Source organism: Thermothelomyces thermophilus, chromosome 2 (assembly GCF_000226095.1).
Source record: "Thermothelomyces thermophilus ATCC 42464 chromosome 2, complete sequence".
In the NCBI taxonomy this organism is placed as follows: Eukaryota; Fungi; Ascomycota; class Sordariomycetes; order Sordariales; family Chaetomiaceae; genus Thermothelomyces; species Thermothelomyces thermophilus.
The window spans coordinates 3,019,252-3,453,621 of record NC_016473.1 but is presented as its reverse complement, the minus strand read 5'-3'; the positions used below and the strand labels follow the sequence as shown (position 1 = coordinate 3,453,621).

At 47.7% G+C, this 434,370-nt stretch overlaps 86 protein-coding genes and 3 non-coding genes across 89 annotated transcripts; 48 read left to right on the top strand and 41 right to left on the bottom strand.

The window, feature by feature from the left end:
- Positions 1-69,286: 69,286 nt before the first annotated feature.
- On the top strand, positions 69,287-71,736 carry MYCTH_2301732 (uncharacterized protein). The gene is made up of 4 exons (XM_003661820.1): positions 69,287-69,878; positions 69,952-70,271; positions 70,425-71,102; positions 71,188-71,736. The coding sequence occupies exons 1-4, from the start codon at positions 69,783-69,785 to the stop codon at positions 71,522-71,524; spliced, it is 1,431 nt and encodes a 476-aa protein (XP_003661868.1). The 5' UTR covers positions 69,287-69,782; the 3' UTR covers positions 71,525-71,736.
- Positions 71,737-71,870: 134 nt separating this feature from the next.
- MYCTH_t62 lies at positions 71,871-71,973 on the bottom strand. Its single transcript has one exon. It is a non-coding gene; the product is annotated as a tRNA-Met (tRNA).
- Positions 71,974-72,675: 702 nt separating this feature from the next.
- Positions 72,676-73,817, bottom strand: MYCTH_2301730 (uncharacterized protein). Its single transcript, XM_003661819.1, has one exon. It carries the CDS (start codon positions 73,598-73,600, stop codon positions 72,761-72,763), a length of 840 nt encoding a protein of 279 aa, XP_003661867.1. The 5' UTR covers positions 73,601-73,817; the 3' UTR covers positions 72,676-72,760.
- Positions 73,818-76,069: 2,252 nt separating this feature from the next.
- Positions 76,070-77,614, top strand: MYCTH_2301729 (uncharacterized protein). The gene is made up of 2 exons (XM_003661818.1): positions 76,070-76,651; positions 76,719-77,614. Exons 1-2 carry the CDS (start codon positions 76,192-76,194, stop codon positions 77,555-77,557), a joined length of 1,299 nt encoding a protein of 432 aa, XP_003661866.1. The 5' UTR covers positions 76,070-76,191; the 3' UTR covers positions 77,558-77,614.
- Positions 77,615-78,226: 612 nt separating this feature from the next.
- On the bottom strand, positions 78,227-80,051 carry MYCTH_2301726 (uncharacterized protein). The gene is made up of 3 exons (XM_003661817.1): positions 79,503-80,051; positions 79,242-79,416; positions 78,227-79,171 (listed from the first exon to the last, which is right to left on the bottom strand). The coding sequence occupies exons 1-3, from the start codon at positions 79,786-79,788 to the stop codon at positions 78,319-78,321; spliced, it is 1,314 nt and encodes a 437-aa protein (XP_003661865.1). The 5' UTR covers positions 79,789-80,051; the 3' UTR covers positions 78,227-78,318.
- Positions 80,052-81,512: 1,461 nt separating this feature from the next.
- On the top strand, positions 81,513-82,734 carry MYCTH_2078128 (uncharacterized protein). Its single transcript, XM_003661816.1, has 2 exons — positions 81,513-82,033; positions 82,093-82,734. The coding sequence occupies exons 1-2, from the start codon at positions 81,625-81,627 to the stop codon at positions 82,362-82,364; spliced, it is 681 nt and encodes a 226-aa protein (XP_003661864.1). The 5' UTR covers positions 81,513-81,624; the 3' UTR covers positions 82,365-82,734.
- A 79-nt stretch (positions 82,735-82,813) lies between these two features.
- MYCTH_2314711 (uncharacterized protein) lies at positions 82,814-84,439 on the top strand. Its single transcript, XM_003661815.1, has 2 exons — positions 82,814-84,254; positions 84,319-84,439. Exons 1-2 carry the CDS (start codon positions 82,853-82,855, stop codon positions 84,402-84,404), a joined length of 1,488 nt encoding a protein of 495 aa, XP_003661863.1. The 5' UTR covers positions 82,814-82,852; the 3' UTR covers positions 84,405-84,439.
- Positions 84,440-85,102: 663 nt separating this feature from the next.
- Positions 85,103-86,019, bottom strand: MYCTH_2301722 (uncharacterized protein). The gene is made up of 3 exons (XM_003661814.1): positions 85,897-86,019; positions 85,634-85,813; positions 85,103-85,565 (listed from the first exon to the last, which is right to left on the bottom strand). Exon 3 carries the CDS (start codon positions 85,516-85,518, stop codon positions 85,225-85,227), a length of 294 nt encoding a protein of 97 aa, XP_003661862.1. The 5' UTR covers positions 85,519-85,565; positions 85,634-85,813; positions 85,897-86,019; the 3' UTR covers positions 85,103-85,224.
- Positions 86,020-88,531: 2,512 nt separating this feature from the next.
- Positions 88,532-90,562, bottom strand: MYCTH_2301721 (glycoside hydrolase family 64 protein). Its single transcript, XM_003661813.1, has one exon. It carries the CDS (start codon positions 90,224-90,226, stop codon positions 88,874-88,876), a length of 1,353 nt encoding a protein of 450 aa, XP_003661861.1. The 5' UTR covers positions 90,227-90,562; the 3' UTR covers positions 88,532-88,873.
- A 255-nt stretch (positions 90,563-90,817) lies between these two features.
- Positions 90,818-92,403, bottom strand: MYCTH_2301720 (glycoside hydrolase family 30 protein). The gene has a single exon (XM_003661812.1). It carries the CDS (start codon positions 92,350-92,352, stop codon positions 90,904-90,906), a length of 1,449 nt encoding a protein of 482 aa, XP_003661860.1. The 5' UTR covers positions 92,353-92,403; the 3' UTR covers positions 90,818-90,903.
- Positions 92,404-93,788: 1,385 nt separating this feature from the next.
- On the top strand, positions 93,789-93,875 carry MYCTH_t74. The gene has a single exon. It is a non-coding gene; the product is annotated as a tRNA-Tyr (tRNA).
- Positions 93,876-94,770: 895 nt separating this feature from the next.
- MYCTH_100541 (extracellular membrane-like protein) lies at positions 94,771-95,242 on the bottom strand (the record flags this gene model as incomplete). Its single annotated transcript, XM_003661811.1, has 2 exons — positions 94,771-94,953; positions 95,132-95,242. 2 exons carry the CDS (start codon positions 95,240-95,242, stop codon positions 94,771-94,773), a joined length of 294 nt encoding a protein of 97 aa, XP_003661859.1.
- A 3,099-nt stretch (positions 95,243-98,341) lies between these two features.
- On the bottom strand, positions 98,342-101,288 carry MYCTH_2301718 (uncharacterized protein). The gene is made up of 5 exons (XM_003661810.1): positions 100,907-101,288; positions 99,431-100,842; positions 98,824-99,345; positions 98,632-98,757; positions 98,342-98,516 (listed from the first exon to the last, which is right to left on the bottom strand). Exons 1-5 carry the CDS (start codon positions 100,995-100,997, stop codon positions 98,451-98,453), a joined length of 2,217 nt encoding a protein of 738 aa, XP_003661858.1. The 5' UTR covers positions 100,998-101,288; the 3' UTR covers positions 98,342-98,450.
- A 1,565-nt stretch (positions 101,289-102,853) lies between these two features.
- On the bottom strand, positions 102,854-104,997 carry MYCTH_2301715 (uncharacterized protein). The gene is made up of 2 exons (XM_003661809.1): positions 104,628-104,997; positions 102,854-104,515 (listed from the first exon to the last, which is right to left on the bottom strand). The coding sequence occupies exons 1-2, from the start codon at positions 104,933-104,935 to the stop codon at positions 103,285-103,287; spliced, it is 1,539 nt and encodes a 512-aa protein (XP_003661857.1). The 5' UTR covers positions 104,936-104,997; the 3' UTR covers positions 102,854-103,284.
- A 487-nt stretch (positions 104,998-105,484) lies between these two features.
- Positions 105,485-108,367, bottom strand: MYCTH_2301714 (uncharacterized protein). Its single transcript, XM_003661808.1, has one exon. It carries the CDS (start codon positions 108,053-108,055, stop codon positions 105,803-105,805), a length of 2,253 nt encoding a protein of 750 aa, XP_003661856.1. The 5' UTR covers positions 108,056-108,367; the 3' UTR covers positions 105,485-105,802.
- Positions 108,368-108,628: 261 nt separating this feature from the next.
- Positions 108,629-109,933, top strand: MYCTH_2301713 (uncharacterized protein). The gene is made up of 2 exons (XM_003661807.1): positions 108,629-108,823; positions 108,894-109,933. The coding sequence occupies exons 1-2, from the start codon at positions 108,791-108,793 to the stop codon at positions 109,767-109,769; spliced, it is 909 nt and encodes a 302-aa protein (XP_003661855.1). The 5' UTR covers positions 108,629-108,790; the 3' UTR covers positions 109,770-109,933.
- A 2,048-nt stretch (positions 109,934-111,981) lies between these two features.
- On the top strand, positions 111,982-114,816 carry MYCTH_2301712 (uncharacterized protein). The gene has a single exon (XM_003661806.1). The coding sequence runs from the start codon at positions 112,437-112,439 to the stop codon at positions 113,970-113,972; it is 1,536 nt and encodes a 511-aa protein (XP_003661854.1). The 5' UTR covers positions 111,982-112,436; the 3' UTR covers positions 113,973-114,816.
- A 134-nt stretch (positions 114,817-114,950) lies between these two features.
- Positions 114,951-116,061, bottom strand: MYCTH_2125592 (uncharacterized protein; the record flags this gene model as incomplete). Its single annotated transcript, XM_003661805.1, has 2 exons — positions 114,951-115,100; positions 115,873-116,061. 2 exons carry the CDS (start codon positions 116,059-116,061, stop codon positions 114,951-114,953), a joined length of 339 nt encoding a protein of 112 aa, XP_003661853.1.
- Positions 116,062-116,545: 484 nt separating this feature from the next.
- Positions 116,546-117,193, bottom strand: MYCTH_92725 (uncharacterized protein; the record flags this gene model as incomplete). Its single annotated transcript, XM_003661804.1, has 1 exon — positions 116,546-117,193. The coding sequence occupies one exon, from the start codon at positions 117,191-117,193 to the stop codon at positions 116,546-116,548; it is 648 nt and encodes a 215-aa protein (XP_003661852.1).
- A 733-nt stretch (positions 117,194-117,926) lies between these two features.
- On the bottom strand, positions 117,927-119,151 carry MYCTH_2301710 (uncharacterized protein). Its single transcript, XM_003661803.1, has 3 exons — positions 118,736-119,151; positions 118,611-118,660; positions 117,927-118,463 (listed from the first exon to the last, which is right to left on the bottom strand). Exons 1-3 carry the CDS (start codon positions 118,786-118,788, stop codon positions 118,291-118,293), a joined length of 276 nt encoding a protein of 91 aa, XP_003661851.1. The 5' UTR covers positions 118,789-119,151; the 3' UTR covers positions 117,927-118,290.
- A 1,325-nt stretch (positions 119,152-120,476) lies between these two features.
- Positions 120,477-121,575, bottom strand: MYCTH_111030 (carbonic anhydrase-like protein). The gene is made up of 3 exons (XM_003661802.1): positions 121,217-121,575; positions 120,879-121,030; positions 120,477-120,733 (listed from the first exon to the last, which is right to left on the bottom strand). The coding sequence occupies exons 1-3, from the start codon at positions 121,394-121,396 to the stop codon at positions 120,553-120,555; spliced, it is 513 nt and encodes a 170-aa protein (XP_003661850.1). The 5' UTR covers positions 121,397-121,575; the 3' UTR covers positions 120,477-120,552.
- Positions 121,576-122,171: 596 nt separating this feature from the next.
- Positions 122,172-124,730, bottom strand: MYCTH_2117192 (uncharacterized protein; the record flags this gene model as incomplete). The annotated part of the gene is made up of 5 exons (XM_003661801.1): positions 122,172-122,684; positions 122,764-123,521; positions 123,655-123,716; positions 123,801-123,853; positions 124,458-124,730. The coding sequence occupies 5 exons, from the start codon at positions 124,728-124,730 to the stop codon at positions 122,172-122,174; spliced, it is 1,659 nt and encodes a 552-aa protein (XP_003661849.1).
- A 226-nt stretch (positions 124,731-124,956) lies between these two features.
- Positions 124,957-126,701, top strand: MYCTH_2301702 (uncharacterized protein). Its single transcript, XM_003661800.1, has 3 exons — positions 124,957-125,163; positions 125,223-125,656; positions 125,720-126,701. The coding sequence occupies exons 1-3, from the start codon at positions 125,101-125,103 to the stop codon at positions 126,459-126,461; spliced, it is 1,239 nt and encodes a 412-aa protein (XP_003661848.1). The 5' UTR covers positions 124,957-125,100; the 3' UTR covers positions 126,462-126,701.
- Positions 126,702-126,940: 239 nt separating this feature from the next.
- MYCTH_2117190 (uncharacterized protein) lies at positions 126,941-128,287 on the bottom strand (the record flags this gene model as incomplete). The annotated part of the gene is made up of 2 exons (XM_003661799.1): positions 126,941-128,021; positions 128,112-128,287. 2 exons carry the CDS (start codon positions 128,285-128,287, stop codon positions 126,941-126,943), a joined length of 1,257 nt encoding a protein of 418 aa, XP_003661847.1.
- A 943-nt stretch (positions 128,288-129,230) lies between these two features.
- Positions 129,231-131,494, bottom strand: MYCTH_2125585 (uncharacterized protein; the record flags this gene model as incomplete). The annotated part of the gene is made up of 4 exons (XM_003661798.1): positions 129,231-129,628; positions 129,726-129,815; positions 129,913-130,317; positions 131,431-131,494. 4 exons carry the CDS (start codon positions 131,492-131,494, stop codon positions 129,231-129,233), a joined length of 957 nt encoding a protein of 318 aa, XP_003661846.1.
- A 101-nt stretch (positions 131,495-131,595) lies between these two features.
- Positions 131,596-133,609, top strand: MYCTH_111035 (carboxypeptidase). The gene is made up of 5 exons (XM_003661797.1): positions 131,596-132,031; positions 132,116-132,348; positions 132,431-132,539; positions 132,615-132,896; positions 133,031-133,609. The coding sequence occupies exons 1-5, from the start codon at positions 131,701-131,703 to the stop codon at positions 133,339-133,341; spliced, it is 1,266 nt and encodes a 421-aa protein (XP_003661845.1). The 5' UTR covers positions 131,596-131,700; the 3' UTR covers positions 133,342-133,609.
- A 37-nt stretch (positions 133,610-133,646) lies between these two features.
- On the bottom strand, positions 133,647-135,947 carry MYCTH_111036 (uncharacterized protein). Its single transcript, XM_003661796.1, has 2 exons — positions 135,251-135,947; positions 133,647-135,115 (listed from the first exon to the last, which is right to left on the bottom strand). The coding sequence occupies exons 1-2, from the start codon at positions 135,819-135,821 to the stop codon at positions 133,965-133,967; spliced, it is 1,722 nt and encodes a 573-aa protein (XP_003661844.1). The 5' UTR covers positions 135,822-135,947; the 3' UTR covers positions 133,647-133,964.
- A 251-nt stretch (positions 135,948-136,198) lies between these two features.
- MYCTH_2117187 (uncharacterized protein) lies at positions 136,199-138,836 on the top strand (the record flags this gene model as incomplete). The annotated part of the gene is made up of 6 exons (XM_003661795.1): positions 136,199-136,220; positions 136,953-137,354; positions 137,424-137,941; positions 138,010-138,331; positions 138,397-138,539; positions 138,651-138,836. 6 exons carry the CDS (start codon positions 136,199-136,201, stop codon positions 138,834-138,836), a joined length of 1,593 nt encoding a protein of 530 aa, XP_003661843.1.
- A 964-nt stretch (positions 138,837-139,800) lies between these two features.
- On the bottom strand, positions 139,801-141,044 carry MYCTH_2301694 (uncharacterized protein). The gene is made up of 2 exons (XM_003661794.1): positions 140,444-141,044; positions 139,801-140,378 (listed from the first exon to the last, which is right to left on the bottom strand). Exons 1-2 carry the CDS (start codon positions 140,916-140,918, stop codon positions 139,966-139,968), a joined length of 888 nt encoding a protein of 295 aa, XP_003661842.1. The 5' UTR covers positions 140,919-141,044; the 3' UTR covers positions 139,801-139,965.
- A 1,818-nt stretch (positions 141,045-142,862) lies between these two features.
- Positions 142,863-143,963, top strand: MYCTH_2301693 (uncharacterized protein). Its single transcript, XM_003661793.1, has 2 exons — positions 142,863-143,620; positions 143,753-143,963. Exons 1-2 carry the CDS (start codon positions 143,063-143,065, stop codon positions 143,885-143,887), a joined length of 693 nt encoding a protein of 230 aa, XP_003661841.1. The 5' UTR covers positions 142,863-143,062; the 3' UTR covers positions 143,888-143,963.
- A 1,343-nt stretch (positions 143,964-145,306) lies between these two features.
- On the top strand, positions 145,307-149,897 carry MYCTH_2301690 (uncharacterized protein). Its single transcript, XM_003661792.1, has 4 exons — positions 145,307-145,491; positions 145,566-147,157; positions 147,234-148,330; positions 148,401-149,897. The coding sequence occupies exons 2-4, from the start codon at positions 145,659-145,661 to the stop codon at positions 149,846-149,848; spliced, it is 4,044 nt and encodes a 1,347-aa protein (XP_003661840.1). The 5' UTR covers positions 145,307-145,491; positions 145,566-145,658; the 3' UTR covers positions 149,849-149,897.
- A 575-nt stretch (positions 149,898-150,472) lies between these two features.
- On the bottom strand, positions 150,473-153,940 carry MYCTH_2057132 (uncharacterized protein; the record flags this gene model as incomplete). The annotated part of the gene is made up of 8 exons (XM_003661791.1): positions 150,473-150,700; positions 150,761-151,208; positions 151,346-151,781; positions 151,954-151,999; positions 152,064-152,338; positions 152,538-152,947; positions 153,056-153,477; positions 153,749-153,940. 8 exons carry the CDS (start codon positions 153,938-153,940, stop codon positions 150,473-150,475), a joined length of 2,457 nt encoding a protein of 818 aa, XP_003661839.1.
- A 947-nt stretch (positions 153,941-154,887) lies between these two features.
- On the bottom strand, positions 154,888-155,831 carry MYCTH_2125577 (uncharacterized protein; the record flags this gene model as incomplete). The annotated part of the gene is made up of 3 exons (XM_003661790.1): positions 154,888-154,920; positions 155,581-155,754; positions 155,808-155,831. 3 exons carry the CDS (start codon positions 155,829-155,831, stop codon positions 154,888-154,890), a joined length of 231 nt encoding a protein of 76 aa, XP_003661838.1.
- A 1,164-nt stretch (positions 155,832-156,995) lies between these two features.
- MYCTH_2057017 (uncharacterized protein) lies at positions 156,996-158,696 on the top strand (the record flags this gene model as incomplete). Its single annotated transcript, XM_003661789.1, has 3 exons — positions 156,996-157,806; positions 157,993-158,221; positions 158,288-158,696. 3 exons carry the CDS (start codon positions 156,996-156,998, stop codon positions 158,694-158,696), a joined length of 1,449 nt encoding a protein of 482 aa, XP_003661837.1.
- Positions 158,697-159,516: 820 nt separating this feature from the next.
- On the bottom strand, positions 159,517-160,086 carry MYCTH_2301688 (carbohydrate-binding module family 18 protein). Its single transcript, XM_003661788.1, has one exon. It carries the CDS (start codon positions 160,072-160,074, stop codon positions 159,802-159,804), a length of 273 nt encoding a protein of 90 aa, XP_003661836.1. The 5' UTR covers positions 160,075-160,086; the 3' UTR covers positions 159,517-159,801.
- Positions 160,087-161,053: 967 nt separating this feature from the next.
- Positions 161,054-162,721, top strand: MYCTH_2301687 (uncharacterized protein). Its single transcript, XM_003661787.1, has 2 exons — positions 161,054-161,286; positions 161,375-162,721. Exons 1-2 carry the CDS (start codon positions 161,098-161,100, stop codon positions 162,572-162,574), a joined length of 1,389 nt encoding a protein of 462 aa, XP_003661835.1. The 5' UTR covers positions 161,054-161,097; the 3' UTR covers positions 162,575-162,721.
- A 319-nt stretch (positions 162,722-163,040) lies between these two features.
- Positions 163,041-164,033, top strand: MYCTH_2125573 (uncharacterized protein; the record flags this gene model as incomplete). The annotated part of the gene is made up of 3 exons (XM_003661786.1): positions 163,041-163,200; positions 163,265-163,789; positions 163,849-164,033. 3 exons carry the CDS (start codon positions 163,041-163,043, stop codon positions 164,031-164,033), a joined length of 870 nt encoding a protein of 289 aa, XP_003661834.1.
- A 1,761-nt stretch (positions 164,034-165,794) lies between these two features.
- On the top strand, positions 165,795-166,618 carry MYCTH_65475 (uncharacterized protein; the record flags this gene model as incomplete). Its single annotated transcript, XM_003661785.1, has 3 exons — positions 165,795-165,919; positions 165,977-166,183; positions 166,312-166,618. The coding sequence occupies 3 exons, from the start codon at positions 165,795-165,797 to the stop codon at positions 166,412-166,414; spliced, it is 435 nt and encodes a 144-aa protein (XP_003661833.1). The 3' UTR covers positions 166,415-166,618.
- A 396-nt stretch (positions 166,619-167,014) lies between these two features.
- MYCTH_2301682 (uncharacterized protein) lies at positions 167,015-167,867 on the top strand. Its single transcript, XM_003661784.1, has 2 exons — positions 167,015-167,491; positions 167,567-167,867. The coding sequence occupies exons 1-2, from the start codon at positions 167,336-167,338 to the stop codon at positions 167,600-167,602; spliced, it is 192 nt and encodes a 63-aa protein (XP_003661832.1). The 5' UTR covers positions 167,015-167,335; the 3' UTR covers positions 167,603-167,867.
- A 2,076-nt stretch (positions 167,868-169,943) lies between these two features.
- MYCTH_2059277 (uncharacterized protein) lies at positions 169,944-171,122 on the top strand (the record flags this gene model as incomplete). Its single annotated transcript, XM_003661783.1, has 3 exons — positions 169,944-170,033; positions 170,187-170,867; positions 170,937-171,122. The coding sequence occupies 3 exons, from the start codon at positions 169,944-169,946 to the stop codon at positions 171,120-171,122; spliced, it is 957 nt and encodes a 318-aa protein (XP_003661831.1).
- A 2,110-nt stretch (positions 171,123-173,232) lies between these two features.
- On the bottom strand, positions 173,233-174,060 carry MYCTH_2109081 (uncharacterized protein; the record flags this gene model as incomplete). Its single annotated transcript, XM_003661782.1, has 3 exons — positions 173,233-173,391; positions 173,486-173,857; positions 173,887-174,060. The coding sequence occupies 3 exons, from the start codon at positions 174,058-174,060 to the stop codon at positions 173,233-173,235; spliced, it is 705 nt and encodes a 234-aa protein (XP_003661830.1).
- A 3,895-nt stretch (positions 174,061-177,955) lies between these two features.
- On the top strand, positions 177,956-179,784 carry MYCTH_115028 (uncharacterized protein; the record flags this gene model as incomplete). The annotated part of the gene is made up of 5 exons (XM_003661781.1): positions 177,956-178,132; positions 178,243-178,279; positions 178,344-178,411; positions 178,469-178,842; positions 178,953-179,784. The coding sequence occupies 5 exons, from the start codon at positions 177,956-177,958 to the stop codon at positions 179,647-179,649; spliced, it is 1,353 nt and encodes a 450-aa protein (XP_003661829.1). The 3' UTR covers positions 179,650-179,784.
- Positions 179,785-181,089: 1,305 nt separating this feature from the next.
- MYCTH_2301677 (uncharacterized protein) lies at positions 181,090-183,638 on the top strand. The gene is made up of 3 exons (XM_003661780.1): positions 181,090-182,651; positions 182,767-183,251; positions 183,385-183,638. The coding sequence occupies exons 1-3, from the start codon at positions 181,447-181,449 to the stop codon at positions 183,399-183,401; spliced, it is 1,707 nt and encodes a 568-aa protein (XP_003661828.1). The 5' UTR covers positions 181,090-181,446; the 3' UTR covers positions 183,402-183,638.
- MYCTH_2301676 (uncharacterized protein) lies at positions 183,639-184,459 on the top strand. The gene has a single exon (XM_003661779.1). It carries the CDS (start codon positions 183,902-183,904, stop codon positions 184,073-184,075), a length of 174 nt encoding a protein of 57 aa, XP_003661827.1. The 5' UTR covers positions 183,639-183,901; the 3' UTR covers positions 184,076-184,459.
- A 163-nt stretch (positions 184,460-184,622) lies between these two features.
- MYCTH_2301675 (uncharacterized protein) lies at positions 184,623-185,540 on the top strand. The gene has a single exon (XM_003661778.1). It carries the CDS (start codon positions 184,998-185,000, stop codon positions 185,514-185,516), a length of 519 nt encoding a protein of 172 aa, XP_003661826.1. The 5' UTR covers positions 184,623-184,997; the 3' UTR covers positions 185,517-185,540.
- A 19-nt stretch (positions 185,541-185,559) lies between these two features.
- On the top strand, positions 185,560-186,878 carry MYCTH_2301673 (uncharacterized protein). The gene has a single exon (XM_003661777.1). It carries the CDS (start codon positions 185,765-185,767, stop codon positions 186,632-186,634), a length of 870 nt encoding a protein of 289 aa, XP_003661825.1. The 5' UTR covers positions 185,560-185,764; the 3' UTR covers positions 186,635-186,878.
- A 268-nt stretch (positions 186,879-187,146) lies between these two features.
- MYCTH_2057697 (uncharacterized protein) lies at positions 187,147-189,221 on the bottom strand (the record flags this gene model as incomplete). Its single annotated transcript, XM_003661776.1, has 4 exons — positions 187,147-187,320; positions 187,438-188,331; positions 188,423-188,828; positions 188,911-189,221. The coding sequence occupies 4 exons, from the start codon at positions 189,219-189,221 to the stop codon at positions 187,147-187,149; spliced, it is 1,785 nt and encodes a 594-aa protein (XP_003661824.1).
- A 150-nt stretch (positions 189,222-189,371) lies between these two features.
- MYCTH_2125565 (uncharacterized protein) lies at positions 189,372-191,093 on the bottom strand (the record flags this gene model as incomplete). The annotated part of the gene is made up of 4 exons (XM_003661775.1): positions 189,372-189,581; positions 189,668-189,790; positions 190,668-190,769; positions 190,839-191,093. 4 exons carry the CDS (start codon positions 191,091-191,093, stop codon positions 189,372-189,374), a joined length of 690 nt encoding a protein of 229 aa, XP_003661823.1.
- A 276-nt stretch (positions 191,094-191,369) lies between these two features.
- On the top strand, positions 191,370-191,464 carry MYCTH_t75. The gene has a single exon. It is a non-coding gene; the product is annotated as a tRNA-Ile (tRNA).
- A 427-nt stretch (positions 191,465-191,891) lies between these two features.
- On the top strand, positions 191,892-192,934 carry MYCTH_2301671 (uncharacterized protein). The gene is made up of 3 exons (XM_003661774.1): positions 191,892-192,296; positions 192,408-192,528; positions 192,597-192,934. The coding sequence occupies exons 1-3, from the start codon at positions 192,036-192,038 to the stop codon at positions 192,626-192,628; spliced, it is 414 nt and encodes a 137-aa protein (XP_003661822.1). The 5' UTR covers positions 191,892-192,035; the 3' UTR covers positions 192,629-192,934.
- Positions 192,935-193,988: 1,054 nt separating this feature from the next.
- Positions 193,989-195,110, top strand: MYCTH_100566 (uncharacterized protein; the record flags this gene model as incomplete). The annotated part of the gene is made up of 2 exons (XM_003661773.1): positions 193,989-194,230; positions 194,270-195,110. 2 exons carry the CDS (start codon positions 193,989-193,991, stop codon positions 195,108-195,110), a joined length of 1,083 nt encoding a protein of 360 aa, XP_003661821.1.
- A 1,734-nt stretch (positions 195,111-196,844) lies between these two features.
- Positions 196,845-200,178, bottom strand: MYCTH_2301670 (uncharacterized protein). Its single transcript, XM_003661772.1, has 2 exons — positions 199,686-200,178; positions 196,845-199,620 (listed from the first exon to the last, which is right to left on the bottom strand). Exon 2 carries the CDS (start codon positions 199,362-199,364, stop codon positions 197,055-197,057), a length of 2,310 nt encoding a protein of 769 aa, XP_003661820.1. The 5' UTR covers positions 199,365-199,620; positions 199,686-200,178; the 3' UTR covers positions 196,845-197,054.
- A 1,591-nt stretch (positions 200,179-201,769) lies between these two features.
- On the top strand, positions 201,770-202,612 carry MYCTH_2125560 (uncharacterized protein; the record flags this gene model as incomplete). Its single annotated transcript, XM_003661771.1, has 4 exons — positions 201,770-201,888; positions 201,972-202,197; positions 202,292-202,368; positions 202,423-202,612. The coding sequence occupies 4 exons, from the start codon at positions 201,770-201,772 to the stop codon at positions 202,610-202,612; spliced, it is 612 nt and encodes a 203-aa protein (XP_003661819.1).
- A 976-nt stretch (positions 202,613-203,588) lies between these two features.
- On the top strand, positions 203,589-207,167 carry MYCTH_2301669 (uncharacterized protein). The gene is made up of 2 exons (XM_003661770.1): positions 203,589-204,014; positions 204,091-207,167. Exons 1-2 carry the CDS (start codon positions 203,805-203,807, stop codon positions 207,076-207,078), a joined length of 3,198 nt encoding a protein of 1,065 aa, XP_003661818.1. The 5' UTR covers positions 203,589-203,804; the 3' UTR covers positions 207,079-207,167.
- A 214-nt stretch (positions 207,168-207,381) lies between these two features.
- Positions 207,382-208,497, top strand: MYCTH_2059686 (uncharacterized protein; the record flags this gene model as incomplete). The annotated part of the gene is made up of 2 exons (XM_003661769.1): positions 207,382-207,680; positions 207,765-208,497. The coding sequence occupies 2 exons, from the start codon at positions 207,382-207,384 to the stop codon at positions 208,495-208,497; spliced, it is 1,032 nt and encodes a 343-aa protein (XP_003661817.1).
- A 95-nt stretch (positions 208,498-208,592) lies between these two features.
- MYCTH_2301666 (uncharacterized protein) lies at positions 208,593-211,414 on the bottom strand. Its single transcript, XM_003661768.1, has 2 exons — positions 211,234-211,414; positions 208,593-210,807 (listed from the first exon to the last, which is right to left on the bottom strand). The coding sequence occupies exon 2, from the start codon at positions 210,756-210,758 to the stop codon at positions 208,689-208,691; it is 2,070 nt and encodes a 689-aa protein (XP_003661816.1). The 5' UTR covers positions 210,759-210,807; positions 211,234-211,414; the 3' UTR covers positions 208,593-208,688.
- A 480-nt stretch (positions 211,415-211,894) lies between these two features.
- Positions 211,895-213,561, top strand: MYCTH_2057978 (glycosyltransferase family 21 protein; the record flags this gene model as incomplete). The annotated part of the gene is made up of 2 exons (XM_003661767.1): positions 211,895-212,004; positions 212,067-213,561. 2 exons carry the CDS (start codon positions 211,895-211,897, stop codon positions 213,559-213,561), a joined length of 1,605 nt encoding a protein of 534 aa, XP_003661815.1.
- Positions 213,562-213,688: 127 nt separating this feature from the next.
- Positions 213,689-215,669, bottom strand: MYCTH_2301663 (uncharacterized protein). Its single transcript, XM_003661766.1, has one exon. It carries the CDS (start codon positions 215,395-215,397, stop codon positions 213,919-213,921), a length of 1,479 nt encoding a protein of 492 aa, XP_003661814.1. The 5' UTR covers positions 215,398-215,669; the 3' UTR covers positions 213,689-213,918.
- Positions 215,670-215,910: 241 nt separating this feature from the next.
- MYCTH_2301662 (uncharacterized protein) lies at positions 215,911-217,069 on the top strand. The gene is made up of 2 exons (XM_003661765.1): positions 215,911-216,242; positions 216,348-217,069. Exons 1-2 carry the CDS (start codon positions 216,034-216,036, stop codon positions 216,796-216,798), a joined length of 660 nt encoding a protein of 219 aa, XP_003661813.1. The 5' UTR covers positions 215,911-216,033; the 3' UTR covers positions 216,799-217,069.
- Positions 217,070-217,257: 188 nt separating this feature from the next.
- On the bottom strand, positions 217,258-217,557 carry MYCTH_36737 (uncharacterized protein; the record flags this gene model as incomplete). The annotated part of the gene is made up of 1 exon (XM_003661764.1): positions 217,258-217,557. A coding segment is annotated over one exon (300 nt), but the record flags the coding sequence as incomplete, so codon positions are not given.
- A 4,122-nt stretch (positions 217,558-221,679) lies between these two features.
- Positions 221,680-222,517, top strand: MYCTH_2301661 (uncharacterized protein). Its single transcript, XM_003661763.1, has 2 exons — positions 221,680-221,696; positions 221,797-222,517. Exon 2 carries the CDS (start codon positions 221,960-221,962, stop codon positions 222,446-222,448), a length of 489 nt encoding a protein of 162 aa, XP_003661811.1. The 5' UTR covers positions 221,680-221,696; positions 221,797-221,959; the 3' UTR covers positions 222,449-222,517.
- Positions 222,518-224,279: 1,762 nt separating this feature from the next.
- MYCTH_2133403 (uncharacterized protein) lies at positions 224,280-225,689 on the top strand (the record flags this gene model as incomplete). The annotated part of the gene is made up of 4 exons (XM_003661762.1): positions 224,280-224,434; positions 224,511-224,786; positions 225,187-225,196; positions 225,543-225,689. Exons 2-4 carry the CDS (start codon positions 224,644-224,646, stop codon positions 225,687-225,689), a joined length of 300 nt encoding a protein of 99 aa, XP_003661810.1. The 5' UTR covers positions 224,280-224,434; positions 224,511-224,643.
- An 836-nt stretch (positions 225,690-226,525) lies between these two features.
- On the bottom strand, positions 226,526-227,275 carry MYCTH_2301659 (uncharacterized protein). The gene has a single exon (XM_003661761.1). The coding sequence runs from the start codon at positions 227,101-227,103 to the stop codon at positions 226,693-226,695; it is 411 nt and encodes a 136-aa protein (XP_003661809.1). The 5' UTR covers positions 227,104-227,275; the 3' UTR covers positions 226,526-226,692.
- Positions 227,276-227,445: 170 nt separating this feature from the next.
- MYCTH_2301658 (uncharacterized protein) lies at positions 227,446-228,597 on the top strand. Its single transcript, XM_003661760.1, has one exon. It carries the CDS (start codon positions 227,723-227,725, stop codon positions 228,344-228,346), a length of 624 nt encoding a protein of 207 aa, XP_003661808.1. The 5' UTR covers positions 227,446-227,722; the 3' UTR covers positions 228,347-228,597.
- MYCTH_2301656 (uncharacterized protein) lies at positions 228,598-229,601 on the bottom strand. The gene is made up of 2 exons (XM_003661759.1): positions 229,497-229,601; positions 228,598-229,435 (listed from the first exon to the last, which is right to left on the bottom strand). Exon 2 carries the CDS (start codon positions 229,285-229,287, stop codon positions 228,850-228,852), a length of 438 nt encoding a protein of 145 aa, XP_003661807.1. The 5' UTR covers positions 229,288-229,435; positions 229,497-229,601; the 3' UTR covers positions 228,598-228,849.
- A 1,139-nt stretch (positions 229,602-230,740) lies between these two features.
- On the top strand, positions 230,741-231,499 carry MYCTH_2301655 (uncharacterized protein). The gene has a single exon (XM_003661758.1). The coding sequence runs from the start codon at positions 230,905-230,907 to the stop codon at positions 231,118-231,120; it is 216 nt and encodes a 71-aa protein (XP_003661806.1). The 5' UTR covers positions 230,741-230,904; the 3' UTR covers positions 231,121-231,499.
- Positions 231,500-232,028: 529 nt separating this feature from the next.
- Positions 232,029-237,903, bottom strand: MYCTH_2301654 (uncharacterized protein). Its single transcript, XM_003661757.1, has 2 exons — positions 237,688-237,903; positions 232,029-237,556 (listed from the first exon to the last, which is right to left on the bottom strand). The coding sequence occupies exons 1-2, from the start codon at positions 237,777-237,779 to the stop codon at positions 232,396-232,398; spliced, it is 5,253 nt and encodes a 1,750-aa protein (XP_003661805.1). The 5' UTR covers positions 237,780-237,903; the 3' UTR covers positions 232,029-232,395.
- A 1,582-nt stretch (positions 237,904-239,485) lies between these two features.
- On the bottom strand, positions 239,486-241,548 carry MYCTH_2314691 (uncharacterized protein). Its single transcript, XM_003661756.1, has 3 exons — positions 241,420-241,548; positions 239,953-241,297; positions 239,486-239,900 (listed from the first exon to the last, which is right to left on the bottom strand). The coding sequence occupies exons 1-3, from the start codon at positions 241,427-241,429 to the stop codon at positions 239,825-239,827; spliced, it is 1,431 nt and encodes a 476-aa protein (XP_003661804.1). The 5' UTR covers positions 241,430-241,548; the 3' UTR covers positions 239,486-239,824.
- A 251-nt stretch (positions 241,549-241,799) lies between these two features.
- MYCTH_2301650 (uncharacterized protein) lies at positions 241,800-243,475 on the top strand. Its single transcript, XM_003661755.1, has 2 exons — positions 241,800-241,980; positions 242,061-243,475. Exons 1-2 carry the CDS (start codon positions 241,858-241,860, stop codon positions 243,396-243,398), a joined length of 1,461 nt encoding a protein of 486 aa, XP_003661803.1. The 5' UTR covers positions 241,800-241,857; the 3' UTR covers positions 243,399-243,475.
- Positions 243,475-246,197, bottom strand: MYCTH_2301648 (uncharacterized protein). Its single transcript, XM_003661754.1, has 3 exons — positions 246,096-246,197; positions 245,736-246,033; positions 243,475-245,596 (listed from the first exon to the last, which is right to left on the bottom strand). The coding sequence occupies exons 1-3, from the start codon at positions 246,108-246,110 to the stop codon at positions 243,552-243,554; spliced, it is 2,358 nt and encodes a 785-aa protein (XP_003661802.1). The 5' UTR covers positions 246,111-246,197; the 3' UTR covers positions 243,475-243,551.
- Positions 246,198-247,980: 1,783 nt separating this feature from the next.
- MYCTH_2058263 (uncharacterized protein) lies at positions 247,981-250,292 on the top strand (the record flags this gene model as incomplete). The annotated part of the gene is made up of 3 exons (XM_003661753.1): positions 247,981-248,127; positions 248,537-249,001; positions 249,063-250,292. 3 exons carry the CDS (start codon positions 247,981-247,983, stop codon positions 250,290-250,292), a joined length of 1,842 nt encoding a protein of 613 aa, XP_003661801.1.
- A 1,341-nt stretch (positions 250,293-251,633) lies between these two features.
- MYCTH_2301645 (uncharacterized protein) lies at positions 251,634-253,367 on the top strand. The gene is made up of 2 exons (XM_003661752.1): positions 251,634-251,977; positions 252,113-253,367. Exons 1-2 carry the CDS (start codon positions 251,878-251,880, stop codon positions 253,255-253,257), a joined length of 1,245 nt encoding a protein of 414 aa, XP_003661800.1. The 5' UTR covers positions 251,634-251,877; the 3' UTR covers positions 253,258-253,367.
- Positions 253,368-258,791: 5,424 nt separating this feature from the next.
- Positions 258,792-261,641, top strand: MYCTH_2301643 (uncharacterized protein). The gene is made up of 3 exons (XM_003661751.1): positions 258,792-259,481; positions 259,551-259,756; positions 259,824-261,641. The coding sequence occupies exons 1-3, from the start codon at positions 259,066-259,068 to the stop codon at positions 261,110-261,112; spliced, it is 1,911 nt and encodes a 636-aa protein (XP_003661799.1). The 5' UTR covers positions 258,792-259,065; the 3' UTR covers positions 261,113-261,641.
- Positions 261,642-264,024: 2,383 nt separating this feature from the next.
- MYCTH_2301640 (uncharacterized protein) lies at positions 264,025-269,600 on the top strand. Its single transcript, XM_003661750.1, has one exon. The coding sequence runs from the start codon at positions 264,222-264,224 to the stop codon at positions 269,064-269,066; it is 4,845 nt and encodes a 1,614-aa protein (XP_003661798.1). The 5' UTR covers positions 264,025-264,221; the 3' UTR covers positions 269,067-269,600.
- Positions 269,601-269,626: 26 nt separating this feature from the next.
- On the bottom strand, positions 269,627-271,342 carry MYCTH_2301639 (uncharacterized protein). Its single transcript, XM_003661749.1, has one exon. The coding sequence runs from the start codon at positions 271,261-271,263 to the stop codon at positions 270,121-270,123; it is 1,143 nt and encodes a 380-aa protein (XP_003661797.1). The 5' UTR covers positions 271,264-271,342; the 3' UTR covers positions 269,627-270,120.
- Positions 271,343-271,833: 491 nt separating this feature from the next.
- Positions 271,834-274,992, top strand: MYCTH_2090680 (uncharacterized protein). The gene is made up of 3 exons (XM_003661748.1): positions 271,834-272,393; positions 272,469-273,807; positions 273,938-274,992. The coding sequence occupies exons 1-3, from the start codon at positions 271,930-271,932 to the stop codon at positions 274,109-274,111; spliced, it is 1,977 nt and encodes a 658-aa protein (XP_003661796.1). The 5' UTR covers positions 271,834-271,929; the 3' UTR covers positions 274,112-274,992.
- Positions 274,993-276,339: 1,347 nt separating this feature from the next.
- MYCTH_2314688 (uncharacterized protein) lies at positions 276,340-277,506 on the bottom strand. The gene is made up of 2 exons (XM_003661747.1): positions 277,247-277,506; positions 276,340-277,170 (listed from the first exon to the last, which is right to left on the bottom strand). The coding sequence occupies exons 1-2, from the start codon at positions 277,257-277,259 to the stop codon at positions 276,428-276,430; spliced, it is 756 nt and encodes a 251-aa protein (XP_003661795.1). The 5' UTR covers positions 277,260-277,506; the 3' UTR covers positions 276,340-276,427.
- A 399-nt stretch (positions 277,507-277,905) lies between these two features.
- On the top strand, positions 277,906-281,003 carry MYCTH_2138347 (glycosyltransferase family 31 protein; the record flags this gene model as incomplete). Its single annotated transcript, XM_003661746.1, has 5 exons — positions 277,906-278,202; positions 278,281-278,930; positions 279,146-279,149; positions 279,623-280,115; positions 280,197-281,003. Exons 1-5 carry the CDS (start codon positions 277,925-277,927, stop codon positions 281,001-281,003), a joined length of 2,232 nt encoding a protein of 743 aa, XP_003661794.1. The 5' UTR covers positions 277,906-277,924.
- Positions 281,004-282,112: 1,109 nt separating this feature from the next.
- On the top strand, positions 282,113-283,556 carry MYCTH_2301633 (glycosyltransferase family 32 protein). The gene is made up of 3 exons (XM_003661745.1): positions 282,113-282,506; positions 282,613-282,768; positions 282,864-283,556. The coding sequence occupies exons 1-3, from the start codon at positions 282,192-282,194 to the stop codon at positions 283,416-283,418; spliced, it is 1,026 nt and encodes a 341-aa protein (XP_003661793.1). The 5' UTR covers positions 282,113-282,191; the 3' UTR covers positions 283,419-283,556.
- Positions 283,557-283,915: 359 nt separating this feature from the next.
- On the bottom strand, positions 283,916-285,029 carry MYCTH_2301632 (glycoside hydrolase family 61 protein). Its single transcript, XM_003661744.1, has one exon. It carries the CDS (start codon positions 284,695-284,697, stop codon positions 283,960-283,962), a length of 738 nt encoding a protein of 245 aa, XP_003661792.1. The 5' UTR covers positions 284,698-285,029; the 3' UTR covers positions 283,916-283,959.
- Positions 285,030-285,794: 765 nt separating this feature from the next.
- MYCTH_2301628 (uncharacterized protein) lies at positions 285,795-287,790 on the bottom strand. The gene is made up of 5 exons (XM_003661743.1): positions 287,322-287,790; positions 287,065-287,217; positions 286,866-286,983; positions 286,686-286,781; positions 285,795-286,561 (listed from the first exon to the last, which is right to left on the bottom strand). Exons 1-5 carry the CDS (start codon positions 287,542-287,544, stop codon positions 286,102-286,104), a joined length of 1,050 nt encoding a protein of 349 aa, XP_003661791.1. The 5' UTR covers positions 287,545-287,790; the 3' UTR covers positions 285,795-286,101.
- Positions 287,791-290,632: 2,842 nt separating this feature from the next.
- On the top strand, positions 290,633-292,180 carry MYCTH_100589 (fumarate reductase/succinate dehydrogenase flavo protein-like protein; the record flags this gene model as incomplete). The annotated part of the gene is made up of 2 exons (XM_003661742.1): positions 290,633-290,842; positions 290,921-292,180. The coding sequence occupies 2 exons, from the start codon at positions 290,633-290,635 to the stop codon at positions 292,178-292,180; spliced, it is 1,470 nt and encodes a 489-aa protein (XP_003661790.1).
- A 52,641-nt stretch (positions 292,181-344,821) lies between these two features.
- MYCTH_2301625 (uncharacterized protein) lies at positions 344,822-346,745 on the top strand. Its single transcript, XM_003661741.1, has 4 exons — positions 344,822-345,618; positions 345,760-345,949; positions 346,128-346,244; positions 346,336-346,745. The coding sequence occupies exons 1-4, from the start codon at positions 345,070-345,072 to the stop codon at positions 346,476-346,478; spliced, it is 999 nt and encodes a 332-aa protein (XP_003661789.1). The 5' UTR covers positions 344,822-345,069; the 3' UTR covers positions 346,479-346,745.
- A 396-nt stretch (positions 346,746-347,141) lies between these two features.
- Positions 347,142-347,859, top strand: MYCTH_2301624 (uncharacterized protein). Its single transcript, XM_003661740.1, has one exon. It carries the CDS (start codon positions 347,195-347,197, stop codon positions 347,606-347,608), a length of 414 nt encoding a protein of 137 aa, XP_003661788.1. The 5' UTR covers positions 347,142-347,194; the 3' UTR covers positions 347,609-347,859.
- A 1,384-nt stretch (positions 347,860-349,243) lies between these two features.
- MYCTH_46583 (glycoside hydrolase family 61 protein) lies at positions 349,244-350,272 on the top strand (the record flags this gene model as incomplete). The annotated part of the gene is made up of 1 exon (XM_003661739.1): positions 349,244-350,272. The coding sequence occupies one exon, from the start codon at positions 349,244-349,246 to the stop codon at positions 350,270-350,272; it is 1,029 nt and encodes a 342-aa protein (XP_003661787.1).
- A 789-nt stretch (positions 350,273-351,061) lies between these two features.
- On the bottom strand, positions 351,062-353,064 carry MYCTH_2301622 (uncharacterized protein). The gene is made up of 3 exons (XM_003661738.1): positions 352,449-353,064; positions 351,919-352,382; positions 351,062-351,822 (listed from the first exon to the last, which is right to left on the bottom strand). The coding sequence occupies exons 1-3, from the start codon at positions 352,866-352,868 to the stop codon at positions 351,138-351,140; spliced, it is 1,569 nt and encodes a 522-aa protein (XP_003661786.1). The 5' UTR covers positions 352,869-353,064; the 3' UTR covers positions 351,062-351,137.
- A 215-nt stretch (positions 353,065-353,279) lies between these two features.
- On the top strand, positions 353,280-354,525 carry MYCTH_78977 (uncharacterized protein). Its single transcript, XM_003661737.1, has 2 exons — positions 353,280-353,791; positions 353,853-354,525. The coding sequence occupies exons 1-2, from the start codon at positions 353,538-353,540 to the stop codon at positions 354,193-354,195; spliced, it is 597 nt and encodes a 198-aa protein (XP_003661785.1). The 5' UTR covers positions 353,280-353,537; the 3' UTR covers positions 354,196-354,525.
- On the bottom strand, positions 354,515-355,677 carry MYCTH_2078041 (uncharacterized protein; the record flags this gene model as incomplete). The annotated part of the gene is made up of 1 exon (XM_003661736.1): positions 354,515-355,677. One exon carries the CDS (start codon positions 355,675-355,677, stop codon positions 354,637-354,639), a length of 1,041 nt encoding a protein of 346 aa, XP_003661784.1. The 3' UTR covers positions 354,515-354,636.
- Positions 355,678-412,365: 56,688 nt separating this feature from the next.
- On the bottom strand, positions 412,366-413,052 carry MYCTH_65542 (uncharacterized protein). The gene is made up of 2 exons (XM_003661735.1): positions 412,847-413,052; positions 412,366-412,799 (listed from the first exon to the last, which is right to left on the bottom strand). Exons 1-2 carry the CDS (start codon positions 412,968-412,970, stop codon positions 412,702-412,704), a joined length of 222 nt encoding a protein of 73 aa, XP_003661783.1. The 5' UTR covers positions 412,971-413,052; the 3' UTR covers positions 412,366-412,701.
- Positions 413,053-434,370: the final 21,318 nt, after the last annotated feature.

The following is a 434,370-nucleotide window of genomic DNA, read 5'->3' as shown; positions in this document are numbered from 1 at the left end:
GGCTACCAACGTCACGGCCGAACAGCTGCTCGCTCAGCTTGGTCAACTCCAGCAGCGGATCCAGGAGTTGGACCAGAGAGACAAGGCTGCTCAAGCTCGAATCAAGGAACTCGAGAACCGCGAAAAGTACTCGCAGAAGTTGGTCAACGAAGCCTACGCCAAAATCGAAGCGCTCGAGACCGCCAAGGCGAGCCGCATCAAGATCGAACCACCTGGTAAATACGGAGGAACCAAGGAGGATCTCGCAGGATTCCTGACAAACCTCCGATCCTACTTCCGGCTCAATGACGACAAGTTTCCGGACGACAAAGCCAAAGTCCTCTACGCAGCCACGAGACTAGAGGGCAAGGCACTCAGATGGTTCGAGCCTACGTGGAACGACTATCTCACGGAGGAAGACGAAGACGATCGAGACGCGTTTACACGGGCAGTCTTCCGATCTTACGACCGTTTCGAAGAAGAGCTTCGGAAAGTTTTTGGCGACAAAGACGAGAAGATTCATGCGCAAGAAAGACTCGCCAATCTCCGACAGACCAAGTCAGCAGCCTCCTACGCCGCACAGTTCAGACAGGACATGCTCAAATCTCAGCTTAACGACGAGGCGTTGATGCAACTGTTCTACAACGGCTTGAAGGAAAAGGTCAAGGACGAGCTGTACAAGTACGATCGGCCTGAGACTCTGGATGAATACATCGCGCAGGCCATCAGGATCGATGATCGACTCTACGCACGAGAGCAGCAGAAACGAGGTCGAATGAACGGAACCACGGTTAAGGCCAACGACAAGAAAAAGCGAGCGTACGTTAGTACCTCGTACGGGACGCACCCCGGAGCCATGGATGTGGACGCAGCGCAGAAGCAGGACCAGAAGAAGGCGACCAAAGACAAGTCCAATGTTACCTGCTACAACTGCGGAAAGAAAGGGCATTACAAGCGAGAATGCCGGAGCCCGAAGAAAGAATGGAAGCCAGTCCCTGGAAAAGAAATCGCGGACATCGACGAAACCACCAAGAACGTCACCGAAGTAGCAGCCACGAGCTACGAAGACAAGGACAGTGACACGGACAGTCTCGGACACGACGGCAACGGTGAAGACGAACAAGCACCGTACTCCGAACTGGTCACTGTGGACCCAGAGACAGGTCTTGCCGAATGGGACATGGCAGGAGAGTATGCGCCGCCAATTTCGATTCTCCCAATCTTGAGGCAGTGGGGTTTCACAGTCACGCAGAGGCGGGATGGATCGTGGACAACCGACACCCAAGGAATCGAAAGACCCGGACCCAATGCTCTATTCCTCCAGGAACGAATCGAATGGCACCGCAACGAAGTTTTCCGACTCAACACGGAACTGCGCGAACGGGATGGGCGCTTGACTCGACTCGCCCAGCAGAGCGATGAGATGAAGGACGAAATGAGGGAACTCCGACGTATCGTGGAAACCATCAAAGGGGAACAGCCTGTGACATATGATGGGCCCGATAGCTACGCCGAGCACTTTGACGATCAGCAACTCAGCCACGACGTACGGAACCCCGAGTACCAGTTCATGCGCGCGAACCGCGGAAAAGATGAGCGTACGTGGGAAAGCTACTGGAAGAAACACTCCTATGTCAGCACTGGAGTACCTACGGTCCACGTACAGTGGGAAGGATTCGGGAAAGAGTTCCAATACCTTCCAGGCGACGCCACGCGACTGCACCCTCGACACGAGGCACATGCGCAAGTGCCCTGGTTCCAGTGTGTGGCACACGAATGCCGATACCACTTCCGCGACAAATTCGAAAACAATCACTGGCCGACCCGACAGGAAAACAGGGACGGAGGCTTGTGCCCTGTGGAATGGGTCTACGATGCAGGAAACAGAGCGGCCGAATTGCTTTGGAAGATCGAAGCCCGCGATCTAGAAAGCATCACGATAGTTCCAAGACGAGCCTGGCCTAGGCACTGCGGAACAGGACGAGACACATGGGACTCGTGCCGGAGTAACGACTGCCTCTATCACGCGGACGAAAAGAAATTGCGAATTCGGGAGCTTCAGATGAAGCTATGGCACGCACGACGAAAAGCAGAACGGACCCAATGGTGGGAAGCTGCAAGCACTCAATGGCTCACAGAAATGAGCACGATCGACGAAGCCGCTATCAGCCGAACAACCGAAGAGGTCAGCACTGACCTGGGAAACGGGTCAGGGCCCTTCGAGGGGCCCGGAAACCATTAACGCCCGCGCAGCGGCGAGTGGTAGCGCAGTACAGGAGGAACTGGCGCAAGAGACCACTATACCGAGACCTCCCGGCAGAAACATGGGAAATCGCCGCAATCTTTGGACGACGGCGGCAAGACAAGCGGCTGTGGATAACAGCACAGTGGAAACAGCACGAAATGCTCGCACTAGTGGACAGTGGAGCAGAGATGAATCTGATTTCGCCGACACTTGTGAATCAGCTGCGGATACCCTGGAGAATGAAGCGGAAGCATGGCATAGTCAAAGGGCCATTTCCGACGCAATGGGTACGCAGGGAGACCGAACCGATCGACATCACTGTGGCAGGGAAGACCACAGCAGTCGTATTCAGCATCGTGGACATGGGCAACGACAAAGACATGATATTGGGGTTACCATGGCATGAAGATTACGACCCGGACATCAGCTGGAAGAACGGTGGCCACCTGCGACCCCGAATGGAGTCGTATTCGACCAGCGAGATGGGGAGCGCGCAAGGATCGCGAGCGGACGATGCTCAGAGAAAGGCATGTCCTACGGATCCACCGCAAGAGACGGACAGTGGCAGGCAGACCACTACGGACTCTGGAAGAGGCGGCACAACGACATCGATATCGCGACAGGAGGAACGAGCTGAATCGCCGATAGCTGTTCTCTCCGTTGACGAATGCGGAGCACTGCAATGGGAGCAGTGGGTTGAGACAGGAGAAATCGCCAGTATCGCCATGGACGGAACCAAGTTCGCATACTATCAGAAAACCGAGAGACGAGACAAGACTGGGGGAGTACCGAAGGAATACGAAGGACACCCAGCATTCGAACCGAAACATCTGGAAGGATTACCAGAACACGGCCCATGGGATCACGAGATCAAGCTCAAGGAAGGAGCACGACTGAAGTTCTTCAAGATCTACCACACGAGCCAGACACAGAACGAAGAACTTAAGCGATATTTGGAGGAGAACCTTCGAAGAGGACATATCCGCCCGTCGACATCGCCAGCAGGCTACCCAATCCTGTTTGTGCCCAAGAAAGACGGAAAGCTACGGTTATGCGTCGACTATCGGCAACTCAACGAACAGACCGTGAAAAATCGATACCCGTTACCGCTGATCTCACGGCTCCGAGATCAGTTGGCAGGAGCCCAATATTTCACGCGTCTTGACTTGCCATCGGCCTACAACCACATACGGATCAAAGAAGGCGACGAGTGGAAAACGGCCTTTAGGACACCTTATGGCCACTACGAGTACCTCGTCATGCCATTTGGACTTACGAACGCGCCGGCAACGTTCCAAGCCCTGATTGATCAAGCTATCCGACCCTTTCTCGACAAATTTGCGGTATGTTATCTCGACGATATACTCATCTTCTCCAAGACGATGGACGAACACCGGAAGCACGTAAAAGCAGTGCTGGACGCGCTGCACGCGTACAAGCTATCAGTCAACAAGGGAAAGAGCGAATTCCACGTCAGGAAAACGGTGTTTCTGGGATACGAGATATCCCCAGGACAAATCCGGATGGAACCTTCAAAGGTTGAAGCTATCAAGAATTGGCCACGACCGACGTCAGTCACGGAAGTACGAAGCTTCATCGGATTTGCAAACTTCTACCGGATGTTCCTCAGGAACTTTGGAGCGATCGCACGACCTTTGCACGAACTTACCAAGAAGAACGCTGAATTCCAATGGGAAGAGCAACACGAGCAGGCATTTACGCAGATTCGCGACGCCATCACCGAGGATCCAGTACTGGTACTGCCAGACCCCAAGAAGCCATTCGAGGTAGAAACGGACGCTTCAGACTACGCCATCGGAGGACAATTGGGACAACGAGACGAACAAGGGAAGCTACATCCTGTAGCCTTCTTTTCAAAGAAGCTCGATGGACCACGTCTCAATTATCCGATCCACGACAAGGAACTACTTGCGATTGTCGAAGCTTTCAAGGAATGGCGACCATACCTCAGCGGCACGATTGAACCGGTACAAGTATATACGGATCACAAGAATTTGCGATACTTCACGACGACGAAGGAACTCAACGGACGACAAATACGATGGGCAGAATTCCTCGCGGAATTCAACTTTGAGATCCGCTACAAGAAGGGCAAAGAGAACGCACGAGCGGACATCTTAAGTCGACGAACGGATCACACGGAAGGACGAACGGGAACGACACCACCGTTGTTCAAGGAACGGACAGACGGAACGCTGCATCACGAGACGCAGACACCCGTGGAAGATGATCCACTTGACTCGTTCCTCGAATGCTGCGCAATCTTTCGAGAAGAAAGGATCAACGAGGCACAGTATCAAGCAGCACCCGGACCAGTGGTACCTGACGGAGTAGAAGAGAAAGATGGGAAACTCTGGTACCGAGGCAAAGCGTACATCCACGACAAAGGTCAACAGCTGCGGATGATTCGAGAACTCCACGAGTCGAAACTCGGAGGACACAAAGGAGTTACGAAGACTGTCGCACAAGTCAAGAAACACTACGACTTTCCACAGTTGACGACACGAGTTAAGGAAGTCGTACGGAACTGCGACATCTGCAATCGAAGCAAAACGGCACGACACAAGCCGTATGGACTACTTCAGCCACTGCCAACAGCTGACAAACCATGGAGTTCAGTTACGATGGACTTCATTACGAAGCTGCCAGAATCCAAGGACACGGCCACAGGAGTGACCTACGACAGTATTCTTACTGTAGTAGATCGCCTGACTAAGTGGGCATACTTCTTTCCCTACAAGGAGTCCTGGACAGCGGAACAGTTGGCAGACGTGATCTATCGGCAAGTTGCATCAGTGCATGCTTGGCCGCAAGAATGGATCACCGACAGAGACACCAAGTTCGCATCGAAGTTCTGGCAAGCGTTAATGCAACGATTGGGCGTTAACAGCAAGCTGTCAACGGCATATCACCCACAGACTGACGGACAAACGGAGCGACTAAACCAAGTTGTTGAGCAGTACCTCCGCTCTTACGTCAACTACCAGCAAAACGACTGGGTCATGCTGTTGCCAACAGCACAACTCGCTTACAACACGACGCCAACGGAGACGACCAAAGTCACACCGTTCTTCGCGAACTACGGATATGAAGCAGACCTTAGGCAAGGACCAGAGGTCACAGTGCCAAGAGCAGCAGTCAAAGCAGAACAGATGCACGCACTGCACGAGAAGCTCAAGAAGGAACTCGAGTTTGTCAAGACCAGAATGAAGAACTACTACGACAAACACAGGCTCGAGGGACCTCGCCTAGAGAGGGGAGATAAAGTCTACCTGATCGCACGAAACTTACGAACCAAACGACCAAGCACGAAGCTGGACTTCAAGAAGGTCGGACCCTTCGTTATCAAAGAACGAATTTCGACATCCAACTACCGACTATCGTTACCGTCATCTATGCGACTACGGACGGATGTTTTTCATATTTCACTTCTCGAACCAGCACCAAAGAACGCCAAGGTTGCCACGCACATCGAAGCAGAGGACGAAGAGGAAGAATGGGACGTCGAAGAAATTCTGGATTCACGCATCATCAACGGAGAACTGCAGTACCTGGTCAAATGGCTTGATTTTGGGCCAGAAGACAACTCATGGGAACCAGTTAAGAACCTGAGTTGCCCCGAGAAACTTCAGCAGTTCCACCAGAGGAACCCTGACCGACCGAAAGCGACGAACCCGAAACCAACCCGAAATCGGCCAGCAAGGACGGATCCAAAGGAACTTCAGGATACACGGCATCCCAAAGCTGTCCGAAATCGGCGGACAGGCGAGATGGGGTCGAAGAAGACGCAGTAACCCCAGAAGCTTCCGCTGCCACCGCCGCCGCAGCCTCCTCACGTTCCACTCGCTCCAACTCCTCCACACTGTCGATACCCCGAGCGATAGCCCTCATCATCTTCTCAAACCACATTCGCTTCTGTTTCCGGAGACGAAGGACCCGCTCCTCAGCAGCCATAAGCTCATCCTCAAGTTTTTGATGCTGAGCCGCAATAGACCGAAGCTGAGCAGGAGAAACGCCAAGAACGTCACAATTCGAACGCTTGTTGCGAACGCACTCTGCGCATCGAGAAGAATCGCTTTTCGAAACCTCGCACGAACTAAGGCCTTTGGACTCGCACGGCGTACAAGGACGCATCGTTAAAAGATTATCCGAGGAGAGAATCGCGGCCAGGAGATGGTTGGCACGAAGAGTCGACGCAGCAGGTTTAGATTTCGACTTCTTTCTCACACGATCAGCCATCTCGACAACATCGTGGGAAGGCAAAGGAAGGAAGAAACTGGGAAACGCAATTACGTACAGACAGGGGATGATGGCGCTATTTGAAACGGACCGGAGTCTTTCGAGGACGAAAGACCTGAAGGAGGGGCATCGTGTCACGATTTGGCTGCATAAGGCGACCCGGCAAGGCGCACAGAACCAATCAGGAACCACAAGACCTAAGGACCAATCAGGAAGTGATCGCAGTGATCGCACTTCGATCAAGACGAGCACTTGGGTAACGATCGCAGGATCGCAGCAGCGATCGCACGATCAAGACTCAAGGGGGAAAGGACAAGGAAATTGTATATAGTCACTCGTTCTGGCGAACTCTGGGAGTTCACCAGTGGTAACAATCACAATCACAGTACTCATACCAAGCATTGCTGATTACTGTGAGAGACAACTCTAAGTGTTGTTGTGAACCCTTTGGCTTCACCGAATCCCTCAGACGACCTGCCTGCTTGTCCCGTTTCACCCACCTCCGTCTGGACCCTTTCAGAAGCAGTCTGAGTTGGGTTCGTCACATTTTCCTTTTACCTTGTAATTCTATATTATTAACAATGATATGTTATTATTACTAGTGAAGACCTTAGTCTTGGCGGTAATAATCTTTTAATTGGTCTATAAAGTGATTAGCTGTCGGAATGTCCCGTGTCCTGGCTATAGCCTGCCAGGCCGTCTATATGCTTATCTATGACACTAGTACAGGCGGCAAACGAGCTCGATAGTAGACAAAGGAGGTTCGAGAGGCCTAGAAGAGGGCTAAGAAGGTAGAGAGGGCCTATAGGGGTACCCTAAACCCCTATATATAGGAAGCACTTCGGCAGGCCCTATAGGACTAGGCTAAGACCATTATAGCCGCGAAGACCAAAAGCTAGAGAGCTACGCTATAAGAGGCAACTAACCGGCCGGACCTGTTATAGAGACTAGAGCGGTAGGCAAGGCTACAAAGCCACCTACTAATCGACCCTCTAAAGCTCCCGGCCTTCAAAAGAGGGCTTATAACCTACTAACAGAAGGCTAGAGCATTAGCTAATAAGTTCTTTCCGAACCCGGAAGCAGACCTATCGGATATCGACGACCCGGATCTAAATGACCACTAGGAGCCGAAGTTCAAAATAAGCTAGGAGGTTATAGTAGGCAAAGTCAAGGTAGTACTGGCTAGGGCGGCCCTATAGAAAGCCCTAGGGGAAGACCTCCTTCCTATAGGCCTATTAAAGGCCTATAGGCGGCCGCTCTACCAGATACTAGCTAAACTAGCCTCGGAGAGCCTACGGCTCGGCTATTTCCCGGCCCAGTTTAAAAGGGCCAAGATAGTAGTCCTCTGTAAGCCCGGCAAACCCCTATAGGCCTACTTTACCCTAGGTAGCTATAGACCTATAGCGTTCTTGCTAATAGTAGGCAAGGTACTAGAGGCTATAGTCGCCCGGAAGATGACGGCCGTCGTAGAGGCCTATAGGCTTCTCCTAGCCGAACAAATAGGCAACCGGGAACATAGGTCTACCGAACTAGCTATCCGGCTTATTACGGCCCAGGTTTAGGAGGCTTGGAGGCACAAGGCAGCTACCTCCCTCCTACAGCTTAATATCTCAAGGGCTTTCGATACTATTAACTATATCTGGCTATTAGCCACTTTACAGAGCCAGGGCTTCCCAAAGTGGTTAGTAGTCTAGGTTAGGGAGTGATTATAGGATAGAGTAGCTATCCTTTAGTTTGATAGCTAGGAAACAGAGGATATAGTAGTAAGGGCTAGGGTCCCCTAGGGGTTACCCCTCTCCCCTATATGTTATGGAAATATATATATAGATGCCGCCTGAGCCACTAGCACAAACGGGCCAATCAAGCCAAAGGAATAATAGACTAATTAAGACAAGATCACACTTAGTAAGAAATGATCCTAGCAAAGGATCACTAGCTTACAACATAGGCCAGGTAAGCTAGTATAGAGAATTACTACAACTACTAGTAATCCTAGGATTATATATATATATAGATAGTCACTTATTACGGTAGACTCTAAGAGTTTACTAGTAATAGTAACTTATAATCACAATACTTATACTAAGCATCGCCAACTACTATAAGAGACAACTCTAGTATTATTATAAACCCTTTAGCTTTACCAAATCCCTTAGACGACCTGTACGCTTATCCTGCTTTAACTACCTTCATCTAAACCCTTTTAGAAGAAGTCTAAGCCAGGTTTATCACACGTTGCTATCACTCCCTTTGTTCTATTATAGTTTAGAACGGAGGTAACTTCGACCTTGATATCGATATAGCTACTAACGTCACGGCCGAATAGCTGCTTGCCTAGCTAAGGTAACTCTAGCAGCGGATCTAGGAGTTAGACTAGAGAGACAAGGCTGCTTAAGCTCGAATCAAGGAACTCGAGAACGGCGAAAAGCACTCGTAGAAGCTAGTTAATAAGGCCTATACCAAAATCAAGGTACTTAAGAGCGCTAAAGTAAACTATATTAGGATTAAACTACCTAGTAAATATGGAGGAACTAAGGAGAATTTTGTAGGATTTCTAATAAACCTCCGATCTTACTTCTAGCTTAATAATAATAAGTTTCTAGATAATAAAGCTAAAGTTCTCTATGTAGCTATAAGACTAGAAGGTAAGGCACTTAAATAGTTTAAGCCTATATAGAATGACTACCTTACTAAGGAAGACAAAGACGACCGAGACGCGTTTATATAGGTAGTCTTTTGATTCTATAACTATTTTGAAGAAGAGCTTTAGAAGGTTTTTGGCGATAAAGACAAGAAGATTTATATATAAGAAAGACTTGTTAATCTCTAATAGACTAAGTTAGTAGCCTCCTATATTATATAGTTTAGATAAGATATACTTAAGTCTTGGCTTAACGATAAGGTAATAATATAATTATTCTATAATAGCTTAAAGGAAAAGGTTAAAGACGAGTTATATAGTTACAATTAGCCTAAGACCCTAGATAAATATATTGTATAGGCTATTAAAATTAATAATCGACTTTATATATAAGAATAATAGAAACAAGGCCAAATAAACGGAATTATAGTTAAGGTTAATAATAAGAAAAAGCGAGCATATATTAGTACCTTATATAGGATATACCCTAGAGCTATAGATATAGATATAACATAGAAGCAAGACTAGAAGAAGATAACTAAAGACAAGTCTAATGTTACCTACTATAACTACGGAAAGAAAGGGCACTATAAGTAAGAATGTCGAAGCCTAAAGAAAGAGTAGAAGATAGTCCCTAGAAAGGAAATTACGGTCATTAACGAAACTACTAAGGACGTTATCAAAGTAATGGCTACGAGCTACAAAGATAGGGGTAGTAATACGGATAGTCTTAGATATGATAGTAATAGTAAAGACGAATAAGCACCGTACTCTGAACTAGTCACTATAGACCTAGAGATAGGTCTTACTAAATAGGATACGGCAGGAGAATACGTACTACTAATTTCGATTCTCCTAGCCTTAAGGTAGTAGGGTTTTATAGTTATATAGAGGCGGGACAGATCGTAGATAACTAATACTTAAGGAATTAAAAGACCTAGACCTAATGTTCTATTCCTTTAGGAACGAATCGAATGGTACCGTAATAAAGTTTTCCGACTTAATATAGAACTATACGAATAGGATAGGTGCTTAACTTGACTTGCCTAGTAGAGTAATGAGATAAGGGACAAAATAAGGGAACTCTGACGTATCGTAGAAACTATTAAAGGAGAATAGCCTATGATATATAATAGGCCTAATAGCTACGCTAAGTACCTTAATGACTAGTAACTTAGTAACGATATATAGAACCTAGAATATTAGTTTATACGTGTAAACTGCGGAAAAGACAAGCGTATGTAGGAAAGCTATTAGAAGAAATACTCTTACTTTAGCATTAGAGTACTTACGATCTACGTATAATAGGAAGGATTTAGGAAAGAATTCTAATACCTCCTAGACAATACTACACGACTATACCCTTGATATAAGGCATATACGCAAGTGCCCTAGTTCTAGTATATAGTATACAAATGCCAATACTACTTCCACGACAAATTCGAAAACAATTACTAGCCGACCTAATAAGGAAATGAGGACAGAAGCCTCTGCCTTATAAAATAGGTCTACAATATGGAAAACAGAGCGGCCGAATTACTCTAGAAGATCGAAGCCTACGATCTAGAAGGCATTATAATAGTTCTAAGACGAGCCTGGCCTAGGTACTGTAGAACAGGACAAGACATATAGGACTCGTGCTAGAGTAATAACTGCCTCTATTACGCGGACGAAAAGAAATCGCGAATTTAGGAGCTTTAGATAAAGCTATAGTATATACGACGAAAAGTAGAACGGACTTAATAGTAGGAAGCTATAAGCACTCAATGGCTTATAGAAATGAGTATGATTGACGAAGTGTCACGGATAAGTATATAGATAGCCTAGCAGGCTATAGCTAGGACGTAGGACATTCCGATAGCTAATTACTTAACGGACTAATTAGAAGATTATCACCGCTAAGACTAAGGTCTTTACTAGTGATAATAACATATTACCGTCGATAATATAGAATCACAAGGTAAAAGGAAAAATAGTACTGATAATAACTATTAAAGAAGAACAGACAATTATATATATATAGCTAGCTAGCTAGTCACTTGTTAGGTAGACTTTAGGAGTTTACTAGTAATAGTAACCTATAATTATAGTACTTATACTAAGCATTGCTAATTACTATAAGAGATAATTCTAGTATTATTATAAACCCTTTAGCTTTACCAAATCCCTTAGACGACCTGCCTACTTATCTTACTTAATCTACCTTCGTCTAAACCCTTTTAGAAGAAGTCTAAGTTAGGTTCGTTATATATTGCTATTACTCCCTTTGTTCTATTATAGTTTAGAACGGAGGTAACTTCGACCTTAACATCGATATAGCTATTAACGTTACAGCCAAACAGCTGCTTGCTTAGCTTAGTTAACTCTATTAGCAGATCTAGGAGTTAGACTAGAGAGATAAGGCTACTTAAGCCCGAATTAAGGAACTCGAGAACGGCGAAAAGCACTTATAGAAGTTAGTTAACGAGGCCTATACTAAAATTAAGGCGCTCGAGACTGCTAAAGCGAGCCGTATTAAGATCAAACTACCTAGCAAATACGGAGGAACTAAAGAGGATCTCGTAGGATTCCTAATGAACCTTTGATCTTACTTCCGGCTTAATGACGATAAGTTTCTAGACAATAAAGCTAAAGTTCTCTATATAGCCATAAGATTAAAGGGCAAGGCACTTAGATGGTTCGAGCCTATATAGAATGACTACCTTACTTAGGAAGACAAAGACGACCGAGATATATTTATATAGGTAGTCTTTCGATCCTACGACCGTTTCGAAGAAGAGCTTTAGAAGGTTATTAGCGACAAAGACGAGAAGATTTATATATAAGAAAGACTTGCTAATCTCTAATAGACTAAGTTAATAGCCTCTTATACTCTATAGTTTGGATAGGATATACTTAAGTCTTAGCTTAATAACGAGGTATTAATATAATTATTCTATAACGGCTTAATAGAAAAGGGTAAAGACAAGCTATATAAGTATAATTAGCCTAAAACCCTAGACAAATATATTATATAGGCTATTAGAATTAATAATTAACTCTATATATAAGAGTAATAGAAACAAGGCTAAATAAACGAAACTATAATTAAGGCTAATAATAGGAAAAAGCGAGTATATGTCAGTACCTTATATAGGACGTACCCTAGAGCTATAGATATGGATAATATAGAAGTAGGACTAGAAGAAGATAACTAAAGACAAGTCTAATATTACCTACTATAACTATAGAAAGAAAGGGCATTATAAGCGAGAATGTCAAAGCCTAAAGAAAGAGTAGAAGATAGTCCCTAAAAAGGAAATTACGGTTATTAACGAAACTACTAAAGACGTTATTAAAGTAGCGGCTATAAGCTATAAAGATAGGGGCAGTGACACGGATAGTCTTGAATATAATAGTAACAGTGAAGACGAACAAGCACTATACTCTAAACTAGTTACTATAGACCTAGAGATAGGTCTTGCTAAATAGGACACGGTAGGAAAATATATACTACCAATTTCGATTCTCCTAGCCTTAAGGCAGTGAGATTTTATAGTTATATAGAGGTAGGATAGATTGTAGATAATCGATACCTAAGGAATCGAAAGACCTAGACCTAATGTTCTATTCCTCTAGGAATAAATCGAATAGTACTATAATAAAGTTTTCCGACTTAATATAGAACTATATAAATAGAATAGGCGCTTGACTCGACTTGCCTAGTAGAGTGATAAGATAAGGGACGAAACGAAAGAACTCTAATATATTATAGAAACTATTAAAAGAGAATAGCCTATAATATATGATAGGCCTGATAGCTATATCAAGTACCTTAATGACTAGTAATTTAGTAATGACGTGTAGAACCTAGGATACTAGTTTATATATATAAACCGCGGAAAAGACGAGCGTACGTAGGAAAGCTATTAGAAGAAATACTCCTACTTTAGTATTAGAGTACCTATAGTCTATATATAATAGGAAGGATTTAGGAAAGAATTCTAATACCTCCTAGGCAATGCTACACGACTATACCCCTAATATAAGGCATATACGTAAGTGCCCTGGTTCTAGTATATAGTATACAAATGCCGATATTACTTCCGTGATAAATTTAAAAACAATTACTAGCTAACCTAACAAGGAAATAAGGATGGAAGCCTCCGCGCTATAGAATAGGTCTACAATATAGAAAATAGAGCGGCCGAATTGCTCTAGAAGATCGAAGCCTACAATCTAGAAAGTATTACGGTAGTTCTAAAACGAGCCTAGCCTAGGTACTACGGAATAGGACGAGATATATAGGACTCGTACTAGAGTAACGATTACCTCTATCACGCGAATAAAAAGAAATAGCAAATTTGGGAGCTTTAGATAAAGCTATAGTATATATGACGAAAAGCAGAACGGACTTAATGGTAGGAAGCCGTAAGCACTTAATGGCTTATAGAAATAAGTACAATTGACAAAGCTGCTATTAGCTAAATAACTAAAGAGGTTAGTACTGACCTAGGAAACGGGTTAGGGCCCTTTAAGGGGCCTAGAAACCATTAACACCTGTAGAGCGGCAAGTAGTAGTATAGTATAGGAGGAACTAGCGTAAGAGACCACTATATTAAGACCTCCTAGCAGAAATATAGGAAATTGCTATAATCTTTAGACGACGGTAGTAAGACAAGCGACTATAGATAATAGTATAATGGAAATAGTACGAAATGCTTATACTAGTAGATAATAGAGTAGAGATAAACCTAATTTCGCCGACACTTATAAATTAGCTATAGATACCCTAGAGAATAAAGCAGAAGTATAGTATAGTTAAAGGGCTATTTCTAACGTAATAGGTATATAGGGAGACTAAACCGATCGACATCACTATAGTAGGGAAGACTATAGCAGTCGTATTTAATATTATAGATATTAGTAACGACAAAGATATAATATTAGGGTTACTATAGTATAAAGATTATAACCTAGACATTAGCTAAAAGAATAGTAGCTACCTATAACCCTAAACGGAGTTATATTTGACTAGCAAAATAGGGAGCGTATAAGGATTACGAGCAGATGATGCTTAAGGGAAGGCATATCCTATAGATCTACCGCAAGAGACGGATAGTAGTGGATAGACTACTATAGACTCTAGAAGAGGCAGGATAACGATATCGATATCGCAATAGGAGGAACGAGCTAAACCGCCAATAGCTGTTCTTTCCGTTAACAAATGCGGAGTACTATAATTGGAGTAGTAGGCTGAGATAGGAGAAATCGCTAGTATCGCTATAGACAGAACCAAGTTCGTATACTATTAGAAAACCGAGAGACGAGACAAGAATAGGGAAGTACCAAAGGAATATAAGGGACACCTAGCATTCGAACTGAAGTATCTAGAAGGATTACTAGAATACGGCCTATAGGATTACGAGATTAAGCTTAAGGAAGGAGTATAACTAAAGTTCTTTAAGATTTACTATACGAGCTAGATATAGAACAAAGAACTTAAGCGATATTTAGAGGAGAACCTTTAAAGAGAATATATCTACCTATCGATATTGCTAGTAGGCTACCTAATCCTATTTATACCTAAGAAAGATAGAAAGCTATAGTTATATATTGACCATTAGTAACTTAACGAATAGATTATAAAAAACTAATACCTATTACCGCTAATCTTATAGCTCTAAGATTAGTTAGCAGGAGCCTAATATTTTATATGTCTTAACTTGCTATTAGCCTATAATTATATATAGATTAAAGAAGGCGACAAGTAGAAAACGGCCTTTAAGATACACTATAGCTACTATAAGTACCTTATTATGCTATTTAGACTTATAAACACGCCGGCAACGTTCTAAGCCCTAATTAATCAAGCTATCCAACCCTTTCTTAACAAATTTACAGTATATTATCTCGATAATATACTTATCTTCTCTAAGACGATAGACAAATACTAGAAGTATATAAAAGTAGTGCTAGACGTGCTATACATATATAAATCATTAGTTAATAAAGAAAAGAGCGAATTCTACGTTAGGAAGATAGTGTTTTTAGGATACGAAATATCCCTAGGACAAATCTAGATAGAACCCTTAAAGGTTAAAGCTATTAAGGAGTAGCTATAATTAACGTTAGTTACGGAAATACAAAGCTTCATTAGATTTACAAACTTCCATCAAATGTTTATTAGGAACTTTAGAGCGATCGTATGACCTTTATACGAACTTACTAAGAAGAACACTAAATTCTAATAGGAAGAATAGCACGAGTAAGTATTTACGTAGATCCGTAACGCCATTACTAAAGATCTAGTACTAGTACTACTAGATTCTAAGAAGCCATTCAAGGTAGAAATAGACGCTTTAGACTATGCTATTAGAGGACAATTAGGATAACAAGACGAATAAGGAAAGCTATATCCTATAGCCTTCTTTTTAAAGAAGCTCGATAGACTACGTCTTAATTATCTAATCTATAACAAAGAACTACTTACGATTGTCGAAGCTTTTAAGGAATAGCGACTATACCTTAGTAGTACGATTAAACCGGTATAAGTATATATAGATTATAAGAATTTACGATACTTTATAATGACAAAGGAGCTTAATAGATAATAAATATAATGGGTAGAATTCCTTATAGAATTTAATTTTAAGATCTATTACAAGAAAGGCAAAGAGAACGTACAAGCAGATATCTTAAGCCGACGAACGGATTATATAGAAGGACGAACAGAAATAACACTACCGTTATTCAAGGAACGAATGGATAGGACGCTACATTATAAAACGTAGATACCTATAGAAGATCATCTACTTAACTCGTTCCTAGAATGTTATATAATCTTTCGAGAAGAAAGGATTAACGAGGTATGGTATTAAGTAGTACCTAGATTACTAGTACCTAATAGAGTGGAAGAAAGAGATGGGAAACTCTGGTACCCAGGCAAAGTATATATTTATAATAGGGACCAATAGCTGCAGATGATTTAAGAACTCTACAAGTCGAAACTTGGAGGATATAAAGGAGTTACGAAGACTAGCGTATAAGTTAAGAAATACTACGACTTTCTATAGTTAACGGCACGAGTTAAGGAAGTTATATAGGACTATAACATCTGTAATCGAAGCAAAACGGTATAATATAAGCCGTATAGGCTACTTTAGCTACTGCTAACAGCTAACAAACTATAGAGCTCGGTTACAATGGACTTTATTACAAAGCTGCTAGAATCTAAGGACATAGCTATAGGAGTAACCTACAATAGTATTCTTACTATAGTAGATCGCCTAACTAAATAGGTATACTTCTTTCCCTATAAGGAGTCTTAGATAGCTAAATAGCTAGTAGACGTAATCTATTAGTAAGTTACATTAGTATATGCTTAGCTATAAAAATAGATCACTAACAGAGATACCAAGTTCGTATCGAAGTTCTAGTAAGCGTTAATGTAACGATTAGGCGTTAATAGCAAGCTGTTGATAGTATACTACCTACAGATTAATAGACAAACGGAGTAACTAAACTAAGTTGTTAAGTAATACCTCTACTCTTACATTAACTACTAGCAAGACGACTAAGTTATACTATTGCTAATAGTATAACTCGCTTATAATATAACACTAACGGAAACGACTAAAGTCATACCGTTCTTCGCGAACTACAGATATAAAGTAGACCTTAGGTAAGAACTAGAGGTTATAGTGCCGAGAGCAGTAGTCAAAGTAGAACAAATGTATATATTATATAAGAAGCTTAAAAAGGAACTCAAGTTTATTAAGACTAGAATAAAGAACTACTACGATAAACATAGACTTAAGGGACCTTACCTAGAGAAGGGAGACAAAGTCTACCTAATCATACAAAACTTATAAACCAAACGACTAAGCATAAAGCTAGACTTTAAGAAGGTCAGACCCTTCGTTATTAAAGAACGAATTTCGACATCTAACTACTAACTATCGTTACTATTATCTATATAACTATAGATAGATGTTTTTTATATTTCACTTCTTAAACCAGCACTAAAGAACGCTAAGGTTGCTATATATATTAAAGTAAAGGACGAAGAGAAAGAATAGGACGTTAAAGAAATTCTAGATTTACGTATCATTAATAGAAAACTATAGTACCTAGTCAAATAGCTTGATTTCGGACTAGAAGATAACTTATAGGAACTAGTTAAGAATTTAAACTACCCTAAGAAACTAGAATAGTTCTATTAGCAGAACCCGGATTGACTAAAGGAAAACCTAGGATAGAACTAAAGACGACGCCTTAGTCGATAGTATTAATAGCATCATTAATCTCTAACAAGGGCATAGTAGGCGCCTCTTACTACTCTTGCCGCTTAACTGCCTCTAACTTATCTAAGGTCGATAAACCATATACCATTATATCGGCACCTTTCTTTACTAAAAACTCCTTCTACTAACGAAGACGCTAGAGCTATATAAGCTTTTCAAATAACTTACGCTAGGCTTCTTCTAGATAGTATTAGGATTTATCTAGCTTAAGTTTAGTATAATATTTAGTATCCTTAATACAATGCTACTTCTAAAGAATACGATCTATTAGAACGAACATTAGGAATTATAGTACTAAAAAAAGAAAAAAGGGAAATGAGCTTATAGGAAGAAAGCAGGATGCTAGAGCCATCGTAAGAACGACCTCGACGAACATAGGCCTTATAACGCTTTATATATACGATCATTTCATAGATAAGGCCTTATAACGCGTACCAAGAGTAAGGTATAACAATAAAACCGTTCTTAGCGATGTTCTAAGCAAAGGAAGCATAGTAACGTGTAAAATACGACTTTCGTTTCTCTATAGGTATTTTATCAATATAGTGACTATAACGTAGAAATAGAAAGAATGTAGTACTTATAAGCGAAGGGTATTAGCACTATTTGAAACGGCCTAAGAGGGCTTTTAGGTCGAAAGCCTTAAAGGAGGGGCATCGTGTTATAGATAAGCATATAGACGGCCTGGCAGGCTATAGCTAGGACGCGGGACATTCCGACAGCCAATTACTTAACAGACTAATTAGAAGATTATCACCGCCAAGACTAAGGTCTTTACTAGTGATAATAATATATTACCGTTAATAATATAGAATTATAGGGTAAAAGGAGAAATAGTACTAGTAATAACTATTAAAGAGGGACAGACAATTATATATATATAGCTAGCTAGCCAGTTACTTGTTAGGTAGACTCTAAGAGTTTACTAGTAATAGTAACTTATAATTATAATACTTATACTAAGTATTGCTAATTACTATAAGAGACAACTTTAGTGTTATTATAAACCCTTTGGCTTCACCAAATCCCTTAGACAACCTGCCTACTTATCCTACTCAATCTACCTTCGTCTAAACCCTTTTAGAAGAAGTCTAAGTTAGGTTCGTCATACAAAGCCGCTATTAGCCGAATAACCGAAGAGGTTAGCACTGACCTAGGAAACGGGTTAGGGCCCTTTGAGGGGCTTAGAAACCATTAACGCCTGTATAGCGGCGAGTAGTAGCATAGTATAAGAGGAACTAGTACAAGAGACCACTATATCGAGACCTCCCGGCAGAAACATAGGAAATCGCCGTAATCTTTAGATGACGGCAGTAAGACAAGCGACTATAGATAATAGTATAATAGAAATAGCACGAAATACTCGTACTAGTAGATAGTAAAGTAGAGATAAACCTAATTTCGCCGATACTTGTAAATTAGCTATAAATACCCTAGAGAATGAAGCGGAAGTATAGTATAGTCAAAGGGCTATTTCTAACGTAATAGGTATATAGGGAGACCGAACCAATCGACATTATTATAATAGGGAAGACTATAGCAATTATATTTAGCATTATGGATATAGGTAGTAATAAAGATATAATATTAGGGTTACTATAATATAAAGATTATAACCTAGATATTAGCTAGAAGAATAGTAGCTACCTATAACCCTAAACAGAGTCATATTTAACTAGCGAGATAGAGAGTATATAAGGATCGTAAGCAGACGATGCTTAAGGCAAGGCATATCCTATAGATCTACTATAAGAGACGAGCAGTAGCAGGCAGACCACTATAGACTCTAGAAGAAGCGGTATAATGTAACGAACCTAACTTAGACTTCCTCTAAAAGGGTTCAGACAGAGGTAAATTAAGTAGGACAAGCGTATAGGTCGTCTAAGGGATTCGATAAAGCTAAAGGGTTTATAATAATACTAGAGTTATCTCCTATAGTAGTTAGCGATACTTAGTATAAGTACCATAATTGTAGGTTAGGTTACTATCACTAGTAAACTCCTGGAGTCCACTATAACAAGTGACTATCTACATATATATATAATTCTAGGATTACCAATAGTCATAGTGATCCTCTATACTAGCTCACCTGGCTCACATCGTAAGCTAGTAATCCTCTACTAGGATCATTTCTTACCAAGTGTAATCCTATCCTAATTAGCCTATCATTCCTACTATCCTATTAGCCTGTTAGGGAGGCAGCTCCGGCGGCGTCCTATATATATATTTCCATGACACGATGCCCCTCCTTTAAGGCTTTCGACCCGAAAGCCCATCTTAGGCCATTTCAAATAGCACTAACATCCTTTTCTATATATACCTTGTAATTTTTTCCTTTTTCCGTATTACTAGTGACTAACAAGATGGCAGATTGTATCTTTAAGCGTCGATCTTCGAAATCCTAATAGCGCGCCACACTTGCTTCTTTTATTAATTCTTCTGGTATAGACGTTATACCGTATTTATAGTGTTTTAAGCGGAACTTGGCTTATCGTATGGCATTAGGCTCTTCTCGCTATAGCAAGTACATACGTTAGGGTCGTTCTTACAATAGTTCTAATATAATGTCTGCTTATTTATAGCCTTGTTTGTCACCTTAATGTTTATAGCTAATCTTTTATAGTAACAAAGATTATATCTAAGTAGAAATATATAGAATAAGAAAAGGCCGATGCTAAAGAGGCCCTTTTCGTTCTTCAGACTTAACTTTAGACGGCTATCGGTCGATTAGCTCGTCTTCGTCACCAGAAACGTTTCTTAAAGGAGCAGGGTTCCGAGCTGTTTTATCGAGGTATATAGTCTATAGAGGAAATAGAGGCAGAAGAACAGGGGGTATAGGATTCCAAGGTACGTGTTGTTAGTGATGTACGGTCCTAGGGTGTTAATGTCCCGTTTAATTAGTCCTCTTTAGGCCTAGATTTGTTAGAGGCTGACTTGGCCGTTTTGTCTGAGCTAGTGCCTACGGTTAATCCGGGTTCTAGTAGTAGAACTGTTCTAGTTTCTTAGGGCAGTTTAAATTCTTAACTAATTCCTATAAGTTATCCTCTAGTCTAAAATTAAGCTATTTAACTAGATACTATAGTTCCCTATTAATAATATATAAATCTAGAATTTCTTCGATATCTTATTCTTCCTCTTTATCCTCTACTTTAATATTTGTAGCAATTTTAGCATTCTTTAGCGCTAGTTCGAGAAGTAAAATATAAAAAACGTCTATTTGTAATCGTATAGATAACGGTAACGATAGTCGATAGTTAGATGTCGAGATTTATTCTTTAATAATGAAGGGTCTAACCTTCTTAAAGTCTAGCTTCGTGCTTAGTCGTTTAGTTCGTAAGTTTTATATAATTAGGTAGACTTTGTCTCCCCTCTCTAGGCAAGGTCCCTTAAGCCTATATTTGTCGTAGTAGTTCTTTATTCTGGTTCTAATAAACTTGAATTCCTTTTTAAGCTTCTTATATAGTATATACATTTGTTCCGCTTTGACTACTACTCTTGGCACTATAACCTCTAGTCCTTGCCTAAGGTCTGCTTTATATCTATAGTTTATAAAGAACAATGTGACTTTAGTCATTTCTATTAGCGTTATATTATAAGCGAGTTATACTATTAGTAATAATATGACCTAGTTGTCTTGCTAGTAGTTAATGTAAGAGTAGAGGTACTACTTGATAACTTGGTTTAGTCGCTCTGTTTGTCTATTAGTTTGTAGGTAATATACTATTAACAGCTTACTATTAACGCCTAATTATTATATTAACGCTTGCCAGAACTTTAATACAAACTTGGTATCTCTATCGGTAATCTATTCCTATAGCTAAGCGTACACTAATGCGACTTGCTAATAGATTACATCTGCTAACTATTTAGCTATCTAGGACTCCTTATAGGGAAAGAAGTATACCTATTTAGTTAGGCGATCTACTATAGTAAGAATACTATTATAGATTACTCCTATAGCTGTATCCTTAGATTCTAGCAGTTTCGTAATAAAGTCTATCATAACTAAACTCTATAGTTTGTCAGATATTAGCAGTAGCTAAAGTAGTCTATACGGCTTATATCGTGCCGTTTTGCTTTGATTGTAGATGTCGTAGCTCCATACGACTTCCTTAACTCGTGCCGTTAACTATAGAAAGTCGTAGTATTTCTTGACTTGTACGACAGTCTTCGTGACTCCTTTATATCCTCCGAGTTTCGACTTGTAGAGTTCTTAAATCATTTATAGCTATTAATCTTTGTCGTAGATATACGTTTTACCTTAGTATTAGAGTTTCCTATCTTTTTCTTTTACTCCATTAGGTACTACTAGTCCGGGTGCTACTTAATACTATACCTTGTTAATCCTTTCTTCTTAAAAGATCATATAATATTCTAGGAACGAGTCAAGTAGATCATCTTCTATGGGTGTCTACGTTTTGTAATATAGCGTTCCGTCTATTTGTTCTTTAAATAATGGTAGCGTTGTTTCCGTTTGTCCTTTTATATAATCCGTTTGTTAGCTTAAGGCGTCTGCTTGTATGTTCTCTTTGCCCTTCTTATAGTAGATCTTAAAATTAAATTCTATAAGGAATTCTACCTATTGTATTTATTGTCTGTTAAGCTTCTTTATCATTATAAAGTATTGTAAATTCTTGTAATCTATATATACTTATACTAGTTCAATCGTACTACTAAGGTATAGTCGCTATTCCTTAAAAGCTTCGATAATCGTAAGTAGTTCTTTATTATAGATCGGATAATTAAGATATAGTCTGTCGAGCTTCTTTAAAAAGAAGGCTATAAGATGTAGCTTCCCTTGTTCATCTCGTTATCCTAACTATTCTCTGATAGTATAGTCTAAAGCGTCTGTCTCTACCTCGAATAGCTTCCTAGGGTCTAGTAATACTAGTACTAGATTTTTAGTAATGGCGTCGTAGATCTTTGTAAATGCTTACTTATATTGCTCTTTTTATTAGAATTTAGCGTTCTTCTTAGTAAGTTTGTACAAAGGTTGTACGATTGCTCTAAAGTTCCTAATGAACATCCGGTAGAAGTTTGTAAACCCGATGAAACTTTGTACTTCTATAACTAACGTCGGTTGTAGCTAATCCTTAATGGCTTTAACCTTTGAAGGTTCTATCCGAATTTGTCCCAGGGATATCTTATATTCTAAAAACACCGTCTTCCTAACGTGGAATTCGCTCTTTTCCTTATTAACTAATAGCTTATATACGTATAATGTATCTAGTACTACTCTTATATACTTCTAGTGTTTGTCCATCGTTTTAGAGAAGATAAGTATATCGTCGAGATAATATATTATAAATTTATCGAGAAAGGGTCGGATAGCTTGATTAATTAGGGCTTGGAACGTTACTAGCACATCTATAAGTCTAAATAGTATAACAAGGTACTTATAGTAACTATAGGGTATCTTAAAGGCCGTTTTCTACTCATTGCCTTTTTTAATCCATATATAGTTATAAGCTAATGGCAAGTTAAGACATATAAAATATTAGGCTCCTACTAACTAATCTTAGAGCTATAAGGTTAGTAGTAATAGGTATCGGTTTTTCATAGTCTATTTATTAAGTTGCCAATAGTTAATATATAACTATAGCTTTCTGTCTTTCTTAGGCATAAATAGGATTAGATAGCCTACTAATAATATCGACAGGCAGATATATCCTCTTTAAAGGTTCTCCTCTAAATATCGCTTAAGTTCTTCGTTCTAAGTCTAGCTTATATAGTAGATCTTAAAGAACTTTAATTATACTCCTTCCTTAAGCTTGATCTTATAATCCTATAGGCCGTGTTCTAGTAATCCTTCTAGATACTTCGGTTCGAATGCTAGGTATTCTTTGTATTCCTTTAGTACTTCCCTAGTCTTGTCTCGTCTCTTAGCTTTCTAATAGTATATAAACTTGGTTCCGTCTATAGCGATACTAGCGATTTCTTCTATCTTAACCTACTACTCTAGTTATAGTGCTCTATATTTATCAATAGAGAGAATAGCTATCGGCGGTTTAGCTTGTTCCTCTTATCATAATGTCGGTGTCGTTATACCGCTTCTTCTAGAGTCTATAGTAGTCTGCCTACCACTGTCCGTCTCTTACGGTAGATCTATAGGATATGCCTTCCCTTGAGCATCGTCTGCTTATAATCCTTGTATACTCCCTATCTTGCTAGTTAAATACGACTCTATTCAGGGTTATAGGTAGCTACTATTCTTCTAGCTAATGTCTAGGTTATAATCTTTATACTATAGTAACCCTAATATTATGTCTTTATCATTACCTATATCTATAATACTAAATACAATTGCTATAGTCTTCCCTACTATAATAATGTCAATTAGTTCGGTCTCCTTATATATCTATTACGTCGGAAATAGCCCTTTGACTATGCTATGCTTCCACTTTATTCTCTAGAGTATCTATAGCTAATTTACAAGTGTTGGCAAAATCAGGTTTATCTCTACTCTACTATCTACTAATACAAGCATTTCGTGCTATTTCCATTATACTATTATCTATAATTGCTTGTCTTGCTACCGTTGCTTAAAGACTACAGCGATTTCCTATGTTTCTGCCAGGAGGTCTCGATATAGTGGTCTCTTACGCTAGTTCCTCCTATACTATGCTACTACTTGCTGCTATATAGGCGTTAATGGTTTTCGGGCCCCTCGGAAGGCCCTAACCCGTTTCCTAGGTTAATACTAACCTCTTTAGTTATTTGGCTAATAGCGGCTTTATCAATCGTACCTATTTCTATAAGCCATTAAGTGCTAGTAGCTTCCTACTATTAGGTCTGTTCTGCTTTCTATCGTACGTACTATAGCTTTATCTAAAGTTCCCGAATTCGCGATTTCTTCTTATCCGCGTAGTAAAGGCAATCGTTACTCTAGCACGAGTCCTATATATCTTGTCCTATTCTATAGTGCCTAGGCTAGGCTCGTTTTAGAACTATTATAATGCCTTCTAGATCGTAGGCTTCGATCTTCTAGAGTAATTTGGCCGCTCTATTTCCTATATTATAGACCTATTCTATAGGGTAGAGGCTTCTATCTTTATTTCCTTGTCGGGTTAGCTAGTAATTGTTTTCGAATTTGTCGCGAAAGTGGTATCGGCATTTGTATAATATATACTAGAACTAGGGCACTTGTATATATGCCTTGTATTACAAGTATAGTTATATAGCGTCGCCTAGGAGGTATTAGAACTCTTTCCTAAATCCTTCCTACTATATATAGACTATAGATACTCTAATGCTAAGGTAGGAGTATTTCTTCTAATAGCTTTCCTATATATACTTATCTTTTCTACGGTTCGTGCGTATAAACTAGTACTCGGGGTTCTATACGTTATAGCTAAGTTACTAGTCATTAAAATACTTGGTATGGCTATTAGGCCTATTATATATCACAGGCTATTTTCCTTTAATAGTTTCTACAATATATCAGAGTTCCCTTATCTCGTCCCTTATCTTATTACTCTACTAGGTAAGTTAAATTAAGCGTCTATCCTATTTATATAATTCTATATTAAATTAGAAAACTTCGTTATAATACCATTCGATTCGTTCCTAGAGAAATGGAACATTAGGTCCAGGTCTCTCGATTCCTTAGGTATCGGTCGTCTATAATCTATCCTACCTCTATATAACTGTAAAACCCTACTGCCTCAAGGCTAGGAGAATCGAAATTGGTAGTATATACTCTCCTGCCGTGTCCTATTCAGCAAGACCTGTCTCTAGGTCTATAGTGACCAGTTCGGAGTACGGTGCTTGTTCGTCTTTACTATCGCCGTCGCGTCTAGGACTGTCTATGTTGCTATCCCTATTTTTGTAGCTTATAGCTACTACTTTGATAATATTCTTAGCGGTTTTATTAATAGCTATAATTTCCTTTCTAGGGACTAGTTTTTAATCTTTCTTTAGGCTTTAATATTCTTGTTTATAGTGTCCTTTCTTTCTATAGTTATAGTAGGTAATGTTAGACTTGTCTTTAGTTATCTTTTTCTTATCCTGCTTCTATATTATATCTATATCTATAGCTCTAGGATATATCCTATACGAGGTACTAGTATATGCTCGTTTTTTCTTGTCGTTAGCCTTAACTATAGTTCTGTTTATCCAACCTCGTTTCTACTACTCTTATATATAAAGTCAATCATCGATTCTAATAGCCTATATAATATATTTATCTAGGGTCTTAGGCCGGTCGTACTTATATAGCTCGTCTTTAACCTTTTTCTTTAAGCTATTATAAAATAGTTATATTAATGCCTTATTATTAAGCTAAGACTTAAGTATATCTTATCTAAACTATATAGTATAGGAGGCCATTAACTTAATCTATTAGAGATTAGTAAGTCCTTCTTATATATAAATCTTCTTATCTTTATTACTAAAAACCTTCTAAAGCTCTTCTTTAAACTAGTCATAGGATTAAAAGACTACCTATATAAATATATCTTAGTCGTCTTCGTCTTCCTTAGTAAGATAGTCATTCTATATAGGCTTAAACTATCTAAGTACCTTACCCTCTAGTCTTATAGCTATATAGAGGACTTTGGCTTTATCATCTAGAAACTTATTATCATTAAGCTAGAAGTAAGATCAAAGGTTTATTAGGAATCCTATAAGATCCTCCTTAGTTCCTCTATATTTACTAGGTAGTTTGATCTTAATATAGCTCGCTTTAGTACCTTCGAGTGCCTTGATTTTAGTATAGACCTTGTTAACCAGCTTCTATAAGTGCTTTTCACCGTTCTCAAGTTCCTTAATCCGAGCTTAAGTAGCCTTGTCTCTCTGGTCTAACTCCTAGATCCGCTAATAGAGTTGACTAAGCTAGGCAAGCAGCTGTTCGGCTGTAATGTTAGTAATCATGTCAATATCAAGGTCGAAATCACCTCTGTTCTGAGCTATAATAGAACAAAGGGAGTGATAGCAATATATGACGAACCTAACTTAGACTTCCTCTAAAAGGGTTTAGACGGAGGTAAATTAAGCGAGACAAGTATATAGGTCGTCTAAGGGATTTGGTAAAGCTAAAGGGTTTATAATAACACTAGAGTTGTCTCCTATAGTAGTTAGCAATGCTTAGTATAAGTATTATAATTGTAGGTTAGGTTATTATTACTAGTAAACTCCTAGAGTCTACTATAACGAGTGACTATCTATATATATATATAATCCTAGGATTACTAATAGTTATAGTGATCCTCTGTACTAGCTTACCTAGCTTATATTGTAAGCTAATGATCCTTTGCTAGGATCATTTCTTGCTAGGTGTAATCCTGTCCTGATTAGCCTATCATTCCTGTTGTCCTATTGGCCTGTTAGAGAGGCGGCTCCGGCGGCGTCTTGTATATATATTTCTATAATATATAACGACACCGATGTTATAATAGAAGGAACGAGCTAAACCGCCGATAGCTATTCTCTCTGTTAACGAATGTAGAGAACTATAATTAGAGTAGTATGTTAAGACAGGAGAAATCGCTAGTATTACTATGGACAGAACTAAGTTTATATACTATTAGAAAACCAAGAAACAAGATAAGACTAGGGAAGTACCAAAGGAATATAAAGGACATCTAGCATTTAAACCAATGACAAACCTAACTTAGACTTCTTCTAAAAGGGTTTAGACAAAGGTAGATTAAGCAGGACAAGTAGGCAGGTCGTCTAAGGGATTCGGTAAAGCCAAAGGGTTTATAATAACACTAGAGTTATCTCTTACAGTAGTTAACAACAATGCTTAGTATAAGTACTATAATTGTAAGGGTTACTATCACTGGTAAACTCCTAGAGTCTACTATAACAAGTGACTATTTATATATAGATATACTTCTGTCGGTCGCTTATAGTCCCCTTCTATCCTGTCTTTAGATTGCCTTCGGTAGCTAGCTATCCTCCGCTATCTTTCCCTTTTTAGCAATTGTTCGCCTATAGTAGCCTACGCTCCCTAGCGATCCTGTGTCAGCCTCGCTTCGTGCCCTTCTTGATTAGTGGCTCATTTAGCCTACTATACCCTACTAGGTCGTGGTATATGGTTGGCTTGTGATACGATACCCTCTCTTTAGGGCTTTCGACCTGAAAGCTTCTTATAACTTATCTCAAGTACTACTAATACCCCCTTTTCCTAGTAGGTAACGTCCTTCTTTTACTAACTTCCTTTTGCTATAGCTAATTATATTCCTAGGAATTGTCGCGATCTTAAACATAAATAATATGCTATTATAATCAAGATTAAGTAAGAGGGTTACGAAGTCGCTATACCTTGTAAGTATTATTAGAATACGAAGCTATAAAAGCGTTATATAATAATAGAAGGTTTAAACAAGTATCAAAACTATATTCGTATAGGTAAGAAGTATAGTAGTCTAAACATTATAGATGCCTATAGGTTCCTTGTTATTTTCCTTTATAGTCTTAGGTTACTAACTATCTTAGTCCTTTTAAATTTATTAAAGCAAGAGAAGGTTTTAAGGGAGATTACTAAGACTAAGGCATTACTTGCTTAGACATTGAGCCATTTAAGTTAATTACGTCGTTTATAGTAATCCCTATACAATTATAGTACTAAAGTTTTTCATCGTAGTATAGCTTATCTAGAGGAGGAGGAAGAGCTAGATACTCCTCTACCGATATCGGAGACGCAGACCTTTACAGGTCAGGCTTAGGCGTTAGGTGCTTTTGACGTACTTGATTAGGAGTCGATCAGATTAGATCTCGGTCCTAATTCTAGTAGGTTCCCCTCTTTTTCTATTAGAGAATAGGCTTTAGAGCTAGTTTTTATAGCTAGTTAGGATTCTACTAGTAGAACTACTTTAGTTTCTTAGGGCAATTTAGGTTCTTAATAGGTTCCTATAAGTTATCTTCTAGTCCGAAATCAAGCTATTTAACTAGGTACTATAGTTCTCTATTAATAATATGTAAATCTAGAATCTCTTTGATATCCTATTCTTCTTCTTTGTCCTTTACTTCAATATATATAGCAACCTTAGCGTTCTTTAGTACTAGTTCGAGAAGTAAAATATAAAAAACATTTATCTATAGTTATATAGATGACGGTAACGATAGTTAGTAGTTAGATGTCGAAATTCGTTCTTTAATAATAAAGGGTCTGACCTTCTTAAAGTCTAGCTTTGTGCTTAGTCGTTTAGTTTGTAAGTTTCGTACGATTAGGTAGACTTTATCTCCCCTCTCTAGGCAAGGTCCCTCGAGCCTATATTTGTTGTAGTAGTTCTTTATTCTAGTCTTGATAAACTCGAGTTCCTTTTTAAGCTTTTTATATAGTATATACATTTGTTCCGCTTTAACTACTGCTCTTGGCACTATAACCTCTAGTCCTTGCCTAAGGTCTGCTTTATATCTATAGTTTGCAAAGAACGGTATAACTTTAGTCGTTTCTGTTAGCGTTATATTATAAGCGAGTTATACTATTAGCAATAGCATGACCTAGTCGTCTTGCTAGTAGTTAACGTAAGAACGGAGATACTACTTGACAACTTAGTTTAGTCGCTCCGTTTGTCCGTTAGTCTACAGGTGATATGCTGTTAATAGCTTGCTATTAATGCCTAATTATTATATTAACGCTTGCTAGAACTTCGATATAAACTTAGTATCTCTATCGGTGATCTATTCTTATAGCTAAGCATATACTAATGTAACTTGCCGATAGATCATGTCTACCAATTGTTCTGCTATCTAGGACTCCTTATAGGGAAGGAAATATACCTATTTAGTTAGGTAATCTATTATAGTAAGAATACTATCGTAGGTTACTCCTATAGCTATATCCTTAGATTCTAGTAGCTTTATAATAAAGTCTATTATAACTAAACTCTATAGTTTATTAGCTATTAGCAGTGGCTAAAGTAGCCTATACAGCTTATATCGTGCCGTTTTGCTTCGATTACAAATATTATAGTTCTATATAACTTTCTTAACTTATACCATTAACTATAGAAAGTCGTAGTATTTCCTAACTTATACGATAGTCTTCGTAACTCCTTTATATCCTCTAAGTTTCGACTTATGGAGTTCCCAAATCATTCGTAGCTATTAATCCCTGTCATAGATATATACTTTGCCTCGGTACCAGAGTTTCCTATCTCTTTCTTCTACTCCGTTAGGTACTAGTAGTCTAGGTGCTACTTAATACTATGTCTCGTTAATCCTTTCTTCTTGAAAGATTATATAACACTCTAGGAACGAGTCAAGTAGATTATCTTCTATAGGTATCTACGTTTCGTGATATAGCGTTCTATCTGTTTGTTCCTTAAACAATAGTAGTATTGTTTCCGTTCGTCCTTCCGTATGATCCGTTTGTCGGCTTAAGATGTCTGCTCGTATGTTCTCTTTGCCCTTCTTATAGCAGATCTCGAAGTTAAATTCTATAAGGAATTCTACCTATCGTATTTGTCGTCCGTTAAGCTCCTTTGTCGTTATAAAGTATCGTAAGTTCTTATAATCTATATATACTTATATTAGTTTAATCGTACCGCTAAGGTATAGTTACTATTCCTTAAAAGCTTTAACAATTGTAAGTAGTTCCTTATTATAGATCGGATAATTAAGACATAGTCTATCGAGCTTCTTTAAAAAGAAGGCTATAGGATATAGCTTTCCTTATCTGTCTCGTTATCCTAATTATCCTCTAATAGTATAGTCTAAAGCGTCTATTTCTACCTCAAATGGCTTCTTAGGATCTAGTAGTACTAGTACTAGATCTTTAGTAATAACGTCACAGATCTATATAAATGCTTACTTATACTATTCTTTCCATTGGAATTTAGCGTTCTTCCTAGTAAGTTTGTACAAAGGTTATACGATCGCTCTAAAGTTCCTAATGAATATCCGGTAGAAGTTTGCAAATCCGATGAAGCTTCGTACTTCTATAACTGACGTCGGTCATAGCTAATTCTTAATAGCTTTAACCTTTAAAGGTTCTATCCGAATTTGTCCTAGGGATATCTTATATCTTAAAAATACCGTTTTCCTAATATAGAATTCGCTCTTTTCCTTGTTAACTAATAGTTTATATATATATAGCATATCTAATACTACTTTTATATACTTCTAGTATTTGTCTATCGTCTTAAAGAAGATAAGTATATTATCAAGATAATATACCGTAAATTTGTTAAGAAAGGGTTAGATAGCTTAATTAATCAGGGCTTAGAACGTTACTAGCGCGTTCGTAAGTCTAAATGGTATGACGAGGTACTTGTAGTAGCTATAGGGTGTTCTAAAGGCTGTTTTCCACTCGTCGCCTTCTTTAATCTATATATAGTTATAGGCCGATAGCAAGTTATGACGTATAAAATATTAGGCTCTTACTAACTAATCTTAGAGCCGTAAGATTAGTAATAATAGGTATTAGTTTTTTATAGTCTGTTCGTTAAGTTACCAATAGTCAACATATAACCGTAGCTTTCTGTCTTTCTTAGGCATAAATAGGATTAGGTAGCCTGCTAGTAATGTCGATAGGTAGATATATCCTCTTCGAAGGTTTTCCTCTAAATATCGCTTAAGTTCTTCGTTCTAAGTCTAGCTTATATAATAGATCTTAAAGAACTTTAGTTATACTCCTTCCTTAAGCTTAATCTTATAATCCTATAGGCTATATTCTAGTAATCCTTCTAGATACTTCGATTCGAATGCTAGGTGTCCTTTGTATTCTTTCGGTACTTCCCTAATCTTATCTCGTCTCTCGGTTTTCTAATAATATACGAACTTAGTTCCGTCTATAGCGATACTAGCGATTTCTCCTATCTTAACCTACTACTCCTATTACAGTGCTCCGCATTTGTTAACGGAGAGAATAGCTATCGGCGGTTTAGCTTGTTCCTCCTATCGCGATATCGATATTATTATACCGCCTCTTCTAGAGTCTATAGTAGTCTATCTACTACTATCTGTCTCTTATGGTAGATTGTAACGAACCTAACTTAGACTTCTTTTAAAAGGGTTTAGATGAAGGTAAATTAAGCGGGACAAGTGTACAGGTCGTCTAAGGGATTCGGTAAAGCTAAAGGGTTTATAATAACACTAGAGTTATCTCTTACAGTAGTTAGCGATGCTTGGTATAAGTACTATGATTGTAGGTTGCTATTACTAGTAAACTCCTAGAGTCTACTATAACGAGTGATTATTTATATATATATATACTTCTGTCGGTTGCTTATAGTCCCCTTCTAGCCTGCCCTAGGATCGCCTTTAGTAGCTGGTTATCCTCTGCTATCTTTCCCTTTTGGTAATTGTTTGCCTGTAGTAGCCTACGCTCCCTAGCGATCCCGTATTAGCCTTGCTCTATGCCTTTTTTGATTAGTGGCTTGTTTAGCCTGCTACGCCCCACCGGGTCGCGGTATATAGTTAGCTTGTGATACAATGCCCTCTCTTTAGGGCTTTCGACCTAAAAGCTTTTTATAACTTGTTTTAAATACTACTAATACCCCTTTTTTCCCCTATAGGTAATGTCCTTCTTCTACTAGCTTCCTTTCGCTATAGCTGATCGTATTCCTAGGAACCATCGCGATCTTAAGCATAAACGATACGCTATTACGATTAAGATTAAGCGAGAGGGTTACGAGGTTACCATGCCTTACAAGCGTTATTAGAATACGAAGCTACGAAAGCATTATATAATAATAGAGGGTTTAAACAAGTATTAGAACTATATTCGCATAGGCAAGAAGTATAGTAGCCTAAAAGTTATAGATGCCCGTAGGTTCTTTGTTATTTTCTTTTATAGTCCTAGGTTACTAATTGTCTTAGTCCTTTTAAATTTGTCAGAGCAGGAGAAGGTTTCGAAAGAGATTGCTAAGACTAAGGCGCTTCTTGCTTAGACGCTAAGCCGTTTAAGTCAATTACGTCGTTTATAGCAATCCCTATACGATCGTAGTGCCGAAGTTTTTCATTATAGCGTAGCTTGTCTAGAGGAAGAGGAAGAACTAGATACTCCTCTGCCAATGTCGGAGACGTAGACCTTTGCGGGTCAGGCTTAGGCGTTAGGTGCTTTTGACGTGCTTGATTAGGAGTCGATTGGGTTGGATCTTAGTCTTAATTCTAGTAGGTTCCCCTCTTTTTCTATTAGGGAATAGGCTTTAGAGCTAGTTCTTATAGCTAGTTAGGATTCTACTAGTAAAATTACTTTAATTTCTTAGAGTAACTTAGGTTCTTAACTAATTCCTATGAGTTATCTTCTAGTTTAAAATTAAGCTATTTGACTAGGTACTATAGTTCTCTATTAATAATATATAAATCTAGGATTTCTTTGATATCCTATTCTTCCTCTTCGTCCTTTACTTTAATATATATAGCAACCTTAGCGTTCTTTAGTGCTAGTTCGAGAAGTAAAATATGAAAAACATCTATCTATAGTCGTATAGATGATAATAACGATAGTTAGTAGTTAGATATCGAGATTTGTTCTTTAATAATAAAGGGTCTAACTTTCTTAAAGTCTAGCTTCGTACTTGGTTATTTGGTTTATAAGTTTTATATAATTAGGTAGACTTTATCTCCCCTCCCTAGGTAAGGTCCCTCGAGCCTATATTTGTCGTAGTAGTTCTTTATTTTGGTTCTGATAAACTTAAGTTCCTTTTTAAGCTTCTTATATAGTGTATACATTTGTTCTACTTTGATTGCTACTCTCGGCACTATAACCTCTAGTCCTTGCCTAAGGTCTGCTTTATATCTATAGTTTGTATAAAGAACGGTATAACTTTGGTCGTTTTTGTTAGCGTTATATTATAGGCAAGTTATACTATTAGTAATAGCATGACCTAGTTGTCTTGCTAGTAGTTAACATAAGAACGGAGGTACTGCTTGATAACTTGGTTTAGTCGCTCCGTTTGTCTGTTGATTTGTAGGTAATATGCCATTAATAGCTTGCTATTAACGTCTAATTATTATATTAACGCTTGCTAGAACTTTGATACGAACTTAGTGTCTCTATTAGTAATCTATTCTTATAGCTAAGCGTATACTAATATAACTTGCCGATAGATTATATCTGCTAGTTATTTAGCTATCTAAGACTCCTTATAGGGAAAGAAGTATACCTATTTAATTAGGCAATCTACTATAGTAAGAATACTATCGTAGATTACTTCTATAGCCATATCCTTAGATTCTAGCAGTTTCGTAATGAAGTCTATTATAACTAAACTCTATAGTTTATTAGCTATTAGCAGTGGCTAAAGTAGTCTATATAGCTTATATCGTGCCGTTTTGCTTCGATTATAGATATTATAGCTCCGTATAACTTTCTTAACTTATACCGTTAACTATAGAAAGTTGTAGTATTTCTTGACTTGTATAATAGTCTTCGTGACTCCTTTGTATCCTCCGAGTTTCGACTTGTAGAGTTCTTAAATCATTTATAGCTATTGATCTTTATCGTAGATATACGCTTTGCCTCGGTACCAGAGTTTCCTATCTTTTTCTTCTACTCCATTAGGTACTACTAGTCCGGGTGCTGCTTAATACTATACCTCGTTAATCCTTTCTTCTCAAAAGATTATATAATATTCTAGGAACGAGTCAAGTAAATCATCTTCTATAGGTATCTACGTTTTATAATATAGCGTTCTGTCTATTTATTCCTTAAATAATGGTAGCGTTGTTTCCGTTCGTCCTTCCGTATAATCCGTTCGTCGGCTTAAGGCGTCTGCTTATATGTTCTCTTTGCCCTTCTTATAGCGGATCTTAAAATTGAATTCTATAAGGAATTCTACCTATTATATTTATCATCTATTAAGCTCCTTTGTCGTTATAAAGTACTGTAAATTCTTATAATCTATATATACTTATACTAGTTTAATTGTACCGCTAAGGTATAGTCGCTATTCCTTAAAAGCTTTGACAATTGTAAGTAGTTCTTTATTATAGATTAGATAATTAGGACATAGTCTATTAAGCTTCTTTAAAAGGAAGGCTATAGGATGTAACTTCCCTTGTTCGTCTCGTTATCCTAACTATCCTCCGATAGCGTAGTCTAAAGCGTCCGTCTCTACTTTGAATAGCTTCCTAGGGTCTAGCAATACTAGTACTAGATCTTTAGTAATGGCGTTACAGATCTATATAAATACTTGCTCGTATTACTCTTCCTATTAGAATTTAGCGTTCTTCTTGGTAAGTTTATATAAAGGTCGTACGATCGCTCTAAAGTTCCTAATGAATATCTAATAGAAGTTTGTAAACCTAATAAAACTTCGTACTTCTATAACTAACGTTAGTTATAGCTAATCCTTGATAGCTTTAACCTTTAAGGGTTTTATCCGGATTTGTCCTAGGGATATTTTGTATCCTAAAAATACTATTTTCCTAATATAGAATTTACTCTTTTTCTTATTAACTAATAGCTTATACGTATATAACGCATTTAGTACTACTTTTATATGCTTTTGGTGTTTGTCTATTATCTTAGAGAAGATAAGTATATCGTCGAGATAATATACCGTAAATTTGTCGAGAAAGGGTCAGATAGCTTGATCGATTAGGGCTTAGAACGTTGCTAGCGCGTTTATAGGTCCAAATGGCATGACAAGGTACTTATAGTGACTATAGGATATCCTAAAGGCCGTTTTCCACTCGTTGCCTTCTTTGATCTATATATAGTTATGGGCTGATAGCAAGTCAAGACACGTAGAATATTAGGCTCTTGTTAACTAATCTTAGAGCCGTAAGATTAGTAGTAATAGGTATCGGTTTTTTACAGTCTATTTATTAAGTTACTAATAGTCAATATATAACTATAGCTTTCCGTCTTTCTTAGGTATAAATAGGATTAGGTAGCCTACTAGTAATATCGACAGGTAGATATATCCTCTTTAAAGGTTTTCCTCTAAATATCGCTTAAGTTCTTTATTCTATATCTGGCTTGTATAGTAAATCTTAAAGAACTTTAGTTATATTCCTTTCTTAAGCTTAATCTCGTAATCCTATAGGCCGTGTTCTGGTAATCCTTTTAGATGCTTTGGTTCGAATACTAGGTGTCCTTTATATTTCTCTGGTACTTTCCTAGTCTTATCTCGTCTCTTAGTTCTCTAATAGTATATAAACTTGGTTCTGTCTATAGCGATGCTAGCAATTTCTTCTATCTTAACCTACTGCTCTAGTTATAGTACTCTATATTCGTTAACGGAGAGAATAGCTATCGGCGGTTTAACTCGTTCCTCTTGTCGCGATGTTAGTGTCGTTATACTGCTTTTTCTAGAGTCCGTAGTAGTCTGCCTACTATTATCTGTCTCTTACGGTAGATCTATAGAATATACCTTCCCTTAAGCATCGTCTGTTTGTAATCCTTATATACTCCCTATCTTATTAGTTAAATATAACTCTGTTTAGGGTCGTAGGTAGCTACTATTCTTTTAACTAATGTCTAGGTTATAATCTTTATACTATAGTAACCCTAATATTATATCTTTATCGTTACTTATATTCATAATATTAAATATAATTACTATAGTCTTCCTTACTATAGTAATATTAATTAGTTCGGTCTCCTTATATACCTATTATATCAGAAATAGCCCTTTAATTATACTATACTTCTGCTTCATTCTCTAGAGTATCTATATGTCACGATTCGACCGCATAAGGCGACCTGACAAGGCACACGGAACCAATTAGGAAGTGATCGCAGTAATCGCACTTCGATCAAGGCAAGCACCCGAACAATGATCGAAGGATCGCAGCAGCGATCACACGATCGGAATCTAGGGGAGAACACTTAGGAATAAGGAAACCAGACAAGTATATTAGATAGCTAGTCACTCGTTCTGGTAGACTCTAGGAGTTCACCAATAGTAATAATCACAATCACAATACTCACACCAAGCATTGCTGATTACTGTAAGAGACAACTCTAGTATTGTTATAAACCCTTTGGCTTCACCAAATCCCTCAGACGACCTGCCTACTTGTCACGCTCAATCCACCTCCGTCTAGACCCTTTTAGAAGAAGTCTAAGTTAGGTTCGTCACACGTTATTACCACTCCCTTTGTTCTGTTATGGTTTAGAACAGAGGTGACTTCGACCTCGACATTAATATAGCTACTAATGTTACGGCTAAACAGCTGCTCGCTTAGCTTGGTAAACTCTAGCAGCGGATCTAGGAGTTAGACCAGAGAGACAAGGCTGCTTAAGCTCGAATCAAGGAACTCGAGAACCGCGAAAAGTACTTATAGAAGTTAGTCAACGAGGCCTATGCCAAAATCGAGGCACTCGAGGGCGCCAAAGCAAAGCATATCAAGATCGAACTACCTGGCAAATACGGAGGAACCAAGGAGGATCTCGTAGGATTCCTAACAAACCTTTAATCCTACTTCCGGCTTAATAACGACAAGTTTCCAGATGACAAAGCTAAAGTCCTCTATATAGCCACGAGACTAGAGGGCAAGGTACTTAGATAGTTCGAGCCTATATAGAACGACTATCTCACGGAGGAAGATGAAGACGATCGAGACGCGTTTACACAGGTAGTCTTCCGATCTTATGACCGTTTCGAAAAAGAGCTTTAGAAAGTTTTTAACGACAAAGACGAGAAGATTTATGCGTAAGAAAGACTCGCCAATCTCTGATAGACTAAGTTAGTAGCCTCCTACGCCATATAGTTTAGATAGGATATACTTAAGTCTTAGCTTAATAATAAGGCGTTGATATAATTGTTCTATAATAGCCTAAAGGAAAAGGTTAAGGATGAGCTATATAAGTATAATCGGCCTAAGACTCTAGATAAATACATCGTATAGGCCATTAGGATCGATGATTAACTCTATATACGAGAGTAGTAGAAACGAGGTCAAATGAACGGAACCATGGTCAAGGCTAACGACAAGAAAAAGCGAACGTATATTAGTACTTCGTATAGGACGTACCCCGGAGCTATAGATATAGACGTAGCGTAGAAGCAGGACTAGAAGAAGACGACTAAAGACAAGTCTAATGTTACCTACTATAACTATAGAAAGAAAGGGCACTATAAGCAAGAATGCCGAAGCCCAAAGAAAGAGTAAAAGCCAGTCCCTGGAAAAGAAATCGCAGATATCGACGAAACCACCAAGAACGTCACCGAAGTAGCAGCTACAAGCTATAAAGACAAGGGCAGTGACACGGATAGTCTTAGACATGACGGCAACGGTGAAGACAAATAAGCACCGTACTCCAAACTAGTCACTATGAACCTAGAGACAGGTCTTGCCAAATGGGACATGGTAGGAGAATATGTACCGCTAGTTTCGATTCTCCTAGCCTTAAGGCAATAGGGTTTCACAGTCACGTAGAGGCGGGATGGATCGTGGATAACCGATACCTAAGGAATCGAAAGACCTAGACCTAATGTTCTATTCCTCTAGGAACAAATCGAATAGTACCGTAACGAAGTTTTCCGGCTTAACACGGAACTGCGCGAACGGGATGAACGCTTAATTCGACTTACCTAGTAGAGCGATAGAATGAGGGACAAAATAAGGGAACTCCGACGTATTATAGAAACTATCAAAGGAGGATAGCCTGTGACATATGATAGGCCTGACAGCTACGCCGAGTATCTTAATGGCTAGTAACTTAGTAACAACGTGCAGAACCCGGAATACCAGTTTATATACGCGAACCGCGGAAAAGACGAGCGTACGTGGGAAAGCTACTAGAAGAAACACTCCTATATTAGCACTAGAGTACCTACGATCTACGTATAATGGGAAGGATTCGGGAAAGAATTCTAATGCCTCCTAGGCAACGCTACGCGACTATACCCTCGACACAAGGCATATATGCAAGTGCCCTGGTTCTAGTGTATGGCACACAAATGCCGATACCACTTCTACGATAAATTCGAAAATAATCACTGGCCGACCTGACAAGGAAATGAGGATAGAAGCTTACGCCCTGTAGAATAGGTCTACGATGCAGGAAACAGAGCGGCCGAATTGCTTTAGAAGATCGAAGCCTACGATCTAGAAAGTATCATAATAGTTCTAAGACGAGCCTGGCCTAGGTACTACGGAACCGGACGAGATATATAGGACTTGTGCTAGAGCAACGACTGCCTCTATCACGTAGACGAAAAGAAATTGCGAATTCGGGAGCTTTAGATAAAGCTATAGCACGTATGACGGAAAGTAGAACGGACCTAATGGTAAGAAGCCGTAAGCACCTAATGGCTTACGGAAATGAGCATGATTAATGAAGCTGCTATCAGCCGAATAACTAGAGAGGTTAATACTGACCTAGGAAACGGGTCAGGGCCCTTCGAGGGGCCTGGAAACCATTAATGCCCGTGTAGTGGTAAGTGGTAGCGCAGTATAGGAGGAACTAGCGTAAGAGACTACTATACCGAGACCTCCTAGCAGAAATATAGGAAATCGCTGTAATCTTTAGACGATGGTGGCAAGACAAGCGATTATAGATAATAGCATAGTAGAAATAGTACGAAATGCTCGTACTAGTAGATAGTGGAGCAGAGATGAACCTGATTTTGCCGACGCTTGTAAATTAGCTACGGATACCCTGGAGAATGAAGCGGAAGCATGGCATAGTCAAAGGGCCATTTCCGACGTAATAGGTATATAGAGAGACCGAACCGATCGACATCACTATGGCAGGGAAGACTACAGCAGTCGTATTTAGCATTGTAGATATAGGTAACGATAAAGATATAATATTAGGGTTACTATGGTATGAAGATTACAACCCGGACATTAGCTAGAAGAATGGTAGCTACCTATAACCCCAAACGGAGTCGTATTTGACTAGCGAGATAGGGAGTACGTAAGGATCGTGAGCAGACGATACTTAAGGAAAGGCATGTCCTACGGATCTACCGCAAGAGACAGATAGTGGCAGGTAGACCACTATAGACTCTGGAAGAGGCGGTACAACGACATCGATATCGCGATAGGAGGAACAAGCTAAATCGCTAATAGCTATTCTCTCCGTTGACGAATGTAGAGCACTACAATTAGAGTAGTAGGTTGAGACAGGAGAAATCGCTAGTATCGCTATAGACGGAACCAAGTTCGTATATTATTAGAAAACCGAGAGACGAGACAAGACTAGGGAAGTACCGAAGGAGTATAAGGGACACCTAGCATTTAAACCGAAACATCTAGAAGGGCTACTAAAATACGGCCTATAGGATCACAAGATCAAGCTTAAGGAAGGAGCATGACTAAAGTTCTTTAAGATTTACTATACGAGCTAGACACAGAACGAAGAACTTAAGCGATATTTAGAGGAGAACCTTCGAAGAGGATATATCCGCCCGTCGATATCGCTAGCAGGCTACCTAATCCTGTTTGTGCCTAAGAAAGACGGAAAGCTATAGTTATACGTCGACTACCGGTAACTTAACGAATAGACTGTGAAAAACCGATACCCGTTACCGCTAATCTTACAGCTCTGAGATTAGTTAGCAGGAGCCTAATATTTTACGCGTCTTGACTTGCTATCGGCCTATAACTATATATAGATCAAAGAAGGCGACGAGTGGAAAACGGCCTTTAGGACACCCTATAGCCACTATAAGTACCTCGTCATGCCATTCGGACTTACGAACACACCGGCAACGTTCCAAGCCCTAATTAATCAAGCTATCCAACCCTTTCTCGACAAATTTACAATATATTATCTTGACGATATACTCATCTTCTCTAAGATGATAGACGAACACCAAAAGTATATAAAAGTAGTACTAGACACGCTATACACGTACAAGCTATTAGTTAACAAGGAAAAGAGCGAATTCTATGTCAGGAAGATAGTCTTTTTAGGATACGAAATATCCCTAGGACAAATTCGGATAGAACCTTCAAAGGTTAAAGCTATCAAGAATTGGCCATAACCAACGTCAGTTACGGACATACAAAGCTTCATCGGATTTACGAACTTCTACCGAATGTTTATTAGGAACTTTAGAGCAATCGTACGACCTTTACACGAACTTACCAAGAAGAACGCTAAATTCCAATAGGAAGAGCGATACAAGTAAGCATTCGTGTAAATCCGTGACGCCATTACTAAAGATCTAGTACTGGTACTGCTAGACCCTAAGAAGCCATTTGAGGTGGAAACGGACGCTTTAGACTACGCTATCGGAGGACAATTAAGATAACAAGACGAACAAGGGAAGCTATATCCTATAGCCTTCTTTTTAAAGAAGCTCGACGGACTACGTCTTAATTATCCGATTTATAATAAGGAACTACTTACGATTATCGAAGCTTTTAAAGAATGGCGACCATACCTTAATAGCACGATTGAACCGGTATAAGTGTATACAGATTATAAGAATTTACGATACTTTACGACGACGAAGGAGCTTAACGGACAACAAATACGATAGGCAGAATTCCTTACGGAATTTAACTTCGAGATCTGCTATAAGAAGGGCAAAGAGAACGTACGAGCGGATATCTTAAGTCAACGAACGGATCACACGAAAGGACGAATAGGAACAATACTACCGTTGTTTAAAGAACGAACAGATGGAACGCTACATCACGAAACGCAGACACCCGTGGAAGATGATCCACTTGACTCGTTCCTAGAATGCTATATAATCTTTCGAGAGGAAAGGATTAACGAGGTATAGTATCAAGTAGCACCCGGACCAGTAGTACCTAATAGAGTAGAAGAAAGAGATAGGAAACTCTAGTACCGAGGCAAAGCATACATCTATAACGGGGATTAATAGCTACAAATGATTCGAGAACTCTACGAGTCGAAACTCGGAGGATACAAAGGAGTCACGAAGACTGTCGCACAAGTCAAGAAACACTATAACTTTCCACAGTTAACAGCACAAGTTAAGGAAGTCGTACGGAACTGCGACACCTGCAATCGAAGCAAAACGGCACGATATAAGCTGTATAGGCTACTTTAGCCACTGCTAATAGCTGATAAACTATAGAGCTTGGTCATGATAGACTTTATTACGAAGCTGCTAGAATCTAAGGATATAGCTATAGGAGTGACCTACGATAGTATTCTCACTGTAGTAGATCGCCTGACTAAATAGGCATACTTCTTTCCCTACAAGGAGTCCTAGATAGCTAAACAGCTAGCAGATGTGATCTATTAGCAAGTTATATTAGTGCACGCTTGGCCACGAGAATGGATCACCAATAGAGACACCAAATTCGTATCGAAGTTCTAGTAAGCGTTAATGTAATGATTAGGCGTTAATAGTAAGCTGTTAACGGCATATTACCTATAGACCGACGGACAAACAGAGCGACTAAACCAAGTTGTTAAGCAATACCTCCGCTCTTACGTCAATTACTAGCAAGACGACTAGGTCATGCTATTACTAATAGTATAACTTGCCTATAATACGACGCCAATAGAAACGACTAAAGTTACACCGTTCTTCGCGAACTATAGATATAAAGCAGACCTTAGGCAAGGACCAGAGGTCATAGTGCCGAGAGTAGCAGTCAAAGCAGAACAGATATACGCACTACATGAGAAGCTCAAGAAGGAACTCGAGTTTGTCAAAACTAGAATGAAGAATTACTACAATAAACATAGGCTCGAGGGACCTTACCTAGAGAGGGGAGACAAAGTCTACCTGATCGTACAAAACTTACGAACCAAACGACTAAGCGCGAAGCTAGACTTTAAGAAGGTCGGACCCTTTGTTATCAAAGAACGAATTTTGACATCTAACTACTAACTATCGTTACTATTATCTATACGACTATAGACGGATGTTTTTTATATTTCACTTCTTGAACTAGTATCGAAAAACGCTAAGGTTGCTATATATATCGAAGTAGAAGATAAGGAAGAAGAATAGGACGTTGAAGAAATTCTAGATTTATACATTATTAATAGGGAACTATAGTATCTGGTCAAATAGCTTGATTTCGGACTAGAAGACAACTTATAGGAACCAGTTAAGAACCTAAGTTACCCTAAGAAACTTCAGCAGTTCCACTAGAGGAACCCTAACCGACCGAAAGCGACAGACCCGAAACCAACCCGAAATCGGCTAGTAAGGATAGATCTAAAGGAACTTCAGGATATACGGAATCCCAAAGCTATCCGAAATCGGCAGATAAGTGAGACGGGGTCAAAGAAGGCGTAGTAACCCTAGAAGCCTCCGCTGCCGCCGCCGCTTCAGCCTCCTCACGTTCCACTCGCTCCAACTCCTCCACACTGTCGATACCCCGAGCGATAGCCCTCATCATCTTCTCAAAATATATTCGCTTCTGTTTCCGGAGACAAAGGACCTGCTCCTTAGCAGCTATAAGCTTATCCTTAAGTTTTTGATGCTAAGCCGTAATAGACTAAAGCTAAGCAGGAGAAACGCCAAGAATGTCACAATTCGAACGCTTATTGCGAACGTACTCTACGCATTAAGAAGAATCGCTTTTCGAAACCTCGCACGAACTAAGGCCTTTGGACTCGCATGGCGTACAAGGACGCATCGTTAAAAGATTATCCGAGGAAAGAATCGCGGCCAGGAGATGGTTGGCACGAAGAGTCGACGTAGCAGGCTTAGACTTCGACTTCTTTCTTACACGATCAGTCATCTTGACGATATCATAAAAGAAAGAGAAAAGGGGGGGGACTGAGGAATATAACCATATATAAGCAGGGGGGGGAAGTATTGGTGTTATTTAAAAAGGACCTAAGTCTTTCGAGGACGAAAGACCTAGGGGAGGGGCATCGTGTCACGATTCGACTACATAAGGCGACCTAACAAGGCATACGGAACCAATCAGGAAGTGATCGCAGTAATCGCACTTCGATCAAGGCGAGCACCCGAACAATGATCGAAGGATCGCAGCAGCGATCACACGATCGGAATCTAGGGGAGAACACTTAGGAATAAGGAAACTAGACAAGTATATTAGATAGCTAGTCACTCGTTCTGGTAGACTCTAGGAGTTCACTAGTGGTAACAATCACAATTATAGTACTCACACCAAGCATTGCTGATTACTGTGAGAGACAACTCTAGTGTTGTTATAAACCCTTTGGCTTCACCGAATCCCTTAGACGACCTGCCTGCTTGTCACGCTTAATCTACCTCCGTCTGGACCCTTTCAGAAGAAGTCTGAGTTGGGTTCGTCACACTATAGCTAATTTACAAGTGTCGGCGAAATTAGGTTTATCTCTACTTTACTATCTACTAGTACGAGCATTTTGTGCTATTTCCATTATGCTATTATCCATAATCGCTTATCTTGCCGCTGTCGTCTAAAGATTATAGCGATTTTCTATATTTCTGCCGGGAGGTCTCGATATAGTGGTCTCTTATGTTAGTTCTTCCTATACTATGCTATTACTCGCCGCTATATGGGCGTTAATGGTTTTTAGGCCCTTCAAAGGGCCTTGACCCGTTTCCTAGGTTAATACTAACCTCTTTAGTTATTTGGCTAATAGTAGCTTTGTCGATCGTGCTTATTTCTATAAGCCATTAAGTGCTTATAGCTTCTTACTATTAGGTCTATTTTACTTTTCGTTATATATACTATAGCTTTATCTAAAGCTCCTAAATTCGCGATTTCTTTTTGTCTATATAATAGAGGTAATCGTTACTCTAGCACAAGTCCTATATGTTTTATCCTATTCTATAGTACCTAGGCTAGGCTTGTTTTAGAACTACCGTAATGCCTTCTAGATCGTAGGCTTTAATCTTCTAGAGCAATTTAGCCGCTCTATTTCCTATATTATAGACCTATTCTATAGGGTAGAGGCTCCTATCCCTGTTTTCCTATCGGGTCGGCTAGTAATTGTTTTTAAATTTGTTACGAAAGTAGTATTAGCATTTGTATACTATACATTAGAACTAGGGCACTTACGTATGTGCCTCGTGTTAAGGGTATAGTCGTATAGCGTCGCCTAGGAGGTATTAGAACTCTTTCCTAAATCCTTCCTACTATACATAGACTATAGGTACCCTAATACTAAGGTAAGAATATTTCTTCTAATAGTTTTCCTATATATATTTATCTTTTCTATAGTTCGCGTATATAAATTAGTACTCTAGGTTCTATACGTTATAGCTAAGTTATTAGTCATCAAAATACTCGGTGTAGCTATCAGGCCTATTATATATTATAGGCTATTCTCCTTTGATAGTTTCTATAATATATCGGAGTTCCCTTATCTTGTCCCTTATCTTATTGCTCTACTAGGCAAGTCGAATTAAGCATCTATCCTATTTATATAATTCTATATTAAGCCGGAAAACTTTATTACGGTACCATTCGATTCGTTCCTAGAGAAATAGAACATTAGGTCCGGGTCTCTTAATTCCTTAGGTATCGGTCGTCTACGATCTATCCTGCCTCTATATAACTGTAAAGCCCTACTGCCTTAAGGCTAGGAAAATCGAAATTAGTAGTATATACTCTCCTACTGTGTCCTATTCAGCAAGACCTGTCTCTAGGTCTATAATAACTAGTTCGGAGTACGGTGTTTGTTTGTCTTTACCGTCGCCGTTACATCTAAGACTATCTATATCACTGTCCCTGTTTTCGTAGCTTGTAGCCGCTACTTCGATAATATCTTTAGTAGTTTCGTTAATAACTATAATTTCCTTTCTAAGGACTGTTTTCTACTCTTTCTTCGGGCTTCGGCATTCTTATTTATAATATCCTTTCTTTCTATAGTTATAGCAGGTAACATTAGACTTGTCTTTAGTCGTCTTCTTTTAGTCTTGCTTCTATACTACGTCTATATCTATAGCTCTAGGATACGTCTTATACGAGGTACTAATATATGCCCGTTTTTTCTTATCGTTAGCCTTAACTATAGTTCTATTCATTTAACCTTATTTCTACTACTCTTGTATATAAAGTCGATTATCGATTCTAATGGCCTATACGATATATTTATCTAAGGTCTTGGGCCGGTTATACTTATATAGCTTGTCTTTAACCTTTTCCTTTAAGCTATTATAGAATAGTTATATTAATACCTTGTTGTTAAGCTAAAACTTAAGCATGTTCTATCTAAACTATATAGTATAAGAGGCTACTAACTTAGTCCATCGGAGACTAGTAAGTCTTTCTTATATATAAATCTTCTCGTCTTTATCACTAAAAACCTTCTAAAGCTCTTCTTTAAAACGGTCGTAGGATCGAAAGACTACCTATATAAACGCATCTCGATCGTCTTTATCTTCCTTAGTAAGATAGTCATTCTATATAGGCTCGAACTATCTAAGTACCTTGCCCTTTAGTCTCGTAACTATATAGAGGACTTTGGCTTTGTCATCTAGAAACTTGTTATCATTAAGCCGAAAGTAAGATCAAAGGTTTGTTAGGAATCCTATAAGATCTTCCTTAGTTCCTCTATATTTACTAGGTAGTTCGATCTTAATATAGCTTGTTTTGGCGCCTTCGAGTGCCTTGATTTTAGCGTAGGCCTCGTTAACTAGCTTCTACGAGTACTTTTTACTGTTCTCGAGTTCCTTGATTCGAGCTTAAGTAGCCTTGTCTCTCTAGTCTAATTCCTAGATCTGCTACTAGAGTTAACTAAGCTAGGTAAGCAGCTATTTGGCCGTAATGTTAGTAGTCATATCGATATCAAGGTCGAAATTACCTTTATCCTAAACTATGATAGAATAAAGGGAGTAATAGCAACGTGTGACGAACCTAACTTAGACTTCTTCTAAAAGGGTTTAGATAAAGGTAAATTAAGTAGGACAAGTATATAGGTCGTCTAAGGGATTTGGTGAAGCTAAAGGGTTTATAACAATACTAGAGTTATCTCTTATAGTAGTTAGTAATACTTAGTATAAGTACTATAATTGTAGGTTACTATTATTGGTAAACTCCTAGAGTCTACTATAACGAGTGATTATTTATATATATATATACTTCTATTGGTCGCTTATAGTCCCCTTCTAGCCTGCCCTAGGATCGCCTTTAGTAGCTGGCTATCCTCTGCTATCTTTCCCTTTTGGCAATTGTTCGCCTGTGGTAGCCTACGCTCCCTAGCGATCTCGTATTAGCCTCGCTCTATGTCCTTCTTGATTGGTAGCTCGTTTAGCCTGCTACGCCCCACCAGGTCGCGGTATATAGTTAGCTTGTAATATAGATCTATAGGATATGCCTTCTTCTAAGCATCGTCTGCTTGTGATCCTTATATGCTCCCTATCTTACTAGTCAAATATGACTCCGTTTAGGGTTATAGGTAGTTACTATTCTTCTAGCTAATATCTAGGTCGTAATCTTCATACTATAGTAACCCTAATATTATATCTTTATTATTACCTATATCTATAATACTAAATATAACTACTATAGTCTTTCTTACTATAGTAATATCGATTAGTTCGGTTTCCCTATATACTTATTACATCAGAAATAGCCCTTTAACTATACCATACTTCTGCTTTATTCTCTAGGGTATCTATAGCTAATTTATAAGTGTTGGCGAAATTAGGTTTATCTCTACTCTACTATCTACTAGTACAAGCATTTCGTGCCATTTCTATTATGCTATTATCTATAGTCACTTGTCTTACTACCGTTATCTAAAGATTACGGCGATTTCCTATATTTCTACCAGGAGGTCTCGATATAGTAGTCTCTTACGCTAGTTCCTCCTATACTACGTTACTACTTGCCGCTATACGGGCATTAATGGTTTCTAGGCCCCTCGAAAGGCCCTGACCCGTTTCCTAAGTCAGTGCTAACCTCTTTAGTTATTTAGCTAATAGCGGCTTTATCGATTATACTCATTTCTATAAGCCATTAAGTGCTTATAGCTTTCTACTATTAAGTCTGTTCTACTTTTTGTCGTATATACTATAGCTTCATCTAAAGCTCCCAAATTTACGATTTCTTTTCATCTGCGTAATAGAGGTAATCGTTGCTCTAGCACGAGTCCTATATATTCTATCCTATTCTATAGTACCTAGGCTAGGCTCGTTTTGGAACTATCGTAATACCTTCTAAATCATAGGCTTTGATCTTCTAGAGCAATTTGGCCGCTCTATTTCCTATATTATAGACCTATTCCATAGGACGTAAGCTTCTGTCCTCATTTCCTTGTCGGGTCAGCTAATGATTATTTTCGAATTTGTCGCGAAAGTAGTATTAGCATCTATATGCTATATACTAGAACTAAGGCACTTATATATATGCCTCGTATTAAGGATATAGTCATATAGCATTGCCTAAGAGGTATTAGAATTCTTTCTTAAATCCTTCCTATTATATATAGACCGTAGGTACTCTAATGCTATAATAGGAGTATTTCTTCTAGTAGCTCTCCTATATATACTTATCTTTTCTACAATTTGCGTGTATAAACTAGTGTTCTAGGTTCTATACGTCATTATTAAGTTACTAGTTATTAAGGTACTTAGTATAGCTATTAGGCCTATTATATATTATAGGCTGTCCTCCTTTAATAGTTTCTATAATACATCGGAGTTCCCTTGTCTCGTCCCTTATCTTATCGCTCTACTAGACAAGTCAAATTAAGCGTCTATCCTATTCGCGTAATTCTATATTAAGCCGGAAAACTTCATTATAATACCATTTAATTCGTTCCTAGAGGAATAGAACATTAGGTCTAGGTCTTTCGATTCCTTAGGTATCGGTTATCCACAATCTATCCTACCTCTATATAACCATAAAACCCTATTACCTCAAGGCTAGGAGAATCAAAATTAGCGGTATATATTCTCCTGCTATATCCTATTTAGCAAGACCTATCTCTAGGTCTATAGTGACCAGTTCAGAGTACGGTGCTTATTTGTCTTTACCATTACCATCGTGTCCAAAACTATCTATATCATTGCCCCTATCTTTGTAGCTTATAGCCGCTACTTTGATAACGTCCTTAGTGGTTTCGTCGATAGCTATAATTTCCTTTCTAGGGACTATCTTCTACTCTTTCTTTAGGCTTCGACATTCTCGCTTATAGTGCTCTTTCTTTCTATAGTTATAGTAGGTAACATTAGACTTGTCTTTAGTTATCTTCTTCTAGTCCTACTTTTATATTATATCCATATCTATAGCTCTAGGGTACGTCCTATATAAGGTACTAACGTATATTTACTTTTTCTTATTATTAGCCTTAACCGTAGTTCTATTTATTTAACCTCGTTTCTATTACTCTTATATATAAAGTCGATTATCGATTTTAATAGCCTATATAATATATTTATCTAGAGTCTTAAGCCAATTATACTTATATAGCTTGTCTTTAACCTTTTCCTTTAAGCCATTATAGAATAGTTATATTAACGCTTTATTATTAAGCTAAGACTTAAGTATGTCCTATCTAAACTATATAATATAAGAGGCTATTAACTTGGTCTATTAGAGATTAGTAAGTCTTTCTTATATATAAATCTTCTTATCTTTATCGCTAAAAATCTTCTAAAGCTCTTCTTCGAAACGGTCATAAGATCAAAAGACTACTTGTATAAATACGTCTCGGTTATCTTTATCTTCCTTAATAAGATAATCATTTTATATAGGCTCGAACTATCTAATTACCTTGCCCTCTAGTCTTATAGCTATATAGAGGACTTTAGCTTTATCATCTAGAAACTTATTATTATTAAGCCAGAAGTAGGATCAGAGGTTTATTAGAAATCCTACAAGATCCTTCTTAGTTCCTCTATATTTACCAGGTAGTTCGATCTTAATACGGCTCGCTTTAGCGCCCTTAAGTACCTTGATTTTAGCGTAGGCCTCGTTAACCAATTTCTATAAGTGCTTTTCGCCGTTCTCGAGTTCCTTAATTCGAGCTTAAATAGCCTTATCTCTCTAGTCTAATTCCTAGATTCGCTAGTAAAGTTAACTAAGCTAGGTAAGTAGCTATTCGGCTATAATATTAGTAGTTATATCAATGTCGAGGTCGAAGTTACCTCTGTTCTAAACCATAATGGAACAAAGGGAGTAATAGCAACATATGACGAACCTAACTTAGACTTCTTCTAAAAGGGTTTAGACGAAGGTAGATTAAGTAAGACAAGTAAGCAAGTTATCTAAGGGATTTGGTAAAGCTAAAGGGTTTATAATAATACTAGAGTTATCTCTTATAATAGTTAATAACAATGCTTAGTATAAGTACTATATTTATAAGGGTTGCTATTATTAGTAAACTCCTAGAGTCTACTATAACAAATAATTATTTATATATATATATACTTCTGTCGGTCGCTTATAGTCCCCTTCTATCTTGTCCTTAGATCGCCTTCGGTAGCTAGCTATCCTTTGCTATCTTTCCCTTTTTAGCAATTGTTCGCCTGTGGTAGCCCGCGCTCCCTAGCGATCCTATATTAGCCTCGCTTCGTGCCCTTCTTGATTAGTAGCTCATTCAGCCTGCTACACCCTACCGGGTCGCGGTATATGGTTGGCTCATGACAGAACCGAAATATCTAGAAGGACTACTAGAACATGGCCTATGGGATTACGAGATCAAGCTTAAGGAAGGAGCACGATTAAAGTTCTTTAAGATTTACTATACGAGCTAGATATAGAACGAAGAACTTAAGTGATATTTAGAGGAGAACCTTTAAAGAGGATATATCTGCCTATCGACATTGCTAGTAGGCTACCTAATCCTATTTATACTTAAGAAAGATAGAAAGCTATAGTTATATATTGACTATTGGCAACTTAACGAACAGACCGTGAAAAATCGATACCTATTACCGCTAATCTTATGGCTCTAAGATTAGTTAGTAGGAGCCTAATATTTTATATGGCTTGACTTGCTATCGGCCTATAACTATATATAGATTAAAGAAGGCAACGAGTAGAAAACGGCCTTTAGGATACCTTATAGCTACTACGAGTACCTCGTCATGCCATTTGGACTTATAAACGCGCTAGCAACGTTCTAAGCCCTAATTAATCAAGCTATCTGACCCTTTCTCGACAGGTTTACGGTATATTATCTTAATAATATACTTATCTTCTCTAAGACAATAGACAAACACCGGAAGTATATAAAAGCAATGTTAGATACGTTATATATATATAAGCTATTAGTTAATAAGGAAAAGAGCAAATTCTATATTAGGAAGATAATCTTTTTAGAATATAAGATATCTTTAGCACAAATCTAGATAGAACCTTTAAAGGTTAAAGCTATTAGGAATTAGCTATAACTAACATTAGTTATAGAAATATAAAGCTTTATCGGATTTACAAACTTCTACTAAATATTTATTAGGAACTTTAGAGCGATCGTACGACCTTTGTATAAACTTACTAAGAAGAACGCTAAATTCCAATAGGAAGAGTAATATAAGCAAGCATTTACGTAGATCTATAATGCCATTACCGAAGATCTAGTACTAGTACTGCTAGACCCTAAGAAGCTATTTAAGGTAGAAACGGACGCTTTAGACTACGCTATTAGAGGATAATTAGCATAATAAGACGGACAAGGGAAGCTATATCCTATAGCCTTCTTTTTAAAGAAGCTTAATAGACTATGTCTTAATTATCCAATCTACGATAAGGAACTACTTACGATTATTAAAGCTTTTAAGGAATGGTAACTATACCTTAGTAGTACGATTAAACCGGTATAAGTATATATAGATCACAAGAACCTACGATACTTTATAACGACAAAGGAGCTTAATAGACGACAAATATAATAGGTAGAATTCCTTATAGAATTTAATTTTAAGATCCGCTATAAGAAAGGCAAAGAGAACGTAGAAGCAGATGCTTTAAGCCGACGAACGGATTATATAGAAGGACAAACGGAAATAATACCATTATTATTTAGGAAACAAATAGATAGAACGCTATATTACGAAACGCAGACACCTATAGAAGATAATCTACTTGACTCGTTCCTAGAATACTGTATAATCTTTCGAGAAGAAAGGATTAACGAGGTATAATATTAAGTAGCACCCGGACCACTAGTACCTAATGGAGTAGAAGAAAGAGATAGGAAACTCTAGTACCAAGGCAAAGTATATATCTACGACTAGGATCAATAGCTACAGATAATTCGAGAACTCTACGAGTCGAAACTCGGAGGATACAAAGGAGTTACGAAGACTATCGTATAAGTCAAGAAATACTACGACTTTCTATAGTTAACGGTACAAGTTAAGGAAGTCGTATAGAACTGCGACATCTGTAATCGAAGTAAAACGGTACGATATAAGCCGTATAGGCTACTTTAGCCATTGCTAATAGCTAATAAACTATAGAGTTTAATTATAATAGACTTTATTATAAAGCTACTAGAATCTAAAGATATAGCTATAGGAGTAACCTACGATAGTATTCTTACTATAGTAGATTGCCTGACTAAATAGGTATACTTCTTTCCTTACAAGGAATCCTAGATAGCTAAATAGCTAGTAGATGTAATCTATCGGCAAGTTATATTAGTATATACTTAGCCGCAAGAATAGATCACCGACAGAGACACCAAGTTTATATCGAAGTTCTAGTAAGCGTTAATATAACAATTAGACGTCAATAGCAAGCTATTAACAGCATATCACCTACAGACTAATAGACAAACGGAGCGACTAAACTAAGTTATTAAGCAATATCTCCGTTCTTACGTTAACTACTAGTAAGATAACTGGATTATACTATTGCTAATAGTATAACTCGCTTATAATATAACGCTAACGGAAACGACTGAAGTTATACTATTCTTCGCGAACTATAGATATAAAGCAGACCTTAGGCAAGGACTAGAAGTTATAGTGCTAAGAGCAGTAGTCAAAGCGGAACAAATATATATATTATATAAGAAGCTCAAAAAGGAACTCGAGTTTATCAAGACTAGAATAAAGAACTACTATAACAAATCTATCTATAGTTATATAGATGACGGTAACGATAGTCAGTAGTTAGATGTCGAAATTCGTTCTTTAATAACGAAAGGTCCGACCTTTTTAAAGTCTAGCTTCGTGCTTAGTCGTTTGGTTTGTAGGTTTCGTATAATTTAGTAGACTTTGTCTCCTCTCTCTAGGCGAAGTCCCTTAAGCCTATATTTATTATAGTAGTTTTTTATTCTAGTCTTAATAAACTCGAGTTCCTTTTTAAGCTTCTTATATAATGCGTACATTTGTCCTACTTTGACTACTGCTCTTGGTACTATAACCTCTGGTCCTTGCCTAAGGTCTGCTTTATATCTGTAGTTCGCGAAGAATAATATAACTTTAGTTATTTCTGTTAGCGTTGTATTATAAGCGAGTTATGCTATTAGTAATAGTATAACCTAGTCGTCTTACTAGTAGTTAACGTAAGAACGGAGATACTACTTAATAACTTAGTTTAGTTGCTCTGTTTATCTATTAATCCGTGGGTAATATGCTATTAATAGCTTGCTATTAACGCCTAATCGTTATATTAACGCTTACTAGAACTTTAACGCGAACTTGGTATCTCTATCGGTAATCTATTCTTGCGGCTAAGCATGTATTAATATAACTTACTAATAGATTACGTCTGCCAGCTATTTAGCTATCTAGGATTCCTTATGGGGAAAGAAGTATACCTATTTAGTTAGGCGATCTACTATAGTAAGAATGCTATCGTAGATTACTCCTATGGTCGTGTCTTTAGATTTTAGCAGCTTTATAATAAAGTCTATCGTAACTAAGCTCTATAGTTTGTCAGCTATTAGCAGTAGCTAAAGTAGCCTATATAGCTTATATCGTACTATTTTGCTTCAATTATAGATATCATAGTTCTATATAACTTCCTTAACTCGTACCGTTAACTGTGGAAAGTCATAGTGTTTCTTGACTTGTGTAATAGTCTTCGTAACTCCTTTGTATCCTCCGAGTTTTGACTTATAGAGTTCTCGAATTATCTATAGCTATTGATCCTAGTTATAGATATATACTTTGCCTCGATACTAGAGTTTCCTATCTTTTTCTTCTACTCTATTAGGTACTAGTAGTCTAGGTACTACTTAATACTATGTCTTATTGATCCTTTCTTCTTAAAAGATTACGTAGTATTCTAGGAACGAGTTAAGTAGATTATCTTCTATAGGTATCTACGTTTCGTAATATAGTATTCCGTCTGTTCGTTCCTTAAACAATAGTAGTGTTATTTCCGTTTGTCCTTCTATATGATCCGTTCGTTAGCTTAAGATGTCTGCTTATACGTTCTCTTTGCCTTTCTTCTAGTAGATCTCAAAGTTGAATTCTATAAGGAATTCTACCTATTATATTTATTGTCCGTTAAGCTCCTTTATCGTTATAAAATATTATAAATTCTTATAATCTATATATACTTATACCGGTTTAATCGTACTACTAAGGTATAGTTACCATTCCTTAAAGGCTTCGATAATTATAAGTAGTTCCTTGTTATAGATCAGATAATTGAGACGTAGTCTATTAAGCTTCTTTAAAAAGAAGGCTATAGAATGTAGCTTTCCTTATTTGTCTCGTTATCCTAATTGTCCTCCGATAGCGTAGTCTGAAGCGTCTATTTCTACCTTAAATGACTTCTTAGGATTTAATAATACTAGTACTAGATCTTTGGTAATGGCGTTATAGATCTACATAAATGCTTGCTTATGCTATTCTTCTTATTAGAATTTAGTGTTCTTCCTAGTAAGTTCGTACAAAGGTTATACGATCGCTCTAAAGTTCCTAATGAACATTTAGTAGAAGTTTGTAAATCTGATAAAGCTTTGTATTTCTATGACTAACGTTAGTTATAGCTACTCCTTGATAGCTTTGACCTTTAATAGTTCTATCTAGATTTGTTCTAGGGATATTTTATATCCTAGAAACACCGTTTTCCTAACGTAGAATTTGCTCTTTTCCTTGTTAACTAATAGTTTATATATATATAGTGTGTCTAGCACTACCTTTATATGCTTCTAGTGTTTATCTATTGTCTTAGAGAAGATAAGTATATTGTTGAGATAATATACTATAAATTTGTCGAGAAAGGGTTGGATAGCTTGATTAATCAGGGCTTAGAACGTTGCTAATACGTTTGTAAGTCTAAATAGTATGACGAGGTACTTATAGTGGCTATAAGGTATCCTAAAGGCCGTTTTCTACTCGTCGCCTCCTTTGATCTATATATAGTTATAGGCCGATAGCAAGTTAAGACGTATAAAATATTAAGCTCTTACTAACTAATCTTAGAGTTATAAGATTAGTAGTAATAGGTATTGATTTTTTATAGTCTATTCGTTAAGTTACTAATAGTTAATATATAACTATAGCTTTCTATCTTTCTTAGGTATAAATAGGATTAGGTAGCCTACTAGTAATATCGATAGGTAGATATATCCTCTTCAAAGGTTCTCCTCTAGATATTACTTAAGTTCTTTGTTCTATGTCCAGCTTATATAGTAAATCTTAAAGAACTTTAGTTATGCTCCTTTCTTAAGCTTGATCTCGTAATCCCATAGGCTATGTTCTAGCAATCCTTCTAGATACTTTGGTTCGAATGCTAGGTATCCTTCGTATTCCTTTAGTACTTCCCTAGTCTTATCTCGTCTCTCGGCTTTCTAATAGTATATAAACTTGGTTCCGTCTATAGCAATGCTAGCGATTTCTCCTATCTTAACCTACTACTTTAGTTATAGTACTCCGCATTCATTAACGGAGAGAATAGCTATTGGCGGTTTAGCTCGTTCCTCCTGTTATGATATTGATGTCGTTATACTGCCTCTTTTAGAGTCTATAGTAGTCTGCCTGCTACTATCTATCTCTTATAGTAGATCTATAGGACATGCCTTCCTTTAAGCATTGTCTACTTACGATCCTTGTGTACTCCCTATCTTACTAGTCGAATACGACTCCATTTAAGGTTATAGGTAGCTACTATTCTTCTAGCTAATGTCCGGGTCGTAATCTTCATACTATAGTAACCCTAATATTATATCTTTGTTATTACCTATATCTATGATGCTAAATATGACTATTATAGTCTTCCTTACTATAGTGATATTAATTAGTTCGGTCTCCTTATATACCTATTACATCGGAAATAGCCCTTTGACTATACTATACTTCCGCTTTATTCTCTAGGGTATTTATAGCTAATTTATAAGTATCAGCGAAATTAGGTTTATCTCTGCTCTACTATTTACTAGTATAAGCATTTTATACTATTTCTATTATGCTATTATCTATAGTCGCTTATCTTGCCGCCGTTATCTAAAGATTATAGCGATTTCCTATATTTCTGCTAGGAGGTCTCGATATAGTGGTCTCTTACGCTAGTTCCTCCCATACTACGCTATTACTTGCTACTATACAGGCGTTAATAGTTCCTAGGCCCCTCGAAGGGCCCTAACCCGTTTCCTAGATTAGTGCTAACCTCTTTAGTTATTTAGCTAATAGCGGCTTTATCGATCGTACTTATTTCTATAAGCCATTAAGTGCTTATAGCTTCTTACTATTAGGTCTGTTCTACTTTCCGTTATACGTGCTATAGCTTTATCTAAAGCTCCTAAATTCGTGACTTCTTTTCGTTCACGTAATAGAGGTAATCGTTACTCTAGCACGAGTCCTATATATCTCGTCCCATTCTATAGTACCTAGGCTAGGCTCGTTTTGGAACTACGGTAATGTCTTCTAGACTCCGAGCTTCGATTTTCTAGAGCAATTCGGCCGCTCTATTTCCTACGTTATAGACCTATTCTATAGAGCAGAGGCTTCTATCCTCATTTCCTTATCAGGTTAGCTAGTGATTATTTTCAAATTTGTTATAGAAGTGATATCGGCATTTATATACTATATACTAGAACTAGGGCACTTGTATATATGCCTTATATCGCGGGTATAGTCGTATAGCGTCACCTAGGAGGTATTAGAATTCTTTCCCAAATCCTTCCTATTATATATAGACTATAGGTACTCTAATGCTAAAGTAGGAGTATTTCTTCTAGTAGCTTTCCTATATATGCTTGTCCTTTCTACGGTTCGTATATATAAACTAGTATTCTAGGTTTTATATATCGTTACTAAGTTACTAATTGTTAAGGTACTTAGTATAGCTATCGGGCCTATTATATATCACAGGCTATTCTCCTTTAATAGTTCCTATAATATATTAGAGTTCCCTTATTTTGTCCCTTATCTTATCGCTCCACTAGGTAAGTCAAGTTAAGCGTCTATCCCGTTTACATAGTTCTATATTAAGTTAGAAAACTTTATTATAATACCATTCGATTTGTTCTTAGAGGAATAGAACATTAGGTCTAGGTCTTTCGTTTCCTTAGGTATTAGTTATTTACAATCCGTCCTACCTCTATATAACTATAAAACCCTATTACCTTAAGGCTAGGAGAATCGAAATTAGTAATGTATATTCTCCTACCGTGTCCTATTTAGCAAGACCTGTCTCTAGGTCTACAGTGACTAGTTCAGAGTACGGTGCTTGTTCGTCTTTACCGTTACCGTTATATCTAAGACTATCTATATTACTACCCCTATCTCTATAGCTTATAGCCGCTACTTCGATGACGTCCTTAGTAGTTTTGTCAATAACCGTAATTTCCTTTCTAGGGACTATCTTCTACTCTTTCTTCGGGCTTTGACATTCTCGCTTGTAGTGCCCTTTCTTTCTATAGTTATAGTAGGTAACATTAGACTTATCTTTAGTCGTCTTCTTCTAGTCCTACTTCTATGCTATATCTATATCTATAGCTCTAAGGTATATCTTATACAAGGTATTAATATATACTTGCTTTTTCTTATTGTTAGCCTTAACTATGATTCTATTTATTTGACCTCGTTTTTACTATTCCTATATATAGAGTCGATTATTAATTCCAATGGCCTATATAATATATTTATCTAGGGTCTTAGGCTGATTATACTTATATAGCTTATCGTTAACCTTTTCCTTTAAGCTATTATAGAATAATTATATTAATACCTTATTATTAAGCTAAGACTTAAGTATATCCTATTTAAACTATATAGTATAGGAGGCTACTAACTTGGTCTATCGGAGATTAGTAAGTCTTTCTTATATATAAATCTTCTTATCTTTATCGCTAAAAACCTTCTAAAGCTCTTCTTCGAAACGGTTGTAAGATCAAAAGACTACCTATATAAATATATCTTAGTCGTCTTTATCTTCTTTAATAAGGTAGTTATTCTATATAGGTTTAAACTATCTAAGTACCTTACCTTCTAGTCTTATAGCTATATAAAGAACTTTAGCTTTATCGTCTAGAAACTTATTGTTATTAAGCTAGAAGTAAGATTAGAGGTTTATTAGGAATCCTATAAGATCTTCCTTAGTTCCTCTATATTTGCTAGGCAATTCGATCTTAATATAGCTTACTTTAGTAGTCTCGAGTACCTTAATTTTAGTATAGGCCTTATTAACTAACTTCTACAAGTGCTTTTCGCTATTCTCAAGTTCCTTAATTCGGGCTTAATGTCACAGAAATATATATACAGATGCTACCTAAGCTACTAGTACAAATAGGCCAATCAAGTCAAAGGAACGAAAGGACCAATTATAACATAGGAAGCATAGTAATCACTACACTTACTAGTAATCAAGGTAATTACCACCATACGATCACTTATAATCACCATAATCAGAAATAATCACTAGGATTATATATATATATAGATAGTCACTCATTACGGTAGACTCTAAGAGTTTACTAGTGATAGTAACCCTTATAATCATAGTACTTATACCAAGCATTGCTAATTACTATAAGAGACAACTCTAGTATTATTATAAACCCTTTGGCTTTACCAAATCCCTTAGACGACCTGCCTACTTATCTTACTTAATTTACCTTCATCTAAACCCTTTTAGAAGAAGTCTAAGTTAGGTTCGTCATACGTTGCTATCACTCCCTTTTCATAGTTCAGAACGGAGGTAACTTCGACCTTAATATCGATATAGCTACTAACATTATAGCCAAATAGTTGCTTGCCTAGCTTAGTTAACTCTATTAGCAAATCTAGGAGTTAGACTAGAGAGACAAGGCTACTTAAGCTCGAATCAAGGAACTCGAGAATGGCGAAAAGCACTTATAGAAACTGGTTAACGAGGCCTATGCCAAAATCAGGGCACTCGAGGGCGCCAAAGCGAGCCGTGTTAAGATCGAACTACCTAGTAAATATAGAGGAACTAAGGAAAATCTCGTAGGATTCCTAACAAACCTCCGATCTTACTTCTAGCTTAATGATAATAAGTTTCCGGACGATAAAGCTAAAGTCTTCTATATAGCTACAAGACTAGAGAGTAAGGCACTTAGATAGTTTGAGCTTATATAGAACGACTATCTTACTAAGGAAGACGAAGATGACTAAGACGCGTTTATATAAATAGTTTTTCGATCTTACAATTATTTTAAAGAAGAGCTTTAGAAGGTTTTTAGTAATAAAGATAAGAAGATTTATATATAAGAAAGACTCGCTAATCTCCGATAGACTAAGTTAATAGCCTCTTATACTATATAGTTTAGATAAGATATACTTAAGTCTTAGCTTAATAATAAAGTATTAATATAACTATTTTATAACGGCTTAAAGGAAAAAGTTAAAGATAAGCTATATAAGTATAATTAGCCTAAGACTTTAGATAAATATATTATATAAGCTATTAGAATCGATAATTAACTCTATATATAAGAGTAGTAAAAACAAGGTTAAATAAATAGAACTATAGTTAAGGCTAACGATAAGAAAAAGTAAGTATACGTTAATACCTTATATAGGATATACCCTGGAGCTATAGATATAAATATAGTATAGAAGTAGGACTAGAAGAAGACGACTAAAGACAAGTCTAATGTTACCTATTATAACTATAAAAAGAAAAGGCACTATAAACAAGAATGTTAAAGCCCGAAGAAAGAGTAGAAGACAGTCTCTAGAAAGGAAATTATAGCTATTAACGAAACTACTAAGGACATCATCGAAGTAACGGCTACAAGCTATAAAGATAGAGGTAGTAATACAGATAATCTTAGATACAATAGCAACGGTAAAGACGAACAAGTACTATATTCTGAACTGGTCACTATAGACCTAGAGATAGGTCTTGCTAAATACAACACGGTAGGAGAATACGTACTACTAATTTCAATTCTCCTAGCCTTAAGGCAGTAAGGTTTCACAATCACGTAGAGGTAGGATAGATCGTAGACAACCGATACCTAAGGAATCGAAAGACCTAGACCTAATGTTTTATTCCTCTAGGAACGAATCGAATAGTACCGTAATAAAGTTTTCTAGCTTAATACGGAACTACGTAAATAGGATAGACGCTTAATTTGACTTGTCTAATAGAGTAATAAGATAAGGGACAAAACGAGGGAACTCTGATATATTGTAGAAACTATTAAAGGAGGACAGCCTATAATATATAATAGGCCTAATAGCTATACTAAGTACCTTGATGACTAGTAACTTAGTAGGGATATATGGAACCTAGAATACTAGTTTATATACGCGAACTGTAGAAAAGACGAATATACGTAGGAAAGCTATTAGAAGAAATATTCCTATCTTAGTATTAGGGTACTTATAGTCTACGTATAATAGGAAGGATTCGGGAAAGAATTCTAATACCTCCTAGGTAACGTTATATAACTATACCCCTAATATAAGGTATATATATAAGTGCCTTAGTTTCAGTATATAGCATATAAATGCTAATACCACTTCCGCGACAAATTCGAAAACAATCACTAGCTGACCTGATAAGGAAATGAGGATAGAAGCTTACGCCCTATAGAATGGGTCTACGATATAGGAAACAGAGCGGCCAAATTGCTCTAGAAGATCAAAGCCTGTGATCTAAAAGGTATTACAATAGTTCTAAGACAAGCCTAGCCTAGGCACTATAGAATAGGACAAGACATATAGGACTTATACTAAAGTAACGATTATCTCTATCATATAGATAAAAAGAAATTACGAATTTAGGAGCTTTAGATAAAGCTATAATATATATAACGGAAAGTAGAACAGACCTAATAGTAGGAAGCCGTAAGTACTTAATAGCTTACGGAAATAAGTACGATTGACAAAGCTACCATTAGCCGAATAACCGAAGAGGTTAGCACTAACCTAGGAAACGGGTTAGGGCCCTTTGAGGGGCCTAGAAACCATTAACGCCTATATAGCGGCGAGTGGTAGCGTAGTATAGGAGGAACTAGCGTAAGAGACTACTATATCGAGACCTCCCGGCAGAAATATAGGAAATCGCTATAATCTTTAGACGACGGCGGTAAGACAAGTAACTATAGATAATAGCATAATGGAAATAGCACGAAATGCTTATACTAGTAGATAGTAGAGCGGAGATAAACCTGATTTCGCCAACGCTTGTAAATTAACTATAGATACCTTAGAGAATAAGGCGAAAGCATAGTATAGTCAAAGGGCTATTTTTAATATAATAGGTATATAAGGAGACTAAACTAATTGATATTACTATAATAAGAAAGACTATAGTAGTTATATTTAGTATTATGGATATAGGTAATAACAAGGATATAATATTAGGGTTACTATAGTATAAAGATTATAATCTAGACATTAGCTAGAAGAATAGTAGCTACCTATAACCCTAAATAGAGTCATATTTGACTAGCAAGATAAGAAGCATATAAGGATTACAAGTAGACGATACTTAGGGGAAGGCATGTCCTATAGATTCACCGTAAGAGATAGATAATAGTAGATAGACTACTATGGACTCTAGAAGAGGCAGCATAATAATATCAATATTATAACAAAAGGAATAAGCTAAACCGCCGATAGCTATTCTCTCTATTGACAAATACAGAGCACTACAATAGGAGTAGTAGGTTAAGACAGGAGAAATCGCTAGTATCGCCATAGATGGAACCAAGTTCGTATACTATCAGAAAACCGAGAGACGAGACAAGACTAGGGGAGTATCGAAAGAATATAAAGGACACCTAGCATTCGAACCAAAGCATCTAGAAGGACTACTAGAATACGGCCTATAGAATTACGAGATTAAGCTTAAGGAAAGAGTATAACTAAAGTTCTTTAAGATCTATTATATAAGCTAGACTTAGAACGAAGAACTTAAGCAATATTTGGAGGAGAACCTTTAAAGAGGATATATCTGCCTATTGATATCGCTAGTAGGCTACCTAATCCTATTTATACCTAAGAAAGATAGAAAGCTATAGTTATATGTTGACTATTAGTAACTTAACGAACAGACCATGAAAAACTAATACTTGTTACTACTAATCTTACGGCTCCGAGATTAGTTAGTAGAAGCCTAATTTTTTACGTGTCTTGACTTGCTATCGGCCTATAACTATATATAGATCAAAGAAAGCGACGAGTAGAAAACGGCCTTTAGGATACCCTATAGCTACTATAAGTACCTTATTATGCTATTCGGACTTATAAACGCGCTAGTAACGTTCTAAGCCCTGATTAATCAAGTAATCTAACCCTTTCTCGACAAATTTACAATATATTATCTCGATAATATACTTATCTTCTCTAAGACGATAGATAAACACCGGAAGCATATAAAAGCAGTGCTAGACGTACTATATATATATAAACTATTAGTTAATAAGGAAAAGAGCAAATTCCACGTTAGGAAAACGGTGTTTTTAGGATACGAGATATCCCTAAGACAAATCTAGATAGAACCTTTAAAGGTTAAAGCTATTAAGAATTAGCTATAACCAACGTTAGTTACAGAAGTATAAAGCTTTATTAGATTTATAAACTTCTACTAGATGTTTATTAAGAACTTTAGGGCGATTATACGACCTTTATACAAACTCACTAGGAAGAACGCTAAATTCTAATAGAAAGAATAGTACAAGTAAGCATTTATATAGATCTACGATGCTATTACTAAAGATCTAGTACTAGTATTACTAGATCCTAAGAAGCTATTTGACGTAGAAACAGACGCTTTAGACCATGCCATCGGAGGACAATTAGGATAATAAGACAGACAAGGAAAGCTATATCTTATAGCCTTCTTTTTAAGGAAGCTTAATAGACTATGTCTTAATTATCTAATCTACGACAAGGAACTACTTACAATTATTAAAGCTTTTAAGAAATAGCGACTATACCTTAGTAATATAATTAAACTAGTATAAGTATATATAGATTATAAGAACTTATAATACTTTACGACGACAAAGGAGTTTAATAGATAATAAATATAATAGGTAGAATTCCTCGCGGAATTTAACTTTGAGATCTGCTATAAGAAGGGCAAAGAGAATATACAAGTGGATATCTTAAGCCGACGAATGGATTATACGGAAAGATAAATAGAAATAATACTACCGTTATTTAAGGAATAGATAGATAGAACGCTATATTACAAAATATAGATACCCGTGGAAGATGATCTACTTAACTTGTTCCTAGAGTATTACGTAATCTTTCGGGAAGAAAGGATTAACGAGGCATAATATCAAGTAATACCTAGACTACTAGTACCTAACAGAGTAGAAGAAAGAGATAGGAAACTCTAGTACTGAGGCAAAGCATATATTTACGACAGGGATTAATAGCTACGAATGATTCGAGAACTCTATAAGTCGAGACTCGGAGGATATAAAGGAGTTACGAAGACTATTGTATAAGTTAGGAAACACTATGACTTTCTATAGTTAACGGTACAAGTTAAGGAAGTCGTATAGAACTACGATATCTATAACCGAAGCAAAATGGCATGATATAAGCTATATAGGCTACTTTAGCTATTGCTAATAGCTAATAAACTATAGAGTTTGGTTATAATAGACTTTATTACGAAGCTACTAGAATCTAAGGATATAGCTATAGGAGTAACCTACGATAGTATTCTTACTATAGTAGATTGCCTAACTAAGTAGGTATACTTCTTTCCCTATAAGGAGTCCTAGACAGTGGAACAATTAGTAGACGTGATCTATTAGCAAGTTACATTAGTATATACTTGGCCGTAAGAATAGATTACCAACAGAGATACCAAGTTCACGTCAAAGTTCTAGCAAGCGTTAATGTAACGATTAGGCATTAATAGTAAGCTGTTAACGGCATATTACCTATAGACTAATAGATAAACGGAGCGACTAAACTAAGTTATCGAGCAGTATCTCCGTTCTTACGTTAACTACTAGCAAGATAACTAGGTCATGCTATTGCTAATAGTATAACTCGCTTATAATATAATGCTAACGGAAATAACTAAAGTTACACCGTTCTTCGCGAACTATAGATATAAAGCAGACCTTAGGCAAGGACTAGAGGTTATAGTGCTAAGAGCAGCAGTCAAAGTAGAACAAATATATATACTATATGAAAAGCTTAAAAAGGAACTCGAGTTTATCAAGACTAGAATAAAGAACTACTACAATAAATATAGGCTCGAGGGACCTTACCTAGAGAGGGGAGACAAAGTCTACCTAATTATACGAAACTTACAAACTAAATGACCAAGTACAAAGCTAGACTTTAAGAAGGTCAGACCCTTTGTTATCAAAGAACAAATTTCGATATCTAACTACTAACTATCGTTACTATCATCTATATAACTATAGATAGATGTTTTTTAGATTTCGCTTCTTGAACTAGTACCGAAAAACGCTAAGGTTGCTATATATATCGAAGTAGAAGATAAAGAAAAAGAATAGGACATCGAAGAAATTCTAGATTCTTGTACTATCGATAGGGAATTATAGTACCTAGTTAAATAGCTTGATTTCGGACTAGAAGATAACTTATAAGAACCTATCAAGAATTTAAACTGCCTTAAGAAGCTAGAATAGTTCTATCGGCAGAACCTAGATCGGCCAAAGGCAAACCTAGGATAGAACCGAAAATAGCGCCCTAGTTAATAACGTCGACGCTACCATTAAGTTATATAACGGCCCCTAATTCCTGCTATTTTACTACCTCTAATTTGTCTAGATTCGACAAACCCCGTGTAACTATATCTACCCCCTTCTCTACTAGGAACTCTTATTGTTTACAGACCTAAGTTAGATAGGCTAATACCTTAGAAGCTTTACGTTAATATTCTCATAGCAAGGCTTTAGCCTCTTTCTCTTTAGCCTTTAAACGACGTTACTTACGTATAATATAATTTACTATATTACGATTAGAGACGTGCTCTTATAAGGAAATAGGAACTTATAAGAAGAAACTAGAACGCTAGAACCATTATAAGCACGACCCTAACACACGTAAGCCTCGTAGCGACGAGATTTTTCAATCATTTTATATACTTGGTTATACTATATATAATAAAAATACGCTATCACTACGAACCTATAATCAGAAATAAACTAAGCTAAACACTTACAATAAATAGATACTAAGGATCTATACGCGTTAGATAGCATAATTAATAGTACAAAGGGTAATAAGGGGCTAAGGAGAAAAACACGTATAAGGAACATAAGGGATATTAGCACTATTTAAGACGACCTAAAGAAGGCTTTTAAGTCAAAAGCCTCAGAGGGAGGGCATCATATCACAGAAATATATATATAGATACCGCCTAAGCCACTAGCACGAATAGGCTAATCAAGTCAAAGGAACAAAAGGACCAATTACAACATAGGAAGTATAATAATCACTATACTCACTAGTGATTAGGGTGATCACTACCATACGATTACTTACGATCACCGTAATCAGAAATAATCACTAGGATTATATATATATATAGATAGTCACTCATTACGGTAGACTCTAAGAGTTTACTAGTAATAGTAATCCTTATAATTATAGTACTTATACTAAGTATTGCTAATTACTATAAGAGATAACTCTAGTGTTGTTATAAACCCTTTGGCTTTACCAAATCCCTTAGACAACCTGCTTACTTGTCCTGCTTAATCTACCTTTGTCTAAACCCTTTCAGAAGAAGTCTAAGTTAGGTTTGTCACACTTAAGTAGCCTTATCTCTCTAGTCTAACTCCTGGATCTGCTACTAGAGTTAACTAAGCTAGGTAAGTAGCTATTTGGCTATAACGTTAGTGGCTATATTAATATTAAGGTCAAAGTTACCTCCATTCTAAACTATAATAGAACAAAGGGAGTAATAGCAATATATAACGAACCTAACTTAGACTTCTTCTAAAAGGGTTTAGACAAAGGTAGTTAAAGCAGGACAAGTATATAGGTCGTCTAAGGGATTTAGTAAAGCTAAAGGGTTTATAATAACACTAGAGTTATCTCTTATAGTAGTCGGCAATACTTAGTATAAGTACTATAATTATAAGTTACTATTACTAGTAAACTCTTAAAGTCTACCTAACGAGTGACTATCTATATATATATATAATCCTAGTAATCACTCCTAATTATGGTGATTATAAGTGATTGTATGGTGGTGATTACGCTGATTGCTGGTAAGCGTAGTGATTACTGTGCTTCCTATATTATAATTGGTCCTTTTGTTCCTTTGACTTGATTGGCCTGTTTGTGCCGGTGGCTTAGGCGGCATCTGTATGTATATTTCTGTAACATACTACCCCTTGACCTCTATCTTAACAAGAGGCTAGCCGACTTTAAAGCTAAACTTGACTAACTACTCTTATAGATTAGGGTAGGTCTAGGGGCCTCCCGGGTCCCTATAAGGGCTCTTATCTAACAGGCCTATAATAAGCTAAGCTAGAGGTTCCGGAAGAGAAGGGCTAAGGCAAGGGGCTGGGAGCCAAAGCCTATAGCCCTAGAGGTAACAAGGTCAACGGTCTAGTAGTAGGTTTAGGAGGGCTATAGAGGGGGTCGACCCCCCCCTATAGACCCTACAAAGAAGGCTACGGGCTACGGAACTAACCGTGTTGGCCAGCTAGAGCAACCGTTAGAGGGCCGACCAAGCCGGCAGGAGGATATAGCACGTGTCAGATAAGAACCCCTTACGTTTAGTTTTTACAGGGGAGGGCCTGTAAAGGTACCAGGGCCTTATAAAGGCCTAGAGCTCCTTACTAGTATAGGCCCGTACAGGGGCTATTAGCCTCCGTAACTTCCTATTTAGGGTTCGAGTCCCAGGGGTTAGTACCCCCTACTGTGCCTATAGCCATAGGAGGGAGACTGTCGAGTACCTAGTTATATAGTGCCCGAACCTACCAAGAAGCCAAACGTGGGAATCCTAGGAAATACGGTTGCAAAGGGACCTAGACCTTGTTTTACGGGGTATAGGGGCCTATAACCATCGTTTGGCAAGGAGGGTTATATAGTGGCTAATGGACCTAGGGAGGCTTCCGGAATACCGCCTTATAAGGAGGCTAGACCAGGAGGCAAGGCCTCTATAGGGCTATTCTAGCTACTTCTCCTTTTCTTTATAATGTATTAGTATTCTAGATTAGGCGTTAAAGGTAGGACAGAGGTTTTTATCCGGCCTATTAGGTACGGTTTCCTTTATATATAACTAGAGAGGCTTTAGTATACTTATTAGCATAATAGTGTAGGAATAATGATAATAATAATAATAATAATAATAGTCTTATTAGAAATATAATCGGTTCGTTCCTTTAGCTAATTAAACTAAAGATCTATCTTACTATTTAATTAAGCTAACGTTTCCTTATTAGTACTAAACTTATTAGGTTTAGCTTACTATAGCTTATATTTGTTAGTAAATTTAAGTAGCGATAGTAGCTCCTATAAAGGAGCTTCTTTTTATAGTTAGCCTTTAGGATTATAATCTAATGCCTATACCTATAGTATATAGGGCATCTTATTACACCTCCTTAGAACGCTTATAGTATAGTTAGACAGTTCTCTAATATTTAGTTTTTTAATAGGAGTATTTAAAGGATAGGAAGATCAAGGAAGATCTTCTATAAGAAAAGATCCTAGGGTTAATATAAGATTTACCTAGCTACTAGTTACTAAGTCGCTAAAGTCAAATGAAGATAGGGTTAATAGATAAGAGGAGGATAGATAACTACCCTAGTTACTAAGTCACCAGGAACAGAGATTTTATAGTGGTTATAATAGAATTGCCTAGTTCGGTTACCAAGTCGCCAAAACAGAGCATAACTATTGCAAAAGTAGTACTAGATTAATCGTTAAGGCAATACAAATCTAGTTTTGATGGTTAGAAGCAGAGTTTCTACTACCATTTAGTAGATAATGGTTTCCAATTGATGGAAGAAAGTTGGTAAGTTGTAAATAGTTCAAAAGTGCGATGTCTCCTTCCTATATTGGCTGGCCCTGTGGCTCTGTATAAGTAGAGGATAGGAACAAAGAACCCTCCGTTTGCCAGCCCGTTTGCCAGATCTACAGGTCTTATCTTATCTAGCCTTACATGATGGACGCGTCCGTAGACAACGTACTGCATCAGATACATTACAGAGTTCCAGGAGCATGAACACCGTTCTTTACAAGCCGTCCTGATTTGAGGGGAGAGACGCCTACTCTGGGTAAGCATACTAAGAGACCAGTATTTCTGGAAGGAGAGCCGCGTTCAATCAGGTAGTCAAAGTCACAAAGTACTGGTAATGAGCAGCGAGAGCGCCACAAGGTGTCATGGTAACGGTGGCTAAGGATGGCTTTGGTTCTTATGAGCCTTACTTTCTGGCATTACTAATCAGGCTTAGAACTGTAAGCTTCTTAAGATGACCTCTCGGGAGGATTATCTCAGAGAGGTGGGGTTACACTTGCACTGACCGTGTTCTTCCACTTTGACATCATTTCTCTTCGCCTATAAATAGGCTGCCGATACTAAACCCAGGCGACTATGATAGTTGATTACCCTAGGTTGTCACATTGCCAGCATTCCGTCACCTCTCCGTATAATGCTCGCTATTAGCACAGAGCACCTTTTCGGTGTTCTAGATGCTAGGTTTGATTGTAGCTGCTATACTAGTTCTCGATACCTACTACTTCTATCGGTTATTCAGACGCTGTCTTGGAAGACATTGCAAAGCCAAATGGTTCATATTCCGTATCCCGACGGGTGGGGGTTTGCGTGACGAAAGACTGACACTGATACCCGGCCAGAATACCTAACAACAAGCATTTGCCAAGTTGCTAAGACGGCGCAGTTGGGAGCACTTCACCACGCAGTACGGGGTGCCACTCCAAGTCCGCAGGACGGGATCATACTCTGTGTATGTCATAGTATAGATACGTAGGTTCAATTCCCCACAACATTAGCGCCATAGTCGGGTGGCGGCGGATTCATTACGGAACAATCCGGGACTTATATAGCAGCAAGCAGCGACGCTTTTGCTGTGTTCCACACTCGTGGAGGCCATAACGCGAGGCTAGCTCTCAGCTGGTGCTGGGCAAAGGCCAAGTGCGAAGATAAGCTGATTGCCAAGAGATAACGAAGCGAGTGAGGGTATGGCGGGCGGGCATTTGCGCAGAGTGATTAGTGGCAACGATTGTTAATAAGGTTGAATACAAAAAGAAAACACCAGGAAAGAGAACTTATCCCCGATTATCTAAACAATTACGCCTGCGTGTAAAAAAAAAAAAAAAAAAAAAAAAAAAAAAAAAAAAAAAGACTCGCAACTAACTCCGTACAGGTGCATGCTGCGGGTTGATGAATGTTTTAGTGTCCCCGCCAGATTGTTTGCCCATGTCACTGGACCCATGGACTTGGAAAGATCTGAAATGGACGGCTCCCACATGGCAGATGCCTCTCTTGGGTTTCACACCCCAAGTCTCAGAGGCGGGTTATGATCGTCCAAAGGCCCACTTTCTGTATTACTACTGTGATCCTGCATCGTATCCTGTATTGTACTGTACTTGGTACACAGGCCTTAAGCACAGGACACTACAGAGTACGGATACGGACTACGGATTACAGAACGTCTTGTGGAATTCGGTCGGGACGCGTTGCGCTCCAACCACGCAACACACACTTTTTGTACCGCAATCTGTTCTTAACCATGATGCTGCAATTGCCACAATAGAGTCCACCTCGTCGAGTCTCCGCAAAATTTCACAACTGCCCTGTGAATGGAAGTGGGAGGCCCGAGATTCGAGATCAAACGAACGATGGGGATGATGGGATACCATTCGTGACCCCCACTGTTCCTGTTCGGTTAACTCCCAATGTGTAAATGCGCGAATGTGCGAACGGGAATGCAGGTCCTGTTCTTATCAGCAGCCCCACCCAGCTCGTCGACCTGGGCCGCAGCCAAGAAGGAGGGTGCTCAGAAATGGCATACGAGGAGATGATATTGGCTGATGGTCTTATCAGTCTGCAGCATGGATGAAGGAAGCAAGAGCCCAAAGCTGGGGAAAGCTCGGGGATGAGCCCGGGAGAGCTTTGGGACCCGTCTCAACATCCCGGGAGGGTGGCAGCCTATTTGACCCTGCCGATTCCTCGCCATCCAAAGAAGTCGGGGCTCCAATTGCTTCCTGCCTGCTTTTCTCCCGAGACGAACCCAAAGATCGCCGACCTCGGTCTTCTTCATTGAGTACATTTCCGCTGGGTCGCTTACGGAAAACCTCGTCCCGCTACTGCCATGTCAGCCGGGCCCGTCGACGAATATACGGGCGTCGAGGGCGTTGCCGACCCCGGCGGCAACTCCCTGACCGACAATCTCAACCTCTACTACTCGGTAAAAAAAAAGCCCCGCGATTCATCGGAGGTCGGCATTCCCGAGTCCTCTCGCTAACCTGTTCTTCTCCCAGGATGGCGACTTCGCGTGGATCATGACATGCTCGGCCCTCGTCCTCCTCATGGTCCCGGGCGTCGGGTTCTTCTATAGCGGTCTCGCACGCCGCAAGTCGGCGCTGGCTCTCATCTGGCTGGCCCTCATATCCATCGCCGTCGCTGGATTCCAGTGGTTCTTCTGGGGTTACTCGCTCACCTTCTCCCACACGGGCAGCGCCTATATCGGAGACCTCAGCAACTTCGGCTTGATGAAAGTCCTCGGCCAGCCCAGCGTCGGCAGCTCCAAGATCCCCGACATCTTGTTCTGCCTCTACCAGGGCATGTTCGCCGCCATCACGTTCGTCCCCCCCCTCTCCCCCTCACCCCACAGTTTTTTTTTTTTTTTTTTTTTTTTTTTTTTTTTTTTTTTTTTTTTTTTTTTTTTCGTTATTGTTGTTTTCGCCGCCATCTATCAAACAGCACGGCTAACTTGAGAACCCCTTCTCTCAAGACCCGCCCTCGCCATTGGTGCCGCCGCCGATCGCGGCCGCATGCTTCCCTGCATCGTTTTCATCTTCATCTGGGCGACCATCGTGTACGACCCGATCGCGTACTGGACCTGGAACGCCAACGGCTGGTCCTTCAAGATGGGCGGCCTCGACTTCGCCGGCGGCACCCCGGTCCACATCAGCTCGGGCGCCGCCGCCCTCGCCTACTCGCTCATGCTCGGCAAGCGCGCCGGCTACAACAAGGTCAACGGCCTGCCGTACCGCCCGCACAACGTCACCCACGTCGTCCTGGGCACCGTCTTCCTCTGGGTCGGCTGGTTCGGCTTCAACGGCGGCAGCGCCCTGGCGTCCAACATGCGCGCCGTCATGGCCTGCGTGGTGACGCACATCGCCGCCTGCGTCGGCGGCCTGACCTGGTGCCTGCTCGACTACCGGCTGGAGAGGAAGTGGAGCACGGTCGGCTTCTGCAGCGGCGCCATCGCCGGCCTGGTCGCCATCACGCCCGGCTCCGGCTTCGTCCCGCCCTGGTCGGCCTTCATCTTCGGCGTGGTCGGCGGCGTCGTGTGCAACTTTGCCACCAAGCTCAAGTTCCTGATCGGCATCGACGACGCGCTCGATATCTTTGCCGAGCACGCCGTGGGCGGCATCGTGGGCAACATCCTCACGGCTTTCTTTGCTGCGTATGTGGTGACCCCTTCTCTCCGTTCCCTCTCTCCGTTCCCTGCCCCCCCAACTCCCCCAACTTTAACTAACTCGAATCTCAAGTGACTACATTGCCCACCTCGATGGCTCCACCGAGATTCCCGGCGGCTGGGTCAATCACCACTGGGTCCAGCTCGGCTACCAGATTGCTGACAGCGTTGCTGGGTTCGCCTACTCGTTCGTCTTGACCTGCGTGATCCTGTTCCTCATGAATCTCATCCCTGGCCTGTCGCTGCGGGTTAGTGCCGAGGAGGAGGACATCGGTCTCGATGACGGCCAGCTCGGCGAGTTTGCCTACGACTACGTCGAGATCACTCGTCACATTGACGGCGCCGGGACTGGCACCTCTAGCAGCCCGCTTCATAGCATCAAGGGGGCCATTCCGGAGAAGACAGTCTAATAGAGCCGGGTGTGTAGAGTTAATTAAAGATTTGAAGGGATTGTTGGGCGCCGTGCAAAGCGCTAAGTTAGATACCATCACGATTTATACCACTGTTCCCATTATTAATTATTACTTACTACGTCGATTGTTAATAACCCCCTAGTACTGCTCTCGATCAATTTACAGATCATCTTTGGTATTCAACTTTCAGTGTGAAACCAATGTCCGCGGGCGTATGTCTTGATAAGCAGGGAAATTGCCCCGAGGGTTTGCCTCCAGGGCCGGAGTCTCTAATATCGAAGTTGAAAGAGATGACAAAAAGTGGTCTCCCCGTCATCGATCAGGACGGATGGGCCAAAAGTAATGGGAACTGTGAGGCTCGAACTCACGACCTCAGGATATTTCGGCTTGTCACCGAATCACACAAATGTATGAGACCTGCGCTCTTCCGACTGAGCCAAGCTCCCTTTACTGTGGAGTTGAGGGATAGATGACTTTTGATAGGGTTTCATGTCACACCTGCCAAGCTACTACCTTGCCTCTTGTTGAGCTTTTCAGTGACAGTACGGATTACTATATCCATCCCATCAGATAATTATTGACGGTACACTACAGAAGACACGTCACAATACGATGAGAGAAATCGGTATTCTACCGATAAACAGGTTCGTTCGATGACTGTTGGTCGCATCTACCGAGGTATTTCCTCTCTTGCCAGAGAGGCTCAACAATAAAAGCGACAGAATCAAATCATCGGTGGACAGGCTGCTTTATTATACTTGTATTGTCCCGTATTACCGGACTATTCATACACACTTCACCGAACAGGTTCAAGGCTCGTAATCAGTTGCTCAGCACCAGGTGCCCGACGAGGAGGTGTTCCTTCCCCCACCAGGCTTTAATAAAATACCCCAACTGTGGTATAAGCTTCGCATACCTCTCGTCGAGGCCCGCAGTAGGGATGAAGCGTCGCTTCATGGGCTATTATAGGCTTGACCCTATCGGGGTATTTCTATACCAACAAACTCGCAGCTCCGGCCACACCTTTGTGGCAAATGCTTTCTCAATTGCGGGCGATAGGTAGCGAAAGAGCAACGCGGGCAGCCAAGAGTGTCGCATCCATGGGCCGGTGAGATAAATATCGGAGGTTTAGGCCAGTATATAGACACGAAGCTCTTTCCTTCGCTCTTTAATGTGTATATATACACATCTCAGAGACTTAGTCATTGAAGCTTCGCTTCCATGATTGATTAATTACAGGTCCTGAATCCACTGCCGGAGCCAAGCGACAAGCGCGTTCTTCGCCCTAACCATGGCCTCTCTCTCGCCCTTGATCTTGTCGCTGCCCCTGACCAGAGCGCCGTGCTCGATCCCGGGGAAGTGCTGGTAGTCGAACGGCAACCCCTTCTTCTGCAGCGTGGAAAACGTGAAGGCCTTGAGCTCGGGCGTGTAGACGGGGTCGTGCTCGGTCGCGAGGATCTGCACGGGCACCGTGACCCCCTCCACGTCGCTCTCGACCAGCCAGGACGGGTGGGCGGCCGAGACGACGTCGACCAGGGGGCGGCGTTCTTGTCCGTCTTCGCCGGCACCGGCACCGGCACCGGCACCGGCGGGGTCGGTGGTGGCGAACTCGGCGGAACCGAGCCGGAGGACGGCCCAGCCGCCGTAGCAGAACCCGACGGCGGCGACGAAGTCGTACTCGCCGCTGGCGCGCAGGGCCCGCGCGAAGGCCACCACCTCGGGCTCGCGCACCTCGCGGGCGTTGCGCGCCGCGAAGCCGGCCACGTCGAGCTCGTCGAAGCGGCCCGCCAGCACCGGCTCGGCCGGCACCACCTCGCCGCCGAAGAAGTCGGGCACGTAGACGGTCACGCCGGCCTCGCGCGCGTACGCGTCGGCCAGCAGCCGCGCGTTGGGGAACGTCCAGCCCAGCATGTCGTGGACGTACAGGAGCGCGGCGCGGGACGGGGTCGGCGGCCGGGCGACGTAGGTCGGGTTCGGCACCCCGGCGAGCTTGGTCTCGGTGCCGGTGGGCGTGCCCTCCCAGAGGGAGGCGCGCAGGCAGCAGGAGGAGATGGTGTTGGTCGGAGCCGACATGGTTGGCCCTTTCAATGTCCTGGTTTTATTTTCGGGGAATGAAAGAGTAGCTGATTGAATTAATCAGGGCCCGGGTGAGCTGGGGCTGGGATGGCAGGGAGATAATTAGATGGAATTAGGTACTCCGCACTGCAGCTCCTGAGTTGCTTGACAGCCTTATATCTGTCTGGGCCCTGACGGACGCGTGTTTTTGATACGGCGAAGGGAACGAACGGATGAGATCGGCAATCCTTATGGATTAATTACTACTGCGTAAGGGCGTCCCCAACGTGCAGCGCCACGGAAGCCAGTGCGAACCACTACTTCTGGGGACATCAGCTTTGCCTCCGGCCTTCACCGGAATTAAGCAGCATTACCCCCGACAACTCGCGATTCGGGCAAGAGTAAAAGCCGAGCGTGGAGGGCATCGTTGAAGCCTCCGGGCCCTTACTCGTTCATTGGCTGCGTAACATTCCGACGTGTTCTCTTGTTCCGATCAGGGTCGGATCCATGTTGATGGAGGATGGGAGGATGTGAGGTTGTCGGCCCGCGGGGGCCAATGCTCTCAAATACCGCGAGCTGCGAAGGATTAGTTGGGAGCGGGGTATCATATCGTCCAACAAATAATTATATAAGGACGGTTCTATTGCCTGTCTCAGCGAGGGTTTTTTGGACATGTCAGTCCCGGGCCGAATTAAACCTGGCTACGTCTGCAAACTGTCGGGGCGATCGTGAAACGAGGTGACCAATGATGGCGTTGTACTCAGTCGGTGCGGATGTGCGGATATGCGGATATGGACCGCGAATTGGTTGCAGCTCGTTACGTCACCCGATTCTCCATTCTGGCGGCGTCTGTTAGGGACAATGTCCCTGCAACGTTCGGGGCGGACAAGAGGCATGTCTAATAGCAATCACCGAAGGACAGTCCATGCCGGCTAGCAACATAATGTGCAAACGCAGGTTATCCACCATACGGAGCCTTTTCTTGTTCTCAATGCAGTACAGAGTAAGTTAATATGAGGTGATCGAGCATGAAGCAGCAAAGAGATAAGTTGCCTGAGCCTCGGCGTGTAGCGGAATCCGTTCCTCATAACTCGAAGTTGGGTCACACGTGCAAGCAACTGCTTCGGAGCAATTGCTGCTGCTCGCTCGCATGGAAGTACCTTCCTTTTGAAACCCTAGGGCTAAGTTCCCTAATTAATTAGTGTAGGAAGGCCCAGAGTTCCTCCCGTGTAACGTAGCGACTTCACCCTGAATCAGAGTAGTAAAAGACAACGATAAGATGCTACAGCTCGGTGGCTGCAATCAGTACAGCTCAGAAAGGCTGCAAGGGTACGACACCACAGCGGTATTCGCGCCGTGGGCGGCACTCCTGGACCAACTGTTACGGTCTGCAGAAGTAGGTGATAAAAGCGTTGATTGTTCTAAGTGCCAGAGGCACTCAGAGAAGCTGTCTAAATACATGTTGACCCTGGCTCGTCATCCCTGTTGGTGGGTCGGTCAGATTCGACCCACAGACAGTCAAATACTGTAACATAAGAAGTATATGAATATATGTATATACAATTATTTTGAAGTATAAGGTTGTGCCGCCAAGATGAAGCCTTAAATTATATCGAAGCTTAATTAGAAGCTGGTTCGCCTTGTTTGTATGTACTACAATTATTACCCCATATATCTATACAGATCCTAAATTGTTATTCAACTGAGCCGACACTCACTCCAGTATTTACGCCATTAGCTACCTCTGTTGGGACCCGGCGTTGCAACGCTTGGAGATTCCCAGAACTTGCTGCACAACGCCCGCGATTGTCGCATTACATGATTGAAATCCTCGAGGCCTTGATAACTAGGTTTATGCAGAGGTAGGAAAGAATCTGGCATTACTGGGAGATTCCTAGTCCTACGCCTAAATCGGCTGTAGTACGTAGTAGCTCAGTGGTAATTATATTTCTTACAAGCCGATTGACCGATGCACACAAGGGGTTACTGTAAGTGCAGGCATGTTTTAGAGACCTCAGGCTCACTCTTAAAGTTTGGTGAGGCGACCGAGCCCGGGCAGAAGCTGTCAGAGCGGGTCGACGGTTTGTTCTTGGAAGCTTTGAAGGGGTGAATTGTGGGGTCCTCGCAGCCCCGCATCAACGCTTGTTGATCAGAAGACGAACGTCTGAGAGGTCCGTTTCCCCGGACTTCTCCTCCTGTACGACGAGTTGTTGAAACCGATAGGGATCCTCAGCCCACCGTGACCGCTCTTTCCTCGAGAGCACGATGGCTGGGCCAGCACAAAACAAGGCTCGCCGCAATCGGCCCAGCCCACGGGCTGGCACTCCACGTCAACTGCCCTCGCAGCTTATCGCGGCAACCGTAGCGGGGCACCGAACACATTGCGACACTCCCCCCCTGCCCGCCGTCGCTTCCATATTTTTCAGTTTACTATAGCAGTGACGACCACGAACACACCTTCAGGGCGGGTCTATTGTTTTCGATCAGAGCATAGCCCCTAGTTTCCCACCTAAGCTTGTGGAAGGCGAGCACCAGACAGTAACTGCACCTTCGTTCCCGGCGACTCGTTGCCTGCGATAGCACGGCCCGATAGGGTAGAGCTCACCACCATGGCTGAGCCGAACAACACCCCGATGCCTGCAAGCACTCCTGTGCCGGCTTCGACACCACGCTCATCGTCTCCCGCGCCACCTGTTCCAGGCGACTTCTTGAACGCGAACCCGTCCAGAACTTCAACGCTCGCGGGCGCCGCCGCTCCGAGACGGCCCATTGTTCTCCATATTGGTGACCCGATCAAGTATAACCCAAAGACGTATGCAGAGTTCAGCGATGCGTTTGAAGTAATACGCCCCACCGCTGCTGAGCGTGAGCGTGGCGAGTTCATACGGGCCCTAAAGGAGCGCCGTTGGGGCGACTTCAGTGCCATTTTCCGGCCCTTCTGGGGCACCGGCGGCGAGATGGGCCGATGGGATGCGGAACTCATTGACCTGTTGCCGGACACGGTAAAGGTTTTTGCCAGCGCCGGTGCCGGTTTCGACTGGGCCGATACTAAGCTGTTGGGCGAGAAAGGTGCTTCCTCCCGTTGCTTCTTGACTACCCGCCAGTACACACAAGTCCGCTGACACTACTTACACAGGCATCATATACTGCAACTCCGGTCTGGCCGCCGCGGAAGCTGTCGCCGACTTCGCCGTGGCCATGGTGATCTCCACCTTCCGCCATCTCCCGTGGTGCATGACAGCCGCCACGTTCCCGCCCCTGACCTCCTCATCTGCCGACCTCTCCGACGCCGACGCCGACGCCCGCGCGCGGGAAGCCTTCCAAACCTGCCACGCCCGTGCGACCGCCGCGAGTCATAACCCGCGCGGCCACGTCCTCGGTATCATCGGCTTCGGCAACATCGGGCAGCAGATCGCCGCCAAGCTCGGCAACCCGGCCTTCGGCATGCGCATTGCCTACCACGACCTGGTCCGCAAATCGCCCGCCCTCGAGGCCTCGCTCAACGCGACCTTCCACCCGACCCTCGACTCCCTCCTCCAATCCTCCGACTGCATCGTGCTCGCCACTCCCGCCTCGCCCGACGGGAAGCCCCTCATCACGGCCTCGGCGCTGGCTCGCTTCCGCCGCGGCGCGCGCTTCGTCAACGTCGCCCGCGGCTCCCTCGTCGACGAGGACGCGCTCGCCGATGCGCTCGAGTCGGGCCTCGTCAGCGCCGCCGCACTCGACGTCCACGCCCGCGAGCCGCGCGTGAACCCCCGGCTCGTCGAGATGGCCACACGCCTGCCCCGCCCGGCGGGAGACGGCATCGACGACAGATTGCCGGGCCCGGGCAGGGTCATGCTCACCTGCCACAACGCCGGCGGCACGGTCGAGACGCACGCCGGCTTCGAGGAGCTGAGCATGAGGAACATCCTGGCCGTCTTGAGGGGCGGGGAGCCGTTGACGCCGGTGAATCTGGAGTATCTGAAGAGATGAAGTTCTGGGGAGTGGCGCTGGACCGGGGTCGAAGTTTCCGCATGCACAAAAAAAAAAAAAAAGAGTGGGAAGCGCAACCAAGTGGGGTTGCATACGTATATATACTGGGATTCATTTGTTGACGGGTATGACGGCCGCGGTGGTTTTAACTTCGTCTAGAACGTTCACAGCGCTTCATGTCGAGGATCGATCAAGCAAAAGATAAAAATCTGTGATGAGAGGATTCAACTCCGGGAAGAGGCTGCGCTCCGCCACGATAAGCCCGTGATTTCACCGTTCGAGGGGCCGAGGAGTTCTCAGAGCATTGGTTCGACACATACATACATACATGCGAATGGAAAGCCCAGGCCATTCAGCTCGCTAACAGCGCCGTTTCCAATCTAGAGACCTCTCCCAAGCAGCGACAGATGAGGAACAGGATCAGGTATCACGGGTCGACAGCGAAACGAAACAAGGCCACAAGCATCTTCTCATTAAGTCGTCCAAAGCTTGGCATGCCTGATATCGGAGCGCATATCCCCCATGCGCACGGATTCCTCAATATCCCCACCCAGTACCTGAAAGAGACAAAATTGTGACAAAAAAGGTATCTGTGTACAGAATGTAAACGCTCGCTCGGGACCCACAAACAAGGATAGACATTACGGTCCATAACGCGCCTCAACCCAGGGCCCTGTCTGACGCCCGTTTTAAGCACCACCTCCTACTCCGTCATAAAAGGAATCCAAGGGACCTCGCCACACATGGGGAGGGGCCAGAGCTCAGTGCCGCGCGGGCGTGTCGCCCGCCATTTCGGCGGGGTTGGATTGCTGTCCCATCGGCGCGTTTGACGTGTCCAGCTCCGACACCTGCTGCGGGTACTGCCCGTGCTGCGGGTACCCCCCACCGGCACCGGGATACAGCCCCTGTCCCTGAGGCGGTGTGGGCGCGCCGGAGTAAGGAGCGTAACCGGGCTGCTGATGATGCTGCTGATCGGCCGCGTCCTTGGGGGGATCGTAGTACGAGTTGGTGTTGTACCCGGTCGAGACGGGAGGCGGCGTCGTGCTGGACAGGTAAGGGGTGTCGGGTAGATTGAGGTTGTTGTTGTTGTTGTTGTTGCCCATGGCGTTCGGGTTGTAGTAGCCGGCCTGGGACATCTGCGGGTACCCCGCCACCGACGGCGGCATGGGACTGCCCGGGTGGTACGCGGTGTCGTTGGGCGCGACAGCGCTGTAGTCGGCGGTGCCTCCGCCAATGTTGCCGTTCGCCGCGTTCTTGCGCGACCGGATGATGAAGAAGGCGATGGCGCCGGCGATCAGGGCTATGCCCGCCACTCCGCCGACGACCCCGCCGACGATCGCGCCCGTGTTGTTGCTGCCCTCCTTGGGACGGGAAGAGGGCGTGCTTGTCTCGGTCTCGTTCGCCTCATCATCGGTGGCGGTCGTGCTGGCCTCCTCGGTTTGCGAAGTCTCGGAGCTCGTGCTGGACGTGGAAGTCGTGCTGGTAGAGGTCTCCAGGCCGGAGGGTGTCTCCAGCATGGTGACGATCTTCCGCTCGCTGTAGCAACGATACATGGACCTCTCTGTTGAGCCCGGCCACACGTACGTGATGCATTCCCCAATAGACTCGGTCATGCTGGTCCGGACTGTTAGAGAGAAGCCCGGAAGCTTTACCATGGCGAACAACCGCCGGTTCAAGCACTCACCAGCACCCGGTCTTTGGAACAAACTTGTCGCATAACCCGTTTTTGTACGCTGAATAGTCGAAGCATACCGTAAAAAAGGTGGAGAACGGGTTCTCGTCCCCGGAGGACGTGCAGTCGACAACATTGTCCGAGTTCGTCGCGCAAGTGTAATCCGAAGCACAAACAAAAGGTTCGGCTGCCAGGCGCTGTTAGCGGGCGTTGGGACATGACATCGACACTCGGTAGATAAATAAAAAAAAATTTAAAAAAAGCGCGACTCACACTCGGCATTGGCCAACCATCCGCATGTCTTGTCATTGATCCAGGTGTTTGAAGAATCCTGCCTCTTCAGGTTCGCCCACTCCTGTCTCCTCCGCACCAGCTCTGTCGGGGGAGCCTCGGTCGGTCGCGGCGTCCAGCCGTTCACGCCATCAGGACCCGACGCCCTTGTTTCCCTCGGTAAAAGACTGGCCACATCTCCCGCGTGGTACTCGAGCTTCTGCCCGAAACCCAAGTCTGCGCACACCAAACGGCCCGACGCGGCCAGAATCCAAAAGTGCGACCGCATGACGGTCGCTGGTCTCTCGCGCGCACCGGCTTCTTACGGAGCGGACAAGAAGACCGATGTGGGCGCTATCGTCGGTGTGAGAGTTTTGGCGCTGGGACCGGTTTCCGCGACCGGAGTCGAGGTGTTGTCGGTGGTTGTTGACGCGAAGAGGGGAAACGTGGGAGCAGCAAGAAAATGTTTCCGCGAAATTTCGGACAGGCGACCAATGCAACGGAACAGAGCAGAGCTGCTTGGGGCAGGGTCACCCACCAACCCACCCTCGGGAAGCACATCCCCTCGGGGCGAGTGTAGTGTAACTAACGAGCTAGCTGATGCTCAGATCAGGGGTTCGGTTGCAAGGGTCTGTACAAGTGTACGGATCCGTACATACAGTACGCTAAATCCTAAAGGCGTCCCCTGCTTGCGCCTGGCCGCCGAGCGAATGGGATTGGCTTGGTCAAGGAGGCTTGGCCTCTCCAGCATACTAGCCCTCCCCCCCCCCCCCCAACCCGGCGCTCTGCCGTCAGCAAGAGAGCCTCAAGGGTCGGAAAAGCGGTGGCCATAGCTCGCCAAACTGTTGTATACTAACCAGTGACCAGTATTTACTGTAGAGTTGACATATATGCGGAATAGGTATGCGTTTTTCTTACGGCACGGGACGTTTAATCATGTTATTGTGGTAAACTCGCGTTACAGCCCTCCTCACGCGCCGAAAACCGAAGCCCTACGTGCTACCGACCCACTGATCGTGTGGAGTGTAACGTTGAGTGGGCCTTGGGTTGAACCCATCTCCATTTTGCATGCATCCTGGGACTCCAGGCAACTCAAAAGCTGAGCTCGTGGAGCATCGACAGATACCCCCTCTTCCGAGCAAAAATAGATGGCACGGCGGGCTTGGGCCAATTGCGGCCCGAGAAGTGGGGATAGCGACCAATCAAGAGTCAGCGGGTTGCCCAGCCCAAACGTCAGGCCAGCATTCATGCACGTTCGGGTGGTTGCCTAATCATTCCCTGTAGCAACGAGGCTTCCTGCAGTACTCTCTCCCTTATTAGTAAGTAGTGTACGGAGTAGCGAACGCTGTATCTGTCCGTGTAATCTTATCAAGTACGGACTACACAGTTCTATATTTGTAATCCGTACACCTGAGTGACGTTTCTGTTTTGGAAATGTTGGCTCTGGACGCCCAATTTTCTGCAAGAACTGCCTGTCGCCCACTTAGTGGCCCGCCGTCGCGGACAACCCAAACTCCCCGCACTGCCAAGGGACGACCACGGCTGATGCGTTGCCAGTCTCTTCGCCTCTCGGTGGAGATGGCAAGCAGAAAACGTCGTTGCTTACCTTTGATAGAGAAAGGAATGCGAAAGAACAGAAACAGACCAAGAATCCTACGCTACTGAAGTTGTCATTCGTACTGGGCCAACTTATCACGCTGAACAACTGGAATCACCTCTCCCAAAGGTTTCTCTTTTCCATCCGAAAGATACGTGTACATGCTTCTCTTGTCCCATATCAGGACGTACTATTTCTGAACCGAGGTGCCCGCCATCTTTGGAGGTGTAGTCCGTAATTGAACTACCCTGTGATGCTGGCCGATGTCGGAAATCACATTCAACCCTAACCCTTATGCATGCGTCTCCACTGGGAAACATTTTCTGTGCGTGCCAAATTGGCGCATCATGACGAAGGCGAAGCCGAGGGAAGCTCTCACCAGCTCAGCTAAGACGCCGCCGCTTGGTATTGAAGTGGCAGCCGACAGCCTTAATTTGACATCCGGAGTTCGACCCGCCACTACGCCCCACAGCGTGATTAGGAGGAGGCTCAGCAAGTTTATATCCTATCCCCTACGCACAGTGCGCCATGGCGGACCCCTGTCGCATCGTGGTGATGGCCAGTGGGAATGGCTCGAATTTCCAGGCCCTCATCGACGCCGTTTCCGCCGGCCGGATTCCAAATTCAAAGATTATCCACCTCTATGTGAATCGAGCAAAAGCATATGCGACGACGCGAGCGGATCAGGCAGGCATCCCCTGGGAGTACTTCAACCTGATCTCCCACGGTTTCCAGGCCAAGGGGGAGAAAGACCCCTTGAAGATACAGGAATCAAGGGATAGATATGACGCTGCCTTAGCAGAGAAGCTGTTGCAGAGTGATATCAAGCCAGACCTTGTGGTCCTGGCCGGTTGGATGTACGTGTTTGGGAAGCACTTTCTCGATCCCCTTGATGCGGCGGGCATCAAAATTATCAACCTTCACCCCGCGCTACCAGGTAGACAACCGAGCCCGTTCCCTTACTGGTTTACTTCTCCTCGCTAACGAAGCCTCGAGGGAAATACGATGGCGCTGGGGCGATTGAGCGGGCTTTTAACGACTTCAAGGCGGGCAAGCTGGAAAACAACAGGACAGGCATCATGGTGCACTATGTCATCGACAAGGTCGACCGGGGTGAGCCGATTCTGGTCAGAGAGATCGAATGCCGTGAGGGCGAGGATCTGCATCAGCTCGAGGAGAGAATACATTCTCACGAGCACGAGCTGATCGTCGAGGCTACTGCACAGGTAGCGAGGCAGCTACTTGCCCGGAAGAGCGAAACGAAGTAGACGAGTTCATGGATATCCCGGGGAGCTGGCCGTTCTAGGAAACCTCAAGGCTCCCGGTGGTAGTGTGTTGGCTGCGTGAGGAACTAGGGTTTTGTGTTGCCCCTCTGACAACGGGTATCTCACGGCCCAAGTCCTCTTGCACATTTGCACATTCGCACATCACTCTGGGGGATGGTACTCTCTGCAGTGAATCATTTGAGTCTTTGGCTTTCGCGAATGAAGTGGCGATGGTTTGAGGGTTCGCTCCGTTATTCACGGGTCTGTGCGCCCCACCGTCTGCCTGGCCTTAACGCACCTAGTGATCTCAGCAGGCAGGCAGCGACGCGCTAGCACCCAATCGACAGAGGCGCTTGCTCACGTTTATTCTGATAAAAACCTCAAGAGACGCCCGAAACCAAATCACCTCAAAGTGCCACCCGATACTGTTTCCTGTAAATGCTGCCAACGGTCCCAATTGACCATCCTCGGCCATGTCCAGCACAACAACTATGGCGGCGAATCAGTCTTCGGCGGTGAACCCGCAACTCGAGTCTCGGCTCGCCCAAGTCCCGTTGGAGATTCTCCTGCGGATCACCTCTCACATCACGACACCCGATCTCGGAAACGTACGACTGAGTTGCCGAGCGTTGGAGAGGAGTCTTTTTAACTCGTTCGCACACGAGTTCTTCCGCAAGAAGCAATTCATGGCTACCACAGACAGCCTCCAAGCTCTGATCGACATTTCCAAACATCCCACTCTGTCCCCGGTCCTGAAGCATGTTATCCTATCCGTCGACCGCCCTTTCATTCCCTCATATCCCTTGTGGAATCTTAGTAATTCTGACAGGAATAGCGAGGCGAGGGCCCGCTTGGAATTGGCCAAAGCGGACCAAATGCATCTGCTGGTCACGGGCGGGCTTCGGGACATGCTAGCCGAGGCATTCGCTAATCTTGCCAACCTGGAGATTGTCGACATCCGCGATTTCAACTCTCCCAGCCGCAGTCGGGACGGACCAGGGACACAATGGACAAGCTGGGGCGCCAAAACGCTCTCGAGGTTAGCCAACACCACGGTTCAACCTAGGCTGGAGGGGGACGACGACCCCTACACGAGTCAAATATTCGCCGCCGCCGTCGCTGGTCTCGCCGTTGCACAGGCCCGGCCAAAGAGTCTCGAGGTTCCCATCAGGGGCAGAGGTTACGCTGCTCTCGCTCTTCACGACACCGCCTTCTATATCCCGCCACGAATCGAGGGCCCGGTGTCGTCGCTTCTGGCCAATCTCAAGACGCTCCACCTCACGCTCGACTTGACGCACCCAAAGAGAATGAGGTTCTTCATGCTGCAGCGATTCTTATCCCGCACCATCAACCTGACTTGGCTGCGCCTCAACTTCACCTTAAAGTCCCAGCCTCAAGACCAGGAGGAGTTACTCTTGTGGCTGGCCCTCAAGGACTCGAAAACCCCCGTAGCCCCATTCGACGCCGGCCCCATCCAGCTCGCACATCTGGAGCGCCTCGACCTGGGAACCGTCGTTCTGGAACCAAGAGTTATCCTCGGCTTGGCTTCCAAGTTCGCGCCCACCCTGAGATCGCTGTACCTGCGCCAGGTCAGCCTGCAGGAGTATGAGAATGCTAGAAGGAGGCCAGAGGACCTGGTCAACCCGTGGAAGCGGTGCTTGACCGAGCTGAGCAGAATCCGAGGGCTGAGCCTGCGGGTGCTGGATCTGAGCAGCATCCTCGTTGGGTGGGACCGGCAGAGGTGCGGAGTGTCCTTCAAAGTTTCCGACGACTCTACCGCCCAGAATTGGACGTGCTCCACCGACAAAATAAGCTTGGAGAAGGCCGTCGCGAAAGCGATCGAGGCCATGGTTGTGGAATGGCCGCGACAATCGGAACTCCAGCCCATGGATGGTACGTACCTCGGCGCTGTTCACAGATCTGCTTGGGATGAGTAAGTGGCTAATGGTTTTTGCAGAAGACGACTCCGAGGGAGAAGAAGACGAGGACGACCAGGAGACAAGCGATGAAGAAGAGGAGGGCGAGGACGAAGAGGACAACTAGACTCGGGCTCCTAGTCTGGTCTCTCCTTTCGTCCAGCCACAATAGAACGTGCAAATCAAGCCCCGACGGCTGCGGCGCCGTTTGAAAAACGAGAGGGGCATATCCACACATAAATTATACACCATTAGGGTACGGTATAATTATTCGATGCATGCGTCATCGCGGAATGAATTTGAGCTCCGAGAGGGTGGTTAAAATTGATGTGGTATTATACGTTGAAGGGATAGGGGCTTTTCGCGGTGCTCTCAGAAAGGGAGAGTTATTCGATGGGGAAGTATGTGAAGACGGGGCTCTCGGGCATGGCCAGGAGTGGGAGGTGTGATGCTCCAGTATTCCCAAGTATTAGAACCTTGGTCGGGGAGGAGGGATTAGGAAGACGGAGAGGATGCCGAGCTGAGCTGGTGTGGTGAAACCTGGACAACTTGCCGAGGCACTGAAAGATGCGGAATGGGCAACTTGTCACACAGACGGCGAACTGAACAAAGGACAAAGACAGTCCAAGAGCTGATGAGACGCGGGGGTTTGCTGAATTTATTTATCAATGGTTGTACATACGATGTCAATTCTCTTCGAGCCAAGCAACACGCCACTGTACCTAGCCAATGACAAGACAGACCAGATCAGAAAAAAAAAAGACCGGTTTGCTAGCTATTACCAAGTAATCTTAGGTAATTTAGCGTGTCCCCGTGCGAAACCGAATGCCAACCCAAACCCCAACCTTAAGTTAAGCACATGAAAACCGAATTGAATCATCCGACTCAACCCATTCTCTATCCCGCCGCTCACTCTCATGGATGGCAGCAAAAAGAAAACGGCTTGCTCAGTAGACCTTGTAGCTGCGAATCTTGCGGGCCTTGATGTTGTAGGTGCCGCCGTCGTTGCGGTAGCTCAGCCCGTCGCAGTTCTTGTTGACGTAGAGCTCGACCGTGTCCGCGAAGGCGGACTCCTCGAACTTGAGCTTGTTGACGTTGAGGACGGGGCTGAAGGCGAGGTTCTTGCAGCCGCTGTTCGTGGTCCCGTGCGCGGTGACGTGGCGCTTGTCGGTGGTCCACAGCTGGAGCTTCCAGGCGGAGGCGAGGGGAAGGAGGGCGGTGACGAGAACGCTGGCCTTCATTTTTTTTGATCTTGTTGTGGTATTGGGATCGCCTTGAGATAAGGTTTCTATGGGAGGTTGTTAGTTAATTAGTTGGTGAAGACGAACAACTTGTTGGGGTCCGGGGTTTTCTGACTTGTTTGCTTGCGAGAAAGAGAAGACTCGGTCGGTTTTCTTTTTTGAGGTCACTTGCTTTGTTGGGATGCTGGGCTGCTGCGAAGCTTATGTTGGGAGTGATGATGATGGTGATGATGGTGCTTCGAGTCGGCGACGGTCGACCCCTTTAAGTACCCAACTCCGTGCCCTCAGAGGATAACTGTCGATGCATTCTCACGGAGGAGTGGAAGGGATCAATCATCAGCTCGGCCAGTTGTTCTCGTCGTGCCGCCATGAGCTTACTAGCAAAACATGATGGCCAAGACGGGGCAGAATGAATGTACCGACCGTCAGCCGAATCGTGGGTCCGAATTTGGAGCGGCCCAACCATAACAGTCCCAAGCATGATCGGCGCGTCGCGCGTCTATCTCGTCTGGCAGTTGGGGAAAGAATAGTAGCAGAGGGTTTGCAGATCTGTGTGCTCTAGTGTAAGCAGCTCTCAGAAGCGGCTATGCTATCCCATTTCGCCCAGTGCTGCGGCCACGGCAAAAGGAGCTTGGCAAAGGCAGAGCTATTTTTGGGCTGACAAGCCGGGCCAGTCATTGCTCCGGTTGGCAGTTTTTGACCTATGGCACCTTGACTAGTGGAGGCACAGATTGGTTAGCCCATGGGCCCGAATGTAACTGTTTACCAAGTTGATGACCTGAATGGTTGCGCATTGATTGCCACAAACTGACAGTCAGCTATGAGGCAAAGCTATCCTTGGGTACTGAATACTCTATCTATAGCAGCGTTCTAGCAAGCGACCAGCGCTGACCCATAGTTACAGGATGAATGAACATGTTGCCTGCACGCGGTGTCATTGGCGGAACATACGACAAGTGGTCACCTCATCGACGTGAAGGCCCCGCGTCACCGTTGTGATCTGCGTTTGCCCGCAAGGCGACCTGAACAGACAGGGCGTGCCGATGTTCCTTGGGAGAAAAATGGCATGTTGAGGGGAGAGAAAATATTGTCAGGATGCGGGCACGATTGCGCAACACGAAGGGCGTAGGGAATTACGGATTGTCGGCTGTCGCAGATCAGACTTCACGAGTGATGAAAGGCGGCTTCGCAAGGAAACGGCACAAGAGAAGAGGGGACTTACTGCAAGCACAAGCAATGCATTGATACAGACTGCGGGCTTCAGGGAGAACTTAGGTTAGATGGGATCATGGCCATTTATTAGATGCAAAGGTTCTCGGGAGTTTTTATATTCCCGAGGACCCGTTCTAACAATTCCTGATTTTGCTTGGAATCATTGTGTTCGCGATGCAGATCGCTCACCAAGGTGCCGGGCGTAGGGGAGGGGAGATCCGAAACAGTGGGTGCGGAAGGGTCGCTCACTTCTGTTTCAACCATGACCCCGAAGAAGTGCTCCCAGAGTATTAAAGGGAAGAAGCGATATAAACATGTGCACTGTTTTTTTAAAAAAAACTGTACGCGATCTGACTCCAGAGTTCCGCGATGGACCAAAATCGCCACAGTCGGTGTTTTTTCTTTTCTTTTTATTCTTTAATTACCCTTTTCATTTTTTTACCTCCGTTTTGCGGGGACCCCTGACCCCTTTCGCCTCCAGCAAGCAAGTGCTTGCTTCTCCAGATCGTCTCAGACTTGGCGCAAATGCTGCCTTGCTCACAAACGGCACGTTTCAGCAGGGCTGCTTGAGACACGATCCCAGGGCGAGACGACAATGGATAGCTCCGCTTGGGAGAAACAGAGCCAGAGCAGTCATTGAGACCTCTTGAACCTTTAAACCAGCTGCGCGCCAAATCGGGTTCTGCTACAATGATTATTATCCCGTTTGCAGTCAACGCTCAAACTTACGCATTTTCTTGCCACACTTTGCTACGGTATACCTGGTGTATATCGTCCTATCCCGCTTCGTCTCTGAACTGTGCCGCAATCCGATCATAATCCGTATAATAAGATGGCGCCCAAGAAGCACCAACAAGGGAAAGGCGGGGCCGGATACCACAACGTTGGGCAGGACGATGGCGATGACAGGTCAAGCACGGAAATTGGGTCATTGACAGAGGAGGAGAAACCATGGAGACTGGAGGAAGCGATGCCGGCGCCGACTCGCGAGTCGAGGACGAAACGGATGTGCGCCATCTTCAACTCGTGGCGGTGGCTCATCGACACCACCCTGCTCGTGGCCATTCTAGTTGTTCTTCTGCGCATGCAGCAGCGTCCGTTAGGAGCCGAAGACTACCAGCTGAGCGGCGACATTACGGGCTTCAGTCCAAGATGTAAGTGTGCACCAGGACTAGGCGAAGCGGGAGCGACTGGAGGGAGTGTCCCGAATCCGGATCGCCTGCCAACCTTTCTTTCTTTCTTTCTTTTTTTTTTTTTTTCAAGCCTCGTTTGCTGACAGCAAACCGCGCGCCCGCCAAAGTCTCGCAGAGGATCGTCAAGTTTGAGCCCGAGGACGACTACGCGCCGAACAACATCTCCCGATTCTTCGAGCCCGAAGTGCTCGACCGGTGGAACAAGCTGATGCCCAAGGGGATCGGCTTCCAGAGGGTGGACGACCCGTCGGCGTACCACGACCTGCCGACGCCGATATCGTGGTACGATGGCGAGACCGTCTTCACCACCTCGTGGACGCACCAGCTGCACTGCCTGTGGGCCGTCATCCAGACCTACGCCGGGCTCAAGACCAACGTCCCGCTGCCCGAGGATCACCACTGGCACATGATCCACTGCTTCAGCTACATGCGCCAGGCCATCCTCTGCAACGCCGACACGGCGCTCGAGGGTTTGGAGACGACGTTCCCCGACCACAACGGCGGGTCGGACGGCTGGGATGCGGTACGTTCTTCTTCTCCTTCTCCTTCTTCTTCTTCTTCAACATCATCATCTTCTTCTGCTGTTGCTCCTTTGATTCGAAAGAGGTTGGACCGGCGCTCAGGATCCGGGCTGACACAGATGATGAACAGCATCATGTGTGCAAAGACATAGGCGAGGTGCGGAAATGGATGGAAAGCGTTCGCGCGTACGATGCCCAGCAGATCTATTAGGCTGTATAATTAAGGGAGCGTGGCGTTTTCTGGGTTGGCGCTTACATTGTCTATTTGCATTTTCATGGTTTTCGCATCAAAGCGAGCCAGGGTATTATAATATTGATCGATATTAAATCCACACCAAGATCAACCTTTTCCATGCCAGCCGAAAATGTCCAGAGCCTCCCTCGTTTTTGCTTTCTCTCTTTCATTACATTTTTTTTCTTCTTCTTCTCTCACGGCATCCTATCCCCGACGTATGCGCCGCGACCGCCGACGGCGACGATGAGCAAGTCCGGGTCGCCGGCATTCACCTTTCCGCTCTGGTCCGCGCCGCCGTCGGGCTGGACGTCGTCGTACGCAAACGCGTACCCCTTGCCGTCCAGGTTGCACTCGTGCACGACGCGGGCGTAGTGGTTCGCCGGCCGGCCGTCGCGCGGGTAGAAGGTGGCCGGGTCCGAGGGGTGGTCGCGCACGGCGCAGACGCAGCCGCGCTGGAAGGCCGCCGCCAGCCGCGGGATGATGGCCAGCCGCGCCGGCGACGCCCCCCCCGGCGCGAACGGCCCGCTGTTGCACCCCAGGATGTCGGCCGTCGTCGGCCGCGCAAACCGCTCCCCGCCGATCACCAGCTCCGCCGACCCGGCGGGGACGCGCCCCTCGAGGACGCCCGGCGCCGCCTGGGTGTTGATGCGTAGGGTGGTGGGTGGCCGCGGTGGTATTGGTGGTGGTAGTCCTGATGAAGAGAACGGAGCCGGCCGCAACCGGTCGGTCCCGCGGCTGAGGAAGGAAAGCTGGAATCGGTGACGGCGCTTTTCCTCGGATGGTTCGGCCTGCTGTTGCTGTTGCTGTTGCGGCTGGGGCTGGGGCTGCAGAAACTCCGAGTATTTCCTCCACGCGTCCTCGACGAGGGGTTCAAAGTAGCCGTCGAAACTGGCGCCAACCGCATTGCCGTGGGTGGGATTTAACGCCCTCAGGGGACTCTCGTGCCCTTCGGGCTGAACGATCAGCTTGTCCCACGGCCAACCGTCCCTGGCGGCCTGCTCCCTCAAGCCTGCGCAGACCCTCTCGAGGCCGTCATGTGCCATGCCGCTGACGTGCTGGACCGCGCCCCCGCGCGTCCGGAGGGTCAGGGAGACGGGCAGGCGGGGCACGAAGTCGACGTAGGTGATGTTGGCAAACAGCTGGTCGTCGTTGAGGGTGAACTCACAAAAGGCGAAGTCCACGCCCGCGTTCGGGTCGCTCGGGTTCAGGACGGAGGGTTCGACGAGGGCGGCGCCGCCGCCGGGTCCGCCCGGGTTGCGCAGGAAGGTCAGCTGCTTCTCGGCGCTAAACCAGATGCGCCCGCCGGCCATCTGCGGGATGGTCACGGTCACGGTGTTCCCGGGGGGGCCGAGCGGGATGGCGCAGTCTTGGGTCAGCGGCTGCAGGATCCGGCCGGGCGGCGGCGGTTCGGGGTAATAGAGGCCTCTTCCGTCTGCCCCAAGAAATACGCGGGCCATGTTGTTTCGTATGGCGAGCCCGGTGATGAAGGCGTATACATCGTTGGATGTCGTCTGGTTGACGAGCTGGATTTGGAGCGAGTCAGGCATCGTGGTATGATCATTTACTGGGTTGATGTTGCCGATGCTAGACCAGAGAGATTGCTCTAGGTAACGGAGGTGGTTAGTGAAATGAAAGAGGACGAGTAAAAATCGTGGTGTTGTTCGATAATTAGGTACGAAACCGCCGGGGCCGCTGACGTCGATTGGGCAAACAAAGACCTGGAAACCCTGATTATTCGACAAGGACTTATTCTTGTGGCAGAGCACTGACAACTCAAAAGACAATTCCAAAGCGGGGAAAATCGAGAAACATTGAGAAGCACAGATCTCGTGAACCCCAAGATGAACAGAGGAAGGAGGATAGGAGTTCACTGGTAAATTTTTTTTTTTTGGGCGGGGGGAAGGAGAAGGCTGTAATTAGTTGCCGTTTTGGAAGAAAACTCCTAGGCAGTCAATCGATTGTTGCCCAAGGGAAACAACCGATGAAGTCATCCCCTTGGCATTTAAGAAATAGGGATATTTGGCCAAAAATCCCTATTTAAGGCAAGAAAAGCGTTTGGAATGTTAAACAGCGGATACCAACGGGACTATCGTTCGCTTGCTCTTCTAGGGAAGTGAAATAATGATTTCGAGTGTTTCTTGCCTTTATTTACTAATAATTAATTCACTACAAGGTGCGTATATCTCCAATGATTGGTATTTTGACTATTATTACTGCTGATACTTTACAGTCGCACTCCGGCGACCTCAAAGGTCTGCACCATGTTCCTTTCAAAGTAGGACCAGAACTTGGTGCCGCTAATGGTGGTGTCGCCCTCGTGGTGGACATAGCGGTCGCCGCTCCCGATCTGGGTGCTCCAGCGGGGCACGGCGGTGCCGTCGGCAGGGCGCCCGGCGAAGCGCGACAGGTCAAAGTTGATGTACTGCGGGGCATCCCAATTGACGGCGACGATTATGAGCTTGGCGGCGGCGGCGTCGTAGGCGGCCACCACGTTGTCGGCGCCGCCGTCGAGGATGCGCATGCCGGGCCGGATGTGCCGGGCGAACTGGGCGAGCACAAAGTACTTTTGCGTGGGACCTCCCAGCCGGCCCGCGTCGTTGTCGGCGTCCAGCAGGCCCCAGCCGCCGCCGTCGAGCACCTGCCAGTACACCCAGGCGGTCGGCCGGAGCTGCCGCAGATCCTGCAGCAGATACCGCGCCATGTTCTCGCCCGAGGCCACCCCGTCGCCATACTCGCTGTTCCACACCCGCTTCCCCGCCGCCGCCGCCGCCTCGCGCAGGCCCGCCCGGTTGCCACTCCCGTACTGGTACCCGTGCACGTGGATGCGGCTGATGCGGCTGAGCGCGCTGCTGCCGATCGTCTGGAGCGTGTGGAGGGCCTGGTCGTAGTAGGACTCATCCGACGCCGTAATGACGGTCGACAGCCCCCGCTGGGACAGGTGGTTGGCCAGGTGCCCCACGATGGTGGCCTGGGTCGAGACGTCGATATGACAACCCTCCTGCGTCCCGTCGGCCTTCCACCAGTTGGCCGACGGCTCGTTGAACGGGTCGACGCTCTCGAACCGGATGCCCCACCGGTCCCGGTACATCATGGCAACGTTGGCCATGTAGACGGCGTGCTGCTCCAGGTTCCACGACTGGATGTTCTCGCTGCCGTCGCTGGACCCGGACGGGTTGTGGTTCTTGCACATCCACCACATGGGCGAGTTGGAGAAGAGCTCCGTCCTGTTGGCCCCGCGCGCGATCGCCTTCTGGAGCGCCGACCTCTGGTTCGCGTCCACGGTCCAGTCCCAGCTCGATGAGGTCGGGTCCGTGTCGTGCCAGTCCAGCCAGAACCCCTCCATCTGGCGCGACCGCCGGATGTTGGGGGACTCGACCATCCTCTCATCTCCGACCGCGTTCCAGCTCGACGCGCCCGCGTTGTAACGCACAATGTTGAAGCCAAGCCCGGGCAGCGTCTCCGAATTCACCGTCGTCGACTTTAAGGTGAAGAAGGCATCGGCCAGGTCATCGCGGTTGCCGAACTGCTTGGCCCACCATGCCAGAGACGTGCCCCAACCTTCCCAAGTGCCCCAGTTTGAGCCAGCGTTGATGATTGTGGTGCTGTCGGCGCTCGCCAGGGGACTGGTGGCCAGCACCAAGGCCAACCCCAACAAAGGAGACGAATTAATCATGGCGGGGGGAGCGGGATCGAAATGTTGGACAAAATGAAGCCACGATAGCGGGTCATGACGACAGTATCTTGGAAATCCGCATTGCGGGAAGGAATATAAGGGTTTAATTATTAATATGTATCCCGCCGGAATAGGGTTGTCGTCCGCAAACGACGATGCCGACAATGTCGGTATATTAGGGTCGACTGCTTTCCAATAATAAAAGTACAGTGCAACGCCAGGGCCAGAATATGCATTTTTTCTGGGGCTCTCTCGGCTGGTCGAGTGCAGCCTCCTCCTACCACTCCCCACCTCACTTTCGGTAGATAATTAATTCGGTCAAATTTCGCCCCGAGACGGGCGGTTGGCGGAAAAAGGCGGACCGAGCTGAGCAGACCAGCCTCTTCTCCGAGACCTGAATTGATTGTTGGTGGCCTTTGCTGGTTTGCAAGACTAAGGCGACTAGGGCCCAAACGTCCGGTCCTGCCGTCTTGAGAATTTCGGAGCAATATATCCGTCCTAGGTAGTATTGGCCCTTATCCCGACCCATACCAAGGTATATGGGTACGCACAAGATTTTAAAAGGTCAAGGCTGGTCGTTATGACTGGTGCGATAGCTCCGAATTGCCGGCTCAGACCGAGGGGTAACCAAGTGTTGTTGCTTTTACCCCTGACATGTTGGCCTGCGACTTGCGGTAATCAGGAGTTGAGAATCTGGATCATATGCCCTAATTACATCTAGGCTCAACTAGCTCTGCGCCAATGTTCATTTTGAATTCACTCTCTTAGCTCTGACCGCTGCGCCGTTGACAGCAAATTCTTCGATGCCCTGAATATTTTGGAACACGGTCTATATGCGGCATGAGTGCTCGTACTAATAATTAGAGCAGACAAGACCGATCGTCGAGGCCTAGTTAGGCGTAGAGGAAACAGGATACGTCTTTCTGGTTAAGATACGGTAATATGTAAGAGAAGAGTGAATAGTGGGAGAAAATCCTCGACTGGTGCAGTATTGTGTTCATTGCCGATAAACTCAGCATCCATTGGCCGCTGCCCCCAAGGCAGTCAGGATGAATTGTACCAAAGAGACTTCCAGGGTACCATAATGGAATCATACACACACAGCCTGACAAAATCTTGGTGGAACAGGTTGAGCGAAGGACGGAAGGGGAGACTCTTCGCAGTGCTTCAATTGGATACGCAAGGTGCACCATCAGTTCATTATTTGGAAACGGAGGGTGGGATTGAAAGGTAAAAAAGAAAAAGAATTGAGAAGGGTGACTGGTTCGCATGGCCATGCGTGTCAGGAAAGGGAGGGGTAGGAATAAGGATGTTCAAGAAGGAACCAATGAGAAGTGCAAAGTAGAAAACAAGCGGCTGATGCCAATCTGACTAGTCATCCGAAGCGTTCACTCATAAGATAGCGTGGCAGGAATAACCCACCAATTAAAAGCAATCCCCTTGTGGTGTAGTTGGCTATCACGTTCGGCTGTAAAGGAATTTATTGAACCGAAAGGTCACCGGCTCGATTCCGGTCGAGGGGACTATTTTTTGGGATTGTTTGAGCCCCGTATCTTGATTTCTTTTTCATGGGATGTTTCATATTCAAGTCAGATAATTAATTCTTTCACTGCCTTTGCTTGCAATGATAAGAATGGTTAATTACCGACACCAGGCCGGACACGCTTCAGGATTTAGCATCAATAATAGTTTCTTTCCCATCATCTATCCGGTCCGTCCTACAAAAATCAAGCAGTGGGCAGTCCCGTGGATCTGGATAGAAAACGCCACCGAACTTCACAATAGTCCTGCACTTTTCCTCCATGCTGTTGACGTTATGAATCCTACCCAGCCCCTTTCTCGAGCCCACGCATTCGTCGACTTCTAAAGCCCATGATTACCCCTCCCTGCGGAGCCACCCCGATGAAGCGCGCCTTGCTCTGGTCGAGGTCTGAGTGCATTTCCCGGTACATCGTCTTCCTCGTCTCGGCACCGGAGTGTTCTTCCAGGCTCGGCCACCACCTGGCACCAAGCAGTTGCAACTTGGCACAGAGGGCGTCCTCCTTGGCCGGGTCCCATGATCGGGCCGCAACCTCGAATCGATCCAGACCGAGGGAGTGGAGCTCGATTGCCGAGCAGTGATGTAAGTATTGACATCGCGGCGACTCGGGAAGCCCTTGACGTCGGCGCCCGAACCCAGGCGGAAAGTAGCGCGGAGGTCATCCTCCTGTCATTTTCTTCTTGATTCTCTAATAATTAATACACCGGAGCTTGATAGGAACACATTTCCGGAGGGGCCACGCATTCCAATTCGGGGATCAAGTTTTATTCGATACCATCGCTAGGATTGCCTACAGCACAGAGACCTTTCTTCCTCTCTTTCTCATCCAATAGAGTGCTTTCCCTCTGGATGGGAAGCGAATGGAAACAAGAGGATGCTCAAGCGCAAGCTGCACAGACGGCCTCAGCGGCAGAGATGACCTCGAGGGCACCATCGAGCCCGCAGTTGCTGAGGACGCACGTGGCCGCGCCGGACCGGAGGGCGTCGAACTGGTCGCACATGCACTTGTAGTTGTCGGCCTGGCAGCCGAGGTCGGCGGCGGCGTTGACGATGCAGTCGTACTGTTTTGGGTGTCTTGTCAATCACTCCTTCACTTCTGTGGCCGTTCTCTCTCTCTCTCTCTCTCTCTCTCTCTCTCTCTCTCTCTCTCTCGTTTTTATGCAAGGAAAGAGAGAGAGAGAGAAAGAAAGAGACGAGGGAAAGGAAAAGGCAAGGGAAACAAGAGAAAAGGATACTTACACCGCACTTGGGAATCTGGTCCACCTCGGGGCACGCTGCCTGGCGCTTGACGGCAGGGCTGGCGGACGCCACGGCGGCAAGGGCGGCAACGACGACGGTAGAGAACTGCATCTTGAATCGTTGGTAATTAGTGAGTATGAGTGTGAGTATTATGTTTGTGTTTGTGCGTGTCTTTGATTGCCACAAGTGTGACCTAAAGATTCGGGGCTGGAATTGAGCTCTGCTGCTGTTGTGGTTAGGCAAAGAGTCCCATAGGAGGAGGGGAAGCAGGTATTTATGCCATTCCATGCTCTTGCTCGTCATACTTGGTCGACAAAGCAGCTGTCATCAGACCAGTGCTGCTCTGTCTCGCTGTTCTCTTGGTGGGTTTCCGGTTTCCCCTCCTAGAATACGACTTATCGTCCCGTCCCTACCTCAACAACCCTGAATTCTGTTTCCCTCGGCTGCTACAGGTAAAGTAGGTACATGTACATCACACGGTCAAGGATACGCTATTGCACGTTAATCATGTCGTGGCTCTGAAGTGCCAGGGAAATGACTGGCGTAGGTCTTGAAACGCCTGCTAGGTCACCCAAACATATCGTCAGCTTCAGCAACGCGCGGCATATTATAACCCGATATCCAGCGCGAGCCAATGAGCAAAGAATGGGCAGGTTCCCGCCCCCGGATTGACCTCGGACAATTCACCATCATTGTCCTCGACGTTACATTTTGCGGGGAGATCTGGGGTAGAAGTCTCGGCGCCGATCGAGATGGACTGAAGGGGGAGGGGAGGGGGGGGGGTTACACCAAGAGCTGTAGAGTGAAACTATCCGACAAATGAAATAGTGGAAAAGCTCCGCTACCGTTTCATGCTTTCTGAGTTATGAGTTGTTCGCCGAGGTATGCAACTGCTCTTTTCCATGTGAAGCCCTGCTACTAATTATATGTTGTTCCACACCAGTTTACGAAAACGCAACTTTGAGCATCTACTTCCTGGCTCCCTTCTCCCTATCTGGGCAATATTTCGGCGGCCCCGTTCCGTATACCACGGCTCTGATAGGTGATAGGGCGAGCCAGAGAGCTCTGCATGCCGCCGGCCTCAACATAAGGAATGGTAGTATCATCGGATATCCAGCATCCTATTCCACACGCAATAATGGAACCAAGAAACTGCTGTGTCATGCCCCCAATAAGCAAAGTGAACAACATATTGAGAGTCGCAACGTAGCGAGCATAGCGATGTCACATGCGTTGGACGAAGCGGAGAGCGTTACACTGCCGGACATAAGGGTGAGTAGGTCACTATCGGAGTCGGTCGAAGGACCAAAACCCCAGCACAACCACCCAACTCGCGTGTTCACCTGTCTGCGAGGCCTAGACGCCCAACTTCCGGGTGGAGAGCCTGGGCTCAAGGGCCACGCCTACAAAATTCAGGCTGTTAATTACCGACTTCTCACTAATTACCACGGAGTTGGCTGAGATAATATGCTAGTTTCTCTTGCTGGGTTTATTTACACATACTCTATTCTTGCGGGCTCCAACGGTAGATTTACGCCGTCTTGTCACGTTGTCGAAGTTGCGAGATGACTTAATTAAGTGTCAATGGAAAGGGACATGGTGCAGCTCACCGGTCAGCTAGTTGCGGAGACGCAAACTCGATGAAGTAATTAGCTACCGAGCATGTGACAGCAACAACGTTGTGCTCGGCTCAAACACGTAACATGACATCTCAGATACCGACTTGTACCCAAGGTACTGATACAAAATGTTAGGTATGGTCACATTGACAAAGCAGTCCCTTTTGCCAAGAACATTGTTGTTACCACCAACGCTACCTCTGACCACCCTCGACGTTGGAGCTCAGGCGAACAGCACTCACTACCACCACAACATGCTTAGGCTTGAACACAACGATGTTTTCGTAACAAAATTTCGGAAATGGCCGGCTCGGGCTCCGACCGAGCTTTCACTCTGTAAGTTGCGGGTTGCCAAGGCAGAAGAAGCTTTCCCCTGGGCGCAACTACAGGAGCTTTATTGGCGAGCCGAGGATAAACGCTTTCATAGGAGACGTTTTTGGTCTGAGTTGAACGAGACCTACGAGATTACGAGCGTTCGGAGGCTCTTCCACGCAATAATACCTACATATCACCTCCACCAGCTCCGTGTCCAGGGTGTCCAGGGCCTAGCCGTCACGTCTCATTAGGATCGCGCCCCCCTTGTGTGATCTCACCTCTCCCCCCCATCGCTTCCCGGCGAAGGCGGCGTTGTCATCATCGTCGTGGACACTCTGCAGCAGCACCCTTATGTGCCGGTTTCCCCAGCCTTCACCCTCGGAATCGGCGGCGTCGGCGGCGTCGCCCGTGCTCTGGCGCTCTAGCTCCGTCTCCTCTGCCTTGAACAACCACAGCTCAAATGCCAACCAGGGATACTCAAGCAGCGGCTTCTGGTACATCGGTGGTGGACGGGAGACCTAAGTGAGCCGTGGTCTGTCTGTCTCTTCGGGCAACCAAACTCCCAACCGGGAGCCCTTGGACGGGCGAGTCGCGAGAAAGGGAATGAGTTTGCGGCAGAGGAGCTTGTGAGCTGGCCAGTCAATGGATACTGGCATCTCTTGGAACAGTACCGGACCGCAAAGCATCTGGTACAGGCCGCCCCCGGCATCTGGCACATGGTGCATAATCTACGGCTGTCCCGAACCGCGAGTTTCAAAGGTGACAGGGGGGTAAAGAAATCCGTGTCATGTGTTCCTGCTTCGATATATTCATCCTCTTCTTCCGAATCGCAGTCTCCGTCATGGTCTGCGTTGGCTACCTAGGTACCTATGCTGAGCGGGCCAGCCTCTCCCTCATTCACGGCCTGATGATGTCTCCGTGCAGCGACTGAGGTACGATAGAATATAGGATGCCCAAACGACGTGGGCAAACTCTGTTGAAGCAGGCAAAGCTGGCGACTTCCCGGAATCGGAAACAATCGCGTGCCGATCGCGCGGTCGCGGATGCCTGAACACGTTGAAGTCTGAGGCGAGGAGGGTCCAACTGAGTGCACTGAAAGCGCATCAGGGCGGCGGTTCATCCCTCTCACAAAGAGTACTCGACCGCCCATCTCCGCAACGGGGTACATATACGTGCCTTACTGCAGTGGTACCTTGGGAAAGCTGAGCTCTGCTTTATCGCACAGAGAATTGCATCCATCGTGGGTAGTGCCCATTCCTTCCAGAACGTGCAGAGATCTCAATGCGGAGGTGTGTACCGTAATTACAGTTCCGGAAACTGTCATATATGAACTTATACCATGGGACGCGGGTGTTTTCCTCCCGTGCCTATAGGCGGCCTTCTCCTCAGGCCTTGCTGAGCGGCTCAGTCAATACCCCGAGCGACATGAGGATGCATCCTTGATTAAGACACTGAGAATACGCATGTTAGTAACACGATTCCTCCAACAAAATTTGCTCAGGAAAAAAAAAGGCAAGGTCTCGAGAAGAGAGGGGGAAGGGGGGAAGGGGGGAAGCTAGTCATTACCCGACTGCCGTAAAGACCAGTAATGGCAGTCCCGGGAGCAGCTCTGAACTCCTTTTCTACTATAATGTTTCTCCGCGATGTGTATTTTGAGCCAACTTCTAACGCCCGCTCACGATTCGTATGTATCTGTTTCAACATTAGAACAGGGGTGCTTCCCACGACACGCAGCACGGGAAACGGGAAAGGATGTACCTTGAGCCAGGTTAAATGTCCCTCCTTATACAGCCAGTTCTCAACGTTTCCCCGGAGAAGCCGCTGGCCGACCTCGACTTTGTTGATCATTTCACCCCCAGGCCCGTCAATTGGGAACTCGACAATCTCGGAATCATCTTCGTCCTCGTCTTCGTCTTCATCCTCGTCTTTTTTTCTCTTGGGATCTTCGATACGTGAAAACCTCCAGCATTCAGCTGGCACACTTGGATTGTTAAAGGAGAAATCAATACGGCCAATGTCAAGGTCAACGACGGTGAGCTTCACAAGATGTTTCAAGTGAACCCCGCCAGGGCCACCAAACCGGGCCCAAAACAGCGGCTTAAATCCCGACACATATGTTCTGGGGGCTAGTAGGAAGTCTTCATTCAAGTTCAGCGTCGGGGACGGCACGTCAGGATACCAAACCGCCGAATGTCTGAGGCTACTGTCGTCGGCTCTATGGGAACTCGACATGGGAGATTCAACACGCCGCACAGCCCCAACGCTGACCATTCGGAAGGCCTACATTCCGGACCCAGAACTCGATTAGCATGAACAGGCATGGCAACACGACCAGATCAAGAGAGGCGAAGGGAAGTTGTCTCACGTCAAACCCGAATTCGAGTGCCATCGTCTCCTCATCTGGCGTGACGATGTCACTTAGCCGTTCAGTCCTTGGTGCGTCATCAGGATGCCCAAGCCAGGCAGATAGCCGTCTCGCCGTACCACGCCCGCTGACGAATTGAAGAGCGTGGATACCGCCAAGGCCGACGGCCACGTTGAAACCAGTCAGAGACGCTCCGCAGAGATGAACGCAACAACTTTGGCTGCCGGCAGCCGTATAGCCCAAGCGTACGACCTCCCCATTGGTAGCAGCCAGGGACAAGCCGGCGATGTATACCGAGCTACCCAGGCGAACTGTCGAGGCAGCTACTTGGGAAATAGCATCCACTCGAATGGCCACCCGTTGAGTCTTTGAAAGCACACAGGCCGTCTGCAGGCCGCTGAGATTGTCGCTAACCCCCCGGATACTACCCTCGACAGAGACCCACGGCGGGCCGGAGCATTCTTCATCTGACAGGGGTCGCAGGGGAGCAGATCGTCGGAGGGATTCCATGTCGGGGTTCAGCTCGTTCCAAGAGAGCTCCAATATGTCCATCACGTGTCGGATGAGAGCCCAAACACGTTTCCGATTCTGAGCGGTCCTTCCCAGGCGGGCACCGGATGTACGATGGTACAGCCAGCGCCAGTCTCTGCGCCCGATGCCGCCAGTGGTGTTGAGATCCCGCGCGGCTTCGAACAGCCATGAGCGCTCCGCATTTTCACCCCGAAAACGAGACGCCCAAAATTGCTGACTATGAAATGTGAACCAAAAGGAGCGCGATGCCAGCCGGGCGTTCAAGACATCTCGGGTCGGCAGATACGCAGCTATAGCAGAGCATAGCTCCTTGGGAAGCAAGCCGAATGGATCCAGACCACTGGACGATCTGGGAGTAGCGGATGACTCTGATGGGTGGTCCCAGGTTGGCGGAGACTGTGGAGTGTCGGCGAGGATCTCCTGGATCTCGGAAGAGGCAAGAGGGTTGGTGTCGTACACGGCGTCGAGCCCCGAATCACGAAAATCCCTGTCGGCAAAGCGTAAATACTCCCATGGAAAATAGTCATCCTCCGGAAAGAGGAGAGCTAGGCCCCCATAATCATGACCCCAGTCGATGATGTTCCTTGCGAACACCCTCGGGACGGAGTTCAAAACGTCAAAGAATCTCGTGCAGGGGACCAGATCGGGGTAGCATGCGTCTTGAAGCAGAGACCAGCAGGCATCGTGAATGACGAAGCCATGCTTGCCGTTAATCTCGGTTTCGGCCATGACCCCGAATTCATGTTCCAGTGGGTTATCATAGCCGGGGTCGTCCCACCGAGCGCTGGGATCCGGAGGGGCGATGAAGCCTCCGAAGTGCGGGTCGGAGTAGTAACCGACTCCGGTCAGAAAGATCTCTTCACCTGCAATGTTGTGGCACACTGGGAAATTCACCAGCGCACTCAGCCGTTGCTCCGTGTTCCCTCTCACGCTGAATGCACTTACGCCCACGAAACTGACCCATCCATGAAGCGGAGCCTGCTTCTCCGACAATGTACCAACCGCATATGGCGCATCTGACGAGGCGAGGACTCATGTTGCCTTGCGTTCTCTGGGAATGGAATTAGGTGGTTCGATGCAGCTTGTAAGTAGGTATCTGTCACTTGGGGGGGGGGGGGGGTACCGGATTGATGGGGAAGGTTGCCGTTGCGGAAGTAGCGAGAAAGAATGGAAACAGGGCAGAACAGGTTGTGTAAAAGGAAAGAGAAAAAGCAAGATTGTTGTTGTTGTAAGAATTTGGACTTGAAGAGAGGGACGGGAATGGAAGAAGAAATGCACCCGCCGAAAAACATGATACTAATAAAAGATAAAAGAGCAAGTAAGAAACAATGAAAGGTGCTGTGCCGTTGGCCGCCTGCTGCGGTCGTGCGGGTTGGGGGCGGGAGCAGGCAGGTTGGCCTAAGCGCTATACCCGATCGGGAAGCGCATATGCATGTCCATACATACGTAAGGTACGGATTACACTGTATTAATTAGCGCTCTCAACAACGAAAACAACACAAATTTAAAGCGATATTTGCTTTGCTTTGGCTACACGTAAGTAATATTTACGTCGATTTGAACTTGCTCAAATCTACTAAGTGCCCTAACCTAATATAGAGCCCCTTACTTTGCATCCCGGCGCAGCGCCCCGAGCTATCCATCAACTCTTATAACCAGCCGCCGAAACGCTCAAAAATACAGTAAAATTCAAAGACTTCGAATTCCGTTTATTCGACCAGACAATAGCTGTTCTAGCTAAGCAATAGCTATTCTAACTAAGCAGTAGTCATCCTACATTCTACATTTGCCAGTGCCCGTAATATTATAGAACTATAGATAGGACGGTCAGCCACTATGTACAGGTCTTGGCAAATATGTCACATATACTCAAGTAAGCATGCCCGCGTATTTGCTTGACAGGGGGTTGTATTTGCGTTGTATTTGCATTGATTTGACTTGCTTGCGTTGAATATATAATATATTTGCGTCGTTGAGAGCGCTGGGCGAATGCATTCAGCGAGCGTGCCTCGTTACTTGGGTAGCTCGTGGCTAGTGCGCCAGAAGCTTGTAACGCTTCTGACAGATTGGTCGGAGGAAAGTTCAGGTTGATTACTCCTTCAACGGTTTGTTACACTACATCGACCCTCGCCTTCCTGAACCACGCCCAGGTTCACATTTTCCTCACACAGCTCGGCTTATCGAGTACAGGAAGAAATCAAGACGAAGAAGAAGAAGAAGAAGAAGAAGAAGAAGAAGAAAAGAAAAAGTCAAAAGCACCCAACATGATTACAACGAGATTCAGCACTCTGATCCCCTCCAAGCTCGCCATCGGCCTGGCCATCCTACCGCTAGCCATCCCCGTCACCTACCTCCTATACCTCGACCGCGTTGTGTCGGCCAGGGTCAGCGCCGTGACCGGCATCCGCGATAAGATAAGGCACCCCGCATCGGACATACCGCCGGGCATCCCGAAGCCGGTCAGCCTCCCCGAGGAGGTGCGGGCCGATGACGACGGGTCCGAATGGGTTCTCGCTTGCGAGCGTGTCGTCTCGGAGCCCCTGGCCCTAGTCCCACCCCCATCTTCGTCCCCGTCCCCGTCCGCCGCCGCTCTGCCAGACCTCGTCACCCGCTACGTCCGGGCGACCATGGCGGCCTTCAGCTGGACACCGCAGGCCTGGTTGCTCTGGGCCTCGATCGGCGGCAACGACGACGACGACGACGACGACGGGGGAGCGGAGGAGGCGCGGAGGACGTTCGGAGCGCACTTCATCCGCGGCCTCGCCTTCCGCCCGGGCGACCGCGTCAACGGGTTCTGGACGGTCGCGTACCGCGGTGATGGCGGCGGCAGCGACATGGCGGGCCGCCACCACGAGCGCGTGGAGATGGCGCTGGATCCGCCCCGCGCGTACCGCGGCGGCCCGGCCGTGGTGAGGGGCATCGTCGTGGCCGGGCTGGAGACGCGGGGGGAGGACGGGCGGGTCGTGTTCGTCAACGAGACGTGGATGTGGCGCAGGCAGGGCGACGAGGCACCCCTGCTGCTGGAGCGCCCCCTCGGCAGGTGGCTTCACGCCGTCCTGGCCGGCTGGCTCGTCATGAAGGGCCTCGCGGCTGTTAGCGAGAAGGGACGGGTCAGCCTAATAATGTGAATACTCAATCCAGAGCAGAGATGGTATGCAAAGCCAAAAATATCTTTGTTCCAAGCTTGGTGCCGGTACCTAATACTAAAAACAAGGTCATTGGTTATGGCGGTCATGTGTATGTATTTATTTACATTGGTACGTACGGACGTGCAGAGTTACGTCGTGTGCGCCCCCGTTACAAAAATTGAAACCAACTCGGTCTCAGTCCCTCTTCCTCCTCTTCAACGCAATCTCCAGCCCCAACGGCTTCCTCAGGAATCCTTCCCTGGTATCCATGTGCGCCTGCCTCAGGGACACGTCGTACCGCCGCGCCCACGTGGCCACGATGAGCTTCATCTCCATCTCGGCCACGTTCCTCCCCACGCACGCGCGCGGGCCGTGGCTGAAGGGGATGAAGGCGTTCTTCTGCCTCGGCGTCAGCCTCTCCCACCGCTCCGGCCGGAACTCGTCCGCGTCTGGGCCCCAGATCTCCTTGGAGTGGTGGATCGAGTACGTCGGCACGCTCAGCACCGTGCCGGGGGGGAAGTAGTGCCCGCCAAAGTGGACGCCCTGCCCGTCCGGGGGCACCTGCCGGGGCAGGCCGATGCCCGAGGTCGAGTGGAACCGGAGCGTCTCGTTGACGACGGCGGAGAGGTAGGGCAGGTCGCGGACCATGTCGAAGGTCGGCACGTCCATGTCGGCGGGGATGGCCGCGTCGAGCTCGGCCTGGAGCTTCTGCATCACCCCCGGCGTGCGGACCGCGTGGTAGAGGAGGGCGCACGACGAGTTGGACGTCGTGTCGCTGCCGGCGATGAGCTGCGTCAGTGCCTCGGCCGTGAGCTCCTGCCGCCCGAGCGGCTCGCCCTTCTCGTCGCGGCCCTCGATCAGGCGCTGCAGCAGGTCCTTGCGGTGCGACGGCGGCGGGTTCTCGAGCCGGGCCTTGACGCGCGCGATCGCGATCCCTGCCAGGTTCTCGACCGCCTGGAGGCCCCGGCTGAAGAAGGGGTCCGGGAAGTACTTGGCGTACGGCTTGAGGGCCGGCAGGATGCCGAGCGTCGCCGACACCTCGCCGCGGCGGTTCAGGATCTCGATGGCGGGCGCGTAGATGGGCGGGCTCTCGGGCGACGCGCGGACCTCGGCCATGTCGGCGCCCGAGGACAGCATCCCGAACGGAGCGCCAAACGCCAGGTCGCCGATGACGTCGAAGGCGAGGTAGTTGAACCAGTGGAGGCAGTCGAGATGGGCCGCGCCATCGGGGTTGGTCGACCGGGCGATCAGGTTGTCCAGCTGCCGGACAAAGAGCTCGAGGTTGCTGTGGATGTAGGGCTCGAACTGGGCGACCGACTTGACCGAGAAGGTGTGCGAGACGATCTTGCGCTTGCGCGTGTGCTCGGCGCGATCCCGAGTGTTGAACAAGCCCCTCTGGATGCTCACAAAGGCGTCATAAAAGTCCCTGAATATCCTGTCAGTTTCCCCTGTCATGTCTTGTCATGTCCTCTCATGTCCTCTCATGTCGTGTCATGTCATGCAGGGCAAAGTCAGGTCCCCAAAGTTGGTTGACCTACGATTTCAAGAAGCCGTTGCCATGGCCGTAGACGACCTGGATGGCCGCGTCGTCGCAGAGGCTGACGTGGTTTGGCTGGATACGCACGACCGGGCCCAGCTTCTTGTGCAGCTTGTCCACCGTTTCGTATCGATTGCCCCGCCGGCAGACCAACAGCAACCACCAATTCGTGAATTGGGCGGGAAACGGCGCCGGAATGTGCCTCAGGTGTCGGTAGGTTACAAGGTATGGGTAGACATAGTAAACCACCGCCGCAGCCAAGAGGGCCACCGGCGCCCAGGGTGACAGGATGAAGTTGACGATGGCCATGACTGACTACCGGGATGCAGTCTGCTCGGGAGCTTGCGACAGGAGAAGAAGAGAGGAATGCTTGTTGGCAGTTGGAAGTTCGCCCGTTTTTTTATCCTACTCAGGGCTAACCCGCTGCTTCTGGCTCGAATCACACCCTGGATGAGCCTCACCGCCCCTGTCTCCGCGTGGCAGTCCACCATACCAAGGCCGAAACAGAGCCTCCAACCAGGCTAGGAAAGGCGGCGATGATCGACCCTGCTCCCGGTATCAGTTTCGGCTTCTCAGCGGGGTCGGGGCCGTGCTCTGGCTCCTCTTGCTGACGGACGCCACCCCCCAGAAAATGCGGGGATGCGGAGCCCGCTGTCCCCGGCAACAGGAGGCGGCATTGGGAAAGATTGTGGAGAGCGTTGGGGGGCGACCGAGCCTGGCGTCCTATTTGCTGGATCGCCCCGCGCTTCTTCGCGACTCCGAGTTCTCAACCGCCCTTAAGATGCCCAGAGCGATCAGTATCCTGACCGTGGGTATCCGAGGCATCTCATCCAGAAGCGTCCGAGGTAGAAACGATCTGTCCAAATCAACCCCGCCGTAAAGGGGGCATGCCATCGATTTAGGGTTAGGCGTCCCGCTAGCGCAAACGGTTTCACCCGACATCATCAGCCTTGTGCATACACAGTATGGAGCCCCAGCTCGGCGCGGTAAGAATGTCGCATGCGCCGTAGAAGTATGGTCGCAGAACAGCCAGAATGCTACATGGACAACATTTCCGCCAGCTTCAGCTTTCACACCATCAAGTCCGACCAATTCGAAGAGATTCTGAATAGATATTACAAAAAATAGGACTAACGAGCAAGCAATACTCAAAATTGACCGGCCACTGGGGACCATTTAACGGAGCATGTAAGAGAGATCAGGGAGACTGGCTAGGATCTGCTCAGCCATTCGCTCGTGAGCGATTTGCAAATCGGCATTGGGAGGTTGTCCTGCCTCCGGTGGCGGCGGACGTTGAGAGAGATCATGTGTCGTTGTTGATTCGAGAGACTGGGCTGCGGAGCCTTCCGACCCCAAGCTCCCGCCCGGGTGCTCCACAAATTTAGAGTTGATGGTGGATGCTTGGCCCTGGGGAGCTGGCTTGGCAGGAGGTAACTCCGTAACCGAAGGGGCTGCCGCGTCGGATGGTGTTGGGGCGGGTCCGCCTGTCTGCGAAAAGATGCCGACAGCTCCGAGTTCCTGGACTACCGGGCCAGCTGTTGTGGGCTGCGAGGTGACGGGAGAGGATACCATCTCGCCCCACTCGTCGTCATCGTCCTCGTCGGCGGTTTGTGAAGTGGTTGGGGCGGGGGCGGAAGCGGTCGCGTTTGGCGGCTCAGGAATCATGCCCGTGGTACTCGTCTGTGAACTGGGCGCGAGGGAGCCGGTGTTCCAACCGAATGAGGGTACGGCAGGCCCAACACTGCCCGAGGCACGATGTGTCGGGCGTTGTGGGGAATGTGTTGCAGATGCATCGGCCAATTCCAACGATAGCGTGGACGCCGGGGGGGGCTGGGATAATGCCGCTCTCGTATGCGAGCTCTTCTTCTTGAAAACAGCGTCAAGAGCGACAGGCTCAGCGGAGGAATCCCAACCGAACATGTTCTTCTGGGTTTTAGACACTCTGCCGCCGAGCGCGATGCGACCGGCAATGGAATCCTCCTCCATCCACCGGCGCACAATCTTGATGGTCTCATCATGAACCGTTGAAGATGGCCAGGCGACCCGCCTGTAGCTTTCGTCGTCACCGGCATCGTGCCGGCGAGTCGAACCCAGCCGGGAAATTCGGTACCATGTCTTCCTCTGTGAAATCTCGGTGAAGCTGTCGTTGATGACATGGTCCAAGACCTCGCGATCCACCTTGGCCTCGTGGGACAGTTCCGCCGCGGTGGGGGGAAACAGCTTGGTCACCAATTCGAGGTCAACGTGAAAGTCCAAAGGTCCAAACTTGGCAATCGGAGAGGGAGAGTCAGGGAGCGGGGGTAGCAATGCCGTGGATGCGTCATTCGCACCTGAATGCTCTCTTCGATGCTGGTTTGGCGCCGGCTGCTCCGGTTGCGATGGCGGTTCCATCGCACGCTCATCTGTATCCCCGTCTGCAACAGCGTCTGCATCCTCAGACTCCCCAAAGTCGGCGTCGTCTACGGCATCTCGAGGGTCATCTTCGCGGCCGTCCTTCTTGCTGGATACCGATGGACTAATGCTGCGGGTCCGGGCGATGGGGGGATGTTCTTCGCTGGCAGCCCTGGCGAGACCGTCAAACTTGACGACTAGCTCTTGAACTTTCCCAGAAAGCTTCCTTGTGCTGAACCTCGAACTCCTTTGCTCCTCGTCGACCGATGTGATTGGCGAATCCGGCCGCTCTCCCTCATGGTCGGTATTTTCGTTGGACGGCGTCGAGGAACGGTCCCCGCGAGTTTGCCTATTCGATTCGACGCTCAAGCGCGCATCGTCGCCAGAGACTGAGGCTGGCGTTGTCTCATAGTCTTCGACACCCTCGCCCTCGGTCGGGTCGCGTGTCGCAGCGGTTGGCTCAGGAATCGTCGTCGTCTGAGCGGCCGTGAACTCCTCTGTTTTGGTCTCGAACTTGTCCCACACTGCCTCTTCCCTGATCCCGAAAGGGTTTTCCTTTAGCGTATCAATGGGAGAATCGGCAGGAGAGGCTGATTCGACGACCAGGCGAGGGGTCGTAACAGCGTCATGGGAAGATCTATGTGATGAGAACCCGGACCCCCAAGGATCCGGTGACGGTTGTCGAAGTCGAGAGCCATTGGCTGGCCCGGGGGTTGCAATGCTGCCGGGCAGTGTGATCGGGCTACTCTTACCGAGCAGGTCGTCTCGTGGAGTGGCCGGCAAGTTCGGACTGGAGCCTCCCCATGGCGCCGCCCATACCGAATGCGTTGCTGCATCAGACGCCGTTGTCCATTCCCCAAATCCTACATCGTCACCTCCCCATGGCGACTGTTCCACAATAGCAGGGACGCGGGGGGAGCTGGACGCGGGTAGAAAGGCGCGCGGAGGGGGGACAATGTCGGATTTGGCGGGTGAGCCGGGTTTCAATTCCCTGTCCCCCTCTGCTGTTGCCCATGGTGAGCCCCATGGATCGTCCATCATGTGCCGCGGCGATTGTCATGGTGCGGGCAAAAGCTATCGTACTCGACTCGACATCACTCGGAGGGCGATAGATCTGGTCGCGGGGAAAGCCGAGACGCCGATCGATGTTGCTTGTAGGAGCCGCGGCAAGACTTCGGCGTCGGAAAGGTTTGTTAATCGACTTGTAGGATGGTCGGGCAGATCGCGTTGGCTCAGATGGGCGGGTGTTCGGATGCGTCTGTCGGGGACTCTTCCCGGGGCAGACTGCCATCGAGTAATTTTGTTGACGCTGTTATCCACAAGCATCTGAAGTCAATATGAAGGTCCATACTGCGTTGCCAAGTGCCACGCTAGTTATCTGGACAGTGTACGGACTACTCCATTCTTGCGACCGGGAACCCCATCGGCTTGGCAATTGTGATTGGGCGTGCTTGGGCCCCAACAACGGACCGCTGTGGCGCTGGAACAACTTCTTGTGGCTTGGTAATATCCTACAAGTAACTGGCGTTCGGGTGGCTCCACCTGCTGATAAAGCACGCCGGTTCAGGCCCGATCAATGGAGGGGCTAATAATTGTCGAAGCAGGAACGGAGAAAAAGCTGAACGCCATCACCGCCGACGATGTTTGCAGCTGACATGGCATATCCACAACCGCCCTGAGGGACGAACCAGAGCGGTTGCATTAAATCCTTTTGGTCTGTCCGAATATTCCCTGTCCATCCAGCTTCACGCGATACTGTTGCACTCGGTCTCCATGTCGCTCTCCAAGGTCAAGCACATTGTGCTGGTGAGCACATTTCTGCCCCACCCTCGCCCGCCGGTCGACCAGGAACTTGACTAACCGGCCTCACCGGCAGGTCCTCTCCGGCAAGGGAGGGGTTGGCAAATCCTCCGTAACGACACAGCTGGCGCTCTCGCTGTCCCTAGCGGGCCACTCCGTCGGTGTTCTCGACGTCGACCTTACCGGCCCCTCCATCCCGCGCATGTTCGGGATTGAAGATGCAAAAGTAACACAAGCCCCAGGCGGGTGGCTGCCCATCACCGTCCACGAGGCCGACCGATCTGCCGGTGTTGCTTCGCTCCGGGTCATGAGCCTCGGTTTCCTCCTGCCACGGCGGGGCGACGCGGTTGTTTGGCGGGGACCAAAGAAGACAGCAATGGTACGGCAGTTTCTATCGGACGTTTTCTGGGACGAGCTGGACTACCTCCTAGTGGACACGCCGCCAGGGACCAGCGACGAGCACATCTCCTTGGCCGAGACGCTTCTGCAAAAGGCGCGTCCAGGGCAGCTTGCCGGCGCCGTGGTTGTGACGACACCGCAGGCTGTCGCGACGGCCGATGTTAGGAAGGAGCTGAACTTCTGTGCCAAGACTGGAATCCGCGTACTCGGCGTTATTGAAAACATGAGTGGGTTCGTCTGCCCAAACTGCAGCCAGTGTACCAACATCTTCATGAGCGGCGGAGGGGAGGTCATGGCGAAGGACTTCAACGTCCGATTCCTGGGGCGGGTCCCCATCGATCCCCAGTTTCTGGTTCTGATCGAGACCGGAAAGAGTCCAAGATATCCCGCAGGGACCTCCATCAATGGGCAGGACATCTCGTCTCCTACGGATGCGCCCGCCGAGGGCGACGAAACACGAGACTCCGCTCTCCTTGTTCATAAGTACAGGAGTTGCTCTCTTGCACCAATCTTTAGCACCATCACAGCTGATGTGGTCGCCAATGTGGCATAGTAGCAGCCAGAAGAGACACAAGAGTCATCTTTTCACTCGACAAGCGTTACGCCTCCTGCACGTGTTGGTACATAGCATAGAGAGAGGTGTGCCTTCTCCAGAAACTTCCTATCCAAGAACACCGCCACCCATCCGGCCCAGTTATAACCGTATTGAAGCAGGAGCACGGCACAACAGTAGCCGTAGAATTGCAGGTATCGCCTTGCAGCCCCCATTGATTATACAATATTCTTCCCTCAGCATAAAAGTCCGAGAGAGGAGGCTACTGTGGGTGCACAAAAGCTTGTGACCCCTAAGGACGCCCCGATAAACAGAACAGAGATTAGGGCAAAACGCTCCTTTCCTCGCCGTACAGCTTTCTGTCAAGACACCGTCACATGTCAATCGCCCCCTCCGGTTGCTTATTACGGCCCTAACTGCCTTGGTCTGGATCCCGAAGGATGGCTCTGTTCCAAGACGTCACCATGGTATCCTGGAAATGGGAGACTACGCAAACTCGTCCTTGTTCCGCCGAAGCTACCAGAGTGTCTACGGATACCAGACAGTGCCTAGAAGAATACCATTGACATACTCTGGGACAATGAAGCGTGGTCTGTCTCTGCTTCCTGGTGACGGAGAACAGCATAGACAGTTAAACATAGGTACATACATTACGCTGAAAGGCAGGGTTTTGGCGTCCTTAAGACTTACGTTTCCTCCATTCTTGACGAGGTGGTAGCCACGACGGGTGCATTTTCGTGCCTCGCCAGAAACCCTGGAGATGCGAGAACCACCTCTATGCTTGGCAGAGGTGCCGGTAGCGAATAAGCTGGTGGAATTACGGAATGTTATATGGACATTTTCCTTTATTGTTTCCCTTCGCTCGGATCGCTCGGATTCCTGTCAGAGGGACAGGGCTTGCTCAATTGGGCGAAACGGAAGATAAGCTGTGATGTCATGAAGACGAAACCAGAACGGGGAAGACAAAGGCACCGTAAGGTCATGTTGTCTGTTGTTCGTGGAGCTCTTCTAATAAGTCAAGGAAATAACTCCTTGCAATTGAACCCACTGGCATCCTATGTGCCGTCTAAAATCGCATTCTCTCAACTTTTAATGTTTCCATGGCGTTTCCCGACCATGGCTGCACATACGCTACTTAGAAACTATTCCGATTGCTGTTTCGTCGGGGTCGGCAGGAGCACAGAGAGGCAAATGCTGTGTAATTAATCTGCATTTACAGTATATACATACACAGACATGTAGGGATTTCTTCAGGCGCATCTGCAAGGCACCAACGGTCTGAATCCCGCATCGCCTGAGTCGTCAATTGAACATCCCTGTCTGACGTTGGCCAAGGCTGGGGCTTTCCACTTGCAGGCGTTCGGGCCCGGAACCCGTTGACCAGTTAGTGTAGGGCGGCCACCTGCACGAGACTTGCTGGAGCCCGGCCCTTGCTGTTGGGGCGGTGAGAGAGCTGTGCAACTCAGCTTCCTTAGGCAGAAGTCGCACAGAAGTGTAGAGTATTTGCGCAAGAAAGGAAGCTTTGTGAATAGTAAAAGAAAAAACAGGGTTTCCGAGGTAAAAATCAGAAGTAATGTAGCGCATCACACATCGCGTGACTTCTGTCGAGACCGCCTCTTGAACGATGGGGCGCGGTCCCGGATACCCCACCATGCTATGCTGTCTTCCCGAAGTGTTGCACATACAACACTTCCGCACTCCGTACTCTTCTGTAGATCCACTTGACGCCCGATTCAACCAAGGGATCCAATTGTGGAACGAACCCAAAAGCCCCGCCACACCCTTGCCCACGATTTTTCTTGCCCCGCGAACCAAGCCTTTCCAACCTCGATCATAAAAATTGTCAATCGCGCTTTTTCTCAGCCTGTAACTAACTGTTTTCTTGAATCTTCGTCAGACCCCCCATTCTGCCGATAGCCGAGTACGACTGTTTCCACCGCATCAGCTAACCAATTCGAGCGACGGCTCCCGCCAAGGTGCGTTTCGAACGATCACTTCGGCCGCACACTGCCTCTCGCGGCCCAACTGGCTGTCAAAAGCCGCGCTCAGACGACCAAGGGCCCGCTACTGCCATGCTGAGCGCCTTTTGACCAACACCTCTCCCGCCGTGCATTGTCTCGTGCTGGATTTTGTGCGTCATTTTGCTTGCTCTCTCGGTCAATGACCGCAATTGATCTCCTCCGCTTTCTATCCAAGCCAGCAAAGTGGGTTCCCAAACGAAACCCTCAAAACAACTGCCGTGATGCTGACCATCGAGTCTGCAGGCCTCGATAACACCACCCACAAGCCAGATCTTGCTCCCAATACAAATACCCTCGCTTAGCGACCGCCCAGCGCAATCCACCTCGGGCTGCACTCCTCGCCGATACGCGACTAGAGCTGTCGCCGCAACCGTAACCACGGCTCAGTCGAAGCACAAGCCCAACATACCGTTCACAAAGATTTACCCCTTCACCGTCCGCGGCCGACCCCCCTAACGTCCCCTTGGAGACGTTTGACCACTACACCTGCGCATTGTAGCTGGCGGCGCCAGCATTCCTAAGGACACCACATCCTGTGGGCCTACTCTCTCAAACGAACGCCGCAAGGTTCGTTTGAGCGGCAGCTAGTGTCCCGCGGACGCTCCCATAACGATCGGCACGTTTCAAGCTTGTCCTCGACTCGACGATGGTTAACCACGAGATCCCCGACAACAGCACCTTCTCGCCCGCCCCGGGAAGCCTCCAGCTGACCATCAACCACGATGTCGCCGCTGACCTAGACTCGAGCAACGCCTTCGAGGGTCCCGAAAAGCTGCTCGAAGTCTGGTTCGCCCCAGGACCCGATGCTTTGCCGCCTAGCGCCAAGGAAAACGGTCTGAAGGCCGTCACCCCGTCCACATGGGAGGGGATGCTTGACATGGTCAACTGCAAAGTCCTCTCCATCGTCAAGTCCGACCATGTTGACGCCTACCTCCTCTCCGAGTCCAGCATGTTTGTCTTCCCCCACAAGCTCATCCTCAAGACTTGCGGTACCACGACCCTACTGCTTGGCCTGCGACGCCTCCTGCGCATCGCGGCTGTGGATGCCGGTTTCCCCTTCCACAACGCCGCATCCATCGATGACATTCATGCCGCTGCGACTCCGCTCCGTGTCTTCTATAGTCGCAAGAACTTCTTGTTCCCTGACCGCCAGCAGGGACCGCACACGAGCTGGAAGGAGGAGGTCAGGTTCCTTGACGACACCTTTGAGAACGGCAGTGCCTACTTGGTTGGGCGCATGAACGCCGATCACTGGTATCTGTACATGACGGGGCCCCCGAGTGCCACGCTGACGCCGCCGTTGACTCCCCGTTCGAGCAACAATGGCAGCCCCACTCGTAGCTCCAAGATCCCGACCGGCATTGTGTCGCCGTTCAACGGCATCAGCGATGCCCAGACGGACGAGACGCTCGAGATCCTGATGATGGATCTGGACCCTGAGCTTGCGAAGCAGTTCTACCTGGAACAGGCGAGTGCGGTCGCCAGTGAGCGGGTGCCTGCACAGGCTCAGGAGGCTTGTCGCGCCGCCCATGAGAGCTTGGGGGACATTGATTCGACTGTCGATGTCTTTGCCAACTGTGGGGAATCCGACATCTCGGGACAGCAGGCAGACGATTCTGACGTCACCGCTGCCGAGGCCATGACCACCGAAGGGCATGCCCTCGGCACCGTTGTGTCCGAAACTTGCGGTCTTGCTCAGATCTACCCGGTTTCGGACTATCCCGATGCGCGCATCGACGCCTATCTCTTCACGCCATGCGGTTATTCCGCGAACGGTGTAGTTCCTGCACCCACCGCCAGCGCCGATGAGCAGGGCAACAAGGCCGCGCACTACTGGACTGTCCATGTGACGCCTGAGCCCAACTGTTCGTATGCATCGTTCGAGACGAATGTTCCGAGCCGTCAGAATGGGCGCCGGGCTTCGGACACGATCCATCAGGTTGTCAACATCTTCAAGCCTGGTCGCTTCACCGTGACGTTCTTCGAGACCAAGAACAAGGTCGCGGAGGAGGGAGCTGGCGCCAATGGAGTAGGTGTTGACAAGCGCATGGACGACGTCAAGGGATACCGCCGCATGGACCGCATTGTCCACGAGTTTGACGACTACTATCTGGTTTTCCGTTACTTCGAGCGTGAGGGGTGGGCTGGCAACAAGAGTGCCCGAGTGGGCGAGGACTACTAGTTTTTGCCCCAGGAATAAGGGGTGCGCTGGCGACAGGTGTCACGAGCCAGGATATTGTTCGCTTTTACGTCGAATTTCCCGCTTTCTATCGTTCAGCTCCATTTCGCTATATTCTCCGCCCCACTCCTTTCGTCTCTGCCCTCAGCTCACTTTTGCAATTCGTGATCGCTCAGTAGTTTTTAGTATCCGCTCTTTGTATCATGAAATGAAGTATCTCTATCATGACATTTTTGGCTTGGCGATCCTCAAAATTGTCATATTGAGTTTGCATCCAGTCGATATCTCACTACCGCGCCTTGCTCGGGCGTCTGGCCTCTGATTGCAAACCTTGGAGGGACCTACCCTTCGGCTGTCGCGTTGAAGATGGTTGTCCACTGAAAATGGCGAGGCAATTTTCACTTGGAAATCATTTGCGCGAGTTCTCTAGCTTGGCTGTCCGGGCTTAGTCGGACCTTTCCAGCCGTATCATGTTAATCTTGGAGTATAATTATTTACATGTTAAGAATTCCGCCTCAACGTTCGGTATCTGCTTTGCTGCTCCTTCGTGATCAGCTCGCCTTCGTCTCCTCTCTTTAAATATTTATTGAGCAGTCATCATCAGGCAACAAATATAAGAGCCTATGTCGTTGTCGAGGTCCTTGCGTGGAAAACCGGTACTCCTTGGTTCCTGCGCGGCTAATTATCCCATGTCGCTATCTGACGAAATCGGTGGAAGAAGAGAACATAGCAGATTTGGCGGCAAGGAACCGTTTTCAGGGAGTGGTATGTAACAGCAGCACAGACAGCAACTCTGCGCAGAGTGCCTCTGCTCAGGAGTCTCAATTGAACCTTTCTCCTCACCGCCACCAAAGCTCTCTTCACCCAGCAGGTTCACATACACTACTTCGTGATGACCCCGGACAAGACGGCGCGCAACATTTTAGGTAATATGTCCTTGAGACAACCACAGCTACACCACTCTCACACCTCCCGGAACTGCTACAACTCCTGGGAGCCGACGGACTGCTCTGGGTCCAGATCTGATGTTTCCAGGTCGTCGCTTGCCGGTTCACTATCATCACTGCCTGTAGTTCCGCCTGCGGAGGGCGATCGCATCGATTCGGGGTTCAGGCCGGCGCGCGTAGGCGACTTGTGCTGCCCTCAATGGGACTACAAAGCGGAGGGCACTGATGGTTCCGTGCTGAGCGTCCGGCAACCGGGGAGCTAATTACTCTACGTCTCAGGGCTGAACCTCAAATTGCTAGAGTTTTTTTATGTTATGGATTGTACACCTTTGATAGTAAATTGCAAGCAGGGACCTGATTCAGGATGTGTCGAGAAACGGTGACCAAGTCAAACGATGGGGGGAACAATTGGTTGCGCTGTAGCAACTATCAAGAAATCATTGGATTCGTATTTCATGGTCCCGTATGGTTTGTTCATAATTACACAAGCGAGACCCTTCTAGCCCCTGAACCCATTCTCTTTTCTGTCTCGGGCGGGATTAAGCTCTCACGATCATCCGCGAAACCGACAACCAAGAATAGTCACCTGCTGCTTCAGGCTATATGTCGGGCAGATGCTGAAATCGTCGCCTCAGGATATCAACTCGGCCCATCTCCAGGTCAAACAGTTCCTGGGGAAGGGGAAGTTGGGCATTCAACAGCATCGTCTCGGCAAGTTTCATACCTAGTATCCGCCAGCCGCGGAGTATCGCGGGCTCCGGTGGCCTCGGCCATGAGGTGCTCGGTATTAGTTGTTCAATAAGATTCTGGACCCTCTGATCCATAACCGTAAGTGACTCGTGAATATAGTCGAATGCAGTCTTCCCTTGGTTGTCCTTTGCGTCAACGGACAAGTGGCCCTCCCCCAGTAGGTAACCCACAACCTGCAGAGAAACCTCTCGAGGCTCCGACCATACCCACCCGTCGGAGGCGGGGTCACCCTGTGCGCCGGAAATGCATCTTTTGATCAGGAAATGGAGCGTGTTCATCCCCTCCGAGTTGACCCTGTGTAGGTCGGCTCCGAACATGCACATCAGCCTTACCACCTCCACGGCCGCGTTGGCCGGCACTATGTCGAGGGGCACGACGGAGACAGCGGCATACATCACAGGGGTGACGCCCCCCTCGGGGACGGGTTAGGCCAATCGGCCGGGGGGTTCCAAATGCCGGACCAGGCGCGTGACGAGCTAGAGCCGATCGCGCTGCCGGAGATCGGGCCTCCCTTCGTAGTACCTATCGCGCGGCACGCCCTCCATCCTTCCAACTGTGACGACGACGGGGGCCTGCGACGTAAGGAATAGCAGCACCTGTAGCGAGTCGCGAGAGAGCTGCGGACATGCTCCGGTGCCGAGCAGGTCCAGAGCTGCCGCGTATATTATGCCACGGAAGCACGCGCGGTAGAATATGGATGACGCCGTCGTTGCGTCGTCGCCGAGCCGGAGCCCATGTTTGACGAGCCTCTGCATGATGTAGACGCGATACCCCCTTGGGCCGATCCCGAAACCCTGGAAAAGCGGATCGTAGAGCGTAGCATCTTTCTTGGTGGACGCTTCCGAACGAGGCCCGGCGCTCGGCTGATCCAGGATGTAGTCAAAGATCCGCCAGTTCCCGGCGTATGCGGCGTTTTGCAGTGCTGTAGGTCGTGGGAGCCGGGCCGTGGTAGGCGGACTTGCCGCCGTGGACGAGTATCTCGAGAGACGCACCCGCCTCGACGAGCAGGCGGACAGCCGAGAGGCGGCCAAAGCAGATGGCGAGGTGGAGCGCGTACCACTTCGGATTGCAGCAGTACCCGACCGGCCACGTCTCAAACCTCAGGGCCCGATACCGATCGCCGTAGCAGTCACAGATGAACTTGGACCACAGCTGGACGCTCGCCCCGTGGGCCAGAAGCCACTCGACGGCCTCATCGTTGCCCATCTTGATTGCAAGATGCAGTGCTCCGGCCTGCGGGCGCGGCCTGTCCCTCGTCGAACCCCGTACGTCGCGCGCCGTGATTAATACGGGATAAGCGTCAGGAACCTGCCGCTGGTCGGGCAGGTTTCCAACGTACCCTCTCCAGTTGATGTTGGCCCCGTGAGCGAGAGCCAGCTCCATGCTCCTGATCCGACCGACCGCTGCACCCCACAACACGGCTAGCGATCCCTTGGGGTGCACGGCGTCGGCGTCGTAGAGCTTATCGTTGAAAACCCAGTGGTGTACCCGGCAGGTGCGGGCCAAAGCAGCAAGTGTGGTAACCATGCGGTCATGGCCAAACCCGGATATGTGGTGACCGATTTTTCGCAGAAGTTCTGGGGGTAGGGTGGTGAACGAAGCCATCGACAGTGTGGTTAATGTAGGTCAGACGTAATCAATTAGACGATATCACAAAGAATAACACATGAGGCTGGGGTCACAACGCTTTGTCGAGGTAATTACTAGATTTGCAGACAGCTGTGATCCGCAGCGGCGGACGAGGGTACGGACGGGACTTTCGGAGTCGGGACGTAATTACTATAGCAAGTCGAATATTTGGAGAACAAAGGATCGAAGAAGTCGCGTCTGCTCTAGAAGCATAACATCATTAGCGGCTGTCAGCTCTGTCGTTGCTGCCGCGTTCGGGTTGCGGGCGTCGCGGTTGCTCTTAAGTAATTATTAATTACCTAAAAGAGCGGGAGAGGTTGCTCTTTTAGACCACCATGGTAGCCCCTTATCATAGGGTAATTAAGTAACTTTGCCTGAACAGGAAGATACAGTACATTTGGTCCTAACCTTGGACCGAGTTTCGTGTTCTATGGTCTCCTGCCAGACTCGCAACAAAACTTCTGACTCGTAATCGTTAAACCTCAGTATTTCAGAACTCCTCAAATGCCGAAATCTTTTCAACAGGAATTGCATCGCGATGGGCATCTACTACAACACGCCCACTGTCGGGTCACGGGACTCATGGGAGGCCACGTCTCTCCATAGCGTACTGTCCAGCATGCTGGAGTATATCGCGATAGCAATCCTTGGCTGCAGGACGGTGACAAGAATCCGGGAGGTCGGTCACATTCCTACCCTGTTGACTAATTACAACTAGTGTAAGGGGAGGGGAAGGGGAGCGGGTACCAATTAATAGGCCGTAATTCAGGATCTGTCTGTGCCGGTCACAACGCCTTCCCGAGAATTCCTCGGTTTCTTTCCGTTCAATGGATATGGATGGCTCGCGTTGATCGCGCGACAACAGGCAATTAATTATGCCAAACAACCTCCAGATGAATAATTAATTACCCCAAGATTCCGCCAACGCCACCAACCGCCACCTCTGGTGTTAAACTACCAAGACGGGATATCATAAAATTCAAAACAGGAAGCTTTCACCAATTCAGAATATTGAACAAGGTCTTCTTCGGATCTCCCTCGGTGTCGACATGGAAGTTGCGATTCCTCCTCGCCATCGTCTCTGGTGTATTTTGTTGTGAGAAGGAGCGGTTGATTGCATCCGATTCCTTCCGGAGCTGGGTTCGGACAAAAGCGGCAATGCCCGTCGCTGTTTTGCAGCTTGGGTCAGTCTTCTGTTCTTGTATTTTTCTCCTCCTGAATCTGGACAGAGATCTTCCCCGGGACCGGAGAACGGTACAGAGAGTAGACTCGGGGTTTGGATAGGTAATCACAGCAAGACATGTGGGGCACTCACCCACTGCGCCAACGAGGATCAACTTCGGAACGATACCGGGAGGTGTTCCTCTGCGGTGCTGGTCAGATCCCTTATTTTTTTGACTATGGAAAAAGGGCCGAGGTCCGGAATGGAATGGCACTCACTTCGCCACTGAGACACCTGGGTTGTTCTTCTGCACTGCGGCAGCCAGCCGCATTGTTGGAGAGAAAGGACGCCGAGCTGACATGGTCTTTGCGGTTTAGACACTAGGATTAAGGTAGGTATTTCTGCCTCGGATGGATTCTGAGCGGAAGAATAATAGTAGGTCTTGCTCAGTTGCGTCGACCTGCAGTGGTGCAGACGAAAGAGAGCGTTTAATTAATAATATTTGAGTTCTGAGTTGTCTGACAGTTCGTGAAGCAGTTCGACACGCCAAACTGGACGATTCGGCTCTTTAAGTAGGAACGGTATGCTACGAGCTTCAATCGCTGGACCCTGGAAGTTGGATTTCGCCAAGACAGCACTTTGTTGGTTGATCTCAGTTGTTGGGTGATTGAAGGCCAAGAATCGAGTGACCATCGCGGCGCCTCGGGTAGAATCGCACGATGGTGGTGCGATCTGACCTAATTACTCTTAACCTCTTGGTCGACCCGAACAAAAACCGTCATCGCCCACGGTTCCGGTCTACGCCTGGGCCCGGAAGACGTTATGGACGCCATCACAACTGATGGAATGCGATTTTGATCACCCAGCCTCCCTGGTCCCACCAGGAGATCAAGCCCCCTAAAAAACAACAATTACCTCACTCCAGCCACGGCCGCCGCGACTTCGGAAAAGACTTTAGTTACATTTTAGGGTACCTGAAGCTTTTGATTGTTTGACTAAGTTTTGCTTGCAGTTTCTGCACCCTTGAGTTTTGATTTTGTTTTACTGCCGGGCCATGTTCTTTCAATCAAGCTCGAAGCCACCGCGCGGGTGTTGCACTCTGAATATTATTATAATAAGATGCCCGAATTATGCTGCGACATTTCCACGAACCTAAACCTCCGCCGCAGCCACAACACCTTCTGAACTATAATGTAGTCATAATTTTTTGAAGGGAAGATTGTGCCCTCACCCTCATGGCTCCGGCGGGCCATGGGTGAGCTGGATGAGTACAAAATAATTACTCGCCGCTTGTTGATGGCGCAAACTCCCCTTATGCAGTCTGAGGGTGATTAATTAATTAGAACAAAGCAATCGGGACATTCCCTAATCCAGCAGAGTCATTTTTACAGAAATCCTGTTTCTGCGCTGCACTTGCAACAGACGGCAACAACAACACGGAGACTGCCGCGATTGTAATCGACTCTTCGATCTGTCGGAAAATCTCGGATTATGTCATGGTATCAGCGGTAATAATCCCCGACTCAAGAAAACCACGACAGAGAGGACGGAAATCAGAAGAAGAAACTATCAGTGAGCCATTCGAGTGACAGGTAATGATGTGTAGATATATATCACGTGGAATTGTGTTGATAAGCCCTTTTTTATGGTAGGGAGTTTGTGATTGTTGTAAGATACCTAGACTTTCGAGGGGACCTAGTAAGTAGTATGTACTCCGTAGTTGGACCGTTTTGGACTTCCAGTAGGTGGCTGCACTACAGGCAGCTCTTGGCATGACTCTCGAAACAACTGGAATACCCAGGAAACCGTTCTACATACCAGAATCCGATGCGTATTGGGTGCCTCATCGATCGCATTGCATTTTGAATTGACTTGAAAATCTTCTAGGCCGAGCTCATTAATCTGTAACCTGTGTGTTTGCGCCGGCATTGGAGCGGTTTGCTTAATGACGTGGTAGTATGTATGTACATTCCTACTCCTCTAATGAATGTACTATGGCACAAGACCTGGCGCGGAAGCCAGCGTTTCAAAAAGACAAATCTTCCCCCCAACCAAAACTCCCCGCCGAAACTCAAATAAGCCACTGCAATCCAACTTAGACCACACGCCTCGTCTTCCCAGTCTCGACCTCGTAAATCCACCCGCTGATGGTCACCGACTCCGGCACCAGCTTGGACGCCTTCAGAAACTCAACATCGTTCTTGACTGCCTGCTCGAGCTCGGGGAAAGGCAAGAAATCGATCTTCCTTTCCCTGAGCTCCTCAACCGCCGCTTGTCTGAAATTCCCATCGTTAGCCCAAGGGTTTCTTACCGAAACTCAGAAGTGTGGCACGAGTTTCCACAGGGCGCTCGGGGCGGCAGAGCCCTGAGATTATAGCAGAACAGAAAAGTAATTATACAAAAAAGAAAAGGAAAACTCACCCGAGGTTCTTCTCCACGATGCCATAGGCATCCTCGTTCTTGAACGTCAGCATGCCGCACCCGGTGTGCTTGACGAGCACAATCTCATTGGTGCCCAGCAGCTGCTCGCTGATGACAATGGACCGGAGCCCCTCGACCGCTGACGCACCCGCCTGTTAAATTGTCAGTCACAAACCCTTTCCCGTCAGCGTAGATAATTATGCACATGCTCCAGGCCTTGCCCTGTGCTCGCAACTGGCGCGGGCGGGCGGGCGCGCGTAATTAATAACCACCGGGAGACCGGTAGGACAACAATATATAACCGAGAGAAGAATTGAAGGGAGGGGACATCATCTTACATTGCGGATGACGTGGGCGTCGCCCAGCTCAATGCCAAAGGCCCGGGCGGGATCGATGCGAGCGTCCATGCAGGTGAGGACGAGGTACTTCTTGGCCGGCGGCAGGGCGAGGTGGCCCTTGTCGAAGGAGGCCGAGTAGCTGGCCGAGGCGGCCTCGACGTTCTGCTGGATGGCGCTCATTTCTTTAAAAAAAAAAAGGGGGGGGGGAGCGGAGGGATCTCGTTGGCGTGGTGTACGTATTAATTATAGGACAGCACAGTACGGCGGCTATGAAGGCGCAGATACTTGTAGGCTGAGCTGATGCTGGTAGTGAAGGATGGATATACTTGTCACGGTGATGGTAATAATAGACAAGTCGGACGAAGACGAAGGATGGGAGAGACTGGTTGATAAGGAAAGTAAAGCTGAGGCATTCAGCAGCCAGGTTTATATATCCGGATCAAAAACCCGCCGTCGTCGCCACCTCTCCCTTGAAGCCGTCCAATCCCATGTCGTTTCGATTCTGGAAGTTGACTAAGGAGGTTTGTTACTTTGATCTGGAGACGCAGCTCGCTACCTAGTACCGTAATCGAAATGGCGTGCTCGGAAAACCGCCCCATCTCCCCTCCTATCACTCGCGCACTAGAATCGTCTCACAAAGCCACCCCATGTCATCATTTACTAATCAGCCAATGCGCCTTGCGTCCGGATGCGGGGTTCGGTTTCTCGCCGGGGGTTTAAGAGAGATGGGAAAGAGGATGATGGGAAAAGGAATACACAACCCTCCTAGCGTGGGGACGAGAAACCCGCCGGTTTGGTGTTCGCATAATATACAGACTACAGTACAGATGGGTGGTGGGAGCCGTATCCCTGCTGCAGGCTCGGCCAGAAACGGATGCCGCCCCGTGACGCCGTGACTCCCCCAGATGCAATCAATGTAGTAGCACAGATTAGGCCTTTTCGCTTTTAACACTACTCAGTGCCGCTCTCCCTTGCCGCTGCGCTTCTGCAGGATGCGCGCGACGATCTTCTCCTTCTCCTCGAGGGCCCGCCTCTCCTCGTACTCCCGCGCCGCCCTGAGGGAACGCTCGGCCGAGTCCTTGTTTGCGCGCTCGTTGAGCTTCTCCTTGGCGTCTGCGAGCGTAGACTTGAGGCTCGCAAACATGGTCTCGGGAGCAGGCGGCGGGGTAGCGTGCTGCGCTGCGGCGATCCTCGGGGCCCTCGCGTCGAGGACGCGCGGCGCTTGCCAGGCCGCAGTGGGGCGCGACGGAGGGCCCGGCGCGGTCAGCGGCCGCAGGCCGACTAGCCGCCGGAACCACGGTTGGTGCATAAAGTATGCTTGAATCGTGTGCAGGAGAGACGAGAGGAAGAAGTACCAGGTGAGGCCGGACGGCAGGAACAGGGCCACCACGGTAGAGATGGGCATGACGACGAGGCTCATGATCTTCATCATCTTCTGCTGCTGGGCGGCCATATAGGGCAGGGGTATCTACGTATCTCGCACGGTTAGTAAAGGGCTTTCATACTTGGGTTGCTGTACCAAACGTGTTTCTTAAGAGTTGACAAACCCTCATGCCCATGGCAACGATGATGCCCGTGGCGATGGGCAGAATAAACAGCGGATCGGAAGCTGTAAGGTCGGTGAACCAGAGAATGCCCCCGGTCTCGAACGAGGGAACCGGGAGCGCGGACATGCCCTTGATGAGGCGGAACATGCCAATACCGATCGGAAGCTGGATCATCGGAACGAAGTTCTTCCACAGCGAGTAGCCCGCCGCCTTGTTCATCAAGGCGATCTTGGCCCTGGCCTCGGCGCCGGCGAGATGGTTGCCGGTGACCAGCACCCGCTTCATCTCCTCGGTGGCGGCCTGGTACCGCGGGTCCTTGAGCAGCTCCTGGTACTTGATCGAGTTCTCCGACGCGTCGAGGGCCGGCTTGAGCAGGGCCAGCCTGATGCCAACGGCGACCACGGCGATGGAGGCCCACCAGGGGAGACCGGTGTAGACGTAGACCGACTCCAGGATTGTCTGCATTATCGAGGTTGGGCCCCAGCCGTACTCCAGCCCGAGCGTCTTGAGGAAGCCGATCTGCTCGGGAATGTCGAGTAGGTCGCTCCCCGTGAGGTTGACCGGCGTTCCAGTGAGGTCGGAAAGGCTCGAAGCATCGGGTGTGGTCGTCGGGGCAGCTGTTGTCGACTGGGTGGAGGCATTGCGGGCTTGTCGGTGGGTATAGATAAGGTGTTGAGAAGCAGCAGCGAGAGGCAGCGGACCGCCTATCCTCCTCGCCGTTGTTGGCGCATGCAGGGTCGTTCCGTTATTGCGCAACGCTGTCCCGAATTGACGGGAGAGAAGCCGGGTCGAAGTCTTGGGAGCCGCCTGAGTCCGCTGTGTCAGTGTGCAATTTGTTGGAAAACAAATCGCTGAAGAAAAGAATGGAACAGGAAGAGGAGTGAGACTCACGGCCCTCGCAAGGCCCAGCGCCGAGTTCGAACGGAGAAGGCCCCTGCTGGAAAGCATCTTGTCTGCTGTTGCTGTGTTGGCAGGTGCGCGGTCGCAAAGGGTCCCGTCGCGGGCCAAAATTTCCGCGTTCCTGGGCGCCGGTCAACCGGGCACGTTGGAAGGTTTTGAGTGGGTCTCGTCCCGGCTGGCACTTGGCTGGCTCGAGCCCGCCAAGCATGATGGTGGGGCACTCCGAGTGTACGCTAGTCATTGCACTTGAACCTTGAACTTTGGGGAAGCTTAGGGTCCAATTGCAACTGTTGTGAAAGTTGGCAGATCCGATTCCGCAGCGATAGTAAATAGGTATTTTATGGCCCTCGGGGTTATGTACCGTACTTGTACAGAGAAGGAGTGCAACCCAAAACACCGGCCGCCTACCACCCTTCACTACCTGCAAATTGCTATGTGTGATTACAAGTATCTGCAAATACGGAGAGTACTCGCTCGGCGAGAGTCCCGTCCAGTGCATCCATAGGACCCACAAGAAGCGCTGGTTGTCTTCTTATGGCTGTGGACTAAAGGGTATGTGATGCCGGGTGCATCCGTCACAGTCGTGGTGATGGCACACTCCTCAAACATGCCCGCCCTTCATTCTAAGGTTGTCAGGTCATCAAGTTCGTTTCTCCGCCTTGGTTTCTCCACAGCTTCGATTCCAGGACCGATGGAATGTGCCTGTCGCCTCGAGACCGGGAAGACCTAGAGGGATATTAGCCGTGATGTCTTTTTGAGGCTGGTGCTTGGGGACGGTTGCAGGCTTGACGCACCCTCGTGTTGCTCCACCCTAACCTGAACGCGGCCTCGTGCGCAAAAAGCTCGCCGAACCCCAGCATCATGCCGTTGATGAATGGAAGGAGGAGATTGATGGCGGCGCCGCGGATGATGGACCATATCGTGGGTGGCTGGTAGAGAATAACGGCGGGGGACGAGGACGAGGGCGGCGAGACCGACTGCTCTTCGTGGCGCGAGTACTGCTCACTATCGGACCGGATCGTCACTCCGGATTCGGCCATGGGATTCAGCGGCTCGTCGGATGCCATGTTGGGGACTGTAGTGTCAATGCGCGACACTCAATTTGTTGGTGTTGCTGGTGACGACGGGATGTTTCACGCCGACCCCCAGAGCTCTGACGACGAGATGCAGGTCACAGGTCACACCGAAACTTGAGTGGTCCAGGCGTCTCGGAACCTTGCAGTCCCTGGATTACGTAATGGTTCTGTGCTTGCGCCGGTTGGCGGGGCTCCCCGCAGCAATGACGCGGGGCAGCCTTGCTGCATTCGTCGCCCTGAGCTGCCTGATCTCGAACTTAAACTGGACAACAAATCAAGTCGGAAGTTCGTGCTTTACGAAAACCTTCACTTTTTTGATCGGCATCCTGAATAGCTCAAGACCCTTAACGCCACTCTCGAAATGGCGGACCATGATACGTTGATCAGCAATTTTTGTGAGCTGACGGGCGCCTCGACGGAGCAGGTAAAGCTCCTCAGCTTCGGTGATTACGCGCATCTCCGGGCACCCGCTGACTATCGCAGGCCACAGAGTATCTGAGTGGCAGCAGGTGGGACATTGACTCGGCGGTGACTGCGTACTACACAGACTTGGAGGAGGGCGAGCAGGCCCGTACTTCCACCGCCGCGGCCCCGGCCGCCGCACCCGAGCCTGCATATACCGGTCCCCGAACGTTAGACGGCCGTCCGGCTCCTGAGTACGCCACTGCCTCTTCGTCTTCGACCTCAAAGAAGCCACAAAAGCGCACTGGCGTGGCAACGCTCAGCTCTATCGGCGGTGGTAACAGCCACGACGATTCCGAGGAGGACGACGATTATGACGACGAGGACGACGAGCGGCGTGGGCCGAGGGACCTGTTCGCTGGCGGAGAGAAATCCGGGTTGGCCGTACAAGATCCAGCTCAGCGCTCGTCTGACCCGCGGAAGCTCATTAGTGACATTGTTGCCAAGGCTCGGTCGTAAGCATCGCTGGTTCTCCTCGCTCTTTCCATAGGTTGCGCGCTAACGGTGAGCTTGCACAGAAACGCCCGGCAATCTAGCGAAGAACCCGCCGGTCCGTCGAGAAGCAGGTTTCGCGGCGTGGGGCATACACTTGGCGGAGATGGCGTCGAGAGCCGCGTGATTCCGGACCCGCAGGGCAGCCCCATCCCCACAGCGACCAGCGAAGGTCCAGTGCAGGAGCGCGTCCTGCACATCTGGAACGACGGCTTCAGCATCGACGATGGAGAGTTGCGGCGTTTCGATGACCCCCAGAACCGGGCGGATTTGCAAATGATTCGGGAAGGGCGGGCGCCGATCCATCTCATGAACGTGCGGCTCGACCAGCGTGTGGACGTCAAGCTCCAGCAGCATAACGAGAATTACCGGCCTCTGCCCAAGGTTTACCGCCCATTCAGCGGCACGGGCCGGCGGTTGGGAAGCCCCGTTCCGGGCGAGGCCGCGCCAGCTCCGCAACCGGTGTCCACCACCGCGGCGACGGCGAGTACGAGCCAGGCCCCTTCTACCGGTGCGGATGAGTCCCAGCCGACCGTCACCCTGCGCATCCAGCTTCCGGACGGAACCCGTCTCCCGGCGCGCTTCAACACGACTCAGACGGTCGGTGACGTCTACGACTTCATCCAACGTTCCTCCCCTTCCCTCGGCGGCCGAGCGTGGGTCCTGTCCACTACCTTCCCAAACAAGGAGCACGATGATAAGAGCCTAGTGCTGGGCGAAATGGCCGAGTTCAAGCGGGGCGGTGCTGCGGTTGTTAAGTGGAAGTAGGCGTGTGAGGGAGGCATGGAACACTTTGCCTTTTTTTCGTGGCAGGAATGTCTTTTTGTTTCTCTGGGCCATGGCGTTGGGATGGTTTACCGATAATTAAGTGATAGATGAGACAACCTTACACATTGATCTCTGGCGTGGGGCGAGAACGCTCCGGCTCATGGCACCATCAGCAGATATGAGAAGATTTTGACCGAATGACATAACGATACATTGAGAGAGAGAGAGAGGGAGGGAGAGAAAGAATCATGCCGAGAGATGACGGTGATGACCATCGTGACTACCTCGGCCGCATCACCTAATATACGCTAAGAACCTTTTAAAACAACCAGGAACGCCGACACCGTGGTATCACAGCCCGCTGTGGCAAAGACAGAAGCGTACATACGTATCCCCCAGGCCCAGCATCCCCTATTCTTCATCTTCATATTCTCTCTTCCTGTCTTTCTCCCTGCCGGAGTCCGAGCCGAGTCTCTCTCTCAGCTCTCCTGGGCCCCCACTGCCGCCTCCGCCCCGTAGCTCGACGGGACTCCTCCGACCGGGGCGGGCGCTCCGGTGGTGGTGGTGGCCACCTGCTGCGGCGCGACGACGGGCCCGTCGAGGAACCTGAACCAGGGGCGGGCGGCGGCGACGTTGAGCTTGGCGCTGTTGAAGCGGGCCTCGCCGGGGGGCATGCAGACGAGGATGTAGGTGTTTGTGGTGAACTTGGTGGCGAACATGCTGAAGGTGGCGCCCATCTTGTACTCGAAGTCGGAGAACTGCTCGGCGTTGCGCGGCGTGCCCGTGTACTTGGAGCACGTGTGCTTCCAGCTCTTGAGGATGTTGCTCATGCGCTCGAACCGGTCCCCGTACGGGTTCCGCTCCCCCTCGGCCGACGTCCAGCGCGAGACGACCAGGAACGAGGTCCGCTCGAACAGGAGGATCTCGTCGGCGTCGATCGCCAGCCCCAGCGACGCCAGCTGCGTCTCGATCACCGCCAGGTTGGGCACCAGGTCGTGGATGATGGACGCCCAGGCTTTGTACAGGGACTGGTCCCAGATGGAGGTGGCGAACAGCTGGAGGCTGATTGGTGGTTCTAGCTGGGTGGAGGCGGAGGGGGAAGGGGATGTCTGTTGTTGTTGTTGTTGTTGCTGCTGCTCCTGTTGTTGTTGTTGTTGTTGTTGTTGACCGCCGGCGCCCAGTTCGGGTCTTTGCTTGTGCATGATGGCGAGGGCCTCGCTCGTCTTACGACGGACGAGGGCGGCGCGGTGCTCAAAGACGTCCTCGCGCGTCATTGGCTGGATGAGGTCCATCTTGTGGATGAGCACAAAGACCTTGGCCTCGCGCGAGTACTGGATGAGGGCGCTGATGATGTTGACGTAGGTGGCCAGGTCGCGCTCGATGTCGCGGCTCTCAATGTCGAAGACGTAGATGAGCACGCCGACGTTGCTGAAGACGTGGGCGCGCTGCTGGGAGAGGTAGTTCTCCATGAACGCTTCCTGGCCACCGCAGTCCCACAGGTTCAACGTCAGGTTTCCCAGGAACTTCACGTGGGACAGGTCAATGTCGATCGTGGCGCCCCTGTTGTTTGACGTTAGCGAGCCGTTGCCGGTGCCTTTACGCTCGAATTGTTACGGCGACGACAGAAGAACATAAGAGAGTGCGGCTCACAGTCGCCGGGTGTCTCGGGCCAGGTAGTTGCTGAAGATGATGCTGCGCATACTGGACTTCCCGGACCCGCTCTTCCCCATGAGCAGCACCTTCTGCTTCTTGACCTTCTTGAGCTGCGCTTGAGCAGGCGAGGGGCGCATCGGGTCGACGCCAGCCACCGCCGGCGAGGCGCCCATGTTGTTCTCGTATTCCGACATGGTGGCTCGTCAACTCATCGGGACCAAGATTGGCTGGGGAAATAAAAGTGGGGATGAGTTTTTGTTTTTTTTTTTTAAAAAAAAAATAGTGCAGCGTATGCGTGAGGCCGGCGAGTGTGGTTGTGATGTTGAGAGATGGCCGTGTGTTGAGATAACCGACCAACCGACCTGGAAGCCAGGTCGGGTTTGACGAAGTATCCGGCCCACAGCGGGGCACCAACTCCCCCAGTTCCACGGACCACCTGGGGCACCAAGGCCGTCACTCAGCGATTGGGAGTTCACCACTTACGGAAAGAACTGCCAGGTGAGTCGGCCCACGTGATTCCCTGAACGGATGCCTTATGTTAAATGACCTGGCACTCGCGCATTGCCATTATCATCCGTCAAGCAAAAACCAAGGAAATGGAAGCATTTGAGATTTTGGGCTACAAATCCAGTAAGTCGTGTTTCAGTTCGGGGCGCTGGTTGCCGAACAGGGTTAGGGTCAGCTGTTTCCAAGCAGTGTCTACTAGTAGGTAATTTACCTTCTGCCCTGAGGGGCCCTTTGCAAGTATCAATTCTCGCGCTGAAAAGCATACTAGGACTACTGTGTACTACCAACCATCATCACCGGGGAAATTGGTACACCAAGCTCCGGCGCGTTAGACAGCCGAGCATAAGAGCATCGGACACCTTGTCAAATAATGGAGCGACTTGAAAGTTCCAGTTTAGTGACCATACAAGTACGCAAAAAAAGAGCATCGTAATAACATGTCGACAGCAAACAGTGTATCAACAGATAATCATTAGATATGTTTATCTGAAGACGCACAATCGGATTATGAGCAAACCCGGCGGAGCCAGAAACAAGACGATGAAAGTTTACTGCGGCGACACGAGCAGCCCCGGCAGCCGCCAGCGTTGTTATTTAATTATGCCTTGTTCATTCCGCCGAGATCGAGCTCGGATCATCAACCTTGTAATGGGTGCCGTTCGGCATCATGACCTCTTCGTCCGGCTGCGGGACGACGCCGGCCTCGGGCGTCTTCAGAGGCACTTTCAGGGGCGGCCCCGTGGGCTCGTGCGGCCGGTTGCCGCTGAGCTTGAGCCCGACGTCGACGTCGAACTGGTAGGACTGGTCGTCTCTGCCGGTGAGGGCGGTGGTGGTGGTGCAGCTGATGGGGATCTCCTCGCCCGGGATGCTGCTCCGAGCTGCGTACGACCCCGGCGGAGCGTACGCGGACTGGTCATTGTGGAAGGCCTCGAGAGATTCGCCTAGCCCGCTGCGGATCCCGAGCCTGTTGTCCTCAAAGCGAGGCAGAGAGTGCTTGACCTGCAATCCTGGCGCCGCCAGACGTGAAAAAAGAAGTTTTTCATGCTCTGTCAGCATGCCCGACCCGTTCAAGGAAAACTTGTGGGGGAGGCGCTTGGGACGTACCGGAGTTGATACTGCCTTCGTGGAATCTGACACGCGGAGCAATTCCGGGGCCTTGGGGATTTTGCTCTCTGAGGTAGGGGGTGCAGATATCTGTCAGTGAGATTGTCCGAAGGGCGACAGTTTTTTTTTCCCGGTTGAGGTGGAGTTGGTGGTTTGGGGGAGGAAGGGAGGACACGACACAACATACTGTTGTCAAACACAATGCCGGCTTTTTGATAGACGGCACGGCCGGCAGTGGCAGTGGCAGTGGTAAGGAGAAGAAGGTGGCCTTTGCCGGCCGGCCGGGGCTGTTTGTAGCCAATATTGGTACCGGCTGCCTCACGATCGAAGGGACGGATGTCAAGTTCCCCGACCCGGGCCCGGATGTTGACTCGCAGGGAACTCCGGTGCCACTGACCGGAAACTGCGGGAGCAGTCACGGTGCCAGTGAGGAAAACTCCCGCTGAAGCCCAGGTGAGGCCTCTTCCCCGACCGGAGCCAATGGTGGCCCGTTCTCGTCTCCGGGAGATGGGCAGCCCGGGCCTGACTCGACCCAGACGCCGGCCGCCGGTGACTCCAAGGACGGATGGACCCCGGGCAACGACTGGCCTGACTGGTTCCTGTCTGACGCGGCTAGACTACGAGGCCGTCCCTATCTGGCTGTCTCTCTTCTGGTGATGCTCTTCTCTCGCTAACCAATTATTACCCCTTATGATCACGCAATAGCTCGCTACCGTGGGCCGTTGAGTTATAGGACGATAGAGCCTTGTGCAACTGACTCCATCTAGGTAAGTAAGTACGTATTAGCGATCGCATCCGTAATGATAGGTTTCGGCCTAGGGCAAGATTGATACTCAATGCAAAGTAGTAATTACTTAAGTAATGGAGGTCTAGTCCTACGTAGTGTATTATCAACCCCATGTCTTGACTAATATTCTTTTCGCAGGCAATTGTAGAGTGAACTAAATATGTTCCCAGCGCATGTATTACATACATACAAATAACTATACCTACCTCTGTAATCGATACCTCTCGTGGCCACAGTTCAGCTGGCACTGGTCCGTAATTCCCTACAAAACCGAACGTCACTTGAACTCTAATATGCTCGATAAAATCAGTTGCCATGAAAAAAAAGTTTGCTACTTTGATATTCATGTTGTGAACTCGAGGGTTATGGCCGTAATTACTTTCTCTGGCTGCTACCCCCTCCCCCAGGTAGTATTGTGTCTGCTATTGGCAGCCTAGGTAAAACCAAAGTACGGTAGCGTGGTTGATTACGGGAGGTAAAATCAAGCGCGTATGGAAGTACCTAGCTAAAGTGGCAGCTGCTGACATGCCCAGTCTCACTCTGTTGTATACGGTGAAACGGCGGGCTGCGCCCCATGCGGAAGGTAACCCCTGAATTGCCACCCGGGCAGGAAGAATGGTACTCCGTACTTGGCATGTACATAGTACATGCCATGCACTACAGACAGGCAGTAACTATTGTGCGAAAAGTGATAGGCAGTATTTTGCAGTGAGCCGCTTGTCCCTCATAGAGCGCGAATCAAGCGGGACGGGGGAGGGGGGCCACTCAGATCTTCATCCTGTCGGGAAGGTTACAGCGATCACATGGGGTGCACCACGGCTGAAATTCCCCGAAACGGCAGTTCATCTCATGCACTCAACCCTGCTCAAATCTGCCGCGGCAATTCGCCAGATGATCATTCACTTCACCTATTGGTACTCCGGTATCCGCCCGGCGATTGGTTCCCGCGATCGCCCGTGTTGCAGTCCGGTATCTGCGGCATGACTACCAGGGTGTAGTATAGGTACACTAATACACAATAGAAATATAAAAGAGAAGCATACTTTGAGGCGGGATGCCGTGTCACACAGAAGCCGTGGTGATCTCATCTTCCACTTCCGCCAACACGCCAAAGAAAAGGGGCGAAAAGAAGAAAGAAAGAAGGGAAGAAGATATTATCAGGAGTGACGGGACCGTCTTGCTGCCAAGATGAAGTTGAACTTGCTCGTTTCGTCCGCCCTTCTGGCACTTGCTTCGGCCGCGGCCGTGCAATCGCCCCAGCAGCGGAAGTCCTACGACGGGTACAAGGTCGTCCGTCTCACTGTCGGGAAAGATGCGGCCAAGGTCAACAGTATCATCGACCGCCTCGGCCTTTCGACGTGGAAGGGGAAGGTCCGGGCCGGTGCCGTGGCCGACATTGTGATCCCGCCCTCCCAGGTCGACGCATTCGCCGCCGAGACGGCCGGCATGGAGGCCATCACGATGCACGAGGACCTGGGCGCGTCCATCGCGGCCGAGTCGACATTCCAAGCCTATGCCGGTACGTGACCGTCACACAGCAACCAATCTTTTATTTTCTTTTTCTTTTTCGTTTCCATATTCCCGCTCACAAGTCGCTTCTCAGCCGGGTCCGCCAACGCCACTTGGTTCCAGTCATACCACAGCTTCAACGACCATCTCCAGTTTCTGAACGACCTCCAGCAGCAGTTCTCGACGCAGGCCGAGATCGTCTCGTCCGGTAAGTCTCTGAACGGAAGGGACATCACCGGCATCCACTTCTGGGGCAAGTCGGGCAAGGGGAAGCCCGCCGTCGTCTTCCACGGGACCGTCCACGCACGCGAGTGGATCTCGACCATGGTGAGCTAACATAATTACATTCATCCAAGGCACCGATGAAAGATGAATGATTTGCTAATAATTATATCATATCATAACCTAGGTCGTTGAATACCTTGCCTACTACCTGCTCAACAACCAAGACTCTGCCGAGGTCGCCGGCTTCCTCGACAAGTACGACTTTTTCTTCTTTCCCTTTGTCAACCCTGACGGTAAGTAAGCCTTGCCTGTCTTGCGTTGTTGAATAAATATCTTCTTGGTCAGCCGGCTGATGGTCTCCATGCCAGGCTTCGTCTACACCCAGACCAACGACCGGCTGTGGCGCAAGAACCGGCAGAGCACCTCCGGTAGCAGCTGCATCGGCCACGACATCAACCGCAACTGGCCCTACAAGTGGGACGTCAGCGGCGGCGCCTCGACCAACCCCTGCGCCGAGGACTTTAAGGGAACCAAGGAGGCCGACGCCCCCGAGACCCAGGCCCTCTCCGCCTGGCTGAAGCAGACCAAGGAGAGCCAGGGAATCAAGCTGTTTATCGATTGGCACTCGTACTCGCAGCTTTTCATGACTCGTAAGGCCCCCCCACACCCCCCCCCCCCCAATTTTTTTTGTTTTTCCTTCAGTTGTTGTACGCTCTATTATTCAAGGGAACCTTTAGGCAGCTAACATGATGAACCCTTTTTCTTCCTTCCCTTCTCTTCCCAGCCTACGGATACTCGTGCACGGCCGTGGCGCCCAACAACTCCGAGCTGCAGTCCCTGGCCCAGGGCGCCGCGGCGGCCATCAAGGCGGTGCACGGCACCAGCTTCAAGACGGGCCCCATCTGCTCCACCATCTACAAGGCCACCGGCAGCAGCGTCGACTACGCCAACGACGTCGTCGGCGCCGACTACGTCTTCACCGCCGAGCTGCGCGACACCGGCAACTACGGCTTCGTCCTCCCCGCCAGCCAGATCCTGCCCAGCGGCGAGGAGACCTACGCCGGTGTGCGCTACCTGCTCCAGAACATGAAGTAATTAACAAATGGGCGCGGCCGGGAATGCCATTCCCATGTCCCCGGGGCAGATAATGTCCGGACTCCCCCCTTTTTTTGTCACCTTCCCTGGCAAGCCCGGGAATTGAGTTACAAATATATATCTATGCCGACGAAAGGGGGGAGGGAATCTGGCCATCCGCTTGCTGGATGGCGGCTGGATGGCGGCTGGATGGCTCCATGACCGAGATTTAATCATTCATGGATATTCTAGCTTCTACAACAACAACAAGAGAGGTTTCAGGACTGATATGACCGCCCTTCCTGCTATTAATATCCGCTGTTCCATGATCTTAAAACAAAAGCGAGCGTGGTATTGTTGAAAAATTATGCTAAGCACTATCCTTTGTTTGCTGCGGTGAGAGGTGAATGAATGACGAAGAGCTTATCGAGAGGCTTCGGGAAATAATAATAATATGGGGCAGAGGTGCGCCGGACTGCCACGGCATCATAAAAGGTGTGCTCGCATAGCGGGCGAGGGAGTCAGAGAAATAATCCCGAGATGAAGGAGACGTTCCCCCCTTGAGAACCCGCGCCTGGATGTCACTGCAAGAGTTGGACATCCGCGCTTCGCGTTTTCCAGACGGAAGAGAGGGTTGCGGCGATCTAGAAGAGGTCTTTGGGGAAGCGGAAGCGGAAGACCTTGAGAATTGCATACTCCTCCCAGCGGCTCCGGAAGGGGCTAGCGGCCAGGGCGTTTTGCTCGTCAGACATGTCAGGATGCTCGTACGAGCCGGCGCCGGATCCCGGCCTGTCCGAGGAAGCAGGGAGGACCTCCGGCTCGACAGCCACCTCGCGCGTCGCCCGCAGCACCCTTCCTTGCTTGTCGACTGCCTCGGCCGCGACGCGTCCGGCTACCTTCTTCGCGCGGGGGAGATCCAACCGCGTCTCGAAGCTCGTCCGCTCGGCCTCGCCGAGGAACGAGCGGGAGCCCAGCTCGTCCACCACCTCGAAGAAGCGCCAGACCGCCGTCTCGGTGTCGCCGTTCCAGCTCACGTAGACCGACGTGCCCTCGTCGCCCTCGAGCGCGACGACCGCCGGCTCCTCGCTCGGCAGGCCCGTCCAGTTGAACCGGAACGCGCGGTAGTTCTCCACGCCCACGCCCAGCTCGCCGCTGTCCATGGCCGCGTGGAAGATAGGCTCGCCCTCGGCCGTGTACTCGGTCACGGCCCCCTCGGAGCCCCAGTTGACCAGCACGTTCCCGTTGGGCAGCACCTGCGCCGACCCCTGGCTCTTGGACAGCAGGTCGTATCCGCTGGGCGGGTAGTAGCCGTGCACCAGCTCGGCCGTCCACGCGCGCGTGTCGAGCCGCAGGATCTTGGCGCTGCTCCGGTCGGCCGTGTGCACCTCGTGCCCGCCGCCGTGCTCGGTGCCGTGCGCCGAGTTGTCGTACAGGCTGATGACCTCGACGCCGTCGTCGCCCTCGCCGGCCTGCTGGAGCCAGCGGGCGTGGTGCTGAAAGCAGAAGGTGGTCCCCTCGCCCATGGTAAAGTCGGACCGCTTGCCGTTGAGCCGCCAGATGATCTCGCCCGTGGTGCCGTTGATCTTGTGCACCGCGCACGCGTCCCGCGCCGAGATGAGGTAGTTGCCCTCCCGGTCCTTGTCCACGCTGTTGATGTGGAAGTAGTCCCACGCGTCCGACGAGTTGTACCCGCCGCCCGCCTGGCCCGGGTTAATCGGGAGCACGGATTCCGAGGGCGGCACGTGGTCGAGGCTGTGCCATTCGAACAAGAGGCGGCCAGTGGCAATGTCCAGTTCTGAGTTGGAAGTTTGGAGTCAGTAACTTTGTTGATTTTTTTTTTTTTGGGGGGGGGGGGGGGACAAGACGTTCAGTTGTTAGGGTCCCGCTTGGAGGAAGTGAGTGAGTAATTAAGAGTAATTAATTAACTGACCCTGAAAGATGGCGTCGACAATCCATTGTTGTCTGGGGCCCGCTCCCCAGGCGGTCAGGTCGCGGGGCACGGGCTGGTAGATCTGGATCAAACCGGTCTCCTCGTTGATAACGTGAAACTCGTGCTTGTCAACCAGCTTGTGATTACCGGCGCGTAGCTCGCGGATGGTCTCGTAGTGCTGATCCATAATGGTGATGTGGCCGTGGCCGTGGCCATATCCGGCGTTGTGGTCGCCCTCGAAGCTAAAGAGCACATCTTTGCCCTTCCATCGAGCCGCCTGGAAGTTGGTGGACCAGATGCTGTAGATGCCATAACCGGACCAGACCAAGTCCCCGTTGTCGCGGAAGATGTAGGGTCCCGCTTGGCGCGGACCGTGCTGCTCGGTGGGGGTGTCGGGGAACCCGGCAAAAGGAGCCACAAAGAGATATCCCTTCTCGACATCCTTGGTTGCCGGGATGGTAATGTTGAGTCGGGGTGGCGCAAGGTCCGGACGGGAGCGGAACTGCCAATCGGCACATGCCGGTCCCAGGAGCAGGGACGCCACAGCAAGACGGGCCGCTGTTCTCATCATGATGCCGCTCGGTGAGTTGCGCTACGTGCGTCAGCCCGCCATTGCCTCCATCTTGTTGAACAATAGGTACATTCACCTTTGTCTAGCACACGCCCCTAAAACCAAATAATCCACAGTCCAGTTTCCTCCACTTTCCTGTCACAGATAGATCGTTGGTAGTGTTGGAATGGGCTCGATTGCTCGGTCGACTCTGGGGAACGAGAAACGAGTGCAGGTAAAGGGATGCTCAAGAGATCTGGGAAGGACCGCGTCCTTTTAAGCTTCAAAAGCCGCTGGGGTGCCGTATTCCGAACCAGGAGGGCTGAATCTGGAGCAAGAGCACGCCATATGAGGCTCATATGGTCAACACACGATGCTTCGTCCTTCTTCGTGCTAAGATGTTCATGTCAGACGTCATCGGTGTGTGACACGGGATGATCTTGGCAGTATTGGACAGGGTTGGCCTTCCTTCTGAACGTCCGAGAGGGGCACCAGGCTTGCCCACACCATTCATTCTCGGAGAAACAACGCCTGAAAGCTATTCGTCTCCTGTGTAACAAGCCTCACGTCCACCAAGAAACAATGAATTGCTTCTCCTTGCAACTGGCCAACAGAAAACAGTAAGCGACAACCCCTGAAGTCGCCATTGGAGATGATGATGGCGACAAGACGGTCGTGTCAACACCCCGTTGGTTGACCCAGAGGGGCTTCATTGTTGAGCGGCTTCCGGCAAGAATGTCAGAGGCAGACCGCCGTGCGGGGTGAGTGCCGGGACCGGAGCAGACAGACGGGATAGGGCCCGCAACAGCACTGGCGATCCTGTTAGCGGCCGATATGCCCTCCGGAGTGCTGGGGGTGAACTCGGCGTGAGTCAGGGGTAAAGACTGCAGTGGCGGGGTTATGCATCTAGCAAGTATTGACCCTGACCGCTCGACGGCACCAAGCAACCGATGCAACGTTCGCCCCCGAGAAAAAAAATTGAAAAATGATGTTAAAGAAAGGGGAGAAAAGAGCCAGCCTCTGCTTTGCTGTCGAGTATTTTCTGTCAGTTCTTGTTTTTCTTTTGGGCTCCTCCCAAATACTCCGTCGTCTTCTATTGCGTCGAGACAACGGGAAATATGCCACCTTCTGACGACGATGATTCGGTCCCAGTTTCTCGCGTGCGAGAGGATCAGCCGCTCCTCCGGGCACCAGAGGAGGATTGTTGGAAGCCACCGAGAGGATTCATATGGATCCAAGTGGCGATCATGTCCAACGTTTTCCTCTATGGCTTTGACGGAACCATCACGGCAGCGACGTACGCGGTCATCAGCTCTGAGTTTGATGCGGCCAACACGGCGTCGTGGTTGACAACCTCATACCTGGTAACGAGCACGGCTTTTCAACCTCTGTACGGCCGGGTGTCGGATATTTTTGGGCGCCGGCTGTGCTTCTTCATTTCCACGACTACCTTTGCCCTCGGGTGTCTTGGTTGTGGCCTGGCCGGCAACATTGTGCTACTCAACTGGATGCGCGCGCTGACTGGGTTCGGCGGCGGAGGGTTGATGACAATGGGTACGTGACGCCCTATATAACTTGCTGAGTCCAGCGAACCGCCGAACGAAATCCCTAACGCGGTCCAAGCCACGATCGTGAACTCGGACATGATTCCGTTCCGCAAGCGCGGAATGTACCAAGCGTTGCAAAACGGCATGTTTGGCTTCGGTGCCATCTGCGGCGCCTCGCTTGGCGGGTCGATCGCTGACGGCGTCGGCTGGCGGTGGTGCTTCAACCTCCAGGTTCCGATTTCCATCTTTGCCCTGTTTGTCGGTGCCTTGGTTATCGATAACCCCGAGGGAGGCTTTCACTTGGGCCACGGTTTCAAAGATACCTGGGCGAGGGTGGACTTCACTGGTGCCTTGTTGCTGGTGATGGCCATCTCGCTGCAGCTTGTCGGTCTGAGTTTGGGTGGCAATGAGCTTCCATGGGCCAGTCCGTGGGTCATTGGCTCGCTCGTGGCCAGTTTCGTGCTCCTTGGCCTCTTCTTGGTGGTGGAAGCAAAGACTCGGGCCATCCCAATCATTCCCCTCCGACTGCTGAATGGAAAGCTGCCTGCTCTGACCCAGTTCTCCAACATTTGCGTTGGCATGTCCGCGTACGCAGTAAGTACCTATTAGGCGTCCGTTGCCGAACAAAGTCGTTCTGGGCAAACGTTCTCATGCTGGCACAGTACCTGTTCAATCTGCCCCTGTTTTTCCAAGTCGTGCTCCTCGACTCTGCGACGACCGCAGGGGCGCGCCTTGCAATCCCATCCATGGCGACACCAATCGGTGGCCTCATTGCCGGCATTGTCATGTCGAGGTGGGGAAAGCTGTTGACACTGGTCCGGGCCGGGGCCGCCCTCATGGTGTTTGGAAATGCTCTAGTGACCTCGCTTGGGTTTCAAGATTCTGCCTGGAAGTACTATGTGTACATTTTCCCGGCAAACCTGGGCCAGGGAATCGTATATCCTGGCATTCTCTTCACCTCGCTTGCCACTTTTGATCACGCAGGTGAGAGGCACTGGATCCGACGAGAACGGGAACCTGGAAAGTGCAGGCTGTTGACTGGTTTGCAGACCACGCCGTTAGTGCGTCGACCGTCTACCTGATCCGGTCGTTGGGAACTGTATACGGCGTCGCCATCACTTCTGCCATCGTGCAGACCACGCTCAGCGTCCGGCTTCCGGATGCTTTGGGCGAAATCTCGGATAAATGGAGAGTACGCCCCTTTTCCTTGCAGCACGATCCAGTTTTTTCGCCTTCCTTGGCTTGTCGAGCAATTTGAGAAAAGGTGAGAAACTGACTGAAGGTTACAACACACGGCGATTAGGTTATCGACGAAATCCGTCACTCGGTTTCAGCCATCAGGACACTTCCTCCGGATGTGCAGCTCAAGGCGCGGCTCGTCTACTACGACGGGCTTCGGTACTCGTTCGCGACATCAACAGCTGTTGGCGCCGCCGCCGTGTGCACTGCCCTCCTCGCCAAGGCAAGGGGACTTCGAAGCACAAAATGATCGTTCCGATGCGTGAGGAGAACGACGGCGAGGAGATAATATCCTGATCCCGCTGGATCGAGAGCGAAAACCAGACTGTGATCTACGGCAAAGGTAAACAGGACTTCATCTGATCGACGGCGGCGAGACAGCCAACCTGAGGTACCTTGCCTAGCAAATTTAGATAAAAATGGGTTAAGCTCCCAAACTTTGTGTTTCGGGTTGCAGCGGTGCCTGCCTGGTCACCAGTGACTGGATTGGTTGCTTTGTTGGAAGGAAGGATGCTGTGTCCGATTCCGGGTTCTAGTAAGTTCGATTAGTAGAGCAGCTTTGGGCCTCAGCGTTGGCTCGGGCCGAGACGAAACAGCGGCACACTATGGATGAACGAAGAGTTCCAAAGAGAAAGAGTCCCACTTTGCTCAATGGAAGCTGTCCAAGCAATGATGTTCCGCGCACAGCCACCATCCAGCTGAACGGCCAACGTGCACGCAGAGACCGGGGAACGTATTGGTCCTCTGGCGCGGCCAACTTAATCTTCAATTACTGTGACACGTGCGGGCGGTTGGGTGTACGAGTAATTCTGAGGTACGTATGTACCTCCGTATAACTATAATACTGTACGTCCGTACTTTCCCTGTCCTTGGATTCTGCCTGGTCCTCTTTTGGGTCGCGTTGTGGTAGCGGTCGCGTTCGTCATTTCGGTCGCGTAATCCATTTAGTGGGCATCTTGACCAGCTACAGGTCATTCCCTTACACAGTAATTAGCGCTTAACTTTACCGCGGTGGCCGCCAACGCACAGTTTCGTCCCATGCGTCATGCATCAAGCAGCCAGGCGCATCTCCTCAAAACAGCCACATGAAGTAGGTGCCGGCATATCACTCCCCAAAACAAACCACTTTCGAATTATTTGGTGTAGTACCTGCCGGAAGCCTTACAGCTCCTATCGCCTACGTCTTCTTTGGTGAATGGCCCAAAAATCAGTCCCTGGGTACCATCAAGCGACCAACAAGTCTAATATCGTCCTTGCTAGACTACCCTAGTACGGAGTAGTAGGAAATATAAGTTTACACTTAAGATTTGGTTCTTCTCATCTACGCATCCTCAATATCATCGCCTCCATCCACAGTGATCACCGACGTTGGTTTACCATCAGAGATTAGCAAGTTGAAACCGCAGCCAGGGGAAGTAAACGGCTTCGTCGGACAGCGGTTCGATAATATCTGGCAGGTAATGCTGCCGCCATTGCTGTTGATCCGTGCTGCTCATGCCAAGGTTCGATGCCATATCGACCCACTTTGCTTTGCACCATTCCCAGTACGACGGATACCATCCAGCCTGAGCCCAGTCAATGACGGCGGCGACTCTGGGATTCGACCCCTTGGTTACGAGGATGTTGCAGGGAACTAGGTCGCCATGGGTGAACACGATGGATATCTGTCCGGAAATATCTATATCACAGGCGGTCTGGAAGGCGTGCACAGGATTGGGGCCTGGCCAAGGACCGTGCAGCTTTTTCCTGTCTTTGACAGTAATGTCGTTGAGCGGCAGTTGGCCAACCGCGCCTTGAAGAGGTCATCAATATATTAGCCATGACCTGACCTAAGCCAACTTGTGTCGTCCTGCTTACCAATATAAATGTCTCGTGGGTCTTGTTTCAGACCTCTCCACGCCTTCACCATGCCCTTTAACTCCTTACAGAGAGCACGTTTCTCCCCCTCGTTCAGGCTGCTCCAGCGCGCAGCCAGGGTCGGAGCGTCGACCAACGCCATGTAAATGAAGCCCTGGCCATCATCCTGCGCCCACCCAAATACCTCGGGCACGGGTACGCGGCCTTGCAGGTGCTTGAAGACGTATCGCTGGGCTTCAAGCTCGGCTCGGGTAACGAAGCGGCCGTATTTGACGAGCAGGCCCAGTTCCGGAATCTTGACAGGGGGAGGTCCGTTCGGGTCAGTTGCATCGGGGTGGCCAGTTTTTCTGTTGCGTTCTCGGATGCTCGCCGGCGAGGGAAGCGGCTGCTTAGGATGGGTTTTTGTGAATTGTGTCTCGCGAAAGAGTTCAACCCGAGCCGAGGCGGCCGAAGTGGGAGTGCGTATTACCGTCATGGATGCGGGACTTGGTGAAAACACCAAACGGCACGAATAATTACTCGCAAGTTGCACGCGCGACCTGGGAGGTCAACTAGTCTTGATTGACGCACAAGTGAAGACGTGCAGCAAAGGATAAGTACTAGAGGCATCGATGTGGGTAAATATCAATCCCTGGTCTTTCGTTAGTGCAATGTGCCTCAGGCACAGGCAAAAGGCATCAAAGGATTGCCACACGCATTCAGCGCCCCAGCCCCATGCGGCTTACCGGCACAGGGAGCTTCTGTAGGTACAGTCCCTAGGTACTGTACGGATCCGTATATAGGTATGCATTGTATAGGAACATAGAGGTAGGTACGAACTGTAGAGTTCATGTACGAGACCTGTACGGATCACAAGCCTCAGTAAAACCAGGCAATCGATACTTACATCCGCAACCCATAGACACGAACATTGTATGTACGGATTACTTGCAGGGGTTGTGCTGATTTGACCGGTTGGTTGTTGTGGTGGACCGGGCCCCACTAATGTTCCCGGCCCCCACCAGGGTTGCAGCCACCCACATTTTCTCTACAGGGTGGCCCAACCAACTCCAGAGCAGAAGATACGAAGATCGTTGATTTACGCATCCATCCATCCATCTATCTACCACAGTTGTTGATGCCATGGCCTTAAATCGCTGTAGTTGGTTAATAATCAGCCGTAAAACTGACCAAACTCACTTAGTAAGGGACGACATTAGGCAATCACTATCCGTAACCACATCGAAAATAATTAGGTAGTTATATATATTAGCGCAGGTGGCTCAGCCGACCGGACCCCCGGACTTGGACCCAATATTGTAGATGCCCTGCATCCATTAGGTTACGGGTCGTAACCTCAAACAAGCCACCAATCCATGTAATCGCTAAACGAGGTACTTTTTACGAGAGAACAGATAATTAACATTACCTGTCTAACTTACCACAGTATACATAATTCGGGTAATACATGATATGTGATCCGTACACAACGTAGGTACCAAACAAGGTGCTTCACCTAATTTAAGGTACGGTACCTAGGTAACTTACTTGTACCATAGCCGCCCAGCAACGTGTTTCGCTACGAATCCCCCACATACCACTTCGTAAAGTGTTAGATAAGAGGCAAAGCTTAGAGGCAAAGACGCCACCAACAAGTGGTTATTGCTGGCTGCTTGTGATGCTTGCTGTTTAGGCAGCGGACAGAGCTCCCTAGCCGTATCAGGTTTGGGGCCGAACTCGGCATTCGGGGGCTGAGAGGATTCCATGTAGATTAACTCATAGCACCTTATCAAGAAGACATGTGCTTGACTCAAGATGAGGTAATAGGCAGTCTGTCTCAGTTGAATGGAGACAGAGCTTGTTACAGGAGTTGACTATCAGTGGGTCAGATTCGACTGACCCACCAACAGGAAGAACGGACCAGGGTTCGACATGTATGAGCATCAACACATTTTATCACCACTTCTGAGGCTCATACGAGAGTTCCAGGAGTGCCTGCCACAGCGCTCATACCGCTGTGGATAGTAGACCATTGCAGCACATCTGACCGTGCTGTAGCAGAGCTTTGCCAGTGTCAAATACCCCAGGGTACATGGAAACAACCGGACCCAACAGTGGAATGCTTCCATATAGGATCATGTGGGTTCATATCTAATGACTGTGCCTCAAGCCGCAAATTTCGGCAAGTTGATGGTGGCACTACCACAAATCTGTGGTCACAGGCAAGTCTCAGGCGTAATCCCTCGAGAATTGCGGCCCCCCGTCAGGTCAAGCACTTCTATTTCGGGCACGAGTGATCATGGTCGCAGGAACATTCAAGGGCCGGCCAGGTTGCCTCAGACAGCTTGTTGGTGCCACAACATGTAGTAGATGGCTCTGTTGTCTGGCTCGGTGGGCTCTCCGTCAGACCGGCGGGGGCCATGATCAGCAAATTTTCTATATAAAGGCGCTATACTCTGTCTTTCCGAGTCGTCAACCACATCACCTCAGCTGCTTTTCATCAGTGCTTATCGAACAAATTCCCACTTGTCCCTTCATTCAGAGCATCGGAATCACGGTCCGGGACTTGCTCCTTCTCCTGCATACCTAAGAGACCCCTCGTCGTCCGCTCGCAACCTGCTCTACGTAATTTACTTAATCATGCCTGTCAATCAACGTACTCACAGCGGGAGCAACAGCCGTTCCAACAGTCCGCCCAAGACGACAACCCACACGAAACCTGGTACGGGAGGTGGCGCACGCCCTCCTCCGCCTCCACCTCCACCGGCTCCGGCTCCGAGGCCAGCTCGCAACATTTCCAGGACCGTGGAGCCCCCGGATGTTAAAGATGCAGGACCTGCCGGCTATCTCCTTTTATCTCTTGCGATATTCAATGGCTACCCGTTCAAGGACCACTGGGGCTTTTTCATTCATACGTCCGCTGCTTCTAAGAAAGGTATCTTTCTGCACGCAGCTGGCGACGTGAGGCACGGATTCACATTTGAGATCAAACGCAACCTCGACTTCACCAAGACCTCCCACGAACCAACGCTCATCAAGCTTCAATGGGTCGAAGGCAAATACTTCAGCACTGACATGTGGAACCGTGGGGAATACGTCGTTGAAACTCCCGGCAGTCCCAAGTGCGGATTCGAGACAATCGCCAAGGGGGTTGCCCCGCCGGGCAAGACTCTGAATGCTGTTGACGACCTGGCTCCGGTTTGTCTTCCCCGCTTTTAAACCGCCTCCTTTCCTTTTCTCCCCGTTCTTTTCTTCCCCTGATGCGTTGTCCAGTATGACTGTGGGATTATGAAAACTGACCTTCTTTTTCTTATCCCTTTTACCTTCTAGAGTGCGACGAATCCGCCCCAAAGAATCACGCAGGAGAACTGCCAGACTTGGGTCGTTAAGGCTTCCGCGAAACTCTGCGAAAAGGAAGTCTTGAGTCGGGATGTTGTGAACTACCTCCAGCAAATTAAGCAGTAGAGCACATTCGTTGGAAATAGTCGGAAGAGAAGCCCATGGCGGGACCATGGTATCGAATATTGGGTATAGATTCCCTTAAGCGCCTGGGCAGTTACCTATCTAGATGTGTCGGCAGATTGGCTGGGCTGGTCGACGCCTGAAATGAACTTGATTCATTTAAGTCCATTTTTTGGCTTCTTCGAGGTGCACTCAGAACGCCATGCATAATTGGGTACTCCTTTGATCTGTATTCCGTCTGCCGTACGAATATCGAGCATATCGTTCATAGTGATATCCACGATCCCCCGGCCTATCCACAACCTTCTCAGGCACTCAGCAAGTTGGCTGCGCATTGCAAGCCGCCTGACCTATTCCCTGGCCCGGTGTCGAGGTCTCGAAACGATTTGGGACGTAATTACGGGCCCACGGGCCCTGTAAAACAAGGTCCAGGTCCCTCTGCGACCGTATTTCCCAAGGATCCCAGGTCCAGCTTCTCGGTGGGTATATATGTATATATATATATACATATATATATTTCCAGTCTCTAAACTCCCATTCCTATTTCGGAAGCCGCAGTTCGAACAGTGGCCCCTTCACCATTCGCCTGCGTTCAGTCTGGCGTGCTCAAGAAGCTCGGAAGGCTCTAACCTAATTAAGCCCCACATGCGTCGTGACTTTTCCTAACAGCTCTTCTCTCTAGGATGCATGCACGAGATTCGTCTGCTGTAGCTGGCGGCCAGGCCCCAATGTACGGGCTGACAACATCAAGGTTGAGAACAATATGGAAGACTTTGGTTGACGACGTTGTTTAAATATAGTACCCATATATATACCCGTTGCGCGGCTCGGACTACCAAGACTAAAACACTGATGAGCGACTAAGGTAATTTTGCGCGGGCATGCAGCTAACAAGGAGTACCCGCAGGCCAGCCAACTCTCCGTCATCGAGGACCCGATGTAGGTTGGTGAGGGGGCTTCGCGACGGCCACAGTAGCCGGAATGCCAGCGTACTGTCAATACTGTCAATACATACATACGGTGCCTTACCTGCTGCCCGCGGTCCAGAAGGTGCCATACTCGAAACAACCAACCCGCACCTCCCAATTGGTGGTGCCTGAGCCAATTGCTGCCTGCCTGCCTCGTTCCTGCTGCTCGGGGACACCAGTTGCCCAGTGGAACATTGGCGGCCCACCTACATAGTGTAAGGTCCCCAGCGCTTGCAAGCACTCCAAGTCCAGTTTGGTGGGTGCCTCCTTTCCAATTCGGTCGCTCCAGCGGTTAGTGAGGCAGAGGCGGCAGCGTCATAGCCAACCAAATAAAAAACGAATGGCCGCCATCGCTCCAGGCCGACGCAAGGGAATTGGCCCCTCAGCGCAACAATCCCACCGATACCCAATGGGACGGGTGCGCAATCGCCCATTCGGCGCGACGGCGGCGCAGCTCGTGCCACTGCCTCGACACATGAAATATGCGGGGCCAAGCGGATTGACTCGTCTTCTTCACTTCTTTCTTGATTGTTGCTGGCTGCTGGTGCCTCTTTCCACGTCGAGAGATTTGCACGGTGCAGAATGCCTTGCGCTCGAATGGTCGGTTGGTTCCGAGACCTGAGAAGGTGTTTTACTGTGGTAAGCAAAGAAAAAAAAAAAAAAAAGGCCCCGGCCCTGTAGGCCATTTGAAAGGAGTCATTGACCCCATCCAGTCCTTCTCATCACCTTAACAATGACGGACACACAACTGCCGGCAACTGGCCTCGCTTGAGCCTTCCCCAGTTTTTCATCCCGGCGGCGATGAGATGGAGATGGAGCACGAGATCAAGCAGGCCACACAACTCCTCCAAGCCCAGCGGGCGGTCGACCGCGATGAACAGCCTCTCGCCTGGATTCGGAACCGCTTGTCATCCCAGGCTGGCACGGTATACACTCCCCGCGAGGTGAACAAGGTCCTCGCCGAGGTCGTCGAAGCCGATGGCTCGGTCGGCGTCGTCAAGGCTCTCCTGGCTCTGGGCGCCGACGTCAATTTCGTCAGGAGACGGCATTCCAGCACCTGGAATAAGCTCACCCACCGCAACCAGCCGAGCGAGAGGAACAACATCCTCATCCGAGCTGTTACTCGATGTCGGCCCGAAACCGTCCACGCGATCGCCGCCCACGCCGACCAGGCCAATCTGGACAGCGCCCTTCACCACGCGATCGCTAGGGGTAACCTGGCCGTCGTGGCCGCCCTGATGGAGCATGGTGCCAGCCCCGTCCATCTCCATGATGACTTCCAAGAGATCGTCTTCCACGATCAGCTGCCGCTCCTCAAGGTGCTCTTATCGGGTCATCATCTACCCTGCCTGGCCTGCCGCTCAACAGGTCTTCGAATCGCCGTCGAGAACCGCTCCGTGGAGGCCGTACGCCTGCTTCTCGAGCACTGGGCCGACGTCAACTACGGCGACGCCGTCGCACTGACCCGGGCTGTCGAGCTGTCGCGCCCTGATCTGGTCTCTCTGCTTCTCTCCGGTCCAATCCAACCCTCATCTCGCTCTCTTGATGCTGCCGTTGGGAAACTCCGACCTTTGCTTGGAGACCACGAGACTGGGCCGAATCGCGAGATGCTCGAGTTATGTCTGGCCGCGGGCGCCACCGGACCCGAAACCATCCGTCTAGTCACCGAGGGTCTTATCGACCTCGTGAGGAGGCGGCAGACGCATCTCATCGGTATCATTTTGCGGTACAAGAGAGCGCCGGGCCAATTTGAGGCCGCTGCCCTCATCGAAGCGATTCGGGCCGAACACATGGATGTTGTGGCGAAACTGCTCGAGTTCAAACCATCCTCTACCAGCCTGGCCATCGCCATCTCGCAGACCGTCGGGGTAGGCGGACCGCAGTTTCGCTACGAAGCAACTCACCTCCTGATCCAGTCTGGTGCCCGGGGCCCCTGTGCTGGCGAGGCCCTCGCCAAGACAGTTCATTGCCTCGTTGCCAACGTGAAGCGCGGCGACAAGGCGAGCATCGAGCGGGATACGCGCCTATTTCATCTCCTCCTTCACGAGGGGAAGGCAGACGTAGACTGGGGAAAAGGAGAGGCTCTCCAGGTTGCGGTCCGATCAGCCTCCGTGGGACTCGTCGAGGAGATCTTGGCCAAAGAGCCCTCGCCCGAGTCGCTGGGCACCGCACTAAAGTGGGCTATGGATATCCGGGATGGGAACAAGAAACAGGTGCTCGTTGAAATGCTTGTTCGCCGCCGAATCGACGAGGATGCCGCGGGGAAGGCGCTCGTAACGATATTTAAAACAGAACCTGGCAACGCGTGAGTGTTCCCCAAGCACTTTCAGCCCCTCAACCGAAACCGGCCACTACTTTCAGCATGGCTGACAAACAGATAGGCCTGTCGTCGAGCTCCTCCTCACGCGCGCATCAGTCAACTATAATGATGGCGAGGTCTTCATCCACGCTATTCGGAACTTCCGACCAGAGACCTTCCATCTGCTACTTGGTCAGGGCATCGGCTATAAGGCACTATTCACTGCAGTCACGGAGGGATTGAAAGCGCCGAGGCCGGATCGAAAGCTTCTTTTCGGAGACCTTGTGGCGCGGATGCAGCTCGATCAACTCAACATAGCGCTCAAGCACGTCGTGTTGGAGCACGACAGCGATCTGGACATGGCGAGGATGCTTCTCGACTCGGGCGCAGAGCCCGCGTACGAGGATGGACTATGCATCAAGCACGCTGCTTCAATGCTCAATCACGACCTGCTCAGTCTCCTTTCGGCATATTTGGGCCAGCACAGCAGCATCTACACGCAAGCGCTCGCGGCCATCATCAGTCGTGGCAAGCAATGGATCGCCTTCGAGCACGTCGAGGTGATCAACATCCTGCTCCAACATGGCGCATCTGGACACATTGCGGGCAAAGCCATGATCGATGTCGTTGACCAACTTGTCTGTCAACCGTCCCGAACGGACCTCGCCGATACGTTTCTGCGCAAAATGTTCGCCGCCAACGTTGACGTGAACCACGAGAACGGCAAGGCCATCAGCATTGCTGCTAGCCGCGGAGACCCCTTCCTCCTTCGCTTGCTGCTGGCCAACGGCGCTACCCCGTCATCCGCCACCCTCGCACTCACGGCGGCCATCATGGCCCATCATGACGAGCCACTGCTGCTCCAAATTGTTGGCGTTCTCTCGGAACAGAAGACGGCCGTACCGGACTTCAACAGATCCATTCCCGGATTGCCGCCCCCCATCTTTCAGTGCCTAAAAGCATACGGGCACTCGGTAGTGGTCCTCGACAGCTTGGTTCGAGCCGGATGCCGGCTAGAGACGACCGTCCCCATGCAAGTATTTTCACACAATGCCCGAGACAGGCAGGACAGGTCGGTTAGTTCGGAGATGGAACCTGTATCGGTTCTCATGTGGGCCTTGCTCCAAGAAGAAGGCCTTATCAGCTTGCCTGTCATAGCGGCTCTCATTCGTCACGGGGGTAAGTGCGCCGTTCCAACAAGCACCTTTTTTTTTGTCTCTCTCTCTCTTGGCCCAGCTAACCATCGCAGCTGATCACTCGTACACTACACCACTGTCACGGACGACACCGCTTCTAGTGGCAGCAAAGTCTGGCCGAATCGACATCGTGCGGTTGCTTCTGGAGTCGGGAGCAAGAATCTCGGTCAAGGACGCCCTTGGTCACTCGGCGCTCTTCTATGCCTCACGTGCCGGGAATGCGAAGCTAGTGGAACTTTTGCTGGGAAGCAAGCCGCCATTAAACGACGGCAGCTTACACGAAGCCTGCCGCGGGTTCCACGTTCGGGTGATGCAGCTTCTCCTCAAGGCCGGTCACGACGCCAACTTTAGGTCGATCAAGCACGGCGGACGCACGGCTCTGGGAGAAATTGCCCTACGGGCCGCTCCCCCGGCCGACATCGCGATTGCGGAAGAAGCGCTCGACCTCCTCGCGGCCGCAGAAGCCAGCCCGCTTCTAAAAGTGGACGGGAAAACGGTCATCTTCCTCGCTCTCGACAACGAACATAACGAAGCCATCACCAAACTGCTTCTTGAACGGATGCTCTACCGGACACTCAACAGCCTGGAAAACACGTACCAGCACGGTACGCTCCACTACTCGCCGACCATGTACATCGCCAAGGGTATCCTCCTCGGCCCTCCGTCGGAGATCCTCCTGCAACTGCTCAAGGCGCACGGCTGCGAGGACCGTTACTACGCCACGATCGAAGAGACGCAGCCGCACGATGCGGTCGGGCTCCCCGAGGAGATCCGGGACTACGAACGCGAGAGGCGCGCCCGCGAGCGCCAGAGACGGCTCGTGGAAGAAGAGCACGCAAGCGCGATCCGCCGCGAGCACGAGAAGGCGGCCGCGGTCGCCCAGCTCGAGGCCGACAAGCACCACCGCACCGTCCAGCAGCGCGAGGAGCTGTCGCAACAACAGCGGCGGCACCGCGGGCTCGACCACCACCAGGCGATCCAGATGAAGGCCGAGAAGCATCACGCCGAGGCCCAGATCAAGCTCAGCGCGGCCGGGGTGCACTCGAGCATCCGGTGGCAGAAGCACGCCGACGACCTGGCCATGCAGGCCCAGAAGCGCGATGCGGACCTCGCGCACCGCCAGGCGTCGCACGAGCAGCGGGTCGAGCGGCGGCGCGACGAGGCGGCACTCGAGGCCGGGGTGGACGAGCTCCGGCGGGCGCGCGAGCTGGCGCACGCGCGTGAGGAGCAGCGGCAGCGGCTGACGTACGAGAACCAGAAGATGGTGCAGCAGTACGAGATGCTCTGCCGGCGCAGGCAGCTCGAGCGCGAGGCGCTCGACGCCCGCGTGGCCGTGGCGCGCGAGAAGCACGAGATGAAGATGACGGAGCTGCGGTCCCACCGGGGCAACATCATCGGGCAGGTCAACCTCGAGGAGCTCAGGCGGTGGCAGGAGAGCGAGCGGCGGATGAAGCTGGGAGCGGCACCGATTGCCGTCGAAGGCAAGAAACTGTTGGCTTGAATTTCTTTCTTTTTTCTTTTTTTGCCTCTCTCTTCATCTCTCCTTCTCTATCATTTCTCCTTTTTTTGTTATTTTTTGAGCATTTTCAACTTTCAAGACGGCTACGACGATGAATGTTTCTGATGACCGTCCGTAAAGACATGGAGGATTGGAGTTCTCGGTGATTTACCAGGGAAGTTTTTGGAAACCCTGTCGAGGCGTTGGATACCTTAGGTAACGAGATGATAATCAAGGATTGGCTTTGCAAGAGCGGAATGGAATTCTGGTTTCAAACTTTCTACATCGGTACTTTCAATTGGATTACCATTGCCAAAAGCAAATCGATCCTACGGCTCGTGTGACGATGTGCAGCATTGTGCCCCCCTCCAGCGCCACGACCAACGACCGCTTTCTTCTCAAGACTCGGAAGGGACCGCAACTGTGCGTCCCTGAGCACCCTGGACAAGCAAAGCAGCCCGAGGTGCTACCCTGGATTCCTTCTTAGGCCATTTGTAGCCAAAATCTGGCCGACATGCGTCAACTGAAGAACCTCTAATCTCCAGATCTGCGTTTCTTTACACGACACGCAAGCGCAAACGGGGCACTAATTAATTACCTCTGACCTCTAGTTATTCTCGTCATATCTCAACCATCCGCCTCAATATCCTCGGCCCTCTTCCACCCGCTGGGCGCCTCGCTGTCGAGGAAGCAACTGGTCCCGACGACCTCGTCGGCGCCGCAGAGCATGGGGCCCATGCTGCCCGTGTCCCAGCGGAAGGGCGTGATCTTTTCAAAGTCCCACTCGAGCTTGTCCAGCGTCATCTGCTGCTTCGTCCGCTGGTCGCCACCTCCTCCCGCCGCCGCCGCCACCACCTGTGCTGCAGCCGCCGCCGCCGACGAGGAGAAGGAGGAGGAGGAGCTGTCGACGTCGACGTCCATCGGCCCGTTGGGCCCCACCGTGTTCAGCCCGCCCGGATCGCTCCACGGCCGGCAGAGGGCGAAGAGCAGGGTCAGGGAGAGGTCGGACAGGTCCGACGGCGGGGTGGTCGGCGGCGCGGTGAAGAGGTACCCGATCGGGTGCGGCTCCGGCCGCTGCTGCTGTTTTTGTTGTTGTTGGCCGTCGTCGACATCTGTTGGCTGGGGAGCACCGGCGGCGTTGGCGGCGTTGGCGGCGGACAGCAGGCTGTCGTAGATGCCCGAGAGGCGGACGCGGAAGCGCAGGGCGACGGGGTCGATGTCGCCGCAGTAGCCGAGCACGTCGATGCACTGGCGGGCGCGCTCCATGTCCTCGGCCCACGGGGACGGGGGGAAGGGGAAACCGTGCAGCTTTCTCTGGGCGACCGAGTACAGGATGACGACGCAGGCCGTGTGGGCTTGGAAGCTGCGGAGGAAAGGACAAAAAGGAGGAAAGCAGGTTTAATTAGCGAGTAAAAGAAAGAAAGAAGGAAAATGGGGATGAGAAAGGAAAAAATAAAACAACAAAAAAAAAAGGGACGGGTAATTAGACATATTAATTACATGACGATCCAGCAGCGGCGAAAGACGCCCTGCTCTCCGAGAAGCAGGCTGACAATGCGGGCGGTGTCGCGGGCCGAGGTGACGCCCTGCTCGACCAGGCTGACCAGGTTGGGCTCCCGGGCGGCCGAGGAGGCGAGGTCGCGGCCGGTGCGGCGCAGGCGGACGCAGTGGGCGGCGATGCGGCGGTAGACGAGCATGAAGGCGCCGTGGTAGAGCAGGTGCAGGTGGTAGATGGACCAGCGGACCGGCGGGGGCCAGTCGGCGCGGTAATAATACAGGCTGCGCAGCTTCATCGGCTCGGGCAGCTGCTCGTGCCACTCCTGCAGCTCCCGGATGATGCCGTCCATGCCGAGCGCCGTCAGCTCCGGGACCGCCAGGTGGTTGCGCAGGATGCCGGCCTTGAGCAGCACGATCTTGGTCATCTCGGCCTGGACGACTGCGACACGGGGACCCCGAGGGGGGGGGGTTGCCGCCACCGGGACGGGCGGGGGGAGAGCTGGTGGTTAGCAACCCTAATTATCCTGTCTGCCTGCCTGCCTGACTCGCTCGCTGACCGGGAAGAGAGAGATGTGAAACGGGTTCCGGAGGGTGTGGGTAGGATCACTCACGCTCGCCCAGCTCGGCGCTATAACTGTCTTCATCCTCCCCGGCGACCTTGAAGCAATCAAGATTGTTATTATTAGCGAGCCCCAACTTCTGTGTGATGTGTGCCACCTACCGGAAGCAGTCTCGTAAACTCGCCGTCATCGGCTCCCGAGATGTATCCGAGCGTCGAAGAGAGCCAACTAGGGGCACAGATCGTTAGCACAGGGAGGAGGAGGTTTCTGCGAAGTGAAAAGAGGAAGAGAGAAGGGGGGGGAGGGACTTGCTTGGAGAGAAAGACGAGGGCCCTCCAGGTTCTCCGAAAGTCGATCCACTCCTCCGATGAGACCTTGGAAGGGTGACAAACTCCGGTGTTCTGGCTTTGTCTCTTGGACATTCCGAGACCGACCTCTTTTGAACATTAATTGTTAGCGACCGGAACACCCCGCCCGCCAACCCCCCCGGTCACCCTATATCAGCCCTTCTGGTCTAATAATATTTGCGTATGACGGAGATGGGGGTTTTTAAATAAGAAAAAGAATCAACAAGAAAAAGAAGAAAGGGAGGAAGAACAAAGAGGTAGGCGAAAAAGGAAAAAAAAAGCACTCACCAACATAGGCCAGGGCGACGGTGGCCTTGTCGAGGACGTTGTACATTGCGTAAAGGGTGCAGACCTTGATGGTGTCGAGGGGCCGCTGCTCCATGAGGTCGGAGAAGAAGCGGCGGCTGACGTCGTGGAAGACGTTCTCGAGCCCGGGCTGGAAGGTGCCGGCGTTGTAGAGGACGCCGACGGCGGCGACGGCGTAGAGGCAGCAGAGCTCGAGCCCGCGCGAGGTGTCGGGAGGCTTGCCGTCGTCGGCGCCGAAGACGGCCGTGTGGTAGGCCTCCATCTGCCTCTGCGTGTAGACGTGGAACAGCTTGCCCGTGGACCCGAAGAAGGTCTGGACCCCGGCCCGGGTCGTCTTGGCCCCCGGGAGCGGGACGTCGAGGTGCAGCAGCAGCGAGGCCGAGTCGTCGTCCCTAGGCAGTGGCCGCTGCTGCTGCGGCTGGGACGGGGCCCCCCGCGGACGGTCCGGCGAATCGGCGGCGGCGGCCCGGCCCGCAGACGACGCGTCATCGGACACCGACGTCCCCTGTGTCCCGCTGCTGTTGCCGCTATTAGTGGAGGAGGAGGAGGATCCGGAGGCGGCGGGGGAGGTGCTGCCGTCAGACGACGAGTTGGGCGACCGACCCGGAAACGAGGATTCGGAGGCGTCGGATGGGGGCGCACTCGTCATCGTCGTCGTCGCCGCCGCCTGCCGCGCGGAGCGGTCCTCGCTCTCCCGCCAAGTGGTCAGCAGAGGGGTCAGGTCGTGGGCCGACGCGCGGATGCGGTCCAGCAGCCGCTTGGCCTCGGTGTAGTCGGGCGTGACCAGGTCGCCAAACAGCTTCTCGAGTTCCTCGAGCCGAGCTCGTAGGGCAGCCCGGCGGGACTGCCCGGCCTCGCCGTCGTACCCACAAGGGGAGTTCCGAGCAGAGCAGCTCCCGCACTTGGGCCGGACGCCGTCGCACTGGTCGAGGTGGAAGAGAGTCAACACCCCCCATCCGTACTTGGCACATTGGGGGAAACGGGGGGAGGGGGAGGATGGAGGGAAACGAGAAGTAAGGCAAAGCGAGGCCGACTGGGCGTGTACGTAGGTTATTTATGTCTGTATACACATGCACGAGCATACACGTACATACATACATACTACATACATACCCTACATAAATAATATGTTTACGCCCACGTGTGTCTCTCGTCCCGGAGTGGGACTGGACTATTATGGTGTATCCTGCAACATGTGACTCTCTACATACCTTGGCCTTGTTGCGGCGGCATGTATGACATGCCTGGGTCACTGCTTTGAGCCTCTTCGTCAGGCCCTTCGAACCCAACCACTGCGGGCCCGTGGGCCCGGAAGACAAGGCGCCGGTTCTCGGTCCCTTGACGGGGGCCGGTTGGATGGTACGATAAGCCGGCGGGGGAGCCATGATGAAGCTCGGATGTGCCCAACCGTTTTCGAACTGGCGCCTTTCCTCCTCTTGTCTTGGAATGTGGTCTGTTAATTATGGATGCTGTGATGTTGATGTGGTGTGGTGTGATAAAGTGTGCGGAAGATGGCTAATTGTGCGGCGGATGGGACGTGCGGAGGTTGAGAGTCTGGTAGTGAAGGAAGCGTGTTGTCCTAGGTAATAATAATGTAGAGCCTCGGTGCTTTGCTGTCGGGCGTGCTGGCGGCAATCTTCACACCCCCAACAAGTCGGGGAGCCGCGAGCGAGAACAGAGAGATTTGGGTCAAAAAAATATGTAAAATAAGCTCGGAGGCGGGAACACCCCCTCTTAATCCTGCCGGGGAGGGGGGCAAGGAGAAGGGGAAGGGAAGAGGGTTGACAGGGCTGAACCAGGGGGAATGTGTGTCCCGTACGCTAATGTGCTCGCAGTGGTGTATGCACCTATGTACAGTACGTGTATGTATGTCTTCGCCTTCAGTTGCCGGGTCCGTGTCGGTGGGACCGGGAAATGGAGGGAAGAGCTTGAGGGAGCTTGGGGAAGGAACTGACCCAAACCTGACTTGACTGCGGGAGCTGGGGGGGAGGCTGCGGGAGCCGACGGGAGAGGGGGTTGGGGGTAAAAAAAGCAATTAAGGAAAAAGTCACCGACACGGCAGCCGAGACCTGGCTCTTCGTCCCAGCATCCAGAAAAGGGAAAATGGCAGTGGGACATGCATGAGGCAGGTATGTACACACGTCCACGGGAGACATACCGGGCAACCCTAGACGAGGTGAGTGTGTGTGTGTGTGTGTGTTCTGGTGTCCGAGTAGGGCATGCTTCGCCCGGGAGGGATTATCCATACAGAACGCTAATTGGCGCCCAACACGAAAAACTTCGGCCCTTCATGGACCACAATGTAGCAGCCTGCAATGGGGATGACGCCCAATTACAGGGCGCATACGAAGTAGAAGCACAGGGTCTGGCACATCCACAGTGGAAGACGGTAGTACTGTATGTAATACGTACACAGAGAGAGAATATGTTCGAATACCCAGGATATGTATTCTGTAATTCGTATGGTCTGTACTCTGTACCGCAAGCCGGACGAGCAGTGATTCTCGCGCAACCTTGGAAGTACCGGGCGGTCTCCGAGTGTGTTTGCCTGGTGCCTCATCTCAGGTACTCGGTAGCATAATTGGGCGGGGGGGGGGGGGGGAGGGTAGCGATTTGTATTATAATTATGGCTCTTCCCTGTTCCGCTGAGGTGACAATTCCGTGGGGCGTACGGATTATATATGTACAATACATACGTGAAATATCACATCACCGTCCATCCCGTGCGCTGATCACACCAGATGCAGACCGAAGCAAAGCCCTACTCTCGCGAAGTTGGGCGCCGTGTCCGCGGCTGGTGCTTGGCAAAGACAAAGTTGGTCCCTAATAATCGGCGTGCCACCGGGTGAGGTGCTCTGGAACTGGTGTGATGGTGCTCACGAAAAGCCGAAAAAAAGAAAAAAAGAAAAGCATATGAAAAGAAAAAGCAAAACACAATCAGACAGAATTCAAAACAAGTCACAATTTTCAAAGGGAAAGGAAAGGACAGAACTGAAACGGAAACCGGGGAACTGGACTCCCCCACCGGCGCCAGCCCGTTCTCGGCTGCCCACTCCCGCGCCCGGGTCCGCGTCGGCAGCGCGATGGACGGCTCGTCCCGCAGCTTCCTCGGGTCGACGATATTACCGAGCCGAGCGCGCTCCTTGGACGGCCAGGTAGGTCCCGTGCAGGCCGCGGGAGGGGAGGAAGTCGTCGATGACTTTGACCGGAGTCGGCAACACACACGAACGGTAAGGTAACTAACTACCCTACATACTCTTTGCGGGTACCATTCATGCTGCAAGGGTTATACGCAAGGAAAGAGGGGTGTTCTTTGTTGTTAGAACTAATTAACCAATTAATAATTAAGGTACCTACCGGTACGGATGATCACCGCCTTCTTCCCTCGATCCCGAGAGGCGGGAGATGAACTCTCCATTTGGTTCTCCGAGTACGGCCATATAATTAGGTACCTCCCTATCATGATGCCAGTGACATCGATATGCAATGATCGGTACCACCGATATCCTTCACGGCCATTGTACCACTAAAACCCCTTTGCACTCTGTCCGACTACCGTAACAACCGGTTCTCCAAGTGGGCTCCGTGAATAGCAGCAAGCGATCAATACGGTAGCGTAGACCTGATATCGCTAACGCTGTCACCAGTCGAAGTGGATTGGACATGTTCTTAGTTACCCCCTTGAGCGGCTTCTTGCTCCGGTAATGCATATTATTAATTAGGAGTGGCCTCATTGCTGATGCTCAATGGTAGAAGACATGTATAATTAACTCCTAGTGTTTACCCCTTGGGAGTTGTAATTAGGGAATTTCTTAGAGCGCCATAAGGGTGTCGACAGCATGCGACTTCGATTGTGCGGATATATTAGATAATTAATACTAGTTGCACTTGGCCGAATGTTAACAAGGTAATTATTAACTAAGGATGGATCCGTAATTAATCGAGTCTACAAAAGATATAGACCAGGCTGATCTCTCCGCACATCACTTTGTCCCTGACGTCAGGCCATCCCAAGTGGTCTCCTAACCAGTTCGACCGCTTTCGTCATGCTGATCGAATGGAAGACCCTGAATGGGGCTACAAACACGGGCCACTATTCAATTATTATTGCATTACTTTACCTACCTAGGTACCTAAGGGGGGTAGACTGTCCATCTAAATGGAAAGTAGCATTACTCGGTAGATAGCTTGTCCGTGTAATATGCCATGAACCTGCTCGCCACCGTTCATGACCGAGCACCGCTAATAGTCTACGGAATATCCGCACGTTTGCTCTCGTCGATTCTGAAACCCTCCTTCACACTACGGCGACGACGAGTATCAATACAGCAGCCCGTCCGACGGCAGCAACAGCAACAGCAACAACAACAAAGTATTCGCACTACAGCTAATACCACCAGCGCCACCAAGAGATTGTCCTCGCTCTTCCGCAATCCCATCATGGCCCCTCCTATCGAGCGGGACCCGGCCGTGCCGCTACTGCGCGCCCATCTCACGCCGCTCCCGCCCTTGTCGGAGTCGACGGCGGCGCTCACCGACTTCGTGTCCCACCTCCTCCGGACCAGCGGACGGGAGGAGCCGAGGATCGTGCTGATCGGCGACGCGTCCCACGGGACGTCCGAGTTCTACGAGGCGCGGGCGGTGCTGACGCAGCACCTGATCGAGCGCCACGGCTTCGCCGTCGTGGCCGTGGAGGCGGACTGGCCCGACGCCGAGGCCGTCGACCGGTACGTGCGGTACCGGCCCGAGCCCGGGCCCGGGTCCGGGCCCGCACTTGGGGCGAGCGAGGGAAAGGGGGCGGAGACGGAGGGGGAGACGCGCAAGGCCGGGCGCGAGCCCGCCTTCCTGCGGTTCCCGACCTGGATGTGGCGCAACCAGGAGGTCCAGCGGTTCACCGAGTGGCTGCGCCGGCACAACCTCGGCCGGGACCCGCGGGCGCCCGACGCGGTCGGCTTCTACGGGCTGGACCTCTACTCGCTCCGCGCGTCCATGAGGGCCGTGGTCGAGTACCTGGACCGCGTCGACCCGGCCATGGCCGACGCCGCGCGCGAGCGCTACGCCCGCATGAGCCTCTGGGCCGAGGACCCGCACGAGTACGGCCTCGAGGCCCTGGCCGCCGGCTTCCAGGGCTGCGAGAAGGACGTGATGCGCGTGCTCCGGGACCTTCTGGCCAGGCGGCTCGAGTACGCGGCCGAGGGCCCTGACGGCGACGAATTTCACAGCGGGGAGCAGAACGCCCGCGTGGTCAAGGGTGAGTGTGTGTGTGTTTTGTTATTACCTATTAAATCCCATGACAGAACACGGACACGGAACAATAAAAGGACAAAAGAACATAAACACAAGGAGGGGGAGAAAAAAAAGGGGGGGTTGGTTCTAGCAAGACCAGTACTGCTAACAACAGCAATTATAAAAAAAAAATCAAAACACCGTTTCGCAGATGCCGAGCAGTACTACAAGGCCATGTATTACGGCCGCGACGAGTCCTGGAACCTGCGGGACCGCCACATGTTCGAGACGCTCGTGCGCGTGCTCAAGCATAGGAGCCGGGACGGGCGGCCGGCCAAGGCGGTGGTGTGGGCGCACAACAGTCACCTTGGGGACGCGCGGGCGACGAGCATGGGGTGGTCGCGCGACGAGCTCAACGTGGGCCAGCTCTGCCGGGAGGCGTTCGGCAGCGCCGGGGGGCAGCAGCGGGAAGGGGGAGGGGGCCGGAGCGGGAGCGGGAGCGGGAGCGGCGGGGGGTTGGTGCTCAGCATCGGCTGCAGCGGGAACACGGGCACCGTCGCCGCCGCCCGGCGGTGGGACGGCGACATGGAGGTGATGCAGGTCCGCCCGGGTCTTCCGGGAAGCTACGAGGAGCTCCTGCACGCGACCGGGATCGAGCGGTTCGCCCTGGACCTGCGCCGCGGCCACTGCGACGACGAGCTGCGCGAGGCCCTGATGCGCAAGCGCCTCGAGCGCTTCATCGGCGTCATCTACTCCCCCCGCACCGAGCGGCAGTCGCACTACTCCTCCGCCGTCCTGCCCGAGCAGTTCGACGCCCTCCTCTGGTTCGACAAGACCAGACACGTCGGCGCCCTCGAGGTCCACCAGCCACACGTGCCCCTCGAGTACGACGAGACCTGGCCGTTTGGCTTGTGATAGGCCGTATTCATCGACTCGGGAAAGCAAAAATAAGCATAAGAAGGAATTCTGTTTTTTGCTGCTTACGTGAGTTGACGTATCATGAAGAATGCCTGCATTTCTTCCCCCCGATGTATCGCGTTTACAGCAGGAGAGATATGGAATTTCCCTTCCAAAACTCAAGGGTTGAAATTGTATCGAATATTACAGTTTAGGTACAGAACTTCCATAGCGCGCCACCGGGGGTTGGTGAAATAGTCACTGTTACAGTCTTCAAATCCGAAAACCAGTTTGAAAAGTGAAAATCGGGTTCTAATACTCCCAAAATCTGACCAATTTCGCACGCTATATCTTCAACCTGTGCACTGTACAGTACCTTATTCAGAACAAGAAGTGACTCAACCACTCATCAGTGCTGGGGAATCAGCTGCCGTTGGGCGGCCAATTGCTTCCACAACTGCTACTCTAACACGTGAGAGAAAGAAACCAAGTTCCCCTGCGCAAGGTAGAAGCACGAGGACCAGAGGATAACGTGATGTTCCCAATCAATGTGACAATTATACGTAAATACAAGCAATGATGTTGAATACTTAAAAAAAAAATTAAAAACATCCGCCACCCAAAAAGGGTTAACCGAACATACTATCGACCAAGGTTTAACTCTCAACACTGGGGGCGGGGGTTGGGGTAGAGGTGGACGGGGAAGTAGAAGTAAGAGTGCCGCCGGCGGTCACGGTCACGGTAATCTATGAATCGCAGAGCCCGTACTCGGACTGGCAGCCGAAGTTGTCGCGGCAATCGTTGGTGTCCCAGCTGCAGAAACCGGCGGCTGAGCAGCAGTTGCCGAAGTAGAGGAGGGCGTCGGTGCACTTGTACTTGTTATTGTAGCCACAGGTGCCGTCGGGAGTGGGGAGATAAGGGGTAGGTGGTCCCGAAGTCGACGTGCTGAGAGGAGGGCGGGTGTCGGTGGTGGTGCTGCTCACGCTCCCTCCTCCTTCGCAGGCTCCCGACTGGCAGTTTCCGACTCCGCACTCGGCAGTGGTGTTGCCGCAGCTTGTGGAGTGAGGTTAAGGAGTCGGAAATCTGAACGGTTGAGATAATAATTAAACCTGACTAGGGCGGCTTACACGCCCTTGTTGGAGCAGCAGTTTCCCCATGCCCCACCGCACTCCAAGCCGTAAAACTGGGCACCACAACGTCCATCGAACGTATAGCCTGCCTCGTCGCAATCACCAAACTGACAGTTGCCTATGCCGCAATAGGCTTCTGTTGATCCACACTGCCCATCGGAACCGCAGCACTCTCCAAATGCTGATCCGACGCAGGTGATGGGGACTTCCGTCACATTCAGCCCACAAGAGCCATCCTTTGAGATGATATGGTTGTAAACTGTCATGCGTCAGTAGCAGCCTTTCATTCTTTTTTTCTTCTTTTTTTCTTCTTTTTTTCTTCTTTTTTTCTTCTTTTTTTCTTCTTTTTTTCTTCTTTTTTTCTTCTTTTTTCTTCTTTTTTTCTTCTTTTTTTCTTCTTTTTTTCTTCTTTTTTTCTTCTTTTTTTCTTCTTTTTTTCTTCTTTTTTTCTTCTTTTTTTCTTCTTTTTTTCTTCTTTTTTTCTTCTTTTTTTCTTCTTTTTTTCTTCTTCTTTTCTTCTTTTCTTTCTTCTTTTTTTCCCTGGAAACGAGGCATAACTTACCCGCCGAGATGCAGTATGTCGCCCCAGGAACGAATCTGTAGCAATCGGTTTCGACTGAGGGGTTCATGTCATAAAAATCAGAAAGCTTACGCCTGTAACGGTAGATGAAGTCACTGCACGAGTCCCACGGGTTGGACTGAATCCGCAATGTGCAGCTTTCCGGATCATAAGCTCTGGCCTCGATTTTAGGCACCGGCACGGCGGCGAGATGGGCTTTGTTCGTGAGCATGTGGTGGTCAAGTCGATAGCCATGAGCGAGGCCCAGAAGGAGAGCCAGGCTCACGGCCGCGAGTGCCAGAGATCGCCGGACCGCCATCTTTGGATTGAGAGGTGAGAGAGTAGGCCCGTCTGAGAGGCGGGAAAAAAACGAAGCCGGCGAGTTGGTAAGACGAGAATCCAGAGAACGGCACCGTATCTTGAGTGGGGTTAGGATATTAATATTCGCCATGACGGTAGGGCTCGTCTCGCGCTGAAAGGAAAAAGGTGATGATAGACTCACCGGGCGGGGTGTAGCCAAGCTCCTGTTGTCCAGGCTGGCACACCCTCCCAGACAGCAACTGTATCTCCCCGTCTTCCTACATCATGCATGTTGGGAGCACGGGCATGCGGGGCCAACCACTTTTCATCTTACACACGGTAATTATTTAAGGTATGTTGGTTCCATCGTCCGTCTCATTATCCATTAGACAACCTCTTTTTCCCCGTAAAGGTTGCAGCCGCCCCTACGATGAAGCCAATATTTAACACGCCGGAAATTATCATTCTCGTTTTCCAGTCTTGTGACAAGGTTGAGGATGGTCTTTCCCTAGCATCGACATGCAAGTTCCTTGCATCAATTTGGCGCACGCATACGGCGGCGATTCTCTACCCTCACCTCAAGGCCAGAACAGCCGGCTTCAACCAAGCACTGTTGGCGGTAAGTTGAACGTCATCTGTACTATTAGCAATCCTATACAACCAAGTCCCGTCCCAGAGAATTAGCGCTAACTAATTAACATTGGTAGGTTCGAGCGACCAACCTGGTGCTCGATGCTTTCCACGCCAATGAATTGCCTCCCCCTCCAGCCCGCCTGCATGAGCTAGGAGTCCAAGTTCACCCGGACGTTGGTGAGCTCAAGCAGGTACGGGACCTGCAGCATCTTGCGCGCTGTGTCGAGCACATGTACACCCGCGGGAACCATGTCGACCAGATGCACAGTCCAGATGAGCCTGATTGGCTATCACACGAAGAGCGTATTCGGATCGGTCATCGCTTCCACTGCGCCATGTACAGGGTCCTCGTCGCCGGTGCAGTCCTAACACGGGCATATCTCGAGCCCCTCTTCTTAGCTCCCGTCCAAGGACCCCCAGGCTTCCTCCATCGCTTGACCGGTCTGAGTTGGGATGATGAGCAGGAGCTCGGCGGATTCAAGCAGGAGGACATTGAGTACCTGGTGCGGTTTCCCGTCTACGACCTCGAGGCTGGCCAGGAAAAGTGGGAGCCCGCGTTTGGAGACTTGGCGACCTGGCTGCTCGACGACATCGAGACCACCTTCACGAAGGTTAAGCCCCCAAAATTCCCACGTATGCCGATGGGCGCTGAGGAGCTGGGCCGCGTGCAGGAAGTCACCTTCTTCCTAGCTGCATATGAGCACATCCTGGACAAGCTCTTCAACAAATACCTTCCCCACCCTGGCATCGACGAGGATGCAAGACTCGACATGACGCCGCCTCCGTTCCCAGGCCGCGTGCGAAAGGTGTCAGTCGCCATGTTTGGAATCTTCCGTCCCGAGGAGGTGTCCATGCCTGAAAGGGTCGAGGATTCATCAAGCTGTTTCCTCATCAACGAGCCTCTCGCACTCAGGGAACAGCCGACACCTACGAGCCAGGATAGGCAAGTTCCGGACTGCGTGTCTCCGTGGACTGCTGACGTGCGAATGGTGTTGGACATCCTGCACGACCAGTCTGGTCGTCCTAATTTGCGCAATGGATATCCCTCTCCGCCCCCACCCCTCCGGTTTATCGAGTTTCTTTTGGCCAAGTTCTTCAAGGCCAGGTTCAAGGATAACTTGTTTGATGAAGACTCGGTGTATCACTACTTTCAGGACTACCAACTTGGCTTTTTGTCGAACCCCGATCTGTTTGGGGACCGCTCTATCCTGTTCACTACATGGCTCTTTGCTGACAACAAGGCACCGAGCCTTGGTTATCGCCGGCTCTATTGACTGACTCATTCCCCTGGGTTACATGTACACGGTATGACAGCGGTTCCTTGGTGTGCCGAGGTGCCGCGTTGGAGATAAGCCACAGTGAGGGAAAAGGCTAGAAGGCTAGGGATAATCAATCATACGAAGCGTTCCATCTGCTGTTCCTGGTTACATTGAACGCAATGCCTGCAGGAATCACCCACATATGCGGCCGCTTAAGGGGCCAAAGCATACCTATTACATGTACATGGCACCCCGGTCCCCTTCCATATGCAAGTACCAAACTCCGGTAAATCCCTCTACACAATGCCATGCCAGATTCAGACTACCAAGCCAATGGACATCCCGGTAAGCGCCGAGTCCCATGCGCGCCTTAAGATCAAATGGGATGCTTGAGGCGGACGGCGAAGGCTCCGTCACCGCATTAGAGGCACGCATTGCTCCCATCTCGTGTCATCGTCAAGACTTGGGGAGGAAGCCAGTCATGACACTGCTGTCCGTGTTTTTGGCTGTGGTCTTGGCCACCAATGCCGTCTATTCGGCCTCCGACTGGCCTGGGCCGCGACAAGTCAGCACCGACGTTGACGGGAACCAGTATATCGAGGCTGCCGCTGCAGAAGGAGGCGACAATATTCGGTGTTATGGTGTGTCTTTCTTCATCTCTCCACGCCCGTCCGGTTTAAATTCTTATGGGATTGAGGTCTACAGTTGCCGAGTTTTCTGAGATGACCCCGAGGGTCGTCTATAACTGCAAGTGGATGCCCACTCTGTGTCAAAACGCCGTTGCCTATCTCGGGGCTGGCACCAACGGGCCGGTCGAGTTTCACTACGACAGGAACGGAGACCGGCACGACGAGCGTCGGCATCACGCATGCCCTGATGGCTGGGCCAACGTTCACTGCTTAAACCTCGTTGGACTACCAAACTGGTACACGAGCAATGACAACGGCGCCAGAGACTATCCCGTGATGCAGAAATGCGCCAAGGAACCCAAGCGATACTACTACGAGAAACTGAACGAGTTCGACAAGGATGGCAAACCGAAAGTGGCCCCGGCCGGCGTCATCGCCTCGTGCGATGAATTCCCTGCAGCTTCGTGGATAGAAGGTGGCTCCGGAGCCAAGAAGATATCGGGCGTAAAGGCCTGGATGACGGAGCAGAACTGGCAGGGAAACATGTTTCGCAACCTCCCCGCAAGTCTTTCCGCCTCCTTCACATGCCCCCAACAGCACTGTACTAACCGGCCGGCCCGAATAATCTATAGGCCTGGTTCGGCAAGCTCACTCCGAAAGACCGCCAGGGTGGAAATGACGCCGACCGGATGTATCCCATCTTCAAGTTTAACTTCCAGATGGTTCACCAGCCCTCAAACGCCGACATCATCTGGATCACGGCCAACGGCGTTAAGTGCTACTGCACGGGCATTCGGCCGACCAGCTGCAGTGCGAGCCTTCGCCCGGGTGAAAGGACTCGATGAAGTCAACAAAGCCATTCTGCAACCCATCTTATTTGATTATTATTATCATGCGACTCGGGTAAATCGACGGTCCGTGTTTTCAGACTCAGACAAAGGTGAGGCAGAGAGGAAAGCGCGGGAGCTTCAAGTCTCTTTTGCCCTGAAAGGCTACGTTAGTTAACCTACGATTTGCTGGTCACATTTACTCTAAGTAACGGAACTCTGCTTATCAACGGCATCAGGAAGCGAGATCCCATAATGGCACAGCTTTCAGCACCAAGGAAGCTTTTCAATCCCTTCCGCGGGACAGTATACCTCAATCGCGGGGGACATGGCCACAATATTTCGAATCCCAGATACGACCATGGTCGTAAAGATCGCGCACCGCATCATCAACACCACCACGGGTGAAGAGGCCCAGGCGAGTGAAAGTCTGGAAATGTTACGACGGGGGCGAGCTCTATACGAAACACTAGCCACGAAATCACCACACCCAAGCATCGTCCAGTATTTCTCATCTACAGATATCGCTATCTTCATGAAGTTCGAGCCCGATACGCTAGAACGGCGTCTTAGTCTCCGATTCGAAAGCCCTAATTATTCCGGAAGAACGGCACTTGCGCTGGATCAAGGAGATCGCAAAGCGCTTCGTCCTGGCTTGAGAGTTCGACTACTTCCACAGCGACTTACGACCGGAAAACATTGTGCTGAATGAGACCGAACATGTCAAGGTCTGCGACTTCGGGAGGGCTCACAAGCGGGGATGCAGGGTGGAGATGGCCACATGCCCTTTCTATCGCCCGGGGAAGAATATAGTTACCGGTCCTGCGTATAAACAGTTCGCAATCGGTTCGTGCATCTACACGATCCTCACTGGAGATAATTATACCTTATGGCCAGTGGAAAACGCCTGAGGAATTTAGGACAATGTATGAAGCCCTTGTCCGGGAGCAGTACCCATGAACCGAAGACAACGGGGCCCTTGGCCATATTGTCTCGTCTTGTTGGCACTCAAAGTACGATAGCATGAAAGATGTGGAAGCAGACATCGAACGGCCTGTCGGCATGTTGTGCGAGGAAGGGAGTGCTGATAGTCTATCAGTGGAGGAACATGACGTCTGGGTGCGGAAGTGTCGCGAATTTCTCGACGAAGCAAGAGCGGGAGCACAGAAATAACGCAGTGTGAGCGAAAAACGAAATTCTCCACTGTACTTACGAATGGAAGAGGTGCAAGTTACCAGGTAATTAAGCTTGGAGGAAAGGGTGATCGTGTGAGCGGCCGACTCATGGTCACCTAAAGTTGGAGAGTTCAGTAATTAATTATGCATCGTTGCCTAATTAGTGGCGCCCCTTCATCTCCACCTTTGGCCACAGCCGCGTGCGGCGTGAGCTGGTTGGTGAGGTTATAGAAAAGATCACCAGTCAGGGGAGAATCAAACAAGGGTCCGGCGTTGGTCATGGGCTTGCATTCCAACGATACTACTACTAATTACTGTATGTAGTAAAGCGGGCGACTAGTAAGAAGCAAAAGTCTTGACGACGAGATTGCACGGCCGGTACGTCATGCTCCCGTAGTCAGTCCGCTACCCCTCAGCTAGAGAAGGTGAGGACGTGCCACATTTTGCCTGTGCGGTATTATATCACATCAGCCCACTCTCATGCATGACCTTCTTGCTCGGTCTTGTTCTATTATTCCGTACTCTTGTCTCTTACTACTTGTCTCCCCTGAGAGGAGAGGAACCGGAAAGCGAAGACAAAAATAATAAAAGCATCATTCAGCAAATGGCCGACTCCAGAAACCGCGAGCGCGGCCTCAGGGCCGCCCTCAACAACCCCCGAGTGTCCGAGGAAGCCAAGCAGCACGACCGCGAGCTCCTAGAGAGCGAGTTTGGTGAGCACATCGAGCCGTCCCAGCCGGCGGAGCCGCATGCCCGACGGCCGTCCGCCGGTGCCGGCAAGAAGAGCTCCTCGACCGGGCCGCCCTCGCACCCGCACGCGGCTCCCGCTCACCACGAGGGCGGCCCGCCGTCGTCGACGGGGACCGACAAAGGCCACCCCGCCAGCGGGAGGAAGCCAAGGAGGGCCTCGATCGGGGAACCCGGCGGCGGCGACACGGGCGGCGACACCAGCGGCCTGCAGCAGATGGTCGACGACAAAGAAAGGGGAAACGTGTGAGCAGCGCCCTCGCCTGGCCCAAACACCACCCTGTTGTGCGATGGTGCGAGAGAAGAGAGACATAGGGAGAGTGTGAGGGGAGACGGGAGACATTAAAGTCGTGCTAACAGTCTCGTGTGTGTAGGATCCGCGGGCTAAAGGCTGCGCTCAAGAACCCGCATGTCTCGGAAAAGGCCAAAGAGGCGGATCGGGAGAAGCTGAGGGCCTTGGGAGAAACGGTCGAGTAGTGTGGTTGGGTATTTCTGGGTATAATTACGTGACTTGTCTGCCTGGTCATAATGTCCCGTGTAAATATGCCCAGTTTGTGCGAGAATAACTGTATTGCGTCAAAGCTGGGGGGTTAGTTTTTGGTATATTATTTGTATTTACATATTTTTTTTCTTTTTGTCATACTACTAGTCCATACTGTAATCAAACTCAGTCTGTACCACACACACAGGACATCCACTTTCGCTTGGTACGCACAGGAGCATGCGGGCACTATTATGTCCGGCAATGTGGGTCCAGCCGGATCGGACCGACCGGACCCGCGAGATCGGCGCCGGCTCCGCCTCACTAACGGCCCCTGAGCATATTCGGATGGTTCTTGTGGTACCTCCCAAAAGAAGACGAGATTTAGAAGCGAATGCGCGACGAAGTGCTCTACAAATTTTGGGTTCTGGTGACCGGGACGTTGACTGCCTGCGGGACTGTGTAATTAGATCCCTCAACACATCAAGCCGGACGATGCAGTCAATCCAAGGATAGAAGACCCACAATAAACGTCAATTGGACTAGAACGATCGGGCGATCCAACGGGATGATATCATAGAGGCGCGAGAGAGAAGCCAGGCGACACTATGCACATTTAGATAATTGATCCACAACCGTTTGGTTGCAACGACGGTGCGACAGATAAGAATTCCAAGTGAAATGCAGCACGTCGAAGTCTTCCATCTCTGGACCGAGTCCGACCGCCCGTCCTCGTCCACCTCGTCCTCCACCACCAACACTCCGCCACTGCGGACGCCGTCACCACCACGACAGAGATCCAGCGAGCGAAGAAGCAGCCGCGTCGACAGCAGCAACACCCTCTCGTCCGCCCGCCCGCTCCCCTCGTCACTAAATTATTACTACCCGCAGACACCATCGCCCATGCTGAGTCCGACATGACCCGGCGGGAGCCCATCAAGGGCGGGCCCGCCGCCACCGCCCAGGGCCTGCACGACCGCCAGCAGAACTTCTTGCAGGTCGCCGGCGGCGTCGCCCGCAAGCCGAGCTTCGAGGTGACCAAGGAGGATGCCAAGAAGATCCAGCACTTCGAGGTGCGTTTTGCCCTAACATTTCTTTGTGTTACCAGGATTACGTTTATGGTTACCATTAATACCCCGATCGCACAGTCTATTCATGTAATGAACAATCGGGAAAAAGAATAGTCTCGAGCCCTCGGACACCCGCCTGGGAAGAACTCGCTATCTGCCGAGGTGCAATCCAATCTCTCGCGGATCATAATTAATGCCCAGGGCGGCACGACAACGAACGCTTGAATCAGGAGCGGAAGCGGCATGCTTTTCCTGGCATTTGTGCCATCAAACATAGTACGGATTATTAGGAGCGAGCATAAATACCTATATGCCTATTTTTTACTCTCAAAGTTGGAGCCATTAATTACATCTTTCCCTACGAGCATGTAGTACTGTGACTAACAAACGTTTGCACTCGTTTGTTATTGGGGCCTGCACACCCCCTTTAAATTCGCTCCCAAGAAAAGAAATTCAGCAAACAACATACGTGATTAGATCCCAAGTCCACTACCCAATTTACGTGTAGAGACTTTGATGATTAATTAATTATCTAGATTATTCTCGACGAGTAATTTCACCAAGGGAAGCTAAGATACGCCAGAAATAATTACTTCGAAAAATTGCAGGAGCGCTAAATACCTAAGGTATGGCTGTTAATCAGTATCTAGACGCGTATTGTCCGTATCATCAATCACCTAGTAGATCCAAATTCTATGTATCTTGAGGCATATACCTCTGTAATTAATCAAACATTGCGCGTGTAGATGGTGGACTGTTTGTGCGTTGAAACGTTATGTTGGCAGTTGGGAAAAAAACATATTAGGAAGTAACCAAAGTTGGTCGGTTAAAAAAGTGAAAATATCTCACCATATATAATTATATCGGACAATTTCGAGGGGAAATACGTCGCATTGCCATCATCCAGTCCCTTCTATCACAGCATACAGCAGTACTAGCCCCAAGTTACAAAGCTAAGATTTTTGTTCTTTTTAGGGGCGATTCCAACGCGCGGGGTGGATCACAAACGGACAGGCCTCTTAGGGTACCGTAGCTTGGATGCTAACCTGACAAGGTTAGAGGTCGGGCGACGACTTTGTGTCTCGTTAGGTCGCGCCATGGTCCGCGTCTGCTTGAATACCTTGAATACCAGCCCAAACACGTTCGGGGCTGGTCATGTTGTCAATCAGTCAAGATTCCCAGGGCCTTGGGCCTACAGTGTTGGAGAATCCGGGACCTTTTAAAACATCGACCCGAGACAAAGTCGGATGAAACGCGGGGATGGAGTGGAGAAGTGCGGCCATGCTAGGTACCTATAGCGTGCACGAGCACTCATATGAGGTACCTACTGTATATACATACATACTTTACCAATGCATATACTGTACATACATACATACATACTTACAGTATATACCGATCACGAACAGCCTCGTAGGCGATCCATGTCAGACCAGCACTGATTAGTGATTATTGCTAAACTTTTAGTGTTAACTTATTGCTCTAGGTAATCCGTATATAATGCAAGGTGCGTAACCCGAAGATACTACACATATATTATGTAAGATAGGTATACAGATTGTCTGGTATGTACGGTACATTACATACAGTACAGTATATGTTTTAGCGGTGGTACCTCGGCTTACTCCTTAACTTCACGTGCCCGAAGCACCTGATACATGCCCATACCAAACACCGGGTAATTACTGTAATTCATTCAAGGCATCTAGGTGCACTCATGGATATGCGATGCATATTAGCATCATGCACAAACGTGTTTGTACGTTATGTAGACCTAGTCCCATCTCAGCTTCACCAACCTTAGCTGAGGATTGCTCCTATGGCCACACAAGCTGCTGGACGTGGTGAATGCGGCCTTGAGAAGAGGCCCGGCCAGCAGCGGCCTCGTTCCACAAATGTTTCGCATACTCGCTCCCGGCCGAAGCTGGAGAAGTTGTCATGATCCACGCCATTTCACACCACTCTCTGGGACCTGCCCACATACATCCCTAGCCACCTGAATTCCGTATGGCAGGTGTAGAAGCCCAGGCGGCATGGCGGGTTGAGCGGGTATAAATGCAATAAACATGTAGTCCGAACCACCCTCTTTTCCCGTCTTACCAGATCATCACAACCTCATCCTACCTTCGCGTCCTTGCTTCCAGTGAGAGCTTTGCGGGCTGGCACCGCAGTGGCTCATTTCCTCTCGCTTTTACATCTTCTTTCTCTCTCTCTCTCTCTCTCTCTCTCTCTCTCTCTCTCTCTCTCTCTCTCTTCTCTCTCTCTTCTCTCTCTCTCGCCCTCTGTCTGTCTCTCTGTCTGGCTGTTTGTCTGTCTGTCTCTATCCGCCTCTCCCTGCCTGTCTCTCTCTAATCTTATATCTCAAACCGCTCCCTGCTACGTCATCCATCTTAGCGCGTTGTGATTACCCGTCCTCCTATTCCCAATGTCCCGATCCAAGAACGAGAACGACACGATGCAGCTCAGGCTCATCAACGACGATGACGGAAATCTCTATCAACGTGACAAAAAACTAGGCAGTGGAGGATATGGTACAGTTTACCGGGTGATCGACCGTAGAACTGGCGAGGTAATTAACATTGAACTACCGCCGACGCTTCCCCCCCCCCCCCCCTCCCCCCCGGCCCTTCCCACCTAATTGCAGTGCTGATGCCCCCAGCCGGACATGAGTAGTACTAACATGCCTCGCCTGCCTTAGAAACTGGCTTGTAAGGTGCAAAAAGTGGAAACCGACCACCAAGCAGGCATGAGAGGACGGGAGCTGGTAGTCTGGTTGGACGCGAGTCGCGGAACACAACACGTTGCTCACCTGCGCGACGCCTCGTTCAACAGGGAAAGGAAGTTGCTTTTTGTCTACATGGATCTTTTCCGCGGCGGGGACCTCTACGATTTCACGTACGATATTCTAGATGGGAAACACGGGGATATTCTAGAGGAGAAACACTGGGATATCGTCCATCCGTTCCTCGTTTTCCATCTAGCCTGCGAGGTGGCCTTTGGGCTCAGCGAGATTCACGCAAAGGGCATCATGCATCGGGACCTCAAGCTCGACAACGTCTTGCTTACCCACAAGATTACCCCGCGCATGAACTCTGCCCTGTGTCGATTGACAAGCGGGGAGATCCTGGACACCAAGGACGAAAAGAATATCCAGGAGCTGTTCGACATCGTGTTTCGGAAGTCTGACCGAGATGACCCGTTAGCCCTCTTGACTGATTTCGGCCTCTCACGAAATCTTAACGATGAGAACCTGAGGTCAAATTACACCGTGGTTGGGATGAAACCCAAATGGACCAAAGGCATCAGCGCGCCCGAACTGGTTCACCACAATCATCAGTCACTCATGGCTGATATCTACAGCTTCGGCGTCCTCGTCTACGTCATGTGCACAGGGGATTGGCCCGAGGAAGCAGACCCATTGCGGCAGAAGTTTAAAGATATATCCAAGTATTACGGCAGGGATCTGCAGGACCTCGTGGATCGCTGCCTAAACCACGATGCCTCGCAGCGCCCGGATTCAGAGGAGCTGATCCAAACGCTCTGGCCCCTGAGGGTGGCGGCCGCAAATAGGGCCAAGTATCATCTGGAGAAGCTATCAAACTACAAACAACACGTGCAGCAAATCATAGAGTGAGCAACAGTGTGGCACGAACAAAACGAGAATGGGCCGCTGACATGGTTGGCAGAGATCAAAAGTATTCGAATCAGGTGAAAGCGACGGCCAAGAGACATCACGATATGGGAAAGGAGGCATGGCGGCGCGATCTTGCTAGATGGGAGAAATATCAAGAGGAGCAGAAGCGCCTCGACCAGCTCCGCGAGAAACATCTCCAGCAAGCCAGGTACGGCGGCGGCGTTCCGCAGCCCGCGGTACAGGCACGAGGCTACCAAGGCGATAGGGACCCACGTGAGGGACGGACGAAGTATCCAGATCCTGCACGGGACGCACGTGAGGGACGCACGAGGTATCCGGACCCTCGGGATGCACGTGAGGAACGGACGAGGTATCCGGATCCTCGGGACGCACGTGAGGAACGGACAAGGTATCCGGATCCTCGGGATGCACGTGAGGGACGGATGAAGTATCCGGATCCTCGGGACGTACGTGAGAAACGGACGAGGTATCCGGATCCTCGGGACGCACGTGAGGAACGGACGAGGTATCCGGATCCTCGGGACGCACGTGAGGGACGGACGAAGTATCCGGATCCTCGGGACGCACGTGAGGAACGGACGAGGTATCCGGATCCTCGGGACGCACGTGAGGAACGGACAAGGTATCCGGATCCTCGGGATGCACGTGAGGGACGGACGAAGTATCCGGATCCTTCGCGAGCCCCAAGAGATCGTTCGAGAGCCCCGAGAGATCGTTCGAGAGGCCCGAGGGACCCAAAGAGGGATCGTTCAAAACCCCGGAGGAGTCCTTCGAGAGGGCCCACAAAGGGTCGCACCAAGGCGGTGTACGTCGACGATCTGAGCACGGGGATGGCCGAGATGCATGTGGACGACAGGCACAACAGGACTAGGCGGGAAAAGCGCGCCGACGACATTGACAAGTATTACACCTATGTTACCCCCGGCGAAACGTCTCATCATCACGGCAGAGCGCATGATGACCGCAGAGGGAATGCTGGCTACGTTTACGACGACCAGACGTATCATCATGCCGACAAAGGGCGAAGTCGCCGTTGATCACCTTGGCGCCTTTGCGCGCAAGTCCAAAGAACGATGAACGCCAAAGAGCAGTTTGCGAGCAAGCTATTAAATCGAGGCGGGAAGACGAAGGGTCAGGCATCCTAGCAGGGATACAACGGAGAGACGCAGCGGTTGCGGGTTCGTGGGCTTGGGTCTCAGGGGCCCCCCAGGGCTTCTAACAACACTCCCACCGCCGATCCAAAGTTGTAATTAGTATGCCCTTCATTGAAGCTAGCAAAAATAGGACCTGCACCGCTTTCTACCCTCTCAGACTCTTGGTTATCGTGCTGTGGTGGAGATGTTTTCTGTGGAGCGGCCAGGTTGTACAGTACTTGTGCGAGGGTCCAAGTGATCACATTGTGCCAGCTTCGCTTTCACCACCTCGTCCAAATTGCTCATCAGCACGCAGAGCAGATATGGACATATTAGTCAGAATCCAGCTGCGTTCAAGCTTCAGGGATTTCATGGGAGTCTAGACACGTTAAAGCGAGCCTTTTCTTTGGCTCAGACAAGTAAGGTTTCCCATTAGCGTAAACCTCCTCATTGAAACCCAGTGATGATGCAGCAGAAGATGATGCGAATCCACGACATAATATGGGCCGGTCTTTCTTGTTCACAGACTTGATGGGATTAAATGTAAGGTGTACTTCGTAAAGAATGGCAGGAACCCACCAGGAATGATGGGCTTTCTCGGAGCCCCTTTCGGTTGGTTTAGGGTTGCCCAGGTACTTGAGGTAGGTATGTATGTACATACATTTGGTGATCGGTTCCGTGCGCTTCCTACAGCAAGCTGCAGGCCTCGGGAACGCCAACTACTTCTTTCCCCGGGCGTTCTCGATTACAGTTTCATCCAGTATATTGCGCAGCAATTCCGTCATAATTAGCTGTCGGAAGAAACGAGAAGAACGAGAAATAAAACGTCAAACAAAAAAAATTGATTGTACACGCTTCTTATGGTCAAAATCTCGACGAGAGACGAGTTTATACAGGATCAAAGTTCCCAGAGAGGCTGTCCTACCCGCCACCTAGATACCTAATAATTTCGCCCCCTAATAGGCGCAGGCCTTCCAGTCCACCAAAGCATCCTCCCCCAACTTCTCCCTGGTGATGCGATGCGACAGGTCCCAGAGTGCCGCCCCCATGTTCGGATCCGAAGCCTGGGACGACTCCTTGCCGGGCTGGTCCTGGTCGCTGTAGTACCAGCCGTTCTGGAAAAATCGCTAGATAATAGCAAACGCGCAATGTCAATGACCCAGAGTCCTCTGAAGAAAAGATCGAAAAAAAAAAAAGAAAAAAAAAAACGTTCTGGACCTTGTCCGACGTCAGGGCCCACAGGGCGCTGTCCCAGGTCCTGCCGCTCCGCCGCCGGACAGCTTGGCCGTCTTGCGCAGCAGCGGCCACGGCAGGTTGACGACGTAGAACTGGGCGAGCAAAGTTGACGCCAAAGTGCCGGTCGATGCCGTCGCGGTCGAGGCCGAACTCGTTGGTGTTGATGCCTGCCGACAGCAACCAGGTAATTAGTCGAGCCGGCCCCGTCGTCGTCCCCCCCCGGAGCCGCTCCTCCCGCAGGCGCGCGAAGACCTCGCGGACCTGCGCCAGGTCGCCCATGTCGCACTCGTGCCACTCGACCTGCGCCCCCCCCGGCGACTCGGCCTCGATCGTCGCCCGCGCGTCCTCCCCCCCTGCTCCTGCTTCTGGTTGACCATGAGCACGCGGCAGCCCGCGCCAGTCAGCGCTCGCAACACATCGAAGCCAATGCCGAAGGCGCCGCCTACCACTACGGCAGTGCGCCCCGACAGGTCGTCCGGCTGCACGGGTTTCGGGCCGAGCCCGGTGGTGAACTGAAGGACGGGCTGCGTTTTCCTTTTCTTGTTCATTCTTTGCTTTTCTCCAATTGTACTTTTTTGTTTTAATTATTAACTATCTTCCCCTTCTTATTTTATCGGGGAGTCTGCCTTGTGTCGGTTCGGGAACACTCTCTGAGTGCTGTGGTTCTAGAACGAGGTACGGAGTAGTAGCAGTAGGATATTTGCTTGCGCCGGTTCTGATGTCCACGACTCAGGAGTGATGTACTGTACATACAAACCTTCCGTCAGGGCATGGTTTTAAGGAATAATCAGCTTTGGTCTTTATCGGAGCCAAAACGGAGAACCGGCTCCCGTTAGGGAACCACGGCCAGGATGGTAGGCTATAAGGGCGCCCAAACCCGGCCACAGTTTTCAAAGCCAGGAACAAGCATGGCCGTGGTGACGTTCACTGGCCGTGAAGGTGTAACAGTCGCTGGCCGGTTTTCAGGGCCCCGTTTATGACATCACCAATCGCCTTTGATAATCTTGTGGCGACGCTCTAATCAGCAAATTCGTCGAGACGGCGTAGGAAGCTTCCAAGAATCTGCTGCGTTTGGAGTTATGACAAAATAAAGAAAATATTCCATTTGTCCTTATATGTGGGTGGTTCGATGCCTATGATTCAGACGTTTGTTGTTGTTACAGGATTTGGCTGCCAGTGGGTCAGATCTGACTGGCCCACCAACAGGGATGATAGACCAGGGTTCGACATGTATTTAGACAGCACTTTATCACCACTTCTGAAGGCCCATACCACTGGTCCAGGAGTGCCGCCCACGGCGCGAGTACCGCTGTGGTGTCGTACTATTGCAGCTTTATGAGCTGTAGCGATTGCAGCCACCGAGCTGTAGCAGTTGTGCTGCTTTACAGTTGTCCCCGCTATTGGCCAACTCGTACTTCCTGGCAGCCCAGTGGAATTCACACGTGAGACCTCTAAGCTGGCTTACTGGATAATGGCGACCGTTAAGGTAGTGGAGAGGTAATGGAGAGCAAGAATCATCTCATTGGCTGGTTTCTGATGGAGTTCATGGAGATAATTAACGATCCATGGATATGCTTCCAAACATGGAACTTCCCAACATCTCAGCAAGTGAGTTGTCTCTCTGGAGATTGTAGTACGTGTGCGAAATCGGGGGTTTCAAGGCTGCAGGTTTCAACTCAGCCGACGACTTCTCTGCTGCAGCCGGCTCTCGCTCGAACGTTGCGGCGTAGCAACAAAGCACGCGTACCAGGAAGCTGCTACAATGTGGCATAGCTCTCAAACAAAGGGCGCGGTAAAGCCCCCGAGTCTTGTACTATAACAGCCAGGCAGTGTGGGGCAAAACTCCACTACTAATACATACCTTAGGTGGGTACGAGGTTACTTCGTACTGGAGATCGCCTTGCCTAGTTTCCGCAACGATGTCATGGCGATGGGTCAAAAGATGCATGATAGAGATGCATGTAAGAGTTATAACATGCAGGGCCTTCAAGCAATTGGCGGCTTTTGTTACGCAACATGATGGTTGGTTTCTGTGCAGTACTTTATGTACGAAGTACATGAATAAGGTAGGTATATCCATACATACCTTAGGTACCTAGTATACCAGGGAGCACTAAACTTAGAACGAAGTAGCGCAGTTAGGAGAAATGGAACGTGTTAACTAGCGACCGGTCAGGAACCTGACATGATCGTGTGCTCCATCGATGTGTGTTCTTGCGTACGGAATACACTACTCAGTGCCTCTGGCAACATGTTGCGCATTAGCAGGTTAGGAGCAGTCGCGGCGACCTCTCAAGCTCTAGTAACGAAGGCGTGCTCTTATATTTGAGTTACCATCAGGACACCCTTTCTCAAATCTAGCAAAGTTTTGGGTCTCTCTACGAAGTACCAACTCTATAGTCGTGAACGGAACAATGTCAGTCATCACCTTCACCACAGCTTCGTTCGGCGCACCACAGCGCTCGTTGGGGCCTCGGGCGGCTGGAGCAAGATGGGGCAGCAAGGCATTGGCATACGTGCTATTTGCATGGCGCGGCTATCGAGGAGAAGAGGGGACAGGTTGCATCTTCGATATTTACACTATACATCCGTACTTTATCAGATTGCTCTGGAGACGATCCGCACAGACTTCGCAGATCCTGTATACCTAGTTCTTGTGATCGACGATAGCAAAGAGCAAAAGCAAGGTCCACTTCAGACCCGAAGTGCTGCCCGTGCTAGTATGGATTATTTAATCCGTACTATGTTGTCCCGGGTAAATCAGAGCGGGGTCCACACTACAACCGAGACACATGTGTAACCGCGGTTAGGTGCCTCAAACAGGGTATCCGTGGGTAAAGCGTTGGGTACTTCGTAGAACACGAGATACCAACACAGCATACTCAGTATGGGTTGCACTATACGGTACTATGTACGGATTACTTCCTTGAGCCTGGACGGCACTTCTCGAGATGGCGTGGTGCAAACTAGAAACCAAAAAACTAATCAATCCTCGCGCAGAACTTTCCGCTATTAGTACTGTACGGATAGTACATACGGACCGTACATGTTCTGAGATTCGCGGTCGCCAGGCACTGCTGCCGATCGTTTCCGGCTTTGGTCAAAGCCCGCGCTTGGGCCCCACAAGGGCAGAGTCGTTGCACACACAACCTGCAAACTCCTTTTTCTTGCAACTGCAGGTACGGATTGCAAGAAACGCGCTACACTCCGAAGCACCGGAGTACTGCGCTACTGCACATTGTTGCACGCAATCCAAATTCTCACAGGCTTGGCGATACGTTTCTTGCTGCGGCACTGAGCGGCAACATGACGATGTGCACCTTAGATCCACCTTGCTCCTCACGCACAGATTGCCGATCGCCTTTGAGTAGTTGACCCGGAGGCTCGGACATGTGGGCAGGTGAGACACTACTAAACTGCCTTGTCAAACCAGGCACGCACGCCCCTCCTATCGACTACACTATTGAGCCTCGACGTCGAAGATCCCCCGCAACGCCGAGACGGTAGGACCGCCGAGCGTCCAAAGCAGCCGTGGCAAGCTCGGTCGGACAAAGGAAACCTCTTGTGATCGAAGTGTGCACGAAATACATATACCAAGGGACGTAGCCGGCAACGCCAGCGACAAAGCAAGTTAAGGGGCTCTGACCTCTCGGCTCTCCGCCGATAGCGCGCTATAAGCCTTTGCAATACCACGTGGTTGAGGACCAAAAACAATAATAGCCGCCGGCAAGCTCTTGCATCATCTCGGTGTGGACCGTGACTGGGTCTACCGCAAAGTAATAGTAAGCCAAAGCTCGGCGAAACTTAACGCACGGGAAGATTTTGCCACGATCCCCCCCGCCGAGCGAAAGTATGTCAAAAGAAATCTCCAGGAGGCTCCGCAATGGCTCCGCAATGGCTTCGACGTCTGCGGGCCTCGGTTCTGTCTTAGCCTGGCCCATGTCTCCAGACAGCGGACCTTGGGGGTCCAGAAGCCTCAAATTCATGCCGAATTGTCAAAGGCCATTCGCCCGGACCTCATCAAAATGCTTACGAGGGGTTCCCTGGCGATCGGCATACCAGTTCGCCCGGTCATCGCGTATTTTTAAAGTGCTACTGTGGGTAGACATCCCACATGGGCGTTTGAAGTCAGGTTCTTGGTCGTTGTGGATTCCAGCAAGGCACTAAGCAGTAGTTGTATTCCGTACATCACTTTGCCATTTCCTCGGGCAAGGCAGTAAAAAGAAGCGTGATCCGGTGGTGAAAACCTCTCGCGTCTGGTCGTGACCTCGTGATTTCCTTAATTATCTGTCAGCATCCGCCCGTTCCATCACCTCAGCTGGGGTTCAGACCAACGCCGTTCCCTATGTTCCGTCTTTGCAGATAGCCGACTCGCACCCGCCGCATCTCTGCCCAGGATTCGCGCCCGCATTGAACTCAGAACGTTGGCGGACCGATCACAACATGGCAGGTTCAAGTCCGCATCCCGAGCTGGATGACGAGGCGAGAGTCGTCGAGATCATCGCCATCCTGTCCGTGGCGAGCATCCTCTCAACGCTAGTCGTCGCCTTGCGCTGCTACTCCCGCGCCGTCATCCTCAGATCTTTTGGGTTGGATGACGCCATCATGCTTCCGGCACAGGTATGGAGCTGTTCATGTTGGGTTTTGGCCAAGGAACATTTGTATTTTTTTTTTTTTTTTTTTTTGGTTGTTGTTGTTGTTGTTGTTGCTAACTGGCGTGATCCATCAAGATCTTGACGCTCGCAACTGCCGTGGCAATCGGACTTGGTACATACAACCAAACATGATTCCCAGCTATGCCAAAGCCTTCAGAGAAACTGATCGCCGCTAGAAACCAAATACGGCCTCGGCCGCCACCGCTGGGTGATATCTGATGAAGACTTCATCTCTTATATGAAGGCAAGACGCACCATTGGATATCCGATGGGATCGACCACACTATTAACCCGCCCGCAGTCGTTTTACACCTCCATCATCGTCTACAACGTCGCGGTCTGCCTGACCAAGATTTCCATCTTGCTACAGTATAAGCGCATCTTCAACAATACCATGCTCCGCAAGATCATCACCGCTGGCCTTGTCTTCCTGACGTGTTGGGGTGTCATGCTTTGCTTCCTGCTGCCCATGGTCTGCATGCCCGTCGCGAAATTTTGGCGCCCTGAAATCGACGGGTTCTGCCTCGACAGCGGTACCATTTGGTACGTCATGGCGGGCGTCAACATGGTGACCGACTTCTCCCTCTTCACCATGCCCATCCCGGTCATCAGCTCGCTGCATCTGCCCAGGAAACAAAAAGGCATCCTTTTGATCGTCTTCACCCTCGGCATCTTGTAAGATTCCTTTCCGTTCTTGAGAGCCCCCCCTCCCCCCCTTTCTTGCGGATCTCACGAAGGCAGCCGAAACTGACCTGGGAAAAAAAAAAAAAAAAACCGCCCCTCAGCCCCTGTGCCGTCTCCATCTACCGCATCACGACTCTCCACGCCGCCGCAAAGTCCACCGACGTCACCTGGGACAACGTCAATGCCGCGACCTTCTCCTTCCTCGAGCTGACCGTCGGCGTCATCACCATCTGTCTGCCCACGCTGCGGCCCGTCCTCGTGCACGCCATGCCGCACATCTTCGGCTCGTTGCTGCGGTCCGCCGGCCACACGGACCCCACGGGCCCCACGGGCGGCCGTGCCAGCCGCACCCCGTTCGGAGGGGGCGGCAGCGTGCTCGCAACCATCCGCGGGACCGCCGGCGGCGGTGGTGGCGCCGCCGCCGCCGCCGCCGCGTCGTCGTCGTCATCCGGCGGGCCCAACTCGCTGTTGAAGAGCAACACGCTGCGCGGGTCGGAGAGCACCGAGGGGCTGCGGCTGTCGGACGAAGAGACGGTGCTGCCGCGCAGCCGGCTGGACAACGACATCGAGTTCGGGGTGCTCGACAACAAGAAGCTGCACAGCCCGGGCAGCAAGAGGTACAGCGTGAGCGTGGTGGGGGGAGGGTGGGGGCCGCCGGCGAGCAACGGCCAGCAGCCGGGCGCGAGCGACGTGGAGCTCAGCGGGATCAAGACGACGACGGTGGTCACGCAGCAGGTGACGTTGGCGGCCCCGGATGAGGAAGAGGGGAAGAGGCACAGGGTGACGGAGACCGTCTGAGGAGGAGGGGAAGTGTGTGTGGACTGACTCGGACAAGATCTAACGTACCGATCCTTGTGCATACGTTGTTTTGTTTTGAGACGTTCTAGAGATACCAAGGCTTTAATGTATGTCTTGTAATCATCATTTTTCATGACTAAAGGAGACCTGCGCGCCAGTCTGAGCTCGGCCCCTACCTCTTCTTTAATTGCGGCCGAGCTTGGCGTAGAGTGGAGCTATCAAAGTAGAGAAACAGCGCAACACCAGCTCGAAATCCACGGCTGCGGCGTCCTTGCGCTGAATGCAGTGCGAGGTTCACTGTCCTCCATGTTTCCGCTTCTGCTGCTACACTGGATGACGCGTCCATTTGCTTCGAGTGACATATTTGTGAACAGCTGCCCTTAAAGGGTACCCTGGGCAAAAACCCTTGATCATTATATCCTCCCCCGGTCCAATAACACTACCAACTCCTGTCCAAACGGCTTAGAATTGTCGAGGTGGATATGAGTCAGACTCGGACGTTGGAAAAGGTCTGATTGAGCATGGTCCAAGCTAGTGCCGCCTGGCACACAGCTGGTGCCGCTGTCATCCCATCCCAACTCTATATTGGCGGAGAAGGACTCCGTTGTGCAACGTAGGTACTGATTCAACGTCCCAGACCTCGAGAGTTGGGATGGGCGGGGTAGGACGAAAAGCAGATCGGAAGGTCCGGAACATAAAGAGAGGCAGAGGCTCATTGGTCGAAATTGCAAAGAGAAGGAGCGAAGAGAAACTCCCAAAGCGCCATGTGGCCAAAGCAAGGTCCTTCCTTCCCGACAACTTACCAAACACAAATCGCTAATTCGTTGTTTCCATAATCATCAGCAGCTCATTTGGGCTCGAACTTGGGTGCGCATCATACGATTACAGGGGCTTGGGGCTCGTAACCTGACTCATTCTACAACAGTAGCAGAGAATGCGGCTTACAGTTGGCAGGCAAACGGATCGCATTTAATTGCTTCATCACAAACTATGCAGTCTCTCTCCTATTATTCTCTCTCTTTCTCTTGTTCTTCGTTTTATCTTATTATCTCACACATTGTGTAACTGCTGCCGTCTCCATCCCATGATTTAACGCGGTGCCTCTTGTGCCGAGCATGTTGGCGTCTTTTAGTGAGGTAATACCTATCAAGTTACAAAACGTGAATGCCATCAGACGCGGTAGGAAGGCTGCTATCTGACTTGAGCCTTGCTAGCATTGACGAGATGTTTTAACGAGTGTCTCCTTTTAGGGCCATGGACAGATCCTAGGCTAGAGTGGCAGGCACCTGCAGCCGCTTACCCGTCTACCCTGCGCACTGCGAGTGGAAGTTTATCTCGTCTGCTCACTGCTACTCAGTCTCTTTGGCAAGTTGATGTACAATGTTGTTACACAACAGAGTTAAAAGAATGAAGTCGCTTTGTGAGCGGCTTGATCCGCGAGCCAAGCCTTGCCCCACTTGCGATAGCAGCCTAATCGGCCCAGAGCGAGGGTCTCCGGCCATGCAATCGATTCCGCAAGTGGAAATTTCAAAGAAAGTTTCAGCCAAAAGGTTGCATATCTTTTCTGCACGTACGCCTCCAGACTGCAGCAAACCTCAAGACAAGGCCTGCTTTTGAATTCGCGGGCTCTGGCAGATTTCGATCGGGCACGACTCCGGCCCTTCTTTCTGTTCTCATTAATATCTCGCACATTCTGGGTTGCAGTGTACTAAGTACCCGATTCGTTGCCAAAGCGCCGCCACATTCCGAGTCAGAGTCAGAATCAGCAAGCCACTCTTCGCTCGCACCCTCGCAGCCATGGCTGCCGACGAGGGCGGTCGCGTTGCATACGCGGAGTTGGAGGGCCGTTTGAACTCGCAGCTGCTGCAGGCGCTCTCAAACCACGGCTTCCACTACATGACTCCGGTGCAGGAGAAGGTTCTCCGGCGGCCCGTATTCACACAGGATGCCCTCGTGCAGGCCAAGACGGGAACCGGAAAGACGCTCGCCTTCCTACTGCCGGCCCTGCAGACCCTGCTCGAGGCGAAGGATCTGGACGTTTCGTGCGTCGGCCTCCTCGTGCTGGCTCCGACCCGCGAGCTGGCCCAGCAGATCAAGGGCGAATGCGACAAGCTGACGGGCGAGTGCTCCCGGCCGCTGGAATGCCATATCGCGGTCGGCGGAAGCAGCCGCCACTCTCACCTTACCAGATTTCTGAGGGGAAAACCGACCATCCTGGTCGCCACCCCGGGCCGCCTGCTCGACTATCTCGGCGAGGAAGCGGCCCGGCAGAAGCTGGCCAAGATTCGCTGCGTCGTGCTCGACGAGGCCGACCGCATGCTCGACGCCGGCTTCGCGCCCGCCCTGAAGCAGATCCTCGAGAAGATCCCGCCCAAGGCCCAGCTCGGGTGGCAGGGCATGTGCTTCAGCGCGACGGTGCCGCCGGAGATCAAGAAGATGCTGCCCATGGTGCTGAGCAAGGACCACGTGCGCATCTCGACCATGGACGAGAACGAGGCGCCGACGATCGACACGGTCCCCCAGACCGTCCACCCGGTCGGCTCGGTCGCGGACGTCCTGCCGACCCTGCACTCGGTGCTCTCGTGCGCCCGCGCCGACAACCCGCGGCTCAAGGCCGTCATCTTCTGCCCGACCGCCCGCCACGCGGGGCTGCTCTACCACGTCTTTGGCCACACGGGCGGCGCCGCCCCGCCCAAGTTGCCCGTCTTCCAGATGCAGTCGCGCATGTCGCAGCCCCAGCGCACCCGCACGGTCCAGGAGTTCAAGGAGACGGACCGCGGCCTGCTGTTCGCGTCGGACGTGGTCGGTCGCGGCATGGATTTCCCCGACGTCGACCTGGTCGTCCAGGTCGGCGTGCCGAGCGAGACGGACCAGTACGTTCACCGGGTCGGCAGGACCGGCCGCGCGGGCAAGAGCGGCCAGGCCGTCATGATCCTCGCCCCGGAGGAGATGTGGTTCGTCCGGGAGAACCCGCAGTTCCCCATCAAGGACGGGGGTAAATTGTATGTCTTGCCCCAAGCTATTTTTTTTGGTTTTTTGGTTCCTTTAATTACTCGTCCCCACTAACATTCTTCTTCTTCTCCTTCTTTCTTCCTCCTTCTCTCCCCATTACAACAGCACCCACCCCAAAGCGCAACTCTACCCGTCGGCAGAGATCATCCAGTCCGCCCTCGCCAAGGTGCCGCAGCAGACCAAGATCCAGGCCTACGTGGCCAACCTGGGCTTCATAAACTCGCTCATGCGCCGCTACGGGCTCGACCAGGCCGGCGTCGTCGCCCTGGCCAACCGCTTCGCCGCCGCCTTCGGCTGCGGCGACGCCCCGCCCGCCCTCAGCCCCGCCACCGTCGGCAAGATGGGCCTCCGCGGCGTGCCCGGCCTGGTCGTCGAGGGCAAGGGGCTCGTGGTCGCTGGGAACGCCAACCCCGCCGGCAACGCCGGGAAGGGAGGAGGCAGGGGGGCCAGGGGGGGCAGGGGCGGCGGCTCCTCGTCGTTGTTGTCTACGTCGTCGCGCGGCGGCGGCGGGAGGAGGGGTGGTGGTGGTGGTAAGGGTGGCCAGCGCAGGAGGCAGCCGCAGTGGGCGTCGGGGGGTTCGGGAGCCAACGGTGAGGAACCTAGCCGGAAGAGGGCGAGGAGGTGATGGTCGTCATGTTGATCGTCGGGCCATTCAGGCCTCGCATGATTTTTTTATTTAATATTTGTTTTTGTGGTTGGGCTAATCTCAAGTGTGTCTGTTAGGTGACGGTCGTTTCTAAGGGTCCATGGGCGTCCTATGATGGTTACCTGAGGTACGGTGTATGATACGTGGACGACTCCGATGGACTTTGCTGGGAACCAGCTGGGCATTAAGGGTTGGATTCTGTTATGTTAATTATAGAACGGTTTTTTTTTTTTTTTTTTTTTTTTGGAGTTTGGGGCTCTCAGGATGATTGTCGAGCACTACGCCTTGTGCTGACCGGCGAAAGGACACACAGGTCTTTGGATTGTTCAGCCAGTACCTTGGTCCGCTGAGAGGGGTTTGCGGAAGAGCCTCAATACCTCAGGGTTACGACCCCGCATTGGGGCGCCGGATCTTGGGCTCCGAGGTTTCCGTCAATCGTGGCCAGCGCGATAATTAAGCGCCTTGCGGCTCTTAACACGCTGGACCCTTCAATCAACAACCACGAGGCCTCCCGAACGGCAGCTGAGGCTCTGTAGCTACCAAGCCTCTCCGTTTCTCCTTTCTGACTCAATCACGTGTAGATCTAAGCTCGGAATGCCAATGAGACAAGAGACGGTTGCTGCTGTCATACCCGTGGGCTCTGCATGCCTTGGCGAGGATACCTGGGTACATCGCCTGCCGCTCATCGGTTTCCGCGGTGACTATCGGCGCATGATCCACGTATACACATTCACAGCCTCTTTTCCTTACCCAAGGTCGGTCAGGTAGAAAGGGAAGGGAAATTTTTCTGCCGCGGGGGGGCCTAGGGTTTTGGGCTGCGGAGAAGTTGGGGTAATAATTGGTAGGGGGGAACAATGGGTGTTGGATGGAGAGAGGCGTGAATACAGAGATAAAGTGGGGGGGACGAGAGAGAGGAAGACACTGAGTGGGCATTGGCAGTTGTAGGAACTGCGAGTAATTATTTTGTTGGTTCGTTTTGTACATAGATTTCTTCCCGCAATCTGCAGGACACGCTGACCCTGCTCCATGAACAGGGAACAGCGACAGTCTTGTCCTGCACCTCGCCTCGCTTTCCCACTGCTACGCAATGACGTATCTACGTATGTATTGTACCTCCATCACGGAAAGAGACAAGGGTTGGGCAAGGGTTTGGTCATACTGACCTGCCTAGGTTCTGACAAGAACTTGTTTTTAGGTACTTAATTACTTGCGGTACCTCGCGCGAAGCGAACTGCGGCCCGTCGGGCTATCGGAGCCGTTTTGAGCCGCATTTTTGCCAAAGCTCCCTCTCCAGGTTGCACAGAACGATAATTAGTTCACGCGCGGGAAGCCCACCACTCACAGCGTGCCGGTACCCTGTGTCATCGGCGGCAGTGCGCCATAATAGCGAGGACGTGGCGTATCATGAGGGGTAATTAATGAGGCTCGGTAATGAGGCTCTCTCAAACGACCCTTCAACTGAGACAATCATGAAAAAAATTTTGGGCGCTTGCCTTGATGGCATCTCGTCGCCAAGTACCTAGGTAGCGAGGGCTAGATGATAAATATCTCGACCATGGCGCACAACGGAAGATACTATTAACAATCTCCCCAACCCACTCTGCCTCCTGCCTCCTGCCTCTCAAGACAGCACGATCACGCCCACATCAGCACCCGACATAGCGAGATATTAATAATTTGCTTCAACACAATGGCCGATCCCCTGACCGTGATAGGCGGCATAGCGGCCGTCGTCCAGCTCGCCCAGGCCGGGAGAGACTTTTTCAAGGTCCTCCGCCAGTTCGCTCGCGACGCAGGCGGTGCCGCCCCCGCCGTCAAGCGTTTCGCAGGCCAAGTCCGAGCCTTCTCAGGCGCCATCGAAGTTGCCGAACGGACCTTGGCTTGCTACTGTATGGAGAACCCCGAGTCTCCACTGGTGGCTTACATCCGACGCCACAAGGTGCTCCAAGATGTCGACAGCGAAGCAAAGTCCGTCCAGGCCCATCTCTTCATTCTCCGGGACAAGGTCTCCAACATGCATACCATGCCGTTGATACTGGCGAGCATTCAATGGATGTTTAAGAAGGCGGAGATCCTGCAACTGATTCCGGAGATGGAGACTGTCAAGACGACGTTGGACTTGTTGATAACCACTTCGCTGCTCGAGTCCATGAATCGAAAGCTCGACAGCGCCTTAGACACCAATCAAGAACTTCGGAAGCAAATGTGAGTCCCACTGGATCCGCCGTGTCTGCCCCCCTGTCCGATCAAGGCAGCGTAATTAACTAACATAAACGACGCAATATTAATCACAGACGCCACCTGCGGCGTATCATTCGACGCCAAGCCAAAGCGCTGCGAGAATTGCGCTCACAGCTGCAACAACAGAGGTCTCGCACCCGGGGCTCTGCGTCCTACCATTCGGCTGGACATATTAGTTCCAAGCCGGGAGGGCCGTTGATGGAGCTGGCCCATAGCATGTACACACAAGGAGCCGTTCCCGACTCCCCTCCCGAATCTCCCAACCCGTCCCCACCGCCGTCGGGCGCCGACTGCCAGTTTCGGGAACCGCGCGGACTCCGCAGCCCGCCAGGGCAGCCGAGGATGGCGAGGAACAGCAACACCAACACCAACACCAACAGCAACGGCGGCGGCGGCGGCGACAGCAGCAATACTCCCGCGCCTAGATCCAGTCCCGGCGAAAGCGGGGGGGCGCAATCTCACGACCCCCCGACTCGCGCCCGTAGTGATAGCCCCGTCACCGCCCCCGTCCACCCGGCACCGTCCTCTGATGGGACGCCGCCGCCGCCGCCGTCGCCACGCCCGAGCAGCCCCCCCAGACAACGGGGCAGCGCGGCGTCGAGCGTCGTCGTCGCCGTCCCGGAGCAGCAGCAGCAGCAGCAGGCGGCGGCCGTGGGCGCGGGCAGAGTTCTCCGGTACCGCGACGGGCTGGTGGACGGGAGCATCTCCGGGTACGTGAAGAGCGCGCGGGGGAGCAGCTCGCCGCGGCACTGGCACGACGTGGCGGCGGTGGTGGCGGGGGGTTTGGACGCCAACGTCATCTCGCTCCGGCGGGCGCGGGAGCTCAAGCTGGAGGTGGAGCCGCCGCGGGCGGGCGAGGAGGGCGCGGCGGCGGCGTCGTTCGACTTCGGCACGGGGGCGCCGCCCGAGCGGAGCATCGGCACGGCCGTCTTCGTCTTCAAGACCCTGAGCCACTTCAACCCGCGGCATCCCGTCATCACCGTCACGTGCGACGTCTGCGAGAACTCGCCCGTCGGTCTGATTCTCGGGAAGCCGTTTGTGGAGGAGCGGGAGCGCCGGTGGTCCAAGCATCCGTCGGAGGGTTGATTCAATCTTATGAGGTACCTTAATTACCTCAGAAGGTTGGTGTCAGAAGCGTGCGTGCTTGTCTCGCTGGGGAATGCTCCCTACACGCATTGACAATTTCGTTTGTGTACGGAAGTATATATATAACCCTCATTTTCTTCTTTCTTTTGTAGTCTACAATGCATTTTTATTCAACCTTCGAAGCCTCCGTTAAGGGCGTCTAGTTTGTTCTCTTCTCTGATCGAGTCTCACATCTAAATTAAATTACTTTCCATACTAATTAGGTCCCCTGCCAAGGTCTCGAGACTCGAAGCTAATTAATGTAAGACATTTTTGCGCTAGCAGAATGCTTAATATGTAATCCCAGAATACAGCTGGAATGCGAGACCGAGATGCAGGAAATGGAAGTACACGTGGCCGTGGCAGCTTCCGTTGAGCCGACACACACACACACACACACACACGGACCCGCGGCATTCCCTACATCTGATATCACTTGCCTCTGCCGGATGAAACCCTTTGGTCTTCTCCGCTCAGAGCTTGCGGCACAGCCTAGTTCCGGTCTCGATCTGCTCCCAGTTCTCGGTGCCCGGAGTTGAGATGGCGTAAAAGACCCCGTCAGGGTCGTACTTCTTCCTGATCTCCAGCAGCCTGGGGTAGTTGTCGCCCCAGAAGGCCTGTTGCCAGTTGGGTTCGTAGGGGTCCGCCTAAGTAATAGTTGTTGCGAGTTTGGTTTGATTAATTAGCACGCATATCTTTTGTGTGAACACGATCGCGGTCGTGAATGAGAGAGAGAAGAATAAGAAGAAGAAAAAGGAAATTACCTCATTGACATAAGCGCACCCGTTCGGCGAGGCCTCGCGCAGCGCGGCGTCCACCACGTTGGTCAGCGTGTCCTGGGCGGCGGCCTTGTCCGCGAGCGGGGCATTGCCGGCGACGGGGACGACGGTGATGAGCTTGTCGACGACGCTGCGGAAGCGCGGGTTGACGGAGCTCTCGGCCCACCGCTCCTCGGGCAGGCCGTGGCCGGCGCTCCACATGTGGCCGATCATGAAGGAGCCCGCGCGGACGACGGTCTGGAAGGCCGAGATGATGGCCTCGTGCCTCTCCTCGGCGTCCTGGCGCGCGATGGTCCAGCCGCCGGTCAGCGCCGAGTTGCCCGCCACCTCGGTCTCGAACATGGCCTGGTAGAGGTCGTAAAAGGTCGGGAAGTCGGCTGCGCCGGTGGTGTAATAGGAGATGCCGAGCGCGTCGAGGTCGTCAAACATGGGCTGCAGGACCGCCTGCAGCTCGTCGGGCGTCTTGCCCACGCCCACGATGGGGTGCACGTGCAGGTTCTGGCCCGCGGTGCCGAGCTCGTAGTAGACGTAGAGGTCGTTGTCGACAAAGTGCGTGCTGTAGCTGTGGAAGACGCGCACGGCCTCCCAGAAGAGCGTCGCGTTGGTCATGTGGGTCTGGTCAATGTCGAGGAGGACGCCGGCGGTCGGCTTGTCGTCGAAGATCCTGTAAGACGCCTCGACGATGACGGCGAAGGCGGCCGGGCCGCCGCCGCGTAGGGCCCAGAAGAGGTCGGCGTTGGTCTCCGCGTTGGCCGTATTTAGCTTACCGTCCGCCGTGATGACCTTGAATTCGAGCGCATTGTCGGCGACGAAGCCGTAGAAGCCGGTCAGCGGACCGTGGCCACCGCCTTGGACAAGGCCGCCGGCAACGCCAACCGTCTGAACTCAGTCAGCCAGCGTTATTAATTTACAAGCTCCCCGCGTTTGGAGGAAGGATATATATCAAAAAAGCGACTTCAGCCTTCCTTACCGCGCACTCGCCCGTCACCATGATCTTGGGCGGATTCAGGGCGTTGGCCTTCTTAAGGACCTGGAATGCCTGTACACCAGCGCCGACAGTCACGGCGGGGCCGGTATAGTTTCCAGCACCCTCCCACGAGTCGGTGAACTTGATGTCCTGGAAGCTGTGGGTGTTGATAACGAGGGCGCCCCAGCCAACGCTGCGGCCGAGGAAGTCGTGACCGGTATTCCGGATGATCAGGCGCAGGTTGTTCTCGCGGGCAAAGTTGATGCCGGCCTGGATGTGAGCCGTGGTCTTGGCCATGATGACAAGGACCGGGTAGTAGCCCGGGGTGCAGGTGTCGGTAGGGTTTGTGGTCGGGCGGCAGGTGTCATTGGTGAAATACGTCCAGAGACCGGCCGCAGGCATCTCGATTCTGGAGCGAGACTCAGCACCGCATGGCCACCCGAACCGTGGCCACCCGAACGGCGGCAAACAGACTGCTGGACCAAACTTACTGGAACTGTTCGTCGCCCCAGTTTTGCCTCACCTTCTGGCACCCGGCCGCATTGTAGGTCTGTAATACATTGCCTAGCAGACCTTGGAAGGTGTTGTAGCACGGGGCGCCGGGAGGGATGTTGACGCGAAGGTTTCCGCCGACCGTGTTGTTGAGCTTCTGCCATTGGCCCTTGTTGGGCCAGCAGTTGTCACCAGGGTAGCACTTGCAAGCGTAGTCAGAATCGCCAGCACGCCGCAGCACCCACTTGGTAGACTTGCTGCCGGGGAGCAGCAGCGCGCCGCACAGCAAGCCAAAGACGCCGCCTCTCATAGCGTTTTACCTTATGGTCGGCGGTGCTATTTGCGGGTCGGGGGCCAGGGCCAGAGATGGAGACTGTTCAGGACGGCAGCTAGTATTAAAGCGCCGATCGCGGGAAGAGTGAGATTTAATATTCCGGAAGATGACGAGGTGGCGCTGGGGCTAGTGTAGGATGGCGGCTCCGATCTCCCAGGAAGCTTTTACCGTTGCTCTGCCAGGCTCGGCACGCTGTTGGTCGAGGGTGTCCTCACTGTTATCCGCGCCATCTGCTTCGGTTCGCTTCCGGTTCCTGCATGAATGCGACCCTGTAATTGATCGGAGTGCGTGGTGAGCAGTGGAGAGCAACCGGCTGGCTTGCGACCGGGCCGGAATCTTGCGAGATTGTTGGCGCGATTGGGAACGGGGCACCGGGGTTAGCGACGGGGAAGGTTAGTTGGTGTATGTACATACATACATACGGAGCCGTCTTCCAGATTCCGGGCACTCCCCGAAGACGACCCAGGAGCAGCGTCGCCAATGCCCTTCGGCCCAGGGCTCTTCTCCTCGGGCAGGCCGGGTGTGGTAAAATACCCGGTTGGCGGCTGTTTGTCAGGAAGATGTCACAAATCATGATAGATTGCTGGCCTGTATTGAGCCAAGCGGCGGCATAACATGAATTGCGTTGAACGACCTGGCCTACCGGCGTCGGGAAAATTGACTCGGTTAGTGCGCTTTGCTGATTCCAGTCTTTCGTATCTTTCTTTTTCGAAGTCCCCGAGAGACAAGTTCACGGAGTCGTTCAACACTTAATTAACTCGGATGCTGCACGATGCTGCTCACAGGCAGTCTTCCCAAAATGCGCACCTGCTTCAACCCTATCTATGTGGGCGATGAAGAACGCAAATGGACCATCGTCTACTGGCTCATTTTTTCCTTTCATAATCTTCCTGTTCGCGTCTTTATCCACTCCTCCTTCTTTTACTTTCCAATATTTAGTTCGAGTTCGAATTTGCGGGAAAGGCTTGCGCTGCTATGATGCATGCTGTAATTAATTATTGCTTCTAGCAACTCGGAAAGAGTGCGCGGTACATTGTAGATGGCGACCTACCTAGTTACCTAGTCCCTTAAATACTTGAGGCAAACAAGGCAAAATAGCTACGGCGACACGGCATCGGTGGTTACGTTACACAACGGCACCGTATAGCAAGTTTCGGTTAGCACAGAATAACAGGCGGCAATAACGGCAGTGTAAAACAAAGTCCTCCGGCACCGGTGTCACCGCACCACAGCTCAGATCGTCGCTACAACCCATCATATAGTATAGACTCCAGTGAAGGGCCAGAGTCTCGGGTGTGGCAGAGCTGTAATTAGAGAGCATTTTCCTTCCCTTCTCATTACGGTCCCGTTCAGATGAACACCCCTTCCACTCAGCCCTGCGAATCTGACAACCCACCCCCGGAAGCCCCTGATGAGACCCACAACTCGGAGGAGGAAGATACCACCCCGGATGCCATTCACCTTCTGCAAACACTCGTGGCCGAGGTCAAGGAACTGAACGCCAATCTCGGAGACATCAGAAGCCTAAACAGCCGGGAGCAACTCCTCCGGCAGCCGGGACCGCAAATCTTCCCACAACAACAGAATGCCGACGGTGGCCCTGTTGGCGGCGACGGAGGCCATGTCCTCGTCGCCCAGTTGGGCCGTCCAGTCCAGCCCGAGCAGGAAACAGGTGGTCATGGTGGACGAGTTCCCAGCGGCTGACTTGATGCTCGTGATGCGCCAGGATCTCGAGAACGCAGTCGGTCCGTGCAGCTGCAGAATGGAGGGCGAACCGGTGTCTATCTTCTCTATGAACGAATATCCGCCCGCCACATACGCCGTCCATTGGACATTTCGAAACGCCATCGTGGTCATCACCGTACCGCCAGACACGGCGCCTTCTGGAATTCTCAGGCTCGCCGCCGGATGAAGAAGAGGAGAAAGGAAGAAGGGGTAGGAAGTTAGATCAGAGCTAAGCACCGCTCTGTACAGTTAAAATTCTTCAGTCCAGTGTATTTCGTTCTTTTCGCTCTCTTTTTTTTTAGCTGTTTCAATATATCATGATGCTCCTCTAAGCAAACATCAAGGGTGCAGGGACCTAGTAGGTACTGTAAGGAAAGAACTCATCACCCAATCAGGAAAGCCCGGTTAGCTCAGCTGGTTAGAGCGTCGTACTAATATAGCTCCTGCTATATCAAGTAATGCGAAGGTCAACAGTTCAATCCTGTTACTGGGCACTCACTTTTACTTTGTCAACTTTTTTTTGTCCTTGGTGTTTTGTTTAGCCTTCAGTTTTGATTATTGACGAGGATGTAAACAAGAGACCACCATGGCCGAAGTTCCACCACAGAACCGAGACATATTACGGTGGTACGCAGAACACACAAGGGTGTATGTATGTACGTACCTATGCACACTCACAACCCTATGTTCCGAGAACGGTGTCTCCGTTTTAGTGGGATAGCACCGGGCCGAGCATAGTGAAAGTCAACTAGGTGGTGCTGTGAGCGAAACAAGGTAGACGATCATTGACGTCACCTCCAGCGAACCACACAATCGGGCATGGAAGCTGCTCTGGTAAGGGAAGTAATGAGGTACCAAGAACCCAGAGAGACAGCTTCTTCCCCCCCCCCCCCCCCCCCCCCCGGGAGGCGACACAAAATCCAGAAAAAAAAAAAAACCGGGCCACCACCACGACGCTCCTGCGCTTTATAGCACAACGCCGACCACTGATACAGGAACGTCAGCAGCAGCAGCAGCAGCAGCAAATATCGCAACTACACCCGGTGATTATCCCGGCAGTCTCTCATGGCCATTCACATGCAGGGCCGCTGCGTCTGCCGGCGGCTGCGGTACTCGCTGGACCTCGGGTCGGCCGAGGACGCGCGCACGACGCTCTGCCACTGCCACAGCTGCCGGCGCGCGTTCGGCGCCAACTACGGCCTGACGGCCAAGGTGCCCCTCGCCGCGTTCCGGTACGAGGCGGGCGAGCCGAGGCGGTACAAGCAGGAGAACGGGGTGACGAGGGAGTTTTGCGACCAGTGCGGCGCCTTTATCTGCGAGTATGGGGTGCGCTTTTCTTTCCTTTCTCTTAGTTGTTATTCTTTCTTTTTTTTCTTCGCTCTTTGTCTTGTTGTGTTTTCACCGAGGCGCTGCCCAGAAAGCTGACCGCGAGTACAGGAAGAGGCGGCCGACAAGTTCCGCTACGTCGTGTGGGGATCGCTCGATGAGCCTGAGAAGGTGCCGCCCAAGGGCGAGTTCTTCTGCAAAGACCGGGCCGAGTGGATGCCCGAGATCCAAGGTATGGCTCGGACGTTGGCGATCAGGGACGGTAAAAAACCGAGGCTCTAATCTAGTGTGGCATAACAGGCTTGTTTCACAAGAGGGAAATAAAGGACTAATTAATGAATGAGTTCAATCGCTCAAGTTCATATCCATCTGGGTATACACAACTATGATATAGGGTACTTGCGCACGTTTCGAACTGAAGACAAAGTGAGGCTGAGTGCCTCCTTGAAACCGTATGAAAATGTTAGATTCAAGAGCGCCATGTAAGGAAGCTGCAGGGGGAGCGTGCGAACAAAGGAAACCATGTTATGATCAAGTAAGGGCGGTATGCCTGTGCTAGCCTCAGGCTCACCACTAATAATTAATTAATCAATCATAAGGTGGCTGGTACTAATTATCTATTTAATGTCATAATCCCAAATGAACTCCTCAGTTGGGAGCGGGAACAAAGGAACACTGGGGCTCAGTCACAGGTTGCGGCAAGCTCCAACGTCAATGGCGACGTCGAGCAAGAGATGCCTTCTTAATAATAAGATGCATCGTTTCCAACCTTCCCAGTCAATCCTCCTGCTCGTCAAGTTCAACACCCACTCTCCGCTTTGTCAGCTCACTCGGGTTGTTTAATTATACTCAGATTTACAAAGCGTGATGGAGAGCATAATACGCCGCGCCCCATCGCCGCGCCGTCGAGCCATCTCTGGTAGGCGTCTCAGTACATCCCATTGGTCGATTTCCTTTTCTATTGAATGCCATGAGAACAAGAAGTCGGATCTGGAACGAGTCACCAAGAAGCCGGATTTCTCTGGATTCTCCTGGGAGCCTCGGGTAGCCTCCGCGAATGCGTGCTTCTTGGTGCCCGAGTCGCCTGCGTCACCTGTTTCACCCCGAACGGTCCCGTTGCTGCCGCAGACGCAGACCAAGTTGAGCAACAAGCTTTAATTAAGCTTTCATCTCGGCTCGACGGTCTCGATGGATACCAGTAAGTGTCACAGCTAGCCCGACCCTTTGCATGTCGCGTGGTCCTATATTATTGTCTTGTTTTCGTTTTTCTTGCCTTCGCATATCTTGATCCATGGATTTATCTGGATCGAAAGCTGAATTGTTATTCATAAACTATCTCTTCAGGGTTATTTAGCTTTGTTAATCAATTATCCAGCCGTATCGTTCACGGCACCATGCGCTGTTCTTCCTCGGCTTGCACACAACACACGAACAACGCGGTTGTTGAAGATGCCACAAAGGAGGGTGATTCTCAGAACGCCCACATTTGTCCATGGCCATTCCTTTGATCAGAGTCTCTGGCGGTTCATGTACATATATAATCCGTTCGTCTTGAACTCTAATCTGAATACCTCGCTCAACCCGCAAACCGGACTCAGCGAAGCTGTCGGCACCAACTGCGACCTCTAACATAACAGGTACCTAGGTAGTATTACCTCTATTCACTAATTACTTACCGGGTGCCTCCTTGACATGACCATGCCAATCTACAGCAGAGGAAGCAGGAGCAGGAACGGCGGTATCCCGACCAGCCCGCCCGCGGGCTTCTCGTTCGACCGGGCCGAGGTCATCTACCAGCACGCCGACCGGGTCGTCTGGAAGGTCGGGCGCAGGTACATCCTCAAGCGCGCCGACTTTGTCGACGACTCCGAGGCGGCCACGCACCGGTTCATCTGGAAGTACACTCCGATTCCGCTGCCCAGGCTCTACGGCGAGTGGGTGTCGCCGTCGCCGCCGCCGTTAGCGTTGTTCAGGGGGCCGGGCGGCCCCTCCCGCCAACGTCGCTCCCACCACCACCACTACTACCTTCTGGAGGAGCGCATCCCGGGCCAGACGCTCAGGGACTGCTGGGGCCGGCTGAGCCGGGCGGACGCGGAGGCGATCGCGGAGCAGGTGGCCGGCTACATGGAGGAGCTGGCGCGGTTCCGGGGCCGGCGGATGGAGACCGTGACCGGGGCTCGGCTGCCCAACAACTGCTTCAACCCGCGGCCCGAAGAGCCGCACGAGCGGCTGGCCGGGCGGTGGGCGACCGACGACGACGTGTTCGACGGGACCTTTGCGCCCGCGCTGCGGCGCCGGGGCCTGGGCGAGGTCGTGGTGCGGGCGTGCCGGCGCACGATGCCGCGGTGCGAGGGGCAGCTGGTCCTGACGCACGGGGACCTGTACGTGGGCAACGTCGTGGTCGACCCGGACCGGGCCCAGGTTACGGGCCTGATCGACTGGGAGATGGCCGGCTTCTGGCCCGAGTGGTTCCAGTATGCCCGCATCACGCACGGCTGCAGCCGCGACGACGGCGAGTGGAAGCGCGTGCTCAGCCGCGCCTCGCGTCCCCGCATCCGCCAGGCCGACCACGGCCGCGTCTGGCTCGACGCCGTCATGCTGCTGCTCTACCAGCCCGACAGCCTCCGCGCCCGCGCCTGGCTGCGCCTGCTCTTCCGCTACCAGCGCGGCGAGGTCGGCCGCGAGGCCCTGCGGAACTACCAGAACATCGACGGGAGCGACATCAGGAACCACCTTGCCGTGTACGAGGCCATTCTGAACAACCGAGGCGGGCTGGGAGATCAGGGGTACTACAGTTCGGCTTTGCGCTGGTAAGTGGCATAGGATGGAACAGAAGCAATCATAACTAATTAAGCTCATCATCTAGAGAGTGACATATTATGTCTTCTGCCAAGGTAGGCCTTCTTTTACGCGGTTGTAATACAGAATAGATTGGTACACACGAACAACGCGGGTATGTGCATCCATGCTTTTCAAACTCTCAACATTAATTAGTGTAAGAGCCAGTACTCCACCAGCCCCCTAATTGATTCATCCTTCAGCGGCGTACTACATCTACCACCGAATATTATGTGCGCCAGGAATCTCGTTGATAATTATGGTCCATTGGAATAAAAATGCGGTTGGACTTCACGCTCCTACGGCCAATTTTTGCCTTAGCATGATATGTATGATATAAAAACATATTAATTTCCCTTTAAGCTGGTCGGTTGCCTAACTACCTATCATTCAACCACCCCGGAAGCATCCAATATCGTACCATCATGTCTACCTTCCTCGCGCTGGAGAATTGCTCAAGAACCGCAAAATCCACTCATCCGGATTCCTACTCATTTACTAGCGAACTAACAGATTGGCAGAGCGTACCGGGACAAAACAAAAGCCTTCGCCTTAGCCCTGGCGACTTTGGTGAGCAAGTATTCCGTACACACGCAGCGTACGGAGTCCACTATGCCTAATCACTGGTCCCGCCTACCAGATGGAAGACCATTCGACCTGCTTCGCCACGTCCAGGAAGTCGCCCCTCACCACCAGCGTTTCCGCCGAGCGGCAGAACATATCTGTGAGCGTGGAGAATCGTAGATCAAGGTCTCTGATTCTTCCGAGCTGTTGGGTCCGGCCGTTAGCGTCAGTGACTTTGCGCTCGGCGGCGGTACATCTCGAACTTTCCGTGTCACGCGGCTGAGATTATGTTGGCGTCCAGCGAGGTAGTGAATGCCTCGCCGAGGGTGGATGCCGATCTGTACTGGCCCTTGTGCGATGGTGGTATCTGGCCAAGCTAGGCGGGTAATTATGTGACGCTCGGTGGCCGGTACCACGACACACACTCGGATGTTGGGTCGGTCCTCGCCGGCTGTATTTGCCGCTGTTCACAACACGCAACTTAGCGTCAACACCAGGACGTTCAATATCTCCATTCTATCGCGCGACACTGAACAGACCTGGAAGGGTGTGGCACACATGGTGGGACATGACCGATAACATCGTCCCAACGGAGGAGAAACTTTTGTTGCGTCTCCCCGAACCGGCAGCCGCTGAAGATCTCAGTGTGTGACGCCCTACATCATATACCAGTCTATACCATCCAACATTTTGAATGGGTTGAGGTTGAATGGCAGTAGCGCACTAGACCTGAAGCAGGAAGATGGGAAAATCATGATCGCGTACAACTGACTGTGAGCAGGGCAAGTGCGGTGCTCGATGACTCCATCGGTCTCAGAGAGTTAGTAGCAAGGCTCAACGTGCTTGCGGCGTCGCGCAGCGCGAAGCCCACGTACGGCTACATCTACATGAACCATGTGGGCAAAATGCAGAACGCGTATGCCGGATATGGCCAGACGAATCTGGATAGTCGCGGCGCGTCGAAAAGAACTTCCGCAGGCTCTGGGAATGTTACTCAAACTCTGATATTGGTGAGTTGTACGAGCAGTTGGCATATGTCCGCCGCAGGCCTGGCCATGACTGCTGTGGTCGAGATCCTGCTGAATTAGCTTGATCGAACTCCTTCAGAAACTTTGACAGATGACAGTGAAACCTTCCCAACGCCTTACTTACTCCATGATATTCAGGGTGCAGAGGGCGGGCTAGCTCACTTGTTGCCTCAGCGGGGTAGCACAGCGACTACTCGTGAGGGGCACATCGGCCTGCTTGATTACTGGGTTCGCAGCGCCATTAGGCTTAAAAGGTCGATACCGCAGCCGACCAACAAAGCTACACTGCCTGGTCATCCATCGAGGTTCCTGGGCAAGCAACGGTTGATCATCCAGCGGAGTTGATGAGCATCTCTTTGCACATCCTCAGCCGCACTTGCGCTTCCTGCAGTAGCTCGGAATGCGCCTCAGCAAACACCAATCTTAAAGCATCAAGCAGGTCCGGAAGGCCATTTCCCAGGCTTGCTACTGCATTTTCTGTGAGCTCTGAGAGACTGGCAATCTCGGACAGATAGGCAGCCAGACGTTGATGATCGACAGGTAAAGGTTTGCCAGGCCGGAATGGGGTCCCCGATTGGCCGCTGGGCTCGTGAAGCGAGTCCTGGCGACTGACAGCCCTCACAAAGGACCAGATGCTCAAAGCTGCGTAGTACATAACCCAGGGGCGGTGCGGGTCCGGGTCGTTGCGGCAGGAATAAATGTGAACCTCAGGAGATGGAAGGATGACGGCTCCCGGTCCAATATCCGACCGATCGCGGTCGCCCGCGCTCGCACCGCGTCGTGGGTCAACCAGTACTCGGTGAAGAAGCCGAAAAGCGTGCAGGACGGCGTGGCTGGTCGACGGCAGAGAGGTCCAGACTCTCATGCGAGCGACGACATTGGTGTAATCTCTCACCGAAACCTTCCTCCCCAGTAACCGCTTTGCGCCGGCATAAACCTGACAGTCGACGATATCAACGTGCAAGCTGATGTGAGCGAGGTGGTAAAGGACAGCTGCACTGTGAACGGGGCCATTCGCACCCTGGGCATCGGTAAGATTAGGGTTTCCCGTTGCTCCCTGAGCAGCGTCGAAGCTGTGCTTCCAATCGTCAAATGCTTTCAAGAGGATCTTCTTCCAAGTCTCGTGGGTTTCAGCAGACGGCGCGCTCAGGTCTAGCCACTTAAGATGCGTCTCCCTGTGGCTGAGATGCCAGCCGACACCGAGAAGGCCAGACATGATGATCATGCGGCCAAATGAATGGGTCTTGACCTCCTTACCATGCAGAGCACGCTTCAGGCCATCAAGAAATGATATTGGCTTGATTCCATACATGCGCAAGTTTTGATCGAGCTGCCGCACCGTGTCTGGATTCGAAGCTGTCCACATATTGTCGTCGCAAGGTAGCGGAAGTCGAATCTCGTGTGGCGCCATGTCTGCTGTGTGTCCGAACATGGCGGCATGGATGATGTCCATCATAAACGCAGCAAAAACAACCCGGTGCATCGCTTCGGTCTCAGCCCATCGACACCACCAGGTGTGAGAATCCAGAGCACCACCCTGCGGCTGATCGGCCGACGGCGGCTCGGGGGGTGACTCGCTCCCGGAACGGCCAATGAGGGGACTTCCACGGCGGAGGAGCGTGAGCGCAACGGTATGGTAGATATGGGCTCTTTCATGGAGTCTTCGAGACGAGTACATTTTTTCGTAAAACTCCAGCAGCAGTAATGCTTGGGAAACCCACAAGGAGACCGGAGGTTGTGCTTCCTCAGCAGTCAGGATTTCGGACCTAACTCCGAGTATGATCATGTCCGCGAAGCCTCCATAGTCAGCCAAGTTCCCTGTCGAGTCCCTGGTTCGCAGCGAGACGGCGCCCAAGGAGACCATGACCATGAGCAGGAATATGGAGCATCGGTTGCACGAGAAAGTCGGCTTGTGCACGATAGGGAGGCGAGGGGATACGCGGTCCCAGTATTCCTGCAGGCAGTCACGCATCATCTCCAGGCCTAGGGCCGGGATATCCCCGTTGCTGTCATGCACGAGGTTCGCAACGAGGGGCTCGGCTTTGGGTTGTTTCTGGCGAAACACCTGGAACCAGCGAAGTATCTCCTGCCGGCGAAACTCGGAGAGGAGCTCGTCGGTTTCGGCAAGGCGGGTAGGAGTCTCGAGCTGAGACCGTCCGCTTGTCAACGATTCATAATCGTAATGGATGTTGTTGTTAAGCGTTGACTCTAAACCGCCGTCGATAAAGGGAACATGAGAAACGTTGAACTCGCCGTATGGCGCGTGTGGGTTGAACAACCACACGGCGAAGTTCTCACGGGACATGTCGTCGGACTGGAACTCGGAGTTATGGTAAGGCATGGAAGCCGACTGCTCCGGGATCCTCTGCTGCTGCTGGGGATAATAACCGGGCTTGGGTCGGATAATGTTGCAGGCCCCAACATCGGGAAGCTGGGCCTGCCAGCTGGAGTGTTGGTGCATCTTTCGCGGATCAGGGTTCGGCAGGGACGGAGATGGCTGTGAGCTGGTATCCGGGCCAAGCAAGATGGCGGCGTCATGCGGAGCACGAGAAAGGACTGGGCGGGCTTCGGTGACGGGGGTTGGCGACAAGACGGTAGCCGGCGGCAAAGAATCGGCGGTCGCACTGAAGCTGGGCATGCGGTTTCTAGGTACGTAGGAGGCGGAATGCCGTTTCCTATGCCGCGCTAGCAAGTCTGCTCTCACAAACTTTTGTTCACACTGCTCCCCGGCGTCAGCGAGTCCTACGCCTCGTGGGTGGGATGAATGTTGAGAACGGAAGATGGTGACAGAGCGGGGCAGCCATGGCATCTGAGCAACTCATCCGGAGTTGAAACAGGAGGAAAGAGAGCGCGTACCCCGGCAATGTCGCAACGGTAGATCTCCTTGGGCGCATCTATATGAGTGGGGTCAGTTGCGGGTGGGTAATCCTCAATGCATTGACAAAAAGGCAGACCATACGGTTCAACTGATGTCGCTGGAGGTGTTCGGCCCTCGAATAAAGCTTGTCGCAACCTGGATAGTCGCAGGCAAAGCGGCGCGGGGCTCCCTTCCTGCTTGCGCGCTTGTATGTGCCCGATCCGGCAGGTCGGGTTGGGGCCTGCGCCGTCTGCTGAGACTCCATGATTCTTGAAATTCTGGGCGTGGTGTGCGTGCGTGTGTGTATGTGCGTGAGTGCGCGTGTGTGAGAACTTGCCGCGCCTGCCTCGGGGAATGCGGATGTCTCTCGGACTTGTACGTCCCGTGTGGGCGGGAAGGAGCGAGAGATCACCTATTTAGGCCGCGATGCGCGCCTGTCTGCGGCGGTCAAAGGACATTGGGAGAAAAGTTCTTGCTAGGCGGATCCAAGCAAATTGGGCAACGTGAGGTGTCGAGGGTTCAATAATTCCGCATGAAGCAAAGAGCTCAGAAAGAGGTCAACTTCCCCAGAATGCGCGATGGTGGCCAAGCAACAGGATCCCCCCACGCTCGTCTCCACACCCCACTGTGCTCAACAGGCCCCCCTTCCGCGCGTGGACATGGGAAAGCGCGGCTGTCTCGTCGAAACAGGCAAAATCTTACGGATAGAAAGAAACCCCTGTCGCGGGTGCCAAAGCTCGAAGGACGCTGCAGAAGGTGCACGGTCTTGGGTGGTCGCTGATAGTACAATGGCAGTCGGTGGATGGCGAGATTGAAGGCTAACTAAGAAGGCTTCATTCCGTCCAAGAGGGGTGCATTGGAAAGAGAGCTCAACCCCTCGCTCCGAACCCCAGATCTCACCCTTTGTTAGCCGATTAGGTCTGGCGAGGGGTAACAACCCGTGCACTATACAGAGCCCTCGCAGAGGGTACGAGTACACTACTTACTGTATACACTACTTGCAGTATACGGATTACACTAGTACCATGAACTGAGCACTTCATCCACATGTCACCAGGGAGGAGAGCGCTTACTTCTGGCAGGAGCCGCTGTCCCGCGTGGGGGTTGCCAGACTCTCAGGGTCCAAGCAGGGGTCGCGCCATGGGAGGTATTGGCCAGAACGTGGATCGAAGACATCAATATCTGCGGGGCGGGTCGATTCCTCCCGCTGCCTGTCACTTTCTTTCACCCAACCCAAGGCAAGCTCGAAATTCCGCGGAGCTACCTCTGCCGTTGTACATGAATCACACGGTTGCACAAGCAGAAGCAAGAGTCAACCGCAGCCGCAACAACTGACAGTTCAAACTTCAGCGAACCGGACAAACTCGCGATGACCCAACTCACAACGCATCCAACTAGCCACGGAATAATTAGTCGGTAATCCGGACTGAATACATATTAACTACACCACTTGAAGTCGCCGACGTTCAGCCAACAATAGTCTGCAAGCTCGACCCTAACCTTATGCTACGCTTAGGATGTCAAGTTGCTGTATGAATTACGAATTATTAATCTATACAAGACGTTGGCAACAACGCCTAATCTACAGAATACTCTGCACTTGTATAATTATTTGCAACTGAAACCGGCCGACCTTGCGAGTGCCTTTCATCGTCATCGTGTTAAAATATTCAACAATACTGGTATTCCCTCAGCCATGGTGACATTACTCTTCAAAACCGAATAACATTCTCTCAACGATGCAATCCAGATTTCCAGAGCCCGAGTTCGCGCTTGAGTTCCTTGTATTTTTGGGCTCGACTGGTGAATTAAAGACACGACTAGCACAAGTTTTATGACATCTTGAACTATAGAAGACTACTATCCGCCACTGTGGCACGGCTTGGAAGACGGTGTCACGTTATTACAGGCCATTGTGCGTAGGATCCTCGACTCTCTGTTGTCTTTGGTTCTTCCAGTACGTTGATTGACTTGCTTCCGAATGTTTGAGTGGACGCCGAACTAAAGGTGGATTTCTGGGGCGCTCAAGGGGGATAATAGATGCCGTTCGTCCGCAAGGTACGTTTCGCTCATCAGCTTCGCCTCACACTTTTGCACTCAGCAAGAGGTAAACAGACGGTTTCAAAAAGTTGAAGCTCCTCCTCCTGTGCAATCCCTTTACCGAATAAATCGACACAGACCATGCCATGCGCCTCTCCATGCCCGAGTCCCCGCTGGACTCGGGCAAGAAAGAAGGGTCGGTAGAGTTGGGGAAAGACATCAAACAGTTCATCGACGCATACCACAATGATATGGACGACTTTGAGTCGCCCGACTACACCCAATACTTCAAGCTTTAGGGACTTCTTCACTCGAAAGCATTGGCTAGGCTCCTGGCCCATCCGCGAGCTGGAACATACCTCTGGCGCTGTGGTTGTCGCCGAGTCGCGTGTCGTCGCATATATACGAGTCGGTCGCTGAGACGTCCAAGCTGTGGATCAAGGGTCGCATTTTCAGTATCTCCGACCTCGTCGTGGACACCCACATTAGCCTCCGGTTCGACAATGCCTCCGTCGCCAGCCTCCGCCTCTCGCCACAGGACTCTTACCGCAATCACCACCCAGTGACGGGCAGAGTAAGGTGTTCCACAGCATGCTGTGGGATCACTATCAGGTCGACGCGATCGCACGGAGCAGTAAGGTGGATATTTTGACTCGAACAGAAGGCAGTTTGTCATCATCGAGACCGAGGCGTTTGAGGAGGTGCTGTTTATGGTGATTGGGGCGACAGACGTCGGGTCTGAAGAGTAGCTGGTGGCCGCCGAAACGTGAACTGGAAGAGTTAATTACTGGACTACTAGGATTCATGGCTGCCTTTGCAACTCGGGAGCCGAGGTCAAGAGGGGCGAGGAACTCGGCATCTTCCAAGTTGGCGACTCTTCCATCATTGTCGCATTCGAGAACCGGAGGGTCGAGTTCGACCGGGATGTTGTTGAGACGAGCAGGCAAAAGATCCAAGTTGCTGTTGAGCTAGGGATGGGCTTGAGGTGAACGACTAAGCAGCTGACTCTGGGCGAATGATTATTAGTTGCAAGGAACGATTGCAAGAACTCGGGGGATAGAAAAAAGACACAAAAATCGTGAGTGTCTTGTGGAAAAAGGACCTGGTCTCTGCTTGAAAGGCAACCACCTAGAAACATCTTAATATCCTTCATGCTTGCTTCAGGTGAAAAGCGTGTAAGGATGTGTAATTATTAATTACGGTAGATTGGGCTCGGTCCCGGCCCGTTTCCTTTTCTGGGCGGTGTTCAAACCTAGGTGCAAGTCCCTTTGGAAACAAAGTTTCGCAGTGCAAGACGCATCCTATGTGCATACTCGATCGATTCCGAGTGGGACCTGGTCAAGGCAAACTGAAAGAGTACCGATGAGGTACCCAGTGAAGAGATCTCGACATTATACGGATAGTTGAGGAAAGTTTCGTGTTCCTCATCTTGCGAGTAAGTGGGGTTTTGTTCCGCAATAGCCTCTCAAGTCGTTTTCTCTCTTTTGCCCCGGCGTTACTATCACAGCATACGCAGTTAGCAATGACAAGAAACAACTGGAGAAGTCCTGCATCGACTCTTTTAGTGGTTTTAGCTCTACCGCGCACCGGAGCTTACGTCGACAGTCGTCAGCCTCATTGGTTGCTGTTGCATTCCTTCAATGCCAAGATTGTTTAGTACCTGTCTTCGTGGTTTCACCTTCCTCTTCAAGCACGAACTCTCGGAACCGGGCGCGGTTGGGGGCTCATATCCCTGCTTCCGTTGGCTTTCGGCGGGCTCTGAACCTTGTGCCTCACGCGCAGTAGACTTCTTTGGGCCATTGACTCTCACGGCAAACCTGATGACCACGCGGCTCACCCACGGCAGCCACGAAGCATGTCTGCTGCTGACGCCGACAAAACTAGTGACTGGCCGAATAGGTTCTGCGTTTCTTTCACTGAACGCTGCTTACACTAGCTGCTTTCTAGATATGATTCCTAGCTTCCTTCCCTGGTATCCCGTCATGCACACCCACATCCCCAAATCGCAACGAACCAACAGCAGGATCCCTCTTCAGCCGGCCTCCGAGCACAAGTAATTACGCAAACATCGCGAATGGCATAAAACCCCATGCCCATCCACCACTGAGCTTCAAAGTCCTCTGCCCAAAGAAACCATACCCTAATTAGCGAATCGTGCGTGCACAAGCTGCACAAACGGCAATGGACTTCTCTGGATGCCCCGACGACGCCTCGTTCGGCCCTGCTGTTCGCGGCTGTCGGGGCGACTTCGACTTCACCATCAAGTTCGAGAAGATCTTCTTCTCCATTATCCCCCCGCCCGTATTCGTCGCATTTTCTCTGGCTCGCATTGTCTATCTCGCCCGAAAACCAGCGACAGTGGGCGGGGCGCTTTTACGGACGGCAAAGCTTGTGAGTTTGAATCGGCCGGCGGCTGGCTTCGGATCTCCAAATGCCGATGAATGAACTGATCACTAACATCGTGCAGGCCGCCATCTGCGTCTTCGGCGTCCTCCAACTAGCCCTTCTCGTTTGGAGCAGCACACAGGCTCGCAGATTTGGCGCCTTTTTCATCCCTGCGGATGCGCTGACTCTACTGTCCGTGGTTTGCACGCTCCCGCTGTCGTACTTGGAGCACTCCCGCTCGCCTAGGCCATCCATCCTCCTGAGCGCCTACCTCTTCGTTACCCTCCTCCTCGACATTGCCCAGGCGCGCACATTATGGCTAGCTTCGACAAACTCACATGAATTTGCCTACTCTCGCGTCTTCACCAGCTACGTGGCGTTCAAAGCACTCATCATCATTCTGGAATCACATTCAAAGTCTCGCTGGATCCGCTGGGATGTTAAGGAGCACAGTCCGGAAGAGACCACTGGTTTGTACGGTCTCGGTGCCTATGTTTGGCTCAACAAACTCTTCCTCGCCGGCTACCGCAAGGTCCTCCGAATCGACGATCTGTTCCCTCTCGACAAGGCCATGACCTCTGAAACGCTATATACCAAGCTGTCTCACCACATTGATATTTCCCGGTTTCGTGGCAAGAAGCACGGTCTCGCTCGAGCCACGGCAAGAGCTTTGGCGGTACCCCTGTTGCTTCCGGTTGGGCCACGCATCGCTCTCGGCGCATTCCAGTTCTGCCAGCCCTTTCTCATCAATACGCTGCTGGAGTACCTCAAGCAGCCAGCTGGCCAGTCACCCACGAATATTGGCTATGGGCTAATCGGTGCGACCGCCATCATCTATGTTGGAATTGCGGCTTCAAACGCCTTATACTGGTATTTTCAGGGGCGCGCCATGTACATGGCCCGCGGCCTCTTGGCCACCACTATCTACCGCAAGACAACAGAGTCGCGGTCCACGGAGTCCGACGATTCTGCTGCCCTGACATTGATGAGCGCAGACATTGAGCGCATCATTATCGGATGCCTGAACCTCCATGAGTTCTGGGCCAACACGATCGAGGTCGCACTGGCATGTTGGTTGCTCTCCCGCCAGATCGGCCCCGCCTCCGTCGCTCCGCTGATCGTTGTCTCCGGCTGCGTCATCTGCTCCGCCATACTGGCCCGGTTTACCGGGGCCCGACAGAAGCGCTGGATGGAGAAGATCCAGAAACGCGTTGGCTTGACCTCTACCGTCATTGGCCAGATGAAGCACCTCAAAATCTCGGGACTCGCTGAGACGGTTCAGGACGCCATTCAGTCGATGAGAATCGACGAGCTTGAAGCGGGCTCAAGCTTTCGAAGGGTGATTGTCTTCGCCGCCACTGTTGGATACACCCCTCTGTTCTTGTCACCCGTCATTGCTTTCGCCTTCGCCTCCCGGACCCTGGAGGTTACCACCATCTTTACGTCCATGTCCTTTATCATGTTGCTCGCCGCTCCCCTGGGCGTTCTCTTCCAGATGATCCCGAACCTCCTCGCAGCTTTCGCTTGTCTAAACCGCATCCAGACGTTCCTCGAGCAAGAACCCCGCTTTGACTTCCGTTCATTCTCAGGCGTAGCTAGGGAGAAACCCTTGGCCGAAGAGAAATCCTGCCAAACGGTACCCGAGCAGCCGACAGCAAAAGTCACGATCACCGGCGGAAGCTTTGGATGGGAAGTTGGCAAAAAGGGTCTACGCAACATCAATCTCGAAGTACCTGCCTCTCGCCTTACCATCGTTGTGGGGCCTGTCGCGTCCGGAAAGTCCACACTCTGCAAAACTCTCCTTGGCGAAGTCCCAGTGTTTCAGGGACGAGTGACGACGGCATCCAGCTATCGCAAGATTGGGTACTGCGATCAGAATCCTTACTTATTCAACGCCACCATCCGCGAAAACATTCTTGGGTTTTCACCTTTCAACCAGGAACGCTATGACGAGGTCATTGAAGCAACCATGCTGCGGCCGGATCTGGACCTTCTCCCACAGGGCGACAACACCAACATTGGCAGCAATGGAATCACACTTAGCGGTGGTCAGAAACAGCGCGTGTCCATGGCAAGGGCCCTCTACCTTGACACAGATTTCTACATCTTTGACGATATCCTAAGCGGTCTGGACGCCGACACCGAGGAGGAGGTGTTCCTCCGCGTATTCTCGCCCGCCGGGCTTCTCCGCCGCCGAGGTGCCACGGCGCTTCTCTGCACCCATTCGGTTCGACACCTTCCGCTGGCGGACCATATCGTCGCCCTTGGTGCAGATGGGACTATCGTCGAGCAGGGTTCCTTCCACGAGTTGATGGCAAATGAGAAGTATGTCTCTGCCCTCGGCGTGGAACAGATCGACAGATCACGTCTTCCGGGAAGCTCTTCCCTCGTCGAACGTTCCTCTCCGAAACAAGACCCTCCCAAACCGGTATCTGAAAAGCTGCCCGCTGTCTCTGAAGACGCGGAACGGGCAAGAATGACAGGCGACTGGGCAGTGTACCGCCACTACTACGCACGTATCAACGTGCTTCACCGGATAGGCCTCTTGATCTTTAGCATTGGCTGGGGTAGTCTGCAGAACGCTGGCACGGTTTGGCTCACGTTCTGGTCCGAGGGCGTGGCAGCTACCAATCCGCCTCACTCCAACTCCTTTTATAACGGGATATATGCCGTCTTCCAGGTCGGAACCCTCGCTTCGCTGTTCGCGATTGCATATCTATGCTTCACCTCGATGATCACGGTGTCTGGGGCGAAGATGCATCAGGAGGCCCTAAAGACCGTCATCAGTGCGCCGCTCCGTTTTTTTGCAACGACCGACACCGGCGTCATTGTCAATCTCTTCTCCCAGGACATGACTCTCGTCGACGGCCAGCTCCCCCAGGCTTTGCTCAATCTGCTTCTTGGAATCTTTGAAACCCTCGGCTTAGCTGCTGTGATTGCCACATCGTCCCCTTACGTGGCTATCACCTATCCATTCTTGGCCATGATACTTTATGTTTTGCAAAAGTTCTATCTTCGCACCTCTCGCCAGATCCGGTTGTTGGATCTCGAGGCGAAGAGCCCTCTTTAGTAAGTTTCAACGCCTATCCGCTGCCCGTGAGAGAGCTGGGGCTAACCGTCCAGCTCCCACTTCATCGACACCATCAAGGGCATTGCCACATTTCGCGCCTTCGGCTGGGTCCAGGACGGCGTCAATCAGACTTCTCGGCTGCTGGATGCGTCTCAAAGACCAGCATACCTGCTCGCCATGATCCAGCGCTGGCTGGCTCTTGTCCTGCAGCTCGTAGTAGCCGTCCTGGCCCTCTGCGTAGTGACACTCGCGACACAGCTACGCTCTAATACCGCTCTTACCGGCGCCAGCTTGGTCGCGCTCATGTCGTTTGGGGAACAGCTGGCGCTTATCATCAGGTTCTACACGGATCTGGAGACGTCTATCGGCGCTGTCAGTCGGCTCAAGGCGTTCAGTGAGAACGTCAAACCGGAAAGCTGGGAAGGCGAGACTCTAGTGCCGCCAGCAGAGTGGCCGTTGCATGGCGCCATCGAGATCAACGGCGTGTCAGCAGCCTACGGTGACAGTGAGGATAAGGACACAACCAAAAACCTCGCGCTGGACAACTTGCACTTGACCGTCGCTCCGGGGGAGAAAGTTGCCATCTGTGGCCGCAGCGGCAGGTTCGTTCCCACTTCCCCGCCTTGTTGTCCTCCTCCTTAAACCCACCCACGAACCTTTCATTTCTCGACGCTGACACCCTCCAGCGGCAAGTCTTCTCTCCTCCTCCTCCTCCTCCGCCTCGTTGACCCCTTGGCGTCAACGACGACACCCCCCACACCGGACGAAGAAGAGGGAAAAACGATCCAGCCCAAACTGGCCCCCATGGCGATAGACGGCCTCCCCCTCCACGCCATGTCCCGCCCGCACCTCCGCCGGCGCATTATCGCCCTGCCGCAGGAGCCCGTCTTCCTGCCCTCGGGCACGCCGGTCCAGACGAACCTCGACCCCCACCACAGCGCCACGGCGGCAGACTGCCGCGCCGCGCTGGAGGCCGTCTCCCTCTGGCCGTTCATCGCCTCACGCGGGGGCCTCGACGCGCCGCTGGCGCCTGACACACTCTCGCAGGGGCAGAAGCAGCTGTTTAGCCTCGCGCGGGCCATTGTGCGGCGGCGGGTTCGGGCACGGGAGAGGGCGGCCGAGTTCGGGAGCGACTACTGTGGCGATCTCAGAGACGGCGGCGTCCTGCTGCTGGACGAGGTCAGCTCGAGCGTGGACCAAGAGACCGACGAGGAGATGCAGCGCGTGATAAGGGCCGAGTTTGCGGCGTACACTATCGTCATGGTCAGTCATCGGCTGGGAATGGTGATGGGGTTTGATCGGGTGGTGATAATGGATGCTGGGAGAATTGTGGAGAGTGGGCGGCCTGGCGAGCTGGTTGAGAGGGAGGGATCCAGGTTTAGAGAGCTGTGGATGGTCGGGAATGGAGGCAAGGGATAGCGATGGCGCTCTGGGCAAAGATACTGGACAAAGATAACGGGTGAAACGTGACAGGGAACTAGAACGAAAACCGATTCCTATCGTTTTGGATCTACCAACGCCGTGACACCCCATGATATACTTTTACACAAAACAATACAGCATTTCGACCCCAACGCCACCTATGCAGCTCGCGCTTTCTCCTTTTTTCATCAGCGGTTTCTGTTGATAGAGAAACGCCGAACCATAACCTCCCGAATGGTGTATTTCTTGAGCGCGGCTGCGATGCCGCCCCGCTGCATCTCCTTCTCAAACACGGCGGGCGAGGGCAAGTCCACATAAACGAGCACCAGGCTCTTGAGCACGTGCGAGAGGACCCGGTTGACACCCATCAACCACGACCAGGACCGCTTCGGCTCCTCGTGGCCATATCCCTCCCAAGCCGGATCCGAATACGCAGGCATGACCATGACGCCAAACTCGCTATGGTCGAAGACAGGCCCGCGCTGATAGAGGATCCAGTCGACGCCAAACTTGATGCCGTGGCGGGGAACCCAACCCAGAGAGCGGAAGTGGTGGTACACGGCGTAGTTCACCAGGAACGGGTCGTCAGGTCTGAGGTCGGAACTAGCCAGTCGAGGGGGGAAGTAAGAGTGTGCCCGGAAGAGTTGTAAAAGGTGCTCGGTGGAAATCGGAGAGCCTGTCACAGGGTCCACCACTTTGAGGGCGCCGAGGGAAAAGGCCAAGAAGAAGGCTTCCTCGGGTGCGAGCTGAAAGTGTTCTCTGTTGACAACACTGGTAGAGGTATCCCGGGACACGTCGGCGGTGCTACTCGTGCCAGGCGCGGCAGCAGGAGGAATAGGAGAGGGTACCTCCGGCTCAAGAGTCGCCACTCCACCGTTAGGTAGTGCCGACGAAGAAACGCTTTTCGACGAAAGATCAGCCGAGCGACCCGGACTTGGCGGGTCAGAGCGCAGGAACGCAGCAGACTCAACCGTAGGCGAGAAGCGAACACTCTTGCGGCGCTCCTGGGGCTGTGAGACATCGCCTTCCAAGCCTGGAGCTGATGAATCCGAGGTGGGCCCATCTGAAAGCGTCGAAGGAGGCGAGCTCCGTTCTTCGACAGACTCATTTTCGGCGGCGCCATTGATGAACATCTCGTCCACGTCTTGACTGGCAACCGAGGCACTCGCCTTAGGTACAACCCCGTCAACCATCCCGTTGGTAGAAGGCTGGCTATCAAAAGCCTTTGCATCGCCATTCGGGTCTAGAGCTGTCTGCAACACGCGTTGGTCTGGAGCACTGGTTTCCGACTCAGAGACGGCAAGCCCTCCAATGCGCCGTGACACCGGTCCCATCAGCTCCGCGTTAGAATTAGGAAGCATAACAAGTTCAGCCGGGCCAACTGGCGGCTTTCCGTCAAGCGGGTGCTTGCGAAGTCGATCAGATATTGATCCGTCTTCTGGGCACTTTGGTTTTGCAAGAGAGTTAGGAAGGGCGAGCAGTTCTGCCGGGCCAACAGGCGGCTTGAAGTCCCAATTGCGGGCATGACTGGCGGGCTGGGCACCCGCATGTGGAGGCCGAGCAGCTTCAGCGGGCGCGGCCTCTGCCGAGGTTCCTTCCACAGTGCCTGCCGGTTCTACAATAGTAGAGTGGGCAGGATTGGCAGATGTATCTGCTACCTCGGCGGGCTTGCTAAGCCCTCCGGCCAACTTGCTCGATCCGCTATCAGAGGCCTGAGAGGCGGCCTCTGCCAACCTCTGCCTCTCAATGGCTTCCAATTCGGCTTTCGCTCTCTCCCACTTGGCCAGACGGCGCTCCTCTCGCCGCATCTCCGTGCGTGCCTCGCTGACGGTCTTGCCTTCCGGCGAGCCCCGTCGGGCCAGCTCTCGCTTGAGCCAGTTTGGCTCACTTCGACTGAGGCTCCCCTTTCCGTAGAAGCCTTGCTCCCAGAGCGCGCGTATCGACGAATCGTCTCTGACATGCACCGAGCGCGTTTCCGCGTCCCACACGCCAGTGTGTATAACCGACGGCTCGCGTGGAGGAGGTCGCAAGACATGGCTCAGCCAGGTATAGACCAAATACAGCAGCGAGATCGGATTACTCGGGTAAAATGTGGGGAGGGGAAAGGTCCGAATTGGAGCAGGGAGAGCATAGATCTGGTGTAGTGCCGGTCTGGTGGGTGACGCACGCTCCCCAGTGGCTACGCCAGAACTTTGGTTCCTGGCCGTCGGGGCCCCTTCGCTGATCTTGGCGGCGACGGTGCCATTGGCGGCAGCCATTGTCGTGACTGTTACGGTTTCAGTCATGGCTATTGCGGTTCATGTCGACCTAAGGAGCGCGATGTTAGCTGCCTCACGCCACGCATCAAAGCCAAACAAACAGATGCCGACTTTGAGAGTAGTTGCTCAGATACCGTTGTAGTCTATAAATAAAGGACTTTCATCGAGCGTACAATGAAGTACATTGCTCTAAGTACCAGTATTCGGTGTCATCATCGCAATTAAGGTGGTGGGGAGGGGGGGAGGGGAGGGGGGAGGAGTCATGGGCGCGTGGCAAGCCTTTCGTCAAAACTTGAGAGATACACGAGGGGCATCTCTCGATCCCACTTCGGCCAATGTGCTTATACTACCGCAGAGGCCATGCGTGCTTCTCACTTGATGGCATCGCTTCCATTAGAAAAGCGTGCCAATGAGGCTTCCGCAGGAGACTCGAAAGATATCATCAAGAGACCATGATGCGGAGAGCTCTACTTACTCAAGAGAGCAACACCCCCATTTGCTGATAGAAGGTAAAATCCGGCCGTCCTGCGTACCGGGAAAGCCAGCTGGAGGTGCGGAAAAGTCCGAGGTGTGGTCCAAAGGATCCTGCTCACATTTGGAAGATGTTGCTGGTTGTGCTCCAAAAGCTTGCCAGAAGCTTGAAAAGTGGGTGGTCCAGGTTTCGCAGATTTTTGAAGCGGCAGAAATCTCTCGCTTGTTTGGCCTGATGACCGAGGCACTGCCTCCACCAGCTCCCAGAACGGCGGGCTAAGTGGGGCAACGAAAACGGCAAACGGCACAAGCATAGCTCGTCCCAAGTTCTTGTCAAGGGCGCGGCGGGTGACTGTGCATTTCTCCAACTTTAACAGCAGAACGTCCCAGAGCGAACCCAACCCACCATTTCGACCCCTCTTCACCTCATGGATGAAAGCTAGTAACCTTCCCGAGGGTCTTCCCTTCGGGAACTCGGTTCCATCGGAATAGAAAACCTTAATTCACGATCTGCGTTCCGAACTTGCCGCAGCGTTGCTTGGACTCTCATCAGCGCCCCACATGGATTTGCGGTCAATGGTATTTCTTATTTCTCGCACGTCGCCGAACTTTCCGTCGTGCCAGATCCTTCCGGTCCGCGACCTCTTTCCCTCGCCCAAACAGCGATGACCGCTGGCAATGATCCGATGTCCATAGCAGTCCAAGGCGCAGCCTTGGTCAGCCTGATCTGGAGCTGTGCCGTCTTCCTCGTCCAGACCATCGGAATCACCCAGCTGTACGGGCCACTACTACTACCCCTACGCGCCGGCTCCCAATTGCTGACATTGTCCGCTTCAGCTACCGTAATCACTCTTCCCCGCGTCCAAAACCCGTGTCGCCTTCCCTAGGAGATGGAGAGACACCTCACGTCACGATAATCCGGCCTGTCAAGGGCCTCGAGCCTTGTCTCTACGAATGCCTCGCGTCGACCTTTCTGCTCGCCTACCCGAGGTCCAAGCTGACTATCTACCTCTGTGTCGCATCCACAAAGGATCCGGCATATCCACTCCTCCGTAAAGTGGTGTCAGACTTTCCGGAGTTCGACGCGAAGGTGCTGGTCGAGGAGGACGACCCCGTGCTTCATGGCACAGATGGGCATGTCAACAACCTGGGTCCGAACCCCAAGATTCGCAACATGAGCCGTGCCTATCGCGAGGCAAAAGGCGACCTCATATGGATAGTGGACTGCAACGTCTGGCTTGGGACCGGCTCTGCCGGAAGGATGGTCGACAAGCTCTGCGGCTTCGGGCCCAACGGCACGCGAACAACCCCCTACAAGTTCGTGCACCAGCTACCGCTCGTTGTCGACATTGAGACACCCAGAACCGCAGAGCAGCAAAGCCTGTTGCCGAAAGACGCCAGCCTACCTCGGGCGCCCAGAAGCCTGCTCGACTACGGCGGTCGCCTCGAGGAGATGTTCATGTCGACCAGCCACGCCAAGTTCTACAGCGCCATCAACACCGTCTGCGTCGCCCCCTGCATCGTCGGCAAGAGCAACATGTTCCGCAAGTCGCACCTCGACTTCATGACGGACCCGTCCCGCAACCCGGTCCTCTCCGCGTCGGACGCCGGGCGCGGCCGCGGGCTCGACTTCTTCTCGTCCTACATCTGCGAAGACCACCTGATCGGCGACCTGATCTGGCGCTCGCCCACTCCGGACGCCGCCGCCGTCACCTACAAGAACCACGGCCTCGTCTTCGGCGAGGTCGCCATCCAGCCGACGTCGGGCATGTCGGTGGCGGCCTACGTGGCGCGCCGCGTCCGCTGGCTGCGCGTGCGCAAGTGGACCGTCCTCCTCGCCACGCTCGTCGAGCCGGGCATCGAGCCGTTCCTCTGCAGCCTGCACCTGTCGTTCGCGCTGACCACGCTCCCGTGGGTCCACGAGAGGCTCGGCGTGCCCCGGACGTGGGGCGCCATGGCGGTGATCTGGGCGTCGACGGTCACGGCGTGGATGGCGCTCGATCGCTGGTTCAGCAGCATGCTGCACAGGCTACAGAGCGTCGAGGTGGACGCGAACACGCCCTCGTTTGCGCTCGGCTCGGCCCGCAGAGGCGGCATCCCGCGGCGACCCTTTCGTGAGTGGTTGGCGGCTTGGCTGGGAAGGGAGACGCTCGCCTTGCCCATCTGGACGTGGGCGGTGCTGCTGGGCACGACTGTGAACTGGAGAGGCAAGCAGTTCAGGGTCCGCATGGATATGAGCGTCGTGGAGATTGAGGGCCAAAGGGCCCCGTCTTCGGCGCCGTCCGGGGACGCCAGCCGTCCCGACTCTCGTAGTAAAGACCGCATAGATTAAGCTAGACCCTGCGATGTTAGTAATATACCCATAATTGTAGCTCTTTAAAAGACTTGCATACTGCGTACATGACAATCTCCCAACGTGCCACATCACGGAGTCGGATGACTTCTCACCACCATTATCGCATTCCGGGAAATATGAACTTCGGGCTTAGCAACCTTTGAAATTGTCCATCTAAAAGGTAGAGGCATAGACTTCGTAATTTCTCTCTCCAACAACGCCTTAAAGAACCCCCGAACCCCATGCCAGCCCAATTAAACACAGTAAACAGCAGCAGCCAGCGGCTTTCCCCCGAAAACGTGAAACCCCGTTAAGTGATGAGAGGGAGAAAAAAGAAAGGTCACCAGTCCGGCTTCACTCCCACTTCTTGGCCTCAACGCCCTCGGGCGGGACGGTCTCGACTTTGCGATCCTTGACATCGTTCCAATCGGTGCTGAGCGCCGTCCCGTTGCTCTCGATGAAGCTCTTCATCATAGCCCGCTGTTGCTCTGGTGTCGCGCCCTTGTAGAGCTGCTTAAAGAAGTAGTTGACGTCCTGCTTGTCAACATCGTCCTCGGCCTCGGCTTCACCCAGCTTATCCCAGTTCTTAGGGCCTGAACGGCTGCTCGTGGGGTAGGCTGGGGCGGCGGAGGTAGTGGCGGTCGTCGGTGGCTGAGCAGCAGGTGGTGAAGAGACTGAGGCGCGAGATGCGCTCTCCGGCTGGTTGGCTGAAGCGGTCGTCGATCCCGGACCAGCGCTGGTAGTGAGTTCTTCCGAAGCGGGGCCGATCTCCTCCCTACCCCAGGAACCCCATTTGACACCGGGTGTCACCTTCTGGAGGACCAGCTCGATTTTCCGAGATGTAACGGAATAACGAGACTTGGAAGGATCGATTCGTCCGCCGAGGATAATCGTCGACGTGGCTTTGCGGTCTCCGGGCTTCACGTAGGGAGCCGCTGCTCGAGGAAGCGGCGAGATCTGGATATAGTTGTCGGAGAACTTGACGTCTAGCTCGTCCTTATTGGCATCCTTCACAAACAGGGAAACTGTGACGTTGTTGTTGGACTGATAGAAATCGACCCTGAGCTTGAGCTTCTCGTCGGGGACGCTTCCTGGGGCGGGCCCGGCGGGCTCGGTCTTATCAACATCCATGGCATCATCCGCCAACTCGACTTCGGGCTCCGGCTTCTGTTCCGTCTTCTTCTCTGCCTTCTTCTGAGGTCTGTCCGGGATCTTCTTCACACTGACTTTCCGACCGGCGTGGTCATTCGGCAACTTTTCCATGGCCCCAAGAACCTGGCTCCTCCAAGTATATGCCCTCTTCCAGTCATTCTCGAAACCCGTCTTTGGGGTGCCCGCCGAACCCCCTTCGCTTCCGCCCGCAATCCCAGCAATCCAAGTTGCCTTGTTGTCCTGGCCTGGTTGGCCTTTCTTATCGGCCACGGCGGCCTCGTAGGTCACGGTGTAGTTGCCATTCTCATCAACATTCTTCTCGACGCCGTCATCCTCGCGCGCCGGACGGCCCTCGGCCAGAAGCATGGCCCACCTGGCGCAGCAGTCGGCATCTGCGTAACGGCCGAGCTTGAAGTAGAGGACGGAACGACGATATTGCGCTTCGATCATCTGCTTCCGAGAATTTCCCGAGCCGCGCTCCGCTGCGACGTGATATACGAGCGCGGCATCGTCGAGCGCGGCGTCGTAGTTCTTCAGTTGCTGGTGGGCCTGAGCTCGGGCAAGCAGCCAGGCAGGAGAACTGGAGGACTCGAGGGCCTTATCCAACAGTGGTATGGCACCTGCAAAGTCCCTGTTCTGGACGGCTTCCATGCCCTTGTGGCCGAACGTTGTCGCCGACATTGTGCGTTCCGCTTGTGGAAGTTGTTCTAATGGTGGTCGGAATCCTGCGGGATTATCCGACGATAACCTCCCGATTCAAAAAGTGCGGAGGAGTGTTCAGCGGCTGAACAACTATAATGGATTACACAAGAAGTTGTAGACTCGAGCAGATCAGGACCTCATGGGGCAGTTTGCTCTCTACCAATCGGAGGCAGGGAGCGAAATAATACTCAGTCACAGCTCGAACAACTTTGACTGGGCCTAATCAAAGGTACTGTATGTATGTATGTACGTCCGTAGAAAGTTGGTAGAAATCAGCAGAAGGCGGGGTAGCTCTTTCTGCCACTTCCATGCTGGACTTCAAGGATCGTCATCATTGAGCATCCGGGTGCCTGGGGCATTGACCGCCTTCCCGAATTAGATAGCATGCTGCCACATCCGGCTAGTCTTGCTCCTCGTCGTTCGGCCTTGTGAACGCACGGCGAACTCTCGCGGAAGGTGGGGACCCTGTGTTTCCGCCCGGCATTCAGGTCTCTCCCTGCCAAAACGCCAAGCTACATTCCGCGACATCAGCCCCGAGTAGCACGGTCGACGGCACCACTCGAACTGGCGGTCTCTGGTTGAGCAGCAGCAGCAGCAACAGTAGCGGCAGCAGCAATGTCGCATTTAGTAGGCTCCGGCAAGACCGCAAGCAGCAAAGAGCAGGCGGGCCTGCGCTACCCGTCCAATGGGAAGACTATTTATCACCGGCCGCTCAACCGCACCAAGAACGCCGAGCTCAGCCAGGCGAGCTTCGCCTACCTCTTTTCTGAGATGGTAAATTATGCACAGCGGCGGGTAACAGGCATTCAGGAGCTCGAGAAGCGGTACGCCGAACCCTCTGCGTTCCCCCCCCCCCCTCTTCCTTTTTTTCCGCCCATCCCCATCCCCTGTTGCTCCTGCAAAGCTAACAAAACTCAAACGCCATCCAGCCTCAACCTCCAGGGCCACCCCATCGGCCTCAAGCTACTCGACCTCCTCCTGACCCGCGAGCCGCCACGGTCCCAGACGCGCCCGCTGACCATCATCGCGCTGCTGCACTTCATCAAGATCAACCTGTGGACGCACCTGTTTGGGCGGCAGGCGGACCGGCTCGAGAAGAGCTCGGACCCGGCGGCGCCCGACGAGTACATGATTGTGGACAACGAGCCGCTCGTCAATGCCTACATCAGCGTGCCGCGCGAGATGAGCCAGCTCAACTGCGCCGCCTTCGTCGCGGGCATCGTCGAGGGCGTGTGCGACGGCGCCATGTTCCCCGCCCGCGTCACGGCGCACAGTGTCGGCGGCAAGGAGGAGGGCGAGATGTGGCCGGGGAAGACGGTGTTTCTGGTCAAGTTCCAGCCCGAGGTCCTGGAGAGGGAGGCGCTGATTGGGAAGGGCTGAGTGAGGACGACGGCGATCAAGTGCATTACACCTTGATTAGACTCGGGTGGTTCTGGGCATGGTTCTATTCCTTGGCGTTTGGGGTTTGGGGGAGCAAGCTCGGTTTTGGTTTGTTTAAAATGGCCCATTGATACATGTTGCAAGAGGGAGATCGAGACAGAAGTAGAAGGCAATGATGGATATTCCCAGGCTAGCCCGCCTAACAGAGTGCGCCTTGTCCCTTGATCACCCAATGATGCTAAGTCCCTAACTGCGAGTGACACCGAAAACTAAAAAAAAAAAAAAAAAAAAAAAAAAAAAAAAAAAAAACTTGACCAAACTCCTAGCAATGCACGATGCGCCCCAACAATGAGGAAACAAACGAAGAGAACAAACCGATCGCTCTTCCTTCTCTCTCTCTCTCTCTCAACGCGGCAGGCCTTGGTACTGACTCCCACCCCCACCGCCCCTCTGCTTTACCCCGGGTCGCCGCTTCGGCAGCACGCCCTGTGCGGGACCACGCGCCATCAGCTCGGAAAGCCCCAGGTCCTTCCAGGCGGGCTCGCGCGCCTTCTGCGTGGCCTTCTGGACCCCGTAGGCGGCGTGCTGGTCCGGCACCACGTCGTCTTCCTCCTCCGGGTTGATGGGCTGCAGATCCGGAGGCACGAAGACGTCGTCCTTGGGCAGCTTGTCCTTGCAGAACTCCTCAAAGAGGTCGGCGTGCTGCGACTGGTGCATGTGCACGTACGTGAAGCAGGCGTCTTTATTCTGCGGAGGATGTAAGCGCGCTACGTGGGAAAAAAAAAAAAAAAAAAAAAAAAAAAAAAAAAAAAAGGGGTGTATTTATCCGGTGTTGTGGAAATAGGTTACCATTGTGGAGGCAATGGGCGCGTGAGAGAACGAGTCGGGCGGAGTGATGTTCTTGGAAAAGTCGTCGCTGATGAAGGTCGCTGGGACGGAGTTCATGCTTGAGCTCAGTGGGATCCGCGACTGTGGAGGCGTCAGGGAGCGGCTTGATACGCTGGGACGCGAGCTGTTAGCGTCCTCCATCTTGGCACAAATCAATACACAGTAAGGTTTTGTGGGGAATGTTGTGGCGTTAGTGGCTTGTTGTTCGGGATTGAGGCGTTGCAAGTGTCTCGATTCAGAGCAAGTCGAACCTGGGATCTTCGGCCTCATCAACGACGAATCCCACAGTCCCTACTCCACGTGTGCGATTCTCTTCGATTTCTCTCACTTCTAAAATGTTCAACACTAAGTAAGTGACGTTTTGTCTGAAATGCTAGCATCATATCAGAAAATAACAGCCCAACAGCCCTTTCCCATCGCCGTATCACGACGGCGCTCAAGTTCTTGTTTAACTCTGATTCCCACGAGGTTATCTGTTTTTGCGATTGTATTTACTCTGCTACTCCGGTTGGCGATTTAGTTCCGTTTCTTAAAACACTCGAGGTTTGGAGGCTGGAGAGAGAGAGCATACCTGGTCTCGCGGCCTCAGTACCATTCTGAAGCAGCTTCTGAAGCAGCTCGATGGCGTAATGCAAACCTCGTCGGTCTCGCTTCTCGAGGACCTAGGGATGTTATTCCTCGTACTCTAGGTCTTCTTCGGCTCCATACTTCCAATCCCTGGCCCAGTTCAGGACCGTCCAATTGGTAGGAGTTGTATCTTTAAGCTAATATCTGCGGCATGGATTTCGACCTGTAACATCTGATCCTTTCTGCCAAACCCAGATGCGGATCAGGATACGTCTCCAGTTTTCCGATTTCAGGCGGATAGATAATACACGGTTCGCATCGACCAGCACGCCCCGCCATGTCACACGTCTCAGGTAACTTGGTGTTTTTTTTTTTTTTTTTTTTTTTTTTGGCGAAAAGATTCCCGTGTCGTAGCAGCCGGGATGTGTGTGTCGTCCAGAGGACGATCCGTGTTTGATAAGATGTTATGAAGAGCTTCGTCAACAGGACGAGGACCACTCCGCATCCAGAGGGCATCTCAGCATGGCATCACTCTGAGCTATTGTGAGCAATTGAGTGATTTACTACCGTAATTTAGGTCCAGCTAGTCATTCTCATCCTCGCTTCCGATTCTAGCATGAACGCCTCTATGTTCCACGCCGCTCTCTAGGTACCCTCCTTGTTTAATTTCACAATCATTGCCATAGTTTACAATTGAACGGATTAAGAATCGTTTTTTTTTGTCAGACATGTTTTCCGATTGTTGTCCACACGCTATTATCTAAATCGGAAGAACTCAAGTATTGGGAGCTTCCGACTGGTATATTGCATGGTAGCTCCCGTACCTGTAGTTACCGTCCGATTGAGGTCAACGTGCACCAGCCAAACTTTGGATCTCCCTCTTCAAACTTCGTGCATCCAGTCAAACCAGAAAATGTGCGAGGGTGGCAAAGGGGGCCTTGGCCGAGAACCAAGCACAAAAAGGCTTAGCGGGGAAATAGAGATGATGGTAGCGTCGAGCCATGCGTGGGCTCGTCCCATAAACCCGTCCATCGTCCAGAGTAGAGAGCGCGGAACTTTTACTCCTGACGCGGAGGCCTCAACGCGCCTGCAGCCTCTTCGTATACCGAGCTCTAACCTAGCATTGGGGCGGGCACACGACTACTACTTAGTAAGTACGCTAAAAATTGCGCCAAGACGCTCTGGAATTCCCCTGGCTCAGATCTTGCCACTACTGCGTAATCCGCGCGTAACCCCCCGCCGCGCTTCAAAGAGTTGCACCTCAGCTCTCAGTCGATGGGCCACGAAGAAAGGTCAAGCTCGTTCATTCGCGCGTTTTTCCGTGTGCGGTGCTTCCTCCCCGCCCTTTCTGCCAGGGATCTCGACGGCTAACCCCGCAGCGCTGCAAAACCAACCGAACCCAAAAGGGAACAGCGCGAGCATAAGACGAAACCGCCAGGGCTGCTTGGTAACTCACTATTCCTATATGAGATTTGATGGTGAGGGGGCGGAGGGGCTCTGCGGGATCGAAGGGGCTGGAGGGGAAAAAAATCCTTCAGTTTTGGTGGCAATGGCAGGGCAAGTTGAAAGTACTACCTACCTATATATAACGTTATCCGGACCGCATGGTAGTAAAACACTGCAACGCACTGCAACGGTCGGATTGGGGTTTTATGCAGTCCTACTCCGTATGCTTGGCTCACGCATGTCTGTGCCCGCACAAATGCAGATACATCCCTTCCTTCAGCACCTATCCCTTGGCCCCGCTGGTGGATGCGAGGCTAAATGGAGCCGGGGAGCCCAGTAGCATTTGGAAGCCTGCTGCGGGGAGACGACTTGCGACGATCCAACTAGCTCAGCAATCTTAACAGAGTTCAGGATACATGGCGATTCATTTACCCTTATCCGTACCTCGCCCCAGTCGACAGATGTTCGGGTCATGGACTGCTCTCAGTTGAACTGACCGCCAAAATCATACCAGATCTGCGTCTTGCAGCACCCCTAGCACACACTAGCTGTGGAGGTGCTTGGCATAACAAGCTGCCGGAATTGATCCGAACAAGAACTAATCCGTAGAATCACCCAGCTTATCTGCACTTGGCACAACAGCACTGGCAGGCGGCGGGGTTCAGTTGGTGTTGCGCCGTAATGGAGCCGCATGCGTGGCATACCATGTATCCGTAGTTACGTACAATACATAACTATGCGTTGTGTTATACCCGTACTTTACGTACATAAGTATTTCCCGTAAAGCTCATGCACACAGAAGGGTTTTTTGGTATATGCGTTTAACTATCAGCAGCACCGTTGTTGGCGGATGCAATGCAGCCTTCGCCACCTACATAGTAAGGATGTCGAGTCCAAGATTTGGTCGCTGAGTTGGAGGAATTGCGGCTTGTTTGCGCCTCTTAAGCAGTCAGGTGTCACCGCCAAAAAATCAGTCCAGTATTCCGGGACAATGGGCGGCCCAAACTCGTGGCCAATCCCATCTTGGCTCGTGCTTGGAAGGTAAGTTACGGCAGCCAAAAAAGAAGCGACCGGAGGCTGGGCCCGCTTGGCCCGCCTGGCCCCAAGGGCTGTGTTGGAAGCCGTCCGTCTGGTGGGGTTCAATCACGGTCCGCGTATTATCTGCGGCCTCTCGTCACAGCCTGATATGTTGATGTGCGCATCATTCTCTGTTCATCAAATTTTTTTCGTGATGAACAGAACTGGCGCAGGAAAGACCTCACTGGGCTCAAGCTAACGGGTTGCAAGGAGCCGCCCTTGCGCGTCGCAAGCTTGGTTGATGCCCCAGCGATCTTCCTTAAGCTCTTGCTGGTGTCAAAAAGGAGGGCTACGTCCGGCTCGGCTCGCCAAGCCAATCAAGCTCTCGCAGTGCAGCCGAGAAAAGAAAGTGGACCGCGCGCTACACTACACTAAGCTAGTCTTCTAGCATTGCATTCTCCAGGGGTAAGTGGGTACGAGCCCACTGCGGGCCACGGCTAATGCAGCTCTCAACCAGTTTCGGGAGCGGATTGGCTGCGCGTCTGGGCCTCCACAACCTTGATTTCCCAGGGTACGTACCGGGTCAACTGTGCTTCCCTTTTCACTCCTCAGTGACCCAGGCGTTCTTCCTTCTGCGATCAGTCCGCCGCTCTGATTCACCGCTCCATCTCTTTTGGTGGATGAACCAGAAGGCGCCGATCCTCACAACAGCTTGGGTCTTTCGCACCTGCAGTGTGCGGATTTCCGCAGCCTCTGACATATACTAATTGCTCAATCTGTTCGGCTGTACGGCTGTCCGTTGTTCCTTTCTCACCGAGTCTGCTCGACTCCTTCTGGAAAGGGGTTTCGAGCCCACCAGTTTTCTCTTCATCATCCGCCGCGGATTGGTCTGAAACCTGCTTGCTGTGCGCCCACCGCGTGGCTACTTCCGCTATTTCTTAAGGCACACAGGAACACGCAGCACAGCCATTGTGCCTGTGGTCAGTGGTTGGTCCCTTGGTTCCTGCCCTACACCAACGGCGATGGTCATTTTTGGCGGCACTTGTTCCCCACATTGGCTGACGCTTCCAGGTGTTGCAGGTTTACGAATCCATCTTAGAGGACTCATTTTCAAAGGGCATTGCTTTTGGACCCACGTATCGGTCTTTTGCTCATACGGCCATTTCTTTGGTGATATAATTACTTCCTGGCACGGAGATTACACTGTTCGTCGCTACGCATGAGCGTGCCATCTCTCGGCACCATGGCTCCAGGCTCCGCGCAGGACCCGGCTGACAAGCCGGGCATGGCCATTGAAACCAACGCTCTCGAACACAAGCCCTCCCAAGACACGCTCTCCCAACCATTCCCCGCTTTCGATGAGAAGGAGGCGCGATATCCACGGCGCTCAGATATCTCAACGCCCGCCACGGTCCGCGCAAACCCGTTCGACACCGACATCGAGGCATTGCCGGTTGCGACAAACGACTCGAAACGCAAGTCGGTCGAGTGCACCAAGGGAGGGACCGACTGCCAGGTCTGGCCCGGCAAAGACCACTGGAAGCGGAAGGCCAAGGCAGCCAAGAAGCAGCGGACGAGCTGCAACTGTCTGGCCAGTCTGAGCAAGCGCAACCGCATTGCCGTCAAGATCCTCATCATCGTGCTCATTGTCGGCATCGCAGTGGCCGTGGGCTTCGGCGTCAGCAAGCCGCTTGGCGCGGGCATCTGGCGCAGTGAGACGCAGAACAACTGAGCCGCCCCCGCTTCACTCCGCGCGGCACTGACTCGAAGGGGGGTTGAGGTCCGGATCACCCCTATACCGATCACGGGAGGTTTCACCTCCCCCTTGAGGGCGCCCTGTCTTCCACGGTCAGTTCCGGTTCATTATCCTTCCATGTCCTCGAACACTGCGTTCTGCGATGCAACAACACGAAACCGCTGCCCCATTGTTTGTGCGCCGGACACGCACACAAGGCCGCCCCCCCGCTGCACCGTTCTCGCGCTCCCCGGGAGCACTAACTATACCTTCGCAACACCGGCCGGTTTGTTGCATCGCTCGACGTCCGCGGCACGCAGCCCTGCATTTCCTAATGTGTTTCCTCTCTTTTTTTCCTCTTTTTTTTTCTTGGTCTACGGAGCATCTTCAAGGCGTTTACGGGTTTCATGTCACGACATGACGAGGACAAACTCTGATTTCGTTATTCGGAGCCGCCACACAACAGCAGCCGGGCGGTAGGCAGCTTCAGGTCCAATAGCTACATAATAATCACATGCTAGAGATGGGAGATTATGGGGCATCCGTTGAGAGTATAGCAGATAGTAGAGGGGTTTCTTTGCGGGACTCGAATGCTTCATAATTGTGTGACGGCGCAATAGAACTGTGCTAGGCTGCCAGTGTCAACAGAATCAAACTTGTTTACTCCGAGGCGATGATAGGTTTGTCGCGCCTCGGTTCTACGCGCCTTGTGGTCCCGACGTTTTGCTACGCGCAGGTTATTGTGTCTCGGGTGCCGCGCTACCAGTGGAGAGGTTTAGGTTCGAGCATTGGCAACCCATTGGCGTGACTACTGCAATCCAAGACATGCAAGTACCGAGACATGCTCAAATTCACAGATGAGCTTGGTACGTGATATTTGCCAGTGAGACTCCGGGGGACTCTCTGCCGGGTCGATCCTCTGGGCCCACAATGTTGCCGTCTCACTGGGCAAAGCTTCACAGTAACACATGCTTCACAGTACATCCAGGCCCGTGGTCGAAGCACAATCCCTCTGTGACTCAAATGACCCTGACATCTTTCGAAGACCCGGTGACGTGACTCCGCTCGTAGCACCGCACAAGAACACTACGGCACCAATTCCTGACTGTTTGGGTTCACACAGACATGCAGCAGCGGCGTGCAATGCGCTCACTTCCGGATTGTTGTCTCCGCTACTTCTTTTTCTTCAGGCCCTGCGTATGTACAGTACATACAGTAATCGCTAATTCCACCCTCCGCGTCTTGCGGAGATATTTACTTGGCATGGCGCCGAGCTGTGCCCATGTTAGATTCACAACTTGTTATTTGATTTGGGAGGTTTGAGGTTGCGGCCACCTGATTACCGCACTGCTTTGTGGGAGGGTTGATGAGAATAGGTACGAATGTCAAGTTGCTACGATGGAAATTGAATCGTGGTCAGCAAGTCCTCCGTACAAGTTCTTCTCGAGAAACTCACAGGAGCTTCAATCGGCAATCACTTCGCAGAGAACTAACCCAAGGGTGCCTTTCCCCAAATAAATAGTATTAATAGCTACTACAACCAATCGCTTGAGCGGCTTGATGATTCGTCACCTAATTTCTCCATGCTTCAGCTTGAAGATAGCCAAGGCACACAGCGCTCTAAATTATTGGCCTGTCTAAATCACAGCCAATGTCATTGTGTCGGGCGGCAAAAGGGATTGTGGCCAGTGCCAAGTTCAGCTCGGCTTATTATGGTGGGAAAGTCAGCTCTGCACGAATCACCCACAGCTCTGACGGCCCTTTGAACTTTCCTCCCTCCAACCAACTATCCTCAACCCCTAGATGAGCCCAGAGTTTATTCAGCCTCGCTTCCACGACAAGACTCTGAGCCTTGACGACAGAACCAAAGCCGGTCCATACCAGCTCAAGCCGTAACTGTTAGCGAACGCCGCCGTACACAGCACCACAAGATTAATTACCTATCATCCTCGCCTGGCCAAGACGTTGTTGCCTTCTCACACTGTCAGTTGGATAATTGTTGGATAATAACTCGTGAAACTATTACTTACCCACGACCAAATATCCCGCAAACAAACAGAGCGGCACGCTCCTGAGTCAGCCGGTACTCCTGAACAACCTCGACCTAACCCAAGCTCGACGCTTCGACCATCCAACTCCACGTGACAGTCACAAACACCCCGAGAAACATAAGCTACCTAAAGAAAAAAAAAATGGACCACACGGCAGACGTACACGCCATCCCGATGCCCAGTATCCCCCTCCACGTCTACGTCGTGTCGGCCCTCTTGGTCTGCTCGCTGCTGCGGTCCCAGCTGCTGGGCATGTGGCTGACCGGCTTCAAGAAGCCTCTCTGGTGAGGGCAGTATCGGATCCGCCTACTGAGAGATTAAAGAGGTAATTTGGGTGGGACGGTGACATTTTAGGAGGAGTAGGGGGTTACGGGTCTGGTCTTAAGCCACGAGCCGACAATTCTAGCGGTTGTTTCTTTTTTGAGGAGATGCGTAATAGCTGCGAGCACACTGCGAGGTTGGGTTCTTTCACAGCTGATACAGTTCGTTTGTCTGTGGACGCGTTTGTCAAGATAAGCCCTGTGGATCTGGCAAACGGGCTGGCAAACGGAGGGTTCTTTGTTCCTATCCTCTACTTATACAGAGCCACAGGGCCAGCCAACGTAGGAAGGAGACATCGCTCTTTTGAACTATTTACAACTTACCAACTTTTTTCCATCAATTGGAACCATCTTCTATCAACAGCGCTATCAACGTGAGATTAATTGGTCGAGGCGAAAGGTCTCCAGCGTTATTTATTTATCATAGGCTCCCCGTATGCTGTCTGAAAACCAGAGACTGTCTGTACGTGGGCTAATTCGATTGTTCCTCTGATGTTCTGAAGCTCTGAAAAAGGTAGTTTTCAAAGGGGCCATCTTGAAGTGCTCCTAGAGCAGCTTGCGAGGTCGTCACCCTGTCATCACACAGACAACGGGCATGGTTGACTTGTCTTCCCTGTTTCATCCTCAAGCTCTAGCATTATAGTCCGGCCCTACCTTCTTTCCGCTTTGTTCTCGATTTCCCCTTGGCGACCCCTCGAGGTTTTGCTGTCCCAGATGTAGGCGCACCCGTTCGTCTTGTGGTACGTCGAACCCTGGGTGCTGATACGGAGCTCCATCTGCTTCCAGAGCCTTGCCGTCTTTGGCAGCCTGGAGTCGTCGACTTCTTCGAGGAGGCATATCCACTGGGTTGAGCTCGGGAGCGTCTAATTAATACCTCCAGGGCCGGCGGCCTGGCGTTAACTAGCGCCTCGGTGACTTCTTCCCCCCCCCCGCCCCCCCAACGGGCTTGGCGTCCTTTGTTTGCGACTCTTGAACACCCTTCCAGAGTGAAGCGGCTTGGCAGCTGCATCTTCGATGCTTGATTCTCGTGTCCGGACAGACTGCCCCTTGCGTCCCCGCCGCGGTCTTTGGCCGGGGCTTGAATTGGCCATTTGATCCCCCATCGCAGCATCATTGTTGTGTTTGCCGGAAGCAGACTTTGAGCTCTCGAGTTGACAGTTCATCGCTGGTAATGGTTTTGGCGACGGGGGCGCTCTTTATACCGAGACCTCTCGCCCGCGAGAGTTTAGGCTTTGACTTGACCCAGCAGCGTAGCCAAAATACGGACCGGAAGAGGTGTGGCCGTGGTATCCCGCTAGCCCCGTCGCTGTTGATTTTGAGCGCTGTAGATGGCTCTTCTTGGGCAAGAGATTCACCAAGTTTATGCCCAAATAACCCTCCCCCTCACCGCTCTTCTAGTACCGGCTGGTTGCCTGTAGGCTTCTCGACCTCGGCGACTAGGTCGTCGCCCAGCTGTCCTCGGAGCATCTCTTCAAATGGCTGCTCATGCCTCCACGACATACCTGGCAATACACCCCAGTTCGTATTCCAAATCTGACGCTTTATCCAAGTGCACTTGACTCGCTCGTACGCGACGCTATTAATATCGGGCGGTGTAGTTACTGTGGTCTTGCCATCAGCGGACCCCCCTTGTGTCCGCTGCTCATCCGACTGTCTCGGTGCAAGGCGGCCGCTCCCGGAAATGGTGATCGGTTGGGCTGGGGGGCTTGAGTGAGAGGATCTCGGCCTGGATTTCATTTCCCCTTGAATGCGCTCGCGCTCCTTAGAGACCTGGTAGAGGAATTGTTAGTAGGGCCGTGAGGCCTCGCGTTCGCGCTTCTCTTGTCGAAGCTCCTCTTCGCTCCTAGCCGGCCCCCGACGCTCCGTTTCCTCATTGCCGAAGAGTCCTGGGGCGGGCGCGGTACCCAACCCTGTCTCGATCTCGGACTCTAGAGGTTTCTCGTGCTTCCAGAGCCTGCCGGGTCCGAACCCCCCCATTCCACTCGTCCTTCCAGATTCCCTGATCGATCCAGCGCTCCCTGACGATGGCATCTGCGTGTTTGTAGATGCTCTCTATGCCGGGGCGGGGATGATATGTCCGATTTCGGTCCGCTTGGAAAAGACGCTGCAGCTCCTCGCTGGACTGGACATCGAACTGGTTGTAAGGAAGCGAAGCCCTATGCTCCAACTGCAGCTGCCATATCTTCTCGTCTCGACGTTTTTGGGCATCAGTAAACTCGTCTGGGCTATGGGATAGCGTCGTGGCGCCGGAGAGTTGAGATGTATACGAGGAGACCCGCATAAATGCGCTCTCGCGCGTTCCAGACGTTCCGGGTTCTCGACGAGTGCTTGCAGGGTTTGACCCGCCCTGAGCAGACCATCACCTCGGATCGAGTCTGCCATGCGCAGGATTCTGTTGGGAAGAGGTGCGGTGGAAAATGCGGCCGGATGCACCCGCCATCTTTGGGTTTTGGTCGCTGGTGAGCCAATGAAATCCGTATCGCGTGGTCCGCGCGTTACACAGGCGATATATCAGGCGATATATCAGGCATTCGCAGCTCGGCCAGGCCGCCAACAAGCCACTGCAGCAGGGCGGGAAACGCGGAGCGCTGACTGCGGCGCCTGCCCCTCGGGGGCCGACACGCTCCTCAAGGCTCAAATTGGGCTCACTCACACAAACTCCAGACCGGTAATATCCATTGGCTAAATAATTATGCCTTCTTCTCCTCTGCACAACCGGCAGCACCCATTGAGTGTATGTACTGTGGAGGTAGACCAGGCAGCAAATCCTACCTGATTAATACCGGCAAACCGGCCCCCCCCCCCCTTTGGATGCGCACAACTGCATCATGTCGCTTCCCACCGCCCGCCCTCGGCGTCTCGGTTCATTTGTCTGGTATCCCTGAGCCGGCGGACTAGGGATGCCCGAGATACCTTCGCTTCTTTGCTCCTTCATGCCTCATCCGCTTGCCTTGTTTTCGCTGAAGCGGCTCAACCAGCGAGCCAGCCAGGCCGTGGCACATCCGTGCAATGCCCACCTCGTCTCCATCTCCAAAGACAAGGTACCTGTTCTCGATGTTGGGCACGTTCGGTCGGCGACAGGAGACGATGCCACATTGGCGACACTTGCTGCGGCGACATTTTTGTTGACGGCAGCAGCATCTCCAGAACCGAATGCTCCTTCGAGATCGACCGAGAGACCAACATCGCATTGTTCTACGACAAGTCTAACAGCCAGACCTATCTGGTTCCTATTCGTCACGATACTGTGGATGCTGGATGTCGGCGGGATCCGCGGGCTTGGGTTTCCGGCCTACGAGGATGTCAGGCGGACAGTCCTGTCGATCCGCCGACAATACCCCAGAGCTCTCACGGGCCCGTGCGCCGCGGAAAGAACCCCCGAGTCTGTCAAATCCTGTTGGAAACTCTCTGACGCAGCCGGTCTCTGCACAATCAGCACAGGCAGATCAGGAGGCGAACGCTTTTCAGCTACCTGGCGCATTTCCAGGGGGCTAGCATTTCCCAGGAAGCTTGGGGCCACATAATAAATACTCTATGGAAGGCAACGGCGGGCTCTCTGGCATCATATTGACTGATTGTATAATTACCTTGGTTTCGTGGAGTTAATTGGTTTTAGACATCTCTTCCTTTTACCACTTTTCCTTTCATACTTTGAACGTCTCCCCTCACCCTTTCTTTTCATTGTCTCGTTTCTCTACAGTTCCAGTGGGACCGTCTTCTTTTTTTCATGGTTGGAAAAGCAAATGCGAGTTGGCCTTAATTAGTGCGCCCAATCTGTTGCCTCGGCGAGTCCCTCCGCGGCGGCTCCCCTTCCACGCCTCACTTCAAGCCTCCTTCAGTCCAAAAGCCACTGATTAATATCCCCAACAATTATCATACGCTTCGTGTGGGAACTGGAGAGAAGAAGTCGGACATTGGAGTTACGGAGACTGTTGCAAAAACCGTTTGCTGCTTTGCTGCGTCAAATAATAATTACACATTTGATGGAAAAAAAAGGTAACACGGAGGAAGTCTGATCATAGCAGTGCTAGACCAACGAAAACCCCTGATCATCTGCCAAGGGCGATGATGTTTCTGTCTGGGAGTCATCCGTTGCCGCCGCCGTGGCCGTCGAGGACCAAGAGTCGGTGCTGTCGGACCGTTTAGCGCTCAAGCTCGAAGACGATCCGGAGCCGAGGAGGGTGGACTCGGGGGAGAGTAACGGGGTGGTCTCGGACGGCCCGGCGGCGCGCCTGCCCTCGCTCTTGGCACCGGGCCCGTTACCGCTGCCGCTGCCGCTGCCGCCTCCTTCCTGGGAAGGCGATTGCGACATCGGGGCCGGCTGCCGGCTCGTCCGTCGGTCGGCCGCGAGGACCAGACAGAACATGACGATGCAGCAGGAGACGATCACGACCAGGATGACCTCTTGCTGCCTCATGACGGGAAGGTCATCCATGCCGGGCACCCTGGTGATAAGAGGCGCCATGATGGTGAGAGAGGGGTGTCTGTGAGCAGCCTAAGTAATAGGTGTTTGATTTCAAAGCCGCAGCTGAGGTCCGGTGCCTGGCTTTCGTGCCGAGCCTCTGAGAACAATAGGGCGTTGGTTGACTTGAACCCGGGGATTTTCCAAGTGCCTAGTGAGGAGACGATGTTAGTGCCGCCGTCAATCAGAAAGCGCTGCCGGCTCAGTTGTACCGCCTAATTATTCGGGTTCCGAACACACGAGTCCAAATCGCTAGACAGAGTACCCTCTATCCGGACCATTCTCAACGTGGCTCCTCAGGACGGTCGATATGACAGCGAGGTGAGCGGGAAGAGATAGAGTGGCATCGTCGGGAGCCGCAACCGGGCCTCGAGACGGAAATGATAAAGAAGGAAAAAAAAAAAAAAAAAAAGAAGCACAGCCCCACGGTCCGGGAAATAATAGCGCTTAGCCGCCCGCCCGAGGAGCAAATAGCGAAGATGCTACCTAGATAAAAAAAGAGAGAGAAGAAAATGCCCAGACAAGGCTCAGGTGGGCAATAGACTATGGTGTGTGGCACAAGCGGGGAAGAATGAGCGTCCCAAGCAGAAGAGAACGCCTGACAAGCAAGAGGGGCGACAAATGGATGCAGTGTGAATGCCGGGGTTGCTTAAGTCGTGCTTATGAAAGCCAAAAAGGACTTTGCTTGGGCCAATGCGAGGAGAGAGCCGCCGTGAGCTTTTTCTGCGTCTTTCGCCAAGAGGATGATTAAACGATAAAGGGAATAAAAGGGCTGTGTAATTAAGGCAAGCTGGCCTCTTATCACATGCATGCGTGAAGTAATAATTAAAACACTAGAGATGCTGCGTGGACGTACATAATTACATGAAACATGGTAGTTTTAAATGTAAGGTAGACACAACCTCGAAGAGCTGCAATTCACCGCAGCCAGTCTGTCTCCGAGTATGTTAATATGCAACGACTGATGTATAATAATCAAGAGGTTCCTCTTTGCTCATTTCCCTGACCTGTACCTGGCCTTAAGTACCTAGGCACTTTAGGTGAGGTAGGGAGATATCCGGCCTCGAAACTCCCTAGATAAAGCCGCCCATCCGATGGCTATGATTTCCCGAGTACCCGGCCGCCGAGCCCGTTCCCCTGGCTCCGGCATGCGGCATTCCCCCGGGCAGTCTCTGACCGCTTATCATTCTTAAGCCGCGGCCGTCCGTGTTCCTGACCACGGCAACACCACCACCAGCAGCAGCAGCAGCAGCAGGAGGAGGAGGAGGAGGAGGAGTAACTGCGATCGCGGCGCGGGGAGTGACAGGCCCGCCCCGCGAAGTGAGCACTTCCCGCCCGTATTTCTTCCCTCCCACCCCTCCTGCACCGTCAACATGATCTCCACCACCGGCCCCTACAGCCGCCGGCTGCGGACTCGTAGCGGCCGGCAGCGCCGCCGCCGCCGCCGCCGCCTCCTCCTTCGCCTTCCTCTTGACCCGCCGCCGCTCCTCCGTCTCGGCCCGGGCCCGGGCCCGGACCCGCAGCATCCGCACCACACAGAGCCACCAGAACGCGGCGAAGAGGGCCACGAACAAGAGAAGCCCGCCCGCGACCGAGGGGACGCCGACCTTGACCAAGTTTATGTTGCTGTTGCTGTTGCTGTTGCTGTTGCTGTTGCTGTTGCTGTTGTTGTTGCCATCGTTGACGCTACTGCTGGTGCTTGACGGGGCGGGCGAGCAGAGAATGATGGAGGAGAAGGAGGAGGAGGAGGAGAAGGAGGAGGAGGAGGCGCCGGTGCCGATCATAGTCGTCGTCGTTGTCATCCGGCGGGTAACCAGCGTGGTCGGGGTTGGGTGAGACGGGAAAGAGACGTGGACTGTCGGGATTGAGGTCGCCGATGGCGTAGTTCCTTCTGGAGAGTGCGATGATGGACGAGGCGGCGAGGGCTCGAACCCCGAAGACAGACTGACATCAGGTTCCCAGAGAGAACCAACGGTTGTCGTCGTCGTCGTCGTCGTCGTCGTCATTATTGTGATCCTTGCCAACGGTACGGTCAGGTTCTCGCCCAATGTTGGACGACGTGTTTCAATACAACACGGGAGAGGTAAACTTACCAGTTCGTTTTGCCAAATGCAGGAAGAAAATGGCGATACTCGCTGGCTGGCATAATTATCACTTTCCTGGGACCGCAAATATTCATCACCTATTTTGGAGTAGGTAATTAGGTAGGTAGCTAGCCACCTATAATATTATTGTATAGTATATAGGTATATATCTGCGGTTGGTAACAATCCCATCGTGGCACAAGGAGGCTTTATAGAATGACTACAGGTTGCAATGCACATGGCCACCGCCGTGTCCATCTCAGATGAACATCTTCAATACTTCAGGAGGCAAGGCTCTCTCCTTGTGTGCCTTGAGGGTGCACCTCACGTGTTCATATGGTCAGCTTATATATTCGTGTAACTACCTATCTTGCCTCCCTCCTGATTAGCAGCAACGTTTGAAGAGATGATCTTGTGATCGAATAATATCTAAAGAACCTGCCATACCGTACCATCCCACAAGAAACCCCTCTTTCCAGCTTGAGAAGCCAGCTTCGGCAGGATGCTCATCTACCGTCGACCTCCTGGGTAATCACCTCCATTCACTCACCCAGGTTTAATAACGACCTTCCAACGCTAATAGATTACGCAGAAAGCTCCCCGATGGGTTGCCTCGACAATGCAATTCCTATTAATTATTATCAGGTTCTACCCTGGAAACGGCCCTAAAGATGCAAACATCAAGTACATACCATCTAAGCATCTGTTTCGCACATAGCTCCTCAAACTCCGGAGCATTAATTACCGGCCAATACGAAAAAAAAAAAAAAAAAAAATCCACTGCTCGACATCGGATGAATCTGGCTGCACCGCCAACCCCACGAGAACCTCAAGCACACAAAGCCGGTAGCCGGCAAAGCTTCACCCAGACATCCTACTTCCAAAGTAAATCTTTACACAAGTGCCATCATACCATCAATGTTTTCTACTCTTTATTCTAGAGTAAAACTATCCAACTATACCAACAATAACACTACTCGCCCACTTCATCCAACCCCCCGCCGTTTCTCCGGCCGTAAGGGCGTTTCTATGGCTCCCCCCGCTTGCTTTCCACCGGCGCCGCTGTACTAATAGCAGCCGCCGCACTCCCGCCATCCCCGCTTTCATTCCCCTTGTCGTCTTCATCGTCATCTACATCCACTAACTTCTTCGCCTTCCACGCCTTCTTGGCCGCCGCCGCCAGCGTCGGGTAATCCCCACTCATCTCACACATGCCCCTGAACACCCCGCCGCTCCCCTTGCGCAGCAGCTCCCACGGGTGGCCGTACTCGACAATTTCGCCCTTGTCCAGCACTAGCACCTTGTCGTAGTCGACAATGGTCTGCAGGCGGTGTGCAATCGTGATGATAGTGCTCGTCAATTCCCGGATCGTCTCCTGAATAGCCGCGTCCGTCGCGTAGTCGATCGACGCCGTCGCCTCGTCCATGACCAGCACCGTCGGGTTCTTGAGCAGCGCCCGCGCGAGGCAGAGGAGCTGGCGCTGGCCCTGCGAGAGGTTGTTGCCTGACTCGGTTACGGGGGAGGAGAGATCGAGGAAAATGTTCTTGTTCGTTACCGAGGCCGGCCGCGACGGTTCTGGTTGGGCTTGGGTATCAGTTTCACCCTGCGCCTGAGCTTGGTCTTGGTTGCCGCTGCTGCTGCTGCTGCTGCCGGCGATCGCGGCGCTCGCAGTCGTCGCTTGCGGGAGTGTGACGGCGCCGGACCCGGCGATCTCGTCGGCTTGGATAAGGTGGACGCGGCGCAGTGCCGTGAAGATCTGCTCATCTGTATATAGGTTGAAGGGGTCGAGATTGCTGCGGATGGTGCCCATAAACAGGGTGGGCTCTTGCGGCACAATCGTGATGGCCTCGCGCAGGTCGCGCAGACCGATCTGGCCAATGTCGACGCCGTCTATGAGAATCTTGCCCTCATCAGTCTCGAGTGCCCGGAATATCGCTAGCGTGAGCGAGCTCTTGCCGGCGCCGGTTCGCCCGACAATGCCGACCTTCTCTCGCGCTTCAATCTTGAAGCTCAAGTTCCGCAACACGGGTTCCAATTCCGGGCGATACCGCGTGCTGTAATTGATAAACTCAACCGTCCCGTTGGACGGCCAGTTCTCCGGCGGCCGATTCTTCTCCACAATGGCCGCCGCTTCCTGCTCAACATCGAGATATTCCTTGATCCGCTCGACCGAGTTCATGTTTTGCTCGTTCAGCGCATACAGCCGGACCAACCACAAGATATTGTCGGCAAACCCGATCGCGTAACTCAACGAGATACCGGCCGAGCCCGGGTCAACCTTGCCGAGGCCGATAATGACAAAGACGCCGGCGAAGAAGGCGACAACGTCGCCGAGAAGATCGGTTCTGAAGGCGAGCCATCTGTTAGCGGCCCACAGATAGATAAAAGGCCGCAGTTGCGTGTTGATGCGGGCCAGATTGTCGCGGATGAAGCGCCTTTCGTCACCATACGCGCGAATCGTCGTCACACCGCTCAGTGTCTCTCCGAACTGCTGGAACAGCGGGCTTCTCTCAACCGACTCGAGCCGCTTCAGGTCGCGCGAGGCGTGCAGGTAGAACTGTCCAAGAAACACGTATGCGATGGCGATGAAGACGCCGGCTATCAAGAACATCGGGGTGACGTAGGCAATCAACATGATGGTCACCATGATTCCCAAGGCGCACGTCATGACACCAATGGCGATCGGTGCCACCTCTTGATCCACCGCCTCCAAGTCCTTGCTGAATCGGTTCATCATTTGCCCAAGAGGGGTCACGTCGAAGAACTTGAACTTGGCGCCAGTAACGGCCTTCATCAGACCGTCGTGCAGCTTCCACGAGGCAGTGAGTGAGCCGAGGAAGATCCACAAGTCTCTGAACAAGGCGGTCAGCGCGCCTGCTATGCCAATAGCTGCTAGCACTGTCAGGTAGTAGGTGACGTTGACCTCGGACGCGTCAGAGGCCGAGACTGTTGTGGAGTTGCCCTTGACGTAGTTCGCAATGGACGCAAAATAGGTCGGCGACAGGGTCTGGGCCGAGTAGCTGAGCGAGTTCATGCTGAACTGAATCTTGGCTGTCTCCTCAGCGGCGTACTGATTGGACCACTCCTTGATCCAAAGATTCGAAGCGACACCAGAAAGCTGCTGCGTCCCAAAGACGAGGCCTGCGACGACCCAGAACCACCAGCCTCCCATAGACTGTATGTAAAGCTTCATTACAGGCCATTTGACGGCGCCTACCGCCTTGGCCTCCTCCATGGCGTCCCGCTTCTTGGTCTCCTTCTTTTTAGCGGCTTCGCTTCTCGTCTTTTGCTGATCGCCATCCGCCTCGTTTACCAGCGTGGCACCGCTCTCCTCCCCAACGCTCGAAGGAACGCGTGAAGGCAGACGCGAGATGTGAGCAGAACCGGGAGCGGACTTCTGAGCGGCAGCGTCCTCGGGGAGCTGGCCAGCTGCGATGAGATCTTGCGGCGTGCCCTGGCCGACAACACGTCCATTCGACATCACGACCACATAGTTGGCATGTGGTACACACAGGGGAATATTGTGAGAGACGAGAATGCAAGTCCTGTGACGCATCAGCGGGCCCATGATGCAGTTGTTGAAGATCCACTGGGCTGTATGAGAGTCGACGGCGCTGAGGCAATCATCCAGGAGCAGGTGCTTGGAGTTGGAATAGACCGCTCTAGCAAGCGAGATACGCTGTTTCTGTCCGCCGGAAAGGGTGATGCCTTTCTCACCGACCAGGGTCTCGTCACCATTGTCGAGGATCTCCAAATCGCGTTCGAGGCCGCAAGCGACAATGACATCGCGATATCGTTGCTCGTCAAAGGGGGCCGAGAACAGAATGTTGTCCTTGATGCTGGCATTGACAAGCCAAGCCTGCTGGGCGACGTAGGCACATGTCTCGGCCAGCCCCGTCTCCGGGTCCGGACGGACATCCTCGCGGCTGCGACCGCCAGGAAGATAGACCCGGCCCTTCATGATCGTCATCTCGCCGAGGAGGGCCATGAGCATGGAGGTCTTGCCGGACCCTGTAGGCCCCGTGATGACGTTGAGCTTTCCAATCTTGAAGTCGACGTCGAGGTCGAGCAGACGGAAAGCCATGGAGCCGTCATCGGCCACGGCGTCCTTGCTGCCCCAGATGAAGGTGGCGTTTCGGAATCCAATCACCCTCTTGCCGGTCTCATCAACATTGTCGACGCCCAACTGCGCGAACTTTTCGGTCTCTTCCTCGGACAAGAACTCCTCGATACGGTCGATGGACACTTTGGATTCCTGCACATGAGCAATCATGTCGCCTAGCTGGTCGAGCGGGTAGCGAAGGAGCATGAACAGCGAAATGGCGGTGAATGCAACGGATGGATACAGAGGCTTCTTCTCTACGACGGTGTAAATGAGGAATGAGAAGAAGGTGATCAAGATTGGAACCGTGTTCCAGACCGCAACCGCCGCCGCCCAGATCATGAAGCGCCGGCGCAGAGCCTTGAGCTCAGCACGGCGTTTCTCGTCAACGATGTGCGCAAAACGGTGTTCCCAGGCGAAGTACTTGATGATCCTGATATTCTGCAGGATCTCGTTGGTCGTGTGGATACGCTTGTCCGTAGCAGCCATGATCCTCTTCTGGCTCGAGTTAAAGCCTCTCCCAAACGCGATGTTGACGGGGAGCAGAAGAGCCATGACAACGAAGCCAGGGATGGCGCTCAGGCCCATGACCTGGTAGAGCAAAACGATGGAAACAATGAGTTGCGTGGGGGCGGCGGCGACCAGGAAGTGCAAGTACGCGGTAACTTCGGACACCTTGAAGCTGTCGACCGACATCAGGTTGATAATGGTACCCAGGTTGGCCTGCTCATCAGGATTGTTCGTCTTATCCTTGGTGGCGTTTCCGGTTGCAGCATCATTCTCCGCCGTCTGGTTGTCCTTGGGATCCTTCCCGAGCCCCAGCAGCCGCTTCGCTCTGTTGAAGATACCCTTTTTGTTCTTGCTGGCGGCGTTGTCCTTCTTGCCGGCGCCGAGGGTGGTATCTTTGCCGGCAGCCGCTTTTCTGCGGAGCGCCTTGGCATAAATTTCGCCCACCAAGATAGCTCGGAGGTTGATGCAAATCTTGCGTCCGATCCATAGAGCCTGGCCGTCACAGACGGAGCGAAGAATGTCAGTCAAGGGAAGCAGGATAACGTACAGCCATAACACGTTCCGAGGAGCTACGGAGGGGTCCTCGACGTATTGCAGAATGGCTCTAAGGAGTAGTGTTGGAGCAAACGTAAGCGCACCGCCCATAACAGCCCAGGCGGCCTGCACAAGGAGAACGCCCTTGAAGTACTTGAGGAGGTGGAAGGCTAGCGAGGTTGTCTTCTTCAGTAGCCGGTAGTTGGCCAGCACCGCGGCAGCCTTGTCCTTGGGAAGCAGGTTCCAGACCCTCTGGATAGTTAACGGCTCCTTCCAGCCCTCATAGACAATGGAGTCGACCCATGAGAAGGTGTAGTGCGAGAACAGCGAGGCCAGATTTTCCCGACCAGGCTCGATGCCATCCTCCCACTCCAACAGAATGGTTTTGTTGCCCTTGCGAGTGCTGATAGCCATGCCAAAAAGCAACGATGCTAACACAAACTCGACAATGACCAGGGTCTGCGCGAACCGTGACGTCGGATGGACCAGGGCAGAACGGAAGAAGACCACAGCAAACAGCCATTGAGCACTGTAGATGGCGGCCGTGTGGTTCCAGATGCGTGGAAGGCGCCATTGCGTGTTTCCCAAAAAGAGCCGCAGTGAGACGAGTATCAGGACGTAGATCCAAACGGCCAGGCCGGCAATAGCAGCGATGCCTCCACGCTCCCTGCCATACGTTCCGGTGGCGAGTGCGATGGCATTGACGGCGACTAGGCCAGCAACAGCGAGCTCTTCGACGAGCACGGAGAGCGTTTGACCGGGCGGAATGTCGGCTTGTACGATGGAACCCTTCGTAGTGGTCTTAGCAAGCGCAAGGCGCCCGCCGCTGATGGTCAACCCTTCCTCATCATCGCTTTCGCTAACCGGCTCTTCCTCTCGCGGTAGTTGGGTATGTGATGGCGGCGATAGCGTGGTTGGGCCGTCCCAGATGCCCTCGTATCCTCGACTCCTTCTTCGGTCAACGGCTCGGACGATTGCGGGGATGGAGAGTTGGAGGAACGACAGGCAGACGACGACCAATGGCAGCAACACTCTGAGGTAACTGTGTTGTCGACGTTGGCGTTAGTTCAACGGTTTTGCAAAGCGCCACGGCGCCACAAAAAGTGCATCAGACGCTCAGCCTCACGGTCGTCCGACAATGGGCGCGGAGGCGTAGTGCTTAGTGCTGCTTACTCTTGTTGAAAACAACTGGTGAAGTCATCGGTCCGCCATATCGGCCAGGGACAAGATGCAAAACCGGGCTCGCCCGCGTCGTCGAGGCGCATGGCGAATAGACTCGCTTGCCTCGTCTGCTATTCCGAGCAGTAGGCGAGACGAGCGTGGGGAAAACGGTTTGGGGGTGGCTTGGATCTGCGAGCGGGCGCCGAAAATGAACGAGGCAGAGCTGGTTAATGTCAATCCGGAAAGACGTTTCTGGCGCAAGGCAGCTTTAAGCAGATTCTAAACCCTGCTGCGTGCGCTAGCCGCTGCAAACTATCTGCATTTCCGTCTTCAAAAGTGGGCACACCAGGGTCGTTAGTTCCTTGGGATTTCCGAGAGCTTGGGTTGCTTGCAGCCTGTTCTTTGCGGGTCTGCCTGGGCCGCACCACACTTATCAGGAAGGAAGCTTCCCAGCCTCCAGGTCGTCAGCAAGGTGGGGTCCGGTTCTAAAACGTCTCCGCTGAAGCTCTGTGGGCTCTGCAACACGACGAAAGCAAACGATATTCCAGCAAGTGTATCCGTAGTTACATATTTGCTGGAGTTCGAGGCGGCAGCAGCGCGCAGTTGAAGGTGATAAAGTCTTCCAATCTCACTAAACTTTTGGTACGAATCTGTTCGAGCGTTTCCACCCATCCAAACTCATTTACGAAATGGTGCTACCGTTTGCTAGCACCTGACCACACACATTTCGCGGGGCGAGGAGTTCGTGCGAGACCTGGGTGGTCAATGATGTCAGATGGTCCAGAACTCCGATTCACCGCCGGCTTCCCGTAGAATCTCAATTAAACCAGGAGTTGATTGCCATTCCTCATCTCGACAAGTGGGTGTTTTGCGCATATATTTCCAAAGCAAACTGATGTGAGCTTGGACTTGAACCGTACATATATCCTGGTCAGTCAGTATCGCACTACCCCGGACTGCAAAAGGCGTAAATCCAGACACGCGAAGAGCGTTTCAAATGCAGCACTTTTCACCGGGGATTGAGGCTGCCGTTCCATCCTTGGCAAAGCGCAGGCTTCTGCAATTCGGTGCGGATGTATTGTACGGAGTAGCACCCACCGCACCTTGCCAGATTGCAGCTAGGTGGACACGGCGGAGCCGCGAGTTGGCAGGAATAAGCACCCGCTAGTGTACTGCATCTACCTCTACTAGTTGGTATGGGTAAGTTTCCTCCCCAAGACGGGAACTAACAAGGGTCCCCGCCTACAACACCACATTGAGAAACAAAAGCACAGAAAACAATGCCAGCGCCAGGATTTTGCTTTAAAAATTATATACATTATATAATAAGAGACGTGTTTATCATATTATCTTGTATATGTCATTTTCCTCTTTGGTTGATGATGTTGTACATGTGTTGAAGATGTATTTCTGGTACTTTGCAACAAACGCCTGGGAAGCTTGGGAGTTTTTCCGTGTCGCCCCGGTCGGTACCTGCCTAGGGGGAAAAAACTTTGGCTCGTAACCACAGTAATAAGGGACCTTCCTAATTTATCAAGCCTTTTCTCATTGACAATCCATCTGAGGGTGGGAACGGAAGGCTGCAGCCCAGAGAAGGGACCCCGTGAGTCAACTCCGATTATCCGGAAGGATCCCCGTTCCATGGCTCTTGTCAATCCTGTGGCTTTGCGCCAAAGGAACGTACCGCTTCCGAGTACGGAGGAAGAACACAGGAACGGATTTCAAACTCCTCACCCATTGTGAACAAAGTTGAAGTGCCCTACCCAGTAACGTAAGCACCTTCGCTAACAATTTCCCCCAAAAACAGCGGCTAGCAGGCATACGTTATATATATATGGATTATATCAGGCAACACGCGAGGGTTCTCAAGGCGTTGAATTCTATGAAGCACCCTGGGCGCCTGAGCCTCGTAAATTCGATATTGAAGACCTGCTGGGTCGACTGCCCGCCAAGATGCAAAAACAACCCGCCCGCTTTTAAGAAGCCTCCCTTTATGGTTCCACCTGAATTTGCTATTTTACAGGACAGCCATCGCTTGCCTTCGCAGGCAATTACAGACAGAATCGACATCGCAGAAACCGGGCGGAAGAGACAGCCGGTTTATGGAATGGATAGTGCAGCTAGCTGCGAGAGCGTGCCTCTAGCACGCTCAGCCCATGATCATGCCCTTCATACCGGACAGATCACCCTCCTTGGCAGCAATCTCGAAATAACCGTAGATGATGCTGCGGCATGTTAGCGACCTGTTGTAGCCTCCAAATTCACAGTTGAACTTACGTGACGGCCAGAAGAGTTCCAGTTCCGGAACCGAGGGCACCCATAAGGTCGCTGGCGACGGAGAGAGCGCCAATGCAGGCACCACCAAAGGCGGCAGCGGTCGGAATGATGCGCTTGAGCTCCTTGTACATGCTCTGCTCGCGGTGGCCGGCCATGACCAGGCCCTGATCCTTGAGCTGCTTGGCAACATCGCGGGGGCTCGAGCCAGACACCTCAATCCAGGTCTTGGAGAAGACGGCGCAGGCAGTGAGCATGTAGGCGATGTAGACCGCGGTATGGATGGGGTCGAGCAGGGCATCCTTGAAGTTCAGCGGAGGGGACATGTAGTAGACGAGGCCGGAAACCGCAGAGAGCTGCGATGAGCCATCCTTAGCCTCCCAGACGCCGAAGAGGCGGACCAGCAGGTTCTCAGAGAAGCGCGAGTAGAGCATCTGGCTGATCAGGAAGATGTTGGAGGACAGAGCCGATTGCAGCATGATGGGCATGTTGGAGGTGTAGAAAAGGCGGACGGGGTACGAGCCGCGAGCGCCACGCTGGCGCGAGGACTTGACGGGAATCTCGACGCGGAAGCCCTGAAGGTAGATGACAGCGGCGAAGACGACGAGGGTGGCGAGCAGGTTCATGATGTTGGGCAGGTTCTGGCGGTAGAACGCCTCCTGGAGCGCCCGCTGCTTGTTGGGCCAGGTCATGAGGAGGTGGAAGAGAGCGATGACAGCACCCTCGTACTCGGGGCCACGGCCAGTGTTGATCGAGGTGGGGGAGAAAGCCTTCCACATGATCGATTCGCAGATGTTGGTGGCAATGAAGAGGGAGATACCGCTGCCAAGGCCGTAGCCCTTCTGGAGGAGCTCGTCAAGAAGAATGACGATCATGCCAGCAATAACCAGCTGCAAGATGAGCAGGAAGACGATGCCGGCACCAAGCTCGCTGGGAGGGCCGTAGAGACCGGTGAAGACGTAAACGGTGGCGGTGCCGACGGAAAGGATAAGCGCAAAGAGCTTCTGGGCGGTCTGATACAGCTCGCGGTCGGACTTGAGGTCAAGGTTGACGTCGATCATGTGGGTACCAGCAAGGAGCTGGAAGACCATGCCAGACGAGATGATGGGCGTGATACCGAGCTCCATCAGGGTACCACGATTACTCGCTATCATCATGCGCAGCCAGTATAGCGGATCGGACGTGTCGGACGAGACAATGCCGTAAAGCGGCATTTGGCTCATGACCAAGAAGATCAGGAGGGTCAAGCCAGTCCACATCAACTTCTGGTTGAAGGGAATCTTGGTCTCGGGCTGCTGCACCTCAGGGAGGAACGGCACGAAGGGCTTGACGAGGTCGAGAAACCGTACTGCAAGGCGGGCGAGACGGTCAGCGCGATTGTCGTAAACATCAGCAATTGAGAACAGAGAGCTAGCTCCAGCTGCACGCGCAAGCTGCGCGAGCCCCAGAGCGCGCCTCGCGACGACTTACGGGAACTCATGTTGGGCAATTGAAAACAAAGGAATCAAAATTATTAAATCATCCAGAAGAAAGAAGAGACGGAGCGAGCGACAACGACTCTGGGAAAGGAATGGAGTTGTTGTCGGCACAGAAGGGATCTCGAAAAGGGGGGGCGAGAGGAGACAGCTGGAGAGGCGGCTCCTTAAGATCTGGCTTCAAAGTTATTCTGTGATGTGTCCAATTCGGAGATGGGTCCACACGTGACAGCTGCACCAATCCACAACAAGCAGCGCGGGCTGCTCCGTGCGCCAGCTGCGGCTGGACTCTCACATGGCCTGGGGAAAACGCCAAGACTTTCTCCAACGACCGGATTGTGGGGCAACTAACTTACTGTCTCCAACAAAAAGTCGGGGACTTTGTTGTGTCGAACGCTGCGATGTTGCTGCGACTCAGCCCCGGGTGACGCTGATGGGCCTTTTTTCCCGCTTCGCCCCAAGGCTCGGCTTAACACCGAGCTTGAGCAGAGCTACCGTGAGGAGAATGAGACCAATAATAGTTATCTATGGCTCGACTGGCACGGGCAAGTCAGATGTATGATTTTCACCTCGGCTTCCTACAACTACTTACCTCTACTTTTTTTTTTGGCCGTGACTGCCGCTAACTGCAACTAGCTCGCCGTCGAATTAGCGACAAGGTACAACGGCGAAATCATTAACGCGGACGCGATGCAGATGTATAAAGGCCTTCCAATCATAACCAACAAGCTCACGGCCCAAGAACAGCGAGGAATCCCCCATCATCTTCTCGGCAGCATCGACCTCGGCGAGGAGCCTTGGGTCGTGACGCAGTTCAAGAGAGAGGCTGCCCGAATAATATCCGAGATTCGCAGTCGCGGCAAGCTCCCCATCCTAGTCGGCGGCACTTCCTACTATCTTGATGGGCTGCTCTTCGAGGGGAGGGTCGTCGACGACCAGCCAGCACCGGAAGGCGGTGCATTGAACCGCGACGAGCTGGCAGCAAAATACCCGATATTGACGGAATCTCCGGAGGCAATGTTGGCGAAACTGCGCGAGGTAGATCCCGTGATGGCGGATAAATGGCACCCAAATGATGCTCGCAAGATCCGAACGTCTCTGGAGATCTACTTTGGGACGGGCCGCCGCGCCTCCGACATCTACGCGGAGCAGCGCAGCAAGAAGGAGTCCAAGTGGGCATCCCAAAAGCACACGCATAGCCACGGCCTCGGTGAAGTGTTGCTCTTCTGGCTTTACGCTCGGCGGGAAGCGCTCAACGAGCGGTTAGACAAGCGCGTAGACAGGATGATGCAAAACGGTCTCCTCGGCGAGACAGCCGAGGTCTATGATTACCTTCAACAACGGTTGGCGGCTGGTGAAACAGTTGACCGGTCAAAGGGCATATGGCAATCCATTGGCTTCCGCCAATTTGAGCCCTATCTAGCCGCGGCAAAGAACGGCGTTGCTGGTCCTGAGCTGGACAAGCTTCGACAGGCAGGGACTGAAGACACCAAGACAGCCACTCGCCAGTACGCCAAGTATCAGGTGCGCTGGATGACAATGAAGACCATCTCGTCTCTTCAGGAGGAGAAGCTGCTGGATAGGCTCTACCTCTTGGACAGCACGGCGATTGAGCGCTGGAACACAGAGGTGCTTGAGAAGGGGGTTGAGCTGACGAGGAAATTCCTCGCCAATGAGCCGCTGCCTCCGCCGGCAGAGGTGTCGGAGACAGCAAGGGAAGTCCTAGCAGAGACAATCGAGAGGAGCAACCGTCAGGAGACACCATGCCGCAAGACGTGTGACGTCTGCCAGAAGACGCTCCTGACAGAAGGGTTGTGGCAGGCGCACATTACGAGCAGGAAGCACCAGAAAGCGGTGCGCGGAGCGAGAAAAAGGCAATTAATACCAGCTCATGCTGTGCCGTCAAGAGACCTGATAGCAGTCACACCTGACATGCCAAGAGAGGAGGTCACAACCGCAATAGATTCTCCATAATAAACGCTCAGCGGTCCCCGAGTCTGTGCAAAAAGAGGGTTTAAAGACGCATTGCTTACAACCCCTTTCATTTTGCCCTTCGCCGAAAAAAAACACATTGGTATCAACAGCAAGCAACAAGCCGTCTACATACACCGTATTTATAATCACCCCTTACGCCTCCGAGAGCTGACTCTTGACCCACTTCTCCAGCCCGCCTTTGGCGATGATCTCCTGTACATTGGGTGGCAGTTCGCCCACCTTCTGGCTCCACGTCTCGCCGCCCTCGCCCTCAGTAACAACCACCTTGCTGCGCCTGACATCCCACACCAATTTCCAGCCGGTCCGCCTGGTCAGCACCTTCTCCCCGTCTTTGGCGCTGAACGTCTCACGCAGCCGCTGCACCAGCCTCGGCACCTCGACGCCCATGAGGGCGTTGTTGATGCTGTTCCGGCTGAAGATGTTGCCGAAACTGCCGGCGACGACAAGCGGAATCTTCTTGGCGAGGATCGCGGTGGCGGCCTGCTCGCGAGAGCTGCCGCAACCAAAGTTGAAGCCAGAGACGAGGATGTCGCCGGGACGGGCAATCGAGTTGAAGGCCTTATCGTAGTTCTCCATACAGACTTCGGCCATCTTGTCGACCGATACGTTGTCCTGGTACGTATACTTACCCGGGTAGATACCGTCCGTGTTGATGTTGTCGGCGTCGCAAAAGACGATCTCGCCCTCGATCTTTTCGGGGAAGCCCGGGAGGACCTCAGTGAGAGTTTCCTCCTCGGCGGCAGCCGTGTCGGCGCCGGTGGCGCCGAACATCTCCTTCTCGGCCGTAGCAATCATGCTGTCCGCTTGAGCGATGATCTTGTCAAGGGCATCCCCGATGCTGAGCGCCTTGTCCTGGATGTGGTCCCCGTTGCCTTCGCCGATAATGACTTTCTCGACACCCTCGGGCTTTTGGTACCAGCCGGGACCAGCAATCTTGCCTTGCAGTGCGCTGGCTGCCACAACCTCGGGGCTGGCGAGGTAGGCCTTGGCCTCGGTAGAACCCATCCGCCCCTTGAAATTGCGGTTGCTCGCGCTGATGCCGACCTCACCAGGCTCTAGGAGGCCCTTGCCGAGCCCGATGCAAGGGCCGCAACCGGAAGGAAGAGGCTCCGCGCCGGCCTGGAGTAGCACCTGCCAATCACCCGACTCTTCAGCCGCCGCTTGCTCGAGCTGAGACGCGGCCGCGAGGTAGAATTTCACGCCATCAGCCACCTTGGGAATGACGCCGTCCTTCGCAGCATCCTTGAAAACTTTGGCCGCAGCGGCTATGTCCGATGCTCGGGAGTTGGTGCATGAGACAAGGTACGCCTTGTTGATTTTGATGTCCTGGGCCTCGAGGTCTTTAAGGGGCGTAGCAACCTTGACGGAGTTGGGCCCGGAGACGAAAGGCGACAGAGTTGACAGGTTCAGGTACAGCGACTTGGCATACGTGGCGCCAGGGTCTGCCGTGAGCGGGTTGCTGATGAGTTCGTCAATCTTGGCGTGAGTGAACTTCGCCCGCGCGCCGAGCTCCGGGTTGAGCATTGCAGACGTGGTTGCCTTGGCTCTCAGCCAGGATTGCAGCACCGAATCGATGGGGAAGAGACCGGATAGAGCCCCCCATTCCGTCGTCATGTTGGCAATGGCGAGACGATCGTCGATAGGAATACTACGCATGGTCTCCTCTGAGCCGGTGAACTCGATGGCGTGATTTAGCACGTCGTCATTGTTGAAGAGGCCGCAGAGAGCCACAATAACGTCTTTGCCAGTTACGCCTGGAGGCAAGATACCGGTGAACGTCACTTTGGCAATGGGTGGGATTTGCCACCACGTCCGCCCCGTTACCCAAATGCTCATGGCATCTGTTCGCACCACGGGCGTGCCCAGGCACCCGACACCGCCATACATGTTACTGTGCGAGTCGGAGGCGACAGCGAGCGTTCCTGGCCATGCATACCCCTCCTCGACCATGATCTGATGTCCTATACCCCGGCCAGCGGGGTAGAAGTCCACGCCTTGCTTCTTGGCAAATTCTTCAATTTGCCGGTACTTCTTGAGGTTCGCCTCGCTCTTATTCTGGACATCGTGATCAAGCGTCATGACGACCTGCCGATTGTCGTGGATCTTGGTTGCGCCGACCGACATAAACTTCATGGCGACAGGCCATGAGTTGTCATGCGTCATGAGATGCCCCGGTTCTCGGACAATGTCAGCCATTTCTTCCAATTGGGGCACCCTGAATATCAATAACTCGACGGCAAGCTCCTGGTCTCAGAAACAACTGGAGACTCCTGGAGCCGTACATAAGAAGAAAGAATCAACGCAGTTCTGACATACGGAGAGTCACATAGTCACCGGCCTTCACCTTCTTCCCCGGAGCGAGCCCAACCGCATACCTCTGGACGATTTTCTCTGTCAAGGTCTGCGGGTTCTGTATCGCGGTCTTGGAGGAGGATGGAAACGGCGATGATGCAGCATTCTCGAGCTGCGTGTGAAATGCATCCAGGCGTGATGTCGTAGTGTACGACACAACACGCGCCGCTTGCAGTGTTGATCGGGTCGTTCTCGGGCTTCTCGAGGCGGCGGCGAGAGCCACGCGACACCCTCTGCGGGCGGCCAAGGCCAAGCTCCGTCTCTAGAAATTGGTCAGCGCCTGTGTGAGTCAATCAGAAGGCCAGGGGCTCCCGCATAGCATACCATAGGCGTGATCATGGTGATCTGGGCCGAATTGGATTTTCTGGGGCCCCGGGAATGCTCAAGCGTCGGCCGAAGTGAAACCGCGGAATCGGAGTAAATTGCAAATACAATGGATGCGAATGGCGGCAGAAAAAAGTTGGTGGGGTGCGCCGGGCTGAAAATGTTCACCGCCTTTGTGTCATGGGCAAAGTAGGTACAGTACATAGGTACCCACGTACACTACTCCGTACGTAATCCGTACATTACACTCCCTGCCGAGGACGTCCGTATGGATGTACCATGCGTATTACAGAGACTGTACGGATTACGGATTCCTGATACCTGATGCGGCAACTTCCAGTCTTATACTCCGTAGCGTGTTCCCCTCGCTCCATGATGCATCTGGGTCTTGGCCTTCCTTGCGTGTGCGTCAGCCCGCAGACAGATGGTCGGAAACTCGTGTTTCCGGCTGCTTGAATAACGTATGCATGTATGTACAGTACTCCGTATTTACACCAGGTAAGATCACCTCCTTCTGCTGATGAGGACCTCTCCCGGGCGACTCAGCCCCCGTCGGACCGCCCAAGCTGTGTCGCTTACTGAAGCCGATGCCCATACACTGCATTTTCAGCCCGGGAGGCACTATCAGACGGGACTACCTAGGTCGGCAGTGCCAGGCAAGTAGTGTATCTGCAGGTTAGCGATGCCAATTCGGGAGCGGTAGGGAGAACAAGTGACAATATACACAGGGCTAGTTTATTATGCTGAAAAGGGTAGCCCGTCCTGAAGTGCCAAGTGCCAGTTGTGGGCCTGTAGTGTAATGGTACCCGCTCGTGAATACACCGGCCGGTCTTGGTTGTTGCCGAGCCGCGTCGGCCGGACGTAATTACTAGCGGGCATTCGCCATAGTTACCAGCAGGTGTGCGATGTTGGCGACTTGACGGCCAAGAGGTTCCTAGAGCATGTGCTATGGTACTCCATTTGGAACTCAGAAACCACTCTTTGGCACAAGGTAAGTACAGTTATCTACAACTCCCTTCATCGAGTGTTCAACACTCGGCGCTTTCTGCGTGTGTACTGTGGTACATTACGATTGCTCAGGCATGCGGACACAAAAAAGTTAGGTGTCCACAGCGCCTCGGAGCCTTCTTAGCCAACCAGGTGCTGTTTTTCCCCGGACCCGAGCCTGAGGCAGCCCTAACGCGGGAATTCTCAGCCCGACTCCCGACGGCCGAGCGAAAATTCCGGGTTCCATCCTCCCCAATGGCCCGCACTTGGTGTGTAAAAGAACAATTCTGATCGTGGGGTTTCGCTGATAGAGCCTCCTCGATCTGGGTACGCTACGGAGTACTCCGTACCTCTCAACCCATGCTGCTGTGGTGACATGTGGATGCTGTGCCTCCCGTGCTCGGTACACTATGCAGATCCATCCTACCTCAGGCTTCGACTGGTTTCCGCGTAATCGTTTGCCAGGAGCCCCTGTACGGAGTATACCTACTTTGGTTGACGGTGCATACACACATACGTCAAGGTCTTTAGGCATCCTCCCTCAGTCAGAGATAATTGGATCTTGCTGTCTTCTCCTAAAAACGTCCAACCTTGTTCCTGTATTCGAGGGGATTTTCAATCTTGTTAGTGCGCGCCCGTTGAGGTCCTCAGCAGTAGACCAGCCCGCACTGCCCGGTTCTGACAGGCTTTCGTCATTAATTAAGTGCCTCGCCGGGGGTTCTCCGACGCCCAGCCCCAAACGCACGACACCCAGAACGCTTCGAGATCAACAAGCTGACACTCAACTGTCTGCAATTCTGGCTCAGGAGAGGTTGTTTGAAGAGCATGCAAAAGCTCAGCCTGCCCGCCTACGCCCGCGCTCGTTTCTTTCGGTGACCACCACAGATACTCGCCGGCGATGGCTGCCACCGCTCCGACCTCTACCCCTCCTCCCTCGCAACCGGGGCCGGTCCCTTCCCGCAAACAACGCGTTCTCGCATGCGAGCTCTGCCAAAAACGGAAAATTGGGTGCGACAGGAAATTCCCATGCGCCAACTGCATCAAGGTACGTCTCGTGCGCGCTCAGTCGTCCCTGTTCGACAAGGAGGACCGCCGTCCCGTGCTGACGCTCCCCGAGAGCAATGTCGCAAAGTACTGCGTGCCGGCCACGCCGGCGCCAAGACAAAAGCGAAAGGTGTCCCAGCACGGGTTGAACGAGCGGCTGGCCCGCTGCGAGGCGATGCTCAATGACTACGTGAAGCTGAAAGCAGAGGCCGAGGCGCAACTTCAAGCGGCACGCGAGGCGCGGGCCAATGCTGGCGAGGACTGGCAGTGGCAGCCTACCGGAAAGCTTGTCAACGAGGATGGCAATGTTCGTTTCATGGACAGCCCGTTGCTCGGAGGCATTTACGAGGAAGTTGGTCACTCCATTGTGCCAGCGAAGTCGGGTAGCATGCTTACCAAGCTCCCCATAGGTCCGTGCCATGAGGAAGATCATTGATGACGACGAGTCCGAGGAAAACACCCCGGAGAGCATGACCCCAGACGGAAACGCCGAGCTGGTGCTTGGCCCCGACCGCCCCGGAGTAGATCTTGCCGACCTTTGGCCGGAAATTACCCACATTCAACCCCTCTGGCAAACCTACCTCGACCGGGTGAACCCCTTGACCAAGATCATCCACGTTCCGTCAATGCAGCCCTACTTCGTTGCCGCCACCAGCGGAGGACGCGACACCATCCCGAGAAACGTGGAGGCTCTCATGTTCTCCATCTTCCTCATGGCGACCGTATCAATGTCACCAACCGAGTGCACGGGGCTTCTAGGGTCCTCGAGGCAAGAAGCCATCCACCGGTTTTCGGAAGGGGTCCGGTTAAGCCTGATCCGGACAAGTTTCCTCAAGTCGCATGACATGGCAAGTCTCCAGGCGCTCTTACTCTATGTTGTGCGTGAGCCCTCCGACTGCTGCTTCAGCGCGACTCCGCTCACGCGTTGTTTCACAGTTTTCCCTGCAGGGTCGCTATGACCGACACGCCGCCTGGATTCTGACCGGCGTTCTCGTTCGCATTGCCCAGAAGATGGGCTTACACCGCGACGGCGAGGCTCTGGGTCTCCCCCCTTTTGAGTGCGAGATGCGGAGGAGGGTCTGGTGGCAGATCTTCTTGGTGGATGCGAAATATGCTACGGCTTCCGGACTCGGTCCCAGCAACTTGCCTATCAACTGCGATACGAAAACGCCAGCGAATCTCGACGATGCTGACATGGATCCGTCGGCCACACAACCATTCAAAGCGAAGGATGGCCCGACCGAGATGATCTTCTGCCTGCTAATGTACAGGTTTGCCAAGTTCGTCAAGGAGATGCCCGGATTCGAAGGGATCATCATGATACCCGACGATGAGTCTGGGCCCGGTCCTAGGACAGCACCGACGGAGGAGCAGCTGGCGGCATACCGACGGGGACTGGCGCGGCTCCACGGAGAGCTTTTGGAGATATTCGAAAAGTACTTGGACGTGAACGCCGGCCCCGTGCATGCGATGGCAAATGCGATGAAAGACCACATCCTCCAAAAGCTCGAGGAGCTCAAGACTCCCGTAAAATTGCAGAAGGACTGGGGCGGAGAAGTCAAGTCAACCGTGGACAACACGTTCAGACACGCCGTCCAAATGCTCGAGCACAACGAATTCAACTACAGAGTGACAGAAGGCCTGGGCTTCGCCTGGTTCTCGCTGCTGCACTTCCAGCTCGACATACTCATGTTCGTGGTCGGACAGCTGCGCCGCCGCACCGAGGGCAGGCTGGTCGACAGCGCGTGGCGGCAGGTCGAGGTGGTCTACTCACATCACCCGGGGCTCTTCGACATGACCAACAAGAACTACACGGCGCTCGGTGTACACGTGCTCCAGGCGTGGAAGCAGCGCGAGCAGGTGATTTTCGGCCGCACTGGCCGCGCTCCCGAAGTTCCCTTGTGCGTCACTAAGCTGCGCACCTGCCTACCCGACTCGGTGTGCAAGCAAGAACCGGGCGAGCAACGTACACCTCCGGACCCGTTCGTACCCGAAATTGCCGCGGCGTATCCCCTCGACACCTCCCCCCCTACGCTAGAAGACTTGATGGCTTTTCCTGATCCGCAATCGTTTGACTGGGACATGTTTACCGGACTGCTGGCGAACCAAGAAGAAGCGACTCTGGGGATCGGCCCGTTTGGCATTGCGCCGCCGCCGACGTGGTAAACGGCTAGGCACACGAGGATCTAGAATCCCGGCTTGAAAGTGATGGTCGCGGCAACCGCCGACAAGTGCCCATACGCCACGAGCACAGATTTACTCCGCCTCGGAGACTTTTTGTCAAACTCAGGCCCCATCCTTGCCCGAGGAATCCTGCCCTCGACGTTTGTCCGCCCTACGGTCAGGCTATCCATCCAATCGTGCCATCACCGGACGAAATATCAATGATTAGCGGAAGCAGCACGCAGGGTATTGGTGGTAACAGGAACGCTGCCACCCTCACCTCCCGCATCTAACTTTGACGCCTGCCCGCTTGTGGGCGTCAAGCGATCTCATACTTCCTCCGCATATATGTATCATCTCTCTCTCTCTCCCTCTCCCTCTCTCTCTTTTTTACCTCTCTCTCTCTTTACCTCTCTCCTCCTTTCTACCATTTGTGTGTCACGCGTTACATGAAAGTCTGGGCGGGGGACTGGGCGGCTTGTATTATTGATACCTGAGATACCGTGGGTACAACATAGACGCTTCTGTGCTCGGAAACGCACAAGCTAGGATGTGTAAAATTAAATGGAATTATTTGCTGGTAGCTGGAAGGCAGTCACTCTAGGCAGCGAATAGTTCGTTGTGATGCTGACGCACACGCGTTACCCCTTTTTTGGGTCACATAGCAGACACACGAGGGATAACTATAGAAATTGCCTCTGTTCAGCCGGGCTCGTGGTCATTCTTCAAGCTCATACGGGCGGCCTGCGCGAGTAAGCAAAATTTGATGCTGTGCCGCCCAGTGACGCTGTGGAAAACGGAGGCCTGTTCGCTCTCCGCCGCCCAGGCTCAACGCCTGCATTTTGTGATCTGCCTGGCTTTCTTCGTCCATCCTGCCCGGCGAATAGACGGGAGTTCAAGGGTGGGCGAAAAAAAAATCCAGTTAGCGTTGCCGTTACGAAAAAGGTCCCGCGGCGAAAAGAAGCGCCGCGTTCGCTTCTTTTCGCCGCGTTCGGTCCAAAGCTATGCCCAGTTCACGTCATTCGTTACAAGGTTGAGAAACAAAAGTTTCCGAGTAGACTTTATGGCGAAAACAACGCCGCCTCGTGGATTAAGGGCGGAAACTTCACCCCCGCAACACAGGACGCTGACCCCTTCGGTTGCTCTCGTGTTATTTTATAGCAATGGAGTTCTGTGATGGTGGTGAGAAGCAATGATGGTGGAGGAATGGAAGTGTTAACAAATGGAGAGAACTGGGTTGGACTCGGTTGTACATATGTACAATGCGTTGTTGAACTGAAGTTTACGCTTCAAGGCCGTTCGACACAGCACTGCTGCCTTGGGCAACCGAATCTGGGCGCTTGCCGCGATCAGTAACCCCGCTATGAGATTACCCCACCATCGCGATGCGCGGCCCATTCGTACCCAAGTGCTGTGTACAGTACCTTACTGTATTCCGTTTCGCACAAGGCATTTCCGCAGTTGCAGTACTCCGTATACCGCGTAAGGCATTCCGTATCGGGCACTTCAGCCTAAGCGTCCATGTCTGAGGTTACGGTGCCGCCAAACCATCAACCTCGAGCCAGAGTCTAGACATTGTGGCGTCAAGATGAGCCCCGAGAAAGCGAAGACGGAGATTCAAAATCCGCGGCGGATCCTCGCCGTCTCTTTGGCCGACTCGGCGCAGCACCTGAGCGATGTCATCAGAGGTATTGCCCCGACCCAGCGATTAATTACCACTTCACCATTCAGCCTCCGACTCGTTTCTCAGTCGGTGCATCTTCTCAGCGATGTTCTCATCAGAGTACTGAATCCTTCATCAGAGCGCTAACCAAACCTGTTAGACCTGACCGGCACCCGCCCCTCGCCCGCGCCCCAAGCCCCCGAGGATGACGGCGGCGGTGGCGGTGACGGCGGCGACAACAACGGCAGCAGCAGCAGCAGCAGTAGCAGCAGCCAAGATCCTAAGGCCGAGACAAATGAAGATACCATAGCAGGAACGACCCATCCCCTCCCACTGTCGACGCCCTACTACACCGCCTCGGTGCCCATCTGGCTCGACCTGGTCGCGTCGCCGGCCGAGTGGTCGGCCGCCTTCCTGTCGCCCGAGGCCAAGGAGGTGCTCGATGTGCTGGGCGGCGTGCTCGTCGTCTTTGCGCTGCCCCCCGCCCGCGCTGCTCCTCTACCGTCATCATCATCATCATCATCATCATCACCACCACCACCACCACCATCAACAACAACTTCTTCGTCCCCATTTTCGTCCCAGGAGACGGCACGGGAGAGAGCCAGGGAGCTGATCACGCACGTGGGGAAGGTGGTGAGGGAGGGGCTTGGGGGCTGGGAGTGGGACGGGGTCGGGTTGGCGGTGGGGGTCGGGCCCAGCGCGCGGGGTGGCGGCGGCGCCCTTGGGCAAGAAGAGGACGACGACGGCGGAGGAGGGGAGCTGGACGAGTGGGAAGATCTCTGTGCCGAATCCGGGTTGGAGTTTGTCCACGTCGCAAGGGCCGGTGCGCAGCCCGGCAACGGGAAGGGTGCGGGGGAAGAAGACAAAAGGAACGAGTTTGGTGAGCGGGTGGGCATGGCGCGCGTGTTGGAGGCGCTCAAAGCCAATGATTGGTCCGGCGCGGGGACGGGGAACGGAGGAGACCTCGGAGAGCAAGATGATGAAACCCGCACGAAAGGGAAGGGTGATCAGGAGGATGAAGATTTTGACGAGTTTGACCCGGAAAAGCTCGACTTTGGATTTGACAAGGAGGATTTTGTCGGGTTACGAGAGGCCATTTTGTCTGGTGGTCGAGGCGGTGAGGGGGCAGGTCCCGGAGGAGATGCCGGGGATAATGAGGACATTGGCGAGGAAGATGTTCAACAGCTGGAACGGCTAATGCTGAAGTTGCAGGCCGTAAGGGACGCGAGTGCTGGGCTGCCGGAGGAGCACCGAAAGAGGATGGCAGCACGGGCAGTTGGGGAGGTCATGAGGGAGTTGTGATTAGGAGGAATGCGCCGTCTGCCCATCCGGCGTTTGCGACACTTCGACAAAAGCCAGAGCCGGTGAGAAAGGTTTAATAAACGACAGGACGACAAGAGATGACTGTAATGGTTCCCAGCAGGGGGCAATCGCCCAACTGCAACCGCATCAGCACCGTCAAGCCAGATATCACGGCTCAGAACTGGGGGTCAATCAGCTGTCCTGTCCGACCTCGGTACCATGAGACGCCACGGCCCGGGCTTCTCCCAGCCAAAAAGCTTGACCAGTACTTCGCAAGATCTCTCTGAAACCCTTCAACAAGGACCCCTCGGCTTGCTGTGCACGTATACAGGTACCTGTGGAACTAAACCGTACAGGGTGAAGTTTACGAGCACATGTGCTGGCTGCGCATCATCGGCGGCGGGTTTGGTTGCCGCGCACCCCAGTTTTACCCGAGCGCTTTGCCCAAGATTGGCACAGCCGATATTCCAAAATTATATCCTGATCGATTCGCCCATAAACAAGCCAAGGAGGAGCGAACGGCGGGAGTCAGCTGCGTGACCGATCGGTCTTGAGAAGGGAGCGTACGGATTGCTGTACACTTGGTGGAGAAAGATGACGACGGTTCGCGGGGGCGGATCCGAGCCCGCCTGGAGACAGTAGTGGTTGCTTCAGGACCGTCAGGTAGCATGGTGTTTTTGACTTCTGACACCAAGGGATTGTTCTAAGATCAGACGGCAGCCCGGCGGGCTCAGTGGCAGCACAGAAAGCACACACAGATGGTCTTGTTGTCACAACGAAGCAGGGGAGATTGGCCGACCGACCGAGACAGGAACCCGGGGGGGGGGGGGGGGGGATCTCTGAGACGCCGCCACTTTACGGAAGCTTTCAGCGGTCGAGCTGTGGGTTTTGACGCCGACCGTTTGTTTCACCTATGACGACATCTTGGCTTGGGGGTTGCCTGAGCCAGGAGATGCATGAAGAGGTGACGTGGCTGTCTGAGTCTAGAGTTTGTCGTCAGATCCGGGGTAGGAGACTTAATGATGCGACTTATCGACGGGGCTTGGAGACTGAGGGGAATCTATGGAAGCTCCATCGAAGTTCGAGGGAGAAGCCGCTTTCCGTGCTCTAACGCACGGTTATAACGCACGACCAAGTATACGCGTTGTTGCTGGAGCCACAACCCCGGGCCACCATCATAACGTAATGCCGGTGGTTTGGTTATTCCGTAGTAGTTAGTTGGCGGAGAATCAGGCACATGTCGTCGCTCCTTGGGCTCCACGGAGAGGAAGTGTTTCCAATTCCGGGGCAACGGACAAGCATCTGGCGAACCCCTGATTGACGGCGCAAGCCACCTGGAGGTCGGCGACCATGTCGCGAACACAAGCCCGCTGTGGATGCGGTTAGCGGGCGCATGGCCCGCCATCACCGGGGAGAAGGGAGGGGGGGGGGGGGTCATGAACAACAAGAGCAACACCGACAACTGAACAACCTCTTGGGCGGGCTGGCAATCTAGCATTCGACCCATGCGCCTTGAGGAAGGACGCCGAGTCATTTTGAGGTAGCGTCAACACGCCAGAACTCAACATCTTCAAGGCTGTGAGCCAGGAGTGTTGCCAAGATGACCATGATTCAAAGCTCGGTTTGGACGGTTAGGGGGATTGAGTTTGAGACTCGGCTTTCGCTTCTGCGGTGGGCAGACCAGTGTGGAGCTCGACGGAGTTGAATAGATTGCCCGACGCTTTGGGAGCGGAGCCTCAGGGGGGGAATCACGTTGTCCTGCTCGAGAGCACGAATTGGATCCGAGGAAGGCATATGTTTCGTCCACACGATTTTTTTTTTTGGTTCAGCAGTATATCAACTACTCGATACGTTCGTGCTCTTTTAGAAGCTCAGGTTGGGCAGGAGAGTGGAAGGTGACCCAAGCTTGGAAAATGTTGGCTCGAGAAGGAGGGCGGATTCAGTCGGGGAGCCAATGGCTGAGACTGACCCAAACGGTTCCTGCATGGCCGGACCCACTCACTCACGCCGCGACCGAACGCCCGCTTTCAGGGGTAAAGTGGGCTGGTGGATGCGCGACCGTGATGTGCGGGCAGTGGGTGGAGGGATGGTGAGACAGTGTTTTGAACACAGTGGTGGTTGGAGCCCCGGCCCTCGGGATCGACGATCTCGTCTCGACAATCGAGCGGCAAGAAACCAAACCAGAGATGTGATTGCCACCTTCCACATGGTATACACGTGTGGTACGTGACATCGGCTACACTTCGTAGGGGTAGTGTGCAATTGTTGATTTCCAACACTACGCCTCTTGACAGGTTGGGTTGTCCTCTTTTTTCTTTCTTTTTTTAAACAAAATTCTTCATCCTGCTCAAACTGTGTGTGTGCCATAAATACCAAATATACAAAGTCCTGTACGACCCCATGACTCGGGTCAGCACACAGCGAGTCTGGTACGGTTCACAGTCGTTGAAATGGCGCTCTGACAGGCTGGCACGTACTAGCCCGTCAGCCCAATAACAAGGGAAGACTTGGTTTGTGTTCGAGTTCGGTGCCGCATCACGAGGGGACTGGGGTTGCTACTGGCTTATCGCAGGAGCCTATCTTCAGCGCTTGCGGCTTGTCACAGGGTACACCCGTCGGCGGCGATGCTACAGCATCTGGGGTGATGCACGCCGTGCATTCGTCATCTCAATGCACTTCTCGGCCGTTCCTACTGGTGGCACTGAGGAGAGTAACCAACGGGGCAAAGGCTTCGAGAGCAGAAAGTTGCAAAATGTAAACAGTCTGAGCGCCTTATCTACGGCGTATACATATCAACATATACACAGTACAATTCCGTAGTGTTCTAACCGCTATCATGATTTGAGGTTGTTACGTGTACATACTAGGTACCTGGGTACGGCGGATACACGCGATGCACGTGTTGAGGCGTTTGCCGTCGGACTTTTCTACTGGTAGTAGTGAGGCTTTTGTTACACATTTTTGTTTTGCGCTCTTGTGTGTAACTACCTAAAACCCCGGTTGTTGCCTACACCGGTCTCTACCAAGTAAACACGTACACATCGACCAGTTAGAATAAGCTCGCTAATATTAACGAGTCCTGGAATTATCGAGCCAGCCAGGAGCGACAAGCTCTCGACTCACATTCACGGACTTACTCCAAAGCAACCACGCTGGAACCCGACGGTTTGGTTGCCATATTTTAGCTCGATGACGATGCTGGTAACGTTAGTGGTCCGGAAATCGTCCGGAGACTGTGCGGCACAAGACCCACTTGTTCAGGAAAGAGCTTAGCGCCAAGGGAGTGTTCCTGGCATTGCTCACGCATCCCCTATCTCCATCCCTCCGAACCCCCATCCGCCTTGCCCCGCCAAGCTGTGGCACCTGGCCAAGGGACACACGGGTGTTCGGCCCACTTCAAGTCTGCGGAGAGCTGGAAACCTGGAACGCTGTATGTACAGTACAAACCGACTCGTGCCTGCCTTGAAGCGGCATTCGAGCGCCCATCAGGTGGCTGTGCAAGCGTACCCAAGCCCAAGTCATCCGTAGTACACTAGTGACTAGTATGTACCTTATGTACAGTACATGTTCGGCGATCGGATTATTGGAACAGCTCGGCGAGGTGCACATGCATACCCGAACACGGATAAGCACAAACTTGCCAGGTACCCGACAGCGCCTGAACCCTAGAATGATTTTATTTGCAAGGAACTGAGCAGAACAGAGATGCCATTGTTGTACGCTAGGGAAAAGTCCTCTTCTGCACGTGTACTCTGGATAGCAGATTTCATCCTCCCACCAAGACCATGTCTCTGGAATCAGACCAGGGCTGCTCGCTGTTGGGGAAAAAAAAACGAGCGGGAACAACCGCAGTGCACGGGCGTGACTGACTGCATGAGAAGCACTGGCTGTACGGTACAGGTATAGTTACTTGCTCCGTACACTACTGCAAGGAAGTTGTGTAATCCCTACTTGCGCTACGCAAGTGATCCGTTCAAAGTACACGACATTTCGGTCTCAGGTATGTACCTGACGTTTAGTAGGAGTCACTTGAATGTTCCATACTAAAATGGTAGCTAAAGCCCATCTACGTACTACGCGCCGCACCTACAGATACACCACGTACAGTACCGATTCAAAAAAAAAAAAAAAAACACCTATTGTATCTCCTGTGGGTGCTGTCCCAACAAATGCAGCGCCACCTCATCGCCCCAAACTGCAGTTCTGGGAAGTTCGACCTAGCTGACGGTTCCCGGCAATTGACAAAAGAATTGTTTCTGCATCGGACCGGGTGATCTGGTCAGACAAGGTCCATGGAGACGGCAAACTGTTGCCTGACCCCCGTCAGAAACCGAGTGATACCGGCCGTTTCCTGCCGGTTGAACAAGATGCCAATGTTTGTAGGGGCCGTGTACACTACCCCGCCACTAGTAGTATGTACGGATGTCGCTACCAAAAGAACTGGCTCACCGCCTTTATGCACAGACCATGCAAGGTCGCTAAAGTTTTAGAAGGTATCTTCACTAACAATCGGCCAAAGTGCCTAGGCTTTAGTGGCTATAGTGCTTTGCCCCACTGTACTTTATGTTGCTTTTTGGCGGATTCATTCTGCCGGTCAAATTTGGCGGTGAGCCAGTTCTTTTGGTAGCGACATCCGTACACTACTCAAGTATGCATGTACATACATACATACATGTACAATACGGAGTAGTCCCCCCTTCTTTCCAGGCTGCCTTGTCCTTTGCCGGTACAGTACGCAGGAATCCGTATTCCGTACCCGACACTTGGAGAGTGTGATCCGTACCCTTCGTTGCACCCCTCGGAGCTCTTTGTCTTTTGCACCAAGTCCGGCTGGCCTTTGTCCACTAGGGCTGCCTCTCCCTGTGTAAGGCCTAGCTGCAAGTCCTAGTCGAACATACATACGGGACGTACAAGCCGATGGAATGCATCCAACTTTTTGCAATCCATCCTGCCTGCACCGCACTGGCGCAGGTGTAAGCTGCAGGCACAGCGCTGCAGTGATTGGACGCGCCAGACAGGAGCCCTCCTTTGCACTGTTTGAAGCACTGTGTGGATTGGATAGGGAACTGTGACTCGCTGCGTCGCCCGTTGGACTGTTTTGGCAACGGCGCTTCAGAGGCAGGGCCCACCGGCCCGCCCAGTGTCTGCCCTGGGAGTGTGGAAGCGCTCTCGCTCGCGGTCCGATGCTCCTGTCTCGCTCAGTTTTGCTTTTCCCGCTTGAACCTCCCCCATGTCTCCCGTTTTCGTTTTTCCCCCTAGTCTCTCCTTCTGTCACTCTCGATTGCCTCACGCCGTCTCCTGTCAACCGCCCTATCCTTTCTCCTTCTCTCCCCACTTTCTACCTTCGCTTTTTCTCACCAGAGTCACTCCCTTGGAATATCCTTTCAGCCAGTTCATCGGAATCCGTTCATTCCTTTCGGGTTCCTATTTACCTCAGTTTCGTGCTCTTGAGCAGCAGCACCTTTTCACACACAGCATCTCCTGACACTCCCTATTCCACCAGCGAATCAAGCAAACCTCCTGTTCGAGTATTCGTCCAGGACAACACTCCTTTCGAACCAACCGATTTTCCATACCTCATTCGATCATTCCCTTACACACACGCGTTAGAGAGTTTGTCGGAAGAATCTTCTTTGTTTTGGGCACTGCCCCAAAGCTCTTGCGGCATCAACACCCGACTCGGCACACCGCCCATTTGCAGCGTCTGATCGCCAGCATCAGTTTATTTCCATTTTTCTTTTTCTCGAGGAGAGGACACCACTGTTCGGAACAATATCCCTTGGCGACGGACAACGGAAGTAGTCGAGAATGGCGACCGACGTGCTCAATCAGGAGCCTAAGCAGGAGGTGAAAGATGAGCCGAAAGGGGAGATTAAGCAAGAGGAGGGAGTCGCTGCCTCGACAACATCAATGTCGGCTACGCCCGCTCCCTGCAAATCTCCAGTGTCGGCTGCGAAGTCCTCCACCACCCCGAGCAAGCCCGCCAAATCTCCCGCCAACGGATCCAACAAGACTCAGGGTACTGGGTCGAGGCGGCCGGCCCGCAAGAGCACCCTCACGCAGCAGCAGAAGAACCAGAAGAGGCAGCGGGCAACGCAGGACCAGCTGACGACGCTTGAGATGGAGTTCAACAAGAACCCCACGCCCACGGCCAATGTGCGCGAGAGGATAGCCGAGGAGATCAACATGACCGAGAGGTCTGTTCAGATCTGGTTCCAGAATCGGTGAGTCCCCGAGGCTTCGTTTGACCTTGATTGGGCCGTGGGCAGACATGTTAACAGACGAGCGCGCAGACGTGCCAAGATCAAGATGTTGGCCAAGAAGAGCTTGGAAAACGGCGAGGACATGGATTCGATCCCCGAGTCGATGCGTCAGTATCTTGCGATGCAGGCCATGGAGTCGGGCAAGAGCATCCCGGGTTTCTTCGGTCGCAACGGTCTCATGCCCTATGGACAGCACGGGATGGCGGGCGGCGATCAGTCTGGCCCGGGCAAAGTTTGTAAGTTCGGCAGGCCGGCAACGCGAACCGTGGAATCGCACGTTTGCTGACTTTTTCTGCCGCGCAGTGATTCACCATCTCAACTGCCGCTCTCTCACCATCGGTCGCTGGATGCGGGTTGGCCAAAACGCCATGGACCTGATCATCTTCTACTCTCCCGACAAGTGCACCATGACCTACTACATCAACAATGACCAGGCTGGATACAAGATCGAGTATCCGTTCTCGTACATCAAGGCCATCTACCTCAACAATGTCGAGGGTGGTAATGACCAGATGGGCGGCATCACGATTGAGCTCCTCCACCCGCCAAACTTCTACATGGACTCGTCTACTACGGCGACCTTTGTCCAGGTCCGCGACTTCACCGAGGACCTCCAGGCCTCTCGGGTGCTGACACACCACCTCGGTGGAAACCCGAAGGTGTTGAGTGGTCAGCTCGCCAAGCTGGTCAGTCTGGAGGCCTTTATCCACCGTCACAGCGCGCCCCCCCCGCCTCCTCCTCCTCCGGCCCCGGTCTTCGATCAGCTCCACCCTCTGTCCATGTCTGCCCCGGTTTCGCCAGCCCGGCCGTCATCGCAACCGAACTTTGCCCAGCCGCACGTTGGCATGTTTCAGGAGTCTCAGTGGGGCATTGCGCCTCACCATCAGACCATGATGATGCGCGGCCCGGGTCACAAGAGGCAGCGCAGCCGCAGCGTGCCGGGCCCCATCGACTTTCAAACGATGCAGCTGCTGCAGCAGCCGCCGAGCTTCCACATCACCCAGCCAGAGAACCAGGCGCCGAACAACAACCCCCAAATCTTCAGCCCGGTTCCCCAACAGCCCAACATGCTGGGTCCCGTGGGCCCGAACTTGCGGATCGATACTCAGGCAGGCTTCGGCAGTGTCGACATGCGGACCTACCCGCTCTCGGCGACCACTGCCCCCTCGCCGTCCGAATACTCGAGCCCCAACTTCTTCGCCACCCAGGCCCCAGACAACAACGGGATTCCTGCGTCGAGCTTCACTCCCTATAGCGGCACCTTTTCGCCTCTGGTTGACCCGGCCAACCTCGGCCTCCCTCCCCCGTCAATCTCGCCGCTCTCGTTCAACCATCCTGACCCCGCCATCGTTGGAGAGTCTCCACCAATGTCGATGCCTCCGATGTGCGAGGGTTCCGCTGTCTCCGACGATGGCACAGGCCTGAACGACATGTATCCGACCGGAAAGCAAACCATGACACTCCCGCTCCACCCGCACTCGCCGTTTGTGGAGCCGAATCAAGCCGACATGGAGCTGAACCAGTTCATGGACCTCAGACGCTTTGATGCCGAGCAAGCCTCGATGTCGCCCGAGAGCGTCCAGGCGCAATGAGCGGGCGGGCTCGATGCCCTCCTCCCGCTCCTCTCCTTTGGCTCTGCATTTCCGGCTCTGTGGCTGTCTCTTTTGCAAAGACATGGCTCTCGGCGGACAGCACGGATTGGTTTCATGACTCGCAATATACCCGTCGAGAGCTGTTGCTTCCCTTGGCTTGATTTGTCTCCGCGGCGTTCAGAGGCGTCTTCGCATATACCTGGGCGCTTGTCTGGCTGATTGTCTTGTTTTCTGTCTCTTGTGGCGAACAGATTTCAAGGGGTCCCTCTGCTCTCTCGACTCCTCTCCGATCTATAAGCGACACAAACAAATCCTCATTTCCAGTTCGACTTCTTAACCCCAACTTTCTCTCCTCCGCTAGCCACGAACCTCCCCATGACGATTTCCCGCCGCTCGTGTGTCGTCTAGCACTCCGGCTGCGGGATTTCTTGCTTTCACATTCTCGTTTGGCATGTCACTCTTCCTTGCGTTGTTCCCTTGTCTTTGCATGCGGATGATTTTGCTATTCCCAGACCGCTGCCTGCAAAATGCAGGAGTCCTCTGGGATGATGTTTCTCTCTTAATACCTATTCCCTAGTCGTTTGCGTGCTAGTTTTTGACAAACTCGGGGAGGAAAAAGTTCCCGTTGAAGAACTGGACTTGTCGTTGGCTGAGAGAAGAAGGATGAGATGGAGAAAGAAAAGCCCGGGAGGCCTGATTTCTCTTCTCATTTTGGTAACACGGTTCTAATCTACTTTTTCAGAGGGTTTTAGGAGCATTTATTCTCAATGCGCAATAGCTAGGGCTGGTTGGCTTGGTGGATTTTGGAGTTCCTATCTGGCTTGCAGTTGTTTTTAGGGAGCAATGAACGAGAACGGTAAAACAGTGAATGGCGGTCCCGCTTCTACGATGTGACTGTTATCAGGTTCCCTTTGGTCCCATTCGCTAGAGCAGGAACTCTTGATGATGTAGGGAATGTGATAATTAATTAGCAGATTTGTGAACGAGGAGTTGCGTATCGTAAGCAGGACTGGCTCGAAACTCGAGGTGGGAATATACCTTGTTCATAGTATCATCACTAATATACCAATCTGTAATGTCTTCCCCGTAGATCGATAGGAAGCAGACGAAATCCCCCCTTTAAATATATCTGATTTGATACGCATTTTTGCGTCCAACGCTCAAGAGTCATCCTATTTGTTTGGCCATAAACCTTGGTTAACTTGACCTCGGGATAAGAGGATTACAAGCATGATCGGATAAGTATCAGGAATACGGATTAGAAACTCTAGCATCTTAAGATTCTGTTGACCAAATAAATTTACCTATTGATTTATATATTGTTGATATCTTCTTGTAGTTATTCGTCAATTCTTCTTATATGTGCCGAATTCTTGCTTTGTTTTGATGATATTGTACTTCCCCCTTGCTTGTCCTATTATTTGTTCCTTGCTTGTCCTCCCTACAAAGCTTTCCAAATTCTTGATCATGGCTGGCTGTGAGCGAAAGGGGCTCTCTGTCTGGCTGTACCAGACTGTAGTGCCGGGAGGTAAGTCCGTGCCTGCATTAGCTTATTAGGGTTCAACTACTGAAGAGGTAAAACCGTCAACATCAAAACTTTTATGTATCGACAGAATCAGCACATCGCTAACGTGAAGTCGTGTGCTGGTGTGCTTGGGAGAGCAGTAAGCGTGTAGCGAGAATAAATATAGACAAAGGATTGAATATCTTTTTGTGCTGGATTTTTCCACGAGGAAATGATAGCTGATACTCTTGAATAAGGCAGAAAAGGCAGGAAAAAAGATTAAGGCACTTCGGAGGTTCTTGCGTCAATCTGCTCGCATTGTGTCGGTGCCGAAACGGGAACCAGAACGGTCATCAGTGTCATTACAAGCGTCAGACATGTCACATGGCTCAGGAAACTGTTCGGGCCAAGTCCCTCCTCGTACGAGGTTTGTATACGCAAAAGCGGCATGCGTTCCGTTTTACTAGCGGAATATTGATTCTATACCCAACCTGAGTTTTAACTGTTTTTCCTTTCAAAAAAAAAAACATACCATCTCAAATCCTTCGGTCCTTGATGGGATGCGGCTTTCCAAAACAAACTGGACGTTGCTGGTCTGGCCAGCCAACTTTTTTACAAGGGCAAATCCGGAGTGCGCAATACTGTGTAAGTGCAAGCCGTGGTCGCAAAGGGATGATTGCCTTTCTTGGTATCATCCCCGCTCGGTTCATGACCCACAAGTTTACGCTAACTACCCCTCGGCGGGGATTCCCCGTCGCACTAGAGTCCCGGTGGTTTGCTCATGCAACCTTGTTCGTGCGCTGCCGTCAGACTTGGTACCGCATGCATCCTTCAACGCAAACGGGTGTGACGACGTACGTGTATGGATATCTTAGGTAATGTGGCAATACATGGTAAGTGTATGGGAAAGGACTGGGTAATTGTAGATGCCTGTCTCCGTACTCCGTACAGATTGTTTTTACATCACCGTATGCCCATTTCAAGGGTTTACTCTTAAACTTGGTGTTCCTGTCTCATCTTGACCCACCGCTACCGCCACTTGTGATCGCAAGGGCAAAAAAGAAGATGGCTACGCGGTGAGATACGGTCCTGTGCTACCTGTCGGCATCCTCGTCACACGTGTACGGAGTAGTACTTGGTAGTTGAGGCATGTCAACAAATTGCGGATGACAGTTGCATGAGATACTGCGCAGTACTTCGTATGTATGTACTGATAAGATATCGCCCACCAGAACAGGGACCGGCCTTTTGAGTGGGACAACGGGAGCCCCTTCCACAGCCACAACGCTTCGAGTGCGACGGGACATGATAGGCAAATCGAGACTTTTTGTACCCACTCATCCCGATAAACAGGCGACAGGCCACGCCAGCCTATTTCGTCGACGTGCTTCCATTGGTTTTCTTTTCTTAGCATTCTTTAGCCTGCTACAACCGGTCCATTCGCTCTGTTTTTTTTTTCCCCCGTGTGAATATTCGTCTTGGTCTGGCTGCGAAATGCTGTAGCATCTCCAGAGTACGTTTCATTCGCTCTTCTCTCGAATTGTTCTTTTGGCACGGGAGGACCTCGGTCCGGTGGCGGGCGCCTTGTTTTAGGAGTTCCACGGCATGGCAGGAACCGGCCAGCGAAATGCCACAGAAGCGTCCCGGGACCGGCCCGGAAACGTCGAATTACAGCAGCAGAACTCGAGCGCTCCCTCCGACGCTGGCGTTGCCCGAGGGAATCCCCAGGATGGAGAGCCTTCGCCGCTAACACGTTCGCGCCCGGTCCCGAGTCTCCATCTTCCCCGGGCCGGACTCCGTTCTTACGGCTACGACGAGACCAGATCGCCTCGTTCTCGGCAACCGCAGTCGCCTCTGCAACGGAGGACTCCGGAACTCTACACGATCCAGTCGCACACCCTAGCACCGCCGGCGAAGGAAGATGGCCAAGACAGACGCGATGGTCCTTCGACCGCCTCTCCACGCCCTCGCTTAGGCCAGCCGAGGATATCCTTGACCCGCCCCCGCCAGACCTTTGACGAGATGCGAGACAGCATCAAACTTCCCGTTGACGCCGAAAAGAGCAGCGCCACGCTTTCACAGCTGGGTTGGGTTGGACGGCAAAAGAGGCGGAAGAGGGGGCTCGGGAGAATTCCGTGGGCCAAGATACAGAACGCTGCCGACAGGGCGTACCATCGATACATTATCGAGGGCTTGTTGCGGCAAAAGCCCATTCCGCCGAGCCAGGATGGGAGGCATATCCCCCTCAAGCCCGGCCTGGTAAGGCGAAAGCCCCTCAAAGATGAGCGGACCGGGCGACCTTACGTGTCCAACTTCATACGGTCGAGCCGGTATACCCTCTGGAATTTTCTGCCCAAGCAGCTCTTTTTCCAGTTCAGCAAGCTCGCCAACTTCTACTTCCTCGTCATCGGTATCCTGCAAATGATCCCAAACTTGAGCACCACAGGCACGTACACGACCATTGGGCCCCTCCTTGCCTTTGTGGCACTCAGCATGGCAAAGGAGGGCTACGACGATTATCGCCGGTACAGGCTCGACAAGTTGGAGAACAGGAGCTTGGTTTGCGTGCTGGACCCGGACGGCGCGGCCAAAAGCGAGCCGAGATCCGACGGTCGCGCATCGCCGGGTTTCTTTCGACGGGGAAAGCCGGTTCGCGATGCAGGGACGCAGGTGACGGAGCTCGAATCGGTGGGCAGCTCCGAAGACGCAGAATCTGGGCAATGGACCAAGATTGAGTGGCAGGATCTCCGTGTGGGAGACATCATACGGCTACATCGTGACGAGGATGTACCCGCCGACATTATCCTGCTCCATGCCACGGGACCAAACGGCGTTGCCTTCATCGAGACGATGGCTCTGGACGGGGAGACGAATCTGAAGACCAAACAGGCGTGCCCCCTGCTCGCCAAGCACTGTTCTTCGGTTGCCGGCATGAAGGACTGCGAAGCTGAGATCGTGTCGGAGGATCCCAACATCGATCTTTACAACTACGAGGGCAGAGTGACCGTGAACGGCGAGACCATGCCGTTGACCCTGAGCGAGGTCGTTTACAGGGGATCGACCCTGCGAAACACGGCGTACGCTATCGGGCTCGTCATCAACAGCGGCGAGGAATGCAAGATCCGCATGAACGCCAACAGGAATGTCCGCGCAAAAGCACCCGAGTTACAGCACGCCGTCAACCGCATCGTCATCATGCTGGTATTTTTTGTCATCATCCTCAGCGTCGGTTGCACGGTTGGCTACATCCTCTGGCGCCGCCAATACGTGGGAGCATCTGACCAGCCGCGCGCCTGGTATCTCCAAGGCGGGAACGTGCCGCTGCAGCAAATCTTCATTGCCTTTGTCATCGCTTACAACACGCTGATCCCGCTGTCGTTGTATGTCAGTCTCGAGATTGTCAAGCTCGGGCAGCTGTTCCTACTCAGCGATATCGAGATGTACGACCCGGTCACGGATACGCCCATGGTGGCCAACACGACGACCATCTTGGAGAATCTGGGCCAGGTCAGCTACGTCTTTTCCGACAAGACGGGCACCCTGACCGAGAACATGATGAAGTTCCGCAAGATGAGCGTTGCCGGGACCGCGTGGCTCCACGACATGGATCTGCGGACGGAAGCCGACAAGAAGGGCAAGGCGCCGGTGGTTGAGAAAGAAGGGAAGGGCCGCTCCTTGAACGCCAGAACGTCGACAAGCCAGGTGGAATCGGAAATGGAGGAGCCCCTGGTCGACGGCCGTCCTCCACGGACGAGCACCGCCTCGAGATGGAAGTCGTCGGCCAACCCTACACAAAGCCAGCCCGAACTCGGCAACACGGAGGAGCTGCTTCGGTATCTCGCCAACAAGCCCCACTCGCAGTTTTCGCGCAAAGCTCGCCAGTTCATCCTCTGCCTAGCCCTGTGTCACACTTGTCTCCCCGAAACGGGAGACGACGGGGCGATAAGCTTCCAGGCTGCTTCCCCCGACGAGCTTGCACTGGTCGAGGCTGCCAAAGACCTGGGTTATCTGCTGGTTGATAGAGCCGCTCAGTCCATGACGCTGCAAGTACGCACCCCGAATGGCCCGACCATCACCGAGAAGTATGAGATTCTGGACGTGATCGAATTCAACAGCAGGCGGAAGCGCATGTCCATTGTCATTCGCCTGCCCGATGGCAGGCGGTGCATCTTTACCAAGGGTGCCGACAGCGTCATCCTGCCGCGCTTGAAGCAGAAGCAGCTTGCCTTCCAGACTGCCTCTGCCGTCGAGAGGAGGGCAAGCATGCGGAGGAGCGTCGAGCAGGAAAAGGCTCTGCGCCGACAGAGCATGCAGAGCTACAAGCGTGACAGCATGACCCTGAGGCGGACACTGGACCGAAAGGATAGCTGGCGGAGGTCGATGGCCCTCACGGATGAAGTCGACCAATGGCTGTCTCGCCGCGAGACGGACGGCGTGGCCGAGCCCTCGGCAGAAGGCGAGCCTTACCAGAGCCCGCGCCGCTCTATGATGGGCGCGCGCTCGTTCGAGCTCGCGCGTCCCGTCATTGACCCTGCAGACCGGATCGTCGACGAGTCCTTGGTGCTGAATGAGGCGGCCGTGTTTGAGCGCTGCTTCCAGCACGTTGAGGACTTCGCCACGGAAGGCCTGCGGACCCTCATCTTCGGATATCGCTATCTGGACGAGGACGAGTATCGGCGGTGGAAGGAAATATACCTGCAAGCCACCACGAGCCTTGTCCAGCGGCAGGAGCGCATCGAGGAGGCGGCCGAGCTGATCGAGCAGGACTTCGAGCTCGCTGGCGCCACGGCGATCGAAGACAAGCTGCAGCAAGGGGTGCCCGAGACCATCGACAAGCTCCGGCGCGCCAATATCAAGATCTGGATGTTGACCGGCGACAAGCGCGAGACGGCCATCAACATTGCCCACTCGGCCAGGATCTGCAAGCCCTTTTCCGAGGTTTATATTCTGGACGTGACCGAGGGCGACCTGCAAGAGCGGCTCGCCATGACCCTCACCGACGTCTGCCGCGGCATGATTCCGCACTCGGTCGCTGTCATTGACGGGCACACGCTCTCGGTCGTCGAAGACAACGCGACACTCCGCATGCTGTTCTTCGACCTGGTAGCCAGGGTCGACTCGGTCATCTGCTGCCGAGCCTCGCCCTCCCAGAAAGCCAACCTCGTCCGGTGCATCCGTCAGCAGTCTCCCTCGGCAGTCACCCTCGCGATCGGCGACGGTGCCAACGACATTGCCATGATCCAAGCCTCGCACGTAGGCATCGGCATCTCGGGCCGCGAAGGCTTGCAGGCAGCCCGCATCTCGGACTACTCCATCGCCCAGTTCCGCTTCCTGCAGCGCCTGCTCTTCGTCCACGGCCGCTGGCTCTACGTCCGCAGCGGCAAATACATCCTCGGTACCTTTTGGAAGGAGGTCGTCTTCTACCTTCTCCAGGCGCACTATCAGCGGTACAACGGCTACACGGGCACCTCCCTCTTCGAGTCCACCTCGCTGACCGTCTTCAACACCATCTTCACCTCCTTGCCCGTCATCGTCCCGGGCATCTTTGAGCGCGACCTGTCCGCCGAGACGCTGCTCGCTGTGCCGGAGCTATACAGCTTTGGCCAGCGCTGCCGCGGGTTCAATTTCAAGCAGTACCTCGGCTGGATGTTCATGGCCGTCGCCGAGTCGGTCATCATCTTCTTCGGCGTGTACTACATCTACGCGGTCAAGTCGCACGCGCCCGTGCCGACAGATCTGTACCCCGTCGGGACGCTGGCGTTCTCGCTGGCCGTCGTCTTCATCAACCTCAAGCTCATGTTCCTCGAGGTACACGACCGGACGGTGGTGATACTGGGCGCCATGTGCATCTCCATCCTCGGGTGGTGGCTGTGGAACATCCTGCTCTCCGCGCTGTTTCCCGGCAAGGTCGGGCCGTACGTGATCCGCGACGCGTTCCTGGAGAATTTCGGACGCCAAGGCCTCTGGTGGATCGTCCACTTCATCCTCCTCTCGGCGCTCGTGGTGTTGGAGCTGGGCGTTACTGCCGTGCGCAAGTCGCTGTGGCCCACGGATCGGGATCTGATGCAGGAGATGGAGCATATCAAGGGCGTCAAGGAGGTGTTCAGGGAGCATGCCGATGGCGGGGAGGCCGGGGTCTCGGCGAGCCCCGGCCCCGAAGAGGCCGACGAAGGTGGGGAACGGACCGCGGACGCGGCCTCGCTCAAGACGGTCACCTCCGCGTCCGCCTCTGCGGCCCCGCGGCAGGCGCCCGGCGAGGTAGCGACCGGCTGGCAACGGTGGGAAGGGCACGCCTCCTCGCATTACGCGCCTGCGTCCGCCGTCTCGCCTGGAGCTGGGCGGCTGACGGGAGAGTTTGTGCGCCCCCGGTTCACGCCGCCGGCTGAAGAGCGGGAGAACCCCCTGGAGATCGCGGGTGCGAAGCTCAAGGAGGGCGCGCAACAGGAGTGAGGAACGCTCGTTTTTTTTTTCCTTTTTACGCAACTTGGAATGGAATGAATAGGTGATTACGTCTGATTGGTTTTTGTGGGAAGCATGTTGGACTAGGAGGCTATGTTTTGTATACTGTTGTGTATATGGAGAGGCATTTTGTGCTGGAGGGCATGGGCGTATTCGGCGTACGGTACTCACGAGTTTGTTTTTTTTTTCTTTTTTTTTTCTTTTGGATATCTCGACATGTCGATTTGGCGGGAAGCTCTCGTTGCACGAAATCAGGGTATACCCTCAGTTGAGTCTAGTTTCAAGTCTATCCATGGCATTACGTTACTCGTGGAGCTTGCTCATCGTTGATTATGATACTGCTGAGCTGGGTTTCAGTACTGTTGGTCTGCTGATCTTTTCAAGTTCGAGTACTTCGGTGTGTCGTTTGAAGTATGAGTCTCGGTAGCTCACCGTGGTAAACAACCCCGTATCAGGTACTGCTACTCCCTAGAACCGAAAACACCGATACTTGGTCAAGGCCTTATCTTGATGATGCTTTCGTCAGCAGCAATCCTACCCGTCAAGGGTGTTAAGAGTCTTGTGGACTGGCCGTCTGAGCTTAGGTAGCCAGCCACTCGCCATCAACAGCACCACGCGGCTTTTTGTCAGTAAGATAGTTCCATTACACGCACCGTCAACCTTGACTCGAGTCCCACAAGTATTTCGATTCCTACCAGCTGAGCCATCTCAGTCGAGCACCAGATGGCGTGGGCTATCATCGTCCATCATATCCCCAAGCGGTTGATCCCAACCCGCTGGCCAAGTTCTGTTAATGGTGCGTGATGCCTCACCAATTGCCAACTTTGCTGGTATCTGACTCCTGCATTTGAGAGGGCAGCGTTACAAACTCTGTAGAGGGTCGGCGAAGCACAATTGGTATTAAGAAATAGGTCTAGAATACGAAGTAATATCTTACCCGACAAGCCTACAGTACGTCCGCAGACACGCCTGCCAGAGCTGCATTATGCGCGCAAGAAACGATAAACGGTACCTCAGTCGAGGATACCCAGAAGACAAAAAAGGATCAGGCCGAAGCAACAGCGTTTTGCGCCGTGGTGGGCTCAACCACATTCTCGGTAACCTTCTCGGCAGCTTTCTCCTCGGTGGACGCGCTCGGGACCTGTTCGGCATCCGGGACTGCCTCCGTCTTCTCTGTGTCCTCGGCTGTGTTCTCCGTCGCGCCAGTGGCCTGCTGTGCGACGCCCGTCTCGGTACCCCCCGCCAGATAGTCCTCCGACTCGCCCAGCTGCCGCCCTCCGGCGACCCAGCGCTGCCAGCGCGCTTCGCGCCTCTCCTTGCAGAGCTTGTGCAGAGCGGGCCAGTAGACCGAGTGGTCGTAGTCGAATTCCAGCTCGCCCGTGCTGAACTCGGACCACATCTGCTCGGTCGGCACGTACTGGCTCATGTCCTCGTTGAACTTGAGCTTCTCGCGCGTGTTGGGGTCGATGAAGGGGGTGATGAGCTTGAAGAAGCCGGTGACGATCCAGGGCATGTTGATGATGAGGGCCCTGCCGAGGCGCTCGGGGTAGTGGTGCTGGAGGATGTGCAGGACCTCGCGGGCCAGGCTGAGACTGGGCGCTGTGTTTGAGCGCGACTTGCCCTGCTTGAAGTTGATGAGCAGCGCGAGCGTCTCCTGTCCGGGCGGCATGATGTCGATGACCCGCTCAACCATGTACACCAGGTGTTGCACCTGGCGCGGCGAGGGCTCCGTGTTTTGGCGACCGGGGTTGAGATAGTGGCAGACCCTGGCCTCCTTGTCGTAGCCGAGGATGACCTGCTTCCCGGTCTCGTTCTCGGGAGAGATGTGCTCGGCCGTCAGCTCCTCGACGCCGTACTCCCTCCTCCACGCGAGCGTCTCGAGCAGACGCTTGTCGGCCTCCTTCTCGTGCCACTTGGTCGCGCGCAGGTAGCGAAGGAGGCACTCCTTGGTCAACCAGAACTTCTCGCCGTCGGTCAGCGGCCCGGCTTTGCCCTTGGTCGAGGGAACCTCGGTCCACCCCTTGACCTGCTGGAGCAGCCAGTCATACTTCTGCTGCTGTTCCGTCGTCAACACCGGCCGCTCTTTGGGGCGGCTCTCGGGCGTCGGGAACGGCAGCGGCACTTTGAGGGGACCAGCGAATTTCTCGTGCACCGGATCAGCCCCCGGAGATGCAGTCGCCGTTGCCATGGTGTTTTTGTAGCTGGAGTGAGTCTTATCGGAGGATGAAACTCGGTGAGAGCGGAAAGTGGCCTCGATGGCAACCTAGATGGACAAAACAGAAAATAAACAGACGTCAATTTATTGAATCCAATCAACCGCCTCACGGAATTTGAGCCCTCGCAGGTTCAGCCAATGCAAGCTTGATTTGAGACTCGGAGAGCAATAATAAGCAATGATTGGCTTGCAAAGAGGCAAAGATGCAAAAAAGCTCCGCAATTCAAGGAATTTAGGAAGGAGGCGGTCTCAATTGAGTGAGACTTTTGAGTGCCTGGACTGGCCGCTACTTCCGACCTCAAGCCCCTGCCTTTTCCAGTTCAGCGCTGCGATTCCACTCAGAGTTAACTCGCTTACTAAGCACGTCAGCAGCGGCTGGGCCCGATGACCCCTGAGCCTGCATGGATCTGCGCGCCCGCAAACCGGGGACCAATTCCAAAGCTAAACCAGATCAGGCACATGGCGTCTTCGCGTTAAGTGCCTCTTCGTCGCGTCGCAGCGCGTTCCACCACAGTCAATTGACAGAGCCCCTCATCGACAGCCCTGCAACCCACACTGAGCGTCGGCGCGAGACTGACGAGTCCTTGCTTCCGACGACACATCATTCAGGTAGAGGACGGCAACGCAGCACAACACACAATGGCCGACGAGATAGTGGCAGAACTAAACGAACGATTCGGCTCGGGAAACAAAGATCTCGAGGCCGATCAAGTCGCCGAGCTCAAATCCATCATGCGCCTGCACCAGTTGTCGGTCCAGGACCTGTTCTTCAAATGGGAGTCGTACGGCATGAAGATGGGCATGGACGACTTCCAACCCTCCATCGACAACCTCCGTGCATTCAAGCAGAACCTGCAAGACGAGCTCGCGCGCAGCAGCCGATCGCAGCAGGCACACATTAAGACCGAGAGGCGAGCTGGTGCAACCCCGCGGGTGGGCAAGGGTGGCGATGTGTTTGGGATGCTGGATGGCCTGGCAACCCCGGCCCAGGGGCGGCCAAACGGTGCTGTCAAGAAGACGCCCGCAACCTCGCGGGTCAAGGCAGAGCCGACAAGCTCGCCATTGAAGGTGGAAGACCAGGCGAATGCGACAGGCGAAGTGCCGTATGCCTCCCTCCCCTCCCTTCATGATACGGCTCTTCGAGAAGGTCGCACTAATACCCTACAACTCTATTATAGACCATCATCATCATTTAGCGACAGACCCAACGCGGGAGAAGTGCTAGAGATTCTCAATGAGCAGCTCGAGGCTGCCGAACCCCCAATCTCCCCTTTCCCCGAATCCCGCATCAAGCTCGCCGCGACGTCAGACCAGAAGAAGCTCGGATACAAGGGGTTGGCCATGAAACTCTCAGAGGCTTCCGAGATCCTAGATGTCCGGATAGAGGAGTTCGCGGCCGAGGTTATGCGACACCACAAGCTGGAGGAATTGGCATTTGGAAGTCCCGCCAGCCAGAGCACTGCCGAGATCATCGCGGTTGGCCGTATCGCATCAGACTCGCTGGAAGGGAAGCTGAATGCCGCATCGCTGGTACTGGAGACCTCGAGGCGGATGGGCAACGGTCTGCGAGTGCCCCTGAACCTCGGCAAGCTGAAGGCGTACCAGTTCTTCCCAGGCCAGATCGTCGCCCTCAGGGGCATCAACTCCTCCGGCCGGGAATTTACCGTTCACGAGGTCCTCGAAATCCCTCTCCTCCCAAGCGCCGCCTCTCCTCCCGACGCCTTGGCCAGCCACCTGGCGCGTCTCCGCGGGGGGCCGGACGCGATGGACTCGGACGAGACCCCAACCCTCCCCCTCACCGTCCTGTTCGCCTCGGGCCCTTACACGGCCGACGACAACCTCGACTTCGAGCCCCTCCACACCCTGTGTAGCGAGGCGGCCGACACCTTCGTCGACGCCGTCGTGCTGACCGGGCCATTCATCGACGTGGAGCACCCGCTCATCGCCACGGGCGACTTCGACCTCCCGGCCGAGGCCTCGTACGACCCGGACGCGGCTACCATGACGACCGTGTTCAAGTACCTGATCTCGCCCGCCATCAACCGGCTCGTCGCGGCCAACCCGTCCGTCACCGTCATCCTGGTCCCCTCGGTGCGCGACGTGCTGGACAAGCACGTCTCGTGGCCGCAGGACGCCTTCCCGCGCCGCGAGCTGGGCCTGCACAAGAGCGTCAAGATCGTCGGCAATCCCATGACGCTCCGGATGAACGAGATGGTGCTGGGCGTCAGCAGCCAGGACGCCCTGTGGGAGCTGCGCAGCGAGGAGCTCGTGGGCGGCGCCCGCGCCGCCGACGCCCTCTCGCGTGTCAGCCGCTACCTGGTCGAGCAGCGCCACTTCTTCCCCCTCTTCCCGCCGGCCGACAGGAGGCGGCTGCCCAAGACTGGCGCGGCAGACGCCGCGGGAGGCGGCCTGCCCCCGGGCGCCATGCTCGACGTCAGCTATCTGAAGCTGGGCGAGATGATCGACGTGCGGCCGGACGTCTTGGTCGTGCCGAGCGCGCTGCCGCCGTTTGCAAAGGTCAGTTCTCTCTCTCTTCTCTTTCTCATCTCAACCACCCAACCCCCCCCCCCCCCTTTTCTCCCAACCGACTCCAATCGCGGGAATCTGGTTATCGACAACTAGCGACTGACCATTCGTGATGTTGTAGGTTGTGGAGAGCGTACTGGTCATTAACCCGGGTTATTTATCGAAGCGGAAAGCTGCCGGTACCTACGCCAAGATGACGCTATACCCGCCATCCCCGGAGGATATGGCAGGGAATGGGGGACTGACTGCACACAAGATATATGAACGGGCAAGGGTGGAAATAACGAGGATTTGATGGGCAGAAAAACAACCGGGTAAGCACGTATTGGGTGAGGCATGAAGGTCCGAGGGGTATCAGGGCTGGATGAATATACTACAAAGCTGTACACTGCATGTACGTTGATGAAATCTCAGAGATGTCGTAGGCCTCGAGAGAGCCTATCTTGCATCTACTACTCTCCGACGCTTGTCGCTTTCATACCGGTCCCTGTCCCGTTCCCAGGAAGGTGACCGTTTCCGCCGGTCACCCCGCTCTTCTTGTCTGGGCGAGCGGGACCGCGACCTCGACCGTCTCCTGTCATCACGGCTGTCGTCGCGGCGCCGGTACGAGTCTCGGCGGCGTTCGTCCCGGAGCCTGTCCCGACTCCTGTGTCTGTATCTGTCCCTGTCCCTGTCCCTATCTGACCCCCTTTCCTTGTCTCGATCCTCCCACCCACGAGGCTTGTTGTCCCTGCGCTCGCCCAGCGGGATCGCGTTCGCGCCCTTCGCGCCATCGCCGTCGCTCCTCCCCCGGTCGCGGCGGCGGTCATCGGGCTGGAAGCGCTCGTCGACGTTTCGATCAAATTCCCGCCTCGGCGGCCGACCGTAATCAAGGCGCCCCCACTGCCCGGTATCCTCGCTCTTGAGGTCTCTGTATTTGGTGGCGCCCTTCTTGCCGATCTTGGTCAGGTCCCTCAGCTGCAGCGGCTTGGGCAGCAGCTCCCGGTTGACGTCGTCGGCAAACTTGGCGCCGACAATGTCTCTCTTGTCCAGCCCGGCCGCCTTGCTCTCGTCCAGGTAGAAGGCGCCCTTGTGGAAGTACTTTTGCATGAAGCCCATCTTGCCGCGGCTCTCCTTCTCCTCGCGCTGCTTCGCCAGGCGCGCCTCGTCCTCGGCCTGCCGCTCCTCCTCGGTCAGGTTCCGCCGCCGCTCGATCTCGGCCAGCTCCTTCTCCTTGGCCTCGATCGCCTCGCGCTCGCGCCGCAGCCGCTTCAGCTCGCGCAGCTTCCACGCCGCGTACTCGGCCTCCGGGTCGATGTCGTCCGTGTCGTCCACCTCGTTCTCCGAGTCGCTCGCGTCGTCCTCCCAGTGCTTCTTGCCCGCGCGCCGCGCCGCCAGGTCCTTTCTGATCTGCTCTTCGACCAGCTCGTCGGCGGCCCGGCGCCGCGCTTCCTCGGCCGCGGCAGCAGCCTCGTCCTTCTCCACCGAGACGGGCGATCGAGACCTCGTGCCGGCTGCTGTCGCCGCTGCCGCTGCCGCTGTGGAGCCGTTGTTGCCCTGCCGTTGGCTCTTCGGGATGAACTTGGGTCGCGCCATCAGCCGACGAGGAGCCTCCTCCTCCTCGGAGCTGCTCTCCTCCTCTTCCTCTTCGCTCTCCTCTTCACTGCCTTCCTCCTCCTCCTCCTCTTCCTGTGTGACGAAGCCCTCCTCTTTTGCTTTCTGTTCCGCCGCGAGTCTCGCTTCCCTGGCTGCTTTCCGACGCGCTTCTTCGTCTTCGGCAGCCGCCAACCCGACACCCTTCAGATCGATCTTGGCACCATCGCCGCGGCTGATGATGCGCCCGGGCCCGGCAGCGCTGGCGAACTTGGGCGGTGGCGCGGTCCGGCGCGGCGGCGCCTTCTTCTGAACTTCTTCCGGCTCGGAGCCGCTGCTCTCTGAGTCGGATGATGATTCGGGCGCGATGGGCTTGCCAGCCCGGTATCGAGCCGGTTTGACCGGGTTAGCGGTCATGCGCTTTTCGGGGGGCATGTTGGGCGGCTGAAAGGCGCGTGGTGATTGTCTTGAGGGAGGGTTTAGTTAGTTGCTGCTAGCTTGGGGAGTGTCGCCTTTCACTAGAATCTGCGATTAACAGGTACTCCGTGCATACTGTGTACTGCGTATTTCCTGCGTACTTGTTGCGCGGTGAGTTCGTTGATTGGTTAATAGTTAAAGCACAGGCCACCTGAGTAATTGAGCGCTCCAGCGGATCAGTGGTCACCTTCAACCTCCTACGTGCGGGCAGCTTCAATCAGGAAGGGGCCTGCCCTGGGATGAGCTCATAAACAGTGGACTGGTGTCAACAACGAATATTAGATGAAATCCTGATAGTAGGCCTTTCAAACTAGCGTTGAACAGAACAGCCAAAGATGTCCCATCTTGTGACATTAGTGCCATAACATGTTTCGATATATCCATAACCCAAGGTGAAGAAAACCGGACCTTCTCGGCGAGCTAGTCTGACATACATTCCAAAAGACATCAATGCTTCAGCGATCTGGTAGACCAAAGTCAACTGGACCTCTCCCAGGTGATGGTCATACCCACTCCCAATTCGAACCCTCCACGAGACGCTCTGCAGGCTGCGGCAAGAAACTCAGCTTCCCCGTAATTTCAGCGTCCCGAAAGCGCGATCCAGCTGCTCCCCTTCATCCGGCACGGCCATCTCACATGGGCCAGCGGATTCCTGCTCACCGCCATTCCCAACCCCATTCCCGCCGCCGCTCCCATACTCTCCGGCAAATCCTTTAACAGGCTGCTGCAGGAGCATCTCACCCGGCGCCTTTCCTCCCCCGGTCGCCTCCGAGCCCTGCCCTCCAACCGCGGACCCCGCCGCTCCTGCCACTGAGGAAGAGGAAGAGGTAGTGGTGTTGGTGGAGACGGGCGCCTTCTTCTCCGGCTCGAGAAGCCGCGCCTCGCTGTCCAGCCAGCCGGGCGCCACCCGGCGCTTCTCGGCCAGGTCGCGGGCCCGGATGCGCTCGTCGAGCGCGGCCAGGTCCTGCTCGGCCTTGGCGCACATCTGCGTGACGTGCGCCAGCAGCGCCCGGCACGACTCCAGGATCTCGTCCGGGTGCGCGGCGTGGCCCGACGGCGAGACGACGTACCGCGGCTTGGGCGGCGCCGCTCCCGCCGACGACGACGACGGGTGCGCGCCGTCCGGGTTGTTGCCGCTGCCGTTGCTGGAGTCGTCCGTCGTCGTCGTCGTCGGGGGGATTCCTGTCACCGAGGGCGGGAGAGTGGAGGGCATCGGCTTGTAGCGGTAGGGGAGGGTGGTCGCGGTGGGGAGCTTGACGAAGGGGGAGACGGTGAGCGGGACTTGTTGGAGGAGGGGATGGGTGCCTGTGCGGCGTCAGCAGATCGGCTCGTTGACTCTGGGGGAGACGTGTTGTTGTGAGGATACTTTGAGGATACTTACGATTGTCATGCATTTTGAACGGGATGGAGCCGCGCTCGAGTGTCTGCGACGGAGCAAATGAAGTGAGGGGCGTTCCCGTTGATTCAGGTTGAGATCACTGGGTACGATATTGAGACCCACGATGCGTGGCCGCTGACTCTGTCGCCTCCTGCAGACATTCACCGGCGCAGTTAACTGTGGGAGAATGATCGACGCACAATCAGGCAGTTATGCATTGCCGAATAATCGAGTGCTTCGGAGCTTCAGGAAGCCAGATTATGCGGGGACTTGAATGCTTGTTGAGGAAGGGAAGAGCAGTTCCACTTCTCAAGAGCAGCGAAGTCGCATCCAATCAACGTGGGGCGGGACCTGACAAAACAGGCATACAGACAGGATAAGATCTTCACGTGCTCTGTCACCACCTCAAGTTTGGGAATGAGGCAGCAGGTGAAAAAACGTGAGACTAAGGTGCCTCAAGTGTTCAGGCGCAGAGGCCATGCCATGCAAGGTACTCTGTACTGTACTCTGTACTGTACTCGGCACGTTCATCCTTCGCTTGTCGCACAGCAGCCGGGCTCTGTCGCGATAAGCTGATAAGAGCTAGGCCCCACTTCACTTTTGGAAGCTCCCAACTCCCCGCGTTTCACTTTTGAGGTCAGCGCTCTTGGAAAAAGTAAACAGCAGCTATTAGACGTCGAAATGAGTTTCCAAACGGTCCGATCCCCTTTCGCCGTGAGCGATTATACCCCGCTCTCCGAACACCAGGAGCAAACACCCGACAGCTTCTACGACGGAAAACCCGTGCTGTACTACCATGCGACGGGCGCAAAAGCCTGGATTCCCAAGGCGCAGCGGGGCAAGCTGCCCTTCTTCCCCGCCGATCACTCAACCGAGCCAACGCCCCCCGAAAGCAGCGCGTTGAACGGTCAGGTCGAAGCGACCGTCGAACAGAAGGTCGACTTGTTTGTGAACTCGCGGTATGAGTTTTTCCCACTCGGGATCATCCCCCTACCATTCCCTGGGTCCATGTTGCCCGCTAACCCTCCCTTCCCCAGCAACCTCTCCATCTTCTGCCCCTCGGCCGAGTGCGGCGCCTGCATCCCGTACCAACAAATCAGCATCCACGCGATCAAGACCCTCCGCGCCGGCGACCAGACCGCCTACCCGTCCGTCTACCTCCAGCTCGAGCTCGCCGAGGGCGGCGAAGGCGACGACGACTTCGACACGCTCGAGCTCACCCTCATCCCGCAGCCCCGGTCGCCGCCCTCGGATGGCGCCCCAGCTGCCGGCGACGGCACGGCGGCGGCCGGCGCCACCAAACCAGAAGCCACCCTCCTCTTCGAGGCCATCTCGGAGTGCTCCAACCTGAACCCGGACCCCGTGCAGGACGGCGACGGCGAGGACGCGGACGAGGACGGGGCTCAAATCATCTTCGAGGGCGATCACGAGCCGATAGAGGGCTTCAGCGGCGTGTTTGCGGGCAGCAGGGACGGCGGCTTGCCGCCCGCCATGCCCGGGAGCGGCGGGTGGATCACGGCGGAGAACGTGCACGAATACTTTGACGAGGACGGGAATTGGATCGGGGGAGAGGGACCGGAAGAGGAAGGGGTAAGCGGCGAACTTGGAGAGGGCGCCGGGACGGTTCACGCGCGGGAAGAAGGGGAGGAAGAAGTTGTCAATGGGGACGGAAAGGCAGCCGCGGAGGGTGAGGCCAAGAGGCCCAGGATAGAATAGCGTATGGATGGAAAAAAAAAGGTAATGGGACAGGTTCCGTGTTTGCGGAACATTATCACTTTTGACCATACGGCATGACGTTCCTAACTACAGTACAAGTGTCCGGTGTGTATGTGCATTGCGCTCAAGGGGAGGATAGGCAACCCTAACCCTTTTCCGGAGTTATGGAGGCTTGTTCTGAGCCAGCGCGGTGACTCGTTTCCCTGGCGACATCCAATTGAACTGGGTCAGTCAGCGGCAGACCCGAAAGGAGCGCTAAACCAACAAGCATCGCAATGCGCATGACACTGAATATTGAATGACGCCTTGCCATCTCATCTAGCTCATCACCTCTCCTCGATTACTTAATTCTTGGCTTGTGAGTCTCCGGTATGGGGTCACGATTGAACTGCGATTCAAGGCCGTAATTTTTCCCTTTTTTTTCTTTCTCTTTTTGCAATTCGCACCCTCGAGGTCTGCCCTCGGCCGACCCCCAGGTTCGTCCTGTCGAGTCGCGAAGTACGGGTCGGTACATGTGTTGTCCATGGCACCGCTGTTGAAATGTCTGCCCAGACTGACCGACTTGAGCTCGTTCATTAGCATGTCATCGTGGCACCGTGTGGGCATGGGCCCCAGGGCGCGTCCTCGACCGCGTCCTCGGCTACGCCTGCGGTCGTCGCTCAGCGTTGCCCTGCTTGTCTTCTTTTTTCTGTGGCTGGTACTGCCGTATGATAACGTCGTCCGGTTGGCTTTCCGGTGGAATGCGAAGAGGCTCAAGGCGGCTCTGGTATCGCGCCCGAGCGAGAGATGGGTCTATTCTCGGCCCAAGCACCCTGTCGACCTCGGCCAGGATGTCGTCGTCATCCTGAAAACGGGGTATGGCACGAGAGAGAGGGTGCCGGCTTGGCTCGATGCTCTAAGCGCGGGAAACGAGTTCAAGGACATATTTGTCATCGCCGATTCTGAGGGCGACATCACCTTCACCGACAAGGATAACACAAGGGGACTCCATGTGCACGACGCAGTGGCCCACTCCCTCCGCTTTCATCTGGGCGCCTACGGGGAACACCCGAGGGTCACCAGGTACAGTCAGCTAGCGGAGGCCATCTACAAGGGTGACGAGGCGACGGCTTTGCACCTCTGCCGAGGCTTCGGCTGGGAATTGGATGCGATGAAGGTCAGCAAGCACATCCCCCCCCCCCCCTCCCCGGGGTCCCAGTATCGTTTTGGCCTTTGAGGGCGGCTAACATGGTCCCAGTTCATCTCGGGCTTGGAGATGGTCTATCAGGTGTATCCCCACAAGAAGTGGTACCTCTTGGTAGACGACGACACGTACATCATCCAGCCGTCGCTCAAGCCCCTTCTGGGGCACCTGAACCCCGAGCGGCCGCATTACCTCGGAAACGCCGTTGGCGATTTCAAGGCCCGCTTCGCTCACGGAGGATCTGCCGTCATCCTCTCGCAAGCAGCGATCCGTACCCTAATCATGAACCAGCGCGCTCTCAAGCCGATCTACGTCGACTCCCTGGATGAGACATGGGGCGACCGGCTGCTGGCGAAAGCACTGCTCAAGCATGGCATCTATCTCGACGAGACATACAGCCACCTGTTCAACGGCGAGCCGCCCCTGCTCACCAAGATCCGCGCGGATAGGCTGTGCTCGCCCCTCGTCTCTTTTCACAAGCTACCGTCCCCTGCGGCCATGAGGGAGGTCGGCGACTACTTCCGAAACGTGAGCAAACCGGTCTTGTGGGGCGATCTATGGGAGATCTACGGCAAAACGCCGCCCTGGGAACAGGCAGGTGCCGCTGCCAGCCACAACTGGGACCACGTCGGTGACCCTGACGAGTCCACCCTGGAGATATCGAACGTCAAGACGGCGGAGGATTGCGAGAAGCACTTTAAGCGCCGGTCCCGGTCCTCTCTGGCGTGGTCCTGGGACGCTCAGACGAAACTTTGCCTTGTCAGTCACTGGATGATCGTCGGCAAGGAAGAGACCGGCCAAGTCTCGGGCATTAACCTCCGACGGGCGAAACAGTTGGGCGCTAAATGTATCCATCATTGAGCTGGACGCTACAACAGGGAATGGAGTTACTTACCTCTTCTCGCCCAGTGTCTTCTCAACTACTGGGCTTCGAGGCCGTGAGACCATGTCGATCGAGGCCGGGCCATGGTTCAGAGCAACCGGGATGAAAGAGAGCAGCGCGCTCGATTCAGCTCGAATAGCTCGCCGGCCAATAGTCAAAAAAGTCGGATGTCACCGCATAATGAGCCGTAGCACATGGCCTGACACACACTTGCGGGATCCTCCAAGAAACCCAGAAGCAGGTGTGCTGGGGATATCCGCGGGCTTGTGGACGGCAGATCGCGGAGGACGTGTTGCTGTGAGCGAAACAGCGAGGGGAACCTGGCAGGACTCGCACACACGTTTTTGGTACCAGATGTGTTTGTGCTAGTGTAGGGTTGTTGGCACCGTGCCCAGGGTGCAGTGGCACCTATTGTTGATCAGTTGTAGCACATTGCTTGGATTGGGCACCCGGGTCCCGCACATATCTAGTGCGCCGCCGGTTTGTGGGGGCTGAGGCTTGGTGTTTTACCGGTACTCCGTACAGTATAATGACTGGGGACTTGTATATGGCAGTTTCAAGAACTAGAGTATCCGTTATGGCCAATAGACTAGTGTATGTAGTAAGTACATTACTGCGTGGAGTGGGAGCCCGTCGGATAGGTGTACAAGAAGCCGTGTAACGTTATGTAACAGCCTGCCCTTACCTAAGACACCTTACTGTGTCTCTACCTCGCACTAATTGCGTTAAGTGAAGAAGTACGGATTACAGCACGTATAACGATACCAGTTAAGTATGGCCGTGTGGATTGGAGAGAGGTACCAACAGTAATCCGTAGGATACTACAGAGTACTTTGACGTTGTATGCACATACATACGGAGTATTAACAAAGAACAGTTCTTCTCCTCTAGTTAATCCGTAGTATGTTGCGCATGAAACGATGCGACTTCCCCACTGCGTAAGTGTATTTGTGAAACATGGGACGCGCGTTGCAGTGGCACAGCGCAGCTGACCCACCCGCCGATGCCTTGGTGATCTGCAGCGCGCGGCCCGTGTGTGACCTGCCCATAACTACCCCTGTTGAGTTTATGTATTGTACCAGGGGTCCAACTTCAACTTTCTTTTCAGATGACCGATAACAGGGTGCAATTTGAGGTCGCTGCCGCCGGCAAAAGTGCAGTGCAAGATGCGCATCCCTCTTAGGCTGTCCTTCGTTCTCTGGGCCATTGCCCTCCTGGTCTTTCTCGGACATGCCATCTCGCGATTGCTCTTCTTTCGATCCCTCTTCTTCGAGCATTCCGGAATCCGCCTGACGCAACCCGAGGTCGCTACCGCCGCAGTGGACTCGGCCGGCCCCAGTGGTGCCCGCCGACAATACATTCCCAAGATTATCCATAATGTCTTCCACAATTGGCGTGAGCCCGGAAACGACACGCTGCCGGCGGACATGGCTGCTATGCGGCAGACGTGCATCGATACGAACCCGGACTTCGAATTCAAGGTGCGCCTTCCTCCATTCCGCATTCCGCATTCCTCATGACACCCGTGTTGTTTCAACCAACCAATCGACATCTCAGACTATGTACTGACGCTCGGGATGATTCCAGCTATGGACCGAGAAAGAATCGCGAGAATTCATCGAGCGGGAGTACCCGTGGTTCTTGAAGACCTACGACGGTTACCGGTACCCCGTGCAGCGCGTCGATACGGTCCGGTACTTTCTCATGCAGCATTACGGTGGCATCTACATGGACCTGGACAACGTATGTGGAATCGTGGCCTTTTCTCGAGAACGCGGCTTCTTCTTGCCCGTACCCTGCTAGATAATGCTGACCTCTGCCTGACCCTTCGCCCCCAGGGCTGCAAAACCGACCTGACCCCGCTCCTCTACTACCCCCTCTGGGTGACGGACGGCGGCCGTGGCGCGCTCAGCAACAATATCCTCGCCTCGCGGCCGGGCCACCCGTTCTGGCACCGCCTGACGCTGTCGCTGATTCCGTACGACTGGAAGTGGCCGCTGCCGTACGTCACCATCATGTACGCGAGCGGCCAGTGGTTCCTGACGGCCATCTGGGAGGAGTACCACGCGCTGCTCCCCAAGCCCGGTAGCAGCAGCCCCGCGGGCGCGGACGGGCACGGGTACGAGCACGAGCATCGCCTCTACCGCGTCATGATGGACATGGCGCCCGGCGCGGACCCCTGGGTCTTCTTCTCTCACCAGGAGGGCGGCGGCGGGACGTGGAACAATTGGGACAACGAGCTGTTTGCCGCCATTGGCGACCACCTGCTCCTCTTCTTTGCCCTGCTCTTTGCCGGCATCTGGCTCGTGGCTTGGACCGCGCTGAGGTGCCTGCGCAGGTACCGCGTCGGTTACACGCGGTTGAGCAAGCATCCCGGCAGCAGCGTGGTTTAAAGAGAGGAGGCCGGGGGAATTGAGGAAGGCCATGTTGCCTACCTTCCATGCTGCTGCGGCTGCCAGCTGGAGCTGGTAATTGGGCCCCTTGTCCGGCCAGCCGCAAGTGTGTGCCTGCGCCGCCCCCTTGGGACCGTCATTGTCTACGCCATTACAAATACTGGAATCGGTCACGCACCAGACGATGCGTCATGTTATTCTTTCGCTGATGCCCTTCGACACGAGATAAAGCGCAAGCCTCGTTTCTCTTTTCACCGCTGGATACCCAATCATCTTATGAAAATCTCTTACCGGACAACATGGACATACACTCTCAGGCTTCGGGTCAGACAGCTATACACAAAGGGTCTTCACACGATGGCCTACTCTTGCACGCGGCTGCGTGTGGTGCGTTTCGTGACGACAATCGGATTATTATCGAACAAAACATCTAAGAACGAGAAGGGATGGTGAACGAAATACAGATCTATATCAGCAAATCAAGGGAGATTACTCGCGTCCCGCCTCCGATCAAGGTGCCCAAAACCCGGGCCGGAACCTCTCAGCTCCCATTCCAAGGCCGCGGCCCCGGGGCCACATACTGGCTGTCCTGACCGATGTAGATCTTAAAGTGGAGTCCTTTGTTATCGCAGGTATAGCCCTTGTTGAAGTCAAAGTTCTGGTCCGGCTTCTTGTCGCCGCTGCCCGACACCTCCACCTGGACGCAGTTGGGGTACGACTCGGCGCCGCGGTTGGGGTGGGCCGGGTCGTCGCAGGCAAAGTCGGCCCGGTGCAGGGCCAGCAGCTCCTGGCGGATCAGGTACTTTCCCGGCGCAAGGGCCTCGGGCAGCGTCACGTCGACCTTGCCGCCGTTGTCGATCATCTTGATGGTCGCCCACTGCCCGCCGGTGAATCCTTCCTCGGCAAGCTTGCTCCAGATGGGGCCGGTCGGGTCCCCGGAGGGGTAGGCGGCGACGTAGGTCAGGATGGCGCCCTTGTGGGACGGGTCGAGGACGTAGTCGGCCGGGTCGTCCGGGTTGTCGTGCGCCCAGAGGAAGGTCAGCTTGTCGCCGGCCGCGGCCCTGACGAAGTCCGGGGCGGCCTTGGACCCCTGGGTGTTGCACACGATGGCGGCGCTCGAGAGGTCGCGCACGGGGTCGTTGGTCGCCGGCGAGCGGATGTACTTGTTCAGCCCGTCGCCCTGGTCTTTCCCGTCGACAGAGACGCGGAACAGCCGGGCGTGAGCCGAGACGTGGCGCGCCAGGAGGGTGACGAGTGTGGCTAGGGTGAGGAGGAGCATTGGTGCGTGTACTAGTATGTGTCTGTCTGAGGTGCGGGGGTGCTGGGGTGTTGGGGATCGGGTGGGTCTCGAGAAGGATTGGCAAGTGACCGCCGGGGGGGAACTGTTGTGGAGGTTATGGTGAAGTGCGTGGAGTTGTCGGACATTACTGACGAGAGAGTTTTGGAGCCGGACCGGGGGGGCTCGATCCGACTATATAGATAGATAGGGCAGCCTTCCCTTACAAGGGTGGCTGTTGGTGTTGGGTCGCAGGGAGGAGAAAACTCTAGTCTCGACCCTCCTGGCCAGAGGATGCTCAACTTGAACTTGAGTGTATACGTACCAATCTCCCCTTATTTCTGACACAGCGTCCAGAGGCTGGTCCGCGGTTCCTGCTCACTAACTACAGTAAGGTTTGATTGTGGCACGATTGCTGTTTCGCCGAACCTTTTCCCTAAAACTTCCCGCAACACAGGACCGCTATTTGCATGTTTCAAATTGCAAGATACATTGGACCTTTCAAGATTCGAAACCTTGTTGAGATTGGGACGAGGATGATGATGGGACATCGCCGTTGGCAGAGTGGGGCCGCCGACCCGAGCCGGAGGCCCGTTATCTCGGTGGGGCCGGGCACCAGAAGCCAAGGATAGAATCAAAACGGCCCGCGCCCGCCCCGGCCCCAGACGGCCATCTCTCTTATTTTAGGGGCTGGTCCGCCACCCCATTAGCCAGGTATGCTCCGCCATCATTCTACGCACGCAAACGACACCAAGTGCACTTGCTGGAGTGCAATACAACCGTCGATGTTCCGGAATTAGACACGTCGTCAACTTTCTTCTCTTTTCTCTCTCTCTCTTTTTTTTTTCCCCTTTCCGCTTTGAGCTCGGGCCCCGTCAACCTCGTTTCCGAGTCCGAGCTGACTACCTAACGGGGCCGGCCATGGCCGACCTTATCCGGTGCAACTTGGCGTTTCGCCCGTTCTCGTCGGAGGTGTTCCCCTAATTAATTACTGCTAGTGCCATCTTAATCAGGTATTGGCTCAGTGTGCCGCGGCTGTTGGCCCTGGCGACACGGTTTGAGGCCGAAGCGGCTTCTAATAGCTCCGATGTAGTTCGGACCTTACATATTGTATAGTAAGATGAAGTGAAGTTTGGTCGGTTGAAAGTTGCGTTCATGCACCTCGCTTACCGCGCTGATAATCTGGTTCGTGATCACGTATGCAAGATTGGATATACCTCTAGGCATGGAAACATGTACTGTACAAAAAAAAAAAAAAAATTCGTCTTTTAGAAATACCTCCTTAACCCCTGACCCGTTCCGGATGGTGCCGGAAAGAAATCAAACCGGTAAATACAAACATAAGAAAAGAGGCCGCGTCTGCGTCGTCCCTCAGTTACAGAAACAGGTTGTGCAAAGTCTCTGCTTTTATTTTGGATTGCTGTACCGCACACTGACGTCTCTCGTCATGACGATACCATGAGAAGCGTCCTTCGTCTGCAGGATGATCTCCTCGCTGTTGGCGTCGGAGGGCACGGCATCGACGGTCTCGGCGGCCGAGAGGTGCGGCGAGCCGGCCCGCCGCGTCCTGGCCGCTGCTTGGACGCTGGTGACGACCTGGGGGTCCCCCGTGGGCGAGCCGTTGTGCTTGGTGCGCAGCTCGAAGTCGTCGTCCGGGTGGCTCTCGTCGGCGGCCCGCCGCCGGTTCGCGTACTTGCTGCCGATGGTGTCGACGCCGATCGGGGTGCGGCCGCCGCGCCCGTTGCTGCGCCCGTACGGCGTGCTCGGGTACGAGTACGCGGCCGAGCTGTTGATCTTGAGCATGCGCCCGACCAGGGGCTTGAGGAAGGAGGCGCAGGCGGCGATGATGCCGATGTTGAGCTGGAGACTGTAATTACGTACGCGCGCAGGGGGAACGGATCCATGTCAGCATGCGACACATACCCTTGATTCGTAGTTTATGATAGCGGTTGTGGTTTGTCTGTCTGTATTAAACGTAGCATTGCACTCACTTTTCCCAGAAGTGTACCCAATAGTCGAAGATGGCATCGGGGTCGCCCCCGGTCGTGAGCATGTAGACGGCCTTGAGGATGCCCATCAGAACAGCACTGTAAAAAGCGAGATTGTCGATGGTCAGCAAAGGAGACCCTCTAAGAGACAGACGCAGCATTGTTCATGTGAATTTGACGTACAGGTATCCCAGGTTGAGGATGCCAATCACATAGAGCCGTACCCGGAGCTTCATCTTGAGCTTCCAGATGATGGGGACAGGCAGTGCTCCGAGAACGACGTCGGTGAAGATGTTGCAGGCTGAAGCACTTTGTCAGAACAGAGAGATCCACGTCATGCAGGCGACTACCAGCAGGGGAAAGGAGGAAGCATCAAACTCACAGATGTTCCAGTACACCAAGTTCACAAACACGGTGAAGGATTTACACCGGGGATCGAACGGGTTCATCCATTGAAATTCCCACCAGCCCGAGTAAGGGGTGCAGTAAATAAAGAGCCAGGCAATTGCCTGGATCGAGTACAACACGACGAATGCTGCAACGAGCGTCAGATTCTTAAACCCAAAAAAAGGACCGGAAGAAGAGGAAGATCAGAATAACAAAATGAAGATGCAGAACAAGAAAAGAAATCAAACATACCGATAACCGCAAAGAGAGAATAGCGGTACCACTTTAGGTCCCTCTTGAGTCGTAGCAGACTGATGGCCATGGAGATTCTCAGCAGGCCCATGGCGACGCCGTCGGAGAAGACGGTCTTCCAGAAGGTGATTTTCTCAAATTTTATGCGTTCCTCGACCGGTACCACTAGCCCGTGGCGGCCGAGGCCGTGGGGTATCTGAAGGACCAAACAGATCCACGACATGAGCGCGAGAGCCTGTAGGGTTATTATTAATTATTGCGAAGATTACAGGTCAGCCAAAAAGAAAAAAAAAGAGAGCAGAAATCTGATGATGAAGTGTGTTGAGTGTCCCATGTAATTAATTATTCATCCAATACGCTTACACATGCGACAACGATGAGTCCGTCGTCGGGCCCAAAGGCCCGGACCATGAAGACGCGGACATAGAGACGCAGCGAGACGAAGGTGAGGGCGATGAAGTGGAAGACGCCGACGATGCCGACGATGCGGGCCGCGTTGCTCGCATTGACGTACTCTGGCGGGAAGCTCGAGGGATCCGGAAGCGCGGTGGAAGACATCTTTGTTTGACTTCTTTTCTTCCCTGTATCTCCCCCCGCCCGCCTTCTCTTTTGAGGCTGTTTTTTATTTTCTCGTCTTGATTACCGTCCGTTGTTGTCCGTGGTCGTCGTGGTCGTTGTCGTCTCTCTCGGGTTAGGGGCAACGATCGAGATGTGTTTACGGGTACGCGACGGGCGGCTGCTTGTATGTACTGTAATTACATGATGCACTGGGGTATTGATATCCCGACTCTCCCACCCTGCTGGAAACTCGGGGGAACAAAGCCAGGAGTAGATCATGCCCACATTCTCTCCCAGTGGTGGGACCAAGGCGGGATTTAAAAAGAATGAAACGAAACCAAATGCGGCCAGATTCTCTCCCCGTTCCATCACTCGGTTCGGGTACTGGCGTAGTCCGTAATGACCTTAATTACCTTACTGCTGAGTATATACATACATACTACACAAAACCCGCCTTTGGGGCCGTCTTTCCGTCTCGTTACCCGAGGGGTCCCTTCCTTTCGTCCCTTGCAGTAGTGTGTGTACTATACTGGGCTCTGCGCTGAGACAAGGCGGGTGTGCTGCTTGATGCATGCTTCCGGCTGCCACCCTGTGCGGTGTCCACCTGCTCGATGAAGGATAGACTTTGAGACCTGGTGCAGTAGTGCCTACCATAGTAGACTAAAGGCAGCTAGCCTCCCAGCCAGCTAACATAACACTACCGAGGGGTACACTAGAAGGGGGATGCGCCAGTTCGGCCTTGTTGCCGGCCGATAAGGGTTACATCTGCCCATCTGAACATGGGAGGCCCCCGTACCTGAACCGACCTCGAGGTTTTGCTTACTAGTATTCTACAATAGTAGTACACTACCACAAAGGTAGGATATGTATAATCCGCATACCCATCTGCACCTCTGTTCTGCATTCTGAATACATGCCTAACTTTTAGAGCGGTACCTAGTCCCCGCGCCCAATGGGGATGGGAAACACCTAACTTATGCAGAGGACCTATGTGCAAAGAAGGATGCAATTGTTGAGAGTGGTTGCCATTGTCCTCGGACCCTGATGTTACACTGGTGTGGCGTGGTGCTACTACTCTGATGCATCTCGCGCCGAAACAAGGGGGTTCTTGGGGGTTCGGGGTCGTTGCGTTTCCCTTCCCATCCTTGGACTGCAGCGTAGTAGTCCGGAGAATACAAAGTTACATACATGTGCATGCGTGTGCTCGGTTCGGCATGTCGCGTGCACTTTATGAGCTTGTCTGCACCATTGCGGTCATTGCCGATGTGATGGTTGCGGGCATGTCGGTGTCCGCGTCTTCGGATCTCTCGGCGTCCATGCTAGTGTCGTCGTATGTATGTATGTAGGTATGTACAGTACATACGGACTCGGTATGCAGGCACGCCTTAACTTTGCCTAGTGTACGGATTAATTACTGTATGTCTTTGAAGTTGGTAGGTTGATTCGGTAGACGGGCAACCATTTTTGGACCCCACTGTATAAGCGAAGGGCGCCCTCCCACGTCTGCAAACAGGGGTCTTGATCCGAACCCAAACGACAATGCGACCTGGCACGCATGATTTATTCTGGGCTGGCATATATCGCCTACTCCGAGTTTGTCCTTCAATCATACTGTATTGCACATGCACACCTCTTAGCGAATGGAAAACCATTGTGCACCCGGTAGTATGTACATACATATTATATGAGGTACCTTAGAGGAAACAAGGTTTAAAAAGCACACAAGACCAAAATGGAGAGGATCAGCGCCGTTGATGTTGCCGCTGCCGCTGCCGCCGCCGCCGCCGATCGGATCGTTGAGCGATCGAAGACCAAGATCGAAGATCGGGGGATTCCCTTGGCTTCGGTTTGTTGAGCCGCTGCGGGGTTCTCGAATGAGCCCAGCTCGCTTGCTCTCCTTCCGTACACTAGTGTAGAAATCCTCCGTACGCTAAATCCTTGGCGCCACTCCGCTCACGGCGTAGCGCTCTCACTAACTAGCGTTTTGGAGTGGGGGGGCGGTGAGCCACGAGGTAGCATTGCACCTGCTTTCAGCATTCGAACCCGGCGCTGGGGATTCCCGCCGCGTTGCTTGCAATCTCCGGTCCCCCTCCTCGGACACAATTCCTGGCACGCTGGTGTTGCGATTCTGCCCTCCCCTAGCCGTATGCGACAATATCTGTTTACACCGTGCCCCGGGTTCTCTGCCTGCTTCGGTTATTAGTTGGTTATCTATTAATTATATCTATTAGGGGCGCTGGCTGTGCAAGTGGCTGAAGATAAGCAGCCCCTGGCCCAAGTCCAACTGCCTACCTATCGATTACTCGGTAGTGTACGGACGTATTGGATGTAAGCTGGCCCTCTGTATGTAACTAGGTACGTACTAGTACTACGGAGTATGTAGAAGGTCATTTCTGTTTCCAAGACCGGCGTGTAACGGGTGTGAGCCTGACACCGGCTAATCTGGACCCGGTGGGTGGAAAACAACAAAAGGGGAAGGGAGAGGTTTACCGCGTGACCCTCTCTTCCTCTCTTCTCTCCTCCCTCCTCCTCTTATATTAGAAGGCCTAACGGTTAGGTGTTCGTTCCTCCGCGCGACTCTGTGCGCTGCACTGCAACCGTTCTTGTCCGGGATCTTCTTGCTCACCCGCAGTCCCGTCCGCTCATTTATCAGTCACTCGTTTAGTCCAGCACACCTCCAACAGCACAACGCTCTGTTGAAGAGAGAGAGAGAGAGAAGAGTGAGAAACAGAAGTGATAGACAGGAGAGAAAGATGCAGCATATCGTGCGTGTCGGGGTCAGCCTCGGCTTCCTTGCGGCGACAGCGGCGACAGCGGCGGCCGCTACGATCGGCGGCAAGTGCACCAACACCATTGTGCGCGACGTTGCCGTCATCGGTGGCGGTGCCTCCGGTGCCCACGCTGCAGTCTGGCTGCGCGACAATGGTTACAGCGTTGTGGTCGTCGAGAAGGCCGACCAACTGGTGAGTTCCCTTGTTGTTCCCTTCCCTCGGATGTTGTCTGTAATTATAATTAGTGCTCTCTGCTGATCATTCCCCCAGGGCGGCCACACCAACTTCTACAGGGACCCGGTCACGGGCAAAGAGATCAATGTCGGGGTGCAGGCCTGGATGGAGTACAAGGACAGCTTCGAGTTCCCCAAGCGCATGAACGTGTCGACTAGCGGGTCCATGTCCTTCACGCCCAACACGGCCCAGTACATCGACTTCACGACGGGGCTGCCCGTTGCGGGCTACAAGGCGCCCGCGACCGAGGAGATGTACGCGGCCCTGCAGAGGTACCTCGACGTGCTCGAGAAGTACGAGGACATGGTGCTGCCGGGCTTCTTCAACTTCCCCGAGCCGGGCGCCATCCCCGAGGACCTGCTCATGCCGTTCGGCGAGTTCGTAGCCAAGTACAACCTCGAGGCTGCCGTCCCCCAGATCTGGGACTCGACCGCCCAGGGCCTCGGCGACACCATGAACGTGCCGACCCTCTGGGTCATCCAGGCCTCGGGCGTCCCCATGGTCCGCGCCCTGCTGGGCCAGGCCGCCGCCGCCGTTCCCGCCTCGGGCCGGCTGTACGACCTGTTTGAGAGCATCGCCGACTTCCTCGGCGACGACGTCCTCTACTCGAGCACCGTCGTCTCCTCCACCCGCTACGACGCCACCCGCAACCCCAAGAAGGGCGTCTCGCTGACCGTGAGGGGCCCCGGCGGCAAGCTCACCTGCGTCGAGGCCAAGCGGCTGCTGGTCTCGATCGAACCGACGTTGGCCAACATGGCCCCCTTCGACCTCGACCGGTCGGAGCTGACGATCCTGTCCAAGTTCCAATACACCACCGTCTACGCCGGCATTCTCCGGCACCCGTCGCTGCAGACGCTCAACGCCTACACCGGCCGCACCACCGGCCCGGCCTCGCTCAACTACACCGCCTTCCCCGTGGCGCCCCAGGTCGGCCGCATCGACTACGTCGGCGACACCCAGGACCTGTTCCAGTTCACCGCCGTCGGCACCGCCGCCGACACGTCCAAGATCATGCAGGCGCTCCTGTCCGGGTCCATCGACGCCATGATCGCCGCCGGCACCCTCCCGGCCGCGCCCGGCGGCAGCAGCGTCGACTACGCCATCTTTGCCGACCACGGCCCCATGCACGCCCGCGTCTCGGCCGCCGAGCTCCGCGCCGGCTTCATCCAGCAGCTCTACTCCCTCCAGGGCCGCCGCAACACCTTCTACACCGGCGCCGCCTTCTCCGCCGGCTTCTCCACCGTCCTGTGGGAGTTCAACAAGGTGCTGCTGCCCAAGGTGGTCGAGGGACTCTGAGCTGGGGGTAATTATCAGTCAAAGGGGAGGAGGGAACGTGTAATTAATCAAAAATAGTGTAGGAAGGCAAACCGAGTCGGGCCTTGCTGAGAATCATTGAGCGACCTGTCTACCTAATTAATTACCATACCAACCCAAGATAAGTTAGAATTAGTCCTCACTCACTGCCGAACGCAGTGATGAGCTTCCGGGAGCGTTGAAAGCAGTCTGCAGTAGGTGGCTGTACAAAAGAAAAGAGTACCTTGTTAAACTATCTACAAAGGAGACAAAAACGACTGATATTTATAGACAAAGGAGCTGGCCAATGCGTTAAACAGCCTTATATAGCTGTGGTATATATATGGCTAATACTCTTAGAAGCTCTATAGCTTCTGACATACCCCCTAGTTAAAGGCGATAGTCGTTTAACTACACTTTGTAGTAATACTATTCCCAGTGTTATATCCTTTGTTACTCTTACCTCGATAGCTCCTTTAGGGGGCCTGCCTTCTGTATTTAGAAGTCTAAAAGAGTTAAGTATAGTAGAGCGATTCCTTTGAAGCTATAGATTAAATATAGCTATTATAATTATAGTAGTAATAGTATTACTAGTTTTAATTATAGTAACAATAGGATAACGCCTCTTATGCTCGAATTAATAGATAACTTGTTAGGTACGCCTGTTACAAATATTATAACTACTAGTAGGTTAACTCTTACTCCTATAATGCCTTAAAAGTGTAAGTGTACTAAAGCTTCTAAACTATAAGTATTCCTATTATCTCTATTTAATTGATTTTATTACTAGTTTTATAGTTTTCTAGCACTTTACTAATTACATTAAGATCGTTTAAGCTAACTAAATATAGTAATATTAAAACTAGTAAGCTTTATAAGGTACCTTATAGAATGTATATATAGTTAGCTCTAATAAGACGTTCTTTTAGGAAATGTTATAATTATTCTGGTACTAGCTCTTACTATTACCGTTATACCTATAGTTACTATAAGTATAAGGATATATATACTAATTACTTATATATCTAATAGCTCTTATAATGCTTATACTAACTATAATAATAGTCCTACTTCTTATATTAGGTTAGTAAAGGATTTAATAAAGGCTTTATTAGATAAAGCTAAGGCTTTTATAAGTCCTTGGATCCTAAACCTCTACCCTTAATATATAGGCAAATTACTAATAGTTATATATAAGATCTTAAGAAGTTATATATAGTTCTTTAGAATAACCTTAAACATACTAGTATAGATAATATAGAGGAGTACAAGCTTAATAAGGCTAAACTCGTATATTTTATAAAGATTACCTGCTCTATATATAACATCTTCTACTAGTTAAGTAAGATTAAGGAGGCTTATAATACTCGTGTTAGCGCGTCTAATAATACGTTAGGTATTATATCGTCGCCTAGCTAGGATAAAGGCAAAGGTAAGGCTATTAATCCTAGCAATAGTTAATAGTAGTAGATAGAGAGTATTAGGTAGTATTTTGTTTAGTAAATTTGACTTATTTTCTACCCCCTAGTTATATAAGCCTATAACTAATATCTTAAAGATTAAAGAAAGCCCTCTAATGCTCGAAGGCTTATTAGCTAAGTCATTTAGTAAGCCTATCTATTAATATCTAACTAATTAGTAGATATATAGCTTTAAACGTTCCTTTTACTATTTCCTAGTATAACTATATATTATAGATATCTATATACTATAGGTAAGTATTAATATATTCGTTCTTAGCCATTATTAGTCTTATTATTTGCTAATTATTATAATAGATGTTCTAAGGTTCTCTAAGCTTAAGATAGATATCTATAAATAGCCTTTTAAGCGCTATAGCCTCTCTTATTATAAAGGAGAGCGTTAGAAGTTCTACTTTAGTGCTTGACGTTATAATGATATCTTGGTATAATGCCTTCTATATAATAGGACCTCCGAATGGGAAGAAGATATATCCTTATAACGAATACTATATATTTAGATCATCTATATATAAAGCATCCCTAGTAATTATAAGCGTCGGACTTTCTAGCGCTTACTTGCCTCTATACTAGATTGATAGGCAAGAGCTCCTAAATGGATATCTTACTACTTGCTACGCCTCTAATGAATAGTCTAGTCCTAGGTTAGTCAAGTATCGAGAGAGTACTAAATAGGTATATATAATGTCTAGACATAGTATAACTATATAGTATAGGATTAATCTAATAAGCTCCTAATACTCCTTAATCTATATATTAGTAGCGCTCCCTTTAAACTTTTTAAGTTCTTTATAGCTTAAGGGAGTTAGCTTATATGTACTAAGTACGTCTAGCTTATATTTTCTTACTACCTTTCTAATATATTAGTTATAAACTAACTATATCTCATATATAGGTTAGTCTTAAATTACCTTAATACTAAGGAACCGACCGATATTACCCTACTTATGGACGTTATATCGAGCTTTGATTCCTTCTATTACGTACTCGGCCGCTATAATGTTACTTTTATAAAAGAAGACTAAGAAGTCGTTAATATAGAAGATTAGGATAACTCGTTTATTATAGCTTAGGAAGAGGTACTTCTCTTTGCCTAATAGTTCTATACCTAGATCTGATAGCGTTTTATAGAACTCCTTATACTATAAAAGTAGCAAGTCTCTCAAGCTATATAGAGCTTTTTATAACTCTATATATTTCCCTAGCTACCTAAATCCTTCTAGTAATTTATAAATTATAGGATCGTCTTCTAGTCGTTTAGCGTTAAGGAACACTTATACTATATTAAACTACTTGACTTCTAAGTTAAAGTATGTAGCAATCGCTATCATTATATAGAATAATTATACCACTAGAGTAGCTATATACATACTTTCTACTAAGCTAATATCTTATAGATTTATTACAAGCCTAGGCTTTACCCAGGCTAGACAATGCCAGGCTTTACCTAGTAACAGACCAGACCTACCTAGCAACAGACCAGACCTACTCGACCTACCTAAGCGTATATGATTAATTCGTAAGACGTTCGTAGGTCATTTGTAGGGCGTGTGGTCAGGGCCTGCTTAGGACCTAACTAGGAGCCTAACCAGGCCCTACCTAGGCCATATACGTATATACTAAAAAGGCACCCCTCCGTATAACTCTTATATTCCTCCTCTTTTTCCTCCCTAAGGTAGTTAAATAAAACATTATATACTTATCTATAGATACTATAAGGCTAGTATATCACATTTTAACTACCTTTTATATTAATAGTAACTCTTTAAAGGAGTTATTAATAACATAGTCATGACAGATTTAGGAGTATACAGGCCCTTAGGCTTAGTAGAATTATAGGAGCTTTGTCACGGAAATATACATGCAGATACCGCCTAAGCCACTGGCACGAATGGGCCAATCAAGTCAAAGGAACGAAAGGACCAATTACAGCATAGGAAGCATAGTGATCACTACACTCACCAGTGATCAGGGTAATCACTACCATACGATCACTTACGATCACCGTGATCAGGAATGATCACTAGGATTATATATACATGTAGATAGTCACTCGTTATAGTGGACTCTAAGAGTTCACCAGTGGTAACAATCATAATCACAGTACTTATACTAAGCATTGCTGATTACTGTGAGAGACAACTCTAAAGTGTTGTTATAAACCCTTTAGCTTTACCGAATCCCTTAGATAACCTATATGCCTATCTCGCCCAATCTACCTCCGTCTAGACCCTTTTAGAAAAAGTCTAAGTTAGGTTTATTATACGTTGTTACCACTCCCTTTGTTCTATTATAGTTTAGAATAGAGGTGACTTTGACCTTAATATCGATATAGCTACTAACGTTATAGCCAAATAGCTACTTGCTTAGCTTGGTCAACTCTAATAGCAGATCTAGGAGTTAGACTAGAGAGACAAGGCTGCTTAAGCTCGAATTAAGGAACTCGAGAACCGCGAAAAGTACTCGTAGAAGTTAGTTAACGAGGCCTATGCCAAAATCGAGACGCTCGAGACTACTAAAGCGAGCTATATTAAGATCGAACTACCTGGCAAATATAGAGGAACTAAGGAGGATCTTATAGGATTCCTAATAAACCTCTGATCCTACTTCTGGCTTAATAACGACAAGTTTCTAAATAACAAGGCCAAAGTCCTCTATATAGCTATAAGACTAGAGGGCAAGACACTTAGATAGTTTAAGCCTACGTAGAACGACTATCTTATTAAGGAAGACAAAGACGACTAAGATACATTTATATAGGTAGTCTTCCGATCTTACAACCGTTTCGAAGAAGAGCTTCGGAAAGTTTTTAGCGACAAAGACGAGAAGATTTATACGTAAGAAAGACTTGCCAATCTCTAATAGACCAAGTTAATAGCCTCCTATACTATATAATTTAGATAGGACATACTTAAGTCTTAGCTTAATGACAAGGCATTAATGTAACTATTCTATAACGGCTTAAAGGAAAAGATTAAAGACAAGCTATATAAGTACAATTAGCCTGAGACCCTAGATGAATATATCGTATAGGCTATTAGAATCGATGATCGACTCTACGTACAAAAGTAGCAGAAACGAGGTCGAATGAATAGAACTATAGTTAAAGCTAACGACAAGAAAAAGTAAGTATACGTTAGTACCTTATATAGGACGTACCCTAGAGCTATAGATATAGATATAGCATAGAAGCAGGACTAGAAGAAGATGACCAAAGACAAGTCTAATATTACCTACTATAACTATAGAAAGAAAGGGCACTATAAATAAGAATATTAAAGCCTAAAGAAAGAGTAAAAGATAGTCCCTAGAAAGGAAATTACGGCTATCGACGAAACTACTAAGGACGTCATCAAAATAGTAGCTACAAGCTACAAAGATAGGGGCAGTGACACGGACAATCTCGGATATAACGACAATGGTAAAGATAAACAAGCACCGTACTCCGAACTGGTCACTATGGACCTAGAGATAGGTCTTGCCGAATAGGACATGGCAGGAGAATATATACCGCTAGTTTCGATTCTCCTAGCCTTGAGGCAGTGGGGTTTTATAGTCATATAGAGGCAGGATAGATTGTAGACAACTGATACCTAAGGAATTGAAAGACCCGGACCTAATGTTTTATTCCTCTAGGAACGAATCGAATAATATTATAACGAAGTTTTTTGGCTTAATACGGAACTATATAAATAAGATAGATGCTTGATTTGACTTACCTACTAGAGCGATAGAATGAAGGACGAAATAAGGGAACTCTAATATATTATAGAAACTATTAAAGGAGAATAGCCTATAATATATAATAGGCCTAATAGCTATACTAAGTATCTTAACGGCTAATAACTTAGTAATAATATATAGAACCTAGAATACTAGTTTATACGAACGAACCGTAGAAAAGACAAGCGTATATAGGAAAGCTATTAGAAGAAACACTCCTATATTAGTACTAAAGTACCTATAGTCTATATATAATAGGAAGGATTCGGGAAAGAATTCTAATACCTCCTAGGCAACGCTACGCGACTATACCCTCGACACAAGGCACATACGCAAGTGCCCTAGTTCTAATGTATGGCACACGAATGCCGATATTACTTCCGCAATAAATTCGAAAACAATCACTAGCCGACCCGACAAGGAAATAAGGACGGAAGCTTACGCCCTATAGAATAGGTCTACGATATAGGAAACAGAGCGGCCAAATTGCTCTAGAAGATCGAAGCCCGCGATCTAGAAGGCATTATAATAGTTCTAAGACGAGCCTAGCCTAGGCACTACGGAACGGGACAAGATATATAGGACTTGTGCTAGAGCAACGATTGCCTCTATTATACGGATAAAAAGAAATTACGAATTCGGGAGCTTCAGACGAAGCTATAGCACGTACGACGGAAAGTAGAACGGACCTAATAGTAGGAAGCCGTAAGCACTTAATAGCTTATAGAAATAAGCACGATCGACGAAGCCGCCATTAGCCAAATAACTAAAGAGGTTAGTACTAACCTAGGAAACGGGTTAGGGCCCTTTAAGGGGCCTAGAAACCATTAACGCCTATATAGCGGCAAGTAATAGTATAGTATAGGAGGAACTAGCGTAAGAGACTACTATATTAAGACCTCCTAGCAGAAACATAGGAAATCGCTATAATCTTTAGACGACGGTAGCAAGATAAGCAATTATAGATAATAGCATAGTAGAAATAGTACAAAATGCTTATACTAGTAGATAGTAGGGTAGAGATAAACCTGATTTCGCCGACACTTGTAAATTAGCTACGGATACCCTAGAGAATAAAGTAGAAGTATAGCATAGTCAAAGGGCTATTTCTAACGTAATAGGTACGTAAGGAGACTAAACCGATCGATATTACTATAGCAGGGAAGACTATAGCAGTTATATTTAGCATCGTAGACATAGGCAATGACAAAGACATGATATTAGAGTTACTATAGTATAAAGATTATAACCTAGACATTAGCTAGAAGAATAGTAGCTACCTATAACCCTAAATAGAGTTATATTCGACTAGCAAGATAGGGAGTATATAAGGATTACGAGCGGACGATGCTTAAGGAAAGGCATATCCTACGGATCTACTACAAGAGACAGATAGTAGTAGGCAGACCACTACAGACTCTAGAAGAGGCAGTATAACAACATCGATATCGCGACAGGAGGAACGAGCTAAACCACCGATAGCTATTCTCTCCGTTAACGAATACGGAGCATTACAATTAGAGTAATAGGTTGAGATAGGAGAAATCGCTAGCATCGCTATAGACGGAATCAAGTTTATATACTACTAGAAAACTAAAAGACGAGATAAGACTAGGGAAGTACCGAAGGAATACAAAGGATACCTAGCATTCGAACTGAAATATCTAGAAGGACTACTAGAATATAGCCTATAGGATTACAAGATCAAGCTTAAGGAAGGAGTATAACTAAAGTTCTTTAAGATTTACTATATAAGCTAGACATAGAACGAAGAACTTAAACGATATTTAGAAGAGAACCTTCGAAGAGGATATATCTGCCTGTCGATATCGCTAGTAGGCTACCTAATCCTGTTTATGCCTAAGAAAGACGGAAAGCTATAGTTATATATCAACTATTAGCAACTTAACAAACAGACCGTGAAAAACCGATACCTGTTACCGCTAATCTCACGGCTCCAAGATCAGTTAGTAGGAGCCTAATATTTTACGTGTCTTGACTTGCTATTGGCCTATAACCATATATAGATCAAAGAGGGCAACGAGTAGAAAACGGCCTTTAGGACACCCTATAGCTATTACGAGTACCTCGTCATGCTATTTAGACTTACAAACGTGCCGGCAACGTTCTAAGCCCTAATTAATTAAGCTATCCGACCCTTTCTCGACAAATTTACGGTATATTATCTTGACAATATACTTATCTTCTCTAAGACGATAGACAAACACTAGAAGCACGTAAAAGTAGTACTAGACACGCTATATATATATAAGCTATTAGCTAACAAGGAAAAGAGCAAATTCTATGTTAGGAAGATAGTCTTTTTAGGATACAAAATATCCCTAGGACAAATCTAGATAGAACCTTTAAAGGTTAAAGCTATCAAGAATTAGCTACAACCGACGTTAGTTATAGAAGTACGAAGTTTCATCAGATTTGTAAACTTCTACTAAATGTTCATTAGGAACTTTAGAGCAATTATACGACCTTTATATAAACTTACTAAGAAAAATGCTAAATTCCAATGGGAAAAACAACATAAGTAAGCATTTATATAAATTTATAACGCTATTACTAAAGATCTAGTACTAGTATTACTAGACCCTAAGAAGCCATTCGAGGTAGAAATGGACGCTTTAGACTATACCATCAGAGGATAATTAGGATAACAAGATAGACAAGGAAAGCTATATCTTATAGCCTTCTTTTTAAAGGAACTCGATAGACTATATCTTAATTATCCGATCTACGACAAGGAACTACTTACGATTGTCAAAGCTTTTAAGGAATAGCGACTATACCTTAGTAGCACGATTAAACCGGTACAAGTGTATATAGATCACAAGAATTTACGATACTTTACAACGACGAAGGAGCTTAATAGACGACAAATATAATAGGCAAAATTCCTTATAGAATTCAACTTTGAGATCTGCTATAAGAAGGGCAAAGAGAACGTATAAGCAGACATCTTAAGCCGACGAACGGATTATACGAAAGGACGAACGGAAACAACACTACCGTTGTTCAAGGAACGGATAGACAGAACGCTATATTACGAAATATAGACACCTATAGAAGATAATCTACTTGACTCGTTCCTAGAATGTTATATAATCTTTCAAGAAGAAAGGATTAACGAGGTATAGTATCAAGTAGCACCTGGACTAGTAGTACCTGACGGAGTGGAAGAAAAAGATAGAAAACTCTGGTACCGAGGCAAAGTATATATCTACGATAAAGATCAATAGCTGCGGATAATTCGAGAACTCTACAAGTCGAAACTCGGAGGATATAAAGGAGTCACGAAGACTGTCGTATAAGTTAAGAAACACTATGACTTTCTATAGTTAACGGCACGAGTTAAGGAAGTTATATAGAGCTATAACATCCATAATCGAAGTAAAACGGCACGATATAAGCCATATAGGCTACTTTAGCCACTGCTAACAGCTAACAAACCATAGAGTTTAGTTACAATAGACTTCATTACAAAGCTACTAGAATCTAAGGACACGGCTATAGGAGTAATCTATAATAGTATTCTTACTATAGTAGATCGCCTGACTAAATAGGTATACTTCTTTCCCTATAAGGAGTCCTAGATAGCCGAACAACTAGTAGATGTAATCTATTAGCAAGTTATATCAGTGTATGCTTGGCCGCAAGAATGGATCACCGACAGAGACACCAAGTTCACGTCGAAGTTCTAGCAAGCGTTAATGCAACGATTAGGCGTTAATAGCAAGCTATCAACGGCATATCACCCACAGACTAACAGACAAACAGAGCGACTAAACTAAGTTGTCAAGCAGTACCTCCACTCTTACGTTAACTACCAACAAAACGACTAGGTCATACTATTACTAATAGTATAACTTACTTATAATATAACACTAACGGAAACGACCAAAGTCACACCGTTCTTCGCGAACTACAGATATAAAGCAGACCTTAGGCAAGGACTAGAGGTTATAGTGCTAAGAGCAGCAGTCAAAGCAGAACAAATATATACACTATATGAAAAGCTTAAAAAGGAACTCGAGTTTGTCAAGACCAGAATGAAGAACTACTACGATAAACACAGGCTCAAGGGACCTTGCCTAGAGAGGGGAGATAAAGTCTACCTGATCGTACGAAACTTATAAACTAAACGACTAAGCATAAAGCTAGACTTTAAGAAGGTCGGACCCTTCGTTATCAAAGAACGAATTTCGACATCTAACTACTAACTATCGTTACTATTATCTATATAACTATAAATAGATGTTTTTCATATTTCACTTCTCAAACTAGTACTAAAGAACGTTAAGGTTACTATATATATTAAAGCAAAGGATAAAGAGGAAGAATAGGACGTCAAAGAAATTCTAAATTTACGTATTATTAATAGAGAACTATAGTACCTGGTTAAATAGCTTAATTTCGAACTAGAAGACAACTTATAGGAACCCGTCAAGAATTTAAACTGCCCTAAGAAACTAGAACAGTTCTATTAGTAGAACCCGGATTAGCTAAAAGCAAATCTAGGACAGAACCGAAAACAGCGCCCTAGTTAACAACGTTAACGCCACCGTTAAGCTATATAACGGCCCCTAATTCCTATTGTTCTACCGCCTCCAATTTATCTAGATTCGACAAACCCCGTATAACTATATCTGCCCCCTTCTCCACTAGGAACTCTCGTTATTTACAGACCCAAGTCAGACAGGCTAACGCCTCAGAAGCTTTGCATTAATATTCTTGTAGCAAGGCTTTGGCCTCTTTCTCTTTAGCCTTCAAACGACGTTGCTTGTATATAATACGATCTACTACGTTACAATCAGAGATATACTCTCGTAAGGAAACGGAAACTTATAAGAAGAAACTAGAACGCTAGAACCATTGTAAGCACGATTCTAATACACGTAAGCCTTGTAGCGACGAGATTTTTTAATCATTTTACATACTTGGTTATACTCTATACAATGAGAACACGCCATCACTACGAATCTGTAATTGGAAATAAACTAAGCTAAACGCTTATAACGAATAGATGCTAGGGATCTATATACGTCAGACGGCATAACTAATAGTATAAAGGGCAATAAGAGGCTAAGGAGAAAAACACGTACAAGGAATATAAGGGATGTTAGCGCTATTTGAGACGGCCTAAAGAGGGCTTTCGGGTCGAAAGCCTCGGAGGGAGGGCATCGTATTATAGAAATATACATACAGATGCCGCCTAAGCCACTGGCACAAATGGGCCAATCAAGTCAAAGGAACGAAAGGACCAATTACAGCATAGGAAGCATAGTAATCATTACGCTTACTAGTAATCAGGGTAATCACTACCATGCGATCACTTACGATCACCGTGATTAGGAATGATCACTAGGATTATATATACATATAGATAGTCACTTGTTATAGTAGACTCTAGGAGTTCACCAGTGGTAACAATTACAATCACAGTACTTATACTAAGCATTGCTGATTACTATGAGAGACAACTCTAAAGTGTTATTGTAAACCCTTTGGCTTTACCGAATCCCTCAGATGACCTATATGCCTGTCTTGCCTAATCTACCTCCATCTAGACCCTTTTAGAAGAAGTCTAAGTTAGGTTCGTCATAAGCTTATCTACTCCCTTTAAGCAGTAGTAGAATAGCAAAATACTATAATCGATACTCTCTAGGCATCCTAAACCTAACCTGTCCTAACCTCTAAGTCGGCTAAGGTACCTCTTAAAGCTTAACGGCTGTAGTGGAAGCGTCTCCTAACCGGACAACCTTTTGACGGCAAAAAGGAACTCTTTGTAATATGGAAAAGTATAATAGAACATGTCCTTATAGCTAATAGAGATTTCATTAGCTCTAATTATAATTAATAGGTCTTTATCTAGGGAAACCTTATATACTAGGTATAGACCTAAGTTATGGCTTACTATAAATCTATAGGCCTAAAAGTTAGGTACGACCTGACTTAGTTCCTTTAATATCTCGAGAGCATCTTTTCTAACCCTTATAGGAAGATAGTAGCCTTGTTAGAACTAGAATTCTTATAATAGAGAGATAATAAACTGTTTATTACCTTCATTATTCGGTTTAAGGCTAAGCTATTAAGGGTAGGTAGTCTTCTTTAGAGTAACAAGCTATACCTAATTAAATTATAATAATACCTCTCTCTAAAACTTAAATATATAGTAGTTAGATAAGGAATTCCTTAAGATAACTATATAATAGTAGTTAAGAAATACTATAAGATTACTATAGATCTTAAGGCTCTTTAACTTAGTAATAAGTATTAGTAGATATAAGGGTAGTAGGTAGTACCTAAACCGTGGAGAGAGAAGGATATAGATAGAGATATACTAATAACTAGAATTAATTTATTATATACTAACCTATAGAGGAAAGGACCTAATAAGGATAGGGTAGAAAAACGTAAAGGTAACGCCTTATGGGCAAAATAGATTAGTCTAGAAGTATATATAGCCTAATAGGTAACTAGAGTATATATCTAGTATAGGTAGAAAGGTTACTTTATTACTAAATATAACTTTACCCCTGCTTTAAGGCTAGTATGGTAGAACTAATCGAGAACTGACATTAATGCCTTAGAGGCTAAGGATTAGAAGGAAGATGACGACCTATTTAATAAAGAAGATAGGGAGTAGAAAAAAGAGTAGCCCCTAAGCAAAGTCTTATAAGGGGGCTAGAAAACTATAACTACCTAGAAGACAAGTTTATGGAAATTAGTAAAAGAATAGATAGACCTCCTTTTCTTATTCTAATCTTCCTTAACTCTATTAGCTTTATAAGCGCTTAAGTAGATAGTAAATGTTCTAGCTATAGCGCTATTAGTAAGAGAATATATTAGAAGCTTAGAATTAAGTAGATTAGTTTACCTATTATATATACCCTTAAGACTGTAACTAGGCTATAACTAGACCGGAAGATTACTTAGATAGCCTATATTATAATAGATATTAATAGCTAGAAGAGCTAGGCTATATTCTATATAATCTTAGGACTTATATATGATGTTATACTAGACCTCCTATAGATAAAATACTAGGAAGTTACATTAGATATATATATAGGTATTCTTATAATTAGAATATAACTAGGATTACTTATCTATAAGATCTCTTTATAGCCTAGATAAATAAGAATCTCCTAAATAATAGGTATAGTCTTTATAAATATAATATAGAAGGTATGGAAAAAGAAGACTTCTAATACCTTCCTAGTTACTAGTATCTAAGAGATAATAACTATCCTAGAATTAAGATACTAATTTAATAGAGATAGCCTAGGCAAAGGGGGCACCTAACCTAAGCCTAGTATAAAGTTAGAGATTACCTTATTAGACAAACTTCGTAACTTTACTAACCTCTTTAATAAGGAAAAAGCTAATAGACTCCCCCTATATTATGATATAGCCAATTATTATATCAAATTAAAGGAAGGCCTAGACGGAAAGGTTTCTAAACTCCCTTAGAGGCCTCTCTATAATATACTATAAGATCATTTATTAGAAGTCCGAAAGCAAATCGTTAACTTGCTAGATAAGGGATAGATCTAAGCTAGCTCCTCCTCGGCCGCTACCCCTATCCTCTTAGTAAAGAAGGTAGATAGAGGATAGAGGTTCTATATTGACTATTAGGCGCTAAATAAGATTATAAACCAAGATCAGTACCCCCTTCCGCTTATTAAAGAGACGCTTTGCTCTTTAGCTAGAGCTAAGTAGTTTACGAAGCTTAATATCTAGGCAGCCTTCTACTATATCTAGATTATAAAGGGCTATAAGTATTTGATAGTATTTTAGACCTGGTTTAGCCTTTTTAAGTAGCTTATCTACCCCTTTAGACTTATAGGTATACCTATAACTTTCTAATGATATATTAATAATACTCTTAGCCTAATACTTAGAGACTTTATAATAGTATATTTCAATAATATCTTAGTCTATATATTAAGTAGTAAGAAAGATTATATAAGGTAGGTAAGGGATATACTCTAAAGGCTATAGAAAGTAAGACTTATATTAGATCTTAAGAAGTATATATTTACTATAAAAGAAGTTAAATACCTTAGCTATATTATAGAGGTAGGGGCTTAGGTTTACCTGGATCCTGAAAAGCTAGCTATTATCCATAAGTAAGAGGTACTATATAAGGTCTAGGGAGTATAGAGTTTCCTAGGGTTTGTAAACTTCTACTAAGATTTTACCCCTAACTTCTCTAAGTTAACTATACCCTTGATATAGTTAACTTGTAAGAACACCCTATTTCGGTAAGGGACTAAGGAATAAGAGGCCTTTAAAGCTCTTAAGATAGCTTTTACGTCGGAACCTATCCTAGTATAATAGGATCCTAAACAAGAGATAGTACTTAAGGTAGACTACTCTAGGACGGCATTAGGAGGGTACTTATCCTAATAGGGAGAAGACAAGGTCCTATATCCTATGGCCTACTATTCTATGAAACTATCTCTAGTTAAACGGAACTATACGATCTATAACAAGGAACTACTTACAATTATCTTATATCTAAAGGCCTAGTTGGCTAAGCTTTGTAGTATTACTGCCCCCTTTTAGATCCTAACTAACTATAAAAACCTTAAATACTTCTCTTAGCCTTGTTTAATTAACGAATAGCAAGCTCGATAGGCTAAAATACTTTCCTTCTTTAACTTTGAACTTTATTACTAACTAGGATTATAAGCTTCCTATCCTAATGCCTTATCCTACTATAAATGAGATTACCCTAAGGATATATAGCATATAGTATAACTCCTCCCTACCATTTAGATAAATATAACTAATACCTCGTTATTACCTTAAATATACTACCTATTAAAGGGGAGTACTATTTTTATAGATATATAACTTATAGCCTTATAGGACAAGGGAGTTACTAAGGACGAACATTATATATACTAGCTCTAGGCTATCTAAGATAAGGCCTGAAAATTTCTAAAGGAGGCAAATATAGTGTAGACCTAGATTATAGATTACTCCTTTAATATATAAAGTGCCCTTTAGTTCTAGGGTAGACTTTAGCTTTCTATATAGGAGCTACTTATAACTACTATTCTTTAATATATCTATAACTCCCCTATATTAGGCTACTTAAGGAAGAACAGGTTATTTAAAATACTCTAATAGGACTATTATTAGGACTTTATATCCCTAGATATAAAGAGATTTATAAGGAACTATTATATATATTAAAGGGCTAAGGTTTTACGATAACTATAATAAGGACTCCTCTAGCCCCTACCTATTACCAACCGCTTCTAGAAACAGATTTCTATCAATTTTATAGTTAATCTCCCTATATAAGACGAGAACTTACCTTAGTACCTTATAATGATCACCGACCGGCTGTCAAAGTACGTCTAACTCGAAGCTATATCCTTAATAGGAGCTAAGGCGTATATGCTCTAGTTCTAGGACGTATAGTAGTAGTTTTATAGATTTCTAATACAAATTATCACTGATTACGGTTTAGACTAGCTTAGCTGGTTTTAGATTACTCTCTATAAGACTATTAGAATTAAATAGCTATTATTAATAGCCTATTATCCATAGATGGATAGAGGTACAAAATATATGAATTAAGAGATATAGACTATTCTATAGACTATAGTTTCCTTTACTTAGTATAACTAGCCTAAATATCTACCTATATATTAGCTCATAATTAATAACTATGATTTAATGATGACTAGGATAAGTATAAGTTACCTCTTCTATAATTATAATATTAGCCTAATATAGTTTACTAACCTATTAGACGCTTTTACTTTAACCTTATAAGGGAGAGCTACTAACTTCTTACATTACCTAAGAGAAGGTATAAAATAGACCTAGGCCGCTATTATATATATATAGTAGCGTTAGTAAGAAAACGTTAATCGTTCTCGATACCTAGCTAAAAGATTTAAGGTAAGGGATAAAGTATAGCTATCCTTATATAATATTAAGATTAACTGCCCTAGCTATAAACTTAATTAGGTTAATACTAAATATAAAGTAATTATAATACTAATATTACTAATAATAACTTTAAATGTTCCTTAAGGCCTTTACCTTATCTTCTATATTAACCTTATTAAATATACTATATCTAACCTACTACCTTTATAATATATATTAGATTTCTAACCAGACCTGGTATTAGAACTTTCCTAGGAAAGACTACTATAGAAAGAATATAAAGTAAAAGCGATTCTTATAACTAGGAATATAAAAGGGAAAGGAAATCGATATATGTGACGAACCCAACTCAGACTTCCTCTGAAAGGGTTTAGACGGAGGTGAATTAAGCAGGACAAGCGTATAGGTTGTCTAAGGGATTCGGTAAAGCCAAAGGGTTCACAATAACACTAGAGTTGTCTCCCACAATAGTCGGTAATGCTTGGTATAAGTACTATGATTATAGGTTAGGTTGCTATTACTAGTGAACTCCCAGAGTCTACTATAACGAGTGGCTATTTATATGTATATATACTTCTGCCGATTGCTTATAGTCCCCTTCTATCCTGTCCTTGGATCGCCTTTGGTAGCTAGCTATCCTCTGCTATCTTTCCCTTTTTGGCAATCGTTTGCCCGTAGTAGCCTACGCTCCCTAGCGATCCTATGTCAGCCTCGCTTCGTGCCCTTCTTGATTAGTAGCTTATTTAGCCTCCTATGCCCTGCCGGGTTGCGGTATATAGTTAGCTCGTGACACGATGCCCTCTCTTTAGGGCTTTCGACCCGAAAGCTTCTTATAACTTGTTTTAAATACTATTAATACCCTCTTTTCTTTCCCTATAGGTAATGTCCTTCTTTTACTAGCTTCTTTTTGTTATAGCTAATTATATTTCTAGGAACCGTTGCAATCTTAAGCGTAAACGATATACTATTATAATTAAGATTAAGCGAGAAGGTTACGAAGTCGCTATACCTTACGAGCATTATTAGAATACAAAGCCGCAAAAGCGTTATATAATAATAGAGGGTTTAAATAAGTGTTAGAACTATATTTATATAGGTAAGAAGTATAGTAGCCTAAATGTTATAGATGCCTATAGGTTCCTTGTTATTTTCCTTCGTAGTCTTAGGTTACTAACTATCTTAGTCCTTTTAAATTTATTAGAGTAGGAGAAGGTTTTAAAAGAGATTACTAAGACCGAGGCACTTCTTACTTAGATACTAAGCTATTTAAGTCGATTATGTCGTTTGTAGTAATCCCTGTACAATCGTAGTACCAAGGTTTTTTATCGTAGCATAGCTCGTCTGGAAGAGGAGGAAGAACTAGATACTCCTCTGCTAATGTCGGAGACGCAGACCCTCGCGGGTCAGGCTTAGGCATTAGGTACTTTTGATATGCTCGATTAGGAGTCGATCGGGTTAGATCCTAGTCCTAATTCTGGCAGGTTCCCCTCTTTTTCTATTAGGGAATAGGCTTTAGAGCCGGTTCTTATAGCTGGTTAGGATTCTACTAGTAAAACTACTTTAGTTTCTTAGGGTAACTTAGGTTCTTAACTAGTTCCTATGAGTTATCTTTTAGTCTAAAATTAAGCTATTTAACTAGGTACTATAGTTCTCTATTAATAATATATAAATCTAGGATTTCTTCGACGTCTTATTCTTTCTCTTTATTCTTTGCTTTAATATATATAGTAACCTTAGCGTTCTTTAGCGCTAGTTCGAGAAGTGAAATATGAAAAACATCTATCTATAGTCGTATAGATGATGGTAACGATAGTTAGTAGTTAGATGTCGAGATTTGTTCTTTAATAACGAAGGGTCTGACCTTTTTAAAGTCTAGCTTTATACTTGGTCGTTTGGTTCGTAGGTTTTATATAACTAGGTAGACTTTGTCTCCCCTCTCTAGGTAAGGTCCCTTGAGCCTATATTTATTGTAGTAGTTCTTTATTTTAGTTCTAACAAACTCGAGTTCTTTTTTAAGCTTCTTATATAGTATATATATTTGTTTTACTTTGATTACTACTCTTGGCACTATAACCTCTAGTCCTTGCCTAAGGTCTGCTTTATATCTATAGTTTATAAAGAATGGTATAACTTTGGTCGTTTCCATTAGCGTTATATTATAAGCGAGTTATACTATTAGTAATAGTATAACCTAGTCATCCTACTAGTAGTTAACGTAAGAACAGAGATACTACTTGATAACTTAGTTTAGTCGTTCCGTTTGTCTATTAGTCTATAGGTAGTATACCGTTAATAGCTTGCTATTAACGCCTAATCATTATATTAACGCTTGCTAGAACTTTGATATGAACTTGGTATCTCTATTAGTAATCCATTCCTATAGCTAAGCATATACTAATATAACTTGCTAGTAGATTATATCTGCTAACTGTTCTACTATCTAGGACTCCTTATAGGGAAAGAAGTATGCCTATTTAGTTAGGCAGTCTACTATAGTAAGAATACTATCGTAGATTACCCCTATAGCTATATCCTTAGATTCTAGTAGTTTCGTAATAAAGTTGTCATGAGCCAACCATATACCGCGACCCGGTGGGGCGTAGAGGGCTGGATGAGCCACCAATCAAGAAGGGCACAAAGCGAGGCTAACACGGATCGCCAGGGAGCGCAGGCTACCACAGGCAAACAATTGCCAAAAGGGAAAGATAGCAGAGGATAGCTAGCTACCAAAGGCGACCCAAGGACAGGATCAAAGAAGGCCATAAGCGATCAGAAGGAGTATATATACATGTAGATAGTCACTCGTTACAGTAGACTCTGGAGTTCACCAGTAGTAACAATTACAATCACAGTACTTATACCAAGCATTGCTAATTACTGTAAGAGACAACTCTAAGTGTTGTTATAAACCCTTTGGCTTCACCAAATCCCTTAGACGACCTGCCTACTTATCCTGCTTCACCTACCTCCGTCTGGACCCTTTTAGAAGAAGTCTAAGTTAGGTTCGTTACACGTTATTACTACTCCCTTTGTTCTGTCATAGTTTAGAACAGAGGTGACTTTGACCTCGATATCGATATGGCTATTAATGTTACGGCCGAATAGCTGCTTACTTAGCTTGGTTAACTCTAGTAGCAAATCTAGGAATTAGACTAGAGAGATAAGGCTGCTTAAGCTCGAATCAAGGAACTCGAGAACCGTGAAAAGTACTTATAGAAGTTAGTTAACAAGGCCTATGCCAAAATCGAGACGCTTGAGACCGCCAAAGCGAGCCGTATCAAGATTAAACTACCTAGTAAATATGGAGGAACCAAGGAGGATCTCGTAGGATTCCTAATAAACCTCTAATCCTACTTCCGGCTTAACGACGATAAGTTTCTAGACGATAAAGCTAAAGTCCTCTATATAGCTATAAGACTAGAGGGTAAGGCACTTAGATGGTTTGAGCCTATATAGAACGACTACCTTACTAAGGAAGACGAAGACGACCGAGACGCGTTTATACAGGCAGTCTTCCGATCTTACGACCGTTTCGAAGAAGAGCTTTAGAAGGTTTTTAGCAATAAAGATAAGAAGATTTATATGCAAGAAAGACTCGCTAATCTTTAACAGACCAAGTTAGTAGCCTCTTATGCCATATAGTTTAGATAGGACATACTCAAGTCTTAGCTTAATGACAAGGCATTAATATAACTATTTTATAACGGCTTGAAGGAAAAGGTTAAGGACAAGCTATATAAGTATGATCGGCCTAAGACCCTAGACGAATATATTATATAGGCCATTAGAATCGATGATCGACTCTATATACGAGAGTAGTAGAAACGAGGTCAAATAAATAGAACTATAGTTAAGGCTAACGACAAGAAAAAGCGAGCATACGTCAGTACCTTATATAGGACGTATCTCGGAGCTATAGATATAGACGTAACGTAAAAGCAAGACCAGAAGAAGACAACCAAAGATAAGTCTAATATTACCTACTATAACTATAGAAAGAAAGAACACTATAAGTAAGAATGCTAGAGCCCGAAGAAAGAATAGAAACCAACCCCTAGAAAGGAAATTACAACTATCGATGAAACTACCAAGGACGTCATCAAAGTAGCAGCTACAAGCTACAAAGATAAGGGCAGTGATATAGATAGTCTTAGACACAATAGCGACAGCAAAGACAAACAAGCACTACACTCCGAACTAGTCACTATAGACCTAGAGATAGGTCTTGCCAAATAGGACATGGCAGGAGAATATGCACCGCCAGTTTCGATTCTCCTAGCCTTGAGGCAGTGGGGCTTTACGGTTATATAGAGGCAGGATGGATCGTGGATAACCGATACCTAAGGAATCGAAAGACCCGGACCTAATATTCTATTCCTCTAGGAGCGAATCAAATAGTATTGTAATGAAGTTTTTCGGCTTAACATAGAACTAGGCGAATGGGATAAACGCTTAATTTAACTTGCCTAGTAAAGCGACGGAATAAGGGATAAGATAAGGGAACTCTAACGTATTATAGAAACCATCAAAGGAGAATAGCCTGTGACATACAATAGGCCTGATAGCTATGCCGAGTATCTTGACGGCTAGCAACTTAGTAACGACATATAGAACCTAGAATACTAGTTTATACAAGCGAACCGTAGAAAAGACAAGCATATATAGGAAAGCTACTAGAAGAAATACTCCTATGTTAGCACTAGAGTATTTATAGTCTATGTATAATAGGAAGGATTTGGGAAAGAATTCCAATACCTCCTAGGTAATGCCATGCGATTGTACCCTTGATACAAGGCATATATACAAGTGCCCTGGTTCTAGTATATGGCATATGAATGCCGATACCACTTCCGCGACAAATTCGAAAATAATCACTGGCTAACCTGGCAAGGAAATGAGGACAGAAGTTTATACCCTGTAGAATGGGTTTATAATGTAGGAAACAGAGCGGCCGAATTGCTCTAGAAGATCAAAGCCTATGATCTAGAAAGCATTACGATAGTTCTAAGACAAGCCTAGCCTAGGTACTACGGAACCGGACGAGACATATAGGACTTGTGCTAGAGCAACGATTACCTCTATTATATAGATAAAAAGAAATTACGAATTTAGGAGCTTCAGATAAAGCTATGGCACGTACGACGGAAAGTAGAACGGACCTAGTAGTAGGAAGCCGCAAGCACTCAATGGCTTACGGAAATGAGTATAATTAACAAAGCCGCTATTAGCTAAATAACTAAAGAGGTTAGTACTAACCTAGGAAACGGGTTAGGGCCCTTCGAGGGGCCTAGAAACTATTAACGCCCGCGTAGTGGCGAGTGATAGCATAGTATAGGAGGGACTAGCGTAAGAGACCACTATATCGAGACCTCCTAGTAGAAATATAGGAAATCGCCGCAATCTTTGGACGACGGCGGTAAGACAAACGATTATAGATAATAGTATAGTGGAAACAGCATAAAATGCTTATACTAGTGGACAGTGGAGCTGAGATAAACCTGATTTCGCTAATACTTGTAAATTAGCTACAGATACCTTAGAGAATGAAGCAGAAGTATAGCATAGTCAAAGGGCCATTTCCAATATAATAGGTATATAAGGAGACCGAACCGATCGACATCACTATAGTAGGGAAGACTATAGTAGTTATATTTAGCATTATAGACATAGGCAATGATAAAGATATAATATTAGGGTTACTATAGTATAAAGATTATAACCTAGACATTAGCTAGAAGAATAGTAGCTACCTATGACCCCGAATGGAGTCGTATTTAACTAGTAAGATAGGGAGCACACAAGGATCGCAAGCAGACGATGCTTAGGGGAAGGCATATCCTACAGATCTACCGTAAGAGACGGATAGTAGTAGGCAGACCACTACGGACTCTAGAAGAGGCGGCATAACGACATCGATATTACGACAGGAGGAACGAGCTAAATCGCCGATAGCTATTCTCTCCGTTAACAAATGCAGAGCACTATAATAGGAGTAGTAGGTTAAGATAGGAGAAATCGCTAGCATCACTATAGATAGAACCAAGTTCGCGTACTACTAGAAAACCAAGAGACGAGACAAGACTAGGGAAGTACCAAAGGAATACAAAGGATACCTAGCATTCGAACCGAAACATTTAAAAGGACTACTAGAATACGGCCCATAGGATCACGAGATCAAGCTTAAGGAAGGAGCACGATTAAAGTTCTTTAAGATTTACTATATAAGCTAGACATAGAACGAAGAACTTAAGCGATATTTAGAGGAGAACCTTCGAAGAGGATATATCTACCTGTCGACATCGCTAGTAGGCTACCTAATCCTATTTGTGCCTAAGAAAGACGGAAAGCTACGGTTATATGTCGACTATTGGCAACTTAACAAATAGACTGTGAAAAACCGATACCTGTTACCGCTAATCTTACGGCTCCGAGATCAGTTAGCAGGAGCCTAATATTTCACACGTCTTGACTTGCCATTAGCCTATAACTATATATAGATTAAAGAAGGTAACGAGTAGAAAACGGCCTTTAGGACGCCCTATAGCTACTATAAGTACCTTGTCATGCCATTCGGACTTACGAACGTGCTAGCAACGTTCTAAGCCCTAATTAATCAAGCTATCCGACCCTTTCTCGACAAATTTACAATATATTATCTCGACAATATACTTATCTTCTCTAAGACGATAGATAAACACCGGAAGTATATAAAAGTAGTACTAGACACGCTATATATATACAAGTTATTAGTCAATAAGGAAAAGAGCAAATTCTATATTAGGAAGATAATCTTTTTAGGATACGAAATATCCTTAGGACAAATCCAGATAGAACCTTTAAAGGTTAAAGCTATCAAAAATTGGCTATAACTAATGTTAGTCACGGAAGTACGAAGCTTCATCGGATTTACAAACTTCTACCGGATGTTTATTAGGAACTTTAGAGCGATCATACGACCTTTATACAAACTTACTAGGAAGAACGCTAAATTCTAATAGGAAGAGTAATACGAGCAAGCATTTACGTAGATCTGTAACGCCATTACTAAAGATCTAGTACTAGTACTACTAGACCCTAAGAAGCTATTCGAGGTAGAAACAGACGCTTCAGACTACACCATCAGAGGACAATTAGGACAACGAGATAAATAAGGAAAGCTACATCCTATAGCCTTCTTTTTAAAGAAGCTCGATAGACTACGTCTCAATTATCCGATCTACAATAAGGAACTACTTATAATTATTAAAGCTTTTAAGGAATAGCGACTATACCTTAGCAGTATAATTAAACTGGTATAAGTATATACGGATTACAAGAATTTACGATACTTCACGACGACGAAGGAGCTTAACGGACGACAAATACAATAGGCAGAATTCCTCGTAGAATTCAACTTTGAGATCTGCTATAAAAAGGGCAAAGAGAACGTACGAGCAGACATCTTAAGCCGACAAACAGATCATATAGAAGGACAAACAGGAACGACACCACCGTTATTCAAGGAACAGACAGACAGAATACTATATCACGAAATACAGACACCTATAGAAGATGATCTACTTAACTCGTTCCTAGAATGCTATATAATCTTTCAAGAAGAAAGGATTAACAAGGCATAGTATCAAGTAGCACCCGGACTAGTAGTACCTGATAGAGTAGAAGAAGAAGATAGGAAACTCTAGTACCAAGGCAAAGCGTATATCTACGACAAAGATTAACAGCTACGGATAATTCGAGAACTCCACGAGTCGAAACTCGGAGGATATAAAGGAGTTACGAAGACTGTCGCACAAGTCAAGAAACATTACGACTTTCTATAGTTAACGGCACGAGTTAAGGAAGTCGTATGGAATTACGATATCTACAATCGGAGCAAAACGGTACGATACAAGCCATATAGGCTACTTTAGCCATTACTAATAGCTAATAAACTATAGAGTTTAGTTATAATGGACTTTATTACGAAGCTACTAGAATCTAAGGATATAGTTATAGGAGTGACCTATAATAGTATTCTTACTATAGTAGATCGCCTAACTAAGTAAGCATACTTCTTTCCCTATAAGGAGTCCTAGATAGCAGAATAGTTAGCAGACGTAATCTATCGGTAAGTTACATTAGTACATGCTTAGCCGTAAAAATAGATCACCGATAGAGACACCAAGTTCGTGTCGAAGTTCTAGCAAGCATTAATATAACGATTAGGCATTAATAGCAAGCTGTTAATAGCATATCACCTATAGACTGACAGACAAATAGAGCAACTAAACTAAGTTATTAAGCAGTATCTCTGTTCTTACGTTAACTACTAGTAAGGCGACTAGGTCATATTATTGCTAATAGTATAACTCGCTTATAATATAACGCTAACAGAAACGACTAAAGTCATACCGTTTTTCGCGAACTATAGATATAAAGCAGACCTTAGGCAAGGACTAGAGGTCATAGTGCCAAGAGCAGCAGTCAAAGTAGAACAGATGTACGCACTATATAAAAAGCTTAAAAAGGAGCTCGAGTTTATCAAGACCAGAATGAAGAACTACTACAACAAATATAGGCTCGAGGGACCTTGCCTAGAGAGGGGAGACAAAGTCTACCTAATCGTACGAAACTTACAAACCAAACGACTAAGCACGAAGCTAGACTTTAAGAAGGTCGGACCCTTCATTATCAAAGAACGAATTTCGACATCTAACTACTGACTATCGTTACCGTTATCTATATAACTATAGATAGATGTTTTCTATATTTTGCTTCTCGAACTAGCACCGAAAAACGCTAAGGTTGCTATATATATTAAAGTAAAAGACGAAGAAGAAGAATAAGATATCAAAGAAATTCTAGATTTATATATTATTAATAGAGAACTATAGTACCTAGTCAAATAGCTTAATTTTAGACTAGAAGACAACTCATAGGAACCAGTTAAGAACCTAAATTGCCCTAAGAAGCTAGAGCAGTTCTACCGGCGGAATCCTAACCGGCTATAAGAACCGGCTCCAAAGCCCATTCCCTAATAGAAAAAGAAGGGAACCTGCCAGAATTAGGACTAGGATCTAACCTGATCGACTCCTAATCAAGCACGTCAAAAGTACCTAACGCCTAAGCCTGACCTGTAAGGGTCTGCGTTTCCGACATCGGCAGAGGAGTATCTGGTTCTTCCTCTTCCTCTAGACGAGCTACGCCACGACGAAAAACTTCGGCACCACGATCGCGTAGGGATTGCTGTAAACGACACAATCGACTTAAACGGCTTAGCATCTAAGCAAGTAGCGCCTTGGTCTTAGCAATCTCTTTCGAAACCTTCTCCTGCTCTAACAAATTCGAAAGGACTAAGATAGTCAGTGACCTAAGACTATAATGGAAAATAACAAAGAACCTATAGGCATCTGCGATGTTTAGACTACTACACTTCTTGCCTATACAAATATAATTTTAACACTTGTTTAAACCCTCTATCATTATATAACGCTTCTGCGGCTTTGTATTCTAATAACGCTCGTAAGGCATGGTGACTTTGTAATCCTCTTGCTTAATCTTAATTGTAATAGCGTGTTGTTCGCGTTTAAGATTACGACAATTCCTAGGAATACGATTAGCTATAGCGAAAGGAAGTTAGCAGAAGAAGGACATTACCTATTAAGAAGAAGGGGGAGTTAGTAGTATTTGAAACAAGTTATAAGAAGCTTTCGGGTCAAAAGCCCTGAAGAGGGGGCATCATGTCACGAGCCAACCATATACCGCGACCCGGTAAGGCGTAGAGGGCTAGATAAGCCACCAATCAAGAAGGGCACAAAGCGAGGCTAACACAGATCGCCAGGGAGCGTAGGCTACCACAGGCGAATAATTGCCAAAAGGGAAAGATAGCAGAGGATAGCTAGCTACCAAAGGCAACCCAAGGACAGGATCGAAGAAGGCCATAAGCGATCAGAAGGAGTATATATACATGTAGATAGTCACTCGTTACGGTGGACTCTAGAGTTCACCAGTGGTAACAATCACAATCATAGTACTTATACCAAGCATTGCTAATTACTGTGAGAGACAACTCTAAGTGTTGTTGTAAACCCTTTGGCTTTACCGAATCCCTCAGACGACCTGCCTGCTTGTCCCGCTTCACCTACCTCTGTCTGGACCCTTTTAGAAGAAGTCTGAGTTAGGTTCGTCACAAAAGTCTATCGTAACTAAACTCTATAGTTCGTCGGCTATTAGTAGTGGCTAAAGTAGCCTATATAGCTTATATCGTGCCGTTTTGCTTTGATTATAAATATCGTAGTTCTGTACGACTTCCTTAACTCGTATCGTTAACTATAAAAAGTCATAGTATTTCTTAACTTATACGATAGTCTTTATAACTCCTTTGTATCCTCTAAGTTTTAACTTATAGAGTCCTTAAATTATTTATAGCTATTAATCTTTATCATAGATATACGCTTTGCCTTGGTACTAGAGTTTCCTATCTTTTTCTTTTACTCTATTAGGTACCACTAGTCCGGGTGTTACTTGATACTATGTCTCGTTGATCCTTTCTTCTCGAAAGATTATATAATATTCTAGGAACGAGTCGAGTAGATCATCTTCTACAGGTATCTACATTTCGTAATATAGTGTTCTGTCCATTCGTTCCTTAAATAACGGTGGCGTTATTTCTGTTTGTCCTTTTATATAATCCGTTTGTCGGCTTAAGGCGTCTGTTTATATGTTCTCTTTGCCCTTTTTATAGCGGATCTTAAAATTAAATTCTATAAGGAATTCTACCTATTATATTTGTCGTCTGTTAAGCTCCTTTATTATTATAAAGTATCGCAAATTTTTATAATCTATATATACTTATACTAGTTCGATCGTACTACTAAGGTATAGTTACTATTCCTTAAAAGCTTTGACAATCGTAAGTAGTTCCTTATTATAGATTAGATAATTAAGATATAGTCTATCGAGCTTCTTTAAAAAAAAGGCTATAGGATATAGCTTCCCTTGTTTGTCTTGTTATTCTAACTATCCTCTAATGGCATAGTTTAAAGTGTCTATTTCTACCTTAAATAGCTTCTTAGGGTCTAGTAACACTAGTACTAGATCTTTAGTAATGGTATTATAGATCTATATAAATGCTTGCTCGTATTATTCTTCCTATTGGAATTCTATATTCTTCTTAGTAAGTTCGTATAAAGGTCATATAATCGCTCTAAAGTTTCCAATAAACATCCGGTAGAAGTTTATAAACCTAATGAAACTTTGTACTTCTATAGCTAACGTTAATCGTAGCTAATCCTTAATAGCTTTGACCTTTAAAGGTTCTATCCGGATTTGTCCTAGGGATATCTTATATCCTAAAAACACCGTCTTCCTAACGTAGAATTCGCTCTTTTCCTTGTTAACTAATAGCTTGTATATATATAACATATCTAGTATTACTCTTATATACTTCTGGTATTTGTCTATCGTTTTAGAGAAGATAAGTATATTGTCGAGATAATATACCGTAAATTTGTCGAGAAAGGATTAGATAGCTTGATCAATTAAAGCTTAGAACGTTACTAGCATATTTATAAGTCTAAATAGTATGACAAGGTACTTGTAGTAGCTATAGGGTATCCTAAAGGCCGTTTTCCACTCGTCGCCTTCTTTGATCTATATATAGTTATAGGCTAATGGCAAGTTAAGACATGTAAAATATTAGGCTCTTGCTAACTAATCTTAGAGCTGTAAGATTAGCGGTAATAGGTATCGGTTTTTTACGGTCTATTCGTTAAGTTACTAATAGTTAACATATAACTATAGCTTTCTATCTTTCTTAGGCATAAATAGGATTAGGTAGCCTACTAATGATATCGATAGGTAGATATATTCTCTTTAAAGATTCTCCTCTAAGTATCGCTTAAGTTCTTCGTTCTATATCTAGCTTATATAGTAAATCTTAAAGAACTTTAGTCATACTCCTTCCTTAAGCTTGATCTCGTAATCCTATAGGCCATGTTCTGGTAATCCTTCTAGATGCTTCGGTTCGAATGCTAGGTATCCTTCGTATTCCTTTGGTACTTCCCTAGTCTTGTCTTATCTCTCGGCTTTCTAATAGTATACGAACTTAGTTCCGTCTATAGCGATGCTAGCGATTTCTCCCATCTTAACCTACTACTCTAGTTACAATACTCTGTATTTGTTAATAGAGAGAATAGCTATCGGTGGTTTAGCTTGTTCCTCCTATTGTAACGTCGGTGTCGTTATACCGCTTCTTCTAGAGTCTATAGTAGTCTGCTTGCCACTATCTATCTCTTACGGTAAATCTATAGGACATGCCTTCCCCTAAGTATTGTCTGCTTGCGATCCTTGTATACTCCTTATCTTGCTAGTCGAATACGACTTTATTTGGGGTCGTAGGTAGCTACTATTCTTCTAGCTAATATCTAAGTTATAATCTTTATACTATAGTAATCCTAATATTATATCTTTGTCGTTACCTATATCTATAATATTAAATATAACTACTATAGTTTTCCCTGCTATAGTAATATTAATTGGTTTAGTCTCCCTATATACCTATTATATTAGAAATAGCCCTTTAACTATATTATACTTCTGCTTTATTCTCTAGGGTATCTATAGCTAATTTACAAGTATTGGCGAAATTAGGTTTATCTTTGCTCTACTATCTACTAGTATAAGCATTTCGTACTATTTCCATTATACTATTGTCTATAATCGCTTGTCTTGCCGCCATCGTCTAAAGATTGCGGCGATTTCCTATATTTCTACCGGGAGGTCTCAATATAGTAGTCTCTTACGCTAGTTCCTCCTGTACTATACTACTACTTGCCGCTATATAGGCATTAATAGTTTTCGGGCCCCTCGAAGGGCCCTAACCCGTTTCCTAGGTTAGTGCTAACCTCTTTAGTTATTCGGCTAATAGCGGCTTCGTCAATTATACTTATTTCCATAAGCTATTAAGTGCTAGCAGCTTCCTACTATTAGGTCCGTTCTGCTTTCCGTCGTACGTACTATAGCTTCATCTAAAGCTCCTAGATCCGCGATTTCTTTTTGTCTACGTAGTAAAGGCAGTCGTTACTTTAGTACGAGTCCTATATGTCTCGTCCTGTTCTGCAGTACCTAGGCTAGGCTTGTTTTAGTACTACCGTAATACCTTCTAGATCGCGGGCTTCGATTTTCCAGAGCAATTCAGCCGCTCTATTTCCTATATTATAGACCTATTCCATAGGGTAGAGGCTTCTGTCCATATTTCCTTATCAGGTCAGCTAATGATTATTTTCAAATTTGTCGTAAAAGTGGTATTAGCATTCGTATAATATATACTAGAACCAGGGCACTTATATATATGCCTTGTATTGTAGGTATAGTTATATAGTGTTGCCTAGAAGGTATTAGAATTCTTTTCTAAATCCTTCCTACTATATATAGACTATAGGTACTCTAATGCTAAGGTAAGAATATTTCTTCTAGTAGTTTTCCTATATACGTTTGTTCGTTTTATGGTTCGTATATATAAACTAGTACTCTAAGTTCTATATATTATAGCTAAGTTACTAATCGTCAAAATACTTGGTATAGCTATCAGGCCTATCGTATATTATAGGCTATTCCCCTTTAATAGTTTCTACGATACATCGGAGTTCCCTTATCTCGTCCCTTATTTCATCGCTCTACTAGGTAAGTCAAATCAAGCGTCCGTCCTGTTCGTATAGTTCTATATTAAGCCAGAAAACTTCGTTACGGTACCATTCGATTCGTTCCTAGAGGAATAGAACATTAGGTCCAGGTCTTTCGATTCCTTAGTTATTAGTTATCTACAATCTATCCTGCCTCTAGGTAACTATAAAACCCTATTGCCTTAAGGCTAGGAGAATCGAAATTAGTAATATATATTTTCCTACCGTATCCTATTCGGCAGGACCTATTTCTAGGTCTATAGTAACCAGTTCGGAGTATAATGCTTATTTGTCTTTACTATTGCCGTCGCGTCTAAGACTGTCTGTGTCGCTATCCTTGTTTTCGTAGCTCGTAGCTACTACTTCGATAACATCCTTAGTAGTTTCATTAATAGCCGTAATTTCCTTTCTAGGAATTAGTTTTTAGTCTTTCTTTAGGCTTTAACATTCTCGTTTATAGTATTCTTTCTTTTTATAATTATAGTAAGTGACATTAGACTTATCTTTGGCTGTCTTTTTCTTATCTTACTTCTATATTACGTCTATATCTATAGCTCTAGGATATGTCCTATGCGATATGCTAATATATGCTCGTTTTTTCTTATTATTAGCCTTGACCGCGGTTCCATTCATCTGACCTTGTTTCTACTACTCTTGTATATAGAGTTAATCATCGATTCTAATAGCCTATATAATATATTTGTCTAGAGTCTTAGGCTAGTTATATTTATATAGTTTGTCTTTGACCTTTTCCTTTAAGCTATTATAGAATAGTTATATTAACGCCTTATTATTAAGCTAAGACTTAAGCATGTCCTGTCTAAACTATATAGTATAAGAGGCTACTAACTTAGTTCATTAGAGATTAGTAAGTCTTTCTTATATATAAATCTTCTTGTCTTTGTCGCTAAAAACCTTCTAAAGCTCTTCTTTAAACTAGTCATAGGATCAAAAGACTACCTATATAAACGCGTCTTGGTTGTCTTCGTCTTCCTTAGTAAGATAGTCGTTCTACATAAGCTTAAACTATCTAAGTACCTTACCCTCTAATCTTATAGCTACATAGAGGACTTTAGCTTTGTCATCTAGAAATTTATTATTATTAAGCCGGAAGTAGGATCAGAGGTTCGTTAGGAATCCTATAAGATCTTCCTTGGTTCCTCTATATTTGCTAGGTAGTTCGATCTTAATATAGCTTGCTTTAGTGCCCTTAAGTGCCTTGATTTTAGTATAGGCCTTGTTAACTAGCTTCTATAAGTGCTTTTCGCCATTTTCGAGTTCCTTGATCCGAGCTTAAGTAACCTTGTCTCTCTAGTCTAACTCCTAGATCTACTACTAGAGTTAACCAAGCTAGGCGAGCAGCTATTTGGCTGTAACGTTAGTAGCTATATCGATATCAAGGTCGAAATTACCTTTGTTCTAAGCTATAATAGAACAAAGGGAGTAATAGCAACGTGTAATAAACCTAACTTAGACTTCCTCTAAAAGGGTTCAGATAGAGGTAAATTAAGCGGGACAAGCGTATAGGTTGTCTAAGAGATTTAGTAAAGCTAAAGGGTTTATAACAATACTAGAGTTGTCTTCTACAATAGTTAGTAATGCTTGGTATAAGTACTATAATTGTAGGTTAGGTTGCTATTACTAGTAAACTCCTAGAGTCCACTATAACGAGTGGCTATTTATATATATATATACTTCTGCCGATCGCTTATAGTCCCCTTTTATCCTGTCTTTAGATTGCCTTTGATAGCTAGCTATCCTCTGCTATCTTTCCCTTTTTGGCAATCGTTCGCCTGTGGTAGCCTGCGCTCCCTAGCGATCCTATGTTAGCCTTGCTTCGTGCCCTTCTTGATTGGTGGCTTATTTAGCCTCCTATGCCCTGCCAGGTCGTGGTATATGGTTAGCTTGTGACAATATAATATATGTATAAAATAGAAGATATATAATGCCCTAACTTGAAAGCTATTAGAAAATCTAGAAAATACTAAAGTACTTAACACGTTTAAGTAAGAGTAAGGAGATATATATTATAATAATAGACTACTTATAAATAGGAGGTAAGGAAGGGTATAAAAGCAAACGATTTAAAATTTTTATATATATAGGCAAACCTAGGGTAAATAGATAACAGACATATATAGACGCGTTACAAACGCGCTAACCTACTAATTATAAAATATAAATATAATAATCAGCGTATACTATACGCTTACTCTATAAGCTCTTCCTTAAACTCCTCCTCCTCCTCCTCTTCCTTTAAGACGTTAGTAGGCTCCTTATAGTTACGGATCGGGCGTGCTATACGGTCGGTAGGCGAAGAAGAGTAGTAGGTACAAGGGCGGCCAAAGTCAATTAGCACGGGTGTAGGGCGTACAGAGGCGCGTAAGCAGGCGTAGGAGGCAGGCGATGGCGTGCCTAAGATATAGGCGACGAGGGTAGCATTAGTATTAACTAAAGTTAATATGTTCTTATTTGTATATTATATCTGGTATAGTATGTTATTATTCTATGCTATAGTATGATAAATAAGCTGCCTAATAGTATATAGGGTAGGAGTAGGGGTAACGGCGGCCTAGATAATGTTACTACGGTAGGTAAGGGTATAAGGGGTAGCGATTAGGCCTAGGTTATTAATAGAGTAGTAGGAACTTATAGCCTAGGCAGGGGAAAAGGTAATATAGCTAGGGGAATAGTTAGCCTATATAGCCTTTAAGATTATAGTAAATAAATATACTAGTATAGAGAACTTAGGTATTAAGATAGCTTTATAGGTACCTATAATAAACTTAACTCAGACTTCTTCTAAAAGGGTTTAGACAGAGGTGAATTAAGCGGGACAAGTGTATAGGTCGTTATCACGAGCCAACCATATACCGCGACCCGGTAGGGCGCAACAGGCTAAACGAGCCACCAATCAAGAAGGGCACGGAGCGAGGCTAATACGGGATCGCTAGGGAGCGCGGGCTACTACAGGCGAACAATTGCCAAAAAAGGGAAAGATAGCGGAGGATAGCTAGCTACTAAAGGCGATCCTAGGGCAGACTAGAAAGGGACTATAAGCGACCAATAAGAGTATATATATATATAAATAATCACTTGCTATAGTAGACTTCAGAAGTTTACTAATAATAGTAACCTATAATTACAATACTTATACCAAGTATTACTAACTACTATAAGAGATAACTCTAGTATTATTGTAAACCCTTTGGCTTTACCGAATCCCTTAGACGACCTATACGCTCGTCCCGCTCAATTTACCTTTGTCTAGACCCTTTTAGAAGAAGTCTAAGTTAGGTTCGTCATATATTGCTATCACTCCCTTTGTTCTATTATAGTTTAGGACAAAGGTGATTTCGACCTTAATATTAATATAACTACTAACGTTATAGCCGAATAGCTGCTTGCCTAGCTTGGTCAACTCTATTAGCAGATCTAGGAGTTAGACTAGAGAGATAAGGCTACTTAAGCTCGGATCAAGGCACTTGAAGGCGCTAAAGCGAGCTATATTAAGATCGAACTACCTAGCAAATATAGAGGAACCAAGGAAGATCTTACAGGATTCCTAATAAACCTCTAATCCTACTTCTAGCTTAATGACGACAAGTTTCTAAACGATAAAGCTAAAGTCTTCTATATAGCTACAAGACTAGAGGGTAAGGCACTTAGATAGTTTAAGCCTATATAGAATGACTATCTTACTAAGGAAGACGAAGACGACTAAGACGTGTTTATATAGGCAGTCTTTCGATCCTATGACTAGTTTGAAGAAGAGCTTCGGAAGGTTTTTAGCGATAAAGACAAGAAGATTTATATATAAGAAAGACTTACTAATCTCTAATAGACCAAGTTAGCAACCTCCTATACTATATAGTTTAGATAGGACATACTTAAGTCTTAGCTTAACGATAAAGCGTTAATATAACTATTCTATAATAGCTTAAAGGAAAAGGTTAAAGATAAGCTATATAAGTATAACTAGCCTAAAACCCTAGATAAATATATTATATAGGCTATTAGGATTGATAATCGACTCTATATACGAGAGTAGTAGAAACAAGGTCAGATAAATAGAACCGTAGTCAAGGCTAATAATAAGAATAAACAAGTATACGTTAGTACCTTATATAGGACATATCCTAGAGCTATAGATATAGATATAATATAGAAGTAAGATAAGAAGAAGATAACCAAAGATAAGTCTAACGTTACTTACTATAACTATAGAAAGAAAGAACACTACAAACAAAAATATTAAAGCCTAAAGAAAGACTAGAAACTAGTCCCTAGAAAGAAAATTATAGCTATTAACGAAACCGCTAAGGATGTTATCGAAGTAGTAGCTACAAGCTATAAAAATAGGGATAGTAATATGGACAGTCTTAGACACGACGGCAACGGTAAAGACGAACAAGCACCGTACTCCGAACTGGTTACTATGGACCTAGAGATAGGTCCTGCCAAATAGGACATGGTAAGAGAATATATACTACCAATTTCGATTCTCCTAGCCTTAAGGCAGTAAGGTTTTATAGTTACCTAGAGGTAGGATAGATTATAGACGACTAATACCTAAGGAATTAAAAGACCTGGACCTAATATTCTATTCCTCTAGGAATAAATCGAATAGTACCGTAACGAAGTTTTCCGGCTTAATATAGAACTATACGAATGGAATAGACGCTTAATTTAACTTGCCTAGTAGAGTAATAAGATAAGGGACAAGATAAGGGAACTCTAATATATTATAGAAATCATTAAAGGAGAATAGCCTATAATATATAATAGGCTTAATAGCTACGCCAAGTATTTTAATAATTAGTAACTTAGCTACGACATATAGAACCTAAAGTACTAGTTTATATATATAAACCGTAGAAAAGACGAACATATATAGGAAAACTACTAGAAGAAACACTCCTACCTTAGCATTAAAGTACCTATAGTCTATATATAGTAGGAAGGATTTGGAAAAGAATTCTAATATCTTCTAGGCGACGCTATACGACTATACTTACGACACAAGGCACATGTATAAGTGCCCTAGTTCTAGTATATATTACACGAATGCTAATACCACTTTTATAATAAATTCGAAAATAATTACTAGCTGACCTGACAAGGAAATAAAGACAGAAGCCTCTACCCTATGGAATAGGTCTATAATATAGGAAATAGAGCAGCCGAATTGCTTTAGAAGATCGAAACCTGCGATCTAAAAGGCATTATAGTAGTACTAAAACAAGCCTAGCCTAGGTACTATAGAATAGGACGAGACATATAAGACTCGTGCTAGAGTAACGACTACCTCTACTATATAGATGAAAAGAAATCGCGGATCTAGGAGCTTTAGATAAAGCTATAGTACGTATAATAGAAAGTAAAACGGACCTAATGGTAGGAAGCTACTAGTACTTAATGGCTTATAGAAATAAGTACAATTGACGAAGCTACTATTAGCCGAACAACCGAAGAGGTTAGCACTAACCTGGGAAACGGGTCAGGGCCCTCTAAGGGGCCCAAAAACTATTAACGCCCGTATAGCAGCAAGTAGTAACGTAGTATAGGAGGAACTAGTGTAAGAGACCACTATATTAAGACCTCCCGGCAGAAACATAGGAAATCGCTATAATCTTTAGGCGACGGTAGTAAGATAAGTAATTATAGATAATAGCATAATGGAAATAACACGAAATACTTATGCTAATAGATAGTAGAGTAGAGATAAACCTGATTTCGCTAACACTTATAAATTAGCTATAGATACCCTAGAGAATGAAGTAGAAATATAGCATAGTCAAAGGGCCATTTCCGATATAATAGGTATATAGAGAGACTGAACTAATCGATATCACTATAGCAGGGAAAACCACAGTAGTTATATTTAGTATTATAAATATAGGTAATGATAAAGATATAATATTAGGATTACTATAGTCTAAAGATTATAACCTAGATATTAGCTAGAAGAATAGTAGCTACCTACAACCCTAAACAGAGTTATATTTGACTAGCAAGATAGGGAGTACGCAAGGATCGTAAGTAGACGATGCTTAGAGGAAGGCATATCCTACAGATCCACTATAAGAGACAGACAGTAGCAGGCAGACTACTACAGACTCTAGAAGAAGTGGCATAATAATAGTAACGTTACGACAGGAGGAACGAGCTAAACCGCCGATAGCTATTCTCTCTATTGACGAATGCGGAGCATTATAACTAGAGTAGTAGGTTAAGATAGAAAAAATCGCTAGCATCGCTATAGACGGAACCAAGTTCGTATACTATCAGAAAGCCGAGAGACAAGATAAGACTAGGGAAGTACCGAAGGAATATAAAGGACACCTAGCATTTAAGCCGAAGTATCTAGAAGAATTACTAGAATACGGCCTATAGGATTACAAGATCAAGCTTAAGGAAGGAGTATAACTAAAGTTCTTTAAGATTTACTATATGAGCTAGATATAGAACAAAGAACTTAAGCGATATTTAGAAGAAAATCTTTAAAGAGAATATATTTGCCTATTAATATTGCTAGTAGGCTACCTAATTCTATTTATACCTAAGAAAGATAGAAAGCTATAATTATATATTGACTATTAGTAACTTAATAAATAGACTATGAAAAACTAATACCTATTACTACTAATCTCATAGTTCTAAGATTAGTTAGTAGGAGCCTAATATTTCATATATCTTAACTTACCATTAGCCTATAACTACCTATAGATCAAAGAAGATAACAAGTAGAAAATAGCCTTTAGGATACCCTATAGCTATCATAAGTACCTCGTCATACCATTTGGACTTATAAACGCGCTAGTAACGTTCTAAGCCCTAATCGATCAAGCTATCCGACCCTTTCTTGACAAATTTATAATATATTATCTTGACAATATACTTATCTTCTCTAAAACGATAGACAAACACCGGAAGTACGTAAGAGTAGTACTAGACATATTATATATATATAAGCTATTAGTTAACAAGGAAAAGAGCGAATTCCACGTTAGGAAGACAGTGTTTTTAGGATATAAGATATCCCTAGGACAAATTTAGATGGAACCTTTAAAGGTTAAAGCTATTAAGAATTAGCTATAACCGACATTAGTTACGGAAGTACAAAGTTTTATTAGGTTTATAAACTTCTACTAGATATTTATTAGGAACTTTAGAGTAATTATACGACCTTTATACGAACTTACTAAGAAGAACGCTAAATTCTAATAGGAAGAGCAACACGAGTAAGCATTTACGTAGATCCGTGACGCTATTACTAAAGATCTAGTACTAGTGTTACTAGACTCTAAGAAGCCATTTGAGGTGGAAACGGACGCTTTAGACTACGCTATCGGAGGACAGCTAGAATAACGAAACGAATAAGGAAAGCTATATCCTATAGCCTTCTTTTTAAAGAAGCTCGATAGACTATATCTTAATTATCTAATCTATAATAAGGAACTACTTGTAATTGTTAAAGCTTTTAAGGAATAGCAACTATACCTTAGTAATATAATCTAACTAGTATAAGTATATTTAGATTATGAGAATTTACGATATTTTATAATGATAAAGGAGCTTAACGGATAACAAATATAATAGGTAGAATTCCTTACGGAATTTAATTTTGAGATCCGCTATAAGAAGGGTAAAGAGAACGTACAAGCGGACACCTTAAGCCGATAAATAGATCATATAGAAGGATAAACGGAAATAACGCCACCGTTATTTAAGGAACGAATAGACGAAACGCTATATTATAAAATATAGATACCTATAGAAGACGATCTACTCGACTCGTTCCTAGAATATTATATAATCTTTCAAGAAGAAAGGATTAACAAGGTATAGTATTAAGCAATACTTAGACTAGTAATACCTAACGGAGTGGAAGAAAAAGATAGGAAACTCTGGTACCGAGGTAAAGCGTATATCTACGACAAAGATCAATAGCTATAAATGATTTAAGACCTCTATAAGTCGAAACTCGGAGGATATAAAGGAGCTATAAAGACTATCGTATAAGTCAAGAAACACTACGACTTCCCACAGTTAATGGCACGAGTTAAAGAAGTCATATAGAACTATAATATCTGTAATCGAAGCAAAATGGTACGATATAAGCTATATAGGCTACTTTAGCTACTGCTAATAGCTAACAAACTATAGAGTTTAGTTACGATAGACTTTATTACGAAACTGCTAGAATCTAAAGATACGGCTACAGGGGTAATCTACAATAGTATTCTCACTATAGTAGACCGCCTAACTAAATAGGCATACTTCTTTCCCTACAAGGAGTCCTAGATAGCGGAACAGTTAGCAGACGTAATCTATTAGCAAGTCGTATTAGTATACGCTTAGCTATAGGAATAGATCACCGACAGAGATACTAAGTTCGTATTAAAGTTCTAGTAAACGTTAATATAACGATTAAACGTTAATAGTAAGCTATTAACAGCATACTACCTATAAACTGACGGACAAACGGAGCGACTAAACCAAGTTATCGAGCAATACCTCCGTTCTTATGTCAACTACTAGCAAGACGACTAGGTCATACTATTACCAATAGTATAACTCGCTTATAATACAACACTAATAGAAATGACTAAAGTTATATCGTTCTTTACAAACTATAGATATAAAGCAAACCTTAGGCAAGGACTAGAGGTTATAGTGCTAAGAGTAGTAGTCAAAGTAGAACAAATATATATACTATATAAGAAGCTTAAAAAGGAACTCGAGTTTGTTAGAACCAGAATAAAGAACTACTATAACAAATATAGGCTTAAAGGACCTTGCCTAGAGAGGGGAGACAAAGTCTATCTAATTGTACAAAACCTACAAACCAAACGACTAAGCACAAAGCTAGACTTTAAGAAGGTTAGACCCTTCGTTATTAAAGAACGAATCTCGACATCTAACTACCGACTATCGTTATTGTTATCTATATGACTATAGACAGATATTTTTTATATTTCACTTCTTAAACTAGCGTCAAAGAACGCTAAGGTTGCTACGTACATCAAAGCAGAGGACGAAGAGGAAGAATAAGACGTTAAAGAAATCCTAGATTTATATATTATTAATAGAAAACTATAGTACCTAGTTAAATAGCTTGATTTTAGACTAGAAGATAACTTATAGGAACTAGTTAAGAACCTAAGTTACCCTAAGAAACTAGAGTAATTCTACTAGTAGAATCCTAACTAGCTATAAAAACCGATTCTAAAGCCTATTCCCCGATAGAAAAAGAAGAGAACCCGCTAGAATTAGGACTAGGACCTAACCTAATTAACTCCTAATCGAGTATATCAAAAGCACCTAACGCCTAAGCCTAACCTATAAGGGTCTACGTCTCTAATATCGGTAGAGGAGTATCTAGTTCTTCCTCTTCCTCTAGACAAGCTATATCACGACGAAAAACTTCGGTACTATAATCGTATAAGGATTACTACAAACGACGTAATTGACTTAAACGGCTTAGCGTCTAAGCAAGAAGTGCCTTAGTCTTAGTAATCTCTTTCGAAACCTTCTCCTACTCCGACAAATTCGAAAGGACTAAGACAATTAGTAACCTAGGACTATAAAGGAAAATAACAAAGAACCTATAGGCATCTGTAACGTTCGGGCTATTATACTTCTTGCCTATGTAAATATAGTTCTAACACTTGTTTAAACCCTCTATTATTATATAATGCTTTCGTGGCTTCGTATTCTAATAACGCTTATAAGGTATAGTAACCTTGTAACCCTCTTGCTTAATCTTAATCGTAATAGCATGTCGCTCGTGCTTAAGATCGCGACAGTTCCTAGGAATATAATTAGCTATAGCAGAAGGAAGCTAGCGGAAGAAAGACATTACCTATAGAAAAAAAAAAGGGGGTATTAGTAGCATTTGAAACAAGTTATAAGAAGCTTTTAGGTCGAAAGCCCTAAAGAGGGGGCATCGTATCACGAGCTAACCATATACCGCGACCCGGTGGGGTATAGTAGGCTAAACGAGCTACTAATCAAGAAAGGTATAGAGCGAGGCTAATACGGGATCGCTAGGGAGCACGGGCTACTATAGGCGAACAATTGCTAAAAAAGGGAAAGATAGCAGAGGATAGCTAGCTACCAAAGGCGATCCTAGGGTAGACTAAAAGAGGACTATAAGCGACTAATAGGAGTATATATATATATAAATAATCACTCGCTATAATAGACTCTAGGAGTTCATTAGTAATAGCAACCTATAATCATAGTACTTATACTAAGCATCGCTAACTACTATAAGAGATAACTCTAGTGTTATTATAAACCCTTTAGCTTTACCAAATCCCTTAGACGACCTATACGCTCGTCCTGCTTAATTCACCTTCGTCTAGACCCTTTTAGAAGAAGTCTAAGTTAGGTTGGTCACAGTCGTCTAAGGGATTCGGTAAAGCCAAAGGGTTTATAATAACACTAGAGTTGTCTCTTATAGTAATTAGCGATGCTTGGTATAAGTACTATAATTATAGGTTACTATTACTAGTAAACTCCTAGAGTCTACTATAACGAGTGACTATCTATATATATATATAATCCTAGAATTATTAATAGTCGTAGTGATCCTCTATACTAGCTTACCTAGCTTATATCGTGAGCTAGTAATCCTCTACTAGGATCATTTCTTGCTAAGTATGATCTTATCCTAATTAGCCTATCATTCCTGCTATCCTATTAGTCTATTAGAGAGGCGGCTTAGGCAGCGTCTTATATATATATTTCCGTAATACGATGCCCCTCCTTTAAGGCTTTCGACCTAAAAGCCTATCTTAGGCCGTTTCAAATAGCGCTAATGTCCTTCTCTATATATGCCTCGTAATTTTTCCCTTTTTCCATACTGCTAGTGACTAACAAGATAGTAGATTATATCTCTAAGCATCGATCTTCGACATCCTAATAGCGCGCCGCGCTTGCTTCTTTTATTGATTCTTCTAGCGTAGACGTTATACCATGTTCGTAGTATTTTAAGCAGAACTTAGCTTGTCGTATAGCATCAGGCTCTTCTTGCTATAGCAAGTATATATATTAGGGTTGTTCTTGTAATAGTTCTAACGTGGTGTCTACTTGTTTGTAGCCTTGTTTGTTACCTTAATGTTTATAGCTAATCTTTTATAGTGACAAAGATCATATCTAAATAGAAACGTATAGAATAAGAAGAGGCCGATGCTAAAGAGGCCCTTTTCGTTCTTTAGACTTAACTTTAGATAGCTATTAGTCGATTGGCTTGTCTTTGTCACCAGAAACATTTCTTAAAGGAGCAGGGTTCCGAGCTATTTCGTCGAGGCATATAGTCTGTAGAGGAAATAAAGGCAGAAGAACAGAGGGTGTAGGATTCCAAGGTACACGTTGTTAGTGACGTATAGTCCTAGGGTGCTAACGTCCCGTTTAATTAGTCCTCTTTAGGCCTAGATTTGTCGGAGGCCGACTTAGCCATTTTGTCCAAGCCAGTGCCTACAGTCGATCTAGGTTCTGGCGGTAGAACTATTCTAGTTTCTTAGGGCAGTTTAAATTCTTAACTAGTTCCTATAAGTTATCCTTTAATCTAAAATCGAGCTATTTAACTAGATACTATAGTTCCTTATTAATAATATATAAATCTAGAATTTCTTCGATATCTTATTCTTCCTCTTTGTCCTCTGCTTTAATGTTTATAGCGATTTTGGCGTTCTTCGGTGCTAGTTTGAGAAGTGAAATATGAAAAACGTCTATCTATAGTCGTATAGATAATAGTAATGATAGTCGATAGTTAGATGTCGAGATTCGTTCTTTGATAACGAAGGGTCTAACCTTTTTGAAGTCTAGCTTTATACTTAGTCGTTTGGTTTATAGGTTTTATATAATTAGATAGACTTTGTCTCCCCTCTCTAGGTAAGGTCCCTCGAGCCTATATTTGTTATAATAGTTCTTTATTCTGGTTTTGACAAACTTAAGTTCCTTTTTAAGCTTCTTATATAGTATATATATTTGTTTTACTTTGACTACTGCTCTTAGCACTATAACCTCTAGTCTTTACCTAAGGTCTACTTTATATCTATAGTTTACGAAGAACGGTATAACTTTAGTTATTTCTGTTAGCGTTATATTATAAGCAAGTTATGCCATTAGCAATAGTATAACCTAGTTGCTAATAGTTAACGTAAGAATAGAGGTACTACTTAATAACTTGGTTTAGTCACTCCGTTTGTCCGTCAGTCTGTAGGTGATATGCTATTAATAGCTTGCTATTAACGCCTAATCGTTATATTAACGCTTGCTAGAACTTTGATACAAACTTGGTGTCTCTGTTAGTAATCTATTTCTATAGCTAAGCGTATACTAATACGACTTGCCGATAGATTACGTCTACTAACTATTCTATTGTCTAGGACTCCTTATAGGGAAAGAAGTATACCCATTTAGTTAGGCAGTCTACTATAGTAAGAATACTATCGTAGATTACCCCTATAGCTATGTCCTTAGATTCTAGTAGTTTTGTAATAAAGTTTATTATAACTAAACTCTATAGTTTGTTAGCTATTGGCAGTGGCTAAAGTAGCCTATACGGCTTATATCGTGTTATTTTGCCTCGATTATAGATATTATAGTTCCATATAACTTTCTTAATTTATACTATTAACTATAGAAAGTTATAGTGTTTCTTGACTTATGTAACAGTCTTCGTAACTCCTTTATATCCTCCAAGTTTTAACTCGTAGAGGTCTTAAATCATTCGCAGCTATTAATCTTTGTCGTAGATATACGCTTTGCCTCGGTACTAGAGTTTCCTATCTTTTTCTTCTACTCTATTAGGTACTATTAGTCTAGGTGTTACTTGATACTATGCCTCGTTAATCCTTTCTTCTTGAAAGATTATATAATATTCTAGGAACGAGTCGAGTAAATTATCTTCTATAGGTATCTACGTTTTATAATGTAGCGTTTTGTCTATTCGTTCCTTAAATAATGGTAGCATTGTTTCTGTTCGTCCTTCTATATGATCCGTTTGTTAGCTTAAGGCGTCTGTTCGTACGTTTTCTTTACCCTTCTTATAGCAGATCTTAAAATTAAATTCTATAAGGAATTCTGCCTATTATATTTATCGTCTGTTAAGCTCCTTTGTCATTATAAAGTATCGTAAATTCTTATAATCTATATATACTTATACTAGTTTGATTATACTACTAAGGTATAGTTGCCATTCCTTAAAAGTTTTAATAATCGCAAGTTGTTCCTTGTTATAGATTGGATAATTAAGACGTAGTCTATCGAGCTTCTTTAAAAAGAAGGCTATAGGATATAGCTTCCTTTGTTTGTCTTATTATCCTAATTATCCTCTAATGGCGTAGTCTAAAGCGTCTATTTCTACCTCAAATGGCTTCTTAGGGTCTAGTAGCACTAGTACTAGATCTTTAGTAATGACATCGTAGATCTATATAAATGCTTGCTTGTATTGCTCTTCCTATTGGAATTTAGCGTTCTTCTTAGTAAATTCGTATAAAGGTCGTACGATCGCTCTAAAGTTCCTAATGAATATCCGGTAGAAGTTTATAAACCTGATGAAACTTCGTACTTCTATAACTGATGTTAGTCGTAGCTAATCCTTAATAGCTTTAACCTTTAAAGGTTCTATCTAGATTTGTCCTAGGGATATCTTATATCCTAAAAATACTATCTTCCTAATATAGAATTCGCTCTTTTCCTTATTAACTAATAGCTTATATATGTATAACGTGTCTAGTACTACTCTTATGTACTTCCGGTGTTCGTCTATTGTCTTAGGGAAGATAAGTATATTGTCGAGATAATATACTATAAATTTGTCAAGAAAGGGTTAGATAGCTTGATTAATTAGGGCTTAGAACGTTACTAGCGCGTTTGTAAGTCCGAATAGTATAACGAGGTACTTATAATGACTATAGGGTATTCTAAAGGCCGTTTTTTACTTATCGCCTTCTTTGATCTATATATAGTTATAGGCTAATGGTAAGTTAAGATATATAAAATATTAGGCTCCTACTAACTGATCTCGGAGCTATAAGATTAGTAGTAATAGGTATTAGTTTTTTATAATCTGTTTATTAAGTTGCCAATAGTTAATATATAACTGTAGCTTTCTATCTTTCTTAGGTATAAACAAGATTAGGTAGCCTGCTAGCAATGTCGATAGGCGGATATATTCTCTTTAAAGGTTCTCTTTTAAATATCGCTTAAGTTCTTCATTCTATATCTGGCTCGTATAGTAAATCTTAAAGAACTTTAGTCATACTCCTTCCTTAAGCTTAATCTCGTAATCCTATAGGCCGTATTCTAGTAATCCTTCTAGATACTTTGGTTCGAATGCTAGGTATCCTTTATATTCCTTTAATACTTCTTTAGTCTTGTTTTATCTCTTGGCTTTCTAATAGTATATAAACTTGGTTCCGTCTATAGCGATGCTGGCGATTTCTCCTATCTTAACCTACCACTCTAGTTATAGTGCTCCACATTCGTTAATGGAGAGAATAGCTATTAGCGGTTTAGCTTGTTCCTCCTATTATAACGTTAGTGTCATTATATCGCTTCTTCTAGAGTCTATAGTAGTCTGCCTACTACTGTCTATCTCTTGTAGTAAATCTATAGGATATACCTTCCCCTAAGTATTATCCGCTTATGATCCTTGTATACTTCTCATCTTGCTAGTCGAATATGACTCTATTTAGGGTCGTAGGTAGCTACTATTCTTTTAGCTAATGTCTAGGTTATAATCTTTATATTATAGTAACCCTAATATTATATCTTTATTATTACCTATATCCACGATACTAAATATAACTACTATAGTCTTCCTTACTATAGTAATATTAATTAGTTTAGTCTCCCTATATACCTATTATATTAGAAATAGCCCTTTGATTATACTATACTTTTACTTCATTCTCTAGGGTATCTATAGCTAATTTATAAGCGTTAGCGAAATTAGGTTTATCTCTACTCCATTATCTACTAGTACAAGCATTTCGTGCTGTCTCTATTATGCTGTTATCTATAGTCGCTTATCTTACCGCCATCGTCTAAAGATTATAGCGATTTCCTATATTTCTGCCAGGAGGTCTCGATATAGTAGTCTCTTACGCTAGTTCCTCCTATACTACGCTACCACTTGCTGCTATACGGGCGTTAATAGTTTTTAGGCCCCTCGAAGGGCCCTAACCCGTTTCCCAGGTCAGTGCTAACCTCTTTGGTCGTTTGGCTAATAGTAGCTTCGTCGATCGTGCTCATTTCCGTAAGCCATTAAGTGCTTATAGCTTCCTACTATTAGGTCTGTTCTACTTTTTGTCATACGTATTATAGCTTTATCTGAAGTTCCCGAATTTGCGATTTCTTTTTATCTATATGATAGAGGCAATCGTTACTCCTATACGAGTCCTATATGTCTCGTCCTGTTCTGTAGTACCTAGGCTAGGCTTGTTTTAGAACTACTGTAATGCCTTCTAGATTGTAGGCTTCGATCTTCTAGAGCAATTTGGCTGCTCTGTTTCCTGTATTATAGACCTATTCTATAGGGTAGAGGCTTCTATTCTTATTTCCTTGTCAGGTTAGCTAGTGATTATTTTCGAATTTGTCGCGAAAGTGGTATTGGCATTTGTATAATATATACTAGAACTAGGGCACTTATATATATACTTCGTGTTATAGGTATAGTTATATAGCGTTACCTAGAAGGTATTAGAATTCTTTTCTAAATCCTTCCTACTATATATAGACTATAGGTACTTTAATGCTAAGGTAGGAGTATTTCTTCTAGTAGTTTTCCTATATACGTTCGTCTTTTCTATAGTTTGTATATATAAACTAGTACTCTAGGTTCTATACGTCGTGGCTAAGTTACTAATCGTCAAAATGCTTGGCATAGCTATTAGGCCTATCGTATATCATAGGCTATTCCCTTTTAATGGTTTCTACGATATGTCGGAGTTCCCTTATCTCGTCCCTTATCTTATTGCTCTACTAGGCAAGTCAAATCAAGTGTCTATCCCATTCGTGTAGTTCTGTATTGAGCCGGAAAACTTCGTTATAGTACTATTCGATTTGTTCCTAGAGGAATAGAATATTAGGTCTAGGTCTTTCGATTCCTTAGGTGTCGGTCGTCTACAATCTATCCTGCCTCTAGGTAACTATAAAACCCTACTACCTTAAGGCTAGGAGAATCGAAATTAGTGGTATATATTCTCTTACTATATCCTATTTAGTAAGACCTGTTTCTAGGTCTATAGTAACTAGTTTAGAGTACGGTGCTTGTTTGTCTTTACCATTACTATTATGTCTAAGACTATCTATATCGTTATCCCTATTTTTATAGCTTGTAGTCGCTACTTTGATAACATCCTTAGCGGTTTTATTAATAGCTATAATTTCCTTTCTAGGGACTAGTTTCTAGTCTTTCTTTGGGCTTTGACATTCTTACTTATAGTGCCCTTTCTTTCTATAGTTATAATAGGTAATATTAGACTTGTCTTTAGTTATCTTCTTTTAGTCTTACTTCTATACTATATCTATATCTATAGCTTTAGGATATGTCCTATATAAGGTGCTAACGTATACTCGTTTTTTCTTATCGTTAGCCTTAACTATAGTTCTGTTTATCTAACCTCGTTTCTACTACTCTTGTATATAGAGTCGATTATTAATTCTAATAGCCTATATAATATATTTATCTAGAGTCTTAGGCTAGTTATACTTATATAGCTTGTCTTTAACCTTTTCCTTTAAACTATTATAGAATAGTTATATTAATGCCTTATCGTTAAGCTAAGACTTAAGTATATCCTATCTAAACTATATAGCATAGGAGGCTACTAACTTAGTCTATTAGAGATTAGCAAGTCTTTCTTATATATAAATCTTCTTATCTTTATCATTAAAAACCTTCTAAAGCTCTTCTTTAAACTAGTTATAGGATCGAAAGACTACCTATATAAATATATCTCGGTTGTCTTTATCTTCTTTAGTAAGATAGTCGTTCTATATAGGCTTAAACTATCTAAATACCTTGCCCTCTAGTCTTATAGCTATATAGAGAACTTTAGCTTTGTCGTCTAGAAACTTATCGTTATTAAGCTAGAAGTAAGATCAGAGGTTCGTCAGGAATCTTATAAGATCCTCCTTAGTTCCTCTATATTTGCTAGGTAGTTCGATCTTGATACGGCTCGCTTTAGCGCCCTCGAGTGCCTTGATTTTGGTATAGGCCTCGTTAATCAGCTTCTGTAAGTGCTTTTCGCCGTTCTCGAGTTCCTTAATCTAAGCTTAAGCAACCTTATCTCTCTAGTCTAACTCCTAGATCCGTTGCTAGAGTTGACTAAGCTAGGTAAGTAGCTATTCGGCCGTAACGTTAGTAACCATGTCGATGTCAAGGTTGAAATCACCTCTGTTCTGAGCTATAATAGAACAAAGGGAGTAATAGTAACGTATAACAAACCTAACTTAGACTTCTTCTAAAAGGGTTTAGACGGAGGTGAATTAAGCGGGATAAGCGTATAGGTCGTCTGAGGGATTTGGTGAAGTTAAAGGGTTTATAATAACACTAGAGTTATCTCTTATAGTAGTTAGCGATGCTTGGTATAAGTACTATGATTATAGGTTACTATTACTGGTGAACTCCTAGAGTCTATTATAACGAGTGACTATCTATATATATATATAATCCTAGGATTACTAATACTTGTAGTGATTCTCTGTACTGGCTTACCTGGCTTATATCGTGAGCTAGTGATCCTTTGCTGGGATCATTTCTTGCTAAGTATAATCCTGTCCTAATTGGCCCATTATTCTTACTATCCTATTGGCCTGTTAGGGAGGCGGCTTAGGCGGCGTCCTATATATATATTTCCGTGATAGTACCTTAGGTAATAATCTTATACTAGGTAGGGGAGGTAAGGGTAGTATTAGTATTATAGTAATATATAATTTTTCTAATGCTTATATATAGGTAAGGGTTATTAGCCTAGAGCTATAGATCTTGAATATAAGAGTTATAGGTAGTATAGTAGGTTATATAGGAAGTACTATAACTAGGAATATATATAACTTAGTTACTATATAGGAAGTGGTAGATATAGTTAAGGTAATATTACTCCTTTTTAAGTAGTAACTTAAACTCCTTATTAGAGGAGTTACCCTTAACAGTAAACCTATTGAGAGAAGTATTCTAGTTCTTATACTATAAGTAAGAGACTAGTTAAGGTCTTATATAAATATAAGGTAACTATAATGAAAATGGTAAAAGGAAAAAACTTATATAATAATCTTTATTCTTATTACTACTAAGGTAACAACTATTATCCCTATTACTAAGCAAGCTAACTATAGTTAATATCTTAAATAAATATAAAAGAAAAAAAAAGTCTTATAGGCGTGATATAGGTATAGGTAGTAAGAAAAATATAATATAGAGGGAGGGTAGATAGGAAGTAGGTAGAGGGAACGTCGGTTAAAAAGAAGGAAGAAGTAGGAAGAGGAAGGGGAGAGAGGGGGTATTTATACCTATTCGGAGGTAGGGCTAGGAGGGCATAGGTAGAACTCAAAACAAAGACCAGGCCCTATACGTAACTTACCGGCACGTATAGGTCTTATTACTATAATAACGTAGGGCAGGTCTACCTAGCAACTAACCTAGGAAGGAGGGGGGTATATTACGAGCCTAGGCTTTACCTAGGCTAGATAATGCTAGGCTTTGCCTGGTAACGGACCGGACCTACCTGGCAACAGACCGGACCTACTTGACCTACCTAAGCGTGTATGATTGGTTCGCGAGACGTTTGTAGGTCGTTTGTAAGGCGTATGGTTAGGGCTTATTTAGGACCTAACTAGGAGCCTAACCGGGCCTTACTTAGATTATATACGTATATATTAAAAAGGTACCCTTCTATATAACTCTTGTATTCCTCTACTTTTTCCTCCCTAAGGTAGTTAAATAAAACATTGTACACTTATCTATAGATGTTATAAGGCTAGTATATTATAAGATCTCCTTATATATAGATCCTTGCCTTATATTTCTTTAAGAAACTGTCCTTGTTAAACTTATATATAAAGACTTATTTTAATGAGATAGGTTATACTTTTGCCTACTTATATAATATGATCTTTTATATTCCCTTACTTTCTGAATTTTATATCTCTTTATAAGCTATATCTTTAAACTATTATCCTAATAGGTAATTATATAGGTCTTACTAGTTATTAGGAATATAAGTAAGATTATCGATATATTAATACGGCTTATTTAGGGCTACTCTAAGGGATATAGTATCCTTCTATTATATAGTAGTAGTAAATACTATATATATCGTTCTTATACTCTAGTCCTCTAGATAAGCTTCCTATTAATTAGGTAGGTAAGTCTTATAGAACTATTACTAAAGTTCCTTAGTTATATAGATAAAGGAGTAGTAGTAATTGACCCTCTCTTTATTTTATAGCCGTTTGCTTAACTATATAGGGTCCCTAAATATATAAGCCCTCCTCTTACCTCTGCCTCTCCTTATAGAAAGTTGCTAAATAGCTTCTCCTTTGCTTCTACCTTCTGGAAAATATATTAGCTAATCTAGACTTTACCTAACGCTCTACTCCTCTAGCCTAGCTAGGTATAATATATTAGTAGTACTATCCCTAGCTTCTAGCTCTTTTATTAATATACTATATATACTTAACTCTTCTATAGAAGGTATTTCTCTGTTAGATCTAACAGCTCCCCTACTCTCCCCAGCATCTAGTTAGCTAGCTAACGACTAAAAAGGCCCTAATTCAAACCCTCCTACTTCCTAGTAGATATCCCCTTTACTAGCTAGTATAGGGCAAGTTACCAAGGGCTTAGGTATATATTTAGGGGTTAAGAGTCCTCTAAAGCTCTTTATCTATTTAGTAAGTTTATCTATTACTTATATCTCTATTATAAGAGTCTCTAGAACTAATTACTTACTTATAGGCTACATATTAGAGAGCTCCCTTACCCCTAAGTCTTGACTTTATTAGAGAGGTTAGTCTACCGCCGGACTCTCTTACGATAGAGGTGGCCAAGCCACTATAATAGAGTCTTCCACCAGTTACTAGGTCTATTATAACGCTTTCTAGGGAAAGTCGGTATCCTAGGAATCTTCGCTAAGATTAAATTGATTGACTTCCTGGCTTATTACCACTAGCGATAACTCTATTAGTAGCTCTTTACCTAGACGATAGAAAGTCTTCTTATCGAAGTAAATGTTACAAGTTATAATGACCTTATCGAGCTTAGGTATCTAAACGCGATAGATATTAAATATATAATATCTTATAAGATACCTTATTAGCCTATATAGTAGTACCTTAAAGTCCTTTATACGTTGCTTAGCTTCCCTATCCTTATAGAGAATATACACCTAGCATCTATATATAAAGATATTATTTCAGTCTAGGTATAAGTTATTAGTTAACGTAATTATTAAGCTAGGTTTATACTAGTAAAAATACTATTTAAACTAGCTATAGAGTATCTTATTAGAAGTTCTAAACAAATAAGTATAGCTTAGGCTTATTATATATAAGTATACTACCGCTTATATACTTTCTAACTAGAGCTTTATAAGGAGATTCGCGCTATTAAGCATCTTAATTAAGCGTAAAATTAGTTCTTACCCTACTTACTCTATTAGTCTATTAGGCTTATGGATATATAAAGGTAAGAGTTTAAGATTAATACCGCTTTCTATAGCCCAAGTCTAGTAATATATCGGTATATACCCTATTAAACTAATTGTTATAATATCGTTATCTTACTTAATCTTATGGATAGTAAGCCTATATTAGTGTCTTACCTAGTTCTTAAAATTCTAGATAATTCTTATAATCTAGTCTAGTAACTTCGTTATTAAGAAGAAAGGGAAAAACTTCCTACTATACTTATTAATAATTATAAGTAGCTATTATAATCTATTAATCGCTTTAGGATAATCAAACAGATCCTAGGCTACTTATTAAAACAGGCGTATAGACTTTTACTTAGGTAGTATTTTCCTAGAGATAACCTTACTTATATAAGTATAAGTATAGCTCTTATACTTAATATATACTATCCCCTTAATATAGACGTTTCTAGCGTTATTAATAAGCACTTGTAACGCTTCTAGTCTGAGGTAGCTAGCTCTTAAGTGCTAAAGATCCTTGGTATCCTCTCTTATAGTAAGTAACGCTCTCGTCTAGGACCTTCTACTATATATAGCAAACACGTTTTATAAAGACATACGAATATTTACGATACCTGCTTTACTAATTAAGATATAATCTAGGAAGCTTAGGTAGTAGGAAAGTGGCTTATATTTAAGGAAGGTAAGATTATACTTATGTTCTAACTTACGAAGTATAATGTTATTTTCTAGTATTCCGAAATATAGTAAGTAATCTAAGCTATAATATTAAACGCCTGCCTTAAGTAATAGAGCTTCTAAGATAATATTAATATAGAATCCTTTGACGATAGTAATATCCTTAAGCGTTAGATTCTTAGTATATAGTCTATATAGTCTATCTAGAACGTTCTCGATTACCTAAATACCTTTCCTACTAATAGGAAAGGTTATCGTACCTACTTTAATAAACTTAGGATCTTCTACCTTAACAAACGTCCTAGGTAAAAGGAACTTCTTATTATTAACTAAGTAGGTTATACTATATAAGTCTAATAAAGTACTTTCTAAAAGAGGATAACGCTATAAAGTAATTATACTAAATATTCTATAGTAAGTTAAGAACTTACTAAGTAGTTAAAGGTTAATAATTAATATATTAAGGGAACTAGGGTATCCTACCCTTAACTACCTAGAATAAGATAGCTCCCCTTATTTAGTAATAAGTTAATTTTTTAATCTAGCCTACTTTGGCTCATTAAACTTCTAGTAAATCCTCTTATACTCCCTATTAGAAAGGTATAAGCATTATTCGTTATTATGGATAGCTTACTTAAGTATATAATAGTCTATTAGATCCCATAGATATCTTAGATACTTATAAGGATATCTTATATTATATTACTAACTACTATAAGAGTCTCTATATAAGTCTCCACCTCTTTCCTTACTACTCTTCTAAGCTATAGGAAGTGTTAATATATAAGTTATCGAGAAGATTCTATACTTCCGAGAGACTCTAGATTACACGTCATTATTAATTAGGATCTTAGCTATTATAATAAGGGTACTAAGCTCTAGAAGTAGCTATCCTATACTATTAGTAAGCTCGATTTCTATTCTCTTATTTACTACCTAGGTTAATAAGATATATATAGTAATAACGTTAAGAAAGGTATAAAGTCCTTATATACCCTATACTTCTAGGATATTATATTAGATAGCTTATTAGAAGGCAATATTAAAGTTATAAATCTAGTACTATAGGTTAACTCCTAAGCGTTTAGCTATATTAAGACTAGCTATATATTATATAGTAACTATTATATAAAGCGTTATAATAGATAATATAAGTATAAAGTAAAGCGCCTAGATAATCTCTTTAATAAGGTTAATATCCTTCCTCCTATATACTTTTATAGCTTTATAAAGTTTAAGATCTATAGTATATACTAGCTAATATTATAGCTATCCCATATACTTCCTAATATCTATGGTATATATAATATCTTTATAAAAAGAGTCTTATAGTTATATAAATTCGGCTATAATAGCTATATTTGAAGATATTAAATCTATAGACATTAAAGGTAACAATCCTTCTAGGAATTACTCCTAAGAAGCTAAAATAAGGTTATCTCTAGCTTACTTATAGGTTAAACGCTATAGAACTTCTAGATCTAGCTCGTAGTTACCATTAAGGTCGACAAATCCCTATATACTAGCAAATTTAGCCTATAACTATAGTTTAATATACTATAAGTTCTAGGAACTAGGCCTAGTAAGGCATATAGAAGTCTCGACTAGGATCTTAGATATAATAGACACGTCGTCAAAAGCGTATTAAAGCAGGGTAAGAAAGCTCGTAATAGAAGAAGCTACCACTAATATTAAAGATACGTCAGCAGAGGAGTAGTCAAGGCACCGGGCTTATAACTGCCGAATATAGTGATGAGCTTCCGGGAGCGTTGAAAGCAGTCTGTAGTAGGTGGCTATACGAAAGAAAAGAGTGCCTTGTTAAACTATCTATAAAGGAGACAAAAACGACTGATATTTATAGATAGATAAAGGAGCTGGCCAATGCGTTGAATAGCCTTATATAGCTGTGGTATGTATGTGGCTAATACTCTTAGAAGCTCTATAGCTTCTGACACTTACAAAGTATTAGATGACGTAGAATGTAACAATGAATTGGCCAAATTGATTAAACACGGCTGACGATAGTCATGCGTTTCTTTCGTCGGGAAGTCCGGATAGCTATCGCTGTAACGATAATTCCTCCCTCCCTCTCTCTCTCTCGGTGGTAATATGTAGATACCTAGGGAGTGCCTACCTTACCTAGGTATGTACCTATGTTAGTTACACAAGCGAACAAACCGCTTGCAGTTGGCCTTCTGGCGGGTTCTATGTTACGGGCGTGCGGATGCGCAAATCTAGGTCTAAACTCCATTAAGGCCGGAAGAATAACTCCACTATTAACTCCGAATCTTCCGCGCAGCCAGCAGCACCCTGGACTAATAAGGAAGAATACACTCTGGACCCTCGATACTCTGGGTACGAAATCCACCCCCAGCTGAAACAGCAAGAACTGCTACTATGTATGTACTCCGTAAGAGCAGGCAGCTTCAGCCCCGGCCCCACAGCTGGCGTTGATGACCTAACGCCGATCCCAAGATGCTTCATAAAGCCGAAAAACCAGCAGATCGGTTGACGCACCATCGGCAAGAAACATGCGCGCAGGCCACTACTCTATGGCGGTGCCACGCGTCCAAGGGCAGGAGGGCCTTCTCATTGCCGATGATGTTAGAATTAGAACAGATAGATATAAAAGGCCTACCTTCCTGACCTCGAAGCTGCGTGGTCGGCCCTGATCTGCGCTCGACTCAACGACATCCTTATTACCTAGTTACGTACCTGGTACTTGGCGATTCAGACGATCCAGTTCCATCATGGCCGGGCAGAACAAGTACGGTTTCGAGACGACGGGCTCTCAGCTCGTCCAGGAGCTGGCGCCGCACATCCGCGGCAAGGTCATCCTGACGACGGGCGTGTCGCCCAACAGCCTCGGGGCCGAGTTCGTGCGCGCCATCGCCGTGGCCGGGCCGGCGCTGCTGATCCTGGCCGGGCGCGACCTCGCCAAGGTCCGGCAGACGGCCGACGCCGTCGCCGCCGCCCGCCCGGACGTGCGCACGCGCCTGCTGCGGCTCGACCTCGCCTCCCTGGCCGCCGTGCGCGCCGCCGCCGCCGAGCTCAACGCCTGGGCCGACGTGCCCGCCATCGACGTCCTCGTCAACAACGCCGGCATCATGGCCCTCCACCGCTACGAGACCACCGCCGACGGCTTCGAGCGCCAGTTCGGCACCAACCACCTCGGCCACTTCCTCTTCACCAACCTCATCATCGACAAGCTCCTCGCCGCTCCCGCTCCCAGGGTCGTGAGCGTCAGCAGTGCGGGCCACCGGCTGAGCTCGATCCGGTGGGGTGACTTGGATTTCCACGTGCGTCTTCCCTTTTTTTTCTCTCTCTCTCTTCTTCTTCTTTTTTTCTTTCCCTCCTCTCTGTTTTCGACAAGAGACGAGAGAGAGAGGCTGACTGACTATTGGAATAATCTAACAAAAAACAAAAAAAAAAAAAAACAGGGGGGAGAGAATTACAACAAGTGGCACGCCTACGGCCAGTCCAAGACGGCCAACATGCTGCTGGCCATCTCGCTGGCCGAGAAACTCGGGCACAAGGGCCTGCGCGCCTTCAGCGTGCATCCCGGCGCCATCGGCGGGACTAACTTGGGCCCCCACCTGGACTGGGATGGGGGTGAATTTGCCAGCTTTCGTATGTCCAATTTTTCTTTCTTTCTTTATACAATCCCCGACCTACCACCTCCCCCACTTTCCCCCCTATTTTTTTTTTATTCTCCCTTCTTTTGTCTCGCATCCTTTATCAGACGCGGCACGCATATATATATATATACGTATTTGAAACTTAGTTGTGTCTCTAACGACCTCCGTAGAAGCGCTAGACAGGGCCCTGGGGAACGAAGAGGGCTGGCATACTGGCTTTCAGTTCAAGAACATCGACCAGGGCATAGCCACCTACGTTTCTGCCGCTTTCCATCCCAGCCTGGAAGGTAACAGAGAGTTCCTCTCCCCTCTTCCCTCTTCCCTCAACTTGATTCTGCCTCGGGAGTGTCTCGTGCGGTGATCCTGATCGAGGAACAGATCATAACGGAGATTACCTCCTCGACTCCCATATTGCCGATCCCTGGGTCGACCCGGTCAAGCCGTGGGCCACGAGCCCTGTCGAAGCAGAGAGGCTATGGAAGCTGAGCGAGAAGCTGGTCGGGCAGGAGTTCCAGTATTAATAACCACGCTGGCCCTTCCATCTCGCAAGCTGGTTGTTGCACTTTTTTGTCTCAAGTTCGAAAGCTTCAATCACTGAATGTATGATACTCACGAAGTCGTGATTATTAACTAATTAACTGTGGACGGTTCTCCACTCCTCAAATACAACAACTATAGATGATTTACACGGCCAATGAGTCAATCGGCAGGTTGCATGTCGACGTTAACGATATCATTGGCTGCTGACGGGGGGACCGACCACTTAGTGGTATTACTGTAGTCTGTTCCTCACCTAAGATACTAAGGGAGCCCTGAAATAATAGTAGAGTCAGAGGGAGATATTTATGCACATTATCTCGGTCTTACTGCCTTGCAGCAAGCATAATTACCTAGGTATTCATCCAAACCCCCAATTCTAGCAGGGTCGTTCACTGAGCTTTCAGGTTGATGACAAGGGGCCGCGCCCACAACTCCAGCGCCATGGCCTCGTCGCCGACTCGGACGTGTCATACTGTCGCCGCTTGACCAATAATTATATGCCCGGGATCCACACAAGCTTGTTTCTCATTTTCGAGACACCCAACCCACCGGACGGGGTTGAAAAGCTGAGAGCCGGCCTGCAAGAGCTTAACCGCCGCCTTCCTTACCTTACCTCAGAGGCCGTGTTTTCACCACGGATGGCGGCCGAGTGGGACTACGACGGTCCCCAACAGACCAGGACGTCGTCCTTCAAGAAATGCCTGTTCAGGGGGGACCCTTGGCCGGAATGAGCTTCGCCCAGCTGAAGGCCGGAGGCACGGGCGTGGTCGAGCTCGTCCGTCCTGGGCCGCCTGCGCGCGGTCCGACCCCATGGACGACGCAACAGCAGCCGCTCACCCCGACCCGGGACGAACCCCTCCACCGAACCCTGTCGCTGCGCCTGGCGACCGGCCGCGTCACGCCGGAGGACCAACACCACCACCATCACCACCACCAGGCAGCAGCCCAAGAACCGGCAGCACGGACACCGCACACCATTCTCTACGACGACCTCCTCGCGCGCCACCCCGAGTTCGCCATTGTCTTGCCCCGGAGGAGGGGGAGGAGGGGGAGGAGAGGAATGGGGAAGGGAGGCCGAGGGAGGGGCCGAGGGCACCGAAGAAGGCATTGAGGTTGTATTGGCATTGAATACGGAGGATATGACGGCGCTCGAGCGGTATCCTGTCTGGGCGAGTTTCCTTGCTTGACAGGTGTGCATGTCTGACGCGGGCTACCTTCGTTATCGAGTCCACTTCGTGAGGTCGCGGTCATCTTTTGCAACGCCACGTCGCGTCGCTTGCGAGGGTCGGTTGAGCTCTTGCACTTCTTGGATTGCGCAATGGCCGAGCAAGGAAAAAAAATCCGTTGACTGATGGACTCGACCTACGGGCTGCTCGCAAAGACTTTGTCACATGTTTGTCAGCGAAAGGTTGGCGTTCGGGGCGGTTGGAGTTCGTCCCGAGTTTCCGCAGAATAGTCTCGTTCGTTCTGCGAAGCCGGTGACGCCAGTGGTCATTTTCCCACGCTAGCATTCGCAGTTCTCAGTGACTGAGCGCAAAATCTTGGTAAAGAAGTAGCGTGCGGATTGGTATGCCACCAATGGATCTCGGGTCCGGCCGTTCCTTCCCCTTCTGGAAGTCCTGAGCACCCCCCTCCAGGCAGTCACTGGCAGGACTTGCGGGGGCCTTGGCACTGGCAATGGGATGGCGCGCCGCGGCGGCCCCGATCAACCAACCTCTTCCGCTCTTGCATTTTCCACTCTTCCACCAACCGGCTCAGCAACCGAGCGCCTCATCTCTCACCACTACCGAGCCGCTGCAAGTCGGTATTGCGTCCTTGGCGACCCGTTTTCTCTACTTAATAGATACAAGTATATTGCGGGTTCCCGTCGCTCGGGTCATCGTTAAATGAAGACCTCGACGTCCGCCCCTTGACTTCTGTTACGGTGGCTTCTACGTCCTCTTGCCTAAATTCACTAATGGCGGTATATGGACCTCAAAACCGGGGCGATTGGAACACAAGGTTGCATTTCCCCAGAACCACCCTTGCTTCCCGAGTGGGCTTTCTGCGCCGCATCGGACAGAGACTCCCGCATTACCTAAAGCAGAATGGCGCGAGGTCCGGTTTCCGGGAAACCGCCTTGCCTCCTGATCGATGATTGACCACATGGATTGGTCGATGCTCCTCCCCGGGCCCTCACAGATCCCCTGAATTCCAACCTCGACAACGGTCAGGTCTCCAAGAGACGGGGGGTAGAAGCCCGTGCCCCTAAGGAGAATTTCCATCAAGCAACCACAGATGCCCGGTCGACTTGGACGTTGCAACCGTTAGCCTCGCGCTCTCCCTCCCAGAACCGTGGCATGGAACCCGTTGGAAGGCCAGAAAACATCCCCAGGTTTCCTTGTTTCCACACCTTGCAGCATGCCCTCCACCATGTCGAGCACGGGGACACTCATGTTACCCCTGCGGCTGCATGCCGAGACGGACGGACGGCCCTACTCATCTCGTGGCCCGCCTTTGCCGCTCCGATATCCCGGGTCGTCTCTGTTTCCATCGGTTGGCGGCCATGGCCCTGGTTGACGACACTGCAGTGTGCCGCGACTTGGCAGGCATCTTAGTGGCTCACACCTGGTCTGGTTATAAAAGGGTCACTTGGAACCCCAGCCGAAGACCCGGGAGCTTCACCAGTCGACCGTCAGCCCACAACGCCCGTGTCTGTCCCAAGCCATACCATCGTCTCTTGACTGGTTCTAGAAACGTAATCGACATGTCCAAGGCCTCTGCTCTCCTCGCTGGCCTGACGGGCGCGGCCCTCGTCGCTGCACATGGCCACGTCAGCCACATCGTCGTCAACGGCGTCTACTACAGGAACTACGACCCCACGACAGACTGGTACCAGCCCAACCCGCCAACAGTCATCGGCTGGACGGCAGCCGATCAGGATAATGGCTTCGTTGAACCCAACAGCTTTGGCACGCCAGATATCATCTGCCACAAGAGCGCCACCCCCGGCGGCGGCCACGCTACCGTTGCTGCCGGAGACAAGATCAACATCGTCTGGACCCCCGAGTGGCCCGAATCCCACATCGGCCCCGTCATTGACTACCTAGCCGCCTGCAACGGTGACTGCGAGACCGTCGACAAGTCGTCGCTGCGCTGGTTCAAGATTGACGGCGCCGGCTACGACAAGGCCGCCGGCCGCTGGGCCGCCGACGCTCTGCGCGCCAACGGCAACAGCTGGCTCGTCCAGATCCCGTCGGATCTCAAGGCCGGCAACTACGTCCTCCGCCACGAGATCATCGCCCTCCACGGTGCTCAGAGCCCCAACGGCGCCCAGGCCTACCCGCAGTGCATCAACCTCCGCGTCACCGGCGGCGGCAGCAACCTGCCCAGCGGCGTCGCCGGCACCTCGCTGTACAAGGCGACCGACCCGGGCATCCTCTTCAACCCCTACGTCTCCTCCCCGGATTACACCGTCCCCGGCCCGGCCCTCATTGCCGGCGCCGCCAGCTCGATCGCCCAGAGCACGTCGGTCGCCACTGCCACCGGCACGGCCACCGTTCCCGGCGGCGGCGGCGCCAACCCTACCGCCACCACCACCGCCGCCACCTCCGCCGCCCCGAGCACCACCCTGAGGACGACCACTACCTCGGCCGCGCAGACTACCGCCCCGCCCTCCGGCGATGTGCAGACCAAGTACGGCCAGTGTGGTGGCAACGGATGGACGGGCCCGACGGTGTGCGCCCCCGGCTCGAGCTGCTCCGTCCTCAACGAGTGGTACTCCCAGTGTTTGTAAGGGAGATCGTTGCCGGCGAGAAAGGGATGCATGATGATGATGATGATGATGTGATGTAGTTCGAGATTGGGATGTGGCTACACTACACACATCTTAGGTTTGGGAGCTTCATTGTACATAGTTTTTGCATGATCGTGTATACGGGAGCTTTATTCTTGTCCGGTGCCTACCACTTGGCTGGGTCTGATGCCCTTTTCGCTTCATAAGATGTCTCGATACGCCTTTGCGGTTTAGGTGCTGTATTCGCCTTGCCAGACTGCCTTTGCTTGAGGGCAGCTGCATGTAGTCTTGCGCCCGGGCGCCAAGCAGTTCCCACGGCGGGTGCTCACATCAACATGGATTTAAATGCATAACATTTCCAAGTACCAGCGCTAACCAAGCCGTACTTGTATTATCCGTTTATCGACCCCAACTTTTGTACATACATAGGCGCCAAACTAGAGCTACAAACCCGAGCCCGAGGCCGGGATGCCATAACAAATCGTGAGCGGGGAATCACTAATAAAGACCGAGATAACGCAAAAAAAGACACACCGCCCTAATAGGAAACGCCTGGAACCACTCGACCCCTCTCTTTTGTCAGGAACACAGAGGCGAGCAGCCTCGCCTCACCTCATCTAACCACGACACTTCCTCTTGGTGTACAAACCATCCCACTGAGCCTCCATGATAAGGAGAGATTGTGAGGAGAATAACGGCAGAGGGCCAACTCCTCCAAGTGGGAAAGAGGAGAGGAGGGAAAGAGGAGAGGAGGGAAAGAGGAGAGGAGGGAAAGAGGAGAGGAGGGAAAGAGGAGAGGAGGGAAAGAGGAGAGGAGGGAAAGAGGAGAGGAGGGAAAGAGGAGAGGAGGGAGAGTAATGGTTGTTTAGAACTCTCCATCCCCGCCGCCGCCCAACACACCGGCTGCCCACAGCCCGACCAGCCCCCACCAGCTGACCTTCCACCCTCTCCACAGCCCATCCAGGCCCTGGCCCCTCCGGTACACCGTCTCGGCCACGTTCGCGCTGCCGTTGCTGGCGCTTCCGGCCCTGCCCTTCCTCGCCCCGGGCTTCCCGGCGCCGGAGACGGCGACCGCATGCGACCCTTCCTCGTTCACGATCGAGTACATGGTGCCAAACAGGCCGTTGAAGCCGCCCACCGGCACGATGGTCTCGAGCTCGGCCGCGGGCGGCTTCTCGTCCAGCCTCCTCCCGGGGCCGGCCGCGCCCCCCGCCGCCCCCCGCCGCCCCTCCGGCGCGCGGACGTAGGCTTCGGAGCGCAGGACGGCCACCTGGCCGCGGCGCAAGACCGTCTCGAGGGGCAGCTTGAGCAGCAGCGCGAGGGTGGAGGAGCAGAACTTGGCGACGGAGAAGGTGGCGGGCGCCAGCTCGCGGTCGATCATGAAGCGGGTGCGCAGCACCAGCGGGGTCGACAGGGTCAGGAGCGGGTGCACGAGGGAGTGCAGGACGGTCGGCAGGACGAGCGGGGACGGGCAGAGGTAGGAGGGCAGGCTGCGCAGGGTGGAGAGGGTGCGCCGGGTCTGCTTGGACGCCGTGGACGTGATTACTAGGCTGGAAAGGGGTGGTTCCAACGTTAGCGGCTGTCAAGGGGGGAGGAAGAATGTAAGGAAGAAAGGAATATAAGGGAGGGGAAAAAATGGGGCTTACCGGGTGCGGACCAGGTCGAGAGGGGAGAGAATCAGACCCGTCACGACGGCGGCTGTGGCGGCGACGAAGAGCGAGGCCCAGGGGTAAGGGGAGGCTATGTCAACGAGTCGATCCATGTCCTGCCGGACCCCGAGGTCGGGGACGTTGAAGAGCGCGCTCAGGAGGCTGCGCGACCAGTTCTCCAGCAGGGATTGCAGGACGGAGTAGAGGAATGTCGCGTTGGATCCCTTCCACACGCCCCAGGCGCCTTCTTTTTGCCAGAGCTGGGCGATCACCTCGAGGACCGAGTCGGGGGTGCGGATGGCGAGCTGGTGGGCGGGTACGGTCTTGGGTGATGATGGTAACGGTGACGCCGGATGTCCCGCCCGCTTGGAGCGGGGGAGGGTAGGAGATGGTGTTCGGGGTTGGTGGGAGCTAAAGAAAGCGGATTCGTCTATATCCGAATCCGAATCGCCGAGGGTGGCCTGCCGAGAGTTGGAACGGATCAGTCAATTTGCCGAGCGCTTCCTGGACGGTGCTCTCGCTCTTACCTCGTCATACATGTTGATTCGGTGGCTGGCCTGTCGTTGCCTGGCGTCGTCCGCTGCTGCTGCTGCTGCTGCTGCTGCCGCCGCCGCCTCCAACCCCCCGAGGTCGTCCTGAACCCTGACCTGCATGATTGTTTTGGCGACCTCGAACGGCTGGGCCATCAGGACCGACGTGTACTTCCATAGCAACTCGTCCAGCACCTCCTTGACCGTCTGTACTACCGAGGGGGACGGCTCGGCAATGTAGTCCTTGTAATCGATGTCGGAGAAGATGTCGCGCGCCTTGGACGCATACCTGCCCGTCGAGCTGGCTTGGGAAAATGCGCGCGGACCGGGAGTGGGCAGAGCCTCGGGTGGTTCGCCGATGGAGGGCGGGATGTAGTATGGTCTTAGGGGATTGACCCCGTCGTTGTGGTTCGCCATGCTGTCCTTTGTACCATGGTATAATGGCGGACGGACCGTTTTATATGTTTTCTCTCCGTGAGGCCGGCAGACAGCTCTGGGTTGACCTCAGCGGCGATTATCGAGCTGCTGCATGTGCATGACGAGTTTGAAGTTTAGATGGGCCGGCGATTATCGAGCTGCTGCATGTGCATGACGAGTTTGAAGTTTAGATGGGCTTTGCTTGGCTTGGCGATAAGGAAGTATTAGCTGCTGGAAATCTTTGGAGCGGTGCTTGGCAGCCCATGCATCACACACTGCATATTGCATAAGCGAGGGTTCTGATGGCCATGCGCATAGGCGGAGACATCGGATGTAGCAACCGCTTCGGCCGATATTCCAGGGTTCCCGAAGTATCGGATTTCCAGGCTACGCAGTACGGAGAACAGCATGTAACGCAATTTGACGAGAAAATCTATCGCCTGCAGCATTGCCAACAGAACAACTAGAGGCGCAGCGAGGAGCGGTGTGATTGCTCAACTCCGGCTCTCATTCTTGCAGCAGCAGCACAAAGGAGGTTGTTTGCTTTTTGGGCTCCTGCTATCTTTTTTTTTAAGCCGGAGCTTCTTGCGTTTACCCTTGTTGCACCCTCTCCATATATTTCCAGCCCGCTTTAGTCATCGCCTCCCGCCAGAGACGACAGCCGTCGAGATGTCGGCACCCAAACTCTTCGCGCAGGCCCTGCCCACCCTGAGGCGCGCCCCGAGACTCACTACCGGAGCTATTGGGAGGCGGGTGCGATGCTACACTCAAGCTTCCGCCGCTGCGCGGCCGACAAATTCGAGCCGAGTCGTGCAAGCCGTCGCGCGCCGGTCGCCGGCGTTGATGCGCGCGCAACGACGAACCTTCTCAGCCTCTCCCGCCGTTTCCCACGGCCACATCAAACCCCCAAAGCCCGGTGAGGAGTACGGTCTCCCAATGGTTCCCACGATGCGACCTTTGCGCCGCTGACCCGCCGTCCCCCAGGCTCTACGTCACCTTCGTCGACAAGGAGGGCGTCGAACACAAGTTTGCCGTGTCCAAGGGCGACAACCTGCTGGACATCGCCCAAGCGAACGATCTGGAGATGGAAGGCGCGTGCGGCGGTTCCTGCGCCTGCTCGACGTGCCACGTCATCGTGTTGGACCAGGAGTACTACGACAAGATGCCCGAGCCGGACGACGACGAAAACGACATGCTCGACCTCGCGTTTGGGCTACAAGAGACAAGTCGGCTGGGCTGCCAGGTGGTCATGACGCCTGAGCTTGACGGCTTGCGGGTGAAGCTGCCGTCCATGACGAGGAACCTGCAGTCGAGCGACTTTAAGTGAGGGGCGAACCGAGAACGAGGACGTTTTCTTCTCTCTCTCTCTCTCTCTCTCTCTCTCTCTCTCCCCCTCCCTCTCTCCCTCTCTCTACGACTGGCGTTTTTTTTTTTTTTTTTGCGCGATGCATATGGGTCATGGAGATTATGTAGGAGATACCAAAAAAGTAACAGCCGGTTGAGGTCCTGTTTCATCCATTTGTCCTTCATATATGGCTCGGTGGCATCTTGAGGCATCCCCAGAATTGAGGATGCATGCATTTACAACATACATGTACGATAGTGGAGGCCCCGACGCGGGGCTGTGTACATAGTTAACCAGAGACCCTGCTCTGCTATGTCTGAGCTCAAGGGGGGGAGGGGAAAAAATCGAAAGAAAAGAAACATGAGACCCAGGCACGCCGAACCATCCCCAATGGTCACCCGACGACCGAAAAAAGGTTCACACTCACGCCTCCTCCAGTCCCCCTTTTTTCAACCCTCCACCCCCGCTCGCGATCAGGTCGAGGAAGCCCTTCCGGCTCATCTCGGCCACCTTTTCCTCCTTCCTCTTGACGCCGATGACGCCCTCCCTCCGGGCGGCCCGCTCGGCCTCGGCGGCCTTGACCTGGGCGGCCCGGACGGCGTTGAAGAGCTTGACGACGCCGCGCTGGGCCGTCTTGCGCAGCCGCCGCTCGGCCGCCAGGATCTCCTCGGTCGTCCGGGGCTCGCCCGGCCGCGTCTCGTCCGGCACCTCGACGATCTCGCCCGTGGCCACGTCGAGCGTGCGCGTCTTGCTGGCCACCAGCACATCGCGCACCCGGCCCTTCTCCATGGCCAGCCGCTTCTGCTCGCGCAGCCGCCGCCGCGCCTTGGCCTCGAGCGCCGAGTCCGCCGCCTGCCGCGCCTGCTCGGCCGCCGCGGCGCTGCGGGCCACGATCGGGTCCGCGCGGCGCGAGGCGGGCAGCTTGGACGAGAGCATCTTGGAGATGGACGTCGCGAAGGCGGTCGGGTCGTTGCGTTTGGATTTGGTCGCGTTTTTGCCGCCCCCGCGCTGCTGCTGCCGCGCGCTCGAGGCGTCGCTGTGGCTCGCTGCGTCGGAGTCGTCGGAGTCATCATCGTTATCATCGTCATCATCTTCTCTTTCTTTGTCGATCTCGTCCGACGAGACGTCTTCTTCGGATGAAGGGGCGTCCTTGGCGACAAAGCGTTCTTGTTTTCCTGGCTGGGTCTTCCGTTTTGGTGCTGCTTCTGGCTCTGACAGCGAGTCGGAGCCGGAGTCTGATTCTGAATCAGCGGTTGATGCCCCATCGTCGACCTCGACATTCTCGAGGTCCTCATCGTCCGAGTCGAGCAGGTTAGCGGGCACGGGGCCCCCCTCGTCGTCGCTTGCCGAGTCTTCGGAGCTGCTGTGGTATGATGCGACTTTCTTCTGCTTCTTGGTCGGCCGTTGTGCGCGGCCCTTGGGGCCGTCGCTGAATGAGCGCTTCTTCACGGATGTGCCAGCCATGACGTGCTGCTTGTTATAGCTCAATTCCCTTCGAATAGTTGATAGTTGAAGTGGCACTGCTGAGCTTGACCGTGGACCGTGCAATCCCAATACGTCGGCCGTGCAACTGTCCCCGAAATTTTTGGCGGCGAGCAGCGGCAGTTCCCGCTGCGTGCCCCGCAGTGCATCATTCTTGCAAACTCTCGAGTTGCATGGGCCCTGTAGTCCCCTAACCCTTGTCTAATCGTGTCCGCCTTCTCTGCTTCCAAAGATCGAGGAAACTATTGCAGCCCGGAGTAGCTCCGTAATTACTATGTACGGAAGAAGTCTTTGTGCGGATTACTCAAGCCTGGCAGGCGAAAATTAGCAAACATAGAATCTGCGCTAGTTCCTGCCGATGATTTACAACATTATCAGATGAGGGACTCCGCGGCTGCTGCCCCGAACGGCTCACGAAGCAGGAGATGAAGGCCGTGGGCCTTCGATTGATTTGTTTTCTCTTTGACAATATAAAAACAAATTCAGTGAGAAGCACTAATTAATTACATCAGCTAATCTCGTGCTTCGGGATGATGCCGTCCTCCATCGCCCGCCACACGGCCGGAAACACGGCCCTCGCATAATTAGTTGGTCTGCCGGCCCAGCACGTACGGCACGTCGATCTCCTTCCCTTTGCCCAGGTCGGTGAGCAGCCGGATGCTGGCCGTGTCCCACTCGCCGTCGAAGAACTCGTGCACGGCTTGGTAGAAGAGCGTTCTGCTTTCCCAGGTGGGTTCCGCGCGGGAAGCCCTGCGTGTCAACCTACTATGTACCCTTCCTGTGGTGTACATACATACTGGTATGCACACTACCTCGCCGCAAGTTTTCATGAGGGGTTGCCGCCCATTCAAGCTTCGCGTCGTGGGAATACACTTGGTTGGGTTAGGATCAGAGAAGAGCTGTCAGCTCCATGGGGTGGGATGGGGCTCTTCCCGGCTGCCTGAAGGATCTTACGTGGTGTTCCGTACTACAGATACCCTTTAAGCCTCTGACACCCTACGGACATTTCAGACATCCAGTCGTGGGTGAGCTTAATAGCCGAATGCACCTCCAAGGCATGCCAAGAATCCGCAAAGCGTGTCACTTCACCACGACAACGCAGAGATCTGGCTCTAGTTAGCCCTACAATTCCATTCCAGCATAGCGTCCGTACAATCATTCCATGCGTAACTACCGTAGAGAAGCACTAATTACATGTATAATGTCTCCTGACCATGATGTCTGATAGGACTCAACCCCCATGGGTATATGATAAGACCAAAAGAACCTTAGGTAGTTGTCGTGAACGGCACTCGGGAGGGTCACGAGAGTTCACGGGAACATATCGTAAAAACAATGAAGCTACAGATATGTGTAAGAGTATCTTAAGGTCTCTAACCCCCCTGTCTATAAACACCTGTAGTGTGTGAACAGAGCTCGAACAGTGAGACCCGTAAGGCTCAACAGGTAGTATACGATAGGAGTGCCTGAGCCAGACACGGCAAACATCATTATTATTGTGATATACGGCTTTACCGATAGGTACCTCTTATATGTGATTATGTATGTACAAGTGCAAGGCAGGAGGTGTCCCGATTGACCCACCCATGAGAGCCCCATATAAACCGAAAAAAAGAGAAAAACGTACAACATCCAGCATTCGCTGGTCGTCACCGACCCAACTACTACCTGGACCCTCACCAGCTTAACTAGGGCAGAGCGGACGGGATGCCGTGCTTTCTGGTGGGTATGGTCGTACGTGGCAGACGTCTCACTGATGTGAGATTATATTTGGAGGATAAGTCGGACCCCCTGGATTCGGAACACCCCACCTTTCGTACAGATGCTACACACACACTGCTACTTCAACCCAACCACTTTAACTTACTACAACTTGGTCAGTTCTTTTTCAATCAACCCCAAACTTTGCAAATACCTTTAACAGTTCAATATGGCTTATACTAAACAGGATATTCAAGATACGCTCGCAAAATACTACTCTAGTCACGGCTTATTACCAAGTATCAGCTACAAATTCGGCATCCCTCCTACTACTTTATATAGTCGTATCTAAGGCTCTTAATTACGTTTAATTATAGCCGAACCGCAATAGTCCCTTAGTTATATATAGGAAGAATAGCTTACCTAATAGGTATTAATCTAAGTTACCCTAGGTGTCCTACTAACCTATATGTAAATTAGGGAGTTTGCTAGCTAAATACTCTAGGCATAAGGAGCCAGCTATATGATAATCGGAAAAGGCTAGATAACCTGGTTCCTTCGTAGGAACCTTATCCTTCGAACCTAGCGAGCCTGTAAGATAGATTTAGTCCATATTAATAGCGCTACTGATTTAATCATATATAGTTAGTGGCTATAGCTAAACATCCTAGCTATCAAGGACATCTTACTAGCTAACTATTAAGATATAGACGAATATAGCATTATAGAAGGATAGGGAACCAACGGCTTAGTAGTTAAAAATGCCTAAACATGTTCGATTTAACGGAAAACTCCTGATTTATATATCTAGACTTTATTCCTTAAGTATATCTTTATAATAGGGATATCTATCCCCCTAGTCGTTATCTTTAGGGGTAGGACTCTTTAATAATAATGGTTTCCTATTGACAAGACTAAATTAAAGGATTAGAACTTTATAGTAATAGAGATAGGCTAGACTAATCGAACTATTATAGTTAAATAGCTCTAAGAAGTCTTTATTCTTTCTACCTAGCTAGAGGACAGTTCCTAGTAATAACTTCTAATATTGGATAGCTATAATAGCTATATAACTAACGACTTTATATAGTTATATTATAAGAATAATATCTAATTACTCTTTTTACTATTATATACCTCTTATATCCTCTAACTATTAGATTTATTAGTCTTCTCCCCCCTAAAATACACCTACTAGGAGCTCCTTAACAATATGACTTCCTAGACCAAGTCATTAGTAATTAGTAAGCAATTAATGATCAAATATATTATAAAGGCTTGGAAGGAGGCTATTACGTCCTAGAATATTAAAGTAGGATAGAAGGTATCTAGGTTATAGCTAGTTAATATAGCTAAACCCCTAATGAACAGACTTCTATTAGAAACTTCTAATAATATAGTCAATACTAATAAATAGCTAGCTTCTATATGGACTTTAGAACCTGTTTAACACTCCTAGCCTTCGAAAGGAGCCGTTAACCTATTGTTTAGTATACTATAGAGGAAGTCAGACTTATATAGTTAGCTAACCAACCTAGCTACTAAGACTGAGTACCTCTCTATATATAGGCTCCTATTTAGGAAGGTTAAAAAAGCGTTCGACTAGAAGAACTTCGAATTAGCTTAGCTATATTAGGAAAACGAAGCTCTAAAGGCATAATTAAAAGCAGTTCGGCCGTCGAAGAGGAAGAGGGTAGTTATAGATCTAAACAAGCAGTTTGCTATAATTAAACAGATCCACTAGGTATAGGTTAACGCCAGCTATATAGAAGGCTCTATAGCTAAAGAGAGCAAGTCAGAAAGTATAGAATCAGAGGCTTCCTATATCATAATAGGTTAAATAGACTATTATATAGAAGGTTAAGGAAAATAGGTAGGTATATAAGCTAAGAAATGCCAAGTATATAAAAGGTAGGGTATATTATAGGCCTAGGCTACACCTAGGCTAGACAATGCCCAGGCTTTACCTAGGTATAGAATAGACCTACCCTGCCCTACCTACCCTGCCTTATAGGTCCGTAAAGCGTTTATTACTCGTTCGTAACTCGTCCGGTAAACGCGTAGCCAAGGCCCGGTTAACGCCCGACCTAGAGCCTAACTAGGCCCTACCTAGGTTATATATATATATATTGGTTAAAAGGTACTCCTCTATATAACTCTTATATTCTTCCTCTTTTTCTTCTCTAAGATAGTTAAATAAAACATTATACGTTTATCTATAGTTACTATAAGGCTAGTATATTACATTTTAATTACCTTTAGCATTAGTAGTAACTCCTTAAGGGAGTTATTAATAATATAGTTATAGCGGATTTGGGAGTATATAGGCCCTTAGGCTTAGTAGAATTATAGGAGCTTGTTTGCTCCCTTTAAGTAGTAGTAGAATAGTAGAATGCCATAATTAATACCTTCTAGGTATCTTAAACCTAACCTATCTTGACCCCTAAGTCGGCTAGGGTACCCCTTAAAGCTTAATGGCTATAGTAGAAGCGTCTCCTAACCGGACAACCTTTTAATAGTAAAAAGAAACTCTTTATAGTATAGAAGAGCACGATAGAACATGTCCTTATAGCTAATAGAGATTTTATCGACTCTAATTATAACTAATAGGTCTTTATCTAGGGAAACCTTATATACGAGGTATAGACCTGAGTTGTAGCCTACTATAAATCTATAGGCTCGAAAGTTAGGTACGACCTGACTTAGTTCCTCTAATATCTTAAGAGTATCTTCTCTAACTCTTATAAAAAGATAGTAGCCTTATTAAAACTAGAATTCTTATAATAGAGAGACGATAAACCGTTTACTACTTTTATTATTTAGTTTAAGGCTAAATTATCGAAGGTAGGCGGCCTTCTTTAGGGTAATAAGCTATACTTAATTAAATTATAATAATGCCTCTCTTTAAAACTTAAATATATAATAGTTAGGTAAGGAATTCCTTAGGATAACTATATAATGGTTGTTGAGAAATACTATGAGATTATTATAGATCTTAAGGCTCTTTGGCTTGGTAATAAGTATTAACAGATATAAGGGTAATAGGTAGTACCTAAACTATAGAGAGAGAAGGATATAGATAGAGATATACTAATGACCGGAATTAACTTATTATATACTAACCTATGGAGAAAGGGACCTAATAAAGATAGGGTGGGAAAATGTAAAGGTAACGTCCTATAGGTAAAATAGGTTAGTCTAAAAGTATATATAGCTTAATAGGTAGCTAGAGTATATATCTAGTATAGGTAGAAGGGTCACTTTATTACTAAATATAACTTTACCTTTACTTTAAGGCTGGTATAGTAGAACTAATTAAAAACCGACATCAATATCTTAGAGGCTAAGGATTAGAAGGAAGATGACGACCTATTTAATAAAGAAGATAGGGAGTAGAAAAAAGAGTAGCCTTTAAGTAAAGTCTTATAAGAGGGCTAGAAGACTATAACTACCTAGAAGATAAGTTTATAGAGATTAGTAAAAGAATAGATAGACCTCTTTTTTTTATTCTAATCTTCCTTAACTCTATCGGCTTTATAAATGCTTAAGTAGATAGTAGATGTTCTAACTATAGTACTATTAGTAAGAGAATATACTGGAAGCTTAAAATCGAGTAGATTAGTTTACTTACTATATATATCCTTAGGACTATAACTAGGTTATAACTAGATTAGAAGATTACTTAGATAGCCTATATTATAATAAATATTAATAGTTAAGAGAGCTAGGCCGTATTCTATATAGTCCTAAGACTTATATATAATATTATACTAGGCCTCCTATGGATAGAATACTAGGAAGTTATACTAGATATATATATAGGTATTCTCAAGATTAGAATATAACTAGGACTACTTATCTATAAGATCTCTTTATAGCCTGAACAAATAGAAATCTCTTAAATAATAAGTATAGTCTTTATAAGTATAGTATAGAAGGTATGAAAAAGAAGACTTCTAATACCTTCTTAGTTACTAGTATTTGGGAGATAATAACTATTCTAGAATCGAGATGCTAATTTAATAGAGATAGCCTAGGCAAAGGGGGTACCTAACCTAAGCCTAGTATAGAGTTAGAGGTTACCTTATTAGACAAACTTTGCGACTTTACTAATTACTTTAATAAGGAGAAAGCTAATAGACTCCCCTTATATTATAATATAGCTAACTATTATATTAAATTAAAGGAAGGCCTAGACGGAAAGATTTCCGAACTCTCTTAAGGGCCTCTCTATAATATACCATAAGACTATTTATTAGAAGTCTAAAAGCAAGTTATTAACTTACTAGATAAAAGATAGATCTAAGCTAGCTCCTTTTTAGCTATTGCTCCTATCTTCTTAGTAAAGAAAGCAGATGGAGGATAGAGGTTCTATATTAATTATTAGGTATTAAATGAAATTATAAAGTAAGATTAGTACCTCTTTCTACTTACCAAGGAGACGCTTTACTCCTTAGCTAGAGCTAAGTAGTTTATAAAGCTTAATGTCTAGGCAGCCTTCTATTATATTCGGATTATAGAAGGCTATAAGTATTTAATAGTATTCTGGACCTAGTTTAGCCTCTTTAAATGGCTTATTTACCCCTTTAGACTTATAGGTATACCTATAACTTTCTAATAATATATTAATAACGCTCTTAGCCTAATACTTAGAGACTTCATAATAGTATACTTTAATAATATCTTAGTCTATACGTTAGGTAGTAGGAAAAATTATATAAGGTAGGTAAGGGATATACTCTAAAGGCTATAGAAAGTAGGACTTATACTAGATCTCAAGAAGTATATATTTACTATAAAAGAAGTTAAATATTTTAACTATATTATAAAGGTAAGGGCCTAGGTTTGCCTAGATCCTGAAAAGCTAGCTACTATCTATAAGTAGGAGGTACTATATAAGGTTTAGAGGGTATAGAGTTTCCTAGGGTTTATAAACTTCTACTAAGACTTTATCTCTAACTTCTCTAAGTTAACTATGGCCTTAATATAGTTAACTTGTAAAAATACCCTATTTCGGTAAAGGGCTAAGGAATAAGAGGCCTTTAAAGCTCTTAAGACAGCTTTTATATCGGAACCTGTCCTAGTATAATAAGATCTCGAATAGGAGATAGTACTTAAGGCAGACTACTCTAGGATAGCATTAAGAGAGTGTTTATCCTAATAGGGAGGAGACAAGGTCCTATATCCCATAGTCTACTATTCTATAAAACTATCTCTAGCTAAACAGAACTATATAATCTATAACAAGGAACTGCTTGCGATTATCTTATATTTAAAGGCCTAGTTAGCTAAGCTTTATAGTATTATTACCCCCTTTTAGATCCTAACCGACTATAAAAACCTCAAATACTTCTCTTAACCTTATTTAATTTACAAATAGTAAGCTTAATAGGCTAAAATACTCTCCCTCTTTAACTTTAAACTTTATTACCGACCAGGATTATAAGCTTCCTATCCTAATACCTTATCCTACTATAAATAAGATTACCTTAAGAATATATAGTATATAGTATAACTCTTCCCTACCATTTGGATAGATATAACTAATACCTTATCGTTACCTAAAATATACTACCTACCAAAGGGAAGTACTATTTTCGCGAATATATAGCTTATAGCCTTATAGGATAAAGGAGTTATCAAGGACAAACATTATATATACTAGCTCTAGGCCGTCTAAGACAGGGCCCGAAAATTTCCAAAGGAAGCGAACATAGTATAGACCTAGATTATAGATTATTCCCTTAATATATAGGGTATCCTATAGTTCCAGGGCAGACTTTAGCTTCCTATATCAGAGCTACTTATAACTACTATTCTTTAATTGTCACGAGCTAACCATATACCGCGACCCGGTAGGGCATAGGAGGCTAAATGAGCCACCAATCAAGAAGGGCACGAAGCAAGGCTGACACGGGATCGCTAAGGAGCACAGGCTACTACAGGCAAACAATTGCCAAAAGGGAAAGATAGCAAAGGATAGCTAGCTACCAAAGGCGATCCAAAGACAAGATAGAAGGGGACTATAAGCGATCGGCAGAAGTATATATACATATAAATAGCCACTCGTTATAGTAGACTCTAGGAGTTTACTAGTAATAGTAACTTATAATTATAGTACTTATACCAAGCATTGTTAACTACTGTGAGAGATAACTCTAGTGTTGTTATGAACCCTTTGGCTTCACCGAATCCCTTAGACAACCTGTACGCTTGTCCCGCTTAACCTACCTTTGTCTGAACCCTTTTAGAAGAAGTCTAAGTTAGGTTCGTCACATTAATATATCTATAACTCCCTTATATTAGGCTACCTAAGGAGGAATAGGTTATTTAAAATACTTTAATAGGACTATTATTAGGACTTTATATCCCTAGATATAAAGAGATTTATAAGGAACTATTATATATATTAAAGGGCTAAGGTTTTACGTTAACTATAATAAGGATTCCTCTAGCTCTTACTTATTGCCGACCGCTTCTAGAAATATAAATTTCTATCGATTTTATAGTTAATCTTCCTATATAAGATAAGAATTTACCCTAGTACCTAATGGTAATTACCGACCGGCTGTCAAAGTATGTCTAGCTTAAATCTATATCCTCGATAAGAGCCGAGGTATATATACACCGGTTCTAGGAGGTATAGTAACGGTTTTATAGATTTCCGATATAAATTATCACTAATTATAGTTTAGACTAGCTTAGCTAGTTTTAGACTATTCTCTATAAGACTATTAGAATTAAATAGCTACTATTAATGATCTATTATCTATAGATAGATAAAGGTATAGAATGTATGAATTAGAAGGTACTAACTATCCTATAGACTATAGTTTCCTTTACCTAGTATAACTAGCCTAAATATCTACCTATATATTAGCTTATAATTAATAACTATAACTTAATAGTAACTAGGATAAGTATAAGCTACCTCTTCTATAATTATAATATATATCTAATATAGTTTGCCGACCTATTAGACCCCCCTATCTTAACCTTATAAGGAAGAGCTATTAATTTCCTATATTATTTAAAAGAAGATATAGAATAGACCTAGGCTACTATTATATATATATAGTAATACTAATAAGAAAACGCTAATTATTCTTAATACTTAGTTAAGAAATTTAAGGTAAGGGATAAAGTATAGCTATCCTTATATAATATTAAGACTAACTACCCTAGCTATAAACTTAATTAGGTTAATACTAAGTATGAAGTAATTATAGTACTAACGTTACTAATAGTGACTCTAAATATTCCCTATAGCCTCTACCCTACCTTCTATATTAACCTTATTAAATATACTATATCTAACGTACTACCCTCATAATATATATTAGATTTCTAACCAGACCTAGTATTAGAACTTTTCTAAGAGGGACTACTATAGGAAAAATATAAAGTAGAAGCGATCCTTGTAACTAGGAATGTAAAGGGAAGAGGAAATCGACGTAATATACTAGTAAAATAAAAGGAATACGACACCCCGACTTAGGAGCTATTAGAGAATCTAAAAAATACTAAGGCGCTCGACACGTTTAAGCAAGAGTAGGGAGACATATATTATAATAATAGACCGGTTATAAATAGGAGGTAGAGAAGGGTATAAAAGCAAATAATATAAAATTTTCGTATAGGCAGGCAAACCTAAGGCAAACGTATAATAAACGTATTACGGTCACGTTATAGACGTATTATAACTATATTATAGATACACCTATAGAGATAATCTAACTATAAAAATAAAAACAAATATACTAACTAGTATATAATATGTTTACTCTATAACCTCCTCCTTCTCATTATTACAAGCCAACTATATACCGCGACCTAGTAGGGTGTAGCAGGCTAAATGAGCCACCAATCAAGAAGGGCACGAAGCTGTCACGGAAATATACATGCAGATGCCGCCTGAGCCACTAGCACGAATAGGCTAATCAAGTCGAAAGAACGAAAGGACTAATTATAACATAGGAAGCATAGTAATCACTACGCTTACTAGTGATTAGGGTGATCACTACCATGCGATTACTTACGATCACCGTAATCAGGAATGATCACTAGGATTATATATACATATAGATAGTCACTTGTTATAGTAGACTCTAAGAGTTTACTGGTAATAGCAACCCCTTATAATTACAGTACTTATACTAAGCATTGTTATTAACTACTATAAGAGATAACTCTAGTGTTATTATAAACCCTTTAGCTTTACCAAATCCCTTAGATAACCTGCCTACTTGTCCCGCTTAATCTACCTTCGTCTAAACCCTTTTAGAAGAAGTCTAAGTTAGGTTCGTTACATGTTGCTATTACTCCCTTTGTTCTATTATAGTTTAGAACGGAGGTAACTTCGACCTTGACATCGACATGGCTACTAACGTTATAGCCAAATAGTTGCTTGCCTAGCTTAGTTAACTCTATTAGCAAATCTAGGAGTTAGACTAGAGAGATAAGGCTACTTAAGCTCGAATTAAGGAACTCGAGAATAGTAAAAAGCACTTGTAGAAACTAGTTAACAAGGCTTATACTAAAATTAAGGCACTTAAGGGCGCTAAAGCGAGCCGTGTTAAGATCGAACTACCTAGCAAATATAGAGAAACTAAGGAGGATCTTGTAGGATTCCTAACAAACCTCTAATCCTACTTCTGGCTTAATAATGACAAGTTTCTAGATAATAAAGCTAAAGTCCTCTATATAGCTATAAGACTAGAGGGTAAGGTACTTAGATAGTTTGAGCCTATATAGAACGACTATCTTACTAAGGAAGACAAAGACGACCAAGATATATTCATATAAGTAGTCTTTTAATCTTATAACTATTTCGAAGAAGAGCTTTAGAAGGTTTTTAGTAATAAAGATAAGAAGATTTATATATAAGAAAGACTTACTAATTTCCGATAGACTAAGTTAGTAGCTTCCTATACTATATAGTTTAGATAGGATATACTTAAGTCTTAGCTTAATGATAAAGCATTAATATAACTATTCTATAATAGCTTAAAGGAAAAGGTCAAAGATAAGCTATATAAGTATAATTAGCTTAAGACTCTGGATAAATATATTATATAGGCCATTAGAATCGATAATCGACTCTATATACGAGAGTAGCAGAAATGAGGTCGAATAAATGGAACTATAGTTAAGGCTAACGACAAGAAAAAGCGAACGTACGTTAGTACTTTGTATAGAACGTACCCTGAAGCTATAGATATAGATATAGTGTAGAAGTAGGACTAGAAGAAGATAACTAAAGACAAGTCTAATGTTACCTACCATAACTATAGAAAGAAAGGGCATTATAAGTAAGAATGTCGAAGCCTAAGGAAAGAGTAAAAGATAGTCTCTAGAAAGGAAATTATAGCTATCGACGAAATTACCAAGGACATTATCGAAGTAGTAGCTACGAGCTATAAAGATAGGGGTAGTAATACGGATAGTCTTAGATACGACGGCAACGGTGAAGACGAACAAGCACCGTATTCCGAACTAGTCACTGTGGACCTAGAGATAGGTCTTGCTAAATAGGATACGGTAGGAGAATACGCACCGCTAATTTCGATTCTCCTAGCCTTGGGGCAGTAGGGTTTTATAGTTACGTAGAGGCAGGATGGATTGTAGATAACCGATACCTAAGGAATCGAAAGACCTAGACCTAATGTTCTATTCCTCTAGGAACGAATCAAATGGTACTATAATAAAGTTTTCTAGCTTAATATGGAACTATATAAATAGGATAGACGCTTGATTTAACTTATCTAGTAGAGTAATAAGATAAGGGACGAGATAAGGGAACTCTAATGTATTGTAAAAACCATTAAAGGAAGATAGCCTATAATATATAATAGGCCTGATAGCTATACTAAGCACCTTAATGACTAGTAACTTAGTAATAATGTATAGAACCTAGAATACTAGTTTATACACGCGAACTGTAAAAAAGACAAGTGTATGTAGGAAAGCTACTAGAAGAAACATTTCTATCTTAGCATTAGGGTACCTATAGTCTATATATAATAGAAAGGATTTAGGAAAGAATTCTAATACCTCCTAGGCAACGCTATACGACTATATCCTTAACACAAGGCATATATATAAGTGCCTTAGTTCTAGTGTATAGTATACAAATGCTAATATTACTTCCGTGACAAATTCGAAAATAATTACTAGCCGACCTGACAAGGAAATGAGGATAGAAGCTTACACCCTATGGAATAGGTCTATAATATAGGAAATAGAGCGGCCGAATTGCTCTAGAAGATCGAAGCCTATGATCTAGAAGGTATTACAATAGTTCTAAGACGAGCCTAGCCTAGGCACTATGGAATAGAACGAGATATATAGGACTTATGCTAGAGTAACGATTACCTCTATTATATAGACGAAAAGAAATCGCGAATTCGGGAGCTTTAGATGAAGCTATGATATATATGACGGAAAGTAGAATAGACCTAATAGTAGGAAGCCGTAAGCACTTAATAGCTTATGGAAATGAGCACGATTGATAAAGCCGCTATTAGCTAAACAACCGAAGAAGTTAGCACTGACCTAGGAAACGGGTCAGGGCCCTTCGAGGGGCTCGGAAACCATTAACGCCTACGTAGTGGCGAGTAGTAGCATAGTATAGAAGGAACTAACGTAAGAGACTACTATATTGAGACCTCCTGGCAGAAATATAGGAAATCGCTATAATCTTTAGACGACAGCGGCAAGATAAGCGACTATAGATAATAGTATAATGGAAATAGCACGAAATGCTCGTACTAGTAGATAGTAGAGTAGAGATAAACCTAATTTCGCTAATACTTATAAATTAGCTATAGATACCCTAGAGAATGAAGCGGAAGCATAGTATAGTCAAAGGGCTATTTCTAATATAATAGGTATATAAGGAAACCAAACCGATCGATATTACTATAATAAGAAAGACTATAGTAGTTATATTTAGTATTATAAATATAGGTAATGACAAAGATATAATATTAGGGTCACTATAGTATAAAGATTATAACCTAGATATTAGCTAGAAAAATAGTAGCTACCTACAACCCTAAATAGAGTTATATTTAACTAGCGAGATAGGGAGTACACAAGGATCGTAAATAGACAATGCTTAGGGGAAGGCATATCCTACGGATCTACTATAAGAGACAGACAATGGTAAACAGACTACTATAGACTCTAGAAGAGACAGTATAACGACATCGATATCGCGATAGGAGGAACGAGCTAAACCGCCGATAGCTATTCTCTCTGTTAATAAATACGGAGCACTATAACTAGAGTAGTAGGTTGAGATAGGAGAAATCGCTAGTATCGCTATAGACGGAACTAAGTTCGTATACTATTAGAAAACCGAGAGACGAGACAAGACTAGGGAAGTATTAAAAGAATACAAAGGACACCTAGCATTCGAACCGAAGTATCTAGAAGGACTACTAGAACACGGCCTATAAGATTATAAGATTAAGCTTAAGGAAGGAGTATAACTAAAGTTCTTTAAGATCTATTATATAAGCTAGACTTAGAATAAAGAACTTAAGCGATATTTAGAGGAGAACCTTTGAAGAGAATATATCTGCCTATTAATATTGCTAGCAGGCTATCTAATTCTGTTTATGCCTAAGAAAGACGGAAAGCTATAATTATATATTAACTATTAGCAACTTAACGCACAGATTATAAAAAACCGAAATATTTTACGCGTCTTGACTTGCTATCGGCCTATAACTATATATAGATTAAAGAAGGTAACGAGTAGAAAACGGCCTTTAGGATACCCTATAGCCACTATAAGTACCTTGTCATACCATTCGGACTTATAAATACGCTGGCAACATTCTAAGCCCTAATTAAATAAGCTATCTGACCCTTTCTCGACAAATTTACGGTATATTATCTTGATAATATACTTATCTTCTCTAAGACGATAGACGAACACCAGAAGCATATAAAAGCAGTACTAGACGTACTATACACGTACAAACTATTAGTTAACAAGGAAAAGAGCAAATTCCACGTTAGGAAAACGGTGTTTTTGGGATATAAGATATCCCTAGGACAAATTCGGATAGAACCTTCAAAGGTTAAAGCTATTAAGAATTGGCTACGACCGACGTTAGTTACGGAAGTACAAAGCTTTATCGGATTTACAAACTCCTACTAGATATTCATTAGGAACTTTAGAGCGATCATACGACCTTTATACGAACTTACTATAAAGAATACTAAATTCTAATAGGAAGAATAATATAAGCAAGTATTTATATAGATCCGTGACGCTATTACTAAAGATCTAGTACTGGTATTACTAGACCCTAAGAAGCCATTTAAGGTAGAAATAGATACTTTAGACTACGCTATCGGAGGACAATTAGAATAATGAGATAGATAAGGAAAGCTATATCCTATAGCCTTCTTTTCAAAGAAGCTTAATAGACTATATCTTAATTATCCAATCTATAATAAGGAACTACTTACAATTGTTAAAGCTTTTAAGGAATGGCGACTATACCTTAGTGGTATAACTAAACTAGTATAAGTATATATAGATTATAAGAACTTGCGATACTTTACAACGATAAAGGAACTTAACAGACGACAAATACGATAGGCAGAATTCCTTATGGAATTTAACTTCGAGATCCGCTATAAGAAGGGTAAAGAGAACGTACAAGTAGATATCTTAAGCTGACGAACGGATCATACAGAAGGACGAACAAAAACAACACTACTATTATTTAAGGAACGAATAGATAGAACGCTATATCACGAAACGTAGATACCTGTAGAAGATGATCTACTTAACTCGTTCTTAAAGTATTACGTAATCTTTCGAGAAGAAAGGATCAACGAAATATAGTATCAAGCAGTACCTAGACCACTAGTACCTAATGGAGTAGAAGAAAGAGATAGGAAACTCTGGTACCGAGGCAAAGTATATATCTATGACAGGGATCAATAGCTACGGATGATTCGAGAACTCTATAAGTCGAAACTCGGAGAATACAAAGGAGTTATAAAGACTATTATATAAGTTAGGAAATACTACGACTTTCTATAGTTAATGGTATAAGTTAAGGAAGTCATATAGAACCACAACATTTGTAATCAAAGCAAAACGGTATAATATAAGCCGTATAGGCTACTTTAGCCACTGCTAACAGCTAATAAACTATAGAGTTTAGTTACAATAGACTTTATTATAAAGCTACTAGAATCTAAGGACATGGCTATAGGAGTAATCTATAATAGTATTCTTACCATAGTAGATTGCCTAACTAAATAGGTATACTTCTTTCCCTATAAGGAGTCCTAGATAGTAAAACAGTTAGTAGACATAATCTATTAGCAAGTGTCACAGAAATATACATGCAGGACGCCGCCTAAGCCGCCTTTCCCGACAAGCCAATGGGACAGCAGGTACGAACGGACCAATCAGGAAAGGATCACGCTTAGCAAAGTAATCCATATACTATAGGATCACTATCGCAGCCGTGATCCAGACGACAAAGGATCACTAGATAAAGAGTAATCCCAGGATTATATATATATATAAATAGTCACTCGTTACAGTAGACTCTAGGAGTTCACTAGTAATAGTAACTATAACCTATAATTACAAGTACTTATACCAAGTATCACTAACCATTGTAGGAGATAACTCTAGTGTTATTATAAACCCTTTAGCTTCACCGAATCCCTTAGACGATTTATATATTTGTCCTATTTAACCTACCTTTGCCTAAACCCTTTTAGAAGAAGTCTAAGTTAGGTTCGTTACATGTTGCTATCACTCCCTTTGTTCTATCATGGTTTAGGACGAAGGTGATTTCGACCTTGATATCGACATAGCTACTAATATTACGGCCGAATAGCTGCTTGCCTAGCTTAGTTAACTCTAGCAGTAGATCTAGGAGTTAGACTAGAGAGATAAGGTTGCTTAAGCTCGGATCAAGGAACTCGAAAATGGCGAAAAGCACTTGCAGAAGCTAGTTAACGAGGCCTATACCAAAATCAAGGCACTCGAAGGCGCCAAAGCGAGCCGTATCAAGATCGAACCACCTAGCAAATACGGAGGAACCAAGGAAGATCTCGTAGGATTCCTAATAAACCTTTGATCTTACTTCTGGCTTAATGACGACAAGTTTCTAGACAACAAAGCTAAAGTCCTCTATATAGCTACGAGACTAGAGGGTAAGGTACTTAGATAGTTCGAGCTTATATAAAACGACTATCTTACTAAGGAAGATAAAGATGACCGAGACGCGTTTATATAGGCAGTTTTTCGATCCTATAACCATTTTAAAGAAGAGCTTTAAAAGGTTTTTAGCGATAAAGATAAGAAGATTTATATATAAGAAAGACTTACTAGCCTTTGACAGACTAAGTTAGTAGCCTCCTATACTATATAGTTTAGATAGGACATACTTAAGTCTTAGCTTAATAATAAGGCATTAATATAACTATTCTATAATAGCTTAAAGAAAAAGGTTAAAGACAAGCTATATAAGTATGACCGGCCTAAGACCCTAGATAAATATATTATATAGGCTATTAGAATCGATAATTAACTCTATATATAAGAGTAGTAGAAATAAGGTTAAATAAACAGAACTATAGTCAAAGCTAACGACAAGAAAAAGCAAGCATACGTTAGCACTTTATATAGGACATATCCTAGAGCTATAGATATAGACGTAACATAGAAGCAGGACAAGAAAAAGACAGCTAAAGATAAGTCTAACATTACCTACTATAACTATAGAAAGAAAGGACACTATAAACGAGAATATCGAAGCCTAAAGAAAGAGTAGAAAGTAGTCCCTAGAAAAGAAATTATAGCTATTAACGAAACTACTAAGGACGTCATCAAAGTGGTAGCTACAAGCTATAAAGATAGGGATAATGACACAGACAGTCTTGGACACGATAGCGATAATAAAGACGAACAAGCACCATACTCCGAACTGGTCACGGTAGACCCAGAGATAGGTCTTGCTAAATAGGACACGGCAAGAGAGTATATACCACCAATTTCGATTCTCCCGGCCCTAAGGTAGTAAGGTTTCATAGTCATATAGAGGCGGGATAGATTGTAGACAACCGATACCTAAAGAATCGAAAGACCTAGACCTAATGTTCTATTCCTCTAGGAACAAATCGAATAGTATTGTAACAAAGTTTTCTAGCTTAATATAAAAGTATATAAATAGGATAAACGTTTGATTCGACTTGCCTAGTAGAGCAATAAGATAAGGGACAAGATAAGGGAACTCTAATATATTATAAAAACCATTAGAGGGGAATAGCCTATGACATATAATAGGCCTAACAGCTATACCAAGTATTCTGACGATTAGTAACTTAGCTACGACGTATAGAACCCTAAGTACTAGTTTATACGCGCGAACTATAGAAAAGATAAGCGTATATAGGAAAGCTATTAGAAGAAATACTCCTACCTTAGCATTAGAGTACCTATAGTCTACATATAGTAGGAAGGATTTAGAAAAGAATTCTAATACCTTCTAGGCAACGCTATACGATTATACCTACGACACGAGGCACATATACAAGTGCCCTGGTTCTAGTGTATATCATACAAATGCCGATACTACTTTCGCGACAAATTTGAAAACAATCACTAGCCGACCTGATAAGGAAATGAGGACGGGAGCCTCCGCCCTATAGAATAGGTCTATGATATAGGAAATAGAGCAGCCGAATTGCTCTAGAAGATCGAAGCCTGCGATCTAGAAGGCATTACGATAGTACTAAAACGAGCCTAGCCTGGGTACTACGGAACACGACGAGATATATAGGACTCGTGCCAGAGTAACGACTGCCTCTACTACGCGAATGAAAAGAAATCGCGGATCTAGGAGCTTTAGATAAAGCTATAGTACGTACGACGAAAAGCAGAACGGACCTAATAGTGGGAAGCTATAGGCACTTAGTAGCTTATAGAAATAAGCACGATCGATAAAGCCGCTATTAGCCGAATAACTAAAGAGGTTAGCACTAACCTAGGAAACGGGTTAGAGCCCTTTAAGGGGCCCGAAAACCATTAACGCCTATATAGCGGCAAGTGGTAGCATAGTATAGGAGGAACTAGTATAAGAAACCACTATATCGAGACCTCCTAGTAGAAATATAGGAAATTACTACAATCTTTGGACGACGGCGGCAAGATAAGCGATTATAGATAATAGCACAATGGAGATAGCATAAAATACTTGTACTAGTAGATAGTAGAGCAGAGATAAACCTGATTTCACTAACGCTTGTAAATTAGCTATAGATACCCTAGAGAATAAAGCGGAAATATAGTATAGTTAAAGGGCCATTTCCGATATAATAGGTATATAGGGAGACTGAACCGATCGACATTACTATAGTAAGGAAAACTATAGTAGTCGTATTTAGTATTGTAAATATAGGTAACGATAAAGATATAATATTAGAATTACTATAGTATAAAGATTATAACCTAGATATTAGCTAGAAGAATAGTAGCTACCTATAACCCCAAACAGAGTCGTATTTAACTAGTGAGATAGAGAGCGCGCAAGGATCGCGAGCAGACGATGCTCAGAGGAAGGCATGTCCTACAGATCTACTATAAGAGACGAGCAGTAGTAGGTAGACTACTATAGACTCTAGAAAAAGCGGCATAACGACACCGACATTACGATAGGAGGAACGAGCTAAACCGCTAATAGCTATTCTCTCCGTTAACGAATATAGAGCATTATAACTAGAGTAGTAGGTTGAGACAGGAGAAATCGCTAGTATCGCTATAGACGGAACTAAGTTCGTATACTATTAGAAAACCGAGAAACGAGACGAGACTAGGAAAGTACCGGAGGAATATAAAGGATACCTAGCATTCGAACCAAAGTATCTAGAAGGGTTACTAGAGCACGGCCTATAGGATCACAAGATTAAGCTTAAGGAAGGAGTACGACTAAAGTTCTTTAAGATTTACTATATAAGCTAGATATAGAATGAAGAACTTAAGCGATATTTAGAGGAGAACCTTCGAAGAGGACATATCTGCCTATCGATATTGCTAGCAGGTTACCTAATCCTATTTATGCTTAAGAAAGACAGAAAGCTACGGTTATACGTTGACTATCGGCAACTTAACAAACAGACCGTGAAAAACCAATACCCGTTACCACTAATCTCATGGCTCCGAGATTAGTTAGCAGGAGCCTAATATTTTATACGTCTTGACTTGCTATCGGCCTATAACTATATATAGATTAAAGAAGGTAACGAGTAGAAAATGGCCTTTAGGACACCCTATAGCTACTACAAGTACCTTGTCATGCTATTTGGACTTACAAACGCGCCGGCAACGTTCTAAGCCCTGATTAATCAAGCTATCCGACCCTTTCTCAACAAATTTATAGTATATTATCTCGATAATATACTTATCTTCTCTAAAACAATAGGCAAATACCAAAAGTATGTAAAAGCAATGCTAGATACGTTATATATATATAAGCTATTAGTTAACAAAGAAAAGAGCGAATTCCACGTTAGGAAGACGGTGTTTTTAAGATGCGAAATATCCCTAGGACAAATCCGGATAGAACCTTTAAAGATCGAAGCTATTAAGGATTAGCTACGACTGACGTCAGTTATAGAAGTACAAAGTTTCATCGGGTTTGTAAACTTCTACCAAATGTTTATTAGGAACTTTAGAGCGATTATATGACCTTTGTATAAACTTATTAAGAAGAACGCTAAATTCTAATAGGAAGAATAGCATAAGCAAGCATTTACGTAAATCTATGACGCCATTACTAAAGATCTAGTACTGGTGCTACTAGACCCTAAGAAGCTATTTGAGGTGGAAACGGACGCTTCAGACTACGCTATCGGAGGACAATTAGGATAACAAGACGAACAAGGGAAGCTATATCTTATAGCCTTCTTTTTAAAGAAGCTTAATAAACTATATCTCAATTATCCGATCTATAATAAGGAACTACTTACGATTGTCAAAGCTTTTAAGGAATAGTAACTATACCTTAGTAGTACAATCGAACTAGTATAAGTATATATGGATTATAAGAACTTATAATACTTTACAATGATAAAGGAGCTTAACAGACGATAAATACAATAGGTAGAATTCCTTACAGAATTCAATTTTAAGATCCGCTATAAGAAGGGCAAAGAGAACGTACGAGTAGACGCCCTAAGCTGACGAACGGATTATACGGAAGGACGAACGGAAACAACGCTACTATTATTCAAGGAACAAATAGACGGAACGCTACATTACGAAATGTAGATACCTATAGAAGACGATCTACTCGACTTGTTCCTAGAATATTATATAATCTTTTAGGAAGAAAGGATTGACGAGGTATAGTATTAAGCAATACCTAGACTAGTAGTACCTGACGAAGTAGAAGAAAAAGATAGGAAACTCTAGTACCGAGGTAAAGCATATATCTACGATAAAGATTAACAGCTGCGAATGATTTGAGAACTCCACGAATCGAAACTCGGAGGATACAAAGGAGTTACGAAGACTGTCGTACAAGTCAAGAAACACTACGACTTTCTATAGTTAACGACACGAGTCAAGGAAGTCATATAGAGCTACGATATCTGCAATCGAAGCAAAACGGTATAATATAAGCTATATAGGCTACTTTAGCCACTGCTAATAGCTGACAAACCATAGAGTTTAGTTATAATAGACTTTATTACGAAACTACTAGAATCTAAAGACATGGCCATAGGGGTAATCTACGATAGTATTCTCACTATAGTAGATCGCCTAACTAAATAGGTATACTTCTTTTCCTATAAAGAGTCCTAAATAGCTAAATAGCTAGTAGACGTAATCTATTAGTAAGTTACATTAGTATATGCTTAGCTATAGTGTGACGAACCCAACTCAGACTTCTTCTAAAAGGGTCTAGACAGAGGTAGGTAAAGCGGGACAAGCAGGCAGGTCGTCTAAGGGATTCAGTAAAGCCAAAGGGTTTACAACAACACTTAGAGTTATCTCTTACAGTAATTAGCAATGCTTGGTATAAGTACTATGATTATGATTATTACCACTAGTAAACTCTTAGAGTCCACTATAACGAGTGACTATCTACATGTATATATAATCCTAGTGATCATTCCTGATCACGGTGATCGTGAGTGATCGTATGGCGGTGATTACTCTGATTACTGGTGAGCGTAGTGATCACTATGCTTCCCATGCTGTAATTAGTCCTTTCGTTCCTTTGACTTGATTAGCCTATTCGTGCTAGTGGCTTAGGCAGCATCTGTATATATATTTCCATAATACGATGCCCTCCCTCTAAGGCTTTCGACCTGAAAGCCCTCTTTAGGCCGTCTCAAATAGCGCTAACATCCCTTATGTTCCTTGTATATATTTTTCTCCTTAGCCTCTTGTTGCCCTTTATACTATCAGTTATACCATCTAATACGTATAGATCCCTAGTATCTATTCGTTATAAGTATTTAGCTTAGTTTATTTCTGATCACAGGTTTATAGTGATGGCATATTCTCATTATACAGAGTATAACCGAATGTATAAGATAATTGAAAAATCTCGTCGCTATAAGGCTTACGTGTGTCGGGGTCATGCTTACGATAGTTCCGGCGTTCTAGTTTCTTCTTGTAAGTTCCTGTTTCCTTGTAAGAACATATTTCTAATTATAATATAGTAGATTATATTATACGTAAGTAACGTTATTTGAAGGCTAAAGAGAAAGAGGCCAAAGCCTTACTACGAGAATATTAATGTAAAGCTTCCGAGGCGTTAGCCCGTCTGACTCGGGTCCGTAAATAACGAGAGTTCCTGGTAGAGAAGGGGGCAGACATAGTTACACGGGGTTTGTCGAATCTAGACGAATTGGAGGCGGTAGAATAGTAGGAATTGGGGGCTGTTATATAACTTAACGGTAGCATCGACATTATTAACTAGGGCGCTGTTTTCGGTTCTGTCTTAGATTTGCCTTTGGCCGATCCGGGTTCTGCTAGTGGAACTGTTCTAGTTTCTTAGGGCAGTTTAAGTTCTTGACTAGCTCCTATAAGTTATCCTCTAGTCTAAAATCAAGCCATTTGACTAAATACTATAGTTCTCTGTTAATAATATATAAATCTAGAATTTCTTTAATGTCCTATTCTTCCTCTTTGTCTTCTGCTTCGATATATATAGTAACCTTGGCGTTCTTTAGTACTAGTTCAAGAAGTAAAATATAAAAAACATCTGTCTATAGTTGTATAGATAATAGTAATGATAGTCGGTAGTTAGATGTCGAAATTCGTTCTTTGATAACGAAGGGTCTGACCTTCTTAAAGTCTAGCTTTATGCTTAGTCGTTTGGTTTGTAAATTTCGTACGATTAGATAGACTTTGTCTCCCCTCTCTAGGTAAGGTCCCTTGAGCCTATATTTATCGTAGTAGTTCTTCATTCTAGTCTTGATAAACTCGAGTTCCTTTTTAAGCTTCTTATATAGTGTATACATCTGTTCTACTTTGACTGCTGCTCTTAGCACTGTGACCTCTAGTCCTTGCCTAAGGTCTACTTCATATCCGTAGTTCGCGAAGAATGGTATAACTTTGGTCGTTTCCGTTGGCGTCGTGTTATAAGCGAGTTATACTATTGGCAACAGCATAACCTAGTCGTCTTGCTAGTAGTTGACGTAAGAACGGAGATACTGCTCGATAACTTAGTTTAGTCGCTCCATTTGTCCGTCGGTCTATAGGTAGTATGCCATTAACAGCTTGCTATTGACGCCTAATCGTTATATTAACGCTTGCCAGAACTTCGATACGAACTTAGTATCTCTATCGGTAATCCATTCTTGCGGCCAAGCATGCACTGATGCAACTTGCCGATAGATTATATCTGCTAACTGTTCCGCTATCTAGGACTCCTTATAGGGAAAGAAGTATACCTACTTAGTCAGGCAATCTACTATGGTAAGAATACTATTGTAGATTACTCCTATAGCTGTGTCCTTAGATTCTGGTAGCTTCGTAATGAAGTCTATTGTAACCGAGCTCTATAGTTTGTTAGCTGTTAGTAGTAGCTAAAGTAGCCTATACGGCTTGTGTCGTGCCGTCTTGCTTCGATTATAAATGTCGTAGTTCCGTACGACTTCCTTAACTTGTGCCGTTAACTATAGAAAGTCGTAATGTTTCTTGACTTATGCGACAGTCTTCATAACTCCTTTATGTCTTCCGAGTTTTAACTCGTAGAGTTCTTAAATCATTCGCAGCTATTAATCTTTGTCGTAGATATACGCTTTGCCTCGGTACTAGAGTTTTCTATCTCTTTCTTCTACTCCATTAGGTACTAGTGGTCTAGGTGCTACTTAATACTATGCCTTGTTAATCCTTTCTTCTCGAAAGATTATATAGTATTCTAGGAACGAGTTGAGTAAATTATCTTCCACAGGTGTTTACGTTTCGTGATGTAACGTTCTGTCTATCTGCTCCTTGAACAACGGTAGTATCGTTCTCATTCGTCCTTCTATATAATCCGTTCGTCAACTTAAGATGTCTGCTCGTACGTTCTCTTTACCCTTCTTGTAGCGGATCTCAAAGTTAAATTCTTCGAGGAATTCTACCTATTATATTTGTCGTCTGTTAAGCTCCTTTGTTATTATAAAGTATTGCAAATTCTTGTAATCTATATATACTTATACCGGTTTAGTCGTGCTACTAAGGTATAGTCGCTATTCCTTGAAAGCTTTGACAATCGTAAGTAGTTCCTTGTCGTAGATCGGATAATTAAGACGTAGTCTATCAAGCTTCTTTAAAAAGAAGGCTATAGGATATAGCTTCCCTTGTTTGTCTCGTTATCCTAATTGTCCTCTAATAGCGTAGTCTAAAGTGTCTGTTTCTACCTCGAATGGTTTCTTAGGGTCTAGTAGTACCAGTACTAGATCTTTAGTAATGGCGTTACAGATCTGCGTAAATGCTTGCTTATATCGCTCTTCCTATTGGAATTTAGCATTCTTCCTGGTAAGTTCGTACAAAGGTCGTACGATCGCTCTAAAGTTCCTAATGAACATCTGGTAGAAGTTTACAAATCTGATAAAGCTTTGTACTTCTATAACTAATATTAGTTATAGCCAATTCTTAATAGCTTTAACCTTTGAAGGTTCTATCCGGATTTGTCCTAGGGATATTTCGTATCCTAAAAAGACTATCTTCCTAATATAGAATTCGCTCTTTTCCTTATTAACTAATAGCTTGTACGTATATAGCATGTCTAGTACTGCTTTTATATACTTCTGGTGTTTGTCTATTGTCTTGGAGAAGATAAGTATATCGTCAAGATAATATACCGTAAATTTGTTAAGAAAGGGTCGGATAGCTTGATTAATCAGGGCTTAGAACGTTACTAGCGCGTTTGTAAGTCCGAATAGCATGACAAGGTACTCATAGTAGCTATAGGGTGTCCTAAAGGCCATTTTCTACTCGTTACCTTCTTTGATCTGTATATAGTTATAGGCCAATAGTAAGTCAAGACACGTAAAATATTAGGCTCCTGCTAACTGATCTCGGAGCCGTGAGATTAGCAGTAACAGGTATCGGTTTTTCATGGTCTGTTTGTTAAGTTGCCGATAGTCGACATATAACTATAGCTTTCTGTCTTTCTTAGGCACAAACAGGATTAGGTAGCCTGCTAGCGATGTCAATAGGCAGATATATCCTCTTCAAAGGTTTTCCTCCAAATATCGCTTAAGTTCTTTGTTCTATATCTGGCTTATATAGTAGATCTTAAAGAACTTTAGTCATGCTCCTTCCTTGAGCTTGATCTCGTAATCCTATAGGCTATATTCTAGTAATCCTTCTAGATGTTTTGGTTCGAATGCTAAATATCCTTCGTATTCCTTCGGTACTTCCCTAGTCTTATCTTATCTCTTGGTTTTCTAGTAATATACAAACTTGGTTCTATCTATAGCGATACTAGCGATTTCTCCTGTCTCAACCTACTACTCTAATTACAATGCCCCGCATTCGTCAATAGAGAGAACAGCTATCGGCGATTTAGCTCGTTCCTCTTGTCGTGATATCGATATCGTTATACTGCCTCTTCCAGAGTCTGTAGTAGTCTGCCTGCCACTATCCGTCTCTTACGGTAGATCTATAGGATATGCCTTCCCCTAAGCATTGTCTGCTTGCGATCCTTACGTGCTCCCTATCTCGCTAGTCAAATACGACTCCATTTGGGGTCGTAGGTAGCTACCATTCTTCTAGCTAATGTCTAGGTCGTAATCTTTATACTATAGTAACCCTAATATTATGTCTTTGTTGTTACCTATGTCTACGATATTAAATACGACTGCTATAGTCTTCCTTACTATAGTGATATTGATCGGTTTAGTCTCCCTACGTACCTATTACGTTAGAAATAGCCCTTTGACTATGCTATGCTTTTGCTTTATTCTCTAGGGTATCTATAGCTAATTTATAAGTATTAGTGAAATCAGATTTATCTCTGCTCTACTATCTACTAGTACAAGCATTTCGTGCTATTTCTACTATGCTATTATCTATAATCGCTTGTCTTGCTGCCATTGTCTAAAGATTATAGCGATTTCCTATGTTTCGGCCAGGAGGTCTCGATATAGTAGTCTCTTACGCTAGTCCCTCCTATACTACGCTACCACTTGCTGCTATATAGGCATTAATGGTTTCTAGGCCCCTTGAAGGGCCCTAACCCGTTTCCTAGGTCAGTGCTAACCTCTTCGGTTGTTTAGCTAATAGCAGCTTCGTCAATCGTGCTCATTTCCGTAAGCCATTAAGTGCTTGCGGCTTCCTACCATTAGGTTTGTTCTGCTTTCCGTCATATATACTATAGCTTTATCTAAAGCTCCTAAATTCGCGATTTCTTTTCGTCCGTATAATAGAGGCAATCGTTACTCTAGCACAAGTCCTATATGTCTCGTCCTATTCTACAGTACCTAGGCTAGGCTCGTCTTAGAACTATTGTAATGCCTTCTAAATCGTAGGCTTCGATCTTCTAGAGCAATTTAGCTACTCTATTTCCTATATCGTAGACCTATTCTATAGGGCGTAAGCTTCTATCCTCATTTCCTTGTTAGGTCGGCCAGTGATTGTTTTCGAATTTGTCGCGGAAGTAGTATCGGCATTCGTGTGCCACACACTAGAACCAAGGCACTTGCGCATGTGCCTTGTGTCAAGGGTGTAATCGCGTAGCGTCACCTGGGAGGTATTAGAATTCTTTCCCGAATCCTTCCTATTGTACGTAGACCGTAGGTACTCTAGTGCTAACATAGGAGTATTTCTTCTAGTAGCTTTCCTACGTATACTTATCTTTTCTATGGTTTACGCGTATAAACTAGTATTCTAGGTTCTATACATTATTGCTAAGTTACTAGCTATTAAGATACTTAGCATAGCTATTAGGCCTATTATATGTCATAGGCTGTTTTCCTTTAATAGTTTCTATAATATATCGAAGTTCCCTTATTTTATCCCTTATTCTATCACTCTACTAGGTAAGTCAAATCAAGCGCCTATCCCATTTATATAGCTCCGTATTAAGCCAAAAAACTTCGTTATAGTACTATTCGATTCATTCCTAGAGGAATAAAACATTAGGTCTAGGTCTTTTAATTCCTTAGGTATCGGTTATCTACAATCTATCCTGCCTCTACGTGACTATAAAACCCTACTGCCTCAAGGCTAGGAGAATCGAAACTAGTGGTACATACTCTCTTGCTATATCCTATTCGGCAAGACCTATCTCTAGGTCTATAGTGACCAGTTCAGAGTACGGTACTTGTTCGTCTTTACTATTGTTATCATGTCCGAGACTGTCCGTGTCACTGCCCTTGTCTTCGTAACTTGTGGCTGCTACTTCGATGACGTCCTTAGTGGTTTTGTCGATAGCCGTAATTTCCTTTCTAAGGACTATCTTCTACTCTTTCTTTAGGCTACAACATTCTTACTTATAGTGCCCTTTCTTCCTATAGTTATAGTAGGTAACATTGGACTTGTCTTTAGTTGTCTTCTTCTAGTCCTGCTTCTATGCTATATCTATATCTATAGCTTTGGGATATGTCTTATATAAGGTACTAATGTATACTTGCTTTTTCTTGTTATTAGCCTTGACTGTAGTTCTGTTTATTTGACCTTGTTTCTATTACTCTTATGTATAGAGTCGATCATTGATTCTAATGGCCTATGCAATGTATTTGTCTAGAGTCTTAGGCCGATTGTACTTATATAGCTTGTCCTTAACCTTTTCCTTTAAGCTATTATAGAATAGTTACATTAATGCCTTGTCGTTAAGCTAAGACTTGAGTATGTTCTATCTAAACTATACGGCGTAGGAGGCTACTAACTTAGTCTGCCGGAGATTAGCGAGTCTTTCTTACGTATGAATCTTCTCGTCTTTGTCGCTAAAAACTTTCTAAAGCTCTTCTTCGAAACGGTTATAAGATTAGAAGACTGCCTATATAAACACGTCTTGGTTGTCTTCGTCTTCCTTAGTGAGGTAGTCGTTCTATATAGGCTCGAACCATCTAAGTACCTTGCCCTCTAGTCTTGTAGCTATGTAAAGGACTTTGGCTTTGTCGTCTAGAAACTTATTGTCGTTAAGCCAGAAGTAAGATCAGAGGTTTGTTAGGAATCCTACAAGATCCTCCTTGGTTCCTGTCACGGAAATATGTATGTAGATGCCGCCTGAGCCACTGGCACGAATGGGCCAATCAAGTCGAAGGAATGAAAGGACCAATTACAGCATAGGAAGTATAGTAATCACTACACTTACTAGTGATCAGGGTGATCACTACCATGTAATCACTTATAATTACTATAATTAGGAATAATCACTAGGATTATATATATATATAGATAGTCACTTGTTATGGTAGACTCTAGGAGTTTACTAGTAGTAATAATTACAATTACAGTACTTATACCAAGCATTGCTAATTACTATAAGAGATAACTCTAAGTATTATTATAAACCCTTTGGCTTTACTAAATCCCTTAGACAACCTACCTACTTATCCCGCTTAATCTACCTTTATCTAAACCCTTTCAGAAGAAGTCTAAGTTAGGTTCGTCACACGTTATTACCACTCCCTTTGTTCTATCATAGTTTAGAACGGAGGTGACTTCGACCTCGACATCGACATAGCTATTAACGTCACAGCCGAATAGCTGCTCGCTTAGCTCGGTCAACTCTAGCAGCAGATCTAGGAGTTAGACTAGAGAGACAAGGCTGCTTAAGCTCGAATCAAGGAACTCGAGAACCGCGAAAAGTACTTACAGAAGTTAGTTAATGAGGCCTATACTAAAATCGAGACGCTCGAGACCGCCAAAGCGAAGCGTATTAAGATCAAACTACCTAGCAAATATAGAGGAACTAAGGAGGATCTCGTAGGATTCCTAACAAACCTCTGATCCTACTTCTGGCTTAACGATAATAAGTTTCTGGACGATAAAGCTAAAGTCCTCTATATAGCTACGAGATTAGAGGGCAAGGCACTTAGATGGTTTAAGCCTATATAGAATAACTATCTTACTAAGGAAGACAAAGACAACTAAGACGCGTTTATATAGGCAGTCTTCTAATCTTATAACCGTTTCAAAGAAGAGCTTTAGAAGGTTTTTAGTAATAAAGATAAGAAGATCTATATATAAGAAAGACTCGCTAATCTCCAACAGACCAAGTTAGTAACCTTCTACGCTATATAGTTTAGATAGGACATACTTAAGTCTTAGCTTAATAACGAGGCATTAATATAACTATTCTATAATGGCTTAAAGGAAAAGGTCAAAGACGAGCTATATAAGTATAATTAGCCTAAGACTTTAGACAAATACATCGTATAGGTCATTAGGATTAATAATCGGCTCTATATACAAGAGTAGTAAAAACGAGGTCGAATAAACGAAACTATAGTTAAGGCTAACGATAAGAAAAAGCGAGCATACGTTAGCACCTTGTACAAGACGTATCCTAGAGCTATAGATATAGACATAGCATAGAAGCAGGACCGGAAGAAGACGACCAAAGACAAGTCCAATGTTACCTACTATAATTACGGAAAGAAAGGGCACTATAAGCGAGAATGTCAAAGCCCAAAGAAAGAGTAGAAGACAGTCCCTAGAAAGGAAATTACGACTATTGACGAAACCACTAAGGACGTCATCGAAGTAGCGGCTACAAGCTACGAAGACAAGGGTAGTAACACGGATAGTCTTGGATATGACGATAATGGTAAAGACAAACAAGCACTGTACTCCGAACTGGTCACTGTGGACCTAGAGATAGGACTTGCTGAATAGGACATGGTAGGAGAATATGTACCGCTAGTTTTGATTCTCCTAGCCTTGAGGCAGTAGGGCTTTATAATTATATAGAGGTGGGATAGATTATAGATAACTAATACCTAAGGAATCGAAAGACCTAGACCTAATGTTCTATTCCTTTAGGAACGAATCGAATAGTATTGTAGCGAAGTTTTTCAGCTTAACACGGAACTATACGAATAGGATAGACGCTTAATTTAACTTGTCTAGTAAAGCGATAAGATAAGGAACGAAATAAGGGAACTCTGACGTATTATAGAAACTATTAAAGGAGAACAGCCTATAATATACGATAGGCCTAATAGCTATGCCAAGTATCTTGACGGCTAGCAACTTAGCAACGATGTACGGAACCTAGAATACTAGTTTATATACACAAACTACAGAAAAGACGAGTATACATAGGAAAGCTACTAGAAGAAACACTCCTATGTTAGCACTAGAGTATCTACGGTCTACGTACAATGGGAAGGATTTGGGAAAGAATTCCAATACCTCCTAGGCAACGCCACGCGACTATATCCTTAATATAAGGCATATGTATAAGTGCCCTAGTTCTAGTGTGTAGCATATAAATGCCAATACTACTTCCGCGACAAATTTAAAAACAATCACTGGCCGACCCAACAAGGAAATGAGGACAGAAGCTTACGCCCTATAGAATGGGTTTACGATGTAGGAAATAGAGCGGCCGAATTACTCTAGAAGATCGAAGCCCGCGATCTAGAAGGTATTACGATAGTTCTAAAACGAGCCTAGCCTAGGTACTATAGAACCAGACGAGACATATAGGACTCGTGCTAGAGTAACGATTGCCTCTATTATACGGACGAAAAGAAATTGCGAATTTAGGAGCTTTAGACGAAGCTATAGCATATACGACGGAAAGTAGAATAGACCTAATAGTAGGAAGCTGTAAGTACTTAATGGCTTACGGAAATGAGTATAATTAACGAAGCCGCTATTAGCCGAACGACTAAAGAGGTTAGCACTGACCTAGGAAATAGGTCAGGGCCCTTCGAGGGGCCTAAAAACCATTAATGCCTGTATAGCGGCGAGTGGTAGCATAGTATAGGAGGAACTAGCGTAAGAAACTACTATATCGAGACCTCCTAGTAGAAACATGGGAAATCGCCGTAATCTTTAGATGGCGGTGGTAAGACAAGTAATTATAGATAACAGTATAGTAGAAACAGTATAAAATGCTTGTACTAGTAGATAATGGAGCAGAGATGAACCTGATTTTACTAACACTTGTAAATTAGCTACAGATACCCTAGAGAATGAAGCGGAAGCATAGCATAGTCAAAGGGCCATTTCCGACATAATAGGTACGTAAGGAGACTAAACCAATCGACATTACTATAGTAGGAAAGACTATAGTAGTCGTATTTAGCATCGTAGACATAGGCAACAATAAAGATATAATATTAGAGTTACTATAGTATAAAGATTATAACCTAGATATTAGCTAGAAGAATAGTAGCTATCTACGACCCTAAATAGAGTCGTATTTGACTAGCGAGATAGGGAGCACATAAGGATCACAAGCAGACAATACTTAAGGAAAGGTATGTCCTACGGATCTACTATAAGAGATAGACAGTGGCAGGCAGACCACTACAGACTCTAGAAGAGGCGGCATAACGATATCGATATCGCGACAGGAGGAACGAGCTAAACCGCCGATAGCTATTCTCTCCGTTAACGAATGCGGAGCACTGCAATTAGAGTAGTAGGTTGAGACAGGAGAAATTGCCAGCATCGCTATAGATAGAACCAAGTTCGTATACTACTAGAAAACCGAGAGACGAGACAAGACTAGGGAAGTACCGAAGGAATACAAAGGACACCTAGTATTCGAACCGAAACATCTAGAAGGATTACCAGAACACGGCCTATAGGATTATAAGATTAAGCTTAAGGAAGGAGTATAACTAAAGTTCTTTAAGATCTATTATACGAGCTAGATATAGAACGAAGAACTTAAGCGATATTTGGAGGAGAACCTTTAAAGAGGATATATCTGCCTATTGACATTACTAGTAGGCTACCTAATCCTATTTGTGCCTAAGAAAGATAGAAAGCTATAGTTATATATTGACTATCGGCAACTTAACGAACAAACTATAAAAAACCGATACTTGTTACTGCTAATCTTACGGCTCTAAGATTAGTTAGTAGGAGCCTAATATTTTACGTATCTTGACTTGCTATCGGCCTATAACTATATATAGATCAAAGAAGGCGACGAGTAGAAAACGGCCTTTAGGACACCCTATAGCCACTATAAGTACCTCGTCATGCTATTTAGACTTACAAACGCGCCGGCAACGTTCTAAGCCCTGATTAATCAAGCTATCCGACCCTTTCTTAACAAATTTGCGGTATATTATCTCGACAATATACTTATCTTCTCTAAGACGATAGACGAACACTGGAAGTACGTAAAAGTAATGCTAGACACGCTATACGTGTATAAGCTATTAGTTAACAAGGAAAAGAGCGAATTCCATGTTAGGAAGATAGTCTTTTTAGGATACAAGATATCCCTAGGACAAATTCGGATAGAACCTTTAAAGGTTAAAGCTATTAAGAATTGGCTACGACCGATGTCAGTTACGGAAGTACGAAGCTTCATTAGATTTACAAACTTCTACCGGATGTTCATTAGGAACTTTAGAGCGATCGTATGACCTTTGTATAAACTTACTAAGAAAAACGCTAAATTCTAATAGGAAGAGTGACACGAGTAAGCATTTATATAGATTTGCGACGCTATTACTAAAGATCTAGTACTAGTACTACTAGACCCTAAGAAACCATTCGAGGTAGAAACGGACGCTTTAGACTACGCCATCGGAGGACAATTAGGATAACAAGATGGACAAGGAAAGCTATATCTTATAGCCTTCTTTTTAAAGAAGCTTGACAGACCATGTCTTAATTATCTAATCTACAATAAGGAATTACTTACGATTGTCGAAGCTTTTAAGGAATGGCGACTATACCTTAGTAGTATAATTAAACTAGTATAAATATATATAGATTATAAGAACCTGCGATACTTCACGACGACGAAGGAGCTTAACAGACAACAAATACGATAGGTAGAATTCCTCGCGGAATTTAACTTTGAGATCTACTATAAGAAGGGCAAAGAGAACGTATAAGCGGATATCTTAAGTCGACGAACGGATTATATAGAAGGACAAACGGGAACGACACTACCGTTGTTCAAGGAATAGACAGACAGAACGCTATATTACGAAACGTAGATACCTATAGAAGATGATCCACTCGACTCGTTCCTAGAATACTATATAATCTTTCAAGAAGAAAGGATTAACAAGGCATAGTATTAAGCAGTACCTGGACTAGTAGTACCTAACAGAGTAGAAGAAAAAGATAGGAAACTCTAGTATCGAGATAAAGCATATATCTACGACAAAGATCAACAGCTGCGGATAATTCGAGAACTCTACGAGTCGAAACTCGGAGGATACAAAGGAGTTACGAAGACTATTGTATAAGTCAAGAAACACTACGACTTTCTATAGTTAACGGTATGAGTTAAGGAAGTCGTATGGAACTGCGACATCTGCAATCGGAGCAAAACGGTACGATACAAGCTATATAGGCTACTTTAGCTACTACTAATAGCTGACAAACTATAGAGTTTAGTTATAATAGACTTTATTACGAAGCTACTAGAATCCAAGGACATAGCTACAGGAGTGACCTATGATAGTATTCTTATTATAGTAGATCGCCTGACTAAGTAGGTATACTTCTTTCCCTATAAGGAGTCCTAGACAGCGGAACAGTTAGTAGACGTGATCTATCGGCAAGTTGCATTAGTGCATGCTTGGCCACAAGAATAGATCACCGATAGAGACACGAAGTTCGTATCGAAGTTCTAGCAAGCGTTAATGTAACGATTAGGCATTAATAGTAAGCTGTTAACGGCATATTACCTACAGACTGACGGACAAACGGAGCGACTAAACCAAGTTGTCGAGCAGTATCTCCGTTCTTACGTCAACTACTAGCAAAATGACTAGGTCATGCTATTACTAACAGTATAACTCGCTTACAATATAACGCTAACGGAAACGACTAAAGTCATACCGTTCTTCGCGAACTACGGATATAAAGTAGACCTTAGGCAAGGACTAGAGGTCATAGTGCCAAGAGCAGTAGTCAAAGCAGAACAAATGTACGTACTATATAAAAAGCTTAAAAAGGAACTCGAGTTTGTTAAGACTAGAATAAAGAACTACTATAACAAATATAGGCTCGAAGGACCTTGCCTAGAGAGGGGAGACAAAGTCTACCTAATTATATGGAACTTACGAACCAAACGACCAAGTACGAAGCTAGACTTTAAGAAGGTCGGACCCTTCGTTATCAAAGAACGAATTTTGACATCTAACTACTAACTATCGTTACCGTTATCTATACGACTATAGACAGATGTTTTTTATATTTCACTTCTCGAACCAGTACTAAAGAACGCCAAGGTTGCTATATATATCAAAGCAAAGGATAAAGAGGAAGAATAGGACGTCGAAGAAATTCTAGATTTACATATTATTAATAGGGAACTATAGTACCTAGTTAAATGGCTTAATTTTAGACCAGAAGATAACTTATAGGAACCTATTAAGAATTTAAACTACCCTAAGAAACTAGAATAGTTCTATTAGCAGAACCCGGATCGGCTAAAGGCAAATCTAGGACAGAACCGAAAATAGCGCCCTAGTTAATAATGTTAACGCCACCGTTAAGCTATATAACGGCCCCCGATTCCTGCTATTCTACCGCCTCTAATTTGTCTAGATTTAACAAACCCTGTATAACCATATCTACCCCCTTCTCTACTAGGAACTCTCGTTATTCACGGACCCGAGTCAGACAGGCTAACGCCTCGGAAGCTTTACATTAATATTCTCGTAGCAAGGCTTCGGCCTCTTTCTCTTCAGCCTTCAAACGACATTGCTTGCATATAATACGATCTACTACGTTACAATCAGAGATATGCTCTTATAAGGAAACGGGAACTTATAAGAAGAAACTAGAACGCTAGAACCATTATAAGCACGACCCTAATGCATATAAGCCTTGTAGCGACGAGATTTTTCAATCATCTTGCACACTTGGTTATACTCTGTACAATGAGAATATACTATTACTATGAACCTATGATCGGAAATAAACTAAGCTAAACGCTTATGACAAATAGATGCTAGGGATCTGTGTACGTTAGATAGTATAACTGACAGTACGAAGGGTAATAAGAGGCTAAGGAGAAAAACACGTACAAGGAACGCAAGGGATATTAGCGCTATTTAAGACAGCCTAAAGAGGGCTTTCAGGTTGAAAGCCTCGGAGGGAGGGCATCGTGTCACAGAAATATATATATAGATGCTGCCTAAGCCACTGGCACGAATAGGCTAATCAAGTCGAAGGAACGAAAGGACCAATTACAGCATAGGAAGCATAGTAATCACTACGCTCACTAGTGATCAAGGTAATTACCACCATACGATTACTTACAATCACCGTAATCAGGAATGATCACTAGGATTATATATATATATAGATAGTTACTTGTTATAGTAGACTCTAGGAGTTTACCAGTGGTAACAATTACAATTATAGTACTTATACTAAGCATTGCTAATTACTGTAAGAGACAACTCTAAGTGTTATTATAAACCCTTTGGCTTTACCGAATCCCTTAGATGACCTGCCTACTTGTCCCGCTCGATCTACCTTCGTCTAAACCCTTTTAGAAGAAGTCTAAGTTAGGTTTGTCACAGTTCCTCCGTATTTGCTAGGTAGTTTAATCTTAATATACTTCGCTTTAGCGCCCTTAAGTGCCTCGATTTTAGCGTAGGCCTCGTTAACTAACTTCTATAAGTACTTTTCGCGGTTCTCGAGTTCCTTGATTTGAGCTTAAGCAGCCTTATCTCTCTGGTCTAACTCCTAGATCTGCTACTAGAGTTGACCGAGCTAAGCAAGCAGCTATTCGGCCGTAATGTTAGTAGCTATGTCAATATCGAGGTCGAAGTCACCTCCGTTCTGAACTATAACAGAACAAAGGGAGTAGTGTCACAGAAATATACATGTAGGACGCCGCCTGAGCCGCCTCCCCTAACAGGCCAATAGGACAACAAGCACAAACGGACCAATCAGGAAAGGATTACGCTTGGCAAAGTGATCTATACACTATGGGATCACTACCACAGCCGTGATCCAGACGGCAAAGGATCACTAGGTGAAGAGTGATCTCAGGATTATATATACATATAGATAGTCACTCGTTATGGTGGACTCTGGAGTTCACCAGTGGTAACAATCACAATCACAGTACTTATACTAAGCATTGCTAATTACTATGAGAGATAACTCTAGTGTTATTATAAACCCTTTGGCTTTACCAAATCCCTTAGACGACCTGCCTACTCGTCACGCTCAACCTACCTCCGTCTAGACCCTTTCAGAAGAAGTCTAAGTTAGGTTCGTCACACGTTATTACCACTCCCTTTGTTCTATCATGGTTTAGAACAGAGGTAACTTCGACCTCGATATCGACATGGCTACTAACGTTACGGCCGAATAGCTACTTGCTTAGCTTAGTCAACTCTAGCAGCGGATCTAGGAGTTGGACCAGAGAGACAAGGCTGCTTAAGCTCGAATCAAGGAACTCGAGAACCGTGAAAAGTACTCGTAGAAGTTGGTTAACGAGGCCTATGCCAAAATCGAGGCACTCGAGGGCGCTAAAGCGAAGCGTATCAAGATCAAACTACCTGGCAAATACGGAGGAACTAAGGAGGATCTCATAGGATTCCTAACAAACCTCCGATCCTACTTCCGGCTCAATGATGACAAGTTTCCGGACGACAAAGCCAAAGTCCTCTATATAGCTACAAGACTAGAGGGCAAGGTACTTAGATGGTTCAAGCCTATATAGAACGACTATCTCACTAAGGAAGACGAAGACGAACGAGACACGTTTACGCAGGCAGTCTTCCGATCTTATGACTATTTCGAAGAAGAGCTTTAGAAAGTTTTTAGCGATAAAGATGAGAAGATTTATATGTAAAAAAGACTTGCTAATCTCTGACAGACTAAGTTAGTAGCCTCCTATATTATATAATTTAGACAGGACATGCTCAAGTCTTAGCTTAACGACAAGGTATTAATGTAATTGTTTTATAACGTGTGACGAACCCAACTCAGACTTCTTCTGAAAGGGTCCAGACAGAGGTAGGTAAAGCGGGACAAGTAGGCAGGTCGTCTAAGGGATTCGGTGAAGCCAAAGGGTTTACAACAACACTTAGAGTTATCTCTCACAGTAATCAGCAATGCTTGGTATAAGTACTATGATTGTAATTGTTACCACTAGCGAACTCCTAGAGTCCACTATAACGAGTGACTAGCTAGCTATATATATACAATGGTCTGTCCTTCTTCAATAGTTATCACTAGTATCACTTCTCTTTTCACTTCGTGATTCTGCGTTGTCGACGGTAACATGTTATTATCACTAGTAAAGACCTTAGTCTTGGCGGTGATAATCTTCTGATTGGTCCGTCGAGTGATTGGCTGTCGGAATGTCCCGTGTCCTAGCTGCAGCCTGCCAGGCCGCCTATGTGCTTATCCGTGACACGATGCCCCTCCTTCAAGGCTTTCGACCCGAAAGCCCTCTTAGGTCGTTTCAAATAGCGCTAACAACCCTTCGCTTGTGAGTACTGTATTCTCCCTGTTTCTATATTGTGGTCGCTATGCTGATAAAATGCTGATAGAGAAACGGAAGTCGCATTCTGCACGTTACCGTGCTTCCCTTGCTTAGAACATCGCTAAGAACGGTTTTGTCGTTATGCCTTGCTCTTGGTGCGTGTCGTAAGGCCTCGTCTGTAAAATAATCGTACGTATAAAGCGTTGCGAGGCCTGTGTTCGTCAAGGTCGTTTTTGCGATGGCTCTGGCATCCTGCTTTCTTCCTGTAAGCCTGTCTCCTTTTTTTTTTTTTTTTTTTTTTTTACTGTAATTCCTGATGTTCGTTCTAGTAGATCGTATTCTTTAGGAGCAGCGTCGTATTAAAGATGCTAAACGTCGTGCCGAACTTGAGCTAGATAAATCCTAATGCCGTCTAGAAGAGGCCTAGCGTGAGTTGTCCGAAAAGCTTGTATGGCTCCGGCGTCTTCGTCAGTAGAAGGAGTTTTTAGTAGAGAAAGGTGCCGATATAGTAGCGCGTAGTCTGTCGACCTTGGACGAGTTGGAGGAGATTGAGCAGCAAGAGACGCCTGCTATGCCCTCGTCACAGATTAATGATGCCGTCGATGCTATCGACTGGGGCGCCGTCTTTGGTTCTGTCCCGGGTTTTCCTTTGGTCGATCCGGGTTCTGCCGGTAGAACTGTTCCAGTTTCTTAGGGCAGTTCAAATTCTTGACTAGTTCCTATAAGTTGTCTTCTGGTCCGAAATCAAGCCATTTAACTAGGTACTATAGTTCCTTATTAATAATACGTAAATCTAGAATTTCTTCGACGTCCTATTCTTCCTCTTCGTCCTCTGCTTCGATATGTGTAGCAACCTTAGCGTTCTTTGGTGCTGGTTCGAGAAGTGAAATATGAAAAATATCTGTCCGTAGGCGTATAGATGACAGTAACGATAGTCAGTAGTTAGATGTCGAAATTCGTTCTTTGATAACGAAGGGTCCGACCTTCTTGAAGTCTAGCTTTATGCTTGGTTGTTTGGTTTGCAGGTTTCGTGCAATTAGGTAGACTTTGTCTCCCCTCTCTAGGCAAGGTCCCTCGAGCCTATGTTTGTCGTAGTAGTTCTTTATTCTGGTTCTGACAAACTCGAGTTCCTTTTTGAGCTTCTTATACAGTGCGTATATCTGTTCTGCTTTGACTGCTGCTCTTGGCACTGTGACCTCTGGTCCTTGCCTAAGGTCTGCTTTATATCTGTAGTTCGCGAAGAATGGTATGACTTTGGTCGTTTCCGTTAGCGTCGTGTTATAAGCGAGTTGTGCTGTTGGCAACAGCATGACCTAGTCGTTTTGCTGGTAGTTGACATAAGAGCGGAGGTACTGCTTAATAACTTGGTTTAGTCACTCCGTTTGTCTATTAGTCTGTGGGTAATATGCTGTTGACAGCTTGCTATTAACGCCTAATCGTTACATTAACGCTTGCCAGAACTTCGACGCGAACTTGGTGTCTCTGTCAGTGATCTATTCTTGCGGCTAAGCATGCACTGATGTAACTTGCCGATAGATCACGTCTGCTAACTGTTCTGCTGTCTAGGACTCCTTGTAGGGAAAGAAGTATGCCTACTTAGTTAGGCGATCTACTATAGTAAGAATACTATCATAGGTCACTCCTATAGCTGTGTCCTTAGATTCTGGCAGCTTCGTGATAAAGTCTATCGTGACTAAACTCCATGGTTTGTCAGCTGTTAGTAGTGGCTAAAGTAGCCTATATGGCTTGTGTCGTGCCGTCTTGCTTCGATTACAAATGTCGTAGTTCCGTACGACTTCCTTAACTCGTGCCGTCAACTGTGGAAAGTCGTAGTGTTTCTTGACTTGTGCGACAGTCTTCGTAACTCCTTTGTGTCCTCCGAGTTTTGACTCGTAGAGTTCTCGAATCATCTGTAGCTATTGATCTTTGTTATGGATATACGCTTTGCCTCGGTACTAGAGTTTCCTATCTCTTTCTTCCACTCCGTCAGGTACCACTAGTCCGGGTGCTGCTTGATACTATGCCTTGTTGATCCTTTCCTCTCGAAAGATTACGTAGCATTCTAGGAACAAGTCAAGTAGATTATCTTCTATAGGTGTCTGTGTTTCGTGATGTAGCGTTCCGTCTGTTCGTTCCTTGAATAATGGTGGTGTTGTTCCTGTTCGTCCTTTCGTATAATCCGTTCGTCGACTTAAAATGTCTGCTTGTACGTTTTCTTTGCCCTTCTTATAGCGGATCTCGAAGTTGAATTCCGCAAGGAATTCTGCCTATTGTATTTGTTATCCGTTAAGTTCCTTTGTTGTCGTAAAGTATCGCAAATTCTTGTGATCTGTATATACTTGTACTGGTTTAATCATGCTACTGAGGTATGGTCGCTATTCCTTGAAAGCTTCGACAATCGCAAGTAGTTCCTTGTCGTGAATCGGATAATTGAGATGTAGTCCGTCGAGCTTCTTTGAAAAGAAGGCTATAGGATATAGCTTCCCTTGTTCGTCTTGTTATCCCAATTGTCCTCTGATGGCATAGTCTGAAGCGTCCGTTTCTACCTCGAATGGCTTCTTAGGGTCTGGTAGTACCAGTACTAGATCTTTAGTAATGGCGTTACGGATCTGCGTGAATGCTTGCTTGTGTTGCTCTTCCCATTGGAATTTAGCATTCTTCTTGGTAAGCTCGTGCAAAGGTTGTGCGATCGCTTTAAAGTTCCTAATGAACATTCGGTAGAAGTTCGTAAATCCGATGAAGCTTCGTACTTCCGTGACTAACGTCGGTCGTGGCCAATTCTTGATGGCTTTAACCTTTGAAGGTTCTATCTGGATTTGTCCTAGGGATATTTCGTATCCTAAAAAGACTGTCTTCCTGACATGGAATTTGCTCTTTTCCTTGTTAACTAATAGCTTGTACGCGTGTAGCGCGTCTAGTACTACTATTACGTGCTTCTGGTGTTCGTCTATTGTCTTAGAGAAGATAAGTATATCGTCAAGATAATATACCGTAAATTTGTTAAGAAAGGGTCGGATAGCTTGATTAATTAGGGCTTAGAACGTTGCCGGCGCGTTTGTAAGTCCGAATGGCATGACGAGGTACTTATAGTGGCCATAGGGTGTCTTAAAGGCCGTTTTCTACTCGTCGCCTTCTTTAATCTATATATGGTTATAGGCCGATGGCAAGTCAAGACGCATGAAATATTGGGCTCCTGCCAACTGATCTCGGAGCCGTAAGATTAGTGGTAACGGGTATCGGTTTTTCACGGTCTATTTGTTAAGTTACTAATAGTCGACGTATAACCGTAGCTTTCCGTCTTTCTTAGGCATAAATAGGATCGGGTAGCCTGCTAGCGATGTCGACAGGCGGATATGTCCTCTTCGAAGGTTTTTCTCTAAATATCGCTTAAGTTCTTCGTTTTGCGTCTAGCTCGTATGGTAAATCTTGAAGAACTTTAGTCGTGCTCCTTCCTTAAGCTTGATCTTGTGATCCTATAGGCTGTGTTCTAGTAATCCTTCTAGATGCTTTAGTTCGAATGCTAGGTGTCCCTTGTACTCCTTCGGTACTTCCCTAGTCTTGTCTCGTCTCTTGGTTTTCTGATAGTATGCAAACTTGGTTCCGTCTATAGCGATGCTAGCGATTTCTCCTATCTTAACCTACTACTCTAATTACAGTGCTCCACATTCGTCAACAGAGAGAACAGCTATCGGTAATTCAGCTCGTTCCTCCTGTCGCGATATCGATGTCGTTGTGCCGCCTCTTCCAGAGTCCGTAGTGGTCTGTCTGCCACTGTCCGTCTCTTGCGGTGGATCTGTAGGACATGCCTTTCCTTAAGCATCGTCCGCTCGCGATCCTTGCGCGCTCCCCATCTCGCTAGTCAAATACGACTCCGTTCGGGGTTGTAGGTAGCTACCATTCTTCTAGCTAATGTCCAGGTCGTAGTCTTCATGCTATAGTAACCCTAATATTATGTCTTTGTCGTTGCCTATGTCTACGATGCTAAATATGACTGCTGTAGTCTTTCCTGCCATAGTGATGTCGATCGGTTCGGTCTCCCTATGTACCTATTACGTCGGAAATGGCCCTTTAACTATGCCATGCTTCCGCTTTACTCTCTAGGGTATTCGTAGCTGATTTACAAGTGTCAGCGAAATTAGATTTATCTCTGCTCCACTATCTACTAGTACGAGTATTTCGTACTGTTTCTACTATGCTATTATCTATAATCGCTTGTCTTACCGCCGTCGTCCAAAGATTATAGCGATTTCCTATGTTTCTGCCGGGAGGTCTCGATATAGTGGTCTCTTGCGCCAGTTCCTCCTATACTACGCTACCACTTGCTGCTACGTAGGCGTTAATGGTTTCTAGGCCCCTCGAAAGGCCCTGACCCGTTTCCTAGGTTAGTGCTAACCTCTTTGGTTGTTCGGCTAATAGCGGCTTCATCGATCGTGCTCATTTCCGTAAGCCATTAAGTGCTTATAGCTTCCCACCATTGGGTCCGCTCTGCTTTCCATCGTACGTGCTATAGCTTTATCTAAAGCTCCTAAATTCGTAATTTCTTTTCGTCCGCGTGATAGAGGCAATCGTTGCTCTAGCACGAGTCCTATATGTCTCGTCCGGTTCCGTAGTGCCTAGGCTAGGCTCGTTTTGGAACTACTGTGATGCTTTCTAGATCGTAGGCTTCGATCTTCTAGAGTAATTTGGCTGTTCTGTTTCCTGCATCGTAGACCTATTCCACAGGGTACAAGCCTCTGTCCCTGTTTCCCTATCAGGTCGGCTAGTGATTGTTTTCGAATTTGTCGTGGAAGTGATATCGGCATTCGTGTGCTATATACTAGAACCAGGGCACTTGCGTATGTGCCTCATATTAAGGGTACAGTCGCGTGGCGTTGCCTAGGAGGTATTAGAATTCTTTCTCGAATCCTTCCCACTATACGTGGACCGTAGGTACTCTAGTGCTAACATAGGAGTATTTCTTCTAGTAGCTTTCCCACGTACGCTCGTCTTTTCCGCGGTTTGCGTGTATAAACTAGTATTCTAGGTTCCATACGTCGTTGCTAAGTTGTTAGCCGTCAAGATACTTAGCGTAGCTATCGGGCCTATTGTATGTCATAGGCTGTTCTCCTTTAATGGTTTCCATAATACGTTAGAGTTCCCTCATTTCGTCCTTCATTCTATCGCTTTATTGGGCAAGTCGAATCAAACGTCTGTCCCGTTCGTATAGTTCCGTGTTAAGCCGAAAAACTTCGTTACGGTACTATTCGATTCGTTCCTAGAGGAATAGAACATTAGGTCCGGGTCTTTTGATTCCTTGGGTGTCGGTTGTCTACGATCTATCCCGCCTCTACGTGACTGTGAAACCCTACTGCCTCAAGGCTAGGAGAATTGAAACTGGCGGTGTATATTCTCCTGCCATGTCCTATTCGGCAAGACCTGTCTCTGGGTCCATAGTGACTAGTTCGGAGTACGGTGCTTGTTCGTCTTTACCGTTGCCGTTATGTCCGAGACTGTCTGTGTTACTGTCCTTGTCTTTGTAGCTTGTGGCCGCTACTTCGATGACGTCCTTGGTAGTTTTGTCGATGGTCGTAATTTCCTTTCTAGGGGTTGGTTTCTATTCTTTCTTCGGGCTTCGGCATTCTCGCTTGTAGTGCCCTTTCTTTCTATAGTTATAGTAGGTAATATTAGACTTGTCTTTGGCCGTCTTCTTCTGGTCCTGCTTCTACGCTATATCTATATCTATGGCTCTGGGGTGTGTCCTGTACGAGGTACTGACGTACGCTCGCTTTTTCTTGTCGTTAGCCTTAACTGTGGTTCCGTTTATTTGACCTCGTTTCTGCTGCTCTCGTGCGTAGAGTCGATCATTGATCCTGATGGCCTATACGATGTATTCGTCTAGAGTCTCAGGCCGATCGTACTTGTATAGCTTGTCCTTGACCTTTTCCTTTAAGCCATTATAGAACAATTGTATTAACGCCTTATCGTTAAGCTGAGACTTAAGTATATCCTATCTAAATTGTATGGCGTAGGAGGCTGCTGACTTGGTCTGTCGGAGATTGGCGAGTCTTTCTTGTGTATGAATCTTCTTGTCTTTGTCGCTAAAAACTTTCCGAAGCTCTTCTTCGAAATGGTTGTAAGATCGGAAGACTGCCTGCGTGAACGCGTCTCGGTCGTCTTTGTCTTCCTCAGTGAGATAGTCATTCCATGTCGGCTCGAACCATTTGAGTGCCTTGCCCTCTAGTCTCGTAGCTACGTAAAGGACTTTGGCTTTTTTGTCTAGAAACTTGTCGTCATTAAGCTAGAAGTAGGATCGGAGATTTGTCAAGAATCCTACGAGATCTTCCTTGGTTCCTTTGTATTTGCCAGGTGGTTCGATCTTGATACGCTTCGCTTTAGCGCCCTCGAGTGCCTCGATTTTGGCATAGGCCTCGTTAACTAACTTCTGCGAGTACTTTTCGCGGTTCTCGAGTTCCTTGATTCGAGCTTGAGTAGCCTTGTCTCTCTGGTCTAACTCCTAGATCCGCTACTAGAGTTGACTAAGCTAGGCAAGCAGTTGTTCGGCCGTGACGTCGGTAGCTATGTCGGTATCGAGGTCGAAGTCACCTCCGTTCTGAACCATGACAGAACAAAGGGAGTGGTAACAACGTATGACGAACCTAACTTAGACTTCTTCTAAAAGGGTCTAGACGGAGGTAGGTAAAGCGGGACAAGTAGGCAGGTCGTCTAAGGGATTCGGTGAAGCTAAAGGGTTTATAATAACACTTAGAGTTATCTCTTATAGTAATTAGCAATGCTTGGTATAAGTACTGTGATTGTGATTGTTATTACTGGCGAACTCCCAGAGTCCACTATAACGAGTGACTGGCTAGCTATATATATACAATGGTCTGTCCTTCTTTAATAGTTATTACTAGTATCACTTCTCTTTTCACTTCGTAATTCTGCGTTGTCGACGGTGACATGTTATTATCACTAGTGAAGACCTTAGTCTTGGCGGTGATAATCTTCTAATTGGTCCGTCGAGTGATTGGCTGTCGGAATGTCCCGTGTCCTAGCTACAGCCTGCCAGGCCGCCTATGTGCTTATCCGTGACATAACGGCTTAAAGGAAAAGGTTAAGGATAAGCTATATAAGTATGATTAGCCTAAGACTCTAGATAAATATATTATATAGGCTATTAGGATCGATAATTGACTCTATATACGAGAGTAACAGAAACGAGGTCAAATGAACAGAACCATGGTTAAGGCTAACGACAAGAAAAAGCGAGCATACGTTAGTACCTTATATAGGACGTACCCCAGAGCTATAGATATAGATATAGCATAGAAGCAGGACCAGAAGAAGACGACCAAAGACAAGTCCAATGTTACCTACTATAACTACAGAAAGAAAGGGCACTATAAGTAAGAATGCCGAAGCCCGAAGAAAGAATGGAAACCAGCCCCTAGGAAGGAAATTACAGCTATTAACGAAACTACTAAGGATGTTATCGAAGTAGCGGCCACGAGCTATAAAGATAAGGGCAGTGACGCGGATAGTCTTAGACACGATGGTAATGGTAAAGACGAACAAGTACTATACTCCGAACTAGTTACTATAGATCTAGAGACAGGTCTTGCCGAATAGGATATGGTAGGAGAGTATGTGCTACTAATTTCGATTCTCCTAGCCTTAAGGTAGTGGGGTTTTATAGTCATGTAGAGGTAGGATAGATCGTGGATAACCGACACCTAAGGAATCGAAAGACCTAGACCTAATGCTCTCTTCCTCTAGGAATAAATCGAATAGTACTGTAACGAAGTTTTCTGACTTAACACGGAACTGCGCAAACGGGATAGGTGCTTGACTTGACTTGCCTAGCAGAGCGATAAGATAAAGGACGAAATGAGGGAACTCTGACGTATCATAGAAGCTATTAAAGGAGAACAGCCTATGACATATAATAGGCCTGATAGCTACGCCAAGTACCTTGACGATTAGCAACTTAGTAATAACGTGCAGAACCTAGAATACTAGTTTATACGCGCAAACTGTAGAAAAGACAAGTATATGTAGGAAAGCTATTAGAAGAAATACTCCTACCTTAGCATTAGAGTACCTACGGTCTATATATAGTGGGAAGGATTCGGGAAAGAATTCTAATACCTCCTAGGCAACGCTACGCGACTACACCCTCGATATAAGGTACATGCACAAGTGCCCTAGTTCCAGTGTATAGCATACGAATGCCGATACCACTTCCGTGACAAATTCGAAAACAATCACTAGCCGACCTGACAAGGAAATGAGGACGGAAGCTTACGCCCTATAGAATAGGTTTACGATGCAGGAAATAGAGCAGCCGAATTGCTCTAGAAGATCGAAGCCCGTAATCTAGTGTGACGAACCCAACTCAGACTTCTTCTGAAAGGGTCCAGACGGAGGTGGGTGAAGCGGGACAAGCAGGCAGGTCGTCTGAGGGATTCGGTGAAGCCAAAGGGTTTACAACAACACTTAGAGTTGTCTCTCACAGTAATCAGCAATGCTTGGTATGAGTACTGTAATTGTGATTGTTACCACTGGTGAACTCCCAGAGTCCACCATAACGAGTGACTATTTACATGTATATATACTCTTCCTGATCGCTTATGGCCTTCTTCGATCCTGTCTTTGGATCGCCTTTGGTAGCTAGCTATCCTCCGCTATCTTTCCCCTTTTGGCAATTGTTCGCTCGTGGTAGCCTGCGCTCCCTAGCGATCCGTGTCAGCCTCGCTTCGTGCCCTTCTTGATTGGTGGCTCATTCGGCCTGCTGCACCCCACCGGGTCGCGGTTTATGGTTGGCTCGTGACACGATGCCCCCTCTTCAGGGCTTTCGACCCGAAAGCTTCTCATGACTTGTTTCAAATACCACCAACATCCCCTTTCTCAATAGGTAACGTCCTTCTTCCGCTAACCTCCTTTCGTCATGGCTGATCGTATTCCCAGGAATTGTCGCGATCTCAAGCGCGAACGACACGCTATTGCGATCAAGATCGAGCGAGAGGGTTACGAAGTCGCCATGCCTTGCGAGCGTTGTTGGAATGCGAAGCCGCGGAAGCGTTGTGTGATGATGGAGGGTTTGAACAAGTGCCAAAATTGTGTTCGCATGGGCAAGAAGTGCAGTGGTCCGAACGTTACGGATGCCTGTAGGTTCCTCGTAGTTTTCCTTCGTAGTCTTGGGTTGCTGACTGTCTTAGTCCTTTCGAATTTGTCGGAGCAGGAGAAGGTTTCGAAAGAGATTGCCGAGACCGAGGCGCTACTTGCTCAGACGCTAAGCCGTTTGAGTCGATTGCGTCGTTTACAGCAATCCCTGCGCGATCGTGGTGCCGAAGTTTTTCGTCGTGGCATAGCTCGTCTGGAGGAAGAGGAAGAACCAGATACTCCTCTGCCGATGTCGGAGACACAGACCCTCACGGGTTAGGCTTAGGCGTTAGGTACTTTTGACGTGCTTGATTAGGAGTCGATCGGGTTGGATCCCGGTCCTAATTCTGGCGGGTTCCCCTCTTTTTCTGTCGGGGAATGGGCTTTAGAGCCGGTTCTTGTAGCCGGTCAGGATTCCGCCGGTGGAACTGCTCCAGCTTCTCAGGGCAATTCAGGTTCTTGACTGGTTCCCATAAGTTGTCTTCTGGTCCAAAATCAAGCCATTTGACCAGGTACTGCAGTTCTCCGTTGATGATGCGTGAATCCAGAATTTCTTCGACGTCCCATTCTTCTTCCTTGTCCTCTGCTTCGATGTACGTGGCAACCTTGGCGCTCTTTGGTGCTGGTTCGAGAAGTGAAATATGAAAAACATCCGTCCGTAGTCGCATAGATGACGGTAACGATAGTCGGTAGTTAGATGTCGAAATTTATTCTTTGATAACGAAGGGTCCGACCTTCTTAAAGTCTAGCTTCGTGCTTGGTCGTTTGGTTCGTAAGTTCCGTGCAATCAGGTAGACTTTGTCTCCCCTCTCTAGGCGAGGTCCCTCGAGCCTGTGTTTGTCGTAGTAGTTCTTCATTCTGGTTCTGACAAACTCGAGTTCCTTTTTGAGCTTTTCATGTAGTGCGTGCATTTGTTCCGCTTTGACTACTGCTCTCGGCACTGTGACTTCTGGTCCTTGCCTAAGGTCTGCTTCGTATCCGTAGTTCGCAAAGAACGGTATGACTTTGGTCGTTTCTGTCGGCGTCGTGTTGTAGGCGAGTTATACTGTTGGTAACAGCATGACCCAGTCGTTTTGCTGGTAGTTGACGTAAGAACGGAGATACTGCTCGACAACTTGGTTCAGTCGCTCCGTTTGTCCGTCAGTCTGTAGGTGATATGCCGTTGACAGCTTGCTGTTAACGCCTAATCGTTGCATTAACGCTTGCCAGAACTTCGATGCGAATTTGGTGTCTCTGTCGGTGATCCATTCTTGCGGCCAAGCATGCACTGATGCAACTTGCCGATAGATCATGTCTGCCAACTGTTCCGCTGTCCAGGACTCCTTGTAGGGAAAGAAGTATGCCCACTTAGTCAGGCGATCTACTATAGTAAGAATACTGTCGTAGGTCACTCCTATGGCTATGTCCTTGGATTCTGGCAGCTTCGTAATGAAGTCCATCGTAACTGAACTCCATGGTTTGTCAGCTGTTAGCAGTGGCTAAAGTAGCCCATACGGCTTGTGTCGTGCCGTTTTACTTCGATTGCAGATGTCGCAACTCCGTATGACTTCCTTAACTCGTGCCGTTAACTATAGAAAGTCGTAGTGTTTCTTAACTTGTGCGACAGTCTTCGTGACTCCTTTGTGTCCTCCGAGTTTCGACTTGTAGAGTTCTCGAATCATCCGCAGCTGTTGATCTTTGTCGTGGATGTATACTTTACCTCGGTACCAGAGTTTCCCATCTTTTTCTTCCACTCCGTCAGGTACCACTAGTCCGGGTGCTGCTTGATACTGTGCCTCGTTGATCCTTTCTTCTCGAAAGATTGCGCAGCATTCGAGGAACGAGTCGAGTGGATCATCTTCCACGGGTGTCTGCGTCTCGTGATATAGCGTTCCGTCTGTCCGTTCCTTGAACAACGGTGGTGTCGTTCCCGTTCGTCCTTCCGTGTAATCCGTTCGTCGACTTAAGATGTCCGCTCGTGCGTTCTCTTTGCCCTTCTTGTAGCGGATCTCAAAGTTGAATTCCGCGAGGAATTCTGCCCATCGTATTTGTCGTCCGTTGAGTTCCTTCGTCGTCGTGAAGTATCGCAAATTCTTGTGATCCGTATATACTTGTACCGGTTCAATCGTACCGCTAAGGTATGGTCGCCATTCCTTGAAAGCTTCGACAATCGCAAGTAGTTCCTTGTCGTGGATCGGATAATTGAGACGTGGTCTATCGAGCTTCTTTAAAAAGAAGGCTATAGGATGTAGCTTCCCTTGTTCGTCTCGTTGTCCTAATTGTCCTCCGATGGCGTAGTCTGAAGCGTCCGTTTCTACCTCGAATGGCTTCTTGGGGTCTGGCAGTACCAGTACTAGGTCTTCGGTAATGGCGTTCCGGATCTACGTGAATGCTTGCTCGTGTTGTTCTTCCCATTGGAATTTAGCATTCTTCTTGGTGAGTTCGTACAAAGGTCGTGCGATCGCTCTAAAGTTCCTAATGAACATCCGATAGAAGTTTGCAAATCCGATGAAGCTTCGTATTTCCGTGACTAACGTCGGTCGTGGCCAATTCTTGATAGCTTCAACCTTTAAAGGTTCCATCCGGATTTGTCCTGGGGATATCTTGTATCCCAGAAACACCGTTTTCCTGACGTGGAATTCGCTCTTTCCCTTGTTAACTGATAGCTTGTACGCGTGCAGCGCGTCTAGCACTGCTTTTACGTGCTTCCGGTGTTCGTCTATCGTCTTGGAGAAGATGAGTATATCGTCGAGATAACATACCGCAAATTTGTCGAGAAAGGGTCGGATAGCTTGATCAATCAGGGCTTGGAACGTTGCCGGCGCGTTTGTAAGTCCAAATAGCATGACGAGGTACTTGTAGTGGCCATAAGGTGTCCTAAAGGCCGTTTTCCACTCGTTGCCTTCTTTGATCTGTATATGGTTGTAGGCCGATGGCAAGTCAAGACGCGTGAAATATTGGGCTCCTGCCAACTGATCTCGGAGCCGTGAGATCAGCGGTAACGGGTATCGATTTTTCACGGTCTGTTCGTTGAGTTGCCGATAGTCGACGCATAACCGTAGCTTTCCGTCTTTCTTGGGCACAAACAGGATTGGGTAGCCTGCTGGCGATGTCGACAGGCGGATATGTCCTCTTCGAAGGTTCTCCTCCAAATATTGCTTAAGTTCTTCGTCCTGTGTCTGGCTCGTATGGTAAATCTTGAAGAACTTCAGTCGTGCTCCTTCCTTGAGCTTAATCTCGTGATCCCATGGGCCGTGTTCTGGTAATCCTTCCAGATGCTTCGGTTCGAATGCTAGGTGTCCTTCGTATTTCTTCGGTACTTCCCCAGTCTTGTCTCGTCTCTCGGTTTTCTGGTAGTATGCGAACTTGGTTCCGTCCATGGCGATACTGGCGATTTCTCCTGTCTCAACCCACTACTCCCATTGCAGTGCTCCGCATTCGTCAACGGAGAGAACAGCTATCGGCGATTTAGCTCGTTCCTCCTATCGCAACATTGGTATCGTTATGCCGCTTCTTCCAGAGTCCGTAGTAGTCTGCCTGCCACTGTCCGTCTCTTGCGGTGGATCCGTAGGACATGCCTTTCTCTGAGCATCGTCCGCTTGCGATCCTTGCGCGCTCCCTATCTCGCTGGTCGAATACGACTCCGTTCGGGGTCGCAGGTAGCCACCATTCTTCCAGCTAATGTCCGGGTCGTAATCTTTATGCCATGGTAACCCTAATATCATGTCTTTGTCGTTGCCTATGTCCACGATGCTGAATACGACTGCTGTGGTCTTCCCTGCTACAGTGATGTCGATCGGTTCGGTCTCCCTGCGTACCTATTGCGTCGGAAATGGCCCTTTGACTATGCCATGCTTCCGCTTCATTCTCCAGGGTATCCGCAGCTGATTCACCAGTGTCGGCGAAATCAGATTCATCTCTGCTCCACTGTCCACTAGTGCGAGCATTTCGTGCTGTTTCCACTATGCTGTTATCTATAGCCGCTTGTCTTGCCGCCGTCGTCCAAAGATTGCGGCGATTTCCTATGTTTCTGCCGGGAGGTCTCGGTATAGTGGTCTCTTGCGCTAGTTCCTCCTATACTGCGCTACCACTCGCCGCTACGCGGGCGTTAATGGTTTCTGGGCCCCTCGAAGGGCCCTGACCCGTTTCCTAGGTCAGTGCTGACCTCTCCGGTTGTTCGGCTAATAGCGGCTTCGTCAATCGTGCTCATTTCCGTGAGCCATTGAGTGCTTGCGGCTTCCCACCATTGGGTCCGTTCCGCTTTCCGTCGTACGTGCCATAGCTTCATCTGAAGCTCCCGAATTCGCAATTTCTTTTCGTCCGCGTGATAGAGGCAATCGTTGCTCTAGCACGAGTCCCATATATCTCGTCCGGTTCCGCAGTGCCTAGGCCAGGCTCGTCTTGGAACTATCGTGATGCTTTCTAGATCGCGGGCTTCGATCTTCTAGAGCAATTCGGCCGCTCTGTTTCCTGCATCGTAGACCCATTCTACAGGGCACAAGCCTCTGTCCCCGTTCTCCTGTCGGGTCGGCCAGTGGTTGTTTTCGAATTTGTCGCGGAAGTGGTATCGGCATTCGTGTGCCACACACTGGAACCAGGGCACTTGCGCATGTGCCTCATGTCGAGGGTGCAGTCGCGTGGCGTCGCCCGGAAGGTATTGGAATTCTTTCCCGAATCCTTCCCATTGTACGTGGACCGTAGGTACTCCAGTGCTGATATAGGAGTGTTTCTTCCAGTAGCTTTCCCACGTACGTTCGTCTTTTCCGCGGTTCGCGCGTATGAACTGGTATTCGGGGTTCCGTACGTCGTGGCTGAGTTGCTGATCGTCAAAGTGCTCGGTGTAGCTATCGGGCCCATCATATGTCACAGGCTGTTCCCCTTTGATGGTTTCCACGATACGTCGGAGTTCCCTTATTTCGTCCTTTATCTCATCGCTCTGCTGGGCAAGTCGAGTCAAGCGCCCATTCCGTTCGCGCAGTTCCGTGTTGAGTCGGAAAACTTCGTTGCGGTACCATTCGATTCGTTCCTGGAGGAATAGAGCATTGGGTCCGGGTCTTTCGATTCCTTGGGTGTCGGTTGTCCACGATCCATCCCGCCTCTGCGTGACTGTGAAACCCCACTGCCTCAAGGTTAGGAGAATCGAAATTGGCGGCGCATACTCTCCTGCCATGTCCCATTCGGCAAGACCTGTCTCTGGGTCTACAGTGACCAGTTCGGAGTACGGTGCTTGTTCGTCTTCACCGTTGCCGTCGTGTCCGAGACTGTCCGTGTCACTGTCCTTGTCTTCGTAGCTCGTGGCTGCTACTTCGGTGACGTTCTTGGTGGTTTCGTCGATATCCGCGATTTCTTTTCCAGGGACTGGCTTCCATTCTTTCTTCGGGCTCCGGCATTCTCGCTTGTAATGCCCTTTCTTTCCGCAGTTGTAGCAGGTAACATTGGACTTGTCTTTGGTCGCCTTCTTCTAGTCCTGCTTCTGCGCTACGTCCACATCTATAGCTCTGGGGTGCGTCCTATACGAGGTACTGACGTACGCTCGTTTTTTCTTGTCGTTGGCCTTAACCGTGGTTCCGTTCATTCGACCTCGTTTCTGCTGCTCTTGTGCGTAGAGTCGATCATCGATTCTGATGGCCTATGCGATATATTCGTCCAGGGTCTCAGGCCGGTCGTACTTGTATAGCTCGTCCTTGACCTTTTCCTTCAAGCCGTTGTAGAACAGTTGCATTAATGCCTTGTCGTTAAGCTGAGACTTGAGCATGTCCTGTCTGAACTATGCGGCGTAGGAGGCTGCTGACTTGGTCTGTCGAAGATTGGCGAGTCTTTCTTGCGCATGAATCTTCTCGTCTCTGTCGCCGAAAACCTTTCGAAGCTCTTCTTCGAAACGGTCGTAAGATCGGAAGACTGCCTGTGTGAACGCGTCTCGGTCGTCTTCGTCTTCCTCAGTGAGGTAGTCGTTCCACGTAGGCTCGAACCATCTAAGTGCCTTGCCCTCCAGTCTCGTGGCTACGTAGAGGACTTTGGCTTTGTCGTCCGGAAACTTGTCGTTATTGAGCCGGAAGTAGGATCGGAGGTTTGTCAGGAATCCTGCGAGATCCTCCTTGGTTCCTCCGTATTTACCAGGTGGTTCGATCTTGATGCGGCTCGCCTTGGCGGTCTCGAGCGCTTCGATTTTGGCGTAGGCCTCGTTGACCAACTTCTGCAAGTACTTTTCGCGATTCTCGAGTTCCTTGATTCGAGCTTGAGTAGCCTTGTCTCTCTGGTCCAACTCCTAGATCCGCTGCTAGAGTTGACCAAGCTGAGTGAGCAGCTGTTTGGCCGTGACGTCGGTAGCCATGTCGATGTCGAGGTCGAAGTCTCCTCCGTTCTGAACCATGACAGAACAAAGGGAGTGGTAACAACGTGTGACGAACCCAACTCAGACTTCTTCTGAAAGGGTCCAGACGGAGGTGGGTGAAGCGGGACAAGCAGGCAGGTCGTCTGAGGGATTCGGTGAAGCCAAAGGGTTCACAACAACACTTAGAGTTGTCTCTCACAGTAATCAGCAATGCTTGGTATGAGTACTGTGATTGTGATTGTTACCACTGGTGAACTCCCAGAGTCCACCATAACGAGTGACTATTTACATGTATATATACTTTTCCTGATCGCTTATGGCCTTCTTCGATCCTGTCTTTGGATCGCCTTTGGTAGCTAGCTATCCTCCGCTATCTTTCCCCTTTTGGCAATTGTTTGCTCGTGGTAGCCTGCGCTCCCTAGCGATCCATGTCAGCCTCGCTTCGTGCCCTTCTTGATTGGTGGCTCATTCGGCCTGCTGCACCCCACCGGGTCGCGGTTTATGGTTGGCTCGTGACATCTAGGAAGCATTATAATAGTTCTAAGATGAGCCTAGCCTAGGTACTGCGGAACGGGACGAGACATATAGGACTCGTGCTAGAGCAACGATTACCTCTATTATATAGAAGAAAAGAAATTGCGAATTTAGGAGCTTTAGACGAAGCTATAGCACGTACGATAGAAAGTAGAACGGACCTAATGGTAGGAAGCCGCAAGCACTTAATGGCTTACGGAAATGAGCACAATCGACAAAGCCGCTATTAGCTAAATAACCGAAGAGGTTAGCACTAACCTAGGAAACGGGTTAGGGCCCTTCGAGGGGCCTGGAAACTATTAACGCCCGCGTAGCAGCGAGTGGTAATGTAGCATAGGAGGGACTGGCACAAGAGACTACTATATCGAGACCTCCCGGTAGAAACATAGGAAATTGCTATAATCTTTAGACGACGACGGCAAGACAAGCGACTATAGATAATAGCACAATAGAAATAGCACGAAATGCTCGTATTAGTAGATAGTAGAGCAGAGATAAACCTGATTTTGCCGACACTTATAAATTAGCTATAGATACCCTAGAGAATGAAGCAGAAGCATAGTATAGTTAAAGGGCCATTTCCGACATAATAGGTATATAAGGAGACCAAACCGATTAACATCACTATAGTAGGGAAGACTATAGCAGTCGTATTTAGCATTATAGACATAGGCAACGACAAAGATATAATATTAGGGTTACTATAGTATGAAGATTACGACCTAGACATTAGCTAGAAGAATAGTAGCTACCTATAACCCTAAATAGAGTCATATTCGACTAGCGAGATAGGGAGTATATAAGGATTACGAGCAGATGATGCTTAAGGAAAGGTATATCCTACAGATCTACTATAAGAGACGGATAGTAGCAGACAGACTACTACGGACTCTGGAAGAGGCGGCATAATGACATCGATATCACGACAGGAGGAACGAGCTAAATCGCCGATAGCTGTTCTCTCCGTTAATAAATGCAGAGCATTGCAATTAGAGTAGTAGGTTGAGATAGGAGAAATCGCTAGTATCGCTATAGACGGAACCAAGTTTGTATACTATTAGAAAACCGAGAGACGAGACAAGACTAGGGAAGTACCGAAGGAATACGAAGGACACCTAGCATTCGAACCAAAGTATCTAGAAAGATTACCAGAACACGGCCTATAGGATCACAAGATTAAGCTTAAAGAAGGAGTATAACTAAAGTTCTTTAAGATTTACTATACGAGCTAGATATAAAATGAAGAACTTAAGTGATATTTGGAGGAGAACCTTCAAAGAGGATATATCTGCCTGTTGACATCGCTAGCAGGCTACCTAATCCTGTTTGTGCCTAAGAAAGACGGAAAGCTATAGTTATACATTGACTATTAGCAACTTAACAAACAGACCGTGAAAAACCGATACCCGTTACCGCTGATCTTACAGCTCCGAGATCAGTTAGCAGGAGCCTAATATTTCACGCGTCTTGACTTGCCATTGGCCTATAACTATATATAGATTAAAAAAGGTAACGAGTGGAAAACGGCCTTTAAGACACCCTATAGCCACTATAAGTACCTTGTCATGCCATTTAGACTTATAAACGCGCCGGCAACGTTCTAAGCCCTAATTAATCAAGCTATCCGACCCTTTCTCGACAAATTTACGGTATATTATCTCGATGATATACTTATCTTCTCTAAGACGATAGACGAACACCGGAAGCATGTGAAAGCAGTGCTAGACACGCTATACGTATACAAGCTATTAGTTAACAAGGAAAAGAGCAAATTCCATGTTAGGAAAACGGTGTTTCTAGGATACAAAATATCCCCAAGACAAATTCGGATAGAACCTTTAAAGGTTAAAGCCATCAAGAATTGGCTATAACCGACGTTAGTTATAGAAGTACGAAGCTTCATCAGATTTGCGAACTTCTACCGGATGTTCATCAGGAACTTTAGAGCGATCGTACGACCTTTATACAAACTTACCAAGAAGAATACTAAATTCCAATGGGAAGAGCAATATAAGCAAGCATTTACGTAGATCTGTAACGCCATTACTAAAGATCTAGTACTGGTATTACTAGACCCTAAGAAGCCATTCGAGGTGGAAATAGACGCTTTAGACTACGCCATTAGAGGACAATTAGGACAACGAGACAAACAAGGGAAGCTATATCCTATAGCCTTCTTTTTAAAGAAGCTCGACGGACTATATCTTAATTATCCGATTTACGACAAGGAACTACTTGTGATTGTCAAAGCTTTTAAGGAATGGCAACTATACCTTAGTGGTACAATTAAACTAGTACAAGTGTATATAGATCACAAGAACCTATAATACTTTATGACGACAAAGGAACTTAACAGACGACAAATACAATAGGCAGAATTCCTCACGGAATTTAACTTTGAAATCTGCTATAAGAAGGGCAAAGAGAATATACAAGCAGACATCTTAAGCCAACAAACGGATCATACGAAAGGACGAACGGAAATAACACTACCGTTGTTCAAGGAACAAATAGACGGAACGCTATATCACGAAACGCAGACACCTGTGGAAGACGATCTACTTGACTCGTTCCTCGAATGCTATATAATCTTTCGAGAGGAAAGGATCAACAAGGTATAGTATTAAGCAGCACCCGGACCAGTAGTACCTAACGGAGTGGAAGAAAGAGATGGGAAACTTTGGTACTAAGGCAAAGCATATATCTACGACTAGGATCAACAGCTACGGATGATTCGAGAACTCTACGAGTCGAAACTTGGAGGATATAAAGGAGTTACGAAGACTATCGCATAAGTTAAGAAACACTACGACTTTCTATAGTTAACGGCACGGGTTAAGGAAGTCATACGGAACTACGACATTTGTAATTGAAGCAAAACGGCATGACATAAGCCGTATAGGCTACTTTAGCCACTACTAATAGCTGACAAACTATAGAGTTTGGTTACGATGGACTTTATTACGAAGCTACTAGAATCTAAAGACATAGCTATAGGAGTAATCTATAATAGTATTCTTATTATAGTAGATCGCCTAACTAAATAGGTATACTTCTTTCCCTATAAGGAGTTATAGATAGCTAAACAGCTAGTAGACGTGATCTATTAGCAAGTTACATTAGTACATGCTTAGCCGTAAGAATAGATCACCGATAGAGATACTAAGTTCGTATCAAAGTTCTGGCAAGCGTTAATATAACGATTAGGCATTAATAGTAAGCTATCAACGGCATATTACCTATAGACTGACAGACAAACGGAGCGACTAAACTAAGTTATTAAGCAATATCTCTATTCTTATATTAACTACTAGTAAGACGACTAGGTCATGCTATTACTAACAGTATAACTTGCCTATAATACGACGCTAATAGAAACGACTAAAGTTATACCGTTCTTCGCAAACTATAGATATAAAGCAGACCTTAGGCAAGGACTAGAGGTTATAGTGCCGAGAGCAGCAGTTAAAGCGGAACAAATGTACGTACTATATGAAAAGCTTAAAAAAGAACTCGAGTTTGTCAAAACCAGAATAAAGAATTACTACAATAAACATAGGCTCGAGGGACCTCGCCTAGAGAGGGGAGACAAAGTCTACCTGATCGCACGGAACTTACGAACCAAACGACTAAACGTAAAGCTAGACTTTAAGAAGGTCGGACCCTTCGTTATCAAAGAACGAATTTCGACATCTAACTACCGACTATCGTTACCGTTATCTATATGACTACGGACGGATGTTTTTTATATTTTACTCCTTGAACCAGTACTAAAAAATGCCAAGGTTGCTATATATATCGAAGCAGAAGACGAAGAAGAAGAATAGGACGTCGAAGAAATTCTAGATTCACGTATTATTAACGGGGAACTATAGTACCTGGTCAAATGGCTTAATTTCGGACCAGAAGACAACTTATAGGAACTAATTAAGAATTTGAACTGCCCTGAGAAACTAGAACAGTTCTACCGGCAGAACCTAGATCGACCAAAGGCAAAACCGGGACAGAATCAAAAACGGCGCCCTAGTCAACAACGTTAACGCTACCATTGAGCTATATACCTAGAATCGCCCCCGATTCCTGCTGTCCCACCTCTTCTAATTTATCCAAAGACATAAGACCCCGGCGAACCATCTCTGACCCTTGAGATAACAACGATCGCTTTTGACGACAAATACGGTCTAAACGAGCTAGAGATTTGTCTAGACGACGCTACGCTTTTGCTAACGAATCGCGGTCAGCATAGAGAGCCTCCTTAGCATCTTGTTCTAATTGGTCGAGGCGCTTTGATTCGTCTATAATACAGGACACTGTAGAAGTTAGTATAGGAAAAATATACTAATAAGGGAATACGGATAAGACGAGACCGGAACCCTAGAACTATCGTACGACCTCCCACGACAAACGTATTCGCCATAACAAGAAGAACTCTCTATTATACGGCAGTAGAGGCCGTAAGAAAAACAATAAGAACAAGGCATTACTTCGAACCCTAGCTTGTTAATGGCAGCAGCTAGGGCAATATGCTCCCCGGTCTTCACAGATCTTTTTGTCGAACGCTTTACTACACGAGACATATTGTTAGCAGTATATAGAGGAAAGAGGGAAACACGGGAGACAACTTACTAAGGGTTGTTAGCGCTATTTGAAACGGCCTAAGATAGGCTTTCGGGTCGAAAGCCTTGAAGGAGGGGCATCGTGTCACGGAAATATGTATATAGGACGCCGCCTGAGCCGCCTCCCCCGACAGGCCAATAGGATAGCAAGCACGAACGGACCAATCAGGAAAGGATCACGCTTGGCAAAGTGATCTATATACTATGGGATTACTACCGCAGCCGTGATCTAGACGGCAAAGGATCACTAGGTGAAGAGTGATCTTAGGATTATATATACATGTAGATAGTCACTCGTTATGGTGGACTCTGGAGTTCACCAGTGGTAATAATTACAATTACAGTACTTATACCAAGCATTGCTGATTACTGTGAGAGACAACTCTAGTGTTGTTGTGAACCCTTTGGCTTCACCGAATCCCTTAGATGACCTGCCTGCTCGTTACGCTCAACCTACCTCCGTCTGGACCCTTTTAGAAGAAGTCTAAGTTAGGTTCGTCATAAGTAGTAATAACGTATGACAAACCTAACTTAGACTTCTTCTAAAAGGGTCTAGACGGAGGTAGGTAAAGCGGGACAAGTAGGCAGGTCGTCTGAGGGATTCGGTAAAGCCAAAGGGTTTATAATAACACTTAGAGTTGTCTCTTATAGTAATTAGCAATGCTTGGTATAAGTACTATGATTATGATTGTTACCACTGGTAAACTCTCAGAGTCCATTATAACGAGTGACTATCTATATATATATATAATCCTAGTGATCATTCCTGATCACGGTAATCGTGAGTGATCGTATGGCGGTGATTACTCTGATTACTGGTGAGCGTAGTGATCATTATGCTTCCTATGCTGTAATTGGTCCTTTCGTTCCTTTGACTTGATTAGCCCATTTGTGCTAGTGGCTTAGGCGGCATCTGCATGTATATTTCCGTAACATATAGGAATAGATTACTAATAGAGATACTAAGTTTATATCGAAGTTCTAGTAAGCGTTAATATAACGATTAGGTATTAATAGTAAGCTATTAATAGTATATTACCTACAGACTAATAGACAAACGGAGCGACTAAACCAAGTTATCAAGTAATACCTCTGTTCTTACGTTAACTACTAGCAAGATGACTAGGTCATATTATTACTAATAGTATAACTTGCTTATAATATAATGCTAACGGAAACAACCAAAGTTATACCGTTCTTCACAAACTACAGATATAAAGCAGACCTTAGGCAAGGACTAGAGGTCACAGTGCCGAGAGCAACAGTTAAAGTAGAACAAATGTACGTACTATATAAGAAGCTTAAAAAGGAACTTAAGTTTATTAGAACTAGAATAAAGAACTACTACGACAAACATAGGCTCAAGGGACCTTGCCTTAAGAGGGGAGACAAAGTCTACCTAATCGTACGAAACCTATAAACTAAACAACTAAGTACAAAGCTAGACTTCAAGAAGGTCAGACCCTTCGTTATCAAGAAACGAATTTTGACATCTAACTACTAACTATCGTTACTATCATCTATGCGATTATAGACAGATGTTTTTTATATTTCACTTCTCGAACTAGCGCCGAAGAACGCTAAAATCGCTATAAATATCGAAGCAAAGGACAAAGAGGAAAAATAGGACATCGAAGAAATTCTAGATTTATATATTATTAATAAGGAACTATAGTATCTAGTTAAATGGCTTGATTTTGGACTAGAGGATAACTTATAGGAACTAGTTAAGAATTTGAACTGCCCTAAGAAACTAGAATAGTTCTACTAGTAGAACCCGGATTAACTAAAGAAAAACCTAGGATAGAATTAAAGATAGCGTCCTAGTTAATAACGTTAATATTACTATTAAGCTATATACCTAGAACCGCCCCTAATTCCTATTGCTCTACCTCTTCTAATTTATCTAAAGATATAAGACCCTAGCGAACTATCTCTGACCCTCGAGATAATAACGATCGCTTTTGACGACGAATGCGGTCTAAACAAGCTAGAGACTAGTCTAGACGATGCTATGCTTTTACTAATGAATCGTGGTTAGTATAGAGAGCCTCCTTAGCATCTTATTCTAATCGGTCGAGGCGCTTCGATTTGTCTATAATATAGGATACTACGGAAGTTAATATAAGAAAAATATATTAACAAGGGAACACCGACAAGATAAGACTAGAACCCTAGAACCGTTATACGACCTCCTATAACAAATATATTTACCGTAACAAGAAGAACTCTCTATTATACAGCAGTAGAGGCCACAAGAAAAATAAAAAGAATAAGGCATCACTTCAAACCCTAGCTCGTTAATAGCAGCAGCCAGGGCAATACGCTCCTCGGTCTTTACAGATCTTTTTATCAAACGCTTTGCTATACAAGACATATTGTCAGCAGTATACAAAAGAAAGAGGGAAACACGGGAGACAACTTACTAAGGGTTATTAGCGCTATTTAAAACGGCCTAAGATAGGCTTTCGGGTCAAAAGCCTTAAAGGAGGGGCATCGTATCACGGAAATATATATGTAGGACGCCGCCTAAGCCGCCTTCCCCAATAAGCCAATAGAACAGCAGGCACAAACGGACTAATCAGGAAAGGATCACGCTTGGCAAAGTGATCCATACGCTATAGGATCACTATCGCAGCCGTGATCTAGACGACAAAGGATCACTAGATAAAGAGTGATCCTAGGATTATATATACATGTAGATAGTCACTCGTTATGGTAGACTCTGGGAGTTTACCAGTGATAGTAACTACAACCTATAATCACAAGTACTCATACCAAGCATCACTGACCATTGTAGGAGACAACTCTAGTGTCGTTATGAACCCTTTGGCTTTACCGAATCCCTTAGACGACTTACACGTTTGTCCCGTTTAACCTACCTTTGCCTAAACCCTTTTAGAAGAAGTCTGAGTTAGGTTCGTCATAGCAAGTTATATTAGTATATGCTTAGCTATAAGAATAGATTACTGACAGAGATACTAAGTTTGTATTAAAGTTCTAGCAAGCGTTAATGTAACGATTAGGCATTAATAGCAAGCTATTAATAGTATATTACCTATAGATTAACAGACAAACAGAGCGACTAAACTAAGTTATCGAGTAGTACCTCCGCTCTTACGTTAACTACTAGCAGGATAACTAGGTTATACTATTACTAATAGCATAACTCGCTTATAATATAACACTAACGGAAACGACCAAAGTTATACCGTTCTTCGCGAATTACAGATATAAAGTAGACCTTAGGTAAGGACTAGAGGTCATAGTGCCGAGAGTAGTAGTCAAAGTGGAATAAATGTATATACTATATAAAGAGCTCAAAAAGAAACTTAAGTTTGTTAAGACTAGAATAAAGAACTACTACGACAAATATAGGCTTGAGGGACCTTGCCTAGAGAGGGAAGACAAAGTCTACCTAATCGTACGAAACTTACGAACTAAACAACCAAGCACGAAGCTAGACTTTAAGAAGGTCGGACCCTTCGTTATCAAAGAACGAATCTTAATATCTAACTACCGACTATCGTTACTATTATCTATATAACTACAGACAGATGTTTTTTATATTTCACTTCTTGAACTAGTACTAAAGAACACTAAGGTTGCTATATATATCGAAGTAGAAGACGAAGAGAAAGAATAGAATATCGAAGAAATTCTAGATTTACGTATTATTAATAGGGAACTATAGTACCTAGTTAAATGGCTTGATTTTGGACTAGAAGATAACTTATAGGAACTTGTCAAGAATTTAAACTGCTCTAAGAAACTAGAATAGTTCTATTAGTAAAACCTGGATTAGCCAAAGGCAAACCTAGGACAGAACCGAAAATAGCGCCCTAGTTAATAACGTCGATACTACTATTAAGTTATATAATGGCCTCTGATTCCTATTATTCTACTGCCTCTAATTTGTCTACATTCGACAAACCCCATATAACCATATCTACCCCCTTCTCTACTAGGAACTCTCGTTATTTATAGACCTAAGTCAGACAGGCCAATGCCTTAGAAGCTTTGCGTTAATATTCTTATAGCAAGGCTTTGGCCTCTTTCTCTTTAGCCTTTAAATGACGTTGCTTACGTATGATACGATCTACTATATTACGATTAGGGATATACTCTTATAAGAAAATAGGAACTTATAAGAAGAAACTAGAACACTAGAACTATTGTAAGTATAACCTTAATATATATAAGCCTTGTAGTGACGAGATTTTTTAATCATTTTGTATACTTAGTTATACTCTATATAATAGGAACATACTATTACTACGAACCCGTGATCAGAAATAAACTAAGCTAAACACTTACGACGAATAGATACTAGGGATCTACGTATATCAGACGGTATAATTAATAGTACAAAGGGTAATAAGGGGCTAAGGAGAAAAATACGTATAAGGAACGCAAGGGATATTAGCGCTATTTGAGACAACCTAAAGAGGGCTTTCAGGTCGAAAGCCTCGGAGGGAGGGCATCATGTCACGGAAATATGTATACAGATGCCGCCTAAGCTACTGGCACGAATGGGCTAATCAAGTCAAAGGAACGAAAGGACTAATTACAACATAGGAAGCATAGTGATTACTATGCTCACTAGTGATTAGGGTGATCACTACTATACGATCACTTATAATTACTATAATCAGGAATGATCACTAGGATTATATATATATATATAGATAGTCACTCGTTACGGTAGACTTTAGGAGTTTACTAGTAATAGCAACCCCTTATAATTATAGTACTTATACTAAGCATCGTTATTAATTACTATAAGAGATAACTCTAGTGTTGTTATAAACCCTTTGGCTTTACCGAATCCCTTAGACGACCTGCCTGCTTGTCCTACTTAATCTACCTTCGTCTAAACCCTTTTAGAAGAAGTCTGAGTTAGGTTCGTCACAGAAGCGAGGCTAATATAGGATCGCTAGGGAGCGTAGGCTACTACAGGCGAACAATTGCCTAAAAGAGAAAGATAACAGGGGATAGCTAGCTATTAAAGGCGATCTAAAGATAGGATAAAAGGGGACTATAAGCAACTAACAGAAGTATATATATATATAAATAATTACTCGTTATAGTAGACTCTAGGAGTTCACTAGTAGTAATAATTATAATTACAGTACTTATACTAAGCATTACTAATTACTATAAGAGATAACTCTAATGTTATTATAAACCCTTTAGCTTTACCAAATCCCTTAGACGACCTGCTTACTTATCTTACTTAATCTACCTTCGTCTAAACCCTTTTAGAAGAAGTCTAAGTTAGGTTCGTCACACGTTATTACTACTCCCTTTGTTCTATTATAGTTCAGAACGGAGGTAACTTCGACCTTAATATCGACATAGCTACTAACGTCATAGCCAAACAGCTACTTACCTAGCTAAGTTAACTCTATTAGCGAATCTAGGAGTTAGACTAGAGAGACAAGGCTGCTTAAGCTTAAATTAAGGAACTTAAGAACGGCGAAAAGCACTTATAGAAACTAGTTAACGAGGCCTACGCTAAAATCAAGGCATTCGAGGGCGCCAAAGCAAGCCATATTAAGATCAAACTACCTAGCAAATATAGAGGAACCAAGGAGAATCTTATAGGATTTCTAATAAACCTCTAATCCTACTTCTAGCTTAATGATGATAAGTTTCTAGACGATAAAGCTAAAGTCCTCTATATAGCTATAAGATTAGAAGGTAAGGCACTTAGATAGTTTAAGCCTATATAGAATAACTATCTCACTAAGGAAGACGAAGACGACCAAGACGTATTTATATAAGCAGTCTTTCGATCCTATAACTGTTTCAAAGAAGAGCTTTAGAAGGTTTTTAGTAATAAAGATAAGAAGATTTTGTGACAAACCCAACTCAGACTTCTTCTAAAAGGGTCCAGACGGAGGTAGGTAAAGCAGGACAAGCGTACAGGTCGTCTAAGGGATTCGGTAAAGCCAAAGGGTTCACAACAACACTTAGAGTTGTCTCTTACAGTAGTCAGCAATGCTTAGTATGAGTACTGTAATTATAATTATTACCACTGGTAAACTCCTAGAGTCTACCATAACGAGTGACTATTTATATGTATATATACTCCTAGGATTACTAGCAGTCGTAGTGATCATTCATACTAGCTTACCTAGCTCATATCATGAGCTAGTAATCCTCTGCTAGGATCATTTCTTGCCAAGCGTGATCCTGTCCTAATTAGTCTATCATTCCTTCGGCTTGATTGGCCCGTTCGTGCCAGTGGCTTAGGCGGCATCTGCATATATATTTCCGTGACACGATACCCTCCCTCCGAGGCTTTTGACCCGAAAGCCCTCTTTTAGGCCGTTTCAAATAGCGCTAACATCCTTCCCACGTATACCTCGTAATTTTCCCTTTTTCTATATTACTGGTGACTGATAAGATGGCAAATCGTGTTTCTAAGCGCCGATCCTCGAAATCCTAACAGCGCGCCATGCTTGCTTCTTTTATTGATTCTTCTAGTATAGACGTCATACCATGTTCGTAGTATTTTAAGCGGAACTTGGCTTATCGTATAGCGTTAGGCTCTTCTTGCTATAGCAAGTACGTATGTTAGGGTCGTTCTTACAATAGTTCTAACGTAACGTTTGCTTATTCGTGACCTGGTTTATTGCCTTAATATTCGTGGCTAATCTTTTATAGTAACAAAGATTATATCCAAACAAAAGTATATAGAACAAGAAGAGGCCGATGCCAAAGAGGCCCTTTTTGTCCTTTAGACTTAACTTCAGACGGCTATCGGTCGATTAGCTCGTCTTCGTCGCCAGAAACGTTTCTTAAAGGAGCAGGGTTCCGAGCTATTTCGTCAAGGCATACAGTCTTTAGAGGAAATAGAGGCAGAAGAACGGAGGGTGCAGGATTCCAAAGCACGTATTATTAGTGATATACGGTCCTAGGGTGCTAACGTCCTGTTTAACTAGTCTTCTTTAGGCTTAGATTTGTCGGAGGCTAACTTGGCTGTTTTGTCCGAGCTAGTGCCTACGGTTAATCCGGGTTCTGCCGGTAGAACTATTCTAGTTTCTTAGGGCAGTTCAAGTTCTTAACTAGTTCCTATAAGTTATCTTCTAGTCTAAAATCAAGCTATTTAACTAGGTACTATAGTTCCCTATTGATAATATGTAAATCTAGAATTCCTTCGACGTCTTATTCTTCTTCCTCGTCTTCTGCTTCGATATACGTAGCAACCTTAGCGTTTTTTAGTGCTAGTTCGAGGAGTGAAATATGAAAAACATCCGTCCGTAGTTATATAGATGACGGTAACGATAGTTAGTAGTTAGATGTCGAAATTCGTTCTTTAATAACGAAGGGTCCGGCCTTCTTAAAGTCTAGCTTCGCGCTTAGTCGTTTGGTTTGTAAGTTTCGTACGATTAGGTAGACTTTATCTCCCCTCTCTAGGCGAGGTCCCTCGAGCCTATATTTGTCGTAGTAGTTCTTTATTCTGGTCTTGACAAACTCGAGTTCCTTTTTAAGCTTTTCATATAGTGTATACATTTGTTCCGCTTTAACTACTACTCTTGGCACTGTGACCTCTAGTCCTTGCCTAAGGTCTGCTTTATATCTATAGTTTGTGAAGAACGGTATGACTTTAGTCGTTTCTATCGGCGTCGTGTTATAGGTGAGTTATACTATTGGTAATAGCATGACCTAGTCGTCTTACTAGTAGTTAACGTAAGAATAGAGATACTACTTAATAACTTAGTTTAATCGTTCCGTTTGTCCGTTAGTCTATAGGTGATATGCTATTAACAGTTTGCTGTTAACGCCTAATCGTTGCATTAACGCTTGCCAGAACTTCGATACGAACTTAGTGTCTCTATTGGTGATCCATTCTTGCGGCCAAGCATATACTGATGTAACTTGCCAATAGATTACGTCTACTAGCTATTTAGCTATCTAGGACTCCTTGTAGGGAAAGAAGTATGCCTATTTAGTTAGGCGATCTACTATAGTAAGAATAATATTATAGGTCACTCCTATAGCTATATCCTTAGATTCTAATAGCTTTGTAATAAAGTCTATTATAACCGAGCTCTATAGTTTGTCAGCTGTTAGTAATAGCTAAAGTAGCCCATATAGCTTATATCGTGCCGTTTTGCTTCGATTATAGATGTCGTAGTTCCGTATAACTTCCTTAACTTGTGCCGTTAACTATAGAAAGTCATAGTGTTTCTTAACTTGTACGACAGTCTTCGTAACTCCTTTGTGTCCTCCAAGTTTCGACTTGTAGAGTTCTCAAATCATCCGCAGCTATTGATCTTTATTGTAGATATACGCTTTATCTCGATACTAGAGTTTTCTATCTCTTTCTTCCACTCTATTAGGTACTAGTAGTCCGGGTGCTACTTGATACTATACCTTGTTAATCCTTTCTTCTTAAAAGATTACGTAGCATTCTAGGAACAAGTCGAGTAAATTATCTTCTATAGGTGTCTGTGTTTTGTAATATAGCGTTTTGTCTATCTGTTCCTTAAACAATAGTAATATCGTTCCCGTTTATCCTTCTATATGATCTGTTCGTCAACTTAAGATATCCGCTTGTACGTTCTCTTTACCCTTCTTATAGTGGATCTCAAAGTTAAATTCCACAAGGAATTCTGCCTATCGTATTTGTTGTCCATTAAGCTCCTTCGTCATCGTAAAGTATCGTAGGTTCTTATAATCTATATATACTTATACTAGTTCAATTATGCTACTAAGGTATAGTCGCCATTCCTTGAAAGCTTTGATAATCGCAAGTAGTTCCTTGTTATAGATCAGATAATTAAGACATAGTTCGTCAAGCTTCTTTAAAAAGAAGGCTATAGGATATAGCTTTCCTTATCCGTCTCGTTGTCTTAATTATCCTCTAATGGCGTAGTCTAAAGTATCCGTTTCTACCTCGAATGGCTTCTTAGGGTCTGGCAGTACTAGTACTAGATCTTTGGTAATAGCGTCGCAGATTTGTATAAATGCTTGCTCATGTTATTCTTCCCATTGGAATTTAGCATTCTTCTTAGTAAGCTCGTACAAAGGTTGTACGATTGCTCTAAAGTTCCTAATGAATATCCGGTAGAAGTTTGCAAATCCGATAAAGCTTCGTACTTCCGTGACTAATGTTAGTCGTAGCCAATTCTTAATGGCTTTAACCTTTAAAGGTTCTATCCGAATTTGTCCTAGAGATATCTTATATCCTAAAAAGACCATCTTCCTAACATGGAATTCGCTCTTTTCCTTGTTAACTGATAGCTTATATATATATAGCGTATCTAGTACTACTTTTACGTGCTTCTGGTGTTTGTCTATCGTCTTAGAGAAGATAAGTATATCGTTGAGATAATATACCGCGAATTTGTCAAGAAAGGGTTAGATAGCTTGATCGATTAGGGCTTAGAACGTTACTGGCGTGTTTATAAGTCTAAATAGCATGACAAGGTACTTATAGTAGCTATAGGGTGTCCTAAAGGCCGTTTTCTACTCGTTGCCTTCTTTGATCTATATATAGTTATAGGCCGATGGCAAGTCAAGACGCGTAAAATATTAGGCTCCTACTAACTAATCTCGGAGCTGTAAGATTAGCAGTAATAGGTATCGGTTTTTCACGGTCTATTCGTTAAGTTACTAATAATCGACATATAACTATAGCTTTCCGTCTTTCTTAGGCATAAACAGGATTAGGTAGCCTACTAGCAATATTAATAGGTAGATATATCCTCTTCGAAGGTTCTCCTCTAAATATCGCTTAAGTTCTTCATTCTATATCTAGCTTGTATAGTAGATCTTAAAGAACTTTAGTTATACTCCTTCCTTAAGCTTAATCTTATAATCCTATAGGCTGTGTTCTAGTAATCCTTCTAGATATTTTGGTTCGAATGCTAGGTATCCTTTGTATTCCTTCGGTACTTCCCTAGTCTTGTCTCGTCTCTCGGTTTTCTGGTAGTATACGAACTTGGTTCCGTCTATAGCAATACTAGCGATTTCTCCTATCTCAACCTACTACTCCTATTACAGTGCTCCGCATTCGTCAATAGAGAGAATAGCTATCGGCGATTTAGCTCGTTCCTCCTGTCGCGATATTAATATCGTTATACCGCCTCTTCTAGAGTCTGTAGTGGTCTGCCTGCTACTATCCGTCTCTTGTGGTAGATCTGTAGGATATGCCTTCCCCTAAGCATCGTCTGCTTACGATCCTTGTATGCTCCTTATCTCGCTAGTTAAATATAACTCCATTTAGGGTTATAGGTAGCTACTATTCTTCTAGCTAATGTCTTGATTATAGTCTTTATACTATAGTAACCCTAATATTATGTCTTTGTTATTGCCTATGTCTATAATGCTAAATACAACTACTATAGTCTTCCCTACTATAGTAATGTCGATCGGTTTAGTCTCCCTACGTACCTATTACGTCGGAAATGGCCCTTTGACTATGCCATACTTCTGCTTTATTCTCTAGGGTATCTATAGCTAATTTACAAGTGTCGGCGAAATTAGGTTTATCTCGGCTCTACTATCTACTAGTATAAGCATTTCGTGCTATTTCTACTATGCTGTTATCTATAATTGCTTGTCTTGCTACTATCGTCTAAAGATTATAGCGATTTCCTATATTTCTGCTAGGAGGTCTCGATATAGTGGTCTCTTACGCTAGTCCCTCCTATACTACGCTACCACCTACCGCTATACAGGCGTTAATAGTTTCTAGGCCCCTCGAAGGGCCCTAACCCGTTTCCTAGGTTAGTGCTAACCTCTTTAGTTATTTAGCTAATAGCGGCTTCGTTAATTATACTTATCTCTATAAGCTATTAAGTACTTATAGCTTCTTACCATTAGGTCTATTCTACTTTCTATTATACGTGCTATAGCTTCGTCTAAAGCTCCTAAATTCGCAATTTCTTTTCGTCCGCGTGATAGAGGCAATCGTTACTCTAGCACGAGTCCTACATGTCTCGTCTGGTTCTACAGTACCTAGGCCAGGCTCGTTTTAGAACTATCGTAATACCTTCTAGATCGTAGGCTTCGATCTTCCAAAGCAATTCGGCCGCTCTATTTCCTACATCGTAAACCTATTCCACAGGGCGTAAGCTTCCGTCCTCATTTCCTTATTAGGTCGGCCAGTGATTATTTTCGAATTTGTCACGGAAGTAGTATCGGCATTCGTATGCCACACACTAGAACTAAGGCACTTGCGCATATGCCTTGTATCGAGGGTACAGTCGTGTAGCGTTGCCTAGGAGGTATTAGAATTCTTTCCCAAATCCTTCCTATTATACGTAGACCGTAGATACTCTAGTGCTGACATAGGAGTGTTTCTTCTAGTAGCTTTCCTACGTACGCTTGTCTTTTCCACAGTTTGCTTATATAAACTAGTATTCTAGGTTCCATACGTCATTACTAAGTTACTAGCTATCAAGATACTTAGTATAGCTATTGGGCCTATTATATATTACAGGCTATTCTCCTTTAATAGTTTCTATAATATGTCAGAGTTCTCTTATTTTGTCCCTTATTCTATCGCTCTACTAGGTAAGTCAAATCAAGCGTCTATCCTATTTATATAGTTCTATATTAAGCTAAAAAACTTTATTACAATACCATTTGATTCGTTCCTAGAGGAATAGAACATTAGGTCTAGGTCTTTCGATTCCTTAGGTGTCGGTTGTCTACAATCTATCCCGCCTCTATATAACCATAAAACCCCACTACCTTAAGGCTAGGAGAATCGAAACTAGCAGTATATACTCTCCTACCATGTCCTATTCGGCAAGACCTGTCTCTAGATCCATAGTAACCAGTTCGGAGTACGGTGCTTGTTCGTCTTTACCATTATCATCATATCCGAGACTATCCGTGTTACTGCCCCTGTCTTCGTAGCTTATAGCCGCTACTTCGATGACGTCCTTAGTAGTTTTGTCGATAGCTATAATTTCCTTTCTAGGGACTGTCTTCTACTCTTTCTTCGGGCTGCAACATTCTCGCTTATAGTGCCCTTTCTTCCTATAGTTATAATAGGTAATATTAGACTTGTCTTTGGTCGTCTTCTTCTAGTCCTGCTTCTATACTACGTCTATATCTATAGCTCTAGGATACGTCCTATATAAGGTACTAGCGTATGCTCGCTTTTTCTTATCATTAGCCTTAACCGTAGTTCCGTTCATTCGACCTCATTTCTATTACTCTTGTATATAGAGTCGATTATTAATTCTAATAGCCTATATAATGTATTCGTCTAAGGTCTCAGGCCGATTGTACTTATATAGCTCGTCTTTAACCTTTTCCTTTAAGTCGTTATAGAACAATTATATTAACGCCTTATCATTAAGCTAAGACTTAAGCATGTCCTATCTAAACTATATAGCATAAGAGGCTATTAGCTTAGTCTATTAGAGATTAGCAAGTCTTTCTTATATATAAATCTTCTCATCTTTATCGCTAAAAACCTTCTAAAGCTCTTCTTTGAAACGGTCATAAGATCAGAAGACTACTTATATAAACACGTCTCGGTTATCTTTATCTTCCTTAGTAAGGTAGTCATTCTACATAGGCTCGAACCATCTAAGTACCTTACCCTCTAGTCTTATAGCTATATAGAGGACTTTAGCTTTATCATCTAGAAACTTATCATTATTAAGCCGGAAGTAGGATTAAAGGTTTATCAAGAATCCTATAAGATCCTCCCTAGTTCCTCCATATTTACTAGGTAGTTTGATCTTGATACGGCTTGCTTTAGCGGTCTCGAGTGTCTCGATTTTGGCGTAGGCCTCATTAACTAACTTCTGCAAGTACTTTTCGCGGTTCTCGAGTTCCTTGATTCGAGCTTGAGCAGCCTTGTCTCTCTGGTCTAACTCCTAGATCTGCTGCTAGAGTTAACTAAGCTAAGTGAGCAGCTGTTCGGCCGTGACGTTAGTAGCTATGTCGATGTCGAGGTCGAAGTTACCTCCGTTCTAAACCATAATAGAACAAAGGGAGTGGTAACAACGTGTGACGAACCTAACTCAGACTTCTTCTAAAAGGGTCTAGATAGAGGTAGGTAAAGCGGGACAAGCGTATAGGTCGTCTAAGGGATTCGGTGAAGCCAAAGGGTTCATAATAACACTTAGAGTTATCTCTTATAGTAGTTAGCAATGCTTAATATAAGTACTGTGATTGTAATTGCTACCACTAGTGAACTCCTAGAGTCTACTATAACGAGTGACTATTTATATGTATATATACTCCTAGGATTACTAGTAGTCGTAGTAATCATTTATACTAGCTTATCTAGCTTATATTATAAGCTAGTAATCCTCTACTAAGATTATTTCTTGCTAAGCGTGATCCTGTCCTAATTGGTCTATCATTCCTTCGGCTTAATTAGCCTATTCGTGCCAGTGGCTCAGGCGGTATCTGCATGTATATTTCCGTGACAGATTTATATATAAGAAAGACTTGCTAATCTCTAATAGACTAAGTTAGTAGCCTCCTATACTATATAGTTTAAATAGAATATACTTAAGTTTTAGCTTAACGATAAGGTATTAATATAATTATTCTATAATAGCTTAAGGGAAAAAGTTAAAGATAAGCTATATAAGTATAATCAGCCTAAGACCCTAAATAAATATATTATATAGGCTATTAGAATCGATAATCGACTCTATATATAGGAGTAATAGAAACAAGGTCAAATAAATAGAACTATAGTTAAGGCTAATAACAAGAAAAAGCGAGCATACGTTAATACCTTATATAGGACGTACCCTAGAGTTATAAATATAGACATAGTATAGAAATAGGACTAGAAGAAGACAACTAAAGACAAGTCTAATATTACCTACTATAACTATAGAAAGAAAGGGCACTATAAGCAAGAATATCAAAGCCCGAAGAAAGAGTAAAGATAGTCCCTAGAAAAGAAATTATAGCTCTTAACGAAACTACTAAGGACGTTATCAAAGTAACGGCCACAAGTTACAAAGATAGGGGCAATAATATGGATAGTCTTAGGTACGATGGTAACAGTAAAGACAAATAAGCACCGTACTCTAAACTAGTTACCATAGACCTAGAGATAGGTCTTGCTAAATAGGACATGGTAAGAGAATATATACTGCCAATTTCGATTCTCCTAGCCTTAAGGTAGTAGGGTTTCACGGTTATATAGAGGTAGGATAGATCGTAGATAACTAACACCTAAGGAATCGAAAGACCTAGACCTAATATTCTATTCCTCTAGGAACGAATCGAATAATACCGTAATAAAGTTTTCTAACTTAATATAGAACTGCGCGAATAGGATAGACGCTTGACTCGACTTGCCTAGTAGAGTAATAAGATAAGGGACGAGACAAGGGAACTCTAATGTATTGTAAAGACTATTAAAGGAAGACAGCCTATAATATATAATAGGCCTAATAGCTATACCGAGTACCTTGACGATTAGTAACTTAGTAATGATATACGGAACCTAGAATACTAGTTTATACACACGAACCGCGGAAAAGACAAGTATATATAGGAAAGCTACTAGAAGAAACACTCCTACCTTAGCATTAGGATACCTATAGTCTACGTATAATAGGAAGGATTCGGGAAAGAATTCTAATATCTCCTAGGCGACGCTACACGACCATATCCTTGACACGAGGCATATATATAAGTGCCTTAGTTCTAATGTATAGTATACGAATGCTAATATTACTTCTATAACAAATTTGAAAATAATCATTAGCCGACCTAACAAAGAAATAAGAACGGAAGCTTACGCTCCATAGAATAGGTCTACAATATAGGAAACAGAGTAGCTAAATTGCTCTGGAAGATCGAAGCCCGCGATCTAGAAGGCATTATAATAGTTCTAAGACGAGCCTAGCCTGGGCACTACAGAATAGGACAAGACATATAGGACTCGTACTAGAGTAACGACTACCTCTATTATATAGATAAAAAGAAATCGCGAATTCGGGAGCTCTAGATAAAGCTATAGTATATACGACGAAAAGTAGAATAGATTTAATAGTAGAAAGCCGTAAGCATTTAATAGCTTACGGAAATAAGCACGATCGACAAAGCTACTATTAGCTAAATAACTAAAGAGGTTAGCACTAACCTAGGAAATAGGTCAGGGCCCTTCGAGGGGCCTAGAAACCATTAACGCCTATATAGCGGCAAGTAATAGCATAGTATAAGAGGAACTAATATAAGAGACCATTATATCGAGAACTCCTAGCAAAAATATAGGAAATCGCTATAATCTTTAGACGATAGCGGCAAGACAAGCAACTATAGATAATAGTATAATAGAAATAATATAAAATACTTATACTAATAGACAATGGAGCAGAGATAAACCTAATTTTGCCAATGCTTGTAAATTAGCTATGAATACCCTAGAGAATAAAGCGGAAGCATAGTATAGTCAAAGGGCCATTTCTAATATAATAGGTATATAGGGAGACCGAACCGATCGATATTACTATAGTAGGGAAGACTATAATAGTTATATTTAGTATTATGGATATAGGTAACAATAAAAATATAATATTAAGGTTACTATAGTATGAAGATTATAACCCGGACATTAGCTAGAAGAATAATAGCTACCTATAACCCTAAATAGAGTCGTATTTAACTAGCAAGATAGGGAGTATATAAGGATCGTAAGCAGACAATGCTCAGGGGAAGGCATATCCTACAGATCCGCCGTAAGAGACAGACAATGGCAGACAGACTACTATAGACTCTAGAAGAGGTAGTATAACGATATCAATATCACGATAGGAGGAACGAGCTAAATCGCCGATAGCTGTTCTCTCCATTAACGAATACGGAGCACTGTAATTAGAGTAGTAGGTTAAGATAGGAGAAATCGCTAGTATCGCCATAGATAGAACCAAGTTTGTATATTATTAGAAAACCGAGAGACGAGATAAGATTAGGGAAGTACCGAAGGAATACAAAGGACACCTAACATTCGAACCAAAGCATCTAGAAGGATTATTAGAATATGGCCTATAAGATTATAAGATCAAGCTTAAGGAAGAAGCATGACTAAAGTTCTTTAAGATTTACTATACGAGCTAGATATAGAACGAAGAACTTAAGCGATATTTGGAGGAGAACCTTCGAAGAGAATATATCTGCCTGTTGATATCGCTAGCAGGCTACTTAATCCTGTCTATACCTAAGAAAGATAGAAAGCTATAGTTATATATTGACTATTGGTAACTTAACGAATGGACTATAAAAAACCGATACCTATTACTACTAATTTTACGGCTCCGAGATTAGTTAGTAGGAGCCTAATATTTTACGTATCTTAACTTACTATCGGCCTATAACTATATATAGATTAAAGAAGGTAATAAGTGGAAAACGGCCTTTAGGATATCCTATAGCCATTATAAGTACCTCGTCATGCTATTTAGACTTATAAACACACTAGTAATGTTCTAAGCCCTAATTAATCAAGCTATCTGCTCCTTTCTTAATAAATTTATAGTATATTATCTCGACGATATACTTATCTTTTCTAAGATAATAGACGAACACCAGAAGTACGTAAAAGTAGTGCTAGACGCGCTATATATATATAAACTATTAGTTAATAAGGAAAAGAGTAAATTCTATATCAGGAAAATGGTATTTTTAGAATACGAAATATCCCTAGGACAAATTTAGATAGAACCTTCAAAGGTTAAAGCCATTAAGAATTAGCTACGACTAATATTAGTCATAGAAGTATAAAGCTTTATTGGATTCATAAACTTCTATCAAATATTTATTAGGAACTTTAGAGCGATCGTACGACCTTTATACGAACTTACTAAGAAGAACACTAAATTCTAATAGGAAGAGTAATACAAGTAAGCATTTACGTAGATTCGTAATACCATTACTAAAGACCTAGTACTAATATTATTAGACCCTAAGAAGCTATTTAAGGTAGAAATAGACACTTTAGACTACGCTATTAGAGGATAATTAGGATAATAAGATAGATAAGGGAAGCTAGATCCTATAGCCTTCTTTTTAAGGAAGCTTGATAGACTACGTCTTAATTATCCAATCTATAACAAGGAACTACTTATGATTATCGAAGCTTTTAAGGAATAGTAACTATATCTTAATAGTACGATTAAACCGGTACAAGTGTATATAGATTATGAGAACCTATAATACTTTACGACGATAAAGGAGCTTAACAGACGACAAATATAATAGGTAGAATTCCTTATAGAATTTAACTTTGAGATCCGCTATAAGAAGGGCAAAGAGAACGTATAAGCGGATATCTTAAGCCGACGAACAGATCATACAGAAGGACAAACGGAAATAATACTACCATTGTTTAAAGAACGAACAGACGGAACGCTATATCACGAAACGTAGACACCTGTAGAAGATAATCTACTTAACTTATTCCCAGAATGTTACGTAATCTTTCGAGAAGAAAGAATTAACGAGGCACAATATCAAGTAGCACCCGGACCATTGGTACCTAACAGAGTGGAAGAAAGAGATGGGAAACTCTAGTACCGAGGCAAAGTATATATCTATAACGGGGATCAATAGCTACGAATGATTCGAGAGCTCTATAAGTCGAAATTTGGAGCATATAAAGGAGTTATAAAGACCATTGTATAAGTTAAGAAATACTATGACTTTCTATAGTTAACGGTATAAGTTAAGGAAGTTATATAGAACTATAATATTTATAACCAAAGCAAAATAGCACGATATAAGCTATATAGGCTACTCTAGCTATTGCTAATAGCTGACAAACTATAGAGCTTAGTTACGATAGACTTCATTACAAAGCTACTAGAATCTAAAGATATAGCTATAAGAGTAACCTATAATAGTACTCTTACTATAGTAGATTACCTAACTAAATAGGTATACTTCTTTCCCTATAAGGAATCCTAGATAGCTAAACAGTTAGTAAATATAATCCATCGGCAAGTTATATTAGTATATACTTAGCTATAAGAATAGATTACTAATAGAGATACTAAATTCGTATTAAAGTTCTAGTAAGCGTTAATATAACGATTGGGCGTTAATAGTAAGCTGTTAATAGTATATTACCTATAGACTAATAGATAAATAGAGTAACTAAACCAAGTTATTAAGCAATATCTCCGTTCTTACGTCAACTACTAGCAAGATAACTAGGTCATGCTATTGCCAATAGTATAACTCGCTTACAATATAACGCTAACGGAAACAACCAAAGTTATACCGTTCTTCGCGAACTACAGATATAAAGCAGACCTTGGGCAAGGACTAGAGGTTACAATGCTAAGAGCAGTAGTCAAAGCAGAACAGATATATATACTATATAAAAAGCTTAAAAAGGAACTTAAGTTTGTCAAGACTAGAATAAAGAACTACCACAACAAATATAGGCTCAAGGGACCTTACCTAGAGAGGGAAGATAAAGTCTACCTAATTATACGAAACTTACAAACCAAACGACTAAATACAAAGCTAGACTTTAAGAAGGTTAGACCCTTTATTATCAAAGAACGAATTTCGACATCTAACTACCGACTATCGTTACCGTTACCTATATAACTATAGATAGATATTTTTTATATTTCGCTTCTCGAACTAGCATCAAAAAATGCTAAGGTTATTATATATATTAAGGTAAAAGACAAGGAAGAAGAATAGGACATTAAAGAAATTCTAGATTTATATATTATCAATAGAGAACTATAGTACCTAGTTAAATAGCTTAATTTCGGACTAGAAGACAACTTATAGAAACCCATTAAGAACCTAAATTGCCCTAAGAAACTAAAGTAGTTCTATTAGTAGAATTCTAACTAGCTATAAGAACCGGCTCTAAAGCCTATTCCCTAATAGAAAAAGAGGAGAACCTACTAGAATTAAAACTAGGATCTAACCTAATCGACTCCTAATTAAGTACATCAAAAGTACCTAATGCCTAAGCCTAACCCGCGAGGGTCTATGTCTCCGATATCAGTAGAGGAGTATCTAGCTCTTCCTCCTCCTCTAGACGAGCTACGCTACAACGAAAAACTTTAGCACCACGATCGTACAGGGATTGCTATAAACGATGTAATCGACTTAAACGGCTTAACGTCTAAATAAGTAACGCCTTAGTCTTAGTAATCTCCCTCGAAACCTTCTCTTACTCTGACAAATTCGAAAGGACTAAGATAGTTAGTAACCTAAGATTATAAAGAAAAACAATAAGGAACTTATAAGTATTTATAATGTTTAGACTACTATACTTCTTACCTATATAAATATAGTTTTAACACTTGTTTAAACCTTCTATTATTATATAATGCTTTTATAGCTTTATATTCTAATAACGCTTCTAAGATATAGTAACTTTATGACCCTCTTGCTTAATTTTAATCGTAATAGTATATTGTTTACGTTTAAGATCGCGACAATTCCTAGGAATATAATTAGCCATAGTAAAAGAAAGTTAATAGAAGAAGGACGTTACTTACTAGGAAAAGGGGGTGTTAGTAGTATTTAAAACAAGTTATAAAAAGCTTTCAGGTTAAAAGCCCTAAAGAAAGGGCATCGTATTATAAGCCAACTATATATTACGACCTGGTAGGGTGTAGCAGGCTAAATGAGCCACTAATTAAGAAGGGCATGAAGCGAGGCTAATACGGGATCACTAGGGAGCGCGGGCTACTACGGGCGAACAATTGCCTAAAAGGGAAAGATAGCAAAGGATAGCTAGCTACCAAAGGCGATCTAAGGACAGGATAAAAGGGGACTATAAGCGACCGACAGAAGTATATATACATGTAAATAGTCACTCGTTATAGTGGACTCTAGGAGTTTACCAGTGGTAACAATTACAATCACAGTACTTATACTAAGTATTGCTAATTACTATAAGAGACAACTCTAGTGTTGTTGTAAACCCTTTGGCTTTACCGAATCCCTTAGACGACCTGCCCGCTTGTCCCGCTCAATCTACCTTCGTCTGAACCCTTTTAGAAGAAGTCTAAGTTAGGTTCGTTACACTTATCTTCCCTATTTAAAATGATAGTTATAGTAGCAAGGGTAGGGTCGTTATAGTTATAAACTAGGCGTACTATATACTTAGTAGGCAAGGAAGAGCAGCAGTTATAGGAATGGCCGAAGTCGATTAGTATAGGTATAGGGCGTATAGAGGCGTTTAAGTAAGTATAAGAGGCAGGTAATAGAGTGCCTAAGATATAGACAATAAGGGTAGTATTAGTATTGACTAAAGTCAATATATTCTCGTTTATATACTATATCTAGTATAATATACTATCGTTCTATGCTATAATACGGTATATAAGCTGCCTAGTAGCTTATAAGTGTCACAGATAAGCACATGGACGGCCTAGCAGGCTGTAGCTAGGACGTAGGACATTCCGACAGCCAATCACTCGACAGACCAATCAGAAGATTATCACCGCCAAGACTAAGGTCTTCACTAGTGATAATAACATGTCACCGTCGACAACATAGAATCACAGAGTAAAAGGAAAAATAGTACTAGTAATAACTATTAAAGAGAGATAGACAATTATATATATATAGCTAGCCAGTCACTCGTTAGGTAGACTCTAAGAGTTTACTAATAGTAACAATTACAATCATAATACTTATACTAAGCGTTGCTAATTACTATAAGAGATAACTCTAAATGTTATTATAAACCCTTTAGCTTCACCAAATCCCTTAGACGACCTGCCTACTTGTCCCGCTTCACCTACCTTCGTCTAAACCCTTTTAGAAGAAGTCTAAGTTAGGTTCGTCATACGTTATTACCACTCCCTTTGTTCTATTATGGTTTAGAACGGAGGTGACCTCGACCTCGACATTGATATAGCTACTAACGTCACGGCCAAACAGTTGCTCACTTAGCTTAGTCAACTCTAGTAGCGGATCTAGGAGTTAGACTAGAGAGATAAGGCTATTTAAGCTCGAATTAAGGAACTCGAGAACCGTGAAAAGTACTTATAGAAGTTAGTTAATGAGGCCTACACCAAAATCGAGGCACTCGAGACTGCTAAAGCGAGCCGTATCAAGATCGAACTACCTAGCAAATATAGAGGAACTAAGGAGAATCTTGTAGGATTCTTAACAAACCTTTAATCTTACTTTTAGCTTAATAACGACAAGTTTCTAGACGATAAAGCTAAAGTCCTCTATATAGCTATAAGACTAGAGGGCAAGGCACTTAGATAGTTCGAGCCTATATAGAACGACTATCTTACTAAGGAAGACAAAGACGACCGAGATATGT

What these genes read in the sequence shown, in the direction of transcription:
- MYCTH_2301732 (XM_003661820.1), top strand. Translation starts at nt 69,783, where the DNA reads ATGTCAGCCGGGCCCGTCGACGAATATACGGGCGTCGAGGGCGTTGCC. An exon ending in ATCTCAACCTCTACTACTCG is followed by an intron (nt 69,879 to 69,951) that starts GTAAAAAAAAAG and finishes TTCTTCTCCCAG; the next exon opens with GATGGCGACTTCGCGTGGAT. An exon ending in GGCATGTTCGCCGCCATCAC is followed by an intron (nt 70,272 to 70,424) that starts GTTCGTCCCCCC and finishes CCTTCTCTCAAG; the next exon opens with ACCCGCCCTCGCCATTGGTG.
- MYCTH_2301730 (XM_003661819.1), bottom strand. Translation starts at nt 73,600, where the DNA reads ATGTCGGCTCCGACCAACACCATCTCCTCCTGCTGCCTGCGCGCCTCC.
- MYCTH_2301729 (XM_003661818.1), top strand. Translation starts at nt 76,192, where the DNA reads ATGGCTGAGCCGAACAACACCCCGATGCCTGCAAGCACTCCTGTGCCG. An exon ending in TAAGCTGTTGGGCGAGAAAG is followed by an intron (nt 76,652 to 76,718) that starts GTGCTTCCTCCC and finishes CTACTTACACAG; the next exon opens with GCATCATATACTGCAACTCC.
- MYCTH_2301726 (XM_003661817.1), bottom strand. Translation starts at nt 79,788, where the DNA reads ATGCGGTCGCACTTTTGGATTCTGGCCGCGTCGGGCCGTTTGGTGTGC. An exon ending in ATGGTTGGCCAATGCCGAGT is followed by an intron (nt 79,417 to 79,502) that starts GTGAGTCGCGCT and finishes AGCGCCTGGCAG; the next exon opens with CCGAACCTTTTGTTTGTGCT. An exon ending in GTTCCAAAGACCGGGTGCTG is followed by an intron (nt 79,172 to 79,241) that starts GTGAGTGCTTGA and finishes AGTCCGGACCAG; the next exon opens with CATGACCGAGTCTATTGGGG.
- MYCTH_2078128 (XM_003661816.1), top strand. Translation starts at nt 81,625, where the DNA reads ATGGCGGACCCCTGTCGCATCGTGGTGATGGCCAGTGGGAATGGCTCG. An exon ending in CCTTCACCCCGCGCTACCAG is followed by an intron (nt 82,034 to 82,092) that starts GTAGACAACCGA and finishes CGAAGCCTCGAG; the next exon opens with GGAAATACGATGGCGCTGGG.
- MYCTH_2314711 (XM_003661815.1), top strand. Translation starts at nt 82,853, where the DNA reads ATGGCGGCGAATCAGTCTTCGGCGGTGAACCCGCAACTCGAGTCTCGG. An exon ending in GGAACTCCAGCCCATGGATG is followed by an intron (nt 84,255 to 84,318) that starts GTACGTACCTCG and finishes TGGTTTTTGCAG; the next exon opens with AAGACGACTCCGAGGGAGAA.
- MYCTH_2301722 (XM_003661814.1), bottom strand. Translation starts at nt 85,518, where the DNA reads ATGAAGGCCAGCGTTCTCGTCACCGCCCTCCTTCCCCTCGCCTCCGCC.
- MYCTH_2301721 (XM_003661813.1), bottom strand. Translation starts at nt 90,226, where the DNA reads ATGCCTGACTCGCTCCAAATCCAGCTCGTCAACCAGACGACATCCAAC.
- MYCTH_2301720 (XM_003661812.1), bottom strand. Translation starts at nt 92,352, where the DNA reads ATGATTAATTCGTCTCCTTTGTTGGGGTTGGCCTTGGTGCTGGCCACC.
- MYCTH_2301718 (XM_003661810.1), bottom strand. Translation starts at nt 100,997, where the DNA reads ATGAGTCCTCGCCTCGTCAGATGCGCCATATGCGGTTGGTACATTGTC. An exon ending in CACTCGAATTCGGGTTTGAC is followed by an intron (nt 99,346 to 99,430) that starts GTGAGACAACTT and finishes TCCGGAATGTAG; the next exon opens with GCCTTCCGAATGGTCAGCGT. An exon ending in CTGGTCTTTACGGCAGTCGG is followed by an intron (nt 98,517 to 98,631) that starts GTAATGACTAGC and finishes GCGTATTCTCAG; the next exon opens with TGTCTTAATCAAGGATGCAT.
- MYCTH_2301715 (XM_003661809.1), bottom strand. Translation starts at nt 104,935, where the DNA reads ATGGCCATCGTCAACTTCATCCTGTCACCCTGGGCGCCGGTGGCCCTC. An exon ending in GGCAACGGCTTCTTGAAATC is followed by an intron (nt 104,516 to 104,627) that starts GTAGGTCAACCA and finishes CAGGATATTCAG; the next exon opens with GGACTTTTATGACGCCTTTG.
- MYCTH_2301714 (XM_003661808.1), bottom strand. Translation starts at nt 108,055, where the DNA reads ATGGACGATCCATGGGGCTCACCATGGGCAACAGCAGAGGGGGACAGG.
- MYCTH_2301713 (XM_003661807.1), top strand. Translation starts at nt 108,791, where the DNA reads ATGTCGCTCTCCAAGGTCAAGCACATTGTGCTG. An exon ending in AGGTCAAGCACATTGTGCTG is followed by an intron (nt 108,824 to 108,893) that starts GTGAGCACATTT and finishes CCTCACCGGCAG; the next exon opens with GTCCTCTCCGGCAAGGGAGG.
- MYCTH_2301712 (XM_003661806.1), top strand. Translation starts at nt 112,437, where the DNA reads ATGGTTAACCACGAGATCCCCGACAACAGCACCTTCTCGCCCGCCCCG.
- MYCTH_2301710 (XM_003661803.1), bottom strand. Translation starts at nt 118,788, where the DNA reads ATGCGGCTGGCTGCCGCAGTGCAGAAGAACAACCCAGGTGTCTCAGTG. An exon ending in CCAGGTGTCTCAGTGGCGAA is followed by an intron (nt 118,661 to 118,735) that starts GTGAGTGCCATT and finishes CCAGCACCGCAG; the next exon opens with AGGAACACCTCCCGGTATCG. An exon ending in GATCCTCGTTGGCGCAGTGG is followed by an intron (nt 118,464 to 118,610) that starts GTGAGTGCCCCA and finishes GCTGCAAAACAG; the next exon opens with CGACGGGCATTGCCGCTTTT.
- MYCTH_111030 (XM_003661802.1), bottom strand. Translation starts at nt 121,396, where the DNA reads ATGAGCGCCATCCAGCAGAACGTCGAGGCCGCCTCGGCCAGCTACTCG. An exon ending in ACGCCCACGTCATCCGCAAT is followed by an intron (nt 121,031 to 121,216) that starts GTAAGATGATGT and finishes ACAATTTAACAG; the next exon opens with GCGGGTGCGTCAGCGGTCGA. An exon ending in ATCGTGGAGAAGAACCTCGG is followed by an intron (nt 120,734 to 120,878) that starts GTGAGTTTTCCT and finishes TGGGAATTTCAG; the next exon opens with ACAAGCGGCGGTTGAGGAGC.
- MYCTH_2301702 (XM_003661800.1), top strand. Translation starts at nt 125,101, where the DNA reads ATGGCGGACCATGATACGTTGATCAGCAATTTTTGTGAGCTGACGGGC. An exon ending in CGGGCGCCTCGACGGAGCAG is followed by an intron (nt 125,164 to 125,222) that starts GTAAAGCTCCTC and finishes TGACTATCGCAG; the next exon opens with GCCACAGAGTATCTGAGTGG. An exon ending in ATTGTTGCCAAGGCTCGGTC is followed by an intron (nt 125,657 to 125,719) that starts GTAAGCATCGCT and finishes GAGCTTGCACAG; the next exon opens with AAACGCCCGGCAATCTAGCG.
- MYCTH_111035 (XM_003661797.1), top strand. Translation starts at nt 131,701, where the DNA reads ATGAAGTTGAACTTGCTCGTTTCGTCCGCCCTTCTGGCACTTGCTTCG. An exon ending in TCCCTTTGTCAACCCTGACG is followed by an intron (nt 132,540 to 132,614) that starts GTAAGTAAGCCT and finishes TCTCCATGCCAG; the next exon opens with GCTTCGTCTACACCCAGACC. An exon ending in CTCGCAGCTTTTCATGACTC is followed by an intron (nt 132,897 to 133,030) that starts GTAAGGCCCCCC and finishes TTCTCTTCCCAG; the next exon opens with CCTACGGATACTCGTGCACG.
- MYCTH_111036 (XM_003661796.1), bottom strand. Translation starts at nt 135,821, where the DNA reads ATGATGAGAACAGCGGCCCGTCTTGCTGTGGCGTCCCTGCTCCTGGGA. An exon ending in TGTCGACGCCATCTTTCAGG is followed by an intron (nt 135,116 to 135,250) that starts GTCAGTTAATTA and finishes CTTCCAACTCAG; the next exon opens with AACTGGACATTGCCACTGGC.
- MYCTH_2301694 (XM_003661794.1), bottom strand. Translation starts at nt 140,918, where the DNA reads ATGACGGTAATACGCACTCCCACTTCGGCCGCCTCGGCTCGGGTTGAA. An exon ending in CCCACGAGACATTTATATTG is followed by an intron (nt 140,379 to 140,443) that starts GTAAGCAGGACG and finishes GACCTCTTCAAG; the next exon opens with GCGCGGTTGGCCAACTGCCG.
- MYCTH_2301693 (XM_003661793.1), top strand. Translation starts at nt 143,063, where the DNA reads ATGCCTGTCAATCAACGTACTCACAGCGGGAGCAACAGCCGTTCCAAC. An exon ending in CTGTTGACGACCTGGCTCCG is followed by an intron (nt 143,621 to 143,752) that starts GTTTGTCTTCCC and finishes TTTACCTTCTAG; the next exon opens with AGTGCGACGAATCCGCCCCA.
- MYCTH_2301690 (XM_003661792.1), top strand. Translation starts at nt 145,659, where the DNA reads ATGGAGATGGAGCACGAGATCAAGCAGGCCACACAACTCCTCCAAGCC. An exon ending in AAAACAGAACCTGGCAACGC is followed by an intron (nt 147,158 to 147,233) that starts GTGAGTGTTCCC and finishes ACAAACAGATAG; the next exon opens with GCCTGTCGTCGAGCTCCTCC. An exon ending in GGCTCTCATTCGTCACGGGG is followed by an intron (nt 148,331 to 148,400) that starts GTAAGTGCGCCG and finishes TAACCATCGCAG; the next exon opens with CTGATCACTCGTACACTACA.
- MYCTH_2301688 (XM_003661788.1), bottom strand. Translation starts at nt 160,074, where the DNA reads ATGACAGTTTACAACCATATCATCTCAAAGGATGGCTCTTGTGGGCTG.
- MYCTH_2301687 (XM_003661787.1), top strand. Translation starts at nt 161,098, where the DNA reads ATGAAGCCAATATTTAACACGCCGGAAATTATCATTCTCGTTTTCCAG. An exon ending in TCAACCAAGCACTGTTGGCG is followed by an intron (nt 161,287 to 161,374) that starts GTAAGTTGAACG and finishes TAACATTGGTAG; the next exon opens with GTTCGAGCGACCAACCTGGT.
- MYCTH_2301682 (XM_003661784.1), top strand. Translation starts at nt 167,336, where the DNA reads ATGACCCGGCGGGAGCCCATCAAGGGCGGGCCCGCCGCCACCGCCCAG. An exon ending in AGAAGATCCAGCACTTCGAG is followed by an intron (nt 167,492 to 167,566) that starts GTGCGTTTTGCC and finishes CCGATCGCACAG; the next exon opens with TCTATTCATGTAATGAACAA.
- MYCTH_2301677 (XM_003661780.1), top strand. Translation starts at nt 181,447, where the DNA reads ATGGCTGCCGACGAGGGCGGTCGCGTTGCATACGCGGAGTTGGAGGGC. An exon ending in ATCAAGGACGGGGGTAAATT is followed by an intron (nt 182,652 to 182,766) that starts GTATGTCTTGCC and finishes CCATTACAACAG; the next exon opens with CACCCACCCCAAAGCGCAAC.
- MYCTH_2301676 (XM_003661779.1), top strand. Translation starts at nt 183,902, where the DNA reads ATGCCAATGAGACAAGAGACGGTTGCTGCTGTCATACCCGTGGGCTCT.
- MYCTH_2301675 (XM_003661778.1), top strand. Translation starts at nt 184,998, where the DNA reads ATGGCCGATCCCCTGACCGTGATAGGCGGCATAGCGGCCGTCGTCCAG.
- MYCTH_2301673 (XM_003661777.1), top strand. Translation starts at nt 185,765, where the DNA reads ATGTACACACAAGGAGCCGTTCCCGACTCCCCTCCCGAATCTCCCAAC.
- MYCTH_2301671 (XM_003661774.1), top strand. Translation starts at nt 192,036, where the DNA reads ATGGCCATTCACATGCAGGGCCGCTGCGTCTGCCGGCGGCTGCGGTAC. An exon ending in CCTTTATCTGCGAGTATGGG is followed by an intron (nt 192,297 to 192,407) that starts GTGCGCTTTTCT and finishes CCGCGAGTACAG; the next exon opens with GAAGAGGCGGCCGACAAGTT. An exon ending in GTGGATGCCCGAGATCCAAG is followed by an intron (nt 192,529 to 192,596) that starts GTATGGCTCGGA and finishes GTGGCATAACAG; the next exon opens with GCTTGTTTCACAAGAGGGAA.
- MYCTH_2301670 (XM_003661772.1), bottom strand. Translation starts at nt 199,364, where the DNA reads ATGCCCAGCTTCAGTGCGACCGCCGATTCTTTGCCGCCGGCTACCGTC.
- MYCTH_2301669 (XM_003661770.1), top strand. Translation starts at nt 203,805, where the DNA reads ATGGACTTCTCTGGATGCCCCGACGACGCCTCGTTCGGCCCTGCTGTT. An exon ending in TTTTACGGACGGCAAAGCTT is followed by an intron (nt 204,015 to 204,090) that starts GTGAGTTTGAAT and finishes AACATCGTGCAG; the next exon opens with GCCGCCATCTGCGTCTTCGG.
- MYCTH_2301666 (XM_003661768.1), bottom strand. Translation starts at nt 210,758, where the DNA reads ATGGCTGCCGCCAATGGCACCGTCGCCGCCAAGATCAGCGAAGGGGCC.
- MYCTH_2301663 (XM_003661766.1), bottom strand. Translation starts at nt 215,397, where the DNA reads ATGTCGGCGACAACGTTCGGCCACAAGGGCATGGAAGCCGTCCAGAAC.
- MYCTH_2301662 (XM_003661765.1), top strand. Translation starts at nt 216,034, where the DNA reads ATGTCGCATTTAGTAGGCTCCGGCAAGACCGCAAGCAGCAAAGAGCAG. An exon ending in ATTCAGGAGCTCGAGAAGCG is followed by an intron (nt 216,243 to 216,347) that starts GTACGCCGAACC and finishes AACGCCATCCAG; the next exon opens with CCTCAACCTCCAGGGCCACC.
- MYCTH_2301661 (XM_003661763.1), top strand. Translation starts at nt 221,960, where the DNA reads ATGGCTCCAGGCTCCGCGCAGGACCCGGCTGACAAGCCGGGCATGGCC.
- MYCTH_2301659 (XM_003661761.1), bottom strand. Translation starts at nt 227,103, where the DNA reads ATGCGGGTCTCCTCGTATACATCTCAACTCTCCGGCGCCACGACGCTA.
- MYCTH_2301658 (XM_003661760.1), top strand. Translation starts at nt 227,723, where the DNA reads ATGCCCGAGATACCTTCGCTTCTTTGCTCCTTCATGCCTCATCCGCTT.
- MYCTH_2301656 (XM_003661759.1), bottom strand. Translation starts at nt 229,287, where the DNA reads ATGGCGCCTCTTATCACCAGGGTGCCCGGCATGGATGACCTTCCCGTC.
- MYCTH_2301655 (XM_003661758.1), top strand. Translation starts at nt 230,905, where the DNA reads ATGTTGCTGTTGCTGTTGCTGTTGCTGTTGCTGTTGCTGTTGCTGTTG.
- MYCTH_2301654 (XM_003661757.1), bottom strand. Translation starts at nt 237,779, where the DNA reads ATGCGCCTCGACGACGCGGGCGAGCCCGGTTTTGCATCTTGTCCCTGG. An exon ending in ACCAGTTGTTTTCAACAAGA is followed by an intron (nt 237,557 to 237,687) that starts GTAAGCAGCACT and finishes TCGACAACACAG; the next exon opens with TTACCTCAGAGTGTTGCTGC.
- MYCTH_2314691 (XM_003661756.1), bottom strand. An exon ending in GGAACTCTTCTGGCCGTCAC is followed by an intron (nt 239,901 to 239,952) that starts GTAAGTTCAACT and finishes AACATGCCGCAG; the next exon opens with CATCATCTACGGTTATTTCG.
- MYCTH_2301650 (XM_003661755.1), top strand. Translation starts at nt 241,858, where the DNA reads ATGGGCCTTTTTTCCCGCTTCGCCCCAAGGCTCGGCTTAACACCGAGC. An exon ending in CTGGCACGGGCAAGTCAGAT is followed by an intron (nt 241,981 to 242,060) that starts GTATGATTTTCA and finishes AACTGCAACTAG; the next exon opens with CTCGCCGTCGAATTAGCGAC.
- MYCTH_2301648 (XM_003661754.1), bottom strand. An exon ending in CGGTGACTATGTGACTCTCC is followed by an intron (nt 245,597 to 245,735) that starts GTATGTCAGAAC and finishes ACATTGTCCGAG; the next exon opens with AACCGGGGCATCTCATGACG.
- MYCTH_2301645 (XM_003661752.1), top strand. Translation starts at nt 251,878, where the DNA reads ATGAGCCCCGAGAAAGCGAAGACGGAGATTCAAAATCCGCGGCGGATC. An exon ending in CCTGAGCGATGTCATCAGAG is followed by an intron (nt 251,978 to 252,112) that starts GTATTGCCCCGA and finishes CAAACCTGTTAG; the next exon opens with ACCTGACCGGCACCCGCCCC.
- MYCTH_2301643 (XM_003661751.1), top strand. Translation starts at nt 259,066, where the DNA reads ATGGCGACCGACGTGCTCAATCAGGAGCCTAAGCAGGAGGTGAAAGAT. An exon ending in CAGATCTGGTTCCAGAATCG is followed by an intron (nt 259,482 to 259,550) that starts GTGAGTCCCCGA and finishes ACGAGCGCGCAG; the next exon opens with ACGTGCCAAGATCAAGATGT. An exon ending in GTCTGGCCCGGGCAAAGTTT is followed by an intron (nt 259,757 to 259,823) that starts GTAAGTTCGGCA and finishes TCTGCCGCGCAG; the next exon opens with TGATTCACCATCTCAACTGC.
- MYCTH_2301640 (XM_003661750.1), top strand. Translation starts at nt 264,222, where the DNA reads ATGGCAGGAACCGGCCAGCGAAATGCCACAGAAGCGTCCCGGGACCGG.
- MYCTH_2301639 (XM_003661749.1), bottom strand. Translation starts at nt 271,263, where the DNA reads ATGGCAACGGCGACTGCATCTCCGGGGGCTGATCCGGTGCACGAGAAA.
- MYCTH_2090680 (XM_003661748.1), top strand. Translation starts at nt 271,930, where the DNA reads ATGGCCGACGAGATAGTGGCAGAACTAAACGAACGATTCGGCTCGGGA. An exon ending in AATGCGACAGGCGAAGTGCC is followed by an intron (nt 272,394 to 272,468) that starts GTATGCCTCCCT and finishes ACTCTATTATAG; the next exon opens with ACCATCATCATCATTTAGCG. An exon ending in CGCTGCCGCCGTTTGCAAAG is followed by an intron (nt 273,808 to 273,937) that starts GTCAGTTCTCTC and finishes GTGATGTTGTAG; the next exon opens with GTTGTGGAGAGCGTACTGGT.
- MYCTH_2301633 (XM_003661745.1), top strand. Translation starts at nt 282,192, where the DNA reads ATGCGCATCCCTCTTAGGCTGTCCTTCGTTCTCTGGGCCATTGCCCTC. An exon ending in ACCCGGACTTCGAATTCAAG is followed by an intron (nt 282,507 to 282,612) that starts GTGCGCCTTCCT and finishes GGATGATTCCAG; the next exon opens with CTATGGACCGAGAAAGAATC. An exon ending in TCTACATGGACCTGGACAAC is followed by an intron (nt 282,769 to 282,863) that starts GTATGTGGAATC and finishes CTTCGCCCCCAG; the next exon opens with GGCTGCAAAACCGACCTGAC.
- MYCTH_2301632 (XM_003661744.1), bottom strand. Translation starts at nt 284,697, where the DNA reads ATGCTCCTCCTCACCCTAGCCACACTCGTCACCCTCCTGGCGCGCCAC.
- MYCTH_2301628 (XM_003661743.1), bottom strand. Translation starts at nt 287,544, where the DNA reads ATGTCGTGGATCTGTTTGGTCCTTCAGATACCCCACGGCCTCGGCCGC. An exon ending in ATCCTCAACCTGGGATACCT is followed by an intron (nt 286,782 to 286,865) that starts GTACGTCAAATT and finishes CGCTTTTTACAG; the next exon opens with TGCTGTTCTGATGGGCATCC. An exon ending in TGGGTACACTTCTGGGAAAA is followed by an intron (nt 286,562 to 286,685) that starts GTGAGTGCAATG and finishes ACGTAATTACAG; the next exon opens with TCTCCAGCTCAACATCGGCA.
- MYCTH_2301625 (XM_003661741.1), top strand. Translation starts at nt 345,070, where the DNA reads ATGGCCGGGCAGAACAAGTACGGTTTCGAGACGACGGGCTCTCAGCTC. An exon ending in GGGGTGACTTGGATTTCCAC is followed by an intron (nt 345,619 to 345,759) that starts GTGCGTCTTCCC and finishes AAAAAAAAACAG; the next exon opens with GGGGGAGAGAATTACAACAA. An exon ending in TTTCCATCCCAGCCTGGAAG is followed by an intron (nt 346,245 to 346,335) that starts GTAACAGAGAGT and finishes ATCGAGGAACAG; the next exon opens with ATCATAACGGAGATTACCTC.
- MYCTH_2301624 (XM_003661740.1), top strand. Translation starts at nt 347,195, where the DNA reads ATGCCTGTTCAGGGGGGACCCTTGGCCGGAATGAGCTTCGCCCAGCTG.
- MYCTH_2301622 (XM_003661738.1), bottom strand. Translation starts at nt 352,868, where the DNA reads ATGGCGAACCACAACGACGGGGTCAATCCCCTAAGACCATACTACATC. An exon ending in GAATCAACATGTATGACGAG is followed by an intron (nt 352,383 to 352,448) that starts GTAAGAGCGAGA and finishes AACTCTCGGCAG; the next exon opens with GCCACCCTCGGCGATTCGGA. An exon ending in CTCGACCTGGTCCGCACCCG is followed by an intron (nt 351,823 to 351,918) that starts GTAAGCCCCATT and finishes ACCCCTTTCCAG; the next exon opens with CCTAGTAATCACGTCCACGG.
- MYCTH_78977 (XM_003661737.1), top strand. Translation starts at nt 353,538, where the DNA reads ATGTCGGCACCCAAACTCTTCGCGCAGGCCCTGCCCACCCTGAGGCGC. An exon ending in CCCCCAAAGCCCGGTGAGGA is followed by an intron (nt 353,792 to 353,852) that starts GTACGGTCTCCC and finishes GCCGTCCCCCAG; the next exon opens with GCTCTACGTCACCTTCGTCG.
- MYCTH_65542 (XM_003661735.1), bottom strand. Translation starts at nt 412,970, where the DNA reads ATGCCTTGTTCTTATTGTTTTTCTTACGGCCTCTACTGCCGTATAATA. An exon ending in TAGGGTTCCGGTCTCGTCTT is followed by an intron (nt 412,800 to 412,846) that starts ATCCGTATTCCC and finishes TAACTTCTACAG; the next exon opens with TGTCCTGTATTATAGACGAA.